General features: G+C 37.8%; 1 protein-coding gene and 2 pseudogenes across 9 annotated transcripts; 1 reads left to right on the top strand and 2 right to left on the bottom strand.

Moving 5' to 3' along the window:
• Window positions 75,081-75,986, top strand: LOC100511416 (annotated as a pseudogene).
• Window positions 87,880-88,658, bottom strand: LOC100512318 (annotated as a pseudogene).
• NYAP2 (neuronal tyrosine-phosphorylated phosphoinositide-3-kinase adaptor 2) lies at window positions 224,816-487,271 on the bottom strand. 9 transcript variants are annotated; one of them, XM_013984554.2, is made up of 8 exons: window positions 486,680-487,271; window positions 485,901-486,386; window positions 476,911-477,148; window positions 377,694-377,995; window positions 332,406-333,500; window positions 298,962-299,171; window positions 274,498-274,601; window positions 224,816-230,345 (listed from the first exon to the last, which is right to left on the bottom strand). In XM_013984554.2, the coding sequence occupies exons 3-8, from the start codon at window positions 477,129-477,131 to the stop codon at window positions 230,118-230,120; spliced, it is 2,160 nt and encodes a 719-aa protein (XP_013840008.2). In that variant the 5' UTR covers window positions 477,132-477,148; window positions 485,901-486,386; window positions 486,680-487,271; the 3' UTR covers window positions 224,816-230,117. The 9 variants fall into 9 exon arrangements, with proteins under 9 accessions (XP_013840008.2, XP_020931910.1, XP_020931912.1 ...); XM_021076251.1 differs by lacking the exon at window positions 486,680-487,271 and having other exon boundaries at window positions 485,901-486,549; XM_021076255.1 differs by lacking the exons at window positions 224,816-230,345; window positions 486,680-487,271 and adding an exon at window positions 232,780-234,833 and having other exon boundaries at window positions 485,901-486,549.

The raw sequence follows: 576,716 nt of genomic DNA, 5'->3' as shown, positions 1-576,716 counted from the left end.
CAGTTGTTTGGAAATGAGATCCATTCTTCCTTAAATTCCAGGATAGTAGTCTGTTAATTTCTAAGGCTATTGCTAAATTGGGAAGAAGGGGATGAGACTCAAGTAAACGAATGCCACAGAGCTTGTGGTGCTTACTGAGATTCAGCAGTTTCTTTGACTAAATGCTTCCTTGGTTGAAGAAAGCCTTTGGTTAGTTCCCAGAATTCTGGAAAAAAAATTAGTTCTGGCAATTTTTTGCCAGTTTTTGTTGTTGCTGTTTGCATTTATGGAGGAGATGAGGTTTTGGAGGTCCTTACTTCCACATTTCCACTACCATCTGATGATATACTATGTTTCCTGGCATATGATCATATTACATTATATTGGCTATAAGTATCACTTTAATAATTTGAGTCATCATTGTGGAAAAAAATAAGTGTTTACATTATATGTATAAAGCTACCTGTCCTGAATTGTTGCATTTGCTTGGAAGTTTGGTATACTCCAGTTTCTGATAGCATAAGTTCTGTATTTTACATGCAAGCAATATTTTTGACATAAATAAATAAATGAAAATTATGTAGCATTGCTTGCTAATTTATGAACTATAATATAAATTAGGTTCATTACTTCAAAATATTTTGTAAACAGTAAAAGGACATTATTATAGGAAGGTTTTAACTATAAGTGGTTTAAACTCTAAAGCTAGCATTATGGCAATGATTGAAAAACTCTAGGATTTTAGTCACAATTAAGCACTTTTTTTTTTTTTTCACTTTAAACTAAACCCATACTGACAACGAAGCCTCACAGTAAAATAGAATCTACTGCTAATACATTATTGAGGGACAAAACAGGTCTAGGAATAACTCGAGTGATGAAGAACATAAGCCCAAAATTACATGCAGCTATTTGACTTATCTCCATCTAATCTCTTAATTTTGTTATTTTATTAGTAGACTGTTATCCTTCAACAGTTCTTAATTTTTCTCTGGAGCAGAGTATTCTGAACAGCTAGCCGCAAAAGGAATTACTTGCTCTTAGTGGATATAATATAAGCTGCAATGGTAATGGAGAATTAGTTTTAGATGAGCTTAGGTATGTGGACAAAAAAACAGAATGAATAGGCCTAAAAGCAAAGGCTATGTGTATATATCATAATCTCTCCTTCAACTCCATTGTCCTGGTATTTCATAAGACTTCATGATCTTTGTACCAAGCACTGTACACATTTCTTCTAAATATCCACTGGAAAGGTAATGCACTCTTTATCTTATGATAAAGGAAAATAATGTCGCTGTTTAAGAGGGAAGCAGAGATTTGCAATTTTCAAATTATGTTTCTTTTCAAAATCAAATTATGTTATCTCGCATGAATTCATAGTCACTTTCAATTAAACTGTCCATTACCCTGTGACACTGTGATGCTTTTCCTCCTCACCCCACTAAAGGCTCAAGGAGTATATCCTTTCCTTATCTGTCACAGATCTGTTAAAATACTTCGGTTACAGATCTTTTTTAACACTCTATTAAAATGATGTACATGTCAATCTCCTCAGTTAAATGTTAAGTTCCTAAAGAGTGGGAACAAAGTTTTATTTATCTCTTGTTCCTGAGTAGATTTTTTATAAATGCTATGGAAGATAGTTTGGTAGAAAAGAAAATGCTATGGGTATTGTATAAGACTATGTGGTAGAGAAAGATCCTTCTTAAGACATTGAAGCTCATTCCTGAGGCATAAGATTAATGTGAGCAGGTAAAGCTGAAGTAGCAGAGTAGGCTCTGGCAAAGGGATTCCCAGTTGAGGAAACAGATTATGGAGTAGAGTTTAGTTGAAAGGCGCTAAATAATTATTAGCATGGAACTGCGAGGAGGCCAGTGTAAGTGTTGGTTTCTTGTTTTCTCACAAAAGGAACAAAAAAACTTTTACAAGTTCAGCGGCTCATTCATGCAGAACTCTGGAGCCATGATAAGAAGTTTTATTCCAAACACTTTATTCAAAGTGCAGTGAATTGCAATAGTCTAATTTTCACTTTAAAAAAATCATTCAGGCTGTAAAGTGAGAGGGTTTTTAAGGGATCACATCCTTTACAAACAAGGACACCTGTTAGGAGGCTCAAGCAGAAGGCCCAGTTTGATGGATGGATGGATATTAATAAATAATGTAAAGATAAGGCTGCAACAAATAAGAGATAGAAGGAAAGGAGAAGAGATGAAAAGAAATCTGGGAGGACTGAAGATTTAATTTTATGACAGAAAGCAGAATAAGTCTAACTGAACAAAACAGGGAGAATTAATTTTACTCTTCAGTAAGAGAAATGACCAGTGGAAAAAGTGACAACAACTTTTATACCTATATCAGAATGGGATAGGAATGGACACTACTGTCATAAATTGCTAAATCTTAATCTATCATATTGTAAGGTAATAAAATATGTTCACATTTTAACATAAAAGGAATAGGAGGCATAATTTTCTTATCCATAGCTATAGAACAAAATTAAATGATAAAAACCATTAAAATAAACCATTAAAAATATTTGCCAGTTTCTACCCCCACACCCCAGCTGGGCTGGGTGAAATGTTGCTTTTATCAATCCTACCATATCTGATTTTTAATTATGAGCTAGTATTAGCATGTTCAAAAATCTAAAGTACTATTGTAAGAATGAGAGGAAGGAAGGGTTTTTTGATTATTCCTGGATTTCTGACTTGGAAACAGGAGAGCTATTTGGAGATGGAGAAGAAGATCATTCTGTCGAGTGTTCAAGTGGAGATTATCAGGTTGACCTTTAGATGATCAGGTTTCAAGGACTAGAGAAAAATTTGGCCTGTGATGCACATTGTAGCGTCATCAAAAAATATTTGGTAATTGAAGCCATGTAATGAACAAGGCCATCCAAGGGGAGTCTGTTGGATGACAGCAAAAGAAGACTAAAGGCTGGAGCCAGGAACAATCCTAATTTATAAGGAAAAAAAGAGAAATATGAGTCAGTAAGTTAAAGAGAGGGAAAAAATAACAAAAACCAATGGAAATGGAGTATATAAAATTCTCCCTTTGTGGCTGTTCTTTTTCTTTTCTTCCACTGTAATTTAAATAATAGTGTATGGTCACTCAGCTTCTTTCTTTCTGGTTCTGCCAAGTTAAAAACTCATGTTCAAGAGCTGCAAATGAGAGGGAATCCATTCTATAAGGGCATCAGAAGAAAAACAAGCATTTGTCAACCATTCCATGTGGGATACTAGAAAAGCTAACATTTATTATATCCTTGTTACATGCTGTGCTTGATTCTAAAAGTACATTTAATTCTTATAAGAACGTTTGAGAACAGTATTATTTTAACCCATTTAGATTTGGAAAAATCAAGGCACAGAAAACATGATTACTATAATATTAAAATCAAGTGAAATCTTTCTTTTGATGCTGACATGTTATTCCCATTGTTTTCCAGATTTAAAGTTCTTTGAAGTATTTATTTAGCCCAATGACTTCCATTTCTACAACACTCAAGAAACGTACTTTTACTGTAATTCTTGTCCTGATCATCATGCCAAAATGCAAGTCCCCGGGCTTTCTATCATTCTATAGCTCCCATTTTCCTTCTGCAAACTCCTTAGAGACTAATCCATACTCTCTGCTCATTTTCCCTGTCTGTCTGAACCCTCCTGCTTTTCTAACCATGACTGGATACCAAGAGCAGTTAGTTCCACCCCTCTTTTTATCAAACTCTCTTCACACTTCTCTTGACATACTCTTCCTGGATGATCAGGAAGATACTCTCACCATTTGAGAATTTGTCTTTAATTTGTTAATAGTTACTTTCAAGATAGTAAAGTCAACTGTTGACCTTATATTGATTTAAATGTACAAGTGAATGATATGTCCCTATGTATGCTCAGAAAAATCTACATTTTTGTCTCCTCTGCATTTCTAGGCTTGAAATATATATATATTGCTATGGTTAGGTACAATAGTAACTTTTTTTAACAATTTCATCTTTTTTTTTAGCATGAATTCAATTTGACATTTGTATACAGCCTTGTGAACATCTGCTGCTGTCACTATGTTAAAACTCCTTCTGGGTATCACTTTTCAGTGAACTACCTCCATTCTTTTTTTTTCCCCCTTTTTTAGGGCCACGGCTGCAGCATATGGAGGTTCCAAGGCTAGGGGTCAAATGGGAGCTATAGCTGCCAGCCTACACCACAGCCACAGCAATGCAGAATCCAAGCCGAGTCTGCGACCTACACCACAGCTCACAGCAACACCAGATCCTTAACCCACTGAGCGAGGACAGGGATCAAACCCGCAACCTCATGGTTCCTAGCTGGATTCGTTTCCGTTGCACCAAGATGGGAACTCCCCAGCTCCGATGGTTTTAAGTCTTTTATTTAGGGTGCATCTATGGACCTGAGCAAAATTTTTGATGACTCTGCTGGGATAGAATTTAGGTGAGGATAATCTGAAATGAGCCACATTAATTTGGGGAGTTAAAAAAAAAAGAATCCCTGACTTCCATGGTGTAAATACTGTGGTCAATTTCAAGCTACTACTTGATGTCTCTGAACATGGCTCTTGGGAGTCAGCTCCAGCTTTAACACTGAGGCCTCCAAGCTATTTTATTGCTAACCTCAAACATCTGATGTACTATAACCCCCATCTGTATGGTCCTGGGGAATGCCGATCCCCAAGAGTTATTGGTTAATCATGTGAGGGTGAACTGAACTTATCTATGGAAGAAAAATGTCCTTCTGAGATTTCTCCTTTCCTTCTGGTTGGAGAAGAGCCTTTGAATCAGAAGTAGAGATGCAAATGGTGACACAGTGAGGTTAGGAGACAGGGATACTCCTGACACTTCTTTCCAACAATGAGCTTGTGGATTCCTGTCTTTGTCCTAATTTCCTTTGAGAAGAATTATTTCTACTATATGGTATAATTTTTACCTTTATTTTTAGCCCCTACAGTTGTTGAGATTTTTCTTTTAATTTCCATGCATGTGTCAGTGTTAAATGTGGAGCAGCTAAATCAGATTTTACTAATTTTCTATCAGAATGTTTCCTGTCTATGTACTTGTGTACATTTCTGTTCTTATTCTTATATTCTTCCACAAATGCTTTTTTTTTCCAAAAAAGAAGTGTGGATTCTTCTTCTTCACCCTTTTAAAAAAGTTTAAGGAGGATGGGTATAAATTCCTCTTTCTTTGGTAGAATTCACCTGTGAAGCCATCTGGTCCTGGACTTTTATTTGTAGGGAGTGTTTTTACGACATCTTCAATTTCATTTCTAGTGATTGGTCTGTTCAGTTGACCTATTTCTTCTTGATTCAGTTTTGGCAGACTGTAAGTTTCTACAAAATTGTCCATTTCTTCTAGATTGTCAAATTCATTCGCATACAATTATTCATAGTATTCTCTCATGGTTTTTTGCATTTCTGTAGTATCCATTGTGACTTCTCCTTTTTCATTTCTTATTTTGTTTATTTGGGTTTTTTCTCTCTTCTTGGGGAGTCTCTCCAGAGGTTTGTCAATTTTATTTACCTTTTCAAAGAACCAGCGAAAATCATGGACTTGGAGAATAGACTTGTGGTTGCCAAGAGGGAGGGGGAGGGAGTGGGATGGATTGGGAGCTTGGGGTTAATAGATGCAGACTATTGTCTTTGGAATTGGTTAGAAATGAGACCCTGCTGTGTAGCACTGGGAACTATGTCTAGTCACTTATGATGGAGCATGATAATGTGAGAAAAAAGAATGCATATGTGTAAGAAAAAAATGAGTGGATTCATGCAAAAGTGCTATTAGTTCAGAGTCCGTGTCTCTAATTCTTAGTGTCCTAGTAAAGCTTTAGGCAAATGTTGCTATGTAAATTTAATAGAAAGATGAAGTTGACCATATAACATCCATGGGTTTCACTAAAGCTGTTAGTGGCAAAATACTGGGGTACCAAGTTCCGCTGGGCAAGGTCCGTTTATCATTGGCACTTTCTTATCATGCTTCTGTACTTCATACAGAATTTTGTACATGGTAGGTAGTCATGGTGAACACCTTTGACTTGTAGTAAGAGTATAGACAGAGAACAGAGCTGCAGCCAAAACTTTAGAGAATGTGATGAAAAAGAGGGAGAAGTAAATGATTATAATAGAATTTTCTTTAAAAATGATTTATCATAAATTTCCACATTGTGTATGTTGAATTCTTGGGTTATACATTTCCACTTCCTTGAATGTACATAATCCATCCCTATATCTCTATATCTATCTTTATCCACATATATAGATATAGATATTACAATATTGACATTTTTACTTGCAGTGACAAACACAATACTTTATGGCTACATGGTCATTTAAAGGAAATATACTAAATATATTTTTCAGAGCTTCTGAGCCCAGAATTAGAGCATTCACTCTGCCAAAAATAATTAGGCAAAAAAATCAAATGTCCCTATTCAATCACTCCTTGGTATTTTTCACCAGACTCTTCAACTGCTAAAAACCTGGCCCCAGGTGACTTTTCAAAAAAGTTATTCTTTGTCTTCTTAAATAGTTCCTCCAATCACTATTCTACCAAAACATACCTTTCTAAATAAAATGATTTAACAAAATGTTATGAGTTTCTGTTGGTAAGCTGAGGTATTTTCAAGGCATTTGGTTTGGGAAAGTTGATAATGTAGTTTTCCATTAATTATGTTGATAGCTATAGGTTTTTATGGGTGTTCTTTGTAAAACTGAGAAAGTTTTCCTTTATTCCTATCTTTTGGAGTGTTTTTGACCATTTATCTTTTTTTTTAGTTTGTCATATGCATTTTCTGCATCAACTTACATGATCATATAAAATTTCTTCTTAGCCTGTTAATGTGGCATTGTATACTTTTTGCTTTATGAATACTGAATGAATCTTGGAATAAGCCATCTATTAAAATAGTATCATTAACAAAATTGTTCTGGTGTTGTAATGGATTACATTCCAGTCTTAGAATAAACTCAATATTTTCATAATATATTATCTATTTTTTTCTAAATTGCTGTATTTATCTTGTTACTATTTCATCCTGGCACATCACAGCTATGTTTTTGACTGTTATTGTCTTGTAATTTTCCTTTCAAAAATTCTTTGGATGTCAAATATTTTTATCAAGGTCATGCTGACCTTATAAAATGTTAGGAACTGTTCCATCTATTTCTAGTCTCAGGAAGAATCTGTATGTGTTTGTTATTATTTCTTCCTGATGTATTTGGCAGGATTCACTGGTGAATTATTTTCAGTCTTAGTGATTTGTGGTTTTTAGGAATTTGCCATTTTATCTAGATTTCCACTGCTTTAAAGTTGATCATTATGTCTTTTTAATGTTTGCAGTATTAATATTGATATTAGTGTTTTCAGTCCTGGCTATTTAAGGTATCTCTCTCTGTGTTTCTCTTTCCCTCTTTGTTTATCAATATTATAAGGTATTTACCAATTATATTAGTCTTTTTAAAGTGTTAACTTTTGGCTTTGTTGATTCACTGCATTATACATTTGTTCTCTACTTATTTGTTATTTTTCCTTCTACTTTATTTAAACTTAATCTGAAGTTAATATAATTTTTTAAAAAAGATTTTTAGATAATTGTTTTCTGCTTTAAAAATCTAATAAATTAATTTGACTAAAATTTCTCTGGTAAGCATAGCTGTGCTTCATTTCATGTGTTTATATATACAATATATATAATAATTTTTATACATATTGAGTTTAATGTATGTCTAATTGCCATATCTATATCACAATTAGATGTTTGTTCAGGTGAGATGTTTGTTCAGGACTTTTTCCCATTTTTATATTGGGTTATTCTTTTCATCAATTGATGGATTCTAAAATTTATTTTTATATTAGACCTGTGATCCATTTTGAGTTATTTATTTTTTGAAGGTAGTAAAATCTGTGTTTACGTTCAGTTTTTGAACATGATATCCAGTCATTCCAGGATATTTGTCAAAAAGACTATCTTTGCTCCATTGTATGTTCTTTGGATCTTTGTCAAAGATTAGTTGACTATACTTATGTGGATATACTTCTGGACTCTCTATTTTCTTTCATTTATCTATTGGCCCATTCTTTGCCAATACTGTATTTTGACTACTGTGGCTTTATAGTTAAGTCTTGAAGTAAGACAATGTTAGTCATCTGGTTTTGTACTTTTGCTCAATATTCAATTGTTTATTTTTGGTCTTTTGCTTCTCTACATAAACATTAGAATCAGATTTTTTGGTATCTACAATTTAATTGGGATCCTATTGAATTTAAAGATCAAGTTGGGAAGAATCAAGGTTGACATATTGAGTCTTCCTATCCATGAACATGGATAGAGTTTATAGAGTTTTTTTATAGAGTTTTTCTTTTACATCCTTCAACAATCTTTTATAATTTTCTTCATATTTATTTTGTACACATTTTTTGAATTAATATCTAAGTATCTCATCTTGGGGGTGCTAATGTGAATGGAAATATGTTTTTAATTTAAAATTTCACTTTATTACTGGTATATAAGTAAGTAATTGACATTCATATATTAAGCTTGTATCTTGTATCCTTTTCTAGAATTGCTTCTTTGTTCCTGGATTATTTTGTTGATTATTTTAGATGTTTTACATAGAAGATCATGTCATCTGATAAGAAAAACTTTTAATTCTTCTTCCAAAATGATATACTTTTTACTACCTTTTCTTGCCTTATTGTATTAGCTATAATTTCTAGTAAGATGTTGAAAAAGAATGGTGAGAGGTAGCATCTTGCCTTATCCCTGATTTTACCAGGAAATTTTTTTTTTTTTTTACTTTTTAGGGCCGCATTCACAGCATATAGATGTTCCCAGGCTAGGGATCAAATTGGAGCTGTAGCTGCTGGCCTACAGCACAGACACAGCAATGCCAGATCCAAACTGCATCTGTGACCTACACTATAGCTCATGGCCATGCTGGATTCTTTTTTTTTTTTTTTTTTTTGGCATTGTAAAGAACTTTATTAAAGTATTTCTGTTTGTCACCTTTAATTTAGTATTTTATAGTCTATGTATTACGAATCATTTTTTTTTATTATTATTATTTTCCCACTGTACAGCAAGGGGGTCAGGTCATCCTTAGATGTATACATTGCAGTTACAGTTTTTTCCCCCACCCTTTCTTCTGTTGCGACATGAGTATCTAGACATAGTTCTCAATGCTATTCAGCAGGATCTCCTTATAAATCTATTCTAGGTTGTGTCTGATAAGCCCAAGCTCCCGATCCCTCCCACTCCCTCCCCCTCCCATCAGGCAACCACAAGTCTCTTCTCCAAGTCCATGATTTTCTTTTCTGAGGAGATGTTCATTTGTGCTGGATATTAGATTCCAGTTATAAGTGATATCATATGGTATTTGTCTTTGTCTTTCTGGCTCATTTCACTCAGGATGAGATTCTCTAGTTCCATCCATGTTGCTGCAAATGGCATTATGTCATTCTTTTTTATGGCTGAGTAGTATTCCATTGTGTATATATACCACATCTTCCGAATCCAATCATCTGTTGATGGACATTTGGGTTGTTTCCATGTCCTGGCTATTGTGAATAGGGCTGCAATGAACATGCGGGTGCATGTGTCTCTTTTAAGTAGAGCTTTGTCCAGATAGATGCCCAAGAGTGGGATTGCAGGGTCATATGGAAGTTGTATGTATAGATTTCTAAGGTATCTCCAAACTGTTCTCCATAGTGGCTGTACCAGTTTACAGCCACCATGCTGGATTCTTAACCCAGGCAATCCTGGATTCTTAACCCACTGAACAAGGCCAGGGATCAAACCTGCATCCTCATAGATGCTAGTCAGATTTGTTAAATGCTGAGCCATGATGGGAACTCTTTACCAGGAATTTTTTGACTATCTCACCATTAAGTATAATGCTGGCTATAAATTTTTTATATATATGTTAATCAAGTTGAGGAAATTTCTCTTCCTTCTCTAGTCTGCTGAGAGTTTTAATTATGAAGGAGTGTTGGATTTCGTCAAATGTTTTCTCTCAAAACATTTCTTCAAAATGTCTTCTTTTGAACCAGCATTGCATTACTGTGACAGATTCCATTTATTCTCGGTGTATAATTTATTTTCTACATTGTTACGGTCAACTTGCTAATATTATTGAGGATGTTTTCATCTATGTTCATTAGAAATACTGGTTTGTAATTTTCTTGTAATATCTTTGTCAGGTTTTGGTATGAGGGTAATGCTGGCTTCCGATGAGTTATAAACTATGCCCTAAGCTTCTATTCTTTAAAACAGACTGTAGAGAATTGATATAATTTCTTCTTTAAATGTTTGGTGGAATTCATCAGTCGACTTATTTGGGCCTGGTGTTTTGTGTTTTGGAAGGTAACTAATTTTTGGTTTAATAGAGCTTATAGATATAGGACTATTTAGATTTTCAATTTCTTCTTGTGTAAGTTTTGATAGGAATTCTCTCTTTCAAAGAATTAATCCATTTCATCTAGGTTATTAAATTTATGGACAAAGAGCTGTTCATAATATTTCTTTATTACCCTTTTAATGTTTGTGAGATATGTAGGGATGCACCCTCTTTCATTTATGATTAGTGATATATGTCCCATTGTTTTTTTAGTTAACCTAACTAGAGACTTATTGATTTCATTAATCTTTTCAAGGAACCCTTTTAGTTTTGTTAATTTTCTCAATTGATTTTCTATTTTTGAGTGTCCTGATTTCTATTCTATTTTTTTTCTGCTTATTTTGGATATAATTTCCTCTTCTGTTTCTAGTTTAATAAGGCATAAACTTATATTATTGATTTTAGATTTTGTGTTTCTAGTGTGCATTCAATATTATAAATTTCCCCCTAAACACTGTTTTGGCCATATTCCACACATTTCTTAAATTATATTTTTATTTTCATTTAGTTCAAAATATTTTCTTAAATTTCTCTTGGGATCTCTTCTTTGACATACTTATCATTTAAAAGTGTCTTCTTAAAGTCTTTAATAATATTTGTCTAATCATAATTGATATTTTGGTCTAAGCATGTCTTTTCAACCATAAGTAAGACACAAAAATCATTTTGCTAGTTATTCATAATGAGTCCTTGATGCTTTTGCAATTAAATCCAGTTCTATTAGATTTTGAGGCTTTTTTTTTTCCATTTTACATCTGGTCTCTGTGGCATATGGAAGTTCCTGGCATAAGGGTCAAATTGGAGCTTCAGTTGCAAGCCTATGCCACAGCTTTGGCAACACCAGATCCAACCTGCCTCTGAGACCTACACAGCAGCTTGTGGCAACACCTGATCCTTAAGCTACTGATCAAGGCTTCATCTTCATGGATACTATGTAGGCTCTTAACCTGCTGAGCCACAATGGGAACTCCAGTGCTATTTGGTTTTTATGTTTGCTTTGTTTTGTTTTGTTCTGTTCAATGCTCTATTTGCAGCCAATAGATGTTTACAAAAATATAAAAATGATGCAGTTATTTTCAGGAAATCTTTATTTAAAAATATAAATACATACTTAGTGTTTTAATTTGGCAATAAATTGCATTAACTTTGCAATTACATTGGTTTTCCTAGTTTTGATTCAAGCACCATTCCTCTCATCATTCTTCTCTAGTTATCATACTTTACATTTCAGCTAGCATACTCCCACTTCTTGTCTCCCTTCCTAGTTTACCTTCTTCTTTACATGCTTTACCTCACCAGCTAAATATGACATTTTATTATTCCCTTCCCCCAAACCTACCAAAATGGTTGACTGGAATTGTGATCTGTTTTGTTTATTGGTATTTCCATTGCTTCTACTGGAAATTCTGGCATGTAGAGATTTTATGTGTTGGATAAAGAATCCCACTTCCCTTACTTACTAGCTATGTCATCTTGGCAACTTTCCCAAACATCATTTTCTATAATGCAAGAATGAGGATATTAATCATAAGTATAATATCCTGTTTTATTGAAAATGAAATGAAATCATTCTTCTAAATAACTTTACACAATGTATAGTACGTAGTCCAAATAATGTGTGTTTGTGAATATATATATGGGGGGGGAGAGACAGAGAGATAGAGAGAGCAAGAGAGCAGTTGATTGACAGCAGCACTGTTTGTAACAGACTGAACTGGAAACCAATCTAAATGTCCATACATTTCGGTGAGTTAATATATTCAATCATTGTGATATCATTACATAAATGAGAATGAATGACTGCAACATCACATGACATGGATGAAAATTTAAAATATTTAAATAAAAATTAATTACAGTTTACAAAACTGGCATTTGTTGTTTATGGTTTGAAAAGTGAATTGAGTGTTTATCCTTCAGAAGGACAGAAGTGCCTTGGAGGCTATTAAGTGCCTTTATGGGGTGCTGGCAATATTCTCTTATTTGATCTGGCTGCATAGTTGGGTTCAATTTATAAAAATTCATTGAGCTCTGCATTTATGATTTATGTATTCTTCTGTAATAATGTTGTATTTGAATGAGAAATTTACCTGAAAAAGCTCAGGTACAAATTGAAATAGCCTGATTGTTGTTCTCTCATCTGAATGACTTCTCACATGGGCATAAATCCCAAATGTTACTTGATTCTGCTTTTCTCAAGAATATCATATAGACAGTTTAATTTCTTATAGAATAAGTAATTTCTCTTTCATTGTCACATTTCTATCAATTACTTTTCCATGTGGTTTGTATTATAATTAAATAATAATTCATTCATTTTTTACAGAATTTCAAAATAGCTTCTACTGTCAAAACAAGCCTAAAGACAGATGGCAAACAATAAAATGACAAACTGGTGATAAAGAAAAGTGGCCACCTTAGGAAAAGTTTCTCGAATACTTAAATTCTTTTTTAGCATGTTAGTAATAGCATTTCTATATGTATTTTAATATTACATTAAATATTAGCATAGCTAAATCACTGTTATTATATTTCACTATACATTAAAAGTGCCTTTATTATTTAATGGCCCTTCATAACTCTTTTTTATATGGCTAGTTGTCAATTTTTATTTTTTAAGCTAATATTTTAAGGTTCATTAGGGCAGAAATTGTGTGTGTGTGTGTGTGTGTGTGTGTGTTTATTTTTAGTTTACCTGGAATTTAGAAATGTGTTGTTCAACAGAAAAAGATAAAGAACTGATTCTCAGATAGTTGTTTTTATTTATTTCATTTTTCCATTATATTTATAGGCTTAATTTCTGGAATCAAATATAATGTCAGTAGTTTAAAAAATAGAAAACGTGTTTGTAACTCATTTTCATGATTTCCCCTCCCTCTGAAAATAGTGCTCTTGGCCTGTGACCCTGTCTACCTCTAATAGTCATCTGTCCTTATAGATTTATAACTGCTTTGGCTACAAATGGACAGTAAGTGCACCGATGGAGAGATGGACTGTAGCTGAAGAGATGATGTAGAGAATTCATAGCTTTGTTACTTCCTAGTGATGAAAATAGAAGGAATAATAGATCAATTAGTTATATTAGCATCACTAAAGATCTAGCATTCTGGGGATAGCCTTGTTACTCGTGGTTTTCTGGGAAGATTCTTCTTTGTGTTTGGGTATATTCCATCCCTACCACTCTCCCTTTAGTCAGTGTTCACATATCCTTGTGCATGAATAAAATCTGGCCTCCATCACAGTAGTTTCTTCTCTCTGTATTCTATGGTGCAGATGTCCACTCAAATAACTTTCTATAAATGTTTTTCATCATGTCACTTCTGATTTAAAAATCCTCCAGAGATTCCTGATGCTGAGAAAAATTACTTTGTTTCTCATTCAATTATTTTGATTAAATATTTTCTGCTAGGCCCGATCAGAGGCATGCTGGTAAAGGGAATTAAGCAGGATATTATCCTGCTATCAAATATTTAATAAGTTTTGTGGAAAAGACTGAACCTTAGTGAACTTGATTTTTTTCTCCATCGGTCTAGTCAAACTTATTCCCAAACACCCATCTCAATCCAATGTGAGCTTATCTTAATATTTCTTAAAAATTCAGTATTCTGTTTTTGATGCTTTAGCCAAGATTTTTGTGTCACCTTACATGACGTCACACCCTCCATTTTCCTCTCATTTTTATCCCAGTTTTACCTTTCAAAGTCCTTACTCTTCATAAGACATCCCTAGAATATGAAAATACTCATCATTATCTCTTACTCATGGTGGTAATCTTGAATCTCTTAGTTACCTATTTATGCATAACAAATTACTTGAAAATATAATGATGTAAAGCAGTAAATATTTATTATATCACTGTTTCCACAGATCAGGAATGCACACACAATGTGCAATCAATAGATGAGCCAAGGCTATATCCTCATATGAAGGCTTGATTGGGGAGGATCTGCTTCCAAGGTCACTCATATAATTATTGCAGAATTTACTTTCTCATGGAAAATCTCTTTGGTCAGATGTTTCATCAGTTTCTTGCCCCGGGGGCCTCTCCTTAGAGCTTCTTAAAGCCTGGTAGCTCATTTATTCAGAGCAAGCAAGTAGAGGACAAGAGAAAGGGCAAGAGAGAAAGCATTAGGCAGATAGAAGTCGTGGTCTTGCTTATCCAATCATATTCACCACTTTTCCTATATTCTGTTTATTAGAAGCAAGTGATTATTTACAGTCAATATTCAAGAGAAGAGGATTATACAAAGGCATAAATACCATGGTGTGGGATCATTGCAAGCCATGGCACAAGCCACCTACTACCAAATGATGATGAAAATAATAACAATAACAGCAACACAGTTATAATAATGGTTAATATTGATTGAGCAATAATTATTTGACAGCATTATGTCATATATTTTATTTCTGTTATTCACTTAAACTTTGGTCAATTTTATAAGATAGATGCTATCAGATTTCCTATTTCATTGATAGAAAACTGAAAAACAGAAGATTATGTAACTTGTCCAAAGTCTTACTTATAAGAGCATGTAGAAGTCTGTTTCTAATGACTGCGACACCTATAAATAAGCTCAAACACAATTTATAAGCCATTAATTCAGTAATTAATTATATACACCATCATCATATTATTTATTTTTTCATGCAAGGCTATTATGTCTTACTGAAGAAGTGCAATCTTTTGGAAAGAAGCAAATTGAATATATTTATTCTGTATCTCTCATACAGGCATTGTCTTGTGTTAAACAGGTGTCCTTTGGTTGCCAGTAACAAAAATCCAATTCAAAAAGGATTAAGTAAAAATATACTTTCATAACTCATGTTACATACTCCCCTCCACACTCTGAATAACTCTTCTTTCTTCAGTCTTTGCTCTATTCTCAAATAAGATCTCTCTCCACACTAAGGAATTTGGAAGTTCTAAGCTTTTCATTCAGCAACTTTAGAGGAAAAAGGGATTAGTTAAAATAACTATCCTGGAATTGAGTCTTTACTGCATGGCCAGGTGACTGTGCCTCTCTTTGGAATGAATCACTGTCATTTGGAAAGTTGGACCCACTTATTGATTAGATATCCATAGGTACTATGCTCATCTCAGATGAGATGAGTTGTGTTTTGCACTTACTCAAACCAAATGTTCTTAGAATGAGATTTTCCCAGAGTTCCTGCAATGGCACAGTGGGTTAGGAATCCAACTGCAGCAGCTCAGTTTGCTGCAGAAGCTCAGATTTGATCCCTGGCCCAGTGTAGTGGGTTAAAGGACATGGCATTGCCATAGCTGCAACGTAGGTCACAGCTGCAGCTTGGAATCAGTCCCTGGGCTGGGAATTTACATATGCCACTCAATCCCTGGGCTGGGAACTGGTGTAGCCAGGGAAAAAAAGGGGGATTTGGGGATTTTCCTCTACTTATCAAGATTCCATTATTAAAAATCAAAGGGGCTATCTTTATGGGCATGCAAAAGAAATGACCATTAAGGATTCCACTCAGTCTTAGGCCAAAAATGTAATTCTTGAAGTTGAAATAAAATATATCTCCCAAGTACACTCATGCATTCTTAAACTCATATAGAGTTCCTTAGATCCCACTAATATTTAAAGACTATTTAATTCTTAGTAACACCTACTATACCATTTGCTAAAGTCACATTTCCTTCAGTAACTCATCAAGTACCAGATTCCATACGTTTCTGTTTCTTTTTTCTTTTTCCTGAATGTTCTCTCATGGATCTGTACCCCTTCTATAGAATTTGAAATGGAATATTCCATGGGAAATGAGGCAGATGAGGAATAAAATAGGATTATCACCTCCCTGAGTGTAGGTACTTTACTTTTCCTCTCAGAGATTAAAGTCATCACATAAACAGATTTGCCATGCCATGAATACTGCCAAGAAAATTTTTACTTAGTATATGCTCTACCTAAAATATTCTTCCTTTGTGTTTTTGTATGGCTGGCTGTTTATCATCATGGAAGTATTGACTAAAATGTTGCCTCATCAGAGAGGACTTTCTGGACTACCTCATCTAAAGTACATTATCCCACTCACTACCTATTATTTTCATTCCAAGGATTTATTCCATTTAGTTCTCCAGGAACTTTTACAAGACTAAAGAAGAATCATCTTTTTATTGCTTTCCTGCCCTTTGTAGTAAGACTGTGGTGACATGGATGCTGACATTTTTTTAATGGTGTCATAATGGCTCCAAAATTATGTATGGACCTAACAGAGGCTTATCACTTATTTGGTAAATGTATAAACAATAATTTCAAGTATAGCATTGTAAGTTCTAATCAAAAAACTATTTAATCAATTGATAATAATTCTGTGGAGTTTAGTGACTAGTGACTTTGAACTATTTTCCTGTGTCTCAGTTTCTATATCTGTAAAACATAGCTAATGATTGTGTCTGTCTCATAGAACTGTTTAGAGGATTAAATAACTTCATACACGCGTCTAACTCTTAAAACTGTACATACAACAAAGTATTATGTGACCTTTCTAAGGAAGATCTTAGAACATATAAAGATGATACAACCATGAATAAAACCATACTAAACACAAAGTTCTCTTTCCCATTTTCTAGAATCTTTTCCAAATCATTATTTGTAAATGAATTAACTGATATGCTAACATGTGCTCCAGTTTCCAATATGCTATTTTAGTAATTTACAGCCCCTGTTTCTGAGTACTTTTCTGGGTCTGTGATATAATCCTGCAGGAGAAAGATCACTTGAGCAGATATTGATGGGAAAGTGTCAGCCACATTTTAAACACTGAATCAAAATAATCAAGATGAATGAGCCAAGCCTTATCTTTATTATAATCATATGCTATCAATGCCATTTAAGTCAAAACATCTTACTAGTATTCATACCACTGATTTCTTGGTATTAAATGCTGACTTTTTTTTATTGAGTATCTGTATTCACTTATATTAAGATGTGTTGACTGAATGTAAAGATCTTATACTCTTTGCATCATTTGGAATGTGAGACAAAATAAAGGACTGCACATGCTGTGAAATTTTCTGTTAATTTGGTTTCAGTTTCACAGATACATTTCTCTTTGTGAATATGTAAATATAAAAATTCAAATAGTTTTGACAAAGCTTATTAAGATGAATCATGTATGGCTTTGAATTTACTGCTTGAGTTATTACATTTTCCTGATCTCAGTGTCCTAATCTGTAAGATAAAGGGGTATTATTTGATTCTTAGGTCCTCTGCATCTGAGATTCTCTGGATCTATTAAAAGATGAGGGAAATTAATACCTATAAGAATAACTGGCAAATTGGTGATAGCGATGTTATAGAAAACAGTTCATTCAAATTTTCTTTTTAAAAATAATTTGATACACCTGTATTTTGGGAAATTATCACCAGATAATGTGATGCCTCCAGCTTTGTCCTTTATCAAGACTATTTTGGATATTCAGGGTATTTGTAGTTCCATAAACATTTTAGGATTTTTTTTCCTGTGAAAAATGCCATTGGAATTTTTATAGGAATTGTATTAACTCTATAGATGGCCTTGGGCAATATGGATATTTTAACAATATTTATATGTCTAATACATGAACAGAGGCTTTTTTTATTTATTTGGATATTATCAGTTTCTTTTTCAAAATCTTATCACTGTCTGTATAGACCCTTTACTTCTTGGGTTAAATTTATTCCTATGTATTTATTTTTTTGGTCTTAACACTATTGTGCATGGGATTTTCTTCATTTCTTTTTCATATAATTCATTGTTAGCATATAGAAATGCAACCAGTTTCTTTGTGTTGATTTTGTATCCAGCAACTTTACTAAATATATTGATTAATTCTAATAGTTTTGTTGGTGGAGTCTTTAGGATTTTCCATATTTAGCTTCATATCATTTGCAATCACAGACAATTTTGCTTTTTCCTTTGTTCTTTTTTTTTTAATCCACTAATTTTTCTGGCTAGAACAGTACCATGTTGAAGAGTGGTGAGAGTAGTGTTCTTGTCTTATAACTAATCTTGCAAGAATTTCTTTCAAGCTTTTCCAGTTGAATATGATGTTAGCTGTAGACTTGTCATATATGACCTTTACTATGTTGAAGTATGTTCCTTCTATACACGGTTTGTTGAGAGTTTTTACCATGACTGAATGTTTATTTTTGTGAAGTACTTTTTCTACATCTATTAAAAGTATCATATCATTTCTTTCTACTAATATATGTATCATATTTATTTATTTGTATATGTTGAACCATCCTTGCATCCCAGGAATAAATCTTGCTTGACCATGGTATATGATCCTTTTAATGTACTGCTGAACTCAGTTTGCCTATATTTGGTTGAGAACTTTTATATCTGTTTTCATCAGGGATATTGGTCTATAGTTTTATTTTCCTCCAGTGTTCTAATCTGGCTTTGGTATTGGGGTAATGCTAGCCTCCTAAAATGAGATTGGAAGTGTTCTTTCCTCTTAAAACTTTTTATGTAAGAGTTTAAGAACAATTGGCATTGGTTCTTTAAATGTTCAGTAGAATTCATCAGTAAAGCCATCTGGACCTGGATTTTCTGTACTGAGATAGTTTGATTATTGATTCAATATCCTAATTTACTATTGATCTGCTCATATTTTTATTAATTCTTGATTCAGTCTTGATAGTATGTATTTTTTATAATTTATTCATTTATTCTAGACTATTCAACACTGTAACATATATTGTTCATAGTCATCTCTTATGAGCCTTTATATTTCTGTGGTATCTATTGTAACATTTTTTTTCACATTTCTTATTTTACCTATTTGAAACTGTTCTCTTTTTTTCTTCATCTGACTAAAAGTTTTTCAGTTTTATCTTTTAAAAAACAAGTTCTTAGTTTTGTTGCTCTTTTCTGCATTTTTTTTTGGTCTCTTTTATTTCTTTCTGTTCTAATTTTATTTCCTTCTTTCTGATAACTTTAGGCTTCATTTTTTCTTCTTTTTCTAGTTCTTGGAGGTATACAATTAGGTTGTTTACTTGAGCTCTTTCTTTTTTTCTCACTATGGGTGTTTATTGCTACGAACTTCCCTTATAGACTGCTTTTGCTGCATCCAATAAATTTTTATATACTATGTTTCCATTTTCACTTGTCTCATGAATTTTTAAAATTTTTTCTTTGGACTTTTTGCTTGAACCATTGGTTGTTCAAGAGTGTGTTGTTTAATGTCCACAATTTAGTTTTCCTTCTGTTATCAATTTCTAGTGTCATACCATTGTGGTCAGAAAAGATACTGGTATAATCTCAGTCTTCTTATATTTGCTAAGAACTTTTTTGTGACTTATCATATGATTTATCTTGGAGAATATTCCATGTGTACTGTAAAAGAATGTGCACTCTTCTGTTGTTGGATGGAATGTTCTGTATGTGTCTGTTAGGTTCAGTTGGTCTAAAGTATAGTACAAGTTTAAAGTTTCTTTATTGATTTATTGTCTGGATTATCTATATATAGTTGAAAGTTGGGTAATGAAATCCTCTACTATTACAGTATTGTTGTGTGTTCATCTATTTCTCCCTTCAGATATGTCAGTATTTCCTTAATACATTTAGAAGTTCTGATGTTGGATTCATATATATTTACTATTATACTTTGTTTATGAATATACACTTTTGTCATTATATAATGATTTTTGTCTCCATTACAGATTTTAAGTCAAAATGTATTTTGTCTATTTTTTTGTACAGCTATCCCTGCTCTCTTGGTTTACATTTGCATGCAATATCTTTCTCATCCTTTTACTTTGAGCCTATATGTGTCCTTATAGCTGAAATAAGTCTCTTTCAGGCAGCATATATCTGGGTCTTGTTTTTGTTGTTGGTCGTTTTTTATCCATTCAGTAACTCTATGCCTTCTCATTAGAAAATTCAAACCATTTAAATTAGAGCGATTATTGATAGGTAAGGACTTATCAATGACATCTTAGTAAGTGTGGGCTGTTTTATAGTTCCCTTATAAAACAGTTTCTTTCTCTCTTGCTGCTTTTCTTTAATTGTTGATTTTCCATAAGTGAATGCTTTGATTCTCCCTCTTTTTTTCATATCTACTGTAGATATTTATTTTATGGTTACCATGAGGCTTATATAAAACTGCTTATAGATATAACAATAATAGATTGCTTCTTTTTAATGATTTCTCTTTTTTAGACATCTCATTTTAATGTATTGTTTCTTTGATTTCACAGTTTCCTTGATTTCTGTGTCTTCTTGTATTTTCTAAAGTTTCCTTAAAACAGCTATTTAGAATTCTTTATCAGTTATATCACAGGTCTCCATGTCTTTGGGGTTGATCACTGGGTGATTATTGTGATCCACAGTGGCATCATTTTTTTTTCTAGATTTTTCAGGTTCCTTCAAATTTTGCGCCATGGTCTTTACACTTCAAATAGCAGTCACCTGTTCCAGTCTTTACTAACTGACTTTGGGATAGAAATACTTTCCACCAGCCCTACTAGGGATTCTGAGCAGGCTTTCTATAGATATGCCTACCCCATGCATGTTGCTCCCTCTTGTGGTAGAATTCTTAAGCTTGTATGCCTTCCCTTGATCCCAACAACATATCAGGATGGCTGCTGACAACCTCTCTTTTGCTTTTCTAAAGGTTGACCAATGTTCAAATGTGGTCTTTCCCCAGTCTGCACATTCATATTGGCTTTCTGTGCGTGCTCACTAGCTGTGTGCCAAAGCCACCCTCATCACCAATGGAAACCACAGGGTGGGGGTGTGGAAGAGTGGAGGAAGTATGAAGAGCCTTGGTAGCGCCTTTGGGATAGTTGGCAGATCTTTAGGAAATGCATCCAGAGTGGCTCATGAATGAGCTTCTTGATCGAAACTGCAATGCAATTAGTGGGATCTTTACCTCTTTAATGCCTGCTGACATTCCTATCTGCCACTCCCCACTTCTTCCTGCTCCCTAGTCATGCAGCATATTACTCAGAATTCTGAAAGGGGTGAGAGATAAATGAGCCTCTTTGGAAGGACTCCATACAAATGGGGAAGCTGGGTACCAAGTCACATATTCTCACTTTCTCTTTCAGGAGAAATCATAAACACTGAAGTTCTCCTGGCACTGAACTTTGCTACCCAGTGAGTGGCAAAGGTATGCCACTTACCATCTCCCATATGTCCAAACTCATCTTTATTTCCTTCAACATCATGCCAGAACCACTTCACTGAAAACCTGGACAAAAGCTCTCAGATTCATGGGTAATTGTTTAAGAGTGTGTTCTTCTGGGGCTCCCAGACTGTGGCCCAGAAGAGCTGGAGTTGGTTAAAATTCCACTGCCAGGCCCATAGTCAAGGCTGAGTTACTCAAGGTATTGGTGAGAGTATATGGGTCCATTGACATATGGTGCTGGATTCCATGATTCCCACAAAGTACCTCTGTCCATGGAAGGATGCCAAATTATTGAGTGGAGAATATAACCAAGGATGTTTTATTCAGCCATATGGTGATATCACCCCAATTTTTCACATCATTACTAATAACACAACCGATCCATCATTAGATGATCCTAAAATAAGTCATTCAAAAATAACTGGAATTCATATATACCAAAACACAGTAGTATGATATTCTTTTCCAAATTAGCAAAAATATAAAATGTATGAAAAACTGGAGTATCAAAAATTGACATGCTCATCAATTACTGATTGTAGTGTAGGCACTATTCCTCTTTTGAAAAGAATATCAAGGACTTTAGAATTCTTTTAACTTTAGGAGAGTTAAGACATAAGAAAAAAAAGGTGGGGGGAGATATTTCTAGGGTTGTTATTTTTCTCTTCATGTCTATGTTGGATTACCGCTCAGGATGACTTCTTCACGGGTCTCATTGTTTTTAATTGTATTGTTTTTCCTATAGTGTCGCACACAGATCCATTTTGAGCACATAAAATTTGTTTGATATAGGTCTCATGGCCTTCTTGATGCATGACTTCAGCAACAAGTGATGATATAATATTTTGACTGGATAGACCTTGGCCATGAGCTTGCATTTATATCTGGGTGACGGGACAATTTATTCATTCCTTCTCCCTTTAGGAATTTATTTAACAATTATTTATTTTACAACAGCAATGTGTTAGGTACTGTCCTGGGTGCTGAAATATAGCAAGGAACAAATCAATCTTTCTTGTCAAGTAATTTCCATGTCAGTGGGTAAAGAGAAAATAAAGAGAAATATAACATGTTGGATGGTAAAGAGTGCTGTGAAAAAATTTAGAGATGCTAATGGGATAGAAATGGTTTTGCCTATTTGTTTGTTTTTGAGGGACTAAACAGTATTCCTGAAAAGGAGACTGTTTAACAAATGCATCATTTACACAAGAAAGTCAGTCATGTGTTTATGAATGAGGTGAGTGTCCTAGAAAGACAGAAAAATAAATGCAAATATCCTGAAATGGGAGTGTGCTTGACATGTCTAAGGAACTATAAGAAGGGGGCAGTGTGGCTTGTAATGAAGCAAGTGGATTGGAGAAAACATGAGGTCAGAGAGGCCGTAGGGCAAGGTTTATAAGTCTTATAGGTATTTTAGGAGTTTTAAATTTTATTCTTAGTGAACTGAGATATCTTGGGCAGGAGCTGTAAAGATTTCAGACTGAAAATTGAATCAAAAAAAAGAAAATAGAAAATCAAATGAGAATTTAAGGACTAGAAGAAGAAGGATGAAAAAATATAAAGCTCATAACTTTTGATCACTAATACATGTGAACTTATTGTTAACCACATATGATATTAAAAAATATAGTGATTGCTGTCTAATATAGCTGTGTCACTAAAAAAAAATTGCCACACCTCCAAAAGATTAGTTAAATTAGTTATGCAGTCTATACCTACTTTTTCTCTTTGTTGGAATTTAACTGGTTGTATGGAATCTTCTAATATCTATCATAGTTCAGTTGTTCTGGAGTTTACAAGGCTACTCCCTAGAACTACACAGTTTTGAAAAGGTATGAAGATTGGACTGTTCTGAATTATTTTGAAAAGGTATGAAGATTGGACTGTTCTAATGGAAATAATATTTTAAATATTCCCTCCATTATATATAGTTTCCACAGGGATTTCAATCATGGCACTGTACCATAATATCCCATCTCTTTAATTTCAACCACTCTGAGATGTTTGTATTATTTAGACTGGACTGTGATTCTATGCAGTAATATAGAGTATTACAACCTCTTTTCTTTTGAACTAGAGGCATAAGCCCAGGGGAAACTTTCTCTCTTCAAATTTCTTTTGGAGCAATAAAATAACCTTTAGATTTTAAGCTTATAGAATATTGTCTTGGAATTATTATAGTGCAAAAATACATCTAGTTTAAGTGTCAGGGAAGCAGATTATTGGGCCAACACAGAAAGGATGCAACATTGAGTAATTAAAAGGGAGAAAAAGAAAGAGCAGACAACATGGTTACATCATCAATGCTCCAGATCTAATGAAACCTGAAGATAATCTTCCTTTCAGCTGCTGGTTATGTGAGGCAACACTTTCTCTTTCATATAATTTTACTTGTTTGTGTTTGGAATAGGGCAACAGAAAGCAAACTGGAGGTAGTTTTCAAAGTTGAAAGGGAATATATTAGTTGTTACTAAGAGGAGAAGTCAAAGAGTAAAAATGTATTTCTCAACCAGTGTGCATGTTTATTAATCATTGGGGAATAGTCAAATTTATAGCCAGATAAACTCTAGAGACATGAAGAAGCAGGACCCAACAGCATCTGAGGGGTTGGGACAGGACTTTGGGGGATGCAAGAGAGGACTGATGGATTCATCCCAAATAGTGTAAGTTATCAAGGCTTGATGATGGCTTGAAAGTAGAATAATCGGTAGTGACACCCTGAAGGTAAAAGGAAGGTAACTGACAATGAGCTATCAAGAATGGGACAGGATAAACCATAAGTATTTTATCAAGATTCCTTAGGATTTAACCAAGGAGAAGCAAAAAGGGTCATTCTCTGTCAGTGGTAATATTTTTGTGGGATCTTAGGCCAGAAATATAACTGGAAAATAAGTAAGTGAAAAAATGAAGGTGTAGGGTGATGGAGAGAAGATGAAAGAGAAAAGGGAGACTAAGAAGGAAATAGGATTTAAAAGGGAGAAGGTGTGATTAAAGAGAAATACAAGCTAGTCTGTATTTTTTTAAAAAATTAATGGAAGAGCTAAACAAAAAGAAATGGTGGGATGAGGGGGAAAAGAATGAGAGGAAAAATTACAATAAAATAAGAGGTTTGATAAAGTCAAATTTACACATTTTTAAACAAGCGCTTGAACTCAATATTTGGGAAATTCAAAATTATTCTCTATCTACCATCTAGGTGTAATTATGGCTTGTTTCGTACTATCAGTTTAAAAAAATCATATCAACATTTTTATTTTATTTTATTTATTTTTTTGTTTTTTAGGGCCATGCCCATGACATATGGAGGTTCCCAGGCTAGGGTTCTAATCAGAGCTACAGCTGCCAGCCTACATACACCACAGCCACAGTAATGCCAGATCTGAACTGCATCTGCAACCTACGCCACAGTTCACAGCAACACTGGATCCTTAACCCACTGAGCAAGTCCAGGGATCGAACCTGCAACCCCATGGTTCCTAATCAGATTCATTTCCACTGTGCCATGATGGGAACTCCTATATCAACATTTTAAAAAAATGAGTTTTGGAGTTTTGTTTTTGCTTCCAACCTTGTCTCACAAACTGAAAAATCCATTCAAATATCTAGAATTTATTAAAAAATATGTTTTGGAAGTCCTATTCATTAAAGCATTAATTTAATAAACCAATTTTATATTATTAATTTTTTCAACTCTGGCTTTTGAGTTACTGAAAGCATTTTGATTTTTTTTTCATGTTAAAATTTCTTCTTAAAATTCTTCATTGTCTATGTACTCTTAAAATATCAAAAGAGCATTGAAAGTTATGGTTTTTTTATTACAGGGACTTTAATTTTGGAATCCTAGAAAGTCAATATTTTTAGGTACAGGACATCTAACTACCAATATTAAACTGCCTTAAAATTATAATGATTTATAGCAGATAGGTAAATGCTTTTTATACAGGAAGGGATAGTAAGTCATAAATTCTGCACTTTTACTCTATTCATGTATCCTGGTTCCCTATACAAAAGACATCAATATTTTTCTCTAAAGACTAAATAAATATAACCCAATGTTTCATTTTTTACCTGTGGAAACTAAGGCCTAGGAAGTAGAATAATTAGCCCAAAACTCCTTAGCGACGCATAATGATGAGATTCAATTTTTCTCATTCTCCATCCAATTCTCTTTTCACAGCTCTCCCTCTCCTCATCTTGGTTAAGAAGGAAAAAAAAAATCTAAAAGTATCTAAATTCCTACTTCTCTGACACCAAAATATTTTAATTATGAACAATCTGGAGGCCATTTTGATCTTTCATCTATGTTAAACCAAATACCTAGATTATTTTCAAGTGTTAATTAAATAGATTACACATTGAAGAAAATAAGGATTAAGTGTTTAATAACCTCTTATGATCTATTCCAATTAGGTGACTTAGCAATGAGCACAATCTCAAAGGACCAGATAATTAAATTTTGTAGAGAATCTTATTTATCATGACAACACTTTTCACAGTGTTTGTACTTTCCTTAAACTTCTTCAACTGTATTTATATCCTAATAAGTATTTAAGACTGGAGTGCATATTTTGCCTTGTTTAATTTTTTTCCCCACTTGGTTTTGAAGTAACTTGAAAAAAGTCTCTCTTCATTGTCCTTTGTAAGAATTTAGAATCATTGCAATGGCCTTTATGCTGAATAAAAAGTTCCCATGTACACTTAGATAAATATTACTTCTCCACAAAAAAAAAAAAAAAATTTAAATGTGCACATCATTTTCATGACTGTTTTTCATTCTTGAAAATTTTGAAGGTTGCCTAAGCCCTAGTGACTGAGGCATTTATTTATTTATTTATTTATTTATTTATTTATTTATTTATTTTGGCCATGACTGTGGGACAGGAATCAAACCTGCACCACAGCAGCAACCCAAGCAGCTGTGGAGACAAGGCTAGATATTTAACCTTCTGAGCTATCAGGGAACTCCTGAGGTTGTTATTCTTAACACAGTTTCAGAATGTTGTAAACATGAAATTTTATACAATAATGAAATTGAAATTGAAACCAAGTAACAGCAGAAGCTTGCAGATTGGCTTGAATTAATGTCTTGCTTAAGCAGGATGCAGAAATACCAATTCCAAGAATTTCATAAGTGGGAAGAAAGGAAAGTATATGTGAAAATAAATATAAACTGCCATAAATCAAAACCTGCAAAGCAAGAAGCAGAACGTCAGAGTAGAATCTCATTGGATTGGCGAGTTTACAATCTCCTCAGTATTAAATAACATTCTCAGCTTGTGACCCAGTCCAACTTGGTATTAAACTTTAGCTTGACCTTTCAAGAGCCTGACTTGTTATGATTTATTCTTCAATCACAGACTTGAGAGCATAGAAGGACTCCACAAGAGAATTTAGTTCACGTCTCAGTTTCCCGTCAAAATTGTATTCAAGCAAGCCCAAGTAGAGGGGACATCTAACCTTTTCTTTTCTACTTATTTTTTTCTTTTTAAAAGGAACTAGATTTTGTTTCCCCAAGTGCTTGCATTCTGAAGACTGAGTCTCATTTCCAACAAAATTCTGATGTGCTTCTATTTAAACATGTTTGTTGTTTGTTTGTTGGTTGGTTGGTTGGTTTGGTTGAGACTGAGAACAGTTGATTACTGTGCTCCTTGCAGTGCTTTTCCAAAGACTAAAGAAACAGAGGTTTTCAGTTTTTTTGGTATTCTGATACATCATTACAGATATCCTGATTTTCTACTGTAACTGATGCAAATTTTGGCAAACGTGGCTTAAATCACAAATTTATTATCTCTCTGTTTTTAAGAGAAATTTGTCATATGTCTCACAATACTACAATCATTGTGTCAACCAGAATGCATTTCTTCCTGGAATCTCTAACTGTAAATCAATTTCCTTGCGTTTTTCTGCTTCTGAGGACCATCTTCATTCCTTGCCTAATGGCCCCTTCTTCTGTCTTCAGAGTCATCAAAGGCAGGTTGAGTCTTTCTCCATCAGAGCATCATGACACTGACTCTCTTCTGCCCCCTTCTCTACATTTAAGAACCTTTATGAATACCTTGGAACCATCTAGAAAATCCAGGATAATCTCCTCCTACTTTAAGGTCAATGGATTAGCAATCTTAATTACATGAGCAACCTTAATTTCCCTTTGCCATGTAACATAATGTATTCACAGTCTCTAGAGTTTAGGATGTGGTCACCTTTAGAAGAAGCATTTTTCTGCCTCCCTAAGATGTGACTTTGAAAATGTTTGTGTCTCTTCACTATTCTATGCATAAACACATAACAAGGTAAATACAGTCCTCATGCTTTTATGCAGTCTATTTCGGAATGTCAGTATCTTGCCTAACAAGTCTTGGTAAAGGGGAAGAGCCTATGACCTAGAATAGAAGACAGTGAAAGAGTACTGATGTGATGTTGATGAGGGTTTCCCAGTTATGTCATCATCTCAGAACTTTCCAACAAATATGTTTTTAACAAGATATTAAGAGAGCTAACCAAATATCAGATATGTTTTCTTCTTTAGACATAATAACCCAAAGTAGCAAGTAAGTTTGGTATTCAAAATTCCTCGCTCATGGCTTTTGTAAATTCTCAAAATTCCCCATAGTTCTCATAAGTGTAAATGCTCCCAAATGAAGAAAAACGCTATTAAAAACTTTTCTCTGAAAAATATTTCATTCTCGGGAAAGGAAAATTTATTTTTCAAAATTTTCTATTTTAAAACACTAAAAAAATAATAGTAACATTAATATAAAAATTGAATTCCACTAAAGTCCCCAAGGATTGCTGGCATGGAGTGGGTTTCCCTTGGCTGTATTTGTTACTTCCTGCCCTCCAGAAATAAGACACCCAAACATAGCCTTCAGGATTTCTCTTCATATCCCTCTGCCAACGATAATACCCTGTAAATCAGAAATGCTGGCTGCTATAGAATGTTGACACAGTAAAGCATACTACTCACAAAAGTTCTGTTTATATGGGTAAGGGATTCTTTACTAAGAAAAAGATAGCTGCCAACCCAATATTTGAAGAACTAACCCTCTGGCACTACATTTTTATATTACAAATTATTGCATCGAGATGAGATTCTTAGATTTGGGTAAATGTGATCATGGTGTTCACTTTTATTATTTAGTTTTGCCTCTGCTTCTGACAAGCTTTGGTGAATTCAATTTAATACCATAAGGAAACAGATACTTTCATATTAGACTCTACATGGAAATATCATGCAACAAACAGTGCCATGTAAAATTGTATCTGTTGTTACATTCTAGGTGGTGCTGAAATCTTAGTGACTTAAAATCACAAAATTTATTTCCAGTGGATGCTAAGTCCCTCTGATGCACCCAAGTAACTCTCTCAGGCACCTGTTCTCCAAGTAGCAATTTGTTGATTCACCATTTTTCAAACTGTTGTTCCATCATTAGAACATGAGTCTTTTTCCATAACTGTCTTAGAAGAGAAAAAAAGAGTACTGGGGAATCCATACCAGCAATTAAACGCTTTAGCCTGGAAGTGGCCCATGTCACTTCTGGTCACAACTCCTTAATGAGAACCAGTTAAACAGTGATGTCTTGTGCTAAGATAACAAAACTAATTATTTCAGAAACGTGAAAAGAGAAGATAAAAACATATGTATGAGCACACCTAGACACCTCTACCACAGCTGTCAAAGGACAAATAAAAATAATTCATCTCCGTTTTCATTTCTTTAGACTTTATTTTTTTCACATATAATAGAATTGTTATATTAAAGACAAATTTTCACTAAGCCCATTGAATAGAATCTTTTTCCTCAAAAAGACATAAACCACTCTTGTGTGCTTTGCAGAAGTGTAGCTCAATGTCATTTATGACCAATAAAAAATGCTTTTGATTTAGTGAAGCAAAAATTGTCTATTCAATCCCCATTTAATCTGTCAAAATAACAACTGGAAGTGACAAGGATATATATGATTCCTCCAAAATCATGACTCCAGTAGCCAGTATGGGCAAACGAGCATAACCTTTCACAAAGCCTATAAAGAATTTGAACTTTCCAGAGAGGGTTCATTCGAATCCAAATCTATGGATTTGTATCATGAACATAAATTTTATATTAAATGATTTTGGACAAAACATCTCATATATAGGCTTAAAATTGCTCATATAATGAGTAACTAATTAATGTATTTATTTATTACCTATATACTTTCAAGCACATGCATGCACACACAGACTCACACACATGCATACACACAATGTCCCGGTGGAAGACCTCACTCAAACACCATAATTACATTATGATGTAAGTAATTTTTTTACTAATATCAAATTTCAATACTTCATATAAGAAAATTAATTAAACTACTTTTTTTTTTTTCCTATGGGGACAGTTGCAATCTGCTGTATAGTAACCACTACTCCAAACTCCCATTTATGGAGGGCATGGCATAACCGCAGTATTGCTCAGGACCACAAGTCATTTACGTCCCAAGGGCTTCTGAGTTTAAAATACTCCTGGCCCTTTAGTATTCTTCCTTTTGAGATGCATTTCCTCAAAAGGTTTTTGGTTTTTGTTAGTTTTATTTTTAAGATTATTTCCTGGGTTCTATCTGCAGAGCCTGTATTCAATTTGTAGAACATAAGTTCAATCCCTCTCTCTTTTTGTTGTTGTTTTTGTTGTTTTATTGAAGTATTGTTAATTTACAAGACTGTGATAATTTCTTGTGTACAACCAAGTGACCCAGTCATACATGTACACATATCCATTCTCTCTGATTATTTCCCCACATGGGTTATCATGGAATACTGGGTAGAGTTCTCTATGCTACAGGTCCCCATTGATCAATTGTTCCATATTCCTCAGTGTATATATGCCAGTCCCAAACCTCCAGTCCATCCCTCCCACCCCTCCACCGGTCCCCTTTGGTAATCATAAATTTTTCAAAGGGTATGAGTGTCTGTTCAATCTAGCAATCCCACTACTGGGCAACTATCCAGAGAAAGCCATAATTTGAAAAGATACATGCAACCCAACGTTCATTTCAGCACAATTTACAATAGCCGAGACTTGGAAGCAACCTAAATGTCCATCAACAGAGAATGGATAAAGAAGTTGTGGTACATTGATGCAATTGAATATTACTCATCCACAGAAAAGAATGAGATAATGGCATTTGCAGCAACATGGATGGACCTAGAAACCATCATACTGAATGAAGTTAGATAATGAAAGACAAACATCATATGATATTACCTATATGTGGAATATAAAAAAAAGATGCAAATGAATTTATTTGCAGAACAGAAACAGAATCAATCCCTCTGTCTTTCTTTTCCTCTGCTCTAGGGGAGTTGATGACATAAACCTGGGCATCAGGGCGTGTTTTCCTAGAGCACAAGGAGGGAAAACCTGACGGAGATGGAGACTGTGTTTTAGTATTATTTCATTTTCACTCCCTCCAGTGTCAGTCTTCCCCTAGCCCACCCCATGGCCTAGGTTCTTAGAGGGAAAGAACTCAATTCAGGCTCTCTAGCTGGCCTCCATTACTCTTCTTATGCTCATTTCACTGATTCTTAGCTCTCCTCAGTTACATTATACCACATTTTTCCTAAAACCAGATAGAAATTGGGGCTTAGAAAAACACTCCCAGATTTCCACCTTTCTTTAGGTTATGCTTTCCTATCTTCCTATCTGATTAAAACTGACAGAGAAACAAAGTTAGGCTTAACGCTCAGGACCCTCCCACAGAAGCCTTGTTCCTGGTACTATGCATGTTTTGTAAACATTTTCAATCATCCTCACAATAAAAAAAAAATGAGGACTTATGGTAACAAAATACTTATTTGTCTCCTTAAGTGCTTGCCTGTAATTTAGTTTAATGAAGCTACACTTTCCTATGGTCTCTCTAGACCTCGAGGGCCATTTGTATTGATTTAGCCATTCTGTTTGTCTCAGTAACAAACAGCCACATAAAAACACGGTCTGGAATAAGGAACGTTCCTGAAGTGGAAAATCACATTTATCAGTGTAATAAAACTTTTGATTCTGGGTTACATCTAGGAAAGCATTCTAATTCTTGAAATATAAATCCTGAACATGTTAAAGAAAAACAAACTTAAATTTTATGTTTGCTAATTTTACATTTTTAAAATTACCAAAAAAATGATAATAAAGCCTGTTGAATTATTTTGCCCTACCAATCTAGGTTTGTTCAAAGTGTCATTATTATTATGATTAATATGTAAGAATAAGTGAAACCTAAGTCAAGACCAAACAAAGCAAATAAGCTGTAAAAAAAAAAAAAAAAAAAAAAGACAAGAAATCAGCATAGGAAGGAACCTGCAGATGATATCTCCTGGTTTTTGTTGCAATGGTCTTGAAAAAGTAATTATTTAAGAATTTTAACATAAAACAAAGTGACAGTTTTAGTGGTTGATATTGATTATATTTACTAAAATTACCTTTTTTCCCCTAACATGCACCATCCTTAGTTCAGTTAACTCTTTAACTCAAATTCAGAAGTGAAGTTTGAAATTACAGAGAGTCTGTCATTTTAAGTGCTCAGGCACTTCTCTGCAACTTATTACCCATGATAGATTTTTTCATTACATTTTTAAGGGTTTGAAATAGTAAAGCGTTCACTTGGAGCCAGGTATCTAGCTGGCAAATGAATCCAACAATTAATCATGGATAATCTTCATAAGACTATTATTGTGGCAAGGAAGGGGCAGAAAATAGTGTTCTGTCAACATGCATAGTGCGTTATGGATATACATTCTATGTCAAGATAGCATGCCTGCCTGAGGAAAAGAAAATCTCCTCATGCTTATTTACAAATGGCCAAATAACCATTTTTAATCATTTCAAATCCTTAAGGCCCTTATCTACGACTTTTATTAAGGACATGCAATTCAACAGTCATTCATGGTATGCCTGCTATGTACAAGGAACTGTGCCAAGAATACTGGAATTAATAAAATACGGCACCTTCACTCCACAAGCCAAAGTCTATTGGGATAGACGGACACACAGCAAACACTCAGCACTCTTGCCTATGTGGGAACTCGCATAGCTCACTTTTACTTTATCAACACAGTCTTCCTTGTGGCTCATCAACCCAGCCAGCTGGTCCCCCTCGCTATCATCAGGATTCCTTAAAAGAGCATGCTGCAGATTCTGGACATCTTCCCAAAAGTGAGTTTCCAAAAAGTTTTTCACATTGGCAGCAAACTTGGATACACAGACAAGCAAGACGGTTCTACAGTAAATACAGTTCATTCTCATGTGTACATTCAGTTAAGCTGATTTTTAGAAAAATTACCACGTCTTAATACTAAGAGCAGCATGGTCCAATAAAGAAAATTTAAAATCTCAATGAGTAGATCTATATCACATTTTTTAACTCTAATAATGATTTTCTGTATAATAATCTGAATACTTCTAAATATTTTCCCCTTATTATAGCCAACATTAGTGTTTTATTTCCTTCTTTATAGTTTTTAAAGGCTAATATACATAAAATTAGTTCATTAAAATAATCTGTAAAAATCTTAGAAGGATTCTTCAAGTCAGGCACCAAGAAATGCAGGAGTTCCCGCTGTGGCTTAGTGGTAACAAATATGACTAGTATCCATGAGGATGTGGGTTTGATCCCTGGCCTTGCTCCATGGGTTAAAGATCTGGTGTTGCCCTGAAGCTGTGGTATAAGTCACAAACACATCTAGGATCTGGCCTTGTTGTGGTGTAGGCCTGCAGCTGTAGCTCCAATTTGACCCCTAGCATGGAAACTTCCATACCCCGTAGGTGTGGCCCCTGAAAAGCAAAAAAAAAAAAAAAAAAAAAAAGAAAGAAAAAAAAAGAAAAAAAAATCAGTGGAGTCTCATTTAATCCAAGATTAGGTTTTAAAGCCAGAGTATGAGGCAATTGTTGGGTGTGGCCCAAACCCCTTGAAATTCGTTCAAGACTGTTCCATGTTTCAAACTGTCATAAGGTTTCTATAATTTTGTAGTTTATTTATTTATTTATTTATTTATTTTATTTTTAGGGCTGCACCTGCAGCATATGGAAGTTCCCAGGCTAGGGGTCCAATTGGAGCTGCAGCTTCCTGCTATGCTACACACACAGGAACGCAGGGTCCAAGCTGCATCTGTGACATATACCATAGCTCAAGGCAATGCTGCATTCTTAATCCACTGAGTGAGGCCAGGGATCAAACACACATATTTATGGTACTAGTTGGGTTCATTAACCACTGAGCCACAGTGGGAACTGCTGTTTGTTTTGATCCAGAAGTGAAATAGATAGATGTTTCTATAGAGTAAAGGGGATTAAATAGTTGGCTTGCAGTTTAGTATCTGATGTATAAAAATATATTACACATATATAATCATTCAAATTGCACTAAGACAATAAGCAGAGAAAAACCAACTCAGAAATCATCCCAGTCTCTGTGTGTATCTACTCCCATTCTCCCTCCAATCCCAGAGGAGGAAGAATATTCAGTTCAGTTGATGATAATCCTTTCCACTTCTTCCCAGACCTTTTTTCAATCAATATTCACTCTCTGTGTCTGTATTATATTTCCCTTGTTTCTCCAAGGAATCTTCCTTTGCAGTTCATGATGATATGACTCACCTAGGAAAACCTATCTTGGTTTTGGGAAAAAAAATTAATAGAAGAAAAAGTCTCTAAGGAAGAAACTTTCAGAAATATCAGAGGATGGGCATGTGCATCTCAAAGGAGAGAACAGGTTAATCCAGAAGCTGACATCCAGCAAAGATATCCTTCAGGAATGAAGTAAAAATATCAAGACATTCTTGGGAGGAGAAAAAATAAGAATATCTTTGCCAGCAAACCAACCTTTAAAGAAGGAATAAAGAAAGATCTTTAGGAGTTCCTGTTGTGGCTCAATAGGTCAGGAACAGGACATGGTGTCCACGAGGATGTGGGTTCAATCCCTGGCCTTGCTCGGTGGGTTAAGCTTGCTGCAAGCTGTGGTGCAGGTCTCAGACATGGCTGGGATCTGGCATTGCTGTGCCTGTGGCGTAGGGTGGCAGCTGCATCTCTGATTCAACCCCTAGCCTGGGAAATTCCACATGCTACAGGTGCAGCCATAAAAAGAAAAAAAATCTTTAAACAGAAAATGAATAATAACAGAAGGGTACCTGAAACTTCAAAAAGGAAAGAAGAATATGGGAATTTAAAAAATTAGAGATGAAAGTCTATCCTCATTTTCTTAAATCATATTTGAGGTTTGAGAAAAAATGTAGCATTTTCTGATATGATGTTCAATGAATATAGGGAAATACTTAAGACAGCTATATTTTTAAGTGTAGAGAAAATACAAAGAACTGAAAGAAAGTAAATTTTCTCTACTTCAAGGTGGTATGAAGTTGATGTCAGTATAAGTTATACAAGTATAGAGAAATCACTGAGAAAACCACACAAAATGGCATACTCAAAAATTCTGTAAATTAGTATGAAAGCTAAAATACATTCAAGAAACCCACAGGAAGACAATAAAAGACCAATGAAGTTAGAAAGAGACAAAACAGCAAACAAACAATGAAATGCAGACTTAATTCTTGCACTATCAGAAATTGTGTTGTTTAAATGATGTTATTTGTTGTAGAAACACTTACAACCTTTATGTCTTCCTGGTAGATCGGTCCCTTTATCATTTGTCCCACTTTGTCTTTAGCCATTTTCTTTGATCTGAAATCTATTTATCTTTTAAGTGGTGTATTTAAATTATTTTGCATGATGTCCTACTCTTTCCTGCTTACACATACATATGTGTTGTGGACTGGGCTAAATTTAGTATTTAGAGATAAGCTGAGAGTTACTATTAAATATACAAGCCTTTTCCCGATTCATAGTGAGTCATGAAAACAATTTTGTGAATATTTACAACACAGTAAACATGGACTAACTACTTCCCACCTGTCTTTTCTTTTCCATAAATTGGTTTCCTTTAGATTCAAAGCTGCATGATGGAAGGCATTGTATTTTATCCTTCTCTGCTGCATTTTAAGTATATTGCATAGAGGCTGGCACCTAAGAGGCACTGAATAGCTGTTGCAAAAATAAAGGTATTTCCTTTAAAATTGTGACCAATAACTCTTCTTATGAAATATGGTCTTTGGAGGCCGGGGTAGAGATTAGAGAAAAATCAAACTTTAACAATGATTTTTAAGATGCTAATCCTGCGCTACTTAACCTATTTTCTGCACATGAATGCACAAATTATAAACCATTTACTGGAGTTGAGTTCATGTCTTGGGGAAAAACAAACAGTGATATCACCCTAATGTGATTAAAGAAATGGGCTCAACTTCACAACTGACCATTGTGCATGTTATTCAGCTTGCCAGTTTTCTGGACTCTGGACACGTAGTTATTATAGCCTGGGTTTCATAGGTGTGCACTGCCAAAGATTTCTCTAACTATAGATTTAATATCATGTTGCTTGATAAAAACATGAGCAAGGGGAAAACATCTTCTGCTCAAAGAGACCTAACATCAGAGGAGTATAGACACGTGAGTCTTTTTCTTAAAAGGTGCACATAGGTAACTAGATAACACACACACACACACACACACACACACAAGATAAAATGGACTTATAGATTTAAAATACAGAGTCTGCAAATGATTTCTTATACTCGGGATTTATATTTCAGAGGTAAAACTCCAAATTCTACCTCAAGTATCCATTTGCCACAGACATACACTGTTCTGTGCTATTAGTAGCTCTTATACCAAACAACTCTTACATCAAATCAAAGGCAACTTACTCTTTAAAAACACAGATAAAATGTTTAATAGTGCTATAACCTACTTACACAAAGTATGATGGTTAATGGGAATCACCATATTGGTTCCAGAAATTTAACATGATGAATATGGCATTCTACTGGAAAGAAAATTATTCATAGAGGGTCTACCTGCACAAGTCTTACCATAATCAAAATAAGAAAACCCAAGTAAAAAATATTTAATGATTTATTAAGGTTATAAATAGGAATAAGATACTAGAATATAAATAAAATATAAGAAGGAATACTAAATCCCACTTTTTTTGACACAAGTTACCACTTCTTTGACACTCTTCCTGTTTCACATTATCAGAGAAGCCGTGAAACTGGTGTGAAACAGTGATCAAATCCCTCACAGACCACAGCTAGCTTCCTGCACCTGAAACAGAAAGTTGATTGTATTGAGCAAGAATAAACACAATAGGTTTTAATTTCACAAAAAGTTAAAATTCTCATTAGGGAAAGAATACTAGGAGTTTGTTGTTAGTAGTGAAGAGATATATAAGTTTTTAGAGCTACTGAAAAAAGAATTGCTTTCACTTCTGAAGTTCCCAAACCAGGACTTTGTTTAGTCTACGACATCTAAACTAGGAAAATTGCCTTTTTAGGACTTTGTCATTAGATTGCGATCTCCTTGGTAAAAGGAATTGGATCTTAGTTTTGTTGTTGTTGTAAAATTTCTCAAAATGTTTTCAGTAGAACACTCAGTATATCCAAATGTTTTACATTTTAAATTTATTTTCCTCACCCACACAATTAATGGGAACTTTATTCCCATGACCTTATAGGTTACTATATTTATGATGAGCATATAAACATTAATCCTAACTTCATGTTATAGGGGAGACCCCCACCAGTTCTTAACAAATTGCATAATAATGGATTTTCAATAAAAATGTTCTGAGATGGGAACTATTCATCTGGAAACTCAGGGCCAGATTTCTTTCTTTGTAATAAGTGACAATGGTACCCGTTAATACTTTCCTGTGACATTTGTAAAATAATTCTGTGAATGAATCTTATGGAGTACCCAAACAAATATGCCCCAAACTGTATAATCAAGATTCTAGGCTTTAATTTCCAAAGTGGTTCTGTTTTTTGCATTACAAATAGTACATGTTTGCATAGATAAACAGTTCAACCACTGTAACTAACTTAATTGTCAACAGCTTCTTTTTCCGGAACTTTGCATTAACCAGTTCAGCTATTTGACTGAACATACCCCTTCAGTCAGTCCAACTTGTGCCATATATGAATTTTAACCTAGACATGATTTTACAAATCATATTTCACAAGATTTCTGTATTTGACAATGTAGCATTTATGGCCAATATCCTTAAAATTCAGGAGGACTATGCATTTGATCTTCAAAAGTTTCCAAAGTCAGTTATTTAAATACACAATCTTGGAATTCCTGCAGTGGCTTAGTGGGTTAATATTTCAACTAGTAACCATGAGGATGTAGTTTGATTCCTGGCCTCTCTCAGTGGGCTGAGGATCTAGTGCTTCTGCGAGCTGTGGTGTGGGTTGCACATGAGGCTCAGATCTGGCATTGCTATGGCCATGGCATAGGCTGGCAGCTGCAGCTCTGATGTGACCCCTAGCCTGGGAACATCCATATGCCCAGGGTGCAGCCCTAAAAGACAAAAAAAAAAAAATTAAAATAAATAAATACACAATCTTCCTATATGATAGACCTTAGTCAGAATAAAGATCAACCACGTGTCTTTTTCCTCTCAAAATTATACAGTAAACACCTCCTTTAGGATTATATTTAGACGGGCTGTGCCTAGTAGTGTAGGTGAATTCCACTCAGAGCTCATGGCCTTACTTGGATCAGAGGCAGGGTTCCTAGCCTGCTTAAAGAGAAAAGGATCATTTATTTGCCTGCATAAACATATATTCATTTAGTGTGTTTGCACATGGACGAGTCTATCCCTACCTCCAAAAGGGAGATCAAACACAACAGATTGCATGTTGTACAAAAACCGCACACGTCTAAATCTGTTTTACTAGCAGTAGGTTAAACTTTCTTTGCCTTAATGTGTGACGCATTATCCGATTCATTTCAGTGACTGAGCCATCCAAACCGTCTCCATATCAGATTTATAGGCATATAGAGGAAAGACTTAGAAAGAATCGATTTAAATGCAATATTGAAGAAAAAGCGGCCTTTGTGCAAAAATCCAGATTTTATGAATGTGCTTTGTTTCACGGGAGCAGAAAAACCGGTGATAAATATAACATTAGCATAAGGAGTCGCACCAACATTAAAAGCTTTAACAGGAAAAGCGCTTGAAATAATTTAGTGCTGATAAACAGCACGGCAGGCAAGATTTTGGCAATTTGTGATAAACCACAAATTTTAAAAGACTCATAGAAACCCTTCTAAATGTGCGTTATGCTGGAGTCGCAGTGAGTTCATGGGGGTTCTCAGAAGAGTATTTTCAGTGCTGGACATTTTGCCATGGTTAACAAGAAAGTCGTTTCAGTAAACAGTGGGAAGTCTGCACACTTTAACAGTGTTCTGAGCCTGGATGGTGCCAAATCAAGACGGTGACAGCTCCGTCAAACAGGGTTCTGAGTCTTGATCACGGTAAACTCTCACAAGGAGCAATCCTCTTTGCTACGAAAAGGTTAAGTAATAAAGAACCAAAGGAAAAAAATGTTAAATGCTGGACATAATTGATTATTTTTTCTCAACATTCTTGTAATTTCAATTTGCATTTCTCAAATGATTAGCAATATTAAACATCTTTTCATGTGCTATTGGCCATCTGTACATCCTCTTTGAAGAAAGATCTACTTAAATCTCCTGCCTATTTTTTATTGGATTTCGGGTTTGTTTTTGTTTTTTTGTTTTTTTTTTTGCCATTTCTTGGGCCGCTCCCGCGGCATGTGGAGGTTCCCAGGCTAGGGGTCGAATCGAAGCTGTAGCCACCGGCCTACGCCAGAGCCACAGCAACGCGGGATCCGAGCCGCGTCTGCAACCTACACCACAGCTCACGGCAACGCCGGATCTTTAACCCACTGAGCAAGGAAGGGCAGGGACCGAACCCGCAACCTCAGGGTTTCTAGTCGGATTCGTTAACCACTGCGCCACGACGGGAACTCCGAATTTCGGGGTTTTTTTGTTGTTGTTATTGAGTTGCCTAAGTTGTTTGCATATCTTGGGAATTAAACCATTGTGAGTCACATCATTTGCAAATATTTTCTCCCAGTCCATAGGTTTCCTTCTTGTTTTGTTTATGGTTTCCTTTGCTGTGCAAAAGCTTATAAATTTGATCTCTTGTGATTTATTTACTGCTTACCTTGAACAAACGCAAAACACATTTGATTACGTTTTGGTTGATATGAAAAATAACTCTTAGGAGTTCCCATTCTGGCTCAGTGAGTTAACATCCTGACATAGTCTCTGCTAGGATGTAGGTTTGATCCCTGGCCTTTCCCAGTGGGTTAAGGATCCAGTGTTGCCGCAAGCTACAGCGTAGGTCGCAGATCTGGTGTTGCTGTGGCTGTGGAGTAGGCCTACAGCTCTGATTCAACCCCTATCCTGGGAACTTCCATTTGCCGCAGGTGTGGCTATAAAAAGAAAAAATAAAATAAAAACTCTTAAAATAACCCAGTTCCCCATAAAAATAAAAAAGTATTGATAAATACCTATGGGAAATTAATACTGAGTTTTTGTATGAACAAGTCTCCATACAAAACTGAATATAATATCTGAGCCCCTGGGTATTAGATAAGTGGCCCGGAATAGCCCTTTTAAATTTGATGACATAGCAAAATTTTCCAAGATATATAGAACAATACAGAAAGGAATAATTTGTGACTCATAAAAAGAATTAATAAAGGTGAAACAATTTGGGATCTTCCTTTTCCTTTTCTTTTTTTTTTTTTTCATTTTTAAAAAAGTCCTTTCTTGTAGGACAGACAAGATGAAATTAATTGCACTGGGACTTTGGCATATTTGGACTTGTGTCCGCTTTTGCCGCAATGAAGAGACTGACATTTTTGATAATATAGAAAATATGCAACTTATTGAAATTCTAGGAAGCTTAGTGAAAGAGAGTGAGCCAGACGGCCTGATCCCAAAGAGAAGAAAGGAGATCAAAAAAATCCAAACGACCACTCTTTCCAGAGGAAGGTTACAAAACAATGAGATGCTTACAAAACAATGAGGATGGTCCTGCTGGTGCATCTGTGAGAAGGAAGTAGAACATGTGTACAAACCTTGAAGTTAGCAAAAGCGTCCCAAAGAGAGGAGCTCCCGTTGTCAGAAGGTGCTTGGATTAACCAAAACATCTCATGGAGCTTTTGTTCAGTGTTTTGATGACTTGGCTGCCTACACTTTGATCACCTCATTAGAAGACAAACTTTCTATAAAGAAAACAAAAAGAAAATCTAGCAACCCTCATGGATGTTCAAATTTTGTTTTTAGTTTAATTGAAGTTGTCATGAACATTTTAAAACTGTTATCAATTCAGATGAAACTCTGCCAGTTTTCTGTCATATCTAAGATTTCAGGGATTTTCAAATTTCCATCTTCAGTGTTTGATGTTCATTGCTCTTGTGCTTGTTATATTACTGTTCATTAGTGGCAGTAGTTTGTGTAAAATTATTAAAAACACTTCTCACAGTTTTCATAAGTGATTGAATTCTCTACACTAACTAGGCTATCAAAAATTCCAAGAAACTATTACTAATTCAATTAAAAACATCTCTTCCTTCTAATAAATTAAAGGTAACACTTTTGGTATAATCTGTACATGTTTTGGCTATAATTTAGTTGTTGATATGAGAATAAATATCTATCTATCATTTTATTGCTCATTTTATCAATTTTATTTCATATTTTATTGATTTTTACCAGAATGCTCATTTAAATCTTTAATCAATAAATTTAAATTTGATGAAGAAGAGATGCATCATACACATTGAAGCCAAATGCTTGTCATTTCTTCATAAAATTATAATAAATATTTTTTTTCAAATTGGAAGTAAAATTGTGTATTCAGGCTTAATGACACATTCCATTTCTATTAAAAATGTGCTATAGTTTTCTTAATTTTTTAAATTTATTTGTTATATCCCCAATATAATTTTTTTTCTGCTGCACAGAATGGTGACCCAGTTACACATACATGTACACATTTTATTTTCTCATACAATCATGCTCCAGCATAAGTGACTAGACACAGTTCTCAGTGTTACACAGCAGGATCTCAATGCAAATCCATTCCAAAAGCAATAGTTTGCATCCTTTAACCCCAAGCTACCAATACATTCCACTCCCTCCCCCTCCCCTTTGGCAACCACAAGTCTATTCCCCAAGTCCATGATTTTCTTTTCTGTGGAAAGGTTCATTTGTGACATATATTAGATTCCAGATATAAGTCATAGCATATGGTATTTGTCTTCCTTGTTCTGACTTACTTTACTCAGTATGAGAGTCTCTAATTCCATCCATGTGGCTGCAAATGGCATTATTTTGTTCTTCTTTATGGCTGAGTAGTATTCCATTGTGTAGATATACACCACTTCTTCCTAATCCAATCATCTGTCATGGACATTTGGGTTGTTTCCATATCTTGGCTATTGTGAATAGTGCTGCAATGAACATGCAGGTGCATGTGTTTTTTTAAGGAAAATTTTGTCTGGATATATGCCCAGGAGTGGGGTTGCAGGGTCATATGGTAGTTCTATGTATAATTTTCTAAGATACCTACACACTGTTCTCCATAGTGGTTGGACCAGCTTACATTCCCACCAACAGTACAAGAGGGTTCCCTTTCCTCTATACCTCCTCCAGCATTAATTTGTGGACTTAATGATGGCCATTCTGACTGGTGTGAGGTGGTATCTCATGGTAGTTTTGATTTGCATTTCTCTAATAATCCAGGATGTGGAGCATTTTTTCATGTGCTTGTTGGCCATCTGTGCAATTCCCTTGGGGAAATGTCTATTCAGGTCTTTTGCCCATTTTTCTATTGGCTTGTTGGCTTTTTTGCTGTTGAGTTATATAAGTTGCTTGTATATTTTAGAGAGTAAGCCCTTGTCAATTCCATCATTTGAAACTATTTTCTCTCATTCTGTAATTTGTCTTTTTGTTTTCTTTTTGGTTTCCTTTGCTGTGCAAAAGCTGGTCAGTTTGATTCAGTCCCATTGGTTTATTTTTGCTCTCATTTCTGTTGCTTTGGGAGACTGACCTGAGAAAACATTTGTAAGGCTGATGTCAGGAATGTGTTGCCTGTGTTCTTTTCCAGGAGTTTGATGGTGTCTTGTCTTATAGTTAAGTCTTTCAGCCATTTCGTGTTTATTTTTGTGCAAGGTGTGAGGGTGTGTTCTAGTTTCATTTCTTTGCATGCAGCTGTCCAGGTTTCCCAGCAATACTTGCTGAAAAGACTGTCTGTTCCCCATTTTATGTTCTTGCCTCCTTTGTCAAAGATTAAGTGACCATAGGTGTCAGGGTTTATTTCTGGGTTCTCTCTTCTGTTCCATTTGTCTGAATATCTGTTTTGGTACCAGTACCACACTGTCTTGATGACTGTGGCTTTGTAATATTGCCTGAAGTCTGGGAGAGTTATGTCTCCTGCTTGGTTTTTGTTCCTCAGAATTGCTTTGGCAATTCTGGGTCTTTTGTGGTTCCATCTAAATTTTTGGATTTTTTGTTGTAGTTCTGTGAAAAATGTCATGGGTAATTTGATAGGGATTGCATTCAATCAGTAGATTGCTTTGGATAGTATGGCTATTTTTACAATATTAATTTTTCCAACTCAGGAACATGGAATATCTTTTTCCATTTTTTTACGTCTTCTTTAATTTCCTTGATTAATGTTATATAGTTCTCAGCAAATAAGTCTTTTACCTCCTTGGTCAAGTGTATTTCCAGGTACTTGATTTTTGGGGGTGCGATTTTAAAAGGTATTATATTTTTGTATTCCATTTCTAATATTTCTTTGTTAGTATACAGAAATGCAATTGATTTCTGATTGTTAATCTTATATCCTGCTACTTTGCTGAATTTGTTAATCAGTTCAAGCAGTTTTGTGGTTGAGTCCTTGGGGTTTTCTATATATGGTATCATGTCATCTGAATACAGTGACAGTTTTACCTCTTCTCTTCCTATTTGGATGATTTTATTTTTTTTGTCTGATTGCTGTAGCTAGGACTTCCATTACTATGTCGAATAACAGTGGTGTGAGTGGGCATTCTTGTCTTGTTCCAGATTTCAGTGGGAATGCTTTCAGTTTTTCTCCACTGAATATTATATTTGCTGTGGGTTTGTCATAAATGGCTTTGATTATGTTAAGGTATGTTCCCTCTATGCCCACTTTGGTAAGAGTTTTGATCATGAATGGATGTTGGACTTTGTCAAATGCTTTCTCTGCATCTATTGGGATGATCATGTGGTTTTTGACTTTTCTTTTGTTAATGTGGTGCATGATATTGATTGATTTGTGTATGTTGAACCATCCTTGTGCACCTGGGATAAATCCCTCCTGATTGTGGTATATGATCTTTTTTATATGTTGTTGGATTCGGATGGCTAAAATTTTGTTGAAAATTTTTGTGTCTATATTCATAAAGGATATTGGCCTATAGTTTTCTTTTTTTGGTGGTATCTTTGGTTTTGGAATTAGGGTGATGGTGGTATCATAGAATGTCTTTGGGAGTGTTCCTTCTTCTTCAACTTTTTGAAAAAGTTTAAGGGGGATGGGTATAAGTTCCTCTTTGTATATTTGGTAGAGTTCACCTGTGAAGCCATCTGATCCTGGTCTTTTATTTGTAGGGAGTGTTTTTATGACATATTCAATTTCATTTCTAGTGACCAGTCTGTTCAGTTGACCTATTTCTTCTTGATTCAGTTTTGGCAGGCTGTAAGTCTCTAGAAAGTTGTCCATTTCTTCCAGGTTGTCAAATTTGTTCATATACAATTGTTCATAGTATTCTCTCTCTTTTTTTGTGTGTGTGTGTTTCTCTAGTATCCATTGTGACTTCTCCTTTTTCATTTCTTATTTTGTTTATTTGGGTTTTTTCTCTCCTCTTCTTGGTGAATCTAGACAGAGGTTTGTCAATTTTGTTTACTTTTTCAAAGAAACAGCTCTTGGTTTGATTGATTTCTTCTATTGTTTATTTAATCTGTATTTTATTGATTTCCTCTTTGATCTTTATGATTTCCTTCCTTCTGCTGACTTTAGGCTTTTTTTGTTCTTTTTCTAATTCATTCAGGTGTTGGGTTAATTTGTCGATTTGAGATTTTTCTTCTTTTTTGAGGAAGGCCTGTATTGCTATGAATTTCCCTCTGAGCACTGCTTTTGTAGAATCCCATAGATTTTGAGTGGTTGTGTCTTCATTATTATTTGTCTTGAGGTATTTTTTAATTTCCTTCTTGATTTCTTCATTGACCCATTGGTTTTTTAGTAGCATGTTGTTTAGTCTCCATGTAGTAAGTTTTTTCTCATTCCTTTTCCTGAAATTGATTTCTAGTTTCATGCTATTGTAATCAGAGAAGATATTTGTAATAATTTCTATATTCTTAAATTTGTTGAGGTTAGCTTTGTGCCCCAGGATGTGATCAATTATTGAGAATGTCCATGTGCACTTGAGAAGAATGTACATTCTGATTTTTTTGGATGTAATGTCCTGAAAATATCAATTAAGTCTAACTTTTCTATTGTGTCCTTTAGGATCTCTCTTGCCTTACTGATTTTCTGTCCAGAGGATCTGTCCATTGATGTGAGTGGGGTCTTAAATTCTCCTATTATGAGTGTATTCCCATCAATTTCTCCTTTTACGTCTGTTAGTATTTGTTGGAGGTATCTGGGTGCTCCTATATTAGGGGCATATATATTGATGATTGTAATATCCTCTTTTTTGAATGGATCCTTTAACCATTAGATAGTGTCTTTCTTTGTCTTTCTTTATGGCCTTCCTTTTGTCTAATATGAGTATTGCAACTCCTCCTTTCTCATGCCAAGGGTCCATTTCCATGAAATATCTTTTCCCATCCCCTCACTTTCAATCTATATGTGTCCTTTGCTCTAAGGTGAGTTTCTTATAGACAGCAGATTGAAGGTTTTTGCTTTTTTATCCAATCTGCCACTCTGTTTTTTGATTGCAGCATTCAGTTCATTGACATTTAAGGTGGTTATTGATAGATACGTATTTATTATCATTTGAAGGTAATATGTTTCCCAGTTGATTCTGTGTTTCTCTTTTCTTCTTTTCTTTTTTGGGTTGGATGGTTTCCATTTATTTTATGCTTGGGTACTTTTCTTTCCAGTTTTTGTGAATGTAATATTCGGTTTTGATTTGTGGTTGCCCTGTTTTTTAAGCATGTTAAGCCCTTCCTATGTATTATAGATTTCAATTGAATACACTGCCTTACTAAGAATCTTCTTTTTTTTTTATGTCTTTTTAGGGCCACACCTGCAGCATATGGAGGTTCCTAGGCTAGGGGTCTAATTGGAGTTGTAGCCACCGGCCTACACCGCAGCCACAGCAATGCCAGATCCAAGCCATGTCTGCAATCTACACCACAGTTCACAGCAATGCCAGATCCTTAACCCACTGAGTGAGGCCAGGGATCGAACACACAACCTCATGGTTCCTAGTCGGATTCATTTCTGCTGTGCCACAACAGGAACTCTAGAATCTTCTTAAAAAAAGAGATTTTTGATCTCAATTAGGCTTTGACGAGAAACAGATTTTTTGCATGTAATTTTGCATTTCTGATTTCGTAACATAGTTTCCACACACTAACTTTCAGCTACATATATTTTTCCTTCTTTTCTTTTCAGTACTGGATCTCACAAATCCCATTCACAACACCATGCATCCCTGTGCATACACCTTTGTGTTATGCCAACAGGTGTGTGGGCATGGCAGATAGCAGGAGTACTCCTTGAAGTCATTCCCAACTAGTGCCCAGAAATGGCACCACCTAATAGTCCCACACTGTAAGAAACTGAACATATTCCAAACTTAACTTCCCTTGAGCTGGATTCAAAATACTATGGCCAAACAAGAAACAGTAAACTTAGAAAGGAAAATGTCAGTTGTCTTAAGTGTGGGCAAAATATGCAACCTTTGAGAAAATAGTATAAATGCATGTCTATGTAAACACAGCTAGGGCCTCTCCTAGAAGTCCTGTAGAAAGTTATGCAAATTAGGGACCTTGAAGCTTATTCTTTATTTACTTCAATGTAAACTTGGCCATGGTAGACAGAATTCTAAGATGTCCCTCCAAGATTCCAGCCACCAAAGTTACACACCTTCTCCCTGTTAATTTCTGCCCTAATCCAGGTACTTCAGTGAAGAGATTGGAGCCTGAGGTGGGGTGATTATCCATGTGGCCTGACCTTATTACATGAATCCTTTCAGCAGAGTTTCCTCTGTAGTTCACAGAAGAGAAAGTCAGAAAGATGTGCACTGGCTTGTGGGCAAGAAAGCAAACATAAGTTGTAAACTACCTATGAGGGACATGTGGCCAGGAACTACAGGCAGCCTTTACATGCTAGGAACTGTCTCCATCCATTAGCTAGAAAGAAAATGGAATCTCCATCCCACAGCTTTAGTGAAATAAATTCTGCCAACATCAAGGATTTCATAACAGAAGCCTGAGCCCAGATGAGACTACAGCCACGACTGACATCTTAATTTCATCCCAGTGAGATCTTGAGCAGAAAATCTGTCCATGCTGTGCTCTGATTTCAGACCAACAGAAACTGGGAGATGATAAATGTGTGTTACACAAAGCTGTCAGGTGTGTGTGATTGGTCATGCAGCAGTGGAAAGCTATTAAAATACTTCAGTTTGGAGGAGTTATAAATAGGAGGTAGATTAGAAATTGGGGAAATCCCAATTCATAAAAGCAAAGTCAGGGTGTGGGAGAGAGAATGTACAGCAAGAGACACAGAGAGGGTCTAGACATTTGGTCTAGGGGAACACTGACAGTTCTGAAGGGAGACACAGGGTGACTAGAGCTCTAAACTCCCCTTCTGAAGCATGTGGGAACAGTTCAAGGGTGGCAAGTCAGGAACACTGGCTTTCAGAAGGAGAAACGTTTTGAGGACTGAAACCTGGGAAAAGAGATCTTTGAACAGAGCTGAAGTGGACATTTGAAGGGGGCAAAGATAATGAACAAGTCCAAAGTGTGGTTACTGTTTTCTGTATGGTTTGCTTATAGACTGTCCAGGTTCCCCCTACAGAATCTTTGCAAAAATCTACATTACTTAAAGATGATTTTGCTATAAGTGGATGCTTCACAGTGAGAGTAAAGAGGACTGAATTTGCTTTCAAGATTGAAGTGGGGCCAGGACAGAGAGGCATGGGGAGCCACTAGCTCCTGGCAAAGAACTGTGCTCAGATGAGGATGTTCAGAAGGCAGCTGAGTTCAATCAGGACCTCAAATAGAGAGTGTAAAGAACTGTGAGTAAAATATTTATGATAATCACATGTAACTCTAGATGTCTGAAAAAGAAGGACACACTGTGAGATAAGAGGTGTCATTGGGGAAACAAGGTGGCATTTGCTTTGATGAATTCTCCAAGGTTCAGGGTCTGAAAGTCAGCTTTCATGGCTTTCATCTCAGAAGCTTGTTTTATTCAGCAGATGAAGAGTGGATGCATCCCTGGGAAGAGGTGGGAGAGGGACATTCAGAATAATTAAACTCCATGGAAATATAACTACACAAGAATGCAAATTCATAATGAGAAATACAATGCCAAAATACTGGGGTATTCCTGTAGGTGTGGATGGCACCATTTTTCCCCCCTATAAGCAGATTTACATGGGGATATTGAACTGTAAAGGAAGGTACCTTGATAAACCTTGAGATTAGAGAAAAGGAGGTCAAGGTGATATGGCCCATGTTTAATAGCTTAAGGCTCTGACAGCCATGTATGACCATCTTCACATCAAGGATACACCTGCCCCCAACTTTGAGTTACACATTTCTGTCCCAAATAGTCCTCATGCTGTATCTTCTGGCTAGATAGATATGCACTGGCATTGAGAATATCCGTCCAATATAAATTCTTTCCTCACTGTCATCACATCTAGCATAGTGTGGGTGATATTTTTACATACAATTTTTCCTCATCTACTTAAATCTGATAGGGAAGGTTGTGCTTTATTTTGCCCATAATCAAACATTAATAAACTTAGTACCCATTCTATGAAGAATGCAAATGTGCTCAGTCACTTCTTATTTCAAAGGTAACACAGACATCTTTGTTTTATGGTCTTTTAGGTCTTCTCTAGATGTTCAATGTCAGCTAAATCCTTTCCCTTTTCAACCTAGGTGCACTCTGGGCTTGTCTTGGTTATATATTTGCTTCTTTTGAAGCATATTTATAGAGGCATAGTTCAGTTAGAAATTTTTTTTAGATGAATAAAAGAAATATTAGGACTAATGGAGGAATATTCTTCAGTAAATCTTAAAATAGCTCAAATGTTAAAATTTAAAAAATAGTAATAATATTGACTACTTCTCATTGTATCTTTGCAGAGTGCTTGTTATTCACAACTCAAGAAAACAATACCAGGGAGTTCCCATCGTGGCTCAGTGGAAATGAATCTGACTAGCATCCTTGAGGACTCAGGTTCAATCCCTGGCCTCATTCAGTGGGTTAAGGATCCGGCATTGCTGTGAGCTGTGGTATAGTTTGCAGACATGGCTCAGATCCTGAGTTGCTGTGTCTGTGGCGTAGGCCAGCAGCTACAGCTCCAATTCAATCCCTAGCCTGGGAACCTCCATATGCCATAGGTGTGGCCCTAAAAAGACACACACACACATACAAAGAAAACAACAGGAGCAATAGTTCATTTCTCTGTTACTACTACATGTATTACTACATATTTTAACATCAGGTAATATTTTATATGGTAATGACCTTATGAGAAATTAACAGTGAATTAAAAAGTAAACACAAATTATCCCTGAGTTACTTACTCCCCAAATCTCTGCAAGAATCTCAGGACTTCCCTTTACTATGGTCAAAAGAGAGAATAAGGCATATATCATTTATCCCTTGCCATTAAGATCAGGTTTATTCAAGACACTGCCATTCACATGAGAAGTGGTACTTTAGCCATGCTGTCCACAGACATTTGATGGAATATCTATTGTGCCCACCACCCTGAGTGAGACCCTGTGGGCAATTATAAAAATTAATTGACTATTATTACTGCCCTTAACAGATTTAACATTCACTAAAAAGAAGGCTGCATCTGTATAAAGAGTATTTCAACCCCATTGAACTTAATATCTATCTATCTAGATCATCATTTAAGATAATGCAAAATTAAGGACTTTAAACAAAGATAGACAAAGTCTATGACTCCAGACTGAAAGAACTGCTAAAAAGAATATACTAAAAGACTATACTACTAAAGGATATACTTCATTGAGAAAAGTGTTGAATCTATAGAGTGCGGTGACTAGGAAAAAAATGGGTAAACACTGATAAATCTAAATCAGAAATTGCTGGGGAAAAGAAATAACTAGGGAGGGGGAAACTATTAAAAATAAATGGCAATTAAAATGCTAGACTAAAATCCAAATGTATTAGTAGTTAAAATAAAACTTGAAAATGTTAGTTATCATGTATAAGAAAGAAATTATATCAGCTCTATTTTCAAAACCAAAAACTATCTGTACACTATTTATGAGAGCCATATCTATAAATAAGCTGACTCATGCATATCAAGAGGTAAAAATAAGATATAAAGTAATTCATGTGGAAAATTCACAACTAAAGGCTGAGCAATCTCCACCCAAATGGACCAGAAACCTTAAAAAAGATACCCTACTCCAGAATAAAAAGAGGAGGCCACATCAAGAGGTAGGAGGGGTGATTTTGTGATATAAACAACCCCATACCTCTGAGGTGGGAAGCTCCACAGACTGAAAACTAACTGGTTCACAGAGACTCACCTACAGGAGTGAGAGTTCTGAACCCCACATCAAACCCTCACATGCGGGGATCTGGCACTGGGAGAAAGAGCCCTTGGAGCATCTGGCATTGAAGGCCAGTGGGGCTTGTGCACAGGAGCTCCACAGGACTGGTGAAAATGGAGACCCCATTCTTAAAAGGCACACACGGACATTCACGGACACTGGGTCCCAGGGCAGGGCAAGGTATCCATAGGAATCTGGGTCAAACCTGACTGCAGTTCTTGGAGGACATCCTGAGAAAACAGGGGTGAATGTGGCTTGTTGTGAGGGATGGACATTGAAAGCAAAGCTCTTGGGAATATTCAGTAGCCCTGTGCCTTTCTCTGGAGGTGGCCATTTTGGGAAAATCTGGCCCCACCCATCAGTCAGTGCTGAGAAGCCCCAGGGCAAAGAACAATCCAGGTGGGATCACAGCCCCACCCCTCAGTGAACAGGCTACCTAAAGACCCCTCAGGCACACAGCTGCCTCTAATCCCATCCAGAGACTAAGCCCTACCTACCAGAGGGATTAGAATCAGCTCCACCTACCAGTGGGCAGGCATCAGCCCCTCCCATCAGGAAGCCTACAGCAAGCCCCCCATACCAACTTCAGCCACAAGGGGGGCAGACACCAGAAGTAACAGAGGCTACAACCCTATTATCTGTAAAAAGGTCACCACACCAAAAACCTATAAAAATGAAAAGACAAAGAACTATAACTCAGATGAGGGAGAAAGGAAAAACCCCAGAAAATCAGCTAAGCAATGAGGAGATTCTCAGCCTCCAGGAAAAAGACTTTAGATTGTTGATGCTGAAGATGATGCAAGGCATTGGAAATAAACTGGAGGCAAAGATGGATAACTAATAGGAAACACTGAGCAAAGAGATATGAGATATAAAACTTAAACAAGAAGAGATGCAAAATACAATAACTGAAATCAAAAATTCACTAGAAGCAGCTAGCAGCAGAATACAGGAGGCAGAAGAACAAATAAGTGAGGTGGAGGACAGATTAGTGGAAATTATGGATGCAGAAAAGAAAAGAAAAAAAAGATTGAAAACAATTGAAGAGAGTCCCAGAGAACTCTGGGACAACGTTAAACACGCCAACATCCGTATTATAGGGGTGCCAGAAGGAGAAGAGAGAGAGAAGGGGACAGAAAACATAGTCCAAGAGATAATAGCCAAAAACTTCCCTCACATGGGAAAGGAACCACTCACTCAAATCCAGGAAGCACAAAGAGTACCATATAAAATAAACCCAAGGAGGAATACACCGAGACACATATTAACCAAACTGACCAAAATTGAAGACAAAGAGAAAATCTTGAAAGCAGCTAGGGAAAAGAAACAAAAAACATACAAGGGAACCCCAATAAGGTTATCAGCAGATTTTTCAGCAGAAAATCTGCAGTCCAGAAGGGAGTGGCATGATATACCTAACGTGATGAAAGGAAAAAACCTCCAACCAAGAATACTCTACCCAGCAAGGCAGATTTGAAGGAGAAATCAAAACCTTCACAGATAAGTGAAAGCTAAGAGAATTCAGCAACACTAAACCAGCCTTACAACAAATACTAAAGGAACTTCTCTAGGCAGAAAAGAAAAGGTAGCAACAGGAAACAAAAATTCCACAAATGACAAAGCTAACCAGTAAAGGTACATATACAGTAAAGATACAAAATCATCCATGCACAATTATACCACCAAAATCAGAAATCATGAGAAGAGGTGGGTACAAAAGCAGGACACTGGAGATGAACTTGTAATTAAGAGAACAACAACTTAAAACAATCTCATATACATATAGACTCATATCAAAACTTCAGAATAACTGCAAACCAAAAATCTACAATTGATACACAAACAAGGAATCTCTGGAGAAGAAATATATCTCATAGTAAATAAGTGCATAATCCACCATGAAGGGGGTCATTTGACATCATTCTTGGAATGCTGAAGTCTTCTTAGATCTGATTCTGATTTCCTCTCCATCAAAGAATATATGATAATTATAATTAAATGATGCAACTGCACAATTAAATAATACAGTTCTACAATTGTATTATTAATAAACATTTCTCTCCATGGTACAATGTAAGGTCTCTAATGTCTTGTTTATCACATCACCTAGAATGGTGTAATGCCTATATTGAAGAATCAACAAGATGTAACAAATTGTGAGGACGTATTTATATAGTTACACTGTTTTTTAACCAATTCATGTGTTTTATATTTTACTTATTTTCAGAGTGTATTATTTTTGTTATTCTTACCAGTTAAGTTATTCTTTTTATTATGCTATATAAAATATTTAATGGTATATAAGGCTTTCTTCTTTATAAATTTTAGTTGCATAATATACACAATTTTAATATAATGCTGATTTTTAAAGAAAAATTGAAATGTAATAGATAATACTAAATAGTAAAGATGAAAGCCATACAAAATGGGATAAAGTATAGAATAAATTTCCTATTTGTCTCAACATATTTTCCATTCCACTTCTCCAGAGGGAGTCACTTAATCTCTTTCTTAAGATCCATGATATAATAATCTGTATGAATGTAATTGTGTTTAAATATATGTATTTTATTCTGTAAAAGAAATAAAAATAAAATTTCAAAAAAAAAATAAAATAATTCATGTGTAATTGATACTGTTAGAAAAAATAAACTTTATTATGAATAAAGAATTTCAGGAGTTCCTGTCGTGGCTCAGTGGTTAATGAACACAACTAGCATCCACGAGGTTGTGGGTTCCATCCCTGGCCTCGCTCAGTGGGTTAAGGATCCGGTGTTGCCGTGAGCTGTGGTGTAGGTCGCAGATATGGCTTGGATCCTGTGTTGCTGTGGCTGTGATGTAGGCCAGCGGCTGTAGCTCCGATTGGACACCTAGCCTGGGAACCTCCATGTGCCAAGGGTGCGACCCTAAAAAGGACAAAAGAAAAAAAAAATTCATAACTTAATAATAAGATGAAAAATTCACCAGAAAATTTTAATTTTGAACTTGGATACAATATAATCCTAAAATACATAAGCAAAATTGTCAGAATTATAATTAAAAGTAAAGACACTAATTGGTAAAGACATTAACATAATCCTTAGAAATCTGACAGATTAAGCAGCAAAATGGTAATAAAAATATGGAAGTTTTAAATGACACAACTAACAATCTTCATTTAAAGGTAAGCATGTAGGTTTTAAAGAGCATAAATTATTTTTAAAGTGCATGGAAACTTCAAAGAAATAAACGATTTTAATATACCTCTCTCAGATACTTGACAAATCAAGCAGCAACAAAGCGATTAAGGATGTAGAAGTTTTGATCAATGTAATGAATGAGCTTGATTTAATCGGAACAGAAATAATAATTCACCTGTTAGAGAACACTGATTATTTTCTTTTCTTTATAATGATTTTTATTTTTTCCACTATAGCTGATTTACAGTGTTCTGTCAATTTCCTACTGCACAGCAAGGTAACCCAGTCATACATACATGTATACATTCTTTTTTCTCACATTATCATGCTTCATCACAAGTGACCAGACATAGTTCCCAGTGCTATACAGCAGGGTCCCATTGCTTATCCATTCCAAAGGCAATAGTTTGCATCTATTAATTCCAAATTCACAGTCCCTCCCACTCCCTTCCCCTCCCTCTTGGCAACCACAAGTCTCCTCTCCATGTCCACGATTTCACTTATATCTGGAATCTAATATATGGCACAAATGGACCTTTCCACAGAAAAGAAAATCATGGAAATGATTATTTTCAAAGACATATGTTAATGAGTCTTTACAAAAATCTGACCAGTGTCTAATCTGACCAGAGACCACAGATTCCTGCCACTGACTTCACTCTTGCAGACTCACACTTTTGCTCACAACATAGGGCCACTTGGAGATCTCAGTTTCAATGATAATACAGTACCTCTAATTTATCACTTGACCTATATAAGCCATTTCTTTTACCTGGCTTCCCACATTCTGTTTGTTTTATTACAGTCCTTTCAGGTGTTGCACTGTCTTTGTCTATTCTTCTCTCTTACATAGATATCCATCTATAGTCCATGTTGGGTTTTATTATTTTATTAAATTTCACAGTGTATATCACCTATAACCTTTCCTTTTAGTTCAACTGACTCTGCCTTGCTTATGGAATTTCAACAAGTTACTCATTTCTCCTTTTGGACTTAACTCGGCAATCATTTTTGCATTAAGCTATCAAGTACATCTTGCTAGAACTTATTTATCATGCCGTGTGCTTGCTCAAAACATACAGTGGTTTCTAGTGCTTATGAGACAGAAATGGGACCTTAGCATCCAAAAAAATTCAATAATCCCACAAATGACTTCTCAAAGTTCATATTTCATGAGGTCTCAATAAGAATATTTCCCCCAAAAGGAATAGCTATAGAATTGCCCCTGCTTTTTAGAGAATGTCTATGTATCTCTTTGATTTTGTGCATGCCAATGTTTTTTTTTTTTTTTTTTTTTTCATTTTAGGGCCACACCCACGGCATATGGAAGTTCCCAGGCTAGGGGTAGCATTGGAGCTATGCTGCCAGCCTACGCCACAGCCATGGCAACCTGGGATCTGAGCCAAGTCTGTGACCTCCACCATAGCTCACAGCAATGCTGGATCCTCAACCTCCTGAGCGAGATCAGGGATCGAACCTGAGTTTTCATGGATACTAGTCGGGTTTGTTACTATTGAAACACAATGGGAACTCATGTACATGCCAATTTTTGCCACTGTCAATTTTTGCCACTCCTCTCTGCATCCTTTTTTCAAGTCACAATTTTTACTTGAAGTATTCTCTAAACACCTTCCCCTAGGGACTGTGCTACTGCCTTAACTCTGATAGCACTTATCATTTCTATGATAAGTCTATGCTTTTTTCTGAATCTATGTGATTTCTTATACTGTCTTAAGTACAATCATATTATGTAAGTTTTCTTATTGATTCTCTGTTCCAGAAGAGGAACCTACAAATAGTCATGTGAGAGCTAGAGGCAATGCTTTCTTGATTCAGCAAGTACTTTTAACAGCTACTCTCAGAAACCTACAATGATGAAACTGATGGACACTGTCCCTCTCTTCATGGATCTTACAGTTTGATGGCCAAGAAGCATAAGACAGTAATAACAGAAACATAACAGCTTGGGATGAAAACTTTCTGTGACTAGAGAGTGTATAGGGGAGGGCTATTTTACAGTGAAAGGAAGAAGAAGTGATAAGCAAAGATTTCTGAGAAGATGATATTTAATGAAGTTTTGAGCATGTGCAAATCTCTTCAAGTCTAAATTTAAAAAAAAAGAATGAGAAATATGTTATCAGAAATACCTAAGGTACAGGTAGTTTTAGAACTCTGAATTTGTGTGATTTTTGAACGTAATATTATTAAAAAGAGATTAATAGCTATGGGTTAAAATTTTATTTATTTTACCCAAATAAGATAAACTTCAGGACATAATATTTTCCTCTTCAGGGATTAGTAATCAGTTATTATATGACATTATCATTTAATACTTCTCATGTTTTTCTAGAAGACACATCTCCTGTTTTTCTAAAATATCACAGTCTTATTAAAAGTAAATGTTGGATAACACATTAAAAAATATTGATTATATCCTTGTTAAAGGGCATGGAGATAGAGGTATTAAGAGAAATGTCAAAGCCGACATATACTAGTGACCATCAGAGACAGCCCACTGCAGTTTCTCCTTTTCCTACTGCTCACCCTTTGAGGAATAATCAGATGCCTGTAGTCATCTATGCAAAGGTTCTTCATTGCATAGCCATCAAGTCAGGTGGCATCTCTGAAGGCCCAGGGTTACAATTCAAGCAATGCTTTTGGGAAAGTCCTAGATCTCAAATTTCCTCTAGCACAACATTTGAGATTTAGGTCAAGGTGATTACTAAAATCTTATTTCGTCCTAAAATATTCTCTTCTGTGGTCAACCAGATACGTGTAATCAACTCTGACCCAGAAGATAAAACAAAAGGAGAAAGTATTCAAATAAAATAGCCACAAATAATGAAGGGAACAAGCTTTGAGAAAGTAATATTGATAACAAAATTTATTGCAACTGAAATTATCAGACATATTTGCTAAAATTGTTCTTGTATCTTTTCATTCATGAAGATTATTCATACGAAGACCTTCTATATGAACAGGTGATTATTTTTCCCTAATATTTCAGGTGAAACCTGATCTCCAAGATGATTCAAAATTGACTCCTGGTATATAGGATGGTTACATATCTTCACCATCAATTGCAAATATAATAGCAGTTTGCAATTTAATCATTCTTCTAGACCTAGGAAGTCAGTAATTTTCTCTTTATTTCCTTGCAAATAAATATTAAATTAGCCTCCTTCCCTAAAATTGTAGTGAGAAGGTGACTGAGACCTAGTCGTCTTCAGGGCTTACTGAAGCCCACACATGGGTCCTAAACTTGAATGAATTGCACAGTTCTGGGCTGAAAGAGCTGGGACTCCTTGGATACAACTCTTTATCTCTGTGTTGTTTCTTTATGTATTCTCTTCAGCATGACTGCTTCAGGAAGGTTAATTTTCTTACATGATGGCACAGGGCTCATAAAATGCAAGAAGAGAGAAGCTAAGAAGAGACTGACAGGGGAAGCAGGCAGAAGCCAGTATCTGAGGTCACACAGCATCGCTGCTATAGAGCCCACCCCTTTGCTCAAGGGGAAGAAAGCTAGACAGATCTAACCTCCCTACAGAGGAATATTACTATCACATTTTAGGAAAAGACTTCTTTTGAGAACATAATACTATCCTCATGACTCATTGGAAAAAAACTGGTCACATGGCCTCGTTCATTCACAAAAGGACTGAAAAGGAGAATCAGAAATAGATGTTGAATCACACTCACACTGGCCCTAAAGCCCTCCCTACACCCCGCCCCATAACATTCTTTATGCAGTATTGAAGTGCTAGCCACATAATGTCTTATTGTTGGATTTATGGAGTAGTGCTTTAATAGTTTGCTTTTGGATGTGTGACTAATAGTCACCAAAAAAAAAAAAATAGCCAGCTATGTAAAATGTTATCCATTACATCACTGTGGTCTATGTAAAACTTCTCTTGAGTTATTTCTTTTAGATTTAACACCAGCAGAAAAGTTCTCGTTGAAAAATTGGCATTCTTCTTTCTCAATGAGAGCTGTGACATTTATCACCTTTCACATTTTTACCCTGGATGCCAGAAATTCATAGTCAGTTCTGAAATTTAAACATGGTGACTATGTTATCATTCTCTAAGTTTAGCTTGCTGTGCTTTTCTATTTTCAATATTCCTGATTTTGTGTTTGTGTTTCTCTAGGCTCATTATTGCATAACTTGATATAAGCCTATCAAAGTCATAAGCCTAAATTGAAGTGTTACTCAGCAATATGCAAAAGATCCAACATATAACAACTAGAAGGAGCATTATGGGAATTATATTGAGTGATAAAACCAATCTCCATAGGTCACATTCTGTGAGATTCCATTTATAGATTATTATGAAAATAACAAAACTCTAGGGGCAAACAGCAGATGAGTGTTTGTCAGGGATTTCGGTGGTTGAAGGAAGTGGATGAGTTGGACTAGAAAGGGGTAGCTTGAGAAGAATCTCTGTGGTTCTAGATGAATTTTGTATCTTGATTGTGGCAGTGAATAACCCAATCAGTATGTGATAAAATAACTTAGAACTATACAGACATTTCGTACTAATACCATCTTCCTGGTTGTGGTATTATACTTTGGTATTATCCTTTAAGATGTAACAATTGAGGGCACTTGAGTGAAAGGTAGATGAGACACTCTTTATTATCTTTGCATCTTTTTGGTTACCTGTGATTATTTCAAAATAAGAAAGTATAAAAACAACTTTCTTATTTCATATGGGAATTTTATTATATGTAAATTATACCTCAAACAATTGTTGATTTACAAAAAGAAGCATCATTGTCATCAACTCCTAAATAATAAATAAGCATACTGGAGTGATCCTAGGTTTGAAATCCCTAAGAAAATAACAGACTCCTGGAAATAAATAACATGCCATTTGGTTAGAAAAAACCTTCTCAGGAAAATACCTAAGAATATGTACACTCAGCCCACTTGTATACATGAATATAGTGCTGTTAGCGTAGAGTGTAGGCAGTCAGTCTGAATCAGATGGGGTTAATCATCAGAGTACAGTGATAGAAGTGCAAATAAGCAGAAAGGAAAGCTCTCAGAAGGAAAACAAAATGCTTTATCTGCTCAGCCAGCAACACCAAGGCCAAAAGTCAAGCAGAAATGGGTGTAGACACAGGTCAGGGAGAACCAAAGACAGCACAGGCATGATCAGATACCTCTAATATAAGAGAGGGCCTGTGGGAAATGTGCCCCAAGCTTCATCCTCCATAGCTTTGTCCCCAAAGAATGAGAGCAAGGCATGGTGAAGATCACGCAGTCTGTTACTTACCTGGCCCCAGGTTTGGGGTGGGAGATGCTCATAAACCAGGGTTTTCTCTACTTTGGGTGCCATCCAGGCAGTCAAATGATGAGACAATTATAACACATAATTTTTAAACTATCCCTCACCATCTCTTCAGATCACTAATAGTTAATAGTCTCATGGAGAAATTAATTATTCCTGGAGCTCGTGAGGGACAAAGCTGTGCTACGTGCTTTGATGGGACCGAATCACTGGTTTCTGAGCAGCAGTGAATGATTCTTCCAGAAATTGCTCAGTTAGCATAGATGAAAAACTATTGGCTTGATTTGATTTCTAAAGATCAGACTTCCGACACAGGAACATGTGGTTGAGGATTTCTCAAAGTGCAGCCCTCAGGGCCAGGGATTCCCAGGAAAATGAGAGATCTCAGGCCCACAATTGCTAGGTCTCAGGAGTCAAGGCCTGGGAATCTGCATTTTAACAAACACAGGCGTACTGCTTATGCTAGGACCTACAGGTAGAGTTGTAGTTGCGAGGAGTAGATTGATCAAAAACTTTCTTTGTTCTCCAATAGTGTCGTCTCATCCTCTGTATAAAGTTGTAGATGTTGGGTAGAACAAACTAGAAAGATTTGCCCTTCCCCTCCTGGCCCCACATTGCAGAGCCTAGAATCAGAAATAACCAAGAGGTTTATAAATGAGAGGAGAAGATGTTTCCACCCACAGAGTAATTGGCCCCTGTGTAACATAGCATTACTAGATTCTGAAAAGTCTTTGAAGTGCACATGGCTCAAAAGAAACTAAGAATGTAATTCTAGAAGTCCAGACTTGTTTCCTTAGATACATAACACTGCACAAACAATTTGGTTGCAATTTCAAGGCAGTGGTTTCACAGTTATTTGATTAAATGATGATGCCTTTTCATAAGAAGGAGTCAAACTGATAGCACGTCAAGGTTTTTCCTAGCGCCACAATTTAAAATTATAACTTAGCCTGCTTATAATGATATTTTTAGTTGATTCCTCCTGCATATAAATACATTTCCATATATTACTCCCATAACATTTTCCTCATGATCACAGAGGCTTCTTTTTCAACAAAGTCAATACACAGGTTTTCTGTGACCAAAAAAATATATATATATACATATATATATATGAGGAAAAGAAAGATAACATTTAGCTACTGAGAAACATGTGCTGTCAGCAAAGATGGTGCCTCTCAATTATTGACAAGGAGTACTTTCACAAACCATGGGCTTTCCTTACATTTTACCACTCTTCTCAAACCCAGGACCTTCAATTAGGTGACCTAACATGGGGGGCAATAAAGAAGAGACAGAGATGCGAGACTCAAAGCAAGCAGGCAAGAAAGCTGGAAAATGCTGATGAATCACTGTGTATTCTGAAACAATGAGGTCATGCATTTTTTCCCATGAATAGTTATCTCCCTTTTTACTATGGGCTACATCATCCATTTTATTTGGGATTATTTTGTTTGGGTGTCAGGGATATTTGTTCCTATGACCACCTTCTCCCCCATAGAAACCAACATTTTATCTGCAAACACAAGACACTGTATCCTTTGAAACAGGTAGCCCCAGTGTTGCTCAGCTGTTGCCCTTGACCTTAAGAGAACTTTTATTTTTCTCTTTACTCTTCAGCCCCACTTCTACTTCCATGCCAGTGTGACATTTTGGACTTTCTTCTGAAAAGTTTGCCAGCAGTGCTGAACTCGCCAAGTTGTACCAAAATATTTGATGTATGTTTAATATATATTATGTTGAACCACAAGGAATTACTTTTGCCAATTGCCTTGTCCTTGATAGAGCAGGCAGCTTGATCTAAACTAGATTATAGATAAACGTGTCTGTGTTTTTTGAGTGTTTTTTAAAATTTTTTGTAATTTTTATAGCTACAGTTGATTTTCAATGTTTTGTCAATTTCTGCTGCAAAAGTGTCTGTCTTGATATTAAAACATTAGTAAACTGGAAATAAACTAGAAATATCTATCTAATTCTTTCATTTGCCACTTTAGATTTAAAGTAGAGACAACATAAAAGGAATTTACTCAATAAAAATTTGTTTTTATTCTGTATTATCAGCAATCTGTCACTTTTTTAAAAAATTACAGAACACAGAATTTTTTTCTCTATTTTAAGTTGGAGACAATAAAGTTACGAGGAGGAAAAAAGTAAATAAAATGCACATAATCATAATTATTTCTTCCTGAAGAGAAATCTAGACCATGGATTCTGCTTATATTCATTGGATGCTAATATTATTAAACCCATATAATAATATCACAAAAAACAAGTACAGTATTGTTTTATTTTGGTTTGTTTTTTTAGGAGGTGTAACTTCAGTGTTATAAAAATCAAAATAACTGTTTATTTCTATGACTTAAAGTGAACCAGATAGAAATACTTGTGATGAGGGTTGTCCATAACATACTTTAGTCTTCCTTCATGCATTTATTCAATTTTTAAATACCTACTGTGTGCTATGCAGCAATACTAAGCCTGAGAATACCTCCATCATCATTAAATAATTCTAAAGGTAAAGCTTTCACTATTTGAAAAAAATACTATCATCTCCACGATAGACAAATAATGTTCTACAGAAATGATTGATGAAAATATTAATTTGAATTTTAAAAATTTCTTTCAAAATAAAAATAGAAATGAATAAACTGTTCCATTATGTAAGTAATTTTTCATGTTAAACTAGAAAGATCATCAAGACAATCTTAGCAACTTCACCTTGGTTTTGGATGACCTCTATATCTTGGGCAGATCTATGCACCAGCCTCCTCTATTCTGCTCTAGGGTGCCGAAGTTGACCTCTATGGATCCCATTACTGTGCTACCTTGCTCTCTAGCTGGGATCAGTCCAATGAGAAGCACTCATAGTAGACTGAATTGGAAGAGGAGAATGTGGTCAGGGCGTTTATTTCACCATAATTCTCCTTGCAAGGTGGCCACGGGTTGCCCATGGAGCTAACCAGGTGGGTCCTACCCATACATCTACCTTTTCCATGTTCTGGTAACCCATCTCTCTACTTCAAGTGATGGGGTGGCCACCCTAGAGATGCTAGCCAGGCATGTGCTGATCATCCCTTATTGATTTCTATAAATCCTGCCCACAATGTTTAGAACGGAAAGGATATCTATATTAAAAGTTCATTGATTATATCATTTGAAAGAGCCATCTATTTCTGGCAGAACCTACCATGACACATGCATGGATTACTAGAATTTAATTTAAGTAGCCTTCATACAGAATTTTAAAAACAAATCATAGGAGTTCCCTTCGTGGTGCAGTGGTTAACGAATCCGACTAAGAACCATGAGGTTGCGGGTTCGATCCCTGCCCTTGCTCGGTGGGTTAACGATCCGGCGTTGCCGTGAGCTGTGGTGTAGGTCGCAGATGCGGCTCAGATCCCGCATTGCTGTGGCTCTGGTGTAGGCCGGTGGCTACAGCTCCGACTAGACCCCTAGCCTGGGAACATCCATATGCCGCGGGAGCAGCCCAAGAGATGGCAAATGACAAAAAAAAAAAAAAAAAAAAATCATAAACTTTGCATCAGCTCCAAAGTTTTTTTTTCTATATTCTCAACAACTAACCTGCATTTGATATATTTATCAAAACTTACCTGCATTGAAAAATTAAAGACATAATGTTCCAATAAAAATATATTTACTATTGTTAGCACCATTATAATTGTTTTAAAAGGAAGATTTGATTTGCTTGTTTAAAGAAAAAGTTAAATGTCTATTGACTAGAGTTTTAAAAGCAGACAAATGCAACTATGTCCAAAATACATAATTTAATTAGACCTATCAGTCTTTTAGTCCATTAAAGTATTTGCTTCATGTGGACAGCAAGAACTGTTCTCCTGAAGGCTGTAATCCACATACCTGGCATTGGTTAACCTATGGCAGATTTTCAATTAATTTTTATGTGTTGAGTTTATAAAGAAATGAAAGTTTATTCCATTTTCTCATTAACTGGAAAAGGGAATCTAAAAGTTTAAAGTTTGATAACTACTTTAAATGCTCTATTTTTAAAAAAAAACCCTATATCTATCTGAGATAGAAAGATTAATAATATAATTATCATTATATTATTAACACACAAAAACTTTGAGCTGCTATGATTACGGGATTAGATTTAAATACCTCTACTTTAATTTTTAAAATAGTGAAAGAGAATCTTATAACTGGAAGAGTTCTGAGAGCGCTAGTTATCCTTTAGAATTTGAAAATTGAGACCAAAATAATCTAGGTGAATCATTCACAACTGACACATGACTGACTAGAAATTTAAACACTTGCCAATTTTATAGGTAAATGTAAGCCCCTGGGTTTTGATGGATGATCTCGAGAGAATTCCAGCTGCTCCATGGACAAGGCATTCAGAATTTGCTCTGAAGCGTATACATCATTTGATGAAAAAGTATCTTTGAAGTTACTAGAACACCACCCTGTGCAATGGAAAGGACAAGGAATGAGGGAGTTGTTGTAACTCCCTCACTTCTCAAAACCCGCACAGAATGACCAATCCCTGGCTGGATTCCTAAAGACTTTAAAGGCTAATTGACTCCCAGTGAACAGCTATCAAGCAAGTTGGGAGTTTCAAATGAAGTGCAGCTAAGATAGAAGATACCAAAAATTATACTTTTCAGGGTAAGGAGAAAGACCTACTTTTCTTGCTACTCATTCTATTTTGCCTCTTATTGTTCCTCTTTTTATATCTCTCTCACCTCTTTTTTTTGTTTGTTTGTTTGTTGTTTGTTTTTTTCACAAACTTCTCTCATTTCCTCTCTTTCCCCTTCTTGTGGTGTCTTCCCAACAGTAAGTTATCAAAGCCATACCATCTCTCCTTCCACAGATAATGTTGACTTTATCACTCCTTAAACTGGAAAACTGACAAATTTAATTCAGTTTATTTTAGCCAACAATTGTTGGAGATCAAACAAAGGTCTTAGGAATAAGTTACAACTGCTAACCTCAATGACCTAAAAATCTGGACAGAGGCTTGTGTAGGGGGAGGTCTTCCAGAGGGTGTGACTTTCAGTTGACCTGAGAGCAGGACCCATGCAGTCATCCATGCAATTGGAGGCTCCTCATGGCCTCTCTCTCCTTGGAATATATGTACCTTATTATTTCCACAGTAGCAGATGTTTCAAGGACTTAGCCTTGAAAGATAAGTTCTCTTGTCAAAACCATCTGAATTGAACACAGAACTGAACCCAGTAAGGTGTCTATATAAACTTTTAAGATCCTGGCAGGCAGGTGCAAAGATCTACTCATCTTCCAGCTGCCCAAGACAAGCCTCATAAGTAAGTTCCCTTGATAATTAAAACTACCACCAACCAGTCTGGAGTGATCTGCCTTTCTTGGGTCTCTCCTTGCCCTCCTTGTATGGGAACCAGTTTTGCATTTCACCCAGGGAGTTCCTGAGTTTACAAAGCAACAGCCAAAGATAAATAAACATGTAATGGTTTCTCAGGTTCTTAAATAAAGACAGAGTTGATCATGTCTGCCTGAGGGAAGTAATAGGCATCGTGAAACAGATAATATTTAAATTGAACAACAATTTATCATAATAAGTGTATATATATTTAATAAGTATATATATATTTAAAGAGATATTAGATCACTTTATAATTATTAGAAGGAAATCTGGGAAAGGAGGATAAAACTACCCTGGGAGAGCCTTGCATGTCAGAAAGTTCCTTGATAACTAGATAGTTTGGGATAGTTTCTTTGAAAATCCTTTTAAATATGAAAGTGACATATTTGCAAATGTAACTTAAATGATTGAACTGATCTGAATCAACTGAAAAAGTTTATTTATCAAAATGAAACGGAAGCTGATGAAACATGGGCCACATACAGATTTTTAAAAATTTGCTGTTGTTGTTTTTGTTGTTCTATCAACAAGTAGTTATGCTGAGTAGTTATGCTGAATATTTTGAGACCCATACATTTCACTAGCTTTATTGATGTCCAATTTGAAATAAAATCAAAATGATCAATGAATCAAAGTTCTAAATTTTTCTTTAGATCCACAGTTCTCAAAATAAAACACCACGAACTTAAGATATAGAAATTGAAGCATAGTAGAATGAAAATCTTCAAAGAAAGAAAACTTTTTTTTTGGAAAATGGGCAAAAAAAAATTAGATTGTGCTTACCTTTTATTTACTCATTTTTTTCTACAAATAAGTATTGATAATCTATTTTAGATACAGGAAGAGATTACCCCCCCACCTGCTTTAGGGAAAGGAAGATTTTTTGGTAGAAACACAAGTGATTATGTTGTATTGTACTTTGAAGTAGTTTGAATATCATCTGAAATGTAATATTATTTCTAAACCATTTCAGGTCATCTTTCTTTTTCGCATTCCCCATATATACTAAATATTGTCATAGTATTTGCATATATATGTAATATGTGGTACTGTGAACACAGTTTTACTGAAATATCTGTAAGATTATTTCTCATTTATTGGTTTAAACAAATCTTAATAAATAAACTTCTTTTTTTTTTTTCCCATTGTCAAAATATTTCTTATCCTCTCAAGAAGTTAAACTGTTACTTTTGCTTTTGGCTTAACTTGCAGAATCAGTTTTCCTAGACTGAGATCATCATTATTTTTCTATAAGTCATATTTTAAAGACATATTAATATGTTGGATTCCATACCTCGCCTACCAGGATATATATGATATGAATTATTTTGGAAGTGGGGGGGAAAAAAAAGCTGTTAAGATGGGCTGATGACTGTTGTCTTAAATATCACTTTCCCAACATCAAGGGTTACACCTGGAAACTGTTTATCATAGCCAAAAAGGCAGGGCCTCTTTGGGATGTGGCTCATTGGAATGACTAATACAAAGTCATTTTTCTCATAAATCTGCCTATTCTCCCACCATCTGTTATTTGCATTTTTCCAGAAAGTTAAAAAAAAAAAAAAAAAAACCTGATGGAATGTTTTGACCCAACTGCAGTTAAATTCACATGGTTTACTCTTTTAGTTCCCAAGATGACATTTCAGCCAAGCCTACAGTGGGGTATTGCATCAGAGTATCTCCTCTACAATGGGAATTCCCGGTGAGACATCTAGAGGCAAAAGGGGGAACTGCTTAAAAATTAAACCATCTTTAATTGTATTTTGCTTCAAATCAATGATGCTTAAAAAAATGCGGAGTTAAAAAAAACTCTTAATAATCTGTGCATACATCACCAAATTTCAACTCATGAATCAGTCCATGCTTTAATTTCCAGTATGCCAGACCTGTGAGCCTAACAGTTTTCTTGGATTTGCAATGACTTGCTAGAATGATGGTATGGTTTTTATACTGTCAACACCAAAAATGCGTATTTCTGATTCCCTGAAAATATGTACCTTGATTACATTTTACACATTATATCTGGATATATACATAGACATGTGTCTTGGACAGCTCCAAGATAAGGCCTGCTCAATGCTATTAATCTAGAAAATGTTTCATTCAAGCCAACAGACACATATAACATTCGTAAGAAAATGAATAACATCATTAACCTATTATGGATAAGGTGCTATGATAGGTACTGAGTGTACAGTGTTTAAAGCAGAGCAATAGTCCCTGCCCATAGGGAGCTTACTGTCTGATGTGGAGAGAGAAAGGTTTAAAAGCACCAACAAAAGGATTGCAATTATAAATTATAGTACATGCTATAAAGGAATGAAGAGTTTGAATTGATAGAACCATAGATATGGTTGATTTTGGAAGTCATCTAGTGATCAAAATCAATACTTCAGATTTAAAGAATATAAGATCTAATGAGATAAAGAGATCTGTTCAAAGTCACAGAGCTACTATGTGGCATGTTTTAGATTAGACATAAAGCAAATTAAATCAGCTTATTGTACTAAAAAGTAAAATGATATTACATCAAATTAAAATGATTTTCCAGATTTTCTGGGGAGCAAGAAGATTAAAAAAAGTAGTAGAAGAGAAGAGTCTTGTTTTATAATGCCAAGAGAGAAGTAAAGTTGGTGGTTTGTTTTTAGAAATTGTATCAGTCAATCATTGCTTCTTTTAGCTGCAATGATGGGGTCATAAATGGGGACTTAGCAAACACCTGTTCTAATTAAGACCATGCTCCATGTTTCTGTGGGAAGCACAAGTGGATGATAATGTAGAAGGAAAATGTATTTCCTCCAAGACTTGGACCTCAAAGGATATGAAGAAGAAGCTTCTGCGGTCATCTCATTCACACTCAGAGCCTGAGAGTGAAGTCCAACATGGGGTGTGGGGGGGAGCAGGGATGTACTGATCTGAGACGTGCAGGAAGCCAAGTCCCTTGTGACATTATTTGAACTCCTGAATGAAGCTGTTCATAGACACAGTCCTCCCCTTGGGCATTTTTATTGAGATGATTTTTTGTAGCTATTACAATTAATTCATTTAAGAATTTGAACACTTGCAACTTGAAATATGTAATGAATATTTTAAGCAACTTCCTCTGAATCTATATTTCCTTCTTTGTTTAAAGAAAAAGTAGGTTATTGGATTAGATGGTATCCAGAGGTATAATTCTATAATTCCATAATCTAAGACACCGTATGCCATAATTAAGACTCTGGTACAGGAGCATTAATGTTGGTATCTAATTGGAATTGGACTTCCAGCACTTCTCTTAGTGTTGGTGACCAGAATTGCTCTTTCCTGGGCATTACTACTTTATGCCATTGGCACTCCTCCTTTACTCCTATTGGAATCACAAAACAAACCTATTGATGTAGTTTCAATTGTATTTGAACCATATTTCAAAAGATCCCAGAGCCCAGGCTCTTCAAATGGCACCTCTTCCCCTAGTAGTATCCCATTTGGCTGCCAGACTGTCATCTGTCAACAGCATTTCTGCAACTTGGATTTTTTTCTAGTTTCCCATTTTGTAATTTTAGGCAATGAAGTTTCAAGCCCTTTAGGGTATGTTCACCATGGTCATTTTTGCTTTACGTACCTAAGGAGTGATCTATTTGACTCTTGTTTTTCCATAAGATACACTTTTCCTGTTTGATCTGTTTCTGGAAATGTGGGAAGTGTAAGGCAATTCTTACCAATTTAAATTCCAAATTTGGAATCAGAGTTAGTCCAAATGGGTCTCCCAGATCATGCTTAAATCTTTGGAGTAGTTTTAGATCTTTATGTCAAGACCCTCCAAATCATTTTAAAAATATAAGATTGTGAACAAAAAAAAAAAAAAAAAAACAAAAAAACAAAAAAAAAACAGGTCTCCTAGAGTCTTCATCACTCTAAACATCCAATACATCACTGAGTTATCAGAGATTTATCCAATAAAAGCTCTTTTTTGGCTTCATAGTATTCCTTAAAAAAAATTACTCTGTGATGGCTCTCCAAGCATATTTTACCAAAAACTTCACTTTCAACTTCATAATAAAACAGTTGGAAAAGGAAAGTTTTCATAAATCTCTAGGGGAAAATTAGATTTGGGAATTGTGAGATCGTGTAGTGGGGAAGCTAGGTCATCCTGTTAAAAAAATCTAAATCATAATGACCCATTTATGAACTTATAATAAAAGACTTCACATTACAAGGAGTGGTTTTTTTCAACTCCATGAAAAAACTCTAAAACTCCACAACAGGTTACACCCAAAAGTGGTAGCAATTCAATTCCACAACCAATACTTAGCTCTTAAAGCATACAAAGCACCATGCTAAGTATGATAGGGGCACATAGACAGATGCAATTCAGTCTTTACACTTAGTGAGTTGGCATTCTCTCGGAAGATAAGGGAAGCACAGGTAAAAATGGACAGGATTTAGGGTGGAGTATAGGTCACACGGGTTAAGGGAATGAAGAAAATATTTCCTAGAGGAAATAAAATTTGAAACAGATTTTGTGATGTTTGAAGACACAAAATTTAAAATGACAATGATGATGATGATAAAGAGAATATCACCAGAAGCAGCCAAAATAATAAGGAATGTTTATTAAGGTATTCCTCATAAATTCTATTAATAATCTTATAAAGATCATGTGACAATCCTTAGAGTGGCATTAAAATAAAGTACAATTTTTTTCATTTTAGGGACAAAAAGAGCTGTAGCCTACAGTGTTTAAATCATCTGCTTAGAGCTGCAGACTTTGGATAGTGGAGGAGTCAGAAATCAAATCCAGATTTAACTCACACCAGAGCTTGCACATTTACATTAAGACTTGTCTCCTTGCTCAGACTAATGGTTCTTCCTTTTCTGTGTGACTCACACTCACCATATTCTGGTTCTAGGATCTCGATGGAAAGAACCTGGCCTGGTTTACTCTGTTCTAGGACTGCCATCTGACACTCAGAACCCAGTTAAATTAATGCTGATATAGTGGAGGTGACCCAACAAGGACTAAGGTGTTACCAGGATGATCTGATCCAATCCCAGAGCCAAAGAGTGATTCCAGGGTCCCCTGAAGCCCATTGGAAGTGGGAAGTTTCTTATACATCACAGGAATCCTGTGCTCCTTGACCCTCTTACCTACTGCTACTAAGCATATCCTTCACTTAAAACCAAGTGAATTCAGAGTCAACTGGTATACATTCCACAAAGGAGACTGAACCTAGTAGTTTCAAAAAGTTAAGAGGGAGAACTAGTAAAATTCACCATGTTAGAGCTTGTATTGGAACATAAATTCCATTGAAAGTGTGATGTCTTGAAGTTCTTTCTACCCAGAGTTTTGATGTGCCAAGCGTAAAATCCTCAAAGAAGAGTACACACGGGGACTGTGATAATTTAGGTATTTCTTTGGGGGAAGATCACTGAAATATTTTTGTGACCCTGTTGCATTTTAGTTGGAATTTCAAAAGAACAATGGGTTTCTTAACCTAAGAATTTTGTCAAAATAAAATGTAGAGGCTTTGAAGAATCACAGAATCTGACTTTGTTCTTGGAAGATACTGAAAGTAAATGTCTCCATTTCTCCTGTAATGGACAATTCCCCTGGGGGACTCACCTTATTTATTGACTGCCAAAACCTGAAGCTCTTTTGGTGTTAGGTGTTATATTTATATGATTCTATTTCTTTATCCTTTAATTGGTTTTGCTCAGAATATGCCTGTGGGCTTTTGAGTTGTGGCAAAACAGCTGGTACATGACAACTTGCCAGAGTTAACAGCCGCCTGTCACACTCCATTTCCAGCTATGACACCAGTGGTGAACATTATCCCAGTTTTAAATGGACCCATTTCTTTAACCTCAGAAAACTGTCTCCATGCCTTTGAGCTGTCATGAGGAAAAAAGCATATCCACAATAGCCTCTACCTAAGTCATCATCTCTCTTTTTTTTTTTTTTTTTTGGTCTTTTTGCTATTTCTTGGGCTGCTCCCGCGGCATATGGAGGTTCCCAAGCTAGGGGTCCAATCGGAGCTGTAGCCACCAGCCTACACCAGAGCCACAGCAATGCGGGATCCAAGCCGCGTCTGCAACCTACACCACAGCTCACGGCAACGCCGGATCATAAACCCACTGAGCAAGGGCAGGGACTGAACCTGCAACCTCATGGTTCCTAGTCGGATTCGTTAACCACTGCGCCACGAAAAGAACTCCCAGTCATCATCTCTTTAATGCTTGTCTCATATTACCTTTTAGTGATTACTAAAAGATCATATAAATTACAAATAAATATCTGGGAAGCACATGAAGAATAAAGCACATTCTTAAGACATAAAAAATAAGACACATTTTAAGGGTAAAACCACGGACACCTCATCTAATAATTTACAAGGTAAAGTAGTAATAAATGAAAAAATACTATGCTTATGTATTATAAGAAAAAAGACAATATGTAAGACGCTATAGAAGAAAATGGCAAAGTTTTAATGCGAATGTATATTATCAAATTTATATTCATATTTAAATCAAAGACTACTATGCCAGACATTTTGAAAATAACCTAATACATATATGATACACCTGACTGATCTTTAGAAATTAAAGTTCAATATTTCTAATATTACACTTTTATTTTGAGTATATTAAAAGTATCTAAACATATTTTTTAACATAAGATAGAATTCTACAAGAATGCAACCAAAAATAAGGATTTATACAAAAACATCAAAAATACTATCCTCACTACATAAGCATAAAAAGTAACTTAAATGTGTGCAATATAGTAATATAGCAGAGTTCTGTTGTGGCTCAGCAGAAATGAATCTGACTACTAACCATGAAGATGCAGGTTTGATCCCTGGCCTCACTCAGTGGGTTAAGAATCCGGCGTTGCCGTGAGCTGTGGTGTAGGTTGCAGAGGCTGCTTGGTTCTGGTGTTGCTGTGACTGTGACGTAGGCCAGCAGCTACAGCTCTGATTCGACCTCTACCCTTGAACCTCCAAATGCTGTAGGTGTGGCCCTAAAAAAATAAATAAATAAAGCAAAAGTTAGAATTTGAGTGATTTAAAAATAAAAAAAAAAAATTGAAGAAAGGACAATAAGTCTTTTTACAAGGAAACAAAAGAAAAATTGAATGAGATGAAAAAAATGACTAAACATAACAAATGATGTTGAAATAACTATTTTAGGTTGAACTTCATGTCAAAAATTTACACCACTGATGTTCAACAATAAAGCAAACCCCCCGGTTGATATTTATGAAAAATACAGCTAATTCAAAATTGCTCCAAAATAAAAATAATAATATAATAAATGACATAACAAGGCACAGAAAGATAGGAATAAGTAAAATAAGAGAGCCATGATAGAAATTTGAGAGAGAAAATGTTCAGTCACTAAAAGTATTTATCCTTATAAGAAGCACAAAGCTCTAGATACTTAAAGTCTGAGTAATATAAAATCAAAATGAGTGGTTTATGTGACTTATTCTAGGTCACAGAGTATATATACTATAGAAAAAAGAAATTTAACCACATTGTCTAGAGTTAAAACCCAGTGTTCTTTCCATGCTGATCAAATTTTCAAAATATGGCTAGTGCTGGGCACCTGGAAAATAGGTAAATAGCAGTAACATGAATTTATGTATACACCCCTTCAGGACTTCAAGTTTAACAGGTCCAGCAAATCTGTGATAATTCAAAGATTGAAAAGATTATTTTCACTAGTAGGCTACAATGTTAGGAATGAAAATTCAGCTTTTGAGATCCTTTTACCTTTTTCCCCATTATGCAACTTGGTGTTCTTAAGATTTATCCAAGTAGTTGCATGTATCATCAGTGAGTTTTTTTTAATTGTATGAATATATAATTTGACTATCCATTCTCCTATTGATGAATATTTGGGTTATTTCTACCTTTTGGTGTTATGAAGATTCTTTTTTAATTTTATTTGTTATTAAAACATAGCTGATTTACAATGTTCCTTCAATTTCTGTTGTACAGCAAAGTCACCCAACCACACACACACACACACACACACACACACACACACACACACGCATATATGTATATTCTAAGATTCCTTATCTTAATCAGAAAGTGCAAAGGAGAGCCTAAAAAGCTGCAAAGAGAAGAGTCACCTTGCCTTTCCTGGGCTAAGTGAATTAAAAGAACAAAACAAAACAAGACAAAAGCAAAATGGCCTTCACTCTATCCCCAGAATGTTCCAACAGGTAATTCTTTGAGTATTTAAAATAGCAACCTCCATCATCCTCACCTGTTGGAGTTCACATTATTTATTTTTGATATTATATTTACATGTTTGTCTTCCCAGGTAGAATATATACTATATGAGGGCGGGGATTGTGTCTATTTTGTTTACTGCATCCCTAGTACCTTGGCATGTAGTAGAGGCTCAATAAATATTTTTGGAAGGACAAAAGGAAGGAAGGGAGGAGAGAGGGAAGGAGGAAGGGAGGAAAAGGAAGGTAAGAAGGGTAGGAGGAAAGAAAAATTAAATGAAATAAAATGAAAGGGAATGTTGTATCATGTCTTTCTGAAACAAGAGGAACTTATGCTTCCTCATGAAACTAATGATCTCTATTTACCATAATATTTTCCTATACTTTTTTAAAATCTAAATTTATTTCACATTTGAATATTTTTTCTGAATACTCACTTAAAAGGAAATAAAAACTAAATTATTTTTATGGTTAAGATATAGCTATCCTTACAAAGCAATTAGTTTCTTTTCACATGTTTCATGTATAATGCCAGGAATATTTCAAAAAATAAAATGACTTGAATCATAATTACTAGTTTTTTCCTGCCAGATGCTTAAGCAATCACTAAGGCATCATTTTCTTATAGACTCTATTCACATGTACTTTAGGTTAGCTGTGTTCATGTTTTATAAGTTTATAGAAAAATATATCACCTCTGTATAAGGAAGCAGTAAAGCACATGACATTTGGTAGGTAGTCTCCAATTCGGTTTTTAGTTCTGAGTAAAACATGGTAAGCTTGAATTTTTACGTAAGTTAAATTGTAAAGATTTATGCATCAGAATGTCTTTCAGTTAATACTAAAGATATTATTATGGCTTATTATTTTACCAAGAGAAATTCAGATACTTTATGAAAAGATTCAGTTAGTTTTCTCATTATCCAATGATAATAAATAACAAATAGTTTATGCCTAGTGGACTATGTCTTAAGGTATCTTCCACTAAGGGATACTATTTACCTTGCCTTTGTATGCTAAATCATGGCTCATCAATTATAATCAGGTAAAGTCCTTTCAATCCATGTATCCATCTAACATAGTTCTTTAATACCTAATGAAGAAAATAAAAGAGCAAACATACACAGATTCACAGGAGATGGAAGAGAACCTTGAGCTCCAGGTGAGATATTGAATCAATATCTTGATTTCAATTATGAAACCTGAGCAGAGAACCTATCTATTCTATGCTTTGATTTCTGACCTATAGAATGAGTGAGACAACAGAGTGGTGCGAGGTTAAGCCACTGAGTTTGTTGTAACATTATGTGACTACAAATAACTAATACGGATCACTAATCATATTATTTGGAATATATTTTGTATAAGTTCAACCACATGAAATTCCTGATGCTTAACCATTTTTTTGTCACATAAAATAATGGCAATTTCATAGAGTTCAATGAATCCATGTGCTGATTAGTTAATTCTTTCTGGTTGTAGGACTGAGGTTCCTGGCAGCTAAAGGACACTGCAGTTACCTGTCACTTTCCATAGTTTACATGGTAGTTTGTTTCTGCAGAACTTGCAGAAGAATCTCTGACTTTCTCCAAAGTCAACCTCCAAATCTTCTTTTATTGGACTCTTCTGATTAGGTCAGGCCCTTTGATTAACAAAGGAGGGGGGTCTTATTTAAAGCTGCAAAATATTTTTACTTTTGCTATGTTATATTGATTAGAAGCCGGTTACACCTCTCACCTACACTCAAGCACAGGGAATTAAACAAGGCTATGTGTCATTTTAAATTACTCTTCACTTATGAGCTAGTAAATTTGTTAATAAGATTTGTTACAGACTCTGGAGAGTCTGTAATCAACTCTCCAGAAAACTGGAGTCTCTCAATCTCTCTGTCTCTGTTTCTCTCTCTCTTCATTGTCTAGCTTATATTCCAGGCAACAGATTTTCCATTACATGATTTTGTTAATTATAGACAACTGTAATTCACCATTTCCTATAATTAAATCTGTATCATTTTTATTATTGAAGTATGTTATTTTTGCCAATGTATCTTCTCCTAAATGCTTGGGGCTCCTTATTCATGCCCGGAGGTATTTTGTATATTAACACGACTACTGAGTTTTGTTCAAATTGCTTTGATGTTCTGGCTTTCTCAATTCACTTATTCACTCAGCAATATTTTTTAAAAACCTATAATATGTCAAGGTAGGAGGTGAATAAAGGTGTACAAATTCAAAAGTAGAGTTTATAAACTGTTGAGGGAGATTTACAGTAGTCAAATACTCATACACAAATAGAAGAATTGTGACTGTGACAACAGCTAACTAAAAAGAAAAAAGGACAAGACATCGCATGCGGTTCTGGGTCCTTTGCGCTCCGCGGGCCGGAGGGCACCGTGGATGGCAAGAGTAAATCGGAACGCGACGGGCCTGCTGGGCCAAAGCGGAGATGCCCAGGGATCCCTTCACCTCACACACCCAGACTGAGCTCCGAGAGTGGTCACTTTTCAAGCTCTGGCTGCTTGGCTGGATGTGGTTCCTCTGGTCACAACTAAAACCCTCTCGCTGCTCCTGTATCCAGGGAACAGGTCCTGGGGGCATCCCTGGACACCCCCTCTCCAAGGCTTCCAGTGCCCTCTTCCGAGAAAGTGAGACTTCGGACGAAGTGTGCAGGTCTTCGAAGCCTTGATTTCCTCATATGTGAAAGTTAATTGAATACTTTACCTCTCAAATGGAAGAAGATCCTAATATGGCCTCAGCAGTAGCTGCCATCTGGACTTTGCTGGAGTCTTGAAGAGAGATAAAGGGGAGACAATCCAGGGCCTGAGAGCGAATCTCACCAGTGCCACAGAGACCCTGTGTGGCGTGGACTCTTCTGTGGCCGTGCCCTCCAGCAGGGAGCTCCTCCTGCGCTTCATCGGCCTTTACCTCCCTGGAATACTCTGATTACTCCAAATGTAAAAAGATCGTGATTGAGCGGGGAGAGATTTTTCTCAGGAGAATATCACTGTCGAGAAAGACAATTGCAGATATGTGCCATACTTTCATCAAAGATGGGGCGAGAATACGAACTCACGCCTACTCCAGAGTGGTCCTGAGAGTCTTGGAAGCAGCCGTGGCAGCCAAGAAGCGTTTCAGTGTATACATTACAGAGTCACAGCCTGACTTGTCAGGTAAGAAAATGGCCAAAGCCCTCTGCCATCTCAATGTCCCCGTCCCTGTGGTCCTGGATGCTGCTGCTGGCTACATCATGGAGAAAGTGGATCTCGTCGTAGTTGGCGCTGAAGGAGTTGAAAACGGAGGAATGATTAACAAGGTTGGAACCAACCAGATGGCCGTATGCGCCAAAGCACAGAACAAGCCTTTTTATGTTGTTGCAGAGTTTCAAGTTTGTACGGCTCTTCCCACTAAATCAGCAAGACGCCCCAGGTAAGTTTAAGTACAAGGCAGATACTCTGAAGTCTGTGCAGGCCGGACAGGATCTCAAAGAGGAGCACCCATGGGTTGACTACACCGCCCTTCCTTGATCACACTGCTCTTCAGGGACCTGGGGTTGTTGACGCCCTCTGCGGTCAGTGACGAACTCATCAAGCTCCATCTCTAACCTCCGGCCCTTTCCTGATGCTTCTGGAGATCCGTCTGGAATGCGGGGAATAGGAAGGGAGGGGCCGGGGCACGTCTTCCTCTCTCACCAGTCAAGCAGCCAATAATCTAACTTGTATTAATCTAACTTGTATGTCTGGAAACTGGAAATGAATGAAAGCTGATGAAGTTGGGAGCAGCCTCTTGACCTCTCAGTGAGCCCAGGCCAAAACTGAATTGTTTTTTATGAAGCTTTATGGACTAAGGACTTAAAAGTATAAGTCTTAGAGAATTTTTTTATTCATTTAAGTCCCATCTAAGATATGTTCTTGGAGTTCAGCTGTGGTGCAACAGGATCGGCGGCATCTCTATAGCAGTGGGACACAGGTTGGATCTTGGATCCCCAGCCTGGCACAATGAGTTAAAGGATCCAGCTTTGTGGCAGCTGCCTCATAGATCCAAAACTGCAGCTTATGACCAGGGAACTCCATATGCCCTGGAATAGCCAAAAAAAAGAAAAAAACCAATGTTCATGCTTCCCCTAAAATGGAGCCTAAACTGTGCTTACATTTTTCTGGACACTTTCTTTCATTTCTGGTTTTCAGAAATACAAGTTAGATTACTAGTGAAAGATGTGCCCAGCCCCGCTCCCTTCATCTTCCAGACACTCCAGACTCATCTGCCAAAAGCATCAGTGAAAGACCTGTAGCCCTGAGAGAGCAGGAGTCCTAACCGCAGACAGGTGCCCCTTCAGCAGCTGTCAGCTGCCTGGGACACAGGCTGCACTTGGTGTGGTATGAGAAAGTCAGGAAACACTGCATCTGCACGAGGCTCCTAGTGGTAGATACAAGCCGGGGCTCTCTTCTCTGCAAAAAGAACAAGCCAAATGGAGTGGAAACTACTGTGAGAACCCACAGCAGGCAAAGTACCCTGCACGGCTCAACCACTGACATATCTGCAAACTTAAACTCTATATCTGGGAAGGATATGAATTTAAACACAATTGGGTCCTGAATGGCTTTTTTTTTTTTTTTTTTTTTTTTTTTTTTGTCTTTTGTCTTTTTTGTCTTTGTTGTTGTTGTTGTCACTGTTGCTATTTCTTGGGCCGCTCCCGCGGCATATGGAGGTTCCCAGGCTAGGGGTTGAATCGGAGCTGTAGCCACCGGCCTACTCCAGAGCCACAGCAATGCGGGATCCGAGCCGCGTCTGCAACCTACACCACAGCTCACCACCGCAACGCCGGATCGTTAACCCACTGAGCAAGGCCAGGGATCGAACCCGCAACCTCATGGTTCCTAGTCGGATTCGTTAACCACTGCGCCACGACGGGAACTCCCTGAATGGCTTTTTAAAAACTGTTCTTGGGAACAAATTCAGCGTCTTTTCAAATAAATTATATGAAAGATTAAAAAAAAAAAAAAAAGAAAAGAAAAAAGGACATGGTTTTGGATGACCTGATCAAGTCAGGTGAATCCACTATATGTCTCTGAGCTAGGGATGTTTGAAGTAGGTCTGAAAAATGAGAAGGAAGGATAGGCTTAGCAGAGAGAAAAGAACATCCAATACACAGGGCATTTCATGCACTAAAGCCCTGTAGTGGAAAGGAGCATGATAAGATAAAAGCTTAAGAAAAGCCCTGTTCAGCTAGAATGAAAACATTGGTATAGAACGAGACTGGTAGAGACTTAGAGACTGGATCACACCAGGCATATTAAATTCTATTCTCATTCTAAAAGCAGTAGATCACTGAAGATTTCTAAGCAGGGGGAGCAATATGATTGCATATAATTTTGTATCAAGCAGTAAGAAAAAATAGAGGACATTTCAGGATGGCTCTGCTTAGAGTAGTTAAGAGGGTGTTTAAGGCCCAAAATAAGATGTGGCAGTAGATATAACTAAGAAAGAAGCAACGAGATGGACAAAGGTATACAGATTCAAGAAATGTTTATGAGGCAATATTGATAGAGGGTTGGCTTTCCAGTATCCAGTCATCCCAGGTGGCTAGAAATGATGGAGTTAGTGAGACATTAGATTAGATGAAGGGCTTTTGGTGCTAAAATTGTAAAAGTCCCTCCCAAACTGGTAGGAGTTAGTTGGTAACCATAAGGGGTAAGTGAAGGATGATAATTTCAGGCTTGAAAGAGGGCCTATCCATTTTGTAGAGGGAATAATCTATAGAATATGTCTCCCATTTGGGAACAAGTGGACACTGAGTGATTTTCTGAGTTAACCTGATAAATATATTCCAAGACTGTAATTTCTCACATTTTTACTGTTCAATCATTTAGTCTTCTCTTGTATATGAAATTTTTATGCATGTATCACATCAATATTTTATGATCTATGACGCTGACTTTCTAGTTGGGGTTGGGAAGAGAAAATAGGGATATAGATAAGTTATATTTCAAATCACAATTAGAATTATGGGAAAGATGTCCAATGAGGAGGAGGGTTTCCAAGTGTGGAAAGAGTTGTGAAGTGCCTTGCAATGTTACTATGTTCAAGGAAAGCCTCGCTGGGAGGTAACATTTGAGCAAACATCTAAAGGAAGTGAGGGATTATGTTAGCCTACAACATGGAGAGGGGCATTCAATAAGAGAAGAAAACAATGCAAATTTCTGAGGCAAGAATATGCCTGGAAGGTTTAAGGACCTACAGAGAAGACCCAGAACTTGGCTACAACAAGGGAGCAAAGGGAAATTCACAGGACCTGAAGTGGGTAATGGAGGTGATGTGTGTTGCGAATGTGTAGTTAATTCCTGATGAACACCCTTGATGGAGGACAATAGCAGAACAAATTAAATTAGATAATTTTCTTTGTAGTAGTGTCATCACTGCTTGCCTAAATTTGTTCTGTGTATTATTCTTGAGAACACAGTGATTTGTTTTTGCCTTTTCAGCTTTGTTCCAAAAGCATATTTAACCTGTGAAATGGGTCTTTTCTTCTCTCTTTCTGTGTGTGTGTGTGTGTTTAAGAGTACAGAAAGGAGAGTAAATTTTACTGAAAAGTTTTACGTACAAGATACTATACTAGACATTTTTCATCAATTAGAATAATTATTAGATTATCACACAATTAGAGATAAATCACCTGGAAGTCAGAAAGGTACACAATAACTAGGATGTACCATTTTTTGTATAGCAGAGTTTCAAGTTTAGATCTAAGTTTGAAATCCATGATGCTGAAATGTTTGAAGGGGTAATCAATGATAAGGAGAGCTAACTTATACATATAATTTTGTATTTATATTAATAAAATATATAGGTATACATACTCATGCATAAATATTTAATATATAAATATATCTGCATGTGTATATATAATATATATATAAAGTGAGATATAAACTAATTACACTGTCAGATTAAAATGAGGTTTAGAAGAAAAATCTGCCAAATAAATCTCTAAAGAGTAATAAAGCAAATAATAAAAGTTACTAGTGAGAAAAATAAAAACAGATTAGAAAAGATTATTTTGACAATATCCGTGATCTAAAACAAAGGATGTTTCCGTGAGGTAAATGAGGGAGATTAAGAAAATGGGAGTGGAGGGGCATCTAGACTAGATTAACTCTGAAAGAGTGTCGTTTTAGGGATCCATAGGGTGGTAGAGTCCCTGAGAAGTCTGGGCATGGCTTTAGGAAGGAAAGGGAAAGAAACAGAGATGCTTAAAATGCCGCACAGTAGGTCACTGAGACTGACTACACTCAGCCCTCAGAATAGCTTCACCACAGAGTGAAATCACGGAATTCTGAGCCATGCTCGTTGGATATTCTGTACATTAGGACCTTTCTAAGTGAATGCCAGATGCCAGTAGCATCTCTTCCAACTGAGCATCACATCTAGATTTGATAATTAACATGCCTTATCTGTCACCATTTGGGGACAGTGAGTACTGCCAAGACCTTGTGACTTGTTAGACTTTTAGTTGAGATTTTAAAACACCATGGGAGGAATTATCCATCAACTCTATGTGTAGCACACCAAGAGGTAGGGAGTTTATTTATCATCTGTCTATTCACTAAGATTTTCAAGAAGCTTTTCAGAAAATCAAAATGGAAGGAACACTGAATTGTGATGGCAGGGAATGCTCTGATGATATGCATCTGCAGAGTGTACTTAACATGTTTGTTTAAAGAAAATGATACTATCTGCCTCCAGCGCTCCTGAGACTGATGGGGATTGTGCCTTCAAAGGACAATGATCACACCTCCATGGTTACCATAATGCAGGAACCAGCGAATCTGAAAAGAAAGCAACTACCTTTCCATGAGAGAAAAAAAAAAAATCCTGGCAACAAAGCTTATTAACACTGGAACTGGCTTTTAAATGATATAGTATAATCTATTCCAGGGGAAGTATTTAGGAGCAGAATGGCATTCAATAGGTTAATTTATATTTTAAATTAAATTTTTATAAATTTTAATGTTAACTGACTATAAATTCATTTATAATTTTAAAATAAAGTTTGTTAAATATGCTCGTACTCTCCGTAGGAGATTAGAGATGTGGTTTTGCTTAAGGTACACCATAAGTGAGTTGGCTATTGTAGGATTTTTTCCCATGGCCAATTTAGATTTAATTATTGTTAATTAGGCATAATAAATATTTCTTGATAACAAATGAATGTATATGATAAGCCACTTTTGTCCATTTCATTGGCCTTGTTCGTGGTTTTTAGTTGCTTATAATGTACAGTTATATTTCTTCAGCATGGGCTCAAATCCTAATTCATTTTCCTAAGCTTCTATAACCCCCAGCTATACCTATTCCCTCTTAGCATCCTTGGTTACTTATGGTTAGCTCTTCAGTTTAGTATATTCATATTTGCATCTTGGTAGCGTGAGCTGTTCGGTTTCTACTTCATGACATTGTCTCATCCTCTATCCTCTCCTTCATTTATAATTCAGTTCCCAAATTCCAGACTACCTCCTTGGGGAAGGTCCCTAAGTCCCCACTGTCTGTAGGTTTATATAATCCTCCTCTATTTTACTTATTTTCATTGCATATTTTAGATATCTGCATACCTCTCTTGACAGTGAACTCCAAAAAGGCAAAGACTGTATTTACTCATCTTCCAGTCATTTGCATACTTACTGCAATGCATACACAAAAGCATGTAGCATCATGAGTATTCTGAAGTAGGTGGTTAATTATGTATCAATATTTAATATGATTACTGAAAAATTCTTTCAGACCTACTCCTAGATGACCCACAACATTGGTCATGGATTCTACTATGGAAGCAACTGGTCTATTTTTTATTTTTATTGATCTCACTGAAGGGGCAAGACCCCCCATAATTTTTTACCTAGATTTTTGAAATAGCTTTCTAACTAGTTACGAGGTCTTCAGAGCATCCTTTTTCCAAGATCTTTTACAGGGTCATCAAAGTTTTTATTTTGAAATGATCTAGCTATATTACTCTCAAAAAATAACCACCATCAGTAACAACAAACTATTTTGGTGTGCCTTCAGAAGATATTCAACCAAGAATGAAGAATGTTGGCTGATGGGAACAGGATGAACTAAAAAGTGAAAATCAGCTTTGCCGATAATCAGTAAGTGTAGGATAGGCATTGCTGACAACCAGACTACAGTATTCCCATCAGAAACAGTGCTCAAATCAGGAAGTCAACAGGGCCATGTCAGCACCACAAACATGAAACAGTCCATCCTCTGACCAACATGAGTGATTACTGCTTCTTTCCCACCACAACTCTAGCCCAAATTTGATTTTCCTACTTCAGGTATACATTTATTGAGATATCCAGTCCCGAGTTATCCCCTGCTATCCAATAGTATCTAATTCAAAATTTACCCTGACTATCCTAATTCCTCCTTAAACTCACCAAACATAATCACAAATCCCATAAAAATCTTTCCTTAATCCTCCTACGCAATTACTCTCAAGTTTCCTCTGGCTTGTGTTCTCTGTTGCTTCAGCACAATTAATAAGCCTAATTTTAGGGTGTTTTATGAGTGCTCCTGGTGGGCTTTGATCATTGAACCTTGACAGGACACACTAAGAACTTTTCAATTACAAGTTATAATCAACCTCCTCCATCAGAGTATATGTCTATTTCCCACAATGAACGTCATTGTGGAGAATGAGAAATAATATTCTTGGGAGAATATTACTCATAGGTTTTGTTTGGAGGCAGAAATTGTGGTAAATTGGTAGATTTACACAAGTGGTAAGCAAGGTATTTAAGACATTTTATCTAAAACTCCACCTTGTATGTCCTCTGGTCATATGTCTTAAGACTTCCTCACACCAAAACTGCACCCTTCCCCCAAACACATCATGCATTTTCTTGTTATTGTGATGCACATTCTCTAGTTTACCAACACCCTGTGTGTGAAATCCCTGCTTAAATCCCAACCCAACTCCCACTTTTTTCCCTGGAAAATTCTGTCCAATTCCAACATTGAGAATGAACCACCTTCTTTTCTAAGTTCCCATAACCCTTGAACTCGTATTAAACCTAATTTTGTATATATTGATCTCTCTATCTGGATTATGAGCCCTTTGGGTTTTACAAGTCTACATCTTTATTCTTCAGACCCAATATAGTTTTTGAAAACAAGGCTTTGAAAATATATTTGATTAACTTCAGAGGCACTGACCCATGTAACAAAATCTTCAAGGCACTTGTTAATTATCCAGGATTTCAAGTTAGCATTTTAACACAGAGGTCACTTCTGGCTTAAAAAACAGGGGGAATAGTTGTCTCAAGCCATTGTTGCTTGGCAAGTTCTCTAAAAAAAACAGCAAAATTATAGATCCAAATATTACTACAGAGCACCAAGTCACAAAGGAGATGAAACTTTCTGGAAGAACATTTCCCAAAGGTTATATGGTATCCTAATGTACAGTCTTCTTCCACTCAGAGACATTGCTAGACAAATACCTATATTCAGGAAAAAACAAAAAACAAAAAAAAGAGTATCTGCTCTCCTAAGAAAATTAGCAATAATGTTCTTGCTCTTTTGTCTTCCACCAGTCTCAAAGTTTGAGTTGTTTAGTTTTAAACACATAAAAAAAATTATCTTTCATCAAAAATTGTCAAATATCATCAATGCTATATGGTCCCAAACAATCCATCCCTCCTCACTCTAACCTGTGCTGTGACAATTGAGTTGATTAAGTTGTAGTTTTTTTTGAATGATGTACCTCCTTGTGACGGTTGGACTTGGTTGTCCCCTACATCCTTAGCAACAAATATACACATACTACATAAAAAGAATGGTTTTTCTTTTCTTTGGTCTTTTTAGGGATGCACCTGCAGCATATGGAAGTTCCCAGGTTAGGAGTCGAATTGGCGCTGCCAGCCTACACAACAGCCACAGCAATGCAGGATCCAAGCTGCATCTGCTACCTACACCACAGCTCACAGCACTAAGCAAGGCCAGGGATTGAACCTGCATCCTCATGGATACTAGCCTGCTTTGTTACCACTGAGCCATGATGGGAACTCCAAAAAAAATGGTTATTCTTAACCATTTGCTATATCTTTTTATTGGTTTCAAACTGAGAGTGATGTTTTCTTGGCCCTGGCCTTCACTGCATTAAGAAGACTGAAGCAAGCAGACTGACTAGAATACAGTTACATCTTGAGAGACTTTTGTCATATTGTTTCTGATCGATAAATATATCATTTAGTTTAAACATTGGATATAATCGTGATGAACAGTGCACTCTGTTGTAGTGAATCCTTCCTAGATTACCACCAACATAAAGTAGTCTTTTCCTAAAGTGTCAAATCAGCCTTGCTCTGATAATCATTTCACAAACATGGAGTCTAAAGGATGGATACTTAGACCAGAGTTGAAGACAGTTTCAGTCTAACAAAGTTGATAATATTTTTAAATAACTTAAAAATCATATTTATAACATTTCATCAGTAAAATGTAACTGTTATACATTTTATTTCCAAATTTTACCACTTGGAAGATATTACTATTAGGAAATAGGTTATTATCTAGGAAATTGATTATATTTTGATGTCCTCACTTTTATAGATATCATTTTTTTTTCCTGCTATTTTTCTGTCCACTCCTCCTAGAAATCCTTGGCTCAGGCATTTGCTTACTTTTCCATTAATAATAACCACAAGTTGAAGGTGACAGTGAAATTTGCATAAGCAAATGAGTTGGTTGAAAGAACAGGGAGTTACAAGTCACATACTGAGGGAAAAAATATGGATATACAATGGAAAGATAAAAGATGAGATTCTCAATTATTATGTAAATGTATGTGCTGCTAATAATACCCCAGCTGCCCATAAGACCCAGCAGCACTTCTTTTTAGCCTTATATATTTAAAGTTTTTGGAAAAGTATGTTAGTTTTTTTATTTATTTTTATTTATTATTATTTTTTTTTTTGGTCTTTTTGCCATTTCTTTGGGCCACTCCCGCGGCATATGGAGGTTCCCAGGCTAGGGGTCGAATCGGAACTGTAGCCGCCAGCCTATGCCAGAGCCACAGCAACGCGGGATCCAAGCCGTGTCTGCAACCTACACCACAGCTCACGGCAACGCCGGATCCTTAACCCACTGAGTGAGGCCAGGGACCGAACCCGCAACCTCATGGTTCCTTGTCAGATTCGTTAACCACTGCACCACAATTGGAACTCCTAGTTTTTTTAAATAAAATTTTTAAAGAACAGTTTTAGATTTATGTAAAACTTGTAGAGAAAGTACAGAGTGCCCACATGCCCCACATCCATTTTATCATATTATTAACATATCACATTAATATTAATATTGGTCACAATTCATGAACCAGTGTTGATGCATTAGCATTCCCTAGAGTTCATACTTTATTCAGATTCTGCTAGTGCTTACTTTATGGTCTTTTTCTGTTGCAGGATCCCATCCAAAATACCACATTACATTCAGTCATCACATTCATGTCTCCTTAGGCTTCCCTTCATTGTGAAAATTTCTTGGACTTTCCTTGTTTTTCATGACCTTGATCATTTGCAAGGAATATTGATCAGATACTTTAGAGAATGCTCCTTGGTTGGGATTTGTCTGCTGATATTTAGGCTGCAGTGTTTGAGGAAATAAAACTGCAAAGATAAAGAGCTATTTTTATTCTGTTACCTCAAGGATGCTACTACTATTAACTTGTCTTATCGCTGTTGAGTTAACCTGTGTGTCCTGAAAGGTAGAGTTTGTCAGATTTCTCCATGCAAAATTCTCATTTTATGTCCTTTCAATACTGTACTCCTTAAGAGGAGGTCACACTTCAAGAGTAGGCAGGAAGTAAGGAAGCCTCCCTGAGGGCAGAGTTTCTGCATATATTATTCAGAATTTTTCCATATGGGAGATTTATTCATTCTTTCTGATTAACTTATTTTCACCCTATAGTTAAATAATCAGTCTCAACTCAGAGTTATTTATTTTTATATTGGTTATAATCCAACACTACTTTATTCTGTTACTAAAATTTTTCCAACTTTGCCCATATGGAGCTCTTTCCTTTGACTTCTGGGTCCCTTTGACATGTCTCCACTCTTTTTTTTTTTTTTTTTGAGCACTTTACAATTTTTGTCACTGCAGAATACTCAGGCTCATCTTACAGATTCTGTGATTTAACCCTAGAGTCAGTTTTTCTCAAAGGGTCTCTGGGTCCTTCTTTCTTTTTTTTCTTTTTTTTTTTTTTTTGAGACTATATTAAAAACAAAGATAAGGACACAAAAGTGTGTTCGTTGCTACTTTAGGGCCTCTTGGCTGAAAGAGCAAGGGGATATACATGTGCATGCCAATCCATGTACTTACACACATTGACAAATACTCCAATTCCAATATGCATACATTTGCATTAAGCTAAACAGGCATTTATGCTGATATCTCCAACTCTAATCCATTACTAGTGAGCTCATTGCTCATTCTTCCACTTGCTCATCTGTAATTTACCAAATTCCAGCATGAGATACTTGACTCCCACTATCTGACACCTATTTGGTTCATTGTTCAATTACAGTATACACATACAGTAGTTTCAAAAAATTAACTGGTACCCTCATGGGAAACAACCTTACCAAACGAAGTTCAGAGCTTAAATACAGTTCCTTTTGTCTTTGTTTTACCATTACCATTCATTTCCAAAATGCTACCTTTTCCCTGCAACCTCTTTAAAGACGTTATTTAATACACTTGTAGTATAGTTCCATACTTTCGTCAATCGTACTTCCATTCTGGAATCACCTAACCTACTAAATGGTGTTTTAAATATTCATATATCATTATTTTTTCTGAGAAGTCCTGTGAGTTTTGACAAGTGCTTTTTGTTGTGTGCCTATAATTACGCTGTCATATACAGTAGTTTAAATATATTTGTTGGGCTTTAAGTGTCTATTATTTTGCCAATACTACTCTTTCTTGATTATTGTAGTTTTATAGTTTATCTTAAAAGTGAATAGTGTAGGAGTTCCCATCGTGGTGCAGTGGTTGACGAATCCGACTAGGTTGCGGGTTCGATCCCTGGCCTTACTCAGTGGGTTGAGGATCCTGCATTGCTATGGCTCTGAGGTAGGCCGGCAGCTATAGTTCCGATTCGATCCCTAGCCTGGGAGCCTCCATGTGCTGCGGGAGTGGCCCTAGAAAAGGCAAAGAGACAAACAAACAAACAAAAGTGAATAGTGTAACTTCTCCAACTTTGTTCTTTTTAAATACTGTGATTGTTATACCAAGACTTTTGCCCTTCCACATAATTTTTACTATCAGTTTGTTGATATCTACAAAGTAGCTTGCAGGGATTTTGACTGGAATTACAATTACTCTATAGATCAGGGTGCAAAGACTTGACATATTAATAATATTGACTCTTCCAATCCATGAACATGGAATCTTTTTTATTTATAGGTGATTATTTATGATTGCTCTCATCAGTATTTCAGTTTTCTGAAAATATATCCTGCAAAAATTTTGATATATTTGTACCTAAGTATTTCACTTTTAGCATTATTGTAAGCAGTATTTTTATAGTTTTAAATTCCATTTGTTCAATGCTTGTATACAGGAAAGCAGTGGATTTTTGTACAGTCTCCTTTATCCTGCGACTTTGCTAAACTCGTTTATTAATTCAAGGGGTATTTCTGTAGATTCTTTGAAGTCTTCTGTGTAGATGATTATGTTCCAATGAATAAAGGCAGTTTTATTTCTTTCTTTCAAACCTGTATACATCTTTAGCTGAGGCTTCTAGTATGTTACACATATACATGTAGAGCTGATGATGGCAAAGTGACAAAGGTAATGAACTATCCTGAAAGGTGAAAACCTAAGCTGTTATCAGTGGAAACACTGAGGAGTGCATCACAAACCTATCATCGGCGCCCTGAAGGGAACACAGTAATGCTCTAAGGTTATTCAACACCATAGAACAAACAATATGAATGTATGGGAGCATGAATACTGCACAAAGCATGTAGAAATAGCAAAAACAACCACCTCAAAATGGATATTTCATAGAGATAAATACAAAATCTATATAATAATAAAAAAAATTGAACACAAGGCCCAGAGGTTGCACACTTCACAAGAATCTGCTTAGATTCTGCCCCCAGAATCTCCTGAGAATATTTCTTTTCATAGCTCAGAGTATTTGTATTTGAACAAGATTACCTTGTAAAGTTTAAGGCTTTGAAATCTCAAGTGAAATTTAGCATCAATTTCACCATCAGAAAAAATTAAATTTATTGTAGAGATGATAGATAAACAGCAAGTAATAGTCAGTAGCTTATTGAATATATCCATTTCTTTGGTCCTCTCTCTGTTATTGGCAACTGGGTTACTAGGGCTGATAAGAGTTGCTTTGAACAACCAAATGTTACACCAGTTGGATGTACTTTAAAATATATATCGTGCTGTATTGTCTTTAAGTACAAAGACCCCTCCAATCATGTCACCTAAGGATCATTTCACCCACTGCTTGGCTTGGCCATCAGTCTCTTACCACTCTCTTTGGCAACACTGAGGTAGACACCTTTTCTTTGCGGAGGGGAAATCCATGGTTTGTTGCCTTTGCCAATCATGAAAATGCTGGCAGGTTGGGTGATGAAGCTGCTGCCACTGCCAATTTTTACATGAACCACTTCAAAAGAACTAGTTCTTCCCAAGTTAACACCTCCAGTCCCTGTGTCAATCTTGATGAAATCACTAATCTTGCCGCTCTCCAAACCGATCTGAATGGTGTCACGCATCTTGCTGAGGGGATCAGAGCAAGAGACGTTATGAACATCATCGTCACCCACTGTGGGATTCCTTCTGTGCCCACAAAGTTCCTTCTCCCGTTGCATGACTTGCACACTTGCCCTCCTCAGATGTAATACAATGAACAGAAAAGTGACCCTTCGTATTGTAGATCAGACCCAAATCCTCTTCCGTCTTGTCAATACTGATAATGACCATAACGCTAGCAAGTTCGGTTACTTACATCAGTGCAGACCTTGCCATCAATCTTAACGCACTGCTGCAAGCAGACCTTCCTTAGGCTGTCTCCTGTAAGGGCATACTTAAGTGTGTTCCTCAGGAAATGATGAGAGACATTCTCTGTTGGCGGATGGGTTCTCTATCAGTGGATGGATGAGGAGCCAACACACTAGTCAGTTTAGCCAAACGTCTAGTCTTCTGGAGCTGATACATGTTTCAAGTGCTTGGGACTAGAAGCCACAGCTGTGCCAGGCACAAAAAGAGCCATACTTGTTTGTTTCATAAAGGGATAGATTTAGCTCTCTTACACTTTATTGGCTGGGTGGTCAAATCAACTTAAAAATCTTAAAAGTTTAATCTCCACATGCATTGAAGATAAAGATGTAATAAAAATACTTTGATTATACATACTATATTTTAAAAATTGAACCCAACAGAAACTCTAGCTAAATTATTTTTTTAAAGAACTTATTTGGAGTAGTTCCTTGATGGTCTAGTGGTTAGGACTAGGTACTTTCACCACTGCAGCTGGGGTGTAATCTCTTGTCTGGATACTGAGATCCCACATCAAGCCACTGAATATGGCATCCAAAACATAAATGAATGAATGAATGAATAAATAAATATTTTTAGAAGAATTTATTGTTAAGATATGGAGAAAGCTCTTTTCTTCTCTGAGACCCAATGGATTTTTAGCTATTCCTACCTAAAAATCCACTGGGTGTCAGAGAAGAGAAGAGCTTGGATCTCAGCCAAGATCCAGGTAGCAGAAATTAATGGATAATTTCCTCAGTGTCTTCAATGCTAAGAAGAATCAATCTTCTCCATTTTATTTTTCACTCCTGAGTTGCTTAGGTAAAAATTTATATGGTCCATGAAGAGAGTTCGGTCCGTCCTCTGGATTCATGTGTTCCTCAAATTCAACCAATTATGAATCAAAAATATTCAGAAAAAAAAATTCAAGAAAGTTTCAAAAAGCAAATCTTGAATTTGCTGTGTACTGGCAACTATTTTACATAGAATTTACATTGCATTAGGTGTTATAAGAAATCAGTATATGTACAGAAAGACGTGCATAGGTTATACGTAAATACTATGCAGTTTCATTTAAGGGACTTAAGCATCTATAGATTTTGGCGTGTTACAGTTCCCTGCGCCAAACTCATTAGACTATATTGATAAAATTATTAATTAGTCTTTATGAGTGAAAAAATAGGTTTTTAATAAAGGGACTAAAATTATGAGGCTCCCTTGTTACAGCAGTCAACTTTTTTTTTCATTTAATACAAATGCGTATGACATAGGGTTATTGTGGGACTTAAATGCAGTAATGTAAAAAAAGTAACAGAGTCCCCAATGCATATGAAGACCTGAATAAATATTAATTGCTATGACTAGGTAATCTATGTTTAGCTGAACAGGAAGGAAACAAATCATATTTAATTATCTCCCAAAATATTTTTAGAATTCATTTGTCTAAATAAATTTTTACCTAATTCCTTTAAAATATGTCTTTAGGCTTAAAGTTACTGATCTTAACTTGAAGTATCAAAGAGAATAGAGTATTTTTTTCCCAAATATATCCAAGTATTACATTTCAAATTTAAAAATTAGCATTAAGCTTATCTTACTTTCTTCTAAATATTTATCTAACTAAAAGATCCAGATAGAGATGGGTAATAGTAATTATTAGGAGGAGTTCCCACTGTGGCTCAGGGAGATGAATCTGACTAGTAACCCTGAGGATACAAGTTTGATCTCTGGCCTCCCTCAGTGGGTTAAGGATCTGGTGTTGCCGTGAACTGTGGTATAGGTCACAGACGCAGGTCAGATCTGATGTTGCTGTGGCCGTGGCATAGGTTGGCAGCTGCAGCTCCAATGTGACCCCCTAGCCTGGGAATATCCATATATGTAGGTGTGGCCCTAAAAAGACAAAAAAAAAAATTAAGAGAAATGGGGAGTTCCTGTCGTGGCACAGTGGTTAACGAATCTGACTAGGAACCATGAGGTTGCAGGTTCGATCCCTGCCCTTGCTCAGTGGGTTAAGGATCCGGCGTTGCCATGAGCTCTGGCGTTGCTCCCAGAGCAACGCGTTGCTGTGGCTGTGGCGTAGGCTGGCAGCTACAGCTCCAATTCGACCCCTAGCCTGGGAACCTCCATATGTCATGGGAGCGGCCCAAGAAATGGCAAAAATACCAAAAAAAAAAAAAATTAAGAGAAATGGATGTGAAAATTAAAAATAAGTCATATTAAAGTGTCTTCTGCCCTTTAAACTCATACCATGATTACAGCATTTTAAGAAAAGATGAAACAAAAATAAGCTCTCTCAAATCAGCAACTTCAGTATTTTCATGAGCAGCTTGCTAAGAAAAAACTTCAAGCCAACATTTTTTGTCAAGCAGTCATAGTTAATTCCAGGCTATTTGCCTAGAATCTCTGAAAATAATTACTTTTGTTCTTCATCACCTCATTTCAGAGCACTGGAAAGAGGGGCACCTGATCAGAAGGTTGGCTTGGGTGGAGTGATCCATTTTCATACCATACAAGAAATTAGACTCCGAGGTAAACAGATCCAAGTTCCTAATTCAACCTCCATGTCTGAGAAATATAAGTTTAAGTTCTTTAAAAACAAGTCGGGTCTAATTCTGATTAAGGTGTAGAACTGGGAATAAAATCATGACCTCAATCTGGCTTCATTCACATGGATTTGACGGCTTGCTGACCTCACAAACCTTGTAAGTGCTCCCAAGGGCATGGACCAGGTATTTAATTAGAACAATATGTGGCCATAATCCTACCCTGGGAATTGCTAATACAAAAATGTATAAACTACCTAACCCGAAGCACGGCATTTATAATTTTTTCTGCTTATAATATTCCTCGTACCACTAAAATTAGGATTCTTCACACTTTTTATTCTACCTGAGTCTATAAATGTATTGAGGACAGGCTTGTGTTTTGTTCATGAATCTATTACCATCAAGCATCTAAAACTTGGAACAAAACGTTTATCCAAACTCAGTACTTATTTTTTAATGAGATAAAGCAAATAACCTTTTCAGAGCAATTCCTTTAAATGCAGAGATGAAAGTGAAGCTCCTTAAGAAAAACAATCTTTATTTTTCCTTATTAGAAAGAAATCAATATTTCTTGACTAAGAGAGACCTGGAAATGAAGGCTCTTGCTTGTTAATGCTCTGTTTACATCTCTATGTTGTCTTTCTGCCTAAAATTGAAAGAATTATTTAAAAAGTATTGAACCGTTTCTATGTATTTGTAATAAGTTACTGATGTTATAAATCTAGTGACTTTGATACAAGTAAGAAGCTCCCAAATCCTAACATGTACCTTAATCTAGATTAAAAAATATTTTTTTTATATCTTTTAGCAAAGTCACAGTCTTTTACCCAGGGCAGAGTTATAGCCTTAATGTATTTTATGAGGTTTACCTAGAACATGATTTTAAAGTCTCCAAGGATACCGTGTTCTCTGCAAGGTCACAGTGACATGGAAAGAGAAGCCTGAATGACTAATGGAGAAATGTATTGTGCCTCTGTACAGATTCCTCCATGCGGACTGCTGGATTTAACACTGGAACTAAACACAAAACCAGTTTCTGATTAGATACAATGAAAATGTTTGTTTTGTGTCAGGCACAAACCATCACCCCCAATCCCTGACTTAGCTCATCTTTCTTAGAGCTAGGTGAGGCTTAGCTTTTGTGTTTAAAAAGCTTCCAGTAAAAATTTAAGCCTTTGGTGTCCCAGTTTTCTGGATGACTAATCAAGTAAGTAAACAAACAAGAAATAATGTAGTCAAAATTATTGGAACTCTCTGCTAACTATTTTATTACGTTCATTCTAAGGAAAAGATATTTTAAAAGTTAGTTTTCCAAAAAAAAGTTGGTCTTCATTCTCAATACTAATCTGCACTGGAATGATTGGTGACTTTTATACTTATGCATTTATATTGTAATAAATGAGTTAGTTCTTTCAACTGGCAATTTAAGCAAATGGTAAGAATCTCCTCGTGGAGTAAATCTTAGATTTTAGGGGTGGGCATGGGTTTCTTGACTATTTTCCAAGCCTGGTCTTTAGCTCATTCTTTCACATAAGATTTCAGACCTTTATATCTACACATAGTATAGAGTTCTGAACTCTAGATCCCAAATTTTCAGCTTTAAATTACTAAAATTTGTTATTTTCTGTTTGATTTTGAAATTACAAAAAAGGTTTTAGATTTCCACCTTTATATGCAGATGAGTATACAGATGTTGTCGAAATATGCATATATTTTAATGGAGTATTTCAAAGTATTTTTTCTTCTTATCTTCTTTCTCCTCTACTTCCCTACTTCTCCCAGTTCCCTGGAACCCACATTAACAATCTACTGAGTAACCTTTTTTTCTTATGCTCAGATAATCATTTTAATTTTATGTATTAATATGTATGTATAAGCATCATGTATGCGTTATATTCTCACATGAACATGCATACAGATACAGGATTTTGTTCATTTTTTTATATAGAATAATATATATGCAGTTTGTATTTTCTTCAGTCACTCAGCAGTACTTGGAGGAACTCTTTCCAAGTTAAGTGTCAAACAGTGGGATACCAAGGGCAGGGGAGTGGTGAGAGGACTCTTGACTGATGCGGAGAAGTGATATGACTAGAATTACTGGTATATATAGTAATACTAAAACCAGAGTGTCTTGGAGTTCCCGTCGTGGCTCAGTGATTAACGAATCCGCCTAAGAACCATGAGGTTGTGGGTTCGATCCCTGGCCTTGCTCAGGGGGTTAAGGATCTGGCTTTGCCTTGAGCTGTGGTGTAGGTCGCAGATGAGGCTCAGATTCCGCATTGCTGTGGCTGTGGTGTAGGCTGGCGGCTACAGCTCTGATTAGACCCCTAGCCTGGGAACCTCCATATGCCACGGGAGTGGCCCTAGAAAAGGCAAAAAGGCAAAAAATAAAAAAATAAAACCAGAGTGTCTTCTGCTTGAGTGTAATTATTACAGTGTACCCCCTCGTTGCTTTCAGTCAGGTAAATTGTTTCCGTCACCTCTTCTCCCTCTCTCCTTAGTACATTGCCATAGATAGATGGTGCTCATTCTTTATCTTTATTTGCTACAAAATACTCCAGGGCATGTATGTTTCATGATCTATTAAATTGTTCTCTTACTGAAAGGTATTCTTTTTTTTTTTTTTCTTTCTGGCATTGTTACTTTACTGCCCTAGATTCCTATGTTTCAAGGCTCTGGTATTTTTTGTCTGTCAAAAGAAGTCCCAAGGAAGAATTATTTGTCCATATATAGGTATTATTATTCAAGAGAGAGTTCAAGAATATTGTGAAAGGAATTCCTGCTATGCTATGGTGGGTTAAGAAGAATCCTACTGCAGCAGCTTGCGTCAGTTGCTGCACAGGTACAGGTTCAATCCTGGACCAGGAACCTTCATATGATGCAGGTGCGGCCGTTAAGAAGAGAAAAAAAAAAAGGAATAGTTCAGGGCCTATGTCCATATTCTCTGTTCCTTACCAATTATCAATTTGCCAAATCGTATGCCAATAGCATATAATGCAATAGCTTTATGATATGTTTATATAACTGATAAGGCAAAATATCTATCATTGATTTATATATATGAATACACGTGCACACACACACACACACACACACACACACAGCCCTAAGGAGCTTTATTTCATTTGTCTTGCCTTACCTCCAGTGTCTGACATATTGTTCTGTAATACTTGCTGAATGTTTTGGGGGAGGAATTAGAGCCTGAGTGAGTACTAGGATCCTCAAAATTCTAATATGACAAACCATCACAATTAAAAGTTTGGTGGAGTTCTCATTGTGGCTCAGCAGGTTAAGGACCCAAGTAGTATCCACGAGGTTGTGGGTTTGATCCCTGGCCTCATTCAGTGGGTTAAGGATCCGTCATTACAGCAAGCTGCAGGATAGGCCACAGATGTGGCTCAGATCTTGGTGCTGCCGTGGGAACTTGATTTGACCCCAAGCCTAGGAATTTCCATATGCTGCAGGTGCGGCAATGAAAAAAATAAAAAATAAATAAAAGTTTGTCTATTTTATTCTTCCTCTTGTGAATGAGAATGACTGAGTCTCTTCTCTCCTATGTAAGGCTTATCAATTTTTTTTTTAAGATTTATTTAGGGTTTTTTGCATCCTTTGATCTGCCATAGGTTTACACAAATCTGAGTTGGAAGCTTATCTACATTATTATGGTTTTTCACATGAGACTGGGGGTCTCTTACAATTTCTATATTCTAATTGGGTATCTTGCCTTGTAAACAGAAGTAATTATTTTCATTGTTGTGACTAAAGATTACGTTATTCTGCTTTCCTTTTTTGCTTTTAAAAAGTTTATTATAGGAGTTCCCGTCATGGCGCAGTGGTTAACGAATCCGACTAGGAACCATGAGGTTGCGGGTTCGGTCCCTGCCCTTGCTCAGTGGGTTAACGATCCGGCGTTGCCCTGAGCTGTGGTGTAGGTTGCAGACGCGGCTCGGATCTGGCGTTGCTGTGGCTCTGGCGTAGGCCGGTGGCTACAGCTCCGATTCAACCCCTAGCCTGGGAACCTCCATATGCCGCGGGAGCGGCCCAAGAAATAGCAACAACAACAACAAAAGACCAAAAGACAAAAAAAAAATAAATAAAAAAAAATTTATTATAAAAAAAAATCTACTTATACATACCACCTTCCCCACACTAAACAGGCAGGCTTCCAAGTTCATTTGAATGGTGTACTGCTGCTTTGCTTGTTTGATAAGATTTCATTAGGGAGCATCTCTTAGACACTTGCAAATCAGACTTTTTCCTTTAACTGTAAATCTCTCCCCGATGTAAAATAATAATAATAGTAATAATATTTGTATGTTTTTCTTGGAATTTTAAAAACACTAGTATGTATAGAATTTTACACATAATTAGACACTACAAAAACTAAAGCCTAGAGAAAATAATTTTCTTTCTGACTTGACTCTGAGTCAGGAATTCTGAAGTTCAATTCTATATGGCTAAATGTGCTGGCACTTCCTGGTCTGTAATACAAGGCTGGTAGGAATGATGCATTAGAAAATGTTAATTACAAAGCATAAAGAAGTAAAATTTATATATTGTCTAGCAAATATAATCCTTGGCTTTGGCAAGAAGGAAGCAATCATAATGACCAAAAATTCTGTTTTCATAAAAATGACATTTTTATCTTATCTTAGAAAAGATAACAACTAAGAACCCCAGCTCCCATTGAACGTTTCCAAATGTAAGTTTGTAGGGAAAATAGCAGGTATAATTACTTTGATCTGCTTTATGATTTTAGATAATTAGGCAATATTGAACAAAGTCTGTAAGTTCTTGGAAGGTTAATTTCTTCATATTCGAAATTAAATATATAAAAACAAGAATTTAAGCTGAAATTCAGGGACTCAGATTGAAAGTTCGGAAGACTAGGATGCAAAATGTGTAATATTCTAGGGAAAGAGGATTGATAGATTTCAACAAACATTAAAATAGGCTGTGGCTCAAAATATTTCGAAACTACTCTCAGTATATTGGACACTATTTTAAATTGCTCTACCACTGGATTTCATAGTACATTTTAACTGGTTTTAAATAGGGAAAGCAGTTAATTTGTGCTATTGTTTTCAAAGAGTTAATATTTATTGGGGGTGTACCATGTTCTAGACATTCTACTGAACACTCTACTCAGGTTATTCAGGCAGTCTTCAGAGTAGAATAAAGTAGGACTTAATACCATTCTCATTTAACGAATAAGGAACTTAAGATTCAGCAAACCCATGCTCCTTTCTCTGGTCATGAAATTTTTACATTGTGGCATCAGAATCTGAGGCCAAGTCTTTCATTGAAGGAAAGTTCTTATGCTCTTAGTGCCTAATGGGTTTGAAGAAGGTATGCTGCAACAATGCCTTTCTGAGCTGGAGGGGATGAACAAAATCATAAGTAATCATGGATTTCTAACTAATTTATTGAAAAGATAAAATGCTAAATTGGATCCTAACATCATTGGGAGGCCAGGAAAAGCTAGTTAGTTCAGCAAATATTTCATGTCACTGATTCTACCTTAATTCATTATTCAGTCCGCAAAGTCTTTTCAAAACTTTCTCTCATTGAGGTGAAAGTCCCAATTATCAGCAGCTCTTTATAAGGAAAATCCTAGACATTAGTGATTTTGCAGCGTCCCATAAGTGGTAACAGGAGTTCCTCCATGGTTTTAATGCAGCGAAAGAAGCCATGATTGTCTTTGGGAGAATAGAGATAAAATAAAAATAATTCACCTGACCCACAGCTTGGATACTCATGGAAGATTATATAATGGATAGTATGGGATTGTAAATGAGTGAAAATGCATGCATTATTATCGGGAGAGGCACCTGGGGTATTATAAATGGATGTAGTAAAATCCTTTTGGAAAACAATTTGGCAACCTGTCTGAAAAGCTGTAAAAACCTTTATACCTTTTGACCTAGTAATATCTCGCTGGAGAATTTATCCTAAGGAAATAATTCAAAAGAGGAACACAACTATATGCATAAAATTATTAATTATAGCATTAACTCTACCCGTGGAAAAATGGAAACCATGTAAACATCCAACAATAGAAAGGTAGTAAATTATGGGACATTAAAAAAAAAATCAGCTAGCCATTACAATTGTAATTGTGAATACTGAAGAAACATGAAAAATATATGCAATGGAGTTAACAAAAATAAAAAGGACAAAATTGTAGGTATTTCATGATTAAGTCTTTTTTTTTTAAGAGATTTATACATGCCTAAAGATTTTAAAGGAAGTAAAAGAAAGCATAAACAATCATCTATTATAGTAGTGGGACCACAGTGAAATTAGTTCCCTATTGACATGTTGTTTTAATGCTCTTAGCAAATTATATGTAACAACTAAAAAATCGGAAGAAAAGGATATGTGCTACTAAGTGTCATGTGTTTATTCTGTTTCTTCAGTGCTCATCACAGATCTGAGACAAAAGACCTGTATTCATGAATTTGTTTTGCTGATGCTTTTAAACTTGCCCTAAATAATTTAGCCATTTTGAGTTACTGCTTTTTTTTTAAGATAAGACTGTTACATATGATTTCTTAAATTGCATATATATAGAGAACTTTAAATTATTTCTTGTTTCCTGTTGGACTATTAGCTAACTTCTTAACTGGGTCCCTACTTCAATATTTCCCACTTTCAAAATGCAATTTGCGAAAATGTGAATACACCATGTTTTCTTTCATTTTAAGTTATTTATTGAATATTTAGTTTATGCAGGGCACTGTGGCTCTCTCCTATGTTTATAAGAGAAAATTGCCTTATATTGTAACTAAGGAAGCTAAAAATCCACAGACTTGAACCTTGCTTCTCCCATAAAACCTTCCTTCGCGTAGCCAAGAAGCAGCACTTGCCAACCACACATTCCATCTGCACTTTATCAGATCTGTGCCTTAGCAAGACCAAAACTTTATACAAGCCTAGAAAATCTCCCTTCAGGGGCCTCTAAGTATTTAAGTACTGTCTATGGGTGAAGGATCAACTAAAGCCCTTTCTTCTACTACAAAGCCTTTTCAGAAAATTCCACCCTAATTGACTTCTCCCTCCTTAGAAGTCCTATATCTGTGCAATTTGACATCATTTATAATGTTGGTTTGTATTATTATTTCTTTTTTTTTTTTTTTTGTCTTTTTTTGCTATTTCTTTGGGCTGCTCCCGCGGCATATGGAGGTTCCCAGGCTAGGGGTTGAATCGGAGCTGCAGCCACCAGCCTACACCAGAGCCACAGCAACGCCAGATCCGAGCCGCGTCTGCAACCTACACCACAGCTCACGGCCACGCCGGATCCTTAACCCACTGAGCAAGGCCAGGGACTGAACCCGCAACCTCATAGTTCCTAGTCGGATTCGTTAACCACTGCGCCACGATGAGAACTCCTGTATTATTATTTCAATCTCAGTTTTGTGTGCTGCTTCTAATTATAAGTCTTAATTTTCAACTAGATTATTAAATCTACAAAGGCAGGGAACAAAAACCCCCGATCTTATAAAAGTAGGTTTAAGTAAGCCACTACTGCACAGATGTTAATTAAATGATGTGGTGATGTACTTAAGAAACATTTGGCACTAACCTTAAAATTCATTGAGTTCTGGGTCTACCAAACTTCACATAATACTCCCATTATAACACTTTACCCATACATGGAATAATTGTAAAATCATTTTGACTCTGTCTTCCTTTAAAAAGTGAGGTTCTTGGACTCAGAGGTGTGGTCCATGCATCATCTCTTTTTGTATAATCTTTTTTTCTGCTGCACCTGCTGCATATGGAAGTTCCCAGGCCAGGGGTTGAATCAGAGCTGCAGCTGTGACCTACATGCAGTTTGCAGCAACGCAGGATCCTTAACCCACTGGGCAAGTTCAGGGATTGAATCCACATCTTTACAGAGACAACATCAGGTCCTTAACCTGCTGTGCCAGAACAGGAACTCCTCTTTCTGTATATTCTAAACATGAATATAATTTGCCACAGAGAGGTTCACTGATATTTGCAAAATGTATGCACCAGTTAATTGACTTCATTTTCTTAAAAGCCTTACTTTTTGTATTGAAATTGCAAAATAAAAAATAAAAAGCATAGTGTCCTCTTTGAAGCAGTTTAGAAAACAAACAAACAAAAAATTACTTAACTTACCAAAACAACAAATAACACAAGGAAGTAAGAAACATATTTCTCAAAGTCTCACTTTGTGCCTGGATAGGTGTTGTAATATAAATACCTTATTTTAATATGAACAATAATGCCTAAATTTTTGAGAGTTTAATATGTGTGCTAAGAACTCTTTCAAGAGCTTTACATGTAGAATCATACCTAATTCTCACAAGGCTAATGAATAGATACAATCATTCTCCATTGCAGACAGGATTCAACTAAGGCATCAAAGATTTGTAAGTGGAAGTCTTGGTATTTACAACCAAGCAGTTGGACAGTGTAAAAGCTAGAAAAATTACATTTTTCCAGGTGATAAACTACAAAAAAAGGTGACATTTAATATAAATTTAATTCATTTATAAAGGTGAAGCAGGAGATATTAGTTGTTCCTTGAAATACATGTTTAAAGTATCTTAATTTTCTTTATTAAACTGATGGTGTCACTGAAGCCAGTATATAAATAGATTTTAGAAAATAATTTGATATAAAATGTGAAATAATTGGATTTAGAGTGGTTACTCTAATGAGTTGTTATGCCTTTCAAAAGGATAAAATAAATGTATATAGCCTGAGTTACTTTTCCAGTACTTAAATATTTCACACTATTTGATAAAACATCAATCTGATAATTGTGGAACAGATATTTTTACAGCTTGATTTAAAATGCACTCAGGGAATGGTATGAATCAGATCATTTACAGAGAATTAATTTATTTGTTCTCTGGAGAGTTGATAAGCAAACACTTTTTTTGTTTTTTAAATCTAGAAAATCTTTCTAGACTTTAAGGAGATAGTTGCTAAGTTGATTTATCTATTTTGTTAGAGGTTGTAAATAACTAAGTAGATCAAGCTGATATCTATTTGACAGTTCCAGTATTTAGTTGACAAAATGAACCTACTTCCCATCATTTTTTGTAACTAAACATATAATTGTGCCCTATGGTGTAAAGTAATTCTAGATATATCTAAAACCAGCATAGTGACCTTTAGTCACTAATGGTTAGAAATTTTGTATTCACGTAAATATATTTAAAGAACAATAAATCACCATGACTTTATTTAATTCTTGATTAAACAATGCTAAGTGATTCACCTTCTTCCCAGCAGTGATACCTTGATTAATTCATCCCCTGGGAAGGAGGCTCAGGATTATTTGTATGAGCTCAACTGTTTTAACTAAAAAGATCAATTGGAGAACGAAAGAAATCTCTCTAGATGAAATGCTAAATATTAACAAACCAGAGAAGAGGAGTTTTGTTGCTGTTTGTTTACTGCTTTCCATGAAGTTCCTGGAGTAACAGTGAGTTTGTCTGATACAACCTGAAAACAAACCTGATTTGGTTATTTTTGGAAAAATTGAGCATGTTGAATACAGTGATGGAGTGGAAGTTTCCTGTTCTTTTTCAGTTCCACCCTACTTCTGAGTTTTCTCTTCCAAACTTGAAAAGTTATCACTAATGGGAGAGAGAAAGAAAGAGGGATAAACCTAATACTTGCAGGTGTCAGCATGAGGCAGCATTAAAGACAGCAGTTCCTAGAGTCCGGACGATGTACTCATATTTTAAAATTTATTTTCTTTTAGTGAACACTTTAAGGGATCTAGTTATATGCCAGGCACAGTTCTAAGCTCTTGGCTAATATTTGCTAATTGTATCCTTATCTCCCCCAAAGAGGGAGATACCTATTATATACCCATTTTACAGGTAAAGCAACTGAGATTCACCCAGGTTAAGCAACATGCCTAAGATCACAAAGCCAGCAAGTGGCAGAGGCTGGCCCTAAGTGCTGTGGGTAGAGTATGTGATCACCACCACTACATGAGGCTGTCTCTCCAGATTGTGGCCAAGTCATGTGTCCTCTTGAGCACTTAACCTCCCTGAACTTCATTCTCTTCTACTGAAAAACTGGAACAGTATCTATAGCCATTGACTGGTGTAAGGGTGCACTTTCTGACGTTCTCATTCCTGGGAATAATTTCCCATGGCATATGGACCCAGCTACCTCTCTTTCTCCAGGTACTAGTCCCAGGGATCATACTTCCCATTTCAAATCACATATATATTTGGGGCACATTTAACATTATCAGAGTTAGTATTTAATAGCATTTTCATACAATAACACATTACATTCTAAAACATAGCCTATCTTACTTATTTTGTATCTATCTCATTAGACCGGCAGCTACCTCAGGGTGGGCAGACTTGAAAACCTATTCTCAACTGCATCCCCATTGCCCACAGAGGACCTGGAAAATGGGAGAAATTCAGTAAGAATAATTTCATGAAACAGTGAGTGAATGGTTTTCCTACTGTCTATAAAATTTTTATCAATAACAAGTGTGAGTGAACATGTCTTCATTAGTAGGCATGCTATAATGATGATAGCATTTCCTAGGAAATATCAAATAAAATCAAAATAATGCAAATGGGAGACAAAATGAAGGCTCAAAGGCATTGGACAGATCTTTAAGTTATTGATGCACCAAATCGATGGGTTTATTTTCCCCCTTTGAGATAAAAACTGTGAATTAAACCAGGTGGGCTAAGGCCATGGTTAAAATGAGAAGCATCAATCAGTTAAAAAAAACCCAAAATGTAGTAACCAAAGTCACAAAGCAAGGTGTCTACATGACATTTTCCCCAGAAGCCTTCATCCTGTTGGATGTCTATGAAAACTCACTGCCAGAGACCCATGCTTTGGAGGCTGGTCCCACTTTATGTAGCTGAAGGTGAATGAAATCTCCATATGAGATCACCCAGCATCTAAAACACCCAAGCCCCTCCTTCAATTGCATTCCAGAAACAAAGTGCCGCCCCCTACAGCCGCCATTCACAAATACTCATGATGGTTCTATTTGGCCATGGATGCAAGTCACTGGACTCTTGCTTTTTGCGTATGACTCCAATTTCTACAAATTGAATTTAGAACTAGATTAAAAATAAATTTTAAAGGCAAAATTGTCATGTACCTTATATTTTTTGCTGAGAGATCTTATAAAAAGCAAACAGATTTTCTTATGGTTCAGTCTGGGGACTTACATTCTTTATTCATTCATACCCTAGCAAGCTGGACATATATAAATGGATCACTAAACTGTTGGACAATATATTTGGCTCACTATATATAAAAAAAGAAATAAAATAAAAATATATGAAATCTTTCTAAAATGAAGATTGAATCTACAGAAGGAAATTGATAGCTTTTATAAAATGGGCTCTTACAAAATGGGCTTGAAGGCAAAACCAAAGATAAATGTGTGTGTTTAAAATTACTTGTGGGCAAGGATTCCATCTTAAATATTTGAAGTATTTGGGCCTCAGGGCACCTGTTCAAGTTTGTGCTGATTCTCCCCCAGGCAGCTGCCTACTTGCCTCTGCCTCAGGCTGGTCTTGAATATGGTCCAGGATGAATGGTTGATGAGCAAGATCAGCTGGTGCTAAATGACAGGTGTTGGCTCCTGATGGCTTTCAGTGATGTAGGCTATTTTTTAACAGAAGGAAAGAAAGTAGCCATAGAATATTCACTCCTCAAATTCACCTTTTAAATGTTTATGCTCTAAAGAAAAGGCAAGTGCTATAAGAAGTAATTGGTAAATACCAAGCTTATAGAAGAACTTTTCTTTATGAATGTACAATTACAGACAATGGTAACACAACAAAGAGGTGACATCACAAGTGGGGGTAAAGAGGTGACATCACAAGTGGGATTTGGGGCATTATACAAAGTATAGTAATCCACAGGACATGTTCTTTTGACCACTAAAGCCTTGAATTCAGGTGGTCAGGTTAACCCAATGGTCCAGAGTCATGGGAACTACAGGATCCCACTGTGTCAGCTGCTAGACCTCAGTCCATGGATCATTGACTGAAAATGTAGGCATGAAGTGAACTTTCCATAAGTGTGTGAGGCTAAGAGTGGTGCCTCCACAACCAGATGGCCACAGAAATGCTCCCCATTCGATCCTTGAAGACAGTGAGACTTCCAGGTAGCAATACGGTGTATCGCAGGTATCAGCAAACTATGACCTACTACCTGTTTAGATACACTCATGATCTAAGAATGGTTTTTGCATTGTATGTGGTTAAGAAGAAGGCTATTTAATGGCATGTAAAATTATGCAGTTTCAAATTGTAGTGGCTCTAAATAAAATGTTACTGGAACACGATCACACTCCCATTTGTTTACATACTGTATGTGGCTGCTTTTGTGACATAGACTGTATTGTTCATAGAACCTAAAATACTTACTGCCTAGCCCTTTACTGAAAGTGTTTGCCAGTCAACATATATATATACTCTACTGGTATAGCCTCTATCAGCTGTGGTAGTGAGAAATTCACCAAGACATTCTGAGCCTCATTTTGTTCATCTTTAATGGGATACTGATACTCATTGTAGGGTTTTTGGGTGTATTATATGAGGTAAGGGGCCATAAAGAACCTCATATAATGGCAGTACATGGTTTCTGTTTTCATTCTTTCTTGTTTTGTTTTTTTTTTTTTTTTTCCTTTTTTAGGGCCGTACATGTGGCATATGGAAGTTTCCATGACAGAGGTTGAATTGGAGCTGAAGCTGCAGGCCTACGCCACAGCCACAGCAACACCAGATCTGAGCCACATCTGCAACCTATACCAAAGCTGGATTAGGATGATGTGGTATATATACACAATGGAATACTACTTAGCCATAAAAAGAACAAAATAATGCCATTTGCAGCAACATGGATGGAACTAGAGACTCTCATACTAAGTGAAGTAAGTGAGAAAGAGAAAGATAAATACCATATGATATCACTTATATATGGAATCTAATATATGGCACAAATAAACCTTTCCACAGAAAAGAAAATCATGGACATGGAGAACAGATTTGTGGTTTCGGAGGGGGAGAGGGAGGGAGTGGGTTGGACTAGGAATGTGGGGTTAGTAGATGGAAACTATTGCCTTTGGAATGGATAAGCAATGAGATCCTGCTGTATAGCGCTGGAAACTATGTCTAGTCACCTGTGATGGAGCATGATAACGTGAGAAGAAAAGAACATATGTATGTATGTGTGACTGGGTCACCAGGCTGGGCAGTAGAAAATTGACAGAACACTGTAAACCAGCTACAATGGAAACAAATAAAAATCATCAAAAAGAAAAAAAAATTTACTTAAAAAAAAGTTAGTGGCAACGCCATATCCTTAACCCACTAAACAAGGCCAGGCATTGAACCCACATCCTCATGGATGCTAGTCAGGTTCCTAACCTGCTGAGCCACAATGGGAACGCCTGCTGTTTTTATTCTTGATAAAATTGAAGAGATAAAACCATTTCCTGGACTCTGTGTTATGATTCTAAATAATGGAAGAGGCCACCAATTTCCCTGGAGTCAGGCTGCCTATGAATATATTCGATGTGGTCTTAGTGAGTAAACCATTCCATAACAAAATACCATAGCCTGATGCCTTAAAACACAGACATTTATCTCTCACAGTTCTGTAGGCTAAAAGTCCAGTGGTTTGGGTACCGGTATGGTCAGGTTCTAGTGAAAGCTCTCTTCCTGGCTTGCAGATGCCTATATTCTCATTATATTCTAACCTGTAGGGAGAGCGAGAGAGAGAGGGAGAGAGAGAGAGAGAGAGAGAATGATATCCTCTGGCTTTTCTTATTCTTGCAAGGGAATTTACTTCATCATGGGGCTCAATCATCATTACCTCATCTAAATTTGATTATCTCACACAGGTTTTCCATAATGGCTACACTAATTTATATTGCAATCAGCATTGTACAGAATTCCCTTTTCACCTTATCTTTGCCAACACATCTTATCTCTGGTCTTTTTTATGACAGCCATTCTAACAGGTATGAGGTGATATTTCATTGTGGTTTTGATTTGCAGTCCCTTCATGACCTGTGCCATTGAGCATCTTTTCATATAGCTATGGAACCACAAATAATACCAAATAGCTAAAGCAATCTTGAACAAGAACAAAACCTGGGACATCACACTTCTTGATTTTCACATTGGGGGTTAGGATTTCAACATTTGAATGGGGGGAGGGCATTAAGTCCATAACAGATGTTGAGATTTCAATTACCAGCATTTCTTCAATGTGTAGCAATATTTGATTTCCATACCAGCTTTAAGAAAGACTACTCATTAGTCTTAACTCCTCATTAGTCTCCCCCTTTTGTCAGTCAGAGAGAGACAATTTCATTTATCTCAATGACTATAGAGGTCACTACACTGACTGGCAGCTAATATATGTAAATATATACATTTACACAACAAAGAAATGTTAACACCCCCAAACTTAACAGCACCTCTTATGAGTATCAGCTTTCTCCTAGAGAAAATGATGAGCCAATGTAAAGCCTAAAACTGCTACAGAATTTTAAGAACATCATTCAATGATGAGACAATCCAGTTCAAAGCAAAAGAAGCAATAGCAGAGCCAAGCCACAAGAATCAGAGAACAAACAGTACCCTAACTGAGCCATGCCTCTCATATTTCCTACCTGTGAGCTTCTCAGTCCTCTAGAGCTTAATGTCACTTTGAGTTAGACTTCTTGAATTTTGCCAACAAGATCAACTAATTATTGCAATTGGTACTTGTCTGTAGATTCTGGTTGAAAGCGGACCTACCTGTATTGTTCAGGTGGCCAGTAGAGAATCAAGACACAGCGACTCATCAATGTACTAAAATTTTATATGTTGGGATCCGTTTATGACTTATAAAATATATGCACATATACATATGCATCTCAACAAATTTAAGTGCTTACTTAGGGCCACTATATTCAAAGCTCTTTGCTCAAGCTGTGAGAAATGCAAAGGTGAATCAAGAGCTTTTCTATATTCAAGGACTTAATGACCTCATAGAGGAAAAACAACATTTAAACTACATGAGAAACTAAAATAGAAGGCAGACCAAAGGGAGGTGCGGACTCAACATGAAATTAAAGCCAGAGGAGAGTTACTGCCCCCATAAGAGCCTCACAACAGCTCTAGGAGGAGACAGAACAGATGTTTTTATCCTCATTGTTATAGATTAGAAGATTCAGAAAGGTCCGGTGTGACCGGAGTAATTAGTGATACATCAATTGTGCTCAATGATTTTGGCTCAAAGCCCAATATTCTTTCCTTTCCTCCATGAAATTTCTTAAAAATAATAACACCATCACATAAAAAAGGCTGCTGTGAATTAAACATTTCCTAAAGGGCTTACATTTAGGAAGCTGGTATACCTTGTCAAGGAATAAGAGGAGAAATGTATAAGATAACAAGAAGCCATGAGTGGGCACTGTGAACAATCTGAGGTCACCTGTTCCAATTAAGGGGAAAACTACCACTAATCTCATCACTGACTGATTCTGTCAGAACTTTTCATTTATTAAGAGAGTCACAAATTTTGAGAGATTCACAAATTCAGAAATTTTACAAATTATTTTCACATTTTGTCAAGTCCTATCCAGTCTACCTCCGAGGTTCACACTGAACCTGCCCACTTTCTTCCACCTCCTTGAAATAGCCTCCTAAGTGATCTTCTGGATTCCAGTGGTACTGCCTTCTCATATGTCTTCCAAATAGCAGCCAGAGTGATCCACTTAAAAACCAAAGCTATCATCTTTTTATCCACCCTGCTCATCAACCAGGATTTAATCATGGAAACCCAGCCACCTTGGGTATTATAGAAATAATTAACCTATTATAAGGGTTAGACCTTACACCAATGTAGGAAGAGGTGAGCATGTGAAGGAGTCAGAAACTGAAATTATAAAACACACACACACACAGAAAGAGTCACTGCCCTATCACCTCATACAGTAGTGTAGCTGGAAACTTAATCCCAGTGTGAGTGTGTGTGTGTGTGTGTGTGTGTGTGTGTGTGTGTGTGTGTTTAAATATGTTTATATGTGTGTATAGATACACATACGCACATACACATGTTTGCAATACCTTATCTTTTTATATGAAATGCTGTTATATAATATGTCATATTATGGATATATACATAATATATTTTTATTTATGTATGTATTTAGCATGAGACATAAATTTAATTTCATAAATGATTCTGGTGCAATTGACTATCCATGCCACTATTTCTTTCTTTCTCTCCCAGCACCACTTATCTAAAATTAATAAATATATAGACATAGCTATAGTTACAGGTATATCACTATTTGTATAAGATTCAACCTTGAGTATCAGATGGAATTCTGAGCCTAGCATACTAGAGAACACACAGCTCATTTCTAGCTGGAGGTACAACATTTTACATTTCAAAACAAGCTGCCACATCACCCATGATTTTCCCAAGGTGTCATCATAGAGATCATTGTTATTCAAAGATCGATATTTCAATCTAGAAAGTTCTATCAAACAATTAACAAATCAGAGTTATCCTAAGAACCAAAGCACATCGCCAAGAACAGGCCTATGCTTTTCCACCTATTCAGTATTTAAATTAAAGTTCTCTTGTTCACAAACTGGAGAGTTGCACCGTCTAGCTGCACGTATCAAGGCTTCACGAACAATTTGCTCTTGTGAGCTTTTGTACATTTTATTTCCTGACATTATGAGGAATAAGATATCCAACTTAATCCTCTCACAGGATCCCTAGGACTCTGAAACTCTTAAAGCTTTGAAGTAACTGGAACAGCCTCTGGAACAGGTGGATTTGATGGAGTACCCACAGGGGATCTTAGAGACTTCCGTTTCTTCTGCATTTACTCTGACAGTGCCAGATCCAAAGCATGTGCATAATACATATTTGTTGGATAAATGATTTAATGGGATGAATGGAAATAAACCAATGCTAACACACATTTGGGATTCTCAGTAATTTGGAGTTTTTCTTTGTGGTGGGACCAAGCAACAGTAGAATTTAACACCAAGGTGCTTTTTATTTTTCACTCCATATGCAATGCTTCCCCAGAAGGCAGAGTTGGGTTGCTAACACTGGCCATTAGTACCAAGTATGTACAAAGCAAGGAGAGACGTGAAAAATTCTGCCTGCACAAATGGCATGTGTCCACATGTCAGGCAACCTTCTTTACCTGTTCTAATACTAGACATATCTACTTAGTCATATACATTGATCTGGAATGGTAAAGTCTTTTTTTATTATTTTACGATTTTTATTTTTTCCATTATAGTCGATGTACAGTGTTCTGTCGATTTCTACTGCACAGCAAAGTGACCCATCATTCACATATATATTCTTTTTCTCACATTATCCTCCATCATGTTCCATCACAAGTGCCTAGATATAATTTCCTGTGCTGTACAGCAGGATCTCGTTGCTTATCCACTTTAAATGCAATTGTTTGCATCTATTAATCCCAGACTCCCAGTGAATCCCACTCCCTCCCCCTTCCCCTGGCAACCACAAGTCTGTTCTCCGAGTCCACGCGTTTCTTTTCTGTGAAAAGGTTCCTTCCCACAATAAAATCTTCTTAGAGTTCCCATCGTGGTGAAGCAGAAATGAATCCAACCAGGAACAGTGAGCTTGCAGGTTTGATCCCAGGCCTCGCTCAGTGGGTTGAGGACCTGACATTGCCATGAGCTGTGGTATAGGTCACAGACATGGCTCAGATCCTGCATTGCTGTGGCTGTGGTGTAGACAAGCAGCTGCAGCTCCGATTTGACCCCTAGCCCGGAACCTACATATGCTGCATGTGTGCTCCTAAAAAGCAAAAATAAAATAAAATAAAATAAAACAAAATCTTCTCAATCAACACAACTACTATCAAGTCCAGCAACTCTTGGCAAGATCTGCTTTCATAAGGTTGTGCTCTTACGCACACTGCAGTGGGTTCTGCCTCAATCGTATATTTAGTTCACTATATCGAACATGAAATACGCAATAAGATCACAGACCAGACTTCAGACTTAATATTTATAAGGGAGAAATTTAAGAAAGAAGACAAAGGTTGGCACCTTTGGGTGGGTGAGAACCAAATTAAATCCCCCTCTTGTCCCTGTCCCCACTATAAATGGAAAACATATCTGAGAGCTCTAATGTCTTTGGACATTAAATTACATGCATGTCAAATTTTATAACTGATTATAACTCATTTAAGAACAACACAGGAATTTCTCCACAACTAAATAATTGGCACTTGTACATTGTGAATGCCAAGAGGAAAGACAAAAAGAATGACAAGCTTACAGATAATGTGGGTAGCAGAGCAAAACTTGCGTATGCCTGTCAAGCTGGAAAACTGCTTCACTTTTTTTCTTTCAGACACGTTTGAAATTGAGTCAACATAAGAACGCCCTAGGAAAATCTGTGACTAAAGTTTAAATATAAAAGTTAAAATATTAATGAGGGATATTGGGATCTTTTTTTTACAGATCCTGTAAGTTTCTCTGTCCACACTTGTCTCCATAAGGATTACTGTACAAATGTGTCTTTAAAATCGCAGGAAAGCAGAATTCAGTTTCCTATTTATTAGTCATCCCTTCCATATGATGGTTATTTATATATCTGAAACTATACACATTACACTTCTAAGTATTTTTAGGGTTTTCTTTGTTATGAGACTCTGACAAGTTCTACCATTTTTGTGTGCTGTCAATAATTTCTTTTAAATCACTGTGATCATTTTATTGAAGGATAGTCGATTTATAATGTAATAATAGTTTCAGGTGCACAGCACAATGATTTATGCACATATATATGCTTTTTCAGGTTATTTCTCCCTATAGGTTATTATAAAATATTAAGCATAGGTCCCTGTGCTACACAGTAGACTTGTTTTGTGTATAGCAGGGTGCACATGTTAATCCCATCCTCCTATTTATCCCTCCTCGCTCCTTTCCCCTTTGGTAACCATAAATTTGTTTTCTATGTCTGTGGCTGTATTTATTTTTGTAAATAAGGTCACTTGTATCTTTTTTTTTTTTTTTTTTGGATCCCGCAAATAAACAATATTGCGTGATATTTGTCTTTCTCTGCCTGGCTTACTTCACTTAGTCTGATAATCTCTAAATCTATCCATGTTTCTACAAAGGGTATATTTCATTCTTTTTAATGTCTGAGTAATATTCCTATCTATCTATCTATCTATATATTCTTTCACATCTTCTTTATCCATTCAGCTGTCGATGGACATTTAGGTTGCTTCCACGTCTTACTGTCATCAGTGCTGCTCTGAACATTGGGGTTTGTGTACCTTTTCAAATTAGTTTTCTCCAGATATATGCAGCAACATCACTACTCTTCACTTCTCTATACTGTTCTTACCAGTTTAGAAATTTCCTCCTTTTCACTTTCCTCTTCCTGCTCCTCCTTCTCCCTACATTTTTCCTTCTTCTGTTTTTCCCTCTATTCTCATCTTCATCTTACCCCTTTCTCATGGTCTGCAAGAGTCTTACGAATGGCTCTTTTCTGTCTTTTTTAATCCCCTTCCTCCATCCCCTATCTTTTCCCCCACAACCTAGTCTTCAGCCTTAAACTTACCATTTTCCAAATCTGAGCCCTCATGTTCAGTATTTGATCTAGAATGCTTCTTCACAAGTCTTCCTCTTCCCCATTAAAGCTATCCTACGTAGATATGCATTGTATATATCACGACTCCAGGGACGTACTCAGTTAGACTCTACTATGTTGTGACTGGTTTCCTGAGAGTTTTACAACATAGTGGCCTGAGTTTCCACTGTAAGGAACTCAGGTTACATATTATATCTTCAAAGGGGCCTTTTCTCACAACCATATCCAAAATCCCTCTGCTGATCCTACTCCGTCCAGCAACTATTTCTAAACTTGTTGGTTTCTTTCATAACATTTATGTGAATCAGTAATATTCCACATATTTGTTACATATTAATCATATCTCTTCTCTAAACAGAAATTTCTTGAGTTCTGTAACCTCCTCTGCTTTGCTCTTAGGTGTATGTTGCAGTATCTCTAGTATATTTATGCCTGGCACATAAAAGACCCTTTATAAATCAGTGTTGAATTAAGAAAAAATGCAAATGAATAAATTAGTGGATGTATTTTCTTTGAGCACATTCATTCTTTCTTTCTCCTTACAATTAGGTAGTTTAAAAAACAGTCTCAAAATAATGATCTCACCATCCATCTGTTTTGTAACACGTAACTTCCTTGGTTCTGTGAATCTTTCCCTCCTTTGAAGGCTTCTGATTAAAATTTCATTGTGCCTATGAAATATAACATCCTTTTAATGTTCTTGTTAATGTAGATAATGCGGTTGATGATGGCAAGATGCAAGTAAGGTTTGTACAGAAGTTAGTATAGGACGGTCGATGAGGGAGGAAGTAAGAAGAAAGTTATTGATGAGGAGATAGAAAAGCCCCGCAGAGGTTTTTCATCTACTTTGTGATTCTAACCAAGTCCTGGCTCTTCACTCCTTAGTAGGTAATGAGATTGAGGCTGACATGCCTGATGCCCTAAAGTATATCACTTCTTCTCACCTCATTTCCCTTCCGTGATGGTGGACAGTTCCCTGCACTTTGCAGCTTTCTGCTAAGAGGTTCTCTGTTTTGCTTTCTGATGACTGGAAAGGGCACTCAGCCAAGCACATAAGCAATCCACTGCAGAGGACAGGGCAGGGGAATTAACACCCTTGGGGGCAATTTCCAGCTGTGGAGCTATGGGATTTTGTGACTAAGTGTCCTAGACTCTCTCCATGCTTGGTGAGATATTTCTGAAGCAGTGTCTACATTATTACTCAAAGTTTAAGCTGAAGGGTTGAGCCACAGTTACCCAGAAGCCATCGATGCATTTGGCATTGGTTTTATCCTTTCCTGGTCTCACGGTCCCCACTTCATCAGTAGTGATTTGTGGTATCTCTTCCAAAATAAAGAACCTTTGTCACAGTTCTGTATTGTTGCTTGGTTATAAATTCAGAAAATGTTTAAATTTAAAAATAACATGAAATAAACATAGTTAAGCAAACAATTCTTTTTAAAAGCTTTGTACCTGAAAGTTAAGTGATCTTGTTTCAGCCAAATCACTTTTTTTTAACCTAGACCATCCCATTTTATACATGTATGAATTATAACGTTTATCTCTTTCCAGCTCTTTCAAATGAGATATTGAATAAAATTTAAGAAAAAAATCAAGGAACAACAATAAGATGCACAAGGATTTAAATTCCCATATCCAGGCCCCAGTACTTGCTACTTTTCAAGATAGGGAAATTGCTCTTCATCTTTCCAGGCTTATTTCCTCTTTTATAAATTGTGACTATAACATCCATCTTACAGGTTAATTTAATTTTATTTATTTATTTTATTTTTTTGCTTTTTAGGGCTGCACCCACAGCATGTAGTGGTTCCCAGGCTAGGGGTCAAATCAGAGCTACAGCTGCTGGCCTCCGCCACAGCCACAGCAAGACAGGATCCAAGCTGCACCTGTGACCTATAACACAGCTCATGGCAACGCCAGATACTTAACCCACTGAGAGAGGCCAGGGATCTAGACCTCAACCTCATGATTCCTAGTCAGATTTGTTTCCACTGCACCACAACGGGAACTCCAATCTACCATTCATCAACTCCACCGCTGCCTCCTTTTACAGGCTAATTTTAATGATCAACTTGGTTTTTGTTTTTGCTTTTGCTTTTTTAATAGTCATACCCAAGGCATGCGGAAGTTCCCGAGCCAGGGATTGAATCCAAGGCATAGCTGTAACCTATGCTGTTGTAGCTGCAGCAAATCCAGATTCTTTAACCTACTGCACTGGGCTGGGGATTGAACCCATGCCTCTGCAACAACCAAAGCCACCGCAGTCATATTCTTAGCCTACTGTGCCACAGTGGGAACTCCTAATGATGAACCCTTCTATGCTTCAGCTAAAAGAAAAAAGAATGGCTAAATATACTTACATGGAAAAAATGTCCAGAAGATACACATAAAGGAAACAAATTATAAAACCATCTTATAGCACAAACTTATATATGTTTAAAACAAACTCACACAGCTTTAAAATTATACATATGTACATGCAAATACATACATAGCATGTATTTTACATATGGAAATATGGAAAGGTATGTAAATGAACTGCAAAAATTCTAAAAGTTACATGTAATTTTTGGGTGAAACATTGAGTATGTAGTTAAAGGAGATTTCACTTTTGATTCTATGCACTTCCCCAACTTTTGTATTTTGTGATAGCAAGAGCATCTATTCATGTATTTCTTGTGTAATAAAGTAGATCATATATTAATATTTCCACACCTATTTTATATATGGGACTTCTCTTTTTTAATTTTATAATAATATTTGGAGTTCCTGTCATGGCTCAGTGGTTAACAAATCTGACTAGGAACCATGAGGTTGCAGGTTCAATCCCTGGCCTTGCTCAGTGGGTTAAGGATCCAGCATTGCTGTGAGCTGTGGTGAAGGTCGCAGACGTGGCTCGGATCCAGCATTGCTGTGGCTCTGGCATAGGCTGGCAGCTACAGCTCCGATTAGACCCCTAACCTGGGAATCTCCATATGCCGTGGGAGTAGCCCTAGAAAAGACAAAAAAAAAATAATAATAATAATTTTTATTTTTTCCATTATAGCTGGTTTACAATGTTCTGTCAATTTTCTACTGTACAGCAAGGTGACCCAGTTACACATACATGTATACATTCTTTTTTTTCACATTATCATACTCCATCATAAGTGACTTAGAACTTCTCTTATGCAAAATTTTCTACACTATACATGCAGTAGAAATTATTTTGATGTGGAAACAAACAAAAAGCCTTATCTTTTGCTATTACAAAGATAGTATGGTGCCTGGGGCATAATAACCACTCAGAAAATATTAATTGATTATATTAATGAGTAAATAAAGAAATGATTGGTCAATTATTGCCATTAAAGTACCAGTCTCCAAAATGGCCTTATCATCCTTATGGTTTTTCAGCAACACAAACTCTAATACAATCTAAAAGCTGAACATAAGCAGCTTATATGTAGTTCCTAGACATTCACTTTTACTTTGTATTTAGTTTCTAACAGTATTTTTGTAGGGTTATTTCTATGACTGGAAATGCTGGTGGGACGGCATACACTCACTAGAAGTTGGGGAGATGAGTTGGCTTTCCAGAAGCATCTTAAAAATTTCTAATGTTAAAATCATTTTCATCCAGATAGATGTTCACTAAACTTATTGTGGTAATCATCTCATGACTCATGTAAGTCAAAAGATTATGCTATACACCTTAAACCTATATGGTGCTCTATGTCAATTATATCTCAATAAAAGTGGAAGAAAAAAGATAGCTACAATCAATAACACTATCTCCCATCATGTTCTATGGAAATTAGTATGAGAAAAAGAACATGTGTATATTTACGACTGTGTCACTATGCTGTACAACAGAAACTGACACAACACTGTAAATCAACTACACCTCCATAAAAAATTTAAAAATAAAGTAAGAAAATAAAATGAAACAACACGAAAAAACCCATACCTAGTGGAAAAATCACACAACAATGTAATATACGATATTTTTTGCATATATAGAGTTAAAAATAAATTGATATAAACTCAAAAGTATCATTTTCATCCATACCCACAGGAAAACTATATGGAATAACAAATTCAATTTTTTATGAAGTTCTTTGAAATTATTATTACTATGAAGGTGATGGTTGTGATTAGAAACTCCGCTCAGGCATGCAACCACCCGTGTTCAGTGAGATAAGACTCAGCTTCGTGTATCCGAGTATTCAAATTCCTGGCTCCCTGATAGATTAATAATGCCATTTCTCTAGTATTACTGCTCTTCCTTTCTGAACATATCTAATCTTTACTCTCTGGAAAAGAGAAATGGCAAATGTTAATGTGCAGTGACATCAGTGCCAGCAGCAGTATTCAGAGACTCCTGAGAAAGCCCATTGACAGATAACTCTCTGGACCACCTACCTTTTGAATAAAACACTAAGAGTTAAAATATAGTGAATGGTAGAGCCAAAATTTGAATCCAGGCCCTTTGACTGCACAGCCAGTAAATATTAAGTTATGTTTATATAAATAGTCTTCAAATCAAATAAAGCTTAAAAATATTCCGTGAAAATCTACTATAATCAAATCACAGTTCTAGAAGTAACTAGTCTAGGTATATTTTTTCAGTGCAATGCACGGTACAGATGCTAGCAGGGCAAGAGCTGCTGATATCAGAACATATTCAAGAAAGTTGAAAAACCTGATCACAGACCAAGAGGTTCAACCCCATGAAATATTATGCTTAATGTTTTATTTTCCACATAATGAAACTGAGGTTTGGGAAGATGAGATAAATTTCCTAAAGTCACACATCTGGTAAAAGGGTCCTAATTTGATCCTAGGCAACTTAACAATTATTCCAACCACAGTAATTGTTTCCGTACTGTATTCAAATTATGGCACTAGAACTAAGTAATATGTGATCATCTTAGCATATTTTTAACCACTGACTATCAAGCACTAATTTTCATTTGACCTAGTGAGTATTTAATTTGAGCGCCACAATTGCTTATTGTAGGAAATGTAAGGTTAGCCTTGTAAAAATGGATTGTATATGGATAAGCGGAAAACCAATGAAGATATTTTCAGACATAGGGAACCCCACGTCTGGCCTTAAATATGGAGGATTTATTGTTGGCACATAAATAAAAGGGAGGCTCTTACCATCACGATAGGTCAAAATTATTGGATGCGTACTCTGTGCCAGAATATACATGTTACCTAATGTTCATCTTAGAAGTGAACAACCAAGGTTATAGAGGGGTAAGGTAATTTATCCAAGCCACACAACTGGAAAAATATCAGAGTAACATCTTAAGCCTAAGCATATCTAACTCCAAACGATCTTGTCAAGCTCTTACAAACCTATGGACAGTTTGGAGCAAAAGAAGTGATGATAATCAAAAACATTTTCCCCCAGTTCTGAAAAGATGGCAGTCAGTGGAAGATTCAGACAGCAGTCCTTTCGGTCAGCTTCAGTACAAAGCTGCTTCCTGTGTATGTACTTATCGTCCAGGATGTGAACGGACTTAGCAGAGGACTTTATAACTAGAACAGACCACTCAACATCTCGTATCCCTGTAATGCTACTAAAAAGATATCGTGATGGCATTCTAATTGAGAACAACCTGCTCACATTAAGGAGTTTGACTCTTTGTGCAAAGAAGGTAACACACTGTGTTCCTGGTGTGTCTGAAGAAGATGGAGCAGGGCACATTTCTTTGACAGACCGACCTCTCTGTTTGGATGAACGTTTTAGTGAAACTCACCCTGGAGCCCTAAACTCAGGTGATATTCCCTTAATCTATGTTTCCCTTAGATTTCTTGGTACATCTGCTACAGTTAATAATATATTCTTCCTTATATTACACGTACTTATTCACCTGGCATACCTCTCCGAAACCTAGTCTTTATCGTCTGTGTGATTACACTCCCCACATGCAGTACCTTGCATCACATCTTCCAGATAGGTTAGTTCTGGGGTTATTTGTTGAATGAGTCAGTGAATTCACTTAGTTACTAATGAAGGCTAAAATACCAACCATGACCAGTGCCATTATTTGTTTTACTACTCTGTCGATTTGTATCTGTTTTCAAAGAGTCCAGAAATGACATCTGTATATGAAGGGGCCAAGTTTATCCTTGTGAATCTTCATAGTGACATGACCCAAAGTATGACAGAAGGTGTTTCCACAATTTCTTAGATTCTCAGACTGTAACATTCAGTAAAAATATGCTCAAATGTCTGAAAGTCTTCCCAACAGGAAAAGTTGAATAGTGAGTGTTGGAATGTGTCTTTGAAAAGTTGTCATCCTCATCTATGTACTGATGACCTTCCCATGTGGTACACACATGACTAGGCTCGCAGACTGAAAGAAGAGGGCAGGGTGCTCAAACCTCACCATACTTGAATCCTTTCATCTTTTAGTTAGATGAATGTGTTGTCTCTGATGGAATTAAGGGAAAAAATTACTTCCCAAGTGCTCAGAAGACTTAATTTGAACTGCCTTCTTTTAAAATGAATAACTAAAATCAATGATAGAACAACTGGAATAAACACTATAAATCATATATATGTGGTGTTGCGTTTGTGTACATGTGTCTGTATGTGTGGGCTAGCAGGTTAGGTATAACACACATGAGCAGAGGAAAGCTTAAAGGCATTAAGACTAATATTATTGTTGAAAATATTAATATTTAAAAGGGGATTGAAAAATATTTGTTTTTATTGAAAGGTATTAAATATTAAAATTATTTATATTTTTACTCTCCTGTTATAATTTTATAGTTAATTAATCAACATGAATAAGGAACAGAGGCACAGAAGTTTTAAAAAACTGAAGGGTATAAAATGTCAATATTGAAAAGGACTGTTACCAACATCCCCCTTCACACTCCCTCCCCACCACCTTAGTCTCTATCTTTGGAGAAAACCATTAACACTAGTTTTTAACTTGGACTTGCAGAGATTTTATCCATGCTTATACAAGTGGTTTCTATAAGCACAATAGAGCAACCTACTTTATACTATTGAAGACCTTCACAATATATCATGGTATGGGTATTACATTTTAGATTATTTATTTATTTTATGGATTCTCTATTGGAATGAAATTCAAAGCCACTGCAGTATTATTTTATATTTCCTTCTGCAGTGCAACTCAAAGTGTGGGCTGATGCTTTGACTTTCTATAAACTTTCTTTTTTTTGCTCTTTAGGGCTGCACCTGCAGTATATGGAGGTTCCCAGGTTAGGGGTTGAATCAAAGCTACAGCTGCCAGACTACACCACAGCCACAGCAACGTGGGATCCAAGCCATGTCTGCGACCTACAGCTCAGCTCAGGGCAATGCCAGATCCTTAACCCACTGAGCAAGGCCAGGTATCAAACCCACATCCTCACGGACCTAGTTGGGTTTGTTAACTTCTGAGCCACTAAGGGAATTCCACTTTCTATAAACTTTTTATTACTAATCTACAACAAAAGCATGGAAATTGAACATCAGGTTAGAAATTTAATAGCAAATAATAATGTCACAATAACTAAGCATATATTTACTCTATGTTACAAAGTTGTCAGTGCACAGCAGATGGCAGAGGCAGAGAAACTCCACTAAGTACAGTTTGAGAAATACAGCACTGGGTTCAGAGCCCCACCCCAAATAATGACCAATACAATGTAGACATTAAATAACTATCAATGCAAAGAATAAATGGGTGTGTATTATTTTGTCCAGCTCTATTGTGGTACCATTGACAAATTAAAAATCTATATGTTTAAGGTGCACAATGTGATATTTTGATATAGGTATACATTGTAAAATGACTACCACAATCAAGTTAATTAACTTATCCATCTCTTCATATATTCTATGTATGTGTGCTGTGTGAAACCTCGAGATTTACTCTCATTGTAAATTCTAAGTACACGATACATTATCATTAAATAATTCCCCTTGCTGGGAGTTCCCGTCGTGGCGCAGTGGTTGGCGAGTCCAACTAGGAAACATGAGGTTGCGGGTTCGATCCCTGCCCTTGCTCAGTGGGTTGGCGATCTGGCGTTGCCGTGAGCTGTGGTGTAGGTTGCAGACGCGGCTCGGATCCCGCGTTGCTGTGGCTCTGGCGTAGGCTGGCAGCTACAGCTCCGATTAGACCCCTAGCCTGGGAACCTCCATATGCCGTGGGAGCGGCCCAAGAAATGGCAAAAAGACAATAAATAAATAAATAAATAAATAAATAAATAAATAAATAAATAATTCCCCTTGCTGTACATTAGGTCTCCAGAAGAGAAACTGGAGTTTGGATCCTTTGATCAACATTATGCCTTTTCCCATATTCACCAGCCTCTAGCAACCACAGTGATACTCTCTGTTGCCATGAATTTGATTTTTTTTAAGTCCACATATAATTGAGATTATGTAATATTTATCTTTCTGTATCAGCTCATTTCCCTAAGCATAATGTCTTCCAAGATTATCAAAGTTGTCGACTAATAAAGATTTCACTTTTTAAGACAAGTAGTAGTCCACTGTGTGCATTTATCTGTCAATTGACTCTTAGGTTGTTTCCATATCTTTGATACTATGAATAATACTGCAATGGGCATGGGAGTTCAAATATCTCTTTGATATATTTATTTTATATCTTTTGTGTATGTATTAAGAACTGGGACTGCCTGGTCAAATGGTAGTTCTAATGGATCTGCCAATTCACATTCCTATAAACATTGTACAGGAATTCCCTTTTCTCCACATCTTTGCCAACACTTGTCTCTAATCTTTTTGAAGATAACCATTCTAAGAGGTGTGAGGTGATATTTCATTGTGGTTTTTATTTACATTCCCTTGATGATCAAAGATATTGAACACCTTTTCATATACCTATGGCACCACAAATGATGCCAAATCACTAAAGCAATCTTGAGCAAGAACAAAGTGGGGATATCACACTTCTTGATTTAAATTTATATTATAAAGTTACAGTGATCAAAACAGTATTGTATTAGCATAAAAACAGACACATAGGTCAAGGAAACAGGCTCAAGAGCCCAGAAATAAACTCTCACATATGAAATCAACTAATTTTTGACAGATATGCCAAGAACACATGCAATGGGTAAAAGATAGTCTTTTCAACAAATGACGTTGGGAAAACCGCAAAAAGAATAAAATTGGACCCTTATTTTATACCATATGCAAAAATCAACTCAAAATGGATTAAAGCTGTGAATGTAAGACCTGAGACCATATAACTAAAAGAAAACACAGAGAGAAAATTCTTGGGGTTTGGTCTTGACAATGGTATTTTAGATTTGACACCAGAAGTAAAGGCAACAAAAGCAAAAATAAATAAGTATGACTACCTCAAACTAAAAAGCTCTACAGAAAAAGGAAACCATGGACAAAATGAAAAGGCAATCTGCTGAATGGGAGAAAATGTTTGCCAACATTGGCAGATATGTTTGATAGGGAGTTAATAACCAAAAGATGTAAAAAACTTTCTCAACTCAATAGTAAAAACACAAATAATACAATTGAAAATTGGCAGAATATCTGAGCATACATTTTTCCCAAGATGATATGAAAACAGCCAACGGGTACATGACAAGGTGCTCAGCATCACAAATCATCAGGGAATTGCAAATCAAAACCGCAATGAGGTGTCACCTTGCACCTCTTTGTCTATTATCAAAAAGACAAGATGTAAATATACTTTTCTACCATCCATTCAAATTTACTCAAAAGCTTACTGCTTTCATCAGCATTTTCACATATTGTTTAAAGACATAGAAAAATAATCTCCTTTCCAAAAGTACGTTTTTTCATTGACTTTTTTTCTTTTTAAAAGACAACTGAGGGGTTCCCATTATGGCTCAGTGGTAACGAACCATGAGGATGCGAGTTTGATCCCTGGTCCTGCTCAGTGTATTAGGATCTTGCGTTGCCATGAGCTGTGGTGTAGGTTGCAGAGGTGGCTTAGATCTGCATTGCTGTGGCTATAAGTAGGCCAGCAGCTGCAGCTCCAACTGGACCCCTGGCCTGGGAACTTCCATATGCCGTGGCTGAGGCCCTAAAAATAAATAAATAAATAATAAAATATAAAAGTCAACCGAATTATATTTGTTTCTCTTACATATTTATTAAAACAAACACGTTTCCTTGAAAATATTACATGTTTAGGGGGATATATGGTGGCAATGTTATATACCTATACGTTATATATCCCATTTTCGATGTCTTAATATCTTATGTTCTTGAATTCTATTTTTTTTTAAATGGGCTGGGTCTTACATATAGTGATGTCTTAGTAAATATTTCAAGAAATTGGTTGACTAAATGAACAAATAATCCAATGAATAGATAGTTATTTCTCACAGCCTGTTAAGGACCTTTTATTCAGGTATTAGGAGAATCACATTTTTAGCTATAGGAGTTAAACCCACATCTAAGACATATTTTCTCTTTATAGCTGCAACTTTGGCACACGGAAATTCCTGGGCTAGGGGTAGAATCAGAGCTGCAGCTGCCAGCCTAAACCACAGCGATAGCAACACCGGATCCGAGCAGCATCTGTGAACTATGCTGCGACTTGTGGTAATGCTGGATCGAAACCCACTGAGCAAGGCCAGAGATTAAACACCCATCCTCTTGGTGACAATGCTGGGTTCTTAACCTGCTGAGCCACAACAGCAACTCCATCTAAGTCGTATTTTCTTAACAACTTTTTTTGTAGTTGATTTACAATATTCTGTCAATTTTTGCTGTACAACAAAGAGACCTAGTTATACATATATATATATTCTTTTCCTCATGTTCTATCACAAGTGATTGGATACAGTTCCCTGTGCTAGAGAGCAGGACCTCACTGCTTATCCATTCCAAATTCCCTTGTAGCTAGCACATAGCATGACTACTTATTATTGCTTAATGACCTTTTTTTATTCCATTCTTCTATCTTTTTAAGGTATTTTAGTCAAGTATGATGCTACTTTATATGTATAATCAATTCAAAAATCTCAACAAAAATAAAATTTATATTTTTATCAGTGGCTTACAAAAATTTAATATTAATCTACAAATATGAAAAATCATGATATGATTATGAGAATAGATCTGAAGGAATGAGTTCATTTCAATACCATAAAACTTTATTAGAACCACTGTAAGGGGGGATACAGTCTCTATTAAACATGAATGACAATTGATCTATTAATTATAATTTTTGTTGGGATATACTAATTTCGATTAATTCACAATGGAAAAAAACAAAAAAAAACTTTGCTAATTAAAAGCTTGGTTCTTTTATCAAAGGGACCTATGGCAAATCTATAGAGGGAGACAACAATATTAAGTCCCAGTGTTTAAATTTGTTACCTGGCCTTATAAATCTGAATTATTTTTCTCATTAATGAATAAATATCTAGACCAATAATATCTTAGATACATAATGTATTTATCCTCTTGTTGCTCACAATATGATAGTGAATGATATAAATCTTTAAAATATTCATGCCCACTCAATTATTAAGTTTCTTTTCTTGTTGTTTTGTTATTGAGTGGTTTTGGACCTAGCCCTATGCAACAGAGACATAGAAAATTTTATAATGCAATGTCTCTTCATTCTAATAACTATTTTAAAAAGAAATGACATGTAACATTTAGACAAAACTTACTTTCAACATGAGTAATACTGGCTTTAGATTTAGACCTATTAAAGTATCCTAAAGCAAGTTTACATGTATTAAAGTCTACTGAAGCAAGAACTTGGTGGTCAGTGAATATTCTATAGGAAAAATCTATGGACTGGATTGCGTCCCACACAAATTCTTATGTTGATGCTCTAACCCCCAAAGTGGCCTTTAAAGGGGTGGCCAAAGTTAAGTCAAGTCATGAGGGCAAGGCCCTAATCCAATAGGATTGGTGCTCTTATAAGAAGTGGAAGAAACACCTGGTATGTGTGTATACAGAGGAAAGAATACGTAAGGACACAATTAAAATGTGACCATCAACAAGCCAAGGAGAGAGGCCTCAGGAAAAATCTAACCTGCTGACACCTTTATTTTGGATTTCCAGTCCCCAGAACTGTGAAAAAATAAATGTATATTGTTTAAGCCTCCCAGTCTGTGATATTCTGTTATGGCATCGGTTCAATTCCTGGCCTGCAAACTGCTGCATGATGCGGACATGACCAAGAAAAACCTTTCCCTGAAAGCCCTCAAGAAGGTTGGGCTTTTAAAGCACTAGCTACCTGGATCCCTTGCTTGGCTTTCTGCAATAAACACAGAGGTCTTTCTCGAGAATCCTTTTTTAAAAATTCAAGTTATACTTCTCACGTTTTTACTCTTTTTTTTTTCTGTTCTGTTTCTTATCTCCCCTTCACTTGCCTCATTTTATTTTATTTTCCTCCATTCCTTGGAAGATTCATCTATAATTTTTATCACTATTGCATCATCAGATGTATGGAAAGGTAAGAGTTCTAGTCCGAGGGATGAAAAGAAATTTAGGTCCTAGTAATTGTTGTTTCTCATAAGATCAATTTATCTTTTTTTTTTTCACTATCATTGCTTTAAGCAAATTGTAGAGATATAGGAAGGCAGGAGAGCATAAGCTTTCTTACTAGATACATGAATTTCAACAACTCCAAAATTCAGGAATGTTGATATATTTGGTGGGCTTGAGTGGGTTTTGATCTGATATCAAGGTTATCTATTAATTCCCAAATAGTTATAGACATTGGGCTATATCCCAAACACCTTGCCATTGCCAAGAAGGTCACTATCTGATGCACAAACCCAGCAGCAAACAGCCTCTTATGTCTATTCCCCCGCCACCTGCTTGCCTTTGAACACCAGGCTCTCAGCATTCACTTCTCACCATTAAGGAGGAGGGAACTAGTGACCCTTCCAAGGGCCATGAGACAGGCAGCTGCAGAGAAAGGAATGGAGGTTGAGCCAGTGTCATTTTGGAGGTGGTCATGAATAAGCCAATCTATCTACTCTGGGTAAGTAAGGGTGAAAGGCTTTTCTCCAGAATTGCTGAGAATGTTAAGATGGTAACAAAATGCTTCTCTTTCATAGGCTGGCATTGAAATATGGGGAGAATGGGGAAAGAGTTTCCTCTTGCATAGGGAAGAAACAAGTTCAGCTTTGGATCTTAGAAAAAGTGGGAAAAGATAATTAACTATGAAAATATAGAGGGAGGTGAGAAGGTGGCTGATGTTGCTACCTGAGGGGGAAAAAGGCCAACATTTACAGCTTAGGATGAAAAAGATATGTTATTGAAAGGACAATAAAGGAAAATATTGACCATGTTGAATGTTATCTTTCCAATTAATTTTTTATAAATGTTAAATGCTTCAGTATACAAGAAGATTGATATTTTTTAAATGGCACTGATAAGAATTGCCACTTAAAGGAATAAAAATATATTTTTGATCAAACAATGCTTTTAGAAAGTGTGGAGATAGATTTGCTAAGAGAGTTTGGGGTGAGAGTGTCTGCTATTATTCAATAAAGCAAACAGGTATTAAACACCCATTTGTCCTGCTGCCTCAGAAAAATCTCACACCCACAATTTTAAAATGTCAAATTTAATTTTGAGCCTGCAAGTCATATTTGAAAAATTATCATTTGAACTTCTTTGGCCTTCTGTTTGCATTGCTTCAGAAAAATAATTACCCGGTGCCTGAATAAATACAGAGACATTAACGAGTTATTAAAAGAATGTGCTGGAAAATAAAGGGACAAATATTTTATTTTTGTAAACAGGCACTTATGCAAGCCAATCAATCTTTCAGTGTGAATGGAATCCCAAATAATGCTACTCTCTCCAAAGATCCTTTGCCAGACAGTTGACATTATTTCTAAATGTGGAACACATAAGGTTCTCAAGTGGCTATATTATTTTGGATATAGTTGTGGCTGTTATAACTGAGTCACCCAATAGCAATGGTTTAAACAAGATAGTTCATTTCTAGGGCTTGTATGGTGGTTCTGTGATGTCAAGAATCAATCTTTCTTCTACCTGGTTTCCTTGCAATCCTTGGATATTGCCCATATCTTTATGGTACAGTGTTAACTCAGATACATTCCAGCCAATGTGGAGCAAGAAAAGTAACAGGCATGACTTCATTCCTTTCATATACACAATTGAATAATATGGATATGCCAAGCTACACAGAAGCCTGTCAAGTACACTCTTGTCTAGGCAGTAATTAGCGCAATGTAAATTCTAGGGTTCTATTAGTATGAGAATGCAGCCCAGAAAAAATATGAAAGACAAGTAGCAGTGTCAGCAAAAACTGCTTTAAGAAATGAAGGGATCAGCTTCTCCTGTGAAAAGCTGCTAACCCAAATTCACCAATCTATTATCTGTATTTTTAAAAGATAGTTTATACTTGACTATATAAAATTATAAATAATTTCATGAAAAATTATAATATTTGTCATTGCAAATGACAGATGTTGAGAAAAATTCTTTATAATGCTAAGAAAGGTTATATATGTTTACTATCCAACAAGTTCATGTGAATTGATAGGCAAAAGGCATCCAGCACAATAGAAAACAAATCCAAGTGCCCAAAAAAGATATGAAAAGAATGACCAAACCCACCAGCAAGGAAATGTAAATTAAAGCAAGAGGTATAAGTTTACATTTATCGGAGTTCCCGTCGTGGCGCAGTGGTTGACGAATCCAACTAGAAACCATGAGGTTGCGGGTTCGATCCCTGCCCTTGCTCAGTGGGTTAACGATCCGGCGTTGCTGTGAGCTGTGGTGTAGGTCACAGACACGGCTTGGATCCCGCGTTGCTGTGGCTCTGGCGTAGGCTGGTGGCTACAGCTCCAATTAGACCCCTAGCCTGGGAACCTCCATATGCCATGGGAGCGGCCCAAGAAATGGCAAAAAGACAAAAAAAAAAAAAAAAAAGTTTACATTTATCATACTAAAAGTTTTTTTTTTTTCTTTTATGGCCACTCTGTGGCATATGGAGTTCCTGGGCCAGAGATCAGATTCAAGCTGCAGTTGTGACTTAGGACACAGGAAGGATCCTTTAACTCACTGCTCCAGGCCAGGGATTGAACTTGCATTCTGGCACTGCAGAGAGCCGGGAATCCCATTGTACCACGGTTTCAACTGCTAAAATATCTTTTTAAAGTTTCAATACCTATGCTGATAGAGATGCAAGGAAAGGGCTATGCTCATTTACCATTGAAGGAAAGATACATTATTATAGGTTTTCGAAACCAGTTTGGTAACATTAGAAAGTTTTAAAACATCTCTTTGATCCCAAACCTAGGAATCTATCACACGGATACAGAAGAACTGACTAATAAAACCTCAGGTACTAACATACTTACGAGGCTTCGTTTGTAGTGATAAAAAAACCTGGGAAAAAAAGTGAATGCCTTGAAGTGATGAAAAGGAGAATAAATTAGCAAGCTCCCATATCATGAACTAGATAAGAATTACTACTTATAGAATAAAAATTAAGTTATTTTAAATAACTATAAGAGAATTAATACAATAAAATTATGAGATAACTAAAATTATACAGACTTCAAAATGTGTTTGATCTGTAACAATTGGCTTTAAGGGATTTCCATGAGGTATTATTGATGAAGAAAGAAAGAGGCAGAAGCTAAATATATCTGGATGTATGCATATTCTGTAAACACCTGTTGTGGTTTGAATTGTGTCCCACAAAAAGATGTTGAAATCCTAACCCCAGTACCTTTAAATGTGGACTATTTGAAGATAGAGGCTTTAATGTAATCAAGTTAAGACGAAGTCATATGGATTAGGGTGGTCCCTGAAGCCAATATGACTGGTGTCCTTGTAAGAAGAGAAGAGACACAGACACACACAGGTGAGAATGTTATATGAAGTCAGAGGCTAAGGATGGAGTGATGTGTCTATACCCAAGAAACACCAAGAATCACTAGCAAACACGAAGCTATGAGAGATGTGTGAAACAAGTGCTCTCTCAGAACTTCCAGCGGGAAACAATCCTGCCAACACCTGATTTCAGACTTTTAGCCTCCGAAAGTATGTGAGAGTACCATTCTGAAGTTTTAAGTCATGTGATTTGCAATACTTCGCGATGACCACCTTAGCAAACCAGTTCGGCACCTAAACACTCAACCCTAGACTTATCTATATGAGCATGGGAAACAGCAAAGGGAAAATATGGCAAAAAAAAAAAATTAAAGAAAGATTTAGAAAACTAACATGAATCATTTTATATCATTGTGCACAAGTATGAATATTCAAAATTAGTTACTTGAAAACACATATAAACATACTTTCTTTTCCTCAACTACGAAATTTTGAGCATAATGACACTGTCTTTGTGTGACTGGGCTTACTTTTTTCTCTCCCCTTCATCTTTGGAATAATGTATAAATGAACTTTCTTCCTCAGAGAAATGAGATACAGATCCATTTCATCTGATACCTCTTCACATGAATTTCATCTTTCGATAGTAGACTACATGTAGGGACCACATTTTTTTTTTCAAATTCTGGTCTGATTTGAGATAATATTGGGTTAAAATGGCTTTAAATTTCCCTATAAACATTTATCCTTTTATCAGTTTTTAATGTGATTTTGGTTACACAGCATGCACAAATTGTTCAAACTAAACAGTTATTCAATAACATATATCAAGCTCAAGGTGCACAGAAGAAAAAATGGTTATAAACATACATCTTAAATTGTAATTAACAATATTATGATGCTTGTACACCAGTTTTACTATTATTCCACAGTCTAGCATTATTCCATCCACGTAGTAATTTGTAATGGTAATGAGTTTAAGTTGAAATCCTATTTCTCCCTTTTCTTGATTTAACTGTTATACATAAATATTTCATTTCTTCCCATTACCTTCATCCTAAACTATATAACATTATTATAATGGCTGCTGTTGAGGATGATGGAATACACGTATATATGAAATTTGACTTCTGTGACTCTTTGACCTAGACCTGTGCCAATAAGTGCACATTAATTGACAAAAGAAATTTCACCTAAGACTGTGATGTTTGCATGTTGCTTACTTGCAAGAGGAAGATGTTAGTTCGTTAGCCTAATCTTTTATTGTATATTAGAGTATACTTCAACCTGGCTATGAACCAATTAATACAAATTGACAGCAATCTAAAATTGTTTAAAAATTGAACATTAGGAGTTCCCCTCGTGGTGCAGGAGAAATGAATCCGACTAGGAACCATGAGGTTGCGGGTTCGATCCCTGGCCTCACTCAGTGGGTTAAGGATCCGGTGTTGCCATGAGCTATGGTGTAGGTCGCAGATGTGGCTCGGATCCCGTGTTGCTGTGGCTCTGGCATGGGCTGGTGGCTACAGCTCTGATTAGACCCCTAGCCTGGGAACCTCCATATGCTGTGGGTGTGGCCCTAAAAGGACAAAAAGACCCCCAAAAAAAAAAAAGAACATTAAACCCTTTATAGAAGTGCTATTAAAAAACACGAAACAAATGAAAGAACCAGAAATTAGAGATAAAAGTGACCATACCAAATCACAAATAACTTCCATTTATCTAAATATATCACTAAATGTACTACTATAAAATGCCACATATATATTGCATATTTTAAGAAATCTGTATCTTCTAGATTTCTAATTAATTTTCTTGCCTTTCATGTAGAGAAGGAGTTAACATTCACTTCATTGTATGACGTGATTTTTAATAACTGGTCCAGTAAAAATCCAAAAAACAAGAGATTTGCTATCTACAGGTAACAATCTTTTTGGTGGTGATTAGCCACTTTCGCCAAGCATGCTATTCACTTCAACGCTGTAATGCAAAGAAATACTGCAAAGTCATGATACACTCTTACAGCATGTATCAAGCTCTCTCCATATCGTAGAAGGTTGTCAATGTAACTGAGCCATCAATGATGCTATTTATGTTACTCTATCAGCCAAATTGTTTAAGAGGATAACCCATGAATTTCACTAGGTTATTTTATGATGAACATCTTCCATTGCAAAGTGAAGTTGATTCTTAGTCCAGCAGGGAAAATTTGTATCAGCTGTGAATTGGGCTCCTTAAACATTAAATGCATTAGCAGAGAGAAATGATAACCTTTAAAATAAAAGACTTAGATGATCTGACAGCTGAAGCAAGATGCAGAGTGATCAAGGTGCCCCCATAGTGAAGTAAAAGTATTTTAATGGAAGTACAATAATTGATCAAAGAGACATTCGGGTCCCCTGGGTCCAGAGTGAAGCTATTCCAAGTCCTTAAATCTGCCATAAAGCTCTAATGGACACCCAGGGGGACACTTCTGACAATTTATTTTAGTTTAAGTGAATTCCAGGACCTTAAATCACCAGAGAGAACCTAGTCACTTGCTACATTTGCTTGCGTTTTCTGTTTCTGATTACTTTATGGATAAAACTCAAAATTCTCATCATTACTAATTTCATGATAAGCAACAAATAGCTAGAAATATGTCTCTAAATAATTCCACCTCTAATTAAAACCCATTGCTGGAAAAGTCTGAATTTTACCATCTACACACATTTATAAATCTTTAGTTCAAGTTCTTAAAGTACTCCCATTGCCGGCTCAAACACTAGCTCAAACCATCCTTTATGTTTATACAAATTTCACCTATTTTTAGAAAATTATGTATTTACAGAATAGTGATGTTAACACCCAGTATTAACCAACAACAACTGTATGCTAACTTACTGGCATTAGAATAGAATCTGATGATTATGAGAAATCCCTGTATAATTTCTCAGGCAATAGCAAAACAACTGTGGAAAGAAATGTTTATTGCCTTGTATAATATAAAGAAACTCCTTCCCAATAGTCTGTTCAACAGTACAATGGTTTTGAATCTCACTGTGACCAGTTTCTAGAATGTATCTGCCATTGGTTTTATTCTGCCAGCTAAAAAAGTGAGAGTATAATTTTGGAGAATTGAAATGAAAATCACAAATACCATATGTTTAAGACATCTTAGGTGTAAAAAATACATTTGTATTAAATGATAAATTTTTATGTAATAAAATTTGCCCATTTAAGTGCTTAATTTGATGAATTTTAACAATTATAAATAGTTTTATTAAATACTTCCAAAATTAAGATATAGAAGGTTTGCATCACTCCCAAAACTGCTATCAAATGCAACTGAAATCTATTTTATCTCTTCACTTCCAACCCCTGGCAAACACTGCTGTATTCTATCACTAAAACGTTGCCATTTGCATAACATTATATAAATTAAATAATAGATTACATAGTATGTTTGTGTCTTTTTTTTTAATTTAGCCTCAAATTGGATCATGCTACTTCATTCAATGTGAATATCTTCTGCTTTTTAATTGGATTATTTATTGTAATTACTAATATAATTTGTATGTTTTTAATTTGTTCAGTTCATCCATTGTCATTGCTCCTGTTTCTGCCTTTTATAGAAATTGATAATTTGCGATTTTATCTTTGCTTTAGCTTTATCAGCAGTACCTCTTTGTTTTATTGTTCTGTGGTTGCTTAAGGTTTATAACACACATCTTTAACTTATTGCTCTGTACCTAAATAATATAATGCCGCTTAATGTATAACACCTTGCCACAGTATACTTCCATGTCTTTATTTTCCTTCCAGATATGTTATAAAATCCATAACACATTATTATTATACTTACTTTAAACAATTATCTTTCAAAAGACAAAAAAGTGTTGTATTTATGTGCATATTTACCATTATTACTCTCTTCATCCCTTTTACAGATCTAAAAAATCAAAGGCATCTTTTTAATATTCCTGCAGTATTGATATGCTGGTACTGAATTCTCTTAGCTGTCCTTTTTGTATGTTTCTTTTTATTGAATTTTCTCTTGATATAGATCTTTTTTTTTTCATTTTTGGCCACACCTGTGGCATGCAGAAGTTCACAGGCCAGGGATCGAACTGACCTGAGCCACTGCAGTGAGAATGCCAGATCCTTTAATCCACTGCACCACAAGGGACCTCCTAGATCATATTTTCCTGCTTCTTGCATATCTTTTAATTACATTGTTGATTATTGGATCTTTTTTGTATTTCTTTAAAGAATGTGGGATTTTGTTCGGGTTCATTAAATAGCTATGGATCAGTTTGATCCTTTTGAGGCTAGTTTTTTTTTAAGGTCTCTGAGCAGACTTTACACTGGGACTAACTTAATTCCACAAGATGCTTTTGATTACTCTACCTAATGTCCTGTATATTATGAGTAATCTCCACTTTGTCTACAAGGAACAGCAAGTATTCCCAGGTCTGCGTGAGCTCTGAAAGAACTTGGGGGCTACTTGTCTTTGCGGGTTCTTTCTACAGCCTTTGGTAGTTTTCTTCACACACATGCATAGATCATGTCTCAGACAGGGGCCAGAGCTTTCTATCTTCTGTGGGCAGCTCTTTCCTCTTCCATACTCTGCTTCACACAAGCTAGCCACATTTCCCCTTGCAAATTCTGCTCTGTCTTTTCAACATATTAAAACCAACAAACCCTGTTTATTTTGCCAACCCCAATGTATTGCCTGGAAACTTCTTCAGGTTGTAAGTTGAGATGATTAAAGAGCTATTCTTATTAATTTTCCTTCTCTTAGTTATCACAATCCTACACTGACTTTTTTTTTATAATGTCTGAAAACAGTTAATTTATATGTTTTGTTTAGCTGTATGTTTGCTTATGGTGGGGGTGTAATTCTCCTAGCAGTTATTCTTTCATGGGAAGAAGTGGAAGTACCACATAATCCTTTAAAATACAGGTTCCTGAGATCCAAGATGGAGATGAGATCATGATAAATAAAAATGGAAACAAAAATGGGAAATTTGACATAGATGCAGAGACAAAAATTAGGAGAGCAGTCTTAGAAGTCACATATCCGTGCCATTTTCCACTCCTGCAGATGCTTGTTTCTATGTCATCATTTATGATAATAGCCCACCTACAAGAAAGCCAGAACTCTGACAAACAATTCTGTATAGTACATGGAGAGGAAGCAAAAAGTTTTTACAAGTCACTGATAGCGAATCATCTGTAGCAGTAGTCACGAAATTCTCATTTGGTGGTTCATGTATTTGGCCCTTAATCAGAACTTTTCGATTCCTCACTCAATTAGTCTTTTATCTTTTTTTTTTAAACTAATTTATAACATATTTAGCTTTCTGTTTTTCAAGAACATGGCAAGGTAAAATGGGATTTCCTGAGAGATGTTAGTGAGTGAAACCCTAGTGGTAAAAAAAATAAATAAAAGATTGAGAAAAGCTCAAAAATCATAGTTATCTTGATGATTTCTACTTCTACAGTAAAGAACAATATTTATCTTATTTTAAGCACTTTTAGGCAGCTTTTAATTTGTGTTTTATTAATAAATGTAATATAAAATTTATTTAATTTTCAAAAACAATCACTGTGACTAAATTGTAATATCCCTTTTAACAGATGAGAAAATAGACTCAGGAAAATTAAGTAACTAGACTTAATTTATACAGCTAATAAATGGTAGAGAAAAGTCAAGAAGGTACAGCTTTCTGAGTCTATAGTTTATGTTTTTGAATCCTATCTGATTGATACTTGCAATTTAGAGAGTTTAGATTGTGTGTTCATAGTCATATACCTGGCCCTTGGCATAGTAAGAGTTTAACTTTGCCTCCTTGATTACAAATCTGTTCCTAGTAACCATTAAATTATGCTAACATCTGATCAGTTGTAAAGACATATCATCTATCTATAATAGGAAACAATTAACAAAATTATGCACTATAGTTCTAGCTAAATTTCTAATATAACCTCAAAGGAAATTATTTAAATAATAATTTAAATTATTAAATTCTTTTAATTTGATGTCAGCTGGAAGCAATTATAATCCTGATTTTATCCCAAATATCCTTGGAAGGATATTAAAAACTAATTATAAAATATCAAATACCATGAGAGGAATTAAAACGAACAGCAGACAGAGTAAATTTGAATTTTAAAAGATCAAAAGGGCCTTTCAGCACTTCTAAACGTATTGTAATAACCAAATTAATTCTTACCTAATTCTTAGCTACTATTACCTTTCATTAAGTATTATTTTATAAGGTTAAAAATACTACTAGTTTAAATATTGCTAAATTGTTTTAAAATAGAAAAATTGCTCTGGAAAATGATTAACAAAACACAGCTATATTACCTATAAGAATCCCAATTTAATTATAATGATTCAGCTAGGTTAAATGTAAAAGAATAAAGATATATCATAATAAAATGAACGAAAAGCAAAATATCTATGTTAATTATACAAAGAAAACTTCCGAACAAAAAAGATTATAAGGGATTAGGAGATACATTACATAGTAATAACAAAGTGTCCAGTTCTCCAAAGGGACATATAATCCCAAATGTGTACTTGCCTAACAAAAGAGGATCAAAATACATGAGGTAAAAACTGACATAATATATAATATCAAAACCAAAGACATTATAAGAAATGAAAACTATAGACCAATAACTCTCCTGAAAGAATATGCAGAAATCCTCAACAAAATATTGTAAAATATAGCAAAAAGAATTATACATCAAAAATCAGTGGGATTTATACTAGGTGAGCAAGACTGGTTCAACATTGAAAAATCTATTAATGAAATCCATCATGTCAATATGCTAAAAAATAAAAATCACGTGATTATATCAAGAGGTGTAGAAAAAAAGATCCAACAAAATCCAACACCTATCCGTGACGAAAAGCAACAACCACAGGAGTTCCCACTGTGGCTCAGTGGGTTAAAACCCTGACATAGTGTGTTCCTGAGGATGCAGTTTGATCCCTGGCCTCACTCTGTGGGTTAAGGATCCAATGTTGCCACATACTGTGGCATAGGTCACAGATGCCACTCAGCTTAGATCTTGTGTTGCTGAGGTTTTGGCATAGGCCAGCAGCTTCAGCTCCAATTTGACCCCTAGCCCAGAAACTTCCATAGGCCACACATGCAGCCCTTAAAAAAAAATAAATAAGAAAAGAAAAACAACAACAACAACAAACTGTCTTAGGAAACTAAGAACGGAGAACTCTGTCAAATGGTATAGAACGTCTACAAAAAGCCTATAGGAGACACCATACTTATTGGTTAGAGAATGGCCATTTTCTCCCTAAGATAAGGAAGAGCGCAAAGATGTGTTCTCTCACCACATCTATTCAGCATTGTATTGGGAAGCCTAGAGAATGCAATAAGACACGAAAAGGAAGTGACAGTGTGAAGATTAACTTTATGTGTCAGCCCGACTGGACCCTGAGGTGCCTAGATATTTGACCAAACATTATTCCGCCTATCTCTTTGAGGGTGTTTTTGGATGAGGTTAACATTTAAAATGGTAGACTGAGTTTAACAAATTATACTCTTTTATACAAGTGGACCTCACTCAAATAGCTAAAGTTCTGAACAGAAGACAAATGTTCACTCTCCTGAGTAGGAAAGGAGTCTTCCTGTCTGTTAGCTTGTGATGTTGGTTTTTTCCTATCTTCAGATTTAAACTGAAGTAGTGGCTCTTCCTGGGTCTTGAGCCTGCTGGCTTCTGGATGAGAACTACACTGTTGCTCTTCTGATTCAGGTCTTCAGACCCAAATTGGAAGTAGGCCATTGGCTGTCCTGGGTCTCCAGCTTGTCTACTTACCCTACAGATCTTGGGACTTGACAGCCCCTATAATTGTGTAAGCCAATTGTTATAATTTCTCTCTCTCTCTCTCTCTCTCCTTGTACCATCATCTACTTCAAGAGAAGTGGTATTGGTGATAACATGGAAATAGAGATCAATGAAACAGAATTGACAGTGCAGAAACAGGCTTATACTTCTAGAGTCAACTGATCTTGGCAAAGATATAAAGGCAATTTGATTGAGGAAGAATAATCTTTTTCACAAATTGTGCTGGAACTCTAAGACTCCACATGCCTCCCAAAAGGGGAAAAAAAGTACCTAGGCAGAGCTCATATAGAAAATCTAATTCAAAATGGATCATCAGAGTTCCCATTGTGGTGCAGTGGTTAACCAATCCAACTAGGAAACATGAGGTTGCGGGTTCCATCCCTGGCCTTGCTCAGTGGGTTAAGGATCCAGTGTTGCCTTGAGCTGTGGTGTGGGTCGCATACGCAGCTGGGATCCCACGTTGCTGTGGCTCTGGCGTAGGCTGGTGGCTACAGCTCCGATTCGACCCCTAGCCTGGGAACCTCCATATGCCGCGGGAGCAGCCCAAGAAATAACAACAACAACAAAAAAAGACCGCAGTCAAGACAGGCTTAAATAAAATGATATTTAACATAGTTTCCTGGATGAAATCCTGGAAACAAACAAAAAAAAAAATTAGAAACTAAGGAAATTAGAATAAACATGGGCATTAATTAATAATAACATAGATTCGTCGATTGTGATGAAGGTACCATAACAATGTAAGATGTTAATAGAGGGGGGATTAGATGTGATATCCAACATCACACTATGTGAAAGTTGTGATATATTCATAACTTTCTTGTGAAACTACTCTGAGTTTATTTTGGAAAAATGAACAGTGCGAAAGGAAATGATTATATTTACTTTACTAGATATTGAAACAATACTAAGGGGTATTTGTCCTCTTGTCGGGAGAATAAAACTGAAGATCTGGTGCTTAAGTAGACAAACATTTAAGTGTGCTGTCTGTTCAAGCTGATGTTGATGAGTGTTTGCTTCTCTTTATAGTTTTTCTTTCATGAATCTTTACAAGAAAGACATACGTACATGTTATTTTGACTTTAACTAGATGTTTTAACATCTATTAACCTCTATTTTAGGAAAGGTGCTAAGTTCCAGGACAATGAGAGAAGGGGAAAATGGAGTGGTGTGTGAACGACTTTGATAAAGAGAGGAGCAAACTCTTAATAACCCATCTAAACCACAAAATCAGTATTCAAACCATAAAATTCTATGTTCACAAACTCAGGAGGGGGGTGTCTATCATCCAAATAAAGCCTCTGCCTATTTTATTTAAAACTTTATTTATTTAACGGTCAGAGATTTTAAGAGAAAATTTTAAGAATTGATTTACAAAGCAAAATATTTAGGTGTAGTTCTTCATTTTATAAAAATGCAGTAGTGTTGTCTCAATTAATGGAACTTAGAAAAATATGAAGGGGATTTGGATTTTAAAGATGTAACCAAATTTTCTGAAACAATTGCTTAAAAAGCTCATACCTATAATTACTAACAAGAAAGACATTAATATGAGGATTTTTAAAAGAGAAAAAGGTTTTAACCTATAAAAAAGTGCTAACATGTTATATGCTAATAAGAAAGTACATGCCTCAGCATAGCTACTTCAAACGAATCACTGTACACTGCTCACACTGGATGCATTTAATACTTTTTACAATAGAAGGCAAAAACCAAAAAGTTGTTTTATATTTTTGGCAAAATAAGGAGTACTAAAAGAGTTTCAGAAGCTAAAACTAAGTATTGTGAAGATTTTTTAATGAAAGTAAAATCCTTTCTGGATATCATTAACAATGGAAAGAGATATTCCAATAATTTTAATGGATATCCTTTTATTTATTTATTTACTTTTTAGGGCTGCACCTACAGCATACGGAGGTTTCCAGTCTAGGGGTCAAATTGGAGCTGCAGCTGCTGGCCTTCACCACAGCCACAAGCAATGCCAGATATAAGACTCGTCTGTGAACTACACCACAGCTCACAGCAATGTTGAATCCTTAACCCACTGAGTGGGGCCCGGGATCAAACCTGCATCCTCATGAAAACTAGGCAGGTTCATTAACACTGAGCCACAACTAGAACTCCAAAGGGTGTTCTATTTTATTTTATTTTATTTTATTTTATTTTATTTTATTTTATTTTATTTTGTCTTTTTGCCTTTTTCTAGGGCCACTCCCGTGGCACATGGAGATTCCCAGACTAGGGGTCTAATCGGAGCTGTTGCCACTGGCCTACACCAGAGCTGCAGCAACGCAGGATCCAAGCTGCGTCTGCGACCTACACCACAGGTCACAGTAATGCCAGATCCTTAACCCACTGAGCAAGGCCAGGGATCGAACCTGCAACCTCATGGTTCCTAGTCAGATTCATTAACCACTGCGCCACGACGGGAACTCCAGCAAAGGATATTCTTTTAAAGTGGGTTAAACAACTGCCGATTGTTCTGAGATTCAGCCCTACAATTAGGAAATGTAGTTTCTCTAGTGAGTGTTGAGAGATAGAGACTTCCAAAATTAGAAGTGGCAGACGCTGTTCTTTCTAGTTCATAATGGTTGAATTATAAACATTCATTTGAAAAATCAACCCAAGTCTTCCACCACTTTTTTTCCCATCAGGCTTTCTTTTTTATCTTAGTTGGTATCTTTTTTGAACACAGGAAATCCTAGCATCTCCCTGCCGTTTATATTAGAAGGGTCTCCTTGTTCATTATGCATGCACTTTCACATTCCACCTTAACAAGTGCTCAGTTTTTTGTGTTTTTTAGGAAACATAATGTGTCTGTGGTGAGACAGTTATGAAGGTGAGTTTTAATTTTTAATCTGCATTCCCTAGTGAAACCTACCTGAATATATTACTCATGTATCATAATTGATACCCTCAATGCTGCCCTAGGCAACAGTGCTTTGTTATGTCTTTGAATGCTTTTTCTTAAAAAAAAAAAAAGAATTATGTATTCCATCATACTATACTTTTTATGCATACTTATATGTGTGTATTATGTGTGCGTTTGTGTGTCTGCATATGTGCATACATATGAGTGTATGTTCATATACATGTGTCCTAGCTAAATTCTCTGCCATGAAAGCACTCAGGGTCATATATATTATACATTTTATTCTTATTATTATATTTTAATATTTGTAATATATTATCTTGGCCAATGTGTATACCATACACACTCTCAGCTGTTGAGTTCTCTATTACTATCTAATCCTGATTGTGGTGATCATATTACATACACACATACACACACACAAATATATATAGTTCCTAGTTAACATACATATGTCAAAAATTTATGAAATTACACTATTACACTTGAAGTATATATGATTTAATGTTTGTCAATGAAAACTTGATAAGCTTAAACACAAGTGATTGCGGATAGATTAACGTGAATGGACAGCAGGAAAAGCAAAGTTCTGCACTGAAGGAAATGTTTACTATTTTGCTTTAAGTGGTAGTTACAATATACCTAGCATCTGAGTAAAAAAATAAAATAAGCAACAATTAAACAAAAACAAAAGAATGCAGAGAACATTAAAAAATTCATGATTGATTAGGAAATTAGGCATTATTAAGGGTTCCATAAGTATCATGATAGCCTGGGATTATTGAGGGCAAACTGCACGGAAATTAATTGGAAGAAAACATAGACAAGGCATGTTATGACCCCTGAGGATATGAAGAGAACAAAAGAGCAGTGATGATTGGAAAATGACTGAAAATGTGTTTACATAGAGAATATGTAATATGTCCTGCATGACCAGGAATCCATCCTCCACTCCATTTAAAGACATTTTATAGCTTGGGATTTGACTTGATGGTCAATGTACAAATCCTGATTAAAAGTACTTGATGACATCAGGTTAAGGCTCTAGATACTCTTCAAGATTTCAAAATGAAGATTCATTAACACTAGAGTCAGAGAGCTCAAAAATGAACACTTCCACAAATGTGAGAAAAAAAACCACCAGACAATGGACACCACGTTTTAAGGTATACATTATAACTCTAAAAACATCTAAGGAAAACCAAATAAGACCATTGATTATAAAATCAATTTTGGTTTTTGGCAGCCCAACTACCCTGCTTAGTTAATGATGATGGTAAGTTGGTCAACTGTGCCAAGTACTAGAAAAAGAAATTTCTGCCTTCTGCTTTCTTATGGCTAAATGCAAGAGATTGATTTATTATGGGAATAGAGCTTCCTCACTATGGACATTGTATTATCTATGATCACATTTTATAAGTCCCTTAGAAAAAAACACCAGGAATACGGAAATCTTTATTGTCCTTAGAAGAGATTATACGGGAATTACAAATGCAGACACATATATCATTGATTAGCAAATGACCACGACCAAGATCTCATGCCTTTGTGGCATCAGTGTTAGAGGCTGTAGTCAAATTTGGAGCAGATGGGGGCAATTCTTGGCCATGCAAGAATGTGGGCCTGGTGTTACATTTTCCAAGATTTTTATGAGGAATTGAAATATCTGATTTGAGAATTCAATCTCTAAATTTTCAGTTTCTGGTTCAAATCAATAAAACCCCATGGAGCTCAAATAAAATATGTGTTTGACCTCAGTTTGCTCCTGAATCTGTCAACGTTAAAAATCCACTTTAAATATTTGCAATGGCTAAGTTCACATTGTTGTTTATTGTGTACAACCTCCCCAGGAAAAATGATGTTCCTGTTTCTTTGCATATGAATTATTTTCTATCATTCTAGAAAAGTAAGACTATAAAGTCTGGTTTTCTTAAATAAAGCAGTAATGCTAGATGGTGCCCATCATATGTGTCACTTACTTATTCTTCCTTTAGGAAGGAAGAAAGGTAAGGAGGGAGGGAGAGAAGGAGGGAAGGAAAAAGACTCACTAACGCAGAGAATGTTAGTCTTCTGAAAGCTGTGAAAGCTCTCGAAGATATTCAGAAGCATGAGGCCCTTTGCTGTGATTGCATACAACAGATTTATCTAGAGAATAAGCAGCAGGATGATACTGAGATTACAGATCACTTAGCCTCAGGACACAGGCTGGCTGTACGCAAGTCAGGGATGATCCCATGCCTCGAAGAAGTGAAGTTGACCTTTGTGATGGCTCCTATCCACCACTCATGGGCAGTAATGACAGTCAAAGATTCCTTTTTTTCCCTTCATGTTTTTTTCAATACGTCCTTAACTTTAAGAAATCTTGGGGTATAAACAAAATAAAGTCATTCATTAAAATATTTAGTCCAGCTGGATAGAAATGCCATACAGTCTATTTCATACCACCTCTTCATCCTGACAGGGCAATTTATAGAGCATGAAGACAAATAAGCTGGGGCTATAAGAGAGTAATACTCAGAGATAGTTCTCATTAGAAATGGTTTTGCCTCTGTTCCCCCAAGAGCATACACTGGTTACCTCAAATATATTTCAAAAATTAGGAGGAGCTGGGGTTCCTGTTGAGATTCAGCAGGTTAAGAATCTGACTAGTATCTATGAGGATGTGGGTTCAATCCCTGGCCTCGCTCAGTGGGTTAGGGATCTGACATTGCCTCAAGCTGCAGTGTAGGTCACAGATGCAGGTCTGATCCAGTGTTGCTGTGGCTATGGCATAGGCCTGCAGCTGCAGCTCTAATTCAACTCTTAGTCTGGGAACTTACATATGCTGCAAATGCACCCATAAAAAGAAAAAAAAAATAGGTGGAGTAGATGTGAACAAACAAGTAAATAAATAAACACACTTGTAAACAATATAAAGTAGGAGATAATTTTTTAGGGATACAAATCAATTGGCTCTTTTGAAAGAGCAAAACAAACTGCTGTCTCTATTGGAAGCCCAGAATAACACCAATCTTGGTATATCCTTCCTTCAAGAGCGTCTGTGGATATGTGAAACTAAGCAACTAAAGGCTAAGATAACTAAAATCTAAGATAATGGACACAGTGCAATACAGAATCCAGTCCCCACCCTCTGGTATGTCAGTCTGATTTGCATGCTTACACCTTGACTGATGGAAATCTGCATTATCTGGAGATGTGCAGATCACTTTGCTGCCAGGGTCAGCTTTCCCTATGGCTCATCAGCCTCAATCAAGATCAAACTCTCCTACAAGACAAAATTGTGATCAGAGGCAGGATTTATTAACTGAAAGTCGTGCTTGGGATGTAGAGAAAAATGGCTGATACTCCTTTGTAATTTTACAGTATTTTAATGATTTTCACTTACACTATCACAATATATCAGTGCCTCTGTCGATATTATCCTTATTCTATTAATAACGGTCTGAGACTCAGAGGGGTAAAGGGACTTGTCCACAGTGATAGAGACTGAATCTGAGGGAGTCAGATCTGGAATTTGGGCTTTCTAACTTTAAATTCTAGGTTCTTCCAACTTCCCAGATATGTCCATCCAAAAACTAAGATAATGTAAACCACACTGTTTCTGAAACCATGGTTTCCCAGGGTCTCCAATGTCCTATCCTTATTTTATCACTTCAACATCTTTTCTCCACTATACCCAGGAATGAAAATAATTGCTGTGTAATTGATACCTTGGTGAGAAAAGAAGTATGTTCCTGACAAGAGGGAAAGCAAATTGTTAAAAGTAAAATACGTGAAGAAGTACAAGAGAGAGGAACATGCAAATGAAGGGGACAGTAGATGATGAGAAGATAAGAATCCTTGTGTCTTTGGATTGAGATAAGGAGCAAAGACATCTCAGTTCTTGCAAGATGAGGGAAAGAAGACCTTGTGGTACACCAGAGACAATGTGGAGGGTTCAGATACTGTGAGTCTACGAAGGGGTGAATAACAAGAAAAATGCCTTGCATGACACCCTTGGAGTTAGAATCCCATCTCAACCAATTCCCAGCTGCGTGACCTCAGGCAAATCATTTACCTTCCCTGAGCCTCTTTTCTCCTCTATGTAATGGAATTAATAGCAGCTTCTGACTCATTTCAGACATAAGGCTCCAATGAAAATCAAATATTAAAGGATTTTTATAAAGCACATTGTGTTCAATGAATGAGAGCTTCTACTACCGATGGATATCTCTAATATTTCACACTATTTTATGTAATGAATTTATGAAATACGTTTTATTTAATGTATTTTTAGCCATGCCTGTGTCATGTGGAAGTTCCCAAGCTAGGGACTTATCCTCTGTCACAGCAACAACCCAAGCCTCTGCAGTGATAGTGCAGGATCTTAACCCACAGTGACATAAGAGAACCCCACCTCACACTTTTTTTTTTTTTATTATTTTTTAGGGCCACACCTGTGGTATATGGAAGTTCCCAGGCTAGGGGCTGAATTGGAGCTACAACTGTTGGCCTACACCACAGCCACAGCAGCACCAGATCTGAGCTACATCTGCAACCTACACCACAGCTCATAGCAATGCTGGATCCTTAACCCACTGAGCAGGGCCAAGGATTGAACCCATATCCTCTTGGATATTAGTCAGGTTTTTCACTGCTGAGCCACAATGGGAAATCCCCTCCCACTATTTTATTTTACTTTTTGGTTTTTTGTTTTTGTTTTTGTTCATCTTTTCTGGGGCTGCACCTGTGGCATATGGAGGTTCCTGGGGTAGAGGTCTAATCGGAGCTGTAACCACCAGCCTAGGCCAGAGTCACAGCAACATCAGATCCGAACCATGTCTGTGACCTATACCACAGCTCACAGCAACACTGGATCCTTAACCCACTGAGCTAGGCCAGGGATGGAACCCACAACCTCATGGTTCCTAGTCAGATTCATTAACCACTGAGACATGATGGGAACTATTTTAGATGGAAGATATATTTGTGTTTCTATCAGCTCAAATGTACTTTTCAAGGCCCATCTGCCAAACTCTAAGAAGAGTTTATTAAATAATTAGACTTATAGATAAGAAAATAAAACTTAAAATGTGATACTCGTGACAAAAATCAAATCCTCAGTGAACATTATGTAAAGTATAAACTCTCATTTTAACCATTTTCTGTCAAGTTTATATATTGGTAATTTTGTCTTGCTCTTCATGTGTCCCTTTCTAATTTACTCGGATATCTGTTGTCAGAATTATTGCAGTTGCCTGAAAACGAGTAACTAGAAGACAAACAAATGGCCAACAGGTGCATAAAAATGTGCTAACATTATAAATATCAGGTAAATTGCAAATTAAAACCACAATGAGATATCACCTCACTCTTGTTAGAATGGCTACCATCAAAAGACAAAAGATAGCAAGTGTTGGCAAGGATATGGTTAAAAAAGAAATCATTGATCACTGTTGGTGGGAATGTAAACGGGTTCAGCTCCTGTGGGAAACAGTATGGTGGTTCCTCAAAAAATTAAAAATAAAATCACCGTGTGATTCAGCAATTCCACTTCTGGATATATGTCCATGGAAACATAAAGCAGAATATCAAAGAGATCTCTGCACGGCCATGTTCAGGGCAGCATGATCTGCAATAGCCAAGATATTCAAATTCAGTTTTCTTGAACAACCTAAGCATGTGTCAACGCATATTTTATCCATCACACAAACACGATAGAAAAGTATTTAGCTGTAAGAAACAAAGAAATCTGCCATTTGTGATGATATGGATGGACCTTGAGGGCATTAGCGTAAGTCAAATAAGCCAGTGAGAGACAAATACTGCATGTTATCACTTACATGTGGGATCTTTATTTTTAAAAAATCAAACTTATAGAAAAAGAGAGTGGAAAAGTGGTTGCCAGGAGTTTGGGGGTAGGAAAATAGAGAGAGAATGGTAAAATTGTCTGAACTTCCAGCTATTAAATAAATAGGTTCTGAGACCTAAAAATAGCATGGTGAGTAGAGTTGATAACACTGTATTATATAATTCGAACTTGCTACAAGAGTAGATCTTTCACACCAAAAATATGTGTAAGGTGATAAAATGTTGATGTAATAATTAGCTAGATGGCAGGAATCCTCTCATAATGTATATACATATCAAATCATCTTGATATACACTTTAAATATCTAACAATTTTGTCAATTATATCTCAAGAAACAGAAAAATAAAATTCTCCAATTTAAACTGAAAAGAAAAAACTGAATAATTAGGAATGAATGGAAGTTGAGGTTTGTGTAGTTATAGGGAATTAGGGAAATAAGAGTATATATTTGAAGACTATATTTTTTGGAAGTTCCCTTGCCATGGATCAAATCCACACCACAGCTGTAACAAGAGCCACAGAAGTTACAAAATGGATCCTTAACCTACTGAGCCATGAGAGAACTCCTGGGAGACTATTTTAAAATTGAATCTTTTATTCTAAGTTGTGCTCTGAATAGATGGATTGGCCACTTACTGACCTCCAGATAAAATCACCATCACCATGGCAAACATTTATTTATTCTTTCATTCACATATCAAACTTGCCTTCACAACTCACAACACCTAGTATTTCCAAGTCTGTGATAGACAGGAATGATACAGGGCTGATAAAAACAGGGAACTCACAATCTGATAAGACAAGAACTACTTAAAGGGATAGGAATAGAAAATGCTTTAGAATGCCAAAATTTCAGCACATTCACCTGAATTAATCTAACACCATATTCCCATTTAACATGCTAATCAATTCAAAGGCAGCAGCCATATTTTATTTATCTTCACTCACCAAGCCTAGCATGTAATTATCATAAGACTAAACCGGGAAAGTTGATCTAAATGTAACTCATTAGAGCATTGCAATTTAAGGATTTATTGACTTCAACAAAACAGATATACTCACTGCAGTGTTATGTGCACACACTGAGATAAAGAGACATTCTTAGTCCTTTTTCTGAGCTTGTGGTGAGGGTGAAGGAGAAATTTATATAATGGTAGCAACTTCACAAGGAGAACAAACCCAGAAAAGTTCTCTTCTGGCTGTTCTTGCTGTGATTTTTTGCAGTGAATTGAATTGTGACCACCCCCCGCCCCCCAAAAAAATTATCCACATCCTAATTCCCAGAACTAGTGGATGTGGTCTTATTTGGAAAAAGGATCTTGAGATAAAGAGATCGTTTGGGGTTATCTGGGTGGTCCAAAATCTAATTACAATGTCTGTAAAAGATAAAAGCAAAGGGAGATTTGAATCACACATAAAAGGAGAAGACACAGACTGAAAGGGAGGGTGGTGATGTGACCACAAATGGAGAGATTAGAGTAATGTGGCCACAAGTTGAGGAATGCCAACAACCACCAGAAACTGGAAGGGGCAAAGAATGGGTTCTGCCTTAGAGATGCCAGAGGAAATGTGGGCCCTCCAGTGCTATGAGTGTGGACTTCTGGTCTTCAGAACTGTGAGAATAAAGTCCTCTTGTTTTAAACCACCTAGTTTGTGGTCACTTGTTAGAACAGCCACAAGAAACTAATACACTTGATTTTGTTCTCTGGTTTCACCTCATGATGAGGCCAATGCATGTCTGTCCTTACAGAGCGATGACTCTCTTAGAGTCCATGAGTTCTATCCTATTCTGTTCAGGCTGCCATAAAAAAATACCATAGACTCGATGGCTTAAACAGAAGACATGTGTTTCTCATAGTTCTAAGGGGTGGGAAGTTCAAGATCAAGGTGTTGGACAATTAGGCTCCTAGTAAGAGCTTCTCTTCCTGGCTTGCAGCCAGCCAGCCACCTTCCCAGTCTCCCTACATGGTAGAAAGTGGACATTCTGGTGCCCCTTCCTCTGCTTATAAAAGTACTAATCCCATCATGGGAGCTCCATCTTTGTAACTTCATCTTATCCTAATTATCTTCCAAAGCCCCCGCCTCCTAATGCCATCATACTGGAGGTTAGGGCTTCAACATTTACAATTGGGGGACACAAACATTCAGTACAAAGGAGGTCTCATATTCCAACTCACAGTTATGTAAACTGTATTTACTAAGATCATTTATTCTCAGAGTATTCCAAATTAGCTTGTTTCTTTCTTTAGGAAATGTCTGCTTAGCTCACAAGAATTTTGCTCAGGAGATAGCCATGGTGGAAAAGAAAGCCCTTACTTTTTGCTGACTTGGAAGCTACTCTAGTCATTTATATTTGAAAACTACATCCATGCAGAAAATTTTGACAGTCATTGTATACTTTTACCTATATAGGTCTTTGATATAGTTTTTTTTTTTGTTTTAGTCAAGGGACATATATTGTAGAAGACTGTTAGTCAATTACTGACAGAATGAATGGCATAATATAATAAAAGAATGAATATTTATTCAAGTAGTGGCTACTCCACGGAAAGTAGGCCTTTTCAACACTCTTTTGTTAAAGACAACTTTGCTTAAAGAGTATAGTCTCCAATGCCCAAAGAGCAGGATTAAATCTCTGCTCCACCATCCACCCACCTGCTGTGTAATCTTTCACGTGTTACTTCAACTGTCTTTGCCTCAGTTTTCCCTTCAAGAAAATGGATATCTATAATGAAAAGTAGCAATGCTATGAGGATTAAAGGTATTAGCATCTGTGAAGAGTTTGGAAAATCATCTGGCAATCACAATAGTAAAAATTGGACTTGGTTGCTGCTATCATGATGGATATTTTATTTCACATTGTCTGTGATTTTAAAAGATCTCTCTACTGGATCAATAGAATCAACATGGAATCATATGGGGTTACATCCTCCAAGGATGAAAGCACCTCATTTTGTCATTAGTACTGAGTTACCACTCTCAGTCTCTGAGGCTCTTGGCTCTTACACTACTTTGAGAAGTTTAAGATTCTTTAAGCAAAAAGGTCACCTCTTCATTTTGCATCATTCTTTAGAGTACAGAGTCCTGTACTTTAAATAAATGTATGGATTCAATTGATTCTTCCTGAAAGATATTTTAGTGCTTGTTCAGAGAATTTGCTGTAGGTTTCTGGCCTTTGTAAAAAGACTAACCAGAGTGGTGAATGGGATGATGGTTGCATTTGAAAGTCCATTCCTTGCCTATGCGCCAAAAATGTGACTTGGGGCTAGTGTGGAAGTACTTTGAAGCAAGACAGAATAGCTTGGAAGCTATGATTAAAGAGGGCTTGTTTACAAAATAAACTTCAAGATTATAGGAAAACTTCCTCAGTGATTTTTTTTTTTTTTTTTTTTAGGTCTTTGATTCAATAAACCAGATCCTGCTTTTCTCCCATCGGGTGAAGCTGACCTAGACCACAATAGAGAAAATTTCACAGATAAGCTTGCCAACTCCATTCCAGAGACAATTAGTGGGAAACAACTGTAGCCTTTAAAGAGCAGGTAGAGGAATGGTGAACAAAAACAAAGTCAGACTCCAGCCCTATCTCCTTTTTCACTGACCATTCATAATTTTTGTAAACATCTAATTAAGGAGAAGACTTTTCATTCTTTATCCTGGAGCTATAAATATGACAGTCTCAATCACAGAGATTTGGAGAGGTAGGTGATGAAACTGAAATTTCTAAACAAAGTTCTTTGATTGTCATATAATTTTAAGACCTCTCCTCTCTCACTTCTGCTATTTTTGTGTTTGTTTATTTTTAACTTCTGACTGCTTTTTTTTTTTTTTTCCCAAAAATGGTATTCATCATTGAACTACACTGTCCATTCCTGAGGGTCAAGAATACTAAAAGGCTGCTCTCAGAGGGCACACACTGAGATTATTTAATCCAGAATTGTATTTCTGGCTGCTAGTTTATAGCACGAAATATTATAAGCACTCAGTAAATAGCTATTGAGTGAGAAAAATAAAGGCCATTCAGTTTTTGTCCTCTAATGAGACCTATTTTTTGTTTGTTTCCTATCTTTTATGTTTCCTATTTCCTATGACATTTGGGTAAAGCTGTGGATAAACATACTTTAAAATCAGCCCATGTAAAATTCTTTCCTAGCTTTCTCCTTCCTGAAATCTTGTCAATCAACAAGATTTCTCTGAGTACCCTATGCACTGTTGTCTTCATCTACTCCATTATTTTCTATTGTATTACTTATTTTCTTGTCTTGTCACATGTATTGCTATTGAATTGAAATGTTATTGCCTATTATTCCACCTCTAGAATTTAAGTTACATCTAACCTCACAACTCTACTCCCAATTCTTAGCATATAGGAGCTAAATAAATACTTGTTTAAAGTGAATTATTAAATTTAAAAAATAAGTTCAATATAAAAACTTATACTCAATAAGAGCAATATTGAGTATAATTCAATAGTGAATTAATTTTTTAAAAATTTAGGATAAGTTTTTGCTCATAGTTTTAGTTATATTCACATGATTTCAACCATGTATATACATTAGGTAGATTATTAAAAGATTATTAAAGAATATAAAAGAAATATTGCCTTCATCTTGACTGACTTATTTGATTTTGAATTTCAGTGTGTTTCAATTAATAAGAATTTGTTACATGCATTATTTTCGTAGTATCATAAGAATTAGCATTAGGATGGAATTATCTAGGATAAACTGTCAGTTACATTTGTCTTAATATTTATTTTCACAAAATCCTCTAAGTAGGAGTACTGAAAGTTTTGGTGTGATGATAATGAACTGAGGAAAGATAAGTAGCCAGAGTTACATATTTAAAAAAAAAAAAAAAAAAAAGGCGAGGAGTTCCTGTTTTGGCTCCATGGGTCAAGAACCCAATGACCTCTCTGTGAGAATATGGGTTTGATCCCTGGCCTTGCTCAGTGGATTAAGGACCCAGCATTGCTGCAAGCTGCAATGTAGCCCACAGATGCAACTCAGACCTAGTGTTGCCATGACTGTGGTGTTAGGCCTCCGCTGTAGCTCCAATTCAGCCCCTGCCCCAGGAACATTCATAGGCTGCAGGTGTGGCCATAAAAAGAAAAAAGAGGTGGAGGAGTAATCATTCTATTGATTTTTGGCTTTTTTGGGGGGGTTATGAATTTTGATGTATTAAAATAGACTATTAGCCTGCAGTAATAAGTTTTTATTTAACTGTAATAATACAAACAAAACTTTCTCTGAGTCATAAAGTTTCAGCATTTTGTAATTTTAAATTTTTTCTTAAAATAAATTGAAAATGTATGACTTTGGGGACTAAATAGTGGTAGTATAGGAAAGAAGTGAGTGAAAGTCTTCCTAGGGTGAACCATTCTAGTAGCAACAAAACTTTCTTGTCTTACCATGGAGTCGCATTTTGCTTTTTCACACCAAAAAGTTTCCTTTTCTCAAATCATCACCTCATTAGCCACAGCCCTTCATGTTCATCTCTTTTCTGAGTGAACATATTGAGCCATGCTAAATATAATGTAAATTTCACTACACATTTTAATTTAGAGATCATAAAATCAGTACTAACCAAAGAACTTTCTTCTGTAACAAAGATGCTTTAGCCACTAGTCACATGTGGTTATTGAACACTTGAAATGTAGTCAGTGCAACTAAGGACATTATTTTTTTAATTTTATTTGAATTCAAATAGATGCGGAGTTCCTGCCCTGGCGCAGCAGAAACGAATCCGACTAGGAACCATGAGGTTTTGGGTTTGATCTCTGGCCTCACTCAGTGAGTTGAGGATCCAGCATTGCCATGAGGTGTGGTGTAGGTCACAGATTTGGCTCTAATCTGGCGTTGCTGGGGCTCTGACATAAGCCGGCAGCTGTAGCTCCAATTGGACCCCTAGCCTGGGAACCTCCATATGCCACAGGTGCAGCCCTAAAAAGACAAAAAAAAATTTTTAATTAAAAAATAAAATAAAATGGCCAAACTCCTAAAAAAATAAATAAATAAATAGATGCACGTGGCTGTTGGGTACCATACTGGACAGCACAGATATAGATTATGCATCTGAAAATCTTTCACTGTGTTCCTTCTCCAAACTTACAGAAGGGTAAGTTTCAGAAAGGTCAAATACAGTGGCAGTTCTCAGTATGTCTGCCTTTCATCTGGTTAAGGACTGAATGATCTTCCTTCCACCAAGTTACAAGCCAATAATACTTCCCACTTAGGGTTGTCCAGGCTCTTCTCTTCTCTTTGTTTTTCACTCTAAATATTTGGCTGAGTTTAGAACCCAGAGGGTCAAAGTAAGGCTGATTTCTCAGGATTCCCAGCTGGGAGTGGAAATAATGTGATGTAAGTGCCAGAAAACTCATGAAATAGCTGGCACTCATGAGAGCCACAGCCAAATGTACCAGATGAGAAAGAAGACAGAAATACAGAGAAAGAGAATCAGACAGAATCATATTAATAAAAGTTTCGTTTAGCTAGCTCTGAAAAAAAATTGTATTGATCTGAGGTTCAAAGTAGTAATCTCACTCTATGCAAATAGGCATTTTTGAAGTTTGGGAGAGGAGAATTCATATGCAGAAAAAAATGAGATAAGAAACGCAAAGATATTCAAATATCTAGAAAAATTTGTCTATCTTTTTTTTCCTTCCAACTGACATCACTGTTATTTTAGTTTCCTGTAAGTCATATGCCATGGCATATCACACATTACTTTCCAAATTGACCTACGTGAATTTTAAATTGTCTGTTTTCTTAAGTATCATCACCCCCTTAACGGACCCCTGGAACAGGAATAGAAATTAAACATATGAATTTCCTATAAAAATGTATATATTATAAGAATTTCCTTAAAAAGGTATATATATTATATGAATTTCCTATAAAAGCTGTATATAAGAAGCTTCCACTCACCAAAAGGGTATGAAATACCTACTCATTAGCACTTACTAATTTCTATCATGTTTTAGCAGATACACAGATGCACAGCTGGGAGTTACGCTTAACAGGTTTGTTGCACAACAAAGAAACATATTTTGTAAGAAGAAACATCTTCGGAAGCCACTTTCACATTTTTTCTAATGAATACTTTTTTCTTCAAGCATATTTTTTGGAGTTGTGACCTCCAAGTAGCATTAATGGAGCTGTGTGCTATCATATAATGTAATGAATCCACAGGGGTAATAGAGTGAAATCAGAACCACAGAAACCAGCTTCCTCCACTCTCTCATCTTCCAAAGGAAGGCGTTTATCTGGAAGGCATGTAATGCAGTCTCGCTGGCCAGAGACAAATAGCATGTACTGTATATTCCATTTTCACTCAAAACGTTCTATTAGAAATACCACAAAATGAGCAAACTTTTCAAATGCTTAAAACAGACACCAGGAAGCAGTACACATCTTCAAAGATAGAGCTCTTGAGTAGGTGTATTAATAAAATGTACATTGAAAGGGACTATAGAAAAGTCCCTCAATATCAGGGACCACCTAATTTGTCATCTAAACTGAGACACATTGGAGAGTGAAAGTTGACTCTCTCAAGAATTAATTTATACTTCCCAACCAACCAAGACATGCTGTTACTGAGTCCAGGTTCACACTATTGCTGAACTACGGGCCTGTGAATCAAGAGGAGTTGCTGGGGCAAGGAATAGTGATTTTATTGGGAAAGTCGTAGACTGATGAGATGATAGACTGGTGTTGCAAAGAACCTTCTTACCAGTTAGAATTCAGACTTCTGTTATACTAAAAGGAGAGAGGGGAGTGTAGATTGTTGTTGCCAAAGTTTAGGTGCCAGAATCTTTTGTTCTGGCAGCTGCCTACCTAAGTTTGGTCACTATATTCCTGTAAACCACCCACAGGACAACTGTTATTCTCTGTACTGTAATTTTCATCTCTATATAAATGGAAAAGTATTATACTTTTAATGGTCAGGGCCTTGAGAATGGGCTACCCTGTGTAGTTCAGAATAGAGACAACATTCTTTTACAAAAGGTACAGAGCCAGCATGACTAAGCACAGGCAAAAAAAGCACAAAGGTTAGAGCTAAAGGAATAGATTCAACATGGAGTCGGATTTGTTCTTATCCGTTACTATGTGGCTTCCCCAGTCTGAGTCTCTCTTTCTTAGTCCATTATTCACACTTCCTTCCAGATATCCTTCCATTACCCAAATAGCACCCATACTTTAAGACATTATTTTGTTCCCACTATCTCAATAATATGTCATGACCTCTTCGGCCCTCTTTGGTCCTTATCCCCATATGTCTGTAGCACTTGAAATTGGTGGCTCCCATTTATAGTACATTTATCACTCACTAATATTTCTCATGTGTTAATTCTATTTCTGCAATTCCATTGTAAGTTCCTAGAACCAAGGACCTTGTTCAATTCTTTAAATCTCCCCAAGGTTCAAAACACTTCCCTGGCAAAGGCTGCTGAACAAATAGTCTTGTAACATGGAATTCTCTGCTCATTTCCTATACTTTGAAAGCCAGGGTCAGGTCTTTTTTTCTACCATGAGATGTTTCCTCATCAAAGCAGAGGTAGTGAGCACTTCTCTTCTGATGGACGGTGGATAATATTGACTGTAATACTCAGCGTCATAGCAATGTTTCATTTTATCACTAGAGATCACTCTATGCAATGTACTATCTTTCCAGCTAAGTCACAAGGGTCTTGAGGGTAGCCTTCATCATTTTCCTCTTCACATCTTCAATGTGCAGCACCGTATTTACAGCCAGCAGTGTAGTGAAAAATCTAGTGTCGGACCCCCACCAACATCATAATCGCATCACTCTCCACCTCCATGTTTTTCACAATGCCGCAGTACCTAGCAAGGCCAGATTACATACAAATGGCCCAAGTATTATAGAAACGACCTCATCTTGAGTCATATATCTAGCTTCTGCAGGAAAAGGGGAGATGCTCTGATCAGAGGCATGTTGGGGCAAGCAACAAGCAGAGCTGAAAGGAACAAGAGGAAGATAGAAGTAGATCTAGCTAAAACTATCGTTTTGGGTTTTAACTTTCTGATCTTATTTCGGCACAAGGCTAAAGGATATGCTTGTTTAGTCTGATCCTAAAGAGAGGATCAAGGTGGTTCAGAACAAGCTCCAGTGTAACTCAGGCAAGTGCAGTACAAGATGGTCCTACATAGTGATCAAAGTGAAACTCCATGAAGGACTAGGAGGAAGGCAATTGCATGAAATGAACCATATGAGAGAAGGTGCTCCATACAAGATACTCTTCTGATTTCCCAACGAAGGAGAGTGGGAGGAGCTAGGATGGGAGTCCTCATGCTAAAAGGCACCGAGCAGTCTCCACCACAGGGGTTGAGCCTTCAAGGCATCCATTTAAGGATAAGGTATAACATTTTTCTGGTTGCATTCACAGTAAAAATGCTAAAGTATTTGGCACAAAGTCTGGCATAGTAAGAATTGAATAAATGTCACCTCTTACAATTATCATTAACTACTACTGTAGGGATTTTGTTTTTAATTTAGGATCCTGTTGATACAACTTTAAAAAAATTATTAAATGACTAGCTTAAAGAAGGTGAACTTTATTTCTCTAGGTAATCCAGTGCTGGGATAGCCTGTATCGCTTCCATCACTAGGAATAATCAGCTTTTTCTCATCTCATGGTCCAACATGCTTAGCGGGGTTCTAGCCATCACATTTGCATTCCAAAATATAGGCTGGAAAAGGGAGCAAAGAAAGGGATTATTCTTCCCTTTGGAAAATATGCCACCCCAAAATTACCCTATCTTATGGTGGTAATTGTGTTACATGCCACATCTAGCAGGAAGCTGGGCTATGTGGGCTTTTGTTTCACACAGTGACATGTCAACTAAAATCAGCATTCAGTACAAAGAAGAAAATGCAAGCCTAGATGCTAGAAGGCACCAAGCAGTCTCCACCACAGGGGCTGAGCCCTCAAGGCATCCGTTTAAGGATAAGGTATAACATTTTTGTGGTTGCATTCACAGTAAAAATGCAAATTATTATTTTTTTATTAATGATTTTTATTTTTTCCATTATGGATGGTTTACTATATAGCCACAATTTCTACTGTGCAGCAAAGTGACCCAGTCACACACACATATATGTAAATACATTCTTTTTCACATTATCCTCCATCATATTCCATTACAAGTGACTAGATATAGTTCCCAATGCTATACAGCAAGATCTCATTGCTTGTCCATTCCAAAGGCAATAGTTTGCATCGATTAGCCCCAGGTTCCCTGTCCATGCCACTCCCTCCTCGTCCCATAAGTCTGTTCCCCAAGTCCATGATTTTCTTTTCTGTGGAAAGGTTCATTTGTGCCATATATTAGATTCCAGATGTAAGTGATATCATATGGTATTTGTCTTTCTCTTTCTGACTTACTTCACTCAGGATGAGCATCTCTAGTTCCATCCATGTTGCTACAAATGGCATTATTCTGTTCTTTTTTATGGCTGAGTAGTATTCCATTGTGTATATATACACCACATCTTTTTAATCCATTCATCTGCCAATGAACATTTAGGTGTTTTCCATGTCTTGGCTGTTGTGACAGTGCTGCATTGAACATGTGGGTGCATGTGTATTTTTTAAGGCAAGCTTTGTCTGGATATATGCCCAAGAGTGGGATTTCTGGGTCATATGGTAGTTCTATATTTAGTTTTCTGAGATACCTCCATACTGTTTTACATAGTGGTTATACCAATTTACATTCCCACCAACAGTGTAGAAGAGTACCATTTTCTTCACACCCTCTCTGGCATTTGTTATTTGCGGACTTATTAATGATAGCCATTCTGACTGGTACCTCATATTAGTTTTGATTTGCATTTCTCTAATAATCAGTGATGTTGAGCATTTTTTCTTGTGCTTGTTGAAAAAGACAAATTATTATTTTATGTATTGCAAATACTCCATGCCAGTTAGTTTGAAGACTGAAAATTTTCATTCTTAACATAAATATTTTAACTCATTTTTGTAATACCTGTGTTTCTGACATTTCTAATGTGTACAACAAAGCTTGCAGTAGGAAATATACTATAAATCCTGAAGTAGAAAATGATAGCCCATGCTAATATTTGCGGGTGTGTCATAAACAAAACATAAAGTAAAGGAAAATAAATATTGATTAAGGAAACCCAAACTTAAGACATTTAAGTTATATAAATACAATGTCGTGAAATTCAATGGAAACTTGATGATGTGGAAAAAATAGGTAAATAGGACATTTGATTATCCAGACTACAGCCCTTATGGTATTCAACATATAAAAGATCAAAGAATGAGTGATTGTCAGCAACATTCTCATCATGTACAATGAATAAGAAATAGTGACCTTGAAATCATTTAGGAAATTTATAATTTAAAAAAAAATCCCTACTCTCTCTCGCTTAAACACATGCATTTTCCAAATGCAGAGATTTTAAGCAGTAGAAAAACAATGTACAAAGGCATTCAAATTAAACTCAGAATTTATAACAAGGAAGAAATCACCACATGGAAAGGAACATGTCTCAGTAATGGGAGGAATTGAACATTTTCTCCTGTTCTAAGACTGTGCTAGATAGAAACCACCCACAGTTTGCCATAATTTTTTTAACCTGACTTCACCACGAAGCCAGCCAGTCAAAATACAAAATTATGGGAACACGATTTTCAGCTACACTCCAAACCTGGAGAAATACATGTTGTTCTAAATGGATTATCTCATTAGAGATAAGGATGAGCTAACAGAAAACAGCCATAAGAGCTACTCTATTGTTGAAGAGGCTCAATTGTTGACAGGGATGGTGTTTACTGACTACATACTCAGCAAATTATCCAAGTGTGTTCTGGTTCACTCCTTTGAAATCGAAAGAAAACAGTTTGAAGGAAGAAATCACCCTGAACCACAGTTGCAGATTTCTTGAACTGAAAAAAATACAAATCTTGAAGAAAAATATCAGCATTTGATTCCCTGAGGACCTTTACTCTATGGTAAAATGAAAACATTACACAGCTTATTATCTGAACTTTGGATTAAGAAGCCCAAAAAATTAGACCTAGTGTAGTGCTCCTGATTCCTTTATGTGTGTGTGTTTACTATTGCGATAGCATTGGTAGACAACATAACTTTCAAGTGCACGTTATATTTTGACTTCTGTATACACTACAACGAGCTCACCCCCAAAATCTAGTTTCCATCCATCACCATCTACTTGACTCCCTTTAGCCACTCACCCTCCCCTCATTCCCTTCTCTTCTGATAACCACTACTTTGCCCTCTGATCTAGTGTTTGGTTTTGTTTAGTTTGGTTTGTTTTGTTTGTTTTAATAGTCCGCATATGTGTGAACTTACACATTGTCTTTCTCCATCTAACTTATTTCATTTAGAATACCTTCAAAATCCATCTGTGCTGTCACGAATGGCAAATGTCATGTTTTGATGACTGAATAGTATTCCACCATATGTATATACATATATATGTGTGTGTATATATATATATCTCTTCAGATTCTTTGCCCATTTGTTAATTGATTTGTTACCTTTTTTGTCATTGAGTTTTATGTGTTTATATTTTAAATATTAACTCCTATTGGATATGTAATATGCAAATATCTTCTCCAAACAAGTTATTTTTTATTGATGTTTTCTTTTGCTGTATAGAAGCTTTTTAGCTTCATGTAGTCCCATTTGTTTATTTATTATTTATATTTTGCTTCTCTTGTCTGAGGAGACATATCTAGAAGATACTGCTAAGAATTATGTCAAAGAGTATATGGCCTATGTTTTCATCCAGGAGTTTTATTGTAACAAATCTTATATTCAAGTCTTTAATGCATTTAGAGTTTTTTGGGTTTTTTTTTTGGTATGATGTAAGATAACGGTCTAATTTCATTCTTCCTCATGTGACTTTCCAGTATTCCTAACACGATATATTAAATAGACTACCCTTCCTCTTTTGCATGTTCTCTGCTCCACACTCATTTCTGATAAACACTCACAATAAAATTAGTATAGAAAAAATATACCTCCTTTATAGATTTTTGTAATCACATTGGAAAGAGGGGTTGGTGGGTGGCCTGCAACTCTACCTTAGTTCACCTTAGGAATTATAAAATATATCCTGGACTGCTGAAATCCAAGGATGTTCAGAAACAAACACAATCCCCTTTGTCAGGGATCACTACATAGCCCTATGGTAGTGGGGCTGCTATAGATAAATTACTTCTAAAATAATCTCACCAACACAAATTACAAGGCAACTATCCACCTTGAGGATAAGCTTGTAGACAATGTATATAAAAGGACTATAAAGAATAAAGATGATAAAATCCCATAAAAATGTTATAAAATAAAATATTCATAACTATTAAAAATATAAAGAACAGAAAATATGAGAATCGTTATGATAAAAAAAAAAGAGATTTTAAAATGAACCAAAAACCTTAAAGATATGAAAAGGAAAGTAATTAAATTAAAATTTCAAAGAACAATTTTGACGGGGTAAGAGTTGGCTGATGTGAATATCTGTGTCCTTGAGGAGGGAGCTGAGGAAAGTAGCAAGAGAAAGAAGTAAACAACAATTAAAGCACTTGAAGCTAGAATTCAAAAGAATATCCTGAGAAAGAGAGAGCATGAGGGGAAAGCCAAATTTAAACATATATTGGATAGGAATGTTTTAGAGTCGATGAAAGACTTGTTTACTTAGAATGGAGAAGCGTAGCAAGCATAGTAAAATAAAACCGTGCCATGTGTCACAGGAAAATGCTAATATATATATTCATATATATTAATAATTCATATATACATATAAATTATATATATGAATTAAAACAGGTCCTTATTGCTCATTTGATTTCCATGACAACTCATGGTGGAGGCTTGGCAGCTCAGAAGGAATCGTTCCAAAATCTCTACTTTAGGAAGAATCCTCAATTGTATCACCCCACCCTCCTCAGGTTCAAGGTTATAGATCTTCTCTTCTCAAGAGGTTAAAATTTTAGGTTCTAGGAGTACCCGTCGTGGCGCAGTGGCTAACGAATCCGACTAGGAACCATGAGGTTGCGGGTTCGGTCCCTGCCCTTGCTCAGTGGGTTAAAGATCCGGCGTTGCCGTGAGCTGTGGTGTAGGTTGCAGACGCGGCTCGGATCCCACGTTGCTGTGGCTCTGGCGTAGGCCGGTGGCTACAGCTCCGATTCAACCCCTAGCCTGGGAACCTCCATATGCCGTGGGAGCGGCCCAAGAAATAGCAACAGCAACAACAACAACAACAAAAAGACAAAAAAAAAAAAAAAAAAAAATTTTAGGTTCTAGCACTAAGAGATTCTAATATTTCAATCCTTGATAAATCACCTCAATATCGACCAACTCATGAAATTAGTATCTTCTCTATTTGTACACATCTGGAATCGCCAGAGCTGTTTTTCCTGGTTTTTTTAGCATTTTTCACATTTTTATATATTTTTGGTAGAATTTGTCTTTGGTAATACCACCATTTCATCCAAATGGGATCTCTTTATTCAGTCTTCATAGCATAATCATTTACTGCTGTCTGCTGTGCATGACAAACTAAATAACAGATGGATGCAGTCCTCACAGTATAAGGGAGGAGAGAGATTAGAAAGGTGATATGTATGTGAAGCTTTGTGAATGGACCAAAAAAAGCACAGAAAAAGGAGTCATCAGCTGGGCATGAGAGGGTTGGTGAAGGCTTTACCATAAAAAGAGATTTGAGATGACCTCTTCTGGATGATTGGGAGCCCCCAAGATAGGGGAGAGAAAAAGAAAAAGAGAAGGAGAATCTAAGGGAATTGAATTTGCAGCCTCAGAATGCAGCATAAACATTGAAGTGAGAATTGAAACCCTAAGAACAATGACCATATTGTTACAGAAATTATAGAGGAAAAATAAGACTTGAGAATGGTGAGTGCTCTCAATGAAGACACTCGGAGTAAAAGGAAGAACTATGAGCAGAAATTTCAAGTGGTAGGAGAAAAAGTAATGGCATAGAACTTAGGAAAAGTAGGGTTGAACCAACACCACCAAGAACTTCCTATTCCATAGTGGAACAAAACTTCTGTCGAAAAATCAAGCTTCATTCTTGAAGGAAAGTACAAGCAAAGAAGACCTAATCATAAAAAGGCTCTAATCTTGAAATAAATTTTCTTATTTAAGCAAAACATCTTTTAATCTTCTATTCTCAATATATCTTGTTTGACCCTCTCATAACATAAGCTGTTATGTTTAATTGAAATTAATATTACTTGAGATGTTGTAGCCAAATTAATAAATCAGAAATCACAACTAAAACATAAAACTGCTACAAGTTCCATTACTGGATGGAGTGTTTTATAATGTACCTTTTATTATTTTGCTTGCTGCAAGTTTGGAAATGCACTTTATTTCAGAGCACACAACCCTTTCACGGCATCCTTCTATCACCCAAAATGTCACTGTAAGGAGTGGATCCTGGAAGGAAAAAGCTAAACATTTATTTACTGAATTTAAAAAAAAAAAAAAAAAAAAAAAAAGTGCCTACAAGGTCCCTGAACAATCCCAAAGCACAATTTTCTAACTTCCTTTGTAATTCCATGGGTTTCTATATGACATATCCTCCTTGATTCCCTAAAGGTTTATAATCTACCTAAACGTTTCTCATTCTAAGTCCCAAAGAGAGTTTTGTTTTTTTAACTGTCTGCACTATACTAAAAATTAATTCAAGGAATTGACCACTCTGCCCTCAAGAATTGAGTAATAAACCCTCCTGTATCCATTAAGGCGCTCCGAGAGTAGAGTTCCCCCCAAAGCACCAAAGGGCAATTATTGTAAATCTGCCTAGACAGAGCTTTCAGCATAGAAAAAAAATTAATTCTCAAAGCTTACTCAGGAATGAAAAATAGTCTTACTGAGAAGAACAGTCTTTCTGAGCGTTCTGGCCCAATGTACAGCATTCACATTTTAGAACCCTTCATCTGATAAAAGGCAGTTTTTGAAACCAAGATTCTCTCTGAAAATGTTTGTCTATGGTCCCCTTACAGCAGTGCCTAACACATGGTACGTACTAGAAAAATATATGCTGTCTGAATGAAAACACAAATAATTGAGTGAGTTAAAAGCTCTCAAATTCAATGATTAATGATATAGATTTAGAATGAAGAAACTGAAATTCGTGGAATTAAGAGATAAAATTGAGACTGTCATATCAGACTTGACTTTACTTCAGTCTGTTTCAAATCAAGGGTGAAGATTTCAGTGGTGAACCTGCATTGCTTTCATCATATTTAAAACTTAGCTCATTCCATCTCCAACTTCAGCAGGCAAAAGCATCAGATGACAAGCCACTCCAAGTTCAGCTTAGTGGTTCAGACGCAGAGAAACTTGCAGGCATCAATTTCTATTTACCATTCCTGGTGATTCTGAGGCACATGGTCTTGGGTCACCCTGAGCAACTATTTCAGAGATACATACGTTAAACCAAACAAGACACTGCACTCTTTGTTCACAGTGAAAAGTTTCATCCACATACTATTAGAAAAACTCTCGTTTGGACGTCTTCACTCTGGGAGCAGGTGCATTTACTCGCCTTGAGTCACCGCTCATAGAGTTCTCTTGCTGAACCAGCTGAGTCTTTAAACAGTTCAAGCAGTGCATCCATGTATCAACAGTAGCTTTGGTGCTAATAAGTGGTTCTAAACTCCTTTCTGTCCCCTAGGTACCTGAAGGAAGTAATACTGTCATGTAACTTGCTGGGACTCCTTTCCTTGGTAAATCTTGAACAAGGATTTTTCGACCTAGGATAATCTTGGAATGACATTTGAAAGAAACTCAGTTGATTTTGCTGTTCATTCAGTTTTTTACTTGGATTATTTTTCTGAACCAAGAGTTAGCACATACTCTAAGCATTTATGGGAATTATCTTCTTCTTAAGTGTGTCTAATCTCTCTTCAATGCCCTGCTTAAATTAGGCCCCTTTCTGTGAAGTCACTTCTGATTCTTCTGAAATGATTTTTTCCATACATACTCTGTAGCACTTTGATTAAAACGCTGTATAACATAACCTATTTTGAATTTTCTTTTCTATATATTGCTATAGACTAAATTTATGTGTCCTCAAAATGCATGCATTGAAACTTAATATCCAATGTGATGGTATTTAGAGATAGGTCCATTAGGAAGTGATTAAGTCACGAGGGCTATGCCTTTATAAAAGGGATAAATTACACGATTGAGATTGGTATATACAGAGAATAGAAGTGTAATGGAGAACTACTATATAGCACAGGGAAATTTACACAGTACTGTGTGGAAACCTATATGGGAAAAGAATCTGAAAAGGAAAATATGTATAACTGATTTACCTTGTTCTACACTTGAAATTAACACAACTTTTTAAGTCAATTATAATCTAATAAAATTTTAAAAGAAAAAAAAGAGGTCTTGAGAACTCCTTTGCCCTTCCTCCATATAAGAACATAGCAAGAAGAAGCTGTCTACAAACCAGGAGGAAGAACTTCAGCAGACACTAAATCTATCAGCACCTTGGTCTTGGACTTCCCAGCTTCAAGAATTGTGAGGAATACACATTATTTTGCATATAAGCCCCCCACTTCTCCACCCCAGTCTATGGTATTATTATAGCAGCTTGAACTGAGGCATAGGCTCACTTCCTCATAAGCTCTAAGAGAAGCCTTGTCTTACTCATCTTCCTATCATCAGCTTTCAGCAAACTGTCTAGCCTAGCATAGGTTCTCAATAAAAATATGGGAAATAAGGAAAAGCAAGCAGCCAGCTAAATACAAATATCCCTGTACTTCTGTTAAGCAATCTCTGAGCATGTGTTTTGATTCATGTGCACACACAAGTCTAACGAAGAAGCAAGATTCTTCCTAATCTAGTCATCAAGAACTTTGTATTTTGCTAAATCTAAATATGTGCATTTTTTGCATGTTTAAATTTAAAACAATATATTTTGTAAAAGTAGGAAAACTTTTTTTTATTACTCAATGAGTTTGTTACATTAATAGTTGTACAATGATCATCATAATCCAATTTTATAGGATTTCCATCCCACAACCCCAGTGCATCCCCCCACATCCCAAACTGTCTCCTTTGGAAACCATAGTATCCAGAAGTCAGTATCTGTTTTACACAGAAGTTCATTGTGTCCTTTTTTCAGATTCCACATGTCAGTGAAAGCATTTGATGTTGGTGTCTCATTATCTGAGTGACTTCATTTAGCATGATAATTTCTATGTCCATCCATGTTGCTAAAAATGCCAGTATTTCATTCATTTTAATGGCTGAGTATATTCCATTGTGTGTATGTACTACATCTTCTTGATCCACTCCTCTGTCAATGGACATTTATGTTGTTTCCATGTCTTGGCTATTGAAAATAGTGCTGCAATAAACATTGATGCCCAGGAATGGGATTGCTGGATCAAATGGTAGTTCTATTTTTAGTTTTCTGAGGAATCTCCACATTGTTTTCTGCAGTGGCTGCACCAATTTACAATTCCACCAACAGTGTAATAGGGTTCCTTTTTCTCCACACCCTCTCCAGCACTTATTGTTTGTAGACTTTTGGATGATGGCCATTCTGGTTGGTGTAAGGTGGTACCTTGTAGTGGTTTTGATTTGCATTTCTCTAATAATGAGTGATGTTGAACATCTTGTCATGTGTTTTTTGGCCATCTGTATGTCTTCTTCAGAGAACTGTCTGTTTAGATCCTCTGCCCATTTTTTGATGGGGTTGTTTGTTTTTTTGGTATTGAACCATAGGAGGTATTTATAAATTTTGGAAATTAATCACTTGTCAGTTGACTCATTTGCAAATATTTTCTCCATTCTGCATGTTGTCTTTTCGTTTTGTTTAGGGTTTCCTTTGCTGTGCAGAAACTTTTAAGTTTAATTAAGTCCCATTTGCTTATTTTTGTTTTTACTGTCATTACTCTAAGAGGTGGATCTGAGAAGATGTTGCTGTCATTTATGTCAGAGAGTGTTTGGTCTGTTTTCGTCTAAGTATCTAAGTATCTTGTATCTAAGTATCTAAGTATCTTGTATCTAGGTTTTTAATCCATTTTGAGTTTATTTTTGTGTATAGTGTATAGTGTTATTTTTGTGTATAGTGTATATTTTTGTGTATAGTGTATAGTGTTAGGGAGTGTTCTACTTTCATTCTTTTACATGTGGCTGTCCAGTTTTCCCAGCACCACTTATTGCATAGGCTCTTATCTCTACTGTATATTCTTGCCCCCTTTGTTATAGATTAGTTGGCTGTGGGTACATGGGTTTAATTCTGGGCTTTCTGTCCTACTCCACTGATCTATAAAAGGAGGACAACTTTGAATCACAATTAAAAAAAACACTTTGGATAAATTATCATATATAATATTGTATATATAGTATGCACACACACATTATATTTGTATAATATTGTATGCTGGATGCTTTGGATCATTTAATAATCCAAAGCATCCAGCATATAATGTTACTTGGTAAAGGAATGTAGTTTCAGAGATTTACTGAAAAAATTCAAGATCTGGGAACATTTTTAAAATGATGTTTCAGAACACCAAAAAGCCTTCTCAAACTCATACAGTTGTTGGCACTTTTCTCCTCACCGTGTAAGAACTTTGCATATTTGTTTGTATTGATTACAGTCTGCAAAGAACACATTTATTTAGACGGATTCATGAAACTGGCTGCGGTAACAGAATACTGGTCTATTTGTTTCAGTATTGGGCCCTGAAAATCAATCACAGGGCACTGAGGCCATTATTTTCCTCTTGTAAACAAAGCTTCTTTAAATCCCAGAATGTGCCCATTATGCTAGAGATGATGGATCAAGATATTACCTATAAAGGTTCTTTGCCAGCATGTGCCTATTTAGATTAGTTGAAAGCCACAAAATTAATAGTGGCTCATTCTGAACTTTCCAGCTATGCTCACATGAACACATCATTTTTTCGAGAAAAACAGAAAAATTCCTTTGTTGACAATGGCACTAACTTGCATGCTGATGCTTAAAATAAGTCTCACTAAAGTCATTTCAAAGAAAACCTCAATTCTATGAAATATCTCGGTCTAAATGGTTTATAACTAGAAAGGATTCTTCCCTCAATGTGTGCTGCTTGGCTACAATTAAAGAATGTTATGGTCTTGTGGAATTTCCAGTTTTAGCCATTTCAAGCCTACCATCACACAGGTTTCAGTGGTACTTACTAGATTCTTTCAAAATAGAGTTGTTCTTTTTCTGGAAAGATCACTTACAATTATATCCAAGAAACAATGCTTAGAGTTTATTTTCAAAAGGAAGAGGAAGTGTAGGTCAAGATTAAAGCATACAACCACCACAGAGCCTCCACCCAAAAAGGCCTCAAACCTAAGTTCTAGGTTTTTTTATTATACTTCTATAGAGGGTGATTTGGAGTTCTTGGCTGCTTCTTCTACAAAAAAAAAAAATGAAAGGAAACTTCTGACAAAATTAGGCTGAAAACTCAAATAATAACTCTTCAAAATCTTTGGGGAAATAAACCGTATAAGTAGTTGATTTTTTTTTCTTTTTATGAATGCACCTGCAGAATATAGAGGTTCCCAGGCTAGGGTTTTAATCAGAGTTGCAGCTGCAGGCCTAAGCCACAGCCACAGCCATGCCAGACCCAAGCCTCATCTATGACCTACATTGCAGCTTGCAGCAATTCTGGATCCTTAACCCACTGAGCAAGGCCAGGGATGGAACCTGCATCCTCTAGGACCATGTGTCTGGTTCTTAACTTACTAAGCCACAATGGGAACTCCCAGTAGTTGATTTTTAATTAGGCTTAAGTGTTCATAAGGCAATCCCACTTTCAAAAAAAGAGTTATCAGTAGGGGTAGTAATTCTACATATTTGAGTTAATTCCAAAAGGAGTGATGCTTGGTAAAAAGAGCTGTAGTTTTAAATAATATTACAAGGCAAACTCATCTATGCTGTTTGATTTAATCTTGACACTGACTTCATGACATAGATAAGTGAGTCTTACACTCCTTGAAGAAGTTTCTAAATCTCCTTTTCATGATTTGTAAGACTGTGCTAATAAATAGTCCTCAACCTGCCTAATCCTTAGCGTTGTAGAGAATAAAATGATCCTGTTACAAACACCAATAAAAAAATAAATGAATCAGAAACTAATGTATATTATTGTGTTCAAGAGAGAATTGGAGTTTTCAGATATCAACTTAAAAAACTCAAAAGCAATATATTAAAAAATGTTAAGAGAATAAAATTATTTATGAAGTATGCACATACACATTTACACAGGGTCTTATTCTGCTTATCTCCATGTCTCACAGTCTAGAGAACTTTGAAATGATGTGAGTTTTGTGCTTCCCATTGCATCTTTAGTCCCTAAAGAAATTGTTAAATAAATAAATGAAGAGATGTATGTAATAATCTATCTAGAAAAGGATCAAATATTTCTAGGGAAAGACTATACATGGAAATTATGCAGAGTACATTTGTTGATCCCAATAGACATTAGCTCAGAAATAAAACAACATAGCAAAAAATTAAATGTTTGGAAATTAAGGAATACATTTTAATTAATCCATGGGTCAAAGAAAAGTTAAAATAGAAATTAGAAATATTTTGAACCAAAAGGTAATAAAAACATAAAGTACCAAAACTTGTGGCAATTTAAAATTTAGGAAATTTATAAAATGAAAATTGAGACCCTACTGGGATACTGACACAATCACCATAGCAACTGATTAAAACACTAATAATAAGTGTTGATGAGGGTGTGAAGAAACTGGAAAGCTCTTAGGTTTCTGGTAAAAGAAAAAAATTTACACAAGTATTTTAGAAAAGTAGTTGATAATATCTCCCATGGGAGAACATTTGCATACCCCTTTCAGGGCACTGAATGTTCTCTTTTTTATTCAGGCAAGAACCTCCAAGCATTTACACTTCATAACTGAGGATGCTTTTTTGGCATAAGATCATCAAATTCAGTAGACAGCGCAGTCACACTGAGAAAGATGGGTTCAATGCATGTGGTATTTTCACCTGCGCATACCAGTGTGCTAGACCCATGTCTTTTGAGAAGCCCTATCCTTGGTTAATACATTGTAATTAGAGGAAAGAGACAATTTATTAAATGTTTCCACTGTGTATATATTTTGTTGTTTATGTAATAGTAAACACTGGATTCCCCTGGTGTGCTCTATTAGAATAGAGGATATCCCCTAAGGATGGAAACAGAAAAAGAGGCCAGGGAGGCAGTGAGACTTGAGTTATCTGTCTTTCTTAAAAAATTGCACCCACCAAAAAGCCACTTAAATCTGTGCTGTGAATAGTGTCAGTCTAGCTGTCATCACTTTGTAATCGGTCTCAAATTTTTGATGAAATGAGATAGGACATTAATTCAAATTTTTAAAAATTGTTTTGGTTTCTGCTTCTGGAAAGATAGATTTATTTTCCATTAAGTATAGCTATAAGCTCTGGGCATTCCATATGAATAAACATAAGAAGATTCTAAAAGGCAGAAAAGAGAAGGAAGACGAGCTAGAGACCTTCGGACCCAGGGGACAACATGGTGACAAATTCTTAGGATTTTCTTTTGTCTCATATTGCACACCTAGATCAGAAGAAGCAGGTGACCTGGATAGAAATGCCAACAGAAACAAACAAAACAGAAGCCTCAAAAAAAGCCTTCTGTCCCTAGCCAAAGGACCAGTAAAGAGACAGCATAGCAGGACAGAAAACTATCAGAAAATAACTGTTCCATGCTAGCTAAAGACCACAGAAATACGCTCTCATCCATGTTTGCAAAACCTGAGTGTGGAGCCTAAGACTTCTACCCTTGTGAAGTTATATAAGTCTTCCCAGTACACTTCTGCCAGGTGGTGTCAGAGAAGGCTAAGAAGGGATCTGATATTTTCATTCCTGCTGGATAGGATTGAAACCAACCCCCTCAACCCCTGGGTATATTAAATAGATAATTTGAATAGCAAATATAAATGCTAAGGATATTTAATTCATAAGTTTAAAACACCTAAAAAAGAAATCTCCAGGTCCAGATGGTTTAAATGAAATGCCAAACACTTAAGAAAACGTAAATATCAATCCTACATAATTTTTCCAGAAAACAGGAGGAACAATTCCCAGTTCACTTTTTGTAACTAGTATCGCCCTGATACTAAAACCATATAAAAAGTACAAAAAATAAGACTACAGAGCAACATTACTCCTGAGTATAAATGCAAAAGACCCAAATGAAATATTAGCGTATAGAATACGGCAATACAGAAAAATAATTATATACCATAAATAAGTGTAGTTTCTTCCAGAGATGCAAATAGGGTTTGATAGGACAAAAAAAAAAAAAAAAACCTATCAATATAATCCAGCACATTAACTAAGAAAAATATCAGTACTATGCCAATTAGTACAGAAAAGCGTTTGACCAAATACAACATCCTTTCATGATTTAAACAAACAAAAATACCCTTTTATTAAACTAGGAATAAAGAAGAACTTCCACAAGTAAATAAAAATCACCCAAAAATATCTATAGCTAACATTATCCTTAGTGGTGAAAGACTGAATGCTTTACCCCGAAGTTCAGAAACAAGGATACTCGCCATATCGCTGAAGTGCTCTCAACCAGCGTGTGAAATAAGAGAAGGAAAAGCAGTAAAATGCATACAGATCAGAAAAGAAAAATAACTAATCTGTATATATTTGCAGATGTCATGATTGTCTATGTAGAAGACCTGAAAAATTCATTAAAAAGTCTTTTAGAACTAATAAGTTAATTTAGCAAGATCACGAGATAGAAGATGAGTATTCAAGTTTGTATTTTTATGTACTAGCCATGAACACATGAGCACTGAAATTTAACATATCTTTTACAACCATTAAAAAAAGAGAAATACTTAGTGTAAATCTAACAAATTCTGCAGAGGGCTTATATACCAAAAATCACATTCAAAGAAATGTTATATACTATACAAATAAATGGAAATAAATATATTTATGTATACTACATATATTAGCTATAATATGTCATAAACATATATTATTATAAAGCTTATGTTGAAAGACAAATTAACTAGAAAAATTAAAACTTTCGAAAAAAAATAAAAGTGGGAAGATTAATTCCACTCAGCAGTAATTAAGATTGTGTGATAGTTGAGGAGGGGTTCACATCAGTCAATGGAAAAGAATAGAAAACTCAGAAATATATCTATACCAATATGTCCAACTGATTTTGACAAAGGTGTTAAAGCAGTTAATAGGAGGAAAAATAGTCTTTTCAATAAATGATGCTGAAACAATTGCATATTCATAGGGGAAATATTATGAACATCAATCTGTTTCACAGTTTATACAAAAATTAACTCAAAATAGATCATGGAGGAGTTCCCATCATGGCCCGGTGGTTAACGAATCCAACTAGGAACCATGAGATTGTGGTGTTGATCCCTGGCCTTGCTCAGTGGGTTAAGGATCCAGCATTGCCGTGAACTGTAGTGTAGGCTGCTGATGCGGCTTGGGATCCCACATTGCTATGGCTCTGGCATAGGCCGGAGGCAACAGCTCTGATTAGACCCCTAGCCTGGGACCCTCCATATGCCATGAATGCAGCCCTAGAAAAGGCAAAGAGACCAAAAAAAAACAAACAAAAAAAAAACGGTCATGGACCTGGAGTTCCTGTCATGGCTCAACAGTTAACCAACCAACTAGCATCCATTAGGACACGGGTTCCATCCCTTGCCTCGCTCAGTGGGTAAGGATCTGGTGTTGCCCGTGAGCTGTGGTATAAGTTGCAGACACAGCTCAGATCTGGTGTCGCTGTGGCTCTGGCATAGGCCAGTGGCTACAACTCCTATTGGATCCTTGCCTGGGAAACTGCATATGCCCTGGGTGTGACCCTAAAAAGACCAAAAAAAAAAAAAAAAAAAAAAGATGATGGACTTAAATGTAAAATATAAAATTATAAAATGTTTAGAAATAAAAACAGGCAAAGAGGTCTTAGACTTGACAAAATAAGGCAATCTGAAAATGGAAAAATTGGATCTCATCAAAATTAAAAACTTCAAACAACTTGATTTAAAAATAGGCAAAATTTCTTAGTAACTACCTCACCAAATAAGATATACTAATGGAAATTTGCATATGATTGATATTCCAAATTCATAAGTCATCAGGGATATGCCAATTAAAACAATGAGATGCCACTACATACTTGTGAGAAAGGCAAAAATCCAGCACACCAGCATGTGGAGCAATAGGAACTCATTTATTTCTGGTGGGATGCACGATGGTACAGCAACTTTGGAACGCAGTCTGACAGTTTCTTGCAAAACTAGACCTACCCTCATCATATGATCCAGCAATCATATTACTTGATATTTACCCAAATGAGTTGAAAGTTCATATTACAAGACAATGGCTGTATTACTCTGTGCTGTATAATATATCCTTGCTGTTTATCTATTTTATACATAATAGTTTATATTTTTAATCCCCCACCCCTATCTTGCTTCTTCCCCCATGCTGTCTCCCCACAAACCATTAGTTTGTTCTCTATATTTGGGAGTCCGTTTCTGTTTTGATATATAATTTATTTTGTTTTATTTTATTTTATTTTATTTTATTTATTTTATTTTATTTTATTTTATTATTTTTTGTCTTTTTAGGACCACACCTGAGGCATATGGAGGTTCCCAGGCTAGGGGTCAAATTGAAGCTGTAGCCGCCAGTCTACGCCAGAGCCACAGCAACACAGGATCTGAGCCACGTCTGAGACCTACCTACACCACAGCTCATGGCAGCACAGGATCCTTAACCCACGAAGCAAGGCCACGGATCGAACCCACATCCTCATAGATGCTAGTCGGGTTTGTTAACCACTGGCCAAGACGGAACTCCCTAATTTGTTTTATTTTTTTTAATTCCATATATAAGGGAGAAGATATAGCATTTGTCTTTTTCTGTCTAACTTAATTCACTAAACATAATATCTTTTGGTCTATCCAAATAAAAAGAATGAAATTTCATTGCAATATTCCATTGTACACACACACACACACACACACATACATACATGCTACATTTTCTTTATCCATTCATCTGTTGATGGCATTTTGGTCATTTCCATATCTTGGCAATTGTAAATAATACTTATATGAACATTAGGATGCATGTATCTTTTCAAATTAGTGTTTTCATTTTCTTCTAATATATACCCTGTAGTGGAATTACTCAATTATATGAGAGTTCAATTTTTAGCTTTTTGGGGACCCTCTAATACCATTTGCCACAGTGGTTGTGCCAATCTGCATCCCCCTACAATGTACAAGTGTTCTGTTTTCTCCACACCCTTGCCACCATTTGTTATTTTTGGTATTTTTGGATGATAGCCATTCTGACAGGTGTGAAGTGATATCTCATTGTGGTTGTGATTTACATTTCTCTGATAATTAGCGATATTGAGTATCTTATGCCTGTTAGCCATTTGTGAGTCTTTGAAAAAATATCTATTCAGGTCTTCTGCCCATTTTTTTTAATTGGGTCACTTGCTTTTATTTGATATTGAGTTGTATGAGCTCTTTATATATTTTGCATGTTAATCCCTTATTGGTCATATTTTTTGCAAATATTTTCTCCATTCAGCTGGTTATCTTATCATTTTTTCAATGGTTTCCTTTGCTGTGTAAAAGTTATTAGGTCCCATTTGTTTATTTTGGCTTTTATTTCTTTTGCCTTAAGAAACAGATCCAAAAAAAAAAATATATGGTTCTGATGTATGTCATAAAGTGTTCCACCTACTTCTCTTCTAGGAATTTTACGGTTTAAGGTCTTACACTTAAACCATTAATCTACTTTGAGTTAAGTACCCTTTTTAAAAATGAAAAGACAAGCTACACATTGGAAGAAAATATTGGCAGTACTTGTATCCTATAAAGGACTGGATTTTGCACATACAAAGAACCGTCACAGCACAACAGGAATAAGCAAAAATCCAAATGGAACATGAGCAAAAGACATGAGGAGACATTTCACTGCAGAAGATATGCAGACAGAAAACAAACACAAGAGGAGTTCCCGTCGTGGCACAGTGGTTAACAATCCGACTAGGAACCATGAGGTTGCGGGTTCAATCCCTGGCCTCACTCAGTGGGTTAAGGATCCGGTGTTACCATGAGCTGTGGTGTAGGTCGCAGACACGACTTGGATCTGGCATTGCTGTGGCTCTGGCGTAGGCCGGTGGCTACAGCTCCGATTAGACCTGGGAACCTCCATAGGCCGCCAGAAGTGGCCCTAGAAAAGGCAAAATAAGAAAAAAAAAAAAAAGAAAAAAGAAAAGAAACACAAGAAAATTTATTCAACACCCTTAGTCATGAGGAAAATAAAAATGAAAACCTAATGACCTTCTAATAGACATTTTTCAGAATTACTAAAAAATAAAATATATATCAAAGCCAAATAATTCTAAGGATGTGAAGAAACTAGATTACTTACACATTTACACATTGCTGGTAGGAATATAAAATGGTACAGCCTCTTTATTTAAAAAATTGGCAATTTCTTAAAAACTAAACACGCAATTGCCGTTAGAACTAGCAATTACACTCCTGGGCAGTTTCCCAGAAAAATGAGAAGATTCATCTTCAAACAAACAAACACAAAAAACTCTACACACATGTTTATTATAGCGTAATTAATAATACTCCAAAAACTCAGATATCCTTCACTAAGTGAGTCGTGACACAAAGTGTGGTAGATCCCTACTCAGAAATTAAAAGGATCAAGTTATGATAACTGCTAAAACATGGATAAATATCTAGAGGATTACACTGAGTAATAAAGGTCAACACCAAAATGTTAGGTACTCTATTATTCCATTTCTTTTTAAAAAAAAAATTTATTAAAGTATGGCTGATTTACAGTGTTGTGCCAATTTCTGCTGTATAGCATAGTGACCCAGTCATACATATATACAGGTTATTTTTCTCATATTATCTTCCATCATATTCTATTGCAAGAGATTGTATACAGTTCTCTGGGCTATAGGTCTCAGTAGGACCTCATTGCTAATCCATTCTAAATGTATAGTTTGTATCTACCAACCCTGATCTCCCTGCAGAACCCACCTCTTTCCCCTTCCTCCTTGGCAACAATGTTTTTCTCTATGTCTGTGAGTCAGTTTCTATTTTATTGGTAGCTTCATTTGTGCCATATTTTTAGATTGTGCATGTCAGTGATATCATATGGTATTTGTCTTTCTCTTTCTGACTTGCTTCACTTAATATGATAATATCTAGTTACACTGTTGTTGCTGCAAATGCCATTTCACTCTTTTTACGGCTGGATAGTATTCCATTATATATGTATATACACCACGTCTTCTTCATTCATAAATGGTGCTGGGGTAAACTGAACAGCTACATGTAAAAGAATGAGATTAGAACATTCTTTAACATTATACACAAAAATAAACTCAAAATGACCTAAATATAAGGCTAGACACAATAAAACTCCTAGAGCAAAGCAAAGGCAGAACTCTCTTTGGCATAGATTGCAGCAACATCTTGTTTGACCTACCTCAAAAATAATGACAATAAAAACAAAAATCACCCAGTGGAACCTAATTAAACCCAAAAGTGTTTGCACAGTAAAGGAAGCTATTAACAAGAACAACAACAACAAAAAAGATGACCCACGTGAATGAGAGAAAATCTTTGCAAACAATGCAACGAACAAGAGCCTAAACTCCAAAATATACAAATAACTCCTACAACTCAACAACAACAAAAAACAAACACATTTGGATAGCCAATAGACACATGAAAAGATGCTCAACATCAGTAATTATTAGAGAAATGCAAATCAAAGTATATGATTCCATTTCTATAATGTTCTTGAAATGATAAAATCATAAAGGTGGAAAATAGATTAGTGGTTGTCAGCAGTTAAGGACAGGGTGTTGGCAGGAAGGAAATGGGTATGACTGTAAATTGGGCAGCTTCAGGATCTTTGTGATGATAGAAGTGTTCTGTATCTTGACTGCATCAAGGTCAATATCCTGGTTCTAATATCGTGCTGTAGTTTGCAAAATATGTTATTGGGAGAGAAATGAATAAAAGCTATACAGTATTTCTCTGTATAGCTTACAAATCATGCGAATCTACTAACATGTCAAAATAAAAATTTTAAATAAAAAATTAAAAAAACATTCTGGCTGCCCAATAATATTATGTAGATGATATCTGTCCTCTTGCAATTAATTCTCTCTTTTTTTTTTTTTTTTTGGTCATTCTGCCTTTTCTAGGGCTGCCCCCACAGCATATGGAGGTTCCCAGGGTAGGGGTCTAATCAGAGCTGTAGCCACCAGCCAGAGCCACAGCCACAGCCACGCAGGATCCAAGTCACATCTGCGACCTACACCACAGTTCATGGCAACACAGGATCCTTAACCCACTGAACAAGGCCAGGGATCAAACCCGCAACGTCATGGTTCCCAGTCGGATCCGATAACCACCGAGCCACGACGAGAACTCCCCCTTGCAATTAATTCCAAGTCATTTTAACACAAGCTTTGTCTTGATACCAAAGCTCTGCTGCCTGTGAATTTCTTTTCATTCAAACTTTTCTCCCCTCTCTGCCTTTCCTCAATTCCAGCAGGGCTTTGTGTGCATAGTTTCCTCCGTGCTCCTAGTCTAATTTCATCCTATGCACTAAAAATCTTTCTTTAAAAAATGTTATATTTTAATAATTGTATTATGTAGGGAACTATGTGTCCAGCATTTGATAGATTTGTATTTAAAAAAGATTTAATACTTTGTTCCAACTTTACCTTAACACAAACAAGAAAACAAATTCAGAATGTCTAGGTAATGTTGCAAATTGCTCAAGGCAAAGTCAAAAATCAGAACATAAATTCAAAAATCCTTATTTTTAAAAATTTTTCGAAATGATTATTCTTGGCTTAGGTTTCAAAAATAGCCATAAAAGACCATAAACATAAAATAATTAACACTACTATTAAAACAGTTAATATACATACATCTTATGAAAACTACATTAAAAAAAAAAGATGGAAAATGACTTGTTAATCCTATTTCCATTACAAATATACTTTCCTCCACTGCCTCTCTCCAGTGGTGAAATTCAATCACATGCATGCACACATTCACACACATGCAGCACAGTATAAACACCTTTTCTTTTCTCAGTAACATATCTCAGAAATGATTCACTATCAGCACATAAAGCCTGTGATGGACAGACCGCAGTGTGGTCCCTCATAATCCTTGACTACTGGTTTCAAGCTCATGTATAATCCGCTGATTTTGGAGTGTAGATTACACCTATGACTTGCTTCTAATCAAGAGAATTTGGCAAAAGTGATGGGAATGGGATATCACTCCAGTGAATATTTTACCTTAATAAGGCATAAGATTTTATCTTTTTAGCAGATGCTTCCTAGAGAAAATTTTTACTCACTTCATGAAGTAAGCAACCAAGTGGAAAGGAATTGCTGGCAGCCTCTAGGAATTATGGCCTCTGGGAGCTGAGGGTGACCTTCAGCCAATAGCCAGCATAAGCTAGAGCCCTCCAGTCCTACAACCACCAGGATATCAATTCTGCCAACAACCAGAGTAGCTATGGATGCAGATTCTTCCCTGAATGAGCCTCGGTATGAAAACACAACCCAGTCCAAATTCACTATAGTTTTATGATACCTTGAGCAGAAGCCCCATCTAAGCAGCGCCTGAACTTTCAACCCAGACACTGTGAGATAATGAACATGTATTGTTGTATGCTACAAGTTTGTGATAATTTATTATACAACATAGAAAACTGATGCAAATGTTCTGCCTTGTTTTTTCTCCTACATAGTGTTGTTTTTATGCATATACCATACAGAACTTTATTCCTGTTGATGGATATTGATTATACATGCCCCTTTGCACATAAATATAAATATATTTGTAAGGTTATTTCTCAATAGTAGGATTCTACTTTACACCTTCATTAATATTTCCATTGAAATTACCAATAAATTTTATACAGAAAGTATATCATTATATGCTTTCTCCAGCAATATTTGAGATTGCCATTGCCCTCAATTGCATTTTTTTGTTGTTGTTGTCTTTTTGCCTTTTCTAGGGCTGCACCCGTGGCATGTAGAGGTTCCCAGGTTAGGGGTCTAATCAGAGCTGTAGCCGCCAGCCTATGACAGAGCCACAGCAATGCCAGATCCGAGCCACATCTGCGACCTACACCACAGCTCACAGCAACACCAGATCCTTAACCCACTGAGCAAGGTCAGGGATTGAGCCCACAGTCTCATGGTTACTAGTTGGGTTCATTAACTACTGTGCCATGATGGGAACTCTGCCCTCAATTGCATTTTATTGCTATTGTTTCTATTTTCCAAAATACTGATAAAATATTTTACAATTTTATTCCATTTTGTAATACTAATATCTCAGTGCATTTTTTAAAGCTAAAATTAAATGGTGAATTATCTAACACACAATATATCAATAAACTGATTTTCCAAATTACTTATTGAAGGCAATGGTTACATCCAATCAAAAGCTCTAAAACTTAGCATAATGTCTTAACTCATATAATTATTCTATTCTTATAAAATATGGCTAAATCTATCTGGCCTATTAAACTAGGTTTGAATAAAGTGTCATAGAGTTTTAGTAAAACTGTTGTCTCTATAACACTGTAGGAAGAAATATTAGGCAGCATTGATACAAATAACTCAAAATTACAATTTCATGAAACTTTTTTCCTGGATGAGGTACAAAACATGAATATATTTTCAATGAACTTACTTTTTAACTTCCCAAAGTAAGAAAGGGTAAAATAGTTTTGGACCCATGCTCAGAACCATTAAGATGATGAGTCATGAGTGTCAAGATAATTCTTGAAGCAATATACCAAAGTGCACAAAGGATATGTTATACAAGGTCCAGTAATCCATTGGAGGTGCTCTTAGGACCACTAAGACCTTGAATCCAGGTGGGTGGTTGACCCAACAGTCCAGAGTCACAAGAACTGCAAGATACCACTGTGTGTGGTTTTAGGATATGAAGTATAGACCTTTGCCCAGAGACACCTGAGTGATTAGAAGTTATGAAGACTTCTCTCTCACAACAATAAGGACTAGAAAAACTCTGCCCCCTGAAAATGGCCCAAATCAAAACTCTTTATAGTCAGTCTGCTTTCGTTAAACATGGGTGTTCTTACTCCAATCCCTGTGTGCATTAATCATGGGGAGAGACAGATGCAGTAGGTTCTGGGCAGGGCGGCTCTTGGGTCATCACATGGAGTGAGTAAGCGAATGCTGGTGTGGGAGGAAGACTCACACAGGTTCTTGGGTGTATGGAGGCAGGTATTTTACAGGGTCTGTTATCAACCCCTAGAAAATATCTCCCGTCCTTCACATTTTTTAGCAATAGAGAGTGTTTCCCTCAAAGTTTTAGTTATGCATATTGTTTTGACCTACAGACACATTTTGCAGTTGCCCTTGTAGCTATATGTAGTCCTGTGACTCAATTTCAGACAGAGAATTATGAAGCTTTCTTCTCTCCATGCTATATACTCTCTCCTTTGGGCTGAAATGCTGATTAGAGAAAAATTTGAAAGTCTCTAGTGAGGTTGAAGATCTCCATGCCCTGTGATTCAGAAATTAAGCTCTTTTACCTTCTAGGAGATCTCTCTGCATGTATACAAAGACATATATGCAGAAATGTTTGCAGAGGCACTACTTATAATAGAAATAGTTTAAAATACCTTAAGTGCCCCTTAAAAAAAAAAAAGGATAAATTGTCTTATATAAATATTATTGGATGACATGCAGCTATAGGTTAAGGGAATAATACATAATATATATAATGCACTAAATAAGCACAAGAGATTGATAAATATCAAATCCAGCCTAGCAACTATCTCACTGATTGTGGGATCAGAAGAATAAAAAACTATAAAAATATGGTAGATAAGGCACATATTTTTTATAAAATATTTAAAATCTATAAATAACCATGAAGGTATCACATTAAAACCTGTAGGATATACTTGAGTATTTAACATAGAAAAACATATAATAGCTTTAAATAAATCTTAAGAAAAAGACTGAAAATAAATGAAATATTTTTCATGAAAGAAATTAGAAAATATCAGCAGATAAAATGTTGTAAGACAATGAAAAGAAATAAAGAATAAAAGTGGAAATTCCCTTGTGGTCCAGCAGATTAAGGATCTGTGTTGTCACTACAGCAGCTCAGGTTGCTGCTGTGGCTCAGGTTCAGTTTCTGGCCTGGAATTTCCACAGGCGTGGCCCAAAGTAAATAAATAAATAAAAGTGAAAAAATGGTATAGAGACAATCAATAAAATCAAGAACTGGTTGTTTGAAAGACAAATATATAGTCTTTGTCACATTTTTCAAAAAATAATAAAGCAAGCAAGCACAAATAAAAGTATACTTGGAACAAAAAATAGGAATCAAACTGACAAAAGATTAATTTACTATGAGAAAAATGGTAAAATTCAATCAACAAATTCATCAATAATTTATGTATCATAAAATATGAGCTGAAATAAGTGGTTCAAAACAAACTCAAGAAAATAGAGATATAGTAAGATAAAAAATGAATTACGAATACATCCTACCACGTTGATGTACCTCAAAAACATGTCAAGTGAAAGAAAAATCAAACTCCAAAACCACATTTTGTATGATTCCATTTATGTGAAATTCCCAGAAAATGCAAATCTCTACCAGACTGAAAATAAGTTAGTGCTTGCTTAGAGCTGGGGGTGGGAATGAGAAATGATTGCTCATAGGCTCAAGGAATCTTTTAATGTGATGGAGGTGTTTTAAAATTGGACTGTGGTGGAGTTCCCGTCTTGGCGCAGTGGTTAACGAATCCGACTAGGAACCATGAGGTTGCGGGTTCAATCCCTGCCCTTGCTCAGTGGGTTAAGGATCTGGTGTTGCCGTGAGCTGTGGTGTAGGTCCCAGACATGGCTCGAATCTGGAGTTGCTGTGGCTCTGGTGTAGGCTGGCAGCTACAGCTCTGATTAGACCCCTAGCCTGGGAACCTCCATATGCCATGGGAGCGGCCCAAGATATGGCAAAAAGACAAAAAAAAAAAAAAAAAAAAAAAAATGGACTGTGGTGATGATTATAAAACTCTGCACTTTTACTAAAATTCATTGAATTTTACAGTGAATTTTACAATACATAAATTATACATTGGTGATCCCATCGTGGGACAGTGGAAACAAATCCGACTAGAAACCATGAGGTTGTGGGTTCAATCCCTGGCCTTACTCAGTGGGTTAAGGATCTGGCGTTGCTGTGAGCTGTGGTGTAGTTTGCAAATGTGACTCAAATTTGGCATTGCTATGGCTGTGGTATAGGCCGGCAACTGTAGCTCCAGTTTGACCCCCTAGCCTGAGAACTCCATATGACACAGGTGCAGCCCTAATAAAAATAGAATGCTCTAATAGACAAATAATCATTAAAATAATTAAATTGTTTGTTAAAAACATAAAACTCTCCCAGCCTACTTCATCCCCATCTTCAACCCCAACGGAAAACAGGCTTGTAGGAATTTACAGGCAAGTTTATATCAAAATTCCAAAAAGTACCTAATTCATATTTTCTATGAATTATTACAGAGAAAAAAAAAAGGGGAGAAGTTGATCTATTTCAATATATATAGGTAAACAGTTTTATAGCAAAATTTATTAAGGATGATACAAGAAAAACAATAATCATACATATGAATGTAAGTGAAATCACTTATATGAAGTCTCATTACATTGTGTACTGCACTATGTTGATAAAATTTATAATAAAGTGAGATTATCTCAGGAATACAAGAATGTTTAAGGTAAAAAATTTGAGTAATTTTATAGATTGTGGTATAAAAAACATGTGATTATCTCCATAGATTCAGAAAAACATTGTAAATACAATACCCATTCATGATAAAAACAAAACTCTTAATATCCTGAAATAAAGGGAGATATTTTAACCTGATAAAACTTTTTAAAATAAAAATTATATTTATTATAATGTTTACTTATTGGAAGTTCCTGGGCGAGGGGTCAAATCAGAGCTGCAGCTGCAGACATACACCACAGCCATGGCAACACTAGATTTGAGCCTGAATCTGCAACCTATGCTGAAGCTTGGATCTTTAACCCACTGAGCAAGGCCGGGATCACACCCAATCCTCACAAATACAATTTGGGTTTGTAACCCCTGAGCCACAAAAAGAACGTCAATGTTTACTTTTTTAAGGCTCAAAACCAAAAACCATGTTTTACTCACTGTTGCAATACTCTTTGTTGGCCTGTTTTTTCCTCAAAAAAGACAGATAATATAATTTAAAAGTATCAAAGCTTTCCTTTTTTCTCTTTCATATAGAAAGTTTATTTTATGCTTTAGATATTTCTATTTGTATGATTATAATAGAAGGTTCAGAAAAAAAATCACTGTTTCTTTTTCTGTTGTAATTATTACTCAATTATATAACCATTATTTGGGATATATATTGAAGGGAATGGTTCCAAAAAATAATCTTTTCAATGAGTTAATTATGTCCCAGATTCACTATATGATATAAAGAGATTTTTCAGGTCATTGGCTAGTAGATGGCATAACTGAGAAATAAAATAGAGCCTACCATATCAGTAAACAGGATGTTACAGTCATTAGCAAATGCAGCCACCTCCAAGGGTGAGCAGGTAAGCCCTGAGGGAATTCTGTAAGGAAACAAAGCATCTAGCAACATTCAGGCCATCTAGCAACATTCAGACTGCAGCTGCTCCCTACAGTGAGCCTTGAGGAAACTCAGTATGAAAGCACAGGATACTGGCCCCAGATAGTCAAGGTGCATATCAAAGGAATGGCTTCAGTGAGCCTAGATCATTGCATCTTGCCATGTTGGAAAAGCTCTCAATTCCTTAACTTCAGATATCTAGTTTTCTTTTATTAACAGTAATCTTTTGTTTCTACTACCTGCCCTTTGTTGCAAAACTCTTATGTATCCCAGCTCCCTGCTCACTCCCCTAGGAGTAGTTTTCTCAGAGTTACTTGAGATGCTGCCTCCCAAGGTAAAGTTCTCACTTTTCCCCAAATAAAATATAACTCTCATATGTATTTTTTAGTCCACATAACCAACATTTCTCTATGAAAAATAGCTATGAGTTCTACCTTTCTCTCTCACATCATAGTGTTGACATATTTTTCAACGAAGCTTTTAGAAACTCTCTCTTTTTCTTGTTGGCCTAGCTCTGAAAAAATATATAACTTACTAGAAGAAAGATGTACTTCTAATGACCATTATGCTTATTTTTGTAGCATCAGAAATATTCCTATTAATGTCAGGAACACTCAACCCTACTGTAAGCCCAACACCCTCTCTCCTCCCTAGAGATTCCAAGTCATGCAATTCCAAGTCACAAAGAAAGAAGGAGAAAAACTATTTTTATATGCAGATGATATGATTGCCTAAATAGAAAGCCTGCAATATTCTATGGAAAAAAACAAAAAAAATTAAAATTAATAAGACCAGGATTACTGTCTAGAAACTAACATACAAAAATCTTTAAGGTCCTTATATAAATATTACCACTTATTGTCAAATAAGAAAAGAAAAAATATAAGATCTGTAATATTTATAAGATTAGCTTCAATATTTTGAATACTGAGGAAAAAATAACTCATGATTTGGGAAATATCTAAAAGAAACTATTTTAGGAGTTCCCTTGTGGCGTAGTGGGTTAAGGATCTGGCGCTCTCTATGAAGTTGCTCAGGTCACCACGATGGTACGGGTTCCATCTCTGGCCCAGGAAATTCTATATATCATGGGCATGGCCAAAAAATAAAATAAAATAAATAAAAGACACTGTTTTATATTTAAATGACAGAATCCTCGTTAGTAGTTACATTGAGTAAAAAGAAATATATATATACTTACACATGAATATACATATAATAACCATGGAAATATAAGTATCCCAACTACAAAGGTAATTGTTACATTATTTTCTAGACTTTCCTGTGCTTCTTAAGCATTTCAAACCCCAAAATAATTTGTAAAGGAAATAGGAAAACCTGTAATTATAATCAAAAATTTCTATATTTATATGACACATACATGGTTCTCCCGCTTGCATAAATTGTATGTGCCCAGTGCAAATATGCAGATCCCAATAGTCTGAAATATATAAGGAGTGATTTAGAATTTCCATTTCAAATTCTTCAGCCAATTAACTGCCTCATTCACTTAATATAAATGTAATTTCAGATTTTTGTGATTGAATGAAAAGCTCTTAAGAACAGGCTTTCTCTTCAGGAGTGTTTTAGGATTTTTCCTTCTGTAAATTTATTCTTAGTAATGCTTTTTAATTTACCTTGAAAGCATGTAATTTTTATTTTTATTAAAGGGTTAAAGAAGAACACAGGTAGCAAGTTATCCATTCGGTATGTTCCATATTTCTCTTCAGTGTTTCCAATTTCTAGCTGCTACAGTTTTGACAAAAGGCGAGAGGACAAATTGTGTGTAGCCATTACTTGCTTTAGGAGTTGGGGAGCAGGACGAAATTTAAGGGTCATTTGGATATATGCAAATTCTGTATCCTACCAGGAGAACTGATGCTGTCTGAGAACTGAAGGCCTGACTGTACCTTTTGATGGATTTGTGTTTGATTATCCCTCAAAGTAGGTAAGCTTTCCTGTGTCCTCTATTTCTTTTCAGGAAATAGGCCTCAAACAGCGCCCCCACTACCACCACCACCACCTTCTCTGATTTCCAACAGGTTCAAACACTTGCTAATCTGAGAAAGGAGGGGATACAGAGATCAGGGAGGAGCAGCCAAGAATCAAGAGTGCAGGCTTGGGCAGGGTCCTGGTTCCTCCTCAAGGAATCTACATAACAATATCTTTGAGCTCTTCTGCAGAACTAAAACTCCCAACAAGTGGATGGTGTTAACTACTTAATGAAGCATTCCTCCTACTGGAAGGAAGAAGGACCAACAGAACCAGTCCTAGAGCCTGTAAACACTAGCATTGAAAACAATGCAGTGGTTCCAGTACTGGTTCAGGGGTAATGAACCCAACCATAATCCATAAGGATGTGGAGTTCTATCTCTGGCCGCCCTCAGTGGGTTAAGGATCTAGGGTTGCTGTGGCTAAGGTGTAGGCCAGCAACTACAACTCCAATTTGACCCCTAGCCTGGGAACTTCCATATGCCATATGTTAGGTCCTGAAAATCAAAAAAGAAAGAACGAAGGAAGGAAGGAAGGAAGGAAAGAAGGAAGGAAGGAAGAAGAGAGAGAGAGAGAAAGAAAAAGGAAAACAAAAACTGCAAGCTTCTTCTATCTTCATCTTTATCTTTAGCCCTATTTTCCACCCCTAAACTATATGACTACTTCCTATTCTCTCCCAAAGGGAGGCACAGTCTTTAGAGCCTTAGCCTGCTGTGAACCTTCTTTGCCTGAAGAAGCAATAAAGCTTTTTTTTTTTCAAAACTCTGTCTCCTCATTTCTATTGGGCACCAGTGGACAGAGGCAACACATATGGTAACGATCCCAATTTTTTTTTTTTTTTTTTTTTGCTTTTTAGGACCACACCTGCAGCATATGGAGATTGCCAGGCTAAGGGTCGAATTGGAGCTACAGCTGCAGGCCTATACCACAGCCAAGCAACATCAGATCCGAGCAGTAACTATGACCTACACCACAGCTCACAGCAACGCCGGATCCCTAATCCACTGAGTGAGGCCAGAGAATGAACCAGCAACCTTATGGTTCCTAGTCAGATTCATTTCTGCTGTGCCACGACAGGAACTCCCCAAAATTTTAGTATCTATAAGATTAATGGAAAGAATTTTGTAAAATGCAGATCCTTGGCTTTAACCAAAGATACTTCAAACCAATATGTTTGGGTCTGGGCAGGATATCTGCATTTTGAGTACCCCAGGAGATCCTGATGTTGATAGCTCAGAGATAGCACAAGGGACAGGGTGATGAAGTCACACATGGGCATAAGTGAGGTGTTATTCTGTTTCCTCCTAAAAACCTAGGACTTCTCCTAGATCACCATTCTGCAGAATGGCAAGCCTCTAATTCTCTCTTTGGACAACCAGAGGCAAGCTGTATCCGTTTCCTAGGGCTACTGTAAAAAAAGTGCCTGAAACTGGATGGCTTAAAACAACAGAAACTTGGAATTCCCAGTGTGGCACAATGGGATCTGTGGTGTCTCTGCAGCGCCGGGACACAAGTTCAATACCCAACCAGGCACATGGGTTAAGGGATCCTGAGGATGCCACAGCTGTGGTGTGGGTCACAACTGTAGCTCAGATCTTATCTCTGGCTGGGAAACTCCATATGCCACAGGGCCATCAAAAAAGAAAAAAAAAAAATTTGTGACAGTTCTGGAGGATAGAAGTCCAATATCAAAATGTTGGCAGGTCCGTGCTCCTGCCTCAGCATTGATGGGATGGCCCACTCTTGCCTCTTCCAATTTCTCAAAGCCCCAGATGTTCTTGGCTTGCAGTTCAACGCCAATCTCTGCTTCAGTCTTCATTTGGCTTCTTCACTCTGTGTTGCATTTCTGTACCCCTTTATTTTCTCTTGCAAGGACACTAGTCATATTGGATAGAAGGCCTGCTCCACTCCAGTATGACCTTATCTTAACTAATTGCATCTGCAATGAATTTATTTCCAAATCAGCCTGCATTTAATGGTTCCAGGAAAGACATAGATTTGGAAGAGGGAGCATCACAATCCTTAAGCTACTTAATTAGATATGGATTGAAATAATAATTTCATCATGAACAAAGAAGAAATTACCCTCCCTCTCCCAATTTCACTTTTTAAAGATTCTCTTGAATTCCCATGGTAATTCTTTTTTAGGATTTTTTTCAGAGGATACAACTTTCACTCGCTTTAGAATGACCTCACTGATATCTTTGCAAGATTTGGCACATCTTCAGAAACCAGGAATTCCTTCAATAACATGCCTGCGTGTGCATATGTGTTGAAAGAACAGAATACAGATCTCCTGGGAAATCAGTATGTCATTTTTTTTTTTTTTTCAGTTGCCAAAAGAGAAACTTTTGCAGTGAGATGAATGAAATGACCTTCAAAAGAATAAGATATAAGTCTCCCTAACCTTTTTTAACCATTCGAGTCTGTTGGGTATCACCCATTATGTTTCAAAGAGTAAAAAGCAAAGTTTGATTCATAATGATCCTGAAAAAGGATATTTTTTTTTCCAAGGGACAGACAAGAGAAACTCTAGAAATTCTAGGTAATATTTTTGTTTCTTGAGGCCAAGAGATTACCAATAGCCATAGATAGTGTCAGACCCAAAGGTTCAGTTCTCAGTTCTCATTTTTAGGGTGGAAGAGGTTGTAATATGTAAGAACATCAATAAAAATTACTCATAATTCAAGTTGTCCTTGCTCTTGTCTCATTACCACATAACCTCATGAGCTTCACTCCTTTTAAAGAATAAAGTTCAAGTTTCATTTAACTCAGAGAAATTCCCTCAAATGGTATTGTAATTTCTGTAAGCCATATTCCATCCTTGTTCTCAAGCAGCATATCTCTTACAAAAGTCTCCATGGAGTCTTCAGAGCCCCATTGTCATTACGGCTCTTACCATTATGGCTTTCAGCACAACGTATGTAATAACACCCTAATCTATTACATCACAGCAATTTAAAAACTGCCCCAGAAACTCATTTGAAAAAAATGCGCTGGGGAGTTCTCTTGTGGCCCAGTGGGTTAAGGATCCAATGTTGTCACTGCAGTGGCTTGGGTTGCTGCTGAAGCAGATGTTCAGTACCTGCTCCAAGAACTTCCACATGCTGTGGGCATAGCCAAAAAAAAAATAACAATAATGCACTGACAGATACACTCTTTCATTGCAATGCTGAAGTTTCCAGGATATTTCTGATCCTATTGCTTTTAAGTTTTTGAATGGCAGTTCAGCCTTTAAAGAACTGGAGAAGCACAAATTAACTGTCACAACCAAGCATTTAGGAAGGAAATGGCTGTGCTCTTATAAATTGTTCTTAATCATAATTTATAGACTTGGACACTGAAATACTCTCATAATGCTTTCCAAGTGGTCAGAAATATGTACACATTAGATAGTTTCATAATCATGGGCCCAAAAACTGATCTCTCTTTACAGACACACATTTTCCATTTATGGATAAAAGAAAATGATTTGGAAAGTGAATATCTTTCTCATAAATCTTACACCATCATATCCAAGACTTATTGATAACAGGGATAGTACTAATTCATTATGTCACTGAAAGTACATACATTTTTAGGTAACTTTAAATGGAAAATAATGGTTAAGCAGACATGACCCAAAGTTTCCATGTGCATCAGATAGTGTGGTCTAGAGAGTAGTCTCTGGTAATTCTAACTTCTTCTACATATATCATGTTCGGTCAATGAGTACAAGTATGATAACTGAGGCATGCAAAAGCTTGGCAAAGGATAATGTAATAGTCATAACTAAGATTCTGTGGTAGGGGTTCTCAACACTTGCTCTGCTGCCCAATCAATGGGGAAGATTTTTAAAGTTGATTAAAGGAGGAAACTAGTGAGTGGAGAAATGAATTGTGGTAAAAATAACCTTACTGTAGAATACTGCTTGGCATTCTCAATAGAACATAAAGAAACAAACTCCTGTTACATTCAACAATATGATGAATCTCAAAAATATCACATCATGCAAAGGAAACCAGGTGCAAAAGACTAAACACTCTGATTACATTTGCATGACATTCTGGAAAAGGCGTAACAGTCAGGACAAAAATCACTTTAAAATGGATGAAACAGCACCACAAATCTTAGGAAAAAATCCAGATACCCAAGTCTCAGCCCCAGAAATTCAAATTCGGTTGTGGTATAACTCAGGCAAGAGTAATTTTTACATTTTTCCAGGTGAGTCTGATGGGAGGGTGTAAACTACGGGTGCACTGTATTCATATTAGAAGCCCCAGTCCCTCTTGAATGTGGCATCACAAGTCTATGCAATAAAGGATAACTACACAGGAGTTCCCTGATGGCTCAGCAGTTTAAGGATCCAGTGTTGTCATGCCGTGGCTGCTCTGGTTCAATCCCTGATCCTGGGAGCTTCCACATGTGGGAAAAAAAAAAAACAAAAAACAAACAAACAAACAAAAAAGCGTAGCTAGTATTAGCACTACAGGCCTCACCACTACTCTACCAAAAAAAACTATAATGCTAATTCCTTTACCAAAGGACATCTATCTATTGATTTATTACTTGATACCGTGTTTTTTCCTCTGTGAAGATCACACTCAGGTATTTAACTTCATTCAAAAGCATTGGTTGAACAGAGGTGGCTCCTCGCAACTTACCAAACCAATTTACCTATAACACATAATTATGGTTAAATTCAGATCGAGGCCTCTATAGGAGTCAAGATTTTGATGTGATTCTTCAAAAAGCTAAGGCAACCTCAGTTTAATGGGAAACATATATTAAGCACCTACTATTTAAAAGACACCTCCACTCCCAAGGAATTTTCACTCTAGTGTGAGAAATGGGTCACACAGGTTCAGAACCAGAGCACAGGGCAGGTATTGCCTGGCACCAGAATCGTAATCACTACAGTCTGGGGCGGGGGTAAAACTTTCCCCACCTGTAATGTTCATGACAAGCTTTCCAAACACCTTTTCTCCTGCACCTTTTTACCCACCACATTTACATCAGCCTGAATTCCTAATCTACAAGTCTGGTTATGTGACATCCTGCCTGAAATCATTCAGCAGTGTTTCTTCCCTAAGGATAAACATCAAATTCCAACACGCTCTATAAAGGTTTGCACAATCTAGACCCTGCCTTTTGTCTCAGCTTCATCCCACAGCTGCCATCTTCCCTTCATCCCCTCTCCAATTTGATTGTGTTCCAAGGCAATTAATACAAAATTTGGGAGAACAGAGGTAAACTGGATGTTTTTTGATCATAGACCATGTTATTCTTTTTTTTTTTAATTTTTTTTTTTTATTTTCCCACTGTACAGCAAGGGGGTCAGGTTATCCTTACATGTATACATTACAATTACATTTTTTTCCCCCATCATGTTATTCTATACTGAGAATTGTGCTAAGGCAGAGCTGACTTCATTGGCAGGCAACCTATGCATTAGCACAGGGTCCTGCGCTGAGAAAAGACTTCACACTTGGTCTCCTGTGCCATCTTCACATTCTCAATAATTTTACCATTGACCTTGTGTTTTGGAAATAACAACCCACAGACAATGAGTAGAGGCGATAAAGTGGGCATCAAGTTAGGGTCCAGCAGCCCCTGGCACAAGCACAGACGCACATAACATTGATCCTGCTTACTTGTGCAGAACGCAGGCAGGCCAAAGGACTCCTCTGGTTTTGAAATGACATTTTCTCTGCCTAGAATGTGCATTAGTAACCCGTTTTACACTTGCCAACTTACCTTCCGTTACCTAAATATTGGAGTTTCCTGTGCATACTCCAAGACTCAACCAAATGATCATTTTTTATATGAAAGCTTCAAGTCCTGCATGAGTTCATTATTTCCTCCTTTGAGCTACCTCTAGTCCTAGAACGAATCTCTATTCTAGCCTGTATTAGGAATATTACACAATTACTCACAGGTACTTTGACCCTCACTAAGTTCTTTCTTTAGAGAAAGAATTCCTTTACTACTCACTGCATTCCTGACCCTTAGCACAGCTCTCAGATATCAGTGTTTCTTGGTATTGAATTGAATTAAAATACTGGTGCTGTCTGAGAAAATGGGCTTCCTGATGATGAACAGCAACTGCATGGTTAAAAGATCCTCTTTGTCAGGAAGGATGTCCGCAGAAGGGAGCTCAGTGTATTCAACGTTCTAAACTTTTCAACGATCCACCAGCATCCACTCAGATGAGACAAAGCCTGTTCCACCAGAGTGGGCCTTTCTTTTTCATCTGCTCCCTTCTCTTTGCTTTGCCACTTACTCTCTTTTATGTGAAATGAAACAATATCTTAAATACACTTCAGAGCATTTTTTTCCTGGACAATTGAGTTCAATATTGCAGTGTTTATGTTCTGGCTTTTTGTTGAGTATTTAAATCCAGGTGTTTACAATATGGGGTTCTTCTGCAATTTTTGTTTTTTTCCAAGTAGATTTTCTGAAGCAGCTGGTGGCACGTATGTAAACAAAGTCAAAATATTTTTTAAATTTCCTAGGGTTTTGCATCTACTGGACCTAGTGACAGAAGATGTTTATTTTACAGTTGGCTGTGAATGATGTCATTGAGATCGCATTGCCTGGGAAACTATAAAACAACTGAAACAGGATTTGTAAAAGTACATTAACTATGGGGTATATTGATGGTTTAATTATGGGTGTGGTGGTTCAATGAACCTGAAAAGAGACATATCTGGATATTAATATAGAGGGTACATTTAATTGAGTGCCTCTCACAAATTAGATAAAAAGTTCAAACATAAAAACTGTGTATTTTATGGATTAAGGAAAGCAGAAACATTTGGGGGTAGACTGTAAATTGGTAAATTATTTGGGCATAACCTATCTAGTATATTCTCTAACTAATTGTTCTCAATACCTTGTCATCATAACTGATTTTCTTAAACTATAATAGTCAGCTCATCTGCTTAGAGAGAATTTTTGGCGTAGTGCAAAGATGGGTAACACGGGAAGACACAGGAAAAGGATGTGTGGAGAAGGTTGTGGTCATAAGGGGAACTTCCTGAATGCCATCTATGCTCAACATACCCATTAACTCAACTCTGTGCCATGCTGGACACAGTGCTGGACACGGACGGACAGTGAAGATTGAAACAGACATGAGTCCTGACTGTGAGTGTCTAGATTTGTATTAAGCAATATACAATTCTATGCAAAATTCCACCTGAGAAAAACTTTGTGAAGAAGAGTCATCTGATGAGGCAGGAGGAGTTGATGTAATCTGGATACCTGGGTGAGGGAATCAGAGAAAGAGAACAACATGTACAAAGAGCAAGCTTAAAGGTTAGGGTTAGACTGAGGGGGTGTTCCTTGAAGACAGTGTCAGGGACCAGAAGAACTGAGGTCTTTCTGTGAAAAATCATGGTAAGCCTTGCATTTTAGCAACAGAATAAGCAGATTAGATCTGGTCAAGTCCATCTGGCTGCCAGGGGCAGGGGATATTAGAGAAAAGAAGGCAAGAGAATTCTCTCCTCCAGTCCTTGTTTTTTATCAATGTCTTTCATCTGAACCCAGAGTCCAAATGTAATGGACAGGGAAAGGGATACTATAAAACACCATATATAGTATTAATTTTTCAACATGTTTCCTAAAGACCTAGAAATGATCCATAATGGTGTGTCAGTAGTGAAACATATCCACATCCACAGTCTTAAAGCAACTCCAGGGACAGCAGAGCCAGGACTTTGTAAGATCACACAGCTGACTGGTAGAATGACTCCATCCTATAGGATGAGGTATCTACATAAGAAAACAAAAACCCAAACTCTGGGCATTCCTTAGTTAGCCTTGGGAAGTCTGGCAGCAATGTACAAGGATAGGCCAGTCAGGTTCAAAAGGCATTTGTATGTGTCAAGGAATGTATAGAAATGAAAGCCAGCTGACTTTGTGTTCTGAATGAGGTAGTACATTCTGCGGAACTACATATTTGTGCTTCTCGCGAATCACAGGCACCTGAGTGGGAGAAACACAGAAGTCATTTCCTAATTGAAAACAGTTTGAGAATCTAAACCTGGAGTTGATCCACTCCCACCCTCACTAATGAGCTACTTGGATCTTTCCCAACATACAGAATAAAGAATGGCTGTAAGAGAAACTTCTGCTGGATTAAATGTCAACCATCAGGCTGTGCAGGAAGGATACAATTCATTTCTTATCCTGGATGGCACAGAAGTCTTTCTGGGATAAATTACTAATGATGCTGATAATTTCAACATAAATCTTACTATGTATGATGGAGCTTTGGGACATTTTAGTTTAATACCTACAAAATAATTTCCAGATTTATCATTTGCGTCATTCAGCCCGCATTTCTCCTACACCACATCAAAAGCCAAATTCTATGCTGGTTCTGAGACAAAAAGAAAAATGACACACAGATTTTGCCCTTAAGGAATTTCTAACTAATGATATAGACAGATTGATAAACAAGTAGGAAATCTGATAGAAGACTCTGGGTGGTTTTGAGTAGAATGAGGTATAAGAAATGGAACTGTACATTCAATGAGAACCTGGTAGATTTCCATAGTCTTCTGTTCTTTCATCTACTTTAGGTTGGTGACTCTGTTTCAGATGGCTACTCTTGCATTTCATCAATACTTTGCTTCTAGTCAGATCAAGGTAAATTCCATTTTCTTTTGATGATTTTCAAGTAGTTATTCATTTGCAATGAAATTTTATATTATGTATTAAAGACACTAGCATTCCATTTGTCTTTTCTAGGACCTGTGTGTACAGGGTACAGTGATGAATAAAAGATAAAACTTATGGGCATACAATTACATAAGCAGTTAAAATAGAAGGTAGGGATTAAGTCTTTAATTACTGGCCAGCCAGAAATTTTAAAGCCCATAAATTATAAGAAGGGTGCTTTAAATTTACTTTCCATTGACATGATTTCACTTCCTTTTCAAATAAGGCAAACCATCCTTGGAGTTGTGGGTGGAGGGAAGAAGATGAGAAAGGTTGGAGAAAAAGTGGTGTCATATCTTGGGTTTTCCTATAAGATTGGTAGGTAAGCTCTCCTTACCTTACTTTAGGCTACTATGCTTTGACCTGACTAGCAGCCAAGTCTTAATGAAATGCAATTTGATAGAAAATGGAATGGTAACTTTCAATTATTCCTTGTAAATAAATATGAAATGTGAATATCATTGACGTAGAAGAATCAGCACCCCTATACAGACAGCCCTCTGTATCCCTTAGTTCTACATCCATGGATTCAACTAATCACAGATCCAACTTCATGTGCCATTTTATATAAGGGACTTGAGCACCCATGGACTTTGGTATCCAAAGGAGTCCTGAAACCAATCCCTGTGGATACAAAGGGATGACAGTGTGTGTGTGTGTGTACCCATGCATGCAGGTTTTATGTTTAATTTAATTACTGCTTCAACTCTCTTGGCCTCTTTTTTAAGGCAATCACTCTATTACCCACATAATTCCCCAAATATATAGCAACCCTTTAGTCTATTGTGTTATTTCCTACATTTTGAATACTGGGTGATGCAAGAGTAAATGGCATTTGCCATATAGTGTTGATATATTATGGTTATCAGTCTCATCTGGAACCTCAACACCATTTGTCAATCGTGTGTCCTCTGGCGGTGACAAGTCCCTCTTAACGCTATTATTTACCATGAGTCTTAAATATCCTGCCAAATCCTCTCCTCTCATTCTAAGCCAACATACTCCCTAAATAAGTAAATGGAGCATATCAGGTGGCAGCCATTCATCTTATGGTAGTTCTCTCTCTGAAGCAGTCTCCTCCTCAATTTCAGCTCATTTTCTTAAGAAGATTTTCTTCCTCTTTCTGATCCTGAAGGTTGTGGTGCACACAGTTCTGTTCTCCTTTCTTCTCTTTCTTCTCAATTGTTACTGGCTGGCTTCCCTTGGAAGCCAACACTGAGATGGAAATGAGTATGCAGGGCCTTCCTTTGGGTATGATCTTGGATTCAATACCTGTGGATGGGAAGGAAGCAAAAATGGGCACAGAGGACTTTTAAACCCGCCCCTAAATTGGAGTGGGAGGGTCAGGCTTTTACATCTTCTGGTCAGTCTGTCATCAGAGCTGATGCCAGCTCTCTTGGGAAGAGACCACGATCTCGGGAGAGGCAGGTGTCTCCATTGGAGGAGATCTCTAAAAGGGGCTGCAGCAGAGGGTGCCAGCACCGCTCCAGAAGTTGGATCATAAGACTTTTATTCATGAAGAAGGATCTGAACCATGTGTCACATTATTGCGTCCACCACAGATTGCCATCCCTGGACACAAACACACACGCAAACACACACACACCCCTTGTGACTTAACCTCCTATCTCCAATTCAAGTTTAATCTATTCTACCATACTTACATCCTCTTGAACCCTGAAGATGAAACATACAAGATTGCAGAACTGATTTTCCTGGTCCTCCCTTCTTAGGGAAGCTTCATCCATGACAATGAACCCGACGTTCAGGGAGAAGCAGTCTGAAGGAGTGGTCTGACAACATTTGAGTTCTGCTATTCCAGATGTTCCTCAAGACCAGCTCCCCTCTCATGGTGACAAGACATTTCCCCTGGGTTTCTTTCTTCTCTTTGCCTAATTCAAGTAGAGGTTCTGATGCTTGGAATGCAAGGACTAATACAGATTATGACCAAAGGCTAAACAAAGCCAGCTCCCGGTAGGTCATTGTGTCCTTCAGGTTAGGTAGCACCTGCCCTCAAATTTGTCTTTGTTTTTGTTTTGTCTGGCTGACTCATGCCAATATGATTAAGCCCTACCGCATTTTACCTACCCCTATGCTTGCTTTCTTCTTTTATTTTACTTTAATATGCAGGGTTTAAACAGGGAAGCATCTGCAATTTCCTGCAGGTGACAGGATGATTCATTTCCTAGAAATGTTTATACCACTTTTATCATAAAGTAAGAAATGGAAAAAAAAAAAAAAACTTTGGAATTACTTTTAGAAACTTTCTTCTCCACTCCCAGCATGTAATTCCTCACCAGCACCATTAAAGAGTCATCCTTCACCAGCACATAACTTTCATACAGCCAAGAACTCATCTGACTCATCTTGCACAAGATGAGAAGTAAGGGGAATGGGGCATGTTTCTACTTGCACATGTGTTTGTACTCATGCACAGTAATAGGGACTTTTCAGGATGGGGTACCTTGGAAGCAGACTGCTTGTCTTAATAATACTTTTCCACCCAATAGACCATCCATTCTCCTCTTAGAGGTTAACTGACCCTATGAGACTTGGCAACCACTGTCTAGAAACAAGCTAACTAAAGTGGCTAATGCCTCAGTAATGCTGATTCTGAAAACAACACAGTGAAATGATGTCCGGAGGATACAACTTTCACTCATCAATGGGTATTTAACTTGCATTCACTTTAAATGTGGCTTTCTCCCAGCCATTGAAGAAAAAATTTGTTTTTCCAAAAGCAGAGGAGCAATTAGAAGCATCTCCTTGCCACTGCCTCTGTTATTCAATTTTGCATTCCAGCTTATAACTGGTTTCTGGGAATGGTAAAATTGATAACATGAGCATATTTTATACAACATCGTTCACATGCATCATTCCTTGTTTCTTTTCAGTGCTATGTGATATTTTGAGAAGTAATCATTAACTTTCCCAGGTTAGAAAATTTTAAACTAAGGCCAAGGGATAAAAAAAGAAGTGCCCGAAGGTCACAATATTAGAAAGGAAAAGGTTAGCATACCTTGAGATTTCGGAGACCAGAGACTAAGTCCTCAAAGCAAAGTGGAGAATAAATGAGGAAGAGTTGAGCTTCCTTAAAATAGTATATTAGTAACCCCATTAACAATCCACTCTTAAGGAAAGCCACAAAAAAAAAACAAAAAAAGTTTTCTTTTTCTAGGAAAGGGGATGGGGATAATTCATTCTGTAGATATGTATCAAGTCCTTACTATGTGCCCAGTTATTTCTGCATTGCCCACTAATTTTGAACTGCTATCCTTGACAGACTTTTTGTAGTCATGTATACAACTTGCTCAGAAATATTGATTAAAAACCTATGGAAAAAAAAAATGCCTGTTGAGTCACAATCCATGGGGGCAGAGGATAGGGAATTGACTTTTTCTTTTCTTTCCTTCTTTTTTTTCCCCCCTTTTTCTTTTTAGGGCAGCACCTGCTGCATATGGAAGTTCCCAGGCTAGGGGTAGAATTGGAGCTACAGCTTTCAGCCTACACCTCAGCCACAGATATAAGGGATCTGAGCCACATCTGTGACCTGTGCTGTAGTTGTGGCAACACCAGATCTTTAACCCACTGAGGGAGGCCATGGATCAAACCTGCCTCCTAAGAGAAACTATTTTGGTGTCTTAACCTGCTCAATCACAACAGGACTCCAAGTGTGCACCTTTAACAGGTATGATGAGTAACATATTCTGGATGGTAAAACTTGAAAAATCCTGGTTTACAAATCTCGATTCAGATTCCCCAATAGTTTGAATTTATCCTTTTCTTCTTTCCAGTACACAAAGTAAATATTGCCAAAGAAATGAGTACCACTTTCTCAATTATTAGTTTTAAAATAATGTTTTCCCTCAAACGATCCTTCTCTGAAGCAGTGAGATGATAGATACTGAAAATTCAGAACCACAGAATTGAGTCATTAAGTACAGGAATATTTGGCTGTGTTTGTTAGAGAAAACTACTAGGGTGGCCCAACCGTGAGATTTTTTTTCTTTGGCAACAAACCCATCAGATTATCTGACTAGAGTTTGTGCATATATTTTAATGACTCATCCTCTCCTTCCCTGTCCCATGAATTGCTTGGCAGTACTTCTGCTAATTTGGAACATCACATGTCAAGGGGTGGGTATTAGATTGTGTGTATGTATCTTTCAAGATGAGCAGATGCAAATGTCTGAAATATCTGCTCTTTTATAGATATGCTCTCAAGATGACCTAATTTTTCCACCATCTTAAATTTAAAACCAAAACTCAGACTTCATATTCTTTAATATCAAATTTCACCTTTAAAACATCCAAAAACTAAATGATTCCGTAACAGCCATTGACAAAACTTCAGAGTAACGTGTAGGGAAAGCAAGACAAGAAGAACTTGGAGCAAGTACTCACCAAGTATGTAAAAAGGGCACTTCCTGTTGTGGATCATGGGGTTACGAACCCGACTAGTATCCATGAGGATGCAGGTTCAATCCCTGGCCTCACTCAGTGGGTTAAGGATCCAGCATTGCTGCAAACTACTGCATATGTCACAGATGCAGCTCACATTAGACCCCTAGCCTAGGAACTTCCATATGCCACAGGTGTGGTCCTTAAAAAAAAAAAAAAGTATGTAAAAAGGCCAAATTATTATAATCAATTTGAGTCAGAACTATCAGACTATTTAAAAATTGTTCATTAATATAAGTAATCCTACATTTCTTCTCTGTAATACGAAACATGGCTTCTTTTCCATATCTGAGTTCTAGTTATATATTACGCATCCTTTTCACTGTTTGAGGTGAGAGGCAAGTTTAGAAAGAAGGGCTGGAAGAGAGAAGTACAAGAGGAGTTTCCCAACTCACAGAATGTAGCATCTTTCAGGACACGGAGAAGGAATGCTTCCTAAAGTTCTATGTCAAATGCCAGGAATTTACATTGTATCCTGCTGTAATTGAAAATGAAAATCTCTAACCTGGGGCTTCTTAACTTTGCTATTGACTTTGCAGTCAGATAATTCTTGCAGGAGAAATTCCCGTATTTTGTGGGATGTTTGGCAACATCTCTGGTGTCCACTGGTGTATCTCTCCCCTCTTATGGCAAGGAAAAATGTCTCCAGATATTTCCAAATGTCCCCTTGTAGGGAAACCACTCCTTTTGAGGACCACCAAGCAAACATGGGTCTTCTACCTGGGTCACCCTCCATGTGTGAGGTGGTACTCAGTTTCTCCCCAGACCACATCCTCCATCAAGGAGTAACTGCTGTGATTCACTGTCAGTTTGGGCTTCACTGCTTTGGGACTCCAGCTGTATCCCCTTTATACTGTATTAGAGGGGAAAACTCTTACTAAGAGGTCGATGTGGGGGAAGTTGTTGCTATGGGTCACACAAAGCAGGAAGCAAATTAATATTAAATACTTGCTCTCAACATTAATTAAATGTTTGCCAACTCTATAACTCACAAGCTGTCTTTCTCCCATCATGGTCCGAGCCTTCACCTCTCTCCTGAGGGTCCTTCTCTGGCTCACTCTTTTTTCCTAATCCGGTTGATGATCTGCTCCCGACTTTACTTTCTACTATTATATAACTATACAGAACACTTTAGCTCTGAATCTCAAGCTTCTGAGTTTACCTTTGCCACCCCCCACACCCTCATAAACATATATTAGCATACATCTATGTTAGCATTGCATATAAGAATATGTGTAGGCACCCAGTGATACAGAAACAAAGTCATTTTTGCTAAACTAAAGAGATAGTCTACCCCTGACCTTCACCCCTATGCAATATATCTCAAGCAAATTTTCTTGCAGATTCCCATCTACTACCAAGCAGTAGAAGTGTCAGGAGTTAAGGAACACTTGATAAGTGCCTTGGTTAGCATGGCAGGTGGATTTTTCCCCCCACCTACCCAAGCTAAGGCAATAGAAGGCATTTTTCTATGATTCATCGTAAAGAGAAGGAGGCAGACTCTTGTAGCCTCATATGGGAAAGACATTGTACACACAGGAGGCTCATCCTCATTATGTATAAGTACCATTGCCCCTCAGTTTCCTTGCATCAAAATCAGGCTATAAATTCCTCACCCTTTCCCCTCTTTATGTAAAGATCCAAAGTATTCTTTTCTCCCAGGACATAGCAGCTCTGGATGAGATGAGGAAAATGATTGACACTCAGGCTAGATGTTGCATGAACCAGGACAGGACTTCACAGAGTAGAAAGAAGCCAAAGAAAAAGATTGACACATGCAGAAGGGACGCTCCCTGCTCACCACTGGGTCCTGCAAGTGGTTTCCTTGCAACCAATTGTTCAGACCACAGACCTGGAGACAGAACTCAGGGAGAAGTAGCATATAAAAATGAATAGAATGGAATAAAATAGAAAAACAAGTAGGCTTTGTGTGGGTTGAATGTATCGCCTCAATTTGAAATAAAATACTGGTTAATCACTCTCCAATTTTTTCTGTGACACTTTTTTTGAGCAATACAAAACTCCTCTCTTCTGTAACTAGGGGGTTATTTCTGGAATCATATCAACAGCTTCATATTATACCCGGAATGTCCCACACTACTGCGTAATTTCTTGTGTCATATTGGCATATCCAAGACCTGGGACATTACGGGCAATCCCCATACCACAGAAAATTAAAGGATTTTGATCATCTTAGGCTACTCCTATAATAAATCCAGAATGTGGTACCCTTTCTAGCTAGGTGTAATGGCATCGACTAGGGTCTTATTGTCTTCAATAATTTCTCATTTGAACTGCTGGAAGGATTTTCTCTATTTAAAATGGTAGAATGTATTCCCCCAAAGAGATGTATTTTAGGCAAGGATGAGAGGGATATGAATGAGTCAGTGCAACTTTCCAGATTGCTTTCAGATCTTTGCTTGTGTCTTATGGTTATTTTACCATCCCATTTACTAGATTAAGGTTATTACACTCAGATTCTGTGCTTTAGAACTTTGAAGTCCCAAACATTCCTTTATTGGTGTTGGAGAAGGGTCTTAACTGCACATTTGGAAGAATGTGAGAAGTAAGTTTCATCTCGGACTAACTCACAGGTCAGCCAAGAAAAAAAAAATATATATATATATATATAATATATATATTTTATACTTTATATGTATGTAGAATATATAAATACACACAAGCATATGTAATAAATATATATATATATACACTATATACAAGCAAAATTTACATATGTGTAATATATTACAGCCATAACTTTGCTCTACGCCTTGCCACAAGCTACTGTCTGAAGGACTCCAAGTCGGGAAATGTTACCCCAGTAAATATCCCATAGGGTATATACTTCTCATGGACATAGTCCAGAATCCTTGGTGTTCAAAAAAAAGAACCCAAATCTTAATGCAGTATCTAGCAGTGGAGTCTAGAATGAATCTCAAGAAGTACAATGAGCAGAGGTGACTTTAGAAACCTTGTTAAGTATTGAAGTTTTTGATGCTTCTTTTCTGCTATGGGTTCCCCTTCCTTAGGTGAGAAGTCCAGCCTGCCTTCTCCTTTTACTCCCAGTGCCAACATTCTCCCTGCATGCAGGATCTTACAAGAAGATTAACTGCTGCTCTTTCCCTTTAAGCCAAGGCTTTCTGTCCTCCAATAGGGGAACATACATCCAAATGTCTTCTGTATCTCCCCATCTTCATGCCCTGCAGCCTCCAAAAACAACTTCTTGAACATCTTTCTAACCGTGTATCTTTTACTGCTCTTTCCATCATGCCCATTGCCAAAAAGTCAATGAGAGCTTGTCAGGGTTAATTTTACATCGTCTACATAATCAAAACAATACGTAAACTGTGCTCTCTAAAGCCACACTCATCCTCTGGATATTCTCACAGTTCACCTTCTTCCTTCCCAATGGAGGCTTTCCTGCCGTGATGAAAATTGCCACAGCTGCTTTCCCCAGACTCCAAGGTTGTTCTCCTTAATCCACTATCCATGTGCTGCCAAAGAGCTATTCAAAAATAAAAATAGCAAATCTATATTTTCCTTGGCTTCAACCCTTCCATGGCATGTGTGTGTTGGGGGGGTGGGGGGGTTGAAAGGCTTGTTTCACCCATGCCCAATCAAAAAGCTATATGGGCAAGGCACACACACACACACACACACACACGCCTCTCCCCGACTTAATTGCAGCAGTGCCCAGGTTATGCAAGAGGTCATTTTACGTTGCCTCTAACCATATACAAGGAAAAGGAAAAATATTCTTTTAACAAAACCTTTCCTACTTTTTCTATGCATCAGTCACTCCTGGCTAGGTAACAGATGCTTGAAATGGAGGAAACTTAGTAAACTGGTATTTCTATAACTCTTCTCCCAACAGAGATTGACAGGGTGTGGAATAGCTCAGGTCAGGGCAGGGATGCAGGTGATGAGGAGAGGACCCCAGAGAAGAGAGGGACCACTTTGAAGGCAGTTCTGAAGGGCAGGAAATTAGAGGCTGTCTCAGGATCCAAGCAGCAGATGAGCAAAGCTGAAGAAGATCCCTGGGATACTCAGGTCTCCCTGACCACGGAAAACTCTATCTGGTCCCATTCTTTACATCCTCTGGTTCGCTATATAGAGAGTATCTTTTGGGAGGGGGAGGGAAAGCAGAGATATGCCATTCTATGTTGTCAAGGATACAGAAAAGGGGTAAAACAGTTTTGAAAATATTCAGGAATTCTAAGATACCTCCCAAAGCTTTTCATATAATGGTTTCTCTCTGCCTATAAAGACTCATTTTCTGGCACCTTCTGCTTGATACTTCAGTATCTTTGAATATAGCCTGTACTCCAGGGTTCCAACACCACGCAATTATCTGTGCTGTTGCTCGTGTATCCCTTTGCATGAAATATCCTGTGTTTCTCCATTCTGCTCTGTGCTGCAGAAATGGACTCATCGTGTAAGACTCATCTGAGAGGAATAGTCATTTCATATTTTCGCTCAGGGTGAGTTCAGTGTTCTATACAATTTATGTCTCAATGAATACACATATTGTAATATAACTGCCAAGTAGATGTGTTTGTCCAATCTACTGTCGTAAGTAGCTCAAATAACTATACTATTAACCTTTCGGCTCTCTTCTCCAAGACCCATTGGATAGTCAATTAATACCTATTGAAGAAAAAAGTATTAGTTATATGTATTGGGGTTCTTTTTTTTCCTTAGTATAAGTTAATTTAACTTCCTTTTCTTTATAAACTGAGTTTGATTTTATGGTGTCATGACAGGGAAAGTTTTTCTGGTGCCCCCTAAAATGTCACCATGATATAGATCTGTTGTTGATAAAGAGAATCCTGGCAACTTCAAGTGCCCTTCAAGTATCATTGATTCTCTGAGGCCAGGATATCCTGAGAGGCTCATGATCCCCTTGGACATTTGCCCAAAAGACAACTGAAACTGGATTTTTGCCACACCTACTTCAGCTGGTTTCTGGGGTAGGATCTAAATCTTTGATGGACTGAGTCAAGTGTAAATAACATGACTCATGTCAATGTGGGTGACTTCAAGGAAGCATTTTTTTCCCAAGCATCTGTAGGCAATGGCTTTGTTTTAACAACCTACAAGTCTCAGCATAACTAAGTTACTTATGTGAAAAACTAAACTTGTAGCCCTTGGGAATAGTGGTTATTTTCTCAGTCTCTTTATAAAAGAAATGTATTTGTGAACTTTCTTTATCTTAGCCCTGACACTAAATTTTTTCCTACTTTATATTTTGAGCCATGCCCAGTTATCAAATTCCACTTAAATCTTTAAATATGAAATACATTGGATTATGTTTATTGCACATTTTGGTGAGTATCACCTATTATGTTAAAGTTACCTAATCTAATCCTATGATATATCATCAGCTGCCTTATTGTGGGATAAAGATTTTTCTGGATGAGCTCATGAATCCACGATCCAAGCAAATATGTATATGATCTATCCTCACAGAATTTGCAAACTTATAAATTAAGAAGTAGAAACCCAATTTAAAACATCAGAGGAGAGGTCAAAGGGAAAAATCCCTCAGTGAAATTCAATGCAGGTATTAGAATAAAAGAAAAAACAACGTTGATTACCCACTCACCCTGCTCCGCATCTCAAATACCAGCTTTGAAGCTTTTTCTGGAAGTCCTTGACAACATTATACTTTATGTATGACACACTTGTTCATGCAAGCTCACTCTTCTTATGTGTCAGGTAAGTTTCCCAGGAGCTGAGAATGCAGCAGTGAACAAAACAGACAGGTCTCTAAGCCCATGGAGTTTGAATTCTAATATGGAGTCTCAGAGAAACAAATGAAGAAGCCTTGGGTTGACAAGTGCGTTTAAGAAAACAAACACACTGATACATGCAGGGTTATGCGGAACAGAAAGGAAGAACTGTACATCAAATGACATTCTTCGAGGAGGCCATGAAGGTGACTTCTGAGTTCAGATCTAAAAGACAGAACAAACCAGAGCTGCCTAAATGCATTTGAAGAAAAGGAGATGGCAAGCACAACCATACAGAAGAGTTAAACTTGGCAGAAATGGGATCACTAAGACTGGATCTTAGTGATCAGGATAGATGGGCAGTACCAGGGCAGGCAGGGATTTATGGCTTTAAAAAAGGAAATTGGATTCTATGCCTAAGGAAAGACACTATGGCTGAGTTTTAAGCCACAGAATGACAAGACCTTACTGGTACTTTTGAAAGATTTCTCTTCCTGCCAGTGTTAACGTCCAAACAGAACATCTATAGCAATTAATGTTTTATTTGTTTTACCTTATTTCCACCTGGCTAATTTGCTAACTCATAGAACATTAAGTACAATTATAAGCTTTAATTGTGGCTTAGTTTTTAAGGCTAGATTTGGTTTTTAGTTTCATTTTCATTTACGTTATAATCATTAATGCTATCTATAATTATTGGGGAATTCCTTCTAGGCTGCCAAAAATTGGACTCCAGTTAATTCTAGCTTTACTATATTTTGTCCCCCAGAATATGGACCTGAATATCCTTAATATCTTAATTCTATATATTAGATTTTCTCCTTTTTTTGCCTATCAATGGACATTAATTTTTATACAAACACAAAGCTGTATTCAAGCTAACATAAGAATATTTAAAGTTTTACAAAATCCTTTAATAATGGTTGATCTCTGAAAATATGGTCCTAACCTCTCAAATCCCCAAAGCTCATACTAAGCAATAAGTTTGATTCAATGAAAAATAATTTATAGGGCAATAGGTGATATGAAGAAATACTATTAAATATTGCTTCTTTGTTTTTGTTGAGAAATGTGTGTAAAGTTCAGAAGTAAAAGATACCTCTCTTTCTCCGCATTTGTCTGGTTTTAATTAAAAAAAAAAAAAAACAAAAAGCAAAAAACTTCCTGAGTTCCCATTGTGGTTCAGCAGGTTCAGCAGATTAAGGACCCAACATTGACTCTGTGAGGATGCATGTTCAAACCCTAGCCTCTCTTAGTGGGTTAAGGGTCTGGTATTGCTGAAAGCTGAAGTGTAGATCGCAGATGCTGCTCAGATTCAGTGTTGCCATGGCTGTGGTGTAGAACTGCAGCTGCAGTTCTAATTCACCCCTGGCCAGGGAATTTCTATGTGCTGCAGATATGGCCATTAAAAAAAAAAAAAAATTTCAATATAAAGAAATGGCTCGTGTGATTTTGGAGGCAGACAAATCCCAAAATCTGCAGTTGGTAAGCAGGAGACCCAGTGTTTCAGTTCAAGTCTGAGGACAGGAAAAACTGAGTCTCAACTCAAAGGTAAATAGGAGAGATTCTTACCTGAGGGAAGTTTAGCCTCTCTATTCAGGTCTTCAACTGATTAGATAAGGTCCACCCACAGCAGGGAGGGCAATCTCCATTGCTTATATGCGAATTAAAATGTTAGACTCTTCCAAAAACACCCTCAGAAACACTCAGATTAGTGTTTGATAAGATATCTGGGCATCTCATGATCAGGTTGACACATAAAATTATCCATAACAGGTGATTTTCACAGCTTAGGCCAGGACTCATTTATTCATTCATCCTGCCAGTGATACAGGAAAGATGATACCAGAATCTGGGTCTTGTTGAAAAATGAACTCCGTGGACACACAAGCAGCAAGCAAGCAAAGTCTTTACTAAAGGAAAGCAAATAGCTCCCAGGGCTGCTGGGAGGGGGGAGAAGAGCCCCCTTTCTCTTTTATCCTATAGAGACTTTTATCTCTTAAAGGTGGGGAGGGTACCAACGTGGGGTCCCGAAAGATGTGGTTTTCCCCCATTGGTCTTGTTCAATTACCTATATCAGTCCTTGTCCAATAGGGCTTTTGGGTTGGAAATGTCCTGAAAGTTTTATGGGTTCTTTTGCCCTTTTCTTTCCTTAGATTAAGTCACCATTCTTCTCATTCCTTTTTTATTAGTTGAGGAGTGGGCTAGAGAGTCCCGTTTTCCCAAAGTCTGTAGGGAATGTGCATTTCTTATAATAAAACAAGACCTGTGGAGATGTTGCTCCCTGGAGCGCTTAAGCCGCAAACGTTAATCAATATCCATATCAAAAGAATGTATGGGAGCCCGTGTTCCTACACTGACTACCTGAGTTAATATTCTGCCTCACCAGTGTTTACTGATACCCTGATAAGCATCAGGTCTACCCTAGATGCTGGAGATTCAAGGATATGTAAAAAAATAAACTCTGGCTTTGATGGATACATGGCCCTTGGCAAATAGGGAAATGCAAACAAACAAAATGCAGTAGGATAGTTACCAAAGGGACAGGACTGGAAAGAGAGGGGATGAGGTCACCAGCACTGAGTGAGTATTCAAGAGCTCTTGTTGCGGAAACCCCAAAAACCGTGGCAACGGAAGGAGACAAACAGCACTCAGAAATATGGAAAAGCAAGGTTTATTCAGCACTGGTGCGGGCTCAGAGGCGTCACCTCCAGAGTCTGAGCACCAGGTCTTTGTTCTCAGTAACTTTTATATACTACATGGTCTTGATTTTCCCATGTAAGCATCTCAGACCTCCCCCATCCCCAAGCAGACAGTGTTCCTCCCTAAGAAACTGAGCCAGCAAGGTTACAGAAGCAGAACTGATAAGCAATGCTGGGTACCTAATCAGCAGGGCTGCTGGCTTGGACAGAGAGCACACAGTTGTTACATTATTACAAGAAGGGTGGCATAGTGATTAGCACAGCTGGAAAGGCTTGCAGCTGCCTTCTTAGCCAAGGAGAGGGGGAGGGTTGTTCTTTAGTTAAAACTCCATTTCACTCTAACTTTCAAACTTAAGAGAATGGTAATGTTGGAAATTAAGATAACTCTGGCTCGGGTCTCCAGTGCCAGAAAGTGAGACATGTGGACAAGGAGAAATCTCGACAAGTCTCTTTACTTCTGCAGAAGGGTACAGGTATTCCAAAAAGCACAGGTGCCAAACAAAGCACTCTCCCCTTTTTATCCCTAATGCCAGTGATTTACCAGTCCCCTTCCCATGGTCAGGTCAGGGCACACATTCTTCCCAGTTGGCTAATTGAAACGTATTGCTGCTGGGAAAAGAGGTAAACAGGAAGGAGGCTGCAGGGAGCAGAGCAAAAGGGAGTAACCAAGATTTCTATTGATAGGAGAGACATTATGTTACTTTCCACAGTAATGAGATTACCCGCAAAGAGGAGATAAGGATGCTAGAGAAGGTGTCCTGCCTGAAGAAATGTATGGCATCAAAAACAAGCAAACAAAAAAAACCTGGAGCAGACAAATAGGTTGAACCAACCCAAACTTCTGATATGCCTAACTATTAAATGATAAATTGTGGTGTTATAAACTACAAAAAAGAAAAAGAAAGAAAGAAAGAAAGAAAGAAAGAAAGAAAAAGAAAGAAAGAAAGAAAGAAAGAAAGAAAGAAAGAAAGAAAGAAATATAAAGCATCAGAAAGGACACAGTGGGAAATACAAGTGGACTGGGGGACTAAGAAGACTGAGTCATTGGGGAAAGCCAAATGACAGTGGGAGGTTATGCCATGAAAGACTCCATGCACTAAGCATTACTCCTTGATTGCTGCCAAAGCCAAGTCCAAAGTTTTCACCAGATGAAAGGGAATTCAAGAGCTCACAAAGAATCTTATTCCATTTTCAGAAAACTTTAGCTAGTTTTTGATTGAATTCTGCCAAAATATTTTTAGATATCCCAACAATTAACACTTACTATGCCTTCTAATGACTTGTTTTTGTTGACTAAAAAAAAAAAAAAATACAACCTGAAAGTTGAGAGTTAAGTTTTAATTGAGGTGAAATTAAGATTTAAGCCCGAGCCTAGGTAACAGCATCTCAAGTAGCCTGGAGAGACAACTCCCTGGAGGGGAGGGGGGAAACTAGGATATAGGAGTTTTTGCAACAAAGGGAAGGTAGTAGGAACAAAAGATTTGCAGATAACTGGGTTTATAGAAGATTTAGAGAAAACTCGTTTCTATGGGAAGATGGAAAGGTCTGGGCTTACTGGAATCACTCCTTTGATATGCAACTTAGCTGTGGGCCAGTTTTCTTTGTTTCTTCCTGGAGTTCCCTCAGGGCTCACTGGCCCACCCTTGGGAGTGACTGTTCTCTCAGAAGACCCTGATATCTTTTGTTTTGCCCACTAACTACAGCCCAGGAGACAGGATTTCAGAGTTCTGAAATACTGCTCTTAAGAGGAAAGGGGCATATCAAGATCTGAGTTGTTAAGGGGAAGGGGGAGGGCATGCAGGCAGGCACACATTTTACTGAGGCTTTTTGCTGCTGCCCTCATGAAGGTCACAAACATCAGTCATCATTGACAGATCTTAATGTTTTTCTAGATATGAAGAGATGCAAGAATTGGGCTCATAAAATCATCTCCTAAAAATATCTATCTCAAGACCTGTTCTTCCAGTTCTCCCAGAGCACAGAGTGTGTCTCTCCCGGTCTCCACCCTGAGCTAAACTCAGTGGGTACTGCGGGTTGGCAGTTGCAGTGGCTCATGTTTTACTCCATGTAGATGTTGATGGCAAGTGCCAAACTTCAATACAGTTTGCATTCGAATTCATATTATCACTCTTTTATTTAACACTACTGATTAAGTACCAGTCATGTCAAGCACTGTGCTATATGACTGGTGGGTTACAGGAGACAGAAAAGATGCATCCCTTTCCTTATGAAGCAGTGAGTCTCCTAGGGAGAAAAGAAGTAGAGAATCATAAACACAAATATATGATTTTTAAATGTAATTCCTGCAGTGAGTGCAAAGTATAGCTGTTGCTTAGTTATCAAGGCTTAAGTCAAAACCATCCCAGACAAAAGAATCCCAGAGTGACCCATGGAAATCTTAGGCTGTTAAATCTTGGAGTACTGATACCAGAAAGATAACACCAGAATCTGGGTTCTTGTTCACAGCAGTTGAAGAATGAACTCCGCAAAGACACTGGCAACAAGCAAGCAAAGTCTTTATTAAAGGAAAGCAAACAGCTCCCGGGACAGCTGGGAGGGGGGAGAAGGGGCCCTTTCTCTATTATTCTATAGGGGTTTTTATTCCTTTAAGATGGGGAGGGTACCGACGTGGGGTCCAGAAAGATGTGGGTTTTTTCTCCCATTGGCATTGCCCAATTACCCATATCAGTCCTTGTCCAATAGGGCCTTAGGGTGGAAATGTCCTGTAAGTCTCATAGTTTCATTGTCTTCTATTCCCATAAACTGAGTCACTGGGGATTAGATTAAGGTCCATCTGGGTGTAGGTACATCCCTATAGTAAACAAGTCCTGTGGAGATGTTACTCCCTGGAGGCTTAAGCCACAAATGTTAATCAATATCCACAACAAAAGAAGGTATTGAATCCCAAGCTCCTACACTGACTACCTGAGTTATTATTCTGCCACAGTACCAGTGACAAGTGCAGAGATTCAAACCAACTCATAGGTATGCTTTAAAGCACACATAGAAGTTCCTTTGTGGCTCAGCGGCAATGAACCCGACTGATATCCATGAGGACATGAGATTGACCCCTGGCCTCCCTCAGTGGGTTAAGGATCCAGAGTTGCCATAAGCTGTGGTGTAGTTCTCAGATGCAGCTTTAGATCTAGCATTGTTTTGGCTGTGGTGTAGGCCAGTGGCAACAGCTCTGATTCAACCCCTAGCCTGGGAACTTCCATATGCCAGGGGTGCGGCCCTAAAAAGACAAAAATAAATAAATAAAGCACACATAAATGCATGGTTTTGTCCGGGTACAGACTCATTACTTTCACTGTTGTCTCCACCTGGAAATGAGGAGTACATTTTAACTTCTTTCTTGACTTCATGCAGACTCATTTATTAGTTGCTTCTATTAGTTATCACTGACTGAGTGAACAACTCGTTTTGCTGCATTCTGTTTGTTTGACTTAGTAATTATATCTTGAGCCTCTGCTGTCAAAACCCAAGAAGTGACATAAGGAATAAGAATAAGGTTTGTTACAGTTTTCCGCCTCTAGGCAATTAGATTTTTATAGCATCTTCTTATAGCTAAATGGGAAACATAAATTCTATAATGAAGTGAGATGAACTCACTGCTTACCTGAAGACCAAGCTGTTTTTCATCATGCCAGCTCCACTCCAAGACTTCCAACACCTGCACATAAAGCAACAGATGTGCACCTCCAGTCCTTAGTGAATTACCACCAAAACAATTTTAATATCGAAAGGGTGAAGGGGAATAAAATAACCCCAAAAGCTGAAAGCTGGTTCTTATCCACCAACCTCAGATCCAATTCTCCAGGTTGGCCCTGGTATTAAAAACATTTGCAAGCCTCAGCAATTATAGCCCAAAGAGTTTATTGAGACCTTTCCTTACCTGCCTTGGACATACCGTCAGATCTTCCCACAGAGTTTCTCTCCTAGTCCTTCTGCTGCTGTTGGATCCTAGCCATTACCATTCACCATCTCTCATTAATCACACACCTGCTTCAAGCTGTCTGGACCTTGGTCCATTCTGCTTTAGAAAATCTGCCTTCACAACATCCATGCTCACAGATGATATAACAAAGGCCCTTTACAACTCCTTGTGAGCTGGGATCCTCTGTATCATTACAGTAGCAATAACAAATAACAGCTGAAAAGGAGGCTAATATTTGGGGGTGAATGCTTTTAATAGAGAAAAAAGTGGAAGAAGAATGTGAATCATAATAGATAAAACATAGAATACCTGAGATTTGGCTTTGATTCTGCATTTACTTATCACCTATTTTAAGAATACCTAGATGTTTAACTGTACCAGGAGTGGAAGTTTTTAATTTTAAAATGAGAAAACTCCAATACAACCAGCAGTAAAATTCAATTAACTGTGTTTAATAGGAGTTCTTAAGCTCAGAATGAACATAAATTAATTCAGCCATCCATTTAGCCATCCATGTAGTAACTCATTCAACAAATAGGTATTTAGAATCAACTGTGGGTACCTCTCAATTCTAATCAGAGTCCCAAATATGCTAGGAAAAAATGCTTTTATTTTCTCATCATATTGGATTATATGTCATAGAAAAAGATTATATGATTTTGTAGCTGTCTGGGAGTAAAATAAATACTATCTATTTCTGGACTCAAACAAATAACAGGGTTATTCTGGTTTATAATTTTATTCATTCGTTCTATCAACATGTGTTGAACCCTTGCTAGCCGTATTGAATGAGGCCCAATTCTTACAGACAGGACTAATTATCTCAAGAGGCTAATTTAGTAAGTACAAAGGTTTAGCATGCTTGCTCACGAGAGGTTAGTGGGGGACACAATAGATTGGTGGCTTTTTCAAGAAGTGGAAAGTTTGTCAATTGGAAAGCAATGAAAACTTTTAGGGAGAAGAGGGATCTAGTTTGGTCAGAAAGACCTTCTGGAGCAAGTGTTAGAGAACTAGAAGCCTGGGGAGAAGAAAGAAGCCAGGAAGTGTTCTACAATGGGTTATGTAAGAGATGAATATTTCAACTAGGCACCTGTTGAGGCTGTGTGATGAAGAGGAAGTAACCCATCTGGAAGAGAGTGTATTATCTTCATTAACATGTAGATTAAATGCCAACATATAATTTAACTATATAAATTTAGGAGTCATCATGACATAGGCAAGCGTAAATCTGTTAAGGATCAGAAGTACTAGGAGTAAAATCCAATATCCACAAAGCATTTACTGTGTCTAAATACTGTACACAGCTTAATTTTCAGAGATTAAACCCAGAGTTTATATCATGGCAATAATCCTATGAGGAAGCTAAAATTCCCCTGCTATTTATAGATGAAGAAATTAAGACAAGAGAGGTTAAAGAAAACTTTTGAAGCCTCTGAGCCACTAATAGTAATTGCTAGATTGAAAATCCAGTTATGCCAAAGCCCGAGAATACAACCACTACACGAAATGGCATTATTGTTCATGTCGTTGAATCTTCATTGCACTAATTCTTGCTCAGGGTAACCTCCAGTGGAACAGAAGAATTATACTGAAGTTCAGGAATTCTTTCTTTCCTAATCACATCCTTTACCAATCCCTTTTAACTTTGATTATGTGAAAGCATCATGGTGGTCCCATAATTTTAATGGTTATTGATACTCTCTCATGAAAAACATAACCCATTTTGTCCTCGGTATGATAGATAATTATTTAGATAAAATATACTAGACCCACCTTCTCCATCCCTAGTCCAATGTTTGATAGTTGTATTATTGTCTTAGTTTTTATATGGACCCTTTATGACATACATAATATACGTAAGTCCCAATTTCTTCTATAGTATTTTTATGGTATCTGTGACCTAACCCCAGTCTTAAGATGAAGTTGTCACTACCCTTACCTCTTCCTTATCCGTAGTCTTCATACTTCCCTCACTCTTGCATCTTCCACCTTACAGTGAATTTTTTTTCCTTTTTAAGTGATTAACATTATCATCTTTTACACTTTGTTCTGCACCCTAACAAAGTTGGCCATGCTCTGTTCATAGACCGACTCTAGATATTTAGAGCATATAAACAGCCACATTCTTGTGATGGTACAGTTAATTGCATTGCTTCTTCAAACACTGCCTTAGAGTTACATTCTCATCTCAGAAGTTTAATGTTGGGACTTTTGTGAAAGGCGAAAGAAATTTTCCTAGTATCAAGATCAAGTCAGTTTTATTTTACTCTAGCAAATCATACTACATTTTAATTTACTTCTATGTAAACAATGATTTTTTGTGCATATTACTTCTATCATTTCCAATTGTCTATTTGTTTTTTTCCTTTTCTTTTCTATTCCTTTCTTTCCCCTTCCTTACTTCTTTTGTCCCTCTCTCTTATCTCCCTTCCTCCCTCCCTTCTTCTTCCCCTGCCCTCGCTCTTCAAACTGTATGCCTCAATATCATCCTGTGGTTTTCCCAAACCTCTTATTCAGAGAAATAGCACCGGCTTCATGACTTTATCTAGCCATCTTTTCTCATTTCTTTCCCAAAGGAGCCCTAAGAGTCTGGGGGCTCCAGGATGGTCAGAGCATGGGAGGGATGCTCTATCCACATCTGCCCCTGTGGACATTAGCTGAGATGATGTGGTCCTATCTGGTCCTCCTCCCAACCTCTCATCAGCTGGTCGTCCATCATGGATGTTGGCAATATTCAGCCCTTCTCTGGCTCCACTCTGTGGTCAGGGAAAACCTGGCAGTGCTGTAAAATCCATCTTGAAATACCTTCGTACATCCATCATACTCTTCTATTCCTTGGTCATGCATGGGGGACTCTGTGAGGCTTTCCAGATTCTAAGGGATTTAGATAGAAATATTATAAAAACCTCTTCTGTTTTTGAGTTCTCCAAACTATGGGAAATCTATCCTAATGGCCCCTCCCCACTGCCACTCAGGAATTTGACTTTAGGGGAGAGTGGAAAGCAAGAGTTCTTTTATCAGAGACCAGTATCAGTAATTTACTGTGTGCTGTTGTTGTTTTTTTTTTTTTTTTTTTTTTTTTTTTCCTGAACTTCCACTCTTTTCCCCAGTCCAAACCATTTCTAACTCCTTTATGGCTGGAAAGGACCCATTCTCAACCATACTTCTCAGTCTGTCATTCAGGTCAGTACTCAATGAGTAGCTTGTTTCCCTTTGTTTCTCTCTTTTAATCCTGCCTTGTGTGTCTTTTATTTTTTTTTATTTTTTAATTTTTTTTGGTCTTTTTGCTATTTCTTGGGCCGCTCCCGTGGCATATGGAGGTTCCCAGGCTAGGGGTTGAATCAGAGCTGTAGCCACCGGCCTAGGCCAGAGCCACAGCAACGCTGGATCCGAGCCGCGTCTGCAACCTACACCACAGCTCACGGCAACGCAGGATCGTTAACCCGCTGAGCAAGGGCAGGGACCGAACCCGCAACCTCATGGTTCCTAGTCGGATTCGTTAACCACTGCGCCACGACGGGAACTCCTGCCTTGTGTGTCTTTTAGACTACATTTCTCTGACAACTGGTTCTTGGAATGAATTCCTGGTGATTCATCTACCACACTCCAAGATGGCTGAATCTCAATTCAAACTCAAGCTGGAAAACCGTTAAATGGACTACTTTTTATTTGTGTATTTTACCAAACACTAGACCTATACATTTCCTAAAGCAAAAATAGGCAATCAAAAGCATTTTAAAAATGGGGAGTTCCCGTTATGGCCCAGTGGGTTAAAACTGACTAGTCTCCATGAGGATACAGATTCAACCCCTGGCCTCACTCAGTGGGTTAAGGATCCAGCATTGCTGCAAGCTGTGGTGTAGGTTGCAGATGCTGCTGGGATCTGGCATTGCTGTGGCTGTGGTATAGGCTGACAGCTGCAGCTCAAATTTGACTCCTGGCCTCGGAAATTCCATACGCCATAGGTGAGACCCTAAAAAGGGGAAAAAAAAGTGTTTTCAAAATGATGTCTGATATGAACTGACACACTTTGCAGGTTTGGTCTCAGAAATAAAATTGTTTTGAATTTTCACCTCATCTCAAGACGTTTGGAGACAATACCAGTTAAAGACACCGTGTCAACTAATTCTAACTTCAGGTCTCCCACATATTCTGGGGCATTCATCTGAAGGCCCATCGGGTTTAGGCCATGACTTTCAACTCAGACCCATGAGATCTGCCAAAGAAAAAAGCTTTTAAAGGAGTCTAGGGAAGCAGCATTTTTGTGACCAAGGAGGCCTGTTCCCAGAAGCTGCTAAATCCCTTGTTCTCTAGTGGTTCTTAAAGTCCATTCAGATTAATGTTCAACCCTCAGGTGGCTGCAAATATCAGACATTTTTTTTGTGTTTTTTTTCCCATTTGCCCTCTTCTCTCATTGGAAAAGCATTTATGTAGGTTAAGTATGAGTCGTGGTTATATTTAAATTGATGTTCTAACGGTTCTCATTAAAGTTTAAAGAATCTTCTAGAGATAAGGAAGTACTTGTTAGCAGGTATTTCATAAATTTTTGAAGTGAAGACAAAGATGAATCTTTGAAGCACTTCAGTTGTATGCTTAAAAATATCAAGAATATATTTTACTATTGCTACACTCTGCCAGATAATTGTCCTTTTTGTAAGAAATCCTTAAGAAATCCTGAGGGATTTTAAAATAAAGGATTCTTAAAACCTGGAATCATTAAGATAGAAATCCAAGAAGTGCACTGGCTACATAATCTTACAAACACTCTAACCTTTTAATGTTTGATTGATGAATCTGATATCACTTGTTTCAAGCTTCATGGGTCCATTGACTATTAATCAGATTTAATAAATATAATTCCCCTTGAAAATATTAAGTACCGTAAAATATTACCTTGATGATATTTAACTAAGTGCATCCATAAAAATTTCTGACAGTTCTTATATGAGCAATGGTCATTGAACAAAGGTATTCTCTGTATGCAAATATACCACATCCAATTGAGTTAAAACTATATATTGAGAGTTTTTTTTCACATTTCAACTGTAACATAGAATAAAAATTTAACTAGGCAATGAGCAAAGTTTCTTTGTATGACTTATACAAAATAGAAGCTTAAAAATTAAAATTGATAAAAATAATTTCTTCTCTAAAAATTAAAATAAAATTTAAAAAGACCTATTTTGATAAACATGCATTTGGTAACTGGATAGCCTGTAGATAAAATCATACTGACTTAGGTGAAAAATTAAAGGAATCAATTTACATCCTTAGTGCTTAATGCCACCCACAGGAATTTAAAATAAAAGTTCTTGAAGCTTTTACAATTTATTTGAGAATTAGGTTAAACACTGCACAGAGAACAAGATAAATGAAACCTAGAGCTTATAGATTTGTCATAACATAAAATATAAAAATATAGTTCCTAGAGAGTTCCCGTTGTGGCTCAATGGTTAACGAATCCGACTAGGTACCATGAGGTTGTGGGTTCAATCCCTGGCCTTGCTCAGTGGGTCAAGGACCCAGCGTTGCCGTGAGCTGTGGTGTAGATTGCACACGTGGCTCGGATCCTGTGTTGCTGTGGCTCTGGTGTAGACTGGCAGCTACAGCTCCGTTGGACCCCTAGCCTGGGAACCCCCATGTGCCAGGTGAGCAGCCCTAGAAAAAGCCAAAAAAAATATATATATATAGTTCCTAAAAAATTCACATGTAATTCATTCTTAAGAAGATCAGAATGGTTTATTATAAAGTTCCACAATCTATTGTTTTTCTTTTTCTGACTGTGCCCATGGCATGTGGAAGTTCCTGGCCAGGAATGAACTCACACCACTGCAATGACCTGAGCTGCTGCAATGACAATGCCAGGTCCTTAACCCATTGTGCCTCAAGGGAACTCCCTCAATCAATTTTTAGAAAGTTAACCTCCAAAAAACCGATAATTCCAGAAGCAAGTTCGTTGTATTACGAAGTGAATTATATTTTATTCTATACTTTCTTTATAAAATAGCATTGGAATTTGAGATGTTTTATTTATTTATTTATTGCTTTTTTTTTTTTTTTAGGGCCGCATCCACTGCATACAGAAGTTCCCAGGCTAGGCACTGAATAGGAACTGCAGCTGCTGGCTGGCCTACGACACAGCCAGAGCAACATGGGATCCCAGCCATGCCCGCAACCAATACCACAAGTCATGACTACGCTGGATTCTTTAACCCACTGAGCAGGGCCAGGGGTTGAATCTGCATCCTCATGAATGCTAGTCAGATTCATTAACCGCTGAGCCACGATGGGAACTCCAGGAATTGTTTTATTTTTAACTCTTTTTTTGGCTGTGCCCAAAGCATGCCCAAAGCATGCCAAAGTTCCCAGGCCAGGGATCGAACCTGCACCAGAGCAGTGACCTGAGCACAGCAGTGATCCTGAACCACTAGCATCCTTAACCAAGTAGCCACAATAGAACTCCCATGTTCAACTTTTAAATCCAACTAGAATTTATTTCAGTGAGTGGTATAGTCACCAAAAAAGATTTTTTGTTCAAATTAATGAACAGTTATGCCCACATGACTTGTTGGATAACCTGCTTTTTTCCTCACACTCCACATTCATTCTCGGTATATTCCCCATACACAATTCACTCAGTTCCTGGCCTCTAGTCTATCATTTTGCTCTCCTCTAATATAGCCTGTCTTCCGCTATGACACGTTCATTATTGTACGTTCACAGTATATTTTGAAATCCGACGGGTTGGGTTTTGGGTTTTGAAATTTAGAGTAATCGGTGGGAAAGAGCCAGTGAAGCACTGCCTGGGCCCCCCAGGAAGGACGTCAGCCTTGCTGCGGGGGTGCAGGCAGCAGACACCTGCTTCCACTGCTACTGCTGAGTGAACTTGGGGGTGTAACGGTCAGGCCATTATGACTCAACATGGGACTGTCCAGGGCTCCCTTCAGATCCCCTTGTCACGTGGGCCATCGCTGTTCGGTTCTATTCTCCACTCAAAATTCTGCTTCCTTCCCTTTCCCTGCACATTTTTGGACCTCTAACAAATAACTTCACCCCAAATTCCATCTCAGCATCTACTTCCAGAGGACCTGAACCTGTGAAAATTTGGAAAGAAATGATGTATTTATATTATTAGCACTCAGTTTGCTAAGGAGTGACTACCGTTCTTGAGAAGGGTCAGTCATCATCCTTATAAAAACAAGTTCCAGGAGTTCCCATTGTGGCTCAGTGGTTAACGAATCCAACTAGGAACCATGAGGTTGTGGGTTCGATCCCTGGCCTTGCTCAGTGGGTTAAGGATCCAGCGTTGCCGTGAGCTGTGGTGTTGGTTGCAGACGTGGCTTGGATCCCTTGTTGCTGTGGCTCTGGCATAGGCCGGCGGCTACAGCTCCGATTAGACCCCTAGCCTGGGAACCTCCATATGCCACAGGAGTGGCCCAAGAAATGGCAAAAAAAAAAAAAAAAAAAGTTCAATGAAATGAGTTGGTGGTCCTGGTGTTTATTTATTCTAAGAATGCACACCAACTAACAAAGTGTCTGAAACTCAAATAGGCATCAAGCTATTAACACCCCTGAATGAACTGGGGAGGGAGATAAACAACGCGGAGGGAAGAGAGTGGAACACGTAGCAGAGGATTAGGCCTGTGTTCGGATGGGCCACTCAGCACCAGCCCATCTCTGCTCTGTAGACATGTGGGCCCAGTGTACCCCCTTTCCCAGTTTCATTTTTTCCAAAAGAACCCTACCTCTATATATTATGCAAAATCTCCTGCTGCCTGACCTAGAATATGCACGAGTATGTTTCCGAGCAACACTTTTTCTCAGGAAGAAAGAAGGTTTGTAAAACAGAGAAGAAAAGATTTACTACGTGAAATATGAGTTAAACTTTTTTTTTTCCTTTCCCTTTTTTTAGGGCCACAGGTGTGGTATTTGGAAATTCCCAGGCTAGGGGTGGATTTGGAGTTGCCGCTGCAGGCCTATACCACAGCCACAGCAAAGTGCAATCCAAGCTATGTCTGTGACCTACACCACAGCTTCTGGCAATGCCAGATCCTTAGCCCACTGAGCGGGGCCAGGGATCAAACCGTCCTCCTCATGGTTACTAGTCAGGTTCGTTTCCACCAAGCCACGATGGAAACTCTGAATTAAACTTTAATTTACCTTTAATAATATGCCTGTTTTCACAGTCATGCGACATGGATTGACACTATATCATTACAGGCAAACATCTGTTGCCAGGTTCACAGAGCTTTGAGTAGGAGCAGATCCGAATGCACTCCCTGACGTGGAAGGCTCAAGAGTCAGGTTTTAGTCCCAAACTAAAAAGCACGTGTCCTTTCTCCTTCCCTAAGGAGGAGTGAGTGAAGCAGTGACTCAGGCCAAGAAGCCATTGGCTATTCCTCCCAAGGAGGGAAATATTCCAATGGGGGATAAATTTTATGGGTTACGTCAGTGTCATTATACTCTTGGTATTTCAGAAAATCATGATATACATCAACATTTATAAGGTGTCAGCAAAGGAAATTTTCACCTTCTGTATTTAAAAAGTATAAGTAAGCAAGTATTTACATTCATTTGTCTTGTAAGACCAAACAAAAATCATAGAGTTCTTGGTACCATCACAGAGCTTTGTATTCTCCCAGATAAAAGCTCTATTAAAATTTATTACCTACTTATTCATCCACTTTTATCTTCTGTAACAAGATACCAACTTTATTTTTCTTTTGAATATGAGACAACACATATGTAGGTCCTTTATCATTTTACTGTCTCCTATGGAAGCCTTTAATTCCTAAAGCAGTTATATATTTTTTAAGCAGCACAGAGTGGTTGTTATGAACTGAATATTTTTATTCTACCTCAAGAGCCTGTGCTCAATTTTTTAAAACCTGTTTAATTTTTTAAAATATCAAATGTGTTAAATTGAATTTTGGTTAGTATTAATAAAAATAATGAAACTGGGAGGAATGAAATTAGAGAATTTAATTAATTTCAAATAAGTGTTTTATCAGTAAGAGATTGAGTATTCTTGTTAAACATATTTGGAATTTATTAACTATTTATAACAAGTAAGTGGCACCAAAATTGACCAATATTAATTTTGGCTCAAAAAGTCCACCACTAATGTCAATATTGTGCTGTCATCAATATCAAAAGATGCTATAAGATTTACGGATATTACATGTTTTCACTGGGGTACTAGGTAATAGGTCCAAAGAGTGTTCATGAAAAATGAAAAAAACACAATAATAATAATAAGAAGAAAAATTGTTGTTCCATTCAGGAGAAAGAAACCACATAATGATTTGAATAGGGAAAGTTTGATGCAAGGAAGTATTAACTACAACAGAGAAAAATATATACAAGAGTAAAGCGAATTCTTAAAAATTACACTGGGGCTGAGGGAGAATACCCAAAAAAGAAACAAATGTGGAAGATAGAACTTCCTCAATGCTGCAATTTAGACCACATTAGGCAGAATATGGTTGTGACCCAGTGGTTGGTTGTGGCTGAGTTGCCTTGGGTCAGAATTGGTCCACAGGCCCTGGGTAAGCTGGAAATATTCCTCTGAGATTCCATTAAACTCAATAGAGGCGTTCCCATCGTGGCTCCATGGTAATGAACCCGACTAGTATCCATGAGGACGCAGGTTCAATCCCTGGCCTCGCTGAGTGGGTTAAGGATCCAGCATTGCCATGAGCTGTGGTGTAGGTTGCAGACAAGGCTCAGATCCCACATTTCTGTGGCTGTGGTGCAGGCCAACGGCTGTAGCTCTGATTCGACCTCTAGCCTAGGAACTTCCATATGCTGCAAGTGCAGCCCTAAAAATAAAACAAAACGACAACAAAAACCTTAATCCTAGAGGTGAGTACCACTTACATTTGGAGCTGAGAAGGTATAAACTGACCAGTTTCACAGTTCTATTTGATTTTCTGTTATCTAGTGGTTTCTATATGGACACATGTCCTTAAGATTTCAAATAGTTTATAAATGAGAAACTACTGTATATAGCACAGAGGGCTATATTCAATATCTTACAATAACCTATAATGGAAAAGAATCTAAGGAATCTAAATAGTTGTGTTTGATTTTCTGTTATCTAGTAATTTCTATGTGGACATATGTCCTTAAGATTTCAAGTAGTTTACAAACAAGGAACTATTGTATATAGGACAGGGGACTATATTCAGTATCTTATAATAACCTATAATGGAAAAGAATCTTTAAAAGAATATATATATATATATATATATATATATATATATATATATATATGACCACTTTTGGCACTGTGAACTAAAAAAATAGGCACAACCTAAAAGCTGAGTTATATTTTATCTGGTGGACAAAACTGAGGTCGTGAGCCCAGGAGGCTGCTTTTCAAGAACCCTGAGGTATAACCCTGAGAAAAGTGCTCTGAGGAGCTATGGGGTCGGGGGCTGGGATATATAGGAGTTTTGCAACAAAGGGCAGGTGGTAGGCACAAAAGATTACTGTCAATAACAGAAAACCAGACATCTTAAGGGATTTAGCTCTTTTCTGTGTACGGTAGACTGCAAAGTTCTGGGCTTCCTGAAGTCATTCCTTCGATATACACCTTAGCTCTCTGGGGCCAGTATCCTGTGCTTTTCACATCCTGGGGGCTCACCTTTAGGAGCAGCTGCAGTCTGGTGGCTGCTCCAGGGCCGGTTCCTCAGGGCTCCCTGGCTGAAATCGCTAATGACTGCTAATGACTGAGACATCCTTTATTTACAGATATGGCACGCAATATTTTATTTTTCACGATAAATATAACAAGCTCAGAATATCCTGTGGATCTAAGAATTTCCTAGAAAGCTCAATCATAATTTTCTGAAATGGTTGAGAAAATGTCTCTAAGTTCTTAAATATGTATGTTTTTAGTATTTATTCTATTTTTTTTTTTTTTTTTTAATTTGAAAAGCTAAGTGTTGGTCAGGGAGCTGAAGTACTGCATACCTGATGGTTTTTTTTTTTTTTTTTTCTGATTTCTAGCTTATTCTTGTTGCCACAGATGTTTTAGTTTTATGGAAATGATATTCCTTTCAATGTCTATAAATATCTGTGAAAATCAATGCAACTCCGAATTTTGTGAGAACTAAAGCTTATATGAATGGGGAGCTTATATTTTTCTTTAAGAAAAAATATACAAAATTATGAATTCTGTGATTTATGGGAAAATATCCCACTAAGCCTACAGTGACTATATGTCGAACCCAACCTCTTCTTAGCTAGATCGCAAAAATCCCACAGCCACTCCAATGACCTCAAATCAAGGAGGAGTAAGATGGAAGGTAAATCAAAGTAGAAAAAAACATCACTGACGGACTGTAATCAAAATGGCCCACTTTTGCAAGTTTTGCACAATCCTGATTATGTGAACACCTAGTTAGGGTTTCTCCAGCATCTTTTTTTTTTTTTTCCTTGTCTTTTTGTCTTTTTAGGGCCCCACATGCGGCATGTGGAGGTTCCCAGGCTAGGGGTCTAATCAGAGTTGTAGCCTCCGGTCTATGCCACAGCCACAGCAATGCCAGATCCGAGCCACATCTGCAACCTACACCACAGCTCACGGCAATGCCGGATCCTTAACCCACTGAGCGAGGCCAGGGATGGAACCTGAAACCTCATGGTTCCTAGTCGGATTCCTTTCTGCTGAGCCTCGACAGGAATTCCTCCTCTCCCAGCATCTTAGTGTGGCTTTTATGTGTGTGTGACCATAAACTCGAAGTGTCAGTCATTTCACATTAAACCTATTTCTGGTGATCAATAAAACTACAATTTATCAAAATCCATTTGTGCTTTACTTACCTCTTCTTTTGGATTTTCTTTTACTTGTGTTGCTTGTTTTCATCTAATGTTTGATGATTCTTGGCTTTCTGCACATGTTTATTAATGAGAGGTGGACTGATCAGTTTAGGGAGGTGTCATGGATATCCTTTTTAGTAGATCCATATACTCTTAAACTCCACCGATGCTTTTGACTCTTAGCTACTGCGAGTGATGTGCTTTACACCTTGGTTAGTGTATACACTTCACAGCACCGAGGTATCTGCCCCCTCTCCCCACCTCGTCTTTACAACATTTGTGGTCAGTCAGATTCCTCAACCCATCAAACTTGTTCTATCTCAGAGTCTTTACTGTCCTACAAATACTTGAAACACTCCTTTAAATTTTTGCATAGTTAACTGTTCATTGTTTATATCCCAACTCACCTCTTTAGACTTTATGAATAATATACTTATAAAACAGAAAGAAAGTTATGAAGAATCATCAGAAAATATTGAGGTCAATAATTTTTTGCCATAGTCTTGTCTTGTTTCTCTGTACTGGCTTTATTCACTTTTATGCCTTGACTTACTGTCTCCTTTGTCTTTCTAAACTGCTCTGCTCAAGTTCCCCAAGGGTCTCTTTTGCAGAATCCTGATATAAACATGAAAGAAAGCCACACATTTAAATAAAAATGAAGTAAATTTCTTTAAAAGTTCCTACATAGCCATCTTTGGGATGTGCTACACTTTTTCCAAAACTAAGTAATATACTATTTTTTAAGTTTATCATATCCCTACTCTTGCATTTTTCCCCAGCAAACTCCTTATCCTCATGTCCAAGTTTACAGTAAAGCTTATTTCCCCTTCATCCTCCATTTTTTTTCAAGCCCTGCCCTGATTACTGCCCACTTTAATACTCAAATATTAAGTTTGTTTCTCTTACCCAATGTATACATTCATTTGAGTTGAGATTTGTTTGTTTTTCTTTTTTAGGGCCATGTCTGTGGCATATAGAAGTTCCCAGACTAAGGGTCGAATGGGAGCCACAACCACAGCAACGCAGGATCCGAAACACATCCAGAACCTATGCAACAGCTTGTGGCAACGAGATCCTTAACCCACTGAGCAAGGGCAGGGATCGAACCAGCATCCTTGTGGATATTAGTTGGGTTCTTAACCTACTGAGCTATGACAATAACTCTGAGTTTGAGATTGCTGGTGCTAGAGTTTGGGAGGAAGCAGGGATTTGTAGTATGGTACTGGGGCTGGTGGGTTTGTGGAACCAAGTGGAACTGTTTGGAACCTAGACAATGGATTAGCATTGTAAACTATGAGATGTCAAGAATTTTCTAGTGTTGGACAAACATCTGGATGCTAGTTTCAGATAAAGTTTAGAGGATCCTCAAGCAAGCACACCATTTTGACAAAATTATAATCCGAGGTGTCTAATCATCTCCAAAGTGGTCTCAGTGGCTTTTTTTTTTCCCCTCAGAACTTTCCATTGTAAAAGAACAAGTGCATATTTTACAAGGAATCACTATACCCATATGTGTTATCTTTCACACAGAGCTGTCAAGCCCAAGGAAATGAGGAGGGTGGGGCAAAAAATCCTCCTCTAACAGAGACAGTGTATCTTCTGGTCTCAGAGCACCTGCCTTTCAGCCATTCAAACACTTATGAATTTTGCCACATCTGAATATCGTTTGAACATGACACCTAGTTATGAATTTTGCCACATCTGAATATCGTTTGAACATGACACCTAGTCATCCTCGAGTGCCACCGACTTCAACCTCAAGAAGAGTAGGGTTTTGTTTTTTTTTATTTGGAACCGTTTTCTCATCATTGGTAAAGGACTGGCACATAAGCATTCAAGAATTGTTCTTCAGTGAAAGAAATCAAGTATTTTAATATGCTAGCTTTACGAGTTCCCATCCTGGCTCAGTGGAGATGAATCTGACTAGCTTCCATGAGGACACAGGTTTGATCACTGGCCTTGCTCAGTGGGTTAAAGGATCCAGCATTGCTGTGAGCTGTGGTATAGGTTGCAGATGTGGCTAGGATCTGGATCTGGCATTGCTGTGGCTGTGGCATAGGACAGTGGCTACAGCTCCAGTTTGACCTCTAGCCTCAGAACTTATAGATGCCATGGGTGTGGCCTTTAAAAGACAAAAATAAATAAATAAATAAATACATGCTAGTTTTAAACTATAAATGAACAAAAATGTTTTAACTATTAAAATAATAATAGATGTTGATTTTTTTTTCTAACCCAGTGTCGTGAGTAGCACATTTCAAGGATCTTTGTGAAGAAATATTGCTGAAGAATAGTTTTGAGATCTAAGTGCTCAGTGCCCAGTAGATGTGAATTTAATACCAGATATCACTCTATTATTCTTTCTTCCCGCGCCCTACATTTAAAAGAATATCATCCTTTGTCTTCCCTGAAGAAAGACTAACAATATTTGGATGGATGCCTTCCCTAAAGCAAAGTACTTCCTTAAGCCAATAAGCCTTTTGTTGAATGTAGCTGAGAAGGCACTTTGAAACATATCAAGAAAGTTAACTTAGTGTGGCAATAATAATGACCCTACGGAAAATGTACCAGTAGAATCCATTTAAAAAAATCAATTTACTGTTTGACTTTAGTGACCTCATTTGACCTTGCTTGCAACCAGTTAAAAGATTGATAAGAAATAATCAATAACAGCAAAGAAAACCAATAGTCCCCTACACTGATCAGTAACTATGAACTTTGTCCTGGAGGGAAATACTGCATCTTTGGTATTAAACAAGCAGATCCAAGTGAGATGGGTTAGTTCCATTCATGCTACAGTAACTAATACATAACATCTGGGTAGTGTTTGAGACGTTTTTGAATCTCTGTAAATGGTCAGTGCACAGTGACAAAAAATAACTTAAATGAGAGGATGTGTTGCACTGGTTTTGTTTCAGAATCAGGTAAGCTTAGCTTGAATTTGCACAATCTACAACTACAAGCTGTATAACTTTGGGCAAGTTCTATATTCTTCAACTACTTTATCTAGAAAAGAAGATATTCATAGAATTGAGGTAGTAATTAATTAAAGTACTTTTAAAAACCAGTTCAGTATTTGGCATGCAATAAGCAAAAATTGTAACAGCTATTATTATTATTATTATTCATGGTGTTGCTATTATGAAGAATTATCAACTTATGGCTAGTAATTACATGAGGTATCATTGTATGCATTTTGTAAACTAAAGTCATTTCTGGCTGGTTTTCATCTCGTTCTTTAATTTTTTTGTTTTTCTTATACTTCTCACGCATTTATGAATATATTATCTGGCTATATTTTGTGCATTAATATAAACTACTTTAACTTATTTTATAAAAAGGTGGATTTTAAATAAATGTATGTAGGTGGATAGACATAAATATATAACCATGTAACTAATACATGTATATAGAGCAATCTTGGGCTAGAAATTACAAAATTTCACAAGATCTCATAAATTTCTATTTTATATAATAATTTCTATTTCAGATAATGAAAGTCAAAGGAAAACATAAATAAATGAGCATTTAAACTTTACAGGTGTACAGACTTTGCCTTGATAGTCTCTAGAACAGTGCTTAGTATACAGGAGGACTTTAATGAGCATTTGTTAAATGACTATATAAATAAAATCAATGGATATCATTCAGCACTTTCATGTGCAGATTGGTGATGGGCCAGGTCCTCTGGAGAATAAAGGACCTGGATTTACAACAAGCAAATCTAGCTCCCCTTTCTGACATTTGCCACATGGTAGAGGAAAAAAAAACTCCCACAGAAAGAATTGCTATAAGTCAGATCACATTTCAGGGGAGACTCAAGCATCTGTGTTTGTATGCGCGTTGGGCATTGGGAGTGGATGTGGAGGGCTGTACATTTGTTCCAACTGGGAGGAAAGCCATCAGACTCAGGGTGCTATTATCAACAAGGAAGGTTCTGAATAGCACCTGAACACTAATGCCCAAGCAATCTTTAGAATATAATTTTTTTAAATAACATAATCCTGATCTCACAGAGCATTGACTTCATCAGGTGGTAGATGGGTATACAGCCATGTGGAATTAATTTAACCAAAAGCTGGACCTTTCTTCCCACTGCATTCTCAGCCATAAGGTACCTGTAAGTAACTTTGATGAGGAGGAGTATGAAACGATCAATTTTGTTACTTTGTCCTATGGGTAAAATGCTCTTTTCTGGGAAACGTGACAAAATTTCAATGTGTGGAACAGAGCTGATTCTCTAAAATAACTTTCTTAGTACTGGTTTCATATTTTAATCACCTGGGAGGTTCTGAGAAAGGAAGCAAAAAGGATGAAAGGAGGAGGATAAGGGAGATTTGTCCAGGTTGACACCAGGCGGATAGAATCAGAATCTGTGGGAATTTGGGGTTAATAGATGCAAACCATTGCCTTGGGAATGGATAAGCAATGAGACCCTGCTACATAGCACTGGGAACTATGTTTAGGCACTTATGATGGAACATGATAATGTGAGAAAAAAGAATGTATACATGTATGTGTAACTGGGTCACCTTGCTGTACAGTAGACAATTGACAGAACACTGTAAACCAGCTCTAATGGAAAAAATAAAAATCATTATAAATCAAAAATAAAAATTTCCCATGATGAATGCAGTATGCTGCTATGACTGAAACCACACTGGTCCAGGTCAATGCTTCTTCAAGTTTACTGAGCATAAGAATCAGTTAAGAGTATAAGTTATCTACTTTGGATAAATGCTAAAGGAGCTCCAAGAGTCTCAGCTGCAAAGATCCATCTTGGATGGAGCTCAAGATTTTGTATTTCTAACAAATCTCAGCATGACTCTATGTTGTCAGTCTGTGAAGTACACTGTGAGTAGCAGTGCTCTAGTGTACGGTACCAAAGGCTGCCTACACTAGGCAGAGAAGCAAGTTGCCTGGGACTTGTTGTTTGGTGGGTGGTCTATAGGCAGGCAGCATCAGCATCTCCTGGGATCGCTCCTTGAGAGATGCCGAATCTCAGACTCTACTGAAGGGTCACCAGTTATGCCAATGATAAGCATGTGTTTTAAAGTTTGAGAACCACGGCTCTGATTCTCAATTTTGTCCACATATTGAAATCACTTGGGGGCTTTTAAAAACTACCAAAGCCTATGCACCACCCTCAGATGCTGTCTGGATGTTGGGAGGTTTTAGAAATAGCCCACGATTCTTCTACACAGCAAAGTTTGAAAACAAATGCCCTAGAGGATGAGATCTCAGGTGATAATGTGCAAGACTTTGTATAAACTTCTCCCATCTCCTAGTTTGTCACATTGTGCAACATTTCACTGACAGTCCCTGGTGCTTGTTACTAAGAATTTTCTCAAATGTAAATAGCCATAGGAGGATGCACATTGTTCTACCAGTTATTCACTTCTTTGCATTAATATAATTAGTTAGACTCGGCAACCCCTAGAAACAATGATTTTCAGTGAGGGTTGGGAGAATAGAAGAGACCACTTAGAATATGGGGCACTTTTGTCATGAGCTGAGATGCATGAAGTTTGGAGGGATGATAATGGGATGTGTGATTAGTTATCTCTTGTGTGATCGAGGGACAAAGTGCACACAGACCATTTGAGTAGCTTGGGGAATGGAACGAAAGAGCAGGAAAGCATTGGATTCATTTTAAGAACGGATATGAAAAGAATTTGGGAAGAATTATGAATTATAGTAAATTACATTGAAATTGAACATAGGGCAGAAGATATAAGCGTTGGATGTCACAGCCATTAGAAACTATGAAAGGTGGCTACTTTGTTACAAATGCACTTTTTTTGTGTGAGCTTGCTGAGCCCCAGAACCTTGTCTTAGAGATTTCAGGTGCTCAATAACATTATAGTTACTGACATCTCAGTAACATTCAACAAACTGACTTGCTTTCTATTTAAACAAGATTAATTCTAGATGTATGACTGACTAAATGCATGTGCTCCATAGCCTTTAAATAGATACCTTGTCTGCATATACCAGTATAGGATTGTTGGATTTTTTTTCTTTAAATGCCTCCAGCACACTTTAGACACACACTGAGTCACTGAATTGGAATTAGGTGCATCCTGAAGAAAAGGTTCCCTTCTTTTCTTTTCTTTCTTTCTTTCTTTCTTTCTTTCTTTCTTTCTTTCTTTCTTTCTTAGGGCCGCACCCATGGCATATGGAAGTTCCTGGGCTAGGAGTCGAATTGGAGCTACAGTTGCTGGCCTGCACCACAGCCACAGGAACAGGAGATCCGAGCCGAGTCGGCCACCTACACCACAGCTCAAGGCAACCCGGATCCCTAACCCACTGAGTGAGGCCAGGGATCGAACCTGCATCCTCACAGATACTAGTTGGATTCACTTCCTCTGTGCCATGACAGGAACTCCTGTTTCTTCTTATTTAGTGGATTATCTGTTTGAAGCAGAAGCCAAATGGTGACCGGGGACAATTGAGGGTCACATACATAATTTGAAGTGTCCGGGTTTTCACCTAATCGTCTTCCACCACACATACCATCTCATAGAAAACTGGAGATGTGGAAAAATGTGTGTACTTTTTTTAAGAGAGTTCTTTCCAATCTTGTTTCTTGATAAATAAATACCAGCAATGACAAAGGCAACTACTTTAAACTATTGCTTTTATTATAATTACACGGGAGCACAAATAAATAAGCACAAAAGTATTGCAAAATATCGCCAATGCACTAAAGAAAACAATCTGTTTTCAAACAACATCTGGTTACTTTCAGTAGTATCAAAGTACATTTATAATTACATATTACCTAAAAAAATCAAGTACAAAAATTAAAAGAAATTAAAACATCAGTGTTTATATTATTATGTATATAGAAATGGCTAACAACACGTGAATAGAGAAATCTGTTATCTAATGCTTATTTGCACAACTTTTCAGGCACATACCTGACATTTTTAATGAGTTATGAAAAAATGCAATATGACATTCAGATTTTTAGATACGGTAAACATGTTACGCTGGAATGGATGTTAAATGGTTTCTTTTAAAAACCCTGTCTTTTAAAAACGTAGTGCCATTATCCACTAAAAAACATATTATTTGATATCAGTTTCTCAATAGCTATTTGTTTCAATTTCTTGAAAAGAGCAAGAAAGTAAACATACAATTGCTAAATACGTAAACACATTTTTAGTGCAAGATAACAAGACCTGTGACTTTACTGTGCTTTCTTTTTTTGTTATAATCACAGTGCACTTTACACAAATTGCTACACTATAAATGTTAACCGAAGGAATTCCAAACAAAGGAAGTGCATACTAAACATTTTCATATATATTATATACAGTATGTATACTGTATGTGAGTGTGTACATGTGTAAATGCGGATGCTTTTAGGGTGGGCAAACCCAGTCATATTTGGGAACCACGGAAAACTTCAAAAAGATTTTCAGATAGGGCTGGTCAAGATACAGCCAACGATATTTCTGTAGAGGTTTTCCCCTTAAACTTGAAACTTTGTAATATTTAAAGGGAAATATAATCATATAGTTTTTCCCAGATGACACACATTTGGCGACAATGTAATTGACCCAAATATCAAAGGGTTTTCAATGAATCCAAACCCCAAGCCATACTGTTCAAGTTCCACATGGCAAAATGGGTTATCCTTTTACTGATTTACATAGACAGCAGTACATATCCTATGAGTACATATAGAGGTTTACACAGAAACATATTTTATACTTAGACATCCACTTTAATATGTTTTCATATCTTATTTTGACTATACACTTGATCTGAAAAAAAAAAAGAGAATACCATATATAAACACAAAGAGATGTGAAACACATGTGGTATTGTATACCTTCTTAAAAACAACTGGCTTTGTTTTGAAAATATTAGTGATTGCATAATAAAGTTCCTTGAAGGCAGGGGCCACATCTTTCTGAAGGCTTAATGCCAGTTGCTTCAGAAATGCTTTTAAATAACTGATACATAAGCTGCTCAATAATGAACTGTTAAAGGAGTGATGGATTAACTGTTTACATTCTAGAGTTAGCTCTCTAGTTTCCCACACAAGGAAGATTTAATGAGTTAATCTTGAATATGCAGGTGCCATTTTTTTTTTCATTTTCATTTACATTTGGAACATAATGAATTGTGAATTCTGTCCTTTGTTAGAGTGAATTATCTTGGATAACCTTCTCCTACATAAATCATGGGAATTTTTTTTTCTTCATTTCTTGGGTAGCCATATTTAGCTTACAAGCTTTTTCTTACTTCCGGCAAGGGATTCACCTTAACCTCCAGGTAATGTTGAAATTGCCTTGTATGTGCACTGTTCTGATGTCTTATTTAATGAAAACAATAAAACAAAAGAGGTGTTTCGTTTTAGCAATTTGATCACCAAACTCACTCATAAAACTCAAACCACATGGTAAGTAAGGATGAGGCCTAAGCCAAAACGCAGTAAGAGAAACCTTTTTCTACTCTCCGGGAGCATTCAAAGAAAACTGTTTGGAACCTGGGGATTTCCGAAGTCTCAGAGTCCTTATTTTGAAAAGTGAGGTTGTATCTGGTTATATCCGGACAATTACCATGTATTTGAATGTGTATATTATTTAAAACGACCGATTTTAACCTCTTAGTATTTTGCTTCACTTTCACCACTCTTTTTTTATAGGTGGACATGAACCTTTACACAAATCAATCATTTTTCACTCCAAACTTGCTTCACCAGCCTAAACACAAGGAAAGGTTGTCAATGCTAATGCAGAGAACTGCTGTTATACCGTAGAAGGTGCTGGCTTCTGCGATCAGACAGAAATGCAGGATTAGATTTTTCCCTTCCATCAATTCTTTTTTTGTGTGTGTTTTTGCCATTTCTTGGGCCACTCCCACGGCATATGGAGTTTCCCAGGCTAGGGGTCTAATCGGAGCTGTAGCTGCCAGCCTATGCCAAAGCCACAGCAACGCGGGATCCGAGCCGCATCTGCAACCTACACCATCAATTCTAAAGAACTTTGTCTCTCTAAGGAGGTTTTCCCATAGAAAAGCATCTTCTGATAGCCAATAAAATCCTGTTTCTGTAAAATTTGCTGTGAAAAGATAATTTTTTTTTATAGGTATGAGCCCTTTCAACCTGATAACCATGCCATGATTTGGTTTGTCCTTTGGCACTGCTAGAAAAGGTGAACTTTATCAAAATTCCACAGTGTTCTAGGTGGAAATTTTATCATCTGACGAAATTCAAATTGAAGTATCCTGATTGGCGGCCAGCAGAGAGTAAGCTTATTTTTGTCTCTGTCCCAGGGACCTCTTTTTCTCCACATAAGGAAACACTACACAAAGAGGCAACTAATTATAGAATGGCTATTGCCACATAGGCTAAGCCACCATAGACAGTTGCATAGGCACAGGATACCATTTCTTGAGTCAAATATTAATGAAGCCATTTTTCCAGTTCTTTCAATGACTTCCCATTGAAGGCAAGATTCGGAGAAATCGAGTGGAAATGGTTGCCGAAACTCAGATTTTTGAACAAGCTCCCTTCTCAGAAAATAACTCTTAAAAAAAGGAGCCGATGAAAACTGGCAACATCATGAGATTGGCAGTACCGGTGGAAATGGCTGAATCCAACACAAATCATTTTAGTAACTCTGTTTCCTTCTTTATCGGTAGCCATCATTAAAAAAATCTTCTGCATAATTCAGAGTGACATGGGAAAGATCAGCATTTAAAAAATACACTTGCATATGCAACCGAAATATCAATTTCAAGGGAATTATCCAATCATTATCATACTGAGCCTGATATCAAGATCATCACAAAGATGCTGAGAATTGATGGTTTATTTCTGTCTGATTCATTGCCTTGAGCATATGTGGTCATAATGACTTAAACCAGGATGACACCATGGATCATCAACAAATTTAATTCAATTTTGTTTTTACCTTAACATGTGTTCGTACCTCTTAGATTTGTACTCCATTGATCGTTGGGTTTGAAACATAATCTATAACTGATGAAACATGGCAGCAGGACTTATTGAAGCTACTTAAGATCTCTGCATGATTTCCTGTACTTGTGACTCTGCTGTTTTGTTTTTTGTTTTGTTTTGTTTTGTTTTTAACCATCTCAGTTATACAAGCAAAACCTAAAACTTCAATAAGCATTTTAGGTATACAGTTCTCCCACCGAGTACTCATTCACACACATACATAACAGATACACATGCTCCCACTTACCTTATTTTCCTTATTCTTTCAGAATTCTAGTTGGACATCAAAATATACATTAATTATAAAATACTAAAAAATTATTTTATAACATTTCAAAAGCTTGAAAGAAACTATTACTGGTAAAGCATCACTAGGTCTGTAGCAATATAGATTACAAAAATTCCCTACCTTCTGTTATATTTGGTTATACTGAGCAGCACTCTTCTATTGCTGTCAAAACCCTTACAAGGAAAACCACTATGACAATAACTTCAAACACATACCTTTTCTCTCAGAAATATAATACTAAATTGATTGTTAAAGAAGAATCCCATACTGTCAATTTTAGGAAGCATAAATAGTCATTTAAATATACAAAATATATGTGATAGTTTCCTTTTTATTCATCCATGGGGATATCTATATTCAACTAACAAGTTACTCTTAAAAGATATATATAATTTGTTTAACTTAAATTTTTCCACCACTTAAAATTGAATTCACCCCATCTCCCATCCCCCGCATTTCCTGTTTCCTCCTTGAAACCAAAATAAAATAAACAGTTGGTTGTAATTCTTTGGTCATGGTATCATAATTAGGAAGAATGGGTGTAATGAACATGCACAGAAGATTAAAACCCAAAAACATGGTGATAACTAGTTTGAAAAATTAACATGAAATACTAGTCCATTGATGGACCTAAATTTTGAGGAGTTTGGCATTTAGTGTACTGAAATATGTAAACTCATCTGGTTGAATGGTTATTGATCATTTTCCAGGGGAAACAAACAAACACATGAAAAGTTACTTAAAAAGTGATTGCTGTGGCTCTAATGCCACTAGTCCCAACTTCTTGTAAGCAGTCATGCTGTTTAGCCTTTAATTCCTTGTTCCTTCCATTGTCACAGTGAACCCTGGTCTCCTCCAACCACATCAACGATGCAAGGACACATGTCCCTAAAGTCATTTCTGAAAGAAATGTTTTTTGCTGGGATGTCCCAGTATATTCTAACAATGTTCTCTTGAGTCTGACTAACCATTGCTTAGTATAAAAAAGATGATACTGAAGAGAAACTCTTATAAAGCCAATGTAGCCAAAACATTGGTGTTGATATAAAGCGGACATCCAACTTCCATGTCACATTTGCATTCATTTCCCTCCTGTCAAACACTTAAAAACTTACAAAGCAACAGATGTACTTAACAAATATGATATTCAACCTCTACATTCCTAGCACCAGATCATATAATATGTGATTGAACATAATTTATGTGTGATCTCATGTACAGAAACCAAATGTGGGCAGAAAGGAGAGTTAAATGCAAAAATTAAGAATAAAAGGCATCAAGGGATTACATATAAAAGAGATAACAAACCAGTTAATACCGAAATTGTATCATATAGTAAAACTCTTGATATTTCTGTAATTTATATACGTATAATGTGTATCATTTCAGGTGTTACCCATAAACTAGTAAAATATTTACATCTTAATATCTTCTGGATTCAAAATAATCCGTGATAAATAAGTGTGCCTTAATTGCAAGGAAATACACATTTTATCTTGAACTTGCCGCTAATAGGCACAGCTTCCCATGGGTTTTCCAGGGAAGCGCTGGCATTCCATTCTGACTGAGAAGATATGTAACAGTTACTTATCACGTGACCGAGTCGACCTCCCTCTTCGTGTTAAGCAATGTGGAGCTCACGCCATTCTGCACAGGGTCATATAGCGGTATCCCAGAACACCGTTTGTTGTTTAGAATAGGGTGGAGGGCTGTACTTCTTTGCACCTGCATTCTTCTTCCAGCTGGGTAGGATAGGCATGCTATCCTGTTTGCAAAGGCCCTTTTCCGTTTTCTGTCTAGCTTTTATTTCTTTGCACAAGCAACGCTTTTTCTCAATCATCTCAAGCATTGTATGGTCTCCATGAAACCACTGCATGCATGCCACCTAGCAAAAAAGAAAGAGTGAATACAGAAGAAAAAAAATGGAATGAAAGCAGGTTTTATTTTTTGCAGTGTGCTTGTAGTTGTTTTGAAAATGTCAGCTGTTTCTATATATTTGAAATTCTTACAAAGCCAAATGAAAGCATGGAAACTGTAAATAAAATCTGTATTTAAATTATTTAACATTCTGACATTATTAAACAATAATTTAGGACTATTTTACCAATATGTTCTAAAAGTCGATGATATGGAAATAAAACCTTTTTAAAAAAATTTTTTAAATCTATTTGCCAAATATTTACCTATTACTATTACATTGACTCCGTTGTCTTATGGATCCCAATATGTCTAGGCTCAATTATTGGAATTACTTTCCAGTGAGATCTAACATGAGTGTAATAGGTTTAAAGATATTAATAAACATTTTCATTCTTAAAATGAGTTTGTTTATAAATAGTATGTAGAATAAAGATTTTTAATTACCATCTGCCAAGATGAGTTTCAATGTGCAACTAATGCTTGGAATTTAAATACTTAAATAATTACTTTTGCTATACTTTTTGTTGCTTCAGCAAATGTCTAATTAGAATTGCTGGCCTTGCAATCATACTGACACAGATTCCTATCCGTTCCAGAACTTCAGACATACAGGTTCATCAGATTCACCAGGAGAAGATTCAGTGCTGACAATAACATACTGCACACACACATATATTTCTGGACAGGTAAATGCTGCTCCCAGGTGTACGTGGCTATGTCCACCATTAACTGTTCTTTAGAACAGATCTAGCAGGTCGTGTCTGTGTCAGAAGAACAGTAGCATGATTGAGCCATGAACCCAGGATGGGAACGCTTACACTTAATTGTGTAAGCAAATCTACTCCGTGTCTTGAAGGGTCAAAATAGCTCACTCACTTGGAGTCACAACACTTGATGGTATAATTTTAGGACATAATCAGCTAATACTTTTAGGTGAAACACTTACTCTATACCAGATCCAATTCTTAGTACTTTTCACAGTTTAATGTCTTTATTTCTTACAGCAATGATGCCTTGAAGTGCCATTTATTAACCCATTAATTATTCAAATAAGACTTGCCTAAGCATACAGAGCCAACAAATGACAGAGTCAAGATTTGAACCCAAGGTTTATCTCCAACACCCGTGCCTTTAATAACTGCACTCTACTGACTCTCGCAGTTCATATAAAACTGCAAAAGAATGGAGAGATGAATCAGTGCAAGGTCCTGAATGTACAGATGAGGAAGCTAATACTTCAGGGATGTGTATATCTCATCCAGGCTGGCCAGGTAGGTTTTGTTGTGAACAAGGCGAAACGGAATTCTCACAATCCTTAATTATTTATAGAGTGGACAGGATCTTGAGCTAGAAGACAGAGATTTGAATTCTGAATGTGCCCAGTTTCCACTGGTCACACTACTTCTCAATTTCTTTATCTGAAAACCAAACTGAAAATATTTGAAATTTCAGAAGTTGGTAGAAGGATTAGATTGGATAAGGAAGGTGAAGTTATTTTTTAAAACAGGAAAATATTGCAAAAGAATTATTATTCTAATATTTAGCAGCAGTTTTCCATACCTGCTCTCTGCCAAGCATATGGGAAGAGTTCTACATATGTTACGTTAAGTCCTCCCAGCCACACTGAAAGTCAGGATTTAGCTACACACCACAAGTGAGAAAGCTGAGTCTCAGAAAATTTAAGAAATGAGATCAAGGTTGGATATGCTACATATCTGTATCAAACTCAGATTGTCTGACTCCAAAGTGAATAGTCTTTTTACTACAGCATGCTGAAATTCCTGAATATTATTTAGAAGTTGTATTAATAGTTATTGTTGTATGTGTTGCCATTTCCAGGTGCTATTCAAAAATGCAAATATCAGAGTTCCCGCTGTGGCACAGTGGGTTAAGAACCCAACAGCAGTGGCTCCGGTTGCTGCAGAGGCACCAATTTGATCCCTGTCTTGGAACAGTGCATTAAAGAATTCAGCTCAGATTCGATCTCTGGCTGGGGAATTTCCCTGTGCCACAAATACAACCATAAAAAATACGTGAATATATTTATAGCTTTATGAGTGAATAAAAAGGACTTATCAAATGAATCAAAATCAGTGGCTTGGACTTAGATTCTGGGAGAAGAAACTGTAGATAAATATCTTGTATATAATAAGCTTAACTTGATACAAAGTTCTTGAAAGGATGGGCAGTGTTTTGTGCCTCTTGGTATCTTCTAGCCCTAGCCCAGGGCCCTGGCCACAGGTGTTCACTTTTTAAGTGAAATGCTAGTAAAGTTCCAGGACAACAACCAACAGGTATTTGTCCCAACGGGAGATTGCCTAAGTGGCTTGAAAATTTTTCAAAAGATTTATACTATTTTATAACATGATAATCTATGCAATAAAAATACAGTAACTCTATTTTGGTGGAAATACAAGAAAAATTTATTGAGTGACTATAAACTGTTATAAATGGAATTTATAACACAGAACTCCCAGAGGGCTGGCCCCAAATCACACCCAACACAGTAGCCCCAACATGCAGAACAGAATCATTTAGCTCTCGATAAAGGTTTTAGAAATGAATTGAAGCAACCATCATTAAACAGTCTTTGTTGCTTCTCAGAAAACTTTCAAGATAATTTTTTTCTTAATAAAACCTCACTGAATTTTACACATTCCAAGGAAATCACAAAAGCGCCAATCTTTTTTAAGGAAAGATTGTTACAGCATTATTTCAATATTTGCATTGTATTCACCTGCCCAAACAAACATTAAATCATTTATTATTTAATGTCCTTCAGTATTTTAGGGTGTGAATCAGTACATGCAAATACAAAATTGTAATTTTCCTGATTTTTCTGACAATAATATCATCAATATATTTCACTATATTTCATTTCGGTTCAGAAATGCATTACATTAACTAGAATAAGTATGTGTTTTCCGTCAATTAGAAGTTTATGCTACATAAGCATCCCATGCCATTCTTTAAACCTAAAGAATAGGAGTTTAAGAATACAAAGTTATAAAACATGATTTTTCATAGCTCTTACATTTTTTATTTTGGAATAGTTATATATATTCACTTGGTTGAGATATAATGGTTCAAAACATTAGTAGAAGAAAATCAGCCTTGTTTTTCAGACTGATTCTGCAATATCAAACCATATTTTTTTGGGGGCCAGATGTAAAGTCAATACAAATTCCATGGGAAAGCATTGACCGATACATGAAAGAGGGCAAGGTACTCTAAGAGCATTCAAATACAGGTTGTTAGAAGATAGCCAATTAATATTCTTTTTAATTTCAAACATTTAACAAATCTGTTGAGTCCAGTATAGAATCTTCCCATGTTAATCTGCTATCAAACTTTTTTCTCATTTAAAATATCCCCCCCAAATTGTATGTTACTATTATATGAGTGAATGGAGAATGAGATTTATTTGGGAGAGATAAATCTGCCTCTCATATTTACTTTTAAATAACAGGTGTTTTTGAGTATTTCTTTCTGGAGGGTGCACATTCTTTTTAATTCCCCAAGTTAAACTCAGTATTACTTCTATGCCTATTGAAATGGCCAACCACCCCCCAAATGTGTCAAAATTATATTTCATTCTGATAATAACATGTTATGCTTTAATTCATCTCTTTAAACATAACAAATAGTATGTTTAGTCATTGTATCAGGTGTGTTAAGACTACTACACTTAAAAGATATCTAGACTTTCCCACTTTTTTGTTTATCATCAAATTCTTCCTATCTAATTCAAATTTGGCTGTGAAATACCATTCTACTTCAGCCTGTACTTGAAAGAACTCTGTGAGTCAAGTTACAATTAATTGGAAACTAAGCCCAGGAAATAAATTCTTCCAGTTTAAGTAAGTGGCCTGTTTCTTTTTCTTTTCTTTTTTTAATCCAAATGAATTAATTGTATAAACCATGATGGAGATAAAAAAATAAACATGCAAGTAGTATGTATTGTGAAACAATTGTTCAATTATTATGAACGTCCATACATCTTGGACAAGATTTTTCCTAAGATTCAATGGAGGAAATATTCTTGACTAATTTCATGGAGATACAATCAAGAGAAGCTCCTCTTCGAGAAGGGGAAACATAAATTTCCTACCCTTAAGTGTAAGCTATACACAGTGACTTCCTTCCAAAGAGTACAGAATAGAAAGGAGAAGAGATGAACTCCATGGTGAAGCAATCAGGCAGACACTACCTACCACACCAGGCAATGGACAACGACAAGTGATGCTGATGGTATGTATGCACCCCTGATGTGTGATGAGAAGGGAGCTTTTACCTCTGTGTTCTTCCTCCTCAAAACCATTAAGTCCAGTCTAACCATGAGAAAAACACCAGATAAACCCAATCAACAGATATTCTACAAAATACTAGTCCAGTAATCTTCCAAATCGTCAAGGTCGTACGAAGTAAGGAAAGTCTGAGAAACGCTCACAGTCTAGAGAGGATAAAGGAGACATGATGACTGAAATTAATTAATGTGGTACCCTGGAAGAGCTCCTGAAATTGATAGATAAAAACCCGAGGAAATCCAAATAAGGCATGGGTTTTAATAATAATGTGTGAATATTGATTCATTGGCTGTAACAAAAGCACCGTGATCGTGTAAGATATTAACAACAGGGAAAACTGGACGTGGGGTGCACAGGAACCCTGTGTGTATTCTTTTCTATAAATTTAAAACTATTCTAAAATTTAAAAATATATATATTTTAAAAAATAATACAATGGGACCATATTTTTAACTGTATCATTCTTTAGATGGGAGCAAAATGGTATTAATGACCTGATTGGGATCTTGATTGCTGTGTGACTTTGAAAAGTCATGTATCTCTCTGAACTTTTATGTAATTCCTATAAAATTCATAGGACATGGTACCTACACTGGAATATACTTCAAAGTTTTTTGCACCATATGGACCTTTAGCTAAATCATAAAAGATGGGACTTAGATTTAAAACCCTCTAAAAATTAGTATAGAGAAAATTACCTGGGCATGTGGACTACACATTTTACAATTTCATCATTATAAGAAAAAAGAGGAATGTTGGAATTAAAGATGTGAAGTGGATAATCTGGTTTAAATTCTAAAAATAGAACATTTAATACAAGGTCAATTATTTCTTTTAATAACCTGCAGTGGTTATTTGATTGTCTGTGATATGTCACACTGGTGACTTAAACATAAAAGTTGTTTTGAGAACTTAAAAAAAATAATTTTAGTGAATTACATTTCTTTTTTCCTTTCCAACTCTATTTTGGAAAGAAGGTGCCAGTTTTAGATGGTATAGGCAACAACACCAGCCCTTAATAAACCTTTTGAAATTGACATAACATAGAGTTATAGTATCTGCATTTGTCAGCAAATTCACTAATTATTACTTAGTTATTAAAGAACAAATGATCAGCTTCATCTTCCTTGCTCATGATATATCAAGTCAGTGAGGCTTCCTCTGTGTATTGATATATGCGTCAACCTATTGATTCATATGTATTGGTATAAAATAATTGATATTTTGAAAGTATTTAGAGATGACACAACCTACATATTTTCTATGGTAAATATCAAAAAGGTACAAATAATCCATGTGACTTTACAATTACTTATAAATACCATTTATTCAAATTTGAAAATTATAAATTAAAGGTCAGGAAGATGATTCCAGACTAAATAAATACTTTTCTCTTTTTTTTTTTTTTTGTAAAGGCTAGAATGAAGCTTTTTGAACAGAAAAGTGTAAAAATACCACAAAAACCTATATAATATAAATGTGCAAAACAAAAAGACACCATAAATGTGGACTATTTAAAAAAATAAACACACACACACACACACAAAAACAGAAAAGCCACGATGACTATGGACTTGTATTTGATCCTGGCTTTTAATCTCACTTTGGTGATGTTGTACAAGTTATTTACCTGGTTTTCTTGCTTGAGATTTCATGAGAATTAAAGATTATGTATGAAATGTTCCTATCTTTTTAACTCTTGTGACATTATTTGAAATGTTAGCACACTTGGGGTAGCTTTAGCTTTTTCCACAGCTTTTTGTCTATTTTTCTCATCTTTAACTCTGATATATTGATTGTTTTTTTAATTATGTCTTTATAATGCTCCCTCATTTATCAGCAGTGCTGATTTAGAACCTATGTTTTGTGAAAAAATTACTAGACAAGTATACACTTGAGGCATACTCTGAAATTACAGAGTTTATTTCGGAGAGTCTACATTAGGTTTGAGATATAGATATATTGATAAAATGGGCATCATGTCTAGATTTCAGATTTGCTTTCGAATGCAACATGATGGCTATACCACACATTCTTCTTTTTTCTAGATGTGAAGATCTGCCTCCGTGTACAACTTCTGATCAACTGCCAGGTATGTAATGAGGAGCATCAAATGTTGGCATTTTAAACCATATATGCTATTTAATTTTACATATCTGTGCTTGATTACATGATCAATTATTTAAAACTCACTCATCAAAAAAAATTTAAATCATAAGTTAATAAGCTTTACAACTGCATGGCTCTACAAACAAAATAAAGTTTCAAGTTAACATAGATTGCTCATCCACTCTGCCTGAAAAATGAGGAAAACATTTAACTCTAGTTTTCTAGTGACTTCCTTTAATTAAGACCCAGGTCACAAGTCATTTTCAAGGCCAGAGGTTGGTTTTAACTACTGAGCTATAGTTACAGTTGTTTTGAAGCCCCACCAATATACAGTCAATCCCTTTGTAATAATAATCCTATTTTTGTGTGCAGGTTTGACTTTCTTTTTCTTTCTTTCTTTCTTTCTTCCTTCCTTCCCTCCTTCCTTTCTCTTTTTTTGTCTTTTTTAGGGCTGCACCCCACGGCACATGGAAGTTCCCAAGCTAGGGGTGGAATCAGAGCTACAGCTGCTGGCCTATGCCATAGCCACAGCCACACAGGATCCCAGCCATGTCTGCGACCTACACCACAGCTCACACTAGTGCAAGATCCTTAACCTACTAAGTGAGGCCAGGGATTGAATCTGTGTCCTCATGGATACCTGGCAGTTCGTTACCCCTGCGCCACAACAGGAACTCCTGATTTCCTTCTTTCTTAGGCGACAGTCTAAGGTGGATAAGATGGATGCTATGGCTGGTTTTACCACCTGTTAGTTGTAAGACATGGACAAGTTAATCTTCCTGAGACCTTGTTTCTTTATCCGTACAGTAAACATAATCAGGTCTGTTGGGAGAACTTCATGTAATAATTTAGCATCTACTACAAAGTGGACACAAAAATATAAGCCCCCCCATCCTTAGTAGACTGCGAATTCTTTGAAGACAGGAGCACTATGGTTAATCCCACATCCTCAGCCTTTAGCACAAGGAAATATGTCAGAAATATTCATGCCATGAAAGAATGAATACACAAATGGGTAGAGATATAATGCTCTCTGAGCCTTTTCAGGAAAGGAGCTATTGAAATCTTTGATGTATTATATGATTTAATTTCATTTTGATTCAGCTAAATCCAATAATGTCCCAAATTGTGTAAGGCTAAAAAAAAATATACTTCCTGGCACTTTTGAGCCTTGGAAGACATCCAAATGTCAATGGCATTTGAGTCATAATCTGAGTGTTACACTGTAGCTGGAAATGTCTCTTTCAGACATTGGGGTGTTTGAACCCTTGGGGGTCTCAAGATGGGTCTCAGAATCCTTGACTCTTTGGCCTGGATTAAGTGACACACTGATGCTCCAGAAACCTCAGTATGCCTCCAACGTTCCTTGGAAATTTGCTAATATCAAATTCTTAGGCACTATACTCAGACATTCTGACTCTAGGTGCTGAATAAAGTGGGTCTCAGTCAACTGCATTCAAATGGCCCCAAAGCAGGTAATTCTATTCCATAAATGTTTCTGAAGTCTGTCATCATTCTTTACATTTCCAGCATCACTTTCTTGGTTCAGTTCCCAGACTACTGAGATTGCTTCTAGTATTCTAGATGGGCTACTTCTCACTCACCATCTACACAACCGCCCAAGCGCTCTCTGTGAAGCCACCACAAAATCATATTAACTCAACTGGTCCCCTTTACCTACAGAAAGCAGGCAATGGTCCAGGTCCATCACAATGAACTTCAATGTTGTCATTTCTGGCTAATTTATTTTGCCCAGCTGTTTACTTCATACTTGACTACACAAAACTCATCCAACACCACAAGCATTCTACTTGCTCCCATTTTTAGCTCAAGCTCTTTCCTCATTCTGGAACTCTCTTCCTCCCTGCAGACTCCTCTTTTGTGTGAAATCCCACTTATGCTTTTAAAGTTGAGCTAAACACAGCAAGAATCCATTGCCTGATCACCTACGACTCTAACAGCCATGCTTGCTTATTGCTGGCCTGCCTTTTATTCATTCATCATTGCTTCCTGAAATTGGCAGCCCCTCACACCATGTCGTGAATATTGTGTTTACTAAGAGTTTTGCATAAGATTCTGAACTTCTGAAAAGCAGAAATCTTGTTTACACTATTTTTGTAGCCCTAGAATCCTGAGTTAGTACTCCCCAAGAAATCCCACTATTCTTTCAATAGTTAAAGCTTCATTGAGATAAGGTTTCAAAGTGGCTTGTTTGAGAGGTAAATATTTCACGTTTTTCTGATTATAAAAATAATTATGCCTACAATACAAAATATGGATAATAGGTAATATAATAAGTAAAAATTATCTGTGATACCACCATACAAGAAATGTGGAATATTCCCCACATAAATAATATATACATTGTGATATCTCATGTTTGTATAATATATATGTAAACACTATATATGTATATATACACATATGTCATATCTTTTTTAAAATTTGGGATTATACAGTATTATTATATCTTCACATTTTTCTCATTTTTATTTGAGTGTTAAATACTTTTTTCAAGACATGATGATAAAAAATTATTCATTACAAATATCTTCAGTCATTTTACAATTGCTTGCATTTGGTTGTCTTCCATTTCTTATATGCTATAAATAATGTTTCAATATTTTATGACTTTTTTCCTTCAGAAAGCTGCCCAGACAGTAGTTCTCTAGTCAAAGAGTCAAAGTATTTTAAGGGTTTTGATACGGATACAATCTATTCTCTTCCAGAAAAAGTTAAGCTATTTTCCATTCCCATGGCAGCATGGGACTCATCCACATCATTAGCACTGCGTTCTGCTACCAAAAGAAGCAAACAAGAAAATAAGCAGAATCGTTTTGTGCATTTTATGTATCTTAAATAACTCTTTATAAAACTTTCAATCATTAGACTATGTATATCAGTTCTACCTTAAGGAAAATAATGTCTAGATGAAAAAATTGTACTTCACATCTTCAAATTCCCCTGGTGTAACCATTATTTTCTTGAAATATAACTCTCTACGAATAGACTATATACACTCTCAGTCTTTTTGCAAAAAAAAAAAATACTGTTCATTTTGTCTTCAAATGATGCATATATTGAACAAATATTGTCTTCCAGGTTGCAATATATTATGTCAAAATCTTCTAAAGTGTTTCACTTTGGAAACATTAATAATGATGTTTAAAAGAATCATTGCATTTCATTAAAAGAAAATAAAAGTCTATTTTGAAGGCTGTACATAAGCTGACCATATACACACATGCAAACACATACATAAATCCACATACATACATACATTTCATATATATTCATAAACATGCATGTACGTCTGAGTACATACATACATGTTTATGAACCATACATTTATATGTATATGTATGTATTTGTGTGTATATTTGTGCATAATCATATGGATCACACATGTATGATTAAATTATAGGCCTAAAAACTAGAGGCTTCAAAAACACAAAATTTAAAAGTTTGGCTGAAAGAATATATGTGTCAATAATGTCACTGAAAAAAATAGTAGGCTAAAACTAACAAAATCTCGTCTTGAAATTGATCTCAAGGAATTATCTCAAAACATTCTTGAATGATTTTATTAAATTTCAAAAATAACTTAGCAAGTTATAGTCACCTTTTATCAAGTGACTTTGGAATGAAGGATTGTCACAATCTAAGTAATAACTGTAAGAACATCAATGATGCAATAATAGCAGCAACCATGATTTTTATACGTAAACCACGTTCCAAACACTCGAATGGCACTTAGCATATATCAATTCCTTTAGACCTTATTAACTGTATAATCATGTCTTATTGCTATTGGTTAGATGATAAATTGAGACTTGAAGAGCTTACCTAATACGTGCAGTGTCGTATTCCTTTTTTTTTTTTTTTTTTTTTTTTTGTCTTTTTGCTACAGTGTCGTATTCCTAATAGATAGCAGAACTAGAATTGGAGTTCAGGATTATATATACCATAGAATGCACAGGGAACTCTACCCAATATTCTGTGATAATCTATATGGGAAAAGAATCTGAAAAAGAATGGATGTCTATATATATGTATAAATGAATCACTTTGTTATACAGCAGACATTATCACAACATTGTAAATCAACTCTACTTCAATAAAACTTAAAAAAAGACTAAATATAAGAAATGCTTAAGTTTGTGCCCTTATCATTACACCAGATTGTCTCACAGCTAATTATGATTAAACTGGCCCACATTGGAAGCACACATGCACGCGCGTGCACACACACACACGCAATCGTTAGGCTACTTTCACTTCATAAAGCTAGTAATATGGGGACGTGTGTTGGATTGAAAAAAGATGGTCGTTTGCTTCTGAAAGACTAAAGGATTAGAGGATTTATAAACTATCGAAACTTTGGTGGAGGGGCGACACTTTGAACTTATTATTTGTTATATTTGTCACCAAACCATCCTCTTATCTTCCTATTATCAAGATCATGGGCATAAGAACCATAGCATGTCCTCTCAGTGGGCAAGGCACTGTGTGACCTTTCAGCCTGCTTCATTTAACTTTAGCCTCACAATAACCCTGTGATCACCATTTTCTAGATGAGAAAGTCAAGTTCAGAAGAGGTTAAAACTCACTTAGCAATCTCTATAGACTGATTCCATACTGGGTGTGAAAGGGATTTTTTTTTTTTTTCCTTTTTTGGCCATGCTTATGACATGTGGAAGTTCCCAGTCCAGGGATCCAACCTGGACCAGAGCAGTGACAACACCAGATCCTTAACCCACTGAGCCACCAGGGAACTTCACAAAGGGAATTATTAATAGAGCAGAACACAATAATCTCCATCCCTGGGTCAGACCCTCTATCAGTAGCTCAGGTTCCTTGCCTCTAACCCACAAGAATACATTCATAAGGTCCCAGAATATTTTTTCTTGATTATATTTAATATCCCAGGGTTAAAATGCAAAGGTAGTTTTCTGTCTTCACTTTACCTTCTTTCTGGCTTCCTTTTTGAAGAAGTTATTACCAGAACATCTAATGGATGGTGCACCCTTTAGGAGATGTGCCCAAGTGGTAAATGATAACAATTTCAATAACAATAAGAACAATGGTTCCTTTCTTGCTATAAGACTATCTTCATCTCTTTTCACTTTCAAACTGGTTGTGCTTCCATATAACTGTGTGTTGATGATACATTATCTGCTCTTGGTATGTCACCAAGGGAGTGCCTCTGAAGATATTTTTCTTTTTAACTTCACCAACCACAGCTCAAGTTCATTTCAATAAGCACCTTTTCCTCAGTTTCATGGTAGCAAATATACTAGTCCTTCTACACATATTTATTCATCTCCAAGAATATTCACAGGTATAATGCAGTGTTAGCATCCCTTGACTGAGCTGCACAAAAGTGTTAGCTGATTCAATGAATAACATTAGGAAAAAAAAAAAAAAAGTCCAAGAAAGACTGCATAAAGGAAAAAGACCAGGAATGGTTTTCATACCACCATGGAAGAAGATGCTAAGTACAACAATGCATCATTTTATAATTCTTCACTCTTGCAGAATTTTAGAGAAGAAAATTTCAATATCTAGAAAAATAAAGGTTTGAAACATTTAAATATATCACATTTTTATATTAGAAGATGACAGCTAAATGCAAAGCAAGCTGTCAAAATAGGATGTTAATTTTGTACCTCTTGTGAAGAAACACAAAATGCAAATTGACGATTGCATGTGGTTTGGTACACATTCTCTGGCAAAAGACTATGATCAATCAAACAATGGAAACTTATTTATCCAATAAGGTACCATCCATCCAGGTGCGAGTGGTGTGGTAGATGTGTCTCCATACATGCATACAAAGCGTACATACAGATGTAAATTTCTGGATTCAGAAAATGCAGTGACTGTGAAAAATGATAATATCGCATGAGAAAGAGTTGCTTTCTGATATAGTTCTCCAGTGTCTGAAATTGCCTCCAAGCAGTGTTGCTGCATTAAAATCTATATAGAGTTGTAGAAACTAACATAAGCATAAGTGATATACAATGTGATACATGACATTCCTATGTCAAAGTACAAAATAAGGCTTTTCAAAGGAAATTGATTCATATCCAAAGTCAAAAATATGATATGTCTCTGACTGCAAGCAGGACCATGTATAATCTTACATATATATGTATATGTAACTTGATGTGCCTCTTTACTATTTTATGATTATGAATTTTTATCTTGGAGAGTAAAAAGACTGTAGAAAAATTGTAATACATTTTTTCCAATACAGAAGGCACAACATATTCTCCAGCAATTAAACCTAACGATGACTACAGATACAATTTCAGCGTTAATTGATTAAACTAATTGTAATAAAGAAAAAAAAACAAACCTCTGAGCAGGTTTCAGAATTAATTTATGTCTTTAAATGAGCAAGAACTTTCTTAGTAGGATGCCCTAAAAAGACATTCCCTGAAGGAGCAGACAGTATTACAAGATAAAATTCAATTACAACAAATGTCTTGATGTTTTTCGCTAAGTATACTCTCTTAATCACTTACATTAGCATTAATTTAATTTCAAGTCTAATTTCATTACAAAATATTGGTTTTTAATAGTGCAGATGGACTTGACCACAGTCACATCTCCAAAAGCATTTGTTTTTTTGTTTTTTTTTTTCTGGCAAAAGAGAGGGAGGTTCAGAGGAGAGCAGAATAAGCTAATCCTCAAGGAACAGGCCTTTTTAATCACCAGCAGAGCTACCAATCGTTTTCAGGTCTTACAGCTTTGAATAGAGCTGGGAAGGTATAAGAAATATGTATTTTTTTCTCCACGAGAATGCATGCATGGCTCAAAACAAGCATAACTTTGTTGCAGAATGAGAAGCAAGCTGAGGATCACAGTTTATTAGCTCTGGCAAGTCATTTCACTCATCTGGGGCTCAGGACCCAAGGGCACAAACTGTGAAATGCAGGGCTGCATTGGGCTCACAGGTGTATTTTGTATAAAATGCACAGCATTAAAATTTTTGGAACCAATATGAAAAAAAAATCAGTAGATTATATAGGAAGAGAGACAGGGAGAGAAAGATGAAGAGAGAAACAGAGGGGGGAGGAGAGGGCGAGGATAAGAACACCTAGATTTTTGGCTTCTCTTGAAAAATCAGAGAAACAGGGCAAACCACTGGCCAGGGCTGTTTACTCTACTCTCTTTAAACAGTCTTGTCTTTCCAATTCAACTTGGTCCCATGTAATTCAATGCTGAGGCCAAGGGCCAGTGTGACATTTTTCATTTCACTAGTGATAAATCTTTTCATTTGGTAGAAAATTATTGTGTCTCGATTCTATCAAAGTGAGAAAGTACTCATTTCCAATGCCTCCTAGGCAGCAGCAGGCATTGGGGTCTGTGTCTCCCTAAATTTACTCTCATAAATTTTCCTTCATTCTGTGATTCCAAGACTGAGCCACACTGACCTAAAGTTTGAGACATTTCATCCTAACTCAAAACCGGCACTTACGTCCTAAGTAATCAAAATAACCCTTGTAATGTTGCCCATAAACTAAGTGGGCTTCAGTTTGCTTATGTTCAACATGACACGGATTTATAACTGGACTCTAATTATAACTGGATTTCCTCAAAACAAGTTGGCCATTTTCTTTTTAGCCAGATTCATCCAAATCTTCATGGGTTGGGTATGGAAAGGCAGGAAAAAATGAACACCTGTACAAGAAACCCAAAATCAACTTAAGAGCAAGTAGATTCTTTTTTTTTTTTTTTTTTTGTCTTTTTTTCTTTTTGCCTTTTCTAGGGATGCTCCTGCAGCATATGGAGGTTCCCAGCATAGGGACCAGAGCCACAGCAACATGGGATCCGAGCCACGTCTATGACCTACACCACGGCTCACAGCAATGACAGTTCCTCACCCAACTGAGCAAAACCAGGGGTTGAACCCTCCACCTCATGGCTCCTAGTCGGATTCGTTAACCACTGAACCACAACGGGAACTCCAAGAGCAGGTAGATTCTTAGCTCATGACCTACCAAGCCAAGAATTCAAAAGATAGGTTCCTCCTTCCTTGCTGCCTAATTCAAAACCTCCATCTCAACATCTTCTCTCCTGCTCCCCAGGCAGTTTACTTACTTGCCAAGAAGACACCCTTCAGAGCAGCTAAAAGCCAGGTATCATGGACTCATCTAACCACTGGCTGGGAGAGGCCAGCCCCAAACAAAGGCTTCCAGTTGAATCTCAAGTTGAAATCTAACTTTCAGAATTAAAGGCTCTTATGCTCTGTTAACTCACTTCTCAGGAGGGTAATTTGATGGCATTTGCTCAAGTTCAAAAACTAGAAGAATGTTTTTTATGAAATGGCCATTAATGTTATAACCATTGAGGATGCCAGCTCATTAAAAAATGCTGTTTCTAAATTAATACTCAAAAAGCTTCTCTAGTTGTGAAAAACATACACTCTTTCAGCACCTCCCTGGCAAAGAATCATTTATGGGCTGCAGTATCATTCTCCACTATGCATAAGGACCAAATTATGCTCAGAAGTGGAATCAAAGCTGAGACTTAAAGCAATAAAGTCCTTGCTGAGAAGTTCCCATTGTGGCTCAGCAGGTTAGGGACCCAAGAGTCGTCTCCATGATGATTCAGGTTTGATGCCTGGCCTGGCTCAGTGGGTTAAGGATCTGGCCTTGCCGCAAGCTGCAGTGAAGGTCACAGATGCAGCTCAGATCTGGTGCTGCCATGGCAGTACCTGCGGCTGGCAGCTGCAGCTCTGATTCATCACCTAGCCCAGAAACTTGCATATGCAGCTCTGATGTGACCCCTAGTCCAGGAACTTCCACACGTTGCTTTTTTTTTTTTTTTTCATAAAAAGAGGAAAAAATAAAAATAAAATAAAAATAAAGTCCTTGCTGGAAATTATTCTAGGATTCTTCCTGTGCTTCCGCCATATTTTTCTACCCTAGTTCCCAAGTCGCTATAGCATTTTCCATCATAACGCCCTTCATTTAGGAGCTTCGGAGAGAGGAAAGGGAGTCAACAGAGGGAGAATGCTAGGAACAGTGAGAAGGAAAAGGAGAATGGGGAGGAAATTCTGACTACTATTTATTTGTTCTTAGAGAACGGTTTTCATCATGTCATTTATCTTCTTAGAATGTCAAAGGGCTTCCACTGTCAACAGACCTATGTCTACAGAACTCAGGGTGCACTGAAACATATGCACCTTATAGCCATATCTGCTTTCATGACCTCGTTGGCAAAACTCCCTGGTAGGACCCTGGGTTCTCTCCAGCTTGCGGCTGCTCACAGCATTTCTGATTCAAATTAAAAGATGGTTTCTCTCAACCAAGACTGCTAGATGTTAAGATGTCCAAGAAGGTAAATACTTGCTCCTCTTGAAAATATGAGGAATCCCTCTTGACATGTGCTATTTGGGGCTCAGTTTCTAAGAGCCCAAAGAAGTAGCTAACAAAACATCACAAGTCCACGCTTCCATGAAAACCATGACTAACTTTCTTCTCCCCAGTTCTTGTCCAGATTTAGACCAATAAACCACTGAGAAATAAAATACAAGTAAGATCCTGCGGTACAGCACAGGGAACTATATCCAATCTCTTGTGATGGAGCATGATGGAAGATAGTATGAGAAAAAGAATGTGTATATAGGTATGTATGACTGGAACACTTTGCTGTACGGCAGAAATTTATAAAAAATAAAACAAAATTAAATAAAATTAAATAAAAAATGAAAATCAAAAAGACAAAGGATAAGTATGAGGATATGAGTGTTTTGTAATAGTGTGAAGGTAGCTACCAGTAAGATTCAAATGGAATCAAGGTGGTTAAAAAAATTCTTCTATTAACTTTCATCTCTTCTTCCCCATTTCAACCGCTCTTCCCATGGCTCCTCACACTTGTCAATATAAAGATAATTCTAAATGCATTTGCTACATTCTAGTAGAATAATTCATTCATACATTAGTTCTGAAAGACCTTATACTTTCTGATGGCTATACTTAGGACCCTAGTGTTACCTGATAAAGAAGTAATATATTTTAATAATTTTATTTTCTTGGAATATCTTCCTTAAGTCCAATATTTAATTAACTTTTTTTTTTTCTTTTTATGGCTGCACCTGCTGTATATGGATGTTCCCAGGCTAGGAGTTGATTGGGAACTGTAGCTGCTGGCTTACACCACAGCCACAGCCACAGTGGATCCAGATTTCATCTGTGACTTCCACCGCAACTTGCCACAACACGGGGTCCTTAACCCACTAAGGGAGCCCAGAGATCGAACCCACATCCTCAGAGAGACTATGTTCTTAACTGGCTGAGCCACAAGAACTCCTAACTTTGTTTTTCTAATGCAATCAACATAAATGTTTTTCTAAGTTGGTTTATAAAGAAGAGTGCTCAAGCTCAGAACCATACTTCCCACGACTGAATGGTTTGCCTCTTTCAATCTGTCCAAAGAACAGTGGGTTCGGAAAGATGTCTCTTGGCAGTTCTCACGACAATTAGGGTGCTAAACACATTAACAACAGCTAACTTATACTGAGCACATGTGATGTGTCTGGTGCTCTTCCAGATGCGTTGTGTGTGCCGACTTGCTCCTTGCCCTCATCTAGAAGTTTGATAGTATGATCCTCATTGTACAGATGAGCAGCTGAGGGTCTGTGCATAAGAAACATGCCCCAAATCACTGAGCCGATAGGTAGGTGGAACTAGAATCTTCACTCAGGGAAACGAACTCCACAGCTCCCCTTTTCAAGTTTTATACTGCATGGCCCTGTACTTGGGGTGGCTGTGTGAATGCAGTGAGATTGTAAATATTTCCTATTATGTAGATAGCACTGTTTCTGGAGAAGAGCATGTGACCAATAACTGTTTATTTTCCTTCTCTTGATATTTCATAGATTAAACACCTGAGGCTCAGACGAGTTAAATCACTTGCCCAAAGACAAGCCACCTGGGAAAGGAATTGCTATCTCACTCTAGAATCTGCCAAGTTGCACAGCTTCTGTCTGAAGGCAGTAATACATCAGGAAGTCCATAGACTGTAGGCACTTCTGGGATGGTTCCCTCTGCTTTGCACCGTCACTGCTATCACAATTTATGCATTTTGTATACAAGAATTATTTATTGGGTATCCACTCTCTTGCAGTTATACAGGGCCTTGGGACTGAATTCTGTAGGGGTGTCTCTCAGGACAGACACATAAAGATCTGTCACACATAATGCTGTCTTGTTTTCCCCATCTGTCTTCCTGAGACGGTGGATTCAGCAGAAGGCTCAGAGATTTGCAGAAATGCCAGAGCCATGAGTTGGAAAGAGCCTGAGTCTGCCCAACACTCAGGAAAAGCCATCAACCAGTAACAGCCATGTTGGATTTGTGACTCTAAGATACATATTTTTTTTTTAAGGGAAACACACTAAAATGTTGGGTTGTGTCTCTTACAACAGCTCTGCTACTCACCTAACTAATACACAATCGCAAATGTAAGAAAAAAAAAAAGCACACAAAGTGCAAAGAAGTATATGGCTGTTAGATAACTTGTGTTCCATCCAATTTTTTAACATGCCTTTGGCTGGATCTAGAAAGAAGTGGCTTATAATGATATTTTCCAACATGTTATGTCCTATCCTCAAAAAGACTTCTGTGGATAAGGTACAAATATATCTAATTTTGGCAATGCCACACAATGTAAGTGATGAGACGACTGCTTTACATAACATTTTTTTTAAATGAAGGTGTGTGTGCAGAATTACAAAGCCAACACCAGCCTTCTAACAGTCCATTTCCAGTTTTCACAAAATAAAATTGCATTGGTGTGGACACTGGAGAAGTTATGGACAGCTTCAGCTTTCCACTTTACAAAATAGGAATGCTGATCTCTATTACAATTTGAGTATGTGGTGTCAATGAAATAGATAATATCCCTATAAAAAAGTTATATACATATAAGATGCTATCTCTGTCATTTAAAAATTTATGCTCAGCATAAAATTCCTTGAATTAAAATAAAAATGAGCTTCTTGAGAAAATTAAGCCCTGGAACGCTAGAAAAATGCAAATTATTGCCAACAGAATAAGAAGAGAGCAGAGCCATATCTGGCATTCATCATAGCACAGAATGTACAAATAAATTGCAACCCTTTGCTATGGGTAATACAGCCCCAGGATTAACTTCACATTCTTGCCCTCTCTTGGTTCAGTCCTAGAAGATAGGCTTTTAGAGAACTAGATCTTTTTCCATTCTTCTAAATTTGAGCAACACTTCACTCGGCCAGAGAGGTCTTCATCTACCAAAAGGAGAGACTTCTTTTATTGATCAAAACAGCATTTAGAGGTTTCTAATGATATTCTAACTTAAAACACAAACTCCTGAGCAGCTCTACTGACGAATGCATGCACTTGTTGAGTGTGTGGGAGAGACTTAAATGGCAAGAGAAAATGCCACGAGGTAAAGTGAAGATCATAGCACATGGAGTTCTGCACAAGATGATTTGCAGGAGATCTCAACTCCTGTCTCCACTTAAACGTACTAAGATAGCTGTGAATGTATCCATATGACAGATGAGGAAACAGAGGTCTCAAAGCCAGGTGATGAAGCACAAAAGTTTGAAGCCAAGGCCAATGGATTCTACCACTTGCCATCTTTCTGCTTGCCAAAGCCATCTCTCAAATTAGAGGAAAGGTAAGAGCCAATAATAAAACAGACTTGGAAAAGAAAATGTAACCTTTCAAAACTCCATTCTTCGAATGAAAATGTATGACCAATGTATCTGGAATATTTACATATTGTTTTAAATTAAATTAGATAGTAAAGAGAATTCCTTAATTCAATCTCTGGAGAAGGATGAAATTTTCCTCTACCCTTCCAGGTTCTTCTGGCTGGTCTAAGGATTAAGAGGACATGAGACAGATAAATAGGAGAAAATCACACAGAAGCTTAAGAACATGCAAACATGAGAGAGATCCACGAGAACTGAGCAACTCATCAAAATGGTCCAAGCCCTCATCGTAAATACCATCTTCAGTTAAAAGGCAAGAAGATGTAGAGGACAGCAGTTTGGGACTTCAGAGGGGAGTCCCAGGGAGGCAAGGCACACGGAGATGGGAATGTAAATGTTTGGTAAACAAATATTTTCTGGGCCAGGCAGAGACAATGAGACACAGAAAGGAATTGTAACACTCTTTGTGAGATCCCTCCCTGTCTACCACGCCTATGTCATAATCTAGTGATCTAATGCCATAACTTCCTTCCTAGAAGAGGACTCTACATTTTTTACGTAGTCAGGGGAAAGATCAAAGCTTCTTCCTGAGTCTTTTGAGTCTTGAAAAGAATCAACCTATGGCGTTCCCTCATGGCTCAGCTGGTTAAGGACCTGGCATTGTCACTGATGTGGCTCTGGTTACAGCTATGCCAAGGGTTCAATCGCTGGCCTGCAAACTTCTGTTGGTGCAACCAAAAGAAAAAAAAGAAAAAAGAAAAAAAAAATCAGCCTAAATCAATCCTTCTGCCAAAGAGACACCATTTGCAGCGGAAAATTTTGGTCCCCTACAAATATAACCATCAAACACTTAATAAACATTGTAGAAAAGGTTTTAAAATACCAAGGCACTCTCTGTATCATAGATATTATAATTAATGCAAAATATCTCCCTTACTAGTTAATATTTTTTATTAGGGCCAAGATTTCAACTTATACATTATTATTAATATTTTCTTTTCTACTTTTTTTTTTTTTGGTCTGGACTAAAGTACTTGCTTTTTTAAAGCATTCCTCAAAAATGAGAACATGCCTCTGAAAGCAATTGTAATGGGGTCCATATTTGTTAAACTAAATTTTCCCCTGAACGTACTTGCCAAGTTTCTCATATATTTGATATCTTTCTCTTAGCTGGGATAGAAATAAAATAATTTGTCCATTGACCTTTGAGAATTGAGCAATGATAGAAAAACGAATGATGCTGTCAAATCCACTTTATCATCTATTACCTTTATCCCATACTCTTTAGAATCACAATTACAGCTCATCTTAATCACCACCATTTTTCAGATAAGGCACCTGAGTCAGAGGGGTTAAACAATTTGTCCATGAAACTCAGCCAGGGGATAACTATGCCAGGATCAAACTCAGATTCTGTACATCTGCGCATTTGCATCCCATCTAACCACATTCATGACCAATGCATTCCCTAAATTAGAATATTCCACTTGGGATTCCTCTGAGCCCCCAAGCTTATATCTCACACCTTATCATGCAATTCAAAAATATATACTATCCAGAAAGAAACAAATGACCTCTCTTTTGCTTTTTCTTCCCTTTCATAAAATACTACAAATGGGAGGAAATAGTGTCTCTTTCTCATGAAATTTCAGAAAAAGTTCTGAAAGAACTTGACCTCCTAAAATGGAAGCCATTAATTTGTTCTGAGTTTTCAGAAGAGCAAATGAAACTCTTTCATCATTTGTAAATAGTGACTTATGAACATCATTAATGTAACCGAAGTGGATTGTGGGGGAAAAAAAATCTGGTCAAATGATTTGAGGAGGTAACAGAGACAATCATTCTTTTTACTGTAGACATTAAGAATTCCATAGGCGTTCCCATCGTGGCACAGTGGAACCAACATACGGTTGCAGGTTTGATCCCTGGTCTTGCTCAGTGGGTTAAGGATCCAGCGTTGTCGCCATGAGCTGTGGTATGGGTTGCAAATGTGGCTTGGATCTGGTGTTGCTGTGGCTCTGGTGTAGGCCGGTGGCTATAGCTCCGATTAGACTCCTAGCCTGGGAACCTCCATATGCAGCAGGTGCAGCCCTAAAAACAAAATGACAAAAAAAAAAAAAAAAAAGGGAACTCCATTATTTCTCTCCTGGTCCTCCTGGTCATACTTAAGACTGAAGTTTTGTCCCTCACTTTGCTCAAACATGATCCACTCTAAAATCAGGATGCTACTAGAAATATAACTTCCAGATTATAACCCCCGTTTGAGATCTCTGAACCCCAGTGACCTCCAAGCACTCGGCAGACATCAGCTAACCTTCAGGATACTTCCACCGGGAGCAAATATAACCTCCGGTTTTCTATCAACAGACTGTTCCCAGGAGAACCTGCAAAGAGATCAGATTCCGGGATATGGGATGGAACATATGTTCCACTTCTCAACTGACTAATGACAAATATGCAGGGGCTTCCTAGTCTCAAATAGCGAAAGGAGACAAAGGAACAGAGCAGCAACAGGTCAGGGGTCATGGTCAGAGGATGGGGCTTCTGGACCGAGGGCAGCTGTCCACCCTGCATTGTGTACGGATTGAATTTACACGTCTCTGGTTTCTCCAAGAATCACTAAAGCACCAACGCTCATGGCTGCCCTCTGCACATTCACTTGTAACAGCCCCGAGGGGCAAAGGCAGACTCAGATATTTCTCATCTATTATTCCAAATGCACTAACCTTCCCCACTCCTCACTGAAGCTTCTAGATAAAAGGGTAATAAACTCTTCTAAGGATTCGTAAACTCTCCAGCTCTTTTTATGTTAAGTTCACAAAGTGTTGGATCAGCAAACACAGCCCTTCTTAATATGGCATGTCAGAATGCTCTTCAAACCTCCAAATCCACACACCACAACCTAATATGTATTCGAAGCCCCAAACCCTCTGCAAGTTACACTGTCTTCAGGACACCAGTCCCCTCATCAAAGTCTTGCTGGGAGAAACAGACGTTTTTCATTTACTTTGCTTCTTCTCCCTACCCAGCATCTCCCAGGGAAAGAGAACCAGTTGGTGAAACTCTACTGGCCCCATCTCAGGAAACACCCTAAACATCGTGGCTTTGCCTGACTTCCTCAGCTTTGACCTTGCTTTGTCCTTATGCCCAAGACCAAGAGGAAATGGAGGATGGTTGGTTTTGAGTACAGAGATGGTTGAAGATGCTTTTGGGATTTTCACCCTTTCTGCCAAGGAAGAACAGATAGGAGCTTATTTTGCTGATGCCTCACCCTGTTCTTGTTGCACCACATTTCATTTCTCCAAAGAGACTGAGCTTTCTGGCTATTCTGCATGTCTAATATTTGCTCATTACCAAATTCTGTTACCAAAAAGGTTATAGACCATAGTGTATGGCATGAATTTGATTCACAAGGGCCCATATCTCCTATCAGTGCCTGGAAAAAGTGGAGTTTGCTATTGATTCATCATAATAATCCAAGATCATGTTTATTTTTCTTTAAGAAAAAAAAAAAAGGGGGGTCATAACTAGTCCAAATACATTTTAGGAAAATAAACTTGAATCCAGATCTTGGTCATCCCAAATACACACACACACACACACACACACACACACACACATAATAGGGTCACATCCACAGCATATGGAGATTCCCAGGCTAGGGGCCTAATCAGAGCTGAAGATGTAGGCCCACAGGATCCGAGCCATGTCTGTGACCTACGTCACATCTCATGGCAACGCCAGATCCTTAACCCAATGAGGAAGGTCAGGGATCGAACCCAAGTCCTCACAGATGGTAGTCAGATTCGTTAACCACTGAGCCACGACAGGAACTCCCCAAATATATATATATATATTTATATATATATATTTTTTACTGTTCTTTATTTTTTTTAATTTTCCCCTCACTACATTATTTTCTTCTACTGCACAGCATGGTAACTCAGTTACACATACATGTACACATTCTTTTTCTCACATTATCATGTTCCTATTATGTGACTACACATAGTTCCCAGTAGTGCTACACAAGAGGATTTCATTGCTAATCCATTCCAAAGGCAATAGTAGGCATCTATTAACCTCAAGCTCCCTATCCATCCCACTCCCTCCCCCTCCTCCTCGGCAACCACAAGTCTATATTTTTTAAAAATTCTGAATTATTATGTGATGCTCTCAAAATGAATCCTAGAGTAGGATTTTTAGAGCAAGTTTCTGAGGAAGCGATAAACGAGTCAATAGCATCCCCTGGTGGCGATAGGTCTTATCGTACTCATCTTGCCTTTCCCTTGCCTTAGGCAGAGTCGTGCTAGCACCATCTCCAACTGGGAATGTGCTGCGGTTTGAAAAGTCTCCAAAGGGAAGATTTTATGATCTTTCCGCAAAACATTCCAGGATTTTACCCTCATGTCAATAAAAATGCTTTACACACAGCATGCATCCATTTCCTCCGGTTAAACCTGTCTCTTTGGGCAGGTTTCGTGAGGGATGAGGAACGGAAGGCCTCTACCCTTTATTCTGGGGCATCTGGGTACATCGTTAGGGACATGGAGGGGGAACCACAGCAAAATTGTACGAAATGAATTTGGTCAGAGAAACTCGTCATGGGCCACCTATAATTCTGTCCAAAGGAGGACCTGCAAATACTAGGTCCACTGTGCAGAGGAGAGGTTGTGATTTAAAAGGCCAGAACACACAAAACCAAGATCTCCACGTTGAAGAGGGCTTCGGCGGCCCCATACAAGGTGACTCGCTGCCCCTCCCCCATCCGTGCACACTGTCACACCAACTCCGACTCTTCTGAGAGGCAATACTCAAAACTGGTTTTAACCAAGAGTTTTCGAATAATAGTGACTATTAACGTGTTCACCCTTTGCACATCAACTATGGGGCAGAACCAAAATTTTTCTCTCTTTAAAATCTAGCATTATACCTTTTCTACCACTGAACTGAAGAATGCTTTACATTTCCTCGTTTAATGCTTTAAATATTGATAAAGTTTTGGAGTTCCCATTGTAGCTCAGCAGTAACGAACCCCACCTAGTATCCATGAGGATGCTGGCTGGATCCCTGGCCTGACTCAGTGGGTTAAGGATCCAGCTTTGCTGTGGCTGTGGCATAGAATGGCAGCTGCAGCTCCGACTGACCCCTAGCCTGGGAAATTCCATACACCGCTCATGTGGCCCTAAAAAGAAGAAAAAAAAAATTAAGTTTTGATTTATTTTAATGTTATTAACTGTGGCGCTTCTCAATGATTTTCAAAGTATAGAATAAGCAGATATCTGTATGTTCTGCTTTCATAAGGTTGACATGAAAGGATCATTTCTTTTTTCTGTTTTGTTTTATTTTCATTAATTACAATTTTTAAAATTATTCTTAGTTCAGGTGATTACCGATATAGATATATGATATATCTCTAGAGAGGATTTTTTTTTTTAACGGTTATGTTAATTTTATTTTTATTTTTATGGCCACACCTGGCCATTTGGAAATTCTCAGGCTAGGGGTGGAATTGGACCTGCAGCTGCCAACCTATGCTACTGCCACAGCAACACAGGATCCAAGCTGCATCTGTGACCCACGCCACAACTTGTGGCAAGGCAGGGTTCTTAACCCACTGAATGAACCAGGGTTTGAACCGGCGTCCTCATGGAGACTATGTAGGGTTCTTAACCTACTGAGCCACAGTGGGAACTCCAAGGATTTGTTTTTATAATCCAGTCAGTGTAAAGATTAGCTTTGCCCCATGGGATTGTGTTTTTTAAAAATGAATTAAACATGATGTCTTATGTGTAACAGGCGAAGATGTAACATGCTAAGATTCATTCAGGGAACTTTTTTTTTGTCTTTTTGCTATTTCTTGGGCCGCTCCCGCAGCATATGGAGGTTCCCAGGTTAGGGGTTGACTCGGAGCTGTAGCTGCCAGCCAACACCAGAGCCATAGCAACGCGGGACCTGAGTCACGTCTGCAACCTACACCACAGCTCACGGCAACGCTGGATCCTTAACCCATTGAGCAAGGGCAGGGACCGAACCCGCAACCTCATGGTTCCTAGTCAGATTCGTTAACCACTGCGCCAAGACGGGAACTCCGGAACTTAATTTTTAAACACAGTATAACAAACACCAAATTGGCATTTCATAATAACTTTTGGTCTTTTCTCTAAAGAGGAGAGGGCAGATCCATAGAAAGTAGTATAATGCCTATTCCGTAAGTACTTGTATCATGTTTCATGCTTCCAGGTAGATAATAAATATTGTAAAAGAACGACCCAATTGCATATTTTGCTTAAAATTTCACTGGAAACTATATCTGGGCCATATACTCATTTTGTAGTTTGTTGGTACTCATACTTGTCCTTAATCTTTTCAATAATATCAGTAGTTCATGTATACATTCAATCTATTTTAATCTAAAATAAGCAAATAAAAATAAAAAATGAGCAAAATAAAAAAATAAGCAAAAATAAAAAATAAGCAAAAAAATTTTTTTTAATTGTGTCAGTTGGGACACAATGGCTTCCACCCACCCTTTTTTCATTCTTCTACAAGTGTTGCCCAGCACTGAACTCAATGACTGTGAGAAGATTTCTAGTTCAAATAAATGTAGTCACATTAACGTTAACGGTCCTCTCCCTCCCTCTAGTGGTGACAAACAGTATAGAACACTTACAATATGTCTGCCCAGAAATACCAGATTGCAGTTGATATATGCAGGAAAGAACACTGCTTTGAGAGTGACTGGAGAGGGGTTCAAATCCCACATCTGCCATTGACAACCACTATGTGAACCTGAGAGTCCACATGGCCTCTGGTTTTTCAGTTTTCTCATCAGAGAAAGTAATGTGCTTAATCAACTGATTTGATCCTGTCATGGACAGGCTCAGAGCAGCTTCCATGGTCACCCCCTCTTGGAACACAGAGCAGTTAGGGCCCAGACATAGATTTTACCTAGTGATCAAACACCACGCTCCAAGCAATGAAATAAACTGACATCATGTGTCAGGTGAGCCTTCGAGAAGGCCTCCACATGTCATCTTCTTGCTTGAATTTTTAAAATTTAAATCTAACCACAAAAGAAAAATCACACACCTCAAAGCTGAAGATTTTTTCTGGAAAAGGAAAAAAAAAGACTCCTATTCTGGGGTCTGAAAACTTCAGTATCCTGAAAAAATCAATGTGAGAAAATTTTATAAGTAAAAGAGATTTTAAAAAGCCATGAGAACTAAAGGTAATATATCACCCTTGATTGGGTCCTAGATCGAGAAGAAGCATAGCATAGGGGCACTTGTAGAGGTTTGAAAATGGGCTTTATTTTCAACTTATAATATTGAAATATTCTAATTCACTTGACTTTCCTTTTTGAGTGTGATTGTTTAGAAGAATGTCCTTGATCTTAGGACACACATGTTTAAATATTTAGATATGAAGTGTCATGATTAAAATATATTTGTGTGTGTATTTAGGTATACAGGTATACTAGCTTTCCAACTTTTCTGTCATTGGAAAATTCTCAAAATTAAAAAAAATGTAAAACAAATACATTAGGGCCCTTAGATATTCTACCAATTGAAGATTTATTTGCATCAACAATCTCCTCTTTGTAATTCTCACTGTCTGAGAAAGGGATGTCCTCTACAATCTGTCCACATTCACCTGAAAATTCTGTGACAAGGTCTCAGGTAATTAAATTTGAATTATAAAGAAACAGGTCCTCTGCAAATTTCTGCCCTGGGTGAATCACTTTCCCTATTTGTAAAGCGGGAATTACAGTAAGACTCATGTTTCTGGTACCGAATTCTCCAGGAACTTCACCGTTTGCTCTTCATCCTTTTGTCATTTTTCCTTCAAATTTTCTTCCCTCAACATTTGTTACTACTGTAATGCTAAATTACTTGCATTTTTTTTTTTGGTCCAAATTGTGGGGTTTCAGACACCCTCCTCCTCTGCAAATCTTTCTTCTAGCTGTAATGGCCTTCCACCCTCTTTCCTTAGAACGAGGTTTACAGAACTCTCTCTTCTGTAAAATCATGCTTGACCACTTCAGTGACATCCCTTAAAACACACAGTTAATCCCTCTGTCTTTGTGCAGTCTCCTCTTAATTACACTAATTGCAAGTACAGTGTGTGTGTGTGTGTGTGTGTGTGTGTGTGTGCGCGTGCATGCCTTCCTGGGTTGAAATTGCCTTGAACACAGGAGTTTGTATCAACTACTGAACATCAGTCAGAACATCTGGTGCTTCTTACATGGATAACGAGTGTTTGCTGAGTGAATATATGACAGCAATTTGCAAACTCCAACATGCAAAACTATTACTTCAGAATGTCAATGGCACTCACACTAGCAATGACATGTCCAGGTGAATTATTAGCATTTAGTTGGTGGTACAAGAGATGGTAGTCTAAATAGGGAATATGGGTCATGGGGGTTGGATAATTTTGTGTGAAGTAGGATATTTAGAGTATGGAGGCCTTGGAAAGAGAAGGAGAAAAGAAAATGGCCAAACATTAATTTTACCCACATTATCTTTTTGCCCAGACTTCAGGTGACTGTAGAGCTGAAGGCTATCAAATCACTCAGAAATTTGGACCTAGAAGTTCCCTGGTAGTACAGTAGATTAAGGAGCTGGGGTTGTCACTGCTGTGGCTCAGGTTAAGTCCCTGGCCCAGGAAACTTTGGCATACCATGGGTGTGGCGAAAGAAAGAAAGAACTAGAGAATGAAAGAACAGAAGAAAGGAAGAAAGGAAGGAAGAGGAAAGAAAGAAAGAACCTTGCAATTTCTTGCAGTAAATCAAGCCCCTGGGAGCAGCTGGGGCAAAGATGATGGAAGGGATGAGGAAGGGAGAAAAGGTAAGACGTGTTCTACTTCAGACTAGCCATTGGCCTTATTCCTCCTTTCCTTCCATCTCCATGGTGAATACTGATATGCATCACTCCTGCTGGGACCTGGACAGTTCATTCTCACTTTTATTTTTGAATGTTTTTTTAATGTTTTTGTCTTTAGAGGCCCACATCTGCGGCATATGGAGGTTCCCAGGCCAGGGGTTGAATCGGAGCTACAGCTGCCAGCCTACAGCACAGCAACAGCAATGCCAGATCCGAGCCGTGTCTGTGACCTACACCACAGCCCAGGGCAATGCTGGATCCTTAAACCACTGAGCGAGGCCAGGTTCCTAGTCGGATTCGTTTCCGTGGCACCACGACAGGAACTCCCACTCTCACTTTAAAAGGAGGTAGAGAAAGAGGAAGTGCTGCCTTCTTCTGGCAGCTTTGGCAAATCTTCACACAGTTCATCATACAGTCAAATTGTGTTAAAAGTCCTTCTCCTGGTACTCTTTTTGAGAAGATAGAACCGCACAAAGGAAGACTTTCTTTTAATTCAATACAATGTTACAGCAAATATCTCTTTGTCACTGAGAGTTTTCACACCTTATTATTATTTTTTTTAACTTTTTGCCTTTGTATTTAAATTTGACTGCAGGAGTAGTTTTAGAAATTCTTTGGGCAGGTAAGAAGTGCTTTATCACCCAAAGGACAAGTTCTCAGATGTTTAGGGCATATGTCCAGCAAATCTGAGGCAAAACCTTAGAAAAGGAGAGAGAGAGAGCCAGAGAAAGCAAGAAACAAATGAGTTCATCTTCAGTAACCTTATGCAAAATTTTGTACAGAGAAAATCAAAGTGAAGTAAAATATGGTAGAAAATATAGGGAACGTGATATGCAGGGAAACAAAATTTGCCATTCCAAAATGTCCCTTTGGCATGTGGATTACTTCGAGCTGAAAAATATCAAGACCGCAAAGATTCAGGAAGAAACTTTGACCTTTGCCATAACTGCCTAAAAGAATGCAGACAGAGGACCTATTCCCGGAAGGAAGCTATTGCCATAGATAAGTGCAGTGTAAACTACGTGTGTAGACAGAAAGGGACCCGTTAACATTTGTTAAGATTCCTCTCTGTGTTCCATTGTCTCTGCCTAGCCCAGCAACCATTTATTTACCAAACATTTGCTTTTCCATCTCTGCAAGAATTGCCTGCCTCCTCTTTGAAGTCCCAAACCACTGCACCCAACACTCTCTCCTGTCTTTACCTGAAGATGATATTAAGATGAGGGTTTCGGCCATTTTGGTGAGTTGCTCACTTTTCCTGGGTTTCTGCCATGTATGCAAGTTATTGAACTTCTGTTTGATTTTCTCTTGTTAATCTATCTAATGTCTATTTAATTCTTAGGCCAGCCGGAAGAACCTCGGAGGATGGAGGAAATTTTCTTCCTCCCTGATAATACTGTGATTTGGCCAGAGGACTATGCATTTGGTCATCATCCCTATTCCTGGCACAGAGCTCCTAAAACTCTTGGGCTTTTCTGGGATGAGAGCAATAAAGGTGGTGCTTGTTAATTTGAGGCAGTTACATAGGGGCAGCTGCCTGGAGTGTCAGCCCCATGATTAGAGGGTTGGAACTTTCAGTCTTATCTCTCCTGACCTCCAGGGAGGGGAGAGGAGGTGAAGACTGAATTCTATCACCAATGGCCAATGATTTAATCAATCAGAACTATGTAACAAAGCCTCCATTAAAACCCCAGAGAAAGGGGAGCTACCAGGTTGAAGGTTCAAGGAGAATGAAGTGCTCAGAGGGCATAGAAGCTTCATGTCCTATCTTTTTTTTTTTTTTAATTTTTAATTTTTTTAAAAAAATTTTTGGCTAAGGCTGCAGCATGTTCAAGTTCCTGGGCCAGGGATCAAACCCACACCACAGCAGTGAGCCATAGCAGTGACAAGGTTGGATCCTTAATCTGCTGCCCTGCTTTGCCCCATGCATCTCTCCCCTCTGACTCATCCTGAGTTATAACCTTTTATAACAAACTGGTGATCCAATAAATACAATGTTTCTTTGAGTTCTCTAAGCTGCTCTAGCAAATGAGTTAAACCCCAGATAGAGTGGAGGGAACCTCTGATTGGTCAGAAGCACAGGTGACATCTGACCTGTGCTTTGACTGGTGTCTGAAGTGGGAGCAGTCTTGTGAGACTGAGCCCTGAACCTGTGGGATCTGGTGCTTTTTCCAGGTAGATAGTGTCAGAATTGATTAAATCACAGGACCCCCAGCTGGTATCGGAGAACTACTACATGGTGTGGGGAATAAAATTCCCACACATCAGAATGTGAATTGATAAACACATTGTGTGTGATGTCAGAAGTATAGATATTACATAAATTTTACATTATTTTAAAATATAAAATTCATACTGAATTCTTCATGGAGGGAGGGCTTTATAATCCCTCTGTTAAAGACTTTAAAGGGCTTCATTTGCTCCAATCCCAGCTTGTGTCCTGTCCTAAATGTATAGTTGCATCATTAAAATTTATCTTTCTAAGGTGGTCCCTTTGATACATTCTTTCTCCTGTTAATAAAGCTGATTTTTTAATCAAATGTTAGAAATCAGTTTAATAGAGATTTCCTTTCAGAGTGAATTGCAGTCATGGTGTTACTTCTCTCAGTGGAACTTGCCTTTCAATCCTCTTCTCCAACACTTGTCTCTCATCCGCCACCAGAAGGTAAAACTCGTTCCTGAACTAGCTGAGGTGTGATGACTATGTGCAGAGCCACCTGTCAGCAGCCCAACCACTCCTGCAAATGATTATAATAGTATGACAAGGAGATGCTTATCTGTTTCCACCTTTAGCATTCACTTATTCATTCGATATAAACCATGTACATAGAGAACAGACTTGTGGTTGCCAAGGGGAAGAAATGGTCAAGGAGCAAAGGACCGGGAGTTTGGAATTAGTAAAGCAAACTATTGTATATAGAATGGATAAACAACAAGGTCCTACTATAGCACAGGGAACTATAGTCAGCATCCTGCAGTAAACCATAATGGAAAAGAACATGAAAAATAATGTATATACGTGTAACTGAATCACTTTGCTATATGGCAGAAACTAACGCATGATAAATCAACTGTACTTCAATAAAATGAATTCTTAAAAATACAGAGACTAAGGTGACTAGAGATTTCCAAGATGAAAATATGCACCCCAACCCTTTAAGAGACTACAATCTAATGAAAATAATTGTGGTATGCATCTTTAGTACCAAAAGAGATGCTCCTTGAAAAATTATGAAAAGAGTTCTCTGGTCAAATATATTTGAGAGGTATGACATCTGATAGCCTCCTCTTTGCAAGTTTCCAATGCACACTGACAAATGTAAATTTCTGATATCAAAGGAATTTATCTAAGCTGGCTTTCTCCAGACTGCTTTTCTGGGTAGCAGCACAGAGGATAACATCCCTTAGACAATGTGGTCCTTTGATAGAAAAATAAGGTTATTTACACTTGCGTGTGGCAAGTACAAAATACAGAGGAAAAAGAAGATATGCTTGCGAGGGTTGGGACAGCCTCAAAAATGAGGAAACATACTTGAGCCCAGACTTGAACGATGAGTCATAGTTTGCCGGGAGCCCAGGACTAAGGCGGGAATTCCAAGCAGAAGTTAGTGTTAAGGCAAGGCTTGGAGGCAACCCCGGAGCATTTAAAAGTGGAAAAGCATCATGGTGAGTACGTGGATGAGCAGAAGACATGGTGTTGGAGAGTGAAGCTGAACAGGAAGATGGGGCCAGATCACATATGCTTGAAATTCATGCAAGGCAGTGTGTCTTCCATCCTGTAGGCAACAGACTTTACAAAGCTTTGCCTGGAGGAATCAACACATGGTTACTCTCTTATTGGTGTGGCATGAATTTAGGGGCGAGGGGACACATGAGACTGGAGTTGGGGAAAGGAGTGAGGACACTGAGCCTTTCATAAAAATGGCATGGTCATCTTGCAAGACAGTACGGATCCAAGAGAATTAATACCTTAAAGCTGCTGAAGCAGCTCCAGGCTCACTTCCTTCTGCCCTACTGCCCTGTGGTCTTATTCCCCCAATGAGTCATGCTTTCCTAGAGGCCAGACAGTGCCTTGAACTTCTTTGCTCAAGCAAAATGTTGTATCAAAAAAGCCTGTATGTTGAATCAATAAATGACTGAAAATAAGCATGTACATTTAAACTTTCTAGTTTAGACTGTGCTTTCTCATGAATTACCTCATTTTATATGGATGTAGAAATCCTGGAAACATACCTGGAAATTCCATGAAGTCCGGGAAAGCCACCATGGGATGTAAGTGCTTCCCATTAGACTTCTTCAAGTGTTCCTGCTCCATTATATCCGACAAGTGAGAGCACAGACTGTATTCCCACCTGCCTTGTATCCTGAGTGATGTGACTTTGGCTCTGCTGGCTTTTCCCGAAAAGCCTCTCCCTCTTTCACATGCAAAGTTAACTGAGGTGGGTAAGATTATTCTTGATACCTTTGGGTCCTTCAAATAACTTCCTCATTCTCTAGAAAGGAAGCCATTATATGCAGCATTCCAAATACCATCCCTGTCAAAATAACTGACAACCATGGGTTCTTAACTAATTCTAATACAGCATTTACTTTAGAAAACAAAGGCTTTGAAGTGACAGTATAGTGCCCCCACCACCACCCACCCCTTAGAGTGTCTGCTCCCAGGAAGCCCAGAAGTCTGAAAAATCTTTCTGGATACATTATTTGTCTTTTTGTGTGTTGTTGGTTAAATCCACATAAGAACTCAAGATGCTGGTATTTAGGTGTGCAGGTAAGAGGCATGTATTTTCTTTTCAGAATGTGGAGTTAGGCATGCTCACATGTTTATATTCTCAACTGCATGTGTGTGTGTGTGTCAGCACGCGCACGTGTGTGTCAGCGCGCGCACGTGTGTGTGCATGCACACGCACACACACGCACATACCTGCATAACTGAGTTCTCACAACACCAGTCCATGGTCCATGAGAGAAAAATGCAATGGAGTGACTTGGAATTTCCTTCCAGGAGTTACATTCCCAACCCCATCTTACTCTTGGAGATCCTGCCTTAGGTGTTACCTTGTTCAGTTAAAGTCTTAGTTGAATTTCACCCTCTGCTATGAAGCTTTTAATCTAGAAAATGTATAAGGCAAGACCTGGAACAATCAAAGAATGATTAAATAAGTGGGTGAAAGAAAATGAAGGAAGGTGAGTTTTACAAAGAGAACAAATTCAGAGACAGCTATTTCTGGTAGAAAATGAAGCAGTTTCGTGGCTAAAACTTCCTGAGCTTATACGTCATGTCCATTGAGACACTGCCTAGCTATAAGCCTTCAATATGTAACAAACTCTGTAGCCTCAGTTTTGTCATGAGTGAAGTGGGGGTAAGGTTACTGACTTGAAAAGTAAGTTGTGAAAATAAAATGATCTGACCCAACATTCTGAACAGTGTCAAGCACACAATAAGCCTTCGATGAAAGCCATTTTAGAAATACGCTTTCACACTGAAGGGTCAAGTTTCCTTGCAGCACAGAATAACGAACAAAGGTTTCTCCAGCAGGTGATCTAGGTGAAGAAATTAAAGCTTTTCTAGAAGTTCTTGAGTAAGGCACTCAGAATGTGGATGTATTTATTAGTCTAAATCAAGGGTAGTCTATGTCTGAAGCAATAATAATGCAATGTACACATCTCTTCCTAATTCACATGTAACTTAAATTAGAGGTAAATGTACTCACAGGTTAGAGAAACTACTCTTTTCAGGAAGAAGATCTTAGGGTGTATGTTTTAAACATGTTAATGTCAAGCCAAAGCTATCAAGAAGGAATTCTTCTATTTAGCCAAGGCTTGACTTTTCAGTCTACATATTCCTAGCGGCTGGGGTTGGATTTAGGGAATACAATGCACAGAAAATGTCACAAATCCTAATGAAAATAGCTGCATCTATTCATAAATATTAGATAACCCTTAGAGACACTGGCTGTGATTCATTATCCAACCCAACCCCCCCCCACACAAAAAAAGTATGAAAAGGGGCATTTAGGAGTTAGAAAGCCTAAGATTACAAAACCGAAGTAAGGAAAAGGGGCAAAACAAACACCACCCGAAAAGTTTGTCCGGGGTTTCTATAAGCACTATGCTTTTTACCCCTTACAGCACATCTTCTCTGCCATAAAGCAGTTTTGTTTGATTCAGTTCTTCCTACAAGTACAGACTGCAAAGTGCACTTCAGATGCTAGGTGGCGCTATGTGTCCATCCGATGTTACAGGTCTTGTCCCCAAGCCAGGCTGGCCAGCCCATCTACAGCCTGCCAGGCATTTGAATACTTAAGAGCCTATGATGGAGGAGGTTCTAAGGGAATGTCTGCTAGTAACTGGCAGCAGAACATGATCGTAGCATTCAGTTCTCAAATGGAGTTGTCAATCTATAAAGCTTTAATATTCCTTCAACAGCTTTCTGTGTACAACTCAAACAAGACCTAGAGTTACACATTCATACTTTGTCCTTTAGACTTGAAGCCAATGCTTCCCTTTGACGTCTACTGACATTCAGCAACCAAATATTTTCAACTGCCTCCCAAAGCCTCTATTTTCTTAAAAAAAAAAAAATTGTCATGGAATTGGAAAATTTAAATATCTTCTTGAAAACCCATGGAATAAACAAACATGATAGTAAGTAGATTTGAAATCTTCAGCTTCACTTCCCCAGACACGTGTGTATTACTGTTAGCTCAGTAAAGTACACCACACTTGGCATGTGAGGAGGAAAAAATGAGGATTCCAAATATTACAATAAATAAAAGATATTCCATTGACTCAGATTCTGCCTAAGAATTACTAAGCAGTGGCAACTGATCGCCATAGATGGAGACTCGATTTGGCACACCTTCACTTGGCAAGACTGAATGCTCTTAAAATTCAGTCCTCCTTGTTTACATAACAATTTATAAGGCAGTATCCTTAGCGCTTTCTTCATTTAAAAAGGAAGAAAATGAAAAACAAAAACGAGTTAAATCAATACAACGAGCATAGAAAAGTTAAATTGATCTAATGGGATAAAATATCATCATGGGCATGCTCGTGGGCAGATCTGAGAGCAGATAAGAAAACAAAGCATTTCAAACTGTGGTCTGGGGGAGCTTTAAGCAAATGCTGAGGTTGGCGGCAAACGTGCCCTGAGTCTGCGCAAAGAAGCGGCTTCCTTGGCGGCCCTGCCATTTTCCCCGCACTCGTGCACACCTGAACCCAAGAAGGGGGGTGCAGACAGGGGTCATTTCGGAAATGACACCCTTCATCGGCTTTGCTTCCAAACCACAGGTGAGATCGCCAGGGGAAGAAGAAATGCCAGATCCAGACGCCTTATTAGACAATAAATAACTGAATATCTAATTTCCTATTTGGAGGAGAAGAAATAATGAATATAAACATATCAAGTGTACCAAGAGGTCCTCTTGAAGTCAGTCTGTCTCAGATACTGGCAATAAGGAGAGGCGCTGTCTAGAGAATTTTTTTTTTTTTTTTTTGTCTTTTTGCCTTTTCTAGGGCTGCTCCCAGGGCATATGGAGGTTTGCAGGCCAGGGGTCAAATCGGAGCTGCAGCCGCTGGCCTACGCCAGAGCCACAGCAACGTGGGATCCGAGCCACGTCTTCGACCTACACCACAGCTCACGGCAACGCCGGATCCTTAACCCACTGAGCGAGGCCAGGGATTGAACCTGCAACCTCATGGTTCCTAGTCAGATTCGTTAACCACTGCGCCACGACAGGAACTCCTAGAGAATTTATAGTCAGTAATCAGTGACTGAAAATCTGCCTGCTTTTTATTATCATCACGTGCTGGAAGTACTGCACGAGGTCAGTGACACTAGCATGGCCAGAAGCATTCCTTCCACCCCCATCTCTTTGGGAATACTACTGGCTACCATGCCTCTGCCCCATGACTTTCCAGCAAGAAGGAAAGTTGAGTTTTGGAAGAAGGAAAAGCTAGAAGGGAAGAAATTATTATTTTTCTGACAGATAATGTCTCTCTAGGACTTTACATATATATGTTCTCTTATTAATTTGCAACAACAACCACAGAAGGCAGGTAAGACTGCTCCCACTTTACAGATGAGAAAACGGACTCTGATCATCTGAGCCACCTCTTCAAGGTCACACAGCTACCAACAGGTGGAGCCAGGATTCTAATAGAAGTCTCACATCCTCTAAACTTCACGTATTTAACCAGCTGAGTAGCTGGGATCATAGACTGACATTTAATAGGTACAAAACTTGAACAAAACTTGTCACGTCACTTAATATCCTTAGTTGTGATGGAATAATAACGGGGTAGGACTGTGGCGAGTACACCTACAAGGATGTAAGAAAGCTCTTGGCACCATCCTGGCACATGATAAGCTCAATAGGGATGGCAATGAATGGCAGGTGGTTTTCATCATGCCAACTTCATCTAAGAACCCTAGAGGACTTTTTAATCCCTTCCTTGTGTTAAAGAATGCTGGGCTATATACTTCAACAACTTCACACCTGTGCCTTTAGCCCTGGTGGGTTAAGTTGACAACCTTGATGCTGAGAAGGATGAATACAGGTACAGGGCATAGGCAGAGTCAGAGGGCAGGTCCTGTCTTGAGCACATTTGCCTCCCAACCCCACCCTGATTTGTCAATTCATTCAAGACTTCTCAGAGAACATGCCTTATTTTATTACATCCTGCCTCTTTCTTCAAGGGAGGAAATGCAAGATTATGGGGTAGGGGGATTAAAATGAAAGTCAAGGGATGGTTTTGTTAGTTTCAATTCTACTTAATATCAGAATTATTGAGAGAAGGGTCATGAGACTGTTGGCCTTCAAAAAGTGACCCCCAATAGTCTGCTCCTTGAAATGTACAAAAGTTAACAAGCACACGATAACAAGCACACGATGCCCACATAAAACATCAAAATTTCTCAGTCCAGACTGTGGTCAATGGTAGAAAGCAATCTGAGTTTCTGCCATCTGATTCTTTGAAAGAAAATGGAAATTAAGTTATACCAACACTTCATTACGCATATTACTAGATGTGTCTATTATTTAAAGGTAATAACAAAATCTTGTTTCTTCTTTAAGTATGACACTAAATACAGTAAGCCTCAAAAAGTACTGAAGCCTATGATTTTTACAAATCAACTAGACAGGGATGAGAAGAACACACATAAGACAACGCTTTTGTTTGTTTACTTTTTGGCACCGGCGTTATTTTAATGCAATTATGCCATAATACATGGCAGTAGATCCATATAATCATGACATTCCTATTTGTAACATGAACGTATTTCCCTTTTCACAGGGCTAGATCCATTCTCTTTGGTAAACAGCATTATTGTAACAAACAACTATAATTTCTTTGTAACATAATCTTTGTTAACACCGCAATTTTATCTTATAATTTGAAGTTAGTACAGATAAACCCTTCTCCAACATGATGCTGACATTGCTTTGTAAACTTAGTGGGGCTTTCCAAATCCCCTAATCTGCTTCTATATGTTTGGAAACATATGTCAGGTCGACTTGCATGCAGAATGAAACAAACAACAAAAGTCGTTTAGCACAGGGAACTATATCCAGTCTCTTGGGATAGAACATGATGGAAGATAGTATGAGAAAGAGAATGTATATTCGGATTTCCCTTCGTGGCTCAGCAGTTAATGAACCCAACTAGGATCCATGAGGATGCGGGTTCGATCCCTGGTCCCACTCCGTAGGTTAAGGATCCACCATTGCCATAAGCTATGGTGTAGGTCGCAGACGTAGCTCAGATCCCTCGTTGCTGGGGCTGCGTCTGTGGCCAGCAGCTATAGTTCTGATTTGATCCCAGCCTAGGAGCTTCCATATGCTGCAGGTTCGGCCTTAAAAGGGAAAAAAAAAGTATGTGTGTATGTGTGTGTGTGTGTGTGTGTGTGTGTGTGTGTGTGTGTGTCACTATGCTGTACAGCAGAAATTGACACAATAACAATATATTTCAGTTTTTAAAAAATCTATTGAATGGCCTAGAGCTATTCAGCAGTGGTAGCAGGGAGCTATGTGGGAAAGACGTAGTGAGTTCAGCTTTTACTCTTTGGCTGGGTGTTCTATTTCTGCTTTCTGTTTTTTGTTTGATTGTTTTATCGTTTCCATCATAGGATGTAACCTGAGCATACAATTAAAGCAGCCCTTATAAAGCTACAAATGCAATGTAGAATATTCTCTCAGTTCAGATCTGACAGGATCTGGACTGTCATAGGATCTTAAAAAAAAGTTTGCTCAACATCTGAGCAAGGGGCCACTTCATCGGAAGTTGGGGTGGCGCATGGTCCCCACGCACATATCCTGTGCCTTCCTCTTCCTAACACTGTTTTCTCCCGTCTGACACAAAACCTTAGCTACAGCATGCAGAGCCTTCACAGTGTGTGTACGGATCAGATGAAACCTCGTAACATGTATGTTCCAGGACCCAGGACTGGAATAAAGCAGGAATAGTATTGGCAAAACGAGTCACATCTATGCTAATGGCAGCACAGGAATTCTACAGGGAACTGAAGCTTCTTCACCCTTAGAGCTTATAAAGGAAGGAATGTCACCAGTCACCCAGTTCTATAAGGATTAAGTCATCAGCCACTGCAGCTGCTGACCTGCAACACACCCTGAGAGGAAATCTGGGGGAATATCAGGATGAGGCACTCTGAGCCCTGGGAAAACAGGCAAAACAGGCCCTTAGGCAGTCCGAAATATTTTAAGATAATTAAAAAAAAATTACTGTAGCTTATTTACACTGCTCTGTCAATTTCTGCTGTACAGCAAAGTGACCCAAATATACATATATACCTGAACCTTGACTCCTGCATCTCCACCTGCATAGAAAAGCACTAAAATCAGTAGCTGAGATACCTGTTCCTTGTGATAAATAGCAACGTTCCATTGAGAGGTATGCCTAACTGTATGTACCCCTTTGCCCAAATCACATATCTACTGGCCTCTCTTCCCACCCCATCGAGGCAGTTCCTCTGATCCATCCAAGAGGCTACTGCTCCTGGGCTATAGTCCTCCGTCAGTGCCCTCCAAAACACTAAAACTCACAGCTTTCACATTGCGTGTTATTTTAATTTCAGTCAACAGGTTCGTTTTCATTTCTCTACTTGATCCAACGCACAGAAGGTGAAATTAAATAAGAACTTACCCAGTGATGTTATATTATTGAGAAATGTGGGCAGGCACTGAGTGGATTAAATTACAAGTGCTTTCTGTGTGGTTGGTTGAGTATTTATGTTGCTATATTCAGTCTCTCTTAGTCTTCCTCATTCTCTCCAGGCTCCCACAGGTTTTAACCCAGAACTCACACCCAAGCTGAAAAAGAGCACTGGGCTTCTCAAAGCTTTAAGGCAAAGCATCACTGAGTCTGTGTGACAAATCAAGACATCCTGCTGCTCTGGGACTATGAGAGACCAAGGGAAAAGGCAAAATGAGATTGTCTGAGGAAAACATTTGTTCAAGGATCTACAGAAAGAAACCTTTAGTGAGAGAACTAATTAAGAAGGCAGCAAAAGTCACTGAGGGTCACATTCTAAACGGAGCCAAGCTCTTGCCACAGAATCCACTCCAATCCTAAATCTCTACTTTTGTATGTACTGATCCTTAATCTGTATCTTTGGATGGTTTAGCTTCCTTTTGTATGATATCTAGAAAACCATTTTAACATCCAGGCATGTCCAAAAACACACCCTCGGCATGCATCAAGCTGTGGACATGCAAATACATTCTTCCATTATTTAGGCAAGCTGGCCAGATGCTGGCACGCACACCTAGCCCTGGAGTCCAGGCAGGCTCTCATTAGGCTCCAGCAGGGTCATCAAGCTTAAGGAGGGTGTTAGGAGCTTGGAGGGAGTCCAGAGGCCTGCCATCAAAAGAAATTAACGTTTGTGAAATAATCCTGAAGAGGCCAGTTGAAAGGAACTGGGCTTGTCTGTCTGGATAACAGCTTGTAAGTACACAGCAGGGACCAGCCTGGGCACAGCTTGTACTGTGTGGTGAGAAGGCAGCTCTCTTGACACAAGACCCACGGAACAAGGGATAATGGCTTCAGAGGTGATTTTTACATTTCTGAAGAGATTTGGGGCTGTCAGATTTTGAAAGGTAAGTCCAAAGGAAATGACAGAGGCCTTTTGTTATTCCCTCCCCGTGATCAAGGATAATCAGGGATAATCTGGAACTATAAACACACCTCAGAGAGAGAGTTCTCAGTTCAACACGTAGGTCACTGTTAGCTCTGAGATTCCCTGATTTGACACGAGAAGCTGGTACTTAAAACATGGGAGGGTTCATGAGGCTGTGATTAGGCGTGTGTGAGCAGGTGTGTATGTACACGTACGAGCCTGTGAGAGCTTGTCTGAGCGTTCATGCGTGTATTGTGAGTGTGTGTGTGTTTAGTGGTGGATAGGGGTCTCATCTTCTTCCTTCCCAGAAAAAATGAGTACAAACATTCCTTGAGAACCTTTTTCCAAAGAAAGCTGGCATTTGTGACTGGAGGCACACCCTAGCTGCTCCTTTCTTGAAGGAAAGCCTGGCTTTCTCAGGACCCTGCTCCTTAGATTCTAGTCCATCACCTGCTGTGGCAAGACTAGAGATGATGCCTCTGCAAAGGAAGAGAGGGTCCCCAAGGCCAGAGGCCAGGGATGGAGGAATCACACGAACATCCTCATTGGTCATCAAAGCACTCACACTTCTTTCTTCTAAGCACATGGCTTTCGACTTTATACATTAAAAAAAGATAGAGTGTGGTAGGCTCCAAATTGAAAATAGGACTTCTATACAGTTTTGCTTTTATCAAGAAGAAAAGAAAATAGCTTTCTCATGGCAGCCACAGAAATTCAGTCTAATTTCCAAAGTTTTGCCTTATGACCAATGCCAAAATGTGTGGCTGCATTGCTATAAAATTCCAAGGAAATGTCCCTTTCCCCTAATTGCCCTGTGTCTGCTTTAGTTTTTCAGGAGTGAATTAAGAAAGAAATTATCGATTTTTCACCTCTCTGAGCGTCAGAGAGTATTACGCGTTGTGTTAAAAAAAATAATAAAACTCTAAATGCTTTGGAAATCATACTTCTGTCCTGAGCTTTCTATCTTCTCTTACATATTTTAAGGTCCAGGGAGATAAGATTATACATTTCTACATATCTTGTGTCTGCTAGTTCACCTGAAGCCAAAACAGACTGCAAAGTCAAACAAACATTACCTCCACTTTTATTTTTACACATAAGCAGTCTCTAGGAGCCCCGGGCTCCTCTGTGGATCAATCACTATGGTCTCTAGATTCTTTAGGGGAGATTAATCATCATTGGCCTAGGCTCCTGGGGGTGAGGGTCAGTCCCCTAGAGCCACTTCTGCCCATCTCTCCCGGAGCAATCTCAGGCCATGCCATCTCCTCCTGCAATACTTCTCAGAAAGCTCCAACCATGACATGAAGTGGGGAGTGAAAAGCTAGTAATGAGTGAAAAACTGAAAGGAGATAAGATGTGAACAATATGGAAAAAAACAACAATAAAACAAAACACACAGTTCCTTCTCTATGAACAGCAATGTCCCATAATAGGGCTTCTTAAAGTCATATTCCTCAACAGATAAGCACTACTAGAATTATTTCAGGGCTTAGTAATTACTTTTGTTTGTATTAAACAGATCACACAGTCTTCCAGAGATTTTCCTAGTAAGAAGTCTATTCATCTTCTCTTAAGCATTCTGTGTTTTAATAACTATTGGGAATCCCGGTATTGGAAAAACACTTTTTTTTAAAAAAAGTGGCCAGGGTAATTCTTTGATAACGCTAGGTGTTCCATAGCCTAGTTTGGGTGTGAATATTCAACATGCTTAAATGTCTTTCACCACTGTCTCGGGTTACTGAGCAGAGGGCCGTGTCATCCTGTGTGTAATTTAGGAGACATCTCAGTTAAGAGCCTGGGAATTAGGTGAGAAGAGAGGCTTCAGTGAGTACCCGGGGACTTCAGTTCCATCCAAGTTGGAGTAATGCCGAGTAAGGTTCTTCTGAGTCATGTTTATCCCATTAGCACCAGGGCGTAGAAATAGGTAAGTGCTACAACTGATCACAAGCTGCAGAAGAGAGACTCAGAGACCAGCCTTTGAATTTGCAGCCCTGACAACACATCTGTGACATGGCTGTGTGCCAGAATTTCTCCCAGTTAGAGAGAAAACATGCAGCCTGTAAGCAACAAGAGGGGCTTCCTCATGTCGCTAGATTTTGAAGTATGAAGAACATCCCATCGGGAAAGCAAAGAGCTGATAAGGCAAAGGCACAAAGATTGTACCTTGTTTCTGTTCTGGAAGTTAACCCAGGAGCCTGCTGTCATTGAGAATCAAAAGGGCTTAGGATGAAACAACTATAAAGATAATTAGGGTAAAAAAATGAAGACAACACAAAACCTCTCCGTGACACCAAGGTAGTACAATAGTAAGATATGTGTACCTAGAAAATGAACTGTATTGATGCAATCCTGTGCCAGGCAGCTAAAGTTCCCCCATTCTGTAGCCAATTGTGTACAGAAATGTTGGAAATGTGGTATTTTGGAGTAGTTTTAATCAGCTACAATGGCAGTTTATCTTAGTGAGGTTAATTATTTATTTACTCATTGTCTTATTGTTTCTACTTCTTTTATACCCAAAAAGTGTCTGAGGTGGATTCATTTAGTTATGAAGGCAGTTAACATTTTAAATTAAGACACAGGAAATTCTAAATGGCACGTGAGATGCCCTTGAGAGAAGCCTTTCATCTCCCGTGTTTATATCCATATATCCATAAATCAAATCTTATGAATATTTAAGCCAGACCAAAATACTAAAAAGCACCACATCTCCCATTAGAAAAAAAAAATGCAATTATTCTGCTTAGTTATGTTTTTAAAAGAGCTTGACATTTTAAATCATGGATGACTATGTAATTTGCTAATCAGTAATGGGCAGTTCCCATGGAGGTATCATTGCTTAGTCTTATAATTTACAATTTCAGAAGAGTTTTATGAATGTGAAGATTAAAGCTGGGAAGCAGAGAGAAAACCACTCCAGGATGACATTATCCTATTTAACACCCATAATATTTAACAGTAACAACAATTAAGCTTCACACATTAAGTCACTGCATTGAATTCCTATTGGATGAGTTATAGACAGAGCATCTATGTGCAATGATTTTTCCCCATACACAACCATGTATCCAAATGAACATCAGAGCAACATATTGTACTGTAAAGGATAAAGTAATATTGTAGCTGACGCCTTTATTTCTTGTCTGTTTTCTTCAAATGATAATAGAGATCTCAATTACCATGCATAAACACTTACATTCCCTTACTGAGAACATTTCTGATATCATTGGCATTAGAGAGAAAAGTCGTTTATTTAAAGATTGCCTTATTAATCTAAAGTTTTTGGTAAATATCTAGATTATCAGGGTTTTTTTTTTTTTATGGCCTAAGAAAAAAGACTAGCTGCCATGTTCAATCCGAATGAGTTGGTATATGAATATTTATAAGGACATGAATATTCACAGTCTCTTACAATCATGCTCCAAGCTAAATGAAAAGAAAAGTAAAACGACCACAAATATTACAGTATAATAGGATAAGAACTAAACAATATGTACAAATTCATTGACAACATCTGTGCAAGTGTCGTGGACAAAACACTTAAAAAGAAATCTACATAAAACAAAGTTGATAAATTTATCAAATGTTGATAAATTTTCAGAGACAGTATAAAAGTACACAAAACATGGAAGAGAGAAAGAATTTAAAAAAAATAACCGCTAAGCCAATACAGAGAGTACAAGTTTACTACATTTATATTACAGAATGATGGAAACCGGAGACAAAAAAAAACAATTTGGTAACAAACAGCAAAGAAAGCTGCACCAGTCACAGGGGAGAAGGACTTTCCTTTTTGGATGAAAACACAGACGGCCACAACTCATCCCCACACCCCCGTCCATACACACATAGAAAAATAAAAGCAAATGCGAAGGTTGTTACAGCAACACACGACAGACAGAGGTGGAAAGCGTTTGGCATGTCGCATCACAGGAAGTCAATCACGATTGGCTAACGATGATGGTACCTGGCTCTGTTGCAGGTCACTGGCTTGCCTGAGAGGAGTAACTGATGGAGGGGGCACACCTGATGTGGATGCCGACCGGCCGAGTTTGCAGCTGACCTTCGGTTCTGTGAACGAGGGAGAAAGACAAAGCATTAGTTGAGCAAAGTCTGCAGTGATGAACCGGCTCCCAGACTTTCTTCTGGGTTTGCTACCCGTTCTTTTAATGCACTGAATTCTTCTGATGTTTGCTGACCACTGGCAGGTGATGAAACAATTTCACAACAATTGATTCTAAAGCAAGCTTTGTTAACAGATCAGTGTCTGGGAATAAAAAACAAGTCCCTTAGCTCAAGGCCTTGTCCCTTGCACATTTTACCCCATTTAGGGTGAGTCTCTAAAGAGTGATGGGGCAACAACATCTCATTTGGGGAAAAAGCCACTGACATGACTCTTTATGGTGCTTCATTTTCAGCTTTGGTCCATGGTTCTCCTCTGTCCTAAAATGTCTTTTCCATCTTCTCCAAATTTTTCTCTTTCCTCTTTCTCCCTTTCTTTCTCTTTCTTTTTTCTTCTTTCATTCTCTTGTTCCTTCCCTCTTCCTTTCTTTTTCTAGTTTTCTAACTTTCTAATTTTCAAGTCTATATTGTTGTTTCGTGCTGACTACTCTCACCAGGTTTTCAATGTAATATTTCTCTAATTTAACTTAATTTTCTTTTAATTTTATAACCACTTCTAAGACTTTTGCAATCTTTCATAATACTATTATTTTTCAAAATCAAAAAGACTTCCCCTCTTTCTCTATTTAAATGAGTTGCCTAAGCCACTGTCAGGATACTCTGGAGATTAGAATTTGGGGATGGAACAAAGTCCCTTCATTCAAGAAGCATAGAATTTTTGGCATACAGAGGACACTGGTTTTCAGACACTTGAAGATATTTATAAAGGAGAAGAAAAAGAGGAATAAAAAGAAAAATTGATATCTGTGCTTTTTTCACAAACCTTCATATTAACTGTTAAGTTTTTGAGTGCCTGGTATAGCTCAGCTTCTGTTTAGGCTACACTTAAATTATCTCCAATCTTAAAGGTAATCTTTAGAGTTACAGAGTTAGCTATAAATGCTCCCAATTTACAAACTGGAAACATGAGGTTCAGCAAGATTAATATTTGCATTGTAAATATGCAAGGGCTTTTCAAAAACCCTTTTGTTATAAATTTCACTTAAAAATGAAACTCTCTAGACAACTGGCTTCAAAAGATATTATATCACTAATATACTGACCAGTGACATGCTGATGCCTAGAGCCAGGACGTGCTGGGTTCTGTGCACACGCTGGGTAGGAAAACTATCTTTGTTTGTTTTTTACTTTTTAGGGGCTGCACCTGCAGCCCAAAGTTCCCAGGCTAGAGGTCGAATCAGAGCTATAGCTGCTGGCCTATGCCACAGCCACAGCAACATGGGATCCAAACTGCATCTGTGACCTACACCACAGCTCAAGGCAATGCTTGATCCTTAACCCAATGAGTGAGGCCAGGGATCGATCCTTCATAGATACTAGTCAGGTTCATAACCTACCGAGCCACAATAGGAACTCTCAGAACACTATCTATATGCTGCTTTATATAAGCTGTACTCCATAGAAAAGTTTTGCTACTACAGCATTACATGAAATTTTCACTGACAACTTCATCGTCTGTCTTCCCTTCCTTTTTTCTGCATCCTTCACAGACACACAGAATAAGATAAATGTCCATTGACAGATGAATGGATTAAGAAGCTGTGGCACATATATTCAATAGAATACTATTCAGCCATTAAAAATGAAATAATGGCATTTATAGCAACATTGTTGCAACTATATTCTCATACTAAGTCAGTCAGAAAGAGGAAGAAAAAAATACCTTATGATATCACTTATATGTGGAATCTAAAATGTGGCATGAATGAACCTATCTACAAAACAGAAACAGACCCACAGACATAGAGAAGAGACCTGTGGTTGCCAAGGGGTAGGAGGGAGGGAGCAGGATGGGCTGGGAGTTCGGTGTTAATAGATGTAAACTATTATATTTAGAATGGATAAGCAATGAGGTCCGACTGTATAGCTCAGGAAACTATATCCAATCTCCTTGATAGACCATTTGGAAAATAATATACAAAAGAATATATATATATATATGTATATATATATATATGAACAAGTCATTTTGCTGTGCGGCATAAATTGGCACAACATTGTAAAGCAACTATACTTTAATTAAATAAATAGATAAATAAATTGTAAGTATGTCAGGCAATGACATAAACTATCACTGTAACTTACAAATTAACTTCATTTCCCAGGACACATGAATCCTAGCATACCTTAAAGCATCTTCTTTTACTATATAAAATAAAGGCGAAGCATCCATCAGAACGCTGGTGGACATGTTTTTGTAATGAGCCAATATTTCCATTTATCCCTTTACTGTTTTAGCACATTTAGTCACATGCAGAAAACTTAATATTTTTTCTTGGGCAAGGAGCCAAATAAATATTTCTTTACTATAAATTTCTTTAAAAATTATGTAGAAGAGATTATCTGATGAGTGACACAATCCAATGCCTTTTATTTTACCCAATGTACCTATGGATTAATTTCTCCTGCTAGGTTTCCAGTCAGACTAACTTAATCAGCCTCTTTCAGACATAGATGCTGGTATCTCTAATGTACAGACTGAGACTTACCAAAAACCAAGCAAAATACCAATTTCATCATGACCTGGAAAGGCTTTGCTTTACACCCACCAGACAGCAATCCAGATAATGTCTCAGTTTGTGCCTCCACTTAGGGATTGCAGTATAAACCACAAATCACTGGTCATACGTGGTGGCTTACCTGACTAGGTAAGGTCGCCCAGTGATAGACTGTTCAATTCCCACATGATTCACATGGCTTATGATTCCAGCTGCTGTGGCAGCTAAGGTTATCACTGACAAATTCACTATGAACACAAGTATATAAAGGCAGGTGAAAATATACATATATTTGTCTGTATACAACACACACACATACACACATACACATACATACTCCATAACATTGCTCCTTAATGATATGATGTCATAGGGACTTTTTTTTTTAATTGTGAGGTTTTTGCTTATCTTTATCATACTGATTTTGGTTCTTATTTCCATTTCACACAGCCCCTAACATAAATGCATTTGAAATCCATTATGATGCTTGTGAGGCCAGGTTGGTGAAACAAATCGTTATGATGTTGGATCCACCAAGGTTTCTTTGGCTGAAAGTATGTCCTAAAAAGTCTCAAAAATCCAAAAAAAGAATGCTTTTTTCTTTAAATAATCAAGCCTCTTAGAGATTCTGTAGGGTTATGACATCAAAGCTGAGCCTTAACCAGTGAGGTTTAGGAACCATGGAACAAACATAATAGGTTTTCATCCTGAAATTTTTGTTAATATAAAAGTTGTCAAGGCTTTTGGAGGTCAAAGACAATGGGCATTTGCTTCAGAAGATATCTAAGACAGAACTTTCCTCCCCTAAGAAAAGTTCACTCCATTAAGAAATTAGTTATGAGCTAGAAAGTCCCTAGTCTTCCTACACCCAAGGAAAACACCTTCTTTTGTAATAAACAACAAATAACCATCCTAGACATAAAAGTGGATGTTGTTTGTGCAAATTCAGTGAAGGTAAAGGGTAAAGAAAACAAGAAAGAATATGAGAGAGAAAGAGACAGAGAGACAGAGAGAGAAAGGAAAAGGAAGAATGGAACAAAAAGGAAAAAGAAGGACATGGTGAGAAGAAGGGAGGCAGAGAGAAAGGAAGGAAGAAAGAAGACACTAATTTTAACTCCTTGCAATAAACCATCATCAAGATAGTATCGTGTGATATTTCCAGGGTAATATCATCATCATCTTAAAAGATTTTATTAACTAACTAACTTACCACTGGGTTTTGGTACTTAAAAAGAAAGAATTATCATCTTTATTCTTATTGGATACAGTCTTTCACTGCTTTTAAAAAAAGATGGTACTTTCTCAGTCATTTCTCATCTTTCCCTTAAGATGAATTGAACTTCCCTTCAGGATTATGTCCCCTGGTATCATCATAGGATAATCTCCAAGGCATCCACAGCTGCTAGTGTGAGTCCTGGAGCTCTCTTCGCTTTCAGAAAGCAAAGACAAATGACTGTTCTCAACCTCTGGATCTACATAGCTCCAAGAGACTAGTGCATTTTCACCAAAGAAAACACTTTCATCTCGCTTCAAAGAGGTAAAATCAGTCAAATTCTGGGGAGACCTACTTTTTCTCCATCTTGTTTTATTTTTTTTTTCAATACACAATATTTTTTCTGTACTAACAAAAATATATCATGATTCCCTGCTGTCCATCCTACTGTTGGAAGTTTCTAATCAATGGCTGAGGGCTGCATGGAGGTCACAGAGAGGCCTTTTATTTAATACACAGAGGTATGCTTATTGCACACTCTACCTTCATTTCGGAGGAAGGCATTTTCTTTGAAATAACACTTTAGCTATCTGAGATAAACCGAGTAACAGGGGGCACTTTTGCCAAGATGTTAAAACCTTCACAGGTTCAAAACGTTTTGTTTCAAAGCTTCCATAATATATCATAGCAAGCAAATAGGATGCCCTCATCCTGCAAATTAAGTGTAAATTTTACTCTGTATAATTTGAATACATTTCTATAATTTTGCTTTGAAATTACTGGACTCTGAATAATCCAATTAAGTCATGATGGGCTATGATTTCTAGATACTAATCATGTGCATTCAGGATTCCTTACAGAATAAGACAATCCAACCTATAAATTGTTTTCAGGTGTAATGGAACTGTTTTAATATTAAATTTAACAATTAATTAAATTGACCTAATGTCACATTTTGTACTGATCTAATTAAGTATTCAATAAATGTGAATGTGGTGGTATCTTTTGGAATTTTGGTGCTTTTCTTTCTTTCTTTCTTTCTTTCTTTCTTTCTTTCTTTCTTTCTTTCTTTCTTTCCCTCTCCCTCCCCCCTCCCTCCCCCTCTCCCTCTTTCTTTCTTTAGGTTTTTTTAAGGGCCACACACATGGTATATGGATATTCCAGGCTAGGGGTCAACTCAGAGCTGCAGCTGCCAGCCTATACCACAGCCACAGCAACATGGGATCTGAGTTGTGTCTGCAACCTACATCACAACCAAATGCAACACTGGATCCCTGACCCATTGAGAGAGGCCAAGGATCAAACCCACATTCTCATGGATACTAGTCAGATTTGTTTCTGCTGCACCACAATGGGAACTCCCATTTTTTTTTAAATTTAATATCAAATATTTTTATAGATCCCTGAGAAGCTCCTGGGCCAGGCACTGTCACATGCAGAGAGATGAAACCAGTCCAATCATTGCTATGATCATTTTGTGACCATGGAGAAAGAAAAGCAGCAGGATGCAAAATCCTACCTGGGAGTAGACATGCTCTCTCTCTCCAGCCTTACAGCGGAGTATTTATTCCTTTAAGGAAGCAGCTGAGACTTATGAGGTCTGGATGACTCCCAGTATCCTGTAGTTATGGACCAAATCCTAGTGTTATCTGAAGGGTCAGACAGTAAAGTCTACTGATGCTAGAGCATTTGGTAATCCTTCTTGGGGATATTGGAATTCTGCTAAACATCTAAAACTTAAAGAAAAGTTAGATGGCAGCATGGCGGATACAATTTAGAATCCAGTGATGGACAAAGAGCATTAAAGAATCCTTTGTACAGAGGAGAAAGAGAATCACATACATGTGGAGTTAGGAGTACCCACTGGATTCCTTCTGAGTATCTAAGGGCTGGGATTTCCATTGCCTTCCACTGTCATATGCAAAGAGTATATAAATCGTATTGCTTACTATGCAAGAATGCCCTAGATACTGTAACACATTGTTAACTTCCTATATGACAACACAGCATAGTGTACATCAACAGCTTTTTTAATTTGACAGCCTCTTTTATTGAAACATATAATTTCTGAAATTCCCTTAAGATCTTCATCACGTTAGCTGAATATGAAAATATGCTCTTTTCAAAAAATACTTGCTTTCACATTAAAAAGGAATTAAAGTATATATGTATAAAGGAACATATTTTGTCAATTTAACAAGAAATATATGTTTCTTAATTATCTTTAAAATCATGACATAAAAAAATCCATCTGCCAAGTTACACAGCAAAAGGCCTATGATTCATCGTGTTTGTTTGTTTTAGTTTTTAAACTAAGACTTGTGATTTGTATCAGGATCAAGTATATACTGCCATGGGGATAAAAATTTAACGTTATGTTACAGTGTCAAAATAAAATAAACAAAAAATAAAACCAAACTCTTTGGTCCCTTGATATTAAGAATGAATAATGGCAAAATAATTTAACTATTTTAAAAATACATGACACTTTACTTCTAAATAACGAAGAAATGCCAAGCTTAAATTTTGTATATCACTCACCTTATTGATGTAAATGCTAATCAAAACTGTACATAATATAATACTACTTCCTCTCAATACAATTGTTTTTGCAGTTTGTTTAAGAGCAAATATCTTGAGACAAAATGTGACCACATATTAAAATTTTGTATGGACTTTGTGGAATACAAAATTTTAATATTTCAATAGACATAGCCCTTAAGAATAAGCCTTGAACCATTGTCTTTTACAGACATAGATTAAGTAATACAGGTCTTGGAACAAGACCAATATCAATATAAGGCTATATGTGGGCAAGTCCACTGTGATAAGGATCTTCAGCTGATCTCCAGTAATGGCCATGTTTATTCGTTCTACAGCAGACCCACTGGAGGGCTCCATGACCCTTTGGGGAGGTGGTGACAAGGTAAAAACTTTTTTCATAAAAATACTAAAGCATTATTTGTCTTTTTCAACTGTGTTGACAAATGCACCAAAAGTCCAAAAACTATGCTGGATAAATCTGCTACTACCTTAGCACATGAAAGCAAGAGTACCAAATGGTATTGATAACTACATATTTTTCACTGCCACACAGACTTGAATATTTGGCATATATACTCGCAAAAATGAATGAAGTGAATTTATTGCTTTAAGGAAGACAACTGACAGTATTTGTTGACAATGATAAATTTGAGTTTTCAAAAATGAAAATTTCAAAAAACATTTATTTGCCTTTATAAGCTTGACAGCATCCTAATACTTAAAGTCTTCTTAGGAGATCAGTGGCGTTATTAATGTGCTGTATTGCTTTTTATAACAAAATATGTCAACATATGGAAGATTTTGCATGACATAGTGAACTGAAATTTTCTAAAAGTACAATGTTACAAATCATTTGGGGATAAAAATACACTTAAAGTCCAAGACAGATCATTGGATTCTAGTGTAACAAAGTGTAATGAGTTTATTGATATGTAACTAACCCTATGAAACTGCTGAGTTTGGGAAAAGTATTAAAGAAGAATATCCAAAATTATATGAAAAGGTTATTAAAATATTCCTCCCTTTTCAACTCTGTATCTGTATAAGGCCAGGGTCCCTTAAAACATTTTAACCAAAGGAACATATCACAACAGATTGAATCCAAAGTAGATGATAATCTAGGTTCTTACTGTATCGGACATCAAAGAGATTTGCAAAAATTGTAAAACAATGTCAAATCCGTTTGTAATATTTTGGAAAATACTGTTATTTTTCATGGAAAATATTATTTATGTCAACATATAATGGAGACTTAACCCAGATAAAGAAAAGTATATGGAGCCAAATACCTATGATTTTTTCAGTCTGTTTTTGCTTTTTCAATGTGGAGTTTCTGTTGTGTAATTGAGAACCTGACTAGTATCAATAAGAATGCAGGTTTGATCCTCAGCTCAATGGGTTAAGGATCTGACGTTACCAAGAGCTGTGGTATGGCTCGGATCTGGTGTTGCTGTGGTGTGGGTTGGCAGTTGCAGCTCCAATTCCACCCCTAGCTTGGGAACTTCCATATACCACAGATGCAGCCCTAAAAAGGAAAAAAAAAGTATTTATTTTGCCAGCCATGGTCATTTTGGAGCTGCAGGCTCTTTCCATACCAGGAAATAAAGATTAGCCACTGAAGAATTTTTAAAAAATAAATAATAAGAAGTTCCCATTGTGGCACAATGGATTAAAAATCCAACTGCAGAAGCTTGGGTTGCTGTGGAAGAACAGGTTTGATCCCAGCCTGGTGCAGTGGGTTAAAGGATCCTGCATTGCCACAGCTGTGGCTCAGATTCCCTGGCCTGGGAACTTCCATATGCCAGGGGTACAGCCATTAAAAAAAAAAAAAAAATTTAAAAACATAAAGAGTTCTGAGACTGAAGAGTTTAAGAGCTGTTGCTTTCAATAGACTCTGAGCCTCCCAAAGAGTCCTCTTAAAAAGGTACTATCTTATCCAATTAATTTTCCAGTGGAGTATTTAAAAAACAAAAATTGAAACAGAAGAAAATAGCATGTTGAAGCACAAGAAGCATGGGAAAATCTTTTAAAACTCCAGAGGATTTGGGAATCAGCCAGTTGTAAAATGCTGCCCTAGAAAAACCTCTACAGAAATGTCTAAGAAAAGCTATTACCTGACTGTGAGCCTGAGGGATGCCATTTAAATTCTCAAGGTACTTTTTCATCATTTGTAATGAGAAGCAATCTCCAAGAGTCACTAATTCCTTGATGTTCATATGTGAAACCTGTTGGATTCATTGATATGACCTTAAAAACACTCTTGATTTATCATAAGCTAATTTACTAAGGTAACTGGTCATCTTTTTTATGCTTTAGTTAATTAGTTAGTTAGTTCATTCTCTGGGAGAGGCCCAGAAGAACTGAGTAACTTCCGTGCTTTGTTTTTTTGTAATGACGTTGGTAGGATTATGTTTGACTCAAGTGTGCTATTTGCTAAAATTTTCTAAAATTGCTATTAAAAAAATTGGCAGTAAATGGCTAAGCATAATAAAAAAATATTTTAAAATACAATTTAGGAGGCGTAATGGCCATCTATCCTTTTCACCTGTCCAGAATTCACTTACTCTTTTTTCTGGACCAGTAGTTTGAATTGAATATCACCGCTGATTTCAGTTTCCATGGTTCCACTGACTCCAGAAGTGTCCATGTGGTTCAGGCCATCCTGAATCATTCTATTCTCTTCCCTTGGCTTCACTGATTGGCTCAGGTTGGACGTGTGACCCAATTTGGCCAATGAAAGGTGCTTTTGTACTGTTGTGGGAGCTCTCCGGATAGCACTTTCATGAGAGCTGCTACTAAGCTCTCATCAGTAACTAGCTGAATAAGCATGGGCAATTTGCTAGACCTTGCTAAGTAAGTTTCCACTGTTCACAGGTAAAGTGAAAGAAATAAAAGTAGCTACTTTCTAAAATGATTATAGGAACTAAATAAGATAGTTAAGTATAGATTTCACCTCAGTGAGAAGCATGTCATAAGACCTCAAGATTTTAGTTATTTTTGTTATTTAAAGGCAAATATCTTTCAGTTCCTCTGCTTATAATACAATGAGGTCTAAACTGCATCTTCATGATGGCACACATGGCTTAGCTTACATACCCAGCCTCTCCTGCAGTCTTGCACCTGTCACACTGCATTAAATCTCTTAAAGTGCCATAATTCCTCTCACTCTAGGATTTTAATCATGCCACTCTGTATAGTGCACTTGCTTCTTCTTCTTTCCTCCGATTCTCTTCTTTACTAAACTTTTTGTTTTTTGAGGACAGGAGTCATGTCAATTTCACTCCTCACTGTATTTCCCCTAACATAACTAATCCCTGATAAAGACAGTATTTATTGAATGAATTGTTTTAAATCATATTTTAAAGAAGGAAGCAAGTGTTAAAAAGTGAATTATTTCTATATTTCTCATTAAAAAAACCTTTTCCTCCACTTCTTCATCTTTCCCAAAATTCCAGTACGAATTAAAATTAAAAAAAAAAAAAAATCAAGATGCGGGAAACTGCAATCTCTGTCTTGGACAAGAGATGGCAGTGCAAACACACGTTGATAGTCTGCTCTGCTTACAGGCTTTCAGCACTCTAGTTGTTGTGCTAGCATAAATCAGATATACCCTTCTTTTCTGTAATGTCGTCTATGTCTTTTCACAGACTCAGAAAGGGAATTCTTTGCGGATACTGGTGGTGCGGGGGACCCACGGGGCCTTTCCAACTGCCAAGTGAGAGCAATGTCAGAGCCCACCCCTCACAGAGAGAGCAGAGGGTAGGGTCATATTTCCTTTTAGACAAGGAGCTGGCTGTCACAACTCAAGCCAGCAAATTGTCGTGATTCTCAAACCAGATTAATCTACTGAGAGACAAGTAAGATGAAGGTAGTGTCTGCATTATCTGAATTGTTGCCTAGTTATTTTTTTCCCCCCAAGGGAATCAAACAGAAAGTAGATGGAAATTCAGAATTTCTCTCACAAGAATGAAATCGCTATCAAGTTGTATTCGTTCCAGAAGCATTCAGGGTATCTGAATAGTATAGAGCATCATGGTCTATGCATGTATTTAGCAGAAATTAAGTTAAGGGACTGTGTGTGTGTGTAAACTCACACATGTAATTATGTATAGAATATAATAATTTATCTGACTACAAATCAGATCACATAAGACCCAAGCTTAAAACACATAGGTAGCTGTAGATACACAAACACACACACACACACACATATCAGTTAATATCACCAAATTCTACTGCTCGCATAGATTTAACCAATCATCCTGCTGGAAAAAAAAAAAAAAGAAATGGGAAAAGGAATATTAATAATTCAGACAAAACTCTACAAACTACTGGAGCACAGTCCAGTGTCCTTTCTTCCTGAATCAGGGTGAATGATGCTCTCTTACTGTAAAAAAGCAAGCACTATCTTAAGCGAACAGAGGGTCCTTGAAGGCAGAGGTTATCTGTCATCCCCTCACAGGGTGCTGTTCAAAACAGGTGTTTCCACAAGCTTACTGGATGAGTAAATGGCCAAACTCAAGAAAGACAAGCATCCATAATACTGCTATTTTATTAGGAGAAAAAAAGCACATGTATGATATGGTTTCTCAGGTACTCAGGAATGAATTTTTAGATCTATCAAAACAATCAGTTATCAACAACTCTCAGTCACGAGAACAGAAGAATTTCATGGGCTAGGGAGCAGAGAGAACACTTCTTTGAATTTATGAGCCAGGTTATTTGGGACATTGCATTTATCTTCCTAATCCTGTCTCCCGTAGCTTAGCTGGCTTTGTAATCCTGATGCCTGAGTTTAAAATCCGAACGTGGCCTCCTGTCATTTTTAGGTAAGACTCAGGTCCTGAAGGCGGCCAGTGCAGCATCACCCTGGCGGGCTTCTCCTGGAAGCCACTCTCCCACACACACCCTAGAGTCACAGGATCGTCATGCCTCCTGGGTCTTCTCCCTGGATTGTACCTGCTCCTGAATCACCTGCAGCATCAGTTCTCAAGTGATTAGGATGCTACACACCAACCATAAGAGGAAGCATAGTGTCATTTTCCTTGGAGGTTTTGTAGCTTGCAATTACATTTTTTTTTCAGATGCACCCCCAGGAAATGGAAGTTTCCAGGCTAGGGGTCATATTGGAGCTGCAGCTGCAGGCCTATGCAACACCAGCCATGGCAACATCAGAGCCAAGCTGCATCTGCAACCTATGCCATAGCTCACGGCAATGCCAGATCCTTAACCCACTGAGCGAGGCCAGGGATTGAATCTGAGTCCTCATGGACACTGTGTCACATCCTTAACCCTGCTGAGCCACAATGGGAACTCCTGCAACTATATTTTTAATTTTTGTGATGAATAGCAATCTCCCCTACTGGAGCATGCTCAGTGCTTGATAACTTTGTATTGGAAAAAAACAGCAGCATGAATGTATGGATGAATAGATGAATGAATTATTGAGCATGAAGGTGGAAGTAGGGAAACTCAACCCAATTAAATTATGAGAAGAGAGCTCTACTACAGGTCAGAAACCTGAAATCCCTTTTTTTCTTTTTGGTCTTTTAGGGCCACACCCGCAGCAAATGGAGGTTCCCAGACGAGTGGTCCAATCAGAACTGTGGCCACTGTCCTACCCCAGAGCCACAGCAATGCTGGACCCAAGCCATGTTTGCGACCTACACCACAGCTCACAGCAACTCCGGATCCTTAATCCACTGAGCAAGGCCAGGGATGGAACCCACATCCTCATGGATGCCAGTCGGGTCCCCTAACCACTGAGTCATGATGGGAACTCCTGAAATCCATTTCTTAATTTGAATCTACTACTTATCAATGAGCCTGGGCCATTTAATTGATTTCTTGTGAGCTGCAATCTAAATAATCAGATCATAACACCAACCTACAGCTGTATGGGTTTTTGTGAAGATCAAATGAAACAGCACTTATTTTAAAAGCTAACACATGGTATTTAAACTTAAAGAACTATTTTAAATGGGTGACAGATAATCAACAAGGGTGATATACTTAAATTCCATAATTCAGGCTAAATATACTTTGCAATAATCTTAAAGAAAATTTTGTAATTACATCAGATTCTGGGTTTTTTTTTTTTGGCTCTCTGAATCCATGGCATATGAAAGGTCCTAGGCCAGGGACAGAACCCAACCTGCAGCTGTGACCTACACCACAGCGGTGGCAATACTAGATCCTTAACCCACTGTACCACAGCAGGGACTCCCTGGTTTGTCTGATTTTTTTTTTTTTTTAACCTGTGGATTTATTTAACTATTAATTTGAACACAGAAGACCTCAAAATCCTTTGGCTCCTTCAAGTCACAGAAAGTCTTATTGAACTAATATTTTAAGTGCCTAGTTCCTTACATTAGTTATAATTTTGAACTTTATTTCAAGAAAGCCCTTCTCTCCTGGCCATTTAGGCCTGTTCCTGGCACAGAGTCTTTCTCTTTGTCTGCCTCCAGGTTCTTAGCCCTGTACCCTCTGCTTGGTTCCTACCATGTCTGCCCCCAGGAGGGTGGACGTAGGAGGAAGGAGAGGTGAGGCGCTAGGAAAGGTCTTTTTGCTAGGCATTGGCATGGGCTGTGGTGTCTCACACTCTGGCATAGCAGGGAAGGACAGAGAGGTGAACACTCTTCTTGGTGTGCTTTCCTGAGTACCCTGAAGGCCACCTCTCACCAGAAGATCTGGTGTTGGCTCAGTGGTCCTCCTGTGGATGGACCTTGCCCTGTCCTGCAGAGTCCTTGCCACTCCGGGCAGTCACGTGACCTCAGCTATCCAAGGTTTTTCTCCATGGCCTCATCCAGTCCATGGGAAACACACCTTACTCACCTCTTCAACTTGTCATCAGTGGCTGGAGACTTACTTGCCAAGCAGTTATCTGCTCTGTGTCCCTAGGCTATCCAGCTAACCTCCCGTACTTCTTCTTCTTCTTTTTGAAATGGTGTCCCTTCAATGACTAGAAACAAATCACAAGATTGCAAGATTTCCATGTGGTCCCATGAAAGTCTCTCTCTCTTGATGTTTCATTGGGGAGTGTGGGGGGGGCATTTCTCCCTTCTCATCCCTCCTCAATAAGAAATAGATGTTCACCTCTCTCTCTTTCTCTCTCTCTCTCTCTCTCTCTCTCTCTCACACACACACACACACACACACTCACACAGGTTATTTCAAAGTCTCTCTCATAGCTGGTTTCTAGCCTCTCCACCTCTAACCCCTCTCCTAGGATAGAGAAGAGTTCAGTTAAGAACAATGACAGTCACTTTGAACACCTTCTTTCCAAGGTCTGTTTCTGTGCTCTGGCTTTTTGCCTTGGAACCCGAGAGGCATCACCCCCCATCATTTCATAATTAGCTGGCCGAATTTTATACCCTGCTTGTTCATGTTCAAACCCCAGAAAGACACACGTTGCCCATTTAAAATGGTTAAGACCAAGTTCTCCTTTTCTGGTTGTTTCTTAAATCCATAACACCAGTATCAGGAGAAATGCAAATAAAACTGTTTCTCTGGTGAACACAAATTCTAGCAGCCAGGAGTCCTAGTTTTCCGCAGAGAAATAAAAGCAAGGCAATTAGGGATATGCCTTACACCACTCTCCAAAGACTCTCCAAGGGAGAATTCTGTTATGTGTTTACTACTAGAATTCAGAAAAGGAGAGTTCAACTCTAGAGTGTGAAATTAGTGAGCAGAATCTAGCAACCGAGCTGGCCAGTATTCCCTGAGGAATAACCCAGTACCCAATTAGAACTAGGAAGGAGCAGATGCAGAGAACTGAGTTCTGGTGCCTGAGCCAATAGTAAAGAATGACAGCCTGGAGGATCATAGATGCAGAAAGCCCACAGCTGCCTGCGGCTGTTGCGGAGCCAAGCAGGAAGTTAGTCAATACCCCACAGCAAAGCCCGAATGACAGTGGGGACCTGAATTCTACCAGACTGGTTTGCACTTCCTATTGCATAATAAAAATGAATGTCACGGAACTCATAGTCTCCATCAAGACACAGGCTCCTCACAGGAAACTATAACAGCCAAAGGCGATGCTTTGAGAAGTGGGGTGGTGGAGCAAAAGATGGGAGAGTGGGTTTTCACTTATTTCTTCGACTTTTTTTCAATGAGAATGCTGAACTCATATAATAATAATAATGGTAATAAATTATTTCCATTTAAGGGAAATGAACAAAACTGACACAATGGCTAAACTCATTGAGTTAAAATGACACTCACTTGGTTTTGTTCTTAGTCCATAGATCAGGTGGATGGTTCTTCTGGGCTGGACTGAGCTCACTCATGCACCCATGGTTGGCTGTGGGTCAGGTAGGTGTCCCTGCTATTTCTTGCTGCACTTTCTAACGTGTTTGGGGGTTGGCTGGCTAAAGGCTAAGGACTCTTGGCTTTCTTCCATATGTATCTTATTTTCCAAGAGGCTAGCTCAAGTTTGTTTACATGGTGGAGTAGGGTTGGAAAAAGCAAGTGGAAGCATTCATGGCCTCTTGAGGCTAAGGCTCAGAACAGATACAAGGTCACTTCCATTGCATTTGATGGGTCAATGGAAGATGCAAAGCCAAGCCAGATTTAGGGCATAGGAAAGAGACCTCACTTCTTGATAAGGAGCTATTAAAGCACTTTACAAAGAACACAGATACAGGAGGAGGAGAATGATTGGGAATAACTGGGACAACTACAGCATGCCAGAAGTCCCTGGCCACATGAAAAATACAGAAGAGGGAGAAGAGGATAGGGTTTGGGAATTATGTTGCCATATTAAAATGTTTACTACTGATCAGGTTCTAAAAGTTTACCTTTTTCATCCACACTTCTGGGAGCGACCTGTAGAGAACACGCTATCTATCCCCTCTTAATTGCCTGGTTTTTACTTGTCATGCTGGCACAAAATTTAATACCACTTTTTCCAAGAAGCCTGTCTGAATGACAGTGAATAAATCATATGATCGGGTCCAGCATGTCCCCCCATAACATTCATAAGAAATCTGGTATTTTATTCTCTGTTTTCTCTGCTGGACCAGGAGCTCTGGGAGGGTGGGATCTGGTCTACCACATTTACCTTGTGCCCCTTGCACCCCCAGCACCTAGTTCCTGCATGACACAGGATAGATGCTCAATAAATTTTTGTTAAATAAACACAATGGAGGCGTTCCTGTCATGGCGCAGTTGAAACGAATCCGACTAGGAACCATGAGGTTGCGGGTTCAGTCCCTGGCCTCACTCAGTGGATTAAGGATCTGGCATTGCCATGTGCTCTGGTGTAGGTTGCAGATGCGGCTCAGAGCCGGCGTTGCTGTGGCTGTGGCGTAGGCCAGCAGCTACAGCTCCTATTTGACCCCTAGCCTGGGAACCTCAATATGCTGTGGGTGCGGCCCTAAAAAGACAAAAAGACCAAAAAAAAAAAAAAACCACAATGGGAATGAATATCTGAATTAAGAGATGAATGAGGAGCTCCCCAGTGGCCTTGCAGTTAAGAATCCAGCATGGTCACTGCTGTGGCTCAGGTTTGATCCCTGACTCAAGAACTTCTGCATGCTGTGGGTGCAGCCAGAAAAAAAACACGATGGATACATGTCAAGTTGAGTTTTTATTAAAGAAACCTGTACATCTGCAGATGTTGATATTTTCTTGTTATTCGCATATCCTTGCTAACGTGGTTTTAAATCCCATTCGTTGTTACCAAGCAGAAAAGAAACACTGTGAGGAATGAAGATTACTTCTCCAGGAGTTCCCGTTGTGGCTCAGCAGTTAACGAAACCAACTAGGATCCATGAGGATGCAGGTTCAATCCCTGGCCTTGCTCAGAGGGTTAAGGATCTGGCATTGCTGTGGGCTGTGGTGTGAGCTGTGGTGCAGATCGAAGATGTGGCTTGGATCCTATGTTGCTGCAGCTGTGGCGTAGGCAGGCAGCTGTAGCTCCGATTTGACCCCTCACCTGGGAACTTCTGTATGCCACCAGTATGGCCCTAAAAAGCAAAAACAAAAAAAAACAAAAAAGTTTATTTTTTCATAGCTGTTATATAATGCAGTAACCAAGTTGTAAAGTCTACACCTGATACTTTCTCCAAACTTCATAAGTGCAGACTTAAAAGAATCCAAAAATGCCTTTACACTGGCCTAAAATCTTTGTTGGAAAATGCAAATAAATGAAACATGGGCTGTTGCACTAGCCGTCATCCTGTAGCCAATTATACTCTGTGTAACTAAAGAAAACCTTATATTTGCAACGAGCCGAGCTTTCCAAAGGAAACATTCAGTCTTCCTAGAAAAAGAAATCAGAGACCTTTCTAGTAAAATTGAATATGACCAGAATGAACAGTGGTCTACTAGCTATCATAAGCCAGATTTGTACCAGACATCCCTTTACATTTCTGTGTTTAATCCTCAAAATAACCTACACGGTGACAGTAAAGATAGAGAAACTGGAGCACAGTAGTGTTACATAATTTCCTCAAGTTATTTGCATCAAAATATTAATTTATTAACATTGTCATAAAGCATGATTTACTTGCACTTAAAAAAAAAGGAAAATTACATTGATTTATTATGCTTTGCCAGGAATTATTGTCATAAATATTCTTTCACAGTTCCCAGTCATGCTGCCCAATTCATCCTGCTTGTCTGTTTTTCATCCTCGATACTTGCTTGTGTGCATGGGATTCTTCCTGGATGGGGGTAGGCTTAGTGAGGGGCTGGATATGAATATTTTTGAGTTATGGGTGCCATGGGGTTTATTAGCAAATAGCCAGTCAATCCAGCATTATCAATTAAAATATGGTAAATAAGTTTCAGAAATTCAAGTGGAAGATATCTTCCTTATACATCAACTGATAATAATCAGTTTTCAAAGATGACACTCTTGGCTTCAACTGCAGTTTCCTTTCCAAAATCTGTTTCCCGCTCCTTCTATGAAACAGCCCCAGTTCTGCTAAACCTTCTTCTCAGGTATCCAGTCTTAGGCTTTTGGCTAACACCCTAACATCTTTGTGATCTTTCCAAGCTTCAAAGACATGATTGGAATATGAATTAGAGTTGAATATGTCTTATAACCCTTCTTTTGGGGTACTGATGCTCTAAGTGCCACCCTGGAGGCAGAGCACTCACCTTCCCCCCAGAACAACCCATGACCTTTGTCCACTTCTCTCACTACCTTCTGTGTCTAAATTCTGTTCAAGGTCCAGCTCCAATGTCACTATGCAGAGGAAATTTATCTTCATTACCCAGACCAGTGATTTTCTCAGCTTTCCTATAAAGATCTGCAAAGGTATCCAGAAGCATACTAATGACAAGTATTTATTTACTATTCACCATGTTCCAGACACCACGCTAAGTGTGTTAATATTTATCGCTTAATTTAATTCTCACCTTTAATGCAGAGCACTATCTATGAGGCAGGTACCATTATCATCCATCTTTTGTGGGTGAAGCTCAACGAGGTGATGAAGCCCAATGTCATCACTAATAAAAAACAGAATCTGGATTTAAATCCAGATCTTCTGAATGCCCAAACCTCAGTGCCCAATGACTGTATTCTACTGTAAATGTGCATTTATAATTAGTGTAAAAATCACCCTATCATTCTACAAATGTGAGAAAATGATATATTTCTTTGTTTTCTTCAAGTAAAATTAAATCCATATGTTGTCCACTTCTCTGAACTTGTGTGGACAAGACTCCTTTTGGGTAGGAATGGCTAACCCATGAGTGGTGGTGGAAAATGCTTCTCTTCAATGGATCCTGAAAAGGCCCAGCACTGTTCTGCAGATCAGAACATACGAGATGGCCCTTCTAGTCTTTAGCCCATACTGGCAAATTCAGGGGAGTCTGTTTTCCAAGCATAAATACTCCTGGGAAGTAAAAAATGCCATATTCTGGAGTTTGGTACCATAATGCATAAGGTCCAGACTTGCTGGAAACTTCTTGCAAACTTTACCCAAAATGCCCTCCTTCCCCATCAGAGACTGTGCCACTTTGCCAGGATGCTGAGAAAGGATTAGGCCATGGGTCCTTACTATTCATGGAATGCCAGCCTCTCTTCCTCTTCCAGAGATGAGGAATTCTCCCACTTTCTTGACTATCACAACCTATGTGCTTCTCTCTAATCCATCCTCTTATTCTTAGCATAGCTTTCTCAAGGAGCTGCAGTTTCTGGGAAATAAAAAGCCAGGAGGGCAGGATGTTTATTGGCATCTGCTGCTCCTGCTGTAACCCAGCCTCTCTATGCTTCAGGGTCAAGTGCATGCCTCCAGTAAATGGTTTTACAAGCCAGCAAGTGCAGACTGACATCCTTTATGTCTTGCCCATCAGAGCAAGCAATTATTTGAATCAATGTTTTTTATGAAAATTGAGCTCTCTTTAAAAATTGAGAGATTTCATGTTAGAGTAATTAAATCTGGGAATTCGGGGTGAGCATTTCTCACGGCAAGCATCAATTGATGCTAAATAGTGTCTGACCCCTTGAGATGCTCCTGTGCTTTCCAGATCAGCTTCATTTCCATCATTCCATCCCGATGTTCATGAGTTTGCAATAGATTTTCTTTCCTCATATTTATGCTTCTAACAAGTGTGGAAATATATAACTTAGACCAAAAGTTTCAGGGAAAATATTGTCCTCAGTGGGAGCAAAGGACATTCCCAGGTATGTCATGTGCAAGCAAAACATGTCAGCTTTGAAGGAGGCGCCACTTCTGACTCACTTTGTCACCGAGCATCTCAGTTTGCACTCATGATGGACCTTCTTAGAAGAGCAGAAATACATAAGGTTGAACACAGAGACACTAAGGGCTTTTAAAGACGGTTTCAGTCATAGCATTCAGCGAAGGACTTCTGGTTTGCTTCTAAAATTTCTTTTACATTCAGACTGGCCTGGCAAGGCCAAGTCAGGTGAGGTTTGTGTCAGACTTTGTTCACCTTCTTCATCCCATGTGGAAAGTTCTCTCTATACATTTCTACTGAGTTAATAACTGTAATATATGAGTTTAAAAAAGATCTGATGTAATCCTGGCTTAAGACTCAATGTCTCCCATTAAACCCTCCATCCTTCTTCTAGCCGGTCCTCATTTTTTTGTTCCTTGGATGATTTTTAAACATATAGTAGAAAGTAGATAACAATAAAAAGAATACATTTAATTACAATCTGATTCATTTATGTTCAATAGTTTTATGTCATAAAGAAGCATAGTAAGATCTTTGAGTGGCAGAGACCACATTTTATGTTTTAATACCCTATAGTGTGTGTGTGTGTGTGTGTGTGTGTGTGTGTGTGTGTGTGTGTTTGTCCCCCAGAAATCATAACAGAGCTGGATACAACTGCTTGGAAACTATTTTTTGATTGACTTAGAGATGGAAATATAAATTTTTCTAATACCATATTTACTTGTATACTTTCTACTTTTTCCCATTATTTTCATGAGCATTTGGGTCCCAGTTCTCTAATGCCTTCAAGAATCACCCCCTGGGGAATCTCTGATATCCTAAACAACAGTGACTTTAATAAAGTACCACGGCCACCACTGGCACTGTTAATTAGGACTGAGATCTCCTGACACGCTCCCCTGCTTTCCTTCAGCATTTCCTCCATGCCTCAAAAGAGCTGTTAAGAACAACCATCTCAAGTGGCTCAACTACTTTTGTTAAAGCAAATAGTCTGTGACTAGCAGCCGTTTGTGTGAGTGTGTGTGTGCATATGTTTGTGTGTGTGTCAGCGAGAGAGAGAGAGAGAGAGAGAGAGAGAAAGAACCAAAGGCAGAAAGTTATCTGTTAAAGGGTGGAATTAGTGAAATCTTCTCTCTGGAAGGTTAGGCGTGGAGTTGAGTACTTCCCTGGTCAGGGAGGATGGTCGGTCACAGTTTTAGTGCAGTGTAGGTCAGGGATTCATAGGTTCAGTGGCCTCGTGCCAAGGAGCCAGTCATGAAGAGGAGGTGTGAAGAGAAGACAATAAGGAGTAAACACAGACTCACTCTCTTCTGCTTCTAAACAGCAAGTCCAAAATGCTCTGTTCACATAGTCATTTGCCTCTTCTGAATGAAGGCCGTTTCGCTGTGAGTTACTCTTTAGGGAATGAACCACCTGTGTAGAACCCCCCCAAAGGTGAGGGAATTTCATAGTGGAACTAGGACATTTTCTAGTATAGAACTGGCTCATTTTGGGTTCTTTCTTTTTAGAAAAATTTAAACTACCACCATAAATGTTTCTTTTTCTCCTTTTCCCCTCAACATTGGTGTAGAGGTCGGCTTGATAGATACAATTACAGTGATCTATTTGGGAGGTGTGAACTTCTTAAAGTTCAAGCACTTTTAATGCTCTTCTGAGTGTTCCCACCAATATGGCCCTTTCTCGTAAGAAGCTCTAACTGGCACTGACATTGACTCTACATTTGCCCCTGCATTCCACGTCTGTTTTCATATGGATACAAAAATGATTTATCAAGATTGTAACAAAAATCTTGTCTTTTTCCACCTTAATTTACCTCCTTCATAGTCTAAGATGTAGACTGTGAGGAACTAAAGATATTTGTGCTATTTCTTCTGGTCATTAGACAATTTACTGCTTTACAAATAGACCTCATAGACTCAGAAGTACAGATTTTAGATGACATAAGCCAAAAGAGAGGCTTCAGGAGTTTGCAGTGGAGAAAAAAAAATGAAAGTATGTTATAAATTCTTTTTACATTCTGAATTTCTTAGAAGAATCATGTCAAAGTGTCAAAGATGCATTACAGTTTACCCATTTTTATGCAACATATTAAGCACTCTTAGTAAAATTTCGGTTGTGGGTATCAGATTGTTTTGTTTCCATTTATTTCACAGATTCTTCTTCCTCTGTCCACACTTTGAAATGTTTGGTCTCCCCAGGGTCCAAACTCAGTTTCCCTTTTCATCTCAGTTTCTTGTTCTCCTAGTTTAGAATTACCCAGTCTTAGGGTACCAACCATGCCAAAGGGCTCTAGTTTCCATCTCTAATACCACTAAGTTTCTTTAACTACAGACTCATAATTCCAACTGTCTACCAGCTTCTCAGTTAGATGTCCCGGAGCAGATGTCATTTTAGGGCCGCACCCACAGCATATTGAGGTTCCCAGGCTAGGGGTCAAATAGGAGCTGTAGCTGCCAGCCTACGCCAGAGCCACAGCAACGCGGGATCCGAGCCGCGTCTGCAACCTACACCACAGCTCACGGCAACACCGGATCCTTAATCCACTGAGCAAGGGCAGGGACCGAACCCGCAACCTCATGGTTCCTAGTCGGATTCGTCAACCACTGCGCCACGACGGGAACTCCTCCCAGTCATTCTTGCTTGAAGCCTTGGCGTCGTCATTGGATCTTTCACATTGAAAACTGAATTACATTATATCTATATTAAAGATATTTAAATGACTATAAAAATCCACCACGCAGCGTTCAAAACTTAACCATGATGAGGCGGACAACTGTGCTTATGCAAATACGACATTACCCAGCAAGTACCCGATTTCATTTCCAGGTATAAGGCAAAGGTCCCTTCATTTAAGGAGAGAAAGGTCCTCTGATACACTCATGGAAACCCCATTCCTCTTCACGCAGTGATTGATGTAGAGGATGTTTCAGAGATGTGACCAACTCGATAAAAGAGAGGGGTCTGCTGGAGTATGAGGTCCAGAACTCTCTCCTCAGCTTACGATCACAAACGTAACCAGGAAGCGGGGCAGAAGAGTGAGAAGGACAGAAGGCTCCTGGGTCCCAGTGACATCACTGAACAGTTACAAAGCTCCTGGAGCTGACTACCTCCAGATCCAGTGCTATGAGGAGTTAAAAGAGGCCATTACTACATTAGCCACTGTTAATTGGTACTCTGTGGCCGAAAGCATTTGTTTTAATGCACAAGGCCCTTTAGGATTCTTGCTGTCTTGTCCCAACCTACTTTGTGGTTTCTTCAGTCACCTTCCCCAGCCCTTCATATCAAACACATTAGGTTCCATCCCGTAGTATTTTAGGTTTTCATTTAGAAGGAGACTTCGTTATTCAGTAACCTTCTCATGAGCAACTTCTCATGAGCAACTCTTCAAGGTGTAGTTTAAATGTTAGCTCCTCAAGCAATGATTAGTTTATCTATCCACCCAAAGCTTCTGATTATTCTTCCTGAAATTATACCCTCCCAAGAAAAATTAATCTATCCTTTCTATGTCATGCATATCATTTGTATACAATAAATTCTATTGCAATGATCCATTTATCTTTCTTGCACTTGTCTTTGAGCCCCCAAATGTGAGGCTGTCTTACTCATCATTGTACTTGCAGATCCTAGAACAATGGCTGTCACATAATAAACACTCAGCTAATGTTTCCAGATTTTATAAAAAAACATCCATGGTCACAGCAGGAGCAGATACTGCTCATTTTTTTTTCTTTTGGATAGAACAGGTACAAACTCAGACAATCATTGAAAATATACTTTTGGAGTTACCGCTGTGGTGCAGCAGAAATGAATCTGACTAGGAACCATGAGGTTGCGGGTTCAATCCCTGGCCTTGCTCAGTGGGTTGAGGATCCAGTGTTGCCATGAGTTGTGGTGTGGGTCACAGACTCAGCTCACATCTGGTGTTGCTGTGGCTCTGGCATAGGCTGGCAGCTACAGTTCCAACTAGACCCCCTAGTCTGGAAACCTCCATATGCCACAGAAGCGGCCCTAAAATGACAAAAGACAAAAAAAGAAAATATACTACTAATAAGCATAAAGCTAATCATAATTCCCAGTTGAATGTGATGTTAACCTTATTTGGGAGAGGCTTCTTTTTCTACAAAATACCATGTATTCCCTATGTTCTTTTTCTTTTTGACAAAATGCACAGGTATCTTCTTCTCATACACTTACCTATAGCTACTTATACTTTACTGACAAACATATATTTTTATATTTCTGCTAAGTTCACGTAATACCCCTTCTCCAAGATTTGATCTCACATTGGTAAGTTGGTTATCCAGATGATACCTGCTATGGCTCCATCAATAAAGCTTTACGTTACATTTTAAGTCAAAGGACCTTGCAGCTCTGCCTCTGCCTGTGTACTGTTCCAGAAACACCCTTTCCCCAATACAGAAATCATTCATCCTGTTCCAATTTTAACTTATGCATGACTGTCAGAGAGACCACAGGCTAAATTCATGTTAATTGCTTTCCAAGATAAGTATCAGAGTTGAAAAGAACATTAAAGGATTGGTCTTTTCTTCAGAGCCCTAACACTCTTGAGGAATAGAAACCTGAAAACTGACAAGAGGTCGCATATTTGTCGTTTATTTCAATTGCCAGCTCTATGTGAATCCATCATGTAGATTAGTCAGTTCAAAGTACACATTTTCTGCCTTTTAAAAATTGATGTTTAATAACATTTATCTACTAACAATGAGAAATTGCATTGCTGATTTAAATTTCAATTTGTGAACTTTAAAGGTGTATTAGATTATAATTTTCTAACTCTTTTGATTTAGATGGAAATTTAGTACCTTGCCCAATGTCCAGTTACTCTCTTTAGCTCATTACATCAGATACCTCATAATAGTTACTCTCTCTACTGCTTTCTGATCATCTTTGCTACATTTTTATCCTCAATTTTACTTTCTATTCATTTTTCCCCAGTTGTTAAAATCTTTTTTTTTTTAAACAAAGGAGACATAAACACCAAATCACTTCAACTTTATAAATGAAAATCACTTTAGATGAGCCCCTAGGATTTTCATTTTTATTTTTTAAAGAAACTTAATATAAGACCCTTGAAATTCTCAGGGCTGCTGCATTGCACAGCTCCAAAAAGCACTGTTCACTTCTCCATCATCTATGTGAAGAATGCTCGCTGGAGTGTACCACATGCTGTTACCTCCTGTTGTATGAAGGGCTACTGTTGTCTCTATGAGTAGAGACAGAGATATCTGTGCTTATGGCTCTCTAAATAATAACTGCATAAAAGCAGTTTCTAGAAACATGAGGACTTACCATCCAGGAGATCATCATCTTTCTTACCTGAGCTGTGGTTTCCTGCCAGCAAGGTGGGGCTCACAGAGCATCTTCCCATTCTACTGGTGACCACTGGTGGTCCAGGCGTTCCATCCCATTCCTGAGCTTTGATAGGCTCTCTGGAGGAAGATGCCCCATGATGTCCTCTCTCTTTGCTGTCCAACTTTGGTATTGGCTCCGTGCTATGGCTCCGGACTTTCAGCTCCTCTGTTGATTCTGTGTATTAATCAGAATTGCATCCTGTTAAACAAAAGTCAAACCCTTCCCAGATTCCTTTAAAAAATTAAAGAATGACTTTATAAAATATGTGTATATATATATATATATATATTTTGTATGTATATACTTATTTATATATATAAATATATATTTATAAACATATTTTGAAACTTTGACTTGTGCTAGAGATTACAACGTTTAAACAAAACAAGGACAGAGAGCCCATGGGCCTCTTTTCTAAGCTGTGAAGGTTAATCTCACTGGGAAATATTTTCTCCTTAGAAGTGGAGCACTTCAGTCAATCTTGAGAATTCTTTAGTAACGGTTCCCTTGTGCTAATCTTCAAGGAAGCTTCTTAAAGAGCATTTTATACTTGCTTTCTTGACTTTCTCATCTTTCATTCCTTCTGCTCCACACTGTGACATGAATTGAGCCCAGCCACTCTAATAAAAATGCTTGTGCTGAAATCACCTGGTGCCTTTCGTTGGCAAGTGTATAAGGTATTTTTAAGCCATCTGATAACTCTGATTACTCTCTTCTTCATATTTTCAGTTCTCTTGGCTTCCTGGTGGCCCGTGTTCCTGTGGTATGTTCTCTAACACCATTTCTGGTCATTCGTACCTTCTCTTCCTCCACGAATTTCCCATGTTGGTTGCCCCAATATTCTAGCTTAGTGATTGTTCTCATTCTATATATACTCCTTCTGTGAGTTTAACCTCTAGGATTCAACTAGCAATTGTCTGTCTGATGGCTAATGATTTCTAAATAGTTTATCAGAAGCCTGGACCATTCTCCTGAGCTTTGGACTCATGTGTTCCACTGCCTGCTAGATGAGTCCACGTGGATGCCCCTCGGATAATACAAAGTTAGCATTTCAGATACTGGACTGACACCATTTTTTAAACTAATGAATGGTCCCTTCTGTCCAGCCAACCATCTATGCTAAAAACTTATCTGTCTCTTTCTTTAACTTCTCCTCCCCAAATCCATCAGTCTGCAAATTCCACAGGCTTTATTTCTGAATATCTTGCTCTCCTTTTTGTTTCACTTTGTATCAGGTCTATCACAACTATTCTAGTTCAAGTTCAAGCTCTAATCATCACCCTTGAATTACTGCAATTTGTCTCCTTGATTCTGAAGGAATCCATGTGCTAGCCATTCTGTAAAGCATGTACATAAGTGTTTAAAAGCACATGTAGGAGTTCCCTTCGTGATGCAGTGGTTAACGAATCCGACTAGGAACCATGAGGTTGCGGGTTCGGTCCCTGGGCTTTCTCAGTGGGTTAAGGGTTAGGGTTTCTAGCATTGCCGTGAGCTGTGGTGTAGGTTGCAGACGAGGCTCGGATAACATGTTGCTGTGGCTCTGGTGTAGGCTGGTGGCTACAGCTCCAATTCGACCCGTAGCCTGGGAACCTCCATATGCGGTGAGAGCGGCCCTAGAAAAGGCAAAAGACAAAAAAAAAAAAAAAAAAAAAAAAAAAATTAAATTAAAAAAATAAAAGCACATGTAGTTTGGGATTAACATCTACACATCAATATATATAAGATAGATAACCAACCTATGGTATAATAGCACAGGGAACTATACTCAAATTTATAATAGCCTATAAGGGAAAAAGGAAAAGAATTTGAAAAAGAAATAGATATATGTGTATGTATGTGTATATAAAACCAACTTACTTTACTGTGCATCTAAAACACAGCATTGGAAATCATTATACTTCAATTAAAAAAATTAGCCAATGGAAGATAAAAAATTAAAAAAGACAAAATAACTTCCTAATTTAAAAAAAGCACATGTAGTAAATAGAGATGGTTTAGGAGTAATACCCACTTGCTACATTCAGAATGCTGTTATTTCAGAGAACTGATGTGACAGTCAGTCTGTAATGAACATAGAGAAGTGTTTACAGACAAAAAAAAAAAAAAAAAAGATGCAAATCTGCTCGTATTGTAACTCTGACTAAAAATCCTTCCAGAGGCCTCCTGTTACTCACAGAAGTATGTCTGAGCTCCTTATGACTCACAAGAACCTCCACCATCTCACTCTTCCCTGCCTCTCTAACTTTTTCACTTCCTACCTAAACATTCTGTTCAAGAAACATCAATAATTTGGCTGTAGCCTCCTCCTCTCCACTCCCCCTCCAACAAAAACAGTGCTGTTGCCACGACTACTGTCTCCCACCTCAACTGCTGTGAACACCTCTATACCCTGTCTTTGCCAGGGGAGCTCCTTCCTCAGTCACGGTCACTCAGTGGAAGTAGCCTCTGAAGCTCCCCCAACTCCGTGCCTGGCATATGGAGAAACGGTCATTTCTGCACTGACTTTGTCTTAACGGAATTTTTCTGTACATGTGTTCTTCTCAAAAGGCCCTGAGTTCTTTAACGGCAGGATCTGAGTCTTGGGATTTGCTCCCCCAACCCCCATTTAGTGCCTCTAGCTCTTAGCATATTGCTCAGTAGGCATTTAATTAATTCATTTATAGAGTAGTTTCTCCAACTCCTCTGGCATCTTTGCGATGTGTCTAGGAAATACAACATTCCTAATGGAACAAAGGAATCAAGTCAATGTTACAAATGTACTCAAGTGGCACAGAGCTAAGCGTCTTTCCAAGAATCTGATTATTGAACAACCCCAAGTAGTAAAATGCACCAGGTTAAAATTCAAATAAAGAATATTTGAGAAACACTATAGTGGAAAATTATAGGAATAGTTCAGAGAATCTGTATTTTGCTTTCTTTCTTTCTTTTTCTTTCTTTTTTGGCTGCACATGTGGCATGGGATGTCCCGGGCCAGGGATCAAACCCATGCCACAGGAGAGACCTGAGCCACAGCAGTGACAACCCTGGATCCTTAACCCATGGAGCCATTGGGAACTCCTGCATTTTGTTTTCTTTGCATGCAAGTTACTCATCGACTTTCAGCAGTGTGATAAGACACATGTCACACTTTGGTTGCTTATTATTTGAATCTGTGGGGCACAGATAGAGTAGTTTGTAATATAGTGAGGAGCTGGGTCAGGAACCCAAGGGGGTCCAGCTTGGTGCCCTGACTACTGTGGCCATATGGATGGTGACCCATGATGCTGAGCATGTGGTTTCTCCTCTTGAGGCTTCATTTTGCTTAACTACAAAACAGAGACAATACCAGTCCTGTCTAACTTTCCCCATCTAATTTGAAAGATCTGACAGTCCTACATTTTAAAATATTTTAAAAACTTCACAATGCCACATGTCTAAAAAAGTAGTATTCATTTAAAAAATAGCAATTTGTCCTCTATGAATGTAATTAATCCTTCTACATTTGTATTAAGCAATCACTGAGAGACTGAACATACAAATGGAAAATTGCCAGACCACATATAAAAATAGAACTCTAACCCATTATCCACAGCAACCAGTCCAGGAAGCCAACCAATTCTCTGTAAGTAGGACTTAGAGAAATTCAGAGCACTATCTCTAGCAACTGATCCAGGAAGCCAAACAATAGCCTGTGTAAAAATTGGCCCAAAGCACGGAATTTGATTAATAACAGACATCTTTCCCAATGATTGGCCCTGCTTTTAACATAGGATAAACCAGAGAAAGCCAAATATGTTTCCCAACCAAAGAATGCCCTGCTTCCAGTTAGGCTGCCTGCAGTGTCTCTATGCCAACTGCCTCCGCTGGGGCCTTTCTTTTTTCCCACTATGAGGCTTCCCTACTCTTTCCATCTTGAGTCTCTTGCCACAAGTATGTGACGGTGGTTGACTGCCTTGCTACAGCAAGGTCTGAAAAAGCCTCATTTCTTTGGTCTTCTTTATTTCCACATTGCTATGGTCCCTCAAGATGCTATGCAGTTGCATAAACACATGCCTAAATTTTGTTCTTTGAGACAGAACTTAAACCAGGAGGGTAGTGCCATAACCACATCTTCAGAAAGATCCCTGGACTTGTATATAAGCTTGGGTCCCAGTTATACTGAAATCAAGTACTAGGAGCCAAAATATTTTTAAACTAATATACTTCAGCAAATAATTATAGCAAGACAATTTAATCAACACTTGCTTTTCTGTGCCCTAAGTCAAATGGAATAAAACCAGTATCAGGAAAGAAAAAAAAAAAAAAAAAGATTATTTCCAAGCTGTTTATTCACAGTTTCAAAGAAAATGGAACTCTGGCTTCCAAATGTCACAGCCTCAGACCTCAAGACCGATCTGTTTCACTGCACCTTCTCTTCCCAACTGTAAACTAAGCACTGGGAGGTTTGCTTTATTAGCCACTTCTACTTTTCCCCACCGTCATCATTAAGTAGTTACCACCTCTCTCTCTCTCTCTCTCTCCCTCTCTCTCACATACACACAGCCTTCTGCCATTGGATTTGAAACTAACCAAACTAAAAAGAATAAAATTTTAAAAAAAGGCTCTAACTGGGAGTTTCCATTGTGGTGCAGCAGAAATGAATCCAGCTAACGTCCATGAGGATGAGGGTTAGATCCCTGGCCTTGCTCAGGGAGTTAAGGATCCGGTGTTGACGTGAGCTGTGGTGTAGGTCACAGATGCGGCTTGGATCCCATGTTGCTGTGGCTGTGATGTAAGCCTGCAGCTGCAGTTCTGATTCGACCCGTAGCCTGGGAACTTTCATATGTTAGAGGTCCAGCCCTAAAAAGCAAAAAAAAAGGCTCTAACTGGAGTTCCCCCTTTGGCACAGTGGGTTAGGGACCTGTTGAAGGAAGGAGGACCCCTTCCAGGGCCTGAGAATGGGCTCTTGTCTAACACTTGCAAATGAATTTTGTCCGAGGAGACACACGTGCTGACAAAGTAAGAGACTTTCTTGGGAAGGGCCCCCTGGGTGGAGAGCAGCAGAGTAAGGGAACCCGGGAGAACTGCTCTGCCATGTGGCCCACAGTCTTTGGTTTTATGGGAAAGGGCTTAGTTTCTGGGTTGTCCTTCACCAGTCATCTTGCTCAGCCAGGACTTGGTCTGGCTCAGGGTCCTTCTTGGTGGCACCTGCAGCTCTTGGCCATGATGGATCCCAGCACCAAGGATCCTGGGAGGTTGGTCGTCTTCCCCCTCCTATTGGCCCCTCCCACCTCCCCCCAGGCAGTCTTCAGGGCTGCACCAAGTTCCTTATCAGGGGCTCCTGTTGGGTTACAACTCATTCGAGCAGCTATTATCTGCCTGGCCATGGTGGGTGGTTTCAGTTACTTGTCCCCCAACAGATCCAGCATTACTGCAGCTACAGCTCCAATTAGAAATTAGATCCCTGGCCTGGGAACTTCTATATGCTGTGGTGAGGCCAAAACAAACAAACAAACAAACAAACAAAAACTCTAACTTAACACTAGGTCCAATACTGTTCCTGCAGGTTCTGACAATATTTTAAATATGAAAGGCTGAGGACCTGTGTCAAGGTGCCCCCACCACCCTGTTTCTTTGTTCTCATTCAAATTATTTGCATACACACACCAGGGAAGTGTCATTTAGATCTCAAACCTCAACTAAATAAAAGCCCAGTACAGCTTTAGGAACAAAAAGGAGCCTTTTTTCTTTTCTTCCCCCTTTGTTTTCAAGTCCCAGAGGTTAGTCTTCAGTGAATTTTGGCAGGTGTATTTAGAAAAACTTGAACAAAAGCTTTGCAGAAATCATGCTACTCAGACGTGTGCCCATGTACTGCACATCTGCCTCCTAAATAGAAGGCAAAGCTAAAAGATCTTCAAGAAAATAACACATTTATATGTGTTATTGAGCATTCTATTAAGGAACAAACCTGGTTCTCCATGGATATTCAAGAACAGCTTCCTACAAAATACATTTCTAATTAAAATAAATATGAAAATATTCAAAATGGATGTTGTAAAGAGACAAATGGAAAGTGGACAATTAGACTAAGAAATACAATAAGACATATTAAAAGCTCAAAAAAGTCTATTCAGAGGAATAAGGATCTGTTTATCCATAACCACATATTTCAATGTGGTTTTCTTAAAGCCCGTTGAAAACAAAACTGATTTTAGTAACAAGTTCTCCTAAACAAGTATAATCTTATGTATTGTGGTAAATTGTTATGTAGAATCTAAGTTCTTTCAACATTCACAGTTAAGCCCCAGCATGTAGCCCCTCCACACCCCAGCCCCCTGCGCCAACCACCTAGACATTAACTACCGACCTAAAATCTAATTCTCACACTGAAATCTGATCTTGCTATGAAAAAGAGCCCAAATTATTGCATTACATTTGTCTTTAAGATCGAGTGTTTTGCACATTATTGTCTCAAACTTTTTACAGTGTTTAAGTTAAAGAAGAATCAATAAGAATAAAAGACCAGGAGTCATCTTTTTCATGACCAAAATTTTCTCTACAGGATGCCAATTCATCTTACTTCATGCTGCTAACTCTGAAGTCCTGTCTCAAAGTTTTCCTGTTTCCTTCCTCTTTACACTACCTCTGAGTCCACATTTGTCTCTCTAGCTTCTAATTCATTCTTGTCTCTCTCCATGCCTGTGCTGGACCACCTGCAACCACTGGGCTCCCCATGTCTCAGGTATTTCACCCATCATATCTACTGCCCACCAGAATCTGAGTCTTCCCTGAATCTTGGATTCACCTTTCCTCATCAATATCCACTCTCTTAACTGAGGCAGGAGGGAAGGGGGCAGGCACCAAGTGTGAAAAGAAAGGCACAGCTATTGAGGTTATGACAAAAACTGGTTGGAACCAATCAGGCCCAAGATGGCAGAAGATCTGACTTCCCATAGACCTTGAGACACATTTAGGTTCATTCTAATACATCAGAGTGTTCAGTGACGCACCCACAGGTGCCGTGACAGTTCTGAGGCTGAGGGTCAAAGGCCAAAAAGTGAGTAGTGGCCCAATTCCTGGACATCTCAAGGCCTTCCCCCAAATAGTTGGAATAATTTTTCCACTTGTGAGCCTATGAAATCACCCAGCCCATTAAACACAAACCACCCCCCAAGCCCTGAGACCGCTCCAGCCTTCTGAGACAGACCACATTCTGTCTATGGAGTGTGTATTTCTCTGAATACATCTGCTTTCTCTCTACTTCAGCTCACTCTTGAGTTCTTTCCTGAGTGAAGCCAAGGACTCTCGCCTGGCAGCCTGTCCCAGGGACTCACCGAGACCTGGGATAAGACCATCCTCTTGGGTCCCCATTCTCCTGCAACACAACACTGACAGTGCTGAGGCTCCTCATACATCTCCACAGTTTATAAATCCCTCTCAAGCTCTAGAGGCAAAGAAAACAATTTTCACTGACGGACTTTTTACATATGGCTGTCTGGGGAACAACATGTTAAACCCGACAGTATTATCCTCTCTCCAAAACTGTTCTCTTTTTTCTTGGCTGGAAAGATCATACGATTATGGATTTATATGTCTGGGCTCCCCTTCAGACCATAAGCTTCTTAAGACTAAAGACTGCATCTTTCTTGTTGGTACTCAGTATCAAATAGGTATCAATGAAAATCAATGGGATGAATGCATGCATCCCTGTCTCTTCACTCAGGACAGTGAGCTTATTAGCTTTTACTCTTAGAAGTAATCGTATCTTAGACCATGACTCACGGCCTCCCCTGCCACCTCTCCAATCTCACCCAGCACATGGGCCATGCATGGCCTAAACCAATAGCCCTCACTGACCAATACGAGTTAATTACTACAGTCCAAACTAATTTTTTTAACCCATACGTGTTTCTAATTGACTTGCTAATGACAGTCCAGTAAACAGGGGATTTCTCTGGGAAAATGAGTATTATTCAGAACTATGACCCATAACACTGTTTTCTTGGGGGGGGGGATTACATTTTCTTTCTTTCTTTTTTTTGCAATATTTAAAAGGAATCATTTACTGTGTCATTTAACTGCTTCTGTGAGCATCTACATGACTCAGGTGACTTAGACCAGAGGCTCTTATATTTGTGGTCTGTGACTGCTGCTGTTCTCAAAATTTCACACTGTCACATAGGGATCCCTTGGTTACAAAATGTGGGCCAAGTGTGCCTAGAAATCCAGGGACTGAAGCTCATGCTGCTGATGAGAATTCGAGTTTCTCATGGACATAAACAATGCTTCAGAATTGTCTGTCCTCTCATATTGGTATAATCATCAAGATTCAAGTCTCTGTTCTATTCCAACTGCTGAACCATGGAAATAATGAAAGGTGATCAAAGGAGATTAATTAGGCAGATAAGACAACACATTTGAACTCTGAAGGGGGCACTGAACTAAACTGCATTATCAGATGGGTGTTCAATTCAGTCGTGAAAGTTTAGGGCTGACAGAATTCCTGTTGTGGCTCAGCGGTAATAAACCCGACTAGTATCCACGAGACTCAGGTTCAATCCCTGGCCTTGCTCTGTGGGTTAAGGATCTGACACTGCCGTGAGTTGTGGTGCAGCTCGGATCCCACGTGGCTGCAGCTGTGGTGTGGGCCTGCAGCTGCAGCTCCAATTTGACCCCTAGCCTGGGAACCTCCATATGCTTCAGGCGTGGCCCTTAAAAAAAAAAATGTTTAGAGCTGAAAGAGACTTCAGAAATAACAATCACAACAACTCATCAAAAGCAATGTGCGAGTGTGAGGAATGGCTGGTAGTCACCCTGCCTTTGGGAGAGTAGCCCCAAGAAGGGGACATTCCCATCTCTGGGAAGGCTTGACTCAATTGAGAACACATTTTATTGCTAGAAAGCTCTTCGACTGAGCTCCAGTTGGTCTCCCTCCAAGCACCATTTGTTGGTTGTTAGTAGTCCTGTTTCTGGAACAACTCAGAACTTGTCTATTTCTGTTTTTAAGTAAACACCTTTCAGAATCCCTAGTGAGGGAGTCTGTTTGTTCCCTTGGTCATGTCGTGTTCAGAATACAAATCTAGAACTTTCACTCTCCCGGTCACCCTGGCCTGGACACTAACTGCATGTCATGGTAGCTTTTAAAAATGTGGTGTCTGGAGCTGATCAGAGCCAGACAGCCTGACATGGTTTACCTACGAGGCCAGGTGGGCAGTGGGGTCATCTCCTTGTACTTCTATTATTCTGTCTCCCAAGGCCCTGGGAAAAGAGGGCAAAGGCTCCCCTGTCTGCACAATGAAAGGGCACAGAGAGCAGGGGCAATTTCTAAAATTTTTATGATTGCTTCTCTTTTTTGCGAAGTCTGTCATTTGGGGTCAGTTATGTCAACGTCAACATCGAAACGATGCCTTCTGTTCAAAAATAAAGAGAGAAAGAACAATAGCGCAAGTGTCTGGAGAGTCTATGGTATTAAATAAAATCAGAAAGAAAATCCAGGTTTGTGTTATGAAGGCAAATAATGTAAAACCTTGGCTTTAATAAAATAGATGAGGCATATTTTTGAATTAACAATAAAATAGATGAAGCATATGGAAGTAGGACAGACTATGCAAAGAATCCTAACTATGTTACAGGTGTGAAAACAACCTGGAGCTTTTACAAAATTTGTTCAAGGTCACACAAATGGCAATCATTAAAGATGTAATAAAGAGAGATTTTTCCGGACCACTGCCCAGCAACTACTTCTCACCATAAGACACAGGAACTCACATATTGACTTACACTCAAGTTATTTTTCATGGTTGCAAAGAATGACACTTATTCATATGGTGGAATAATAAATAGAACTTTAAAGGCTATGTTTGGCCTTTGAAAAACTCTCACCCAAATGTCCACAAGGAGAGACAGTGGAATACCATGACAGGGTATGGCAGCTCATGTTCCTAGCAGAGCGGTCAAGAAATGTTGGTTGAATAGCGATTCAACAAGTGACAAAGGAGAGGGTAAGGGCAGGCTAAATGAGTTTTACCAACAGGGGAAACTGACTATTCAATGCTCACGCAGATTGGAAAGTGGAAAGGTTTGCACAGGTAGAGCAGGGAGAATAAGGGAAGAGAGGTACTAATTAAGGTGGAGAGAGAGAGAGCTGGGTCAGACAGAACAGATCTCCTTGGGGAAAGAGCTTCACTATAAATCCTGAGTGCAAAGGAGAGCCACTGAATGTTTTTTATAGGGATAGACCAAAAAAAAAAAAAAATTAGGAATAGTAAAAGACCATGCTAGTTGGATAGAAAAGGGATTAATGTCTAGTCTTATAAACACTACTTTGTCTTCGATAGAATCCAAGTTGGAGGAAATGCAAGGAAACCTGGGTTTTGAGTGTTTTTTTCCAGACCTTTCATAATGGAGTAATAGAATCTTCCCCTAGCCTATATTTCATCTCTATCTGCAACATATTCTAAACAATTGCTTCCAGCCCAGCTTCGTCTCTTTCTGTACCCCAAGTCCAATCTTCTGGCTGAAACCACAAAATCAAAGCAAAGCCTGTGTCCATCCAGAACCTTCAACCTCTCCTTCTAGACTTTTCCTCATACACCCTGAACCCCAGAACTTCCTGTCCTAACAGCCCCTAGCCACTTTCCAGGCTCTTCTCTTGGGTTTGTCCTCCCCAAAATGGATCCTGTCTAACAACAAACTCCCAGACTGACAAAGTATCAAAAGCAAATACTTTTAAAAGGATGGAAAGGAACAATGATTCAGGTTCTATAATAAGTTCAGACTGTCTAGAAAGAAAGCTTTATATTAGGAAAGAATGGGACCTGAATTTACATAAAAAAGAAGAAATAAATGAAGGAGGATTTTGAGTGACAGGCTGCAGAATTTGTATTTATTTTCGAGTGACGTACGGTGATGTCATCAATATTAAAGGAAGATTCTCCCAGGAGAAGAGTGCAAGAACCTGGAAGACAATGTGTAAGGAGTTGTCCAGGGTGAGTGGCTTATTGTTAGTACCGTCTTATCTCTGGTACATGAAATCTCCAGAACTCCAGATATCACTATCTCAGCCTTATGATGTCATCAACTTCTTAAACATCTTTTATACTGGGTTATATAGACACAGATGCAAAGATGAAGAAATATAAAATATCCAGTTGCATATATTTTTAAAAACAATTTTTAGTGTTTGCCTCCACTGCAGAGGAACCCATGACTATCTACCAGATAAAGATCATTTATTACTATTGTTACTATTTTGGGATTCCAAAATCCATCATGGGTTCAACAAGATAATCATTTCTTGTTAACCAACCTCACTGTCTGGTCTTAATTGGACATGAAGATTTAAAGAGAGAAATACCAGACAGGGTTATATTGAGATTTCATTAAATAACTACCCTGAACCAAGAGTCAATTCTCTGCATATGAAAAATGGGATATAATTATGGAAAGTGTCCTTATTGTTCAATAATCCTTTTCACTTCAAAATAGTGCACAAAATGTAAATGTCACCCTATAATTTGCCACATTAAATATGTATGCCCACAGCTCTCCACAGCCCTGATAATGCCCATAGCAGTGGGCTTTTCATTCTTCTCTCGCATTTAAAATCCGACAGTTCTGCAGTTCATTTTAGATCCCTCTGCATCTAGTTCTTCACATATTTGATAGAGATGCTACCAATAAAAATCTCTCAGAGGGACAAGGCATCCTAAAATGCTTGACAATTCCAAGGTACAGAGTTTGAGGGTTATAAAATCTTTAAAGCTGGATCAGTCACACATTTTGGCTTAGGATGTTTTAAAATACCTCCATCTTCTGACAAATTCCAAAATCATATGCAAACCATTATAAAAGACCTGACACTGGTGTCATGCTTAAGTAGGGCACAAAGCAGCAAATGAACATAAAGCCAAAGATCTAAAAAAGAATCTTCTTGCAGAAAGGAGGCCACAGGGACTAGAACATATGTGAGCTCTACATTTTTTGCCTCCTACTGTCCCAGACCCAGGAATGCTGACGAGAGACAGGCATAGTGCAAAGGTCTCTGGATTTCATTATTTGGGTACCTTGACCCTGGTAATGGTTCTGCCATCATCCAGGTGACAGTGGGTATGTTATTTTACTTTTTTTGCTTCTGTGTACTCATGTCTCAAATAAGGGATTTAGACTGTAGCAATTCTAGGATGCCTTCTGGATCTGAAATTCTATGGGGGGAAAAAAAAGGAGGCCAAATTTTAAGCATGTAACTTAAAATTACATACTTTGTTTCCTTGGTTTAAAGTGAAATAGGATTCAGGTGCACCTAAATACATTCCAAGGATGCTATTTGACACAAGGGCCCCACGACTGAAGGACAATGTTCTTAAAACTATAATTTTGGCTTGCTTTAAAGAGATTTTCAAACTAATTAATGATACCTTAGCACAGGACAGAAGGGGCTTGGTTTTCCATACAAAATATCCTTAAGTGCTGCTGACAGCATGAGAAATCATGCAGCTAAAATGCAGAAGAAATGATGCCAAGTGCAAGAAGAAGTCACAATGGTATGAGCAGAATAAAGAACCCATGGCTATAGCTTGAGTCACCCTTTTATGAGATATTCAAGAGGATCTGACTTTATGAGCAGAACCACTGCTCACCAAGGCCATTGGGAGAAGGTAGGACGCTTATCTATTGGATGCAAGGAATTAACTTTCTCTTCTATAGGAAAATAAAAATGTGAAATTCTATTGATGCCTCTACCATTTTTGTCTATTTTTTAAGTTGTTAATGTCAGCATAACCCTTTGAATAACAGAAAAGAAAAAATGATAGAAAGACCCAAGTAATACTCTGTTACCAGACCAATAAAGATTGGGAGAACTTTTGTAATGTAGAACATTTTTATGTGTCCTCAAGACTGAGTTAATGTGCATAGGAAATTACTATTAGACATTTGGGATCAAAGCTGGAGCTCCTGTTGCATGGGTTATTGCTACATTTTTAGGGAAATGGCCTAGATGTTGTTGGAAGTTATAAAATCAGTGCCAATAAGGCACTGCATGGATTCATACCAGCAATTTGGAAACCAAGTACAGAGGGTTCCTATCTCTTAATGCCATGATCTGGGAAGTCTCAGCCACAGCATTTTACAGTGTAAACAGAGCTGTCTTTGGGGTTATGAGACCCTGGGTACCAGTTCAGACTTAGCCCCTAATTAACTGTGAGGCCTTGAGCAAATTACTTTCTTCTTCTGAGCCTTCTTTTGCTTATCTTTAAATGAGGCATCTGGACTCAAGGATCTTCAAGTTTAGAATTCTATTGCTAGGTACGAGAATACATTCTACCCTGGAAGTTCTAATCTTAATTGCATACTAAAACACTTGGGGAGGCCTCAAAAAGTATCCATGCCTGGGCTACAATTAAGTTAGCTCGCTGACAGTAAAACCTAGATGTTAGTAATTTTTTTTTTTTTTTGCACCCACAACATATGGAAGTTCCTGAGTCAGGGATCAAATCGAAGCCGCAGCTGCAGCCTTATACCACAGCTGGAGCAACACTGGATTCTTAACCCATTTCACCCCAGTAGGAGCTCCTAGACATTAGTAATTTTTAAAGGCTACCTGAAAGTTTCTACAGTAAAGCCAGGGTCCAAAACTACTGTTCTATACTCAATGGATTTTTTTTTTTTTTTAGCAATATTTACTATACTTTTCATTATTTTTTTTGTAGACTGGCTGGGTACTTTATTTCCCAAGTTTTCCCTATTCTAGCTGAAAGCATTTTAATTATCCTTCTTTACTCAAAAGAAAGGAAAGGAGTGGGACAAAAGACACAAATCTATTTTATATTTATTAGAATTCTTTGGAAAAAAATTTATAGGTGAAGAAGAAAAATATTTGATCATATCAAGTTCTAAGATGATTCTATCATTCTCTTCCCTCCTTCCTCACTCCCTTCCTTTCATTTCTTCCTTTCTTTCTTTCTTCCTCTTTCTCCCTCCTTCTTTCTTTCCTTCCTTCTGTCAGTGATGATTATCCCCCATCTTCATAAATAAAGACTGAACTAACAAAGAACACATACAAGCAACAGTGAGTGGGTAAGAATTTGTTCTTGAATTTTAATTGTTTTACTTGACTTCTTCAGCTAGACTGCTTTATAAGTGATAAGGAAATCAGTGATTTAAGGAACATAACCAACTTACTTAACATCACCTACAAAACAATCATTAGAAGATTAAAAAGTCACTGATATAAGATAGCCAAAAATCATCATACTTACTTCTCAGTATAGTTTGTTTTCTATGCCCATGATTTTTTTTTTTTTTAAAAAACCATAGTTCCCCCTTTTAATTTTTGAAGGAGAGACAAGCTTTTCCACTAGGAGGTGGGAGGTGTGTGGGTAGCTGAATATATGCACAGGTGCAATCAATTTTAATTAAGACTCAAATCATTTTAACAGGCAGATGGAAAAATGCTTCAATCTTCTTTTAAAGTAACAGGCATTCAGGCACTAAAAATATTAATGCATGGGAAGAAAAATATCATTTCCATTCTTCCTGAAAGGTGTAATTCTGAAAATACATTCATAAATGTTTCTGAAGCAAACACTACATGTTAAGAAGAATAATCTCTTCACCACAAAGAGTAATAAGAATAATTAATTTCTATTAAAGTAAATGCAAAACTTAGCACTGTTAAGTCCTAGTTCCTAACAGCCGTATTTGGGGGATTAAAGAAGTTAGTTATTAAAATTTCATAAGAAAAGCAATGGCAGGAATAATAATCCTTTTAGGGATAATATAACTAATGGCTACAAAAATGAATGTATATTGTACATTATTGATGGTTTTATTTTTTATTATTTTTTAATTCACTTTATTTTATTTTACTTATTTTTGGCAGGGCAGCACCTGCGGCTACATATGGAAGTTCCTAGACTAAGCGTATAGTTGGAGTTGCAGCTGCTGGCCTACCCCACAGACACAGCACTGTAAGATCCAAGCCATGTCTGTGACCTACACCACAGCTCACTTAACCTACTGAGTGAGGCCAGGGATTGAACCTGCATCCACATGTATACTAGTAGGGTTTGTAACCATTGAGCCACATGGGGAACTCCTCTTGATCTTTTTAAATCACAAATTCTTTAAATAAAAAAGGTTAGAGAGAGAAATGGTGTTTGGGAATTACTGTTGGACAATTTTGATTTTTTCATAGTATTCTTGGGGGAAAAGTACACATATAAATTTGAAGATGAGAAAAACAAAAATCTTGTTTGAGGAGATTATTGGTTAACCTGGTTTGATTTTTTTTTCCCCCCAAAGAAGTTATTTTAATTGAAGTTAGTCAAGAAGGTGAAATAAATTTAAAATTAGTACGTTTGTGTTGCTATCTTAATATTTAGAGGAACTTAGGAGAGCTGAAACTCTTTTCAGATTGTCTCTCTTTTCTTTTTCTGTATTTTTAGGGTCACACTCACAGCATATGGAGGTTCCCAGGCTAGGGGTTGAATCAGAGCTGTAGCTGCTGGCATGGGCCATAGCCATAGCCACAGCAATGCCAGATCCGAGCGACATCTGTGACCTACACCACAGCTCATAGCAACGCCGATGGAGACCAGGGATGGAAACTGTGTCCTCATGGATACTAGTCAGATTAGTTTCCACTGAGCCATGATGGAGCTCCTCATATTGTGTTTCTAAATAACATATCTTTGCTCAAGTAATTGAACTCCTTTGTATTTCAGTTTGTCTGTAATATGAAGGAGTTAAGCAAAACTATTTCTATAGCCCAGCAAACTTTTGTTGCACTCCTACTGTGTGATTCATGGTCTAAAAGCAGAGAGTAAGGAAATCAATGATTTTCTTCTCCACTTGTTCTTTGTGGAGCCAAAGAAAGTGAGTACAAAAGTTCTTCTCTGGAATTTTCATGTGGTGACATGATTCCATGTCTCTTTCTTCCTCTCCCTCCCTCCCTTCTTCCCTCCCTCTCTATTTCCCTCCTTTCTCTTCCATCCTCCCTTCCTTCCTTCCCCAACTCTCTATTTTTGTACCAGTTTCAGCCAATCTAATAATTGGTATTGTGGTGGACCAGCCCTCTTGGTTCTTACTAACACACTCAAGACACCCTCAACAATAACCATCAGGAAACTTTGAAAAAAAAAAAAAGTTTATTACTCACAGATCCTAGAAAGCACATGGGACCATATAAAGAGAGAAGTGCCAGCCTGAGGTTGAGGGTGGGAGCCTAGGGTTTTGAAGGCGCACTCTGTTTTTGGTGAACGTAGGAGTAAAGGGAATTTGAAGCCCAGGAAGAGATAAAACAAGCAGGTTTAAATAGTTATGAAATCAACCAAGATCTCAAAAACAAAGGAGCCTGGTGGTGGTGAGGGTTGTCTCTTTAGTCCCATGGCTGGCAATATGTTCATTCAAGAAAGCCATCTTTGAAGTGGATGCCTCTGCAATTAAAGCTCAAGTCAGGTGCTGCTCCCTCTCTTCAACCTGTCAACATCTTTTCTTCACACTCTTCCACATAAACATACATATGAAGCATGTATGACCTACTTAATTGCAAAGTGTCTCAGGAACAGAGGAGTTTCTTTTTCTTTTCCTTTTTTTTTTGTAAATTAAATTTAAAAAAAACTCTAGATGCTATTCCTTATTTCTGATGTTATCAATACTCTTTATTACAGTGATATCTTGTTTCAAAAGTTATCTGGGAACAGACTTCTTTGTGGCAAAAACAATCTGAATGATGAAAAAGGCCTCAGAGAATTCCAATATTCATTGTTTTGGGTTAGACCCATGCATTCAAAAAGGCAAAAAGAAGAGGAATAGGAGGAGGATGAGGAGAGAGAGCAGTAGTTGCAGCACTAGATTCTTTAGATGAGGCTATGATTTTGCCTCAAACAAAATCCACTTGTCTGCTGAGGGTCACCAGATCCAGTCCATGCAGGGAACCCCAGGTGTCAGGACTGTGTGGGCCTCAGAAACTAAGGAACTGCTGTGACATGGGCCAGGAGGGCCATAATGGCACAATGCATAGACAAGGGAGAAAGAGAAGCAGAACATTTTTTGTAAAATGCTCATTTCTAGATGTGCCCGTCTCCTTTACTCTTTATGTCTTTGAAACAATGTTTTCAATTGCCAAGCCTTCCCCCAGAAGGTGTCCTCTCCATTTATAAATGTATCTCTCATCTTCATTGGAATTATTACATTTTATTGTTCAACATTTCAAAATAAAGATTCTAGGGAGTTCCCGTCGTGGCGCAGTGGTTAACGAATCCGACTAGGAACCATGAGGTTGCGGGTTCGGTCCCTGCCCTTGCTCAGTGGGTTGACGATCCGGCGTTGCCGTGAGCTGTGGTGTAGGTTGCAGACGCGGCTCGGATCCTGCGTTGCTGTGCCTCTGGTGTAGGCCGGTGGCTACAGCTCCGATTCAACCCCTAGCCTGGGAACCTCCATGTGCCGTGGGAGCGGCCCAAGAAATAGCAACAACAACAACAAAAGACAAAAAAAATAAATAAATAAATAAATAAAAATTTGTTTATAAAAAAAAAAAAAAAAAAAAAAAAAAAAAAAATAAAGATTCTAGAACCTTCAGTAGTGCCTGGCACACAGTAGGCATTTTATGAACATTCACTGAATGAAAGACAACGGATGCATATACATGATTTGTTGGGAGTCTGGGGTTAATAGATGCAGACTATTGCCTTTGGAATGGATTAGCAATGAGATCCTGCTGTGTAGCACTGGAAACTATGTCTAGTCACTTATGATAGAGCATGATAATGTGAGAAAAAAGAATGTATACATGTATGTGTAACTGGGTCATCATGCCACACAGTAGAAAAAAAATAATGTATTGGGGAAATTAAAAAAAATAAAAATAGAAAATAAAATGCATATGTATCCATAGCATCAAAATAAAAACAATGCTTAGGAATAAATTTAACCAAGGAAATAAAAGTTACGCACACTGGAACACTACCTCTTCCACCAATTTCCCCAGCTCACCCCACCCTAGCTCAGTTTCTGCAATTTAGCATGATGCCAGCCCTCCACTTCCCTCAGGTTACTTGGTGACTCCTTACATGGTTGCCTGTTAACTCTCGACAGGAACTTACCTCATCTTTAATAAAGGCCCCTCTCTAGATGGGGACTCTGTCTGCTCTTCCATACCCCGGTGACAATCGATCCTCTGCCTAGCTAGTTTTGATTCCTAGTCCTATCTCATGCCCTATAATTCAGATACCTAACACACAAGTCCACAGAAAGATTTGCCACATACCTTATGGCCTTAACTTTCAAAATTGAAACACAGATGTCTGACGACCTTATTCTGGTGGATTGAATTTTGCTTTTTTTGTGGATTATATCTGAGTGCAAGTGGGTGCCTTTCAGGCCTTTCTTTCCCTCCCTCAGTCCCAGACCTAGGGGTTTCTGTTAATTCGAAGCCACTACAGATGTAACTGACACATGAGTTCACAATCTCCCAGGGGCACGAAAGGAGGTCTGGCTTCACTTCTCTGGCTCAATAGCTTCCCCAGTCTTCTCTATTCTTAGAAGAACCTTTAAAATTAATAAAGAGAGAAAGAATGCTGAAGCCCAGGGAAACATACATTTTACACCAACACAGATTATGAGCTGGCCTCCTTAAATGTCAGCTACTGGTGAGTCTCTCTAAGTCGTCCATTGATTTCACATGGAAGTAGGTCAGGGCTGCTTTTAACTGGAGAAGCCTCATGCTGCAGGTCTCATTTAACGACGAGGAGGGAATATTAAAAATTGATGTGCAAAGCAAACCTCTGCTTAATTAGCATCTGGATCAAGACTTTACCAGGAAAGCCATGGATGTTAATAAAAAATGAGAAAATTGACAATGAAGTATTTCAACTGCTGTTTTTGTCTGTAACCTTTCATTTATCACAAGTATTTGGGTGGTCACATCATGCCTTGCCTACTAATGCTAGTTAATCTGTATTTAGGAGGTTGTCATTCTTTCTCTATCTGCGGTTGCACACATGTTTTTCTATGAAATTTGAGTGTGTCTTGCTGCTTTCTTCTGATGTTGCATTTTTTCAAATGCTAGCCTTAAAATGTGTTTGCAGGTTGACTAGCCACTTTAAAAAGAAAAGAGATTCCATTTGAATCTGCTAAGAGACGACAACACTTCACAATCACCCCTCTAACAATCCTTCCTCAACATGGTAAATATTTTTTATATTAAGCACTTTGGGTCTTTGGCTTCCGCCTAATTCATTGGTTAATACTTACAACTTTTTTGGAAGCCAAGTTTTTATGTCAAAAGATAATTTGTAAGCAGAAAAAGAAAAATACTCATTCCACTTGAAAAACACATCAACAAATCCAGTTATACTGAATTTTCTTCTGCTGAGAAATTATCTGTCACAATCACGTTGCCATGTTGCCTGGCCCCTGTACCATGAGGATGGGGTCTTTGTTCTCAGAGCTGTTCTTCATAGGGTCAGAGCAACTGTGCTCTCTCAGGTGTGGTCTTCCCCCACCCTCAAGGCTGAGATATCATCCAGCAACCTTGAAATAGCCGCCTCCCTCCCGAGGGAACATTCCACCCTGTGCTTCACAGTCCTCATTCCAGATACTGGATGATCCACTTAAGATGTCAGATCCTTCACCCACGCCTAACTGAAGAGTGTTGTGCGAACAGTCTGGACTCCCTGAAAATTTAATTCATTGTTAACCTTGCTGTTTTTTAAATAAAATATTTATTTTTTCCCCCGGATATCTAAAAATCAAGCAATCAGGACTCACAGTTGCATAGCCATTTATATTTTACAAAGTCTTTTCTTGAACACAGTTTTCTTTCGTGGTATGCAACAATCCTCTGAGTGAAAAAGCTGATACTGGGAGAGTTTGACTTGTCCTAAAAGCACAGCCGTTCAGTGATAAATCCGTCTTTTGACCCCATGATACTTGATTCCTATGTCTTTGCCATTCATATGTATTAAGTGACCCCCTCAATCTACCGTCCATCATAATGAGATGGTTTGTTTACCTTGTCAAACAAAGGAATTAAAAAAAAAGATATAGACATGAAGATACATCCTAAGACTCCTTATCATCTTCTGGAAATTAGACAGTAAATGGGACACACTCAATACCATGTACAATCTAGCTGATAGTTTTCTATCTATAACAATATCTTAATACTGCTTTCATAACCATTTACTAAAAACCTATGCTGTGCTATTTTTCATGAAAAATACAAGATTTAGATTAGACTATGAGCACTTCCTTTCATTTTCCTTGCTGTGTACTGCTTAGTTTTCCTAATCAGTAATAGCACCAATTTCCCTTCTATTTTATATAAAAATCGCCTAAACCTAGGTTCTCCATGGATATTCCTTGGAACGGGTCATTCCGAAATATCTTAACTAGTACTGACCATGACATCCTAGACAAAACTCAGATTATTATCAATACTTGGTAATCATGGTAATTCTACTGGACTTTGCTGGTTTTTTTTTAAAGTTAGTTTTGGAAAAAAATCAATAAATCCACAAATATAATTGATAGTGTAAAATATAGTCAAAATGACACGGGCACTTTCCTCTCAAAAATTTACCATTCAATTATGGAGGCTGGATACACATTCAATCATTTTAGCCAGTCATTTGAGCAGTCAAGGAACACATATTGACATGTTCTCTGTGCCAGAAATGTGCTAGCTGTTGCAAAAAACAAAACAAAACAAAACAAAAAAACACAAAACAAACAAACAAGTGTCCTCCTGACCATTTAGTTAGAAAGGTGAATATTGAAACATTAATGACAGCACAGCACTGTGTCAGTCCTGTATCCAAAGAGATTTTATGTCAACAGAGGAGCAGAGCTCCCCAAACAAGGAAGCAGAGTTCAAAAGGATTGTTACTGAGGATATAACATTAGCAGGAGAAGCAAGAGAAATGTCTTTAGATGGAGGAATCAACACTGTCAAATGTTCTGTAATGTTTAAGAGAACCACGAGAGGAAAGGGCCACGGCCAGAGGCCAGTCAGGAAGCCCTGTATGACTCTGGAGTGAGCAGAAGAGGAAGCTAGGTTGCAGGAAATTATGAATGGGATGAGAGACAGGAAACGGAGGCAGCAATTAAACATTCACTTGGATGGTTTGGCCATGAAAACGAAATGGAGAATCACGGCTGGATGTAGAATCAAGCTGGTTCTTTCTGAAACATCAATGGACAATTTTACTATAATTTACATTCAACGGTCGTAAACAAAGCATGGTTTAGAAGCCAAAGTGAGTTCTGCAGGCTTCCAGTGAGATCACTGATCAAGCTAAGAAGGACCCCTCTAGGAAATCTGTTTTAATTTCTTAGGTTTGAAATTTCTCTTGGACAAAAAAGCTTGGACAAGTTCCTTTGACAAAAAGCTTTCATCATTTTGACATAGCCCTCTTGCCCTTTAATCATTGCTAAGTGGTTAATAACCTATCAATCAAAGAATGAAAGAGGCAACTTTGAGATTCAGAAGGTGATTATGTAAAGAGAGCAATGCTTAGCTTCAGTTCTGATCCTTGAGTTGGGGGCTGGTAACAACTAAATTTTTTCCCAGCTTTTGAGTTCTTGGAAATCTGGATTTCTTATTTGTGTCCTGGGAACAAAAGACACTTCAGAATTACCCACACATAGCAATGTGGGTGGACCTAGGATTGGACAATATGTGGATGCCCCCGGTCTCTACTTTCTGACTCTTTCTGCTATTTTTCGATCCTTTTTCCTTATTGACTTAATTATATCAGTTTCATCTATGACAAAGAAATAGATGCAAAAAACAGAAAAAAAATGATATTTTATTGAATGTAACTGAAACTTGACTAGAAGAAAATGTCGGGGAAATATGATTTCCACTATCAATGATCAGAAGACTCTTACAGACTTCTGTCTTTGAAATTTCTCCTTTAAGTTCAGATGTTCTGGATATATCTGGCTAGACAGGATACTGCTTCAAAATGCAGGTTACTAACCCATCCTCCTCCCCTCTTAGATTCTTTTTAGTATTTTTACTCCATTCACTTGGGAATAGCAATAGCCCAGATTCTTCAGTTGATTGGTTATTCTACCAGGAGTGGAACATTTAATTAACCTAGCTCCCATCAACTAACAATAATAATGAGTTTGCTTCAACCGAGAAACATCATGCACCACTACAGACACTTCATTAAATTCGGAACTGCCAACCATTTCCTGAATTCTGAAAACTGATCTTTTTGGAAATTAAAAAAAGCTTTTCAAATATTTTATAACGTAATTTCATTTTTACTGGGGAACACACACATTTAAGACCACCAGTCACAGAATAACAGCTCCCTGGATTTATGCAGCGCTTTTTCACCAAAGAGGTTAAATGACTTAGTTGAACATGTTCTTATTCTCTTTACTGTTGGAGTTCAATAATGCATAATGTTAAGCAGATTGGAATTCCTCCTTTAAAATGTTAGCCTCTATTTTTTCTTCTTACAAAACGGATCTTTCTATCTCCAAATGTTGAGAAGTGATCAATTTTCACAGCGATTCATTTGTACAGAAACTAGTGATGATGCGACATCTACAAAATGGTCCACATTTAAATGCTTTATGGCTATATTAGTTACATCTTTCCTCTAATAAATCTAGCTGGAAGGAAATGAGCATTCTTTTCAACAGGACATGTAAGAGTGAAAGTAATGAATCCGGCAATCAGCATAGTTCCTTTTTGGCTGAATGACTATATTGATTTCGGTGTGGAATTTTTTAAGTCATGAGATCTGATTTTTTTTTTTTCACTTAATAGTCAAACATTTCTCTTATGGCTTTTGTTTCTTTGAGTTCAATAGCCCTCTCAGGCCACTATGCCTATTAATTCAACAAGTTCAATAAATATTTATCATGTGACAACGTTGGGAAAGCCTGCACTGAGCCAAGTGTTACATGAAATAAAATGATGAAAAGGTATGCCCCTTATCCTCCCTAGCCATATGTCTTAATGAGGGATAAGACAGAAAAAAACTTTGTAATACATCAGAATAAGACACACCATTATAGAAGTACCAACTGCTCCTGGAGTTTGAAGGAGAGATTATTTGTGGACAATCGCATAAGAAAAACTTGATGAAGAAGTAGACTGTAGGCAGGGATCTAAGGCTTTGCTTTATGGAGTAGCTGGGAAAGTCCCTTCAGCAAGAGGGGCAACATGCAGCAGAAGCTTCAGAGTCAGGGAGGCATCATTTGTTTAGGGATCTACAGCTTATTCAGTAATCCATGGATGCATCAAACAACAGAGCCATTAGAGACTCACAGCTTTAGCACCTAATATTCTCAACTGAAAAGTGAGAAAACTAAGGCATTAAGAGATGAACTGACTTATCTAAAGTCTCAAAGTTTCTGTGTGTGTGTGTATGTGTGTGTGTTAAACAGCTTTAATCTTGGTCATTGCAGCTTCCCGGCACAGTAAAAAACACTGCACGTGATCAACCTGTTTTGTCCTGGGGATGGGGAAAAGGGTACGGGGAATCACCTTCTTAATGGTTCAGCCAAGATGTAAACCATCTCTTCTGACACCCAGGCCCTGTCCGAGCCTTCTAGATCGTAGTTAATTAGAATGGAGGACAAATGCAGGGGACTACAATGTGGCTGATAGGATCCCCATTATTTATACCTAATATTTAATTACTCATAGACGTCAAACTGTTGAAAACACATGATATCAGATACAAAACAGAAAGTGAATTTCCTGTTAGAGGTAATTCAACTGAAGGGGAAAAAAACAAAACAAAACAGAACACAGTCCTAGTATGTTACCTACAAACTGAGGAAATCTTGATTTAAAAAAAAAATAGACAAGTGTAGCTTTATTTCTGAATTGAAAATGTTTCTGCATTTTGAAAATCTAAAGCAGGGATGGCTCTTCTTAATGGAGAGAATTGCTGATTAAATTGCTGACAAGAAATTGCACTTAAAGATTCAGCAGCCAGAGAGTATAAACACAGGGGATAAACACGTCTGCCTGCATCAATCAAAGACAGCTGCAGTCTACCCCCAGAAAGGTGAGCAATTATTTATGAAATTATGTCTTCTTCAGCGATTCTATGTTGCAATCTTAAGAGGAACCGAATGAAAAAAAACAGACAACATCATGTGCCCAATTAACCAAGGAGTCACATGCATTTTCAAAGTCAGGGGATTTTACACATACACTATTTAACCTCATCATCTGGGAAAAAAAAAATTTAGCTTTAAAAAATACTAGTAATGAAATAGGCCAGCATGTTCTTGAAGAAGTCTCTGTGTATATGTGTGTGTGTGTGTGTTTAAGATTGGTGTCTGATTCTATCAACTAGACATTAACACAAATCTAAAGAGAAAAGAGGTGCTATTAAGAAACATTCTGCATAGGGCTCTTTTGGAGTTTTTGTTTGTTTCTTTTACTAGATCAGTTTCTAGTTTAGTGATGCTAGGGCCTTCACTGCCTTCGGGCATTGGCTGATTTTTTTTTTTTTTTTTTAATCCACAGAGTGGTTTTTTTTCCCCTTGGGGTAGACTTGGACCGCCAAGATACTATTATGGACAAGATGCAAGGATCTGAGGACAAAAGCCTATGTATCTGTAGGTTGAATCATCTAGTCAGTAGCTCAGTACCGCAAACTTCATAGACCAAAGAAATGTGCACATATATCTGTAAGTTATGCTTAAAGGCATTGGGGTAAGCATTTGTGGTCTCTTTGCCCAGGTCATTGTGAAGCCCACTGGGCAGACCACATGTCTTCAGGAGCAGCTCAAAAGCCAGGGGTCCAGAAGTGCCCCTGCAGTGACTAGGATATTCCAAAGTGAATTTTGGAGGGTCCTAGAAAGTTTTTCCACCCCCTTCCTAAGTTGATGATCATCATTAAGTGGTCACTGCCATTTAGGTACAGATACAGCTTTCTCTTATTAAGATGATATTCCTTGGAGTGATAAAAGTATAAGCCACTAGAGTTTTTGATGATAACTGGTACATTTTTTTTTTGTCTTTTTTTTAGTGCCGCACTCATAGCATATGGAGGTTCCCAGGCGAGGTGTCAAATCCTAGCTGTAGCTGTCAGCCTATGCCACAGCCACAGCAATGCCAGATCCGAGCCGCATCTACGACCTACACCTCAGCTCACGGCAATGCCAGATCCTTAGCCCACTGTGCAAGGCCAGGGATCGAAACTGCGTCCTCAGGGATACTGGTCAGATTCGTTTCCACTGAGCCACAACCAGAAGTCCTGATAACTGGTATGTTTTAATGGCAATGGGGAAGAAGAAACTGGGGAGACTGGTCAGGTATAGATAAAGTATCCTTAAGAACAGATACTCTGAGGCCAAATAAACTGGGTTCAAGCCTCAGATTTACTTCCTAGGTGACTCTAGGTAAGCTATCTCTATTTCTTCCATCCTTTTTTTTTTTTTTTTTTGGCCACTGCTGAGGCATATGGAATTTCCCGGCTAGGGGTCAAATCAGAGCTGCAACTGCCAGTCTGCTACAGCCACAGCAACACTGGATCCAAGCCACATTTGAGACCTACACCACAGCTTGCAGCAACACTAGATACTTAACCCACTGAGCAAAGCCAAGGATTGAACCCGGATCCACACAGAGACAACCGTCAGGTCTCTAACCCACTGAGCCACAATGGGAACTTCCAGTTTCTTCCATCTTTTAAATGGCAGTGTTAATATCACTTGCCTCCAAGTATTGCTATGAGAGTGGAACACAGCAAAATGCTTAAAGAGTGTCTGGCATAGCATAAATGGCATACAAGTAAGGATATGCTACTATTGCTATAGTGGCATTCTCAGGAAAAAGATTGGTGCTGCATTCTTTCCCCAGATCCTCAGCACTGCTTGTATGTATCCCACTCTGGGCTTGGTTGGTCTTGAAATTGCTTCTGAGGCAAACCTGTTTGTGACAGAACCTCATCACCTCCTTTCCCCCTTAGCATCATCAGGGCTAACTTCCGAGATCTTTGGCTCACTCATGACAGTTAGACCTCCTCATTGCTCTCATCATCCCTTCTAGGGTCCTCCAAGTCAGACTCCCATTTTCCTGTATTGCTCTCCAATATTGGCTGGACCATGGGGCTGGGTATCCTCTCTAGACTTCACACCCTTGCTCTCCATCATGGCTCCACCTGGGAGCTCCACCTTGCTCTGGCTAGTCCTTCCCCTTGAATGGTTTGGACCCATCTAATCAAACTTCTAGGATAAGGACTGCTATTGACTTGAGTCTCAGGTTCCCATGACTGTCTGACCAATAGCAGCAGCTCCTGCCTGAAACAGTCCTTACCAGTGGGTCTCAAACTTAAATGCTGAGGACTTCTGATGAAGGAAACGGCACACATTTGACATGACTGAGGTTCTAAGTACAAGAATGGACATTATTCATGTTATTTCCCACCAGTGGTAAACTCAAAGCCGCCCTGCCAATCCAAACAGATGACCATGACTTTTTTTTAGGGCTGCACCTAGGGCATACGGAAGTTCCCAGGCTAGGGGTTGAATCAGAGCTGCAGCTTCTGGCCTATGCCACAGCCACAGCAACACAAGATCTGAGCCACATCTGTGACCTATGCTGCAGCTTGTGGCAATGCTGGATCCTTAGCCTACCGAGCGAGGCCAGGGATCAAACCTGCATTCTCATGGATACTAGTTGGGTTCTTAACCCCCTGAGCCACAGTGGGAATTCCCTGCATTTTTTTGCAAGCTGCCAACTAATCAGCAGCTTACTCAAGGAAAGAAAAACAGTACTCACTCTTTTCAAGCTACTTGTATTTTACTTACCCCCCCTTCTCTTATATAAATTCTGTTATAACTTTGTTAGATGCAAGCAGCATGTTATAGTTTCTCCTGCACACAAGTAAATTGTGTTGCTAATATGTAACCATATATCTCTGAGTTATTGTTGGAGAGTAGGCATGAATATTACTGGGGGCTGTCCTTAAAAAGTCAAGATCCCAGGCCCAATCTCTAGAATTCCTCATTGAACAGGTGTATCTATGATAAAGCCCAGGAGTCTATATTTTTAACAAGCAGGAGGCTCTTTGCTTTCCATGCTCTGAATGACCCAAGGATCTTCCTTGGAGTGTGTTCCCATGGTCCTGGCCTGAGCACCTCATTGTCACTGGGTCTGGGCTCGATTTTTCTTCTGAGCTGCCAGGTGGAATCTTGCTGAGGCAGGAGCCAGTCTGAGGCCAGAGCATGGAACTCTGAGCAGGAAGGCAATAAATAGCAGGAGAGGAGCCTGGCAAGCGTCCTTATTTAAGAAGTTTGGCAGAACACAGAGGCCTTGATCTTACCTGGCCTTCTAGAACCCTCCTCATGAGGGGACCTTGGATCTCTCCAGCCGTTCTGGGTATAGCTCAAGTCCTAAATGCCTTTGAAGAATCTGACTGCTCCAGGGTCTCCACATCCTGCCCTCAGCTCTGGCCTAGTCACCATGTTTCCAGAAGTTCTGCTCAAAGTCAGCATGGATGGCAATGGGCAGTCACAGGCTGAAGGTTCACAAATTCCCCAGAGCAAATGAAAGATGCAGACTCGTGGGTTTTCTTCCTCACCCTTCCCCTTGATATTTCAATACCTGTTTCTCTCCTACCCACTCTGTCAGTCTCTGCTTTCAAAGGAATAAAGGGGGGGGGTTGCTTGCTAGATTTAAGTGAAAAAGAATTATTTTCAATAGACTAAACAAAATGTGTAAGTTCTCCTAAAATAAAGTAACATTCATTTCATGTTCCTGGGGCAGCTTGGTTCTTGGGAAGATGATCTCTCTAACATCTCAGCTATGAATCCAAGAACTTCATCCAAGGCTTAGTAAATGGATTCAAGTGGCCTTTGAAAGTAAAAGCCACAAAGTTTCTACACTGAAGGTCACCCGCCTAAGTTAGAGGAGAGGCTCCACAGACAAGTTTTGGGCATCTGGTTTCTTGGTCCGCAACTGATTAACGGTGTGATAACACAATGAGGAAAAGCATGAAAGGAGAATAGAAAAGAAGGGAGGAGAGAAGAGGAAAGATGCATCAACAAAACTAGAAGAAGTGCAGGATGCAAGAAAACCACAAGAAATAGAAGAATTTAAACGAATTTAAATGATAGACCCATAGCGAGCTAGTTAGCTCTATAACCTCAAATAGCCCCTCAGATGACATTCTAGTTTCAGAGTGGAACTGTCAATACTGTGTCACTGCTGTTGCAGATGATGGGAAAACGAACAGCCACCACTGTGTGAGCAATGGGGCGGGGGGGAAATTGCTGGACATTTCATGTGCATTAGCACATAGTAGGCACACAGTGATGATCCCAACATGAACTTGGACCATAAAGATGGCTCTGTGATGTGAGTGTACTCTCCCTTTTTCTTAAAAGTGGGGTACTATACACATACAGAAATGTGTTTGAAGAGATTTCCTTCCAATATCATTATTTTTAAATTTAAAATTATTTTAAGATTAAATTAGTGAGTTGGATCAGTTGCTTCACCAACTAATGTTTTAGGCACTGCTGGGACCTCAAGGTACTTTTATTTATTTATTTATTTATTTATTTATTTATTTTTTACGATTTCTTGGGCCTCTCCCAAGGCATATGGAGGTTCCCAGGCTAGGGGTTGAATCGGAGCTGTAGCCACCAGCCTATACCAGAGCCACAGCAACACAGGATCTGAACCGTGTCTGCAACCTACACCACAGCTCACGGCAACGCCAGATCCTTAACCCACTGAGCAAGGCCAGGGATTGAACCCTCAATCTCATGGTTCCTAGTCGGATTCGTTAACCACTGAGCCATGACAGGAATTCCAAGATACTTTTAAAAAGAGGAAAGTATCTGCATTGGGCAGGAGCTACAGGACACTTTTTTTGGTTTTATTTTGTCTGTTTGCGTGGTCGTTTTGGGTTGCTGTCTCCATGTTTGGCTTTTTGTTCTGTTTTGTTTTAAGAAACTGAATGGAAAGGCAAAGATTACATGTGATTCCCAACTTTATTTCATCAGACTCACAGGACCCATTTATATCTGTAATTGTAAAAATACAATATAACATCTTAAAAGTCTAAATAGGGAGTATTTTTAAGGCTGAAAAATAAGATTTAACAGTGGAAAACTGTGTATCTCCATTAATTCATAATATCATTGAGTATGATGAAGCTCTTTGGCAAGTCCAACCCACATTTTTTTAAATAAAGATACCAGATGACAGAGTTCCTGTCATGGCACAGTGGTTAACGACTCTGACTAGGAACCATGAGGTTGTGGGTTCGATCCCTGCCCTTGCTCAGTGGGTTAAGGATCCGGCGTTGCCATGAGCTGTGGTATAGGTCGCAGACATGGCTCGGATCCCGCATTGCTGTGGCTCTGGCATAGGCTGGTGGCTACAGCTCCGATTCAACCCCTAGCCTGGGAACCTCCATATGCCGCGGAAGCGGCCCAAGAAATGGCAAAAAGACAAAAAAAAAAAAAGATACCAGATGAGTGGGCCTGTATTTTTTTTTTTTTCCTAATTTCCTTTGCCCCACTGTGTCTGGTCTCGGTGCTTCATTTGTGCTTCTCTGTGTACCTGTGTTGGCACCTACACTTGCCTACATGTCCTTTTGACCGTATATGTTCATTTTTTTTTTTTTTTGCATTTTTCTTGGGGCCCTAATTTCCTAGTTATTTTCTTTGCCATTTCACATTATTTTCTCCTTTAAATTTTCTATGTACATGTTTCCATTTTTAACCTTCTATCACATTTTCTCCCTCAAGTATATTATAAAATGTAATTATATTCTTCATTATGATTTTCACATTTTCATAGGAATATACATTCATGCATTTATATTAAATACAGGCTAAGCTTTTAAAAATATTTAGTTGAGAGGATAAAAGTGTTTTCTTTTTTTCACACTTGATTCTAGATAATAATTACTATGATTCATGGCTCTTGATTTTTTAAAACAAAGTAACCCATTTATGACCTAGGTTTTCTAGGGGATCTAATCAAAGGATATATAAAAGAACATGAGAAAGGAAGATAAAAATGATAGGTAAAAAACTATTATTTCAGTCTCCAAATTCACCACAAAACATATCTGTATTTCACTTACTTCTCATAGAGACACAGAAATTTACATCAATGAAATACAAATTAATCACTTCTTATATGCCTTGTATTTTCCATCTCTCTGCATGAATTTTAAAATATTAATAATAACCAATTAAATAAAATGATTATAGAGTATAAAGTGTCTTCATGTGCAGTTGAACAACATTACAATGTCCCATCAACTAGGAATAAAATCCTAAAACAATTAATGTGAAGGCCATAGTTAGGAAATTATGACGAGAAATTAAATTTTTTCATTCTACCACTATATCTTATTTTACCTCCTTCCTATTTCCCAATCCACCATCAACAATTATAAGCCTGTAAGACATAAGATTAATAAATTGGGTGTGTCTTTTATAGATTATTAAAAATAAGAGATGAAAGCATACTTTTTACTTGACATAGATTTGTAAGTGAAAGCAGAAAGATTATATTTGCTTGAATTTAATACCAGAAAATTACCGACACTGATATTTCCAGTAAAGCAAGAGGGGTATGGAGAACAGAAATACCAGCCCTACTTTTATTTCTGAAATGTAAAAAAAAAAAAAAAAAAAAAAAAAAAGCCACGTGTGACTCAGGGGTCATGAATGTTATACACTTCTTATTACTTATTCTGTTCCTTTGTTATCAGCAGGTGTCTACAAATCTGTCAGGAGTGAAGGCACCAGTTGTGTCACTGAGTGTAATGCAACAGTAATTGTATGTTAACTCAATTATCAACAATTGTGGATCTACTTTTTGGATTCCAGAGAGATTCTGAGAGCCCTATGATTTTGTTAACATCAGACAATGTTTCTCTATTTTCTTCCAGAGTCAAAAGTAAATAGAATTGGATTATTCATTTGTACTATCTGCATTTTTCCTCCCTTCTATTTGGGTAAAGTAAAGTAATGAAATTCATGTAACTTGGGGGCATGACCTTTCTTGGAAGAGTTGACGCACAGTTAATAGCATATGGGAAGAAATTTAATCCTTGGATCCCTTATAAAACCTTTAAAGAGCCTGGATCACTTTTCCATGCACAAGCTTGGTTTTAGGAGCACACAGCACTCATTCTGGAGCGGAATGGAGGAGTCTGTGACATATAGCACATAGACTGATTCTAACAGATGGATTTTTCTTGAAATAACTTCATTAGTTAATCACTTTTTTTACATATACTTTTTCTAGCTAATTGGTATAACTGCCAGCTGGAGCTGTTAAGAATCCTCCAGAGAAACTGGTAGGTAGGGAGAATATCGGCTAATTTCACCAATTCAAGGATGAGACCTCTACTAATCTCATACCAAACATTCTGGTTTTTTGAGGGTGAAATCTTTTTCCTTTCGTTTTTTTTTCCCCTTTGACTTATTCCAAAAACCTTATTCCATCAATGTTTAAACCAAATCAATCATCTGGAAGAAACTTTCAATTTTAATAAATTATCTAGTCAGAGTTTCCCAAACTATTGACACTACAGTGGAGATAATCATTTTTCCTTCCTTCCCTCCTCTCTGCCTTCCTCCTTCCTCCCTCCCTCCATTCCTCCCTCCCTTCCTTCCTTCTTTTCTCCCTCCCTCCCTTTCTCCTTCTTTCTAATTTTTGTAGCAGAATATCCTGTGCATTGTAGGCTATTCAGCAGCATCCCTGGGCTCTACCCACTTGATGCTAGTAACATGCCCAGTCAAAATAGCCAAAGATGTCTCCAGGCATTCCTTAATGTCCTTGGGAACAAAAATCACCCTGGTTGAGAACTACCACTCCAGAAACAGGTTGTTCCTAATTTTTAATTTGAATTTTAAAATAATTTTTAAAAATAATGTATGTATTTAATTCTAGGTATGTTTAAAATATGAGATTTCTTTTTTCCCTTTCAGTCAGGTACATGAAAAATGGGGGGGAGTATTTAAGTTCAAGCTCTCATAAATCTCTTTGGTTAAAGAGAAAAAAGGGAGTTCCCGTCGTGGCGCACTGGTTAATGAATCCGACTAGGAACCATGAGGTTGCGGGTTCGGTCCCTGCCCTTGCTCAGTGGGTTAAGGATCCGGCGTTGCCGTGAGCTGTGGTGTAGGTTGCAGACGAGGCTCGGATCCCGCGTTGCTGTGGCTCTGGCGTAGGCCAGTGGCTACAGCTCCGACTAGACCCCTAGCCTAGGAACCTCCGTATGCCGCGGGAGCAGCCCAAGAAATAGCAATAACAACAACAACAAAAAGACAAAAGACAAAAAAAAAAAAAAAAAAAAAAAAAGGATAAGTGAGATACAATTACCAATGAATATTGACTACTTGAGAAGGGTTATCATATCTTCATCAGACTTGTCAAAGCTTTATTTTCCTTAAGGAAAGTCCTTGGTGTGACTGTATCCATAGATAAATAAAACCCTGTGGTGGGATCATTTAAGATGTAAATGTTAATTTTCTGCTTATGTGCCTTGAGGCATTTTTAAATAAGGTAAAGCAGTGTAATTGAATGAAATGAACACAAAACTGGGATCTGTTGTGACTTTCCAATATCATTAGGAAGAGACCTGGGCACTCACCAAAGGATTAGCCAGTCAAATAGAGATATTCCCTGCTCTTTGAAATTCGGTGGTAAATACAATGTTCACCACTTATTTACCCCTTAGCGATATTTCTGTATTTTATACATTGATGGACCTAGGAGGAGTCCCATAGGGATAAGATGCTAATTACCAAAGGTTTTAAAAGGGAAACAATGAACCTCTTCTAGTTTAGCAAGAAGGTAAGAAAGTAACAACATGGAGAAGGCCAAGAGAATCTTTCAATGTTTTGTTTTGTTTTGCTTTGCTTTTTCAGCCACACCCAAGGCATATGGAAGTTCCAGATCCAGGGATGGAACCTAAATCAGAGCTGTGACCTACAGGCAGCTGCAGCAATGCAGGATCCTTAATCCACTGTGCCACAGCAGGAACTCCCACTGCTTTTGTTTGTTTTTTAAGTAATAATTCTATTTGAACTACCTTCAAAGGCTTTCTGATACAGATTCGCTGAAACAAACTTTTTTAAAAGAAGATAATTTTAACATTACCTATGTTTGAAAATAATTCCCCCCCAATCAAGACAGGTACCTAAAAATTTTATAGTGATCTAGTTCCTTTGTTAGCCTTCCCAGAGACACTTAAGAATTTAGACCTTACACTTCATTTTGAATTTAAAACTGACTTGTCTTTTTAATATGTGATCTTGTACAGACTGTCACTTTTAGTTCTTCCAGAACGCACTATTCCCTTTCGCATGGCAAAATTAAAATCACACATCTTGAGATTCCAGCTAAAAGGATCACAGTTCACCTATTCTGTGCCTTTTCTGTACATCACGGGCTTCCCTGCACTAAAGGATCATCCGTGCACTTACTCTCTGCAGGTTCTTTAGAACGACGGCCGCTGGATGACTTCCTCAGCAGGCTGCGTCCGGAGGTAAAGAGGCTGGTTAGTTCTTCCAAAGGACTCGTGGGTGTTCTGGACCTGGAGCCACTCGGAGCTGACCCGTAGGTGTTCACTGCGGCGTTGACCATCTTACTCCCATCCTGCGACACCGGTCTCGTGGTCGAGTGAGGCACTGATGAAGAGCTCCTGGAGAGGCTGCCTGAATGCACAGCATCATAGGGCGGAGGCCTTTTGAGGCTGAGCGGGGTCAGGGACCTTCCCATGCTGACCGGTGATGGGGAGGCGGAGTGACTTTTGGGGTAGCCGTGGGGGGACTGCGTTCGGTACAGGGTGGAAGGCGGGGGAGGGGATGAGGAGAGCACGGAGGCGGCAGGAACAGGTCCCAGGGCCCCAGCCTGGTCTTTCTCCAGTTTGGAGTGGCCGGAGGCATGAGATGGCAAGGAGGATGGCGACGCCCCGGCCTGCTGTTTCATATAAGACACGTTTTCCAGCACAGGCAGCTTTGTGACCTCCAGCGGAGTGAGCGGAGACTCATCTGAGTTGGGGGAGCACTGCACGGGTGCTGGCGGGAACACCAGCAGCGGGGGTCTGTGAGAGAGCAGGTTGGGAAAGGGCGGGGGGATGTCACAGAGCAAACCCTTTGGAGTACATGGCACTGAGGACTTGGCGAAGTCCAAGTCAGGCACCGTGGGAGTAGCACACTGCGAAGAACAACTGTGATGGTCAAGGTCGCATTTGGAGTCTTGGCCTAAATCGTCAAAAATGGGGTATTTCATTTCTTCGTAGACGGCCTCGCTCTGGTCGTCATCGTCCTTCCTGAAGTCTCTGAGAATGTTCCCCACCATCTCGATGTACACAGGCTCCTCCTCTTCTGGGTCCCCTGCGGGGCTGCCGACCTGGGAGAGAGAAGAGTCCCGTGGGAGTGACGTCCTCCTGGGCCCGTGCTTTTTGATGTATGTTTCGTCAAAAGACGTGCTGAGCTGAGTGTTCGGATTCCGTTTGGGTTTTGGAGGAGGGATCTTCTTCGAATATTCATCACTGTGGGGTCTTGGTTTGGCTGACACTAAAAGAAGAAAAACACGGGAAATAGATGAGCACAATAGCAAAGCTTTCAAAAATGACTTGCAGGTGGGTTTACTACTCTACAATTCGGGGGCGGGGTAATTTGCTTCATTTCTAGCTGGAGGCCTAGACTCAAAACCCAACAAAATCAAACACTTCATATTTAGAAAAGCATGATGCAAGAACAGTAGTAATATTTATCTTCAAGCTAATATTAATAAACCAACACTGATGAGTGCATTACCATTAGGAGGTTTTATCCCTCTGACAATTTCTAAACAGAAAATTTCAGATGCCATAAATCAGATAAAAACAATCATTCATATAAGGAAAGCAAGTCAGAGAAAGACAAACATCCTATGATATCACTTATATTTGGACTCTAAAAAAAGGATACAAATGAACTTATTTGCAGAACAGAAACAGACTCATACATTTTGAAAACAAACTTATGGTTACCAAAGGGGAAAGGGTGGGTGGCGTGATGGACTGGGAGTTTGGGATTGGCATAAGCACACATTCAGTATGTGGAATGATTGGCCAATGGGGACCTGTTGTGCAGCATAGGGAACTCTGCCCAATTTTGTGTGATAATCTATATGGGAAAAGAACCTGAAAAATAGTGGATGTGTATACGTATAACTGAATCACTTTGTCGTACAGCAGCAACTATCGCAATATTGTTAATCAAATATACTTCAATAAAACTTAAAAACTCACAAAGTTCGTAAAAATTAACCTCCAAAAATTAAGCAATAAAGGAACTCAGGGGAAAAAAAAAAAAAAACTAGAGTTTCTGTTAGCACAAGTAGTTACAAAAATACCATGGGGATTGAGCTCTTTTAATGATGTGGCTATTACACATGATCCCATCTTGCTTTCATTTGGGATAAAAATGTTCCAGCCTGCTAGACTTAATCTCTGTCTTGGTTCAGATAAATAACTTCCATACAGATGGGGCTGATACTTCAGGGGAAATTGATGTGAAAATCTTATGAGGCTAGACAAGTTAATCTGCAGATCTCCAGGTATTGTTGATTATGGTGTATTTGTCTGTTTTTGTTCCTAAGATCTCATATGATATCCCAAATGTTGTCTTGGAATGAATTTATTAGATATATTGCCCTGGCACATCAGAGCCCCCTTGAGAGTTTTACAAGGAAATAATCCAGAGGATGATGTGTAAATTTCAAGAATAATTTCTGGAAACTCACAACATGTGTACAAGTGCATCCCACAGCTTCCTGGAAGCCTCCTCCCCCCTTATAATGGAACATACACTTCTGGCACATCCAGTAGGGAGGAACTGGAGGGCAACATGCCTGTGATTGAAATCAATTGTTTAGCATGCAGGGAAGGTACTGGAGTCTTGTTATTATCTCATTATCTTATTGTGTTGATATATGATCATCACTTATGCAGTGTGGCAGAACATAGTCGCTTGTGGTAAATGGTGGCATATAACGTAAGTTGAGAGTAGAGCTTATAGGATTAAAAGTATGAGAAAATAACAAGTTTCTCTATAATTGCAGTTTGAAGGGAGGGGAGGTCTCAAGGTACAAATCAGGAAACATCCCCAAATTTCCTTTTTTTTTTTTTTTCCAACTAGCATAATTTATGACACAGGAGCTTTTCTGAAACTTACTCCAGGAGAAGCAAGTGCTTAAAGCTGAGTTAGGTGACTAAGCTACACATCAATCATGGCTTCAGAGAAAGGCAACCCATCAAGTACTCCAGTAGTGGCTAAATCTCACACTTTTCTAGGTCATTCCTGCTTTCAAATATTCTACTTCATTGTAACCATGATGATGATTTTCCTCACTACAATAAACAGCTTTTCGAAGGGAAGATCCTTAACGTATGTAGATTTTAACTTATAGTAGGAAAAAAATAGATGCCATTTTCAGAGGCCAGGGGCATGGAGTGGTTGGGATAGTATAGTAATAGAGCTTTTTAATGTCAAAAGGGAAAAGCCTAGGGACATATGGGGATGAAAACTACCTAAATAATTCTTTAAGCAGGACCCAAAATGGCCAGTAGTCCTCTCTGTATCTCCTACTGGTCATAAATATTACTAGTGTTGAAATTACCATGCATGTTAATTTTCTTTTTTCTTTCTTTCTTTCTTTTTTTAAATATGCTTTTTAGGGTTGCAATCAAAGCCTATGGAAATTCCCAGGCTAGGGGTCGAATCAGAGCTACAGCTGCCGGCTTACGCCACAGCCACAGCAACTTGGGATCTGAGCTGCATCTGCGACCTACACCACCGCACATGGCAATGCTGGATCCCCGTCCCACTGAGTGAAGCCAGGGATGGAACCCACATTCTCACGGATACCAGTCAGATTTGTTTCTGCTGTGCCATGACAGGAACGCCCTGTTAATTTTCATATGATTTAAATAAATCATCAGATTATATACAAAAATCTGAGCCCACATAAAGTCATAAATTAATGAATGGGACTGACTTAGAACTAGAGGGACTTTGAAAGAGCCAGGACTCAGAAGAACAAAAGCCCAGCAACACTATTCTTCTGAAGCCATCCCCAGCCAGAAATACCAGGGGGATTGAGGCCTTGGTATCTTGCCATCCTCCATCCATGTCATCCTAGGCTAAATAATCACCCTTCCCAAATATTTCCCAGTGACTTTTGAGTTCTAGGAATTGAATGGTGTGGGAAGTAGCCAGGTGCTCTGCTAACCTAAAGGAGGATTAACCTAAGGCTAGGAATGAAAGAGTGTCCACGAGATGGATAACTTCATCATATGGGGAAGACTCACCGCATAATTAGCTGTGATTACGCTTATTCCAAAGATTTCATTTTTCTGCCTCCTAAACTATAATTCACTGCCATTTTCTCTGACCCTTCACTAAAGTCTACTTCGCTCAGGTCTACTTCAATATAAACTTGGATAGTTGCACAGAGAGAAAAAACAGGACAGCCAGAACACAAGTGCCTACTGAGCCCAAGCTTAGGCAGCAGCACTGTGTGGAAGGAAGAGGTTAGCCCAGAACTCCCAGAAAGTGAGCGGTCAGTGGTCAAGCTGGGAGTGATATGGAACTCAGGGAAGCAGCAGCCTCAGGAACACTCTGGAGCCAACATCCTTCTTCCCAGCTAGATGAGAAGGTATCTTTGAAATGGGCAAGACCAACACTTGAGTTGCACTCAATATATGAGCAGATGGCAGTTATTTTGTTTGCCAAATGAAATAAAGATCCATCATAGCTATGAAAAGATGGAAGAAAGAAAAGGACACAATATAAAATTAAGGTAACTATTCATTATGAAGGAATTTAGGTAATTTATTTATACCATGAGGAAAACTTCCACCCCAAATCAAGTACAGATATTGTCTAATGAGGGGAATTAAGTATAATATGTAACTCTTATGATGACACTGAGGTGACCAAAACTGATGGTTGCTATGGACTGAACTGTGTCCCCTTCCCCACAAATTCATATATTAAAGCCCCAACCCTCAATGTGATGTTACTTGGAGGTGGGGCCTTTGTGAAATAATTAGATCATGAGGTCATGAGGGTTGGGTCCTGGTGATGGATGAGATTCATGCCCTTATAAGGAGTCACTGGGGAGCATCTTCATTGTCTCATTCTCTCCACTATGTGAGGACATAGTAAGAAGGTTGCCACCTGCGACCCAGGAAAAGAGTTCTCACCAGAAACTGACTATGCTGGTACCTTGATCTTGGACTTCTGGCCTCAAGATCTATGAGGAAATAAAGGTCTGTTTTTTAAGCCACCCACTCAGTTGAATTTTGTTGGGTCAGCTTGAGATGACTTAGATAACAGAATATTGATTGAGCCTTATGCAAAAACCCTATATATATATGAATTCTGAGCATCCACTTTTTGATCCTTGGCATTCTAATCCTTTAACTAGCTTTGAGAATTAATACAACTCTTCCCCAGTCCTTCAAACGTAATTTGCACCTGCCCCAGCTGAATACACAGACACTGATCCCATCAGCAGGTACTCACTCGGGAGCATCCTTCCCCTACACCACCTGTTATTATGGTTCTTCTTGGTATGATGCTCCAACCTCTGATTTGTACCAAGGCACATATCATGTTTTATACATGTCATGTACAATGAGCATGCAATGCTATTTAATTAGACCCATTTTCCAGATGTTCTTTGCTTTTTATTGCTGTTTGCTTTGGCATACAGACTCCCTGCTCCACCAGGCTGTGTGTGTTTCTCTGCCCACCATCGGAAGCAATTCTCCAGCTAGCTCGCCAGGGAATCCTTCATTCTCTGCACAACCTTCTTCACTCTCTCCTTCCTTGTGTGGTGAAAAGAGCCTAATGAAGGCAGATTAAGAGACTTCCAACACGTTTTGTTTCCTGCTCCTCATCCTTTGTAGTAATCCAAGTTTGAAATGAGAGTATTGAGGATGATTTAGTGAGTAAAGTGATAAGTAAATTACAGGCAATTGGGATGAGTAAGAAGACTCATTCCTTCAATACTGAGAGACTTCTATTCCAGGCAAAGTCTGCTTCCCACTCCACACTCCCTTTGCAACCTCATGATTCTCTTGGGAAAGTCAGAGGATGAAACAATTTCATCTCTAATGAATTGATTTTCTCTGCATTTGCCATTTTTTCACCTGGTTTCACCTTATTCCAAGTATTAAGTAAATAATTCATGAAGCAATGGAATTTTGTTCCAACTGTCATATATACTTTGTTTGTTTACCCGAATGAAAGTCTGAAATTTTTAGCAACATTGTCCCATAATCTATTCTATTTTAACATCAGTCTAGGAAATTCAGGAAAAACTCATGTTTTCAAAGTTATTTCTTTAGAAGACACCTAAAAATAGTCTTTATCTACATCCATAGATACTGAAATACTGCTAATAAAGGACAATAAAAATGGCATTGCAAATTTCAACATTTAACTAAATTCAACCACATTAAAAAGGTGGTTTCACTGCTCTTGAATGAATTTTAAATTATTTCCATTAAGTCCAAAGATAGGAGCAATAATTCCTATTCAGCTCCAGAACACACATTTTATGCTAAAAATAGTCTAATGACAGTAGTATTGAATAAGGAAAAAGTGACATTTTTGAAATGAAATATCTGAGCACAAAGGTTATGCGTGGCTTTCAGTCATGCCCAGATGATCTGCCTTTCACAGTTAATTGTGGAAATTTGCCATGTCCCTTGTCAAGCTATCCTTCTGAAATATTTTTTTTTCCTTATTAAGAAACAAAATGAAATGTAAAACCAGGCTTTAGAGTCTGTGCATGTTCTTGACCCAAGAAGTGAAAAAATAGACAACACAGGTCAGCGTTTCCCTGATGGAAAGGCTCTTTGGCCACAGAATCCCAGAATATGGAGGGCTTTTAGAGATTCTCCAACCCCAACTCCATATTTAAATGATGAAAAAATATAAATTACTTATCAACCATTAAAAAAAAATCTTACTATGTCAATTCAATCTTTTATGCCTTTTAAAGCAAAGGAAAGAGGGAAAAGCTCTGTAATTCATTATGTTGTATATAGCACAAAGCATCATTTTAAAAGTTCTCAGTCCAGGCTGTAATGACAGAACCATCGTAGCATGTGCTGGTTACACAAATATATTTAAATGTCTGGTTACAGAGGTATAGTTAGGTGGCTCCGGTTACAGAGGTATATTTAAATAGGTAATTCAAACAGGGAAATGAGAGTCCAGTGAACAGAAGTAGTGACCACAATGCGTGATACTGAACTGGTGGATTCCAGAAGGTGAGAGACACATTTCCCACTTTCAACAGAACTGTGCTCACAATAACTTTCTTTTCACAACTCACAATTCCAGGGGTTTGAGGGATATTTTTATTTTCACAGTCACCATCCCTATAATAGCATCCACAAAATTATTCTTTTCTTATTTCATTTTTTTTTTAATTAAGGTCTTTAAAAAGGGATGGGCCTTACAAATACCCTCGGTGTGTTTATAGTAGGACCAAGAAAAGTGTGATAATGTGCAAAAAGAATCAGATTTGCAATTGTAGTATCTGTGTTGTAATATTGTTCTGGATCTGCCAACGAGGAAACTAGAGAACTCAGATGAAAGTATGGATGGAAATCAATAATGCATGACATGGAACTGGCTCAACAGTATGCTCTCAAAGTTGAATGGGACAGAAGTAGTCTTGGCTTAAGCTAGATAAAGGGCATTTCCTATGAACAAGAAAAGATGACTCAGATGACAGATTTAAGAGCTCAAAGATTAAAAAAAAAAAAAAAAAAAAAGAGCCACAGGGAAGCAAAACTTGGAGCAGAACTGGACCCAAATCAATAAATATTTTCTGTCCTAGACTGTCCTAGAATAGGGAGAACTGAGCTCACAGCATAACTGGACTTGACTGCTATGAGCCAGTGACTTCTGCGTGCCTCCAGCCCCTAATTTTTTTGAAAAAGATTGTAAACTGCAATTTTCCTACTCCTGACCCGCCAGTCTACATCAGGTTTCCTAGTGCAGACAAACTGTACTTTCAATGAAGAGGACTTTGCATATAAGGAATTGCATTCAAGAAGGCTCAGAGCACCACAGACATGATTTAGATGATGAAATCCTGGATTTCAAGCTGATGGTGTAATGCAATGAAACCTCAGGGCAATATCTGCCTAATTGGAAATATTGTGACCAGAAGGCAAGTTGTGATGGACAGTCTTCCAAGAGAGTCACCGTCAATTCCTTCCCTCCTGGTGTAACTTCCACCTTTCTGTAGGTAGTCTACGGCCCTCTCTTCAAATCAGGGCAGGCTTCGTGACTTATCCTGACCAACAGAAAGTGACAGAAGTGATATTCTGAGTCTTGGGCTTCTGAGAACTGACAGTTTTCAGTTCCTCTATCCCAAAAGCCAATTGCCATGTAAAACCACAGACCAAGTTACTATGAAGAAACTCAACCTAGTTATGTGAAGAAGTCATGTGGGAGAGAAAGACTGGGCATGTGACGCTTTGTTGGACCTTCCAACACATCCCCATTGCCAACTGAATACAGCTGAATGACAGACCCCCAACCAATGACACATAGAGTAGAAGAACCATTCCTATAAGCCAAGTCAATTTACAGAATAATAAGAAGTAACAAATTGTTGCTCTTTTAAGCCATGACATTTTGGGTTGTTTAGTATCCAAAATGGATAATTGGAAAAACATCCTAAAATTAATTTCCTGTATGTGTGTCTATCTCATAGAAAATGTTATCATTATTTTCATAGAACCAGAGTACAGTATGCACTTTGAGGGAACAGAAAGCACTCTTCCAGAATAGAGATATTAAATAAGTAAGATTGCCTTCTGGGTAGTATAAAATCACCACAGGATGATTCAGAGAGGAGATATAACAAGAGATTACATACTTTTTGGTCCAAAGGACTAGATTGAAATCTGAGTGAAGGTATTAACATATGTAAAGAAAGAACAAGCAGAGGGGATCTTTTGAGCCACAGGGACTATAAAATCAGGAAACTTGCAGAGCAAAAGGTGGTCGTCCCCCCACAGCAATGTCTGGGGGGTCTGGTCCTCTGTTATATCCCTGTCATGAGGATGGACTCAGCATGTTCGCTCATCAAGCATAAAGCTGCTGCATATATGATTCTTAATGAGTCGTTCCTTCTTTAAAGTTTCATCAAGAAACGTTTTAGTAAGCGTGACTTCCAAAATAGTAGGCATCTATTTCACATTAGAAACCAGCAAGGTGGAATTCTGGTTTCATACACTGCTTTGGTCTGAATGTTTGTGCCCATCCCCTAAATTCATACATTTGGAATCTTAACATTTGATGTCATGGTGTTAGAAGGTGGGCCTTTGAGAGGTAATTAGTTTGTGAGTGTGGAGCGCTCGTGAATGGGATTAATGCTCTTATGAGAGAGACTCCAAAGAGCTCCCCAGCCCTTTCTACATGTGAGGATTCTGGACAGGTCATCGGTCTGCAACTTGGAATCTCATCAGAACACAACCATACTGGCACTCTGGGCAGGGACTTCCAGCCTCCAGAACTGTAAGAAAAAAATTCTCTTGTTTATAAGCCATAGAGTCTCAGATAGTTATAGCATCTCTTTTGAGCTTGGCTACTATGCCATCTTGGATATTCTAGACATCTAATGATGGAGTCTGAGTTTCTAGGTTAAAAACCAGTACTGTACAAGGACAAATTCACCATAGTAACACCACTGAAAGGGAATCTGTCCAGATAGGCAGCCAGCACTCCCAAGGAGACATAACCCTCTATTTATAATGTGCATCACAAATGTCTAGTTTGATATTTCCATCCCAGGCAAGTATCTTATTCCCACTCTCCTCCTGCTCTTGGCATGGGATGTCCTTTAGACACGGCCCATTTATAAAGAACAGAAAGTGGCTGTGTCGTGGGCATTTCCTTGGCTACACTATTGCAGTCTCTTAGATTCTACCTGCCATTCTATACTTCATCCAAGTCTAAAAGTAATAGAGAAAAGAACTGGAGGAAATGGATCCACTGGAGAGAGAGAGACTGCTCTGAAGGAATGATCTCAGTTGGACAGGATGCTAAAATATTAGATTCCATAACTGACAAAAACTATTCTTGATAAAACAGTAGTCAGGCTCCTGGACCATCTTCTAAGCCTATTTACCCATTCCCTTGTAAAATCCATTATTCATAATAACCTTGTTAAAGTCAGTTTCACCAGAACCCATCACTCTCAATATCTGATTCCCCTTGACATCTTATTGGGTTCTCCATCTTCCATCATTCTCCCAGTGATGTCTGTCCCCCTGGCCCATCTCTAGCAAGAATCCTGCAGGTCAGTTGAGCCAGAAACACCCCATTACCCTCAATATTTCTTTTGAGTAATTTTCTCTCCACTGATTCCCACTCTGCTTCCTGGCTATAAATTCCCACTTGCCCGTACTATGTTCAGAATTGAGCTCACTTCTCTACTGAGGTCTCTTTTCCCTTATTTGCAATAGTCCTAAATAAAATCTGTTTTTACCACTTTGTTGTTTGGATGTTTTTTGTTTAACATGCCTGAACGCTACGTGGCTGGCTTCTTCCTGGCACTCAGATCTCAGCATTAAAGTCATTACTTTAGCGAGGTCTTCCACAACCACCCAACAGTACTTATTGCTTTAGATGTTTCTTTTTTGGTTTCTCAGTTGGCTAATTATATAAGCTTCTATGGATCTGTGTATGCATTTTCCCTTATACTCAAGTATAATCTCCAGGAGAGCAGTGGTTCTCTTTGTCTTGATCTTCACTAAATCATCCATGTAAAGTAACCAGACCATCACAGGTTCTTGGCAGATATCTATTCACTGTTCAGAGAAGAGTAGACTTTTGGCATTAAAGTCAGTGTTCAGAATCTCAGGTATTCTCCTCCAAAGTCCTGAAACGTCATGAACAATCTTCTCATGCACCGTTTCCTTAGGCATGATTTGAATCTAGAGGCAGGAAGATGAAGAGGGATGTGAAGGGTAGTAACAGCAGTAAAAGAAACGAAGGTGTGGATGAGAGAGGGGTGAGTGGAGGAATACCCAATATTACCCACATGCAGAAATTGAGGAAGGTTAACTATTTTACCTGTCCCAATGGAAGGATGGAAAAATTAACTGGAGAATTAAAATGGTCCTCTTCCAGTTCTCCGATACCAAGGAAAGGTCAAAGGCAGAAATGAAGACAGGCAGGGTAGGCAGAACTTACAAGTTAGACCCTGCATTGTACAAAACACTTAAGGTCTGAGGGTTCTTTAGACATTATCCAAGGCCGACAACTGGGGTTATAACAATCATTTCCTGAAAAAATAAACCTCTCTTTTGCTATAAAATTTAGTATATTGAGGTCATTAGCAGTGATGTCACAAATGTGGGGGACTGGGGGAAAAAAAGTACATTAAAACTTTGTTATAACTCTCATTCTTCCTGTGTGTGAAAGAGACGCCATCCTGCGATCTGTATGAGCTGAGCACCACTAAAACAGGATGCCAGACAGCCCATCATGACCCATCATAACACCCATCCCCTTTTTCCCTTGGCATTCTTCAGACTCCCTTCACCGTGGCCAAACCAAACTGCCACTGTTGCCCACAGTTCTCAGATGTGTATGTGTTCAACCTTTGCTCTGACATTTTCCTCTGCTTTCCCATCATCTTACCTATATCAATCCTTCCCATCCTTTTAGGCCCAATCAAAGTGTCACCACCTCCTCCTCTTCCTCTTGACTTTTTGCCCATTTGTGCCTCACTATTTTCTTGTCACTTTCCTTATCTCCCACCTTATACTTGGTTATTAGCTTCTGAGGCTTCAAGATTAGAAACTTCCCATGGAGTTCCCATCATGGCGCAGTGGTTAACGAATCCGACTAGGAACCATGAGGTTGCGGGTTCGGTCCCTGCCCTTGCTCAGTGGGTTAGCGATCCGGCGTTGCCGTGAGCTGTGGTGTAGATCGCAGACGCGGCTCGGATCCCACGTTGCTGCGGCTCTGGTGTAGGCCGGCGGCTACAGCTCCGATTTGACCCCTAGCCTGGGAACCTCCATATGCCGCAGGAGTGGCCAAAGAAATAGCAAAAAGACAAAAAAAAAAAAAAAAAAAAAAAAAGAAACTTCCCAAAGGCAGCATAGACTCATCTTTTTAAAAGCCCCGATAAACTTAAGAGATACATTTTCCCAATAAGTATTTGTTCAATAATCACTATACATAGTTGTTCACTAGATAACATAAACTAGCAATGCATAATCATCTAAAATCACCGATTCTCTTTCTAAGATATTCCTTCAGATATTCATACTTCTTCCCTCCATTTTCAATGTTTTTTAATGAAAGTTGATCTCAGAGTTTTTCGCAGCACCTAATCTTAAAGACTAGTTTTGTTTAGGAAGAGAACTTAAATAAAGGCCTATGTCTACATTGCTACAGGTTTCCCAAACCAAAAATTCTCTTTTGGTTTTTCATCTATGCATATCAATTATGACCACCCAGTAGTCAATCAAATGGTTCTTAGGAAGTCCAAGCCAGGGAAGATAAGACATACATTTAAAATTTAGGCATAGCTGAATTATTAAACCACAGGTTACAACGCTTTATCCCTTCACCCAAGTATTTGAAGCCATCAGCTTTACATGCTCACACTAACTATCATCCATAGCATCACTACCTGCAGAGAAAGGAGGGAAGCAAATAAGTTAATTTCCTGAGTCTTGAGAGAAAAAAAATTGTGACAACAGAACAGTAACCATAGAAAATGCATGATGCTGAACACCCAACAGAAGCTCAGTTAATTTGGATCCAACCCAGGAGGATATTATGTTAAAAGGAAAGTAAGTTGGGAGAAAAATCCGATTAATGATTGGAACATTTCCCCTGTCCCTTGGGCAGTCAACTTTGTAGAAGCTGAATCCCTGCAGTTCCACAGATACAGTCTACTGAGGATTATCCTTTGTAAATCTGTCCTGGTTGAGATATAAAGATAGAAATGTTTGTGATCTTTGAAAGTATCTGAGATCCCAGAGGAAGCAGCATGGAATTACAGAGACGTAAAACATTTCATTCAGTTTCACTGAAGTTGTTGTGTTGATGTGTGTTAACATCTCAAATGAAAAATATACCAATACCAGTAATAATAATAATAATAATAATATAATAATAGCTACCATGTATCAAAGCATTTTTGTATCAGGTGATGTGCTTTGTGGAGATTATTTTATTTAATCCCCACAACACCCCTCTGAGGTAATGCTGTTATAAACTCCATTTTATGGCACTGAAATTACACTATGGAGAAATTAAGTTACTTGCCCAAGGGGTAGAAACTGGCTTTGAACCCAAGCAACCTGACTCTGGTTGCCACACTGTCAAAAAATAATTTGTGTTTATAGATGATGATGCATTTTTGTTTTACAAATATACAGTTCAGAGGGTTCGAAACACTTTTCAAAACATTACCAATACTCTTCCATGACTCAGAGTAGCCTGAACTCCAATCCCAGTTTAGTAATTGTGTAACCTCTGGAAAGTCAACTCTAACCTCTTTAAGCAACATTGAATGCAACAGTTAAGTGACAGTAATGATGCTTGTTCACAGGATGTTGTGAGGATTTAAAAAGACACGATACTTGAAGTGTTTAGCATACTGCCTGGGCCATAGGAAGGTTTAAAAGGTAAAACCAATTTCACTATTAATTATTATCAATATTCATAAAAAATCCCTCTCGTTGGAAGATATGTAATGAGAGTGTATGCTTTTATGCATACTTCACATTTATTCAGCACTGAGCCATAAAAATTAATGGCGCCAATGCCAAAGAGCCTATGAGTTCTGGGAAATTGTAAAATGAGTGATTGCCTAAATAAATATAGATTTTATGTTCATTGAACTATGAGATCAATATTTCAGTTTCCTTCGGTGTTAGGGTTATGTCTTATGTAAAGCCACATAATAGAAGTGAATTTATCTTGAAAGATGCAATCCTTCCTTTAGAGTTATATAGGGTTTGGAATTTTCTGGACATTATCCTTTCAGTATTTGTAGTCTTATTTTCTTATTAGTTTCGTTATTTTTTAAAAATGATTTTCCTTAAATGAATTTTTTAAATGCAATAAAAATTGAAACAAAAGAAAAAACGGGAGTTCCCGTCGTGGCGCAGTGGTTAACGAATCCGACTAGGAACCATGAGGTTGCGGGTTCGGTCCCTGCCCTTGCTCAGTGGGTTAAAGATCCGGCGTTGCCGTGAGCTGTGGTGTAGGTCGCAGATGCGGCTCAGATCCCGCGTTGCTGTGGCTCTGGCGTAGGCCGGTGGCTAGAGCTCCGATTGGACCCCTAGCCTGGAAACCTCCATATGCCGCGGGAGTGGCCCAAGAAATAGCAAAAAGACAAAAAAAAAAAAAAAAAAAAAAGAAAAAAAAAAAAAAGAAAAAACGTAAGATCGAAGTCAGAGCATACGCACAGCAACGCAGAAAACTCAGCAGATTCACACCTTTTATTCAAACTCTCCTAGATAGACCCCTTAGGTTCTGCAAAATGACATTTAGGAGCTGTTTTCTGTGCTTCTCAAATTTTAGAAAAGTGTGGCTAGATTCTAAAAAAAGAGAAAGAAAGTATTTTTAAAAGATGAGGAGGCTCATCTCGAGAACTTCCTATTGCTTCATGCTCTACGCATGTGATGAGCATGTAGATGTTTTAATATTCACATGGATCAGTTTGGGCTTGTAGCTATTCCACTCCCCCTGTGGAGTCTACCTTCCTTTTTTGCAGAATGGATGGGAAAAGGGAAAGGACTGCCTTTTGTTCGTGCACAGTTTGTACTGAGCCCCGAAGACCTTGCGATTCTTCTCTAGCGGGTCTTTTATGTAAGTTCCATTTACCTTTCTATAAATTCAAATGAGGAAAACGGTTCCACTTGGGATGGCCTGGTACGACCCAGGACAAAACTTCATTGGCCACGAGGAATAGACACTGGTCCTCTTTGGTTCCGAGTTCTAAAAGCTCACTAAAAACGCAACACGCAAGACAAACTGAAGCAGCGCTGGACAATGGAAGAGCATAAACTTTAACTTCTGGACCGGAGGCCTCCAGATCAGCTTTGCTCTCTTATTTCTCCTATTATGTCTCAGTTCTGTTCAATATGTGGTAATTTCAGAGAGAAAGTGCCAAATAAGTAGGCCGATGGTGGCCCTTAGGAAGCAGCATCCTAGAGGAGACCTCGGCACCTTAGACGAATCCATGGGCCGTCTATGAATCCAGCCTTTTATTACTCAAACAGTAAGCTAACTGCAGTTTCAGTATTAGATTTAGGTTTGCTTTCTTTTCTTTATAATAAATTCATCAAGGTGACATGAATTCTGAACCTGACATGTAAGAAAAGAGATGGACATTACGGTCTGCTCAGTCTGCATGGTTCTCAGATGACTGTCTCTGTGAGTCCTTTTCTATCCCCAAGTCGTAACTTCAACCTCTTAAACATCAGCTTGGAATATCAATCTATGAGTTAAACGTCAAATCAGAGTTGTTTTGTGTAATAATAATAGGAGTTTACAGAAATGCTGTAATCTTAATCTCAAAGTGTACTTTGAAACTCAAATTTGAATTTTTGTGTGTGTGTACACATATACACACATGTAATATATATGCACACACATACGTGTTATATGTATGCATGTATATGTGTGCATATGTGTGTGTATATATGCATATACGTGTGTATAACAGTGTATCATATATACATTGATAAGTCTTATCCACCTATTCCCTGTACAACCAGAAATGCCCTGCTTTGTGATAACGAGAATGCTTGATCAGATTCTTTACATATAAAGAGGTAGTTTACTATAATCAATTAGTTCTGACCATGTCATGAACCCACTCCCCAACCCCTGCTCAAAACCTGGTAATAATATCTCATAATCATTATGATAAACAAGGTCTTCCATTTAGCCCAAACCTCCTTCTCCAGCCACATCTTACAGGACGTGTCCCTTTGAGAACTCCCTTCAGCCAGAGGCTTCCCCTTCCGCGATCCGGACCAAAACAGTGGTTCCTTACTGAGGGCTCTCCTGCCAAGGGCTCCCTGCACCTAGAATGCCCTTCCCAGCCCCCTCTCCTTCTCTTGTCATCCCCTACTTAAAGTTGAAGTCCTGGTTTAATTTTCACTCAGGGATCTCTTTCCAGGATATTCAATTTCAAAATCATCTCCCCTGAAACCTTCCTATTTTTTTGTGTCCCCATTTCCAGATGTACAGTTATCTGCATTACCTAATCGATTGCTTAATGTCTTCCCCCTCCCCTAGACAGGAAAATCATGTTTGTCTTCCTCACCTCTGAAACCCCAGGTCCCAGCACAGTGCCAATTTTAGAATAGAATTAAAATGTCTGCAGAGTTGCCAAGGAAAAGATGTAAACTTTCATAGTGTTCATGCATTCCAAAGACCTTGTATTAATTTCATTTCAGAAATGCTTTGTGATGACGTAGATAAGTGAGAAGACCTTGTCTCATCATCAGACATCTTGTCTGTGACCCATGTAGAAAGGACTCATAATCATATGAGAAGCATCAAGAGCTGTCACAATTAAAATAGGAAAAAAGACGGAGTCCAAGTTTACCCAAGCTAAGATGGTAGTTTAGGTCGAGCTAAGACAACCAGAAGGAGCTCGGGGCTGGAGATGGGCAAGTGGGAAGATCATGTGAGAGGAAGTCAGTCTCAACAGGAACAAGGTTTGGGATGGTGTCCTGGGCTCTTCCGCAGGTACAAACTATACAGAACAAGCACACAAGGTAACTGGGAACAGCACTGCCTCTTCCCTTTCCCCGACTCTAAACGTTCTCCAAGTAAATGTGCTCCTACAATGCTTTTCAAATAGCACAAGGACCCAAACAGGGAAGACAAACTGTTCTCAGCCAATATGAATGTCAGTGTTACCTTGGAGATAAGGATCCTTTGCAATCAAACCAGTGTCCTAAAAACCTCCGACAATCACCCTAAACCACACAGCCCTGAGAGCAGAGAAAAGGGCTTTCCAGTGGGGTAGGACGGCATGCTGCTTGAAACAATAACTGAAATTCTGGAGTCACGGAGATAATTGAGACATTGAACACATATGGCAAATGCCCGTAGAACGAGCCAGAAGCCACGTGCCCTAGATGTCTCAGATTTTTCTCTGTATTTCTGTGAACAGATTCGAAGGAGAAGAATTGTGTTCCTCCTTTTTGTATCATGTGTCACACACCCACACAGCAACAGCAGAAACTGTTCTTTTCCCCCAGTGAATTTACCATTTAAAGGGGAAACAAAACACATATAATTTCTGAGTATTTACCAGCAAGTGAGACTCACAACTGACAAAACAAGGAGGAAAAGCACCCGTAATCCAAACTGCTGCTCCCACTCCTTCCTGCCCCACCTCGTCTTCCAGATTTCTAGCGAGCTTTTCATAACATTCTAGTCTGTTCACAAAGGTCCGGTTGGGTCTAGAACTTTTCAAAGACGGGAAGCCAGACTTTAATTAGCTTCTTTCTTTTGCATTGCATGTTCACTGCCACAAATTTGTTAAAGGCATGTTCAACACAGAGCTAAACTAAAGGAAATGTGAAAAGACATGGCCCCTCATTCCAGGACCCAATCCTTTGGGGTGAGCAGATGATTTAACATTTAATTTCTAAATAAAATGTATGCAACAATAAAAAGATGTGTGCAAGCTACTAAAAGAAAAAAATATTGTTTTATTAAAAATATACTCATTTGGGGGAATTCTCTTGTGGCTCAGTGGGTTAAGGATCTGACATTGTCACTGCTGTGACTCGGGTTGCTGCTGTGGCGTGGGTTTGATTCCTGGCCTAGGAACTTCCACATGCTCCAAGTACAGCCAAAAAAGAAAAAAATAATCTAAACAGCAATAAAAAATAATGACATAATGCCATTTGCAGTAACATGGATGCAACTAAAAATTAGCATACCAAGTAAGTCAGAAAGAAAAATCCCATACGATATCACTCATATGTGGAATCTAAATATGGCACAAATGAACCTGTCTGCAAAGCAGAAACAGACTCACGGATACAGAGGAAAAACTGTGGTTTCCAAGGGGGAGGTGGGATGGAGTGGCATGGACTGGGAGTTTAGGGTTAGTAGATGTATTCTAACTATTACATTTAGAATAGATAGACAATAAGGTCCTGCTGTATAGATAGCATAGGGAACTTTATCCAATCTCTTGGGATAGACCATGATGGAAAACAATATTTAAAAAATTATATATATATATTATATATGTTACAATTAATATATATACTAAAAAAGAATATTTTATATATATATATATATGACTGAGTCACTTTGCTGTACAGCAGAAATTGGCACGACATTGTAAATCAACTATAATTTTAAAAATGCTGAGTTTAATATTGCAGTTATCTAGGTGAATGGTTACTGGGCTTGAGCTAATGCCCTCTCCCTCACCTGCGATAGCACTATCACCTAAACCATAATTGCCTCTAGGCTTGCCTGCATCTCCCCCAGAATGTCCACTTGATGAGAGCCCTGCCTGTCTTCATCTCCTTACATACCCAGCATCAAGCCAGGACTCCAGGATGTAGCAGGGGCTTTAAGATATTTGTTGAATGAATCCTGCAATGATTCAAAATTGGAGATGTGGTAGAGTTCTTAGTCACTATATCTTATACTTAACCAATGCTTATCCTACTTTCTAATTTCTTTTCCTACCTGTGTTCTTTTTGCTCATCCTGCTCCTGCTGCACTGGCCTCCTTCCTCCTCCTAATTTTCAAGCCTATACTTATCTTAGGACCTTTATCCTTGCTTCTCCCTCTCTCTGGACTGTTCTTCCTCCAGATATCTGCAAGGCTTGCTGCATCACCTCATTTCAGTTCTTCTTAGAGGGTTTTTTCTGACCTCCTTGTCTAAATTGTTATTCCCCTGCCTCTCTAACCCCTTACCACTACTCACTTTCTTTTTATCTTCATAACATTTATCATTAACTGCCATCATATGATAGATTCATGTCTACTTAGCTTATGAGCTGTCTTCCCATCCCTAGAATATAAACTTCATGGCAGTACAGACTTGTTTTCAGGCACTGTATCATCCAGAATATCCTGCAGATGTGCCTGTCATCTACTAGTTGCTCAAGAAATACTTGTGGAATTGAAACCATTAAAAAAAAACTGGAGGGAAGGTACTTCCTTTGTAATTTGTATCTCTGCCATTTTAAACTTCTACAGAAAATCTGTTCATGGCTGGAATGAAGTGTAGACAGTATTCAAATAAGAAAAAATACGAAAAAATAAGAAAAGATAGTAAATTGGATCAAACAAAAAACCAGCATAGACGATAACATTTTTTCCTGCCCCTTTGTCCACAAAATCCCCTAGAGTTTTGCGGAGCTGAGTTACACACAAAATTCTGACCACATCACAAATCTTCTAGTTCCTGCTTGCAGGAAAGAGTTTCTGCTCCAGTTGAACAATTATGCCCTCTAAAAATATTCCCAATAATATGAATGCAAAAGTAATATTTTATTGGTAAGAAAGACACCACTCAATTACCCAGGGTCTATCCAAATTTTGCTACGATTATGGCTTTTTGAAAGGAACCATGCAGTTTTGGTCAGCAATCCAGCTTTCTGAATCAAATGCCTTGAAAAGAGCATTTGCTTTGTCTAGAAGGTCACCTTTATACGTATGGATCCCAAGAAAATATCCAGTCATAGGTAAAAAGATACATACAAGAATCTGTATCAGTGTCCTTTCTCCTCAAATAAGCTAGAAACAACAAAAATACCTGACAAAAGTATTGTGTGCCTAAATTATGTGACACTATAGCTACATAATGAAGTACTCGGCAAACATAAAAATAATGCTGTGATAATATGCTTATTGACATAGAAACATGGTCATGTTTACAAAATTATACTTTTGTATATAGTTTATACTGCGTGTTTATTTTTCTACGACTTGGGGGAATATGTCTGTTTTTTTATCATTGTTTTTCCATATGTGTAATTCATGCCATAATCAGGTTTCACTTTTAAAATATTTATAATATGATAAAAATGGAGAGGAGAATTTTTAAAAAGTGTTCCCTTTCAATTTATAATATGCATTTAAAACAGGACATCTTCCTCAGGGGATAAAAATTGGATTTGGGGGCAGGAGCAAAATATCTTCCTCTTTGCATGTATAAAGCACAGATGTACATGGAGAATATCTACAGATAATACAGAATATCAGTGGTAAGAAAATGCCATGGGAGGGAAGCTGGTGAGGGAGATGATGTCTAGAAAGACTCCATCCTTATTGATGTAATAATGAGAAAATGGCTAGAAATGCCTCTTCATTTGAATCCAAAAGTTTTAATCTCATGTTTACATATCTTTTTGGAAATATTAAAGTCCCTTCCACTTATTTTGCAAATAATTACTCCTCCTCACTTCCAGTAAGGGCAGGTTTATATCCAACCACAGTCCCTGAGGAGAGGAGGGCCTTACATCAACTCTGGAGGAGTTTCTGAAAAGAAGTAAAAGAATGAGGTTACTAGATCACTAAGGCAAAGAGCTTCAGCTTAGGAGAGCGTTAAGTCTGACATCTAGCCAGCCACTTTAGGCGTCTCGAAAGCAAACCTTAGAAATATTTCTGCTTTTTCTAATTGAGGTCAGACAATGGGAAGCTTTCACTAATCCCTAGACATAGCACTTTTTTTTTTTTTTTTTGGCATTTGTACAATGCCTTCATTTATTCCTTCCTTAAAAGCATCCTCTCAGTGATAAACGAGCGACGGGGTTGGCAAGCCTTTTCTCTACTGACACTCATATTTCAGAAAGTCAGGATTATGATTCGAGAAGCACAGCATCAAAGACAGGGCCCAAATCAGTCCCCAGAGCAAGAGCTGCTGAAATTAGAATTATCCCCAGCATTTCCTCCCAGGAACAATTTGGAACCCATCAAAAGGACAGAAGGGGATGATGCTAAAACATAAACAATGAGAAGGACAACAAAGACAGCCTCCACCTCCCAGTATAATAAAAACAATTTCTCCAGGTTGTCATAGAATACCCTCAAGGGGTGATTCAAATTCTAGTTACAAAAACCAGACAGGCCAAGCTTTCTGGTAACGTGTCACAGAGCACTCAGTCTCCAGATGCACTGAGTTCTTGGTCAGAAGCTGAGTGGTGTTGCAGTGCAAAGAAAACCCTTTTATGACCCTTATTTCTTCCCAGAAATCAGTGTAGAAGGTCTGCTCTGGTGATGCTTCCCACATTGTTGGGAGTCAGTTGTAAATTTAAAGCAGAGCTATAGTAGGGAGAGTCATGGCAGACCCAAGGGTGTCTGCATCCTAAAATCTCGAAATTATGAATTCTTGACTCTATACCATAAAGGGAACTTTGCAGATATGCTTAAGGTTAAGGACGCCGAGATGAAGAGAGGAGCCAGTGAGTGCATCTAATATCATGAACTTTTGAAACAGAGGACCTGTCCCCTGGTGGTGGTCAGGGGGAGCCACGTGATAAGGAAAGTGGTCAGAGAGACTTATCATGAGGACTCAACCAGCTACTGCTGACTTGGGACATGGGGGAAGAGGGTCACAAACAAAGGCTTTATGTGGCCTCCAGAAGCTGGGAGAGGTATTATTCCTCACAGATGCCAGAAGGGAATGCAGCCCTGCTGACACATTGATGTTAGCCCAGGGAGGCTCATGCCAGACAGAATCATCAGATAACCTCAGATAAGGAGTTTACAGTGTTTTAAGCACTAGATCTGTGTGGTATATTGTTGCAGCAGCAATAGGAAACTCATATGAAGCCAAGGGTGGAAATCTCAACTCCTCCCTCCAGTATCTACATCACTAGTCTTTGTGTGTGTGTGTGTGTGTGTGTGTGTGTGTGCCAAAACCCGGGAACATCACGAGTTCTTAATCAACACTAAAAAAACCTTGAATGTTGGTGGGGGAAATTTAGTCCTCCCTCCACAGATGGCCCTACCATGGAGAAACAAAAACACCAAAAACAGCGCCATCACCAAGAACAGTGGAAACGCAGGGCAGGAAAACCAGGGTAAGGAAGTAATATTTCTGAGGACCCTTGTTCGTTTTTCCCTGAATCTTTTAAATTAGCACCATAACACATTAGGCAATATTATTCTACCATATGTGCTCAACTGTGGTTTTGTTATAAAAATAAAGGCCCTTCAAACAGGATAATTCCACCTAATCTTAAAAGAAGTGAGCAAATTGTAGACCCTGGCAATCAGCTAGCCTGTTCTACTTGGCCCTTTTTGTATTCACCCAACAACTTAAATATGATAAATGGATGCCAGGGGTTAAAAAAAGAGAAGCTTTACAGGTTCTTTTGTAGGCTGACTCTGATTAGAGTTTTTATTTTTTATTTTTTATTTATTTCTTTATTTTTTGTCTTTTTGCCATTTCTTGGGCCACTCCCGTGGCACATGGAGGTTCCCAGGCTAGGGGTCTAATCGGAGCTGTAGCCACCAGCCTATGCCAGAGCCACAGCAACGTGGGATCCGAGCCGCATCTGCAACCTACACCACAGCTCATGGCAACGCCGGATCATTAACCCACTGAGCAAGGGCAGGGACTGAACCGGCAACCTCATGGTTCCTAGTCGGATTCGTTAACCACTGCGCCATGACGGGAACTCCTGATTAGAATTTTTGACTACAGCTGCATGGGCTGTTTTGTTTTCAGTATTTGGTTCTAAGTACAAATATTAAGACCCATTCCTGACCACCTACTTAATACTTCTCATTCCTCCCATAAAGTCCTAGTTCCCCGTTTCCATTTATTCACAGTATTAGCACTATCTAAAACCATAGCTGTGTTGTGGTTCATAAATCTATGTTCTCCACTAAAATAAAAGCTCCATGAAATTGGAGTTTATCTTATTCATACTACGTCTACACGACACACTACAGCTACAGGAGAGCTTGGTCATGAAATGTAGCAGAGATAGTAAATAACTCGTCAAAATGTGTTCTTCCCCCATCATAGTGGAGAGCAGTCCCCAGGAAGGAGACATCCAAACAGAGGCCACATATAGCATTATTCCCAGGTGGAGTCATGTGACAATTCTGATCAAAGGAATGGGATCAGCAGTTCCCATGGTGTCTCAGCGGTAACAAACCCGACTAGTATCCATGAGGAGGCTGGTTCCATCCCTGGTCTCCCTCAGTAGGTTAAGGATCCAGTGTTGCCATGAGCTGTGGTATAGGTCGCAGATGTGGCTCAGATCTGGCACTGCTGTGGCTGTGGTGTAGGCTGGCAGCCACAGCTCTGATTCAACCCCTAGCCTAGGAACTTCCATATGCTGTGGCCCTAAAAAAAAATGGGATCCGCAGGAGTGACGTGTGTCTCCTCCAGTCCAAGATGATTAAGAACCCATCCCTCTCCCTCCATCCAGCTAGACATGGATGACTGAGGAGTCCCTCAAACAGGTGAGCCATAGGAAGACTGTCACATGGGGGGAGCACACCAGACCATAAACACCCACATACGAACTATTACCTGAGCAAGAACCAATTTTCTATTTTGTTAAGCCACTAAAATTTAGTTTGCAGCCACTGCTATTCACCTAGGTAATATATTTGACATGCATCAAAAGTACACATATGACATAATTATTGAAGTATGATGCACAGGACTATTTCAGAATCAGAAGAAGTTTATGTTTACTCTAGAGAATGTGCCTCAAAAGAGAACGTTCCCTTTTTTTCAAAAGCTAGATTTCTCGTAGGGTAGCATCTCGATTCATTCTTATGAATAAATGCAGCAAATCTTTGGATGTTCCAGCTGATGAGGACCCATGAGGGACAAGATCCCGGCCCTCAGAAAGCTGATATTCTAATAGCACTCGGACAGTAAGTAATCATAGGAAATAAGTAAATCATATGATACGTTAGAAGGTAGCAACTGCTGATAGAAACGAAGAGCAGGGTAGAGGACCGCTGGGGTGCGGTGGAGATTTGCAGGACTGTGTGTGTGCAGGGGTATGTGCTTAACTAGTATTCGATGATCCCCGCCTAGAGCGAGGGGAAACGAGGGAAGGAGAACATCCCCAAACATGTTTTCCATCTGTATCTCTCATCAGCTCTCAGCAGGATTCTAGAAACTCGAGGATTCCTGTTGTCCTCATACCAGCTCTTAATAACTTTAAACTTTAAGCTCTTAAGAACTTTGTTATGAAGTTGAAGAAGAGAAGGGGACTGACTAGGCTTAGGCTGGTTTGTAGGGAAGTGGTTCCCTTCAGACAAGATCCAGGCATGCTGCCATGTGCATGCCTCCTGTGGCATCCTGTGAGTGTACCGGGCCTGCTGGTTACACCATTTGCCATTGATAACTAGATGGATGCACCTTAAATCTGGAGGTTTTCGGGGAGTTCCCGTTGTGGCTCACCGGGTTAAGAACCTGACTCGTATCCACAAGGGTGCAGTTCAGTCAGTGGCCTTGCTCAGTGAGTTAAGGATCTGGCATTGCTACAAGCTGTAGTGTACACAGGTCTCAGATGCATCTTGGATCACGTGTTGCTGTGGCTGTGGCATAGGCCAGCAGCTACAGCTCCAATTCGACCCCTAGCCTGGGAACTTCCATATGCCCTAAAAAAAAAATCTGGAGGTTCTGGTAACCCCAAAGATCAAAGAAGTTATGACTAACTTAAGACTGTGATTAAAATATTTTAACAACAAAGAATCTTTCGTTATAAGGGCAATATTAAAACAGAGCAGACCCAGGAAGAAGTAAAGTCGTTCACTGATTAGCACAAATTTGACATGACCTTGTTCCCTAATTTGAAAAGGGGAAAGAACAGGAAATTAAAACTTAACTCAGGTGTATGAAATGTATTTTTAAAACACAAGAAACAAAAATGCTTGTTTTTCCCCTCCCACCGTAGCCTATATTTATTTTGTCTGCTCACACCTCCTTCTGAATGGCTGGTCAAAACATAAACCCTTCTGGAAGAAAGCTTGAGCATGATTATTTTAGTGTATAAATGATCTTCGGAAAATCATTCCAAGAACACTAACATATTCTGTATGGAAAATAAATAAAGACAAAAAATTGGGAAGGAAAACTGGAAAATGCCTGCAGTTTCTGTAAGCTGCATTTAGAAAACTGTGATTATTTCACAAATGGTGCTCAAACTTCCCGTGATCTGTGCATTAGCTGTTATCAGGATAAATGCTTTTGGATGCTAGTTTTATAGATATTTTTGGCTTGGGGAATTTTTATATACTGCAAATAGTTTCTATTAAGGCCATAGGAAGACACCAGAAAGAAAAAATCCTGGGCTGCTTTAGAATATGTATTGCTTAGCTTATTGTTTTATTACCACCGAAAAATGAAAATTCTAGTACAAAAAGAGGAATTGAAGTGGAGGCTAAGGAACCAAGACCCAGTCATTATAGGCTAATCAAATGTCAGTATTATTATTATTATTATTATTATTGCTTTTTAGGGTCATACCTGCGGCATATAGAGGTTCCCAGGCTAGTGTTCAAATTGGAGCTACAGTTGTTGGCCTACACCACAGCTGCAGCAATGCAGGATCCTTAACTCACTGAGCAAGGCCAGGGATCGAACCCACAACCTCATGGTTACTAGTCATATTTGTTTCCACTGAGCCACAAAGGGAGATCAAATGTCATTTTTATTTCATTCTTGGAAAACACTTTTTAAAGAATTCTTGATAAAATTTGATCAATTTTTACCTCATTATAAAGACAAAAATGGGAGGCATAGACACTTTTTGCTATTTTAACCTTTAAAAACAATGGTTATATTCCTGAGAATAAAAAGTGAAGTGCCCTTGTCTGATCCTTCTTTGAAGTTGATTCATTCATGTATTCCCAGCTCAAAGGCTCAAGACATAAAAAGTCACTTTCTACTTTAGGGTCCTTCCCTAAGCTTCTGGGGTTTAATAACCCCTTCCCTTTGCCCCTAAAATTATTACTTCTAGGTTAGGTCTATGTCTTCTTTTTGCCTTTCCAGTTCTTCCATATCTGTTGATTCTGTTCCTTTTATGAAGTTATCTGGGTTTAAATGGCAAGTATAATATCTATATTTGTGATTGGACATGGACTAAGGCAAGAACAAGTAGGAAGGTTTCGAAAAGGTAAAGGAACTTTGAGCCGTCTTCCATTAAAAAGGGCAAATGGGGCAAAACTGCACAGGAAATGAATGAAAAGTTGAGAAGCAGCCAGTGCCTATGTAATAGAAGAAAGGGTTCCGACTACTTTGTAAATTGCTTGACCATTAAAATAGACTTGTTGATACCAAAGACACTGTCTAATACTTTTCTCCTTTAACCTTCAAGGGCTTAACATATTGGGTTGCATAGAGTAAATACTAAATTTATTGTGATAGATTGATTAATTCTTAGAAGAGAGAAACAAGATAGTCTATAGAAGAAAAAAAAAAGTGGATATTACATACAGGGTCACTTTTTCTGCTGCAGACATTACTTCCTCCTAGAATTAGACCTTTGTAAATAACCTTGACATCCTGCCTTCTTCCCATGGGCATTGGAGAGCTGCTGGCAGATAGCACACAAAATCATAATAGATCAAAGTTATTTTCTAGTATGTTCATGAATACAGTGCATACAGGTTCTCAGTACCACTCCAAAATATGTCTTTCCAATTCCCCTAATGACAGTCTGACTTTTTAAAATGTCTTTCCCAGCCAACTTGTAAAAGATGGGCATCATTTTGTTTCGGAAAATAGAGGCAGCCCACAGAAAACGTGTCCTCCTGGCATGCATGACCTTGTAGAGTCTCTCCCACACTGACTCTCATTTTGACCCTATGACTTGCTTGGCCAATGGCGACAGGAGCAAGGATGATGCAAGCACATAAATATTTGACTATTAGATGTGTCCTTTTGGAAATGACTGCCTTTGGAAGCCAGCTGCCATGCTGTAATGATAGACTGCTGACTTGTTAAGAACCCACATGAAGAGACACCCTAGAGGGTGAAAGATTGCCTTCTTGCCAAGCTCCTAGCTGAATACAGCACCATGAGTGACCTCAGCTCCACTACATGGAGCAGCATTACCCAGCGGAGTCCAGGCAAACCCCAGCATGAGAAATAATAAATCACTGCCAAGCCACAAAGCTTGGGGTGCTTTGCAACATAGCCATAAATTACCACAACACCCCTAGAGAAAAAAATTCTTTAATGTCAGGACCAAATTTTAAGACACAAACCAGAATTTATACCCATTTTCTCTTTTTTGAGGACAGAGGAAAAAGCTGTAATTCCATCCAAGATCTGTGTCAACTGGTGGGGGACCTTCTTCTTTGGTTACATCCTGTCTCATCGTCACTAGTCTTTCCTTCTCCTCTGGATCCTGCTCATCACCAGTCCACATGCTCTTATCCTTCCCATAATTCACACAAGTATGTACATACATATCGTACCCCGATCCCTTATTTCCCTCCAGGTACCACCCATTTCTGTTTCTTGCCATAGCCTGCCTTCAAAAAAAAAAAAAATTACATTTTCTTGTCAAGTCCATTTTGTCAAGTCTTGAAAAGTCCATTTTCTTGTCAATCCCCTTTCAGTTCAGCTTCTGCCTCCTCCAGTTCTCAAAGTACTTTTGTCCTGATCACCAATGACCTCTCCATTGCCAGATCTAACAGGCCATTTCTGCCCTCAACCCAGCTAAGCTCTCAGTGGCTTGTGGCCATTAATCACTATACCTTTGTACCTTATTTTTCCTTGGCTTTAAAGTAACTCCTATTCTCCTCTAACTTCCCTGCTATTTTTCTGTGTCCTTTCTTGATTCACCTCATATCTAACTAAATCTGAGTTATACTTGGGTTGTATCTACACTTGATCTTCTTCTGCTTTCTCTCCCAAGGAGATTCTAATTCAGCAGCTAAATGTCATCTTTATTCTCATGTCCACCAAATCTATAGCTCTACCTCAATTCTCCGGAGAACTGTATCCAATTGTTCACTTTTTAAAAAAGCTTTATTGATGTATAGTTAATTTACAAGGCTGTGATAATTTCTGCTGTAAAACAAAGTAACCCAGTCATACATACTCTCTCAGATTTTTTTCCCCTGTAGATTATCACAGAATATTGTGTAGAGTTCTCTGTGTTATACAGCAGGTCCCCATTGGCCAATCATTCCATATACCTCAGTGTGCATATGCCAATCCCAGACCCCCAGTCCCTCCCTCTCACTCCCGATCTGTTTCCTTTAGTAACCATAACTTTTTCAAAGTCTGTGAGTCTGTTTCTCTTCTGCAAATAAGCTCATTTTTATCCCTTTTTTTTGAGATTACAGATAATAATATATAATGTTTGTTTTTCACTGTCTAACTTCATTTAGTATGATAGTTTCTAGGTCTATCCATGTTGCTGCAAATGGCACTATTTAATTGGTTTTTATGGTCAGTTGCTCAGTTTTTATCTCTACTTTAGTATCTGAAAAACATCTCTCATGCACGTTAACTTGAAAACTCAGTTCTTTCCTAATCTTTTCTGTTGTGGTAATGACTCCATCGTATATTCACTTGCTAAATCCACAGTCATAAGAGTTATAGTTGATTCTCTTATACTCTCAATGGAACACTTCTTAGCACCAAACATATATTAGAGTAACATGATTCTTGCCCTCCAGGAGTTCACTGCTTAGAGTTGAAAACAGACGTGAAGGGTTAATTGCCACATAACTGGAAAATCGTGATAGCATTGATCAGATAAAACATGTCTATAAGCAAACAGACAGGATTCCAGTGCTATTCTAGGAAATGGAGAAAACTATTTCAAATGGCCATGTTCTGAGAAATGTTGCTCTCATTACAGGAACTATTCAGTATCTCACTGGGCTTAGTACATGAGGTAATCAAACAAGTTGGCTCACAATTAATTATTCCTTAGGATGGAGCATTCTCAGGTTTGAAATAAATGTTTTCCGAAGCATTTCTGAATGTAGAAACTTCTGTGGATTCTCCCTGGATCACCAGATTTGTATTATTCCCATCTTTATTAGATGTCTTGAAGTTCTTTTCCCCTCAGTGTTCTTACAGGCTATGGCTATAAAACTCACGTTATTTCTTTCTCTCTACATTTTTGTTTTGTTCCAATCTAGTGTAATTTCAGAGTTGCAGGAAACTTGACATCCCCAGAAAACCTCCTACTCTCCAGGATACATGGGTATTCCATAATTGAATAGGGAGGTACCTTGCTTAATACACAGACATTTTTATTTTAAGCACTTACACTTGGGGACAACTAGAGTACTAATTAAAATATGCACATATTTCATGTATCATTTTCACTCAGGAAGTCCTAGAAGACTAAGGATCACAGACCATTTCATCCAGTGGGATCATCTCTGGAAGTGCAAGAGTTAACAGAAGATAATTGTGCTTGAGATGAAACCATAGTAAAATTACGAATAAAGTGTGGCTTTTATTGTACTTGGAGGGGTAGGGGCGGGAAATGCTACAGATAATACAGAATATTGAAAATAATTATTCCCCAGGTCAATAAACACTCCACGAGAGTAAGTAACTACTGGTCACAGACCTAAGTTGACATATAACAGTGGAAAGCAGTTTGTTGAAAATTATCTCAACTATTATTAGATATTGTAGCTCTAATTAGTAGATTTAATATTAATTTTTCCAACTTTATTCCTAAATAAATAAAGGTCAACTTCAACATGTATTTATTAAACACACCATGCATGCTTCAGGAAATTTAGTAGGGATATAAAGAGTAAGATTTTTAAGAATGCACAGCTTAAAGGAGAAAACAATCTTATACCAAAAAAAAAAAAAAAAAACCCAGCAATGCCAAGTGTGGCAACACACTGTGGAAGGAGCACATAAAAACGAGTGCCTACTTTCTGGAAGAAACACAAGCCAAACACAAACACAAGGATCTGGGTAAGTCTTCACTCTAAAAGGTTTGGGGCAGGAGTTGAAGAATGTGAGGAATGTCCCAAGGGCCTTGGGAGAGTTGCTCTGCATTTCCATACAGATAAGGCTAAGAGCAATGGCTGGGGTGGGGGTGTTTGGAGAGCTGGAGGGAACACTGAGCTCCAGGTTGTGGGCAGAGCCTGGGCTGACTGGCAGAAAAGCAAGGCTGGGACAGCTGGAGAGGGCTTGGGGGCTGCTCTAGAAGGCGGCCTTTAGAACATACCTTCTGTAGTCTAAACTAGAAATTTGTGTTTTGGAAATGTGAACATTAAATACAACCTTTTGCATTTATTAATGCACTAGCTGTGGCTGCTGCGTGTATAATTTAAGCATCTATAGATCTTTAACTGAGACTCCTTCTTGGCTTACAACATTTCAGATTGCAAGAAGAACATGTAAATGCAATCAACAGCACACAGTTAATGGGTTTTCATCTATATGGAGTGCTAGCATCCTTCTCCCAAGGAAAACTTTTTACAGATAGGACAAGTATGCCCTAAATATATCTATATATCTATAGCTGTATATCGATATCTCTATCTATAACTGTATTTACATCTATAGCCCTAGTAAGGGAGGGATGGAGGTAGGCTGTTGAGTAACTGTTCCAACCGAAAAGGTAATACTTTTCTATTTCTCACCAATTTCACTACTACCTTGGTCTAAGCAACCTTGCCTAAGCAATCACCATCTCTTTGCACGACTGCAATAGCCTCCTGCCTGGGCTTCCTGCTTCTATATCTGACCCCTATGAGTCTATCCTCACCACAGTCACCACAAAGATTCTTGACAACTACCTCCTGTCACTCTTCTGATCCACCACCTGCCATGGTTCCCCCAGATGCCAAGCCCTAGGACAACCTAGAAAGAAGATTCTACCAGATCTCACCTTCTTTTCCTCTCTTTCCTCACTTCCTGGTCTTGTCCTTTTACCCACAGTGCTCCCACCACACTGACTGCTTTGTACCTCCTGCCTTTGGTACAAAGGCAGCAACTGTTTTCTCCACTTGGAACACTCGACCTCAAGATACCCACCTAAGTCACATCCTTACCTCCTTACTGCCTGTGCGAGTTGTTAACTGTCTCTCACTTCCAAACACATCCTCCTTTCCTGCTTGTGACAAAGGATCTAGGTCCTTGAAATATTTTCTCCTGAACCATCTGGCACAATGTTAAACTTTGTCAGTAGAAAAGGGTTTTTACTTCCTGGTCCAGGGCTCAGTAGCCAAGTTCCTGCCACGCCAGAGGCTTTCCTGGAACCACCTCTTGCCCTAAAGAGCATGTGGCTTCACTAGGACAGGGCTCCTCAAATACCCAGAAACCATCACCTGCCTGCAGCACCCCCACCCCCAGGCAGTGGAATACCTCTGCTGAGAAACTCCTGTGAGCACTTTTCCCCAGCACCTTAGATGGTAGTCTTTCCACAAGTTCCAGGAGATGGAGTTCCAGCAAGTTCACGGCTCCACCACAGTGATGTATCTGCCATCTGATAATCCACAACTCTGCCTCCCAACAAGACATGGCTCTCAGTCCTGGCTGAGGGGCACTCTATCTCAGCCCGAGACCAATGGCTGTTCCTTGGACCTTCTATTCCTGTATTCTTGGCAGTTCTCCTTACCTCTTACTAGCAGATCCTGTTAATCTAATCTTCAGCTGTAGTAATGATTGTTTACAGTAAACATCCCCTGTTCAAATTACTGTGTGGTTTTTCTAGATCCTGACTGAGACAATAAGTTAACTCAAAACTCAGGGTGAAGTCTTTTCTTCCCTCTCTTCTTAAGGGATCCAGTCTTTTGGATCTCTTTGCCTTGCTCTAGACTTTTCACAGCATTTACAGCATTCCAACGCACAAGCCAGCTGATGGATTTATTAAGCCTATTATTTATCAATTTCTTACTCCTACTAGAATACAAATACTTTAAGGATCATGTACTTTTTTTTTTTCAGGACTTCCCGTGTGGCTCACAACACGTACTTTTTTTTTCAGAAATGTGCTCAGAGATGTACTTCAAACCCCTAAAACAGTGCCTGGCACATAGTTGGTACTCAATAAATACTTGTTGAATGAATAATCTCATAGAACACAAGCAGCTGCCTCCCTGAATATACTGGTCCATAATGGAGGAAGTTAACTCCTTTTCAGTGGCTAGAGTCAGCATTTCCATATCTTTTGGGGACTGAGAGAGACATGAATCTTTCCACCTGTCCCAGGTTATCAATCACAGGGGCTGTTTACCACCCTATGTGCAGCCCTTACGACACAACTTTTCACCTTCAACCCTCTAAGAATGTTGTCTCAACACCTTCAAATTCATTTTGCCATTTTAACCAAAACAACAACTTCTTATTCTACTATTTGCCTAATGTGGTGATTAATATACTTAATCTAGTATTCACTGTCAAGCTGATGTGCACATGTAGCTAAAACAAAGATTTCCACTGAAATCTATTTGTTAGGAGTATGAGAAAGCATCCAGGCTAAGGGACATGTCCACACGACTCTGGCATCTTTAATCTAATGGCATGTAGATAGTGCTCTATTTCCTTCTTCCCCCAAGCTTATCTATCATGTAAACATTCATGGCCAGGTTATCCAGACATATCCAGGAGAAAGGAAATACAATTGAAACATAAAAACATGCCAGGTCTAATTTTCATGTCTCTTGTTTCTACTGAACATAGAGGAGGAAGATCTCTTTATTCTGTGTAAGTGGGTATCGCAATTGAATTTCATCTTTAAACTTTATAACCCAGCCCTTCATATCGTGTAGGGATGGAAGATTCCATAATATAGAATAAACATCTGAATTCCCCCAATCAAGATTATAAATAGAGAGTAGAACTTTGGTTATTTAGAACTACAGGGATTTAACTCAGTTTGCTTTGCACATTTTCTGGAGGTAGATGAGCAGTCCCGTTCAGCTGCAATATGCTTTTTCATTTTAAGTATTTTTATACGGAATATTTCTAAAATATCTTGCATTCTTATTTCCAGTAGTTGAAGATACTTCCCCTGAGAATCCATCCTCGACTCTTCTAGTTAGGGTAGGTACCCTTGAATTCTGCTCATACAACAGACAGTGTATTTCCCCAACTAGGGAAACTGATACCACTTCACTTAACTGCCTGTTTAATTGTCAGTGGCCCTCCCTGGGTTAGAATATCTTTTAGGGGAGATAACATATTTTTCCTGTTTCTCCGTTATCTAGCATAGTGCCTGACACACTGCACATAATAAATATTTGTCGACTAATAATGTCCTCACCAAAACTGCAAGTAATAGGGGGCTAGTTATTTTAGAATCAAGGCTTTTTGAGAGAGATTATCCTTTGACTTGACACTAAATATATAAATTCATGAACTTCTGTTTCTCTCCCCTTAGTATTAGTAAAACAGTCTTTGCTTTGCTTTTCCCCATGTTTATTCCTCATTTCTAGTAACAAATTTAAGTTTAAAAACAAAATAAATCAAAACAAAACCTTGCAATCGACATTCTGTACAATTCACAAGCCTCACTGAAGGAGTCTGGCTCCCCTGAGCTTCTTTTTTATTCTTCTTAGTTTTCAGCTGTTCTCATTAGATGGAGTTGTCAGAAAGCAGAGATTTCCAGAGGGCGATGTGTCCCCGTGTTCTGCTCCATATAATCAACTTAATTTAATACATATTAATAGCGAAGAAAAATTAAAAGGAGCTTGTCTTAAATCACTGCCCTCCCACTTAACAAGAAAAAGTGTAGAAAGCAATACACATTATAGAAACTCTCAGTACAGGCACAGGGGCCATAAAATCAAAGCACTCTATAATAAGTATGTGCTTCGTTGAGGTCAATTAAAGGCAAGATTTACGCACACATGCAGTCAGTCTGCCTTAGAAATGGCTTCACACACTCTTCTTCTTCAAGAGAGTGAAGAACTGTGCAGAAGCTAAAGGACTATAGAATGGAAAAAAGAATTAATATGGAAAAACATACCTGTCATTATGACTAAGGAAAACTCTGACATATTTAAGTAGGAAAAATTAAAACTAATTTCCAAAAAATTAGTTAAGGGAAAGAAATCTTGGCTCTCGTCTGTGTCTTAATTGAGAAGGCCTTTAAAAACAACAACAACAACAACAACAACAAAACCACTTCATCCGAAGGGCACAAGCAGAACATTCTGATTTATAACATGAGGCTAAACTGAAAGTTACATGATGCCAACAACACATTACAGCCTGTCAACAGTATTCTTTGACATCACCCGTAACTGATTTGTGTACCTACCAAGAGTCAGAAATGTAAAACAATGAGGAAGTATATTATAAGGTTTTACAAACCCAAGAGCAAGCAGAACCATCTCATCTTTTAAATCATTCAGAGTGGTTACTGTATCGTAAACAAAGCTAGGACTGAAGTGCAGATGGACTGGCAGACCCACTTGTTCCCTAAGGATCATGAATCACCCAGCTTTTCCTCTAAGCTCTCCGAGAGCCTCAACTCTTTCTGCGTTAAAGATGCTTGAAAGTGCATTAACTCTCCATAGCAATTAGTCTTCTGGAAGAACCATTTACAAAATAGCAAGTTATTCAAAATATGCCCCTTCAATGTTACCTATTAACATAAGCCCTACTCTGTGGTAGGCATTGAAGGTACAAAGACAAAAAGAAAAGGTTTGCATTCCTAAGGCATGCTTAGACTCATTAGGATACAAAAAGGAGGCAAATATTTAGAATAACATACAACAGATATAATGGAGTTACACACAAAGTACACGAAGAAAAGATGGACTTAGATACATCATTACAGAGAAGGGAGTGGTTGCACAGCAGTCTTGATATATGAACAGCAATTTGCCATAGCAACTAATTTGGAGGAGATGTTCCTGAAAGAGGGGACTTCACATGCAAGGACACAGAGACAAGGACAAGCTTGATTTGTTCAGAGACAATTATATAGTTTGGGAATGCCACGAGAGGCATGGATGGTGAGAGATGTGGTTCTGTGGGCCAGCAGGTGTCAGATGAAGACGATTATGCCAAAGTATTGTGCTTTCATCAGGACATGATCTGATGAAATCATGAGCTAAATAGTGATGATCAAGCATACATGTGAGAAAATCCTTTCTGGAAGTAGTAAAAAGGATGCACGTGAGAAGGTTGCATGTGACACCGCAAGAAAAGGAGACCAGTGAGGTACCCTAACAGTTGTCTAGGTGAGAAATGATAATGGTCTGAGATAGGAAAGTAAGGGTGCAAATGATGGAACAGTCAGACAGGAGAGGTATGAGGCACAGAATGAGCTATACTTAACAATCAATTAGGTAGGTGTCAGGAGTAATGTGAAATCAGAAAAGGCTCTCACTTTTATACACTGAATATCAAGATAGGAAATACAGAGGAAACCACTGGGTCAATGTGGATATGGTGAGATTGAAAACTATAAAATCCACAGATAGATGTGTGTCCAGAGTTGCAGTCAGACAATTGAAGAGTGTGTAAATTCATCATTTACTTATTCAACAAATACAGAGTAGAAGATGAGAGCCAAGGACAGAGTCTGAAGACATTATCATTTAAGAATCAGGCACAAGAAGAGAAACCCTTAATGAGGATTTCAAGAAGATAGGAAGAAAGCCAGTAGAGAGCCATGCATGAAAAACAAAGGAATAGAAGATTTAGGAAATAGGGGAATGATCTAAAAGGCTGAAGAGAAACAGTAAAGGGCAGGCACAGAAGGAAGCACCAAGATGGGAACCAAGATTGGAGTGAAGATGGAGTCAGCAGCAAGGACACATGAGGAGCAAATGAGAGTTGAGGCCATGCAGCAAGGACGTGCAGAAAGCCTCTTAGAAATCTGCTTGAGGAGGTTGGTGGCTTGATGGTGGCTGGAAGAGGCCACTGGGTCAGAAGTAGGTAAGATTAGTAGCCCTGGTTAGATTCCTCTGAAATGAGCTAATCCCATTTGCACCATGCCCTGGGGGAAGTTCATGCATTGCAAAGACTCTTCCCCATTATAATCAAATCTGTGAGGTTGAGCATGTAGGTACAAAGGAGATGATGCCCCTTTCCTAAAATAAAAATTGCATTTTAACTGTTTGGTAAAATATCAAAGCTTTATGAAATTAAATGGGAGAAAATGTTTCTATCAGCAAGACTCTCAGAAAGACACTGACTGTGGTTGAAAAGATTGGGAAGGGGGTGTCTTACCTCCCAGGGAATGTGCTTATGCAAAGGCAAGGAGGCACTGAATAGCCTCCTAAGGATGATGTTCTCAGGGGCCAGAATGAAGTCGAGAGCCACAGAGGAGAGAGAAGTGAGGGCTTTGCAGAGAAGAGAAGTAAAAGGTCACGATCATTTAAGGAAGGTAGGCTATCAACTTCTTTTCTTCATTTTCCTTACAAAATCTTCAGAGACCAAAGGGAAAATTGCAATGAAGGTGATATTTAGTACTTTCTTTGCTTTTTAAAAATGAATATGCTTTTCTTTATTAAAAAAAAAAAAATTAGCATATGATTTTAGGGATCTGGGTTATAGGGAAAACAAGATTGTTAGAGTAATGTTTATTTCTCCCAGTCCCTTTTGTACTTTAACAGAACTCACATATACATTTTGTTGCTTTATTTCATTTGAACCTGTTTTGTTTTGTTTTAGTTACCTGGATTTTGATCTCAAAAAAAAAAAAAAAAAAAAAAAAAAAAAAACCCACATTTTTCCTCTTCATTATTGGGAGATGTGATTTTTCAAAGGAGCTGACATCTTCCTGAAATCATTATCCAGGCTAAATTTCCTGCTGAGGGTAAGAATGCTTTAGAATGTCAAACAATGCTTCTATAGGAGGGCTTTATTCAGTGAGAAGTAAAGAACTTTCTGGCTTCTTAGTTTTCAAAAGAATATATGATTTTGAAGGCTTAAAATGAAAGCCTTCCTCCAAAAATGGCTTTATTTGAGGATATGCTTTCTGATGCCTATTTACCCATAATTGGAAATTGATGAAATTATTGCAATTCAGAAGTTGCATAATTTGGGAACATGTAGTCTCATCTTCACTTGTAATCAAAATGTACCTCAAGAGATAGACAGAGGATAGGAAGGTATTTAGGTATAAATTACCACCACTAATCCCTATACTACTGGGGTTCTGGAGAAATCAATAGGCCAAAGCTCTGGGGATCACCTTTGCAGTATCAAAGATGCTATGCATTATCTAGCCCACATCCATCTGGTGTTTTAGCAGAAAGTGACTGTGCTGGGCCAAGCCAGCTCACTGGGTCAACAAGAGGGATCACTAGCTAGGAAAATCAGCAATGAAGATCAAGTCAACTGACCTTTATGCATACTACAATTTTTCATGTTTGTACCATTTCGTTGATAATCATTTACTTGGATCTTTATGTTTCAGAATTCCCTTGGTCTGGGAGCTGCTGGACTGAGAAGTATGTTTTCTCATGTCCTCCAGGTAAGGCTAAAGCTAAAAGAAATGAGATTTTTCTCACTTTCAACTCAAAAATAATAACTCAGGCCTTCTGCAACAGGGGTGACTTGCATTATATCGACAAGAGGAAAGACAAAGAGAAAGATGGGGAAGGGAGTTATACTTTGCCTTATTTATTTACCGAGTATTTACATGTCTTGTGATATTTATATTAGTCTATTGAATTATAGTTTACCTCTTGCACTGCTTTTTAACTTTCTACAAGATGAATTCTTAAGTCTCTAACCAGAGAGTTAGATAGTTTCCGGGAAAGCAATGTACTCATATTTTCTTCTCTACACACCGAGCAGTCAGAATTCTAGGCTGATCCACGAGGCTTCTGTACCTATGTGATTTCCTCATCTTGAGCGCAAGCAGGCCTGTGAATATAATGGTTACCTTACTCCTGTGATTGAGTTACAGTGTATGGAAAAATGTGAAAGGACTGTCCAACTGTAATTAAGATTCCTAATCAGTGGACTCTGCTTTCTCCAAAAGGGAGATTATCCTGAGTTAGTTTTTTTAAAAGGAGATCCAGGCCTTCCTCTGAGGGAGAGAATCAAAGGGAAAGAGAGAGTCTCTCCTTCTGTCCTTGAAGAAGTAGGATACCATGTGTTTGTTCTACAACCACAAGGGAATGAATTCTGCCGACACGTACATAAGCATGAAAGGACCCTGTGTCTCAGACAAGACACCAGCCCCAGCTGGCACCTGGATTCCAGGCTTGGGAGACCCTGAGAAGATTCCTGACTCTCAGAGACTATAAAATAATCAAGGCGTATTGTTTTAAGCAATCAAATGTATGTCAACTTTTTGTTCAGCAATAGAATACCTTCACAATCAATGCCCTGATCACAAAAGACACTCAGAAACTTTGGGCTTTTTGGTCTCTCATGGGAGAATTCATCTGTGCCAACAACGTGGATTGAAAATCTTCTTATGAATCTAAGACACTGAGACAAATAAGGCCAAATCCAGATGGTTACTGAAAGGATGCTGGGTGAGGCTGGGTGAGACCAGAAAGAGGCAGGGTAGTTCTCTGGACTAGAAGCAATTACCATGGCAAGGACTGAGAGAAAGAGGATTTGACTTACAAACAGTTTCATTCATGGGCCTCGGGGTACATTTAGAAAAAGATCACACACTGTAGATGGACAAGTCTGTTTCGGTTGAGCTGCCTGATTTGACAGATGGCTTTTACACCGGGAAGCCCAGCAGCCTCTCATTCTGTCAACCTGGAAAGTGAAACCCAGGCGTGTGGGCCTTCGATGACAATTCACCAAGTCTCATCCCACAGAACAAACAAGAATGCACCCTAGAACACTACACAGTGCCAAAACCATGGAGAGTTCGAGAGCTTGTTTTCCACTTTCCTTGTGTTTTTATGGGTTTGGTGCTAAATGGGGCTTTGAACACTTCTAGAAAGCACACTGTGAAGTACAAGTGCCACTTGTTATGTGAAAAAAGGCACTAAGTAGGCACGTTGCAGTCATTTCACTGAGTCATTCAAAACACCACAGAAAAGCCAATGCTGAGCCATTTGAAAGAACAAAAGCCATTGCTCAGAAAGGACAGACCCTCTCAGGAAAAGATCCAAACACATTCAGAAAGAGCTAAGCAGATACGCAAGAGGCCGAATATGTTAGTATTTTCTGAGTCTCCCTCATCTCACTTAGTTTTGAGATCTGGCCTGGGAGTGTGGAAAGCCACTGGCACTATCTTAACCACCCTCTGCTCTCTGAGAATACAGCCCAGGGCTGAGAGGAAGGAGAGCAAGGCTGCTGAGAATCAGCTGTCCTCCAGTCTCTAAGCCACAGTGCTTGGCTAATGGATTTCACCTCACTTTTTCTGCCCAACAACTTGGTGAGATGGATTACTTTTCCATTGCCATAGAACAAGGTATCGCAAATGTAGCAACTTAAAAATCAATACCTCTCTATGAGCTCACAGTTCTATAGATCAGAAATCTGGACATGGCCAGAATCCAGAAGCTAGGTTCTGTGCTTAGGGTCCCATTAGCTAACGCCAAAGGTGGCAGCCAGGCTAGGTCTTATCTGAAGGTTTTGGAGGAAGATCTACTTCTAAGCACATTCTTATTGTTGGCAGAATTTGGTTCCTTGTAATTATAGGACTGAAGCCCCTGTTTCTTTACTGGCTTTTAGCCAGAGACCCTGAGGTCTCAGAGACCACCCACATCCTTGCCCCATGGGCCCCTTCTATGTTTACGCCACCAATAGTATGTCAAGTTGCAGGGCCTATACAGGGTAAGAATACCAGATGGTGGGGAATCCTGGATAAAAATCTTGGATTTGATTCCGCCTGCCACCTAAGGTCAATATTGCTATTCTCATTTTACAGGTGAGGAAAATGAGGCTGTGTGAGAGAGTGTGTCAAATATTCCCAACACTGATGTGAAACCAGCATCTGTTTGCCTCTAAGGTTCGTGTTTTTCTGATGTCATGCTGAGTCATAAAAAGAAAAGTCTTAAAAATTGTTATGAGTATCTTATAAGTGTCAGAAACCTGGGCAACTCACTGAGAAAACAAAATCAACTTTATAGCTGGCCCCGACAGCTGCCGATTCAGGTTCCCAAACTGGAATTCCAACCTGGGAAGCCTATAAATTCCCCAAGATAAAAAAGAACACTTGACTTGTTTCTCCTCTCTCTCCTAAAATCCCTGGAGGTTACTTTTGAAGTTTTGCATTGGCACAAGATCAGATTTGGGCACGTTTAAATTGTTAGCACTGAACAACGGAAGAGCAACAAATATTCTTTGTGGGAAAAAACACATTATTAAAATGTGTTAAACTGTTTCTTCCAGAGTTAAACAACTAATTACACAGAGGACGCTCACAAGATTGTCATGCCAGATCTTCTGGTTTCTAGAAAAGACTTCTGTAAATCAGTGCTTGCTTCATGACATGGAGAGAGGGAAACAGGCTGAGCTGGAGAGTCAGCAACAAAATTGGCTGTAAGCAACATGAGGGAAAGGACCACTTCTGTTCCGATCACCATTGGATCTCCAATATGACAAGGTCGGCACTCAAAGTATTGGCAGAGTAAATGGCAGCATGAAAAGCAACAGCGCTGAAGACGGTAACCTACTTTGTTTGCTAACCTCGAAAAAGGAAGCTGTGTTTGGTTTTGTTTTAAAGGCAGTGACCCTATGAAGAACTTAGCCTTCCTTTAGTTCTGGCTCAAGCACTCTGTTCAAGTGTTAAACACACCTATGATTCCAAATGTTCCTGGAGGTATTCCAATTTTTGATTCACAGGTAATGACTCTACCAAATACTTCTAGAAAGCAAAATCAGAAAGCAGGAGAACCATACCAATTCATTGCTTTATAAAGAGACAATGGTGAAATAATATCATAAAGTGAGTGTTGGCCATGACTTGAAAGAAGAGTTTAAAACCAACGGAAGTTAAGAATATTTGGTTTCAGGGACCTCCTGTTGTGACGCAGTGGTGACAAACCTGACTAATATCCATGAAGATGCGGGTCCCATCCCTGACCTCACTCAGTGGGTTAAGGATCCTGGATTGCTGTGAGCTGAGGTATAGGTTGCAGATGTAGCTCGGATGCTGGCGTTGCTGTGGCTGTGATGTAGGCCTGCAGCTGCAGCTCCGATTCGACCCCTAGCCTGGGAACTTCCATATGCCACAGGTGTGGCCCTCAATAAATTACAACAAATTTATTTTTTGTAAAATATAATTGTATTTATATATTACAAAAAATAAAATAAAAAAAGAATATTTGGTCTTAGTTTCAGGGGTTGGGCAAAATGGTGAAGGGGTCAAATGTTCCAAACTTACAGTTATGAAAAAATGAGTCATGAGAAGGTAACACACAGCATAGTGACTGCAGTTGATAATACTGTATCACATATTTGAAAGCTGCTGAGAGAAGAAATCTTAAACGTGCTCATCATAGGCCAAAAAGGGGTAACTATGTTTGGTGACGGATGTTACCTAGACTCACTGTGGTGATCATTGTGAAACAGGTAGAAATAGTGCATCATTACGCTGTACAAGTGAATCTAGCATAATGTTATATCTTCATATACTTCACAAGAGAATCCTTATGTCTCTTAAAGGAGTCTAAAGTATAACAGTACTTGATGATTAATAAACATATGTTTCCCATTATACTATACGCATTAATGTCACAATATTACTAAAAAGATTATTACAGCTGGAGAATATTTCTCGGCTTATTTAGGCCACTCTGTAAAATTTTTAAGCCAAACATGTAAAGTGTGTGCGTGTCCTTTCTTTTCCTCTCTTATTTATTTATTTATTTTACTTTATTTTATTTTTATTTTTTTGAAAGAAATCGAAACTTTTACTTGGGCCAGCTTGAGGCTTATAAACTCGGGAGACAGTCTTTCATATCCTATTTACTTTTAATACGTGTGCTATGCTAACCCAAAATTTGATGTTGTCTGGGCCTATTCATACATAGGTAGTAAGTACACATTTAAAACAGTGTTAACCGACATGAGTGTAGCAATTTCTTCGTACCCATGCACCACAGTGGGCATCAGTGCACTGGGTGGTCATAAGGCTGTGACGGAGGCAGGATGCAATCAGTTTTCAGCGCTTTATAATCATTTTCAAGGTAAATAAACAGGCTCATTAGATCACTTGCCCAATGTCAATGTTTGCCTGTGGATTCTAAGCAGTCTCTTTTGCCCGCATCAGAGAGCATCTCCAGGGACGACGTTACTGAGAAATAAGATACGTGTTTACCTGAGCAATGGGAATGGAGGAAGTGAGCTTGCCTAGTTCCTGCTTTTTCTGCAGCCTACACAAGATATAGCTTGTCAGGCCTCTCATCCTTTCTAGTTAACTCCCTTTATTTCATATAATCTTTCCTCAAACTAAGCAGGTATCACACCGAAGCAATAGAAAGGGCAATTAAAATATTTACCATATATTTATTGTCAGTTTATCTTCTCTAGGATATAAGTTTTTCAAGGTGTCATTATAAAAGATCCTAAAACTAGAGTAGTAAACGTACATTTTCAAGATGACAGAATTACAATTTTGAAAAACTAAATTATACTTTTCTTGGTATGTGATTTTTTTTTTTGTTTGCATTCATCATTAAACTATTTTTTCCCTACACTGAAAAGCTGTCTTGCTACAAGTCCGGTTCTTTTATACTTTTATCCCCAGGGAAGTCATAATCCCCTACTTAAATAGAAGCTGGTTACCATGGAAATCATTCTAATGCCACTGAATCAATATTTTGATTTTGCTGACATTTAATGTAAAAAGAAAAGACAGACTAAGATTTATAAAAGTCACTTTTCATCTTTGTTATCATTTTGATGGCTAGAAAAATTGTAAGGAAAACATATGCTCCGTAATGAACTCCAGTTAACTCATAATTATAAGGGACTGAGGATTCATAAAAGAACAATCTACATATTTATATAATTTTGGCTTTCAGTACACACATATGCATGAATGCATTTGGACTCAGGATTTTTTTTTCCCTGTCTCTGAACTGAGCCCTGATTCTCTCCTGTTATTGAAGTCATAACTTGGTAGAAGAGATTTGAATATATTTGGTTTTGCAATTGCCTTTTGATTAAGGGTTTTGAAGAGAAGGTGAAATTTGCATTGAGAATCATTCTTCTACAGAGGTCGATCAATTCTGCTCCAGATGGTAACAGTCCATTTGGTCCACTGACCATCCTCAAAGATGCACTACAGCTGAAAGCTCCTCAACCCATCCTTTGCGCTCCTTTGGAGGAAAGATGTTGAACTTGAACCTAGTGTTTGATAAGCCTCACTGACCATAAAGTAGTTTTCCAAGCCTGAGATAAGTCTTGGCTGCTGCTGTAATTTACTCACCGTCTCCTCTTCTGTCCTCAGAAGAAATAAAGATAACCAGACTGCTGTCTTCTGTTTGATAACTAGCTACTTAGGGCCTTAGGTCTTTGGACGGTGAAGGGACAGGAAAGAATTATGAGCTTTTCTACCTCGGGAATTAGTCACCTTAAAACGCCTCAAATGACTAGTAATCAGTTCTATTCATAAGACGAGTGAGTCACTACTCAAATGTTTCTTTTGTGGGACAATCATGCTTTCCCACATGTGTCCACTCTGAATATCCCAGGTTCACTTCCCTGGCAGGGGCAGGGGCAGGAATAGGGAGGTGCTATTCTGAGGCATGTATGTTATACTGCTTTTCAGAACGTGATTCTTTTATTCCCCTTTATTCTTGAATTATTCTTGACTATATTCAGGCCCTTATCATTCAGAGACCACTATTCTAAATAAGTAACCTGGTTCTGAAAACAATCTAATTTAATTGATTATATAGTTTTCCGGCAGTAAACGTAGGAAAGGAGTGACTTCTGGAAAGGAGATCACAGACTATAAATAGAAATGAAAGGCACCATATATCAATATCAGAGGAAAATTAAGAATAGTATTTAAAATTTACAAAAGGCAAATCTCTAGAGCAATGTAGTTTATTAACTAAAATGTTTCTAAAACATTTAGAAAAAATTACAAGTTTGAAAGATATATTGATGACCTTGAATCATGAGAAAAAACAGATTTCTAACCTATTCTAAGGCAGCAAAGGAACAACAGAGTAACACAAATCACACACACACACCATCATTACAGTGCTACTCATTAGAGCAAAACAAACTGGAACCAACTAAGTATTCATCACAGAGGTCATTAAATAAAGTACCACAACATACATGCCCCTCCTTAAAAATGGTGTTTCCCAACAGACTAAATGCCATGGAAAAGACAAGAAAATATAAAACACAAACCTCTATGCACTAGTATTTCAATTTGGAAATATGCACACACACATATGATTCACATATATGATCTCACATACATACATACATTCGTGATGTATTTTTCACATATATATGAAGTAGGAAAAATTGAGCCTACGTGGACATTTTTCCCGCAAAGTGCATGAATTCGCTCCATCTCCATGCACTTACTTGTTTTCTTCGATATGCTTTAAAGTTTTTGTTTTCTGGCTAAATACAGTCACTTGGACACCAATACAGCAGAAAGTAGAGATGAGAGTATTGGAAGAGAGGGGACATGCCTCGAGGCCACCCATTTCATGGATGAGCCCTGTGCTTCTACGGATGGATTAGACCGGAGGATGAGGGAGCTTTCTTGAGGGACCGGGGTGCCCAGGCGACAAAGAATCCTGCCTGGTTGAAGAAAGGACCACCTGGCTTCCACCCTCAGCTACAAACTACTGGGAAACCTGAAATGCAGGGCACCCAGGGAAGCCGGCTGGGGAGAATGTCCGGGACAAACAGGGTAAGAGAAAGACTATAGGACCTGGTAGAGCCATATATGCTCAATTGGCCACTAGCAGCACTGCACACCTTGAAGCTTTTTTCGACAGCTGATACACAGAAATCTGATCATAGCACACTTGGGACTACTCTTCCACCAAGGGACTGTTGGAAAAAACTCAGGAAAGCTGAAACTTATTTATTCAAGCGAGGCTAAAGAGCTGGTGAGGTCTGGGATTAATCTGACCTAATCTATAAACACATACTGGCAAGGAAACTAAGATATATTTGATTTATGCATTTCATGGCTAAGGAAAAATATAGACATAGGTAGAAATAGAAGATAGCGGTTGAAGTAGAAACTTTTATATACATACATATATAATCTAATAACATATATGCATATGCATGTGTATATACTACAAGCATACATATATGCATATGCATGTGTATATACTACAAGCATACACATATGCATATGCATGTGTATATACTATAAGCATACACATATGCATGCATAAATTCCTATTCCTTGGAAGAAAGTACACCAAAATGTAAAGAAAAAAAAAAAAAGATTATTTCTAAAGATGATTATAATTTCTCTTCTTTATACTTTTCTGCATTACAAAGTTCCCCTAATAATCACAAATACTTATATAAGTATACAACTATTAGTAATAAAAGCGAGAAAATACACATTTCAGATGCATTTCTAGGCAAAATGATTTCCTAACGATTCAAAATTTTAAGGGTGTTAGAAAACTCACATACCTCCTTCCCTTTCTTTTGATAGATATAAATTAAATATATTTATCTGGGTTCCAACTGACAACACCCTGATCAATACCCATCCCCATCTCCCTTCGATTCTCCTTGTCTAAGACTTCAGGGGTGGAGAAGGGGTTATGTGACCCAGGGAGGAAAGTACATGCTAGGTGGTACACAAACCAGGACATTTCTTTCTAGGTGAAGTGGGTCTGGCAGGTAGGTTTTACCTTCGGTCCGCTCCGGCCCTTTCCCACCCTTGCTGGCTGGCGTGCTGTTGACTGTCTCCGATGACGTGCTGAGCTTGGTGCTGGGGTCCCGCTTGGGCTTGGGGGGTGGTTGTCTCCGGGAGCCACAGCTGCTGTCATCGTCTGTGCCCCCGACCGAGTGCAGCGACTGCGACCTCACAGAAAAGCCGCTGGAGCAAGGATGAGGCAGCCTGTCCTGGGGAGCAGGCATCGTCATGAAACCCATGCGGAAGTGTTTGCCCACGTAACTTCCTTCGTGGCCTCGCCCTACTTCTCCGCCTATGCTGTAAAAGAAAGAAGAAACCCATGCAAAGTGAGTGGGCAGGTGCGAGGTCGTGGGTCCACACGCATGTATAATAATTGACAGTTCACATTTCAAACCTGGTTAAGCAACGTTTTCAATGGCAACGACATATTCTACACTCTTGCCTTAAATGGGACAGTACAGCAAATATAATTTGATTATAATCAGAAATTATGATATCCTGGTATGCAGATACTTGATAAAGAAAAAGCAAACAAACTCCTATACAGCACATTTCATCTTCAATTGCTTTTCTTTACTTTGAGGTGAATCTTGTCAGTGCCTTAAAAAGTAAACAAGAATTCTGTGACACTGAGGTAGGCTGTCTATGGACACATGACTGAGGTCAAGTGGGCAGCCCTTGAAACTCTTCTCAAGATAATCATTTCATCAAAATCACCCCTACTTTCATCTAGTTTGGAAGCCTATTGAGTCTACCTTTCCAAGCATAAGTTTACTTGGGCCTTTTTTTTTTTAACTTAATTTTAGCTGGCACTTTATTGTATCTTTCCTATCACATAATGTCTGTCATATATTTTACATTCCAGTAGGAACAATAATAGTAAATGAGGGTTTTTTTTCCCCTCAATTAGGGAGTTATGACCATTATATGACCATTGTGAATAAAGCCAGAAAAGATTCAACAAGAATATGTGATGCTGATTCTGATTTGTTTCTGATCATAACTTGCTATGCAATCAAAAATATCTTTTACATTTATTTCCTTTTTTTGTAAATACTTTGAGTTCATATTCAAATACTAAATATGCAAACAAATAAAGAATCTCAGTACACTAACCAGAGCAGTGATACCTAGAAGTACGCATGACATCAAGCAAATGGTTGAGGTTTTCATATCATAGGGCTCAGCATCCTTAACCTGGGCGGTATTTTTCATGTGTTTCATAGGCTGTGCTTTCCTCAAGAGCATCAGTCAAGAAATAAACTAGAAGCTTATTCAAATAGAATGGTTTGTGAAAAATCAGTAAGAATTTAAGGCAGAATGGGGTAATGGAGGTGGGAGAGGTGTGTAATGGAATGGGAATTTTACATAAAAGATGAGATATTTGATTTCCTGTAACTTTGCCTCAATCATGTTGCATGTCTTTTCCTTATTTCTGCTGCCATATCACTGAACAAAAGGTGCTTTGAGGATTTATTTAGACAATCATTGCCAGTAACATATCCACATGAGGGGATTTATGCCTGTGTTAATGCACACAGACATTCACAAGAGAGTTACTAGGAATAATTGTAGCAGCGATTTCTCTGTTACTTTTGACCTACATAGGACCTGTACCTTTTCCCAGACAGATAATTAGCTCTGCTGCCACATTTCAAAATTACATTTTTTTGACATAAAACAGTTTCCTCTAACTCTCTATCCTTTTTTTTCGTAATATTTACAACACATAGACACACTCTCTCTCTATCTCTCACACACACACTTTTTCTAAAGAGAAATTCATTGTATACCTTAAATAATGGCAGGTCTCATGTACAAATTTAATTTGTCCAGGCTGGAATGCAGTATGAAGATAAGTTGAATACAAAGGCCATTATCCAAGGCCAGGGGTGAGCAAGAAAGGTTAAGGTACATCCAGATTCAAAAGACCACTAAAGATAATCAGTCTAAAGCAAAGTGAAGATTGTGGAACACAGCATACAACTAACTCCTGAATTTATGATAGGACCATGTGGAGTTTTTAAAATGTGCAAATTCCTAAACCCATACTAAAGATAACTATCAAACCGTATTTTTTGAATCAGATTCTCTATAGCCATGAGTTTCTTTCTGAAAAAATCTATATGCAGGGAATTCTTGTTGTGGCTCATTGGAAACAAATTTGACTAGTATCCATGAGGATGCAGGTTTGATCCCTGGCCTTGCTCAGTGGGTTAAGGACCCAGCGTTGCCGTAAGCTGTTGCATAGGTTGCAAATATTGCTCAGATCTTGTGTTGCTACAGCTGTGGAGTAGGCCAGCAGCTGCAGCTCTGATTTGACTACTAGCCTGGGACCATCCATATGCCATAGGCATGGCCCTAAAAAGCAAAAAACAAACAAACAAACAAAAAAACCAAAAAACTATATCCAGATAGTTCTGATAGAGTCAATCCAGAGACCCCCCCCAAAAAAAACCCCATTAAGAACAATAGTTAGAGACATTAATGAGCAGATATCTTCTAGTTAGAAATAGCCGTTATCAGAAAGTGGGACAAAGGAGACTTGCCAGGGACTAGGCAAAATATCAAAAATAAGAAAATGTACAATGTATTAGATCTTGTTAGGTTATCCTGAAGTAACAAATAATTCCCAGTTCTGAATATTCTGAAGAACAAAGATTTATTTCTTGGTTGTATTCACTGGACTGGCTGTGCATCAGCTGTCAGTGTTCCACCTGTCTTTTTCATTCTAGGATCTAGCACCTACTGGGATATGTTCTCATGACAGAGAGAGAAAAAAAGTCACTGAACTACAGAGTGTATCTTAAAGCTTCTGCCCAGATGTGTCATATCATCTTGAACTCATATTCCATTGACTAAAACCAGTCTTGTGGCCACGCTTGATGTCAATGGAGTGAGGATAGATTCTCCTCCAACAAGAAAGCACTACAAGTTAATGGACAATATGTGGAGACGCATAATCCTCTTCAAGGTAGGGGACCAAATACTGGTATAGCACTGGTGGTATATGCCTCTGAGATGTCCCTTCAAGAGGGAACTTGACATTAAGAATGAAGGTAGCTGACAACCAGTGACACTTTGGGGATTTGGGGATTCTTTCCCCCATAATTCTGGTCTCTACCAAGTTACAAGTCCTGGTGCCTAAAGAAGGCACACTCTTTCTAGAAGACACGGAAAGAGTCCCATTGAACAACAAGCTATAGCTGCCTCCTAAGTAATTTGAACTCCCTTTGTATGGTGGCCAGCAGGCAAGAAGGCAGGTCTCCCCATTGCAGATGAGATCATCAACTCTGACCAGTAGGAGGAAATGGAACTGCTATTACAAAATGGGACAGAGAGGAAAAGGTGTGAGACCCCTCACTTGCCCTATTGTGACTTTGAAAGTTCACGTGCAGCAACCTGGCCCAAGAAGGTTTTGTTTACCAGATGTTACAGTCTCTCATGAAAGAGTGATTAGTCTTACCATCAAGTAAACTATTGAGACCAGCAGAGGTGTTAGCGGAGGGTGAGAGGGAGGTGAATTTAGACTAGGTGTTGGAGGAGGAGAGAATGAGTATCAATTCCAGCCTCCACATGAGTTACAGTGATGGGAGCTACAGTTAATGATGCCAACTGTTCCCTTGTAAGTTTCCCCTTAGGAAACATCCAAAGGGAGCCATGAAAAAGATAGTCCCCAAACCTGCTCAAGATCATCTGCTGAGCATAAAGGGTAGATTGTGGCAGCCATGAAGGTATGTGACTCAGATCTGCCTCAAGAGAGAAACTTCTCTATGGACAGCAGTTAGTGGACGGCTACCAGCCACAGAGTTTTCAAATCTGGTGCAGCATTTAGGTCAAGGCCACTCTGCTTCAGGAAAGCTCCCAACCAATAGCTGAGCAGGATGAGATATTAGTCCTGGCTATTCCTGCCCAGTGTAAGAGACTTTATGTCTGAGTTCCCCTATTGGGATGGCTGAGACTTTCTCACAGTTACATTTTAGTCTGAGGCTCTTCCTAGCCAATTATTTTTCCTTCCCCCTCTGCTTTCCCAAGTATGGTGCTGCACTGTGGCCTGAGGCTTTTCCTGCCTATTCCTGCTCCTTTGTCCCAGGCATCTTCCTCAATAAACTCTCCCCCATTAAATTCTCTCTAGCTTGGTGTCTGCTTTCTGGCGGACATGAACTGACATACTTGGAAAACAATCATAAAACCTATAATATTCAGAAACCAAAGAAGCAAGAAAAACAGCCTAATAATGAAAGTGAGACCCCAGACATAAGAAATGCCTGTGAAAATAGGGCATTCTCTGTCTTCAGACTAAGCACTTAAATCATGGTTGTGGAAGTAGGAACCAAAGCCACTATAGGAATACTTGGCTTGAAGTGAAAGTTATGTGGGCTGAAGAAAGCCGTCTTTTTGAGTAAGACTCTAGCACTCAAGATAGATTAAGCCTGACACATCTCATGTTATAAAAATAAAAATAAGTTTCATAACCCTGAATTTAAACAAGTACACTTTCTCACACAATGAAGGTAATGTTGCAAGATCTAGTTGTCTGTAGGTTAGTTTTTCTGTTATAAAATCAAAAAGAAAGTACTGCTTAAATCAAGGGAGGTTGTTTTCCCAGCAATAATTGATATTTGTGAACCCCTTTTTCAAACAGATTATTGGCTAATCGACAGGCCTAGACATTTGTGCTCCAGAGTCATCGAGTTGTGGTTTCCATTGTCAGTTCTGTCATTTAGCTCCCCTACTTCAGCTACTGATCCTAAAGGCCATTTCCTTACAAGATAAATAGTAGCACATGTCTCATGGAATTGTTATCAAGTTTACCTAAAATGACATGAAGAATTTAGCACAGAGTCTGACATAAAATATGCCTTAACTAATTTTAGCTTTATGGTTCCTACATTTTTTTTTTAAAGCTGTACCTGCTGCACATGGACATTCCTGGGCTAGGAGTCAAATTGGAGCTGCAGCTGCAGGCTTATACCACAGCCACAGCTATACCAGATCCAAGTCACATCTGTGACCTACGCCACAGCTTGCTGCAACTTTGGATCCTTAACCCACTGAGTAAGGCCAGAAATAGAACCTGCATCCTCACGAACACTATGTTGCATTCTTAACCCACTGAACCACAACAGGAGCTCCTACAATTCTTACTTGTAAGTGCTGTCCTCTTGAATTTTGTTTATGGGCTCACCATTGGCGATGTAAGGTCATATCTCTAAAAAGTGGTATATGGTACCACATAAACTCAAAAAATGGCACACAAAGTAGAAATAGAATACCGCATTTAACTCAAGATAGTCTGGGCCAACATAGTCCCCGTGCCCTTCACTTTCCTCAGTACCTGCGTCAATGTTTTAAAGCACCTGTTGATCAGGACTGACAAAGAAAGGTACAAAGCAAGACCTTCAAAACTGCTTTGACAACATTATTCCACGGACATTGTTCCTTGACGTGCTGTCTTCTGGAGAAACCCATCAGCATTAATGTTTTATGTCTCCTTCTGGGAAACATTTCCCTTCAGAGATGAAAACACAACCCTGAGAAGGGTGAGCAACCAACGTGAGAGGTCAACTCTAAAAGTGACAGAGGTGTTGCTTCTGTGTGTAATTTTGATACAAACATGCCAATAGCCCATAGTAGAATCTTCCTGGGGACCACCAGAAAGAAACAGAATCCCAGTTCATATATATACACTGTCTTTCAAGCATATCTGGGAAGTGGAGATACAACCTGAGGGGTTTTCTAGGCATTTGTTTGCCTGTTTTTGTTTTGTTTTGTTTTGTTTGGTGGCAGTTTTGTGTAACTAAGCTCAAAAATCCATTTCTGACAATGATGCATAATCCAATATATTTTTATCCTTGTGATGTTCTGAACCACCTGGAATTTTTTCCTGTTGAATTTTCGAGAAGATATATTTATCTGATATTAGGGAAAGGGAATATTCACTCACTAGTAAATGGGGAAAATCTGAAAGGGAAGTGGGACTATAGCTGTAAAGGAGTTAGTAAAACTTTCACCTGTGGGCAAGGTGACCACTGTCATCTACTATCTATTCAGCTTTCATGTTGGGCTTTTTACAATGAATAAGAAGAAGGAAATCAATCTGGAGATTTTATTCATTAAAATGATGACTTAAAAAGTTTATATCTGACGCTGCTTCCCTCTTGCCTCCTCTACAGATACACAAGGTCAAGCCCTGATGACCCTGGGCTGTCCAGTGAATCCCCTCCAGCCCACTTTGCAGGGGGGCTCCTGCTCTAGAACTTGTCCCTTTCCCCTCAACACAGGTCTCTTCTAGGTATCATTGCCAGCTAAAACAACCTGTGCTTATGAAAAGCTAGACATGGAAAGGGCAAAGAGATTGGTATGTTGTACTTTTGTTACTATTTTTGATAGTCAATATGCCTCAATCCATAGTCAGACTTTTAAGAGAGAGGCATGATTCATTAATCTTCTGTGATTTTTGGCAGATGGAAGTCACCATATGATTCATCATCCAGCCCCTTAGCCCCTTTAGGCCTTTAGGAGTACAAGTGGCTCTTCACATCCCCTGACCTTGAACTTGATACAGGCAGAAGCCCTGTCTTCTCACTCACTGCTATAATCACTATTACATTATAGGTGTTCAGACATACTTGTTTTATGATGAAAAAAATGAAGCAAGAAAGTAAGTCCACTTTGGAGATGGTAAATAAATAGATGATAGATAGATAGATAGGTAGATAGATAATAGATACTTAGATAGTTTAGATAGATATGTGATAGATGAAGATAGATAAATAGATAGACAGACAGACAGAAAGATACAAAGCTTAGAGAATTTCATGGACATTTGTCATCTGTGCTTCCCAGGGATTCATGCTCCCTACTCCTGGCCATGTGGAGATCACTCTTCTTCCTCGCAGGCTGGCATGTTAGTCTCAACCAATCAACCATTAGACCCTTGTGGCCACCATGACTATTGAAGGGACTGGCAAATGCTTCAAGTTGTTTGAGTCAGAGTTAACCCAGGCACTAGGTAGCAGCTCAGATCTGACTCATCCCTCTTGCCACTACAAAGGGAGGTTAGGTATGTGGCATCACAGAAGACCTGGATCTAGTTAGATCAATCCTAGGACCCTTCAGTTTTGTCTACTAAATTGCATTTTGTTGAAGCCCAATATAGTTGGGTTTTCTGACCACTGCATTGGAAAACAGGCTCCAATAAATCAGGAAAATACAGCAATTGCTAAATAAATGTTTTGGCTAATGTGTCAGAAAATGCGGTTGATAATAAGAAAGGATTAGGAATAATACAGAACAGGAAATGAATGCATCATATTTATTGCTTAAAAAATATCATTCCTACTTAGCAATACAACTAGAAATAATTAACTGCCATATATGTTTGCCAGATATATATAAACATATATATATCATGCAGTACACTTTGCAGTGGAAACTTGGCTCCAGTAACATCAAACTGTGTTCATGCTTTCTTCTAAACTGTTCACTCACCATTACCCTTAATGTCTTCCCCGAGCCTCACTTGCTTATTCAAAGCCATAATCTGTGGATTTCTTGCCTTAGGCTCAAACATTCATTTTCACCACTTCATATCCTCAGTGATATCTATTTTCTACTTTTGTGCTCCTAATATCTTAGCTCTCCTACACTTTTTTTCCAGACATCAATTTCCTGTGTCTGGCTCTTTATTGATGCTTCTTGGAATTTAAGATCAAGTGTTAAAAACCAGATCTTTACACACCTTTTTATTGCCTGCTCTGGTGAACTATAATAGCAAAGCAAAATAAAAACCACAAAATAAAATAATAGGAAAAAAAAAACTATCTCAAAGAGAAGGGATTCAGTTTCTGTTGGCTCCAAATGTTATATTTAAAAATTGATATACTTTAGCATCAATTATGTTATTGCTCCTTGCTGATATATTTCTACTCTGCCCAAAATCTTGTATCTCAGAAAGAATATTTTAAATATGTAATCAACCATTGACTAGCTATCTAATTTAAGTAGGAGACTCATATTTTCTGAGCCTCCAGTATCTTTATGTTTATAATGAGGGAAATATTTTCCAGAGTTGTTATAAGAAATTAAAATGAGATAAAAAATGTCAAATGCACCTGTAAAGTGGCCAGTGCAAGCAGTCTAGACAAATATTTATGTACTTTTCCTACATTCCTAGTTTTCCAGGCAACTCTGTATCAGTTTTTAATCTTTCTGCACCCAGCTTAAAGTAGGTATTTTAATGATATACTTCCACTCTACAGCATCCTAAAAAAAATATACTTGAACAGTATAAATGCATTTTGCTTACTTATGTAAGAGGGCTTTGACAATAATTGTCCAAATTGGGGGTTGGGGGAGATCTTCCTTGAAAATGAAGGAAAAAAAAATCACAACAATAAATCATTTATCTTTTCTGTCATAATTATTAGTTGAGTATAACAAAGAATTGAGCAAATCTTTGGAATGAATTTTATGATAATTCAAGCTTTTTATCAAAGTTAGGGCTTAAGGTAATCATGGCTAGTGAGTTATGCTTCCAAAACGAATATGCCATTATTTATCATAAAGTTCTTATTACCAAGATTTTGAGGTTGATATTGCGGCCCATTGATTTGATGCTTAGTCATAAAATAAAGTGAGGACATTGAAGTGGAGAATCAAGAGATTTTTCAAATCTTTATCAAAGTACATTTTATTCACTTCTGAACTTCTAAAGAGGGAGGACTGAAACCTAATGCTTATTAAAACCAGAACAAATTCTATGGAACATCTTTAAGAGACTTATTTTTACTTGAAACAGGACAAGTGCTTTTAAGATTAACATATGTTATTATCTATGGTACTTAGGAGTCTAAAATTAAAATATTCCTTATTTCTATACACAAATAAGACTTCTCTACTCCTTGAAGTGTCATGGCTTGAAGAAGAGACGGTATATAGAATATTCAAATCAAATCATGATATTCAGATTCAACTTAGAATATAGTTTATAGAAGTTCACATCGTGGGAGATCTTTTCCAAAAATTCAACCAAAGAAGGGGAGGTTCTGGAGAATACATTTTTTTATTTGTGTCTTCAAAACTAGCATAAACGTTGAATGTGGTTTGAGAATATGCCAAGTTTTCACAAATGAGTTTAGCTAACCATATGCGGCTCATTTTTTAATCCAGAAGTAGGAGCTAGAAATACAGAATGTTAACATATAATGGCTTTGAATTTCCTGAGTCAAAGACTAATTTGATATCAGCTTAACATGTAATGATGAGTTCGGCTTTCTATACATGTCATTTCTATGGAGGAACAATTCTCTGTGTTGATACATTTAATTCATTTACTCACTATTTATACACAAAGTATCCCAGTGCCTACTTTTTGCTGGGCAGTGACCAAAGCAGAGGCATCGGTATCCTCAGGGAATCACAAGCTGTGGAACCAGCATGATTTCAGCACCATGTGATCAGATATTCTCTTAGAGGAAGTACTGGGCAGGTGCAATCGGAGCCAAGTCCTGGGGGCCTAGCCATGGCTGAGGGTCTGGGAAGTCCCTTGGGAGGAAATGGCTTTTCAGCTGACACAGAGCATGAGTAAACCTTAATCAGATAAGGGAGAGACTTGGAGAGAAGAGAATATGTGTGCTGATAGTTGGGATTGAGAGAAACAGAAATTACAGAGGTATTTGGGTAGAACTTTGTCAGATCTGTTTGTGTCATATTTCCAATGGCTGAAATTGCACATGGCTCAAAGAGGGCACCCGATAAGCATTTATGAAACAAATGAATGGAGCAATGTATATAGGATCGAAAATATTTCAAGAAAACTCCTAGGTTTCATAAGCACTGGGAATGGATGGTAATTTTATTTAATGATATTCTGCTCTGTTTCCTCCTTTTCTTCAGTTGCCATTTTCTTAATTTATGATGAAGGAGGAAGGACAAATCTGTGCATACTCACACACTATTAATTCTTGTCCCTGTTATAAGAGTAATCCAAATGCAGGGATCAGCTTAATCCTCTCCTCTCCATTTCCACTGGCTGGCCTGGGTTTAGTTGCTCATCATTTCTTGGCTAAATTAATGCAATTGCCTCTTAATGGATCTCCTCCACGGTGCTGACAGATTTATCCTTGTAAATGCAGATTTGCTCATGTCATTCCCTAAATTAAAACCCTTTGACAGATTTTCCATTTCTTCAATCTAAAAAATCTAAACTATTATGTGACATTCAAGGTCTTTTCAGATTTGAATCCTATACAAGTCTCATCAACATTTCCTGCCTCGACCTTAAGAGTACCCTTAGAGAACACATTCCCACCTTGACTTTGTTCTAGGTTTTGATTCAAGAATAAAGCTCAAGGAGTTCCTGTTGCGGCGCAGTGGTTAATGAATCTGACTACGAACCATGAGGTTGCGGGTTAGATTCCTGGCCTTGCTCAGTGGGTTAAGGATCCAGTGTTGCCGTGAGCTGTGGTGTAGGTGACAGACTTGGCTTGGATCCCGTGTTGCTGTGGCTGTGGCGTAGGCCGGCAGCTATAGCTCCAATTAGATCTCTAGGATCTCTAGCCTGGGAACCTCCATATGCCATAGGAGTGGCACTAGAAAAGGCAAAAAAAAAAAAAGAAAGAAGAAAGAAGAAAGCTCAAGACTGGTCATATGCAAATGGTGGTCATAAATCTTGAGGACACAAGCATGTTAAATTGGGACCTCAGCCAGCATTCACGCTGCTCTGTCTGCTTGAGCTCCTTCCTTTGGCTAAGTCATGTCTAAAGACCTAATTCAGATGTCATTTCTTTGAGAAAGGTGTCTATCATCAGCCAGGCTTTTTCAAGGTTGATCTCCAGACCCCTCCTCTGGCTGTCATAGGTCTCTGAGCTTCCCCATATCAGAGCCCCTCCTCTGCGGCACTCTCCACCTGTCATCGGTGAGTTGATCTCTTCTGGTCTATGGGCTGCTGGAGGGACAGACCATAAATTATTTACAGCAAGTGGAAAGGACATAGAGGTAATGGAAGGGAGGGGGAGATATGATCCATGAAATTATTGCTTGATAGTTGTCAGAAACTTTCTTTTTTTAAAACTCTTTTGACTTAAGCAATTTCAAACTATCATTAGAAAGAAGAGCTGTCAGGACACTTTGTGACTCAAGTATCCCGTAATTATGTTCACTGAACATAATTTTGAAACAAAATGGAGGCTTCTAAGAGCTCGCCGTCATGTTGTTTACAGACAAGTGGGATGCCCGAGATAACCCCGTAGAAGCTTCTAAGCTACTTTTTATTTAAGAAATCCCTGGATTAGATCTAATTCTTCTTTAACCTTGTAAAATGTTTTGATTAACCACCATGGCGTTCTGAATGCCCATGGCCAATGTGTAGGCCCACAGGCTTATGCTCTGAAGACTGAATTGTAATTGTATGCGGATAAGAATCAGCATGTTTACTCTCAAAATTGCTTATGTCAGTTGTACTCTTTGCTGTAATTATATTATCAAATATATGAAATGAAAAAATAGAATTTCTCTGAAAAATCTGTTTAAAAACTTTGGCAGTGGTTTAGAAGATACTCAAAAGAAGATTTCTAAAAAAATTGGTCTGTTGGATATGGTGAGATTAGGATAAATCTATTAAACCTAAAAGGAATCTGAACTATATTTTTTAATTTTTCCAAATGTCTTTGAATTTTGGCTCAGCTTTAAAGAAATTGATACTAAATTAAAAGGTGAAAACTAATAGATATATTTTATGCATACAGATTGTGCAGAAGTCCAGTTAGGGAAAACACACACAAATTAAAGACTCTATTTCAAAATTTGGTAAACAATGCGTATTTAAAACTTTAAATTTTAAGAATTTTATATGGGCTTATGTGTTTCTTTTAAAAATATTGCTCCAATTTTTAAAATATTTTGTTTAATTAGTCCCAGTTATATTATATCAAGATCGTATATATTATATTATAAATAAGTCAACTAGCAAAGAGCCTGGCTCTTGGTAGAAGCTCGATAAATCTCAGAAAATTTTGTTTTCATTCCTTTCTACAAATAGAAAAAAAAATCCCACAAAATTATCACAAAAGACTCAAAGATAAATGATTTAAAGGAAGTTGTTTAAGAGATAGCCATTCATCTACAGGTAGAATTAGGTACACTCAAAAAAATAATGTAAAAGTTTAATCGCAGAAAATTATTTGAGCACTCACATTCTTAAGGCATGTTGGAAATGGAGGTAGAGTACATTTTCCTGGTGGTGATAATGTGCAAAGCAATGTCCTGAATTCAGGAAAGAACCAAACAATTGGAGAAAGCAACGAATGGCATGCTCTTTAGTACCATTTCAATATAGTTTATCTTCTGAGAAATTACCAGTCAGCAGTTGGGTACCTGGTAACTTTCCCATCCCAGAAAATTATCCACGATACCACACTAGATACTTACATCACCGCTGAAAGCTTCTGCTATTATTTTGTGAGCCCAATTAGCAAAATAGGCATCCCATTTTGCAGAGTCTGTATTATTCATAATATTGGCAGAAGGGAACTAGGATAGTCCAAAGTTATTTCTGGCATGATTTTACATCCAGAAAAATGAGTTTTCCTTGAATCTGTAAAGCTCTCAATACACAGCTTTCTATTCATTAACTTCTAGAAGAGAGATGATATAATTTGCCAAGCAAAATCAGTAAACTGGAATATAAAAGCTTTAGTGGCCACTCTGTCTTAAACATAAGGCATTTGCCTTTCCCGAATACTTGAAATAGACTATTCTCTTGATAATGACATCTCAAATATAGAGCATTTCTAAATTTCTTGGACAAAAGGAGATCTCAAAAACTTTATATAAATGTACCTACAGATGTAGAGTATTTGAGTACAGTGAAATGCTACTTGCAAATTTTTGCTCAGATCCTAGGAATACTTTTCAGTTTAAACGGAGTTATGAGGGTGAAAGGGAATAATACATTTCAGAAAGAGCAGGAAAGTCTAGAAAATTTTACTTATAGAATCATTGTGGAAAATGAGCTATCAATGAAGAGAACTGTGTTGCTGTTTCATCTTCTGTATCAAACCAAAAATCATGATGTCCTAATATTTTAAATTATCTGAATGCAACTAAATTTACCCTGCTTAGAAGTTAAGCTAATACTATACAGACAAGTGGTACACAGCTTAAGGAATGTTTTGACGCTTTAAGACACCTTGATTTTGGTAAATCAAAACCCAGGCCTTCAGCAAAGGTCACCCCAAAGTCTATTTCACTGACAGAGTTCCTGTAGTGGCGCGGGGGAAATGAATCCTACTAGGAAGCACGAGGTTTCAGGTTCGATCCCTGGCCTCAATCAGTGGGTTAAGGATCCAGCGTTGCCATGAGCTGTGGTGTGGGTAGCAGATGCAGCTCAGATCTAGTGTTGCTGTGGCTGTGGTGTAGGCCGGCGGCTATAGCTCAGATTAGACCCCTAGCCTGGGAATCTCCACATGCGGCGGGTGTGGTCCTAAACAGCAAAAAAAAAAAAAAAAAAAATCTATTTCACTGAGAAGATTGCTGCCCTCTAATGAGAGGCCCCGCTCTTCTCCATCTTTGAATTTCTCCACCTCATTAACTATATCCTTCTGGTCTCCTGACTCAATCTCTCTCGCCAAGAGTTTTTGACATATATTCATCCTTCTTCTGTGTCTTCACTGCCTTTTTTTAAATGATGATTTTTATTGTTTCTATTATAGTTGGTTTACTGTTTTCTACTGTTCACAATTTTTTACTGTGCAGCAAAGTAACCCAGTCACACACATATATCTACATTTGTGTTCTCACATTATCCTCTATCATGCTCCATCACAAGTGACTAGATATAGTTCCCAGTGCTACACAGCAGGACCTCATTGCTCATCCATTCCAAATGCAATAGTTGGTACCTATTAGCCCCAGATTCCCAGGCCATCCCACTCCCTCCCCCTCTCCCTTGGCAACCACAAATCTGTTCTCCAACATCCATGAGTTTCTTTTCTGTGGAAAGGCTCATTTGTGCCATATAATAGATTCCCATATAAGTGACATCGCATGGTATTTGCCTTTCTTATTGCCTTTTTCTCACCAGCAATACACAGTATCCCAGGCTCCCCTTTCTTTAGGGAACACTTTCCTTCAAACGCTTATGGGTGCCTGCCCATTTCTCTTTCTTTCTCTTCTTTCCTTTCACTCTTCCTTCCTCCTTCCCTTTTACTCTTCCTCCCATCTCTCTTGTTCATGTATTCAATCATTCATTCATCTTTAATTCACATTTATTGAGCATCTCTTTGTGCCCAAAACATTGTTAACTGCTGGAGATGCCCCTTCAAACAAGATACCAAGTTCTCAAATGTCTGGCTTACTTTGTGACTTTTCCACAAAACACAGCCCTCTGTAGTTGTTGTTGTCTGACTTCTGCCATCAGTGTCTACCGAGATTGTTTCCTTAAAATCACCTTTACCTTGCTAATTCCATATTCTAGGCATTCCATAATCTTTTTTTTTTTTCTTCTCTTGGTGCCTTTAGAATTGTCTTACTCTGAGACCTCAGCTTCCTTCTAGAGCATCTCATTTTCCTTGGCTTTCCTGAAATTGTCCTCTGTTATTTTTCATCTTTCTGATTGTTCCTGCTTGTTATCTTCGCTGACTTCTCTGCTGGCTCCTCATGCTTCAGAATAGGCCAAGGTTCTGTGTTGCATTATTCTCCTTTCTCTGTACTTGTCCTTGACAACCGTTAATTTTTAAAACCTTGATGTTCTATCCTATTCACATGATCTATAAATCCAATGTTCTACTGTTTTCTACATTATGAAACATACTTTTGCCCTCCTAAATGCTGGATATTTCCAAATAGATGTCCTTCTAACACTCAAGGTCAATATGTTCCAACAAACTCAGTATCACCTCCCCCTTCCCTCTCTTCAAACTTTGTCTTCCATAGCACCCTCATTCTATCAATCGGAGAGAACAGAAACTCCCAAGTGATTGAATATCTATATTCTTCCTATGTGCACACATTCACTGGTTAACAGACCCTTTCACTTCTGCCTGGGTCTCACATCTGTCTCCTGTTTTCCAAACCATCTACGAGCCTCTTCATATTAACTTTTTGTCTTGGCTACTCAGTGATACTCTTAATTGGATTATCTCTCTCAATTTCCCTCTACTATTCATTAACCTGAAAAAATAGTCCTAAAAAAGACATGCGATCACCCCTTTCCCCTTCTTGAGAGCCTTCAGGGTTACCCAAAACAGAGTCCACTTTGTCTATAAGGCAATTCCGACTTTGTATGTATGGCCAACCTCCTTTCTAGTCCTGTCATATCACTCCCTCACATAATTTTCTCTCCCCAGGGTCTCTTCTTCTGCAAACTATATCCTCATTTGAAAAAAAAAATTCATTTTCATCATCCTACATTGAATGCTACATTCTCCCTGAGCCTTTTTAGCAACTCCCTCTTCTCCAGCTTGAATTTCCTGTGTCACTTCATGCAACACTTTCTGTCTTGGAATTATCATATACAAACATGAGATTCTAGAATTTTTGAGGCTGGGAATCAAAGTTTTATACATTCTTTTATCTCCCATTGCATCTGGTTAATGAGTATGCACATAGAGAGTAACATAAATATTTAGAGATTTAAAATAAATTTAGACAGTATTTAAAAGGAATATATAGTTAATTATTTTAACTCATTATTTCCAGGTATATATTAAATTAAAGGATTATAACTGTCTAGGAATTTTGCTTCAATAAATAAGCCTGGCAGACCAAAAATTTTTTTTAAAAATTGAAGTTTGGTAGTTCCCGTCGTGGTGCAGTGGTTAAAAAATCTGACTAGGAACCATAAGGTTGCAGGTTTGAACCCTGGCCTCGTTCAGTGGGTTAAGGATCCAGCATTGCCGTGAGCTGTGGTGTAGGTCCGCAGAGGCTGCTCAGATCCTGCATTGCTGTGGCTGTGGTTTAGGCCAGCGGCTGCAGCTCCGATTAGACCCCTAGCCTGGGAACCTCCATATGCCCTGGGTGTAGTGCTAGAAAAGACAAAAAAAAAAAAAAGCTGAGGTTTGGTTTGGAAGAAAGTGAAGAGGTAAAATGAAGTACAGAGAATAAGCACATTTCGTCATCCAGAAATGCCCAATCTCTAAAGAGGATTGAGCTCAAGATCTACAATTAAATGAGTAGTCAGCATTTTTTTTTTCCAGGAAACTCTGGTAAAGTGGAAAAGATCTATAATCTTTGCATTTACAAATACAGACACTGCGGATCACACACACACACACACACACACACACACACACACACACGCTCTGTACATCTGCCTTTTCCACTTTAGTTAGGAGATTCTATTTTTAGCTCCATTGCTAAATCATCACGTGACCACTTGGGAAATCATTTCCAAATAGATTCATTCATCTGTCGCTAGGGTAGTCCTACCTTACCCAATGATCCCTCAGGATATCTGTGGTATTAAAATGTGAGTGTGAAACAAGGTCATGTTATATGTGTGGAAGTGCTTTTTCCTGTTTAAAACCGAAACCATTGCAGAAATCTTCCGTTGAACACACTATCTTGGCAACCCGATAAGGCTGAGAACTGTACTCCTTGGCATCACTGAAGTCCATTTAAAAAAAAGATGCCTGCAATTCTAAACTCCAACCTTCCATCCCTCATCCATATAATCAGTGACATGTAAATGTGAGTCATTAGAGATGCCGCTTAAGAACAAACCACTCAGTCACAGATGCATTAGTTAGTCTAAATGGAGTGGCCAATATGCTGTCTTTATACATAACAAGCTGCACATCTGCTTAATGCACCCAAATGTAATAATAAAAAAGATTGAAATACAGACGCCATAAACTGCCTACACATAGGCCAGAAGATTAACTCTGTGGTTCTAGCATGACTTTCTGGGAACAGCTCACTTTCCCTGATTGGTTTCCTTCAGATGAAGTGATCGAATCTAAGGCTCTGTGTTGATTCATGCACTTGGATTATTCACTTGAAGGTGCAGCTCTTAAGAGCTTCAGGGTCCATTGTTAAAAATTTGCCTTTGAACGAACTTCATCCTCTCCTACACATCTTTATTCATAGCAAATTAGAAGCTATTATCACAACAAATTAGCAACAATTTTAATGCCCACAGTGCATCTTAAAATAAAAAGACACAATTTCCCTATTATAATGGATGTGGTATCTTAGTTGGCCTCATTATAATATTTATCATCTGTTATTTGTTGCCTGTGCTACACAATAGTGAAAGATACACAGCCCTCAGGGTTTATGGCTTAATGGAGAGCACATCTGAATTTAAGATTTACCCTATTAAAATAAACCCTTCTTAAGCACATCTAAGGGGAACAAGGAAATGTGACTTTGTGGCTGCCTTATTGAAAAAGGAGTTTCTTATTTACTGAAGAATGGTTCGATATAAGGACAATTAACTTAATGATTCTTTGGCAAAAGTTGATTTCTACTCCCATTTATAACTGTTATTTGTAGGCATCTGTTTCAATTTTCTCTTAAACCATTTGCAAACTTTAGATTCCAGATTGGATTCACCCAAAGAGATTTTTTTCTTTCTTTTTTCTTTTTTTCTTTTTTAGGGCTGCACCCTCAGGATATGGAGGTTCCCAGGCTAGGGGTGCAATCCGAGCCCTGTCTGTAACCCACACCACAGCTCATGGCAATGCAGGATCCCCCACCCACTGGGCGAGGCCAGGGATCAAACCTGCATCTTCATGGATACTAATTGGATTCATTTCCACTGCACCACATTGGGAACTCCCCAAAAGAGATTTTCATCGCAACATATTTAGTTTAAAATGTGGAGGATGAAAAATTGTATGTTTTAGGCTAATTTAGGAATACGTAAAAGACAGTGTTAAAAATACACACATTCCCTGGCCATTCAATTTCTTAAAGCTTCTCAAAATTGTCTTTTCTCTTTCTATCTCAACTACCTCTCTCATGGTCAGATCCTACCCTTTTGATTACCCCACTCCCTCCATAACTTTAATTTTTAGTATCTGGTTAATTACCTTCCTACCTCTGCTTGCGTAACTTCAGATCTTCAGATGTATGGTCCTTTTTTGGAACTTCTTCTCCATTGGTCTTACAATCTTCTCTATGTTCCTCCTCAATTGCTGTAAAACTTGTTTTTCTGTATGTAACTTCCGTTTCATAATCAATCATTATTATGATTCCCTGGCATCTACCCTCAACACCCTTGTCCTTATACTGTAGTGTGAATATGAGGAAGCTGGGTATGTCAAATGCAGCAGTCATGATCAGCCAGTTCTGGGTAATGGCAGGCAAACTGTCACCATCACATGCAAGATGAGCTCAAGCAACAAGTCACATTTGATCCGCAACATCCTCCTCTCATAGCTTTTACCATAGCATTAGGTTATTCTACTGAAGATCCATTTAAGGGAAGAGTCCCTTGCTCAACTGTCCTGAACAGTATTTGATGCTAAAACACCTTCCAAGGGGACAACACCATACATATTCAAACTTATTTCCTGCTACTATACTTACCAATATCCATTTTTGCTGATGACCCCCCTCAAAATCACAGATATCTGATTACTTAATACTCAGTTAATTCATTAAGTCCATAATTGTGGAAGAACCATCTGTGCTGGAGAGTGTATGAGATTCTCTTCCTTCAAGAAGATAGTTATCTTCCCAACACTTAGAGACAAGAGGCAGAGCCAGATGATTAAGACTAATGCTTTGGTCCATCAACTGATGCATGGAAAGAAGATTTGGTACATATATACACAATGGAATAATATTTAGCCATAAAAATAATGAAATAATGCAGCAACATGGATGGACCTAGAGATTATCATACTAAGTGAAGTAAGTCAGACAGAGAAAGACAAATACCTTATAATCACTTAAACGAGGAATTTAAAAAACAACACAAAACAGTATGTCTGTGAAACATAAACAGACTCACAGATATAGAGAGAAGACTCATGGTCACCAACAGGGAGGGAGGTGGGGGAGGAAAGATTGGAAATTTGGGATTAGCAGATGCAAACTATTATATACAGGATGAATAAACAACAAGATCCTACTGTATAGCACAGGGACCAATATTCAATATCCTGTTTTGAACCATAATGGAAAGTATATGAAAAAGTATATACACGAATGTATAACTGAATCACTTTGGGGTAGAGCAGAAATTAAAACCACCTTGTAAATCAACTATATGTCAATATTTTTAAAAAAATAAAAATAAAATAAAATAAAACTAATGCTCTGAAGAAAAAAGAGTGAAAGAGAAAGACGTTAAGAACGTTGTGAAAATAGTTGCGAAAGAGAAAAGTGGGGGAACCTATTTCAGATTGAGTAATTCATTCTTTTTTTTTTTCTTTTTTCTTTTTTGGGCCATGTCTGAGGGAAGTTCCTGGGCTAGGGGTCTAATCAGAGCCACAGCTCTGGCCACAGCTGCTAGCCTATGCTACAGCCACAGTAATGCCAGATGCTGTCTGGACGGACACCGCAGGTCACAGCAACACCAGATCCTTAACCCTTGAGTGAGGCCAGGGATCGAACCCACAACCTCATGGATACTGCTCAGGTTCTTAACCTGCTGAGCCACAACAGGAACCCCCAATAACTCATTCTTTATAGAAGATATTCTTTCGATTTCTTCAAATTCTACGTGTCCTTTAACATTATACCATGAATGCATCCTTCAGTTTACTCTCAGTCATATCTGATTTCTCTAAACATCTCTCTTCTTAAGCGCTCAGAAGTGCAAATAGAACAGATTTATTTCCCAGTTCATTTCATAATTTTAATCGTTTGTTCCCAAATAAAATCACAGTGCCTGAGGGGAAAAGAGAGAATCAGTGGTCTCACATTTGTTTTTACCTCCCATGGGCCCTAGCACAGTCCTGAACATGAAGACTATTTTGACACAGAAAAATTGACCTATTAAGATTTCCTTATAAACTGTCAAAATAAGCACACATGTACTTTATGCAATGAGAGTTACATGGGCATGATTAATTTAATTATGCATAATAAGCAAAGGAAGTATCTTGTGTTTTTTTCTTGGCCAAACTTCAAGAGTTCTGATAAAGTTAATGCATTGTTTTGGTTGATATTATTAGTTTTTACTAATAATGGTAGAAGAATTATAGGCATCCACAAGTTCCATAGTTTTATCTTACATTTAACATTCTTGTGAAATCCAGGCAAACAAGACCCCCCCCCCCATAAAGATGAAGCTAAAAATGCGACTGTTCTGCACACACGCTCTGGGTGCAGGAATCAATGTACTCCACCTCTACCTCAATTCTGTAAGCATCATTAACAGAAAGAATCAATCGTATTCCCTACACAGCACCACCAAGTTCAGACAAAGCACAAAAACAACAAGATCATACCTTGACAGATACATGTGGAAGGCCTATTTGCAAATCATTCCTTTCAAACTTCTTTACCCTCTGTAGGACCCAGTTTTCTGAAAGGAATGGAATTTCATGCCTTGATTATTGACAGCTTCCGTCAAAAGCCACAAGCATGCTCTGAAGCTGAAATGAATGGCTAACGGGGACAAGAAGGTGAATCCAGCTGAACTGGTCCCTTCCAAGTAAAGCACTAGTGACTGAACCTACACAATGGACAGGATTTGATGTGACTGAATGCATCATGGCAACTGATTCATTCCTGCCTATTGAAGTCATCCTCAAAATCAAGCAAACTAATACTTCCCATTTCCAGGCAGAGATCTAGAGACTATTCACAGTAAATCAGGTGACAGAAACTTTGGTTCACATCCAGTTTTTCGGAGAGACACAGTCATTGAGTAATTTGTCCGGCTCAGTGATCGATGTGTCACATTCCCTCACATTAGGGCAACTGCCAGTGTTCCCAGCAACTCGGATTTACAAAATATTTGCCTTCTCAAGAGTGCTGAATGCTGTCATACTTGTCATGTGATGTTTGCTACAAATGCATCCCCTTTTCACAAATTAAATAACCAAGTGATCAAAGAGAGAAAGTAGCAAGAGTCGAGTCAGAAGTGAGAGTAAAGAGGTAACTAGAGAAAAGTATGTATATAACTGGATCACTTTGCTGTACAGTAGAAATTGATAGAATACTGTAAATCAACTATAATGGGAAAAATAAAAATCTTAAAAAAAGAGGTCACTAGAAATGTGCGCTTGATTCATGGTTATTGGAAGGGATTCCCTTTGAGGGACGTAGCAAGTCGCTGGGGAGTTTTCTAGTTACAGGTGGAGCCCACCATGCTGGCTTGGCAGAGTCTCTCCACACTAATCTTCCCAACTCCAACGTGACTTCACATTGGTAGCTTGAAAATCAGCCGCAGTGGAAATACTTACACAGGGAATATCAACAAATGTCACCCATCAAGGCTCTTCTTTCTCCTCCTAAGGGTGATTGTTAAATTGTTGCTGTTTTAAACAAAATAGTGACGGGGTGTGAAGTAAGTTCAGAGTTACCAATGGGAGTTGGGGGTTAAGAACTGAGCAAGAGAGATCAAATGGAAGACCACTGTGCTAATCCACAGGAGACCCCCAGGGACCCAGACTCCGGTAATGACTGTGAAGACAGAAAGAAGAGTTCCTTTCAAAACTGCTGTCAAGAAGACAACTCAGAGTTCCTTTCATGGCTCAGTGATTAATGGATCCGACTAGTATCCATGAGCACGTGGGTTCAATCCCTGGCCTCACTCAGTGGGTTAAGGATCCAGCGTTGCTGTGAGCTGTGGTGTAGGCTGCAGATGCAGCTCAGATACTGCGTGGCTGTCTGTTGGCTGTGGTGCAGGTCAGCGGCTACAGCCTCAGCTACAGGTTTGACCCCTAGGCTGGCAACCTCCATATGCCGTGGGTGTGGTCCTAAAAAGACAAGACCAAAAAAAAAAGACAAAAAGAAAAAACAAATCTACCAGTCATTTTGATATAAAAATGCTTTTGTGTAAGCTCTCCCATTACTTTTATGCTGACCTCACTGTACATGTTAGATGAACATGGCTATGACAAATGTCCCTCTGCAGCCCCCTAGTTCATGGCCCTGCACCAGCCCATGCTTCTTCCTGAGACAGGGAACAAGGACCTCATTCTTTGCCAATATTTGTTTTGAGAATGCATTTTAAACAGTCTTTGTCAAAAATGTAGGAACTTGTTGCAAAAATGTTCTCATTTCAGCAGACTCTATACTCTGTACCAAACTGACAGGGTATGGCATAAAAATAACCTCTAAATTATCAGAGTCCTTTACAGTTATACAAAATACATTATTCCTCAAGTGAGATGTTTGTCAGTGTTCTTGTAAATATGCAGTATGTTATGATCATACACTTTTTATGAATGAAGAAACACACCCCGATTGGTAAATCGATATGTAGGACCAATTCTGAAATGTTCCGCTTTAACCACAATCTGCCTCTCTCTTCTGTGTTGCAAGGCTCATATTTGAACTGAGGATTAATGACCCCAGATATTTCATTGAATAAATTGGATTATTAAGTGCATGGATTAAGTTACTTGTAATAATAATGATAGTGATAATAAAATTATAATCATCTATGTAAATGGCACTATCTTACACATGAATTATCTCCAAACTACCCTATGAATTAGGAACTCTTATGTTCCCTATTTTGCAGACGGAAAAATGAATTGTAGGGAGCTTTAAGTAACTTGTCCAAGGTCTTACAGCTTGACACTAAGTTGTTTTTGAACCAGGCTTGTCTATCCCCAGAACTTGTGCACTGTCTTATGCCTCACAGAAAATGGGGATTTTTTTTTTTCTTTCTCTTTTTGCAGCCACACCTGTGGCATATGGAAGTTCCCAGGCTAGGGGTCAAATGCGAGCTGCATCTGTGACCTACACCACAGCTCACGGCACCACTGGATCCTTTAACCCACTGAGTGAGGCCAGGGATCAAACCCACATCCTTATGGATACTAGTCAGGTTCTTAACCTGCTGAGCCTCAGTGGGAAATCCCTGGGGATTTTTTAAAAGAAAAATATTCTAAGTATAGAATCTTAGAATATAAATATAATGCTTGACAAGACAGCCTGGTTAAAATAGTGTTGCCTTTGATGGTTTTGAAGCAAATGTTCGTGACAATCAACAGGTGAAGAGACCTGTGGATGTAGAGGACTTTGCTCTTCTCATCACACACCCATGTGCCACAGGACACCTGACAGGTGAGGGGCCACATGTACTTGGCCTTAACTACTCAAGGACACATCTCTGCCCTTGATCTGCTTCACCAAGTCCCAGACTCAACCCACGTTCTTTTGATCCTTACTACCTTCTCCCCCACTGTTTCGGTGCATCATCTCCTGTTCCACAGTTAGGATATAAGTTTCTGATCTTTTACTACCTGAGAATAAGTAACCAATGCATAATGAAAATAAAGGGTTAAGTCATGAGCTTTCACAAACTAGGAAATCTTTTATTGCCGTAAAGGAAGTGTCATAGAATCAATGCATTTTATACTAAAGATGAATCTTCCTGAGATCCTGCCGTATCTGGCAATGTCTCCTGCAAAAGTTAACGGGGCTATTAGTATCTCTCATGGCTTGAAGCATCACTAACTGGAGAGTAAGCCCCAGCCCAATCCACTGGAAAGAAGCCATCTCTAGCAGACAGCTTTGTGGCACACGCACTGGAAGAGGGGGAAAGTTACTAAGTTCTTTCCAAAGACAAATAATTTTAGTAAAACCTATAGAACTACATTTGGTGAAGATTATACAGTAAAGTATGTATTTCAAGAAAATGCTGAGAATGGAGTTGCTGCCGTGGCTCAGCGGTTAATGAATCTGATTAGCATCAGTGAAGATGCAGGTTCGATTCCTAGCCTTGCTCAGTGGGTCAAGGATCTGGCATTGCTGTGAGCTGTGGCGTAGGTCACAGATGATGCTCATATCCTGTGTTGCTATGGCTGTGGCATAGGCCAGCAGATACAGCTCCAGTTCAACCCCTAGCCTGTGCACCTTCATATGCTGCAGCAGATGCGGCTCTAAAAAGCAAAAAAAAAAAAAAAAAAACAATTGCTGAGGGACTGCAAATTTACAAACACTTAAATTCTCTGACCCAAAATCCATAATGAAAGAAAGAAAACATCTCAACACAACCAGGTGGGGTGACAGTATTCGACAGAAGATGTGACTTGTGCATAATAAAGAATGTAAGGACCAGGGTACCTAAGGAAGCAGAGTTGGGTTTAACCAGCAATGGGACCTTTCCTTTAACCACAGCCCAGCCAAAGGATTCACTATCACTATCTGTTTAGAAAGCAAGTTGATTGAAATTTAGTTCTTGCATTGTATTTCATAGATGTATTTTTTTACTGCCTATATAATTATGCTACTTGTAATCAATCATACTTCTTCCATATGTGGTTTTATTTAAACTTTTTCTTTTGCCCTTTTATTTAGAGCCCTGTGTTAAGACTTCAGGCACCATTAGGAAGGGGTATTGGATGGGCTAAATGGCATTTAGAAGACCCTAAGTTTTATCCATCTTGACCCAGTGTCTAGTGCTTTGCTTGGAATGTGAACACTTTCAAAGACTTCTGGTTAAATAAGGGACCAAACAAAAAATGTCATAAACACCATCAAGAAGGTAAATCCACCCTTCTAAACAGGAAATAGTCATGTGACTCATCTCAAGTACCTGAATGTATTCGAGATTGCTTGGCTAATACCATACTTTAGGACAAATTTGGAAAGTCCACAACTGAGAAAAGACACAGGTGCACCAACATTTTAATTTACATAATTAGTTATCTCTGTTTTATCAAGACCCATACAGTCTAGGGCTCCTCTTAAGAAGTCAGCCCTGTATAAACTCCCCTTTTTGTCTCTGGATGGGTAACCCTAATTTGGGACCATCTAATCGTCTTGAGCATTACATCCTCCTCAGTCTTCTTGACAATTCTATCACCCAGGAGACTTCACTGTAGAACAATAGGTACAACTTGTAAAGTTTAAATTACAAACAGGCTGAGGGGAAGGTATTTACATCTACAAGGAACATCTCCAACCTTCCTCAAAACCAATCTTCTCCTTCATTTAGCAACAAGCATCCAAAGCTTTGTTCCTGGAGAGGCTATGAAAATTTCTCTTCAAAGGATAATGTTTATGAGTTTCACGTGTTGCAGCTAAGGGAGACGAACAAGAGTTTTATGTTGTAAGTAATCAAAGGGATACCTTTGGGACACCACTGCACACAGGATGCTATAGAACAGAACAGAATAGAATGAAAATTGAATCTCAGAGCTGGAAGCTGCCCTAAGTCTCCAGGGTTTGGCGCTTCCTGACAATAGAAGCTCCTCCAGTGGGTGATAGACAAGTAAAAAGGGTTTCATAGTCAAGTCATTAAAATAGCCAAGTTAAAGACAACTGAGTAGTTTTCTTTCTTTCTTTTTCTTTTTTGGCTTCCCCAAGACACATGGAGTTCCTAGGCCAGGGATCAAATCCAAGGCTCAGATCAGAGCTGCATTTGCCATCTATGCATCTGCCGGCAACCCCAGATACTTCACCCACTGTGCCAGGCCTGGGATTGAAACTGCATCCCAGCACTCTCAAGATGCTGCCAATCCCGTTGCACCACAGTGGAAACTCCATAGGTCAGTAGTTTTCTTAACTGCAGGTCATGAGGGTGGGCAATATGCAAATGTGTATTGTGGCCATCCTAAAAGGTTTCACAGTTTGCACTATTTCCCAAACTGTTTTTTCTGGGACTCCCACAGAGTTATGAGTACCCTTTAGGGCACAGTTAGTGATCCTTAACCTCAGCTGCACATGGGATCCACCTGGAGAACTTCAAAAAATGCTGTGTTGGATCCATCCCCAGAGAGACCTATTATTTGGTCTGGGTCAAGGTCTCGGACATTGATGATAAAAAAGCTCCTCAGGGTCTCATAATAGGCAGGGTTGAGAAGACTTGCACTGTGTGTGTTCAACCCCCATGCTTTGGAGGCAAGGAAAGCATGCTCGCCTACACACCAAGACCCTGGCTGCATGACCCCATGTTGCTTTCATGACCCACCAAAGTTGGGATTTCACAACATGGTAAACGTTGGTACTTGTGCCATCTCTAAAAGAGGCAATTGGGAATTCCCTGGTGGTGCAGTGGAAATGCATCCAACTGGTATCCATGAGGATTCGGGTCAATTCCTGGCCTTGCTCAGTGGGTCGGGGATCCAGCATTGCCATGAGCTGTAGTGTAGGTTGCAGATGTGACTCGGATCTGACGTTGCTGTGGCTGTGGTGTAGGCCAGCAGCTGTAGCTCCGATTTGAGCCCTGGCCTGCGAAATTCCACATGCTGCTGGTATGGCCCTAAAAAAAAAAAGGCAAAAATAAATAAATAAATAAATGCAACAGAATAAAGTAAAAATGGCCATAAATGATTAAGTATACTTTAAATAAGGAAAATAGGAATCTATTATCTTATTTTACGATTAATTAATTACCAGCTACTGACAAAGACGATAACCCACACGTGAAAGAAAAAGGCAAAGTCGTAATCTGTGATGAAAGAACGTCAAAGACATAAGTGTGGTGCAGACTTTGAAGCAGGGGTGCAGCCCACTGAGGGATACTTTTTATTTCAGTTGAGAGTTGATGTTATGAGTTCATCACATAGTTTTGTAGATGAAGATATTACCCTTCTTCCCCTTAGGTTGTTAGCAAAGCGAAGCTGAAAAACATTCATTTCCTTACCTGGATGGCTTATTTCCCTATTTACTCTGTGGTTTTGAGCTACCTTATTCTTGAACGGAAGTCCTTGTTTCAATACTACTGACCAACTCACGCTCGGCAATCATCATAGCGAAATTCGTTTCATGACAGTTGTCTCCTGGGCTCTGTAGACCCTCACGGAAATAGGCTAGAATCTACCCTAAAAGAGGGTCCCTTCTGAGAGGAACAAAGAAGCAACTGCCTACTCAGAAAGTTTGGGAAATAAAAGTAGCATCAAAGAGATGAAACAAAAATTCCGTTAAGTTTCCCTGGTTGGCTTGTAAAATGAACAGTCTGAGGTTTTTTTTTTTTCCTTAAATTAAATACGCAAAATCTGTTTATGATATTTTTAAAGGCCAAGGATTATCATTCTTCTCCTGGCACTTATGACTTCATTAGGCATATGCTGCCGAGCCTGTTTGTTCTCCTTCAAGCTCTGTGGGAGAACAATTAAGATTTTCTCTGTCATTCCTTTTTCTAAGCAGCAGCAGGATCACGGGATGGAAATACCTAAATTTTCATTTAAACCCTATGAGGGTCAATCGATATGGGTCAGAAATAAGGACAGATTTGTGAGTGCCGAGTCCAAAATTTATTTTCTAGTCCCAAATGGGACCTTTCTTCTCCTCTTCTACCAAGCACTCTGAGAATGTCAGCCACACTTCTGCCAAGGCTGTCAACAGATGTACCACCATACATAAAGATAGTCAAGGGTTTGTTTAAAATGATGTCTATGCAATTGTTCCTGTGGGTGTATGTGTGTGTGTGTGTGTTGGGTGGGTATAAGGTGTATGTGAGGGTGATGGGAAGAGGACTGCTAAATTATCTGAACATGCCTGTGAAGAAACAGGACTGCCAGAATTACTGTAGATTATCTTCTAGAGTGGGATAAAACTGGCCTACCAAAGCTAATTACAAGTTTATATTCTGTCAAGTTGAAAATCACCTATGAGAAAGCAGGAACGAGGCTCTAGGCTAAAACAGAGGTCAAGGGGAGCTGAGAGGGTTCTTAAGGGCCCAGAGATGAGCATCTCTGAGGGAACCCAAGCGTGTCCATTGTCCCCTCCCATCATTTCTTGCCCAAATACATATTTGTGGCCAGGGCCAGGCCAAAGTTTATTAACTCCCAGTGTAAAGCAGAGAATGTGCCAGGGTGCTCCTTCCCAGAGAGAGAGGGAAGTCAAAACAGAAAATCCCACTTGGCCCCCGGGAAGTGTCCAAGAGAATACAAGCCAGAGGAGAGAGAAGGGAGAGGCTGGCCTTGGGTACCAGATGCTGTTGATGCTTTTGTGTCTGTGTGGTTTTGGGAGTCCTGGTCATGTTTATATCCACCTGACAGCAATTTTTCTCCCACACTGCCCATCAGTGGTCTAGCTGTGTAGACTTAACTCCTTCCAGCTGGCTTACGTTCCCTTAACTGGTAAGGCCCTTCCCCTGAAAAAGTTTTTGGTTTTTCTTTTTGTTTGGCTGCCCCAAGGCATATGGAATTCCCAGGCCAGGGACTGAATCTGAGCTGCAACCTACACCACAGCTGCAGCAACTCAGGATCCTCAACTCACTGCACCGGCCAGGGATTGAACTTGTGTCTTTGCTGATGCAGAGACACCAGGGATCCCATTGTGCCACATGGGGAACTCCTGGAGAAGTTTTAAGTGACAAGATTCTGAGGAACAGCTGGAACTCAGATGTTCATGGGGGAGAGGTGGTCGGATAATTTCCTCAAAAGGAAGGAGCCAGAGAGATTGCACTGCAGAGGTAAAGAGGGGAACGGGGCTGAGGGAGGGGGAAGGGACAAGAGAATTTTCAGAGTCTGAAGGACAGCATCCTCTCAAGCAACTCATCTCCAATGTGTGCTCTGATTGGGGTTTCTTCTGTAGTTTATTTGAGTATTTTTTCTTTTTTGGCATATGGTGTTCCCAGGCCAGGGATCCAACCAGAGCCACAGTTGCCACCTCCATTGCAGCTGTGGCAATGACAGATCCTGGCTGGGGATCGAACCTGTGTCCTGGAGATGCAGAGAAGCCCCCAATCCCACGACATCACAGCAGGGTCTCCTAGTCTGTATTTTAATTTTTTTATATAATGATTTTTTTCCATTAGAGCTGGTTTACTGTGTTTTTATTTTATAATGCTGGTCTATATTTTAAAATAGCCAGGATTACTTTGACTGGGGACAATGAGTTTATGTGCGCCATGCCCGGAAATAAACCAGAAGTTATTTCAAAGGTTATTGATGAGAAGCAAACGTCTCCGTGGAGGAAATCTGTGGTGTTTCGAAGCGGGGATCAGAACTACCTAATACCATAAGCCCAGCTCAGCAGTAGGCAAGGCTCAGCGCCTGCATCTGCCTGCTCCTCAGGCTTACACACCGTGCTGTTTGCACAGGCCTTCAGAGAATTCTTTGTAGCATCAAAGCTTGGAACATTTACTTCCTACAGAAACGCTAATAGCTGGCAGTTCTCTTTTCAAGATCATCTACTTCCATAGCTCACACCCTTGGTTACTCTTTCTAAGTAGGCTGTTAGCGAGAGCATAAGCGCAGTGAATACCCTCTTGGTTTCACTAGCTACCTCTCCCTCCTGACTTATTTTCCATGCACAGCCACTAAGTTTCTCAAAAATCTGGTTCTCCTCTTTTTACATTGGTCCTGAAATAATAGCCAGGAGAAGGAAGGCTCAGAGATGGTGGCTACTCAGCCAGGGTACCACGCCCTTTGCTCAAAGTTGGCACCATGAGAAAGGCAAAGTGAGAGAGAGAAAATTCCCAAGGGCACTAGTTTTCAACTAAATTGGAGGGAATTTTGCTCCCCAGAGGCTGAGTAACAATGTCAAGAGACATTTTTTGATTGTTCTGACTCCAGCCGGGATAACTTCTGGCATTTAGTGAGTAGAAGCCAAGGATGCTGCTACACATTTTATGGAACACTGGACAGCTGCCCCAGCAAAGAGTTGTCCAGTGCAAAATAGCAATCATGCCACTGCCAAGATCACCTAACCTCAGCGCTTCTGAGACTTTTCAAGGTGATGATATGTTGCTCTTCTCTAATGCCCGTCACCTCCTTATTTCACCAGTTTGGAAAATACCCATCTTCTCCTTCCCAGTGTTGCCCTGAGCGTGGGGCTGTAGGATTCAGGGAGAAGGAGCTATGTCCAAATGTCCTCCACGCACTTTCCCTGGCTAAGTGAATACCCCGTGTACCAACACACACCACCTCTCCCCACTGCCTCGCTGCTTTTAAACAGTCCTCTGGAAAACATCATAGAGCTGGAAACCAGAGTACGTTAATCGCAGAGACGTCTCACCCTGCTTTTGTCTCCGGCAACATTTCTGAAAAAGCTCTTGGGTCCAAGCAAGCACTAACCTAACTTAGGAGAGATGTGAACTAAAGTGGTTTGAGAGTCAGTGATCCACTGTAGCAAGCACACCAATGCGAGGCTGAACAGGTCAGGTTGGTGATCCTACACTTCATTCAGAGAGCCTCAAAATGTCAACTGGAGGGCTTGTTGAAACCCAAATTAAAGAGCCCTACCCTTAGGGTTTCTGATTTGGCAGATCTGGTGTGAAGTCCAGCCAGCTCCTAGGTGGTACTCAGGCTACTGGTTGGTGATTACACTTTGAGATCCACGGGACTAGGCAGACCACGTTTGGGTCCCAAGCTCACAATCAAGCAGCAAGATTCACTACTAGCATTGTAAAGCAGAGATTAGCCTAAGCAATAATTCCTTGAGGAAATTCAACCTTAAACTTGTCAACCTTAAGCAAGCAGCTTAGGGTCCAGCAGAAAGAGTAAAGGATGTCCCATCGTAGTGCCTGGATTCTAGACATGAGGGCTCCTTAACCTATGAGTTATGTGAGCTAAGTAGTCTTTGTGAGATCATTTAATTTCCACTCCTCACCCCCTTATCTTTAATAGAGAAAAAATAACTTGCCTTATCTACTTCACAGTGTCTTGGAGACTATTAAATGAGATTTTTTAAAAATGATAAATGATAACACCAGATGCAAGTGGATGTAAGAATTCTTATCATCTAGCAACCTGCCTAAAGCCACAGAAGCAAGTGGCTGAGCCCTGGAGGAGGCTCCTTTGGGATTTTCAAACTGGAAATATTCATGCAGGCAGACCATCCTTTCGTTCTACAGCATGTGCCCCACTTATAGAGCTAAGAAGAAAGAACAACGTGAACAGAGACGTACACTTGCTGTTTACTTTTTACACAAATAATAGAGTTTCTTAGAAAATGTAGCCATCCAACACCTCCCATAGCAAAGTGGAATTCTTATACATAGAAAGCATTATGTTGAAAAACTGATTTCTCTAAATATGTAGTGATTGTTTACTGTGTGGTTGAGAAGAACATCTCTTAAATTGGAGAATTCTATGGCCCTCAACTCTGCCCTGCAAACCACACCCTAAATCCTGAATCACATCTTAGAAGATGTGAGTCCTTTGATTTTTAAAATTGCATTTTTTATTTATTTATTTTTTTTGGCTGTGCCACTGCATGTGGAAATTTCCAGGCCAGGAACTGAACCCATGCCATAGAGGAGACCTGAGCCACAGCAGTGACAACACCAGATCCTTAACCTGCTAGGCCACCAGGGAATTCTTAAAAATTGCATTTAAAATGTACTTATTCAGAATTTAATGCTCAATTCCTTACATAAACTTATGGTTTAACTGATTCCTCTAGCAAAAGAAAGAGTTTGCTCCTTGATGGCATTCAGAATAATGTAAAATACATTTTTCAAAAGAGTTACTTTCCCGAGCCTGAAATAAAGAAATGACTATAACGTTTTTCTTCATTTAGCAATTATGTTATCAAATTATTTCCATATAGATCTTTGAGGGACTCGAACAAGCATACAATTATTTCCATTCTCCAGGTAAAATTTAAAACTAACAAATATTTTGAACACAATATTTACTTAGAAGCAATTTTCTTAGGCATACTTTTACTCATAATGTTATTTTAAATAGTGTGTGTATGTTGTGTGGATGTGTCTGTGTATATGTACACTGCATACTCTTTCTATGAGTGCCTTTTGTTAAAATTACAAATAGTTATAAAAAGAAGTATGTTGACCAGTATTTTCACCCAGTGTTTACCAGTTCCAAAAACAGTTCTGAGATGAAGCATGAAACCAATAATTTTCCTTTTTAAAGTCCCTGCTCACATCAGCACTGGAACATTGGATAAAAATGGGTTCAATTCATTTTTAAATTAAAAAGAAAATGAGAGATTTTCACATTATTCATATCTGCAATATAAATTACCAACAAGAAAACGTCACACAGGGGCACTATAGCAACACATTTTTTTTTAAGGAAAACACAAGCCAGTCTCTCCTCAATTAAAAAAAGATGAAATATTTACCAGCTATCTGAAGAAGTCCTGAACAGTCCATAGAACCCCTGAAATAATGAGTCCACAGGCTTCTTCCTTCCTTTAAGCACCATTTCATCCATTTCTTTCACCCTGTTGTTTTTCCCATTTGCAGCAAGACTGCACATTTGTTTACCTAAGTCATTTGCTCTGGGAGGGCTGACTGGGGAAAAAATCCACCTTAGGGATTCCAGCTAAGGGACCTGGAGGAGGGAACTTGAGTTTAAAGAACTGATGATGCTAGAAGAGGAAGGTGGGGTGGGGGGAGTAGGAATGGGCGTGGTGAGAAATGAAGCAGCAAGTACGTAAAATAACACTCTGGAAGGTTCGGGTTTCTGCTGCGTCTGAGTAAGGAAGGAATGAGGAAGGGGTGAATGTGTACATTTCCAAACAACTCAGGAAAGGTATCTTTTCCAAGGAAATGACTTACTTAGCTGTCTTTCAGAGCTACATTTTCTTTTAATATGCCCTTAAACTGTTGCTAACATAGTGAGAAAGGAAACAGGATATTCAATAGTCTCATAGTTGATGTGATACATAATAACAGCAGCAAAGGGAAAGAAGGAAAGAAAATCTGCAGAAGAGCCTGCAGGCATTGAGGATGAACATGGGTCTAATATTCCAGCATGTAGCATTCTGTTTTCAGTCTTTTTCTCTCTCAGACCTGTCGCCATATATAATACATAAAGAGTGTAAAGGCACCCAACAAAACTGGCCCCACTTTTATATGCAAAACCACATAGAAAAATGTTTTGTAGTGAAAATATCTTGAACGGATCTTTTTCTGTCGAATTGTATGTAGTGATGCTTAAAGGGTTTTGAAATTAATGTAGTCCATCACTACCAGAATTAAAAAAAAAAAGAATATAATGGAATAAGAATTATCATCATGCTTCACATGTAAGGGTAAGAGGTTTTAGAATTCTGTTGCATTATTTAATTTTATTCTTATTACACTTTTTCAGTTTCTATGTATTGTTATGTTTTTGTCAATTACTGTAAATTGGCATTGTGTGTTTTGTGTGTGCATTTGTTGTTGTTACTATTTTGATGTCTCTCATTTTCAATTGAATCACAAACTGTAGGAGTTCTTACTGTGGCTCAGCAGATTAAGAACCCAGCTAATATCCATGAGGAAGTGGGTTTGATCCCTGGCCTCACTCAGTGGGTTAAGGATCCGGCATTACTGTGAGCTGTGGCGTGCCTTGGATCTGGTATTGCTGTGGCTGTGGCGCAGGTCGGCAGCTGCAGCTCCAATTTGACCCCTAGCCTGGGAACTTCCATATGCTATGGGTGCGGCCCTAAAAAGACAAAAAAAAAAAAAAAAAAAAAATTACAAACTGCAGAGCTCTGAGTTTGCCTCATTTTTTTTATCTCCAGCACTCAACAGTATTTGGCTGAATTTTGAATCAAAAATATTTATTGAAGAAATGATAAATCAATGTCTAGGAATGTGGAATGTTGCTCCCCAGAGGCTACTTGGAATCAGATCAACACAAACTTTATTTTGTATGTTTGGTTCCTAGTATAGAAAGTATTTAGTGATTTTCAAGTTTTGAGACATACTTTATGTCATTGCTTAAGGGAGAGAGGTGGCTCACAAGTAAGCATTATCCATTTAAACCAGTCAGTTGAAGTTGAAAAATTAATAAATTAGTAACTGGCTGCAAAATCCTGTTCTCCATATTCTTGTTCTTAGTCCATTCAGTTCCTTATTAGCATATCATAGAGTTTTTCATTCAAAAATTAGCATTAAAGTTTAGAACAAAAACATATATGCAAAAAATATATTAATTCACTACATTTAGGATAGCATTTTCATTCTAAAGCATTTGCTAGTAAATACAGTGGACATTACATGAATTGGCACAAACTAATTGGAAAAAACAAATAATAGTCATTATTTCCCCATTAAGTGCAGAGAGTCTGACCATTGATAAAAACATTGATAAAACAAAGTTATAAGTGGTATACGGATAACCTGATTGTTTCTTGAGAGATGATGAATTATATATGACAATAATTTTAATTGACAAATATTTCTGTAGAAAAGGCATTCTTGGAGAAATTAAAAATAGAGATCAATAGCCTTCATTCAGTTTTCCTCTGATTTATCCCTTTGATGTCATGGTGCATAAATTAAGAATGATTCTGAAATTTCAAAGGGATGTCAGTTTAAGGGAATAAATAGAAAGAAAAAGATAAATTTCCATTTTTAGGTCTCTTGTTAAATTGTAAGACAGTCCTTACATCAAACAAAGTGCTTATACACAAGCAGAAGGGTTGTTTAAATTTAAGGTAGTTAATGAAGAAACTTAATACCTAGACCATGTTATTGAGCAAAACTCTAGCCACTCTTTCTCAAAACAAATTTATACATTTTAAAAAATCAAATTGTGCAAGAAAATCAGATTGGTATGATTAGAACAGTGAGAAGACAAACACGTTTTAAGTCATCTCCTGAAACAGAGCCCTGTGTATGCAATTTTCCTGCATAAATATCTTCAATGTATCTATTTTGCCTTTGTTGTAGTTTTACATTCCAGATCCAGCTTGATATACTCTGGGCCATCTTTGCCATGCACAGTTTCACAACAAACCCTGTGCATCAATTATACAAACTATTTGTCCTGCAAAACCTGTGTTCTTAAATCCCTTCACACTATTTTCTTTCTCTTGCAAGACCACCTCAAATAAATTTCAGCCATCCTACCGAAAACATACATTTCTTCAAAGGCTAGCTCAACTGCCCCTTCAACTAAGAAATATTCCTTAAATTCACCTGGTTGGCCTCCTGCTTCCTCTCCTCCATGTTTCTAAGCTTCCAATTTTTAAAATTTTATTTTATTAAAGTATAATTGATTTACAATGTTGTGCCAATTTCTGCTGTACAGCAAAGCGATCCAGTCATATGTATATATCCATTCTTTTTCTCATATTATCTTCCATCACGGTCTAGTGCAGGATACTGGATATAGTTCCCTGTGCTATACAATAGGACCTCATTATGCTTCCAATATTTATATATTTATTTATTTTGTATTTTGTATTTTTTGTTTCATCTTATTAGGGCCACACCTGCAGCACATGGACGTTCCCAGGCTAGCAGTCAAATCAGAACTGTAGTCACCAGCCTATGTCATAGCCACAGCAACACCAGATCCTAGCCGTGTCTGCAACCTATACCACAGCTCACAGCAATGTCAGATCCTTAACCCACTGAGCGTGATCGAACCTGAGTCCTCATGGATACTAGTCAGTTTTGTTACGGCTGAGCCAACTTTTAACAGCACATTTTATTTTATATTAGAAATTCCATATAAATATCTAACTTCCCTATTGTATGTTTATGTACTTCAGAGGGAAGGCATCACACTTTCTTAATTTCTAGAATTTCTTAATTTCTGTACCCCCCATAACAACTATAATGATACCTATTCATAATAGATGATTGATAATGTTTGTTGAACTAAAAAATTGTCACAACAGACACATAGCTTTTAGAAAACGTTCTAAAATTTAAGACTCTTAGACCAGCAGAAATGTCTGTTAGGAATGTACATGGGTGATTCAGACTTCCTTAGAAAATTATACATATTTCAATTGCTTTAAACTTCTACCAAGGTTGCATGGCTGGTAAAGTTCAATACTGGTATACAGGTAAAGAAGTAGAATTTCTTAATATAGGTTCACCTTTGGGACTGGTAGGAAATTGAAGAGAGGAACGTGGAGATGGAATGATATTTTGCATTAAGAAAGACATTTAGAAGAAAACAGGACTGGGGGAAGGAAGTCACTTAGGAAAAAGTTTAATGAAATTCGACTGCATATTCTGAGAAGTTGAGATGCCTCTCATAGTCTAACAACCTAGCTAAATTTAACCTCCGGATCTTTTAAAGTTCACCCTTAAGGAAATGCAGATCATGCCGCAAGATACATAAGGTGACTGCTAAGCAAATAACTTTTGTTAATTGCTGGTGGATTAAAAAAGGAAAAGAAAATAATGGTACTTTGGAATTCTAAGTGTTTTCAAAATGCATTGTAATAGATCCAAAAAAGCCATTAGAGGTTATTATTTTGGCTGGACTACCAGAACTCATTGAAAGTTGAACCTCTGGCATGCCATGCTGTTTTATTAAGGGACTTTAGATATGCATATGGACAGGGTGCCTTTTAACTATCCTGATGGGTCATTTAGAGTAGTTCAAATTGTCTGGATTTTTTTCTTTAAGTATTCTCTTCAAGATTCACTTAATAAATAGATCACATCAAGACATTCTACTGCACTGAGGTAGAGTATTACTTGTATTTTAAATTAAGAATAACTGACCCAATTTTTTAAGAATTAGAAATTCCCATGCAAACACTACTGAATTCAAAGGGATGGATTTGGTAATAGTGGATTTATGTAACTGAATTCCTCTTCCAGATCCTGGAGACTTACTCCTCCATCAACATATCTCCCATTAATTCTTCTATTTTTTCTTATTGTTTTCTTCTCTGGCTCCCCAAATCACCTGTGGATGCTTTTCTCTCCATCAATATTCGATCTACTATCATCATTTTAAAACAGATTGGCCCCCTAATGTCAGATCTCTAGTTTCTTTACAATGATTGGATTCCCTGATGGCATATTACATTCAAGTCCAATTTTTATTCTTTTCCTTCACTATGCAAACACTGTTCTTGTCAGCTGTCCATGAAAAGTCCTCTTTCATTCCATCCACTATTTGTAGGCCATATTTCTGTACTAAAAAAAGGCAAAATAGTTATTTTTAAGAAATTCTTTCTTTATTAGGTCTTAAAGGTTTAAAATATGATTTCTTGGAGTTCCCGTCATGGCTCATTGGGTTAAAAATTCGACTGCAGCAGCTCAGTTCTCTGCAGAGGCACAGGCACAATCCCCAGCCTAGCACAGTTGGTTAAAGGATCCAGTATTGCCACAGCTATGGCATAGGTTGCAGGTGCAGCTCAGATTCAATCCCTGGCCTGGAAACTTCCATATGCTGTGGGTGTGGCCATAAAAATAGTAATAAAATTAAACAAATGTTTTTCCTTATCTTTTAGTAAGGTCTTTTTTTGACTTTCCCTGAAATACCTTAATCTTCCTTTCCTGAATCTTTTGAAACCGCTGCTTTCAGAAGAGTTTATTATCTATTCTAACATCCAGATTACTGGGAAAAAAGATCTAGGGTCATATCACTAAGAATAAAAACAAGATAAACAGTGAAATAATTAGAAATAAATATCCCTGCCTCCAGGCTCAAATTGTAACTCATTATTTGGTTTCATTTCTGAAAATTTGTTTTCCTGTAAAAGGAAAAATAGAAATATATGATTTCTCATGAGCTCATGAGGTTTACAACCACGAATTTCCTCATTATCACATTTCTAAACCTGCTATGAGTTATCCCTTTGAATCATCTCAACCTGGAGAAAAAATGAATTAATTAGTAAATTTAATGCCTTCCACCTTATTCTCAATTAAAAAAAAAAAAAGAAAAGAAAAAAGAAAGATTGGCTTCTTCTCCAGGAATCCTTTTTCATCAGCTGTTCTATCATGTTCTCCATCGCAGTGGTTTAGTATCTCAGGTGCTTCATCTTCCACTTCTAGGGCCCATATTCTTCCTGGATGCGTCCACCCTCTGGCATAGACATTTATCACTTACTACAAGTTTTTGACAATAGCTTCACTGTACCAAGTTTACTTTGTCTTCTATTTGGATAGCACCAGATTAAACTTCCTAGAGTACAAATACATATATTTAGTTAATCACTTTCATTCCTATAAATGCCTACAGGATTAATTTCAAATGTTCTTGGCTGAAATTAAAAATTTTCTTATTCCCCCTAAGTCCTAACAACTCATCAAGTTTGAACTGATTTGGTTGTTCTTAAACATTTTTTTTTAATACTAGGGCTGATAAGCTTTGAAGTTTGATTTTCTAATTATGTCCAGAATTTTTTTTCATCCTATTTTTCTTCAGTAGTAGTTCATCCTCTTTCACTAGGCCGTTCCCAGCTCTTCTAATTCTCATTTATGCATATATTATATATTTATATCTGCATAAATTTATCTATCTAGCTAGCTAGATAGATAGCTACATATGTAACAATTGATTGACTCTTTTACATAGTAAGGCCCTAAGGAAATTAGTTTGGGGTTTTGCTATTCAAAGTATGGTCCACCAACCAGAAGCACCCCTGATACCTGGGAAGTTGTTAGAATAGAAAATCTCAGAGCTGCTAAATCAGAATCTGCATTTTGATAAAATCTTCAAGAGAGTTATACGCACATTAAAATTTGAGAGGCATCACTTTAGGGTTATACTTCTAAAAGCACACTTATATATTATACCTCACGAGTATGAATATGACATGCACCACATATGCTACTTGATGCATTACAAAATTCTTTTTAACCCCCCTTTCCTCCAAAGGCATGGTAGCGATGGCTAAACTGGTTTATACAGGCTAGCAAACCTAGCTATTAAAATTTTAAAAATTTTCTGAGATACTTGTTACACATAAAGTAAACATAAAATGATACAAACTCAAATGTAAATCATATTGGAGGTAAAAGTAATGTATCACGTCGCAATTATTTTACTCATTCTACTATTATTATACCTTGAAGTGACTTAAGGCTGTTATGTCTCCATGGTATGATACGTTATGATGATGTGTATACCTCTTTTCAACTCTACACCACGTGGCCTCTGGTTGCTTGATGTCAGTTATGATGATAATGTCTATGCCATAGAAATCCACACGCTATAAATCAGAACTTGATTTATTGTCTCTAATTTCACATACTTATTGGAAAACACCTAACCTCTTCGGGTTCTTCTTTTCCTTTCGCTGGAACATGGGGAGTTTATTTATATTCTGTAAAGGTTCCATATTCTCCTGGAATACTAATGCTGGAGAATACTGCAAACACATACACTATTAGAGACTGGCATGAGTGTCTTTTTCAGTTTCTCTTTGGGAAATCAGTTCAGTATTGTGAAAATATATCCAAAGAACTGAACGGGAGATTTGAATTATAAATGAAATATTGATTTCTCTCCAGCTCTATCTACTCAATGACAAAATAGCTGAATGAAATCCCCAAAGGTTCACTATTAAGAAGGTAACTTACCTATTCAAATGGCAACTCTCATGTTTGAATATCTAACTAAATGATTTCTTAATCTAAATTTCTGGGAGTAACACAAACACAGAAAAATGCCAAAACATCATTCTTGTTTTGGTAATTCAGTTGAATTGATTTTACTCTGCCCCATTTGGAATCTTTACTTATAATATATAAATCAAATTATAATTAGTTTTACTTATTTCTTTCACTTTTGTTTAGGTTTTGAACATTAGCATTATCCTTTATAATGCAGACCAAATTTAAGTGTCTTAGGAACAAAGAGAAGATGATGTGGTTTGAGGAAAGAGAATGGAGTTAATCAGTGTAATATACTGTGAGTGGATAAATTTGATTTAGTTTAGCCACAGAATACACCTTGGCCAACATAAAAACTTGAAAAATTGTCAACTTGGGTATGTTTACGGTCTTCAGAATGACATGTTCCAAAGTGAATATAGTGAATATATTTTTTTCAGTTTACTTATAACTTCTTTTTCTTATGCTTTTGCTATGATTTCTATACTTTTAAACATTTCTGCCATAATCATGTATAAATTCAGATCAAAGGAAAGAACAGCCAAGTAAGAATCTGAACAGTGAGTAGACCTCTATGAGTTTCAGAGATAGGATATCAAATTTGGCTGATTCTGAACAATTTTCCTCTTCTTGGAAGGTAGTATGATTCCTAGGAGTCAGGTTCTCAAGATCCAAATCCTGGCTCTGCTTCTTGCTAGGTATGTGACTTTGGACAAACTAATTCACCTCCTAATCCTTACTTAATCCATCCATGAATTCTATCCATGAAAGAAGGTATTAGGATCTCCCCTAAAGGATGGTAGGGAGATTAATTGACCTAAAATGTTGTATTTGTTTCATGTGTACACTAAAGGGATTAAGTTATACACATATTCTTTTTCAGATTCTTCCCTCTTATAGGTTATTACAAAATAGTAAGTATAGTTCCCTGTCCTATACAGTAGGTTCATGTTATCTATTTTATATATAGTAGTATGTATATGTTAATCTCAAACTCCTAATTTATGCTTCTCTCCTACTTTCCCCTTTGGTAACCATAAGTTTTTTGTTTGTTTGTTTGTTTGTTTGTTTTTTTAATGCCTGTGGGTCTATTTCTGTTTAGTATATAATTTCACTTGTATCATTTTTATTAGATTCCACATATAAGAAATATATATGATATTTATCTTTCTGTCTAGCTTATTTCACTTAGTATAATAATTTTTGCGTCCATCTATGTTGCTGCGAATGGCATGATTTCATTCTTTTTTATGGCTGAGTATCTTATACCTTCTTTATCCATTCCTCTGTTGATGGTCACAGATTGCTTCCATGTCTTGGCTATTGTAAATATTGCTGCAATGAACATTGGGGTTCATGTATCTTTTCGAATTATGGTTTTCTCTGGATATATGTCCAGGAATGGATTTCAGGATTATGTGATATCTCTATTTTTAGTTTTTTAAGGAACTGCCATACTATTTTCCACAGTGGCTGCACTAACTTACATTCCCACCAACAGTGCAGGAGGGTTTTGCAAAACAGTCCTGGTTTTGCCATTCCCCTGGCATGATTGTGAGCCACTTGCTCCTTCTCAGCTTGTTTTCTTCTGTGCCTGAGAGGCAACATGTTTCATTCGGGATGCATGGAATTTAAATAAGATGATACCTATACGGCGTATTCTCCCCAAACCCAGAACTTTGTGAAAATTGGCTACTTGTATTCACCAAAATCAACCACAGACATGCAGGTATTTCCATGGGGTAGTTGTCCAGGATATTGATATTAATGTGTTAAAATACATCTAGTTTAGAGAACCACTCTAAGTTTGAGTAAACTTATGTAAAAATTTAATAAAAAATATGTCTAAATGTGACTCTTCCTATTTTCTTGTACATAGAGGATGAAAAAACCATTTGAGAGGAAATGTTACTTGAAAAAAGTCTCAGAAACATTTTCCTTAATCTACGCCACAGCAATATTCAAGGATAAAAGTCATAAAAGCTTTTTTTAAACAGCCCCCAAATTAAAATTCATCCAAACTGCTCTGCTTCCCACACACATTCACTCACACACACACAGTTATACACACATCCGGACATGAATAGCTGTTCAGCCCTGGTTTTTAACTGACTATTGCATTTTGTTTGGGGACAACCATATGGATAGCACACTCAATAATACAGACATGGTTTCTGGCAGACATTTTTTTTTTTTTTTTTTTTTTTTTTGCAGAATGACTATAGTCTATTCAATTTCCATGAACAATGGAGGGGGGTTGTTTAAATTTCCCTGCACTGAATTGAAGGTTGATGCTCGCTATTGCTTTAACATATATTGTGGGCAAATTTTCAAAGGCATGAATGCAAAATAATAACGTTTGGGCATTGCCATATACTAATCAGGTTCATGGGAGATTTGTGCATGATTATACATGCATGTGAGTGTACATGTATATACATATATAAATACATATGTAAAGTCTTACTTAAAATATATTTTTACAGTTCTTATAGGCCAATACTACCATATGTGCTAAGTTTTTGTTTTTCACTACAGTTCTAGTAAGGAGTTGACTATTAATATTTTAGAATGCAAGTGAAATAGAACACACAATACCCTGTATTCTGTGGGAAAAGAGAGTTTATCAGCAGGTACCCCTCCCACCTGAGATGTTTTTATTATGATTCCTTTTTACCCACCAGAAATGCTGAGCACACTTTTCTTCAAGCATGACACAAATTTTAGCAAGACTCTCAAAATTTAGTAAGAGCCTCTACCTTATATGCCAGATTGCACTTCTGTCCTAAAATTTGGGGTTTCAATTGATGCTAATGATTAGGTCAAAGTGAAACCTAATGGGATTTTACTTTAATTTCTAGCAACTGGAAGAATGGATGTTCATGTGTCTGCATGTAATATAGGAATAAAGAGACGTGGAAACAATAAGGAAGAGCAGGCTTTTGCTAGAGGAATATTTCGAGAGAAGAATCTTACAAGATCTACTACTTCAGGCACAAAAAAATTGGGTCACAAGCAACATTAGGAACACATACCATTTTTAAAAACAGTGTGTGTTCCAAAAGGGAAGTGCACAATGCCATCACTTACCATTTATTTAGTGCTTAGTGGATAAGAAAGCTGCAGCATATTTTATTGTGAAATCTTTGGAATGAGCGATTAGCTGTTGCTTAGCACCTTTCCCCCTTATTTTGTCTGCCCGACATCAGAGGTTTGAAGTACCACCTTAGATTCTAAATTTCTAAGCTAGAATTCAAATATATATTCCAACCGTTGAATTTATAGGTTACATAAAATCATTCATTATCAGAGTCAGCTGGAATCTCTTCTTTTTTCCTTTTAACTTCTTCATATTTATTCTTCTCTCTCTCATTAGGAGGTGAATGTTGCCCAAGAATTTGCTAGAATGACTGGATTATTTGAGTCTGCGTGTATTAATTTCCTAAAGTGCCCCCTTTGTCACACTTCTTTTCCTCAATGACTTTTTTGCGGTGTTGGTGTAAATTCCTCTCTGGATCACTCCATCCCATCCTTAATCTGAACATCAACAGTTTCTAGAATGTTTTGCCCACTTGAATTAAACCTGTGATTTCAGGAATCTTATTTATTTCCCCACTTTCTGTTTCTGTTCCATCTCTGTGTTTGTACTTCCTTTCTCACTGTCTGGCCTTTGTTTCCTGTGTAGGTTTCCCAGTGTTGCCATAAAAAAATAACACATATTAGGTGGCTTAAAACAGCAGAAATTCTCTCACAGTGCTGGAGGCCAGAAGTCAGATATCAAGGTGTTGGCAGGACTTGCTCTCTCTGAAAGTTCCAGAGGAGAACTGGTTCCATGCCTGCCTCTTAGCTTCTGCTGTTACTAGCAGTCCTTGGCATTCCCTGGATTATAGACACATCAATCCACGCTCTGCCTCTGCCTTCACATGGCTGTTTTCTCTGTTTTAGTCTAGGTCTCATCTCCTCTTTTTTTTTTTTTTTTTTTTTTTTTAATGGTTACCATTTTATTTTATTAATTTCCAGGGATCAACCCCATACCACAACAAAGAAAATTCTGGATCCCTAACCCACTGAGCCACCAAGAAACTCCTCATCTCCTCTTCCATTCATATTGGATTAGTATCCACCTAATTCAGGATGACCTCATCTTAACTGGAGGAATCTGGAAAATTCCTATTTCTAAAAATGTCGCATTCTTAAGTACCAAGGGGTTTGGACTTCCACTTATTTTTTGGAGGGATAAAGTTCAACTGCCTATCTCTCGGTGCTCAGCATATGGCCTGACTCCATCAAGAAGGCTCTTCTCATTTCTTTGGCTCATGCTTTTCTGAAATTTCATAGACTGAATGATTCACTGAGGAGCATCAACCATGGCTGGTTTGTTTATCCCGGTACTCCAGGAGCCTGAAGTAGTGGCTGGTGCACAGTAAGAACTCAATAAGTATCGATTCAATGAATGACTATATTCAATAAATCAATGAATTCATACCATATAATTCAGTTTTTTTTTTTTTTGCATACAATGGCTTAGTGTTATTTGCTTTATTTAAATTAACTACTCCTCTAAAAGAATGTGAGGGACGTTATTTTATCTCCACTTTGTATTCCAGAGTCACAGAGTCCAGCATGGGATTCCCACGTGGATGATAAATGCTTCGCTAAATGATTGGTCTAGAAAAATCTGATTGAAAGGCACTAAGACATCAATAGCCTGTTTAGAAGCATTAATATAAAAGTAGAAGGCTATTTCAGGCAGGAAAAGGCCAGGCCTACTGAGTTTAAAGCAAAGCTAAATAGATCAGTGATTAATGTTTTGCTTAGACCAAACACAAATTCTCTCAACATTATAACAGATTCCAGATATCTAGCTGATTAGAATTGTTTAATACACTACGGACACAACTTTCAGGTCCAAGTTTCGATTTTTTAGTGACATATTTCTCTCTCCATACGTATGTTTTATTAGGGAAAAAAAGGTTATATCTCCTTCTATACCCAGTTTTCTGTTAAATAGCACTTTAAAGTAAAAAATCATAAGAACAACTCTGCAGCCTCAACTGCTACCTTTTCATTACTCCTAATCAGTTTCACAATGGGGAGCAGAACAAGGCTCACACCTGGGGTCTTAAATATGACAAAGAATCCTTGAAATAAGCGAATTAAATAATTTCCATCTTTCTGTTAATGTTTTTACCTAAGTAGTCCTTTTATCCCCAAAGTAAGCCCAAATGCTCATTTCCTTAACCCTGATGATTAAATATCAGCAGCATTTAACAGGCGTCCATGCCACCCACAGAAAATAAAGAAAAGAAGTGGCACAAATGCCCATGAATCACAGATGGGGAAAAGCAAAACAGGGTTTTTCAAGAGGGCACAAATCTTCTGCAAATGTTGGAAGCAAAAATGTTTTAGGGAAATGGTACATTTTTTTCAGTTCAGGATTGTGTGATGGCACACAAAGAGGGCAGATTCCTTCCTTGTGTGACAAGGCACTCTTGCCATTAAAGTGTCTGGTTAAGGCCACCAGTCCTGTATTTGCAATGTAAATTAACAAGCAACATGGTGCCTTCAATTGCAGGTGAGCCTTAAGAAGCCTGCTGATTGCTTCTTAAGATTGCAGTTATTTTGTGCTTAAGGAAATGCTGAAGGGCTAGGAAACTGAGTATTTCACCAGAACCCTCACCACAGGCAGATGTGATTGAGTGTGGAAAGAAATAGAAGGTATTGTGATGGTGGTTGAAAAAAGAGTTCAGATTTTTGTCTATTGAAATATATTCATGGGATATCAGGCATGTTTTTCAACAAAGCCCTCCAGGACAGAGAGAGGAGTTTTAGAAGACATAGTGGTCCAGGAAATTCCCAATAGTATAAATTCCTTCATGAATCTGATCCAGAAGTATAATTCTAGAAAAATCAAAGAAGCCCATAGGTTGATGGAATATAGAAATGGGTCTACAAGTGCCAGAGCCAGTTTCCTGCACAGGTAGAAACCCACTTTTAGAAAGCCACCCCACAGTTCAGACAAACAGACTTCTTTTCTTCCACTGGCAAAGAAAATCTATTAAGGAACCACTGACGCATGAATCTGCCCATTGTGGCCAAGCAAGACAATAGCTGCTTGCAGGAGTTGTCTCACAGCAGGAGGCCCTGATAAGGAACTCAGGAACTCAGGTGCTGACCTGAAGACTAACCAGGAGGAGGTGGGAGGAGCCAATAAGAGGGAGGAGACTGCCAACCTCCCAGGATCCTTGGTGCTGGAATATATCTTGGCTGAGAGGTGCGCGTGTGTCACCAAGAAGACCCTGAGTCAGATCGGTTATGGGCCAAGCAAAACAATTGGCCAGAGGCAACTCACCCCCATTCCCATAAAACCAGAGACTGCGAGTCACGAGTCACGTGGCATAGCCGTTCTCCTGGGTTCCCTCACACTGCTGATCTCCACCTGGGCACCCCTTCCCAATAAAGTCTCTTGCTTTGTCACCGTGTATGTCTCCTGGGACAATTCATTTCTAAGTGTTACACAAAAGCCCCTTCTCAGGTCCTGGAAGCGGTCCTTCTTCCTGCAACAGATCCACTCCCCATTGCTCATTCCCTTGCTCTTGATTTTATGGGGAACCTAAGGAAAGAGCCCTTGGAACAGCTCTTTTACGTATTTAAAATGGTATATTTAATTGCCTTTTACATATTAGGTTCCTAAATTTGTACCCTATCTAAGGGTGAAATGGAAATACAACTTTTGCCAGTAATCGGATTATAAGTCTCTAAATAACTCACCCCTTGCCGAGTTTGCTGCACAAATGCTATCCCAAGATGCTCTAGAGGATTTCAAAGTGTAAGCAGTAAAAAGGGAAAAAAAGTATGCATTACAGATGCAAATCAGACTGTTTGGCTTCTTGGACCTGCTCAACCAGAGGTATTTCTTCTCCTGCGGAAAGCGAGGCATATTTGTGCCTGATGACCTATGTTTTTACCATTCCCCCAAACCACGTATAGAATGAAAAAATGCTAGGAGACTAGAATTGATCACGTACTCACAATTTGTACATTTATAAGAATTCAAAAATTTCACAGTAATAAAATTTTGGCTTCTCCTTAATCTAGAAAAATGTGGCAACAATGGATCACGTGGTCCTGATGCAGAAATTGGATGGAACTGAGTTGGGTGAGACCTGTGCAGGGTGTCTGAGCCTCCAGCTGACTGCAGGCAGCACCCCTTCCTATTAGATTAGAATTGGAATGCTTCTATCATTCATGCTACTGTTCTGGCCCCTCGATGTTTTTTGGTGTTGTGTTGTTTCTGGTGCAACAGAATGTTTACCTACTTCCTTGCACCTTCTCCAACAAGCCTTGTCACTCTGCTTTTCCCCAGAGCTTCATGATGTTAGGTCATGAAAGTCCAGCAGCAATGCAGTCCTGAAAACACTTTGACTGACCCTGCAGGGGTCAAACAGCTGTCAGAATGGTCCTAAATTTGGCTTTTGACCCTGGGCTCTCACAGTTGCTGGATGTGGACTGCCCCCTGCTGACTATACTCCTGCAGCTGGGATGACAAGCATATCCTTGAAGAGTTTGTATCCATCACATCCAAGAAGCCAGCTTGCTCCCATCTCATCCCTTAGTCCCTCCCATCTGATAAAGCATTTGAGGCATCAGTGGCAAACCTTTGCTGCACACTAGCTGCATTAGGACAACTACTGGGAAGACCCAAGCTTCTTTAGCTTGGAAGAGTCACCAGGTTGGTCTCTCTACCCATCTCTGCACAAAAACAGTCTTCCAAAATTACTGAAGTGCAACATAGAACTACCATTTGATCCGGCAAACCCACTCCTGGGCATCTATCCAGAGAAAACCATGACTCGCAAAGACACATGTACTACAATGTTCATTGCAGCACTCTTTTCAATACCCAAGACATGGAAACAACCTAAATGTCCATCGTCAGAGGAGTAGATCAAGAAGATGTGGTACATATAAACAATGGAATATTAGCCATTAAATAGAACGAAATACCAGCATTTTTTTGCAACATGGATGGACCTAGAAACTATCATGCTAAGTGAAGTCAGCCATACAATGAGACACCAACATCAAATGCTTTCACTGACATGTGGAATCTGAAAAAAGGACAGACTGAACTTCTTTGCAGAACAGATGCTGACTCACAGACATTGAAAAACTTATGGTCTCCGGAGGAGACAGTTTGGGGGGTGGGGGATGTGCCTGGGCTGTGGGATGGAAATCCTGTGAAATCAGATTGTTATGATCATTATACAACTACAGATGTGATAAATTCATTTGAGTAATTAAAAAAAAAATTACTGAAGTGCCCACCACCCAGTTTATGCAGAGCCCAATAAACTCCTGTGCTTCGCCTCCTTCTGTCTGACACTCTATCACCTGAGTACTTTCTGAGTACCCTGGAAAGGACCCAGAGAGGGTTTTTAGGGACAAGTGTAAAGGAAAGGAAGAGGTGATGTGACTAGAAAAGGATTCCACATGATTTGACTGAACACAATTTGTCTCAGTAGCACAATTAAACACTGGTTTAATGACTTGCTGGTAAATTCAGAGTACACTGAAGGCAGGTACTCTGCCCTGCCTTGAAGTGTTCACTATTACAAATAAAGCTAAACAACACCTTTTTAAAAGTAGGAAAAACTCTGAACAACAGACAAAATTATTCTCAAATAACATGCTAATCAAAGATTCATTGAAGTTAGAAACACAGGTTTTTTTTTTTAAGCATGATTGATTGACTGCTGACCTATTCATTTTGACAAAATTATTTCTGCAGATTTGTTTGCCACTCAATAATCTGCTGCAAAATCATCCCAAATGCCAGAGATGGAACCAGGCCAGTCTCTATCCCACACTCCACCCCACACCCCAGAGCAGACAGTAGGACTACCCAAAGGTTTTTGCTCTGGGATGGCAACTAAATTCAATTCCAGGGTTGGTGAGGTGCAAGCAAAAGCCTGATCTTAGAAATGCTCATTTGGAATTTACAGTGCTACAATGTATTTTAGGTATGCATTATAACAGCTAAGGATGAGAGGAAACTGACAGACTTAAATGGGCCATACCTCTCTAGATCACCGGTCTCTACCAATTCATTTCTAACCCAGCCTGCTTCGTTACATAAGTTACACATCCAGTCCCATTAGTGAGTTTGAATCTCCTGGCTATGGGTCGTTATTAAATAGGAACCAATTAATCACCACCACTTAAAATATATAAATCCCTAAAACTGCCTGGATTAAACCACCCAACTCAACATTTTTAAATGCTCTTGGTGTATACAATCACAGGCCTCTGGAACATGAAGCGGATCTTTTTTAAAGGCACCAAAGAAAGCTGCTCAGGGAGGCTCTAAACAGTATTCTGATCTGATTAGAATCCAGAATACTAAAAATATTTCCATTGTCTTACACTCTGATTCAGGTCATCTGCATTTCCAAAGTCAGAGATTTCAGTATGGTTTGGGGAAATCACATTTATTTGGAGCTGGCCAAGAAGAAATGACCTAATAAAATCAAGAAGATGAATAGCAGACATGTTTCTCCTTTGACCCATATATCACATCACCCAAGTTATAAAGCCAATCATTGGGATGGAAGAAATGGAAACTGGAGTCTTCTAGTCTGGGTGGGTGCACTGGTCAGGAAAACGGGTAAAACTTACCAAGACCCAAAGGAAGGGTGAAGTCAGATCTTGTTAGAATGATGATGAGAGCAATAGAGAGGCCAGGAAAAGATTGCATGGCAAGAGGATAAAAAATGAAAAGCAAGGAGAGGGATGTATCTTTCATTCTTTAAATACTATTTTTAACACTTTTTTTAAGACCAAAACATTCAGACTTTTTTTTTCAAGTTTGGTAATAATTGCTGCCTTGTACATTTATTTGAAAATCTCTATAGAAATACATATAGAATTTTGGTTTATGTAACCAAAATCTAATTAACTAAACCTGCATATTAATGAATAAACTTATGCAAATATACAGCATGTATATATATATGTATATATACCATATGCATTTATATGTTCAAGTTTTTTAAATTAGATATTATATTTTCACACGACATACATGCAAACTTTAGGGGGGAATCACTTTCTAATTAGGATCAAGCATTCTGGAAATTTACATATCTAACTAATTAGTGTTGATGTTGAGACACCTACATTAATTATACTGCAATCTGTGTAGAAGAAGATAGATGTTTTGACTCACATAAATAATACAACAAAGGTACATGAATTATTGTCTTTCCTAAGTTAACAGGAACACCAAGCTTAAAAAAACATTTTTTTAAGTCCATAATAATTGGTATTATCATTGGCAATGAACTTTCTCCCATCTTCAATCCACTGAGACATATCCTTGGTAGATAGAGGCATCCTTGGATTCCATTACTGCCTTATAATGGTCCCCAAATGTGATATGATAGAAGCTACAATGCAAAAAGCAGGCCAGAGACATTGGGACCCAATGATAAAAGTGAAAGTGGAAGTAGCAAGAGCTTCCAACTTCATAAGCACAGAAAGACTAAGGTATCTTTCAAATTCACTCTGCCTTTTATTTTCCAAAGGCTATTCCAGGAACAGATTTTACTCTGCTAGTCTCTATTCTTACCATATCTGACAATTAATTCTTTCCTCTATTAAATATTTCTCATTTTCAGTAAAGGATTCAAGTGCTACTTTATAAGGACAAATGGCCCAATGAGAAAAGGTGAATGGAGGATTGTGTGCAACAGTCTGAGTGGCGATTTCAGAGCTACACACTTATAGGGAAAAACAAACAAACAAAAAACATGATAAGTTTTCAAGTCCCTGGGAACATTTGACACAGACTTCTTAGGGCCAGAATCTAAGATGACCCAGTGAGATACCTTAATAGAAAAAAAATGGATAAGGTGCATCTGCCATTTATTCAGGGTGAGTCATCATTCAGCTTTAAAAGGTATTTGCATGGGAAAAACAATTTTGGGGGAGTGGATGAGTAAGCTCCACTATTCTGCATGCAGATGATCTCTGATGTTCTCTTTTAAAAGAAACATTATTTTCACCCACCTCAATTGTTAATATTCTCTAATTATAATTACCTACCTCAGAGTGAGTTTCCAGAGCCCCAAATCTCAACATGAAAGGAGAATTTATCCCTAATCTATGTTTTATTTAAAGCATGTGCCTTTCACCTTTGAATGCATATTGTTTAGTTATTCAATTTAAATTTCAATATGCTAAAATACTTAAACAGCTGTTTATGTTAGCCTGCAGACATAGCTCATCCATTAGTGGAAGGAGATATTTCTTTTAGCTTAATGTATCTCCCATATACCTCCAATATTATGTGGGAGTCTGGTGAGAAAGGGGCAGGTTCTACATTGTCTGTTAGGGGATACAAAGACGAATAGGACATCCTACTTTAACCCTCACCCTAGTTGCAACACTACTTTGGACATACATTTTTGGTGAGGAAGGAGACAGACAGAAAGCTGGGAGTAACAATAGCACACATAGAATAGCACAATAGAAATAAACATTAAAAATACACCAAATTTAAAACCACTTGTAGCCACAAGTTAAACTGTTCGGCTATATTAGATGAATCTTTCCTTTTTAGTGGGCATGATACAGTGGAGCAGAAAGTAACTATAAGTACCTCTCACTCTTCCCTAACTTTACTCATTTTCTTGAGTGACTATCAATCTTTCCGTTTCTTAAAGGAATAAAGAGAAACTGGAGTAAATGTAAGGTTGTAAAACAAGAAGTAGCGATGACCAATGGGAATCTTAATAATGGAATTCAAGAAAAATACGTTAGTTATGTCTAAGAAAAGGACTGCCCTTCACTATCTTCATATATATCTACAGAGAAAGAGGAAATGGATTTAAATCCATCAACAAAGAATTAGTTTAGAAGCACCTTGTAACTCTTACGTAAATGGTAAGAAGAAATTAAACATTTATATTTCCACAAATTTAAATTTGGAGTTGCTAAAGGTAGGACACATTCGGTGGAAGAATTTAACTGAGCACCAGCTTACTAGAGCTTTAGAGTAAATATGTGGAAAACTGTGAAACGAAGCAGAGGCTTCTGTTCTGGTGGAAGATAAGATCTATGAAGAATTTCCTTCTTTAGTATGAAGAATATCAGAACTCAGATTTCTTTTTTTCCCCAGCACAAAGCTGCCTTACTTGGCATTCAGAAAATCTAAGCCTTTGTCATAGTCTATTATAGTAAAAAAAAAATTTTAATGATTTTCTTTTCTAAATGGAAGGATTAAAGCTATACTAACACTAATTTAATCAAATTTAATTAAATCTTACCTAAAGACTGACTTGTATTCTGAAATCTTAAACAAGGCTTAAGGGAATGGCTTAACCTAGGTGCATTTCCTTAAATGACCTTTTAAGTGATACTTTGTATGCTACATATTGTTTATTTTTTCTTGTACTGGTAGAAATTATTTCCGTTGTAATATTTAATCAGGTAACTGAAGTAAAAGGAAAGTCCAACAGATTAACTGACCACCCAAAAATCTTAGAAATGATTCCACATCCTTTCTGCATGATCAAACCCTTTGGTTCTAGAAAACATCACATACGAGCACCACTGCCATTGTGGACTCGTTTCAGCCTTAAGAATGTTTTCCTCTCATGATATTGAACACAGAAAAGCCAACGTTCATTAGGCACTAGCTTTTTCCTACCTGCTTGCCACATGACCTTTGGTCTCTATTAACATAATAATGAATTACATTTATCTCTGTGTATTCACAAATACACTCTGGGGGCCAATAAAATGGCATATGGCATAAGCGAGTCATCTGTTCAATCATAATTATTATTAGCTAAACACATTCAGCCTGGTAGAAGGTCGAAAGTGTCCATCTTGTTTTTCATATTCAGGAGTTAAGGGGTGTTGCTCTGTTACTTGGTTTAGGTTTAATTACTTTCAGTTTTGCCTATTTTCCTTACAGCATTTGCATCAGGGGTTTCTATCACATAGTGTTAGAGGTTTTGCTTTTTTGTTGGATTCACAAAGGTAACCGCAATAGGAATTAAAGTGGGATTAGTTCAAAGTGATTTTTTTTTTTTTTTAAATCAGTAAAGGTCTGTGTTATGGAAGGACTGATGGACTCTTCTACACTTTACCAACAAACATTAACATACCTTTTAGCAATAAACCTGGCAGCCTCTTTAAAAGAACGTTACCACTGGCATTAAGTCTATGGAATCAAATACTCTCCTGCATTAATTTCAGAGCTGAGTAGAGATCAACCCTAAGCACGAGACCGTGCTCAGTACAGCAAAAGCAAAGGACGTGTGCTGCATTCACTTCGGAATAGAGTTGGATGGGTACCGGGCACACAGAACAGGGTCTTGAAAACCACACTGAATCAGTGAAGGAAGAAGGAGAGAATGGAAGGCAATGGCAGAGGCAGAAGTCAAGCCCAAGTCATGTTCTCAGTCTCAGAGTAGACGATGCCAGCATGCACGTCAGACAAGTATTAGATCCCGGGCTACAAACTGAAGACAGTATGAGGAACTATCAGTGACACATGGTCCATCAGGAAATGTGATCTCATGAGGGAAGTCTGGGCAAGAGTGACTCAGATTCATTGAGCTGTATCTGGTTGGCCTAGAGTGTTTTATTTTTGTTTTTAAAGGAGCAGGGTAAGCCCGTTGGGAATTGAACAGTAACTTCTATAAACAAATGTGTGGCAAATGGCCCTCAACTGAGAACTCCACCAGCAAAGTAAGGAAAGGGATTGTTTTTGTATATTTCAACTCTAGGAGGCCACCCTGTCTGGTGAATATGTTAATTCTCATGTGGACCAATGCTTCTGAAAATCCCAAGACACCTCATCTGATACCTGATTAAGAGAGTAGATCAGTCATCAGACTCTTTAAAACTTATTTTCTAAAGATGGGGCTATGAATCACTTAAACTACAACTTTGAGAAATTGTTGATAATCTTTAATAAATTGAGTGAAAGCAGTGCCTCTAACCAAAGTGAAGGGAAAAGCTTCCCTCAATTTTCTTAGGGACCCTGACTATGTCTGAAAATTAAACTGATGAAGACAGACCAACAAGAGAAAAGTATACCAGTTTATTTAATGTAAGCTTTATATTACTTGGCACCCTCATAAGGAAATTATTGAAATAAATTGCAACACCTGCTTGTTTTTTATCTTATTTATTTATTTTTATTTTAAGGCCACACCTGTGGCATATGAAAGTTCCCAGCCTAGGGGGTTAGGGGTTGAATTGGAGCTACAGCTGCTGGTCTATGCCACAGCCACAGCAATGCTGGATCCAAGCTGCATCCTCAACCTGCACCGCAGCTTGCTGTGACTCCAGATCTTTAACCCAGTGAGCGAAGCCAGGGATCGAACCGCATCCTCATGGATACTAGTTCAGTATGTTACCTCTGTGCCATGACTGGAACTCCCACACCTACTTGCTTTTATCTTAGGTCGGAAAAAAAAAAAGGAAGGCAATTGTGGAAAAGTGACTAAACTATGTGGAGAGGCCAAGAATTATTTTAACAATATCTGTTTGTACAGAATTCTTTCAGTTACAACTTCTGGACCATAAAAATAAGAATGTCTCTTTTTTTCCCAGTACAGGAGGGCCTCTTGGACTGGAAGTTGTATCCCCTGCTTCTAGGAAGGAAAAGAAAGGTCAGAGAGCCCTTCCTGCATTTGTTGTTTCTCAAATGCCTTTTAACTCAAAAAGACCAATGTGCCAAAGTGCAATATTTGGGGGTGACATTCTCTGAATTCTCAAAAGCTTTGCCAATGTCTACACAGAGTAATCCTAAGCATAGAATGTGTGAAAGTATCATCCTAGAAAAGAGAAGAGACCCTACAACCTACCAATGTCTTCTTTATTTCCCCCTAAAATCTGTGGTACAGTGTCATCTTCTTCATTCGTATCTCCTGGAAAATATAGAAATAATAAAATGCTTTGGGAAGATAAACCTTGTTTATTCTCACTCTACATACCTGAGTCACACTCGTGTGTAAAATGAAGGGCATTTATACCACCATTTCAGAGAAAACCAGTGGCTATTTCCTATCTGGTCCGTCGCTGATAAAATTTATGGTGAATTAGGAGGAAAACTTCACTGGATTCCGTTTCAGAAGGGGTATGTCACTCATTATTTCTCGGGCTTCTGGGTAACAAGTGATGTCTTGCTCAAAGAATTAGAGCTGCAAAGATGGGTATGGGCATAGAGCAGAGGCTCGTGTTTTGGATCCGTTCTGCGTGGCCAAGTGTTAAGATAATTATTCGGCCAATGATGAATGTACTCGTTTGTTAGTGTTGCCGTCACAAATGACTGCACACTTAGTGGCTAGAACAACCCAGATTCATTTTCTTACACTCCTGGAGTTCACAAGTCTGAAATAGGTCTTGGTGGTTGGTATCAAGGTGTCAGCAGGTCTTTTTAGAGGCTCCAAGGGAGAATTTGTTTTCTTTCTTTTTCCAGCTTCTAAAGGCTGCCCCTAGTCCGTGGTTCATGACCTTTTCCTCCAACTTCAAAGCCAGCAATGGGCAGTTAGACTTTCTTTCAAGTCCTATGATCCTGACTCTTCTGCTCCCCTCTTCTCCATTCAAGGTCCTTTGTGATTACACTCTGCTCACCCAGATAAAGCTGAACAGTCTTATTTTACTGTCAGTAAACTCCACTTTGCTATATAACATATGCATAGGTCCCGGAGGTTAGGACACAGGCATCCCTGAGGAGCCATTATTCTGCCAATCATGTTATAAAGCTCAAACCATATCATCATCAAAAAAAGAACTTTTGGGGAGTTCCCATGGTGGTTCAGTGGTAATGAAACAGACTAGAATCCATGAGGATGTGGGTTCGATCTCTGGCCTCGCTCAGTGGATTAAGGATCCAGCATTGCGCTGCACTCTGGTGTAGGTCATAGACATGGCTTGGGTCTGATGTTGTTGTGATTGTGGCATAGGCTGGCACCTGCAACTCTGATTCTACTCCTAGAATGGGAACTTCCATATGCTGTGGGTTTGGCCCTTTTTTTTAAAAAAAAAAAAAGCTGAACATTTGGGGCACAAGACTGTATCTGTAATTTTTATCAAAAAATAATTATTATTGAGATTTATTGTGAAAAATCTACTAGTCAAATTTTGGAAGTCTTATATACATTCATTTATTCATTTAAAAAACACTATTTGTTTAAAAAATAATAGATTGGGGAGTTCCCATTGTGGCACAGTAGTTTACGAATCTCATGAGGAACCATGAGGTTGCAGGTTCGATCCCTGGCCTTGCTCAGTGGGTTAAGGATCCGGTGTTGCCGTGAGCTGTGGTGTAGGTTGCAGATGTGGCTTGGATCCCGTGTTGCTGTGGCTCTGGCGTAGGCCAGTGGCTACAGCTCCGATTCAACCCGTAGCCTGGGAACCTCCATGTGCCACGGGAGCGGCCCAAGAAATGGCAAAAAGACCAAAAAAAAAAAAAAAAGATTGGCACTTCATTTAGTAAGTGTCCTATGTGATCGTAAAGAAATTACATAGCTGAAATTTTAAAACAAATGGAAGTTATCTTATTGGTTGAAATGTTAAAAAGAATTCTCTTAGAGTGATGATATCTCATTCTGTTTTTTGGCTCTGTATTTATTTTTATAAAGATTAATTGTCCCTAAAAGGATTTAACATTCTTCAAGATGGTTTCCATCCAGAAGCCTACGAGAAATGACAGAATCTTAGGGTCCACCCGACTGAATCAGAATCTGAATTTTTACAAGATTCCCAGCTGATTTGTGAGCAGATTAAAGATTATAAGAAACATAGAGTCTCTTACTTAATGTAAACATTTACGTTAGTTGCCAATATGTTTCCCTATTTATTTAACTGTTTAAAAGGTCTTCACCAATGTTTTGTGCATCAAATTAACAGCTTTAATAATCATCATTTTATTTGTACAATAAATAAACATCGTGAGAATTTTCAGCTTGTAAAGAATGTTCACCTGAATGATATGCCTTGTTTTATGCCTGAGCTGGGTATGCTGACTGAATACGAAAGTATCCTCAAAAAATCTTATAATGGTTGCTTACACACAAATTTAGGAATTCTATGATTTACAGTGAAACGGGTGTCTTGTTACTCTGCCTTCCAAAGGTCAAGGGTAAAGCCAAAGCTAGAGCAGATTTCAGGGTAACACCAAGGCTGAAACTGAATCTTGTGTGTGTGTGTGTGTGTGTGTTATATTTTATTATCTTTTAACATTGCCTTGGAAATGAAATAAATCAAAATAAACAATAACAAAAGACTAATCTGCTTAACCTCCCCAGGCATTCTAGGGTTGCTTAGTTTAGAACAAAAGAAATTCAATGGGAAACTTGCAAATTGTCTTCACCTATTTGGGAGGCTGTCAAATGAAAAGAATGAGAAAGACACCATGAAGTCCTAAGGGGCGAAACAAAGACCAAGGTGAAGAAGTTACAGGGAGGATTTTATTTCTCCTAAGAAATAATTTTCCAACCTTTTGAGAGAGCTATTTAAAGATAAAATGGGCTGACTTGGGAGCTAATGAATTCTCTTCTGCCTTAAGTGTTTAGCTTTAGGCAGAATGACCATTTGAAATGAGCAAGGCAGAGGAGATTCAAGTTTCATGTGGATGATTAATAATAACAGATAACATTTATTGAGCTCTTTCTAAGAGCCTGGCGCAGTGCTGATGCCATTTATAAACTTAACTCCTTCACTCCCAGCGCCGTAAGAGGGGCGCTACTTTTCTCTCCATTTTAACGAAAGCTCAAAGTTGTGCAAGTAGTGAGTGGCTGGGACAGAAAATGAATCCAAGTCCCTCCGAATATTGATATAAGACATTTCAAATGAAGTGAGAAATAGATTGGTACCCTCATCGTTCCCTCGACTGGAACAATGCTTCCTGGTAACAAGTGCTAAGAGGAATAGGATTACTCTAACTTTTAAGAATATCAGTATATTTTAACAGTTCCCAGTTATTTGACATGAGGTAAGTCATTTAATATTTCTCAATACAAATTATATATAGAGAGAGAGTGAGAGAGAGAGGAGAAATTGGGTAGTGGCCTACACTCTGCACAGTTATCCTAAGGATTAAACAAGTTAATGCAAAACAACCCAAAGCATGTGGTTCAGAAAGAATTCAAAATTTTTTTTTTTTTTGGTCTTTTTAGGGCCACACCTGCAGCATGTGGAGGTTGCCAGGCTAGGGGTCAAATCAGAGCTGTGGCTGCCGGCCTACACTGCAGCCATAGCAATGCTGGATCTGAGCCAAGTCTGCAACCTACACCACAGCTCCCTGTAATTGGCAGATCCCCAACCCACTGAGCAAGGCCAGGGATTGAACCTGTGTCCTCATGGATACTAGCTGGGTTCACTAACTGCTGAGCCTTAATGGGAACTCAAAAAAATGTTGAATCAGAGTACAAATGCATGAACTTTTCATTCTTATTATCCCTTCATATAACAGAGTTTTGAAGCAAAGAAAAACATTATTTGGTCCATTATTTTTATTTTGTTTTTATTAAATGCCACAGAAATGTGAACTTGAGGAAAATGAGAAATGAGGGCCATGTGAGTTTTTGTGATCAGTTTGAATTAACCAGTGGTTCCAGAGTTTCCGTTGTGGCGCAGTGGTTAACGAATCCGACTAGGAACCATGAGGTTGCATGTTTGGTCCCTGGCCTTGCTCAGTGCGTTAAGGATCTGGCATTGCCGTGAGCTGTGGTGTGGGTCGCAGATGTGGCTCGAATCCTGTGTTGCTGTGGCTCCGGCATAGACCGGTGGCTACAGCTCCGATTAGACCCCTATCCTGGGAACCTCCATATGCTGCAGGAGCGGCTCAAGAAAAGGCAAAAAGACAAAAAACCAAAACAAAACAAAGCAAAAAAACAGTGGTTCCTATCAGATCTAAAGTGGTCCACCTGTTACTATAAATTACAGTCTTGGTAATGGTTTTTGTAAAGAATACATCTTCTGCTAGGTCTGGTAAATGCATTCATCTTCTATTCTATTTTTTTAAAGGCAGAGCAATAATTTCCAGACTCTAAATTACTCTTACACATAGTGATGGATTTTGGCCAGACCTAACTCTCCATCATGTAATTAAAAAGCCTCTCTGATTTCATTTAACTGCGATGAACTAATTCTCTGCATAAAACATAGACATTTTGTGTTCCTACATATATAATTATTAAAACAAGGAACATATTAATATTGAAAGATAGAGAGCATTTAAAATCTGATACAAGCTCTTGTTATTCACTGTGGATGAGAACAGACAATGAGAAGAGCTTCAAACGGATCCTGGTAATTCCTTATCTTTTTGGCATCTGGCAGCTGTAATTTCCTCACTTTCTTCACCTGTTCTTTCTGATAACAAAATTCCTTTCACAAATTGGTCCTGACCTTCCTTTTTAATTTAAGGAATTAATTTTTATTACTCCCTTTAAAGCCTGCAAAAGTCAGTTATTGCTTTTCCTACCTAGTGTTTAGTCATTCTTTACATAGCCATGGCACTCCCATTTTGCTTTTTGGAAACCTCCCCTCTCCTTTCTAAGGTGGTATTTTCTCACCTATCATGCAGAGCTTTCAGATTTTGGTCAGAACATGGGGGGTTTCTGGCCATATTGCTTGGTTTAAGGAAGACATGTCAGAGCCATGTCCTGGAGGAAGACATGCCCACTTTATGATCCCCATCTGGGAGGTTTTAGACAAGCACACAGTTCCTGAGAGACGGCAAAGATCTCATGCGCCTGGGCCCTTCCAACTGAAGATGAGCTCTTGTGGTGTGTTTACAACGTGGCAGTGACTGTTCTCACCATTACACACAGGTATGTACCTTGTGTCAGCAGTTGCAACAATCCTGTTTCTGTTTTACAGTTGAAGAAACTGAGGTGCATGGGATGCCAAAGGACACAGAATCATCCAGAGGTAGAACTGGCATTTGAACCTGAGAATTGTGGTTCCAGGTAGCACAGCCTTCATCACTGTCATCTGCTTCTTCAAGAGCTCTCATGTGAAGCCAGTTCTATTGCTGTGAATTTCATTTCATGGAACTGAAAAGTCCCACGAGGCCATTTGGAGTTGGGTTTGCCATTACTGTTAACATCCAGACCAGTCTCCTCAGAAACAGAAACCTGTCTCGTGCGTTTAACTCTTCACATTTACTGATAGAGTCTCTATTCCATTAAATCTATTCTTTCTACCTGAGGAATTTCTAGTGAAGTCATATTTCTAACATGCAGCTCTCCTTACCCACCCAGCCTATTTCATACCAAGGTTACCAAACCTACACCAAGATAGGACATGGAGCATTTTCCTTGACATGCCCAAAACTTTATTTCTAATACCTATGTTACCTTTTGCCCAAATAAAGTATATATCTTTAAGCAAAGGGCCAACACCAAATATTATCTTTCTCTGACCCTGCAGGGTGCATCCTACAAAATTGGTACATAACAAATATTTACTAGGTATCATATTATCAGAACTAGCTATTGTGCATCGAAAAACGCGAGGTGTGGTTCGGGTGCTGTGGATTGAGAGACATGTCTTTTCCCTGGGTACAAGGAAGGAAAGGATGTTTCAAAATGAAAATGCTTTTTTTAAGAAACTAGTACAGATTTTATTTTGCTCTTGTGTTACTGATATACCCAAATGATCTTGTTGGAATATTGCTCATCATTATGGTTTTTACTACATCAAGAATCAACTCTCATGTCCTTCAGTATAGAGCAAAGCTTTCTTCCTGGCAGACCATGCCTCATCTCTATAGTATTATTAGAGTTCTCCATATTTGCATAGCATATTGGAGTTTTTACTAGGTAGAGTATGTATGGTTTCATTTGACCCTCAGAACAACCTTGTTAGTTCAGTACTATTACTTCTCTTATACAGTCAAGGAAAACTAGATTCAAGGATAAATGACACTGGTAAACAGATATCTACTGTTACATGCCTTTCCACTTTTCTAGTTTATTATTGTATGGCCTGCCAGATGCTCAATAACCATGTATCTGTATCTGTTTGACTGGCTCTTATCTTTCTTCATTATTAAAAATGTATTCACTGAGTTAATGTTGAATACTACAAGATGCAGTGAGATGCTGTAACAAACCGATATTGTTACTGTCCCCAAGGAATTCAGCATGCAATTTGTACAGAAATGCTTGATCATAAACACATAGGTGCCCTTTTCACTCATCAGAATTGATGCAGATCTGAATGTATACCATTCACAGGGTAATAATGAACAGAAACAATACTCGCAGTTTGCAAAGCAATTATAAAATTAACAATCTAAACTCCAAACCTGCTCGTTGAATCCCCACTGGCTTATTTTGATTCAGGAGCATAACAGAGACAATGGCTGGTCACCACTCAGTGCTTCTAAACAGTGATGATAATTGGAACGCTTGGAAGGTGTAGCTTAATGCGTGAGCTCTCTGGGAGGAGAGGAGAACCAGCACTGCTGGGAATATTTAGACCCAGCCACATCTATGCTCATGTGTTAAAGATGTGAACAAGTATATTAATTGAGTTCTAAAAACCAGGAAAGCAGAAGCAATCATTCCCTATAACTTTCATATAAGAGCTTCCATATAAGAATAATGAATAAGTTACTAATTTGTTCAGGTATTTCTTTTTTAAGTTGATAAGCAAAGAATGAGCACATTAACTAGGAATTTCACTAAAAGAAATGTTAATCTATTTAAACCATCTTGCATCCATCCCCATTCCCCAGCCCCTGAATATTTTGATTTTTTTTTTTTTTTTTTTTTTTTGCAAATGCTCCCTGGATGTGTGACACATTAGTTCAGGTGAAGTCATTTATTTTTTTATTTATTTGTATTTTTAGGGCCGCACACATAGCATATGGAGGTTCCAGGCTAGGGGTCCAATCAGAGCTGTAACTGCTGGCCTATGCACAGCCACAGCAATGCAGGATCTGAGCTGTGTTTGTAACCGACACCACAGCTCACAGCAATGCCAGATCCTTAACCCACTGAGCGAGGCCAGGGATTGAACCTGCGTCCTCATGGATGCTAGTCAGATTAGTTTCTGCTGAGCCACGAAGGGAACTCCTGAATATTTGATTTTAATAAATATTCCTGTTTCCTATAATTCCTCTGGTCTCTTTAAAGTGTGACCCTCCACTGCCACAGCCATGTCACTTTCTCCTATCTTTAAGGAATATTGATGAGCGTCTCTGGATTACAGCTTGTGTCCTCAAAAGCAGGAGGTGGCATATTAATTGGTTGAAAAAAAATCCCAACTCCTCCACTTGGCCTGCTTTTTCTCCCTCTCTTTTTGTTTTTTTCCCCTTCCAAAATGCTTTCTTTACTTTTCTTCTATAGAGCCAAAGCTGTCACTAACCAGCCATAGCCATGCACTTGTATTTTGCCAGCAAAGCTGAAAAGGCCAATCTCAGGTGGCAACAAACTGGGACAGCTTCCCAGCTTCATTTGCTTTTTCATCACAAGTTCAATCTTCCTAAATTCCACTTCAAATGCAATCCCCACCTGAGTTCTTTTTAAACTAAAGATCAGACCCAAGAATATCAAGAACACTCACAAAAATTACATTTGTTTGAACAGCTGTTTGGAACTGTTCTCACTGTATTCAGAAACTTCTTTTATAATCTCTTGGTCAGGGAACTATAAGTTCAAATTGCTAATATTGAATTAAGCATAAATGATGCCGTGGAACATATAAGACGTTGATTTTACTGTCCCCTGGCCATTTCCAAGTTCCTTCCAGATTAGTGTTCTCAACAGTACAGATTTATTGTATTTGATCTTTCAACCTCTTTTATCTAATCATTTTGACTGATTTTTTTCATCCATTCTATACAATTTAAAGAATTGACAGTAGATTTGAGGTTCTAATCTTCAAGTTTGGAATGTACTCAACATTATCTACGTTTTCTTATCTCTAGTTCCTCTTCAGTACTGGAATTTTACAGTAGGTCTGGGGTTTGCAACTCAAATGACTTCACTCCGAGACAATTTATATCATCTTAATATTAAACTCTCTAGGTCTAGGTAAGGAAGTTGATGTTTACTTGATATTAGTATTACATATGTTAGAATATTTTTAAATTAATACATTTAATATGTACGTAATTTTATAAATAGACATTACAGTAAAACAAGCTTTTAAAAAACCTGAGGGAGGGTGGATTATCTGTAATAGGAATCAAAGAATAATGGGGTCAATCTAGGGGTGAAAGGAAGAGCCCCAGCAGCAGGTGCCCAATGACCTTGCATGTCTCCATTAGAGCTACAAGGTCAAACCTGGACCACAGTCTCCCAGAGTCTCAGGATATAACCCTTTAATTTCTTCTGCAGCCAGTGGAGGGAGGCAGTCTGGTAAGAAGCCATCATGAGGCAGTATTCTCATCGATGTGGCTCCTTCCTCAATGATCCTGGACTATAGCTATCAGATTCTGTATAAATCCACAAAAATGACTGGCTGTTGTTTGGTGTTGGCTCCTCAGTGGTAGAGACCCTGCTCATACTGTCTCTCATGTGGCCTCTCTGGTTCTGAGCTGTCCTGTGGGACGAGGGACCTGGGGAGCTGACACCATGCTGATTTTGTTTTGCCATTGGTGTAAGTAATAAACCATCTGAATCCATCTGGGCTCATTGTCTCCTCACCAGCCAGATGTAACAGCTGCAGTAGCAATCCCTGTGGCCCTGTTCATTGCCCTGCTGCTGTGTATGGACTGCTTTACCACTTAGCAGAGAAATTTCAATTACCTTGAAGTATACGTTCTTTTAAATCAATCAATATTACATAGCTGGATCTTACAATGAATTGCTAACTACTAAAAATGCGTAACATTTGTACATCTTACAGTATTGAGTGTTCTCATTTCTGGCGCTTCTTCAGTTGGTGCTTCCTTCCTCTGGGGTTCTAGGTAACTTCATATTTTCTTGTGTTCAACTAAATCAGTAATGTAGTTGTTTTTTTCACATCTCTGATACACTGGAAAGAATTATTTGTTTCTAGATTCCATATTCAGCAGACTATTACTGATTCAGTGAATGAAGGAATGAATGAATATAAAGAGTGGGAGCTAATATTCACTTAGTGCTTTCTAAGTACCATACACTTTCCAAGTCATCTGATTTCTTACTTATCATAATAATTCCATGCTAGTTTTATAGATAAGGAAATTTAGACAAAAAAAAAAAAAGATTATATAGCCCAGGGTAAGACTGAAGATTATTACTAATAAGTAAATAAATAGAATATTTTATTAAAAAATACTAGGGAAAATATTTAACTTGCATGCATATGTCTGTATATCTTTTTAATTAAAATGCTTTACTCCTAATATTTTCTTTGCAATATTTTATAAGACACTCTTACACAAATTTATTCTTGTTTTAGCCTAATATTAAACAGAATTACTCAACTTTTATTTTAAATCATGTATATATGTGTGTGTGTATCTATCTATCTATCTATATTTAAGCCAGTTTTTTTAACTTTTTTTTTTTAATAGCTGCACTTGAGGCATATGGAATTTCCTGGGCTAGGGGTCAAATCAGAGATATAGCTGCTGACCTATGTCATAGCCATGGCAACACAGGATCTGAGGTGCATTTTTGACCTACTTCACAGCTTACAGCAATGCTGGATCCTTTAACCCACTGTGTGAGGCCATAGTTTGAACCACCATCCTCACAGACACTAGATGGGTTTTTAACCTGCTGAGCTATAACGAGAACTCCTTAAGTATCACTTTAAAAGCTATCACAGGTCACATAAATCAAATGCTGGCCATTCACATCAGTGTTCAGTTAATTCAATTCAAATATACACACAAATCACTGGATTAAAATATATAAATATAAACACACCCAGTGTCAAAGAGTGGAGTAAGAAAAAGTTCATTTTTCTCCAGATGGTACCCCCAAAACTTGGTTATTCTATAATTCTAAGATCTGCTTACTGGCTTCATGTAAATTCAAACTTAAATGAAGCATTTAGAAATATCAGTGAATGAGAGCCATTTTTATGTTCAATTGATGTAATAATTTTTGTTATGTTTTAACATATTAAAAGAACACAATTTTGACGTATTTTAGCATCAAATACAATCTGGTGTAGACTGTATTTTGGCAAAATTGTGTGTAGAAACTAAGTCAACATTTTCTAGTATGAATCGTTGAAACATCTTCAGATGTTGTGAGTGACTCAAACATGGTTTTAATGTTTTGCCACAGAAAATATCAGTGACATACCTCTATACTTTTTAGCAAAATACACACTGTATATAAATTAAGCCTTATTAAGAAAATTTAAGTACACCGTGACATAGCTCATAGCTGGTTTAATAACATACAACGTGCAATGACTTTTTTATTTCATTCTATACAGTTTATACCATTAAAGGGAGAGAGGAGGAAAATGTCCCAGATTTTCAGTATTTCTTTCTGCAACTTCATAGGAGAAGCTGGTGAATAACATAAATATAAATTATCTTAAAAAACTTACAACAAGCAAAAGTCCAGGACGAGATGGCTTCACAGGCGAATTCTATCAAACATTTAGAGAAGAGCTAATACCTATTCTTCTGAAACTATTCCAAAAAATTTCAGAGGAAGGAAAACTCCCAAAATCATTCTATGAGGCCACCATCACCACTGTACCAAAACTAGACAAAGATACCACAAAAAAAGAAAATTATAGGCCAATATCACTGACGGACATGACACAAAAATCCTCAACAAAATACTAGCAAATGAAATCCAACAATACATTAAAAGGATTGTACATCATGATCAAGTGGGATTTATCCCAGGGATGTAAAAATTCTTCAGTATCTGCAAATCAATCAGTGTGATACAGCACATTAATGAATTGAAGAATAAAAACACTATGATCCTCTCAATAGATGCAGAAAAGCTTTTGACAAAAATCCAACACCGATTTCTGATAAAGACCCTCTGAAAGTGGTCATAGAGGGGACCTACCTCAACATAATAAAGGTCACATGTAACAAACCCACAGCTAACATCATTCTCAATGGTGAAAAGCTGGAAGAATTCCCACTGAGATCAGGAACAAGACAAGATGTCTACTCTCGCCACTACTATTCAACATAGTTTTGGAAGTCCTAGCCATGGCAAGCAGAGAAAAGAAAGAAATAAAAGGAATCCATATTGGAAAGGAAGAAGTAAAACTATCACTATTTGCAGATGACATGACACTATACCCAGAAAATCCTAAAGACACTGCCAGAAAACTGTTAGAGCTCATCAATAAATTTGGCAAAGTTGCAGGTAAAAATTAATACACAGAAATCAACTGCATTTCTATATGCTAACAATGAAAGATCAGAAAGAGAAATTAGGGAAACAATCCCATTTACGATCATGTCAAAAATAATAAAATACTTAGGAATAAACCTATCTAAAGAGACAAAAGACCTTACTCTAAACACTATAAGACTCTGATGAAAGAAATCAAAGATGACACAACAGATGGAAAGACATACCATGCTCTTGGATTGGAAGAATCAATATTATCAAAATGACTATACCACCCAAGCAATCTACAGATTCAATGCAATCCTTGTCAAATTACTGAGGACATTTTTCAAAGAACTAGAACGAAGTATTTTAAAATTCGTTTGGAAGCACAAAAGACCCAGAATTGCCAAAGCCATTCTGAGAAAGAAAAATGGAGCTGGAGGTATCAGGCTCCCTGACTTCAGACTATACAAAAGCTACAGTCATCAAAACTGTATGGTAATGGCACAAAAACAGAGCTATAGATTAGTTGAACAGGATAGAGAACCCAGAATTAAACCCACACACCTACAGTCAACTAATCTATGACAAAGGGGGCAAGAATATACAATGGAGAAATGACAGACCCTTCAATAAGTGGTGCTGGGAAAACTGGAGAGCTACATGTCAAAGAATGAAATTAGAACACTTCCTAATACCATACACAAAAGTAAACTCAAAATGGATTAAAGATCTAAATATAAGACAGGATACTATAAAATTCTTAGGGGAAAACATAGGCTAAACACTCTGACATAAATGACAGCAACATCTTCTCAGATCCACCTCCTTGAGTAATGATGATAAAAACAAAAATAAACAAATAGGACCTAATTAAACAAAATTTTCTGAACAGCAAAGGAAACCCTAAACAAAATGAAAAGACAACCAACAAAATGGGAGAAAATATTTGCAAATGAAGCAAATGACAAAGGATTAATCTCCAAAATTTATAAACACCTCCTCAATACCCCAAAAAACAACAACAAAAAAACATCAAAAAATGGGCAGAAGAACTAAACAGACAATTCTCCAAAGAATACCTACAGATGGCCAAAAAACACATGAAAAGATGTTCAACACCACTAATTATTAGAGAAATGCAAGTTGAAACTACTATGAAGTTCCACCTTACACCAGCCAGAATGACCAGCATCAAAAAGTCTACAAACAATAAATGCTAGAGAGGGTGTGGAGAAAAGGAAACCCTATTACACTGTTGGTGGGAATGCAAATTTGTCCAACCACTGTGGACAACAGTATGGAGATGCCTCAGAAAACTAAAAATAGAATTACCATTTGATCCAGCAATCTAACTTCTGGGCTTCTACCCAGAGAAAACCATGACTCAAAGAGGTACATGTACTCTAATGTTCATGGCAGCACTGTATGCAATAGCCAAGACATGGAAACAACCTAAACGTTCATCGACAAAGGAGTGGTAAAAGAAGATGTGGTACATATACACAATGGAATATTACTCAGCCATTAAAAAGAAAGAAATAATGGCATTTGCAGCAACATGAATGGACCTAGAAATTATCATGCTAAGTGAAGTTAGTCAGACAGTGAGACAGCATGTGATGTTCATATGCTATCACTTACATGTGGAATCTAAAAAAAAGACACAATGAACTTCTTTGTGAAGTACATACTGACTCAAAGACTTTGAAAAACTTATGGTTTCCAAAGGAGACAAGTTGGAGGCTGGAGGGATGGGCTGGGGGTTTGGGATGGAAATGATATAAAATTGGGTTGTGATGATTGTTGTACAACTATAAATGTAATAAAATTCATTGAAGAATCACATTCCTCAAAAATTTTTTTCTGGAGTTCCCACTGTGGCTCAGCAGTAACAAACACGATCAGTATCCATGAGGATGCCAGTTAGATCCCTGACCTTGCTTAGTGGGTTAAGGATCTGGCATTGCTGTGTGCTGTGATGTAGGTCACAGATACAGCTCAGATGCCACATTGCTGTGGCTGTGGTGTAGGCCAGAAGCTGCAGCTCTGATTCAACCCGCAGTCTGAGAACTTCCCTATAGCACAGGTGAGGCCCTAAAAAGCAAAAAAAAAAAAAAAAAAAAAAAAAAAGTTTGTTTCAAGTAAATTAATTAAACATGTGTTATTCTCTTAATTTTGACTATTACATTTTATATTGCCACATCACCTTTGTGTGTGTGTATATGTATGTGTGTATGTATATATAAAAAATAAATAAATTAGGTATATATAGGTTTCTCTGCAAATCTTTGTGGCAAGATTTTACTTTTTAGAAGTCCTTCAGTCTGTATCACAATTTTATATGCATATATGTTCACATCATTTTAAAATGTCACAGATGGCATGGAACACAGATGGAATGTGTGTTAAGAGAGAAACACTGAACTCAGGGTGGGTGTAGTTGCCTGTGCACATAATTTAACTCATATCAGTTCTGGCTATGTTGGCATTAGAACACATTTGTTGAGTTTCTACAGGAAGTGCCAATGCCATCACCAAATCTCTCTGGGAAACAATGGCTTGAATGATAATTCTTTCTGAAAAGTTGGCTGCCATTCGAATACATAGACTTCAGACTTTAAAAATAATTCCAAGGTCATCTGAAAAAATTATGGCATGAGCAGATGATTACAAATAAGTGTTTATTTGGCTCAGTCAATATGGAACTATCCATTGAGATCATTTGAATCCAACTAACAGCTGCCATCTTGCCTTGGCACAAGACTACGCAGAGGAACGTGTTAAACTTCTTGGGAACCAGCAGATCACTCAAGACCAAAAATGTGATCTATGCAAAAGTTTGTTAATGTGCTGATAGCTATGGTCAGTGAATATTGCTTTTAAGTCTGAGCAGACATCTCAGAAATGTATCCCACCAGTCCAAGGGAATGAAGTCTAAATTGTGTGGAATAATTACCACACAGCTGTTCCTCAAAAGAAAACTCAAAATTTATGCATAATATTTGCATATAATTCTAAGAATATATAGATGACCTAATAGTTAAAAGAGCCTTCCAATTACAGCTTCTTGCAGGTCTACTTCTATTTTTAATGAGAATATATATTTCTTTCTTTTTTATTGCCACAGAGCCATGTATGAACCAGAACCATCATTTTGCACTAGATCTGGCCATTAGTTCTACTCAGGCAGCAAGTACTGATGTGGGAGGGAACGTCTGATTGTATGAGCATCACAGAGGCCCTGCACTTGGCACATTGAGTCTGTTCCCAGAGCTGTGTGACTGGGGTCTTAAAATGCTGCCTATGCTTGCATTAGGAAAGGTGGGAAGGAGGGAAGTAATATGTAAGTACTTTGGTGGATACTTTCATTTTTTATCTCTTTTAAACCTTACTACAAGTCTATCATATTGATAATTACCTTTATTTTAGGTGAAGGAAATCCCAGAAAACTAATAACTTGCCCAGAGTCAGTGACAGAGATATGATTTGAGGCCATGTTTTCTCCCTCTGCAGCCTTTTCCAGAAAGTATCATCTCAAGCAGGCTGGTTGGCCAAGATGGGCTCTGACAATTAAGTTTGAAGCATGTTGGAAATACAGGGTAAAAGTTTAAAAGTTTGTTTCTGGCACAACTTCTCAGAGCTTCTAATAGGAGAAAGTACATCATGTATGCTGAAGATGGGACCGTATCTGTCTCATTCTCCAAATGTAAAATCAGAGAGAGCCTTGGACCTGTAGCCCACTGAGCAAGTCCAGGGATAGAATCTGCATCCTCGTGAATGTTAGTCAGGGTCTTAACCTGCTGAGCCATGACAGGAACTCCCAGAGAGTCTTTCTAATCAAGGAGCATCTCTGAAGGTCTATTGCCCCACAGAACCCATTGAAAATTCAATCTCTTCCTTCTGTCACATCAGTCACAACAATCTCCTTGGGAGACTGGATTTAGGCAAACTCTGAGGTTATTCTGATAGAAGGAACTGCACTCTCAGCAGCCCAGACATACACTGCTCTTGGGTCAGCACAAACGATAGCATCACTGTCTCTATACCCAGTCACCTTGCCTAGATTCTCCTGCCTGGAAACTCATTCACCATATTGTGTAAGCTTGCACTTTACTTCCTGGGTCCTAAGTTCCTACACACTCATTCTTTGTCTTAGCAAATCTTTGCTCTGTGTTCCTTGATTGACGTAATTTCTATATGTGTGAAGCTATCCTTTCTCATTGAAATCTCAGTCCTAATCTCACCGTACTTGACATAACAAAAAAGAGCTTTCTCTACAAAGAGCTGTGGCTCTTTTCAGCTAAGGACTTGGCAGAGTAAAGGATCCAGGGGGCAAACTAAGACACGATGTGAAACTTGCTATTAGAAACATAATCAAGATCTAAATAGGTGCACATGAAATAGAAAAAAAAATCATGTTTTAAGCTGCTTATTTCAACCATATATATGTTCCATTATTAGTTCAGAGAGAGGAAGAAAGAGAAATAGCTATCATCACTGCATCTGTGACTATCTGAATTGAAATCCTCATCCATAAATTACTTAGAGAAAAAGAGCTGAGATGAGACAATGGTTAAAAGCAAACAGGTCAAGGTTTGATACGATTTCTGACGTTTATTAGCTCTTTGGCGCTGGATACCTTATTAACCTCTTCAAGCCTCATCTGAAAGGTTGATTAAAGCTGATGATGTGTATGAAGCATACAGCCCAGTGTCTATGTCTCATAAAAAAGACCTCATTTAGACTTTCAGATATGTTGATTTAAATTTATTTCACATGGTAGAGCAGTGCCCTTTTTATTCTGAGAGAAGCCCAAAGAATTATCATGTAGTCCTACTTTTATTCTGTAGAGTAAGTCTAAGGAGAAAAAGAATGAAACAATTGTGATCTATAGGCAGTGTGTTCTGAGAAGAGAGAGCCAAAGAGCCTCAGGTATTAGAGCAGATGTGATGGTTTTTGTTTGCAACCTAGCTGCCTTTAGCTCATGCTGACACAAACCTACCCCCAAATACGATATTAGTGATGTTTCCTACCAGCTCGTATATTTAGATGATTAGAACATGAAGGAGCAGGAAATTTCCTTTCCACCTGTCACATACGGAGTCCTCCATTAACACATGCAAGTTGATTGGTCCTATTAAGCAATTCCAAGTGGCTTTGGAGGAGGCCATGTGAAATGTCCATGCTCCAGCCCAGCCCAGCATCTTTTCAGAAGTCACAGATGCTTGGTTTTAGAAGCTAGACCCCAAAGAACAAGGTTATTCTAATTTATATTCTTTGGTGCAATAGAGCTTGCTGAATTCTACCTTCCATTTCATAGCTCAGTTCATCTTTGCCTTTGCATAGCCCATTTCATTTTGATAATTCATCAGAGTGGTTCACGTGGTTATTGAAGCCATCTGTTGGCCCTGTGGGTATCCGCTCCTTAAGCCCCACCAGCAGACCCCAACTGAGGGCCGGAAGGCCTGCTATGGCACTAGTTTAGAGAAGGAGAGTCTTTTAAGCAAGAATAGGATGGCAGAGTAAGCAGAGGTCGTGGAGAAAGAGACAAGCAATGCATATGAAGCAGGCAGAATTTGAACTGATAAATAGAGACAGGGAAAAGGGTGTTCTGACATCGTTTATGTTTATAAGAGGCAGGCAAGTATGGTGTGTATAGAAGTCAGCAAGTCTTTTTGTTTTCGTTTTTTACCACATGAAGGGAAAGGATCAGAGTTGGGTTAGGAAGTTGTATTTGGGAACAGGTTCTGGCGTGTTTTGTATTATGAATTAAATTGCACCTCTCTCCATAAGTTGAAGGCTTGACTTTCAGTATTTCATCAAGTGACCTTATTTGGAAATAGAATCATTGAAGATGCTCAGATGAGACCATATTGGAGTAGGGTGAGCTCTTCACCCAATGTGACTGGGGTCCTTATGAAAGGGGGGAATTTGAACACACATACACAGAAAACACCATGAGAAGATGAAGGCTGAGATGGAGGTGATGCATCTACAGTCAAGAAACACAAAAGAGGGAGTTCCCGTCGTGGTGCAGTGGTTAACGAATCCGACTAGGAACCATGAGATTGCGGGTTCCGTCCCTGCCCTTGCTCAGGGGGTTGACGATCCGGTGTTGCTGTGAGCTGTGGTGTGGGTTGCAGACGCGGCTCGGATCCCACGTTGCTGTGGCTGTGGCTGTGGCCGGTGGCTACAGCTCTGATTCGACCCCTAGCCTGGGAACTTCCATATGCCGTGGGAGCGGCCCAAAGAAATAGCAAAAAGACAAATAAAATAAAAGCAAAGAAACGCAAAAGACGGCCAGCAAGGCCACCAGGAGCTGGTAGAGAGACATGGACCAGGTTCTCCCTCCTAGCCCTCAGGACGAACCATTTGTGCCAACACCTTGATCTTGGACTTTTAGCCTCCAGAGCTGTGAGACAATAAAATTCTTGCTTTAAACCACCTAATTTACTGTGCTTTGTTATGGTAGTGCTATCGAACTAATTTTTTGAATGTTGGGCTAAGGACGGTTTAGCTTTTACTTTACAGGCAAAAGGAAAGCACAAAAAATGTCAGAGAAGCGACCTCATCTGACCAATTAGTTGGCTGACACATGTTAAATTGACTAAATGTGGGTGTAGGAACTACAGATAGGGAGTCCAGCAAGAACGCTGCAGCAAAATTGCAAGTCACAGTGCCTGGCACCTAGTAGGTGATCAATAAATAATTATATTTTATATTTGCTAGTCCTTAATACTTGGCACATCACATGCATCATCTCACTGAATTCTTGCAATCATCCCATGAGGGAGGTGATATCAAGTAGCTCCCTTTTATCAATAAGCAAATTGATGCTCAAAAGGAATGAGTGATGGGGCCAAAGGTGGAACGCAGATTCTGTCTTTTTCCAGGGTCCATGGTCTTTATCACTATGATATAGTGCTCTATCATAAATTTCAGTTTAATAACTGAATGAGTGCATGTTACAACAGGCTTGTGTTTGCATGTACGTGCAGAAATATGACTGAGAAACAAATCCAACAAGGGCCAGTGTGAATAACGAAATTCATCCGTTTATGTTATTGAAGTGGATGCTTTACAGGGAAATTAATTAGTAAAAGGAATATCAACGTGCAGAAAATTCATAAGCATTTTAATAATTAGGAGTGATATACAATATATTCTGCTAAAAGACAACTAAATCAATAAGCAGATTGTAGCTACGGGCATAAGGAGATTTGAGTATTTGACCAGTCAAGTCATTAATTAAAATATTAAGCCCATTTAACTTCCACTTTGAGTACTACTTTTGAAGATTTTTAGCTGATGTCTAACATACCATTTGACTCTCAGGGGTCTCCATTGCAATTCATCCTCATTTGTATTTATAATGCAAGTACAGCTGAGTTTCGGAAGACTCTTTTTTAAATCTCTTTACATAGGTCACTTTCCCTTTCTTAACTCATTCTTTACTGTTGTATATATTGAGTAAAATAAAATGATACTTTAGTTATCGCTGCTTATTTTACTTTCAGTGTTTATTTGCTTACAGAAAATCTTTGAGGGCAAATAACAACTATTAGGGCTGTACATTCAGAGGAGAAAGGTCACCCCAAAAAAGCAAAAAAGGGGGCATTTTATATAGAAGGCTAGTAAAGACGTCACAAAGCCTGGCTCAGGATGTGGAAGAGCTGTATCATGAAATATAAGGATCTTCTCATATCCTAGAACACTTTTCAAGCTTGTCTCAGAGGGTCCTCTCAGCTGATGGTATAATAGCTGATGAGAACAATGGTGCTTCTGCAACAAAGGATGGATTCAGCATTGATGTCTGGCACAGATAGGCAAGTATGATCACGTCTGAAGGGTCTCGAGTTCTCAGGTTGCTTTCTAGTCATATTCTTTTCCATCTCTGTGTGTGTGTGTGTGTGTGTGTGTGTGTGTGTGTGTGTGTGTGTGTGTCAGGGGGTTTTATTTATTTAAAGAAATGCATTAAATGTGTTAATTTATAATATTTAGCCATGTACCATCTACAATGGCCCCACCTATATATTTATCTATTATGAAATAACATGGCATACAATCTCCAGAAGAGAAAGTTCATAAAGAAAATGCTTTAAATACAAGCTGGTTTGCTAGAGTACCTCCAAGTTCAGGTTGTACATTCTAGTGCCTATTATTAATGCAGGGACAGAACAGATACTCAATCAGTATCAGTTGAATGCATGAACACTTTCAAAATAAAAGGGATTTCTTCTCTTACTCTGGAAACCTAAAGTATTATTATGTTTTTTGAAGTACTTCCTTTTAAGACATCATCCCCCTCTCTACCTCAAAAAAAAAACTTTCGAATGCTCAAAGTTCTGCTAGAGTTTTAAGAAATAAATAGGTTTATTCCCGTAATTTATGTGTGGAAAAACAGGTCCTCCCATGGTTATTGGCTGAAAGGAATTCCTAAGCAGCTTTCAAGCCCCTAGGAAGCTGCTGTAGCAGAGGGCAGAGTGGCAGCTATCCCCGAGGCCACTCTCATGTGCCTGCCCAATCCCACACCTTGCAGCATCCTCATCTGCTACTCAGTTGTCTTTATGTGGCATCCTACACATCACAGAAGAAAGATTTTGCCATGTTTTCCTCCCTAACTCCTCCGAAGGTAACACAAAAAGCACTTATTTTCAACAGTCACACGAACCCTCCTTTAACACTTAACAGGAGAAACTCACAGGCCATCAAATGACAGTCATATTTTTTATTAAAATATATTGGCTCATGGTTTAATAGTTATAGAGATACATGTTTTTCCCACTCATTCTATTCCTAGTCAGTTCTATAGCCTATAAATCCTGATCTTTGCAAAATGCAGCTTAATGAAAGAGCTGACATTTTAAGATTCATACTGCTTGACTATAACATGTTTAAGTCATTTATTCAGGAGCATTTGAAGACCATTAAATCACTTAGTGGTAGGATTTCCTACTTGGCTTTTACGGAACAAACTAAAATGTGTACACATACCATATTTCATATGATATTAATGTAAAGTTTGAAAATATTTTAGTGTTTTCTCTTTGAAAATATTTGGCTATTTGCTTCTTGTTTAATTTATTATTGCCTATAATTTTGCAGCAATTGTCCAAATCTTAGGTTTTTGGCAAAGGGATAAAATCCAATATTTATATTTTTTCAAAAGAAATGGCTTTTATTAATTAAACAATTACACATTTGCTGTATATATCTAGAAACATTGTTTACTTTTGTCTTACATTTAATTATTTATACATATATGTATATTATTTTTTTTAATTTTAAGGGCCACACCTGTGGCATACGGAAGTTCCCAGGATAGGGGTCGAATCGGAGCTATAGCTGCCGGCCTACACCACAGCCACAGAAACACGGGATCCATACCACATCTGTGACCTATACCACATGCCAACGCCAGATCCTTAACCCACTGAGCAAGGTCAGGGATGGAACCCGCAACCTCATGGATACTAGTCGGGTTTCTTACCACTGAGCTGCAACCAGAACTCCTAATTTTATTTTTTATGAACATCAGACTTTGGTCACTGATGGGAACTTTTGGTCAACCCTTCCTATGTTCTGTTCCTCAGCCTTTCTGCTGTATTCAGAAGAGATGCAATGTGGCTCTCTTTGTCTTATAAGTGGGCTTCTTAATGCATAAATCCATTTGCAAATGAGTTCCCAGAACATGTTAATGATATTTTGTTTTGGATGATTTCCAGAATGGTTATAAGCAAACAGGCTCATTTAAGAGAGAGAGAGAGAGAGACAGAGACAGAGACAGAGAGATTGAAAGAGAGAAAGAGAGATTTTAGGGGCAGGCAATTACCCAATGGCTGTTAACTTAAAACATTTGCACATAAATATGATTATTTGGAAAACAGTACTGGAGTCTGATTGACTGCCACTGGAAATGAAAACGGACTCCCTTGAATCTCAAAAGCTTTACCACAAATCATAAGATTCATTAATAACCTTACACAGGAGCTTGGGAGTTGCTTGTTCCTCAAATCTGCTGTCTTTATATTCTTGAAACCAAGCTGGAGAGGCAGAGTCCCAGCAATGAATAAAATTATAGAATGTGATTAGTAAAACTAATCCATAAACTGAAACTCTGAAAAAAATGCCAAGAGAATGAATACCTTTTGTGGATGTGGTTTGGTTCCTCCATAGCAATAGCATATGAAGAACATGTGACTGTGATATGTTTAATCCAGATGGGTTAAAATACTAGTCTGAGATTTGAAATAACTTGAAAAAGATAGACCCACTTATTTTTTATTGCTCTTTTTGAGAGATGGAATTCATATGCATCATGCGGTCTGAAAACTTTGTTTTGTTTCCTTTGTTTTCCCAGTTGTACCTGTATTTATCTTGGGTTTTGATTTTAATCAAATGAATAAATCCCTTTTTACTTAATAAATAACTTTGATTCTATTAAAATATTGGCTAAGCAAATAATATCTCCACATAAAATTAAAGAGACTCTAAAGCATTTGTTCAAATTTCAGTCATTTATGCTATAGACCTTTCTGATTTTTTGGTCAGTCTTTGGAAAGGCTGCATGTTATTCATATACTAAGACACTGATAGGGAAATTAATAAGGTCCTGAATGTTGCAAAATATTTTTTTCCCAGTCATGGACATGTCAATAGAAGAGATTTTTTTGAGACAGTCTAAGATGGTACATAAATCTTTAACTATTGCAGTTTTTATCTACAATAAGAAAAGTAACAGAGAGGGAGGAAGGGAGAGAAAGAAAGAGAGAAGATGAGTGTGCAGATCTAAAGAAAGCAGAGAACTGCAGGAGTCAGAATAACTTGGAGTTTATCAGTTTACACTGACACATTTCCTTGGCAAAGACTGCTGACTGTAGGCAAAGTCACGTGGCCAGGAGTCTGGTGTGTGTCTGCTTAAGAGCCCGTGAAGCTCTTTGCCTCCAGACTAGCATGTGCACCATGTGATGCTGGGGTTGCCATGGTAAGTACACAGTGTGCAACTGAGTGTTTTTTATTCTGATATGCTGCTCTAGCATAGATGCACCAGCATTCAAATTAATACTACTAGGAATTCACTGGAACATGAGGCTTTAAGGGACTTTGGTTAAACATTCGGTAATTATGCTAGATTCTGTAAGTCAAGGTGCTCCATCATTTATTATTTGTTCTCAAATGAAAAGAGTTTATAAGATTATCAGTTAAATAATATATTAACCACTTTGCTCCTTCTTTTGCTATGTTGAGGCTTTTACAAGAGAGGAGTTATTTCCTCCTTGAGTATTATGTATTTCACAAGAAAATAATTCATGTTTTTGTTTTTCAAAATATCAGACATTGCAAGAAATTCCAGATGTGTTGAACTTGTGTTGAAAATCTAAAGATAGTGTTATGAATTTGATGTAAAAGCTGTTCTGAGAAGTAGATCATGGGTTTGCAGCCTTCCCAGCTCTTTCTGAGAGCTCAGAAGGCCCTCTCTGCAGTGTCACCATGTAAAAGCCAAGCTTGGCATTTGGTTTATGAATTGAGAATCCTGCTGAAGCTGCCCAGGTGACCTGCCAGATGGGCAAAGGAGAAACAACTTAAGGGTGGGCCATTGTCCATCCCAAATCCCACTACCAAAATAATGCATTATTTTTCACTCTCTTTATTCTCTGTTTTTTCTCAGAATTGTTCTTTGGAGTCTGATACACCTGAGTGCTACTTCAACCTTGCCCCTCACTATGCAGTCTTGGCAAATTTCTTAAAGTCTCCAAGACTCAAGCTTCTCTATCTGTGAAATGAAGAAAATGATAAAATCTACCTCAAGTGAATACCATTTGTATTAAATTGACATAGTATGTAAAAATATGTAGGATCTACTATGAAATAAGCACTAAATAATGTCAGCTCTTGTGATCTTTTCATGATTATGTACATCTTTCTTTCTTATATTATATACCTTCTGAAAAACTAGCTAACCTAGCATTTCAAAAATTCCCTCAAAGTGCTCTTAAAGATTTATCTTGCATCTAGATCAATAATCCACCTAGAGAACTCGATAGTAAGTATAATTCTAAAACCCAGTTTCCTGATGCTTTTCAATCGCATGTTTGGGAGGGCAGAATCCCAGTGAAATTCCTTTAGTTTGGATGGTGCCAATTAGTTCAACAAAAACCAGTGCATAGACTGGCAAGGTTTGAAAAACTATGGCCCAGAGGCCAAATCTAGCCTCTACCTATTTTTCTAAATGCTCTCATATTCTTTGGTTTAAGTATTATTGGAGGGACACGTTGCATATGGAAGTTCCCAAGCTAGGGGTCAAATCAGAGCTACAGCTGCCAGCCTACACCACAGCCACAGCAACACTGGATCCAAGACACATCTGCAACCTACACTACTGCTCACATCAACACCGGATCCTTAACCCACTGAGCAAGGCCAGGGATTGAACTCCCATCCTCATGGTTCGTAGTTGGGTTCGTTAACCGCTGAGCCATGAAAGGAACTCCCTATCAAAGGTGTTTTGATGCTTCGAGAACAGAGATGAGTAGTTGCCACAATGACTTTATATGGTCCTCAAAGCCTAAAATGACCATCTGAAAAATTTTGCTGACCCACAGATTAAAGGGTACCTGAGTAGGAAAATGCCCACAAAGGGGAGGAGAGGAGATTCCTAAAAAGCAGAGCTGCAAAATGATGTCTGGAATGCCAATCTGTCATTTTCCCAAACTTCATCTTAATACCTTTATTAAGAAAGAACTCAGTCTAACAGAGAAGAGAGATAAATCGTCAACTAAATGACTGCACAAAAATGAAAATTTTTAAATGTAATTGATTATAAATTGCATTCTCTTCTTTATTTCGGAGGAAGAATGATGTGTTGCATGGCTAGCCCAGGGATCTGCTCTCTTTTGCAGAGTTCAGATATTGCACAAAGAATGAAGGGGAAAAAAACCACCTTTCTTGCTTCTCAATCAGAACCCAATAGCCAGAGTTACCTTGATCTACAGAGTGAAGAGCCAAAGCAGAGAGGAGGTGAGTGGAGTGAGGAGGGCCTGGACTGTCTGGCGTGGGAACTATTAGAAGCTTATAGATGGAAGAAGAGCCACCATGTTAGGTTTTCTGAATGAAATGACTAGCTGTTCATTTCTTTGAGAGATTCCAGCAAAGATCCATACCAAATGACAAATAGTCCATGTTGTTGAACTCTCATTTTTTTGAATAGGATTTTGTGCCAGAGTCAGGCCATTGTTTGGCTGTTTTCATTGTACATATGGAAATCATTACAGAAGATGCATTAAGTGTTAGAATTATTGTGAGTACTGTGGAAGCAAGTAAGACAGAATAAACAAGAATATGAAAACCAGAGCTTTCCGAGCTACTGCTTGAGCTGACTCTTGACATCATAGGGACCTGTCCAAGACACAGGGTCATCAATGGTTCCAAGAACAAAAGGCTGAACTTTAGTGGGAACCATATATCCTCTGACTAGAAAGTAGTGGTCCCTCTAGCAATACTGATATTGTTTTTTGTTTGTTTGTTTGTTTGTTTGTTTTTTTGTCTTTCTGCCATTTCTTGGGCTGCTCCCGTGGCATATGGAGACTCCCAGGCTAGGGGTCAAATCGGAGGCATAGACACCAGCCTACGCCAGAGCCACAGCAACATGGGATCCGAGCCACATCTGCAACCCACACCACAGCTCATGGCAACACTGGATCCTTAACCCGATGAGCAAGGCCAGGGTTTGAACCCGCAACCCCATGGTTCCTAGTCGGATTTATCAATCACTGAGCCATGACAGGAACTCCCTGACATTCTATTTAACCCTCATTACCATCTGGAAAGGTGGGCTTTACAACTGTGATTTTCATAGAATGATGAAACTGAGTTCCTTGAGGACAAATACATTTGACTAAAAGTATAGTTTGACAGAGTGCCATTATTTGCTTTCTCACTTAGTATTGTATAAAAAATGACCCATTTGTTCACAAATTTCTAGGTATTAAATGCTGAATGGTGATTATATGGGTAACACTGAAAATTCAGCTAGTCTGGATACTCCTTAACATTCATCTGCCAAATACTTGGTATTTCATGGAAAAAGTCATAGCACGGGAAGCATTTTATTTGTTCAGAAGTTCTTTGTAGGATTTTAAACTTTCTATTTCTTATATCCAAAGATTCCACCTTTTACTGCCCAACTGTTTTCTGTTTTCTACTATTCAAGAAAAATTTAACTAAAGGAGATGATTTAGGTCAGTTACACCATAAAACTAGTTTGGATTCTCTTTCCAAATTCAGCAATGATTTTGCTTCATGACTTCAGGGAACCCAATTCCCTGCTGGCTGACTTTATACATTGATCTAAATCTGAGAAAAACTGTCAAATGGGGTTGTTACCAGCCCATCACCACTCCTTTCAATTCACCATCTTTTTGTCTCTTATATATTGCCTTAAAAGAATACTGCTTTCTATCCTACTATTAGGAATGGATGTAATAAATCATTCCCAGGAAGGCAAAATTGACTAATGATAATTTGACAAAATTGACCAGTGATATGTTGTCTCTTCACTTGCCTTATGAAGAATTAACCAATCTGGAAGCCAAAAGAATAATTTTGCACTTTGGAGATTTAGAGCATTGGTTATTTTAAAAAAGAGGTCTTCACAGGATGAGAGTTATATTTAGCATCTCCTCAAATTACACCATAGCACTAACCTTCCATTAACTTCTGAATAAGGTCTCACAATATCAATATCAATCAAACATTCAATAAATCATTCAAATATGGTTATCGAGCCTCTACTGTCCCAGGCATCAAAAATGCAGTGAAGTGAAGCAAAGCCCTGCCCTCCTGCTGTGGATAATTCAGTGGATAAGTTCACATTCCTTTAAAGCTATGTGTTCTGTTCTAAGCTCTCTCCATGCCTGATGTCATGGGTTTCTTAGAACATCATGAGCTGTAGATACTATTATTACCATCATCACTTTGTCATGGAAAAAACTGCAGCCCAGAGCGTTGGAGGGCTTTGTCCATGACCACAGAGCCAGATGGAGTTTGGGACAAAATTTGGCCTGTAAAGAAATCTGACTCTGTAGATCACACTTTTACCTGTTATACTATACTACAAATTCAGATGAAAATGCTAAAGAAGTGGAAAAAGAAAAAAGAGAATGATAAGTATACCATGAAATGAATTTTCCAGGGGAGGTTATAATTATGTTTTGATTTCAATTATTAAGAATTTATTCTTGCCAAACTCCCTCCTTATTATTTCTTCATCTGGATGTTTCTCAGTGCAACTTGAGTTTAAATTTTAATATTCTTTCTTGCACTCTCTCTCTTGCTCTCTCTCTCTCACCCCCACACACACAATTCCACTTCTCCTAATCCAGTCATCAAACTGAAACAGACATTTATGTATCATGTATGTTAAATTAGTCCAATTTCATTATTAGAAACTATTTGCCTATGAAATGTTCTTCCTTAAAATATCTGCAAAACTCTATTATACTACAACTCTTACTGGTTGTTTAATATCCAAAAATAAGGCAAATCTAAAAACGCCAATATTTATCTCTGCTTGAATTAATCTCTACACAACAGGTAGTTTCCATCCTGCCATAGAACAAAAGAAATGAATTCTTAAATGTATTAGGAAAACCTGTTTTTAAAAGTCCATTTTCAAACAAAAACTTGACAATAGAAAGCCATCTTTAATTTTTCCTTTCACAGTTTCCATTCCAAGTGTGTGTCAAGAATTTAATTGCAGCATGAAATTAACCAGTTATAAAATACTGTACTTATGCCCTTGCCTTCTAAAGCAAAATGCACTAAATAATTTGCTTAATGGCCTCTAACACGAGACCTCAATTTAATAACCAAAGTGCCCTTCCTTGTTGGATAAATTCCTGGTGAGAAATGCTCTGTGTGTAATCCATCAAAACATCAGTAGCTCAAACACACACACACACACACACACACACACACACACACACACAGAGAGAAAACTAAAATAAAAATAGGAATTCTGATATGCCAAGCTGATAGTTTGAAATAAACCTTATAGACGACTATAACGCACAAGCTCCCTTTCCTGTAACTGTGTCACACCTGTGTCTAGTTGACCCCATAGTGAGAGAGGACATGACCACGCCATAGACATGAAATTGCCAGGTACCTGACATGATTCTGACTCCTTTTTATTAAACTTCTCTCCCTTAAAAAGTCAATTCTATTGTTGAGGTTGCCAAAAGTTTGGCTTCTAAAAAAGCAAGGTCAGCATAGTGATTAAGTGCCAGTTTAGGCATAGAAATTTTATGTAATGGAAATAGTTTCAAATATTTTTGGCACACTTTGTAAAATTGCAAGAGATCTGAGAAGGAAACACAGTCTGGCATTTTAGTGACCTGGCTAAGATGCTAAGATGTCCCTGACTTCTATTCTCCCATTTCACTTTTCTTCTTCTTCTCTCTCTCTCTCTTTTTTTTTTTTTTTTTTTGGCATGAGTAAATTCCTGAGCCAGGAATCAAATCCAAGCCACAGCAGTGACTCCTTAACCTCTAGGCCACCAGGGAACTTCTTTTTACTTTTTAATCTATGTTATTTCTACTTGATGCTTTGGTTTTAGGAGGACTAAATCCTATCAACATTTAAATATCTGCAATATAAGTATCATAAGTACATTGGTAGCCAATGTAATTACTTATATTTACCTGCCTAAACTACAAAGTTCAAGCCTAAGGGCTTTAGAATTCCCTCAAATTATAATTTCCTCTCTTTTGCCTCATTTTATATTTATTCTATGGTCCCAACAAAATAATAGTAGAGAATAACTTTGCAACTCTAGGTCTTAAGCCATTGTTCCAAATTTTTAAAAGTTCCAATGCTGATTTATAAGCCATGTACAATAGAGGACTCTTCCTTACAAGAGGACTCTTGTAAGTCTGGGCTGTATTAATTTTATTATTCACATGGCTATTTGCTTTGACCAGAAATGATAATTAGGGATTAAATAATACAAATTGAGTCTAGAGAACATATATAGAAAGTGTGTAAATAGGGTTTTTGATGAATTTGAAGGACTTACACCTAAGAAGAAAAATAATTTGATGAAACCCACTGTTAAACACAAAGTAACATTTTCTTAATTCTTTTTTAAATTTTTAATTATAGTTGAATTTCAATTTCTGTCAATTTCTGCTATGCAGCTTGTGTGTGTGTGTGTGTGTGTGTGTGCTTTTTAGGGCCACATATGTGGCATATGGAAGTTCCCAGGAGAGGGGTAGAATTGGAGCTGCAACTGCTGGCCTACATCCCAGCCAAAGCAACTTGGGATCCAAGCTGCATCTGTAACCTACACCACAGCTCACAGCAACGCTGGATACTTAACCCACTGAGCAAGGCCAGGGATCGAACCCACATGCTCATGGTTGTTGTGTTCATTGCCACCGAGCCACAAGGGGAACTCCTGTACAGCTATTTTTTTTTTAAATTATAGTTTATTTTCTTAATTCATTTTGAAAATCTATCTCAATGAATGTAAAAGGAGTGAGGGAAATGTGCTTTTTCCCCTCCAAAGTTCAGACGTGAATATAAACAAAAACTAAAATTTTGATTTTGAGATGCAGCCTGTCTGATCTTAAACACATGGCAGTGTATTTTATCAAGTATCTTAGGAAGTATATGGTTCCCTTGAGGAATAAAATATCTCCAAATCTTTACCTTGGAAAATTTTATAAAAAGATGATTTATTTCTATCACAGATAATCTCTTCATGACCCATGGGGTAAAAAGATGAGATTTTTATTAACTAAACTGACTACTCAAAGGCTTGAAAGTAGTCTGTGTTTCCATTACTCACCACTTCTTGTCTGCCAGAATATTTTGCATCCTAATTGGGAACTAACTATAGCTGCTAGTTGGCACACAGAGATAGTTTTATTGCCTCAGGTTGATTATTCTTATTCTGTTCATTAAAGTGAGTTTTATCTGTGTGACTGAGGTGAGGTAACATGCATGCATCACTAAAGCACCTCTTTCAAGAATAAACATGCACGCTTTTATGTAGGAGGAGATCAAGCCACAGCAGGAGGGATATGTCCATTCTTCCAAATGCTCATTGACACCATTTCATTTTGTGCCCCGGTTATCATTCCTGCAATAGTTCATACATGCCGTCAAACCTGAACTGAGATTCTCATTCAACTCTAGGGCAACAGAGGTCATTCTGTTTTCATGTTAACTAAATCACAGTCTGTCTCAAACCAAGATTGCCAGTTGTGTTAAATTAAAGATAGAGGTTCTTTGCAGAAGGCAACTTACACAGGGGACTGTGTTGACACCTTTAAGCTGACTTCTTTTAGAATTCTAAGTCACATTGAAATGGAAAGGCTTGGGCAGATAGGGTCACTGCATTAATGACAAATCCGCGAGCAGCATTCTTTCTAAAACCCAATACCATCCTAATCTTTCATTCTTACACTTTAATGCAATCATAGAAAAGCACAGGCTTAGTGTCCCCACCTCATTTCAAAATGCTCTCTTACATGCATGATATCTCCTTAGAGACTTATAATCTTGTAAGGAGCAATAAAAGACTTTCCTTTCCACTATAGGTTGAAAAGTAGGTGCTTTTGTTTTCAGATCATACGTGAAACCTATGGACTTCTTTAGAAAAGTCATATGGTGTCGATTCAAACCAGAGTCTCACAAGTGTGTATTATACTATGTCTTTAAAAAGTATCTGTAATAACGAATGCTCTGACAGCAAGCTGTGGAGGATATTAGTTAGGGTATCCATCATTAAATAGAATTGTCCATGGGTAGAAACCAGATTCAAGACTGTAGTGAAAATATTCATGCAAGTATTTAGTTACTCTGTTTCTCATTCCCTTCCATCCTTGTTTAGTGCCTGTTTGCCATGATGGATCGCTACACTACAATGATGCTCTCATCTGGCTTTGCAATAGCTCTGTATTGACTGCACACTTTTCCGGTTGTATTTTTAGCTGACACTTTTGGCAATGTTGTTTAGCTGGATTACTCCCTGCCAGTTTATTTTTGGTAGATTGGTTCACCCTGTCCTATTCTATTGCTCAGCTCTCCAGTTAGCTGTCCTTTTGGCTGCTGCTGGAGGCATTCATTCAGACAGACATCATTCTTGTCTTTTGCCTGTTTAGCCCAGTCTAACCGTGTGAAAAAAAATCATCATGAGTCAGGGGAAATTCAGCATGGCATATATTATTGGTATTGTGATTTGAGTGGCAGCCAACCAACACTTAGGGAACAATTTATCTACCTGAATTGGGCTAGACATCACTAATGCACGTGGCAGATTGATTGTACGGCTCTAGTGGACAGATTCTTTATTAATGAGATTCAGTATGATTTGCTAAAAAGGCTTTTACTGGGCAGCCATTTTCTGTCTCCCACCCCCACCACTCTTTATTCCATTTAATCTGTTGGACCAGGTACCATGTTTTGAAAATGTGTTTCCCTCTTCTATTTTTATTTGAAGTACCTAAGCTTTTAAAAATAATTGTGCACAAATTGAACAAAGCACATACACATACAGATGTGCAGACCAGATTGGAATTACGTGTAGTATAAAATACAGGAACTAAAGAAAGGAATTAAAATCCTGAAAAAGATACTAAGAAGAAATAAAAGTAAAATCATATGGAGAAGAAGACATCATCTAAGAATAAAATTTGACATTTGAAAGAACTCATTTCTAGAAATGAATGTGTCTGTACTAACAGGAGTTGTAAAGCACATGGGATTTCTTTCTAAATAAGATCTGAAATTTGTATTGATCTGCTGAGAGTTGGGAGTTGCTGAGGTTTGGGGCCTTCAAAAAGAGCTCAGTAGAAATCCAGAGAAAGTCATAAACTACCTACCTCTTAACCTTTTGCTTCATTAACCAGAGGCCACAAGGCAGAAGGGAATAACTTACATCAATTACAATGATTTTTTTTTCTAAAATGCTTTAAAGATAACACAAGGGCAAATTATTTCAGAGGCTAGTCTCATCCTGATCAAACATTCCCTACAATATAGTTTCATACTTGGTATCAAAGGAAGATTAAAAGAAGTTACCCCCTCCTTCTCATGAGAGAAGACTATAGGTACTTTCATTGCTATAAAGATACATCTCCATTATCTTTTTTAAAAAAAATTCCCCATGAGTGCTTTTTTTTTTTTTTTGGTAGATCACAAAATGTCATCTCTCCACCCCCAAAATAAAATACCAGCTGCTGAAATAATGTTTCCTTAAAAATTATATATAAAATAACTTGCTCAACAAATGATTTCTAGGTCTCTCTTATAATTTATCCTCCAAACAAATACTGTTTCAATTGTGTATAAGAGGCATTGGAACAGTTCTTAAAATTCTGTGACAATCTAAAAACCAGCATCCTAGGAGGTTAAGAATCCCTCTAGGAACATTCTTAAAGGCTCAAGTTTCTTCATGCGATTCTGGTTTTCTTTGAAAAGGAGCTGATAGGTCAGGGTTACAACGACTGAATGAAAGGAAGAAGAGCTCTTTCCTGGTGCTAAGGGCAAGTAGAGGCTTCCCTGTAACTAACTAGTCTCCCTCTAGAAGCCTCAAAACAATATGAAGCTGAAATCTTTTAGCGGCATCTACACAGCGATGTGAAAATGCATTGCTCTTCAGAAGAGAAATCAAATCACAAAGCATTTTTAAAAACCATTTTAGATTGTAGCTCTTCTAGATATATTTATTTTATCTTTGTGAGTCATTCTTTCTCTCTTTAGCTTTAGCCTAAATGTTATAGCAGTTTTTTTCACAGAAAGTGTGCATTTCCATGAAAAGAGGAAAATTTTAGCAGCTCAATACCAAGTGGGAAAACTTTCAGGGTAGCTCCCTGAAAATACCTGGAAATTCATTAGTGAATTATGTTTAAAACATAACATGCTGTGCTAGTCTATTTACTATTCTTTTGGGAAATCCATCATCAGTGCACTGAGTGAGTTTGATACAAACTGATATGACAAATGTTGCAAAACCTACTATACACAAGAGGCAATTTCTCTGCTCTTGGAAGCCAGTTTAAATATTAAGACTAAAACTGCCAATTAGTGCATCCCTTTGAATCTTTGTGCCAAAATTCTTTCATTCCTCATGTATTTTTAACTATTTTAGAAGAAAGAACAAAAATATGTATACATGGAGAAGATGAAACTAAATGATAAAATAAGAAATTCACTTTTGGCGGCTGAATATATATGTCATTTGCAATCACTTGAAGCAAACAGTCTAATTTCTCTCCTTGTGTTGGTTTCTACCTAAATGGAAATAGGTAGAAACCATTTTGGACAGGATGCTAAATGTCATTATTAATGTAGCCACATTATATGATGAAGGTGAAAGGAACAATGATGACAGTCAAAGCAATAACAGTAGTAATAATTCCTATACTAACAACAACGGCAGCTCTCAGTTCTAAGCAGTTATGATAGGTTGGCTATTCTGAGGATTGTTCCAAGGGGTTTATCTTTATTTCTCTTAACAACGCAACAAAATGAATATTATTATTTCTAATTAACGAATGGGTAAACAACTTTAAGAATTAAAGACCCCTTTATGCATCTCACTAAAGCCAAGTGGAAGAAACCGATTCCACCTTATGTCCAGGGATTAGGATTTTTCCATTATTCAGTTACCTTCTCCTGTACCCACACACACATTGTTACTCTGAATTTCCATCTTACAATAGGGTAATAATCTACAGGTTTATTGCAGTACCCCGGAACAGGAAATATGCCGAATGTGTATCAATTAACAAACGAATTATCCATGTCTCCATCGTTGCAAAATGACCATCGGTGAACATGACCAATTCTAATAAATTAAATCTACCCATTGTTAGAGCTGTTTTTTCCTTTTTAAAAATGTCAAGTGCTGTGTATGCCTACATCTGCCTTTCATCTTGCTTCCTAGATTATAGGATGAGGATAGTTGTCTCAGACCTAACTGGAAAGCATCTGAGAATGCAGATCATGTAGCTCTTAGAATCCAGATCACTTACTCCACTAACTCTGCACAAAAGCAGAGCCCTGCAGGCAATTGTCCATTTGCTCTGGTTAATCTACATGCTTGTCCTTTTCCAAATAAACATTAAAAAAAAAAACAAAAACCTTTCCTCAAACTTAAATGTATGTGTGTGTATAACTCTGAGTTTTATAAAAGTGATCAAGTTTCTATAAAATTCTCAACCACATCTTTACAAAGTACCAAAAATGATACATGAACTTGAACAAGTTCACGTTTCATACAGCAGCAAATCTTTGGGAGCCCAAGAGACATCTAATATGCCCCCAAATCTTTCTCACCAAAACCCTTTCTCTGCGGTCTTCTCTATTCCAGCTAATGGCCACATCATCATTCATCATGCTCTCAAACCCCACTTCCAACCTGATACCAAATTCCATCAACTTTACCTTCAAAGACGACCTCCACTTCCACTACTTCTCCCTGTGTCCAGGGCTACTGCTCTGGTCCAGGCCACCATCTGTGCTCCCCACGATTCTTTTTACAACCTCCCAAATGATGTTCCTGCTTCACCTTGCCACACCACATAGAGGCCAGAATGCAGCTCCTTCGAATTTATAGAAGTCAGATCATGGAGTTCTTTCTCTCAAAACTGTCCAGCAAATTCTCATCTCAACTGAGTCCCAGCGGTGACCTCCCTTCCCGGTGTCCTGACAAGATCTGACCCCCTTACTTCTGACCCCTTGCTTGCTTTGCTCCAGCCACACTGACTTCCTTGTGGTTCCTCCAACATGTCAAGAAAGCTCCTATCTAGGGCCTTTCCTCTGGATGTTCCTTCTCCCTAGAAATCGGTCACCCTTCCCTCACCTACTTCTGGTCTTTACCTAAATGTGACATCTGTAGTAAGCCTTTGCCTGACTCACCTGTGTAAAATCACACGCTGTCCACACCCTTGACCCCAATGCCTTGATTAAATTTTCTTCATGGAACTCATTGCATTTTAATTTGCTCTCTGCTTCACATGTTTATTGCCTGTCTCCCTCATTCCACACAATTGTAAATCCCATGAGGACAAGCATTTTTTTTTACACTATTTTGTTCGCTCTTTATCTCAAGCACCTAGAACTATGCCTGACATATGATAGGTTTGAATAAATGCTTGATGACAAACTTTATATAGAAAAAAATATCCATGCAATACATATAAACATCACCCTAACAGAAAATTAAAATCTGCTTGGTAAAGCTCTTCCTCACTGTCTAACCACTTCATTTCTTATTCAAACATCAGGATATGCTGAGTGGTATACTTAGTTCCAAATCAAGGACTAAAATGCAGTTTACTAATTAAAATAATGGATTTTAAATGCTAGTCTTTTTTTTATTTTAAAAACATCTTTCTTGTACATCTTAATGAAAGTGCTTTTCTTAATTTTTTTTCTCTCCGCTTCCTGGAAGGCTAGTTATATTCATATTCCAGAATGAACATGAATATTCTGTCCTGTATATCCAAATACGGCTGTTATTAAGACTAACTTTTCTCCAGAGGCATGCGTTTTAAGCAGAGATTCATTTTAGGAGAGAATTTTGATTTTCCTTCTATCAGTGCATGATTAAAATTAATTTCAAGGTGACCCATACATTTATAATGAAGATGTTTTCTTCAGGCTACATCAAAGTTGGACAGAAGCCTTGGAGCTATTTTATTAGCATGCTCTGCCTCTGCTCTAGCAGTTTCATTTGTTACATTAGACATGTTCTCTAAGCTATATTGCATTTTTAGTAGTTAAAAAATCCCCTGACTCATACCCTTGCTTCATAATAATTTCGTTTCCTTATCAACGTTTTTTGAACATTTTCCAAAGGCCATGTTTACTTAAAAGATTGAGAATGTCCTCTAATAGCCTGAAGAGTACAAAAAAAATCTGAAACTAAAAGCTGTTGCCCAATTAATCTATCACCATCTCTAAATATGTAACACTATTCCGAAAGAAAGATTACCTTAAAATTTTCCAATGGGTTTCTTTTTAATGATTCCGGTTGCCATACGTTCGGATGTTTGGAAGGTCCACTCTTTGCTATGATTTCCTCCGTGTAAGAAGAGCTTAATTCTCAGGCTGACTGACAGTCTCATATGAGGTTGTGATCTAAACCCCCCTCCCTGCCCCCACCAACATCTGTCTATTTATTTCAGATATAGAACAGACACTGGGCTTCTTAAAATGTAAGGTCAGTGCCAGGTCCTGGACAAAATTAAAACTGAAATAACCAAAAGTGTAAATAGCTCTCAGAAAAGTATGTGAGAAGAAGGAACACTTACCTTAACAGGAGCCATTCAAGATCCCTCTTTATGTGACCTCTAATGGCCCTGGCAGGTGACAGAGTGAAAACCCCCAAATCCCCTCTATTGCAAATATAGATGTAATGTGCATTGTGATGGTTGAATGCTGAAGCTTGTACAAATCCTCTTAGGACTGTGGTGACCAGTAGGCCAGCAGGACAAGACACCATTCTGACTTGTAAAGTCAACTGGCACGACGGCCAAGGTGGACAAATGTGATGTCCTTAGGCTAAGTGGGGAAAGTTAATATTAATGAGCACAAGTGGTGTCCTTAGATATATGCGCATTAATATTAACTTTACCCGCCAGCACTGAACAAAATAGAACATTTTTAATAAATCAATTCATTTCGGATCAGCCTTATAGATGTGGCTTCTGGCTCAATAAACAGCAGCGAGGGGTGGACCAGGGCAAGTCACTGAATTCTCTCTCCTAATCATATGGTCCTATGACTAAAAAATCTCCCCATGCACTTGGTATTCGAATGAAAGTATTCCAATGGCTGGATATTTTGTTTAGCTTTGAAAAAAGAAATCTGGATGCATGATTTTAACAAAAAAAAAAAAAAGAAAAAAAAATGAAGCAAAGCAGCTTGTGGTCCTCGGCAATGATTAATAGAAAAGTGATTGGAATTAATCACAAACACAAGAGGAAGCTGAAATTAGAGAGGGTTATTAAGACACTGTCTGCTGTTTAATCTCACCCTCTTATCAACACATTAACCTTGTTTTCTCTGCCTGAGCACCGAGTCTTACAGCAAAATTAGGTCAGAAATTCACATCAGATCAGATCAGCTGATTCATTCCAGCAAGACCCTGACACGCTGCAGATTTGGGTTTCATTCTAGATTGGAGTATGGCTGAGGGCTTTTGGAGTTTGTTTCCTATGCTTGAAGCATAGGAGCTAGAGCTAGCTCTAGAGCATTTCAAAGCTAGCCGTAGAGTAGTAATCAATAGTCTAAGGCTAGTGATAGCGTATTTCTAAAAGTTGACATGGTCATGTTTCTGAACCCTGGTTCATTGAACAGTCTTCACTTCCCCTGAGCAAAAATGGGCATCCCTTTTGATAAGCAAATAGGGCATTTCCTTTTTCTATACACCTCCAATTAAAACAAACCCAATGAGACTACCAATTAATGACAAAAACTGCTATTCACATTGCAGTGAATGGATACATCACTCACTAAAATGCACTTTAGTAAATGCTCCTTATTTCCATAAAGTGCTCTACCACAAATCATGAGTATGAGACCAGGAGCCATAAGTATCTAAAGAGGATTTATGTAACTGCTAACATTTCTCTAATAAGTGCTCTCTGTGTAATTATATCTTTGGGAAATCATTTAAAAATATTAACCAATTCTAACCTTTGGTATCATAGGTATTTGCTTTTTAGGTAGTACTGTTTTAGTAAAGGGAAAGCGAATATTTTCTTCGTTTTTATTTGTACTTATTTTTTCTCTATGGTCTAAAGGATGGATTTCAGTGGCCTTTTGTTTCTCTTTGACTAAGAGAGATACTGAAACCTTCAAATATAAATAGCTTCCAAGTATACATCCTAATATATAATTGCATGTATTTTTTTAAAGGAGCTGTAACTAATCTAATCCCATTTCTGACTGTCACTTTTAAAGAGGAAATATAACCTCATATAGATCCCTTGAGGGCATCCACAGGGAATAGAGACATTCCTAATCAGTCTAAGTGGTCCTTTGTGTCAGAACCACTTTGCTAAAGTCGAGAGCTGTCTTCCAGACTTGCAATGTTTGGGAGGATTTCAGTAACATAGCATTTGTTTTATTAGAGAAAAAAAAATCAACCCCTTTCTATAATGGAAAACAGAAAGACATGCATTGGGAACAAATTTTCTTATTGCTTTTAATGTAAGGGATATGTCCTATATTGTTTTCAAAATACTGTGGCTAAGAGTCAAATGAGACAGTGCAGGGACTAGTTCTAGAATCCAGATAGGAAATTTCACAGGAAGAGAAGCCTCAAACCTAAGTATGCTTTTGGGTATACCAGACGATCTTTTTAGTGCCCAGCCTGCTCAGCAAATGTCCCTACTTTATGTCCTAAGCAAGACATTACCAGCAAAGAGTGGATCTCCAAAGCAGGCCTTATGTTCATAAACACACATAGCACTGCCTCACAGGCTGTAGGTAACCAGACAGTTCTCATTGGTCAGTTGCCTCTTTCTTAATGGCTGCTGCCTGTGTACATCAGGGGTTCAATTCCTCTCTCATCCCTGTGTCTTAAACATCCCTTTTCAACCATACACACTACAAACAAGGACTTTGTAACCCATCTCAAGTGATCTCACTTGTTTGAAGCTGTAGGTTTTGTATGTTTGTTTTCTGATAGGCTTTTTAATAAAAAATAAATCTCATTTAACAGTGCCTGTGGAAAACCATTAGAATTTAAAATAGCAGGAATGATGGACTCCTGAAATAGTTTTTCCCTTCTCCATTAACTGTTTGTATTTGAGTGTTTCTCTCTCTCTCTTTCTCACCAAATGTCATTTGGAGCTGTTAGGAGAAGCACTAACAATATCACCTTTTTTGTTTATTTAAAAATTTTCACCCAATGAGAATTTTTAATAAAACCCCATTTTGAGAAATGCAAGTGAAGGTACAAGAAAGTTAATAGTGACAAGGGGCCCAAGTTAGTTTAAAAATAAGGAATTGGGCTCAGACAGTCTAAGTGACTTCGAACACTGAGAAAGTGATGGGATATTCTTTTCTAAGAGCTCAGTGTTTTAAGCTTCCCAGCTTCAACACAAAAGGCATTTCAGCACATATGTGATCTAGAAGGTCAATCATATGAAATCCTATTTCCATTTTTTAAGCAATCCCTGGCAGTCTGCACATTTCTGAAATTGCAACTGGCATATTTCACAGAGAATTATCATCAATGCCTTTTCAAGGTCAAACATGCCCCATCTTTAGATTTTCAGCATTTATATCCTATATATTAAATCATAGCCTATATTAAACAAGGCATTCAGCAGGCATGACAAGGAATTTTAATTGATTAGACTGTGTTCATTAATGTCATGTTGAATTTTCTCTACAACTTGACATAAATTGCATGTTAAAAATATTAAAATAAGTGTGAAATTTAGATGCGTGCTTCTGCCTCTGTCGCCATCCCTGGAACCTCAAAATGCCTGTGTGACCAGAATCTTGCTATGGAGATTTTAAAAATCTTAAAAATCCATTTCCTAATAGAAAAGGTGAAGTAATTCTAAAGATGTACTGTAAGGAAAGTCTATATAATATAAAAAGTAATATATTTTTTTAAATTGTCAGATCCCAGAATGCTGGTCATCATATGAGCAAAATGGAAGTGAATTTAACATTACAATGGGTCCTGAGGTGGGGTAACTGGAGGTATCCACAGCCAGCTCCATCATGGAGTCTTGGAGGCCTTTAGTCTCCTCCTCCTGACCAATCATGTCTTTTTTGGCTCTTTTCATGTTTCTGCAACTCCTCCCACCACAACATCCAGAGACTTCTACATCTGTCCTTGCATCGTACATGAGCCCTGCTTCTGTAAAAGAAAGTCATCTGAGCAACATGGATGGACTTAGAGACTCTCACACTAAATGAAGTCAGCCAGAGAAAGACACATACCATATGATATCACTTATAGGTGGAATATGAAAAAAAATGGTACAAGGAAACTCATTTGCAAAACAGAAATATACACCCAGACATAGAAAACAAACTTACAGTTACTTGAGGGGGGTGATCAATTAGGAATTTGGGATTAACAGATATACACTACTATATATAAAATAGACAAACAGGAGTTCCCACCATGGCTCAGCGATAACGACCCTGACTTGTATCCATGAGGGCGCAGGTTTAATCCCTGGCCCCATTCAGTGGGTTAAGGATCAGGCATGGCAGTGCGCTATGGTATAGGTGGCAGACACAGCTCAGATGCTGCATTGCTGTGGCCGTGGTATAGGTCAGCAGCTACAGCTCTGATTTGATCCCTAGCCTGGGAACTTCCATATGCTGCAAGTTCCATCCTAAAAAGATTAACAAAAAGAATAGATAAACAGCAAAGTCCTACTGTATAGCACAGGAAACTACAGTCACTATCTTATAATGACCTACAATGGAACCTAACCGGAAAAGTGTATATATATATAAAAACATATACATATCACTGAATTATTTTGCTGTACACTTTAAATATGGCAACTCAACTGTACTTCAATAAGAAAAAGTTTCACCAAAGGAGCCATGTTGTGGGGGAGGGATGGTCTTGGGCTTTGGGACTGGCATATGCACATTGAGGTGTATGGAATGATTGGCCAACATGGGGAACTCTACCCAGCATTCTGTGAAAATCTGTGTGGGAAAGGAATCTGAAAGAGAACGGATGTGTGCACATGTATAACTGAATCACTCTGTGGTGCAGCAGACATGACCACAACCTTGTAAATCAACTACTCTCCAATAACACTTTAAAAAAAGTAATCTGAGAATTCTCAAAATTTAGGAGATTTTACTAGCAATTCACTCCTTTCAATGATATTTGCATTTGAGATTAAGATTCTAGAAAAATATTGTGGGAGGAGTTCCCGTCATGGCTCAGTGGAAACAAATCCGACTAGAAACCATGAGGTGGCGGGTTTGATCCCCAGCCTCACTCATTGCCGTGAGCTTGTGGTGTAGGTTGCAGATGTGGCTCGGATCTGATGTTGCTGTGGCTGTGGCATAGGCCCGCAGCTGTAGCTCCAGTTAGACTCCTAGCCTGGGAACCTCCACATGCCGCAGGTGCGGCCCTAAAAAAGACAAAAAAGGAGTTCCCTTCATGGCTCAGTGGTTAACGAACCCAACTAGCATCCATGAGGACATGGGTTCCATCCCTGGCCTTGCTCAGTGGATTAAGGATCCGTTTTGCCATGAGCCATGGTGTGGTGTATGTTGCAGACTCGGCTCGGGTTGTGCATTGCTGTGGCTCTGGCAGAGGCTGGCAGCTACAGCTCCGATTTGATCCCCTAGCCTGGGAACCTCCATATGCTATGGATGCATCCCTAAAGAGACAAAAAAAAAGAAAAAGGACAAAAAGCAAAACCAAAAAAGAAGAAAAATATTGTAGGCAAGGGTGTAAGAAAGAGTGGGTAAGAGTTACCGAATGTAAGATAGCTACTACATCTTTCGATGGCTAGCAGGCATGACAGCTGTGGCACAGTAACAAAATGGTCATGAGGAGGAGGGCCTGGGGCCGATTCACGCAGGATTAGTCATCGGTTCATTCATCCTTCCCCATCCATGCTTTGTGGCTGAACAGTCTGCACTCCTATCTAAGGTGCTTCAGATCCCACCGCTTCCCACCTACTCAAGGACATAATCACGGTGATTTTTGCTTCCCTCTCCTAAGTCATTAACATTTCCTCTTCCACTGCGATCATTCACATGAGCTTGTGGTCTCTCTTCTTCAAGGAAAAACACAGAAAAACAAACCACCATAGACCTCTCTCCCCCTTTTACCGACTCACCATATTTTTGAATTTTTTTTAAGCTCAAAAGTCCCTAAGACCATTCTCTATTCCTTTCTTCCATGTTTCATTTCCTGTCTTTCCATCCTTTCATGAACACGATGCCACTGGGTTTTGTTCCCAGACCACCACCAAAACTATTTCTGTCAAAAACACCAGTGGGGTAAAAGGCATTGTTCAGTTCTCGGGCTTCCATGTATTTGATCTACAGGTAAAATCTGCTCTCTTCTTGAATCACTTTTGTCACATTACTATGAGGCATCATTCTTCTTGATGCTTCTTCTCTTATCTCACTAGCTATTCTTACTAGATTCTTCTACCCTGCCCATTATGTAAGCAATTGAAGGCCACAAGGAACAGTCCTGGGGGCTTTTATCCTCTCCATCTAATTTTACCTCCTGGGGATCCTTAACTAGGCTCATGACTATAAAATCTGTGACTCTCCTATTTAAACCTCCAGCTTTGATCTCCCCATGAGGCCTCAATCCAACTGCCTATCCAGAATTCTCCCATTGGTTATTGAAAAGGACTCTCACGCTTTGGCATATGAAAACTGAGCTCCTATTTCCCCATCATTTAACCGAAACTTATTCCTCCTCTGGTCTTTACCATTTCATTAAATGAAAACCATTCTTCTAGTTGTTTTAGGCAAAAACGAAACAGAGCATAACAACAACCACAACAACAGGTGATGAACAAGAAAACAAATTTGAGAGTACTCTTCAAGTCCTTTCTCTTATTCAACTTCTATATCACGTCAATTAGAAAATTCTAATGGTGCCCATAATTTGAGCATTTTATACCATCTTTACTGGTACCAGCCTAGTCCAAACTATCTCGTCTCTCACTGGAACTACTATAAAAGCATTCTCTCTGAATTTCCTGCATCCAGCCATGCTGCATTCATCTATTCAACCCCGAGAAGCCAGGGTAATCCTTATAAAATGGTCAGTTAGGGTATGTCGTATATTTGCTCAAAAATCTTCAATGCATTTTTGTTTTTCCTTCAGAGTAAAACAAGAGCTTATAAGTCTCTACATTACCTGGTGGCCACTATCAGTCTGAATTTATACCCTTAGTCTTTGCTTGGTCAGTACCTGATGCCTTTCCCTCTTCTTGGAACACATCAAACTTGCTGTTCCCTCTGCGGAGAATTTTCTTCCATGGACAACCATGTGGATTCCAATGTCTTATGTCTGTGCTCAAATGTGGCTGGATATCAGAGGGCATCCCTGGACTCTATTTTTTTTTTTTTGTCTTTTTGTCTTTTCTAGAGCCACACCTGCAGCATATGGAGGTTCCATATGCCCACATCTAGGGACACATTCTCAATGGCCTTATCATCCAAAAAACCCATCATCACTAGGTCATTCTGACATAAAGTACACACAATGTATAAATCTATAAGTAACACCATCTACTGTGGCAACAACAGCCTCACATTAGGAGTAACCTAGCTTCAGGCATGCCCTTCTTAAGCCTCTGCCTTATGTTCTGCTATGGAAACGATGAAAGCGTGTAGTAACTAAATATCTAATTCCTCAAATGAAAGGTTACAGAAGACTCTTGCTTCTTCCTGACAATGGGTTCTTCAGTTTTCTTCTAATCTGATTATAGAAAGATAAACTGTGACTTTAAAACTGACAAGTACTTTTTTCTCTTTGAATCCTTACTAATTTGATACAAGAAAGAACCCTCATCCTCAGAAGAACAGTTTCAAAGAAACGGTGGATGCATACACACACACACACACACGCACACGCACACGCACACGCACACACAGTGATTTCTCCTGCCTTTGCTCTGTTATTAAATAAGGATAGGAAACAGTTTTATTTTGTGTTGATGTGATGATGTGGAAGCAAATGTCTCCAGATCATTTGGGATTTTTTTCAGTTCAGTGTGTGGTTTGGACTATATTTTTATGCCTTGCAACATAATTTCAGAAAATATTGCTTTATAAATCTAGCAGAAACTAATTCAAAGTCTACTCAACTGAATTTCCTGGATGTTATTTTCTATGTAATGACAGAGTTTTGCTGTTCTCCCCTTACCTAAATTCCTGCTCCTGTCCCTTGGACTGCAGATATCTTAGAATTGTTGGTTATGGTCCCTTGAACACTTGACCACTGAAAAATGAGTCATTTTGCTGTCTTAATATTTATGGATCTTTAGATAGAAACCTTCCAATGGCTGCTGAAACACAGAAGCTAATAGTATAGTGATAGCACACTGAGGATGCTCTATGCAACCTAATAGATCTATCTAGCAAATAATTCTCCCTTTATCCTTATAGAAAAGAATGCATTGTTGAGTTTGATGGCAAGATTGGGAAACCTGAGATTTTAAAGATGAAGTTATTTTAGAGTCAGGTGGGATATCCTTTTTTTGTTCTGAGTTTGAAAAAACCTAGACTCACAAAAGTAAACTAAAATGTTCACATACACATAGTTCAGAAGTACTTCATAGAAAGAAAAATTGTTCTAAAAAACGACCATTTAGTACATCTTAGAAAGGAACCTGTGATACCAACTAAAATTTGGCAGAAATCAAAAAATAGCATGTCTTAAACATATGCGATCATGAACATGTTTTTGAAACATGCAATTTTACAAGTATCTGTATACCTGGTAATAGAATAGATTTTCATTTCAATAAAAGATTATACTCCTTCAGAATAATCCTCTACAAAACGCATTTCTATGTTTTTGTTTCCAAATCCCTCTCCCTCTTTCTCCCCACGCTTTCATAAAAAAAATTGTTTGCCATTAAATGATTAGAGTAATGCATTGTTACCTAGCTTCTTTATAAGAATGAACAGTTCATCTTAAAAGAACATTTAATTTTCCTTCATATCAGTAAGTAAAAAGATTAACACCAGATTAGATGAAAAATCCACCAACTATCAAAATAGCTTAACTAGTACCATTCGGTTATCCAGGCGATTGATGTGGATTAATTTTCTAAACTCTGCTCCTTTGCGTTTAGTCAACAGAGTCCATTGAAGAACTAGGACTCCATTGAACACATTTCTACCTGTGCTCCTCCCTCCACAACACAAACACTCAGGAAACACATTAAAAAAAAAAAAAAATCAAAAGATGTATATCCTTCTTTTGGTCTCACTACCTTAGGAAACTTACAATTTGGAAGCTGCAAACCAGGACTCATTTGCTCTTAGCAGGTAGGTTTTACAGCATAGAAGTTGTTTCTTTTGTACAAACCTAGAACACTCCGTACCAGGAAAGAGCTGTAATCATCACAAAATTCTGCACAGAGAGCACACACTGAAGATTCCACTTCAGAAGCTCACATAATTCTAATTACAGACAAGTCTTTCCATACTCTAGGAAGAAGACCTCTATTGCAAGGCAAGGATGATAAACAAGGACCGTGAAAGGTGGGGATTTTCATGGAATATTGGCCGTTTAAGTGTTCGTGTGTTCTCTTAAGTTTCTACCAAGAGATGGTTCCATATGAACTTTCATTTAGAGAAAACTGAATTCTTTATCCATCCTGAGCCTCTACTCTCCCAACGTACAAGGAAACCACTTTCGGTAACCAATGCCAGGGTCCTGTTGCTAGGATGGATTGTGTTTTTGGTTTAGCCGAGGAGACCTTTTCACTTTGTCTCCTTGAGTTCTAGCCTGGACAAACCCCCTCTTGACCAGTGGACATCACAGCCTTTGCGGAACTCACAGGCTCCCTGGGATGCTCACCACTCTGAAGGCTGTCCTTCATACTTACCGTTTTATTGCTTCCTCCTGTCTTCGGCGTTTTTCGTTCTTCTCCTTCAGGTAGGCCAGGTTTGTTTCGTTTCTCAAGCGATCATTCTCTCGAGCAATGTCCGATGCATTCTGAATAACCAAGCCATCATAGGCCTTCATCCCCATATCCTCAATATACTGGAGAAAGCTGTCCAAAGGGCTTTCCTCGGGATTAGAACTCATCATCCTGGCGGCTTTCATGTGAGAAGGAACACTTCCTGGGGGACGAAAACACATTTTGGCCTTTACTAAAGCTGGGAATTAAAACAAGGAGGTGCTGCTCATTCTTCCTAACACCTTGTCAGCCCCAAACGCCAGTGATTATGGTGGAATCCACTTGGAGAAAAGGTCTCATTAGAAATCACCGGGTAGGAGCTCGGCTCGTGGCTCAGCAGTTAGCGAATCGGACTAGCGTTCAAGAGGACGCAGGTTTGATCCCTGGCCTTGCTCAGTGGGTGAAGGATCCGGTGTTGCCCTGAGCTGTGGTGTAGGTCGCAGATGAGGCTTGGATTCGGCATTGCTTAGCTGTGGTATAGGCCAGCAGCTACAGCTCCGATTCAACTCCTAGCTTGGGAACCTCCATATGCCACAGTTGTGGTCCTAAAAAAAAAAAAAAAAAAAAGAAAAAGAAAAAAAAAGGAAGAAAGAAAGAAATCACAGAGTAGAAAAAAAAATAATGGGGAGTTCCCGTCGTGGCGCAGTGGTTAACGAATCCGACTAGGAACCATGAGGTTTCAGGTTCGATCCCTGGCCTTGCTCAGTGGGTTAAGGATCCGGCGTTGCCGTGAGCTGTGGTGTAGGTTGCAGACGCGGCTCGGATCCCGCGTTGCTGTGGCTCTGGCGTAGGCTGGCGGCTACAGCTCCGATTCGATTCGACCCCTAGCCTGGGAACCTCCATATGCCGTGGGAGCGGCCCAAAGAAATAGCAAATAATAATAATAATAATAATAATAATAATAATAATAATGTGTATATGTATGTGCGACTGAGTCATCTTGCTGTACAGGAGAAAATTGACAGAACACTGTAAACCAGCTATAATAAAAAAATCATTATTTATAAAAAAGAATGAAATAACGCCATTTGGAGTAACATTAAAAAAAAAAGAAATCACAGAGTATTTGCAATAAATATTCAATGAGCATTGCCTGAGTAGCAAACGCTTCCTCAAAGCAGAAAAATTAGCGAATCAAAGGCCAAAGCTCTTGCCCTGAAAGGAGATGTGAGGGTGCAAATATTTGGGGGGAAGATAAATATAAGTGTATGTAAATAGAGTCATAATTTTATTTCTCAAAATGTGCTCATATAATAAGATCTATTAGAGCCAAGCTTCATTTTAAACTTTTCTTTTGGTTTTTATAGTTGATGTACAATATTATATGTTACAAGTGCTCAATAGAGTGATTCACAATTTTCCAAGTTTATAGTTCCTTTATAGTTATTATAAAGTATTGGTTATATTCCCTGTTTTATTCCATATATCCTTGGAGCTTATTTTATACCTATTAGATTGTACCCTTTAATCCCTGTCACTCCCATTCCTCCTGGTAACCACTAGTTTGTTTTCTGTATCTGTTAAGTCTGCTTCTTTTTTGTTGTAATCACTAGTCACCATAAACATTTTTCTGTTCAATTTAAAATAAAATGATGTAATTATTTGGAATGAACTTTATTCTTGTGTGTTTTCCTTGCGATTTGAAATAAAGATTTATGAATCCGAACAACTCATGCAGAATATAGCAGCAATCAAGGAAACACACATTTCTCATATAATTTGTCTTAGAAATTATCTCTTTGACCCTTCATTCTTTTCCAAAAGAGTGCTCCATAATGGATTCATATTATAACTCAAATATCATAAATCATGAGAACGACTTTAATCTTTACCAGACTGTTAATCCAAGTAGAGACAATTGTGATTATCATTGCTACATGAAGGTTTAAAAAGCTGAGTCATGGAAAGGAATAGTGAAACCCAAAATCAAATCAAAGCAACAACAAAAGCATAAGACTTTCAAAGTGCACCTACAAAATGATGGAAATAATAGTGCCTTTCTCCTGCTGATGTGAACATTATGAGAGATGATGACTATAGAAAATTTTAACAGTACTAAGCATACATACAATAAATTAGCTAATATTATTGGCAAGCATGATAATGTAAAATGTGTATATGCATATAAATGGATGGGTGGATGGATAACCAGCAGGCTATAAAAATCAGCATGCTTCAAGTAGAGTTTTCCAAAGAATAGTAGAAACAAAATGAAGCCAGGGGATAGAGAAATTGTGTTTTAATCAATCAAAAATAGAACTGAAGTTTAATTAATTACATACAAGATAAATATTTTACCCTTCTAGTTTAATACCGCTTATTATCCCCGATTACATATTAACCATGATAAAACAAAATCAGTTAATGAGGGGAAAACACTGGCCATTTAAAAATTATAAATTACCTTAACATCTTTTACTTTCTTCAAAAGGCTCAGAAAGATATATTTTAAATATCAGCCCAACTTTCTAATGTAGAAGTCCTAGACCTTTGTTTTTGCCATTACAAATCATTTTCATTCTGATTTCTTTACAAGAATAACCATGTTCCATATTCTGGATCGTAACTATGGAAATTTCACTTCTTATCAGAGGTTATTAGCATTTCAGCTGCCAGTCAATCCATACGCTACTTGAAGACCACTCAGAATTTAAAGATTTATTCCCCAATCTGTAAGAAATTGTTGAAACTAGAGGATAGACGAGTTGTTTGTTGACTCATGATTTTCTGTTAAAGTTGCTTATGTGTGGTTTGGTTTTAAGCCATGGGATTGGCAAATTAAATGATCTTTTAATTCCAACTATCTCATGTAATAAATTGCGTTTTACTATCTGCCCACCATATTAGATACGGAAGTGGTGAACATACATAGGAATAAAAAATTGCTGCTATGCATGATAATTTGAGGGGGAAAATGCAACATCATTCTCAGGGAGCTGAAGAATTAGTATTATTGAGAATTCGCTTCTACCAAGGGCTGCAGCACTAGGTATGCTTGGATAAAAAAAGACCAGCATAACTTTATGGCAATTAATTCTACCATAGTTAAGCAAGTCAAGACAGTATTACAAGGATTCTAGAGAGAATGCCTTAGGGTGGAAGATGATCACTCCCACTCTGCCCTGGAGCAAAACTGTCTATTTCCCATTGTGGAAGGCATGATCCAAAGATTTTTATTTCTTCCAGATGACATCAGAGATTTTTCATACAGTTTATGTGTTCCAAACATTAACAGAGTTAATTGTGTACCTCTGAAAATTAATTACCTTCCTAAGTGGTCTTTCAAATTGGCTGGGAGTTTAAATTACATGTATTCTAAAAAATTAAATTAAATAGTCATAAAATATTTATACTGTGGAGAGTTATAATATTTTTTTAAAAAGTTGAGTAAGAAATTTGGGGGATAGCAATCACTTATAACATTTAGGAAAACTTCAGAGCAATAAAATTGAATGTTTGTGAACATGCTGGTGTCATCCAGTTCTAGAGGATATTTGTTTCTATAGCCATTCATTTATTCAAGTATTTCTTGAGCACGTATTATGAACTAGGGATGATAAAGACAGAATTGTGTGCCTCTGGATATTCACACTGCAGTGAAAGAACACAATAGATAAATAATTTCAATACAGTGTGACAAAGGTATAGAATCAGCTGGTAATATTGGCATTAACTAGTCTGTCATGATTTATGGTAACCATTTTTGAGAATGAACAAAAAATACTTTTCAACAATTATACCCAGTCTTCAAAAATAAAAAAATGAAAAATGGACCTGGTCCCTACCAACGTTTAAGCATCACACTTTTTTGCTTCCTGGTCCACATGTGGAAACCAGTTTGTAATGCAGGGAGAAAGTGAAGCAGTCTTGAAGGGCACATAGCTGGGAAATTACCAGAATGTCCTAAAATTCCTAAGCGAAAGCACCCCTAGATCTATGACTTTGTTAATGTCTTCAAGCTTCAATATCCACACATTAAAAATCGTACTTACCTCCTTACACTGTTTGAGGATTCAGTTAGAAAATGCATGTAAGTGTTCAACAAATGTGACCATAATTATTAGCTACTAACATTACTATCAGATGATTTGCACAGTTCTTCACTGTGGCAAAGACTGCTGTTTTCTAGTAACTCCTAGATAAACATAGTTTTACTTTGCAACAAAATCGAGTAGAACGTTTAGGGTTCAACTTCCTTAATCACAGGCATGAAAATGGAAGCCATGAAAGGGGTTAACAGATTTGCTCACTCACTAAATGGATGTAGACACACCACTTACTCATTCTGCCCCATGTTTTTTCACATCCAGAAAATAAGGGCTTTGGGCTTATTCCATCTCTCAAACACTTGGACTCCACCCTTCCCAGCCCAAGGGTGTTTCTAAGGCAACTGAATGAACAGATTCATGGCCTCTCTAAAGAAAAGTGAATCTTCTCTTAAGTGCCTGCCTCATTACAACTGCTACCATTCCTATGAAGTGAGAACCCACAGACAGGTATGCTCTTAAATCTGCTTTTCATAAATTTCTATTTTTGGCTATTATAGATAATGAATCAGTTATATTTGTTCCCACTAAAAAATGTGGCTGCATTCTGATTGTTGGCCCTTGAATGACAATTCTATATGCAATATTTTATAAAGTCTTCCTTTGAGCACCTAATTCCTAAAGTTGGCATCACAGAACATAGCTAAGAAGCAAATGGGCACCTTCCTTCAGGTTGCATCCTTAGATACACTGCAGTTAATTAATGAAATAATGAGTCTACCTTAGTAGATCACAAATTATTGCATAGGACATTTGTAACAGAGTGTATGAGATTGAAGGGAACTTTTTCATTTCTCTAGGCATCCCTTTTATTTGAACCATGGATCTGCAGCCATTTTTGCTCAGAACAAATTAGACATTTTAGCCCCCTCTAGAGCATTGGTTGAAATCCGGCATCCATGGTCTTCACCCACAAAGCAAATATGTTTTCTTTGGAATGCAGGGCATTGATTCAAATATCACAAGATTTTTGTGTGTATTCTTTTTCTTAAAGTCATGGTCAATATTTAAAACCTATGACAGAGAGTCTCCCAGGAAGGCACCTAAAATAATTGAGATCAGAATTCCCATAAAAATCACAGATAACTTCAAGACTTCACTTTACGCCTTTCTTGTATTCTGCATTTATAAGAGACTCCTTTTGCTTAATTTTTGGATTACTGTATTTAGAATCTATTCCATTCTAATAAAAGCTACAGATGTTGTTTTAAATACAACTGGATGGCTAATTGCTCAGCTTTATTTTATTCTTTCACTTTTTAATTTATTTTCTATTGACCACACCCTTTACAAAGACTTTCTATAATCATTATGATACTTCCCAAAATTTGAATTTTCACTGTACTCAGCTAAGATACACCAATTTAAACCAGTGGGACTCAAGTAATATTTAAGACATTAAACATTTAATCTTTTACTTGAGTTAATCATTTCTTTTTTGTCTTTGGTGTAAAATCACTCTGTTACCCATGCTGAGCCTAGAACTGGAAGTAACACTGCATTTCTTTACAATTATTTTCACTGAAATAAAACCATCAATTACACATACATGCAGAATAGAAACATATCCATAAAGCTATCCAATGGAATCCATAGAAACATTAAAAATGACCTTTTTTTTTCTCTGTGGAGCCACTGCTTGCATTCAAGTAACTCAAGACGCTGAAACACTACATGACTTTAAAGTCACATTTTTGAGAAATAAGTGTATGTAAAAACTTTATCACCAATATCACACATCCACATGGGTTTTCCCCTTTCTAAATTAAGAAGTAAATTTTACATGGCCTCAATTTACCAGAGGATATTTAATTTGGCTCTAGCTGATGTCAAGATTTATTTCCCCATAGCCTAGATGGCTTTTGACTAGTTATAGGCTATTTTGCAAATAATGTAAAAAAGAGTCAGCTAAATATTAGGCATGCTGTCTTCTCATACATGTAGAAGTATTTCTCTTTTCTTAAAAGTCAGAACAGATGCCTCCTTTAGTGTAATTTCACTGCATTGTGACATCAACCACTCTGGCTCCAGAAGGAATGGCTCAGGAGGATGTGTACACTGACTTCTCAGGCAGAACCTTCCTATGGGCCATTTATCACTGTTTACCCTAAGCCAAGTCCTAGTATACCAGCATCATCTGAGTGAATTAGTCCTCTGGCCTTGATGAGTGTTGGTTCTCTTTCCTCCTCTTAAAGTGTTTATTCAGAATTTCTGAAATGGAACTGTTCTCCATGTAAAACTTTGGTTTTCCAAAATATAAAGTAGGGAGAACTCCACTAATCCAGACATTTTCCACATATGCTAAGGCGTAGAGGAAGAAAAAGCATGTGTTTGAGAGAGAATGGCTCCCCAATTCTCAAAGTTACTAAGAAGCTTCTTAAATTGTAGGTCACAGTTAACCCCACACAATAATGTTATAGCTAGAATAAGGTAGAGTTTATTTGTGCTATATTATAATGCTATTTCTGTTAACTGGGAAAAACAGAATACAGACAAGGGAATAAATTTCCTGGTGGAAAGCCAAGACATTTTGCCATCACTTCATATTTCAGTTTTCCAGTTTATCTGCCAATGGGAAAGTTTTCTAGTCCCCACCCCTTATTTGTTTCTTAGGTCTTCCAACACGCCTGTCTCAACACTGTGAGGAAGTTATTCAAATTTGAGTTATTAAAATTCGATTTTCCTTCCCATTCCAATCATTGCATCTTCTCTTAGATAGCGCATCCTATTTTTCCCAGTATTATCTATATCCATACAAAAGTTTCCCAAGGCAATTTTGACTATATTTTATCGTTCAGCAAAAAAAAAGATCTTTTACATTTTTTTTTGCATATACTCAAGTCAATTTGAAAACACATTGTGAAAATATAAGTATTTAAATAATCAGGCTTCATATACATATGTAAAATCTGTATGCAAATTAATATCAAAAATGTGCTGACTTCACAGGGGACCAAATCAACAGACTAGATTGCCTGGTTTCGCTCTATAACCCATGCAAACCATGTCAAAATTGTTTTTCTGATCAAATCTTATAATGTGTCAAAAATAAGTCCTATAATTTCACTTTGATTATGCTTGCAACCCTATCCTCAACCTCACAAATGGTCACGCTTATTTTTTCATTCCACTGTCATCAAAATGCAGCTGTTCTGCCCAAAATGGGAAATGTTAGAGTTAAAGCAAACAGAGCTTGTTGAAGTGACTACAAAGACACTGATTGCTTTCTTTTTCAGAAAGCAGATTACTTTGTAGTGAGTTGTTCTCCACTATCTCCCTTCTCAAAGTGGTTAAAATGGGCATAGATCATATTAATATAGAAATACCATAAATCACATATTTTCTCCCAACTTCCAGTCTGTCATGGTGCTTTTGCCCATGTTCTAAAGAGACTACACATTTTGCTAATATCAGAGACACGCAAAATGTCAATGGCTGAGGTACTTTTTTGAGGCTTTGGCCAAATGTTTCCAGACGCTTACAAGGCAATATTTGCAAAATAGTTATAGTCAGTATAATAAATTGCTGACTGGCACTACAATGGAAACCTTCTAATTGAATTGGGAGCCTATGACTTATTTTTTTTTTTTTAAGCAGTAGCCAATCTTCTGTCTCTAGGATTTTTATACTTCTTCCTCTAAACTTTACAGTTGCCCCAAGTCCTTGGGCTTCTCCACAGTTCCATGTGAAGTTATAGCATTTTTTTCTTCAGGTCTGTTTTCACTGATTTTCTAAACTGTCAATATTCTTCACAGAGTCCCCTCTTTTGCTGAGTAGGCAAATATATGTTGCACTTTCCACAGAAAAATAAAGTAATTCTGGCCTTTGAGGCTCATATTTTCTCATATTAATTTGTTTAGCATTTGACTACATAGAAAATAAGTTGGAGCATTGCCTAAAATGTGAAGTATTAGGAGAGAAATTAATTTCCACTTATGTTCCTACAGTTATTACTTCATACTACTTGGTTATAAATTCCATTATGTTAAAATGACCAAAACTACATCTCATAAACTCTTCACTTGGATTCCCTTAGTTTTGGACTATATTTGGAAAAACATTCCCGTTCTATGGCACTCAAACAACTTTAAGATTTCCTGATGATAATGAACAATATCATTTCATATAATAGTTCTCCCATATAGGGAATATCTACATTTCTTGTATTTAAAAAATTGTCAATAGTTGGAAAAATTAGAGTGGAGACACCCCCAACAAAATAAGTATATGTCCCAAGTAAAACAAGTCCACCTAAAGTTCTGTAGAAAATATTTATTGTGATGAGGATAATGAAATCTTTCTGATATTGAATGGTATTAAAATACGTATTTCTCAAAGAGGTTTATATCTACTCAATTAGGAAGAAGCAGCTTCAGCTTTGGCATATGTCTGATAGTTAGGATTTTCATTTTTATTTTTTGTACTATGCATTTTCTTTCTTTTTTTTTTTTTGAGAAAACAAAACTGGGCTGACACAAATGTGCCAAGAGACTGTTGTAAAATATTTATGGTATGGAATAGCAGATAAATAGCTAGCATGTACCACGTGAATGCCAATTAATACCCTGGAAAATATTTTCAATGCTTTTAATAATTCAACATGGCTTATTTTACCAATGAAAATCTAGTTTAACCATTTCCGTGGTAATGTAACTAAGTGGGTAAGCGGATACAAAATAGCCTGAGGCTCATTAAAGCCCTGGATGCCTTTGCTGTGGCTTTATTTCTGCTTCACCTAATAAGACATGCAAACTTTAGCATTAAGTATCCCCAGCTAAAATCCATTCCATTTCATAACCAGATTGTTTGATCTATTTAGTGCTGGATTCAATTAGCATGCTTAGAGAATCTGAAAAATGAGATACATACCAAAATTTAAATCCCCAGGGACAGCTAAGTGCAATATTCAGAAGGTGACTTGGGTCTGCCAGAGCCCTCTCTTGCGGCTGATCTCAGGGCAGTTCTGTAGGAGTAATCCAGCACCATAAGAAATAGACTTGTAGTTCAGCTCAGTGTTTCTTCAGTTAAAGTGCATTGTATCTGGATGGGAAAAGTGTCCACTCCCAGATTCTTCATCACTAGAGATCAGAGCATTCTTGATGGTCTTCCTATCAGATAAAATGGCCTTTAAAGTTTGCTAGGAAGATGCGGTGGCAGAAGACAGGTGCTTGCTTCCTTAAATCGACATTCAGAGAAAAGAGGGCATAGCTAATGGGTGGGGATGAACACACAGCCCCTCTCCTTCCAGGTCCAGCCGGGAAGAAATTGAATAATTTTACCCACTTTGCTACACAGATGATTACAAGACTCGAAGCAATCACCCAGGCTGGCTAAGGTGCCTCATTTGATTATATTCTGTGAAGACAAAAATAAATGAAAACAAAAAATCAGAAGCATCCTTTCTACATGCCTCCTTTCAGCCAAAAAGATGCTCTTTCTCATTGCCACTCACATACAGAAGGTTTGGAGCAGCCTAGCTTGTGGCATCGTCCCTCCCCCGTGACAACCAGCTCTCTCTCTCTCATTCTCTCTCCCCTCCCTCCCTGCCCCTGACTCCCTCCCTTCCTGCTTCTCTCTCTCCTCTCCAGCTGCCTTAGTCTGTTGATGCTGCTGCTGATTAATCAGGGATTCTGAAACAAAGAACCTACCTTCTGAAATAAGCAGTAATCTTTCTTCTCTGTGTCTGCAATCCGTCTGCATTGAACGGCAAAGCTGCCAGCGTTCTAGCACCTTGGATAGTTCCTGCTCACTAGGCCCATTGGAAAAGGGAGGAGAAGCCACTGAAGAAATGACAAGAAACCCGAAAGCAGCATCATTCTACTTCGGATTTCGGCTCCCTGGGGCCTCCCATCCTCATTAAAGGCCTTACATCTAGGCAACAGAGCCTCTCTCTTTTATCTCTCTGAGCTGAAGTCTGATTAGTAAATAATAAAATGAAAAGAGGATAAAAAAAACCCCTTCATTTATAACCACCATAGCACTAATTCAGTTCTTTATGGAGAAGAAAAACATAAATCCATCAAAAATAAATGTTCCTATTACAGAGGATGTTTAAGTCATAAGCTTTTCACCGCTGGCACGGCTAATGAAAATGAGCAACAACTTAAACGGAACATTCAGATCTCAGTTTGATACCCTTATTTGATATCAATGTTGCCTCCACCTCCCTGCACAGCCGAGCCAGGCACACAATTACTGCTGACGTTCTTCAGGCTGCTGCTTGGGGAAAGGGGGGAGGAGCCTTTTAACCTCATCAAAACAGCTTCATGCCACCTGCTCCCATGGCATGAGAAAAAAATAACTAGCCCACTTAGAAAGAACATGCACAAAACACGCCTATGTGAAATAAAGGTCTCACTTGGAAGGCACACTATTTTCTTTCCACAAAAATAAGCTGTGAATTAACCACAGCATGATTGTCACTAACTCCTATAGAATCGCTGTTGAAATTATTTAAAGTCATCCTGTTTCCTACAGATACCGAGCACTCTCCTCACACGTCTCAATATCCCACAGATATATACATATTTATCAAGTCGTATAGCACAACCTATATATATGTGTTGTACATATAATATGTGTACATGCAGACACACACACATATATCATCCTAAGTTTTTATCTCACCTGCTTTTCCTCACAGTGAAAACTGTAACAAGTATAATGCAGACATTTTACTGTGTAAATTGGTACTATCATAAAAGTAACAATAAGCAAATTTCTGCTTAGTTGGGGCTAAAATATCAATTTTGAGAGGCAAAATGAACTTCTTATTCAACAGTGACCTGTAGATTTTTTTTCTCTGTCACCTTCTTTCCCAGTAATTGTAAATCCCTTCAGTCAAAATCAGATTTTCCCAAGGGTTATGCAAAACATCTAAATGCATAACTAATTTCTTAGAAATATGTGTTCTGATGTAAAGTAGTTTTTCAGGCATTAAGAAACCATGGAAAAAATAATAAACTGAAGTTCAACTTCCGGATTTTTAAATGCCATCTGAGACTCTACAATGAGGTTATATTTTTTCCTAACTTATAAGTATCTGTGGGAAAATAAAACCAACATGTTGCATTACTACAAGACTTTCAATTTTCACACATTCTAAAGTGCATCCCTAAAGTGAATCACAGAAGTCATTTATTTCTTAGTCTTTGTGCATCTACTTTTTATTTAGAACAGAATATCTCTCTAATGCTCCACAGAAGATTAGACAGATGAAAAGAAGGATGGAGAATATAACCAAGAAAGAGAAAAAGCCATCACTTTCTCTTTATTTCTCTCTCTTGCTCTCCCACCCTTGCGTAATGAGGATCCCCAAAACTTAGCACACTGTAAAAAAGTGCCTCAGGTACTGCTTACAAACTAGTCACAGCCACCACATTGTGATCAAGAGCTTTAGAAATGCATCATTAGTAATAGTCAAATATCCTCATACAAGTTATCTTACAGCACAAAACCCACAGCAGAAAGGGTTTTTTTTGATTGTTTGTTTGTTTGTTTGTTTTGTCTTTTTGCCTTTTCTAGGGCCACTTCTGGGGCATATGGAGGTTTCCAGGCTAGGGGTTGAATCAGAGCTGTTGCTGCTGGCCTATGCCAGAGCCACAGCAACGCGGGATCTGAGCGGCGTCTGCAACCTACACCACAGGTCACTGGCAACGCAGGATCCTTAACCCACTGAGCAAGGCCAGGGATCAAACCTGCAACCTCTTGGTTCCTAGTCGGATTCGTTAACCACTGAGCCACGAGGGGAACTCCGAAAGATTCTTTATAAAGAAATGATGTGGGAGTTCCCATTGTGGCTCAGCAGTAACAAATCCAACTAGGATCCATGACAATGCAGGTTCAATTCCCAGCCTGGCTCAATGGGTTAAGGATCCAAGTGGCCAGGTAGCAGATGCTGCTTGGATCCAGTGTTGCTATGGCTATGACACAGGCCTCAGCTGCAGCTTCGATTAAACCCCCCCACCATAACTTCCATATGCTACACATGTTGCCCCCCTACAAAAAAAAAAAAGCAAAAAAAAAAAAAAAAAAGAAAGAAAGAAAGAAAGAAATGACATGGAGTTCTTGCTGTGGTTCAACAGCTTAAGAACCCGATGTGTTATCTCCGTGAGGATGCAGCTTCAATTCCTGGCCTCACTCTGTGGGTTTTGGAACCAGCACTGCTCCAAGCTGCAGGGTACTGTGACAGATGCAGCTCAGATCTAGTGTTGCTGTTGCTGTGGCTGTGGCCAGCAGCTGCAGCTCCAGTTTGACCCCTAGCCTGGGAACTTCCATATGCTGCAGGTATGGCCATAAAGAGAGAGAAAGAAAAAAAATAAATAAAAGAAATGATATGAGAGATATGACAGATATTTGGGGAAGAGGAAATATTTTATCATAATCGATAATTTCATCAGATTTGGGGATGCTGTATTTTTTAAATATAAGGAGATTGTATAGACACTGGTATAAAGCCCATTTCTACATCTGAGAAAATTACCCCCCATAGAAGTACACCGACCTACTTCAGGCCTCATAGCCATCAGCTCACTGGGACTAGGATCTAAGGTCACTGGGCTGCCTGCGCATCTCTGGCCAGCACAGTGGTTCTCCTTGATTTCATGCACCAGGATAATTTCAAATAAAGTAAGGAGACACTGACATATGGTTGCTAACTATAAAAAGAACTGACAATTTTACCACACAAAATTCAAACACTAAAGGGATTTTATATCTTCCAGAAAGGGAGAACACGTTTATAATAATGTGTGGTCCTTTAAATTTCATATTTTCAGCTTTAGGAAAATTTATGATTATTGGGCTCTTCTTCCTTCCTCACTTCCTTCCTCTTTTTCCCCTTCTTTTCACAGTACAGGGATTGGGAACCAGCACATTACATCAACCCCATCTTCCCAATCCCACTCTTTTCTCACCTCACGCCACAGTGTCTATAGATCAGGCAGTTTCTCCTCTGGAGACAACCCTAACCCTAACCCTAACCCTAACCCTAACCCTAACCATATCGGCATTTATGGCACCTTTGAGGCTTAGTGCCTAGAAAGTCCTGAGAACTCCTCTTTTACGTCTCACTGAATGAAACAGAAAAGGTCTATACTTCCAAATAATCACAGAACCAAATGTAAAATTTATTTCTACTTATTTCAATAGTATCCAAAGAAAAATGCATTGGACAAAATTAGAGTTGAAAAATCTTATGTTAAGAATAAACTTACAGGGGTTCCCCTTATGGCTCAGAAGTAACGAACCCAACTAGTATCCAAGAAGAAGCAGGTTCGAGCTCTGGGCCTGATCAGTGGGTTAAGGATCTGGCATTGCCATGAGCTGTGGTGTAGGTCTCAGATGCAGCTCGGAACCAGTGTTGCTGTGGCTGTGGTGTAGGCTGGCAGCTGCAGCTCCAATTGGACCCCTCCTAGCCTGGGAACTTCCATATGCCATCACTGCAGCCCTTAAAAGAAAAAAAAAAAAAAGAATAAAAGTATAGACGCGAGAAAGTTCCAATTATAGTTATGTGTTGGTTTATTCCTTGAACATCTTCATAAACTACACAGGTGGTTCAATAAGTAACCAGTCTTTGAAATACCTCAAGACTTATTTCTTTTGCTGTATTTAAGTCAGGGAAGTTTGGCTCTTTCTGTTATACCATAGACTAACAGTATTACTATTATTGGGGTTAAATAAGTCCCTTCTGTGGACTCAGATAGACAAGGAGAGTCAGAGCCCTGAAAGCGTTTCTTTGTCCATAAATCAGCCAGATGGTGGGGAGTGCTTTTTGTACAAAAGTGATGCAAATGAGAAAAGTGAGAATTGAAACTGAGCAATCTAGCTACCTAAATTGTAAGGGGGTTATTTAAATATATCAGGATGTACTCTCTGAAGTCGTGTAATACTTATTATAAAGTATAAAGCCTTTCTAGTTTTTTTCCATGATCTGTAATTTTTCTATTATTCTTCCTACATTTAGTTTAGGGAGATGACACCTCTGCTGTAATGAAATTACTCCACTAGGGAAAAAGGTAATCTCTATCCCATCCAATCAGGATTTCTAAGCATTCTGGTAACAGCATGAAATGGAAATCTTGGTAGGATGAGAACCGTGTGTTCCTCACGATTTTTGCCTGTACGACAATACAGATGTCAACAGAAGTTGCATGTATGATTCAGGAAACATGGGGCAGTGGATAACGATATGGTGCTCCAGGATCCAGAAAACTAAGTAACTGGGCGGGGGGGACTTATTGTCTAATAACATACACAAAAACTACATTTATAATGTCTTATAATGTTAAAGGAGCAAATTGTCAATAAATGGAAATTCCTAAGGCAGGAAAATTACGAATTGATCCAGAATCCATCCTTTCTTTTGTCCAGCAGATATATTCCAGTGACGATTTTAGAAGAATTTACATTTATGAAAAATAAATTTCTCTCTGTACTCAAATATTATTTTTTAAATTGCTGAAAAAGGATCTACCTATTCTAGCAAAACAGACACTCCAACTCCAACCAACCATCTCCTTTCTTTGTATGGATAATTTTTACCCAGGATACAAAAATCAGGTTTATCTTATCTGGTAATCTCTCCTGATTTACCACAGTCAAAACATGATGCTTGTCCTCTATGTCATGAAACACTCTATTAAGAAAAACCCCACCAATAAAAAATAAAATCATAAAATTTGTTCATACTTTGCCAAACATACCTATTTTATTCTTCAGGTGTGTTAGTCTGAGATTCCTGATAGAGTCTGGGGCTCCAGGATGTGAATTGCTTCTAGACAGTGGCAGGGAATTCTTGAATGGAATCATGGCTCCAGATCTTAAATGATGGCATGGACTTTACAGTAGAAAATTCAAAAGTAGCCGTGTATTAAACATGAAATTATCATTTTTGGAGTTTTTTTTTTTTTTTTTTTTTGTCTTTCTAGGTCTGCACCCGCGTCATATGGAGATTCCCAAGCTAGGAGTCTAATCCCAGAGCTATAGCTGCCGGCCTATGTCACAGCCACAGTAATGCCAGATCTAAGCCGCATCTGCAACCTAAACCACAGCTCACGGCAATGCTGGATCCGAAATTACCGATTTTTTAAAAAAATTCTAAATCAAAATTACGAAATAGAATAAACCACTCTAAAACTCAAATATTTGAGGAGGAAAAAAATTTTCTGAAGAGGCTCCATATTTTTCTGCCTAAAAAAAAAAATAACTAGTTTGAAATAATGAGAGTATCATAGGAAGTCCAATTGAATATCTAAACAAAAGGACAATAGTGAGAAAAAAAATTTTTCTGAGAGATGGTCTTAGTCAACTTAGGCAGCGCCAGCGCTAACAAAAATTCTGTAGACTGGGGCATTCCTGCTGTAATGTAGTGGATTAAGAATCTGACTGCAGTAGCTCAGCTTGCTGTAGAGATGCAGGTTCAATCCCAACCTGGTACAGCAGGTTAAAGGACCCAGTGTTGCCTCAGCTTCAGCTCAGATTCAATTGCTGGCCCAGGGAACTTCCACATGCTGCAACTGCAGCCATTAAAAAAAAAAAAAAAAAAAAAAAGTTCTGTGAATTGGCTGTTTTAAACGACAGGCATTTATTTTTCACTGTTCTGGAGGTTGAGAAGTCAAAGGTTAAAGTGCTAATAGATTGAGTTTAGAGCGAATGCCTTCTCTGGCTTGAAGACAGCTACCTTCCTGCTGTGGAGAGAATGAGAGCCCTTGTCTGTCTCCCTCTTTTTTTTTTTTTTTTTTTTGCTTTGCTTTTTAGGGCCACACAGGCAGCATATGGAAGTTTCCAGGCTAGGGGTTGAATCAGAGCTACAGCTGCCAGCCTACACCACAGCCATAGCAAGAGGGGATCCGTGCTGCATCTGAGACCTACACCACAGCTCATGGCAATGCTGGATCCCTGACCCACTGAGCAAGGCCAGGGATCAAACCACATCCTTGTGGACACCAGTCGGAGTCATTTCTGCTGCACCGCAATGGGAACTCCCTCCCTCTTCTTATTAGAACACTAGTGTCATCACGTAGGCTCCATCCTCATGACCTCATCTAAAACTAATTACCTCCCAAAGGCCCCCCTTCCAAATCCCATCACTTTGGGGGGCGGGTTCCAGTACAAATTTTGAAGTGACGCAAACATTCAGTCTCTAGCAGTGACATGGACAACACAGGAAAAGAGGTATTCCTTCTGGAACAGGAAGAATCAATTGCGTAAATAATTACTTCTAACTAAACTGGCTTCAAAGTGAATGTAACTTCAATTTAAATGAAATATGATGTTCGGTGGAATTTGAAAAGCCAATACATATTTTGTTAGATATTTTCTTGACTGAATATTAAAACATTCTGCCAAGCTACGTTGATTTTATTGTAGTATATGACAGAAATTGACTGTGAATCAATAGAAGAGATTGGAAAGTCCAGGAAAAGCATAGAGGGGTATTTAGCACCTGATAAACATAGCATTGCATATCAATAAGTAATATGATTAAGTAAACAGAGAAATGCACACATGCACACATAAAGAATTTTCACAATTCCTTGCAAAATAAATCTAGACATTGGCTCCTCCAAAGTGTGGTCCAAGAACTTGCAGTGTCAGCATCATCTGAGGGCTTGTTAAATATGGGAAACTCAAGTCTCCTCCTAGACCAAGTCAGGATCCGCATTTTAAACACATGCCTAAGTGATTGGTGTGCATATTAATGTTGCAAAGGAATGTCTAATAAAAATTCCCAGGATGTACTATCAAAAAAAATAGCCACTAGCTACATGTAGCTATTCAGCATTTGAATTGTTAGTGAAATTGAAGAAATAAACTTTACATTTTATTTTATTTTAATTAATTTAAATTTAAAATCTACTTGTGGGCAATGACTACCATATTCAACAATGCAGCTCTAGACCTTCTTTTAAAATGTTTGCATGTAAAACCATTAATTTACGGAAACTTTAATATGATCTTGGGGGTGGAGATGCTCAATCTAAAGATAGCATCAAAGCTAGAAACAATGAAGAGACAACCAAGAAAACTGACTATAGAAAAATATCAGATATTTATTTTTATGGCCATAGCCACATAGGATCAATTACATAATTTTCAGGGTCCAGTGGAAAATGAAAATGTGAAGTCCTTGTTAAAAAGGTAAGGATGGTGACAGCATACAATTAAACCAAATATGAGCCCTTTAGAGTGTGGAGACCTGTGAATGGCCAGGAGAATGGCCATACCTACAAAGCCACCAAATCTTTCTGAACCCTGAAATGATGCTAAGCCTGCCTCGTGTTCTGGGATAGGACAGTCAAATAATAGATCATGACAATTCCTAAAGCAAAGAGATTTCTTTTGATTGCCAATTCACTTTCAGCAAAATAAAAGCATGCAAAGTAAAAAAAAAAAAAAGTAAGATATTTAAATGGGATAGATTATAAGTAAAATTATCATTTAAGTGCAAAATTGGGAAATGATCTGCAACACATATGAAAGCTAAGCTCTTTTATGTTCCTCTTGTGTTAATAAAAACAAAACAAAACAAAAACATATATAAGCAAGAAATAAATGCCACAGTACTAAACAAAGACAAAAGAAAGAAATGGGTCATTCACAAAATAATAATTTGAAATGGCAAATAAATACAGAAAAAGATGTTTAACCTTAGTGATAATAAAATGTAAATTGAAATAACAAATGGGTCTTTTTCATATAATTTCCCATGCTGGTAAACATATGGAGAAATGGATTCGTTATAGGGATGTATGCAACCAAAAGGAACATAAATCTGATAGTTTTAATTTTTTTATTTGCCACAGTCTTTGAAACAATTCTGCTTTAATGACTTGATAGGTGTGCAAAATTATGTTTGAGGCTATTTATGGTTTGTAATAGCAGAAATTTGAAAACTTATTCCGCAATAGGAGATTGAAAAATAAATTATTATGCAAGAATTAACGTTATGATATAGAGCTATATTCATTTATGTGAATGTGGGTAACACAAGGAGGGAAAGATCACTGGCGCTAGAAAGGAATTGTTGGGCTTGCATACTGCTCACCCCTATGTCCTAGCAGCCTGACAAAGATCAAGCTACATAACCTCTCCCTGCTTCAGTCTATTAATCTAAAAAATGACAATAATATTAGTGCAAAATCATACACTTGTTGGGAAGATTAAATTGGTTAATCTATGAAAAATCTATGTAAAAAATTGTGTCTAGGAATTCCTACAGTGGGGTAAGTATCTGATTGCAGAGGCTCGGGTCCCTGCAGAGGCATGGGTTGGATCTTATGGGTTAATGGGTATAGTGGGTTAATGCTTCCACATAGGTTGCAGCTACAGCTCAGAATCAATTCCTGGCTCCGGAAAGTCGATGCGCTCTGGGTGTGGCCATTAAAAAACAAACAAACAAAAACCTGTGTCTAGTTTCTAATGGGTACAAATAAATGCTAGCTGCTCTGAGTATAGATGTAATCCCAGCCATAAGAAGCAGTACTTGGAAAAATAACCAACACCATGCTAGTGCTCCTTTAGTTCATGTTTTCAGATCCAGGGACCACTAATCTACTGTTATCATCCCATATGAAGTACTATTTTATCTTATCTTCCACGTCACTGTATTCCTCTCTTTTCTCTCTTATTTCCATAACTTCTTCATCTCCTTTGCTGGCTTTCCTCTGCTTGAGTTCTACATATTGGAATGCCCCAGACTACAGGCTCAGCCTTCTCTCTGATTTTGTCCATATTTTCTTCCTGATCCTCTAATCAAAAAAAGAGTCACTCATTCATCCAGTCATTCATTATGAAACCAACCAAATAACTTTCTCTTTAAATACTTATCACCATTTGATATTATCTTGTTTATGGGGGCATGGGCACGCATGCATACACACACTATATAAATACATATATTTTTATCCTTGTTTTTAAAATTATGTTTCTCTTTACTAGGCTACAAGCCTCATGAAAAGACGTACTTTCAAGTGCTTTCTCATCTGTGCATCTCAGCAAAAAGAGCAGTGGCTTGTATATAGGAGGTATTAAACTAAAATTTATTGAATAACAATATAACATAGGAAATAACATAATATATAGTACGATATATGCACACATATAAGACTCATGCATAAACATAATATTCATAATAGCAACGGTAATAGCAAACATATACAGAATATTTATTATATTCTCTATTTAATTCCTTCCTTCACTCATGACACCAATCTTGTAAGGTAGGTACTCTAATTCTTCTCATTTCACAAAGGAGGATACTGAGGCAGAGTTTAGTGATTTGTCTGAGGTTACACAATTATCATTTGCAGAGGGAAATTCCTAGTACAGAAAAAATAGCATAATTGTGTTTACATCGGAGTTTTTTTCTTTTTAAAAAATATGTGCATGCGTTGCTTAGTTTTCTCAAATAATCATGTATTATTTTATAATAATTTTATATGGTCATTTGTGGGAAAATGTAAAATTCTGTCTTCACAAAATTCCTTCTGAAAGAGGAGCCTTTGGAATCTCTGGGTTTCCATTTATTTTTAAAATGAGAAGACTGGGTCAGAAGGATTTGTGAAATGGAAATATCACCAGTGCACTACCGAGTTGGAAATATCTGCAAAAAAGAGATAAAGATTCAAAAGTGTGTCTGAGTAGTGTATTGGCCAGATAAGATTTGGGGAAAAGTTATAAAGAAAAAAGGGACTGCGGGTGGAAACACAACCTAATGAAAATATTTTTAAAATGGGGCTTAGGAGATTGCGTCCTTAGGACTGGGGCCAGGTTGGTTGTTGGTGACTATTTAAGCCAGTATTAACCCAAGTCTTGACTGCTTTCTTAGCTTCTGCCACAGAAAGTACTACAACCTATCTTGCCTGAATGGAGGTATTGTAGTTTTATTTAAATGCACACAGAGTTAACAGGTATTTGAAAACACCCATCAGTAGTTAGAACAGTGGAAGAAACAAATGAAAGCTGCAGCCTACAATCTATTCTCCCAGCCCACCTCCTTACCTCATTTACTTGATCCAAGTAAAGCTATTTGAGGGAATTTTAAGACAGAAGAAGATCACAGGAAATTTATCACTAAAGTAAAGCATGAGATACCAACATTCCCTCAAAACATAAAAAATAATTAATTTGAGATTATTATTTCTAAATATCTGATCTTTTTCTAACTCCAGGTTGACTATGAATTAAATTTAAGGTGCCCATGGATAGTTTCCAATGCGTGGAACTATGGTTTGGACAGCTGACTATTATTCTGAGGTCAAATTTCAATAGAGAAACACGACCCTGGAGATGACCCAGTCTAACCCCTTCATGAAACATACCAGGAAAAATTGAAGAGAGAAGCTTAAACAGCTGGCATAACAACACAGAGCTTCTTTGGGTATCCAAGACTAGTTAGTTGTCTTTCTAGTCTACATTTTATTTTTACCCATAGGTTTTCCCAAAGTGTTAGCAAGAATAGAGTAGCATCTTTTAAATGTACTCTTGGAGTAAAAAAGCCTTTGTGGAAAGACAGACACCGAACTATCCATTGGGATCTGAGAGATATCAGGCAGGCCTTGGGTAAAATTGTTAGTTGTTTTCCCAGCGATGCCAAGAATCCTCACCTTCCCAACCCTTATATCATTCCACCTTGCAGCCAGCCTCCTAATGCCCTATACCTGAATCCGCCACGCTGCCCTCAAGAGAGATGCTGCAATTTGTCCCAGTTTGTACCCATGCTTCCCTCCCTTTGAAAAGCCCTTTCCCTGGATATCTGCATGGCCACCCTCCGTATACCCCTCAGCCTCTCTCTTGAGGGTCCACCCTCAGTGACTCATACCGCCAGCTGGCTGTGAAGCTAGGTTCACCTGGATTTACAGCTCAGCTTTAGCCTTAGGTAGCTGTGCAGCCTTGAACAATCCCATTTAATTTTACTGTGGTTCAACTTCCTCATCAGGAAAATGGTAAGAGGTCCTACCTCACAGAGTTGTGATAATTAAGTGAATTCCTACTTGCAAAATATTAACTCTTAGCACCCTATTTTCTTTTCTTTCATGCATTTCTGGTACGTGTTCCTCTCTTGGTAATATATTTACTTATTCCTTCACTTATGTTTTGTTTGTCTTGACTGTGGTAATACGATTCTAAGACTGCAGAGAAGTTGATTTTCTTTTGTATTTTCTGCCCCATGTATTCAGAAAGTTTCTTGGCAAAGAGAAGGCCCTTAATAATTTTTTTTAATATAAAATAGGCCATATTTAATCTAAAGTTTAAGAGATTAGTAATAACATCTGAGAAATACAGAGAACCAGGCCAACCATACACAAACACCAGAGTTAAAAAGATGGAAAGAATTGACTTTGGAAGCGAACGTTTTTGGTGCCACAGATACCCAACAGCTTCCTAGCTCAGGGGCTACATTCAACAGGTACCCAATAAATCTTACTTATTGAAAAATGACTATAGAATAGGGACAACGGGCCACTTCTAACTTCTTCCTTGTCTTTATTCATACCACTGTTTATTGTCATTGTTGTTGTCATTATTATATTTCCTATGACTATCAAGCATGTTGTAGGAAGTAAGGGCAAAAACATAAACAATGAACTGAAATAATTTTTTGTGAATGAACACTCCTTGGGCATCTAGTGAAGAGGTTTTGAGACAGGGAGGGAAAAGAATGTAAAAACAATGAGGATAGCATCATATTCTGTTTATTTTATAGTTTAGACTAGATGCTAGATAGTCTAGAGAGTTCTATTAAATTTTCACTTATATGCTGATGTTTGGACAAGTCATCTCAATAAACTATGTGCCACAGCAGGAACTCCCTAAATTTCATTTTTAATTTTTTTTCGTTTTACTGAAGTATAGTTAATTTACAAGGTGGTGATAATTTCAGCTGTATAGCAAAGTGACCTAGTCATACATATACACATATCCTTTCTCTCTCAGATTCTTTTCCCGCATAAATTATCACAGCATACCAGATAGAGTTCTCTGTGCTGTACATCAGGTCTCCGTTGGTCAATCATTCTATATACCACAGTATGCATAAGCCAATACCAAGCCCCAGACCATCCTTCCCACCCCCCAACACATCACCTTTGGTAACCATAAGTTTATCAAACTTTGTGAGTCTGTTTCTGTTCTGCAAATAAGTTTATTTGTATCTTTTTTTTAAGATTCCACATATAGGTGATATCATATGGTATTTGTCTTCCTCTGATTTACTTCATTTAGTATGATCGTTTCTAGGTCCACCCATATTGCTGCAAATGCCATTGTTTCATTCTTTTTTATGACTGAGTAATATTCCACTGTGTATATGTACTATATCTTTATCCATTCCTCTGTTGATGGACAATTAGGTTGCTTTCCTGTCTTGGCTATTGTAAATAGTGCTGCAATGAACATTGGGGTACATGTATTTTCACAAATTGTGATTTTCTCTGGGTAAACATCCAAGAGTGGGATTACTGGATCATATTAATTCTAAAAATATAATTAGAGTAAAGAAAACATCTAGAATGGCTCCATGATTAACAGAAAAGTACTAAAAGTCCAGAGTAATTACAAGCAAGTTTTAGTAACATGTTTATTTTGAATGGAGACTCTTATCTCATTTAAAATATTCATAGTAGTAATAATAACAATTAAATTTTCTATCCACATTTAGAGAAAACACAAGTGGAGGGATGCTATAGAAAGCAAAACCCAACCACGGCACTGAATGCGTACAGTCTGCTCTCATCTGAGTCCTTCATGAAATGTTAAATGGTCCTTAGCATTTTGCTAAAAGAAATAGATGTGGAATCATCTAAAATCCTCTTAAAAAGTAATTAAAATTGTTTTAGAGTACCCTGGATTTGTTTGTCTTAAAACCATTTAAATTAGTTATATATTTAATGGAAAGATTACACTATGAGGAATGTTGTATCTTAAACCCATTATAAACTATAATATTTGGGACTTCCCATCATGGTTCAGTGGTAACAAACCCAACTAGTATTGATGAAGATGTGGGTTCGATCCCTGGTCTTGCTCAATGGGTCAGGGATCCAGCATTGCCATGAGCTGTGGTTTAGGTCACAGATAGGGCTCAAATCCCTCATTGTTGTGGCTGTGGTGTAGGCCGGCAGCTACGGCTCCGGTTAAATCCCTAGCTTGGGAACTTTAATATGCTTCAAGTGCTTCCCTAAACAGACGAAAAATAAAAAACAAAAAAAACCCTCTAGTATTCTCTTTATACTCAGGTCCTAAAACTGAAATTGGTAACAAATAATTATACGTAGCCACAAATCTACAAAATCTAAACAGTACTTAATTGATTGAGATAGTTTGCATATATATATGTTAACTTTTATATATATACATTATATATATATATATATATATATATATAATATATCTGAACTCATTTGTATGTTTTTCTACAAATAAATTTAGAGGCAATCAGTGCAATCACTTAGTTCTCAATATTTAGTTCATCCTCCTCCCATATTTTCACCTCAAGCCACCTTGGTGGACGTGTGTTTTTAAACAACTAAAAATGTTTTGGATGAAAATGGGGCAATGCTGTGAGAATATATTCACAAGGTCGGTTATTTTGGTTAAAATATATCTTGATTTATGAACCAGAATTTTTACTTGTGACAAGAAACAGACTTAAATTTACCTGGAAAAAATAAAAGAGGAAAGTGATTGGGGAAATACTTTGGTTTATTCCACCACCACAGAGGGCCAGAACAACCCATGTGAGAGGATCAGTGATGGATGGGCATCACAGATGGCTAGACACAGGGTTCAAATACCAAGTCGAGAGGCTTTGTCTCTCTGTCTCTGTCTTTCTTTCTGCTGCGTCTTAGCTTGAGTTTCTTCCACTATAGACTTGATTTCTTTACATAGCAGGAGATGTGGCTGCCATCAGTCCCCCAGGACTCATAGTCCACAGTCCTCATTACCGAAGGGGACTATGTTAAAGTTCCAGGGGAAGAGGAAGTAGAAATAGAAGATATATCTGTTTCCTTTAAGAGCATGACTTCTGCTCACATACCACAAGTCAAAGTTTAGATTTCCAGGCAATCTTAGCTGGAAAGAAGAGTGGGAAAAATGTTTTAACCATGGCAGCTGGGTGTCCACCTGTATTTTAAGGAATCTATTAAAAGGATGAAGAATGATATGAATATTTGAGGACAACTTAATACTGAAAAGTTATGGCAATGAAGTCACCCTAAGAATAATTCAACCTTTGTTAGATTGATGAGACTGGAGTAGAATCAGAGATGAATCAAAAATGTGGTCTCTTTTAAAAAGAGGAGATTTTTTAAGCCCTTCTTAAAAAAATTACCATGTTACTGCAAATAGGGATTTTACTTTTAAATTATTTTTCCTCAGGCATTTAGTTAGCTAATTAACATTAAGACCAAGCTGGTTTCCTTTAGGCTTCCACCTCGGAGTTTTTGTGGTTCTGTTTAAAAGGTTAATGGGTACATTTGTCAAGGAACCCTGCAACTTGTTTGTTTTCGGAGAGACTATTGTTTCTCTGATAATAACACCTGAATTTCTGAAAGCTTCTTATTCAGGGATTAAAAATAATGTGCTGAATCCTGCCAGGTGAGTAACGACTCACTGGATGAAAAGTAGGACATTAGAAACATCCAGTGATTTTCCCCAATAAGTGGTAAGTGGCACTCTAGTGAAGCCACACTGACTGTTTGTTCTAAGTACCTCTTTCAGATCTGGGAGCAGCTGAGTCACTCAATTCAGCCTGACCTCATGTATTTTCAATTGCTCCCCTTGTTCCCTACAGAAAGCAGAAACACTCAAAACTCTTCCAGGGACCCACATCAGAGACACTCCCCAAAATACCTGTCAGCCTAGGAACATCAGTGATGCTGTGCTCAAAATCTCTAATGCGATGCTTCTGCTATGTCCACCTAAATGTTTCTCACATTTTAAATCTGATGCGTAATCCTGTGTATCCTCTCCTGCCAAAATAGCTATTGTATATATTAACTGGGAGAGGATGGCTGCCACATAGCTAAATTGGAAGCATGGGTATTTTTAGTGCTTGGTGAAAGGACTTACATAAAGAGCGCCTCTATTCACCCTATTGGGATCCTCTTATGTAAAAGGCCTGGCACAAGTGTAAGGTATTATTATGACTATAACAGCTCCTCACTCTGTAATCATAGGAAAGGCAGTATTATGGAGAAATACCATGCAGTTGCATGGCAACTGAATCCTAGAGGAGTTAGTTACCATGCAGAGGAGTTATTATGAGAGCTTCAAAACAGCCCTGCTGAGACAGCACCCAGACCACAAGCAGGTAAGACCCACCTGTTGGCTGAAGATGTTGTTATCTCCATCTTGGTAAATGAGTAGAATCCAAGATGAAGATGTGGTTTTTGCTTCCCTATGCAGACCCTGAATATCAGTGAAGGGTGTTTTGTTTGACAAATTTCTAGCACGTTTTCCCATTGTGAGAGAATGAAAAAGCACACACGTCATGAAGTGTCAGCAACAATGGGAAATCCACAGCTTCAGCTTTGCCAAATCCAGATGATTACAGAAGCATAAATAGACTTTACTAACCTCTAAAATGGCTATAGTTTCTCAAGGTATTCTCTTGTTAAAAAATAAAAATGTAAACTCGTGGTTGCCAGGGGTAGGGGGTAGATGGGGGAAGGATGGATAGAGGGTTTAGGATTAGTAGTTGCAAACTATTATACAGATAATGAATAAACAAAGTCTTGCTGTACAGCATAGGAAACTATATTCAATACCCTGAGATAAATCCTAATGGAAAAGAATATTAAAAATGTATATATATGTTTAACTGAAGCACTTTGCTGTACATCAAAAATTAACACACTGTAAATCAACCATACTTCAATTTTTTAAAAAAGGTAGGTACTCTTCTTTGCGTAAATGTAATGTTTCGCTTTCCAGCATCCCTTCTCTATTTTGCAATCCATAAAATTGGATCTTCTTCTAATAAATTATTCTTTCTTTACTCTGGTCCACATGGTTTGGATGAGCTGAATCTAACCTGCTGCCTGGATAAGCAGGTGATCCAAAACTAGCCAATTGGCATATTTTATTTCCCTAAGCTTGGCTTAGGGTTGGGCATATGACAAAGCCAGGACAATGACACTCATTTGGAGGCTTCTTTTGGAACTTCTGGGCTGTCTTAGTCTGCTGGAGGTCCACCAGAGTGGGTGGTAGTTACCTGGCCTCCTGTAGACACACCTTCCTCAGAAAGAAGCCGGCAAAAGCATGCAGAGCCAAGAAACACAGGATACACATTGTTGACTGCATCACTTGAATACTTGGGTCCAGTTGGAACAAATATTCTGTCCACAATTTTGTCAATATACATTCATGAATGTGTTTTAAATTAAACTAGTTCAATTAGGTTTCTGCCACTCAGAACAAGAAGTTTCCTATTTAGCATGAGCATGAAATTTGGGATTTATGCCTGTTGTCTGCCACCAAGGAGCTATGTGACCTGAGGCAAGTCACATACCTTTTCTGAGTTCTAGTTTCTCTGTTTTTAAAATAATAAACTTGGGCCTTCAAAGCCAAGCAGGAAAGTCCTCTGCATAAAAACACCTTGCTCTGTTACTCGGTTTCCCTGGAGTAATAAAACATCAGAGACTGGGTTACATTCTTGGAAAGGGCAAATGAGGTAAAAGGAAAGAATCCAGAAAGTACAAAACACAAATTAATGTCTCAATACATTGTCCCTACAAAAAAAGCTAATATTCACTTAGTTGTTCCAAAAGCCACCAAGTTAACTAGAGGTCCCTATACTTTTTCATCTCATTGAGCCCATAATGGTTTTTTCATGGCACCTATAGCCAAAAGAAATATCTAATAGTTCCATTTATTACATCTAAATAGCTATTTATTTTGTAACTAATAATAATTTGAAAAAAGATGACGTGTATATTGAACAGCAATAATTTAATTCTAAAATACCCATAATTATTTACTAAGGTGTCGTGTGTAAATATTAGACATCACACAATTTCTCAAAACTTAAAGCCAGTTTGGGCGCTGCCACTCTCATTTTCTGTTTCATGTTGTTGATCGTTACAGAAGGCTCGCCTCCAGTCACAATCACCCCCAAAACCCAGATTCACAAAAAATGACACAATTAAAAGGAATGGAGTGTAATTTCACATTGAAACAGTGAAGCCAGTTCACGTGGTGTTCCCTCTCCCTTGAAAACTCAAGATCTCCTCTGAGCTGTGACAATCCTCAGGGTACCTCTGGGTACCGTTTGGGGAACCAAGATGCTACACTGCTTCTAGCTAGTGTCTTGCATTGTCTATAAAGCAGTCCTAAAAGCACAGGGACTTATCAGCTTTTAAAGATGAAGAACCCAGAGTTTCAGGTTTAAAGTGTCAGCTAGAACAGAGGAAGATGGGGATTTGAATCAGGGATCTCGGTCCCTGCCGTCAACCTCTACTCTCCAGTGATTATATTAGGAACACCCGTATTTATGGCTTACTTTCTTTTACTCATTTCATTCCTTGATTTATTCAATCACACACAGAATATTTAATTAACACTAACACTGAGCTCACTGTTGAGCTTGGGGCTGGGAAGCCAGACTGACCTCAGAAAGCTGATGGGGACAAAGAAGAACAATAAAGTTTGTGACGAGATCATCACAGAGGTATCTTAGGGTGCCCTGTGCCCTGGGGGCAAAAGACCACATGGGGTGATTTCAAAGACTTCACAGAGCAGCTACAGTGAGGGGAGAAAAGTTAGGTGTTTAAAGTTACTGTTGTGTTGATTGTTCCTAAGATGCCCTCTCTGGCAGCAGCAGTAGGGGACACAAAAGAACCTAACTAAGAACCACCCTAGCCTGTCTGAGAAAGGGTAGTGCAGGAAGTTAGGAAGGCAAGAACTTTGGGATGTATCTAGATATGTGACTGAAGAGGGAGAGAGGGTCCGATTATCAGCCTTTTCTGGCAATATAACCAGTAGTTGATTCAATGTTTCCTGAAGAATGGCATTGATACTGGAAAAACGCCTCTTAATGAAGGGGTCAGGGGAGTGTTGGAGATCCCCTTTTGGAATTTCAAGACAAACATAAGCATTGCAAAAGCTCCGAGAATGTCTTCTGAGTAAAAGAACAAAGAACCTGAAAGCTTCTGGTGAATCCAGTGCTTAGAGTCCTTGGATGTTTTGCTCTCTCTGAGCCACTGCTGTAGGCAACACATGTTTTAAATTCTCATTCACCTTTAGCGATAACCTTTCCTTAAACAATTTCAGATCCATCCTGGTTTTCTTTCAAGAAATTGCTTCCTATTGTTCCTCTTTGGAAATTTGGAGAGAGGTGAGGGCAGATTATGCTTTTAATCCAGGTGACTCGTGTCCATGCCTTGCAGATCAGGGATACAAGTAACTGCCAGAAAGGTGAAGTATTACAATGAGCATGCAGCCTAAGCATCTCTGATTTAGTATCCAGAACAGAAGCCCACTTGGCTTCAGTCACACATTCTCTTAAAGAAGCAGAGCCCAATAGACAGGGTGGAGCTCAAATAAATGCCTATGTCAAAATCACCTTCAAGGGGAAAACAAGGTTGTCTCTACTCAAGGGTAGAATTGGCTCTGTTACAATTCAAACATACCATAAAAATGCTTAATGATGCATTTTCACAAGCCTTGCCCATCACAATCCCCCAGTGCCTGATCTTACAATTACAGCGCTAATGGATCAGAGTTTGGAGAGAGATTTATTACCAAATTAATGAGGGAAATGGTTATCTACCAATACTGGTTATAATATATTGAGCATTTATAATGCACTGAGACCTGTGTAAAATAGTTTATGTACATCTGCTGAAATCACAAACAACCCTGAAGAGTCTCTTTTGACAGTCCCAATTTTACAGACAAGGAACTCAGTTGTAAGGCATCATGCCATTATGTAAATGGCAGAAGTAGTGTGGGAATATAAATATAAATATGCCCGAACCCATGGTCTTAACCTCTTTGTCTTTTTTTAAAAGAAGCATTGAACAATGAAACTATTTCCAGAAGCATTTGTGCTTTGGTTGGTGACATGATTTCAAGAGATTCCTGCTCTTACGTTTTCAGGAAACTGTGCTTTTTGAAGCCATATTTCAAGTATCTCGGATACATGCCTTGGCTGGAGAAATAGGAGATGGACAGAGCCTTCTCGTGTTGCTTCCTGACAACCTCTGGGATCTGATCCAGCAAGGGTGGATGTGATGGGGAGTTCTGCATATCAATAACTCCTTCCCTGGAGGTTTTAGACACCTGGCTTTACTGAAATGCTTTACTGAAATGGTGTATGAAAGACCTCTGACCTGCTCTGTGTGGTGGGAGTCTAGTTGGCAAGCAGTGCTAACCTGTATTTCTTCATCAGTCAAATTCTTCTTATTACAAGTGAAATAAGAAAATTGCATATGAAAATAGAAAGAAACAAAACCACCAAAGGAAGAACATATATGTTAAAGTTTCTGGCTACTATTTTGGGGAGAACATTAGAAAAAGCATTTTTTTAAAGTGATTTCAGATATTATTTGTATATTAATACAATTCTGAAACCATCACAACCATGGCAAAGATTTGAAGTACTGATTAGTCTTTCAATCAAAAAGAAAATTTTTAGGAAGTTCCCATTGTGTCTCAGCAGTAAGGAACACGACCAGTATCCCTGAGGATGTGGGTTTGAGCCCTGGCCTCGCTCAGGGGGTTAAGGATGCAGCACTGCCATGAGCTTTAGTGTAGGTGACAGAAGAGGCTTGGACCCTGAGTTGTGGCTGTGGTGTAGGCTGGCAGCTGTAGCTCTGATTTGATCTCTAACCAGAGAACTTCTATATGCCATTGGTGCGGCCCTAAAAAGACAAAAAAAAAATAATGTATAAACATTATTTTACCACTTATCAGCAGGGTTATCATTAATGGTCTATCAGTGTTTTCCTCAGCCTTTCCCCCCAGCTTTTTCACCAATGACAGCTCTATTTCTCCTAATTAAGATAAAATAACACTCCAGTGAATCTGAAGTGTTCAACAAAATCCTCCCCCAAAAGCTGAAAATAGAGAAGCATCAAACTCTGAAGTAAAGCATGGCAGAGTAAATGATTGTAAAAATGAAGACTGAAAACATGAAGTAGGTATAAACCGGTCACAAATAAATGCAATGTATTTAATAGTTTAATATGGCTTTCTCGGTTCTGAAGGGTCTTTACTTGTCATAGACAGGGTTACTGTTCAGTAATTGCTCACTCACACTTCCCATCTCAAAGGCTTTGCATTTGAGGTGGGGACTTCCCTATCACGAAGGCTTTGTGTTTGGCTGTGTCACCTATTTTGAACTGAACACTGTCACACTGAACAGATGTGATGCAGGTAGAAATCCTAAATGTGCATAGGTGTCTTGGTTTGGCTTCCTGCAATCTTAGAGGGACATGAGAAAAGATACCTCAGGGTGCCACTGCCTTTTCTCAAATGGGACACAAGCAATCAAAAAAAAAACAAAAACCAAAACAAAACCCACAAAAACCCAGCAGACATACAGCCTCCTGAAACAGAACCTTCGTAGTGATTCACAGACCTATGAGTGAGAAAAACAGATGCATATTATTGCATTGGGTATGGTTTATTAGAATTATTATAGCCTAATACTGCACTTCATTCCACCCCCAAATGTGTCTAACAACAATTTATTCTAGACCACTCTGGCAAACTGTATACAACCAAGTAGGCTGAGAGTCAGATTTAGTTATCGCCCTACCTCTAGCCTGTACAAAATTCTCACTTCAGTGCTTCTGTGCCACTGGCCAATATTTTCCCTTCTCGTTCCTCTGATCCAGCATCTAATCTCATGTAACTTGGATGAGACCCTTACCCAACAGGTAAAAAGGGGCCAGATGGTCTGCTCCTGTGATTGTCTGTATCTCTGGGTGAAGAGCATTCATTTCTGGTTCCATCTCTAGAGTTCTCAAGGCTCTGGTATGGTCTAAACACTCCTGTCTTGGTGGTGGTTCTCTCATCATATCTGATATTTTCTAATTTTCTACTGTGACAGGTGAGATGGTCATGAGTGCCCAAATTGGTTTCTGCACACCATTCTTAAATGGCTGAGACTTCTAGAGACATGGCCACTTCCCCTGAGTCTAATTCACTATTGGGGGTCCCCTCATCAGCCTTTTTAGGGAGATAAAAAAATATAAAACACTCTTTCCAAGAACATCTATGTTCTTACTCCAAGCCCATAGAGAACCTGGGAATCCCTCCACAAAGAGCAATCTTTCCTCTCTGCTGCCCAAGCATGCCAGTCAGATACCTCTCTCTGTCCTTCCCTACTCCCAGAGCAGAACCCTTACAAGATTCTCAAGCTCAGCATTGTCAGATTTCCCAGGTTTGCTGAGGTTATGCATTATTCATTGCCATTACAGTCAGGAAATTCATTCATTTGTATTTATTTATTTTGGCCATGCACATGGCATGTGGAAGTTCCGGAGTTAGGGAATGAATCTTTGCCACAGTAGCAACCCAAGCTGCTGCCATGACAACACTGGATCCTTATCCTGCTGTATCACAAAGCAACTCCAGGAAGTTTAAACAAGAAGGATTCCAGCTGGGTTAATGCAGGAGCAAGTCATGTACTTACTTCTAAGGCAAAGATCCAAAAATCAAGTTGATTTATTTGCAACTTGGCATGAATCTGAGGAGAAAGATAAAGAGTATAAATTTGGGAGGTGGAGAATAGAAGATTCAAAGCTATTCATTAGAGGAATATTTCTGTTTTCAGCTGGTTTTTTTTTTTTTATGTCAGGTAGTTAAAAGTAGTAGAGAAAAGAATACAGAAATCGATATCTCATGTTTCAAGTTATTGCCACCATGTTTCACACACCAAGTTGCTGAGGTTATTTTTTCTTTTAAATGAATGACATAAAAATAAATAAATTTGATCGACAGTTTGGATTTGAATGGTTGGATATTCATCCATAGACTACAAAGTTCCATGAGAATAGGGACTTTTTTTTTTGTTCACTACAGGAAACTAAAGTGTGTCAGTTGCTTTAAAAAAAAAAAATGGTTAGTTGAATAAATTGATAAAATTAGCCTAAAGCTATTTTTCTTCCATTTGCCTTTGGCATCTGACAAAGTTGAGATCACCTTAAGGAAAATAATCTGGATATTACTTTTATTTTTCCCATTTCAATTTTTTTTTAATCTAGCCAAGTACGAGCTCTTTTCCTTACTAGAAAAGTATAAATCACCATATATATCTAGCTCTTAGTCATTCAAATCCTCATGTTCCTTCCATTAAACATAGGTACACACATCATTAAACATGTTAATCTTATTTAAGCTTTTATTGATTAAAAGTAAATAACATATTTTCAGTAACAAAACCTACAAGGTCCATTTTTCTTAACAAGAGAAAAACTCCAAACTATTTTGAATAATGCAGTTGGAGTTTTCATAAAATATTTTCCAAAGTTAATAACTCAATCTTGGGGAGTTCCTGTCGTGGCGCAGTGGTAAACAAATCCGACTAGGAACCATGAGGTTTCAGGTTCGATCCCTGGCCTTGCTCAGTGGGTTAAGGATCCAGCGTTGCCGTGAGCTGTGGTGTAAGTGCAGATGCAGCTTGGATCCTGCGTTGCTGTGGCTCTGGTGTAGGCTGGCAGCTACAGCTCTGATTTGACCCCTAGCCTGGGAATCTCCATATGCTGCTGGAGCCGCTCTAGGAAAAGGCAAAAAAAAAAAAGACAAAAAAATAATAATAATTCAATCTTAATTCATAGCTACACACCCTTGACTACCTATGTAGCAACTTAACTTTGATATAGGACTTAAGGTGTTTAAAGCGTTGGTTAATTTCCTGTGGAAGATACAATTCCACCTCCAAGGAAAAACCATTTGAAAAAGCAACTTCATGGATATAAACACTCACTACTGATTAGAGACACTTTGGAAGATGAACACCTCCAAACTAGCATGAAATTGAAAACACAGAACCTCCATTCTTGTCCTCTGATATCTTCATGCCCATCTCATCCCTTAAATTCTGAAGATTATAGAAAGACCCCTGAGTAGCGAAGAAAATCCACCTCCTTTCGACTTCTTTCTTCATTCTCCTCCCACATAGTAGCTCACGATCTGATTTGAGAAGACAAATGCTGAACTTCAGTCAGCATTCAGTGTAAGGTTGGTACGTACCACACATGATTGAGAAAATGTGTGCCTTCGCTCTCGAAGAGTAAGACACTAGGTCTCATTCACTCAACACACCCAGTCTCTTTGGCGTATGTACTCGAGACCATATTCCTCCCAAGACTGACTTAGCCCTGCTGTTCCACTTGGATTGGTAAATTGAGCTGTGGGATCCCAAAGGAAGAGGGGGGACAGACAAAGGGAGACCCAAACAAATAGGGCCACAATGGTTCTTTTTCAATGCCATTATCCTCCTGGGAAATGAAGAAACCGTGGTTCATTATACTGTTTTTATTTCCTCTATGGTAGAAATTTTGATGCCAATGCTTACGTCATTGCTGTCTCCAAATCGACAAGTGGCTATTTCAAATACCAGAGTGAAAGCAAACTACATATTGCAACACATTGCCCATTCTTTGAATTCTCCTAAAGGTCATGGTTATATTTTATACTGAACCTCTCCCAACACTAATCTGCTGTTCTTTACTTATTAACCATGTGATTCATATCCAGGTTGGTTCACTCATTTTTTTTTTTTTTCTTTTTTCTCTCTGGCAGAGGAATGTGCCGATCAAATCTCTTTTCCTCTCTTTTTTTCCTGACAGTAATTGAAGAACTCGACCTAAATTAGTGTGTCCCCATTACTGGTACTTCTTCCTAGGTGCTTTGAGGTGACATTAAACAATATTAATCCATATGGTGAAGAAGTTATTCTTTCTTACATTCCCTAAATCTCCTACTTAAGTGGCCAAGAAAATAATGTGGACCCGGGATATGCTTTTAACGTTTGTTTTTACCAAGAACTAATTTCACTCAGCATCTTTAGTGGGCACCCGTATCTAGCTGAAAGCTCTAGTATTTTTGTGGTTTCCCTACCCTCAGCTGTACCCTTAACAACTATGTGTGTTAGTTTCAATTTAAAGAAGTGCTGAAAATACAATTTTATATATATTCATCTAAATAAAAGAAACCAGCCAATTTTGGCCAAGATATTTAATAAAGAGGAGTGCGGAGACTATGTTGTGATGCAGAGGTCAGTAATGTAATTTAGATGACTGTGGACTTGAAAGTGCTAGCAGGCTGACCAGTGACTCTATTCAGCGCCTTCACCAAGGCCGTTTTTGCTTATATACTTACCTAGTGATGAAAGTTTTCATCACTCAGCTGGTGATGATAGTTTTCTTTGAGTTTCCAGATTGTTACAGAATATGTCTTTTTATATGCAGTGAATGTGAACTACTGCCTGAAGTGATACTTTGGGGATGAAAATTTTAATGCAAGATCGTGTTTAATTAGCAGACAGGTAGACTCTTTTAAGAGTCACTGGCTTCTATATCAAGGTCTGCAAGGCAAGGATAAGCACTATGAGAGGTGCTTCATGTCCACGGATATGGAGACTCATCACACTTGACTAGTTCCAAAGTAAGAACTTGAGACAACCTCCAAGGTGCTGAAATAAACCTTCCCAGGAAATCATAGATTTTGCTCTCAGTGAAGCTGAGTCACAATTAGCCACAGTTTAGGAATGAGGGACCGCTTCCTCCCATCCAAAAGATAAACTGATAACAAGAGGCTCCCTCACACTCAAATGACTTCACAGTAGAAACAGCCTCACTCGGAAACAGCATAAAAAATAATAACATGAAACACACATTTCCCTAAACCAATAAAATGAATTAAGCAAATGATCAGAAGTCAATAGTTAGATACTATGCCCTTTCATGGGATTTTAGTAACATTTTTGGCCCACTAAGAAGAGGAGATGAATGCAGTTGAATACAAGAACTAAGCCTGATCTTCCTTAAGTGCTAGAACGTGGCTATTAGCTTCAAATGGGACACAGAAAATAGACTTCATAATGAAAGTGTCCTGCAAATTTACTCACTCTCATTAAGGCAAACATTTGTTTTCTTATTGCCCCTAATTTCCCTGGTAGGCTAAAGAAGTAAAAGTTAAAGACTAATAACAAAAATAAGTATGGTAATTGTTACACTGAAGTAAAAAAAGAACAGAAAATAAAAGGAAACAATATTTCTCCCAGTCTGGGGCACTGTTTATTAGCAAATAAACTCTTTCAAACATTAGCTGAAACAGGCAACATATTTCCTATTGCTTTACTCTGTATTCTAGCAGCATCAACTTCAGCTTTACGTACAACATTATGAAGTTTAAAAATCCAGGCACTCTTGTGGAATTAATACATTTTAGCATGCAAAGTGTTTAAACATGAATTGTTCAGTATAAAATTACTTTAAAATGGTACAGGAACATAGGCTACGTACTGAAATTATATATTGAAAAAACAAAGTGTATCGTTTCTATTAAACATATAAGGTTATAGTAGAATTTCTATGAATAATAGCAAAATTTGAAGAAAAAGACCAGTGTCAAATTTCCATTGGATCTTTTTCAGATATAATATACGTAAAAATAGCATTCTTACTGTAAATTGATTAAAAGCGTATCTTGTAAATCTTTGTGAGCTATAGCTGCGTGCCAGTACAAGCCAAATAAATCATATCCTTTAAAAAAAAGTCTTCAGATATTGACAAAAGAAGATCTGTGAAAATAAATAAAAAATGAGGAAAATGTAGAAATAAACATGAAAAACATAATATCTCAGGAAAAATAAGTAAAAAATTCTTTTAGCAAGGGAGGAGAGGACTTAATGAACACACATTATGCAAACAATCAAATAGACAAAGCTGTGGCAATTCCAATAAATGGCAAAGATAAGAAATACATATACATAAAATTTGGTTTAAAATAGCAGGAAACTTTTTTTAAGTAATCAGCATTTTTTTAAGTCAGGAAATAATAGTTAATATTCTATGTACAATAGATTGGTGTCTGGGGAAATTTTAAATTACCAAAGTGGACACCTATGTCAAATAGGAAAAAAATAACTCCATAACCATAGATTAATTTTTTTAAAGTTTCAAAGAATTGCTTTTAATCAATAAAAACTTGGGAGAGTTTGGGATTTTATGCAGATAAAATTACTTAAACTCAAAAAATATATATAATTTTTATTTTATAGAACAAAGATTCAAAATTTTATGATTCATAGAATGAGAATGATAAGGACCTAATATTTTTATTAGATAACAATGCCACAAAATGGCACTAGGGCATCCTCACCAATGAAAGTAGAAATTAGGTACATAAATACTAAAGTAAAAAAGTAAAAAAAAAAAAAGTATATATATATATGTACATATATATATATTCATGTTGTCAAAGAAATACTGCACTGGACAGAGTTAAACAGCCAAGGAAGAGTTTATTCATGCCTATTGCAATAGGGGAGAGAGGCAGAACTCCACTCCATTGAAACAAAATATAAGTTTCCAGTACTTTGTTCTTATTACAAGGAAATTTTTTTTCTTTACCTATATGAGATGATGACAGTTCACTATACTTGTGCTAATCACTTCATGGTGTATGGAAGTTAAATCATTTTGTAGTACACCTTAAACTTACGCAGCGCTGTATGTCAATTACATCTCAATACAACAGAAGGAAAAATTTTAAAAATAAATTAAATAAATTAAAGCAGGCAAATGACTTGAAAGAATTTGAAATAGATATATCCCTGTTCTGGCATTTATGTCTTCTCAATAGAACATGGACTTTTGGTTTTGGAGTCAAAGTCAACATTTACCAGCAGTATGACCTTGGGAAAGTTCTTTAACTTCTGAATGCCCTTGGGTATTCTTTGCAAAATAAGAACTTAGAGTGCTCATATCATAAATTCTTTCAGTGAGTTAATACATACATACATACATACATATATATAAGGGATTCAGCATTTCATTTATCTCATAGTGAGTGTTTAATAGATGCTGATTTTTATTACATAAAAAACTGCATACAAAAGTAAACTGAGAAAATGTTCACACACACATAAAAAATGACTGATTTAATTATGATGCTTCCAAAGAAATCAATAAATTTTAGTTATATTTAAGGACAATCAAAAAATAAATAAATAGACAAGGAAAACAATGTGAAGGTGTGTAAAGAGGGTGGTATAGACTTTGTTAAGAGAGGGAGAAAGGAAAATGGATACCTGTATAGATGCACTGAAAAAAATACTGGACGAAAAGCACATAAAATGGTTAACAGAAGCCCGCTCTGGGTGGTAGCTTATGGGCGATTTTCTAATATGAATGTGTGTTATGTTTATAGTAGCTAAATAAAGGCATTCTTAGGGAATTTAAATAATGGTATCCTAATATAGATGCATCTAGAATATCTACTTCAATGATCATTAAATGATTTTTTAAATTTAATAATGAAATTTTTATACTTTTATAAGAAAACAAAAATGATGTAGAATTTTTCCCTTTGATATTTATGTTCATAGTGTTCAGAAATCTCATGTTTTCACATTTATTTTAGCTTCAAAAATGTTCACATAGAAGACGGAGCTCTGACCTAGCATATCTGGGTGGTAAGTAGAGGAGAAAGATAATTCTAAAGGTCATGAGGAAAGGAAAAACGAGTACTCTTAATATGTCCTTGGAGAATAAACTTAACAACCTAAATTGGTTTCTTAGGAGACTAGTATCAAGTTGGTTAATAAGAAGGGCCATGTTTCCAGGATTCTATTTTCTTCTCATCTAAAAATACCTTGGAATGCAATAGTCTTGAAACCCCTTTGGAACTTGGCTTTCCTGAATGGCACTTCAAAATAAATTCAGTTGCTTTATTATGGAATATTTGGTTAGACTTTTATCTCACACATTATTTTAGACACTGACAATGAATCCAAAATTCAAAACATAAGCAAATAATTCAAATTACCCTTGGAAAGCTACAAATGAGGCAGTATTTTGTAGTGAAAAGAATATCAAGCTGAAACAGGATTGAGATGTATTTCTGGATTTGTCACTAACGTCTGTGGCAATTCATTTTGATGCACTGGGGTCCAGTTCTCAGATCTTAAGAATAAAGAGGCTGGATGTGATGTTTTCCAAGTTTCTTTTCAGATTTAAAAAGAAGTCTGAAATGTCATGAATTAAATGGTAAACATTAATTGTCCTTGGTATTCCTAGGACATACAAATTATGTGACCAATAAAGTAAATTGAAATCAGTACATTTCAGCTATCTTTCGGTGAGAAGAGATATAATCAAAATATTAAGTGTAACCCTGACATTCCCAATATAGAGCATTTTAGTAGTACAGCAATTATCAAAGCAAACCTTTAAATCCTAGAAAAAAACCAAACAGCAGTTTTTCCTGAGTTATCTTAGCAAACTGCCAATGACCAGAATGGCTCAAAAGAAGGAATGAACTTTAATTCATTGGCTGACCATTAAAGGCACTATAAAAATATACTGATACATTGGAGTTCCCGTCGTGGCGCAGTGGTTAACGAATCCGACTAGGAACCATGAGGTTGTGGGTTCGGTCCCTGCCCTTGCTCAGTGGGTTAAGGATCCGGCGTTGCCGTGAGCTGTGGTGTAGGTTGCAGACGCGGTTCGGATCCCGCGTTGCTGTGGCTCTGGCGTAGGCCGGTGGCTACAGCTCCGATTCAACCCCTAGCCAGGGAACCTCCATATGCCGCGGGAGCGGCCCAAGAAATAGCAACAACAACAACAAAAGACAAAAAAAAAGACAAAAAAAAAAAAATATATATATATACTGATACAGAACCTCCATAAGGGTATACTCCTCAAGCAAGGCCAGATTTAGTCCTTGGCAGTGTCTGGATATTCATTTCAATGTCTTTCTCCCTCTTTGTCTCTCGTTCACCTACATCTAATAAAGGAAAACAGTCTTTTTTAAAAAAAATCATTTCAGTTCTGTTCAGATGTTGATAAAATCTTTAATAAAATATACTTGGAAACTGGAGAAATGATTGAGTTGAGCTTCCCCAAATATCCAAATTCTAAAATCTCTGCTGAAGCTCACCTGATAATTTCCCAGACAAAAATACAGTATCTAGGAAGTCTAAGCATAAAAGACAATGGGTATCTAGATATTATCATTATAATACTGATAGTATTAGTATTATACACATCACATAATTATTATGTTTATATGACAGCATCTCTCCCTGGACTGTGAGCTCTTGGTGCAAGTAGTGTGACTTGCTATAAATCCCCAGGGCTTGGATATGGTGGATGCTCAATGCATGTCTGCACAATTAATGTTGGATGAACGAAGATTCCAGAATACATTCTGCATTTAAGGCATATTGATTTAGGGTTTTGGTTTTGTTCCTTTTTATTTAAATCAATTTTCTTCTCCTAGGCTTTAGAATTTTGATCAGTAAAGCCAAGAAATAATAATATCATAGAATCATTTGATGATGAAATAACATTTTAAAAATTGTTTTATTGGATAAAGATGTATCCAAATAGGCTATTAATAAAATTACCAGGATGGTTTAATACTCAGAGTGAAAGAAGACCTCAAACTGGTCATCTGGAATTCCTTTGAAAGATGTTGAGCCTTTTATTCTTTTTAAAGACAGGACTGAAACCAAATATTGTCATGAGGAATAGCAAAGTGACATGAATATATGCAAACTACTAACATCAGATTTTTTCAGAGTTGGATAAAGGAAGGAGTAAGTGGAACAGGGTATAGAGTGGGGAGGAGAAGGCACATAGGGAGAGGAAAGACTTCAAGTCCCCTAAAACAGGCCCTCAGGATGTTAACGCTCTGAACTCTTTGCTCAGAGGAGTTTTAAAAGTACCCTTTTAATGTTCAAATTAAAAAAAAAAAACTCTGCAAGTTCTTTCTCACTCTAGAATAAAAATGGCAACAAATTTAGCAAAGGGGCTATAATCTGAGGGTAAAGAATATATAATAACATATCCTGGCCCATTGCTGTGTTGACTCCAGCACTTACTGGCTGAGTGACCCTGGACATGTCATCACTCTGAACCCTGATTCCTCACTTGTAAAACTGATAGGATGCTCCAAAGCATTATCGTCATGATTTAACATTAGCTTTCTACCTGCCACATGCACCTTCCTAGAGTATGAGAATTACCTGAGCATCATGGCTTTGCTAGTAGCCACACACATAACAATGTCAACCAAATACTACACACTCGAGGAAATAGTGAGACCTCCTCACTTCAAGTGGACACAGCAGTGTACCTCAGAAGTACAGCTTCTTGTGGGGTTGCGGTTTGTACATTTTGATGATTCAGCTTTTGCTTATGTTCTTTTTGGAAGGGAGTAATTTAAGCACAGATAAATTAATGTCCTTATATTACAAAAATCTTCTTTTTGTCCAAAAGACTAATGTTGCTTGTAAATCTCTTATCTAACCCACAGACAGAGGTGTAGGCCTGGGAGTCCCTAGAGAGACTTAAGCATCAGCATGCTCAAGGGTACTGATATAACTGTTGGAAAGACTTAAAAAGAGGGTTTGGTTTAATGATTTTGTAAAATATTTTATTAACACAGTTTTATTTCCTTTAAATCTCTACTGTAATATTTGTTAATAGTACTGCAAATATCTATTATAAATATATCATCTCACTGTTAGCAGGAAGTAAAAGGAAAAGCTTAATTGAAAAAAATGTGAAAAGATTTTGGTAATATTAAGAGCATAAAGTGCAGGGACTAGGTAGTCAATCTTCAAGTCATTCATTATGAGACTATGTGTAACTCTATTAGGCTAAGTGCCCTACATAATATATTAGCTAAGCCTATCATCCACCACCTTTGTATCAGAAACAGGGCAAATAGGAGCTCACTAGTCTTTTACTAAGTGTACTATGAAGTTATGGGTATCTAAGAAATCTCAAATGGAACTTCTCATACTGCTTCCCCATGAGCAAATGTGTTCTATCTACACTGTTTTGTTTCTTTTTTCTTTTCTATGCTTTGTACCTCATTCTACTTTTGGCTTTCACTCTTATATCCACTTAGAAAGTCTTGCCCGCAGATTTTGACCTAACCCTCTCACCTCTTTTGACCATGGAGGTTCTCCCATATTTTTACTGGTTCTCCTTCTTATCCTGGAGTTCTGTTTTATTCATGCAACATGACTTTATTGTATCTTCAATGTCTAGAAGAGTGCCTGGCACTTAGCAACCAGATGTTGAATGGATCAATGAATCGTCAGACTGTCTTATGTTAACCCCTTGGTACAGATGGATTCAGAACCAGTACAAGGCAAAGATGCCCACAATCAATATTTTAAAATAGTTACTTTGGAATTCTATATTGTATTCATTAAAAGCAAAACAAAACATCACTCCTGGGGGGAAAAACAGCAAGAAATTTTACAATCAATAGTGGAGAGATTTCTCCTGCTCTTAAAAATATGTCAGAGTAGGTTGGTCATCCATCTATGCCTTGACATCTTCCACCGTGGTGGTGTGAAGACTGGGCGGCGTGGGAGGATGTGTCTGGAATGACCCAGGCATCTTAGGGAAGCTTTCCAAGACTCTGTCTGCTGCCCCACTCTCTAAGGGTAGTGAGAGTTTTATAATATTTCTTAACACAATTGGCAGCCAATACGAGTACCTGGAATCTCATTTCATTCTCACTCTGATTCCAGCTTTTGCATCATTAATCAAGCTGCCCTAATGTTTTCTTGAAGTAGAAGAATAAAAAATCATGGGAAATAAAAATACTTCCCCCAGCTACTTAAAAATTCTTGCCTGTAAGAAAGGACATGGTTGCTCAGAGGTAAAACAAAGAGAGTAGGACTGAAGCATTTTTTGAGTTGATGATGATTAAAAAAATATTTCACATACTCAGAAGAGGGAGTAAAAACACTATATTTTACATATATCCATATATAAATATGATAATGATAAATATAATGTATATGTACATATACATATTAGGTCCGTGCCAGTCACTGGAAATATGGTAGTGAGCAAAAGGACTGAATGTTTGGCTTTTGTAGGAAATGAATGCTATTGTAATTGGGGAAGGCAAGAATCCATCAATGAATGAATAATATCATTGCATAGCACCTTGTAAATACTATAAGGGAAATAAAATCAGATATGATACAAAATAATGGGTGGATGATGGTGTGCTGTAACTTGTGAGATCAGGAAAGATCAAAGTGGAATCCTGAGTGTGTCTGGGCAATTCTGAAAATAGAAAATTTCTGCCCATGATTAAATTCTTTTTTAAATTTATGTAAGATTTTTATTTTTTCTGTTATAGTTGATTTACAATGTTCTGTCAATTTCTGCTGTACAGCAAAGTCACCCAGTCATAAATACACACACACACACACACACACACACACACATATTCTTTTTCTCACATTATCCTCCATTATGTCCCATCACAAGTGACTAGATATAATTCCCTGTGTTATACGCAGGATCTCATTGCTTGTCCACTTCAAATGTAGTAGCTGCATCTATTAACCCCATACTCCCAGTCCATCCCACTCTCTCCCCCTCCTCCTTGGCAATCACAAATCTGTTCCCCGAGTCCATGAGTTTGTTTCGTTTCTGTAGATAGGTTCGTTTGTGCCATATAGTAAGTTCCAGATATAAGTGATATCACAGTCCATGATTCAATTAAATGCCTTTCTTCATGATCGTCTCTAACACACAGGATATTTTCCTTTGAGAAATTATACTACTTCTGGAAAACTTGAGAGAGAACTTTTCTTCTCTCCACTACATAGACCTGACCCCTACTTTGGTTCACCTTGAAGCTTTCTTTTGGCTTAGCTACCTTTGTTCAGTTCTCAGCTGTTCTCTCCACTGCAAAAATGCTGAGGTCTTTTTTAAAATTTTTTTGTCTTTTCATGGTGTGGCGGCGTGAAGAAATCCCCAGGTTAAAGGTTCAATCGGAGCTGTAGCCGCCAGCCTGTGCCACAGCAACGTGGGATCTGAGCTGTGTCTACGACCTATACCACAGCTCACGGCCATGCTGGATCCTTAACCCACTGAGCAAGGCCAGGGATGGAACCTGCGTCCTCATGGATACTAGTTGGGTTCGTTAACTGCTGAGCCACAACGGGAACTCTGACTCTGAGATCTTTTCACTGCTTGTCCTTCCCTCTTGAGGAAGAATCCTGTCCTTTCTACTTTCCAATCTTGAAGTATGTTCATGGCCAAGCTCTTTCTTCTCTGGCTTGGCTTGTTCCTGGGCTATTCCCTGGTACCATTCAGCTTGATCCAGCCCCTGAGATGCATTTCTTGTATGTCCTTCCAAGAAGCAGTCTTTACCCAAGAGTGCCAGTTATAAATGAGCTTGTGTGTGTGTGTGTGTGTGTGTGTGTGTGTGTGTGTATGAGAGAGAGAGAGAGAGAGAGAGAGAGAGAGAAAGAAAGAAAAAGAAGAAGGAGGAGAAGGAGAAGAAAAAGAAGAAGAAAGAGGAGGGGAGGAAGGGAAAGGGGAAGGGAGGAGGGGAGGGGAGAGGGGGAGGAGGGGAGGAGGGAGGAAGAAAGAGAAAGAGGCCTATGGTATCTTTACATACATGCCCCCACTGGAGTTAAGCATTTCCATAGTCCAAAGGACTTAAATGGTATGGAGGGACAGGAGCCTGTTTCCCCACGAGGAAAAACCAGCACTTTTTATGAACAAGCACATGATATATCTCTAATGCCGGTACTTCAAACCCAGCATTCTTTTCCATCCCTTTGTTTCCAAGTCTGTGTGAAATAAACTGCCAGTTTAGGAATGCCCAGCAACAAGTTGGAAGGTGTAGATTAAACTGAAGTGATGCTAAAATTTAATTAGATCTTAGAAAAAAGATATCTCTAGTATCTAAATAGAGTGTTAGGTAAATGGAAGAAGAAATCTAGGCAAATGTGCAATTGCAATTAGTGGGTATATTTAAACTCAGTCTTCGTAATTATCTGTTAAGAATAGGAGTCAATAGCTCTTCCAGTGACCTTGAACAAATTGTAGAGTTCTTCTTCAAGTTAAAAGTTTTCCCAGTCTGTAAACCAGACTTAATACCATTTTCATTTGCTGACATCAACAACGTTATGTCCTAGGGTGTATGCGTTATGTGTTCTGAGATCAAGCTGTGTGTGTGTGTGTGTGTGTATAAATATAAAAATCTACCTCGATAGAAAACATCATTACTTTTTTGAAAATGTCTTGGAATTTACACAGCACCTCAAAGAGTTAGAAACTTACATGCTCCAATTTAATCCACAAAGAGAAGCTGAGTTTCTGCTTAATTTCTTCACGAGTATTAGTTTGCCTGTTTCCAACATAAAGCACATTTTTTTTTTCTTTCCTGGCCATATTTCTAACCTGTTCAGATCATTTTATTTTTTTTTCACCCTCACTTATGAATTCAAACCATCCAATTTAGCATCATTAGTCAATTTAATTAACATAGTTTTGTTAGACAGATAGTAATGATATTAAACAAATACTCTAAGTGTTACTATAATGACATCAAGTCAGTCCCATTTTTTTGTGACAACTGGTGATACAAGAGAGCAGATGTGACAGTCTCTCCACACAAGGTGTAACAGAGAGCAGAAATACAGTAAATTTGGGAAAACTGGGCAGGGCATTCTTTCCAGTATATTCTATGAAGACTAAGATATTTCGTCAGAATATCAAAAGCAATGAGGTGTCCACACAATCTTTTTTCCATTTTTGGTCCTTTGAGGTCAGCATTAGGAAAGGGAGGAAAACTCTCTGCGTTCCTTCTCCCTTGAGCTCAGTTAGATGGTTGAAAGTAAATAATTACAGTATCTGGTATTGAATGAAAAACTAATGGGCATTGTGCTTGGCACTAGAATATTTTTAAAAACCCTAAGACAGGAACCCTGATTTGGGGGATTTCCTATTTTGCTAGGGACAAAGAAGTATAATTAATTTTAAACCCAAATGAAAAGTGTAAAATGAACCATAGAGCACAGAGGAGAGAGTGAGCTATGTGATGTGGAAAAACTTAAAGAAGAAATGACATTTAAATTGAGTTTTTAAATAAGAATTCAATCCATGGAGAACAAGTTTATCAAAGGAGAGATGTGTGCATGCAGAGATATTTGAGAGGGAGATACTGATGCTGGGAAATAGAAAATTGGCTAGTGTGGGAATAAAATATACTGGTAGTGAGGCCAGGTGAACAATGACAGAAGATAGAGTTTGAAGAAAGAAGACTAGATCTTGAATGCCTTGTAAAGGGTTTGAAGTTTGCCCTGCAGGCAACCGAGTAGAGTTGGAGCAACATAGGATTCGAGGTTGGACATTACTATCGATAGTTGGACTGATGTGTTAAAGAAATTTCAATCCAGTTCCAAAATTAATGTCTCTCAAACCATTCCAATAGAAGCTATTTCCTTCAGTTGTAAAAAGCAGATATGCAAGCAGAAATTCCACAAATATGCATGGATATCTGAGCTTTGCTATTGATTTATCCTCCAGCTCTGGGCAGAAACTTATTTTCATTAAAATCAAGTTCACGTTTCTCTAAAATGAGATCATTTAAAACAGATATGGAGTTCCCATTGTGGCTCAGGGGTAACGAAGCTGACTAGCATCCATGAGAATGTGGATCCGATCCCTGGCCTCGCTCAGTGGGTTAAGAAGCCCACATTGCTATGAGCTATGGTCACAGATGCAGCTTGGATCCTGTGTTGCTGTGGCTGTTGGTAGGCTGGTTGCTGTGGCTCCAGTTCAGCCTCTAGCCTGGGAACTTCCACATGATGCAGAGGCAGCCTTGAAAAAAGACCAAAAAAAATTAAATAAAATAAAACATATATGCTGAAAACAGGACTAACTCTAATGTTCAAAATAACTATTTCTCTCTAATTTTCTAGTTATAATTAGCAATGCTTTTTTTAAAGTCTTGCTTTTCAAACAAGGCCTTTTTAAAAAACTTTGTCTAATTATTTATTACATTTATCTAATTATTTACCTAATTTTCTAATTATTTTAGAAACGACAAAGTCTGTGTTAGAATTTTAAACACTGCAATTAAAAAAAAATTCTTAAATCATTTCAATGCACTTCCCTGCTTTAGTAAATATAATTAACATGATATTCGTGCTGATGACACACAATTTTGCAGTTAAACAGAGTTAAATAAAACATGAGTAACAATTCCTTTTTTTTGTTTGTTTTGTTTTGTTTTTCAGGCTGCACTTGCAGCATATGGAAGTTCCCAGCTAGGGATGGAATCAGAGCTACAGTCACCAGCCCAACCACAGCCACAGCAACGCAGGACCCGAGCTGCGACTGCAACCTACACCACAAGTCACGGCAACGTGGGATCTTTAACCCACTGAGCAAGGCCAGGGATTGAACCCAAGTCCTCATGGATATTAGTCAGGATCACTACCCCTGAGCCATGACAGTAACTCCCACAATTCCCCTTTTGTATACATTAACAAACATATGAATCCAGATGGTATAAGAAAGAGATATATTCACTTCAAGAGATTATAAATAGCTTTAAAACTTTAAAAAAAAAATTATTTGTGGGAAAAACATGTTTGGTTCCCCCTAATCAGAAAGTCAAAAAGTTAGTTAATAAAGCTATAGTACTGAGCATGACATCATCCCTATATTAAACTCTAGAGTTACATTTGCTCAATGAATAATAAATGGATCTTTGCTTAAATCACTTATAATATAAATTGATTAAATCTATGACCATTATCTACTTTACTAACAGCTGTTCACCATTTCCCTGAGGCTTACAACCTGCTGTTGTCAATATTTACTGAGCATTCACAAAGATTTAGGCACCGAACACACCCAGTGCATTAAATCTGCCTGACTCATAAAAGTTTACCTTCTGTTGGGACATCATCTGGCCTTTATACATATTAAACATGTCACAGCAAGATACAAGGCAGTTCCACTCACATATGCTTTCACCCCATACTCTTTGATGTCAGTTGTGTGCTCGCACACTGTGCTAGGAGCTTGAGATGGACAGAGAGAGAGACAGAACAAGGGACAGATAATTAGGATGGATGTAGTCTCTGCCTTCATGAATAGATGGGTAGACATGTTACAAATGCTAAGAAAATTAGAAAAATAAAAGGGCTGAGGCATCCCATAGTTGGGGCACCAGGTTCAATTTGGAAAATAAAAAATCGCATTTCTTATAGTTTATTTAGTTTTGCCCTATTTATGTCTTCTTCTTTTTTAACGCTCTTTGTGGAAATTTAGACGTTCATTTTTTTTCATTTCACCAAAGTTATTCAGTTTTATAGGCATGTCTATCAGTACAAAACCTCAGAACGCTCATCCAAGTAATTTTTTTATATATATAACGATTTTTTTTCATTATAGCTGGTTTACAGTGTTCTGTCAATTTTCCACTTCCAGCATGGTGACCCAGTTACACATACATGTATCATCCAAGTAATTTTGAAATATCTCTTTATTTTGGGACTATTGGATGGGACAGATTTAAGCGAGGGGCTTGCAGACTGCTGGCCTCCAGAAAAACCTCAAATTATGATTTATACATTTCAAGCTTTAACATGCAGTGAATGTTACAATGATGGGAAACAGGAGACTAGTTCGAGATTATTAGAGCTGATAAAATTCAGTAAAACACATGAAGAAATGAAAGAGACATTGCAAGGTGAACAGATTTATAAACATTTGAAATTATTTCTCTCTCTCTCTTTTTTTTTTTTCGCTTTTTAGGGCCACACCTGTGGCATGTGGAGGTTCCCAGGCTAGGGGTCAAATCAGAGATGTAGACGCTGGTTTACACCACAGCCATAGCAATGCCAGGTCCAAGCCGAGTCTGAGAACTACACCACCGCTCATCGCAACGCCCGATCCTTAACCCACTGAGCGAGGCCATGGACTGAACCTGCATCCTCATAGATACTAGTCAGATTCGTTTCCACTGAGCCACGATGGGAACTCTCTAAATTTTTTTCTTAAATTGGCTTTGCTGTTAACATAATCATAGAAACAATGGGTGACATGGCATTTTTTCATTAAAACTATAATCAGGAAATTACAGGGAAGGACACTTCTAAAAGAAAGGAGCCCCAAATACTAAATCTGAATGATTTTCTTTTTAGTACATCATTTTCCAAGTGTTATTCGTGTGAAGTTTTCCACACCCAAATTTCTATACACTATTTCAGTAATCAAACCAGTTTAGAAATGAAATACATAACATTCCATTATTCTCACAGAAATCTAAGGAACAAAGTGCGGGTGGCTCTTTTATCAATTAGAATTCTGATCACCATTGTAATTCAGAGAGATTATGATACAAGAGGTGAGGTGAAATTTTGCCCATGTAAAAATAGTAACAAAAAATGAAGGTGGCAATATTACTTCTTATCTGCTAAGCTTCATTATTCATCTGTCTTCTGTCCTCTCCCAACCATGTTATCAGTTCCTCTTTCCTTGGATGTTTCTGATGCTTAACAATAGTTTAATTATAGTTACCCAGAATAATACAGAGAACAAAATGATTATACACTATAAAGGATATTTAATTTCCCGGTGTTGGCCACAAAACGTTTCATCTAAATGCCTCTATTAATTATGATGAGGAGTCTAGTGCCAGATCTACAGTAATGGATGGCAATGTTGTCTGGCATGTTGGCACATTCCATTGATTTAATCTAATAGATAAAACATACGACCAAGAAGACAGTCATGAGTAATATATAGATGCCCTGGACCTTCCCACTTTCTCATGACTCAACTCTCTCTCTCTCTCCCATTGTAATCCATGACTAATTTACAGCAGTGGAAAGCTGACCTCAAAGAAAAAACTTCCCTTCTGCTATCCTTTGATCATGTTGGCAGCTACAAACTAAAACACTTTGCAAATCTCTCAGCCTGAGCACCCAGGGACAGACTGTCAGTCAGGTAGTAACCTTCACTCAGCCTCAGCATGCATGCAGGGCACTGCTTGGGCAGCTCTGGGATGGTACAAAGGTACTAAAGTTCCTACAAAAGCCCTGACCGTCAGGGGCTCTTCGAGTAAAAGACGGCCATCAATTCCAGGATGAATCTATGACTGTATAAATGGGATCTATTCTTGCTAGAAATTTTCCTGCAAACTTTCTTCTTGCACCTCTGAGCTTACACTGAGGTACTGATGGGATTGCCTAGGACATAATTTTATAATTCAGCTGCCTAGGTTCGGTCCTGCCCAGAGAAGTCAATAATTCCAGGGAAAGACTAATGAAAGCAATTCCTCTTGAAAATGAAAATGTCACTGTGTACTCAAGAGAAAATGCATATTATTCTTTTGATGGGGCAACACCATTTTAGTTAACTATGTATTTAAAACTTTTTTTGTCCTTTAGCATTTAACTCCATCACCTAATTTGGAAAGATTTATAGGAGACGTTTGTTATTGTAGGTATGGTATTCCCACTTGGGAAGAGGTAGATTCTTGGATTAAAGGGAATAATGACTAAGAAGTATGGGATTTCTTTCTGAGTTGATGAAAATGTACCAAAAATTAATTGCGGTGCTACAATTCTGTGAATATACTAAAAGCCATTGAATTGTGCTCTTTCAATGGGTAAAGTGTACTATGGCCGAATTAAACCTCAGTAAAGCTGATTTTAAAAAAATCCCGGAGTTCCCGTCATGGCGCAGTGGTTAACGAATCCGACTAGGAACCATGAGGCTGCGGGTTCGGTCCCTGCCCTTGCTCAGTGGGTTGACGATCAGGCGTTGCCGTGAGCTGTGGTGTAGGTTGCAGACGCGGCTCGGATCCTGCATTGCTGTGGCTCTGGCGTGGGCCGGTGGCTGCAGCTCTGATTCGACCCCTAGCCTGGGAACCTCCATATGCCGTGGGAGCGGCCCAAGAAATGGCAAAAAGACAATAAATAAATAAATAAATAAAAATACAAAAATAAAAAAAATTCCCTGTCTATATCTGTGGTCTTCTTATCTAATAATAGCTACAACCAGCATTCTTGCTCCTCTCATGATTGATCTTATTTGTTTACAAAATTCAGTTTACTTATTTCCCCTAGGCAACATACAAAAAAGAAAAAGCTTTTAAAACTGAACTCTTTATAGAGTCTGAATCAGGTATTACCTAATGTGCACACTTTAATGAGACACAACCTTTTTATGCAGCTGCCTTCAATTATCCAAAATGCAGCCCAAACATATATCTGTTCTCATCATTCTCTGCCTTGGAGAAGTACCCCTTTATCTCTGTCTATGTATATGGGCTGTTGAGGTTGTTTTTTTCCCCGTCGTCTTTATCCGAAACAGTTGTCAAACAGACTGTGATGAGACTCAAGTATTAGGTTAGCAGAGTGCGACTGAGTTGTGTTTTTTTTTGGTTTTTTTTTGCTATTTCTTTGGGCCGCTCCCGCGGCATATGGAGGTTCCCAGGCTAGGGGTCAAATCGGAGCTGTAGCCACTGGCCTACGCCAGAGCCACAGCAACGCGGGATCCAAGCCGCGTCTGCAACCTACACCACAGCTCACGGCAATGCCGGATCCTTAACCCACTGAGCAAGGGCAGGGACCGAACCCTCAACCTCATGGTTCCTAGTCGGATTCGTTAACCACTGCGCCACGACAGGAACTCCCCACAACTGAGTTGTTTTCAAAGAACCACTGTTCCACAATTGCTTTTCCTTTTAGTCCATTATGACTTCAAAAAAAAAAAAAAAAGATGCTTTAAAACATATTATGTTATTTCTAAGTCATAGAAAAGGTACGTGTTTTATGATGCTTGCTTTTATCCTTTCCCAAATGGTGAAGAAAATATTAGGTTGTGAGATAGGTATCTGTAAAATAACAACAAAGCAAAATCAAACCAAAATAACCTAAATATATATAATAATTCTAGAGAGAAGTAAAAAGATGCAGGTACAGATGGCTACTTGGCTACCACAGCTGCAGGACAAAACTTTGTGAACCATAATTTGGTCTTCACTTCCCGAAACTAGCTCCCTGCCCCAGATTCCCTTCTGAAATTGATTTGGTTCTAAGGCAAACCCCAAGATATTAAAAAAAAAAAAAAAAAAGAAAGAAAAACTGTGAAGTTGGCTCTTTAAGTTCATTTTAAGTTCTAGTTATTCCTAGCTTGAAAGAACATCTGAAGTTAAGGCTAACCCCAAGACCAATTTCAGGCCCTAAAATTAATCCAGATGATACCTCAATTGTTCATTAAAGAAAACTGGGTGAGGGCCTGGTACAGCACAGGGAACTACTACTATTACTCTTGGGGTAGAACATGATGGAAGATAGTGTTAGAAAAAGAATGTACATATATGTATGACTGTACCACTTTGCTGCACAGCAGAAATTGACACAGCACTATAAATCAACTAAAACTCTAATGAACATAAATTAAAATTAAAAAAAGAAACAGGAAACTAGATGATCAAAGGGAAAGTTCAATCTAGACCTTCATTCTTGAGCCTAGTGCCCCTTGGGTCATGGTAGCCTAGTCTTCCATGCCTAGGACTAATCTTTTTCTGAAACCAGCATGAATCAATTAATTTATTTATTTTTAATTGGGGGTATCACCTACACATATCTTTATATTAGTTTCAGGTGTGCAACATAATTATTTCATATTTGTATATACTGCAAAATGATCACCACAAGAAGTCTGGTTACATCCATCACCACACATAGTTAGAAACTTTTTTTTCTTATGATAAGAATTTTTAAGATCTATTCTCTTAGTAACTTTCAAATATGCACTACAGGATTATTGACAATAGTGGGCAGGAATTGTTAAGAATTCTTTAAACTTCACTCATCATTTATGTCCAGGCAATTGATCATATATTGACCCATTAATGGTAACTACATGAGTCATCAAATTTCTCTTTTCTTTCCTAGTCTGCCTTTCTCCTCCCACCTTCTTAGTGATATTGAGTCATTATTTAGCATCTGTTAATCTCCCAATTTTCATAATTAAGAGAAACCCCTTACTAATGGATTTACCTAGTACATTTATGAATACGAAGCAAATCCTTATCTCCAATCTAGTTCTCTTGCTCAAGTGCCAGGACTCAAAATGCCAGTCAGACCCTTCCATTTAGATTTCACCGAAGCATTATGTCTTCAACTGAATTCTCCATGCATACCCATCCCCCAAAGAATCTCCCATCCTAACTCCTCTGTTTTGTCAGAGGCTATTACCATTTTCTCAATTTCCTGAGCTATAAGTAGTTATAAACATCAAAACATCATTTTCCTTCATTTCCTCTGTCCATTCAGTCACTAAGGCTCATTGATTCTTCCCTTGAATTGTTGCATATTTAGATAATTCTTTATATTTACACAGTCATTTTCAAAGTATAACACCTTGACAAAATTTCCCCTGGATTACTGTAACAGCTGCCTGGCTGACCTCCCTACTCCACCCGATTTCAGAGTCGGTCTCTTTGAATTAATGTCCAGCATCGCTCTCAGATCATCTCATTTAATCATTGCATGTACATATTAGTCTTGGGTTCAAAAGCCTTGCTGGCTTACTATGATCATGTGTCTGTTGCCTTTCTATATTTAAAAATCAAAAAGTTTTATTGGAGGTCATTTAAAAACATTGGTTTCTCCATATACTCTGTTTTGATTAAAACTATTATAAACTACCATTCCTCTGAATTATTATGGAATATAGAGTTTTTATAACCTAAATTATCCATTAATTACATAAGATTGCTTTGCCAAATTTTTCCCTAAGGATTAGTTGAGATTCTTGGGTTTAGGAATTAAGTCTTGTGTGGTTTAATGATAATAAGGTTGGTTTAATGAAGATCGAACTGATTTTCCCAAACCACTCACAAGAAGAGGGCACCATTATCTTTAAACATAAATTGATCACTTCTGGAAAGAAAGACAGCATGAGCCAAGGCTGGCTGGTTAGGTTTAGGAGAAAAGTTCTTCCAAGGAATGGATAAGAACCAAATCTGTAAATAAAAGGCATACAGGAGTTCTCATCATGGCTCAGTGATTAATGAATCCATGCGGGTTCGATCCCTGGCCTTTCTCAGTGGGTTGAGGATCTGGTGTTGCCATGAGCTGTGGTGTAGGTTGCAGACTCGGCTGGGATCCCGCGTTGCTGTGGCTCTGGCATAGGCTGGTGGCTACAGCTCTGATTAGACCCCTAGCCTGGGAACCTCCATTTGCCCCAGGAGTAGCCCTAGAAAAGGCAAAAAGAAAAAAAGAAAAAAAAAAAGGCATACAGCAAAAGCACATTTCGGGAAGAGGTGATGGGCAGAAAGGGGGTTTCTAGAAAGTGGATTCCATTCTGTCCAAATCAAAGATCAAAGCCGTTCCTTCTAGGCAATTTGACAGATTCTAGAAGCAGAATAAAGACTTGAGAGAAGGGAATGGTAATAATTGCATAAGAAAGGTGAGGATTCACAGCCTATGAGAGGGGGTTTGGGATTGTAGTTTTATAGACCAGAGGGTAGAATCAAAGGACCAAAAGTGGCAGATAGTCGGGGAGACTATGCTGGTCCTTAGGTAAAACTAGGGGTCACAGCCTGACAGGCTTCCTATACAGAGGACAGTTTTTTTGTGGGAAATCTTTTAGGACAATAGATTTTCTCTTTCTAGTTTCCTTCCTCCTCTTTCCTCTTGGTCAAAGCATAAAATGAACAGTTCTGATGGTGGGTGCTAACCCATTGGCCCATGTTTTTCAATTGCGAAAGCTAGTCTAAAATAAATCCAAAATGTCAGGAATTTGGTATCTTTTTTCTTTCTTCTCCTTCCTGGACCAGCACCAGGCAGTAACCTGAGCAAGTGTCTAATCTGAAGACTCTTTTTCATGGACCAGGTTGGGGGCATAAGATGAAAGGAAAGGGAGAGATAGGTAGCTGTCCATTTCACTCTTGTACTAAAACACATCCTCAAGCATCACCAATGAGTGCAGAACATATTGCATAGGAGAAAAAGATTGTAACCCATTCAGAAACGGTTCTACTGTCGTTGGATAAGATAGGAGAAAATGTTCAAAATCTGTTTATTATCTCAAATCTGAGAGGGACAGTGTTCTTAATAGAAACTGGAGGATTGGACATATTACAGAGATAAATCTGAAAATATAAAGATCCTATTTATATGCCAAGGCTTTTTCAGTGGTTAGCAAGGTTTGAGGAAACTTACCAAGGAACTGGCATGTTTCTGTACTTCAGCAATGAATAATATGCTGAATTACACTAATACCACCCCTCCCCCCAAAAAAACAAAGTAAAACCAAAAAAAAAAAAAAAAAAAAAAAACCTTGTACTGTTTCCCTAAGGACAAGTTTTGGTTACTATTCTGTATGGGATGAAGGTTTACTAAAGCCTGAAATAATGGGGCTAAATAGTAATTAAAGGAGGTCTTTTAAGGGCTGATTATTTGCCCTTAAAAGACAAGGGCAAATAATCAGTCCTTGTCTTTTTTTTTTTTTTTTTTTTGTTTTCCCTTTTTTGGGCCACACCTGCAGATATGGAGGTTCCCAGGCTAGGGGTTGAAATCCAGCTACATCTGCCGGTCTACCACAGCAATGCAGCATCCAAGCCTTGTCTTCGACCTGCACCACAGCTCATGGCAATGCCAGATCCCTAAGCCACTGGGCAAGGCCAGGGATCAAACATGCAACCTCATGGTTACTAGTCAGATTTTCTGCCGTGCCATAAGGGGAACTCCTGCTTTATTGTATTTTTAATACAAGATAAAATGTGGTTAATATTAAAGAATAAATTCCTTATTTTCACTGTAATATATAACTATGTTTTGAAATAGGCGATGAATAAAACCTTCAGAAACATTAAAGACATCACACATACACTATCTTTAATATTCTATATTCATTCATTCCACAAAATCTTATGTTTTGTGAGACACTATTCAAAGCAATGAGAATATAATGAACCAGACTAAGGTCTCCCCTCTTAAATAAATGACAAGGGAATTGAACACCATTCAGAGCCATCTTTGAGCTCTCTTTTTCCATCATTTCTGTGTGCTGGCTTTGTTTCACTAGCATTGCTTTATTTATACTATGAAAGCATAGATACTTATAGTTATTGGACTTCTAGCTTTTCAAATAAAAAAAAACTATGGAATTTTTTGAATTTCTCAATTTGGCTGGTTATCTATTCCATGTTCAATACATACTGATTGAAATATAAGTGTCTAGATTTGCAAGAAGGTAGAAGCATCCTCGGAAAAATAGTCATTAAGGAAGGAAGAACATTTCCTAAAGAAGTGCCAGAAGAGTAGTCAAAAGGCCAAACAATATACCTCAGAGCACCTGACAAATTCTTCACATACACTGTTTGTATTATCAGAAGGTATAGGAAATAAAAAAAAAATGAACAACGAAAGAGACAGTTCAAAAAGCCTTGTAAAAATCAACAGGTAGAGGGCTGAAAATATTGAACAGATATGTCAGCTTCTGCCCACGGCAGAGAAGCCAAAATACAGAGCTCGTGTCAAGCAAATGAACTGCCTGCTAGGTCAAAATAGAACACTCGCCAAAGAGAACATAATCCTGAGTTTCTACAACACATCAACTATCAACAAAATTTTGAAAATTTTACATGTGCAAAGAAACAGAAAGACATGACTTGAGAAAAATAAAAAAGACAATAGAAGCTGGCATGTCAATGACTCTGATGTTGGATTTCCTATAAAAAGACTCTCAAGCACCTATTGCAAATATATTCCCAGCTTTAAAGGAAAATGCGGTCATAATGAATAAATAGATAATCCTAGCAATGAGATAGAAACTGAAAAGAACCAAGTTAAAAATCTAGAAATGAAAGTAATAAAATGCCTGCAATATAAAATTCACTGGATTAGACTTGAAGCATATCTGAGATGTCAGAAGAAAAAGATAGTGAACTTCAAGCTGATCTATTAAAAAAAATAGATCTAAAACATGAAAGAAAAAATTATCTGAAAAACACCAAGTGAAAAGACAGAAAAAAATGAACAAATCCTCAATTATCTATGGATTAATATCAAGTGATCTAAAATATATGAACTCAAGCCCCAGAAGGACAGGAAAGAAAAAAATGGAATAAAAAAAAAAACAACAATTTTAACAAATAATTCCAAAATTTTTTCAATATTAGATGAAAGTCATAAAAATGCAAACACTTAGCAAACAATGAACAACGCACAAGGAAAATAATATTCTGAACATTATAATCAAATTACTTAAAACTAAAGACTAATACAAAATCTTGAAAACAGTCAAAAGGAAAAACATCAAATTATATAAACAGAAGCAATTACATGAACTTTTTCTAAGAAGAAATGATAGCCCAAAGCAATGAATAATCTTTAAAGTACAGAAAGAATAAGAAATCTTTGAACTGAGAGTTGTACATCCAAAGAAAATATCTTCAAAAATAAAGAGGAAGATTTTTCTTTCAATAATAAATAGAACAATTAGGTCAAAGCTCAATAAGGAAATAGAAGAATTCTAGAAAACTATAAACCAAATAGTCCTAACAGATATCTATAGAAAAGTCCACCCAATAATATCAGAAAACACATTTTTTTTTTCATGGAACATTCTCTGGTAGAGATGATAATATAGACCATAAAATAAGCCTCAATAAATTAAACAATTATATCAAGCAAAGTATATTTCCTGACTACAACGAATGAAATTGGAAATCCGTAACAGAAGGAAAATTTAGGAAATTCAAAAATGTGTGGAAATTAAATAACACACTCTTAAATAATCAGTGAATCAAAGAAGAAATCCTAAGGGAAATTAGAAAACATATGGAAATGGATAAAAACAAACATACAAATTACAAACACTTAGCAGAGATAGCAAGAGTGGTCAAGTGGGGAATTTATAGCTATAATCCACCTACATGTAAAAAGATCTAAAATGAATAACGTAGGAGTTCCTGTCGTGGCTTAGTGGTAATGAACATGATTAGTATCCATGAAGACACAGGTCCCATCGTGGCGCAGTGGTTAACGAATCCGACTAGGAACCATGAGGTTGCGGGTTCGGTCCCTGCCCTTGCTCAGTGGGTTGATGATCCGGCGTTGCCCTGACCTGTGGTGTAGGTTGCAGACGCGGCTCGGATCCCCCGTTGCTGTGGCTCTGGCGTAGGCCAGTGGCTGCAGCTCCGATTCAGCCCCTAGCCTGGGAACCTCCATATGCCGGCGGGAGCAGCCCAAAGAAATAGCAACAGACAAATAAATAAATAAATAAATAAATAAATAAATAAATAAAAAGATCTAAAATGAATAACGTAGGAGTTCCTGTCGTGGCTTAGTGGTAATGAACATGGTTAGTATCCATGAAGACACAGGTCCCATCTATGGCCCTGTTCAGGGAGTTTAGGATCCGGCATTGCCATGACCTGTGGTGTAGGTTGCAGACCTGGCTCAGATCTGATGTTGCTGTGGCTATGGTGTCAGCCAGCAGCTGTAGCTCCTATTGGACCTCTAGCCTGGGAATCTCCAAAAAAAAAAAAAAAAAAAAACACACACACACAAAGAGAATCACTGCAATTAAATAATAAGACAATGAAGCCATTTTAAAATTTTTAAAATAACAGGCAAACCTTAAACAAACACTTAATTAAAAGATTTATGAATGGCCAATAAGGCTACTTTAAAAATTCTTGAACATAGTCCATAAGAAATTGAAACCACAATAATATATCACTACAATCCCACCAGAAAGACTAAAAATACAAAGACTGATGATCCCAAATATTAAAGAGGGTGCAGAGCAATTGGAACTCTCATATATTGCTGGTGGGAATATAATCAAATGATTCAAATATTTTAGAAAATGATTAAATGATTTTTTTCTTGGTTATAAATTTAAGCATGCACTCACCAATGACAAAACATTTCCACTCCTAGATATTTGGTCATGAGTATTGAAAAAATATATCTAGGAAAATACTTAAGAATGTCCATGGCAGTTATATTCATAACAGTCCAAAACTGGAAACAGCCCCAAAATCCACCATATAAAAATGGAGAAACAAATTGTAGCATTATTTTTCAAGGGAATATTACACAGTAATTAAAAAAAACAATGCAGATTTAAAAAAAAAAATCATGGATAAATCCCAAAACATGCTGAGCAAAAGATTCTAGGTTCAAATTGGTGCATATTCTACATGTATGACATTTCATAATCAACAAAACAAACATATAGTGAAACAAAACAGACAAGTGGTTTCCTCTAGGTAAGCAGGTGAACTTGTTCTTAGCTTATTATGAATGTGAGTGGGTGTCAAAGACATGTGCATTTTTCCAACTCTTTGAATTATACTCTCAAATTTGCCAGTTAAGGTATGCAAACTTTACCTCTTAAAAAAAGTAAGCAAATAGTGAAGGTTAAAAGCTATGAAGACAACTGTTTATTCAGTAGGAGCAATTTTTCATGCTCAATTCCCTTTACGATGATGTTTCTAATGATGCTATCCACTTAGGACAATTGAGTTCAGGACCCATTTAAGAATTTGAAATTGTAGACATTCCCTTGTGGCCCAGCAGGTTAAGGATCTGGTGTTGTACTGCAGTGGAACTGGTCACTTTTGTGGCATAGATTCAGTTCCTAGCCCAGGAACTTCCACATGCTGGAAGTAAAGTGTAAAAAAAAAAAAACAAACACAAGAATTTGAGATTATAGAGAGAAAGGAGACTCTTCGCCTCCATATCTGGGCTTCTACTCTGTAGTATATTTGTTATGTGAAGAGAACATCGAACTTAATAAGGAAACACTGTCTAAAGTTGTTGAAATAGGAGTTCCTGTCTTGGCGCAGCAGAAACGAATCTGACTAGGAACCATGAGGTTGCAGGTTCGATCCCTGGCCTCAGTCAGATCCTCAGTGGGTTAAGGATCTGGCATTGCCGTGAGCTGTGGTGTGGGTTGCAGACGAGGCTCGGATCTGGCGTTGCTGTGGCTGCGGCATAGGCCGGCAGCTGTAGCTCGGATTAGACTCCTAGCCTGGGAACCTCCATATGCCGCAGGTATGGCCCTAAAAAGGACATAAGATAAATAAATAAATATATAAATAAATTTTTTGAAATAGGCAAAGCAACAGGAATGAAGTCATATGACCTTGGAATCAGTTACAAGAGAGAAACATGGATAAATCAAGATCACCCCATTCCTATAACATGATGTCTAGATAAGACGAGCAAAAAATAGCTCTCTACTTGTTCGTTTATATGTTATTGAGTGTCATTCAGGGTCATTGCATGGCACAACTCTAGAAGGCATCATTTTCTTGGAGTTCTGTTTCAGGAGGGGCCGTTCATAGACAGTAATGTGAGTTGTCACCCTGGGAGCTATGCAATGTGGCAGGTGGCTTAGGTGTTATTTATGACAAGAATGATTTCAAAGGTTGGGAAAATTACAGAGTCATCACCCTCAGAAAAATCACTCCTTGAGGCAGAAACATGAACACACATGCACCTGCTCACACAAAAATGCATACATGCACACACAGTAATTCCAGCGTTAAGAAGATAAGCATTGTATTTGTAGTATATAGCATGTGGTTAGATACCTGATAGAATAAGCCAAATAGTTACGAGAATTATACATAGACTTCAAAATACATCATGAAGGATGATGAAAGGAACTAGCTTTTAGACATTCTAACAATTACAGCACTAAGTAGAAATGCGTTAAATACTCTAATTCAACAACACAACTCTCATATTGAATAAAAATCTAAATACATGTTGTTTTAAGGGAAAAACCTAAAATAAAAAGATGCAAACAATTTACAAGAATGATAACATGCTCCTTTCTGACACTGAGAAAAACAGTAACTGTACAGTGGTGAAAACTTGGAGATAGCATCTTAATCAAGTAATCTAAGCTAATATTAACAGTAACGTAACAAATAGATATTATGGGCCTCCTGATATAAGGCATGGAGAATCATTTTGGTGGTATTTCCGGGAAAAAAAGAAAAGAAAAAGCAGAGCCTGAATCTAATCATGAAGAAATACTAAAGCAACTCAAATGAATGTGCATTCTACAAAATAGCTGGTCTGTCCTCTTCAAAAATATCAGAGTCATGAACAACAAAGTCTGAGACTCCATTCCAGATTTAGGGGGACTAAGAAAATCCGACAACTAAATGCAATGTATGATCCTGGACTGGATTCTGAACCCTGGGGAAGCCATGCGAAAAAGACATTACGGAGACAACTGGCAAAATCTGAATACAGACTACAGTTTAGATGACCATGTAAAACCAACCTTAAAATTTCTGTTTTTGATAATGGTACTATGGGTATGTAAAAGAAGGGCCTTTTTCTTAGGAAACACTCATTGGTGTATTAGGCGAAATGGGATATGATGTCTGCAGTTTACTCTCCAATAATTCTGAAATATAGATATACAGTAGATTAGGTAGATGATAGAGGTAGATACTAGGTGATAGGCAAATATATAATGTAATTTCAGTAAAATATTAAAAATGTGTAAACTTAGGTGAGGCGTATGTTTGAGCTCTATGATTCCTTCAACTTTTCTCTAAGTCTCAATTCATATTATAAAGTTATAAAAATGTTGAGCCTCACTCTGAATAGGTGAAGACATCTAATAAAATCGTGAGTAGTGGGTTGTTCTAATTTTGTTTGTTTTGTTTTCTAAGAATCAATGAGGTTGGGAGCAAAGAAAAAGAAAGATCTGCAAAGGGACAATTAAGAACCATATGAAAGTTATTTTTCAATATGAAGTGTTAGATCTGACAAAAGGTTTTCTGTGTGAACAATCTTAATAGATGAACATCAAAAATTCTTTTTGTTTTGATCAAAACTGCATTTGAAATTCTTTCAGGACTCAACCATGAAGCAAATTTAGTAAACAAGTGTCACAGGGAAGACTTTACAGTCTGAACATCTGCTCTCAAGATCTAGGTTTTTGGAGGCTAAATTATTCATTCCCTCCCTTTAGTTTGGAAGGAGGGGTGAAAAACATATATACTGATTCATTCACTTAACTCAGCTCTCAATTCTCACTGCACAATTTGGCATTGCCTCTTTTGGGGACCACTGATGGTATCAGCACTAAAGCAGGGAATTAGAAACAGTGTGTATTATCTGCTCAGTAGTATATTTTAATTGCCATGGCATTTAATTTCTTCCCTTAAGAAATTTTAAAATAGGTTCTCTCTTTCCCCCCAGGTTATGCGTCTTAGAAATGGTAACATATTATTTCTCAAAGTAAAATTGGTATCATATAGAAACATATGCAATCTCCAAAACCTCTAGTGAAGTAAAGCCACAAAAGTTTGCATTTTCTCCTTTCCACTTTGTTTTTTTTTTTTTTTTAAAAATTAACTTTTATTTTGGTGAGAATATTACATTAGAATAACTAAAGCCAGAACAAAAGCTCCCCACTGTTACACAACCTAAGGAAATCAGTGCCTTTATTCCTGGTGCCCCTTGCCTATGTGCAAATTCTATTTTTACTTGCATATGGCAATACTCCAGATAGAATGTTATTCTATATAGACTATGCATGCAGTTCTATTTTGCCACAGAACTTCTTTTTGTCTCTTTGCTGTCCTTTTCTTTTTCACTCCCTATCTCCTATTCATGGTGCCCAATGTTGAACTGACATATACAGTTGGCCCTCCATCCGTGGATTCCCCACTCGCCATACAGTAGGCGGACTGTACTACGCTATTTTATGCAAAGGGATGTTGGTATCAGCAGGAGTCCTGGAAACAATCCCCTGTGGATATGAAGGAACAACTGCATCCTTTTGTATCTTTTTGCATGCTCAACAGTATGTACAAATATACATGATCAAAGATTAATCTAAATCATTTGGTAGTTGCTCAGTAAATGGAGCATAAAACTGATATATTCATAACTTGAATGTTTTATTAATGTAGTCATATACATTTAAACACATTGTCTTATTTCTTAGAGTGTGAACCAGCTGTCTTTAAATTTTCCTGCATAAATCACACGAAAAATTCCAGCTTTTGTTTCTTTCAACTGGATCAAGATTTTGAAGACATTTGCTAAGCAATTTAGTGTAGAACTTTCCTATATTTTTGTAATTTTCTTCTCTGTTCTTTTCACAGTGTTCTTGCCCACGCCATTCTCAATATATATTTTCAGTGAATTTCATTTATGGAGTCTTTTCAAAGTTTTTTAAAAAAATGTCGCATGAAGCAATAAGTATTTTTTTTCACATTTATTTATAATCACTTTGTGTAACGTTTTAATAGATGTCAAAATTGAAAAAGTATTCACATGGGCAAAAAGGAGTTTGGTGACAAACACAGCTGACCCTTAGTAAGTAAAGGTAGGAACAGAATTGTACTGATGAGTGTATGGAATCAACTTTTAGGGACTAACCTTTTTTCACGGTTTATAGAGAGGATAGATGACACAGATCAGTTAGGTATGTCTGTTAAATGGAAGATGGTTGAAAGAACTAACTTATGTATATTTTTTGCTTTTATGTAAATGAAATTATCCAATATATATCCATAAGCAACTTGCTTTTCTCATTTAATGACAAAATTCCTCTTTCCAGAAAAACACCCTAGATCTAACTCATTATTTTCAATAGCTAAAGGATATTTCATAAAATGGATGTTTAAAAATAGTCAACTTGGAGTTCCCATCGTGGCTCAGTGGTTAACAAATCTGACTAGGAACCATGAGGTTGCGGGTTCGATCCCTGGTCTTGCTCAGTGGGTTAAGGATCCGGCATTGCTGTGAGCTGTGGTGTAGGTTGTAGATGCGGCTGGGATCCCGCATTGCTGTGGCTCTGGCGTAGGCTGGTGGCTACGGCTCCGATTCAACCCCTAGCCTGGGAACCTCCATATGCTGCAGAAGCGGCCTAAGAAATGGCAAAAAAAAAAAAAAAAAAAAAAAACCTTTTCCTTATTTCTATGTTTGACCACCTCAAACCACATTTTAATAGGGATCTTTATCCAAACATCCTTAGATACTACTGCATTTATTGCTACAGGATAAGTTTTTAAAGGTTGTTCTTCTTGCCTTTCAATTTCTATGGTTAATACCCTTAAGTTTCAAGTGTAATTATACAATATTATATAACAAAATAGGTAATTATAATTCATGTTTGCACTTGGCAGGATTTTCACCAGTCTGAAAATTTCAACCAGTCCGTGGAGGAACTGCTGATAATTTTGAATCCACTAGTATTCAGAAAGCTATCATCCATTAGCTTGAATAGTTTTGTTAGTAAATTTCCCTGGTCCCTGTACTTCTTTTGTATGGAGAGTGCTACACCTAGGGCAGCTCTTTTGTTCCTATGATTTCTTTTATTGCAAAATTCGTCCTTGAGTCTAAAGAGAGAACAAATAAAATGTTGTATTGAGAAGGTATGGGGACATATGAAGCATTTAAACACATAAAATGTTAACGTCATACTCATCTAAACACATGCTTTCTATTTCTTACAAATCAGAACAATAGAATGTAAAAATTAGGTCTGCTTTTCATTTCCCAGCATAATGTGCAATATTTTGAATTTGACAGTTATTATGGCCAAGTGGGCTGTAACATATCAACATGGTGATATACTCTCCTTAAACAGTGATCTGCGTTAATAAATCATTTTAAGGAGAGTCAAGACTTGCAAATATCACAGGAAAGTTTCAGGGCCACCAGGTTACCTGACTCTTCCCTTTAGTGATTTCCACCTTGTACTGCATCTTCTGAATCAGCTCCTCTGCATCATCTAATGACATCTGATTGCTGACTGTGCAAGACACAAATCCATGTGCTTCAGATAGAGGAGACTGATGTATCAACCTGATGATTGTTCTCTTGCTTATCAATATTTTTAGCTGAGCAAGTAATATAATAACCAGAAACGTTGGGAGTTAGGCTTTGTTGTAACTTTTTCCATACTCATTTTAGACACCCCTCATGTATAGAAGCCACATATACAGAAAACAATAGAAACCTGGGGTTGTGAAAACATACGTTGCATTTTTCCATTTGTTGCAAAAAGAGGTTTTTCTTTCCTGTCCAATTCGTCTAGACAGAGTATTCAGATATTTTTAAGGAAATTAAACAATCAATTAGATTTGTGCATTGGCCATTCAGAGAAAGTATGCATACCTCAATTTTAGTTTTGCCCTCTGCTCCTACAAATCTACTTTAGGCAAGAACAGTGATGAAGTCTGTCTTAGGGTTTTTATTAATGTTTGGCAGGCAAAAATTCACTACTTTGAGTTTATTTCAATTTGCAGTATAGACATAGAGAGCTGCTACAAAGGCAAAAAATAAATGTGTTGTGTGCTATATTATGGTAAAATCTTGAGCATGAAAGTCAACATGAACCTTTACCCTTCAATTCCTGGATTAGCAGAAATGAAATTTGTACTCCCCATTCATCAAACCACTTGCTAAGAGAATCCAAGCTATAATTTTTATGACTCAATATTTCCTGCCTGCCATCTTTATGCTATGTTCCACTCGGGATTTCAGCCAAAACTACTAGATGCTTAATCCTTGGTAGACAGAGTAGGGAAGCATTGTAGGGAAGCATTGTAGGGAAGTTGGCTGTTGGTTATAGGAATGATGCCTTCACAACTTCAAAAGTCAGTGATATGCTCAACAAACAGGTCTCAAGAGTGGAACTGCTGTGATTTGTAGCCTTTGCTGATTTCCATGATGCAAGTATTCTCATTATGAATGATTTCCAGCCACCCATGTGATGTCACTAAATGCAGATTTGGGAGGAGATGCTAACAATTGGTTCTCACAAGACAGAACAAACTCCTTCCAACACACTAATTAAAAATGTTTTACCCCTCACCACCTTGTCACATCTAGCCAAGTAAAACTGAATTGGGGATGGAAAGTAGAACTTTGAGGTTAAAAGAGTAGCCGTATTTCTGATTCACAGGGATAAGAGAAAGCAGCTTGGAAGAATCAGATGAGAAGTTAAATTTTAGATATGGTTTCTGTAAGAGTGTATTTCCAAGTCAAAATCCTTTTATTTTCCAATATGCTTGAGAAAATATACTAATTTATTATTCCTAGGAGATCTAGGGATGACTAGTGAAACAAATCATGACTCATAATAGGTACCCAATAATTTCAGGGGGTTATATGACCAGAACTTGAAATGTTTCCATATGCATAACAATGCTAGCTATTTTGGATAAATATGAAATTATTCAACATAATATATTTTCCCATATAGCTAAGATATTTGAGGCAGTATAGTCTTATATGTAATCATTGTAAGAGTATAGATAGAAGATGATAGATAACAGGTGGAATATAGACTAGATACATAGATAGAATATAGAATCAATTTATCCCATCCCTCGATATTTCCCTTGAGACTTTATAGAAACTGATACAACTATTCAGCACTGTAGAGTTTACTTCTCAACCAGGGACAAAATTTTATTCTTCTTAGAAGGTTGTGACTCAGTAGTGTAAATGGTGAGGATGCTTTGAGTCGTAAGTGGTCACCATTATCATTACATACTATATAAAAATACTCTCAGGAGTTCCCATTGTGGCTCAGTGGTTAACGAATCTGAGTAGGAATCATGAGGTTGTGGGTTCAATCCCTGGCCTTGCTCAGTGGGTTAAGGATCCGGCGTTGCTGTGAGCGGTGGCATAGGTTGCAAATGCGGCTTGGATCCCGCATTGCTGTTCCTCTGGCATAGGCTGGCAGCTACAGCTCAGGTTAGACTCCTAGCCTGGGAACCTCCATATGCTGTGGGAGCGGCCCTAGAAAAGGCAAAAAATAAAAATAAAAACAAGTGGTCACCATTGTCATTACATACTATAGAAAAATACTGTCGAATAAAACTTTTTTCGCTGGTATCTTTACTGTCCAATTGAAAATTCAGTTTCTCAATTAAACCAGCCACCTTTCAAGTTCTCCATTGCTGCTAACTTAAATTAAATCTAAATTTAAATGGCCATACGGGGCTAATGGTTCCCATTTTGGAAGTGTAGATGTAGAAGACAAACCACCAAGTCTTATTTCTTCTTCAGCAGCAAAATTAACAGTTTAACAGTTGGCCAATAATTCTGTCCCATGTAGTGACAAACATGCTATTTTGGGGGTAAAAAAAAAAAAAACTGCTCATGAATTTTTAAAATTGCATTTTTCATTGAGTGGCAAAAAAGAACGAAATTGGATATGCTCACACAAGAAACTGATCAGTTCACAATTTCCAGTATCATCTTCCATCTTATTTAAAACATTTTCAGTCCTAACGCCCCCACAAATCAAAATTCAAAATAAATTTTTCTTAGAGAGTTTATGTCATGACTCAGTGGTTAACAAAACTGAGTAGTATCCATGAGGATATGGTTTGATCCCCGGCCTTGCTCAGTGGGTCAAGCATCTGGCATTGCCATGAGCTGTGATGTAGGTTGCAGATGCAGCTCATATCTGACACTGCTGTGGCTGTGGTGGAGGCCAGCAGTTACAGCTCCGATTTGACCCCTAGCCTGGGAACCTCTATATGTCTTAGATGCAGCCCTAAAAAGACAAAATAAATAAATAAACAAACAAAAATATATGTTTCTGGTAATATAAACATGTAGAGAGTTACTTAACACTTAGTGATGCATCTAAAAATCATCTTATAAAGCTAAAGCTGGTATTTAGTAGAGAACCAATTTACCATGCTATTCTAAGATTTAATTTCATTTAAAAAAAATAGCCTGTGGCTATCCTAAGCTTGGCAAAATAACTTCTCCAACTGTTTCCCAAAATATTTTTGGATGTGATTTAAAGCAAAACAAAACAAAACAAAAAGCAACAAAAATATCTATAATTCAAAATGACTAACTGAGGTTTTTATAGCTGCTTTTTTTGCTGTTGTTGTTGTTAGCTGATCTCCCATTATGCAGCATTGATCTCTTGACAAAACTGTTTGAACTGTCAGTATCATATAACCAGGAAACAATGTGCATTTTACTTACCTGTCCAAGAAGAGCTTTCTAAAAAGCCCTTTCCGTTCCTCCAATTAAAATGTCAAAGGCATGGACAAAATAGTTCGGCTGGTACAGTCAGTGATAAGGAAACACAGGTTTAGTTTAATTCATTTTTTGTAAAGCGCCAACTGACAAGCTTACATTGAATTCAGTCCAGGCTCAAAAGTATAATTGATGTCAGCCGAAATTCTCAGCCAAAGACAAACACTGACTCTGTTGCTGTTGGCTTTGTTTGGGTTTCAGGTGCAGGGCCCCTGCCATATGGTATCCTTAGGGCAGGGTTTTTGTCATGGCGTGTGTTTATGTATGTGTGTGTGCTTTTTAATATTGCAAACATCCTTCAGTTGCAAAGCAAAGAAAAGGCAATCCACTCATTTCTAGAACCACTATAGACCACCAACTGCTGAGTACTATTAAACTTACATAAAGCATTAAACAAATAGAAGTTCCTGTTCAAGCTACTGCTACACCAATGCATTCTTTATTTGCCCTTGACATCTTGTTTTCTTTTCACTAACAAATGGCTCTGCATTTATAATTAACGACTTGACACTGTATTATTAATATAAAATTCAAGATAGTTCAGTGTACTTTTTCCAGGTTTTTCATTAAGCATCCTTGTCTTTGATAGTAGAGCACTTCTTTTATGGATGTAAAAAAAAGGACTTGATTTGAAAATAGCAAGCGATTTTGACTGAATGACAAATAAATAAAAGCTTGTGGAAGAAACTATTGAAACAATTAAAAATATAGATATCCCAGTATGATCAATTTATTTAGCACTGTATTCAATAGAAATCAAAAATTAAATGGTTTTCTTCCTTGTTTATATGATTACAACCTTAGTAATCAAGTCATTATCAAGGCTCTATCAAGTTTAGACATTGCACAGGGCCTTGAAGGAAACACAGATATAAAACAAAAACTCCACACACAAGATACAAAGAGTTTTCCTGTACATATGAAAACATACATACATATGAATTCATATGAAACAACAGTGACCATTATAGGCAGAATATAATCATTAAATACAAGTAGTCATATAGGATTAAAAGCCCATGGATATAAATAAATCCTGTGAGATTCCATCAAGAGGTGAGATTTAATGCCATTTTGAGGAATGGATAGATTTCACATAAAAGGACTTGGATACGGAACACTTTTCTAGGTATGAGTAAGAGCATGAAGAAAATAAAGAGGGTAAGAAGGAACATACTAGATTATTGATAGTTATGAACAACAGTAGGATTAAATGGGAAGGCAATAGGGGATAGTGTTAGATATCTGAATTGGCAGGATTTGTTAGAACCTGATTTCAAGGCGTTTGAACTTGATGTGGTAATTAAGTATTTTCAGTGAAGTCCGAGATTATAGGTAATTTCTAGTCCAGGTCACTGAAGGTGTCTGTTAGACCAGGAAGGTGGGTTCTCTAGGAAAGCTCCACATTAGTCTGTTTTATATAGGAAGACTTTGTAAGATTTTGGTGGATAAATTGCATTTTTTATTTAAGTTTAAAAAGTTTAGATGGACAATAACAGACTTCCAGCTCCTTAAAATCATCAAAGGATAAATTTGGCGCTATGAAAACTTCTGCAATGCATTTATAGCACAATGATTTTATTTTTCTGATGTGGTTATCACTGTGCGTCTTATTATTAACAGAAGATGAAAATTTAGAAATCCTGATTCTAATTTATACCTACACTTTTGCTATGCTATAGTTGCGACACAACTAACATATGTCCCCAAATAACAAATCTGTTTATCCTATGGAGGAAATATAGTACATAAATTTATGTAAGTTACTCAACGTCTTAGAAGGATAAACTTTTCAAGAAAATTATAGGTAAGAGAGTTTCCTCCTATCATTATTGCACTCTCCAAGAGTTCAAAGACATTTAAAATATTTTTTTACATGTATTAGCTTTGTCTATGTCTTATTTTTCTTCTGAGTCTTTGTATACATAGTAAATCTTAAAGATCAAGTGTACAAGATATGTGGTTGATTCAACATCCACATCTCATGAGAGTCTTGGTTAGATTTACCTAAATTAATTGTTTCTAAAATTAAAAGTCAAGCTCCTGCTAAAGAGTATGACTTCCTAATGAGTCTGCTTCTAAGCACCTCTTCAGCAGTTACCAAAATCTATGTTTCAAGCATCCTAACTTACAAATTGGAAAAGTTCATTGATTAGAACTTGACTCAAAATCAGTGGTTGAGTGGATATAATAGACATAGAATTTCAACTGATTTTAAAAATGTTGCTCTGTCAATATGAAGCTGAACTGCCTAGTCTGTTTGGTTAAACACTCTTCCGTAAGGTCAAGGCTGGCCAGTTTGTCCTGTCAGATTCTGAATTTGACTTTTGGACCGCTGCTCCCCTTCCTGTAAACAATGCCTCTTCGATACACAGGTGTTATTTATTCATTTATTTATTTAGAGTTCATAAGCATTTTATTTCCTCGACAAACAGGGAAGTAGGAAAATATTTTTATTAGAGTATAGTTAATTTACAGTGTTGTGTCAATTTCTGCTGTACAGCAGTGATCTGGTCATACATATATATACACATTCTTTTTCTCATACTATCTTCCATCATGTTCTACCCCCAAGAGGTTGGAAATGAGCTGTACTATATTGTGCTGTAGAGTAGGACCTCTTTGCTTATCCATTCTAAATGCAATAGTTTGCATCTACCAACCCCAAACTCCCCATCCATCTCCTCGCTTCCCCCTGGCAACCACAAGTCTGCTCTCCATGTCTGTGATCTATCTGTTTTATAGATAGGTTCATTTGCACCATAAGTTAGGTTCTACATATAAGTGATATCATATGGTATCTGTCTTTCTCTTTCTGACATACTTCACTTAGTATGAGAATCTCTAGGTCCATCCATGTTGCTGCAAATGGCATTGCTTTGTTCTTTTTTATGGCCGAGTAATATTCCATTGTATCTATGTACCACATCTTCTTAATCCACTCATCTGTTGATGGACATTTCCATTTTTCCATCTCTTGGATATTGTGAATACTGCTGCGGTGAACATAGAAGTGACGTATCTTGTTGAATGAAAGTTTTCTCCCAGTCACTCATTTAAAAGGAACATGGTGACCATGTCCTTAACCATTAGAAAAGATTTTGTTGCTGATTTATGAATGTCTTGGATGCCTGATGAGGTGTTTTGGTATATGAATAATCACATACTCATCATCAGCTTTTCCTTATTCTACAGCCCTCTCTTTAATGTAGTCACCTGCAATTTCGGCTTCTCGTTGGAATCACTTGGGAGCTTTTATACAACTCAATGCCCAGGCTCTAGGTCAGATTAATTAAATCAGAATTGCTGGCTTTGGAACCCAAACAACATTTTTAAGGCATCCAAGACCGAGAACTATTGCGGTAAAGGGGTACTCTGGCTCATCAGGTTCTTGAGAAGTGGTTCAACTTCTTCAAGTCTCAGGTTTTCTGCCTGGTAGTCTAATTGGGTCCATGTCATATGCTTCTAATGTGTGGGATATTTTAGGATGCTGTCCCCGTCCAGTATTTCCCCAAATTATCTCTTTTCTACTTTGCACTCTAGAGACTAAGAGAGGAAGTGTTAGCTTTTGAATGGGATATCATTGTACTTTCTGTTGTAAGTAGTAGAAACCCCAACACACACTAAACTAAGGCAAAGAGAGAACTTATTGAACCATGTGACCAAAGTGTTCTTGAGGTAGGACGAGGTCAAGGGATGACTTAATGTCACCAGGACTTCATTTCTCTCCATCTCTTGGCTCTGTCTTCTGTTGTGTTGGCTTCATTCTCAAGTCCAAATATTTTGGGCCCTTTCAACGCTTGCCTAACATTATCCCAAGTACAAGTTAAGTGGAGCAATTCTCTTTATTCAGGTCATGATTAAGCTCTGGCAGTCATTCTAGTTGGCTAACTTGGATCCTAAACTCCTGAACCTACCCTAGTACCAATTATGATAGATAGAGGTATTTAGGACTCAAATTATGCCTGTATTTCATGCTCCCTCACTGGAGTCAGGGGTGAACCCTGTCTGAAACATATGACTTGAAATTGGAGGAAGGTGGTTTCTAACAAAATTTATGTCCTCGAGTACACCTGAGCTATGACTGCTTCAGGGAGAAATGATTGATCCTTATTTTTTTTTTTTTTTGTCTTTTCTCCTTTTCTAGGGCTGCTCCCATGGCATATGGAGGTTCCCAGGCTAGGGGTCCAAACGGAGCTACAACTGCTGGCCTAGACCAGAGCTACAACAACGCCAGATCTGAGCTATGTCTGCAACATTCACCACATTTCACAGCAACGTTAGATCCTTAACCCACTGAGCAAGGTCAGGGATCGAACCCGCAATCTCATTGTTCCTAGTTGAATTCGTTAACCACTGGGCCATGATGGGAACTCCGAAATGATTCTTCATAATGATTCAGGGTTACAGGATATTTTAGGAAAAACAGGACATCAGCAATATATAATGCCTTCCTTAATGAAGTGTGGATTGTAAAAACACCTCTTTAAAAGAAAGGAATCTGTGACATTTTAGGAAGCAAATGAGAGATAAGCAACTTTTCTTATAATTTGATGTTACTATCAAAAAAAAAAGATTGGCAAGAGTAAGAATTATGCTTTATTAAGTCTGCATGGGATAAACCATAAATAATTGTTGAGATGATCCTATATCTATAAAAGGTGACAATGATATAATGTCTTTCTTGCCATCATCATGAAGAAATTAAAACCTAGATATTACATGGGTTCCAGAATAACTTGTTTGGGGTTAATATTTGATTTCTAGGTTAACCTTTGGAGAGACTTCTTTTCTCTTCTGTAACACTGAGCTGCCTGAGTTCTAAAGAATGGTCAAGAGTAATTCTTACATACGGCATTGTGAAATGAGAAAGCACGAAGTCTGACATATAGTAAATGCTCAATAAATATTGTATATCCACACCTTCTTTCATTCTTCCTCTCTTTCACATCATAATCATGATTGTTGCTATATCCCACTTAGTGTAATTTAATTTCTGAAATATGTACTTATTTTTCTTTTCATTCATTAATTTGATTCATATATTTCCTATTTATTTTCTGGAAGTAATGAGAATTATTAGGAGAAATAAAATTACAGGAAAATGGGGGAAAATGGTCATCTATAATTTTAGCATTCAAATTTAAGTTCTATTAAGTACTATTAATATATTCATGGTTTTCTTTATTTTGTATGTGTGATTGTTATACACGTTTTTGTTTTTTAAGAATAAAATACTTTTTTGTTTCTGTTGCCCTCCACTTTTTTTAATATATTTACTACTATACAGAAAGTTATACTATTTCTCACAAATTTCAAAACGTTAAAAAGTGACTTGAATTTATTTATTTTTATTTTTTATTTTCTTGCATTTTGCATTTTAGGATCACATGAGTGGCATAGGGTTTCCAGGCTAGGGGTTGAATCAGAGCTGTAGCCACTGACCTACACCACAGCCACAGCAATGCTGGATCTTTAACCTACTGAGCAAGGCCGGGGATTGAACCTGTGTCCTCAAAGATGCTAATCAGATTCATTTCTGCTTGAGCCATGATGGTAACTCCTTTAGTTGTCTAAATAGCTGGATTGTTAGACATTTGCCAGTTTCCTTTCTGAATTTTTATATTTGGGAGTCAGGAAACATTTTTAGATTGTTACATACTAAGAGTAGCATTGAATAACTTCATCTAGACAAAAAATGTCAAAAATAATTATAATCAGATATAGATTTTACTATATAAACCAATTAATAAAGATTTCAAGTAGAATAAATCACTTAGATGTCCTCAGAATAAAACATATTCAATATGTATTTATAAATTATCTTGAATTCTAAGATCCAGCTTAAATGAACATGTAAAAAACTCACTGGCTTATAAACCCTTTGGCAGTCAATTTTTCCCAAATTTCAAGACAGAAAAATTAAGTGGAAGAACTATGTGCACAGTCTCCACTTTGAAGGGCACCAAATCTTCACAAGTTCTGACACATTTCTGAAAGAACTAAAGAATTGCTATCATCTCTGCCGGAAGTAAGCAATTACCATCCAGCAGCTCCAGAGGCCAGTGCCCCTGCACTGTTGAAGCTCTGCCTCTCCCAACCCCCACCAGAGCCAACAGGGAAATCAGTAAGCAGGTGGGCAGGTACACAAGAAACAGAAAGTGAAACATCCTCGAACCCTTCTCAGTCATGCACTCTCTTTCCTTTCCCTCCCTACTCTATTCCCATAAAAATTTCAGTCACGGGAGAAGGCAAGAAACCTGATGATTGCATTCTTCTAAATGTCATGAAGAACACTCCAGAATGAAACAGCCTCAAGAAAATAGTGCTTTTGATTATGAAAGCAGGGAGGTTTTGGCACATCACCCCACCCAACCCTGTTGTTCTCAAATGCCTACATTTCTATTGCTTCCCTGACACTCTCATTTCTAACTAATCACAGCCCTATCAATTTACTCACCATATAAGATTTCCAGATCTGCTCTCGTTTCCTTCCTCCTTCCTCCCATTGCCTTTTAAATTGATTCTTGTTCTCTCTTTACCAAATTGCTGCAGGAGCCTTTGGTTGGTCTCCCTGGTTTCATTTTCCCAGTTCCATTTATTTTCCACGCTACTGCCAGGTTGATTTTTCTAGCTTTTAAAATCTGGTTATCTAATTGTTATGCTTTTTAACAATAAGCAAAAAGAAAAAATTTCCATTGCTTCTTTGTGCCTACAGGACAGTTGCAAACTTTCCACCATGATAGAAAGGTCTTTGCATGACTTATTTCTAGTCTCAGGATGCCATTTCAACTATCCCCCCCCATGCTTCAGGCAATTACTATTCTCTTCTACCATACCTCCTTTGTTTTTCCCACCAACTAAGAACCATCCCACCATTCCCTCAACCCACCATTTATTTTCTTGCTCACATAAGTTTGCATATGATATTCTTCCAAGACAGGAAAGAATATCAAAATTAGCATTTGTTGAGCACACTCAATTTTCCAAGCATGTAATCTGCACAGCATTATAAAGAATGATTTTTTTTTAACAGACAAAGAAACAGAGAAGAAAATTTTCCAGGCATGTAGTCATGATGGATGATGTTGCCTGGCTTAAAGTCTTGATATTTTACTTGTGTGGAATGCCTTATGCCTATTTTTTTTGGGGGGGGGGCTGAAAATGCCTCATTTGGCCTTTAAATCTTACTTTAGCTTTTACCCAAAGACTTCAGGCAGAAAAAAGGACTAACCTTTCATAGTATCATAATTCCTGTCAGGGTGGTCCCAGAATTTCTGTACGGGGACATCAGGGGAGCAATACATTTGAACAGAAAGGACTATGGAGACAGGCAAAGATTTTACCTTAAAGTTTTGTTTACATAATGAGCACAGTATTTCTATTCTACGTTTTATGCTGATGAAAGAAATGGGGATTGGAGTTCCCGTCGTGGCGCAGTGGTTAACGAATCCGACTAGGAACCATGAGGTTGCGGGTTCGATCCCTGCCCTTGCTCAGTGGGTCAAGGTTCCGGCGTTGCCGTGAGCTGTGGTGTAGGTCACAGACGCGGCTCGGATCCTGCGTTGCTGTGGCTCTGGTGTAGGCTGGCAGCTACAGCTCTGATTCGACCCCTAGCCTGGGAACCTCCATATGCCGCAGGAGCGGCCCAAGAAATGGCAAAAAGACAAAAAAAAAAAAAAAAAAAAAAAAAAAAAAGAAATGGGGATGCAAATGCCCCAGCCAACCTGTGTGTCAGTATTGCAATATGTTCTCTCTTATGATACAAGTTATATTCAAATTTTCTGCTCATATATCTAACTGCAAGGCTAAAACAAAGTATTCCTTAGGCTTTTGCACATCTTATCCATCTTTCTATTCCATGCCCTAGTCAGGGTATCGGTTTTATGTAAGTGCTCAGTAAGTGTGAATTGAATGAGAACAGAACAGAATGGAATGTTTACTTTCTGCCATATTAACCCTTTGGGATATTTTTATTCCATTTCATCAGAAGCCAGTTTTGGAAATGTGGTGGTGTTTTCAATGATCAAGATCTATATGGTTCTAACTATCCTTTAATACCATGCATGGCTATTTTAGTAATTAGGTTTTAATACATTTAAACAAATAGGTCACTTTAATACACAAAGCCAATGATCCATTCATCCAAGTAAGTGCCATAATTTGCTTCTGAAAAGATAGCTTCACAGTTAATTCACTTCAATCTTGGTAATAGCTATATTTCTATTATTACAATCCAGTTGAAATTAAGCATTTTTTTTAAAAAAAAATTAAGTTTGGAACTTGGATAGTTTGGATGAAAACAGTAATTGCCAATTTTGAAAGTTCTAAAAACAATGTCCTTTATGTTTTTATCAAAGTGGAAACTTGCAAAAAGAACTGGACTGTAAATTCTAGAGGGAAACTCAAGAACCAAGATCCTGATATGTTGTCTTGATTTTGAGGAAGAAGTTTGACAGAGCCCACATGCAGCTCATTGCTTCTTCTTACACCCAATATAACAAGATATGAGATAATCATAATATTCTAATTTTCTCAGATTTATGATGACCATACCACTGCTATTTGAATTTCTATCATGCAGAACATTAGATTTTTGGTATAAACTCTCTCATCTGATTCTCACACATGGTATAATGCTCTCCCATCTCTATAGATGACACTGAGTCTCAAAGAGTTTACATCTTTGCATAAATTAACAGAATAAGGTTTGAGGCCCCATGCGACATGCATCTTCCACAATGCATCTGATAAGACTTTGCTTTTACATCTACATCTATTTCAGACACAGGTAATTCTTTAAGTTCACAGTATCATTTAGATTCATAAGCATTCATAGAACTTAATCTTACAATGCCTTGAATTTATCTTATAAAATTATTTTGAGGATGAAATGATGGAACCAATGTAAAGCAGTCAGCTTGGTTCAAGGCTTATAATAAGCACTCAATAAAACTTTAATGGTTATGATGATGTTGATGATAATGATGGCAGTGATGTATTCCAACCTATTTATTTTTCAGTGATTCATTAAGAAACCAGCTCAGAGAAATCAAATGCCAAGGACCCATAGAGAAAGAAAGAGTAGAACCTAATTCTCGTTTCTCTTATACCTAGAGATTGCTTGATAATACATTACAAAAAAATCACCATGTATATCCCGGCATGGATATAAAAAACAAACAAAGGGAGGTGATCTTCTCTAAGTTAGGGTGATGTATTACTTTGTTACTCTAAGTAGGTTTCACAAAGCAGCAGCATTTGCAGAACCTGAGAGCTGGTTAGAAATGCAGACTCTTGGGCTCTCCCCAAGACTTACCAAACCAGAATTTGCATTTTAATAAGATCCCTAGTGATTCATAACCTCATTAAATTTAGAGAAGCACTGCTAAAACACATCTCAACATGAGAGCAAAATAAAGATTTGGAAGATGGCATATGCAGTAAGAGAAATTTTACAGCCCTGTCTCCAATATTTGCTAGCCATAAAATCTTGGACAAGTTCTCTGAAGAATTAAATACTATAGATGGTTTAAAGTACCTCGCACAGTGTTGAAATTCTAACTATATATAATAATAAATAAAGCAGACCAAACTAAACTCAGATTAAGAAGCATAATTTACATGACAATGAGATTTTGGCAGGAGTCCAAAACTTCCATCTTTCAAATGAGTAAAGTAGATTTACACAGAGAAAATATTAAGAGTAATTATGAAACATATGAGTTCAGTTACAAAAATTGTTTATGTATAAGTATATATGCGTATATATTCATACATATATATTTTTTACCTGTATATAAGATGTTTATAATTCATTATTTTCAAATAAAGATCATATTAGGGCAGGATAAATAAACCTGATCCAAGAATATATTTTGGACTCTGTCCACTAGCCATGGATAAATTCTTAATTGACTACCATATTACATCATAAATCAGATTGTACATGCACGTAAAATTTTCGTTTTTTTGAGTGGAAAAGTAACTCTGTGTTAATTCTTATTTTATTAGTTTTCAGTGTATTTAAAAACTGGAATGTTGATGAGATGACCTCTTTCCTAAAGTTTTGAAAATAACTCAGTCAAGTAAAAATGACATAAATCTAGATGAGCTAAATATGATGCATATCAGAGCAGAAAATAATGTTGACCAGAAAAGATGATGAGGTGTCTATGAGTTCTAAGAGATATTAACGTCTCTTTGGCAAGAACAAAGTTATTTCATGCAGAACCTGGCAAATGCTTTTGAATTCTTAGGGTATCATTTTATACATTTGTAAAATGATGACATTATGAGAGTCAGGGATGAAATACTATTTTAAAGTAAACCTTTGGATTTTCAAGCATATCCTATCACTCCTAATGTAGTATGATTAATCTAAGTCTGGGCCAAATGTGAGCTTTACGAAGAGAGCTATGAAATAACCACTTTATAAATGAAGATGGAAAGGTTTTTCTCTACTAGCCATGCCTGGTAGCCTCTAGTAAATCAATTCTCCATCACAGGACCAAAATATGTGCTCTTTAAATTTGTTTTGCCTTGTGTTCCATGTGAAACATGAGTGGTTTTAAACCCATGTGACAATCAAATGGCCTTAGCATAGATTGGCTAATGAGATAATAATATTAGAATTTTTCTATGGCTCATTCCTCTCCCTATAAAATTATCTTTTTCATCTAATTGCTTTTCTGAAGATAATAAGCAAATTATATATTGCTGGTTGTATAATTGTCAGATTTCAGTCTGTATTTTTCATTACCTGATGTTGCTCTTCATGTAACCTACATACAGTTGGGCTGCTAAAGTTAAATGCCTAGACTGGGACGCCTAACAATTGGTTCTGTGATGAAGGAAATCTAAAGCCATATAGACAAGAAAAAAAAGTCATATACACAGATTGAGTTTGGTGGCTTAAAATCAATTTGAGGTGTTCCCTGATGGCCTCGCAGGTTGAGGTTTGGTATTGTCACAGCTGTGGTGTGAGTTCAATCCCTGGCAGCATGTGCAGCCAAAAAAAATTAATTAATTTTTACAAATAAAATTAATTTGACATTTTAAGTCACAAAGAATCCTGGGTTGTGACAAAGATCTACTGACGTATTTCTCAACAAAATGTTCACCAACAAAGCTTAGGACTCAATTCTTAGTCATTATGGTACTATTAGTCATTTATTATCAGTTCACACCATGGACCTTTGGAGAATGACTTGTCAACCCTTGACTTTTTGTCACTTTAGAGATCCTTGAAATATATTTGGTAACCATACTAAGACCTGGTTAAATTGCTTGCAACAAGAGTCTTTTATTTCTTGAAACTCATCCACATAGATGCGTCTACCGGGGCGGTTATGAGCAAGTCAGAATGGCTGCCATCATCCTTCCATAATCATGGTCTGGATAAAACTCCTCTTTTTGATTCTTGAGGTTAATATGCATCAACTTTCTCCTTCTCACAATAATGATGTCACTTAAGTATCTGGAAACAATTCTTTCACTCCACTAAAATATTGCATTCTGGAGTTTCCGTTGTGGCTCAGCAGTAAGGAACGCAACCAGTATCCATGAGGATGCAGGTTTGATCCCTGGCCCTGCTCAGTGGGTTAAGGATTAGCATTGCCACAAGCTATGGTATAGGTCACAGATGTGGCTTAGATCTGGTGTTGCTGTGGGTGTGGCATAGACCAGCAGCTGCAGCTCTGATTTGACCCCTGGCCTGGGAATTTCCATAGGCCACAGATGCAGCCTTAAAAAGCAAATAAAAAAATAGATAAAAAATAAATAAAATACAGTACTGCATTCTTCTTTCCATGAAGGCTTTTAATATAAGCTGTTCTTAAAAATATTTGAAAAGGTCAGTAACCTTAAAATTGCTATTATTGTATAGAATCAAAACATTTTAATTAATGTCTACAGCTTATTTTCAAGGTGTATGACAAGTTATAGTAGGTGCTTTAAAGCATCCTTTGTATTCCATGCCCTGGTCTCACTGATGAGTGCTGATTGATTGAGCTGAGAGTTACAGGATGACTAGTTGTTAAGTAGGCAGTGAGCAGGGGAGAATCACAGACAGAGGGTACTATGTGCAATGATCCTGTAAAATCAGGTAGCAGGAAAGGAGGGGACCAGTGTGATTATACAGCCTCTGGGAGCATAGCCCAGGGGAAGATGGAGGGGCTTTCAGAGAGCTATACATGCCTGACCTTATGAGCCTAGGAGAGAAGTCTTGCCTTCAACCGAAGAGCAGTGGGATGGCAACTGGGGATGGAGATGGTTTTGACAGTTCCCTCTGGCTTCATGTACATGGCAGGGGAGGGTAGGCACAGTCGGGTCAATAATTTGGGAGGCTATTAAAGAGGAAGGGGACTTTGATAATGGCAGCTGGGATTGAGGAGAGAGTGGTAGACATGGAGAAAAGTGAGAAGACTTGTGAAAGTGTTGAGCTAAATTGAGAGAATTTGGGGTTATCCTAAATGTCCCTGTCCTGTTAGTTTTCTCAAATGCTGCTTTTTTCTTGTCTTCAGTTGATCTGAGAATGAGAATCATTGCTACCGAAACACAAACAGCTCTTCTTTAACTGAAGATGGTGTCACATCCTGACCAACCCATCATAAGTTGAAAACATTCTGAGTCAAAAATGCATTAAATACACCTAACCTACCAAACACAGCTCAGCCTAGCCTACCTTAAACGTGCTCAGAATACTTACACTAGCCTAAAGGTGGGGAAAACTATCCAAGACAAAGCCTATTTTACAATAAGGTATTGACTCTCTCATGTAATTTAGTGAATACAGTACTGAAAGTGAGAAACAGAATGGTTACGTAGATAAAGTTCACTCTCCTGATCACTTGGCTGACTGAGAGTTTCAGCTGCCCAGTATCATGAGAGAGGATCTTATCATATATCCCAACCCCCTGGAAAAAGAGCAAAATTCAAGATTTGAAGTATTATTTCTACTGAACAGGTCTTGCTTTATACCATCATCGAGTCGTAAGTCAAACCATCGTAAGTCAAACCACAGTAAGTTGGAGACCATCTGTATTTATTGAATCCCAACTTGCTTACCATGCTACTCTCTGAGAAAGTTCCTGCCAACTTAAAAAACTCTGTAAGCTGGCAGGCAAACCTCTCAGCATGACCCTAACCACCTCAAGACTCTTATCTTCTATTATTCTCCTCAAAGAAATAGTGCATGTAATGCTGTCTAAAACATATCGCATAAATAAGAACCGAGTAATTTTCCCTTCTCTTTCATCCCTCCCTTTTTCTAGCATCAAATTCCTCCTTTCCTTACCAAGGCACTTAGTTCCACGCTGATATCTTTGCTCTCATTGATCCTCCCCACAGATGCCCTCTCCTAAATCCCATTTTTTTTTTCTAGTTTAACCATTTTTTTCTAAGTATTTTCCTTTCTTTAAGGTAAAGCCCTAAAGAAATCCCAGGTCCTTCACAGTGTTCTCCTTAAACATTTTATTCTTCTTGGCCACTCTTCCCTTGATATCGAATTTCCCCTATGTATCAATTGCCCAGCATGCCCTTGCTAGCCTTTTCACTCACCTTTCTGTGAAATAGATTAGCTTTTAAACTAAATTATACATGACTCAAGTTTAAATTTATGTATTCCTATCTTAAAAACTTATATTCCAAGAGGATATTGTGGTGCAAATTATCATATCTCTTACCTATAGTCACAGCCTTGGTTCCCATCTAAATGACATCAAAGGAGTCACCAAAGAAAGGAAACGCATCATTAAACATGGAGGAAAGTGAAAAAGATAGAATTGAACAAAATAGAACAGATTGTCTTTATACCTAACAAATCACCTATTCATCAGAAACCTTTTGTGACAAAGCTACCGTATCATCCTGCTCCTCATTCAAAGTAAAGCACCATTTTGTATAAGAAAGAACAATGAGAAATAAAACATGGAGTATATGTTTCCAGCTATTAACAATTACACTTAAATCTGAATTTGCATTGGGGAACCTAGGTGAAGAAAAGCTAGAGTGCTTATTTGCCAAGTAAGTATTTACTTTGGGTTTTTGGAAACCAGTTACCAGTATAAGTGCATAGAATTAACACTCAAATAAGGGATGAGTTAGATGATGAAGGCTACTTCTAATCCATCCCTGCTTAAGGCAATTTAAGGGATATCATCTCTTTAAGACTCACCTTGTTACTGCTACTGAGTTCAAGCCCATACTTCTCACTGCAGGACAAGCTGATTAATCAATAGACAAGTTGTTGGGGCGAAGCATCGTGACTTTCCTGGAAAGCCAGCAGACCAAGAAGATGGTAGACTAGTGTTCCGAAGAAGCATCTTTCCCGAGTTGGAATTCAGGCTTTTTTCATACTGAAAGGGGAGGCAGTAAAGTCCCGGTTCCAGCCAGACTTCGGAAGAGAGGGGTTAATTTCTTCCTGCCAGTAACCACGCACAGGTGGGCCTGGCTAGGCTGTTTCCCGTGAGTTAAACAAAGGTATTTAGCTTAATGCTCATCACCTGGGAGGCAGGGTTCCCTGTAATGGGCCATTATGTGTAATTTAAGCTTATAGGCAACATCCCTTTAGCGATGAACTTTGAATACAAAGGTTCTTCCCTATTACAAACTTGCACCTTGCATCTTCCCCAGGGCTGGCCACCAGCTTCTCATGTTTGTGATGAGCCTGGCCTTTCATTTCACCAAACCTTGATCCTCAACAGCTGTGCCCAGCTTTGGCTGGTTAGTCAGTGGACTTTGCTCCTTCCACTGCCAACCTTCAGGAAGCAGCCCCTTCTGTTGAATAGAAAAAAAAAGGTAAGAGCAATTTTGCATCCTCTTCTTCCTCTAGGTAAGAAAAGCTGCATTCACCCCCAAATGTTTCATTCACCCCTCTAACTTTCTGACCACTCCCTCTCTGTCTCTTCCTTTCACTCCCATCCCAACTTTGCAACCATAACTGGATCCAGCATTCCCATTTTGTAGGTTTTACTACTCGCTCACCAGCATGCATCCTCCTTCCTCTTTTTAAAATCCTTTAACTATTCACTCGTTTCATCTTAAGCTTGTTTCATTTACTAGCTTTTGATATATTGTCAATTTCTTCTTGATACAGTTTTCTTATTTCTAATTCCAACGTCCTTCTGCCTTTTAGGCATTTTTCTACATTGCTTATTGTTTTTCTCCTTTAATTTTTGTTTTTAATCTTCTATTATTTGGGGGTTTTAATGACATTTTAAGTGATTAAAAATAATGACATCAAGAAAATAGACAAAAGGGAAACTACCCGTGATTCTTATATACAATACTTATTTGAAACTCCATACAACATTCTATTTTTGTTTACCCCTTTCCTGAATATCTTCCTCTTATTTCCCCATCTGCCAAGGCAAAGACAAGTAAATAATAAGACTTTGAAATCCTGGGCGTTCCTGGCACTGGAGTTTTTACATTGTTCAGGGAGAGATTGTAACATTCATAGCCGCTACATCGTCTAGCGACTGGATGAAGTGGCTTACACACGTGAGGAGTTAGCAGGGCAGACAAGAGAGGGAAAGAGTTCCCACTGCAGCCTCAGGAGAGAGCTGAAGGGGCTGGGACTCTGGGAAGCTCCATCAGCTGGGCCCAGTGTTGGTGAAGACGTCAGGGTCCTCAGTAGCAAAGGCTGTAGGGATGCACAGCAGTGATGAGACTCGCTGGGGTTCTCCAGCTCAACTTTTCTTCATGGGATAAAAATTCCTCCAGGCAGATCTTTCTTGGTACCATGAGGCTCTAGACCAGCAGGTAAAATGCTTCCTATGCTTCTCCACGTGATCATCCTTGGTGTTTGAGCTTTGCAGGGTTTCTACTGCTTTTTCATGGTAGCCTCAAGTTTTCCCAGGCTGTTTTCATTGGTTGGTAGTTGTTTATGGTTTTTATCAAGGAAATGAGCATTGGGACCTCCTAGCCCCCACCTTGCTGACATCACCCCCCAAAAATATTTTTAATGGTGTAATGTTTCATCCTTTGTTAAATAACTGTATTTGGACAAACTATAAATAAAATCAGAGTGACTGAATGGCAACTAAGAGCCAGAGCTCTGGAGTCAACCAGCCTGGCAGTTGTTAGCTGTGTGGCCCCTGGGTAAGTTACTTAACCTTTCTGTTCTTCCATTTCCTCATCTGTAAAATAGGGAAAACATAAGTGTTCACCTCCAGGATTGCTTTAGGGGTGAAATTAGATAATTACTATTTAGTACCAAGAAAATAGTAAATGCTAAAATTTAGGTATTGTTAATACAAGTACATGCTAATGTAAAATAATGAATCATATATTAAAATTATGTATAATAAAGTTTAAATTTGTTTCTACCTCAAGTTAGACAGCAGGAACATTATTATCATAATTTGATACCATTTTCCTCCTTCCTAATTTCTCAGACATTATCCAAATCCAACATTTCTTGCTTTTATCTAATTTGTTATATTGACTTTTCCATGAAGTCCTCTGCCACCCCTTCCCTTTTCAATCATTCCTATGTGACTTGATTTGGATCTTCTTCATGAAGTCCTTCCTAACATCTTTTCCTGCCTTAGTATAAGTTCAGGATGGGGACTTGGTAAAAGCCTCCAATTCTGGGCAAACACATCCCCTTGAATTTATCTTCTACTGCCCTCTCCTTCAACATTGTAGCCATTGCCCTGACTCTACTCCCTGTTATTTCTTTTTTTTTTTCCTAATTTGAAACATATTTCCCTTCCTTTAGCACCCACTGAAATCAAGGCTCAGCAAAAGTTCACTTATTCCAAAAATACTGCTCTGATGTCCTCAGCTAGGAAAAACAAATAAACAAAAACCTACCTTTTCTGGCTTTCTCTTCCCTACCCCCCTCCTTCATTTTCTCCTACTTGTGTCACAATTATTCATGGCTAAGTTTTTATATTGTTCAGAGAGGGATTGTAACATTTATAACCATCACATCATCTAGCTCAGAGATGTTAGTAATTGAATATAGACCATATTAGAAATAAAGAAGGGTGGGGGTAGTGGAGCAGAGAGAGAAAAAGAATGATTCAGAAAGGTTTACAATCCAAATTGCAGTGACTAAGTCCCATTCTGGATGCATAAAAAGGCAAAGCAAAGTTCCCATTATTTTTCTTTCCCCTGTCCCCAAGAGTGTTTGAATCACTTTCCCTAAGAAATGATGCTAAGTGTCAGAAGCAGTGTGCAAAATGCTGTACCTCTAAAATTGAAAGTCCTGTACTATTTGCACCACTTTTTCTACTTTTTAGCTTCTTGTTCTGAGAGTATATTTGGTTCAGATCTTAATACATGAAATTAACTCTGAGATGCTCTTTTAACATGTCTCTGGCATCCTTTTTCAATCTTTTGGATTGCTCTTTCAATATCAATCTTCTTCAATATCAGACCTGGTCCATGAAGTATTTTGAATTATCTTAAAGCCATCCCATGGCAGAGACATTACATCTTTGTATTTCCCTAATTATGCTCTTTTATAGGAAATAGTCATCCATCACTCTTTGGTCAAGAGAAAAAGAGAAAAGATGAGAAGAGAGGAGTTCCTGTCGCTGATCAGTGGTTAATGAATCTGACTAGGAACAATGGGGTTGCAGGTTCGATCCCTGGCCTTGCTCAGTGGGTTAAGGATCCGGCATTGCCATGAGCTGTGGTGTAGGTCACAGACACAGCTCAGATCCCGTGTTGCTGTGGCTCTGGTGTAGGCCAGCGGCTACAGCTCGGATTAGACCCCTAGCCTGGGAACCTCCATATGCTGAGAAAACACACACACACACACACACAAAAAGATGAGAAGAGAGGATAACATGTCCAAGCAATAATGGCAGGCATCCTTCGAAACCAAAAACAAACTAAGAAACGAGCAGGTGCCTTATTAGCTTCCAATGAATTTCTTTACACATGCACAGATTTAGTTTTTCCCTGAGCTCTAAAAGAAGGCGCCACTGACTGGATTTAGAAAGGCCATCTAATTTTTATATTTATAAATAAATATTTTATCAGTTTTATGTGTTTCCTATTGCCACTGTAACAGCTTCCTAGAAACTTGAGGGCTCAAAGCAACATACTTCATTCTTTGCCAGTTCTGGAAGCCAAAATAAATTTCACTGGATTAAAGTCTTCAGGTCAATGTGTCAACAGGACTGGTTCCTTCTAGAGTCTTCAGAGGAGACTCTTTGTCTCTTCCAACTTCTGGAGGCCACCTGCATTCCTTCCTGGTATCACTCCAGCCACTGTCACATCACCTTTTGCTTCTTCTCTAGTCAAATTTCCCTCTGACTTCCTCTGATAAAAACATTTGTGATTACAATTTGAACCATCTTGGATAATTTAGAATAATCCCCCTATCTCGAGATCTCTAACTCTTTCACTTCTGCAATTTCCCCTTTCCCATACAATGTAACAGTATAGGTTCTAGGGGTATAGACATGAATCTTTTGGAGCCATCATTCAGCTAAATATATCTGTCTTGTTTCTTGATTTATTATTTCATTGTATCTATTTCTTTAAAAGTTATTATACATATGATAAGTATATTTTAGTCAAAATATTCTACAGTGGACTGATAACTTAATAATTGTGGGTCTGCAACCTTGGGACTCTCCAGGTGAAATTCAAAACTGGCTCCTATATATAAAAGGCAAGGAGAATCTGTAAAAAAGAGGCAATCTTCAGATGGGTGGGTGGCAGGGTTAATAAGCAAGGGAACTTATATACAAGGCTTGTCTTGAGCAGCCACAGATGAGATCTTCCCACCCATCACCAGAATCATTACAGTCTATAGAGAGGCACTGACAGGGGTCAATCATGTATTCAGTCCAGGTGGTCTCAATAATATCTTATTTTCTCATGGCTGCATCCTTGGATAAATTGCGAGGATGGGAATAGTAGGCAGAATATACATTCCAAGGACAGAGGAAGGGGTAAGAAGCCTCCAATTGCCTGGGTCCAGCTCATGAGTCAACTAACTGGCAGTCATGTTCTTGACAAACTCCTCCAACAATAATAGAAATCTCTGAAGGTGGAGGAAACAGTAACAGATGGGACTAGTCTTTAGAATTTCATTGGATTTTTCAGGTTTCTGATAAGTTCTGTAAAGTGTCATATGTACATGGTAATGTTACCTGAATATTGCACAGTTGTTTTACCTCTAAGTTTTATCCAGACGTCCAGGCTCCCACCCCACTATGAACCTGTCCTTTTGTAACTATACATAGGGCTGATTCTTTAATGTCAGGCTTAGGCACCACCTTTTCACCAATTATCAGGCTATTCTCCCAATAGGTAAATTTACTTTACATTCCCTGTCCTACACCCCTAATCTTGGCTCAGTCTGACTTAGCTGATTAATTCAAGAATCTCATTTTTAGCCATTTGTAAAGGCAGCCTTTGAACAACATCATTGAGAATATCAGTTGACATTAAAATAAAGACGAGGAAAATGACTTTGCTCTGCTGGTCCATGCCATCATTACACATGAATGAAGTGTAACTTCAGCATCTTATTTATTTTATATATCCATAGCATTCAGGCACTTACATTAAAATCCTAGATGTCTGCGTGTTATCTAAAGTCATCATTTACCCTTATCATCATTATTAATAAGGAAATTTAGTATGTGTAGCATAAAATACTATTATGAAACTGAAATAGCAAACATACCTCTGATATTAAGATATATCTCCTTGTCTTTACACGTTAAATTCTTTCAATCTCCATAAGCTTCTATGATGTTGATTTATTTCTCATGGACAATCATTATCTGGGGAAATGCAGAGGAATGACGGAAGGGACAACAAGGGGAAAGAGAGAAGCTCTGGCTCCTGGTTTTAGTTTGGTGAAGATAAAATTATTTGAAGAGTTTCTTTCAATTAAAGTGGACTAGAAATAGGAACTATTAAGATCCTGGGAGTAATGGAAAATGCAAGGGTAGTGGAAAATTATCCCAAATTCCTTCCTAAAATCTTTGAGTGACATGTCTGGAGTTAAGCAGAAAATGAGCAATAACTCATACATTGACTTCATTGCATCCCTGTCAATAATTTCCGCTGTAGGTCACGTGTAAATTCATGCTTCCACCTTCCCTCAAAAACCAGTTCTTTCACTTGTCTACTCATTGGGTATTTCTTGTCAACATTTTTTCCCCTTTTGACTGTATTTTTATGTAAATGAATATCTTAAATTAAATACAGTCATCCAAGGTGTGGCTAGACCAGAATCAAATAAGATAATCAACTCTCTGAACTATGACAAAATTTTCCCTATAATAATAGTTCAAGATAGTATTCTGATTTTCCATTCTTTATAAGCCCTAAACTAGAAAGTGTTGACATGTTTCATCCTTCCATTATTCTATTACTCACAGCTATCTTACCCTATTGGATCACACTTGATGACTTTATTTTTTTTTTTTTTTTGGTTTTCCCTGGAAGGACATACGTTCAGTGTGAAGAACCTGGAAAGCAGGAGATGCTGTTAGGATGCAAAGGCCATATGGGAAGGGCAGATTAGTGATTAGTCTGTGAGGTGCTTCAAGAGGACACCAGGCCAACACAGTGGGAAGCTGCACACTTAGGGATTCATTCCATATACTAATTCTATCGGTAAAATATTTCTTTATGTTGAAAAAAAATTGAAAATATAAATTTTACTAAGGAAGGACTGGAGTTTAACCTGATATCCTTGTTGAAAGAAATTCAATAGGAGTAACAACACAATGGGAGAATTTGAGACACCAACTCATCTGTAGATTTACTTAATTATTTATAGAAGCCAATATGAAGTTGATTACATCTGAAATGCCTGACATCTGCAAGTCAGGGTCCTTCCTTAAGGCGAAGCAGCCTCTTTCTTTGGCATGCCTGGTTTTTCAGTGGGATCCAGGATTTATGTATGAATGGATGATACGCAAGCAAAGAGGCATGCCACCCAAAATGCAGTGCAGGTATAATTGTCTTTTAAGGAATTTTACTAGCTCTCTGCAGACCAACATATCAGACCCAACCTCCATGACATATCAGAGCTCAGCAATAGCATCACCAGGGCCCTTGACCGTTTACTTCTTTCTAGTATCTGCAGAGACCAGGTTAGCATGGGTACCACTGGAGAACATCTCTTTTCCCATCCATGCCCTGGACCCATTGTCTGTTGCTCTGTCTTCCCTCAACCAGATGAAGCATGAGATCCTTGGGACGTGCTCAGTGGCTTTTGACATACTGCAGAGCGGACCGCTGACCAATGAGGTAGGATAAAGCATTCAGCAGATCATTCTCCTTGAGGTAAGATAAAGCATTCAGCAGATCATTCTCCTTGCCCTCCGCAGACATACTTTCCTGAGATGCTGGGATGCATGTGGCTTCTCTAAAGATGGTTCTGTGAGATCAAGCAATCAGTAGTGTTTGGTAACAAGCAGTGGCCAGAGGTCTTCATTCCTGGGACTATTCGTCTTAATTACGTGTCAGTGCAGAAGCCTTTGCCTACTTCCATGTCTTCCAGGGAACATGGCCTAAGATAAGTGGCTGTGGACAAAGAGGTACACAAGTGGGTTCTTCTCTCAATCCAGCCCCTAACAGAGGGTTGGAACAAACCTGAAGACCCTCTTCTAGTTTTACATGAAATTCTAAATGGTCTCTTGTTTGGACATTTTCTCATTTTGAACTGTGTATCCTAGAGTTTGACCAGTCTCTTTGTAAAACTGAGCACAATAATATATCGTGTAATATACTCATATGTTCAGCCATAATTTGTACCCCACTGAGAGTTTATTTAATAGAAAATCATGATTTGGGCTCTCTCATATTGAGTGGAGCTAATAACCTTGATTTTCAAGGTAAACAATGAGTAATTGTCTTTCCAGTGGAGTGGAAGTAACACCGACTACTCAGCTCAGTCTCACCTGAACCGTCTATCAATAGGCTTCACTCTGACACAGGAACCCTAAGGCAAGCTGTATAAAGTGGATTTCATCAAGAAGTTGAGCAATCTGGTAGAAATTCTCAAGAGATTGGAATAATGGATCCTTGTGAGGCATTAGGCTAAAGCCTTGCAAAAGTCCTTGCTCCTGATACTTGGCCAGTTCTTTCATCAGCTGGATGATGGGGTCTAAGTTCTGATTCCAAAATTCCATGTAACTTTTAATTTAGTTTTAGTGAATCCACTGAGACCAAGTACGTTATACATGGAGCCTTTTAGTATACAAGGCTCTAGGACTGCATTTCTTAAACATATTGGCCTCAGAAAGCTTTTGCACTCATAAAAACTATTGATAACCCCAAAGAGCTTTTGTTCATGTGGATTATATCAATATTTGCTATATTAGAAATTAAAATTGAGAAGTTATAAAATATTTAGATGTTAATTCATTTAAAATAATAGTAAACATATTTCTTGCTAACAAAGGTAATATACTTTTAGAAAAAATATATTTCTAGTACAAAATACCGAGAAAGGGGACATTGTTTTATGTTCCTATAAATCTCTTTAATATCATGAGATGTATCCTCATACCTGTTCTGCATTAAATCTGTAGTTAAGAAAAGAAGAAATATTTCAATAGTCAGAAAACGATATTCCTTTTTCATACTGCATGCAATCTTGATGAGAGGTATTTCTTCGCACTTATTTTTTACAAAGTAAATTCTAAAATCACATCAGTGAGTTTTCTTTGTGCTCTGTTACATAGAGATCCCTTTGGTCTATTTTGCACTTTGAATAGATATTTTATCCATATGCGACTGTGTGTGTGATAACATACACAGGTCAATTAGAAAATAACAGTTAACTTGGTTATGAAAATCTTCTGAATGTGCACATATTTTCATGTACAACATCAAACTATCACAATTATTAACATCACCACCAATGACTTCACATTTTTAAAATACTGGTAAATGGTCAAGTTCACAATGGTAGATACAAATTTTCCAAAATTTTAATTATTCCTAAATTATTCCTCAAATTTTATCACTGACAATAAATACTGTCAGTTGTTTGCTGTGAAGACAGGCTCAATTCATTCATTTTTGAGAAAATGTCCCCCACAGACCTAAATCTAATCACCATAGTTTACTCATCTATTTTCCAAGTGAAACTGGGGGAAAAAAAAAAGGGACTGGTTCAGCTCACAACTAATACAATCACACTAGCCCCTTTCCTGAAGACACCAAACTTCACATGCAGCAAGAATCCTTTATAAACTTCTCATTTTATGGCATAGCTTAGGATATTAAATAATATGTATTCAATGTCATTATTTAATAAAATTATAAAATTTATACCTTACCTGATTTATCGAGTACATTCTTAAATGAAATTGGCTTTTTGTAGGTATGTGTGTGTGAATTTGTGTAGTGGTGAACAATTTAGGTTAAGTATTAATACAGCTTAGTACTTTTGCCTTGATTTGCACAAAGGCATCAGCAGTCTTGTCCACTCTTGCTTTTGCACCATGTGTGCAAATATTAATAAACTGGAAAAGGCAAGTAACATCTTACTGTCATGAAAACAATTTTGACCTCTAGGAACCCCAGAAAGTGTCCGCCAGTAGGGTCCCCAGACCTCATTCTGAGAATCTCTGCTTCAGGGTAACTTGAGATGGGAAGAGTCTGGGAAGGTGCTTCCTTAAGTCCAAGGTTTGGCAGAGGGACAGGGGATCTTCTTTACTCTAGCCTGGGAAGCCACAAGAATCAAAATACACAAGAATCAAGAGACAAGGGAGCAGGTCTGGGTGAATCTTCCTCAAAATGCTGCTTGCATGTGTAGCCAAATCAAAGATGGAGATTAAAGAAAAAGATCACAAACCCTAAAACCAAGTTACGCTATCAGAGAACTATACATATAAAGAGGAATGTCAGAATGTCAGTGAGAGAGAGGCCTGGGGACATTTTGGAAAAAGACAGCACCACAAAGCTATTTGTTTTGATGTCTGCATGATGTAAACGGGAGGATTGGCTGTGGTTAGAAGGCCAGTGACCATGAGGCCTTAGAGGCTCCTCCAGCTTGACTGCTGGAAGTATGCATGAATCATAAACATATTCATATGTATCCTGTTTTAAGGAAATAATACTAAAAAACAATATAAAATAGATGAGCCCGGTTATAGCAGTGTACATTACAAAATTGATATTCAAAGTATAAAAGAATTTAACATACACAACAAGGTCCTCAGACATATATGAGTCCCTTTGCTGTAGCAGAAATTGGCACAACACCATAGGCCAACTATATTTTGATTAAAAAATTAAAAAAAAAAACAAAGTGTAGGAGTTCCCATCGTGGCTCAGTGGTTAACGAATCCAACTAGGAAATATGAGGTTGCGGGTTCGATCCCTGGCCTTACTCAGTGGGTTAAGGAGCTGGCATTGCCTGCGGCTACCGCTGCAATTAGACCCCTATCCTGGGAACCTCCATATGTCCTGGAGTGGCCCTCGAAAAGGCAAAAAGACAAAAACAAATAAACAAAAACAAAGCATAAAAGAATTCAATATATTGTTCCCATCGTTACCCTACATACTTCATCAATGCCTGTGAAACAGGAAGTGGAAAGGGACTCACAAAACTTCAGGCTTAGGGAGAAAAGCACCTACATAAGCATCTAGGTTTCATCAGGGGAAGGAGAAAAGTGAAAACATTTCTGATCAACACAGCTTCTTAAACAGAATACAGTGACATTAATTGGGCTCTCTAAAAGGAGAAAATATTCAAGAAAACCAAACAATCATGTGCTGCAATCAAATTCAATAGTTGAGTAATTGTGGAAAAATTGAAACCTCAAACCGCCAGGGAAAAAGCTGTAAATAATGCATCTTAAAAACCTCAACAGAGAATAAATCTTGAATAGGATTCGCAGTGCTATTTGTTCTTATTACTGTTCTCCAAAGACTCTAAATCATCTTTTATGTTATTTTTTAAACTCGAGTATAATATGGCAAAATATACATAGAGTAAAATTTACCCCTTTTAAGGTAACATATATTTTGACAAATAAATAAACAAATATACTCACAACTACCACAATCAAAACACAGAATATTCTAATTACCTTCAATCATTTTCTCACACCCACTGGCATTCAATCCTTATTCCCCAACCCCAGTGAAGGCAATCAATTATTTTATTTCTAACCCCATAATTTTCATTTTTCTAAAACTTCATATAAATGGAATCACCCGTATAAGCCTTTTGTGTCTGGCTTCTTTCACCTAGCACTATGCTTTTGAAATTTATTCCCACCGGTTCATGTTGCACTAGGTTCATTGCGGTGAGTGGTATTCTATTGTTTATCCATTCACCAGTCGATGGACATTTGGGTTGTCTCCAGCATGGGGATATTATAAATAAAGTTTATAAAATCACTTTTAAGTGTTGATATAAATGTATACTTTAATTTCTCTTAGGTAAAAATCTAGGAGTAAGATTTCTGGATTAGATGGTAAGTGTATTTTTAACATCATCCATGCCTTTCCCTACCTCTGCATTGGTTGTAGAGATGATTTGTAGAGGCTGAAATACATAGTACGTATGCCCAGAAATGTACACACCTCTGTCTCTGTCCGGCAGTTAGTATGGGAGTTGAGTCTCTTTATTCAGGAATTGAGCCATGTTGGTTGTTTTTGTTGCTCTGTTTTTGTTGGTTGTTTCTAATCAGTGCATCAGAAGCTTCAGATTTCTTCAGCTGTGGGCTGGTGTGCCCTTGTGTTTCCTGCAGAGCCTGGGCAACAGTTTGCTTCTTTTATTCTCAGATTTCAACATTTCCTGGATGGATGGGATGTGCCTCTCTCCACCTCCCTGCTCCTTCACCAGGAATGGATGTCTTCTGCTTGTTTCTGCATTCAAGGCACCTAGTGGAGATGGTGAGGGAGGAGGTGCAGCAAAGAATCTCGGTCTTCCTTGTTCAGGAAGATTCCTTCCTTGAGTCTGAACGGCCAGCCTTTCTTAGTTCTCTCACTCTTACATTCCACGGAGGCAAAATTGTGCCTCATACTTTAATTCTGTGGGATCACAGGCAGAAGAGTTTCCTGCTCACTCTGCATAGTAATGGGCTTTGGCTTTGTTATCAGTGGAGGGTCTTCAGTACTGCCTGACCTTCTCCTAGGGAGCAGTGTGCTTATTTCTCTCCATAAGGAGCAAGGTCTGCCTCTCCCAGAGTGGCCTGGGTATTTTGCTTCATGGGTGAGAAAGGTTCAGGGAAGTTATGCTTATTCTAAGCATCAGCCAATCACTACCTAACACCTGTACGACCACGGTGGGCGGGGGGGGGGGGCTTGGGGGGGGTGTTCTCTATTTTGTCCTTTCCTGCTTCCCCTAATCTTTATCATGAGAACTCCATCCAGTGCAAAATAAAAATAATTTATTAAAAGAAGACAGGAATCAAATATACTTAAATATTAATAGGTGTATTTTTATGATTGAGTTATACATGGATTTTTTTTTTACTTATACTTTTAAATTTTATTGGAGTATAGTTGATCTGCAATGATGTATTTCAGGTATACAACGAAGTAAATCAGTTGTGTGTGTGTGTGTGTGTGTGTGTATCCATTCTTTTTTGCCATATAGGTTATTTCAGAACACTGAGTAGACCTCCTTGGGCTCTGCAGTAGGTTCTTGTAAGTTATCTATTTTCTACACAGAAGAGTGCATGTGTTAATCCCACCCTCCCAATTCATCCCTTTCATCTAGGGTTTCCCCTTCAGTAACCAGAAGTTTGATTTTGAAATCTATGAGTTTGATTCTGGGTTGTCATTGTTCTTTTTTGTCTTTTTAGGGCCGCACCCACAGCGTGAGGAGTCTCCCAGGCTAGGGGTTGAATTAGAGTTGTAGCTGCTGGCCTCCACCACAGCCACAGCAACACCAGATCTGAGCTTCATCTGTGACCTACACCACAGCTTATGGCAATGCTGGATACTTAACCCACTGAGCAAGGTCAGGGATCGAACCTGCATCCTCATGGTTGCTAGTCAGATTCGTTTCCACTGAGCCACGACAGGAATTCCAGTTTGATTCTGTTTCACGCATAAATTCTTTCATATCATTTTAAATTAGATTTCACATATAAGTATACCATATGACATTTGTCTCTGTCTGGCTTACTTCATGTAGTATGATAATTAAAACGACGTTGAGATACCAGGACACACCTATGAAAATGACCAACATCTGAAACATTGACAACTTCAAGTGCTGATGAGAATGGGGATCAATAGGAACCCTCATTCATTTCTAGTGAGCATGCAAACTGGTCCCAGACTCAGAAAACAGTTTGGCCGTTTGCTACAAAATGAAACATATTATCACCATGTGATCCAGTAATTGTGCTCCTAGATGTTTACTCAAAGGAGATGAAGATTTATGCCCATATAGGAGCTTTAGTCATAATTACTAAAACCCAGAAGCTCCCAAGATGTTTTTGAGTAGGTGAATGGGTAAGGAAACAGTACATTCAAGCAATGGAATATTATTCAGCACTGAAAAGAAATAAGCTAACAAGCTATAAAAAGACATGGAGGAAACTTAAATGCCTATCACTAAGTGACAGAGCCAGTTTGAAAAGGTGACACACTGAATGATTCTAACTATATGTGATATTCTGGAAAAGATAAAATTATGGAAACAATGGAAAGATAACTGGTTGTCAGAGGTGGCATTGGGTGAGGGGAGAGATGCAAAGGGAGAGCACAGAGGCTTTTTTAGAGCAGTGAAATACTCTGTATGATATTGTAATAATGGAGATATATATATCCATATAATAATGATATATGTCATCATACTTTTGTCCAAACTCTTGGAATGCACAGCGCCAAAAATGAACGTTCAGATAAACAATGGACTTTGGGTGATTACAATGTTTTAATAGAGATTCTTTTTTGGTAAAAATTGTGTTATCTCTGGTACATTTTGGTGAGTGATGTTGATAATGGGGCCGTGAGGCTATGCATGTGTGAGAGCAGAAAGTATATGGGAAGTCTTTATACTTTCCTTTAATTTGTTGTAAAACTAAAACTGCTCTAAAAAATAAATTCCTTAAAAAACAAATAAAATAAAAAATGAAGTAATTCAAATAAATAAAATGTACATACCGAAAAAATCTTAAAATATAATAACTTAAAATTATTGGGTTTTTTGTTTATGGCTCACAACCTTGGGAAGGGTATGGCTGGGCAGTCCTTGCTTGGGTCCTCTTATGAAGTTACAGTGTTTCAAAGGCTAACTGAGTGAGATACCCAAGATGGCACACCCACGTGCTGAGTGGTTGGTGTAGCTATTGCCTGTGAGGTCAGCTGGAGTTACCATCTGGGCACTTACAGTGGTCACTCAAACATGGAAAGCTCATGTAGTTCAACATCTTTCATGACTCTCAAAGAGTCAGTGGTAGCTGCCTGGGCTCTTCTGATCTAGCCTTGAATGTTGTATGGTGTCACATTTACTGCATTTTTTTTGGTTTAAAGGAAATCACTAAGACTAAAGTCAAGGTGTGGGGACCCAAGCCCTACTTCTCAATAGGAGGAAGTCAAGAATTTGTGTGCATTGTAAAACTACCCCAGTTAATGTGACACTGCATTCAACAGCAAAGCCAGATTTAGAACACGGATTTCTCTCGCCATCTAGTTTTCCTTCTTCTTTCTTTCTTTCTTTTTCTTTTTTTTTTTGTCTTTTTGCCATTTCTTGGGCCACTCCTGTGGCATATGGAGGTTCCCAGGCTAGGGGTCTAATTGGAGCTGGAGCCGCCAGCCTACACCAGAGCCACAGCAACACGGGATCCGAGCTGCGTCTGCAACCTACACCACAGCTCACGGCAATGCCGGATCCTTAACCCACTGAGCAAGGCCAGTGGTTCCTAGTCAGGTTCATTAACCACTGAGCCACGACGGGAACTTGCCATCTAGTTTTCTTTACACTATGTCCACCTCCTTTAAAAATATTTAATGCGGTCCTTCACTATGTGTTTTCAAATTGAAAGTTGGAAAGTCAGAAGGGTTTTGAGAGTCCAACTTTCGCATTAACATTCCTAACTTCTTGATTTGGGAAATATTATATTATGTATTCAAATGAATTTAATGTAAAATCATCAACCAATACCATTCCACTGAAGATGCTGTATAACCTTTACTCTCCTTTATTAATATAATCCTACAGAGATTGTATTATGTTTCATAATTGTCACATATAGTGATATTTTTTTAATTTATGTATTTTTCTCTATCAGCTCTCATATTGAAAGGAAAGATTTCATTTGAAAGTGATTTTGCATCCTCTTTAAAGTTTTGATGTGCTTCGCCTGGTCACAAGGTATCTTCTGGTCAGTTTTACTAAAGGGGAAAAAAGGACCTACCCTCACACGAAGGCTGTATTTATCCTCAGCTGATAATTAAATACTAAATTCAAAGAACACTGATCTGAGTTCATGGTGAATGTTTGAACTAAAGCTAAACTTCTTCTTTCCTTGAGAAAAATAAATTCCGTTGAGACATCCTGTTACAACAGACAAGAAATCCTTGCAAAAACTCTGCTATAGAAAGTTGTACAAAATAAAAGAAAAAGAGGAGTTCTCTTGTGGTGCCGTGGCTAAAGGATCTGTCAGGTTCATCTGCGCTGTGCACTCCCTCTCTCTCCCTCTCTCCCTCTCTCTCTCTCTCTCTTTCTCTCTCTCTCGGTCCTTGTCTGCACACAACAAGGACTTGGGGATGCAGGCCGAAAAGTGCTATAGTGGTGCTGGGATAGAGCCAGTCGGCTTGTCGCACAAGGATGGAGGCTGGAGTTCTGGCAGGAGGTTGTTGTGGAGCACGGGGATAGGCCGAATGGTATTGCCACGCAGGAATGGAGGCAGGCAGTCTCTCCAGGCGGGAGTGATAGGCTCAGGTCCATCACCCCAAGTGAAATCGTCCTGTGTGTGCCTCAGAGATGGCAATCTTCATTGCCGTTAAGAGTCGGGAAGCGGGCTGCCTTGGGGTAAGGATAGGCCCTGGCTGCAACTGGGCCTTTCCTTGTATCCCTATCCTGTGGACCTGTTTGGGAACCCATGTTCTCTTGCCCCGGGTCCACTAATTTCCCCATCCAACCACCCTTTACCATGTGTAAGGGCTGAGAGCTGTTTTGATCTCTGTATGGGGGCCATATTTGATCTGATTGGTTTGGGGCAGGCTACCAAATTTGCATGGGGAACAGATTATATTAAGGTGCAGTGAAGAATGGGTGACATTCCTTCTCTAGTAGGAAGTTAGCAGCCCAGACTGGTCAAGGTGGGGCAAGGAGCACTACAAAGAGACATGGCCAGAGGATTTGGGGTTTAATTTCCTTGAAGAGCTGGAGTTCCCATCTTGGTTCAGAGGAAACAAATCTGACTAGCATCCATGAGGATTCAGGTTCGATCCTTGGCCTTGCCCAGTGGATTATGGATTTGGCCTTGCTGTGAGCTGTGGTGTAGGTCACAGACATGGCTTGGATCTGGAGTTGCTATGGCTGTGGTGTAAGCCATCAGCTACAGCTCTGATTGAAACTTTAGCCTGGGAACCTCCACATGCTGTTGGTGTAGCCCTAAAAAGACAACAACAAAATTTCCATAAAGGGGACTTGATGCCTATAACAGATCCAGCGTTGACACTGCTGTGGTGAGGATTTGATTCCTGGTCCAGGATCTTCTGCATATCCTGGGCATGGCCAAAAAAAAGCAACAGAGCAAAAAAGCAAAGATACTTATACATCTTTAAGACTGATTATATGGTCTTTAAATAGCAAAGAAGAAGATGAACTTGTCATAATTTCCTAGTGCTAACAATCCAAGTGATTAAACTATCCATTATGTCTCTTAAATTACTAGTAACTTTTCCATCCAAAGAACTCAGAACTACTCTTGTCATTATACCCAATGATCTGAAGAATATAAAAATTTCAGTAGCTGAGTAGGCTATGGTGCAAATCACTTCACCATTACTAACCTATTATACAAAGAAATATAGTGTACTATTAGTGGAAGGTTTTGTCGGTTTCCTGAGAATTATGAAAATATGCTCATTGCCCTGAGCCCCTGGGCATTTCTATGTTGCAATACACAGAGCCACTAACTTAACTGTGCTTTCTGTCGCACAGCTGATACCGTGTGTAGTAGAAATTCACAATTAAAACATAAATGCAGCAAAATAAAAAACTGACCAACAGACAATTAAGACTCGAAATCTAGACAAAAAATGAACCAAAACAAATACTGAAAGGAGTAAAAATACATTAATTACCTTTTCTGGTAGTAATTATAATTATATAGTCATTTCTAAGAATAATCTCAGTGTTCTTTGCACAGAAGGGTGATAATTGTGGGCTTCAAGGTCTCTCCAAGGAGATAAAACTCAAAAAGCCTCTGGCCGAGATGAGATAAGAATTACCAGACCTTTATCATCCCACCTGTCTCATTGCAATTTTTGCAATGTTTCTGAGGACCTCCCCACCCCAGCAACCTGGCCCATTCCTTCCTGCCCCCTACTAGGAAAGTATGTGTTCCACTTCTTACTCCACCCTTAGAGGGGCAATATATGCCCCCAACCAACCAGCAAGTGCATCTTTTTTTTTTTTTTTTGTCTTTTTAGGGCCATACCCATGGCACATGAAGGTTCCCAGGCTAGGGGTCCAATTAAAGCTGTAGCCGCCAGCCTACGCCACAGCAATGTGGGATCTGAGCTGCCTCTGTGACCTACACCACAGCTCATGGCAACCCAGGATCCTTAACCCACTGAGCGAGGCCAGGGATTGAACCTGAGTCCTCATGGATGCTAGTCAGGTTCGTTAACTGCTGAGTCTCAAAGGGAACTCCCCACAAGTGCATCTTAAGATTCTCCTTTTTTTTTTTTTTTTTTTTTGTCTTTTCCCTATTTCTTGGGCCGCTCCCGCGGCATATGGAGGTTCCCAGGCTAGGGGTCGAATCGGAGCTGTAGCCACCGGCCCACGCCAGAGCCACAGCAACGCGGGATCCAGCCGCATCTGCAACCTACAGCACAGCTCAGGGCAATGCTAGATCATTAACCCACTGAGCAAGGGCAGGGATCGAACCCGCAACCTCATGGTTCCTAGTCGGATTTGTTAACCACTGCGCCACGACGGGATCTCCCTTAAGATTCTTCTTTTCCCAACCAATTAGCAGATCAACAGGTATGTCCTGAAACCTGTCTTCTCCCTGGGCTATAAAAACAGACACAACCACACACCCAGGGTCAGCTCTCCCTGATTATCAGGAAGTTGGCCCGTTGTGTTAACAGCGTCTCTTACCTAAATAAACTTGTCTTTTTTTCACCTTGCCTTGAATCTGGAAAATTATTTTTTCCAACCTGTGTACATGAACCAGGACAATAATATGTGGGTTTATTCCATCTACAGGAGAAAAAAAAAAATTCAGACAGGATAGAAATATTTGCAAATTTACTATTTCTTTTTATTTACATCTAGATTGCATTTATTTTATCCTAAATTATTTTCAAAGTGATTGCATGTACAATCTCACCAAGAAAGAAAGGAAAAGAAAGTGTTTTTTCCTACTTTATATTTTGTGGATCCATTTACTTTTTTGCCTGTTGCCCATCTCTATTTCATGCTGGAATTTAGTATTGGACTCTGTAATGTTAGTAAATCTTTTTCTTTGTTCAAA

The sequence above is a fragment of the Sus scrofa genome, chromosome 15, assembly GCF_000003025.6.
Source record: "Sus scrofa isolate TJ Tabasco breed Duroc chromosome 15, Sscrofa11.1, whole genome shotgun sequence".
Taxonomy (NCBI): Eukaryota; Metazoa; Chordata; class Mammalia; order Artiodactyla; family Suidae; genus Sus; species Sus scrofa.
Note: the sequence above shows the minus strand (reverse complement) of the source record. Positions and strands in the feature narration are given on the sequence as shown.

What these genes read in the sequence shown, in the direction of transcription:
- NYAP2 (XM_013984552.2), bottom strand. Translation starts at nt 395,983, where the DNA reads ATGACTGCTGCATTTGACATACCCAGCTTCCTCATATTCACACTACAG. An exon ending in CTGAAGTTACGCAAGCAGAG is followed by an intron (nt 377,996 to 395,744) that starts GTAGGAAGGTAA and finishes TTTCTTTTACAG; the next exon opens with CATAGGCGGAGAAGTAGGGC. An exon ending in AGGGCCGGAGCGGACCGAAG is followed by an intron (nt 333,501 to 377,693) that starts GTAAAACCTACC and finishes TTCTTCTTTTAG; the next exon opens with TGTCAGCCAAACCAAGACCC.